This window comes from Homo sapiens, chromosome 2 (genome assembly GCF_000001405.40).
Source record: "Homo sapiens chromosome 2, GRCh38.p14 Primary Assembly".
Lineage (NCBI taxonomy): Eukaryota > Metazoa > Chordata > Mammalia > Primates > Hominidae > Homo > Homo sapiens.
The window spans coordinates 215,443,262-215,906,837 of NC_000002.12; the positions used below are offsets into that span (position 1 = coordinate 215,443,262).

The 463,576-nt window shown below is 39.4% G+C and overlaps 4 long non-coding RNA genes and 2 pseudogenes across 8 annotated transcripts, besides 9 other annotated features; 3 read left to right on the plus strand and 3 right to left on the minus strand.

Moving 5' to 3' along the window:
* The first annotated feature begins 10,445 nt into the window (after window positions 1–10,445).
* LOC102724849 (uncharacterized) lies at window positions 10,446–20,610 on the plus strand. The gene is made up of 4 exons (NR_110607.1): window positions 10,446–10,464; window positions 13,631–13,731; window positions 18,689–19,134; window positions 20,352–20,610. It is a non-coding gene; the product is annotated as an uncharacterized LOC102724849 (long non-coding RNA).
* Window positions 46,245–46,539: an enhancer, noted in NCBI's record as "tiled region #5619; K562 Activating DNase matched - State 13:Ctcf". NCBI's record gives its function as "activates a minimal TATA promoter and a strong SV40 promoter by Sharpr-MPRA in K562 cells {active_cell/tissue: K562}" and the evidence as "EXISTENCE:reporter gene assay evidence [ECO:0000049][PMID:27701403]".
* Window positions 84,863–86,062: an enhancer, noted in NCBI's record as "BRD4-independent group 4 enhancer chr2:216392847-216394046 (GRCh37/hg19 assembly coordinates)". NCBI's record gives its function as "activates an origin of replication core promoter dependent on BRD2, P300/CBP, MED14 and CDK7 cofactors, and independent of BRD4, by STARR-seq in HCT116 cells {active_cell/tissue: HCT116}" and the evidence as "EXISTENCE:reporter gene assay evidence [ECO:0000049][PMID:35650434]".
* Window positions 102,947–271,125, plus strand: LOC102724861 (uncharacterized). Of its 4 annotated transcripts, NR_187737.1 has the most exons (8): window positions 102,947–103,152; window positions 178,597–178,664; window positions 222,119–222,184; window positions 223,722–223,799; window positions 234,683–234,945; window positions 238,663–238,865; window positions 240,081–240,200; window positions 269,979–271,125. It is a non-coding gene; the product is annotated as an uncharacterized LOC102724861 (long non-coding RNA). The 4 variants fall into 4 exon arrangements; NR_187736.1 differs by lacking the exons at window positions 222,119–222,184; window positions 223,722–223,799; window positions 240,081–240,200 and having other exon boundaries at window positions 234,683–234,827; NR_187735.1 differs by lacking the exons at window positions 222,119–222,184; window positions 223,722–223,799; window positions 240,081–240,200; window positions 269,979–271,125 and adding an exon at window positions 246,391–249,067.
* Window positions 168,302–400,275, minus strand: LINC00607 (long intergenic non-protein coding RNA 607). The gene is made up of 10 exons (NR_037195.1): window positions 400,065–400,275; window positions 306,982–307,156; window positions 304,043–304,133; window positions 300,553–300,653; window positions 297,616–297,760; window positions 180,851–180,974; window positions 179,425–179,500; window positions 177,857–178,089; window positions 172,016–172,373; window positions 168,302–170,477 (listed from the first exon to the last, which is right to left on the minus strand). It is a non-coding gene; the product is annotated as a long intergenic non-protein coding RNA 607 (long non-coding RNA).
* Window positions 176,825–177,119: an enhancer, noted in NCBI's record as "tiled region #4559; HepG2 Activating non-DNase unmatched - State 5:Enh, and K562 Activating DNase matched - State 5:Enh". NCBI's record gives its function as "activates a minimal TATA promoter and a strong SV40 promoter by Sharpr-MPRA in HepG2 and K562 cells {active_cell/tissue: HepG2 | K562}" and the evidence as "EXISTENCE:reporter gene assay evidence [ECO:0000049][PMID:27701403]".
* Window positions 183,417–183,918: an enhancer, noted in NCBI's record as "NANOG hESC enhancer chr2:216491401-216491902 (GRCh37/hg19 assembly coordinates)". NCBI's record gives its function as "activates a minimal SCP1, AML or CMV promoter by ChIP-STARR-seq in naive H9 embryonic stem cells {active_cell/tissue: H9 hESC(naive)}" and the evidence as "EXISTENCE:reporter gene assay evidence [ECO:0000049][PMID:30033119]".
* LINC01614 (long intergenic non-protein coding RNA 1614) lies at window positions 274,782–277,685 on the plus strand. The gene is made up of 2 exons (NR_132383.1): window positions 274,782–275,001; window positions 275,736–277,685. It is a non-coding gene; the product is annotated as a long intergenic non-protein coding RNA 1614 (long non-coding RNA).
* LOC124906139 (uncharacterized) lies at window positions 289,082–289,154 on the minus strand (annotated as a pseudogene).
* Window positions 319,298–320,497: an enhancer, noted in NCBI's record as "BRD4-independent group 4 enhancer chr2:216627282-216628481 (GRCh37/hg19 assembly coordinates)". NCBI's record gives its function as "activates an origin of replication core promoter dependent on BRD2, P300/CBP, MED14 and CDK7 cofactors, and independent of BRD4, by STARR-seq in HCT116 cells {active_cell/tissue: HCT116}" and the evidence as "EXISTENCE:reporter gene assay evidence [ECO:0000049][PMID:35650434]".
* Window positions 328,785–329,079: an enhancer, noted in NCBI's record as "tiled region #2478; HepG2 Activating DNase matched - State 5:Enh, and K562 Activating DNase unmatched - State 5:Enh". NCBI's record gives its function as "activates a minimal TATA promoter and a strong SV40 promoter by Sharpr-MPRA in HepG2 and K562 cells {active_cell/tissue: HepG2 | K562}" and the evidence as "EXISTENCE:reporter gene assay evidence [ECO:0000049][PMID:27701403]".
* On the minus strand, window positions 361,310–362,598 carry COXFA4P5 (COXFA4 pseudogene 5; annotated as a pseudogene). The gene has a single exon (XR_007088076.1). The product of XR_007088076.1 is annotated as a COXFA4 pseudogene 5 (transcript).
* Window positions 388,249–388,328: an enhancer, noted in NCBI's record as "active region_17074". NCBI's record gives its function as "activates an Ori minimal core promoter by ATAC-STARR-seq in GM12878 lymphoblastoid cells {active_cell/tissue: GM12878}" and the evidence as "EXISTENCE:reporter gene assay evidence [ECO:0000049][PMID:35858748]".
* Window positions 388,349–388,398: an enhancer, noted in NCBI's record as "active region_17075". NCBI's record gives its function as "activates an Ori minimal core promoter by ATAC-STARR-seq in GM12878 lymphoblastoid cells {active_cell/tissue: GM12878}" and the evidence as "EXISTENCE:reporter gene assay evidence [ECO:0000049][PMID:35858748]".
* Window positions 437,739–437,808: an enhancer, noted in NCBI's record as "active region_17076". NCBI's record gives its function as "activates an Ori minimal core promoter by ATAC-STARR-seq in GM12878 lymphoblastoid cells {active_cell/tissue: GM12878}" and the evidence as "EXISTENCE:reporter gene assay evidence [ECO:0000049][PMID:35858748]".

Genomic DNA, 463,576 nt, shown 5'->3' on the forward strand with positions numbered 1-463,576 from the left:
CCCATGATGGCAGCCGTAGGAGTGACAAACTGCCTACATTGCTAGTCCCTGGGAACCTCAGCATCCCTTTTTTATTCCTTGGTCATGCCCACACTGGGGTAACAGTGCTTTCACAAAATTCTCCCGATGGAAATCATTTTAATTCCATTTTCTGCTAAAACCCCGGGGATCCAGATTCTTTTTTTTTCTTTTTTTTAAGATGGAGTTTCCCTCTTGTTCCCCAGGCTGGAGTGCAACGGCGTGACTTGGCTCACTGCAACTTCCACCTCCCGGGTTCAAGCGATTCTCCTGCCTCAGCCTTACAGGTATGCGCCACCACGACTAGCTAATTTTTGTATTTTTAGTAGAGATGAGGTTTCACCACTTTAACCAGGCTGGTCTTGAACACCTGACCTCAGGTGATTCACCCGCCTCGGCCTCCCAAGGTGCTGGGATTACAGGCATGAGCCACCATGCCCAGCGACGATCCAGATTCTAACCATCCAATGATGACATGAGCAGTCCACCCCATAGTTTTAAGTCTTAAATTATAGCAGAATAGACTTAGGACACACGAATTCTTTTCCAAACTTAGCAACTAGTATTAATCATGCTGTGATTTCTTTGTATTTCCCATGACTTACATGGTCTTATTTTTTTCTCTCTACTGAATGCATGCGCTTTTAACACTCTATCTTTCCCAAAGTAAAACGCTCAGATGATAGAAGCAAATGACATAGTCATCATACAATGACGGAGAAAAGAAACCAGAATTTTATATTTAAATTTATGATATTTTAGACAGGGTCTCACTTTGTCGCCCAGATTGTAGTGCAGTGGCAAGATCTTGGCTCACTGCAAACTCCACCTCTCAGGCTCAGGCAATCCTCCTACCTCAGCCTCCGGAGTAGGTGGGATTATAGGAGGTGTACACCACCATGCCCGGCAAAGTTTTGGTATTTTTTGTAGAGATGGGGTTTTGCCATGTTGCACAGGATGGTCTCAAATTTCCGGGCTTGAGTGATCCTCCTGCCTTGGCCTCCCAAAGTGCTGGGATTACAGGTGTGAGCCACCACGCATGGTCATGTCGACGTCTTAACTGTCTTGGAAATAATTTGATTTTGTCCAGGTAATTTGGTTCACGCAAAGAAGTTGAGATCGGGGCACATCAGAAAGAGATTCATCTTTTAAAGTGCTTCTTAAATCTACAAATGCAATATATGTAAAAGCTAAAGGTTTTTATATATTTTTCACACATGTAAAAATGTAAGTTTTGCCTTTAAATTCATTTTAGATATGAAATAATCTAGCTGAGAGCATGTAAAGTCGAGGAAAGCTTATTCAGATCCGCTCTAGTTCAGCATGTGGTAAATTCCTAGGTGTTCACAATATTAGTGTACACAAATTCCTTCTCAAGAAAGAAAACCTTGGACAGACCTGGTAGACTAGTATCACTTATGCCTTATAGAGACTTTCTGTCAAAACCAAACAAAAATCTGTCATATCTTTATTCATAGAATAAAATGTGATATTAGGGAACACAACTGTTTCTGGAATGCATTGAAACTGATAGTATTCTATAGATTTTTCTACTTAACAATTACTTATTATTACTATTATTATTATTGTTGTTGTTGAGACTGAGTCTCACTCTATCACCCAGGCTGGAGTGCAGTGGCATGATCTCAGCTCACTGCAGCCTGCACCTCCCGGGCTCAAGCAATTCTCCTGCCTCAGCCTCCCCAGTAGCTGGGATTAAAGGTGCCCACCCCAACGCCCAGCTAATTTTTGTATTTTTAGTAGAGATGGGTTTCACCATGTTGGCCAGGCTGGTCTCGAACTCTTGACCTAAATGATCTGCCCGCCTTGGCCTCCGAAAGTGCTGGGATTACAAGTGTGAGCCACTGCACCTGGCCTCAACTTACATTACTTATTTTTCAAAAACTAGAGAATCCATTAATTTTGGCTTGTTTGAATTTAAAAGTGATTATAATATTTTTGTTAGTTATATATGAGCAGTATTTCACTACAGCTCATCTTAAAGATATTTGATAATTTATCTTCTATTTTTACAGCGAAATGGTCACATTTTTGTCAGTTGACAATAAATTCTTTTTTTTTTTTTTTTTTTTTTTTTTTTTGTAGAGTTGGGGTTTCGCTGTGTTTGGCCAGGCTGGTCTTGAACTCCTGGCCTCAAGTGACCCACCCGGCTCAGCCTCTCAAAGTGCTGGGATTACAGATGTGAGCCACCACACCTGGCAGACAATAAATTCTTGAAAGATTCCTGATACTTTACCAACTTACACATTAAGTTAATCTTCCCATTTTCTTTGTCCAATTAAGTTTTAAAGCAAAATAATATAAATATTTATAGACCCAAATTGTAAACACATTTCAGTTTTGAAGAACAATATAAAGTAAATATACTATGGAATTACAATTAGAAAACCAAGTTTGCACTGATATTTTTAAAACTTCTCTGGGGAACTTAGTTTTTCAACTTAAGGACACAAGTATTAAATTAGAAGGTATTTTCCTTCACTAACGAAAATTTTTGTTTTTTAATTATCTATTCTTGTCTTTCAAATTTAAGTTTTAATGGCGGACCAATTAATGTTGCTTAAAGTTACAACTTAGACAAACAGTTAAAATAGCTTAGCAAATTGTGGTTCTGGTTGTTCTCCTATAGGTAATTAAGAGGGCAATGACTCAAGATTTAAAAAATTAAATAACATGTCCACACAATTTTCTCTGAAATGTTCCCTTCAGATTTTTAAAACAGGTTTATTGAGATATAATTGCCATCTCATAAGCCCCACATACCTGTATACAATTTGACAAGTATTGACATACTTTTGACAATTTTCTATTACGTACATTTTATCTTTTCTTTTTTCTTTTTTTTACACCACCCCTCTCCACTTATTACATATATTTTGACTGTTGTTTTAATATTTCCTTTTAGCTTATATAGCATTAAATCCTTTTCTATCAGTCTGAGCTTTGGAAAGAAATTTTATTTTTTTGGAACAAGATATCAAAGAGTAAAATTGAAGAAAAGTTTAATCTCAAACTCATGGGGGAAAAGACATCACAGGAAATAAATGCTAAAACCATGGCTTTTTTATGTGTTGAATTAAATAGTTATTAAGTTAATTGGTAGATAATTATGAGATCTATTATCATTTAATATAATTAGTATGTAAATAAGGTGATATAAATTATGTTCTGTGAGAAGTTGTCACTGATGGTGATTGTTATCTCTGTGTAAAAGTGAGAAAACCAACAGAAAGATGATGATTATTAGTGGCAAGATTAATGATCATGGGCCTTTTCTAATTCTTATGGCCCAATCTGGTATTTTTCTTCTCCTCATTTTGACTTTACCTATACTTTTTTTTTTTTCCACACAGGCCAGCATATTATTATAGCTCTTTCAAAAATTTTATATTGATTCTTTTTTCCCCAACAGTACTGTAAACTCTTTGATTGTAGGCACTAAATTAATTCCTTTTAGAAAGACTTTTTTTTTTCTTTCTACCATTTGAAGTTTTTTAAGTTGTGTGGTGGAGACTGCTAGTTGCCCACACAGATCCATTCTCTTCTTTCACAGTTAGTCCCATTGTACACAGTTAGGCTAAATTTTACAGTCTCCCTTGTAGTTAGGCATGGCAATAGAAATAGTTCCTCATCAGTGGACTGTGAGAAGAAGCGATCTATCCCAACTCTGGTTCTGTGCCTTAGTTTAATAACGTCACTCCTCCAGATTCCCTTGTTCATTCCCACTAGCTGAAATACACAACACAGAGGACACCCAGCTTCTAACCATGTAGATGATCAAAATGCCTTGGGAAAATTTGGGACCTGAATTATCATGAAGAGCAGACCTTGACTATTGACATGAGCCATTCACTTTGAGACTGTTGCATGAGAAGTAGACACCCTCCTTTATTGTAGAAGGCCCTGTGTTACTGAGCAGCTTTGTTACAGCAGCCCAGCTTTCATAGTAACCAGTATGATGCACTACCTTCCTTACATGCCTAGTTGCTCAGCTGCTCTGTTCCTGCTGACTGCATGTGATTTGTTTACTAGCTTTGCCCTGGTATTTGCAATTCTACTTTCGAGTTTCCTCTCTTTTCCTAGCTTTCCATAAACTCCACGCAGAATTTTAGCTTCTAAGCTAAACTCCCATAATATTTTACCATTTGTTTTTAAATAATAAATTCAAGTCTTCCGTTAAATATTCTTGAGCACCTGCTAAGAGAACTGTTATGGTTTGAATGATGTCCCTCCCAAATTCAGTCTGGACCCCCAGTCTTTCAGAATGTAACCTGATTTGGAAATAGGATCTTTAAAGAGGTCATCAAGTTAAAACACGTACATCAGGGTGGATCCCAATCCAATATGACTGCTGTCCTATAAGAGAGGGAAACAGACACACGGGCAGGGAGAATGCCAGGAAAGATGAAGATAAAGATCAGGGTGAGGCATCTACAAGCCAAGGAGAAACGAAGATTTACCGCAAACCACCAGAAGCTGGAGGAGAGGCATGGAATAGATTCTTCCTCACAACCTTCAGAAGGAACCCACACTGCTGACATCTTGATTTTGGACTTCTGGTTTTGAGAAGTGTAAGACAATGCATTTCTGTGGTTTAAGGCCTCCATTCTATGGTACTTTGTATTACCCTAGCAAATGAATCCAAGCACCTGGAGTATTAATGATAACAAGAGAATGAGTGATAAATTTAGGTTCATAGATAGAACTCCAGAGGCATGACATAATATGCCCAAAGGCAAATGCCTGGTTAACTGAAGGGCTGAATTTGTTGATTCTTGCTCTTTCTTACAGATGTTTTTGTGTCAATCATTGTGTGTAGGAGACGTTGATAGATAAGATGTAGGCTCTACTTTTAAGGAATGTAAAATGTACTAGTCAGTTGACAGAGATAAAAAGGTTGATTTTTGTACACTATTGGCAAGTGTGTCAGTTGGAAAAATGTATACATGTGCACAGATTTTTAGGAGTGAAAATTGAGGTAATCTTTTAAAAGGACATTTTGGCAATATTTAAAATGCACGAACCTAAGACACAGTAGACTGAACACAAGCATTTCCTCTACACCCTCCTGAAATCACACCTATAGTTCAGAGATGAAAACAATTTAAACCTACAAGAATAAAGAGAATAAGAAAGGAGACAGTAGATGAGAGACAACAACATTTTGGAAAAAGGAACACAGGTGGAGAAGTGATACCTAAGGTCACAGAATTAATGCCTGCAAGCCAAAAAAAAAAAAAGAAGCTGATTGATATTCAAGAAACCCGGAAAGCCTCAATCATGGGAGGCATCAGGTACCTCTGAAGGGAGGGCAGGAAAGTGGGACTGAGAGGTGTTTGAAAGTATCTGCATAAAGAATAACTGGACGCCCTTGTTACTCCTGCCCCTATTCTACCCAGCCATGGACTGATCCACTCCTCTTGCCCAAGTAGGACCCAGGAAATTTGCTGTGTAGATAGATTGAACCAGAAAAACCCCAAACTCAGTGGCAGGGAGGGTGATAGTGGTGAAGCACAGGGCTAAAAAAAATGGAGAGTTAAGTGAAGGTATACATGCTTACTCTCCATTTGGCAGATTGAAAATGTTCTCTCTGGACTTAGTCTCTTTGGAGACAATAATCTGTAGATCTGACACTGGGGAGTCCTGTAGTGAAATAGCCAGATTCTAACCCCATCACCTACAGTGTTGCCAATCAGTCACTAAGCTCCACTCCTCTGTGCAGTTTCCAATCAGATCTTTAGTGTCCCGATTCTAAACATGAATGGATGTCAAAGGATCAGTCACCAAACCTTTGAGAAAAGCCTCTGACACAAAAGGTTAAAGTGAATTTATAGAATACAAAACAAAAGAATAAGAGGCAATGCAAAAAATAGAAGAAAGTGAAAAATAAAAACAAACTAAAACCTAAAATCATGACTGTAGAAAGAGAAGATATTGTGAGAAGGAAACAAGAATAGTGATCTATACATGTATGAATATTTAGAGACCAAGACCCCAATCCTATAAGATTAGCATCCTTATTAGAAGAGACACCAGAGACATCTCCCCCACCCTGTACGCCTTCCTGACCCCAGGCAAGCACAGAGGAAAAGGAATGTAACAGGAAAAGAGCCCGCACCAGAAACGAACCCTGCCAGACCTTGATCTTGACTACCAGCCTCCAGAACTGTGAGAAAATGAATTTCCATTATTTAAGCCCCCTAATTTGTGGTATCTGTTATGGCAGCCCAAGGAGACTAGCATAATGTATCACATTTAATAAAATTAAATGAACACTAAAAACAGAATGCATTTGCCTTTTGAGGCAGCAATTCCAAATTTCTCTCTGTTCTTTAAGATATGTAACTTAACCTAGGAGTCAGCAAACCCAGGGGCCAAATCCAGCCTACCCTTTGTTTTTGTGCAGCCTGTGAGCTAAGATTGATTTTTAGAATTTATGCAGTTGAAAAATTTAAAAATAATATTTTATGACATGAGAATGTTATATGAGATTCAAATTTCAGTGTTCATAAATGAAGTTTAAAAATATATAGCCACATCTATTTTTAAAAATGTATCATCCCTGGCTACTTTTCTGCTACAGTGGCACAGTTGAGCAGTTGTGACAGGGACCATATTGACTACAAAACTGAAAATATTTACTATGTGTTCATTTAGGAAAAAGTTTGCTGACTGCTGGTGTAGACCATCTGAGTGAAATTTCCTTCCAGATTCTTATAATATTTTCTCCAATCTTTTATAGTTGTCGTGCCCAAACTGAATTAACAGCAATATTTTAAATATCTCAATTTTATTGCGTCTTTCCAAAGTAATTCAAATTGGTTTTCTTAGGAATTGCTCTCTTTCAACATTTTGATTTTAAAGATAATATGGTTTGGATATTCACCCCCTCCAAATCTCATGTTGAAATGTGATCCCCAATTGTATTAGTCCATTGTCATACTGCTATGAAGAAATACCTGAGACTGAGTAATTTATAAAGAAAAAGAGATTTAATGACTGGGAAGGCCTCACAGTCATGAAGGAAGGCGAAGGAGCAGCAAAGGCACATTTTACATGGTGGCAGGCAAGACAGCATGTACAGGGGAATTGCTGTTTATAAAACCATCAGATCTCATGAGACTCACTCACTATCACAAGAACAGCACCGGAAAGCCTACCTCCATGATTCAATTACCTCGAACTTGGTCCCTCTCATGACACATGGGGATAATGGGAGCTACAATTCAAGATGAGATTTGGGTGGGGACACAGCCAAACCATGTCACCAATGTTGGAGGTGTGGTCTAGCGGAGGTGTTTGGGTAATAGGGCAGATCCCTCATCAGTAGCCTGGTGCCAACCTCATGGTAATGAGTGAGTTCTCACTCTATTAGTTCTTGGGAGAGTTGATTGTTAAAAGGAGTCTGGCACTTCCTCCCTTTTCTCTCTTTCCCCCTTTCTCTCTCCATGTGACATACCTGCTCCCCCTGCACCTTCTGCCATCAGTAAAAGCTTCCTGAGGCCTCCCCAGAAGCCAAGCAGATGCTGTATATTGCCATGCTTGTACAGCCTGCAGAACCATGAGCCAAATAAACCTCTTTTCTTAACCAATTGCCCAGCCTCAAGTATTTCTTTATAGCAATGCAAAACAGATGAATACAAAAGGCAAAAACAGCTTAATTACATAATTATCAAATCCATTACAATGGCAATAAACAGTTTGGTACCCAACAACTGACTTCTGTTAAACATATAACTCAAATTATAAGAGCACAAGAGCAGTGACCTGCTAGGGTGGAATCATGAGCTTTGAGTATACCTTGGACATCACCAGCACATTTTATGGAGGGAAAGCAGAGCACAGTTGGGAAGTGGGTTGCATGGAAGTTGCGTAAGAGATTTTATGTTGTAATTAGCCTAGTTATTTCAGGTATCTGATTTTTTTTCTCGTCCCAATTAAAGAATAAATCTCCTAAGAGCAGGGATAATATTTTGATTTCTTTTGTATTCTTCTTTCAAGCATGGAGCACCAAGTTGGGCACATGACAAATGTTGAATAAATCCCTCTTGAAAGGTTAGATGATGAAGCTTCTACATGCCAGAGATGACCATTCTTGGGGTAAGTCAGCTCTCAGCCACCTAGAAAGGTTTTCTCAACCGCTGATTTTAGACTCTCAATCTGTTTTGATTTGCGATGCTGTATTCTTCTTTGCCATTCTCCCAAATGACACGTCAGCTTTCATGATTCATTTTTATGTTTTCTTGTCTATCGCCTCAATGTTGGATTTCTGCCTAAGCAGCAAAATTCAAAGAAATCTCTTCTGTTGGAATTGCTGATGTGAAAGAAGCCCATGAGGTTCAAATGACCTCATAGTGCATAAAACAATGTGAGTGAATATGGGGAGTACTATTTATTGTTCAAGACAAAAATGAGTATGTTGTGAAAAGCTTGCTCAGTTTATGGTAAGATGAAATTGCTGACCGAAGACTGCCTAAAACTCAAGTTCTGAAATGTCATTAATATGGACAATAAAAAGGAACTGTCTTAGAAAGTTAATTGTTACACATAATGTACATAATTCTTGCAATAACTATTTTGATTTTTAGCTACCCAGGAGTATGATCAAGAATCTGTAGTAGTACAATCTAGTTTAAGTTGCCTTGTTGGTTCTAAGAGAAAAATTCTTTGGGGTTGAAAATTAGCCCATTTTGTAACACATCTCTGTGTACAATTACTGTTAAAAGTTGAATATGTGAAATCTGGTGGCATAGTAAGCACTGATAGAAATTAGGTTATTTATTAATTTATTATTGATTTGCCTTATGATTGTAGAAAGGGTATGTATTTGTATAATTTAATGACTTAATTACTCTCATTGTAAAAGCTGGATAAAATTATATCTGGTCTATTCACATCATTAGTATATTGCAAAGATGCTTGACAGTGGCACTGATGGCTTTGGGTGGTATGATATTTATCAATTATAATTTTTATATAATTGACATTCCAGTTCCTGTTCTGTCAGTATATATCTGTGTGAACTTGATTATACTTAAATCTTTGTGCCTCAGTTTCCCTATTTATAAAACAAATATGTTGAATTAGATTAATTCTTATTCCTTGGGTTCAAAAATTACATAACTGTAAAAAAGCTTTTGTCCATTATAATTTTTTAACCTCACCTAAAAATGCCCAAATATAAAATAATGATATATGTGCACTTCCTAAACATTCATGTGCACATTTTGCATATACCCAGAATATTGGAGCACACATCTTCGCAAGGAATATAGATTTATATCCTAAATTTGCTTTTGTTTCTAAGAGAAGAGATGAAGAGCTCATACCTTACCACCAGCAAGAATAAAAGCTTTGTTTCTCTCCTCTGTTTAAGTAATTAAAATATCTTTGCTCCTTTACTTTATGATTTCCCATTTTGAGGGTCCCTAGGGGTGAGAGGAGCGCTCATTAAACAACTCATCTCTTTCCTGCCTGAATTCCACATAGAGAACTAACTGATGGGGGCTAAGGTGAAGGAAGTGGCTCGGGAAGAGAGTGAAGGAGGCCTGCCTAGTGTACCCAGAGTTAGGGAGTCTCATCTATCCTCTGCAGTCCCTGCTGGCCAGGAGTGGCCCACACAGGGCACATTGCTGTTCCAGTAAAGCCAACTGCACGGACAAACAGAGGAGCAGCAGAGATCGCAGTGAGCAGCCTCCCTACCCAGGAGAGAAAAGGAGAGCAGAGTTGATCAGGCTGGTCTGGATATTTTCCCCAAATTTACAAAGCCAGTGCGTCACTTCACTTCTCCAGAGGAGAAACAAAATGGGAAAATTGGCCCAGAGGAGCACCAAGACTGTGCTTACGGAAAATCACCAGGAAATGGGAAAATGTGTTCCCTCTAAACCTAGAATCATCGTCACTAATAGCTGTGTTCTCTATAAATAAACTTTTGAAAATTAAAAAAGTATAAAATGCCAAGATATGTCGTGTAAAACAATTTAATGTAACTTTTCAAGTAGACTTGTCTGTAATGAGACCACTCTTGGTTTTAAATTTGCAGATGCTCTTTGCAAAGAAAGTAGCATGTGTTTAACATTTACCTTCAGTATTAACTGTGTTAATACTACCATTGCTTATTTTGACATTTTAGTTTTTAACATTTATATTTGGAGGAATTAAAAAACGACTTGATTTCAAAGGAGGTATAACTCATTTTCACAATCTGAGTTCATGTGAATGTTTTAGAAGAAATTTCAGAAATGGCTTTGAAGTTATCTGAGAAAATGTTTACAATTATGCCATTTGGGAATTACAATTCTATGTGTTGGAATTGTTTCTATGGAGATACAAATTGCTGTACAATGTAGAATGTAGTTTGATAGAATGAGAATGTTAGAATTTTCACAGTGCTTAAAGACTGGTAATTAAACTATAACTAGCAAGGTAAGAACAAAATAACCACATCTTAAGTACAGTTTGACTTTCATGACTAAAGATAAAAATTACAGGGAGGTAGGATTTTATTTCACTATAAAGATGAACTTCCTAACGGTAAGAGCTATCTAAGATTGAAATGGGCTGCCATAGTTAAACAAAAAACATAAAATTACTTGGGGATAGTATTTGAAGGGGAGTCACTCATGCTTGTATTGTACTGCATGCCTTCCAAGATCTCTTCCAATTCTAATACTTGTATTCTATAAGAGCAACAGAATCATGCAATGATGAAAACCTTTTCACCAATTTTTTCTTTTGTATTAGTTAATAGACAATACTAAGAGTACACAGCATGCCTCTGCTTGCAATAATAGAAAAGAACCAAGAACATTTAAAATGGGCTATTGAAGGAGACCATTTGAAATAAATTTTTACAAATTAAGGTGTTAAATCATATCTATTTTCTAAGCAGATTTTTAAAAAAGATCCTTGCAGGATCTTTTTTACTGCTAGTATTCCTTTGTTAGTTCTGAAAAGAGATTCTGTGCATTACTCTGTAAATAGTACTGTATATTACTAAAATTTTATTGGTAAAATTATTTGGCTGATTCTAAAGTTTAGAAGAAAAACACTGAACAAAATTTCCCAAAGAACGGACTGTATTAATTTGAAAGCACAGTCCTGGGGAGTTCCCAAGTGGATGGGTTCTAGTGACCTGGCAATTATTCATCAATTAACCACAGCCACTTATTATCTGTATGAATGGAACAAAGTTGATACACAGACCTTGAGGCAACAATGATCAGGATATATGGCTAGTTTTCTTATTCCATCTCAGAGTTACACTTCAGAAACAAATTTCCTTAATATTTGATATTAAGTGTCATGCCCTCAATGACAACTAGGAGGAGCTGTTTGGTCTCGACTCTGCCTCAGAACTCTTTCCATGGGATCAAACATTGCACCTTGTACTGAATTAACCTTTTGTGTCTTTTGACCACATACGTAAAAGGTAAATAAAAATATATGTATTTTAAGCTCTGTTAAAAAAAAAACACAATTGCTGGCCTCTTGGATAATTAAGAGTTTATAACAATGAAGATTGCTTTGTCCTTTGTTCTCAAGATGCCCTCATGGGCTGTTTTAGAAGGATGACCTGTTCAATTTTCACCTCGGTCATCATCTCTGAGTCCTGTTTTTGCACATGGGGACTTTCAGTGCTCCTTACCTCTTCTTTTAGTTTGAAAATAAAGGGTTTTAAAGTCTCAATCTAGGGTCTGCACTGAAAAACGTCTTTTCTCTCTAGTGGTTATGCTAATGCAAGTTCTCCAATGTTACTCTGCATAACTGAATCACTAACTCTGCATTTCAAAGTGCCAACACTGGTAAACCTGAAAATTTATTAATGTAACAAACATTGTGCTGGAAACAAAAATATGGTTTCTGATCTCAAACATTTTAAGATCACATTGGAGAAAAGACACGAACTGTAATATCTTCACAATTGGTAATAGCAGCAGTTAGAAACAACAGGTTAGGCAGTAGAGGACATTTTCTCTGTCACAGAACTGAGAAATTGTCAACATATATACTTTTTTTGGTGTGTGCATTTTGGGGAGTAAAGAACATGGGGATGAGTAAAATTTATAAACCTTTATTTTTTTGCGTCTTCCTAAAATGTCAAGTCTTTAAGAACCCATCAGCAAATAATATTAGCTTGATCATCCTCAAATAATGTTAGATTGAGTCAAATGAAGTAATTATTTCTGTAGGTCACAACAGTCAATATTGGCAATTTCATATGGTTCACCTAATTTTAAAAAAGTGTGCATTAGTTTTCTTTTTTTGAGACAGAGTCTCACTCTGTCACCCAGGCTGGAGTGCAATGGCACAATCTCGGCTCACTGCAACCTCTGCTTCCTGGGTTCAAGTGATTCTCCTGTTTCAGCCTTCCAAGTAGCTGGGATTACAGGCGCACACCACCATGCTCAGCTAATTCCTGTACTTTTAGTAGAGATGGGGTTTTGCCATGTTGGCCAGGCCTCTGCCACCATGTCTGGTTAATTTTTGTATTTTTGGTAGAGACGAGGGTTCACCATGTTGGCCAGGCTGGTCTCAAACTCCTAACCTCAGGTGATCCGCCCTCCTCAGCCTGCCAAAGTGCTGGGATTATAGGTGTGAGCCACTGCATCTGGCCTTGGGTTAGTTTTCTGGGGCTGTAGAACAAATGACCACAAATCTAGCCCGTTAAAACAACACTCATTTATTGTCTCACAGTTCAGTAGGTCAGAAATCTGGGTGGGCTTGACTGGGTTTTCTGCTTAGGGTCTCATGAGGCTGAAATCAAGGCTGGGCTCCTATCTGAAGGCTCTGGAGAAGAGTCTGCCTCCAAACTCAGATGGATTGTTGGCAGAATTCAGTTCCTGGTGGTTGTTGCCAGCGGTTGTTTTCAGAAACTAGAAGCAGCTCTCCAGTCCTTGCACGTGTTCCCCTCCATCTTCAGGTAGCAGTGGCCTTGTGCTTTGAATCTCTCTGACATTTCCTCTGTCACCAGTCTGAGAAAGCTCTTTGCTTTTAAAAGGTTCATGTGATTAGATTAGGCCCACCAGATAATCTGCTTTTAATTAACACAAAAATAACTAATTAATAACCTTAATTACATCTGCAAAATCGCTTTTGCCACATAACATAACATAATCAAAAGTGCAGTGAGAGGTTGTGTAGTAAAGTGGCTAAGGGCATGGGCTTGAGAATCAGACTATCTGGGTTCAAAGTCATGCTCTATCACTAAATTAGGTGACACTGGACAAAGCTTTTTAGCTTCTCCGTGCTTCTGCAAAACAAGCATCATCTTTAATAACCTGCCTTGTTGGTTGGATTTTAAAGGGATCATTCTTAACAAATATTTAGCAGAGTGCCTGGCACATAATAGTTGCTCAATGAGTAACATTTAGTATTATTATTGTAGAAAAAGAAAATGAGAAAGAAAAAGTGAGAGAAAAGAAAGAAGTGAAAGAAAATTGTTGTAGACAGAGTGATCAAGGAAGGATTTATAAAGGAGGTGAGGCTTGAGTTGGATTAAGGTTAACTGAATTTTTGTAAGCATGAAGAGGGGCAATGTATTCATTCTAAATTATAACAAATTTACCAATAAAAGGTTTGTATTTTGTAGAAATGAGAAACTGATTACATCTGCTTATTTGGACAGTGAATGGAACCACATATTCTGCCTGTTGGCAAACACCAAATCTGTATAGTTTATTTTCTTCAAAGGTAAGTAATGAGAAAATTAACTGACAAGGCACACTGGATCAACAGGTTACTATGCTATATTTGATAAATAGGCTTATTCCTGATACCTCAGACTTACTCCAGGATTTTTTTTTTTTTTTTAATAGAGTCTCGCTCTGTCGCCCAGGCTGGAGTGCAGTGGCATGATCTGGGCTCACTGCAACCTCTGCCTTCCAGGTTTAAGTGGTTCTACTACTTCAGCCTCCCAGTAGCTGGGATTACAGGTGCCTGCTACCTCACGTGGCTAATTTTTGTATTTTTAGTAGAGACAGTGTTTTGCCATGTTGGCCAGACTGGTCTTGAACTTCTGACCTCAAGTGATCTTTCCGCCTCGGCTTCCCAAAGTGCTGAAATTACAGTCATGAACCACCGCGCCTGGCCAGGAATTTGGTAAGCCATGTTTACATATACAGTGGACCAGGTAGGAACCCTAAATATGCTTTTCCTTGGATTGGTCCAAATGCCTTGGTCATTCTCTCCCAGCATAATCCAAGCAAAGATAAACAATGACCAATGAATAAGGCTCAGTAGTCAATCGGTTGAATGGGAAAGCACCACAGCCACTTAGATCATAAAAAGCCCAAGTCTGCAGCCACTCAGTCAGTCCATTCTGCTAGCAAATTTCTGTTTATATATCTTCTCTCCAAGAAGGGGCTCTTCCAAAGCTGGCCCTAGATAGTTCCTCAGCCGATCGGTGAATTAATAGTCAATTAACTAAGTATTAGGTTGATGTGAAAGTAATCACGGTTTTGCCATTGAATATGTTACATTGAATATAAAGGCAAAAATTGCGATCACTTTCATACCAACCTAATATTATCACCTCTTTTTCTAATATGTGACCCTGTGATAAGAGAAAACCCCCCGATTTTCCTCTAAAGACCCATTCATTCTCCACTTTCAGTGCATGCTTTTCAGGTCCTGCTGATCTCAGGGTGGGATTTTGATTCAGGTCCCAGTAATCAGAGCACTGCAGTACCTGATTACCAACAGCCTTTACTATTTGTTCATGGCTGGGCTTGCAGTCCAAACTAGGCCAATGGAAACCCTTCCTGAGAATTTTTAAAGAATTAATTAATAATCACACTTCCGTTTGGAATTGCTAAAGTGGTAGAATGTAGGTGTGATGCTACTGGTGATTACTCTGCCTCTGTGTGGGAACAGCCTTCCTGAGAATGAAGGCACCCCAAAGAAAAGTGAGCTCTGAGATGGAAGGGCTCAGCTCTGAAGATGTCATTTGAGCATCTATACGGTGCTGCATTGTACATATCATGCTTCTGGACTTCTAAGTTATTGAGCCAATAAGTTATTATATTTTGTTTAAGCACATTTGAGTTTGCATTTCTGTCATTGTCAACCAAGAGTTCTAACAGTCGGCTCACAGAGCCTCCGATGTAACGTTCCCACTGTAAACATTCAGATTGATTAATTAATTTGAATCCCAGCTATAGAACCCTGATAGAGAGAATCTCTACCCTCTGATCCAATCAGACAGGCTCACAGAGCACAAACATACCTGTTGTACTCTGGTGGGTGGGTGAGGGGGGATAGTGATCATGGAAGAGGAACAGAGATACATAACCAAAGCCATTTGGTTCAAATGTGTGTGACTTTTATAATCAGACAATAAGAATATTTATTTTGAATAATCACTTAAAACAATTTAAGTAGATTTGAATAATCTATTAACAAATTTTTGCTTTTTTGTTACATTCAGTGGCTGCCAAGAGTTTTTAATCACTCAAGTGATTTTAGTTAACAATTAATAATGAAAATCTAAGCAACAAAAATGTTCACTCTAAGTCATTTGACATAAGAGAACTAGTGCTCAGATGGTACACGGAGAACCCATTTTTCATTTCCACGCTTCACAATCTCACACTCTTTTGCCAAATTCCTACAACCAGTCCTTAATGACCTAGTCTCAGTCTCAAAGTACCTCTCTCCCTAAGGCATCCTGTCTCCCCAGAAACAGGAATGTATTGCTAAGTGGACCTTACAGATTATTTAGGCCAGCTTTCATATGAGATGAAAAGTTTCAAAGAAGTCAATAATAGTGAAACATTTTTTTAAAAGGTTGGGGGGGGGATTCTAATTTTATTGAAATCCCCCAAAGAACTTGATATTACAGGTGACATCAGTTCCAGCTCAGACTGTAGCTAGTTGAGTCCTCTGTTCCACAGATTTTATTCCTAAGTAGATCTTTGCCTTTAGAAGTGAGTGTCAAGCCTATTCAGTAATTTCAAGCTGGAAGAGACCTTGGGAATTTTCTAGTCCATATCTGTCATTTTATTTTTATTTTTATTTTTTTTGAGACTGAGTCTTGCTCTGTTGCCCAGGTGGGAGTGCAGTGGTGCTATCTCGGTTCACTGCAACCTCTGCCTCCTGGGTTCAAGGGATTCTCCTGCCTCAGCCTCCCGAGTAGCTGGGATTACAGGCATGTGCCACCACGCCTGACTGATTTTTGTATTTTTAGTAGAGATGGGTTTTCACTGTGTTGGTCAGGCTGGTCTTAACTCCTGACCTCTGGCGATCCACCTACCTTGGCTTCCCAAAGTGCTGGGATTACAGGCACGAGCCACTGCACCCGGTCCATACCCATTATTTTAAAGAGGAGGAAACTCAGGCTCAGAAAATATGGACCAATAATCAAAGCAGGGAGACACGTACATCCCAGGAAGGAAAAATGGCTGGAACAAAGGCGCTGAGTCAAGAAAAGATATACTCAGGGACAAAATTTTGAAAATGAATTTGGATGTGACTTTAGTTGCTTAATGGGTTGACTGTAAACTTGAAAGGTAAATTATTAGGTCCAAATTATAGAAGGTTTTGAATGTTAAGGTGAAGGGTTGTTGCTTTGTTTTTAACTTTATAAACACATAAAAGTAGGGAAAGTTGAATAATGAAAGCCATGTGGTTACCACCCATTTTCTACAATGATCAACTCATGATCAGTTATATTCCTTCTATGACTCTACTTCCTCCCTCCTTCTCTTCTGTCTCCCAGATTATTTTGAAGCAAATCTTTGTCATAATATAGCTTTATAAATATTTCAACATATTTCAAGCCCCAAACTAAAGACTTAGAGGGTTTCTAAGTATTCTGTAGATAAGAAGAAGCCTTTGAATATTTTCAACCCAGGGAGCAACATGTTCAGAACTGCAGAAGGCTCTTCCGGCAGTTCCATATGGGATGGATTGGAGTAGGAAGTGGCAGGGTAGTGTAAGCACTTGATATGCCACATTGTCCTTGTCACAGAAGCGTTGTTTCCTATTTTCCAAGTTTAACGTATGCTCTATAGTTTCCCTTGCTGGTATTTAAGGGTAGAAATAATTTATAGATTCTTGGCCAATGGAGATATTTCCGTTTTAGAGGTTTTGTCATTCTGACATTTCAGTTTCACGCTTTGTAGTTCTTTTATGCATTGAGGTGTATGGCAATAATGTAAGTGTGAATTTTTCTATTTCTCCTTATGTATTAAATATTCACCTTTTATTTTATTATATTGCTTAATGAGGACATTCTGTGTACTAGTTTGATGTTTATGGAAGAAAAACAAAAGCTTCCCTAGCTCTAAAAACTTGCCTTTTAAGTTCCTCATCTCTATAAGTAGCAAAACATAACACATAAATTATTCAGGCAATACAAAATGAAAATAAATACATTTCAATTGGCTATCTAAGAGATTATTTCTCTGTGCATTGAGTCTTCTTTTATGTAGTCACTGCAAAACCATGAAAGATTGAAATATTTTCTGAATGAGAAATCTTTCAACATGAAGCAGCACACACAGCACTGTGAGCAGAAACTAAAATAAACCCTGTCTGGCCTCAAGGTTCATGTTGCATATTTAGAGTTGGAAATACTCATTTCAGGGTACATTTTTCTTTAACCCAGTCATCCCAGAGTGGAACAACAACATAGAGAATAGATAAGATTGTCTGTCTGGCTAGCTGAACACACTGTCCTTCACACTGCTGAGAAATTTGCAGAGTATGGTAGAGGTTTTTAGATCTTGAAACTGTACAAGGCACTCTTCTGCTTTTAATTTATGCTTTGAAGATTTATACAAAATAGAAAGACCAAATAACTCACTTTCCATTTAAAGTGCTCACGTTTTCCATCTGGTACATTGTTATGAATAACATGTCTGCATGACATAACAGAAAATTTTTCATACCAGTGCGGGTCTGCCATCAATTTATAATCAGAAATGTCACATGACGTATTGAAAAGAAATCAGAATTACACACGGTTGCTGCATTTGCCTTCTTATATTTCTTACCAGAAGCCCTTTTCCTTCTTTTCAGCTGCCTCTGTGAATTGTGTGGAATCATTAGAGAAAAACCCAAGTAGAGAGCTAGCAATTTTACAAAACTGTAAAAAAGTTCTTTGAATAACCATAACAATGGTATATTTTCAGTGCTTTTCCTGTTATCTTTTTGGTTGCATTTTTAAATCAAAACACAAAATTGATAGATGACAGATAATAAAAAATTTTTATAACCAGATCTCTTCTAATGCTTGAAATTTCAGGTGAATCAACAGAAAGCAATATGAGCATGATTATGCTGCTATAATGGGTCAGACCAGTACCTCATGCTAACTAAAAGTCTGTCTATGACTGTGGCAGTCATGTGTATTTTCTGAAAAAGAATTCTAGCTTCTCTACAGGATTTCAGACTTAGAAAGTCAGAGACCTGCCCAAAGCTTTCCCAAACTTCTAATTAACAGAGGGCCAAGGCAGAGAACTTGAGTTCTCATTACTGATCTCCCACTAATGGGATGTGCCACCTTAGGTGTATTGTTAATTTCTGTTTACAGTGTTTCACTTTCTTTATTTCCAGATAAGAAAAGATTCTAATTACAAAAACAATTTTAAAAGAGTCTACACATAGAAGATAATAATTGCTATTATTTTTACTTATCTAAATCTAGGGAATCATGATTGCCAACAATCACTCAGCACCAACAATTTACTGAATGTTTATCTGCCTGCATTCTTCTTGTGGCTGGAAATGTAGCAGTGAACCAGACCGAGACCCTGATCCGCTGGGTATATAGCTGGGGGAGTCAGACATTCATGAAAATGACTTCTAGTGCCACAGATATTTCAAAAGATGCAGTAAAGAGTTCTGTGGGTCTGAATGATATGGTGTGCTAACCAAATATGTGAAGGTGGCGAAGGTCTCCTAGAAGAATTGGTGCAAAACTTGAGTCTCAAAGGATGAGCTGGGTGAGGAGTTGGGCACAGTATTCTGGGCAGTGGGAACATCATGGACAGAAGCCTGAATGCAGCGGAGAGACTGACTCACTTGTGGGCATGAAGGAGATCAGCATGACTGGATTGGAGCTCACTTCCTGGTGTTTTCACCTCATTGCATGTAAGCATCAATGGACCTACCCCTGCTTCTGGCCATATCAAACAGTTCAATAGTTTGGCATCTTTGTGATCAGCTTACAGAAGTGCTGTGGGCTTTGTCAAACCAGTTAGGAAGCTCTAGCTTACTGGTCGAGAGAACTTGGCATGAGAGGATGCTGACGAGTTAGACAGAGGTCTGATTGGAAGGGGCTGGGTGCTGAGCGGGAGTTGGGAAAGGAGGAGTTAGTGCAGGCAACACATTCAAGATCATTGAAGGTTAGTGATATGGTTTGGCTGTGTTCTTATGCAAATCTCATCTCAAATTATAATCCCCATAAACCCCGCGTATCGAGGAAGAAACTTGGTGGGAGGTGACTGGATCATGGGGCCGGTTTCCCTCATGCAGTTCTCCTGAAAGTGAATAAGTTCGGATGGGATCTGATGGTTTTATAAGTGTGTGACAGTTCCTCCTTCATGTGGTCTCTCTCTCTCTCACCTGCTGCGATATAAGTCGTGGCTGCTTCTCCTTCTGCCATGATTGTAAGTTTCCGGAGGCCTCCCAGCCATGTGGAATTGAGTCAATTAAACCTCTTTTCTTTATAAATTACCCAGTCTTGGGAGGTTCTTTAAAGAAGTGTGAGAACAGATTAATACAGTCAGAGAGGCCTTTCTGAGCATAAGTTCTTGACTATACTAAGGGCAATTGAGAGCCATGGAAAATGTTTAAGCAGGAGAAAAGTTTGTCTGAGAAGGGGAGGAAGAGATTCTGAGGTGCCTTTAAGAAATCCACTTGTAGGGGCCAGGCGCGGTGGCTTACGCCTGTAATCGCAGCACTTTGGGAGGTTGAGGCAGCGGATCACGAGGTCAGGAGACCGAGACCATCCTGGCTAAAACAGTGAAACCCCGTCTCTACTAAAAATACAAAAAATTAGCCGGGCATGGTGGCGGGTGCCTGTAGTCCCAGCTACTCGGGAGGCTGAGGCAGGAGAATGGCGTGAATACGGGAGGCGGAGGTTGCAGTGAGCTGAGATTGTGCCACTGCACTCCAGTCTGGGCCACAGAGAGAGACTACATCTCAAAAAAAAAAAAGAAAAGAAAAAAGAAATCCACTTGTAGCCGCTAAGGTCTGGAGCTCAGAGAAGAGTCTGACCCCAAGCCCAGTTCTCCAGAGTCATTTTGATTCTAAGAAACCTTGATATTCTTTCAATACGTTCCTTTTTTTTTTTTTGTCCACCATAGCCCTGGTTGGTTTCTGTTGCTTGCAATGAAAGAACCCTTACAAATGCAATAATGCAGAAGTAACAATGAAGATGACACTGATTCACACAAGATTTAATTTGTTACATGAGTAAATAAACAAAGCAAAATGAACAGAATTTACTATACTGCATCCCTGCTGGGAGTATGTTGAGCTATCTGGCCTGGAAGGCCTTTGTGACCTGTTGAAAGAATATACATGGATTTACTTCAGGAGAAAAATAAAGTGTTATTTTAAAAATGGATCATGTTCATTGTAATTAAGAATAAAGGTTGTAAAAACTATGGATTGTGGCCGGGCTTGGTGCCTCACGCCTGTAATCCCAGCACTTTGGGAGGCCGAGGCAGGTGAATCACCTGAGGTCAGGAGTTCAAGACCAGCCTGACCAACATGGTGAAACCCCATCTCTACTAAAAATACAAAAATTGGCTGGGCATGGTGGTGGGCACCTGTAATCCCAGCTACTTGGGAGGCTGAGGCAGGAGAATTGCTTGAACCTGGGAGGCAGAGGTTGCAGTGAGCCAAGATCACACCACTGCACTCCAGCCTGGGCAACAGAGGGAGACTTTGTCTCAAAGAATAATAATAAAAAAAATTGTGGGTTGTATAGAAAAAAATTACAGTGGAAGCATTATATGTGAACTTCATTGGAGAAATATTTATTATGACATATAGAGTTATATATATGAGACATAAGGTTAAAAAGGTACCTTACTTTTTGTCATACTTGTATAGTCAGTGAAAGGCTTTTTTCTGTATACATTGGAAAACTAATTTTTAAATTTAATATTTAAAGCATGGCCGGGCACGGTGGCTCACACCTGTAATCCCAGCACTTTGGGAGGCCGTGACTGGTGAATCACAAGGTCAGGAGATCAAGACCATCCTGGCTAACACAGTGAAACCCTGTCTCTACTAAAAATACAAAAAATTAGCCAGGCATGGTGGCAGGCGCCTGTGGTCCCAGCTACTCAGGAGGCTCAGGCAGGAGAATGGCGTGAACCCGGGAGGCGGAGCTTGCAGTAAGCCGAGATCGGGCCACCGCACTCCAGCCTGGGCGACAGAGCAAGACTCCGTCTCAAAAAAATAAATAAATAAATAAATAAATAAATAAAATAAAGCAGATAGCAGTTGATATATATGAATTGGGCACAAATTAGCTAGACTATCTTCCTAGGGCAAATGATGTCATTTTATTTGACTCCTTTTCTGTTTTAGCTGAGTTTTTTCCAGCTACTTTAATAAAGAATTAATGATAAATTTTTTCTCTACTTGTATTACTTCAGCAGATTAATTTTCCATTTTGTCCACGTAGAGATTAAGATGGTAGCATCCCTATACAAAATCTTATTACCCATATTCACTTGGAAAAATATCATGAAAAGGTTTTACTAAAATGAATGAGGTGAAGCCATTCAGTTTTGACTGTAAGTTTCAGAGGTCGTTTCATCAATGCGTAAGTAGCCTAAAGACTTCACTGGAGTTTTATAAGAATGCAAAAGAGAAAAGCAAACCTACGAAGACGCATAAAAATTATGAACTCTGGGAGTTATCTAATTTACACATGGTTTCTTTTCATAAATTCAGGCAGAAGCGTAACCTATTTCTCACCCCTAGTTTTTGGAACTTCTTCCTGTTCCTATGCTTGGTTACGTGTGGATTCGGTCTAGACATACCATCCATTAAGCAACCAATTTCACAGTTAAGTGAGTTGTCTGTGTTTAGATTTCCTGTTGCCCTCTTAAACCCTATTGTCTTCATCTCTTGTGATCATCAAATTATATACATCATGGGTATCCTATTTCAGAGATATGACCCAGTGGCTCTCATCTTAGCTCTCATCTTAGTGGCATCTCATCTTCATTCCTGGTAGAATTCCCACCCTTTGCTGTTCCACATGATTTTCTTTTGCCCTAGAGCAATTGTCTCAATGTACAATTGAGCCTTGATAAGGAAGTCTTCAGGAAATTCTTTGATGATGACAGGCATGTTTGTATTCCTACCCATGTTAATGAGACAAACATGAAATCAGTTTGAAAACCTTAATGCTGTTAAATTTTAATTAATGTAATTTTTCTTCTGATGCCTCCTTCAAGGAAGCATAATTAATTCTTCTCTCACATTTCTTTCAGTTCTCATTAACCTCCTCCCCAAAAGAAGTGCCACTTTTTCTAAAATTTCAAATATGAACTACTGAAGTTATTGTCCTAAGAGATTTTTAAATCAAATATATATTCAAGTGTGAAGAAAATTAACTCTCTATCAAAAGCTCAGAAACAAGAGATAACATGATGTAGTCATCTACCAAGCAGCACTTCTCTTATTTGGGAAAGTAACATTCTATTCCTCAGTCACACCCATCCATCTGCCCCCTCCAGGTGTCTGACAAGAGCATCTCTAAAGGTAGTGGGGCTGGGAGGAGCTACTAACTTTTTCTGAACCAGGCAACTAAAGTTATAACCTCATGCCAGTGGTTTACAACTTTTTTAACTTACATTTTATCTAATTGAGAAACAAATTAAAAAGCCAGATGTTTCTGTGACTGAGGTTCAAAAAATTAGCCCATCCCTAAACAATACTGGTCAAGTCTCTTTCAATTGCAAGCATCCAAAATCTCACTCTAACTGGCCTGAGCAAATGAGTTAACATGTTGGCTCCTATAATTGAAAAGTTCACAGGCATCAAACACAGCTGGATGCAGATGTTTAATATGTGTCATCAGAACTTGGACTCTTTTTCAATACTCCTGGCCCTGCCTTCTCCACATTGGCTTGTTTTCAGGCAGGACTCCTCCCATCCACAAATATACAGTGATAAGATGTCTAGCAGCAGTTCCAGGCTTTTATTCTCCTAATTTAGCAGAGGGAAGAATGCCTCTTTCTCCATTGATGCACTCTTTCAGAGACTCAGTAAACAGCATCTGTCTTTGCTGCGTAGATTTGGAACCATTGAGAAATAAGAAAATAAGGAGCCCAAATACCACCCTTATTACTGATAAAGTTGGCCTTAGATGTCAGTTGGCCTCAGATGGACTTCTTAATATGAACCATATAACCAGGCAGACTTTCTACTCAGTCCTGGACTGGGTCTCCCAAAGGGGCCTCTGTGAGCAAGCTGGCCTAGTGAACGTGCCCCATTTATTCTTTTCAAATTTACCAATTAGATAAGTCATTCTTCCTTGAAGACTGGGAGGAGGGGTTGAGAAAGGCCAGAGCTGTTGCATCTAGCGAAGCTGGAGATGTCATGAATGTGGAGAAAGTTCTGACCTAGTATCTCCTGGCTCTTTTTTTTCTTAACCCCCTGAATTAACTATTAAACCCATGAGCAGCCAGAAATGTGGCTGCCTCCCTCCAAGGACAGTTTTATTCCCTCCTTTATAGGGCCACCCCCAATAGTGAAAACCACTTCATTGAGGATCCCTCTGGATCTTCAGTGGTCACCCAGAGCTCTGAAGTGGGTTAGAGCAAAACAGGCATAACTCAGAGATATTGTGGGTTTAATTCTAGACGACCCTAATAAAGCCAAGATTGCAATATAGCAAGTTGCACAAACTTTTTGGTTTCTCAGTGGATACAAAAATGATATTTCTACTACACCGTAGTCTTTTAAGTGCGCAATAGCATTCTGTCTAAAGAAACAATGTACATACCTTAGTTAAAAATGCCTTATTGCAGCCAGGCATGGTGGCTCACGCCTGTGATCCCAGCACTATGGGAGGCCCAGGTGGGCGGATCACGAGGTGAGGAGTTCAAGACCAGCCTGACCAACATGGTGAAACCCCGCCTCTACTAAAAATACAAAAATTAGCCAGGCACGGTGGTGTGCACCTGTAATCCCAGCTACTCAGGAGGCTGACACAGGAGAATAGCTTGAACCTGGGAGGTGGAGGTTGCAGTGAGCCGAGATCGTGGCACTGCACTCCAGCCTGGGTGACAGAGGGAGACTCTGTCCCAAAAAACAAACAAACAAAAAACCAAAAAAACCCAATCTTATTGTTAATAAATGCCAATGATGATCATCTGAGCCTTTAACATGTTGTAATATTTTTGCTGGTGGAGGGTCTTCCCTCTATGTTAATGACTGCTGACTGATCAGGGTGGTGGTTGCTGAAGTTTCTTAGAATAAGACATCAATGAAGTTTGCCACATCAATTGACTTTTCCTTTCACAAAAGTTTTCTCTGTAGCCTGTGATACTGTTTGAAAGCATTTTACCCGCAGTAGAACTTCTTTCAAAATTGGAATAAATCCCCTGAAACTCTACCACTGTTTTATCTGCTATGTTTATGGAATAGTCTAATGAAGCTGTCATTTCAACATGTTCACAGCATCTTCACAAGGTGTAGATTCCATCTCAAGAAACCACTTTCTTTGTTCTTCCATAAGAAGCAACTCCTCATCTGTTAAAGTTTGATTAAGAGATTGCAGCAATCCACTTACATCTTCAGGATCCACTTCTAATTCTAGTTCCCTAACTATTTCTACCATATCTGCAGTGACTTCCTTCACTGAAGCTTTGGATCCCTCAAAGTCATCCATGAAAATTAGAATAAATTTCTTCCAAACTTCTGTTAATGTTGAAAATGTGATCTCCTCCCGTGAATCATGAATGCTCTTAATGGCATCTGGAATGGTAAAACCTTTCCAGGTTTTCAATGTACTTTGCCCAGATCCATCAGAGGAATCACTATCTATGGCAGCTATAGCCTTACCAAATGTATTTCTTTAACCATAAGACTTGAGACTGGGCGCCGTGGCTCACGCCTGTAATCCCAGCACTTTGGGAGGCCGAGGTGGGCGGATCACGAGGTCAGGAAATCAAGACCATCCTGGCTAACATTGTGAAACCCCGTCTCTACTAAAAATACAAAAAAATTAGCCAGGCATGGTGGCTTTCGCCTGTAGTCCCAGCTACTTGGGAGGCTGAGGCAGGAGAATCGCTTGAACCCGGGAGGTGGGGTTGCGGTGAGCCGAGATCGTGCCACTGCACTCCAGCCTGGAGACAGAGCAATACTCCGTCTCAAAAAAAAAAAAAAAACCGAAAAACAAAAAACAAAACTTGAAAGTCAAACTTAGTCCTTGATCCATTTGCTGCAGAATGAATGCTGTGTTAGCAAGCATGACAGTAACATTCATCTCCTTGTACATCACTAGAGCTCTTTGGTGACGAGGTGCATTGTTAATGAGCAGTAATATTTTGAAAAAAACAAACAAAAAAAACTTTTGCTTTGAGCAGTAGTTCTCAACAGTGCACTTAAAATAGTCAGTAAACCATGCCATGCTGTAAATAAATGTGCTGTCACCCAGGCCTTGTTGTCCTACAACCAGAGTAGATTTAGCATAATTCTTAAGGGCCCTAGGATTTTCAGAGTATAAATGAGCATTGGCTTCAACTTAAGTAATCAATTGCATTAGAACCTAACAAGAGAGTCAGCCTGCCTTTTGAAGCTTTGAAGCCAGGCATTGACTTCTCCTTTCTAGCTATGAAGGTCCTCAATGGCATCTTCTTCCAATAGAAGACTGCTTCATCCACATGGAAAATCTGTGGTTTACTGCAGCAACTTTTTTTTTTTTTTTTTTTTTTTTTTTTTTTTTTTTGTGAGACAGTCTCACTCTGTCACCTAGGCTAGAGTGCAGTGGCACCATCTCAGCTCACTGAAACCTCTGCCTCCTGGGTTCAAGCAATTCTCTTGCCTCAGCCTCCTGAGTAGCTGGGACTACAGGTGCTTGCAGCCATGCCCAGCTAATTTTTGTAGTTTTAGTAGAGATGGGGTTTCGCTATGTTGGCCAGGCTGGTCTCGAATTCCCGATCTCAGGTGATCCGCCCACCTCGGCCTCCCAAAGTGCTGGGATTACAGGTGTGAGCCACCATGCCCGGTCTACTGCAGTGACTTTATCAATTATCTTAGGTATAGATTTTTTCTGGATAATTTTCTACATCAGCACTTGCTGCTTCCTCTTGCTCTTTTATGTAATGAAGATGGCTTCTTTCCTTAAACCCCATGAACCAACCTCTGTTAGCTTCCAAGTTTTCTTCCACAGCTGCTTCACCTCTCTCAGCTTTCATAGAATTGAAGAGAGTTAGGACCTACTCTGGATTAGGCTTTGGCTTGTGGGAATGTTGTAGCCAGTTTGATCTATCTAGATGGCTAAAACTTTATATCAGCAAGAAAGCAGTTTTGCCTTCTTATCATTCGTGTGTTCACTGGAGTAGCATTTTTCATTTCCTTCGAGAACTTTTCCATTGCTTTTACAACCTGGATAACTGGCACAGGAGGCCTAGCATTCAGCTTATCTTGGCTTTTTTCATGCCTTTCTCACCAAGCTTAATCCTTTATAGCTTTTGATTTGAAGTGGGAGATGTGTAACTCTTTCTTCACTTGAACGCTTAGAGGCCATTGTAGGGTTATAAATTGGCTTGATTTCAATATTGTTGTGTCTCAGGGAATGGGAAGGCCCAAGAAAAGAGAGAGAGAGAGAGAGAAAGAAAGAAACAACTGGTCAGTGGAGCAGTCAGAACACACAACATTTATCAGGTTCTCCTCCATCTTGTATGGGCACAGTTTGTGTTGCTCCCAAATAGTTAGAATAGTAACATCAAAGATCACTGATCACAGATCACCATAAGAGATATAATAATAATAAAGTTTAAAATATGAGAATTGCCAAAATGTGACACAAAGACAAAAAGTGAGCACATACTGTTGAAAAATAGTGCCAATAGATTTGTTCAATGCAGAGTTGCCACAAATCTGCAATTTGTAAAAAATGCAGTATCTGTGAAGTGCAATAAAACAAAGCACAATAAAACAAGTTATGGGCCGGGCGCCGTGGCTCACGCCTGTAATCCCAGCACTTTGGGAGGCCAAGGCCGCCAGATCACCTGAGGTCGGGAGTTCAAGACCAGCCTGACCAACATGGAGAAACTCCATCTCTACTAAAAATACAAAATTAGCTGGGCATGGTGGCACGTGCCTGTAATTCCAGCTACTTGGGAGGCTGAGGCAGGAGAACCGCTTGAACCCAGGAGGCGGAGGTTGTGGTGAGTCGAGATCATGCCATTGCACTCCAGCCTGGGCAATAAGAGCAAAACTCCATCTCAAAAACAAACAAAAACAAAAACAAACAACCGCCCCCCCCCCCCAAAAAAAAAAAACAAGTTATGCCTGGACATTAATTCAACCAACTTCAAAGCCGGTTTGTATCAAAGACTGAATATTCACTTCCTATTCTCTTTCCCATCCCACCTGATGTCCTGGATCATCCATTATAGTCTTTCAGCGGTCAAATGAAATCATAAAAACACTCCACTAATGAAATGCATAGAAATTTCAGTCATACATTCCAACAATTTAGAGATCCCCCAAATGTAACCATAACAGTTTTTTAATGATCAAAGTCCTGGGAAGAAATTATAAAGTCCATAATAAAGCTCCCTTTTAAATTATAAGCCACAGATATTAAAGTCTAGAGAATATTATATTCTATAAATAAATGTCACGATTCTTGTGCACGGAAAGGTCAAAGTCCAAATGTCTGATGTTAAAGTTCAAAAGCCATTCTCCAAAATGTACTATTCAGTAGCTCAGTCTTATTGTGTGAGGCTGTGGGTATGTTGGAAGAGGGAAGCGGGTGGTTCTTTCTGGACCTCAGAAATTATACTAGTTCCACACCAAATCTCTCACTTTCTAAAGAACCCAGAGAGTTAACAGGACACACAGATTTCTGTAGCACTGGCATCACACTCCTCATTTTTAGAAAACAAGTTAATACCCAACCTTCTAAAGCAGCCATCCTTAGCAAAATTATGTACCAAGAACTGAGTATTTTATGCTGCCAAAAAGCGTTACAGACATATGGAGGTGTTTGAAGAGAGGATAGTAGGTGAAAATCTTTTTTTTTTAATCTACCAATTTTTTTTTTTTTTTTACAATTGGGGTCTCACAGCCTGGTACGGTGGCTCACACCTGTAATCCCAGCACTTTGGGATGCTGAGGTGGGTGGATCACCTGAGGTCAGGAGTTCAAGACCAGCTTGGCCAACATGGTGAAACCCTGTCTCTACTAAAAATACAAAAATTAGCTGGGTGTGGTGGTATACACCTGTAATCCCAGTGACTTGGGAGGCTGGGGCAGAAGAATCACTTGAACCCGGGAGGCAGAGATTGCAGTGAGCTGAGATCGTGCCATTGCACTCCAGCCTGGGTGACAAGAGCAAAACTCCTTCTCAAAAAATAGTAATAATAATAATAATAAAATGGGGTCTTGCTATGTTGTCCAAGCTTGTTGTGAACTCCTGGGCTCAAGCAATCCTCCTGCTTCAGCCTCCCAAAATGCTGGGACTACAGGCATGGGCCACTGTGCCTGGCCTCCCCCAATGCTAGTTGCCTGGACTCCATGGCCTATAAACAGATATTCAAGTAGAAGAAGATTCTCAGAAAGAAAGAAGTTCATTCTGGCACTTTGTATTTACCATAATTTGGGAGAAACATCCATTTCTGCCCACTCTCTCCATTCCTGGAGAGTGGCATTTGAGACATTGCTGTCTTCTTGCGCAGTTTGCAAAGTGGCAACAACAGCCGCAGTCACTAAGTCTTGTTTAAGATTCCTGTTTTTCTTCTCATACTGGAAAACTCTTAATTGCTGTTTTCTCTTGATCCCTGTTTTTCTGGCACTCTGGGGCTGCCTTCAGGGTAGGTTCAGCCTAATGAGATAGAATCTACCCTTTCTGGGAACAGGTATATAGATTCCTGAGGAACAAGAAATCTGCCTCCTTAGAGAAATACTATTTCCAATTCAGAGCCAAATTTTGACTAGATTTTCAGGCGTGGGGTTGGGGACCATTGGGGGGAAGGAGTTACGGATAATTCTTGAGCCTGTGGATAAACCTTGCAAATTTTTCTCCCATCACTGCTCTCTCCCTGAAAAAGCAGAGTGGAATTTGCATTTGCGCACACCTAGCACACCAGACTTAGGCCCAAAGGAAACACATTAAATCTAAAACTCCCCAGGGCTCTGTAGTGCCTGAGACGGAGTTGCCTGGTGATTTAAAAGAAGACAAATATTATTTTGCCTATCAATGCTCAATGGTCCTTAAAGACACCTTTTCCCTGTCATCAATTCCTGGGATGAGTTGTTCCTACTTAGGAAAAGGTGTTTCCGCTTGCAGAATTGGTTCTGGATTTCCCATCAGCCTAGCAAGATTGGAACTTAGACCTGGTGTACATTAAATTATTCAGAAATTATGTCCTTACCTAATACAAAAAAAAAGCAATCTTTAAATTTCTGGCCAAATATCAATTTCCTGAAGTCACGTAACTCCAAATCTAAGGATCTCAAGTCTTCTAGTGAGAATTCCAGAATATGTTTCTTATAGATTTGAGGAAGTAAATCATCTTAGAATAACTGTCTCCCTTCCTCCCTCTCTCCCTGGTACCACATAGTCTTTTCTCCATTGCAAATAGAGGAAATGACAAAATGTGCTATGTTCTAATTTTTATGAAATCTGCCATGATGTATTTTATTTATTATGACCCTGAGTCCCAGGTTGGGTTTATGGTATTCTACTTTCTGCCTATGCAATTGACGAGTATTATGTTTCCTCTCTCTTTTGGAAAGTGATATGTTTTGGCTGTGTCCCCACCCAAATCTCATCTTGAATTGTAGTTCCTACAATCCCCACGTGTTGTGGAAGGGACCTGGTGGGAGGTAATTGAATCATGGGGGCAGGTTTTTCCCATGCTGTTCTCATGGTAGTGAATAAGTCTCAAAAGATCTGATGGTTTTATAAATGGGAGTTCCTCTGAACAAGTTCTCTTGCCTGATGCCATGTAAGATGTGACTTTACTCCCCCCTCATCTTCCACCATGATTGTGAGGCCTCCCCAGCCATGTGGAACTGTGAGTCAATTAAACCTCTTTCTTTATAAATTACTCAGTCTCTGGTATATTTTTATTAGCAGCATGAGAATGAACTAATACATAAAGTTTGTAAGTAGCGCTATGTGCTATGTGGTCATTCTGCTCCAAGGCTCATGGGTTTGTCATGAACCCTGCATGTTACACAATGCTAAAGAAGCAATTGTCTGCACAGGTGTCTCTTAAATTAACTTAAGAATATCTATCAAGCACCTATTTTGTGCAAGGTGGTAGGGATACAAAGACCACAGTCTCTAATTATCTTAAGCTTTTAGTCTAGTGAATATCTTCCCTCTTACTTTTAAGGTGCCAAGTGTCAGAACTTGTTGCTGTTTGTTGAATTCCAAGAGGCAATGGAGAAAATGTAGGAATAAACTACATTTTCTTCTACATTTAAGATGTAAAGGGAACATTTTCTTAGTAGAAAATCCTTACTTTTCAGAAAATAACTTCTTAGGTAAAGCACATCATTTTAACCCTTTTTGCAGAAAAAAAAAATACAATGCTTCTGGTTCAAGGTGGCAATTTGAGCACATATGTTTGAATCCTCCTCTTTCCCAAATAACCATGAAAATGCAGGAGACACTTTTTAGCATTGCTGAAACCACAACAGGGTGACATCCACATGTTCAAACTGAGTGGAATTCATGGAGGATATATGCAGATAGAAGAAGTTGAGTGATGGGCAAGACGACCAATGGTTTTCTGCACAAGAAGAAGCCAGTCAGAGAAGTAGGTGGAAGCACCTTCTACCCCAGAGAGGGAGCTGGAGGAAAGGGTGGGCTTTGGGGGGGTCTTTGAGGTGCAAATTTCTGTGACACTGGTCATAGCTCACATAGAGAGCGATTGCTGCCACGGCTCTTAAATTATTTGAACTCACACATTACGTAGCTGGTCATTCCTAGGCAAAAAGCCAGGGCTTCCTTTGCTGAATCCTAACGAGGCAGTTATGCCAGGTAGGAAAGGGAAGTGCTGCCCCAGCTAGCTAGATGCCGCAACAGAGGAGGCAAGGAATTCCTCCAAAGAGAGAGGCACACTTGGGTGTGATGGCCTTTGGTTTGAAGCTGGAGTTCCTTCTTACTCCCCAAGTTCATGGGCCACCAGCCTGAGAAAGCAGTGAAAATGCTTTCCTTTGTCTGTTTTCTTGTTTTTGTTTTTATCAAAGATTTGAACAGGTACACTTGCAATTTCTGATGAAAGCATTTTAACCAACATAGATACACCTCTATCTGTTTTTGCAAGGGTAGGTAAATAGAGGTGAATGGCAGGACAGATAAGTGAGAACCCCCAGCTGTCAAAAGGAGAGGACCATTATGAGAAAAGGTGTTCTTGTGAGACAGTGATTATAAAAGAGGACTAAAATGTCTAAAAGCTCATCTTCCAAAATTGATTAAATAAAGTGCCTCATCGCCATAAAATGGCAGCCATTAGAATGATATGATTAGAAACATTTATTGCATGAAAGGATTTTCACAATATATTGCAAAGCTTAAAAAAAAGAGAGCAAGAAAACAAATGAAATAATAGCAGAATGAATGCATTGTGTGTATGGATGGGAGGAAGGCGGGAGTGAGGGTTGGCAATAATAGGAAGATCAATACTAAAAAATTATACACCAAAATAGTTAATAAGGCAAAAAGTTAATATAAGTCTGGAATTTGATTTCAATGATTTTATAATCTTTTTGATGATGTATTTTTAATTTTTTCACACAAAATGAACATAAAGGGATATGTTTTTCTTAAAGTAAATATTGTTTCTCAGAAAGCTTACTTCCCAGAAAGACACTAGACTGAAACTATATTATGGATGCGTTCTTAACACTTAACAAAGAGAGGGGTAATTTCAATTCTATTTAAAATATTCTTCAATGCAGGAAGAAATGGAAAGTATACCAATTCATTTTATGAAACTATCATATCTCTGGATATCAAAGCCTAACAAAGGGAGTTGGAAAAAAATCAAGCAGGAGCCAATTTCGGTTGTGAATATGATGCAAATTTTTGAAAATGATAATAGAATTGTTTTTAGTATTTTGGTAAGTAATAATGCTATGGCCAAGTAGCGTTTCATCTCAAAGTGCGAACATATTTTAATACTAGCAAGCTTATTAACAAAATTGTTAAGCACATCAGAAAGATAAGCTAAGGCTCTAGAGATGCTTATATTTGTGACACACAAAGCAAGAGAAAATGGCTTTCATTTCAATCTGGCACTTTGCTGCGATGGTACATTCAACAGAGAAAGAGGGCCCTGTCACAGGTGACCCCCAACAAGGATAGCCTTGCCAGTTACAGGTGGCAGGCTGGGAGGTTGCCACAACCTAGCGAGGAGAAGACTGATGGCTCAGAATGTCGTACTCACTCTCTATTGAAGAAGTTTGGTCCTCTAAAACGACTAAACAAACAAAGCAACAACAACAACTACAACCACCTAAGTTTTACCCCACTCTCCCCTTCGGACCCTGAAAGACTTGTGCAGGGATTTAAACCATCTCTGACAAAATCCCCTATCAAACAGACAATGAAGAAAACTTTAAAAAATAGGTCAATCATTTTATTCTTCAGTAATTATATAAATAGGTAATTCATTTTATTCTTCAGTAATAAAATGAATTACCTATTTATATAATTCAATAATAAATTACCTATTCAAAGAAACAGAAGCAAACTTAAAAAATAAGTAGTTCATTATATCACTGAAAATTGTGAGGGCATTTGATTTAGATCAAGATGTGAGGTCAGGAAACGCTTCCTAGGGGTGAAAACAAGTTATTTAAAAAATGTGATGGAAGCAGTAAATTGCAGATGTAAGAGGCAGAAATAAAATCGGCAAATTGGAAGACAACTTGGAATTCTCCCAGCATTAAGAGAAAAATAAAAGAATCAATATGATGAGAAGAAACAACAGACATGAATGAGCGATCCTGATAGTTCAGTTTATGCATGAAGACTTTTAGAAGATGACAGAAACAGATCTGAGTCAGTGAAGATGTGATCTTCTTAGCAAAAGGGCTAAGAAAATGCCAGGCACATTAACAAACACATTCCATACATAGTCATAAACATAAAATTTCTGAATTTCAGAGACAAAGGAGAATCTTTAAATGGAAAGTTAAAGGTATCCTGACATACAGCTGCAGAGACAGACACTGTATTGCCTCGGGGAGAACTCCAGCCCCAAAGGTGAGTAGGTGATGGAGAAGAAGCAGAGTTTGACATGTACAAAGCTAAAGTGAGTCTCTAAATATTTCAAATATTCCAAATATTCCTCTCTCTGTGAAAGAAAATAGATAGTGCTTTTCCAAAATATGACAAGGATCCAAAAGAATTATGTTTCATTACCAATAAGAAGGGGTGAAATGAAAAGTAGTTTTTGGTACTGTCAATAATAAAAAACACATTTTGATCACTAGGCTATAGAAATTCTCTTACACGTCTCTGTATAGATAAAGGCATTACAAAATTTTTGTCATTTGGGGGGTGATTAAAGAATATGCAACAAAAAATGTAGAAAAATATGTATAATATTGCAGAAGTATACCAGACAATTAATTAATATAAATGCTATATGGTTTTTCTGGACTTTCTGAGTTTTGTCGTATGTTCTGATATTTGAAGATTGTGTTGGCCAGGTGTGGTGGCTCGTGCATGTAATCCCAGGACTTTGGGAGGCCCAGGCAAGTGGATCCCTTGAGCTCAGGAGTTTGAGACCAGACTGGGCAACATGGTGAAACCTCATCTCTTTGAAAATAAAATAAAAATAAAATCCAAAGCTCATACTCCTTCTGCACACTCCATTGACACATAATATCTTGTATTTGGGAGGGGTACCCTTGAGGTTTTCAGGTTCAAGGGCTCAGTTGAATATCCCTCACAAGGGCCTAGTGCTCTTAGAACTTGGAAGTTTCAAAAACAAAAAATAAAAAAAGAAAGAAAATATTTTAAAAATTAGAAAAAAAAGAAATTAAAATAAATATTTAAAAAGATTGTATTTGTTGTTCTTTCTCCTTTTAAATGCAAATTCATATTCATACCTAATTTTAAAATCAAAGTATTGTTTATATACAGTAAAATAAGTCATTATAATTGTTTTTTTTTTTCTTAAATGTAACCCCTAAAATTGTCTAAGTTTCAGGCATCCAAAACCATCCTGTACAAAACCCAGGTGCCCTTTCTGCATTTCTTTATCCAACCAAGAAATAAATCAACATAAGGAAGTAAAACCTTGAAAAGGGGATTAAGAACTGAAAGGATTCTGGGTGATATCACAATTGGAAAATATTTTTAATGTCTACATAATTTTTTTTTTTTTTCTGAGATGGAGTCTTGCTCTGTCTCCCAGGCTGGAGTCCAGTGGCCAATCTCAGCTCACTGCAAGCTCTGCCTCTTGGGTTCACGCCATTCTCCTGCCTCAGCCTCCAGAGTAGCTGGGACCACAGGCGCCCACCACCACGCCCGGCTAATTTTTTGTAGTTTTAGTAGAGATGGGGTTTCACCGTGTTAGCCAGGATGATCTCGATCTCCTGACTTCGTGATCCGCCCACCTCGGCCTCCCAAAGTGCTGGGATTACAGAAGTGAGCCACTGTGCCTGGCCTACATAATTGTTAATATAGTTATAAAACCTAGTGTAAGTACAAAAAGTAATTTTTGAAAGAGAAAAATACTATAAAAATTTATTATTATATATCCGAAATATTGGATCATTTTATAAGATGTGGTATGGAGTTGGGGGAGATATGAAGAGGACTATATTTCCCATAGTCCATAAGCTTTGTATTTAGAGTCTGTTGAGGATGGTATGTGGTTTTGTCGTTTAACCTAACATTGGTGTAATATTCTACATGTGATAACTTGTGTATCATGGGTATTCACAATCAGAATGGACATTGGTTGGAACAACCCACATAGCCATCCTAGAGCATACTGAAACAAAACATTATCTTAGATGTAAATAATCACTGGTAGAAAATTGCAATTCTAAATCATTAGATTTTTTAAAAAAAGCAAATTCTAAAATCTTCAATTAATATCCAGTTATTCTTCAGTGAGAATGTTGGATTTGGGAATACAATAACTATTTAGTGGATCAAAATATTCCTATCTTATCCTTGACATCATTAAGCCAAGGCAAATAGAGATACAGGGACACATTAGCTCCTATACTAGATCATTAGAATACCAGTGGTCAAAACATAACAGCTACAAAGCTTTTGGTGCCTTCAATGTTGGTTTCAAAGAGAGCAATTGCAGTAAATGTCTGTGAACTTTTGAAGGGCTGATCTCACTTTCTTTTCTCCACTCCAGGAATGAAAGCAAAGCCCTTTTGAAAAAATGGTATTCATCATCTATCAGTGCCTTGACTTTGTTCTTCCCATTACAGGTTCATTGGTTTAAAAAGTATTTGCTAAAATAGGCAAAGGCCCTCTTTCCCCCTCAAAAGCAAATAAAAACCCCCAAACCCAAAACAACAATAAAATTTTCTGTGAAGTGCTAACTAATTTCTGCATTTGTTATATAGAAAATGTTGAAATTATAATTGGAAAAGTAGTGAAACTCAGACTTGGAACTCTGAAACAGTGATTCTTTCCTGTACAAGGTGGATATTTTTAATCTTTAGGACTTTTAAGTTCTATATAATATTTTTTTGTTAGTTGTTATAGAAAACACAACTCTAGAAATACATCCTACCTTCCTCTTATCCTGAAATCTCAGGTCAATACTTGATCACTTGTGGGTTATGGCATAGAGATGGCATTCCAATTATTCATCCGCCTGAACATGGCAGGAGTATTGTTCCCACCCCCTTTTTTTTACATTACTGTAAACTGTTGCTACTATGTTTCAATTCGTTTGCTGGCTATAAATGTGTATGTGTGTGTGTATGTGTGTCCTATCTGTTCCTGTATACAAAATTTTCTAGTAACTCAAGATTGTGATACCAAGGCAAATGTTTCCAGCATCAAAAATGAATATTTCATGGGCCTGTCATTTTTAATTTTTATTCTTTTGGCTTTCATTTAGGAATAGTTTAGTTCAGTTGCTTGAGTACAGTTGATTGAATACAGTTGCAGCAACTAATTAAAATCTGTTATAAGTTAGGGGCACTTTAAATCTGTGCTCTTTTGTCTCCACTATGACGCATTATTTTAAGCCCAGAGTTTAGAACCTGTACAAATTCCCTCTCAGTCTGAAGCTTTGATGAATGATGAAGAGGATGCGGTATTACTCACTTTGAACTGAAAAAAAGTTTGTTAAAATATAATGTTCTATAAAAAGGTGGCAGAAACAGATTCTTTCTCTTTTCTTGTTGAAAATAGGTAAGGCTCCCTTGCCATTGGGTTTCCTGTTTAATGGTTGGGTTTTTCCTGTAAAGGTTTCTCCCTGCAGGAAGTCGGAGCTTCAGAGGAGTGCAAGGTCACGGTGTTTGTTATCCCACCTGCCTGTCTGTCAAGTCGCTGAGGATTGGCTTTGTTCCTCTACCAAAGGCCACAGCCCCTGCCAGGGAACCTCTTGTCCAGCCTGCCATCTGGGTCTATTCTTTCCTCCCTGTATGTTTCCAGACCTAGGGCTGGCAGCAGCTCCCTTCTATTGGTACCCTCGAGGTACTGTGCCTGCCATGTCTTCTTGCTTCATCTAAACCCTGCACATTCCTTTGTAAAAAGTGGTTTTAATTAAACTCACCTCAAATTTTCCAGTGTAAGTGTGCCTTCTGTTTTGTTTTCAGGTCCTTGGGTAAGGCAGTCATTTAAATAAATTAGGCATTTTGGGCAATATTTATGATAAGGGAGAGAGAATAGGGAGCCACAGAGTCCTGCATGACATTCCTGGGCAATTCCTTCCCTTTCAACTCCATTGATTGCCCTAATTGGCTCTTCCTTCTTCTGGCCCCCAGTTTCCTCATGTCTGACTAAAGCCTTTCATTTCCCTTCTCCATGAAATCATCTCTACTTCAGATTAAGTCCAGTACTCTAGATATAATGCTCTCTCTCATCTCCTGAACTTCTCATAAACTTTTTGTCTCCTATGCCTCATTCTCTTGAACACCGATGTCAATTAATTGTTAAGTAGGAAAGCAATTTTGACATACTAACCTATGTTAAGGCACAAAGGTCTACTAATGCCTTAATCATGTGTAGCACACCATGGAGTACTGACTTCTGAAAATAAAAATGACTTATCCCAGGTTACATAGCATGAACAAAAGAGTGACTCTCTAATGATGAAAATATCACCCGTAAAGGCAGGGAGTGTTATTAGAAAGATATTATGAAGCAACAAGCGCAACCTAAAGTCACACAATAGGAGTCTGTCAGCTCAACTTAAAAGTAAGGTTTGTACTGAGACCTCAGTGGTAAGTTTAATGTTCAAGACTATGCCAAAATGAGATCATTTCTCTTCCTAGTAATAAGAACAAAAGTAGAATGGATATTGGAAAACTTGATACAAGAAATGAGCACCTACTATAATAATTATGTCTAGATGTGAGCAATCTCCATTTAGATCTTGGGTGGGTACAACTTAACGTGTTAAAACTTAAGTAGAAATCTGAAGAGTAAGGAATTGGACATACTTTGGATAAAGTTAAGACCTTCCGAAGGATAAGGACCATTTTCAGAGCCATGTTGCTTTTTATTCCTCTGATATAAAAAGTTTGGGGTGTCATTAATACTTGTAGTCTAATTTCTGATGGTTTGCATTATTATGTATTTGACGCCATTAACGTCAGCACTCAGATACGCTTTACATACAATATCTTAAGAGCTTCTGTTGGTAGTGCCATCCAATGTAGCCCAGAAATGAATGAAAAAATCTCACTTTGTCATATGCACTTTATGCAGTTTGATTAGGGCATGCATGTATGTTGCATAGCAGGATTTTATTAAAATACTGCATATCAATTCATTTGCATGGGGGAGGCCAGTAATGTCCCTCCAGCATCTACATATGATTTCTAGCACCCCAAACTAGAAATCATTTGGCTCAGAAATAGAACTTGGAGAACAGCTAGGTTTCAACATCAGAGACAGAGACCTGGGGATAGGAGAGTGTGAACCAGAGGGAGATTTGCAGGAGAAAATCTTTTAGAAAGTTCAATCCTTTGAAAACTCTCCCTAAACCTTCCCTAAAGCCCTCATATACTGACCATTGAGGTTTCCATTGAATATTTTACACTGTTTATTTTACCATTCACCATTCATCCAGAAGATGCCTACCAAGCACCAGATGCCACTCTGGGTGCTGCGGATGCATTGGTGAGAAAAAAATAGATAAACTACTTCTACCTTGTAGGGAGTGAGGGGCAGGGAAATAGACCATAAGCAATACATATAATAAATCATTAGGCCATATAGTGGGCTAGAAGATGATAAGTGTTGGCTAAAAAGAAATAGAGCTGGGTAAGGGGGTCAGGAATTTGGGAAGTTATCATTTATCAAGTGACCTTATTGAGCAGGTGACATTTGAGCCAAGACTTGAAGGAGGTAAGAAAATGAGCCACACAGCTACCTCTTTAACACTGACCGTTAAATCAGCCTGTTAAAGCAGCTCTGCGCCTGGCGCGGTGGCTCACGCCCGTAATCCCAGCACTTTGGGAGGCCGAGGCAGGTGGATTGCCTGAGCTCAGGAGTTCGTGACCAGCCTGGGCAACACGGTGAAACCCCGTCTCTATTAAAATACAAAAAATTAGCCAGGTGTGGCGGTGTACTCTTGTAGTCCCAGCTACTCGGGAGGCTGAGGCAGGAGAATCACTTGAACCCAGGAGGCGGAGGTTGCAGTGAGCTGAGATCACGCCATTGCACTCCAGCCTGGGTGACAGAGTGAGACTCCATTAAAAAAAAAAAAAAAAAAAAAAAAAAAGCAGCTCTGTCTGGTTGAAATAGAATGCAAATAGCATAGGTCATTTAAGATTTTACAGTAGTCACATTTTAAAAAGTAAAAAGAAATAGGTAAATTTATTTTAACAAAATATTTTATCTAACCTATTCTATTCAAAATATTTCAGCATGAAATCAAAATTCTAGAAAAAAATTAGATTTTTGCATTTTGTTTTTCATACTAAGTCTTAGACATGTGATGTGTATTTTCCGATTACAGCACATCTCAATTTGGACTAGCCACATATCACATGCTCAGTAGCACATATGGTCAGTGGATACCATATTGGGTGGTATAGCCTTAAAGAGGGTTGAAAAAGTGTCACTTTTGAAGAGCATACTCAAAAGGAGTGAGTGGTCCCTCTGCTTTCCCATCCCTCCAGGCTAGGCAGGGGGTGTTTGTGGGCAGTGGAGAGGAGGCAATCTTAATTTGGGGAAGGATGAATTTCCTGCAAACAAAGCATTAGGGAGTTTTCTTTCTATTTTAGACCAATAAGGGTAGCTATCTCATATCATCCCCTTTGAATCAGCAGTGTGATATGAAGGGTCATGTTCAATTCTCAGGCCTTTGTCTACATCTTCCACCAAAGCCTTCCTCTCCTTTAGGAATTGTCTCACTGAGAGACTGGTTTGGCCGAATTATCCATTCAAGATCAAGCCTTTATTTGTGGTATTTTGTATGTTTGTTGGAGATGGAGACGATAGCCTTAAACTAGAGGTTAAGAATGTAAAATAGTGGCTTTGAAGGATGCAATTGTCCTGTAGATGCCAGGGTTCTAATATTACGACCATTTATAAGTTATCAAGTTCAGCAAGAATGAGGAAGAAACAAACCATATATTATAGCCATTTTTGTAGTTCCTAGCAATCAACTATGAAAAACAGCTGTTATTAGTTTTTCCTTTCCCAACTAGATTATAAATCCACAAAAATAGGAGCCATGTATTCATGACATTCTCTTTTCTTTTGTATCCTCCATAGAGGGTAGTGCTGAGTTGCTATTTAATAAATATTTATAGATCACTCCAGGTGTTGGCAAACCTTTTCTGTAAGGACCAGATAATAAATATTTCAGTCTTTGAGAACTATACTGTTTCTGTCACAACTACCCTACCTTGCTGTTGCAGCACAAAATCAAGCATAGATAATATATAACTGATGGGCATAGATGCATGCCAATAAAACTTTATTGATATATACAAGTTTAAACATCATGCAATTTTTACATGTTACAAGGTATTGTTCTGCTTTTGTTTTTTTCAATTGTTTAAAAATGCGAAAAAACACTGTTAGCTCAGCTGTGTGAAAACAGGCAATGAGCTGGATTAGGTCTAAGAGTTATCGTGTACCAATGCCTGGTTTCCATTATTCTCATTTTTTGCTCAGCCATTTTCGTTTCTTTTTTTCCTGTGCCTCTTTATTACCTAATTCTCTCTCCCTCCTTTCTTTTTGACTTTCCTTCATCTCACTGCTGATTCTCCTATATCTTCCTTCTTTCCCATTCTTCCTTATCTTTTCTTCTTTCTTCAAACCCCATAGCCATTTTCTTCTATTTGCCTAAGCACTGTCATCTTAGGTGGAGCGGTTTCCAGAAACACAGCTTCACTTTCAGGAAGAAATAGATGGGATTAAAATAATATTTAAAACATGGAGTCCTAAAGTTATTATATTATGCCCTCCCATTTCCCTTCTTCTCCTCCTTCTCTTCTTTCTATTTCTCCATATACCAAGTACAATGGTAAAAGAATAAAAGTGACTTACATGTGTATATGGACAGAAGTCTCATTACTAACATGTGCATGTATGAGAGTGGGTAATGGTTATGTCAGTTGTGCTATTTGTTTTGTGTTAACTTGTAGTAATTGAGCCTTTTGGCTGTTCATGCTTTCACATTTTTCTGCAAAATCAGGCACTTATTTGAGAAAATTTTCTTGACCTGCTAACATATTTAGTTTGGCTGAAAGTAATTTTTATTATTCCCAACCACTTTTAATTGATAGCTACTAATTATAAATACGACCTTATTCAAGTCTTTTTTTACAACACTTTCACAAGCAATTTGCCTCAAATCTATCAGGTTTGATAAACAGTCTTTATAATTCAGTTACCAGGGAATTTCTGAAAGTACAGACACACAAAGCAAAAAGCAAACAAAACAACCTCCACAAAAACAATAACAACAAAATCCCTTTGGTTCTTGTCAACACTGTTCAGAGCATGTCTCCTTTGAAACAAGACCATTTCAGCAATTAAAAAAAAAATACAGCAGATTTTCCCTTCTTGCTTCTTTCCCCCTTTTTTTAAATAAAATTGCCAACTTAAAAATATTATAACATTTTACCATTGTCAGCAGTTATACAGAATTTTGCTCACAAATCCAAGATGGTTCCGCCTTTCCTTATTTTTTTTTAAGGACACACTGATTAGGTATTAGAATCAATACCCCCCTGCCTTTGATAGAATTCTTTTTTCTTTTACAAGTAATCTCTGAATTAAAGGTTAGGCAATCGATTTCTTCAGCTATTTTTACCATTGTCTTAGTCACAGAGATCTGATCTAAGACAGACCATAATTTTTCCCCTTAATTCAGAATATTCGATAGAATATGATAGTACAAATAGCATAATCTAGACTGAAGCAAATTGCTTACAAAAGGCATGAAAGCTTCATAATCATTCTGTCTTCAAATGAACACAGAGTATTGATTTGAAATATTGTTCCAGCTCCTGTCCTCTTGAGGAGTATACTGACAATTCACTGAATATTACAAAAGCATCTCAGTTGTGTGGATTGCAGAAAAATGCTGACTATGATAACATCTGTGATTTGTTATTACAAATTGAAAGATAATAAAATAATTATCTCTAGTTGCATAGTTACTGATTTTAGCATTGCAACCATATTGCACTTAATACCTTGATAATGTTTATAACATCCCACAGATGTGAGTGAAAAATACAAATACCAGTATTTTAGACAAGAAAGCATAGGTATTCAGCAAGTGTTTTGTAATAAAATTTGTACAGTATTATAAAGCTAATCATAAATATTAAAGTTTAGTTTACATACTGTTTACATTTCCTCATTTGTTCATTAACAAAAATTAATCTGAAGACTACAAACATAAAAAGGTTACTGTCTATAAAACACACAACTTTGCCATTCAGATGTCCTAAAGTCTTTCATATACTTTATATGTAGTTTTACCAATGTTAGAGCAAGAGAAAAAGACAACCTTCTCTTTAAATCCAGAAAAGAGCGAGAAAAATAGTTTTGTGGGCATACTCAAAGAAACAGAGGTGGTAATTACGGCAGCCCACTCTAAGAGTGACATTTCTCTGTTTCAGCCCACTAAAAAAATGTGCAAAGAAACAAGTAGGCCATTGTGGCTGTATTTTCTTTTTTCTTTTTTTTTTTTGAGACGGAGTCTCACACTGTTGCTCAGGCTGGAGTGCGGTGGCATATTCTTGCAATCTCCACCTCCCGGGTTCAAGTGATTCTCCTGCCTCAACCTCCTGAGTAGCTGAGATTACAGGTGCACACCACCACGCCCAGCTAATTTTTGTATCTTTAGTAGAGACAGGGTTTCACCATGTTGGCTAGGCTGGTCTCGAACTCCTGACCTCAAGTGATCCACCCGCCTTGGCATCCCAAAATGCTGAGATTACAGGTGTGAGCCACCGCGCCCAGCCTGTGGCTGTATTTTCTAAAGCTTGTTGCACCAATATATATCTCATTCCACATGCTCTTGTTACAGTGTTGCATCAACATGCCTCCATTGAGCTGTGGGGTCTGTTTTCTCCCCTTGAACCTGGGTGGAGCTTTCTAACAGCCTCAAGCAATAGAACGTGATGAATATGACATTACAGGACTTATGAGACTAGGACATAAAGGGACATATAATTTCTATCTGGTTCTTTCTTTCTCACTCAGGGCACTTGCCCCTTTGGAGTCAGCCACCATGTTATGAGGAAGTCTGGGACACATGAAGAGGCCACATGCACTTATTCTGTCTAAAAGCCCTAGCTAATTGCAAGGCTGACAGCCAGCAGCAACTATCATTTTTGTGAATAAATAAGTCTTCAGATGATTCCAAATCCCAGCCTTTGAGTCACCCCAGCTGATGTCAAGTAGAGCAAAGATGAGCTATCCTCACCGAACTCCATCTAAATTGCTGATTCCTGAGCAAAATAAATGTCATTGTTCTAAGTCTCTAAATCTTGGAGTCATTTATTATGTAGCCATAGATAACAGGAATGGCCTTCAACAAGATAGTTCTTTAACACTGTAAAAATTATCTTGCTCATGTAATAGGGGTTCCACTGGATCTCCAGAAACCAATGCTGAACCATATCAATTCCTAGCATACTTAACTCATTTCCCCATTTGTTGAGTATAGAGTTCCCTTTTGTGATTGCCTTGGGAATGGAAACAAGAGAGATCACTTCAGAACAGAAAGAGACCAGGGAATTACTTCTCTATGGTTTTTGTGAGTCCCCAGAGCTAGAAAAAAAATTAATTGGCTTACACTAAAATGCTTAACTTAGTTCTGTTCTTGGAGGAACACCTTTACGGCTAGCGACATGATAGACATTGCCACTCTTGTGTACTTATTATGAAACAAGAATGATCTATCTCCTTAATTGTAGCAAAAATAACTTTTGAGATGCGGGTAAGTAAGCAGTAGGGACGGGCAGAGCAGTAACTAAGTTGTGTTCATAGGTATTGTGCAAGTTCTTAAGTAGGCTGGAAGCACATGGTTATGGCAAGTGTGGAGTTATTTCCCCATTTTTAACTCAGCAGGATGACTCCTGTTGTTGACCTAAGAATCACAGGATGAGAGGAAGAAACCTGCCAAGGCATGTCGGCCAACTCCTCAGAGAAATACTACAGTTAACTTAGAGGTCAGTGTCACCATTTCAGCGTGGCTTTTTAAAATGTTGGCACCTTTCAAAGATTCCTGTCAACAAAACACTTAAACTTTATTAACATAAGTTGTTTACAGCATCTATATGGAACAACTAGCTGATGTGGCTGAAAAGTTTATATTTGGGGTTAATTCCAGGTGTTTTGAGGACTCCATGTCAATAACATAGTTCTTCCCTGGATGAGATCCCAACAAATTCATATGGATTATTGGGCCAACATAATCTTTATAGAACAGCAAGAGGCTTGTATGCAGCCATGTAATATACTATGGTAACATCTGAATCAATTGCAGTTCAGTAGACAAAACTTCGAGTCAAAGCTTTTATGCAAATATTCTTTAAAACTGCCATGATGAGGTGGCCAAGACAATATAAAATCCATTTCCTAGAAGAAGAAAAAGGTAGAGAGTAGAGTATTTAATAGTATAGACTCTGGAGCCAGACTGTCTGGGTTCAAATTCTGTCTCTGACACTGGTTTCATGATCCTAGGTGGAGGTATGTAGTCTTTCTTAGCCTCAGTTCACTCATTTACAAAATAAAAATGATGGAGTTGTAGGCAGAAAGAAATTGATTCATGCACAGAGCATACGACAGTGCTTGTTTTGCGGTAAGTGCTCAGTAATTGTTACCTATTATTATTATTTTGTGAGTGAACTATAGAGTATAGTGAATAACTCAAAAATGTCCCCTCTCTTCCCATTATGGAGTATTTTAGGGTTCTGGGCAGTTAATTATTCAGCTTCTTTGGCCAGGAAAAGATACGCTCCAAGCACATTCTATAACATCGACACTTTCTCTAGAAGTGGCTCAGTCGCTCTAGGAATCTGCTGTAATAACCCTAAACACCAACATTAGATACTATTCTTTTAATTTCACCCTTGGTAAGTAGAGAGCACATCATGACCAGTGAGTGTGTGGTTTCAATGCTGCATAGTGAGATAATGAGAAAGCCTTGCAAAAAGAGAAAACAAGGCTTGTATTGTAGTTGTGAAAATTGAGAAAGGAGGTGGGAGACTCCTGGCTTCAAAAGGAATTCAGGCTATAGATGATATTCTTGAAGCACTTAATGTTTCCGAGCTAGCCATCATTATTTTTCTCACTATGTATAGCTCCCTTCCTATAAGCTTAAGAATAAATGATAGGAAATTGTGGTTTATTCTCCCTGAATGCCCATCAAAGATCGACTGGATAAAGAAAATGTGGTACATATACACCATGGCATACTATGCAGCCATAAAAAAGAATGAGATCATGTCCTTTGCAGGAACATGGGTGGAGCTGGAGGCCATTATACTGAGCAAACTAATGCAGGAAGAGAAAACCAAATACCACGTTCTCACTTATAAGTGAGAGCTAAGTGGTGAGAACACATGGACACATAGAGGGGAACGACACACACTGGGGCCTATTGCAGGGTGGAGGCTGGAAGGAGGGAAACGATCAGGAAAAATAACTAATGAGTACTAGATTTAATACGGGGAGAAAATAATTTGTGAACAAACCCCCACGACACAGTTTTACCTATATAACAAACTTGCACATGTACACTTGAACTAAAAAGTTAAAACAAAACAAACAAAAAATTTCATATTTTAATTGTATGCTGTTAATCTGTGGAAATACAATTGATTTTTAAAAATAAAAACCCTACACTCAGAAAAAAATGTGGTTTATTCTCAACATAAGAAAGTCATTTTGACCGAGAAGCAAATGACCATGTAACATCCCGGAAAGTAATACTGTGCTGAGATCAGCTCCATTGAATGGTTTTTCCAGTAAAATGTGAAGTAACCTGACAATGGCAGACTTTTGAGGCAGAAAAACAGTAGGAAGTGCAGAGCCCCAAGATAGTTCAGTTTTCCTTAACTTTAGATCATATCCGGTGTTGCACATATGTATCTCAGTTGGCTAAAAGCTGATAGCAGAGATAGAGAAACCCAAGAAGGTGCCAGTGGAAGTTCTCATTCCAAAACTTCCCTCATCATTTGGATGCCCACTATATTCTACTTTTATGGGACTGTCAACTTTTTTTTTTCCTTCCTTGAAAAGACATTAGTGTTTTACCATTATCAGCAGTTATGAGAAACTTTGTGAAGACACGATTTTTCCTCTCTCCATAGTTCTGAGTTTTTCTGTGAATTCAGCGTTTTTATGGATGCCATAATGAACAGATTGTTGAAGTATGAGCACCTTTTGTCAGTCACTTCTCAGTTTTGGTGTCAGATCCAGTCTCTGCCCTTCTCGATAATGGGAGAGCAACACTTCCCTGTTTCCCCTGCACTCTGACTTTTGGATCACTCTGACCAATAGAAGGCACAAGTGAGACACTGGAGGGCAGAAGGAGGGGAGAAGACAAACTAATTCTCTCTCTCTGCTTTGGTCAATATCTCTAACAGATGTGTCTCCTCTGTGGCTCCAGCCCCCATTGGGCAGATGGAAATGGTTCCACTCTGCATTGGGCTTGGGCTTTAGAACTTCTGTAACATCTACTTAACACATTTTCTATATTAAGGTACTTCTATGGAAAACATAGACTTATTTCTGTTTTCTGACTGGACTCTGACTGATACACACTTGTAGAATCTTTATGAATATCTCTGAAAGAAAACATTAGAATGCTGGAAAATTCTAAGATTGTAGGGGTAATAGAAATTCTAAATAAATAAATTCTGGATCATTGATGATGCTTTGGGTATCGACAATCATGCCATTAATGATCAGATATTATTAGGCATAGACAAGCTAATCTTTGTGAAGACCTTATCCTAGGTAAGGATAGTGAGAAGTTTATTAACTCTAAATACTACATATGGGGATCTCTTAAGGGCTTTCTTCAGAGTCTTTTTATAGTCTCTATGGAGTTTTAACAAAAGCATCAGTCACAGTATGATTAGCTTAGTCCTTAGCATGCGTAATTTATTCAATAGTACCTTAGTTGACTAGAAGCTAAAATATCTCTTATATATTTTTTCCTTAAATTAAAAAGCTTATTTCTGACTTGGAGCAAATTGCTGCAATAGCTGGATGTAGACAGAATGATATAGGCATTTCTTTCTGCAGTTTTAGGTTTACAGAATAATTAACCAAAAAGTATATATAACTTACATATACCCCCTCACTCTACCCCATTCCCCACACCTCAGTTTCCCCTAGTATTAACATCTTGCATTAGTGTGGTACATTTATTAGAATAGATGAGCCAATATTGATACATTATTATTAAGTAAAGTCTATAGTTTACATTGGGGTTCACTCTATGTGTGCACATTCTATGAGTTTTGACAAATATATGATGATACGTATTCAATTACAATATTATAGAAAATAGTTCCACAGCCCCCCAAAATCCCATGCTCTACCTCCTCATCCCGCTGTGTTGAACCCCTGACAATAATAGCTCTACTGTCTGCAAATTTTTTCCTTTTCCAGAATGTCATATAGTTAGAATCACACAGTATGTGGCCTTTTTAGATTGGCTTCTTCCACTTAGAAATATGCATTTAAGTTTCCTCCATGTATTTTCAAGTTTTGATAATGTACTTCTTTTTATCATTGAATACCATTCAGTGATTTGGAATACCATTGTATGGATGTATCACATTTGTTTACTCATTAACCTGTTGCAAGACATCTTGTTTGCTTCCAGGTTTTGGCAATTATGAATAAAGCTGTTATAAGCATTTGTATGCAGGTTCTTGTGTAGATGTAAGTCTTTAGCTCATTTGAATATATACCAAGGACCACATTGTAAGAGAACGTTTAGTTTTGTAAGAAATTGCTAAAGTGCCTTCAAAAGTGACTGTATCATGTTGCATGACCACTAGCAATGAACGAGATTCGTGTTGTTCCACATCCTGGCCAGCTTCCGGTGTTGTCAATGTTTTGGATTTTAGCCATTCTAATAGGTGTACAGTGGTACCACATTGTTGTTTTAATCTGTGATTCCCTAATGTGACATATAATGTTGAGTATCTTGTCATATACTTGTTTGCCATTTGTATAGCTTCTCTTTTGAGGTGTCTGTCATATCTTTTACCCACTTTTTCAAGGGACTGTTTGCTTTCTTACTGTTGAGTTTTAAGAGTTCTTCATATATTTTGTATATCAAACCATTATCAGATATGTGTTTTGCAAATATTTTCTCCCAGTAGTCTGTGGCTTGTCTTTTCATTCTCTTAACAGGAAGACTTTTTAGTGTAATTTTTCCCAATGTCTCTGGAAATTTATTACCATCTTGTTGAAGCTAGGGTATTTCTATGGTTTTGAATACCTGGGAAATTAATTCCTAATGTTTTGAGATAGTAACTCCCCTCCAAGATATTTTTATGATCAGTGGAAATGTATTTTATAGCCCACAACATAACTTCTAGTATCAGTTGTGTGTGATCATTATAATCTTGAAGAATTACGATTAGTGGTCATAGCAGTGGTATGAAAGGGCTTGGAGAAAATATCACTGAATGGTCTCAATCATACTTTTAGACCATTTCTACAGTTCACTTCCCATTTACTCTGCAAGCAGTAAAGCAGTCTGGCTCCCAGCCCTCTACTCCCACCCTTTAACCTCTCTATTGGAAGTGTCTTGAGAAACCAATCAGTGACCTGTGATGTTAACTCCAATCCCTTTTTCTTGCAAATCTCTTTACTATAATCTTGGCCTTTGTAACACTACTTTATCCTAGAGACAGGTAGGTAGGAATTTTACTATCTTTTTTTCTGAACTTTGTAATGGCCTCCTAAGTTATTTCATTGCCTCTTTCTTTTCCAATATATCCTTCACATTGTCACAGCACAGAAGGCAACATGGTACAATGAGAAGATCACAGCCCTTGAAGCCAATAAGACCTAGGTTTACATCTCAGCTCTGCCACATAAGTGACTGAATGCTGACCCTCAAGTTCAACATGACATCCCTTAACTGTGGTAATTTATGACTGGAGTTGTTTTTGAAATCAAACATAATAATACCTATAAAGTGGCCTGAACATGGTATAAAGTCATTTCAATTTCTGAAGAACGAACCCAGTTATGAACACATCTCTCTTCCATTAGTTATACAATAAATTCCAGACTCCTCAGCCTGGTATGCCTGGCCCTGCACAGGTGACTGCTTCTTTTCAGTCTTAGCTTCTATGCCATCATACATGCTCTGAAAACACAGATGGGCTTGTTTCCTTCCACATGTGGCCTCCCAGCTATGCCTATGTGTGTGTATATAGTGCTCTCACTGTAATATATTCTGTCCTCCTGTCGGAATGGCAGACTTCCAATTTATTCTTCAGGGCCCTAATCTAATATTACCTCCCAGTCCTTTGCCCTCATTCTAATAGATTTTGAACAACTTATGCTATTGAAGTGATTTCCTATCCTTGATGATTTGGCCCTTCACATCCTGGAATTTGCCAACATGTGAATCTGTGGCTCCATTTCTCAAGAAGTAGATAAACTATAGGACCAGCTCACTTTCCTTAGGGGCTGTTTACCCTGCTTTCAAAAGCATGATATTTCATTTTAAGAACATAAACTTCAGTTAAAACTCATTGTGATAATTCTTGGTACTGGTGAAGATGTGGTAAGATAAGCATTCCATAGCACTTATGATGGAAATGCAAATTTTAGTATCTTTGGGGAATCCAGTCTGTCAATATATATCTGAGTAGATACTTAAAATACTTATACCTTTTGATCCAGTGATTTTATTTTTAAAAATAAACTTAAAGAAAATATATTTATATATAAACATGTTTATCATGTATAGTAAAAAAATTGAATGGAATTTAATAATCAAAACAGTTTTTTAGTTACATAAATTATATCCATACCATAGAATAATAAACAGTGATTAAAATGTACATGTATAAAGAGTTTTTAATGAGAGAAAAACCTTATGATATAATATTAAATACAAAATTCGAATACAAAGACAGACTTTCAATATGACCATTACTGTATTCAATATGTACCTAGAAAAGAGACTGAAAAGAAATATACTGAAATGTTTGTGATTCTATTAGTCAGGGTTGACTACCTGCTTAATAAACAACCTCTGAGTCTCTGTGGCTTAACACTAAAGGTTAATTTCTTGTTCATGTCACAGTACAATGCAAGGTTGGAAGGTGGCTCTTCATGTAATTATCTGAGGACCTAGACTCCTTCCTTCTTTTAAAGACTGACTTACTTTATGTATTCACTGGGCAAGTGAAGGAAGGAGGTTTCAGAGGCATGGCCTGGAATTGAGACACATCACTTCCATCCACATACCACTGGGCAGCAGAGCTCAGTCACATGAACCCAACTAACTGCAAAATATTGAGAACTATATTCCCAACAGAAAGAAAAGGAACTTGAGTATTGACAGCACTAGCATTGTCTTCCTCATCTCTAAGAGGAAATCTAATAATTACTGTTTCATTTTTCTGCATTTTCCAATTATTCCCCAGTACTATGTATTACAAGAGAAAAATGTATATCTAGAAGCCCTCAAAGTTTTAAAAGAGGGAACTCCTTTAATTTCCACCGTGTAAATTTACACTGCCTAAAGTATTTCCTTGGACATTCAAAAGGTTAAATTTGGTTCAAGCAAAAGTTGCTGTTGTAAGATTTCACAACACTGCAAAAAGAAATTCAATGCAGTATGAACAGCCTTTTGATTCAGCTAATGATATTAAAATATGTAAATACATGGAGAAGCACATTGATTATCCCCACATTCATCAAATGTTTTTAATAAAATAGGGTGTTGTAAATCTAACTTTAAATTATGTTTTTAGTAGAAAGAGATGAGAGGTGGAGATGTCTGAGATCCACATTGGTGGACGTTAAACTCTTCCCTGTAGGCACCCTTTCTATAGTTTATAGCTCCCAAATTGTCTTTATTGTTGATCACATCAGCACTCTTCTTGGTTGTGGATAGAGAATAAGTAGAGAGAGAGGATGTTGGAGACCTACATGGCCACTTTCTTCAGCCCTTTCCTTCAATGTCCTGAGGCCAGCATATGTTCTGGATAGTATTAAAAATCTTGTTGCCCAGACTGTCAGGGTGCTGGCAATATTTATTTATTTATTTCCTTCCTTCCTTCCTTCCCTCCCTCTCTCCTTCCCTCTTTCCTTCCTTCCTCACTTCCTTCCTTCCTTCCACCCAATCACCTATGCAAGAGACATTGATTAAAAATCTACACTGACCCAGGAACTACACAATATAACTCTATTTTTTGTTCTCTATTTTTATTTGTTACGTGATGAATGAAAGTCTTTCTCGATATGTATATTGGAGAGCCAGTATGGTGACAAAAATTCTTCCTATTTGCTCTAGAACAGCCACACTGGGGAAAGTTGCACTAAAAAGTTTGCCGGTTAAAAGAATGAAAAGATGAGCCACAGACTGGGAGAAAATATTTGCAAAACACATATCTGATAATGGTTTGATATACAAAATATATAAAGAACTCTTAAAACTCAACAGTAAGAAAGCAAACAGTCCCGTGAAAAAGTGGGTAAGAGATATGACCAGACACCCCACAAGAGAAGCTATACAGATGGCAAACAAGTATATGACAAGATACTCAACATTATATGTCACATTAGGGAATCACAGATTAAAACAACAATGTGGTGCCACTGTACACCTATTAGAATGGCTAAAATCCAAAACATTGACAACACCAAAGGCTAGCCAGGATGTGGAACAACAGGAATCTCATTCATTGCTGGTGGGGATGCAAAACGGTACAGTCTCTTTTGAAGACACTTTAGCAATTTCTTATAAAACTAAACATTGTTGATCACATCAGCACTCTTCTGATCCTGCTCAGACTGCTGAGTGGAAGTAACATTCTTTTGCTTATTATTTTATAGTATTTGAGGATAGACCTACTCTGACAGATGGTTGCTTTCCCTTTTATGCACACATCTGCCTCAAACCTCTTATTCTCGGGGCTGAAAAAACTGTAGCATAATAGTTTTTTAAAAAATCAAGCTAAAACTAGCAGGTCTAACACAAGGTAATTACTTCTCAAAACAACACACCTTGCAACTAGGAAGTCTCAGAAAGACTCTAAACAGCCATAGCCAGCCCATTACCCTCAATGTATTTGGGGATAAAAGAGCCTCAGTAAATACAGGGCGTATGAGCCATTGACTTTGCCATCCCATGCCTGTCAGGCTGGTGGAGTATTGACAGAGGAGCTGCAGCCAGTGATGTTATTGTGCTAGCAGAAGAACTGGTCATGTCCTCATGCTGACCCAACCATGATCTTTCTACACTTATTAGAATCTGCTTTCACAGTAGTTCACAGGTATCCTTCAGTCCCAGATTGTTAAAGGAAAATGTGTCTAGAACAAAAGTCCTAAAGAAGAAATTGAATTAACAACTCATTTCATTCTATAATACTCCAGTTAAAATGAAGAAACTCTCATTTTTTTTGCCCTTCTCAGTTTATCACATTGAGAAATACAGATTGCTAGTCTATACCAACCATGGGTTATTAGCATTTCACAATCATTAACATTTCATTACCCTTTTTTCTTCTCAGTACAAAATGTCACTGGAAATATATGTGAAATATTTAGGAATCTTGTATAAAATATATAAAAGAACATGAAAAATATGAACATTTAAGGATAAGAGGAGCAAAGCACTTCTCAAAATGTCTTGTTAGTTTCCTATTTGAATTCTAAACTCTTGGTTAGATGCTTAAGTCAATCCTGCCTAACTGAATGTGATTTTCCACCTCTCCATCCCTGCCCAGTATTGCATATCTGCTATCTACATTCACATATTTATGTAGTTGGCTGTGTCTGCAGAACCTGGAGATTCTGGACATAGGATTTTATTATATGTGTTTGGGATTATTGAATCACCCACTCCACATTATATTAAAGTCAAGAACATTGGATTTTCTAAATTGGTTTTGAAATAGATAAAATTTTCTAGGTATTTCAATGACCCTCTCCTTTGTCTAGGAGACTCAGGGATTTGCTCACTAGTTATGCTGATGGCTTTATTGAGTGCACACAAGTTAAGTTATGCACTATATGAAAAAGTTACTTTAGATTCAGTCCCTGACCAGCAGTCTCATAGCCTTTATTTAATACTGGCACTTAAAAGCAAACAAAATTAACTGCACTTTTACTGAAATATAATTGCTATTGTATAATGGAAAGGAAATTATGTTTTTTTCCTTTTCTATCAGCATTGCTTGGTGGTGATAATTTTGACCATGCAGTGAGAGAAATAAAAGATGCCTATTTTATGAAAGCATTTTTCAGTAATACAAGTATGTCCATTTTAAGTGAGAAAGTGATTTTTGGGACTAGAATTAACCACATGATATTTGAGTTGAGTATCAATGCCCACTATTTGAGGCTACTGCTTTGTTGCAGGAAGTCAGGGACCCCGAATGGAGGGACCGGCTGAAGCCATGGCAGAAGAATATAAATTGTGAAGATTTCATGGACATTTATTAGATCCCCAAATTAATACTTTCATAATTTCTTACACCTGTCTTTACTGTAATCTCTGAACATAAATTGTGAAGATTTCACGGACACTTATCACTTCCCCAGTCAATACCCTTGTGATTTCTTATGCCTGTCTTTACTTTAATCTCTTAATTCCGTCATTTTCATAAGCTGAGGAGGATGTATGTTGCCTCAGGACCCTGTGATGATTGCATTAACTGCACACATTGTTTGTAGAGCATGTGTGTTTGAACAATATGAAATCTGGGCACCTTGAAAAAAGAACAGGATAACAGCAACGTTCAGGGAACAAGAGAGATAACCTTAAACTCTGACCGCCGGTGAGCCAGGCAGAACAGAGCCATATTTCTCTTCTTTCAAAAGCAAATGGGAGAAATATCACTGAATTCTTTTTCTCAGCAAGGAACATCCCTGAGAAAGAGAATGCATCCCTGAGGGTGGGTCTCTAAAATGGCCCCCATGGGTGCAGCCGTCTTTTATGGTCGAGCTGTAGGGATGAAATAAGCCCCAGTTTCCCATAGTGCTCCCAGGCTTATTAGGACGAGGAAATTCCCGCCTAATAAATTTTGGTCAGAACGGTTGTCTGCTCTCAAACCCTGTCTCCTGATAAGATGTTATCAATGACAATGTGTGCCCGAAACTTCATTAGCAATTTTAATTTCGTCCCGGTCCTGTGGTCCTGTGATCTCGCCCTGCCTCCATTTGCCTTGTGATATTCTATTACCTTGTGAAGCACGTGATCTCTGTGACCCACACCCTATTCGTACACTCCCTACCCTTTTGAAATCACTAATAAAAACTTGCTGGTTTTGCATCTTGTGGGGCATCACGGAACCTACCGACATGTCATATCTCCCCTGGACGCCCAGCTTTAAAATTTCTCTCTTTTGTACTCTGTCCCTTTATTTCTCAAACCGGCTGATGCTTAGGGAAAATAGCAAAGAACGTACGTGAAATATCGGGGGTGAATTTTGCCCGATATCTGGCTGAATTTCCCCAATACTGCTTCTCAGTGAGATTCAAGTTATGTGGGAGACCAATATCCAATCATTTACTCCAAAAAAGTCTCTGATCTGCTCATAGCATCATTTTCTAATAACAATGTGAGAGATAGATTTATAAACTGTTCAGGAAGACTAACACGAGTCCCTGTTGGAGCTGAGAGACTGGGATAGGAATAACTGGCACTTTTTTTTTTTTTTCTTTTAGCAATGTTTTAGGTTAAAGGGCAATATTAATCCTCCTTTAGAATCAGGTGGGTCATTTGAGGTCAGGAGTTCAAGACCAGCCTGGCCAACATGATGAAACCCTGTCTCTACTAAAAATACAAAAATTAGCCAGGTGTGGTGGCTCACACCTGTAGTCCTAGCTATGTAGGAGGCTGAGGCATGAGAATCGCTGGAGCCTGGGAGTAAGAGGCTGCAGTGAGCTGAAATCATGCCATTGCACTCCAGTCTGGGTGACAAAGTGAGATTCTGTCCAAAAAAAAATTATGCATTTTCTTATTTTCTCTGTATTCTCTTGAGACGACAGCTCCAGTCATTAGAAAATGTAAACTCAGCTTTCCTTTTTACCTTTGGTTAAAAAAAATAAAAAAGTATTCACAGTTCTCTTCACAACTAGGCTGGCTTACTTTGGCCTGTGTTTTTATTTGCTCTTTTCTCCCCTATGTTGCCTTCTTTGTGCCCTGTTTTTCCCTTTCTGCTTCTTCTGAGTCACATGTTGACGTAACTCAGTGTGAAGCCTGGGGTTTGAGAAGATGTGGACGCCAAGTCCAGGTACACAGAGATTTTTGTCTGATAACACCACATACACTCCGCCTGCAGACTTCCTACATTGGAAACATCGCATTTTCAAACGCCAATTTGCCAAGCAGGTTGGCTGTGAATGTGCCTGCCTTCTGCTGCTTGTCGATGTGAGGCTGACTCGCTCCATTCCTCTAACTCTTGGGCTTCATTCGTGATTTAGCCACACTGATAAATATAGCTTCTTTTTGAAGTAGAGAGTCTAGATTTTTTTTCTCTCAGGCTTTAAAAAAATGGATTGCTTTATTCCAAACTTTATTTTTGATGAAATACAACTCACAACTCATCTTGGAAAAAAAAGCTCTTCAAATTTTGAACTGTTGAAAGTTTGAGTCTGAGGTGATATGACATGTTTTTGATCATTCAATAACTTTATTTCCTTTCTTCTCGATTGCTTCACAAGTTGGAAGTTACATGCACCTAATACCACTGTTCCTATTTGATGTTCTCAGATGTGAACAGGGGTGATGCTTCAATCCTTAATTAAATCTCCTCTTGCCCAAGCTCACTTCTACATTTTTACTAAGTTCTTTTCTATTCTATTTATAGTTTATGTATGTCTGAATTACATAGAATGTATGAGAGGGAAAGAAACATAATAGAGAAAATAAAGAGATACAAAGGAAAGAATAAAGTGAATGAAAAGACAATTCAAAGGGGGTGAGAATCTGAGCAATGGGTAGGAAATTTTAAGAAGAAATGGAATAGGGTTTCTACCTAAGAATATGAAATATTTCACTAGGTGTAGTTAGACAACTTGGCTTCTTTCATGAAACAAAACATAAAACTGGTATGTTTTCATAAAGAAATGTTCCATATTTTAAGACTGCCAAAAGATGACACCCACACATGCCGGTGGAATTTGGTAACATTTAACTGTGTGAAAACAAGAGGTCTCAAAGATAATGATTCAGAGTCGGCAGAGTGTTTATTTATCTTTGATTTAGAAAAGACATTGTCTGTTATTTGGCTGTAGATATGTCTTAAGGACTCTTTTAGGTGTGGTCTTGCTGAAACCAAGAGCTTAAGGCAAAAACAGACATGCTTTCCCCTTTTTGATGTTCATGCTGCACCAAAATACACCTAACATCTATGGTCTATGCTGGGAGACCCTCCATGATCACTTAACTTTAAATAGACAGATGGATAAATAGATGGTACTTGCTCTTACTCAGCACTGGTCAAATTTTTACAAGAATGTACTTTCCAGCTTGGAGCTCCACATCTTAAGAGAACTCTAACATTTGGGAAAGATTCAGAAGAGACTGTGAATGTTGATGAGAGGGTTGGAAAATGGAACTTATAAGAAAGAGTTAAAGAAATTGGAATTGCTTTTCTTGGAGAAGAGAAGTAACCTGGTAACAGTCTTCCCATTTTTGAAGTTACATAATATACATGATGATTGCCAAGTGTTTTCCTTCTCTATCAAAGAACATCAGAGGTCAAGTGCTCACACTGCATATATCACATATAAGGAAAACTTGTTGCTTGTGGTGGTGGTAGTGTTAAAAAGATAAACTGGTAACCATTGGCTTTGTAAAAACTTTTCTGGAATTACTTAAATATTGGATAGTTTTTTGGTCTCATATTTTCTGAGGATTGGAAGATAATACTTATGTCATAGTTCTTAATGCATCATGATTTATAAGTCTATAAGAACAAAAATGTATTTTAAAGAAATAAGTGTAGATAATGGCCCAAGATTCATAGAATCTATAATTTACTTTCCGTTAAATAAGTGAAACCAAGACAGGAGATGTGGTTTCCATAGTGACTTTAGGAGTAAACATTTTAGTGTGATACTCTGATTTCTTAAAAAAACACTGCTGCTAATTGACATAAGGAAAGGTAAAATCAAGTGTGTGTGTGTGTGTGTGTGTGTGTGTAAAATATACAATAGATACTATGTATAATAATACAATATACAATAGATATATGTATGCTAAGTTATATGGCCACCTAAGAACCTCAGTTAGAATTTTATTTTTTAAAAAAAGAGAAAAACCCCAGAGCTCTTTCTTTTCTTTCTTTTTCTCTTTCTTGCTTTCTTTCTCTTTCTGTCTCTCTTCCTTCCTCTTCCTTCCTTTTTTCTCTGTCTTTCTTTTTCTTTCTCTCCCTTTTCCTTCCTTCCTTCCTTCCTTTCTTTCCTTCTTTCTTTCTTCCAACTAAGTTTATTCTTCTAGTGATCCCCAAGTAGATATGCTGCTATGCAAAACTCCTTGTGTGAACCAATATACTTTAAATATTCCTCATGTTCCCAGGTTGTAAAATAAGCTGATCAATTCAATAATAAAACAATTTGAATGTCTATCTACTCTATAGTCACTGGTGATGTTGGTTATTTGGTTACCTCAATGAAGAAATAAAACTCATTGAATTCTTTGGCAAATTTCTACTTTTTGTAGTGCTAGGATCATAGAAACATAGTCTCATGATTCATCTGCATTTTAAGCTCTAATAGAACACATCACATTTTAGGGGGAAAATCAATTTTCACCTAATGTTAGCAAAAATGAGATTAAATATTGCACTTATCAAAAATAGCATTATGTGTTTTCCATGATGCAGGGCTATATTTATGTTTTGGTTTTTAATCATACAAATGCATTGTATTCTGTTTTCAGTTCCACTCTTATCACTAGAAGCATTTCTTTGTGCTGAGTAGAACTACAAATATACACATAATTCTCTATGAGTAGGCACAAACAGCTTTGCTTTTAAAATTTTGGCAGCAAATCATCTGCTATGAAAACATGGTTTAATAATTTCTGGTGGAAATATATTAATACCACAGGCTTTCAGATTAAGTCATAAAAAGAAAGGTTTAGATTTTTGTCTTTCACATTTTATTTTAGAAAAAAGACATACCACACAGGCTCACACCTGTAATCCCAACACTTTGGGAGGCCAAGGCAGGTGGATCACAAGGTCAGGAAATCGAGACTATCCTGGCCAACATGGTGAAACCCCGTCTGTACTAAAAATACAATAATTAGCTGGGCGTGGTGGCCTGCACCTGTGGTCCTAGCTACTTGGGAGGCTGAAGCAGGAGAATGGCGTGAACCTGGGAGGCGGAGCTTGCAGTGAGCCGAGATTGCACCACTGCACTCCAGCCTCGTGACAGAGCGAGACTCCATCTCACAAAAAAAAAAAACAAACAAAAAGACATACAGTGTTTATTTAATATAGTGGTTTTGCTTAGATGCTCACTTTTGAAAGTTATTTAATTGGGGGGAATGAAAAATGTTTTAAAACTTTATTGTGGACATTTTCAAACATTCAGAAAAGCAGATAGGATGGTGTAATGAACTCTTATCACCCATCATTCAACATTTATTAACACTCTGCATTCCCACTTTACTTACCCCTACCTCTCTCCCTTAAAACAAACATACAAACAAACAAACAATAACTTTACTGGAGCTTAAATGCACTTAAACTTCCTTTGGGAATTAGTGATATTTTTGTCAGTGTCTAAAATGTAAGCATTTTTATTAGTCAATTTATTCATAATTTTATACTAACATTTTGCTACAGAATACTGAGTATATTAATTTCCTGTGACTGCTGTAACAAATGACCACAAACCTAGTTGCTTACACCACCACCAACTTATTATCTTATAGTTTTGGAGGTCAGAAGTCTGAAATGTGTCTCAGTGGGCTAAAATCAAGGTGTCAACAGCAATGTGTTACCTTCTGGAGGCTCTAGGGAGAATCTCTTTTCTTGCCTTTTCTGGCTTGTAAAGGCTGCCTGAATTTCATGGTCTCCTCCATCTTCAAAACCAGCAATTGTCAGTTAAGTCCTTCTCACATAGCATTACTTTAACTCTTCCTTTTCTGCCTTTCTTTTTCTCTTATAAAGACCCTTCTGATTACATTGGGCCCAACTGGAAAATCTCATCTTTAGGTCAGCTAATGAGCAACATTAATTCCATCTGTAACTACCATTTACTTTTGCCAAGTAACCTAACATAGTCATAGGTTCTGAGCATTAGGATACCGACATCTTTTGGGGCCATTATTTTGCCTACCACGTAGGGCATATTTTATATTGATTTGCAAATATACATTTATGTCTTTCATGTGAAATGTATAATATAGATTTAACAGTCATAGAGAAATAGCAAAGAAGTATTTTACCATATTCTTTGGGTTGAGTCCACATCTAATTATGTGGCCTGATTATTCTTTAACTCACTGTTCAATCTGAACACACACAGTAGTAATTATCATCTCATATTTGGGAGAGTAAAGTAAAAAAACAGCAATAATAACAAAAATAGGCCAGGTGCAGTGGCTCACACCTGTAATCCCAGCACTTTGGGAGGCATGTGGATCACCTGAGGTCAGGAGTTTGAAACCAGACAGGCCAACATGGTGAACCGCTGTCTCTACTAAAAATACAAAAATTAGCCAGGTGTGGTGGTGCACACCTGTAATCCCAGCTACTCGGGAGGCTGAGGCAGGAGAATTGCTTGAACCCAGGAGGCGGAGGTTGCAATGAGCTGAGATGGCACCACTGCACTCCAGCCTAGGGGACAGAGTGAGACTGTCTCAAAAAAACAAAGCAAAACAAAACAAAACAAAAATGACCACGGAACAGATCAATTACAGTAGAATAGTTTACGCAGGTGGAAGGGCCTTCTGACCAGGAATCTTAACATCACAATCTATACATTTATTTATCCTAGAGTATGTCTGTAGCTCTGTTACCTAGGATGCCTCAGCCAACTGAAATGATAGGTACTTTCTCTCCGGCTTCACAACTTTGTCTTCCACAGACTGCCCTAGGCCCCCATGCCATGCCCAGACACTTATTTTCCCTTCATTGTGTTCCCTAATATTATGGTCAGTGGGGAGGCCTCTTAGATTTGCCTTACAGTGAAGAGGGATGGTGTAATTTCACTGTTGCCACTAGCCATAAAGTTGCAGACAGAGAGGCTACAGATGTGGAGCAGATGTGCATAATGATCATTTAAAAAATTCTTTGTATAGCTCTCATAAAAAAGTGACTGTGATAAATGTTTGTGTGTTTGGTGCTCACATTCTATTCTATTATTTAAACAGAATCATTAACTTGTTTGTACTTTACAATCTATTTTTATTTGCACTAAAAACTATTTATTACTACATTATTTCTCTTGAGCTTGGGAGGATGACAGCTTTGCCCTCCCTCCCAATTTAGGATGAATTCATTTACCTTTCTCTTTTTCTGTTCTAGACGGAGTTGTTCCAAAGGATGGGGAAACACCTTCCTTGAAAGGAGCATATCTCATGGAGGCAGCATCAGCATTAGAACCAGGTGAAATCTGAGCCCAGACACTCGATCTAGTTAATTTCTCTGAGCCTTCATTTCTTATTTGCAAAATGGGACTAACAATATAATCCATAAAGTTTCTGTGAGAAAATGCAGGGATAATTATAGAAAGCAGGTAGTGCTGTATCTGGTGGATTAAAGGTCTGTTCCCTTCCCTTTCCTATGGAGGAGGCCATGCCACTAGAAAAACACCTTTAGACCCACAAACTTTTGCTTTTAAATAAAATTAGTTTCCTATTTGTGGGTATCATGAAAATTCTTAGATAGACTTCCACAAAATTTGGAAAGTATTGTTTAGGAAGATCTGATTTAGAATTTGGGTTATGTGGCATATGATAAGAATCACTTTAGGAGATCCTGGGAAGCCTCAAAGAAGTAGGCAGTCATCATACAGGAGCTGAAAGTAGGGTTGAACAAGGGGTATGAATAAACGTCATTTAGGAGAGGCCTGTCATATTCAGTAATATGCCCATAGATGGAACAAAATGGAACATTGGTTTCCAATAGGTCCTTAAATTGAAAGCCATAAGGGTAGGTGCTTTGCAAAGCAGGTATGATTTGTATCCAAATTACCTCTCACATGGGCACCTTGTGGATTTCTCTGGACAGAAGTGCAGCAGGAACCTACTTTTTAATGAATAATGGTTATTGAGTCATTCAAACATCCCAGAATAGCCAGTGGGACCTGGCTGTTCTCCCTTCAAGTTCTTCGCCACCTGTAAGTCACAGAGCCACAGCTGTGGTTCTTCTGCAGGGGCCACAGAGCCCTTCCTCTGCACTTGGAAAAAAATGTCATGTGCTGACTCCAAGAGTGAGTCTTCTGGGGGTACAGGAGACACAGAAACAGAAACTTTCCAAGAAAAACACACTGACTAAACCAAATGACAGAGCAGAAAACATTTTCTGATAAGGCAAAGGGTAATAACTTGGTGAGAATTACACAGGTAATTAAATAGTTGTTTCCAAGGGCTAGGAAAAGACAGGCATCGTCTGTGTTGGACAGAAGGGGAGTTTTGGATTTATTAACATGGATATGAGGGTTTAGGGTTATTTGTGTTTGTGGTAAAGAGCTCAGAGAAGAAGTCTTTATTTACTGCCTAAAGATTTAGTAAGTCAATTTGTTCCCTGCCTTCTATCTCATCCACAGACAATATCTTCTTAAATAGGATACTAGATTGCATGCATGATGTTAAACAAACGTGGAGTAGGAAAATCACCTTATTGAAATAGCTCTTGAGGTGTCCTTAACTCACAAGAACATTGGGAAATTTTCAGACTTTCTCACCAACAGAGGACATAAATACCAAAGGCAAGATGTAAAGTTATGCAAACCTCTGTGGCTGGAATAAATATTTTGTACTTATGGAAAGTCCACTAGAAGACCACTTCTGAATTCAGATCTGTATCAATTAATGGAAGAAAAAAATGGGTTGGAGGAGCCAAATGGGGAATGTTACAAGACGTATTAATGTATAATCAAAATTTAGAAATAGAGGTGGTTCTGAATTGGAATTGGCTTTAGATAAAATACAGAACAGGAAAGAATGGGAGTCCTCTGTTCTAGAAGGGTAGGCTGGCTACAATCGGGTGAATAAGACAATTTCATAAGAAAACGTTTTGAAAGAATATGAGAGGAAACTGCAAGAGCAGAAGAAAGTAATAAACTCATTGCACAAGAATTTCAGAAGAACTAGGGTCAAAAATACAGTCACAATCTGGCAGCTTTCAGGAGGAGGTGGGGAGTAGATAAGGACAAAGAGGTGGGAAGGGAGATAGGGCCAAGTCCAAAGTGCCTTTCAGACTCTCCCTGAGTCAGCAAACCTTGCTTCTTTTTACTTTTACTTTTTCTGTGGGCTCTGAATGGTTCTTTTAATCTATATTCAGGCAGAGTAACAGGCGTGATGAATTTATAATGTAAAAGGTACACTTTGGGAGGCTGAGGCGGGAGGATCACGAAGTCAGGAGATCGAGACCATCCTGGCTAACACGGTGAAACCCCGCCTCTACTAAAGATACAAAAAATTAGCCGGGCGTGGTGGCGGGCGCCTGTAGTCCCAGCTACTCGGGAGGCTGAGGCAGGAGAATGGCGTGAACCCGGGAGGCGGAGGTTGCAGTGAGCCGAGATCACGCCACTGCACTCCAGCCTGGGCGACAGAGTGAGACTCCGCTTCAAAAAAAAAAAAAAAAAAAAAAAGCCAGAAACGCTCACTAGGCAAAAAAAAAAACTTCTCTTCGAGCAGCCTGGTAGGGCCTCTAGCTGGAGAATATTCAGTTGTGTTAAGGCATCTTAGTAGAGCACCAGTGGTATCTGGAAGAAGGTGCCCCCAAAAGCCTCTATCCCTCATCAGCAGGTTTACACAATTCATCGAACAGATTTAATAGTTACAGATTACTCTGTTAACTAGATTTTGAGAAAACAGTGCAGAGTGTTGGCAGAGCAAAGAGAGAAAATCAAATTCTGGAGTGTGGAATGTTTACCCAAAAGAAATGGCAGTAGCAGGAACTAGGAGCCTGAAGGGGGTGCCTTTGTGTAAAAATGTTTTTGATTTCTGATGCCTACAGCTGGATTTTTAATGTAGCTCAAGTCCGACAGAATGCAGGTAGGAAAAAGAAAGCAGCAATGAATTGTTTGCCTCTTCTTTAAACTCTGTTTCTGAAAATAAAATTTGTTAGTATTTTAAACTTAAAACCCTTCATGATTATTATATCCTTAGTTCTTATGTGTCACTGATATACTAAAATAGGTTGTGAATATGATAGAAAGTGAGATGAAAGAGAGAGAGTGTGGTAAGGCTGTGGGTCTGTGAAACTCCAAGGCCAGATGCTGCTCACCTTATTATGGAACAGGTATGTTGATTCAAGCACAGGGTCAAAGGAATGGGCCAGGGTGACTCTTTTTGGAATAATAGTGAACATGTGTTACTCACTCATAGACTCAACCTGCTGATTAATATATGTTATCTCTTGAATTTGAGAATGAAGTTGTACAATTCCCATTTATAGTTGTGGAAGCTAAGGCTCAGAGATACACAGTAACTTGCTGTGTAGCCAGTTGTGGCAAAAAAAAAAAAAAAAAAAAAAGAATTTGTATTTATTTCTGTCTGATCCTAAACAGGTGTTTTCCAGGTATGCACCCTTCCTGCTCACATTTTGATTGGTTTTGAATTCTTGTGTATTATTGACTGTCTACTTCACTAACATCAAGTATAAAACAAAAAATGTATTGCAGCCTAATGTTTAGCTTCTCTACTCTTTTATATTGCCTATATTTCCAGTTCCTTAGATTTGCAAAAGTTATGAAGTTAAATATAAATCATACCTGCAATTGCATTAGTATATTGGTATAGTGCCCTTTCATTGAGTTTGCAGGAAGTGAGCTGTCTTTAAGAATATCCAGTTGTAGGAAGTTCCTCTTTTTCTTTTTTTGTTACTCTCAAAAAGTCTTTGGTCTTTCCTTGTAGTAAATTACTAAGCACTCTAGTTTGGCTGATTTCTAGATTGAATATTAAAGAATTCTATGATAAAGCAAACTTTAAAAAATTACAAACACTGAATATTTTTAAAGTCAAAGAATAAAATCTGCAGAGGCTGTCCATTGGATGTGATTCAGCCACATGTGTTTTTGGTGCAGATTTTTCTCCCTTTCAGTGAAAATGTCTTTCTATTTTCTTGACTTTGATCACTTTGGTGTCAGGGTGCTTTATACTCAGTGGTCATCTGTCAGCCTTTTCATAAGTCAGTTTCTTGCATCCATCTGGTGAATGGCAAAAGATTTTGGTTTAGGCAATTGCATGCATTACTCAAAAGACTGTGGAGACTTTGAGAAGGAAAGAAGGAAAATCTTCATTGCATACTTTTAACTCTTTTTTTTTTTTAAATTAACTTCCCCATCAGAGTGTTTGAAAAAACATTTTGATATGGCATGTGAAATAAGAACAAGAGGAGGTGAGAGGCCTTTGATCTGTGTGCTCTCCTGAAATACGCATGACCAGCTCTAGGATAAAGAGGGTGAGAGGCTTGTGTTTTGCACCCACATCTCTCTTTCCATCAGTTCCTCCCACTCAGCTGCGTGGTCTTCTTGTTGCTCAGAGCCCTACCTTTTGATCTGGCTGCCAGAGCTGCATTTCTTTTGGGTAAACGTTCCACACTCCAGAATTTGATTTTCTCTGTTTGCTCTGCCAACACATAACTGCCCTGTTCTCCCAAAATCTAATTAATGGAGTAATCTGTTAAACTATTCAATCTGTTCAATGAATTGTGTAAACCTGCTAATGAGTGATAGAGGCTTTTGGGGGCTCCTTCTTCCAGATACCACTGGTGGTCTACTAAGATGCCCTCACACAACTGAATATTCTCCAGCTAGAAGCCCCCACCCAGGCTGCTGGAAGAGAAGTTTTTTTTGCATAGTGGTTGATTTTGGCACCTTTTACGTCATACATTCCTCATGCCTGTTACTCTGCCTGAATATAGATTAAAACAACCATTCAGAGCCCACAGAAAAAGTAGACAAGCAACTCTGAAATTAGGGTATAGGGCTGGAATATGGAGGATACAAAAGAGTCTACATTAGCCCCAAATCTGGCCATCACATGGGAGAGGCAGCTGACACAGATATCTAGAAAGCAAAGCAGAGGCTCATAACTCCTGCAGATTTCGGGAGTGTAGTCTGGTAGCCTGACTTCCAGGACCAGTTTATTCATTTACTCATTATTTTATTCTTTCATTCTTTCACATTTCTTGTACAACTATTATGGGTCAGTCATATGTGGTTAAATGCGCTAACAGTTCTGTCATTTTCCTGGTTGGAAAAGTAGAGTCAATTTACAAAAAAGAACAAAACTAGGGTTTCTGAAATAAAGATTTGTAATTTGCTTTTTTCATGCAGGTGCAAATTATCTTAAACTGATATAAAAAAGAAGAAACAGAAATTTTAAAATATATGTTTTTTACAAATGTGTACCATCTAATTATCAGCTAGAAGTCTTATTCTGTGAAGAGCTAACACAGGTTCTAGTGTAATAATAATAATCAGCATAACATTTATTGAGTATTTACTGTACATGCCAAACAACTGTGCTGTGTGTTTAACATGAATTTTTGCATTTAATCCTTAGGAAAAATTCTGTGAGACAGGTTTGTTATTACCTTCCTTTCCCAGATAAGCAAGCAGATCAAGAAATGTTGATCGCATAGCTGGAATTTAGAGCCTGAAATTGAACCCAGGCAGTCTGACTCCAGAGTCTGCAGTCTTTTGTTGATGTTACCTGTCTCTACTCCAGCCACAGGTGGTTCACGACCTATGATGGTTCAACTTAATGATTTTTTGACTTTACAATGGTACGAAAGCATTTGGTAGAAACTGTACATCAAGTACTCGTATAACCATTCTGTTTTTCACTTTCAGTATAGCATTCAATAAATTACATAAGATATTCAACACCTTATTATGAAATAGGCTTTGTGTTAGATGATTTTGCCCAACTGTAGGCTAATAACATAGTTGTTCTGAGTATGTTTAAGGTAGACTAGGCTAAGCTATGGTGTTTTGGTAGGTTAGGTGTATTAAATGGATTTTTGACTTAGGATTTTTTCAACTTCCGATGGATTTATCAGGATGTAACCCCATCATAAGTTGAGGAGAATCTGTTATTTTAAACCCGTAGAATTAGCTGTGCCTGGTGGTAGGCACCTGTAATCCCGGCTCCTTGGGAGGCTGAGGCAGGAGAATTGCTTGAACCTGGGAGGTGGAGGTTGCAGTGAGCTGAGATCGTGCCACTGTACTCCAACCTGGGTGGCAGAGCAAGACTCCATCTCAAAAAAAAAAAAAAATTTTTTTTGAAAGAATAGTACAATGTATGTAAGAGTGAAGCAATAAAGATACATGCACATGCATGTTTATTGCAGTACTATTCACAATAGCAAAGACTCAGAATCAACCCAAGTGCCCATCAATGATAGACTGGGTAAAGAAAATTTGGCACATATACACCATGGAATACTATGCAGCCATAAAAAAGAATGAGTTCATATTCTTTGCAGGAACATGGATGAAGCTGGAAACCATCATTCTCAGCAAACTAACACAGGAACAGAAAATCAAACACCAGATGTTCTCACTCATAAGTGGGAGTTGAACAATTAGAACATATGGGCACAGGGAGGGGAACATCACACACTGGGGCCTGTCAAGTGGGGTGGAAGGCAAGGGGAGGGATAGCATTAGGAGAAATACCTAATGTAGATAATGGGTTGATAGGTGCAGCAAACCTCCATGGCACATGTATACCTATGTAACAAACCTGCACGTTCTGCACATGTATCCCAGAACTTCAGTATAATAATAAAAAAAGAAAAGAATAGTACAATGAGCTCCTGCTCATCCTTTGCCTAAATTCACTGAATGTTAATATTTTGTCATGTTATCTTTCTATTTAGGTATATGTGTATCCCTATGTGTATGTGTGTGTGTCTAAAACAATTTGAAAGTACATTTTAGACAAACTGTATCTTTAAGAACACTTATATTCTTCTATCAAGGGACAGACATTGCATTTGGCATATTGCTTTAGTTCCTGTAATCTAGAAAAGTCCTCCTACCTTTTTTTTCTGTTATTTGTGACATTGATATTTTTGAAGAAATGAGGTCAGTGTTCTTAGAATATCATACAAGCTAGATTTGCCTGGTTGTTTCCTTATGATCAGATTCAGTTAAACTTTTTTTTTTTTATCAAGAATGCTACAAAAATGATGGGCAATTCTCATGATTTCCTATTAAAAGACAATCTCAACTTGTCTGGCTGACCACAGGATCTCTCTATTATGAAGGTACCTTTTTCCTCTTTCTTTGATGTTCAAATTGCACCAAATTTACCCAGTGAAAACTTCCAAGCCAGCCTCTGTATTCATTTAAAACATATTCTTTAGTGTTTGAGCATTTCTTTACTTTTTTTTTTCTCAATAATTTTTTTGTACTTTTCCTGCCTTTGACCTGGAATCATTCATTTCTCAAAAAGCTTCGGTGCCTTTTAATCAGGAATGATATTTAGAAACTAAAGGTCTGGGCACTAGTGTATTCACTGAAAAAGGATTTTCATTGTTTTGATTTATTTTGTTTTCCTACTTATTTATTATGGTAAAAAAACACAACATAGAATTTACTGCCTTAACCATTTTGGAGTGTACAGTTAGGGCTGTTATTGCTTTTAGGCCTTTTGAAAGGGCCTAAAATACATACGAATAGAAACAGAAATATAAATTCATGAGTGTTATTATTTCTATCACATTAAATTATAAGTTTATATGATGTCACAGGGCTTTTTTCACCTCCTCTCATTTCATATTTGTAACTTCCTTTTCCTATAATGTAAATCTATATATTAATTGCTTTATTATACACAAAATAGTTTGTTAAACAACACCAATATCATTACCAATAAAAACCTACTCAGGTCAAGATTTCTTTACATTTGTTTTATTTTTAGACTATATCTTACTGAGAATATATTGTCAGAGTACTGCATTATAAAGTTATTTGAATTACCTTTTCTGACTTATTATGAATTTCAGCTATTCATTTTCTTTGTTTTGTTTTTAAATTTTATTTTCTGAACTGAAAAGTATTTGTTTGGTCCTTCCCACAGAACCTGTATTCTTGACCTACATTTTTTTCATTCATTCATTCATTCATTCATTCATTCACCATAAGAACCTGGTTCAGTTTTAGGCATTGAAATATAACAGTGAGCTGGAAAGTGAAGTCTCTCACTCCTTAGGGAAATGAACAAATAAAGATAGTAATTTCAGTGGTTCATAAATTCTGTGGAGAAAACTTAAGTAAGACAAAGACTGAAAACGGGCAGAAAGAGCTACTTTGGATTGGAAAATCAGAGCTGGCCTTTTAGAGGTGGGGCTTGAACTGAGACCTCGGTACAGAGAAGAGAGTCAGTTGGCTGGCAGAGTGAGCCAGGCCCGAGGCACCGGCTGTGAATGAGAGGCATAGTACTGGGAGGTGAGAGCAGGGAGACCATTCTGACATCCAGAGAGGGACCCTCAGGCCGCAGTAAGGAGTTCTGATTTTATTCTAGGTTATAGGAGACTGGAGGGGTTTTACTAGCAGAGAATTGTGAGATCTGGCTTGTATTTTTCAGAGATCACTCTGGTTGCTGTGTGGAAACTGGGTCCCAGGCGGACACAGGTGAAGGTAATAGGTCCAAGTTCAACAGCAGGAGTCCACAAAACACACTGGTGAGAGGATCTGGCTGAGAGTGAAGCAGTAACAGAAGGGGTGAAAAAGAAGTGAGTCAATTCAGGATATGTCAAAAGGCATCCTAAAAAATTATTTTTGAAATTTTATCAGTGTTCTAGTTTTCATAAAATTAAATTTTCTTTTGTATGAAAATTCATGAGAGATAAATTTTTAAAAATTTTCTGACTTTAAATCAATCTTGAATTTACAGAAAAATTGTAAGTACACTACAAAGAACTCTTTTTTTTTTTTAACACCATTTTGGAATAAGTTGGTGGCAGGATTTTCTGTCCCATCCTAAACTTTATAGTGTACTTCTTCTTCTTTTTTGAAACAGAGTCTTGCTGTGTCACCCAGGCTGGAGTACAGTGGCCCGATCTTGGCTCACTGCAACCTCCAGTTCAAGTGATTCTCCTGCCTTGGCCTACCAAGTAGCTGGGATTACAGGCATCTGCCACCCAGCACAGGCACGCCCAGCTAGTTTTTGTACTTTTAGTAGAGATGGGGTTTCACCGTGTTGGCCAGGCTGGTCTTGAACTCCTGACCTCAAGTGATCTGCCGGACTTGACCTCCCAAAGTGCTGGGATTACATGCACGAGCCACTGCACCCAGCCATTACAGTGTATTTCTTACCAACAAAAGCATTCTCTTCTATAACTGCAGGGTAACCATCAAAATTAGGAAACTAATATTGCTTGATGACTATGCTTTGAATCTCAGATCCCACTGACGTTCTGCGAGTTGTCCCAATAATTTTCTGTATAGAAAATTCAAGTCAGAATCACGTGTTGCATTTAATTGTCATGTCTCCATAGACCATGTCAAATCAGAACAGTTTCTTGGTCTTTCCTTGACTGCACGATCTAGACACGTTTGATGATGACAGATCAATTATTTTGTAAAATGTCCCTCAAAGGTTTGTCTGGAGTTTTCTCATGATTAGGTTTTCATTTTGCACATCTTTGGCAGTAGTATCATGGAAGAGATGCTGTGTTCTTATTGCATTGCATCAGGTGGCGCATGATTTTTATTTATTTTATATCTGATGCTGTTCACTTTAATCCTTTATTTAAGGTAGGGTCTGCCAGGCTTACATACTATAAATGACTGCTTTTTCCTTTGAAGCTAGTATGTATTTTGTTAGGAGGTACTTTGAAACTATATAAACATCTTGATCCATATCAAACTCTCCATTTATTAATTTCTGCATTTATATGAGTATGGATTCATGGTTTCCCATTTTATTAGGTAGATTATAACCCAATACTATCATTATTTATATTTATATAAATCATTCCAGATTTGGTCAGTAAAAGCCCCTTCAAGCTGGTTTCTGTGTTCTTTTGACATGTTTCCATCCTTACTTTCTGGCACAAAAAGATATTTCAAGCTCATCTTGTATTTTCATTGCTCCAGCCCTAAGATCAGCCATTTCTCCAGGGAGCTTTAGTTTATTTGGATGGAGAAAGGGAGTTAGAAGTCAAGATCTAAGTGCTGGTTTGTTCATTATTATATTTATATAGTTTCAAAGTACTGCCCAACAAAATGCATACTAATTGCAAAGGGGAAAGAAAGCAGTAATTTACAATAAATAAGCCCAGCAGATACCACCTTAACAATGTCATTGTTATCCACTCAGTGAATGAAGCTGGAGATGATGTGTACGTGTGCACACACACACATACATACACACATTTACATCTGTCTACCCACCTATCTGTCTACAAAACCACTGTTTTATACTGATACCTCCAATTCTATTCCAACATGACAGGATTCAGTCTAGCTTTTCTCCCTTTTTATATTTTCAACCACCTTCTCCAAAAGTGAGAAATCTGCCTTCAGTTATCTTTAACGTATTGATTTTCTCAATTGCCCTGTCTGTAACCAATCTGCTGCCTCCTGCCCTATGGAGATAACCCCCTCAACCCACTTGGATTTGGTTCAGGCATCCCCTAACCCACCTCCCATCCCGTCTCATCACCAGGCTATGTAGGTGCCCTTTTCCTCATCTGGTTGGATTCCAATGCCCTGTAACAGGTTATCCTGTGTGGATACCAGCTCAGACTTAGGGAGTCCAGACCAAACCACTGCTGCAGGACCCTCACCACTCTCCCAACTGTGGCCAACATGTCTACCTTGTCCAGGCTCAAACACTGAGTGCTGGTCATTCTTAGTCTCCAAACAGTGTAGATGCTGTCCTCACCTGGACCCCCATATTGGGCCAACTACTGCATGGACATCCTTTTGACTCAGCTCAAGCTTCAATACCTGACTCTAGGCCATCATTCCCCAAGAAAAATGTCAGGCATGAACACCCCATGGAGGACTCTCCACATGCACAGGTGCTCCTTATCCCATCCAGGGTTCATTACCCACAGTGAGCGGCTGTGTGTGCCCAAAATCCACTGTGAGTGGCTGTACGTGCTCATCACCCACTATGAGTGTACTTGTCCATTACCCACTATGAGTGGCTGTGCGTGTCCGTCACCTGCCGTGGGTGGCTGCGCGTCTGTCACCTGCCGTGGGTGGCTGTGCATGTATGTCACCCGCCGTGGGTGGCTGTGCGTGTCCGTCACCTGCCGTGGGTGGCTGTGCGTGTCTGTCGCCTGCCATGGGTGGCTGTGCATGTTTTGTCCTCATCATCATCTTGGGCTTCAGCACTTTGCTCTGGGCCACGGTGGCTGACTCTTTCCCCAGAACATGTGGATCCTTTGCTCAGCTTCACCTCATAGCATTCAGTCAGAAATGTTCATGAAGGGAAGAGGAGTAGAGGGAAGGGAAGGGGAAGAAGAAGAGGAAGAGGAAGGGGAAGAGAGAAGGAACTTAATAAAAGATCTGAGGCTAGATAAAATCATATAGAGAAAGGCAGTTTGAGAAATCATATTATACAACAACCAGATTGAACAATACTTTCAAGGCCAACAAAATAAAATAAACTTACAAAACTGAAGAGTACCACGATTTAACTGAGAAAAACCCTTAAAATTAAAACAAAATTTTTCAGAGAAAACATACCTACTGCTTTCAACTAAAGTTTAAAGAAATATTTTCCCTCCTGCTCTCTCTGTCTCAAAGGAATTTTATAGTTTTTAAAATACCATTTACAAAATCTTTCAAAATAGTGAATATTAAACATCGACCATCTTTATTTTCCAAGTAATGTGTTATGGTTTTAAGAAAAAGTAGGAACACTTTTGGGATAGTTGCATTTTTCTGGAGGAAATCTTAGAGGAAAATAAATGTCAGCCTAATATAAAAAACTAAGTAGTTTGGGCACTGTTGTGGAGAAAAACACCAACACCTATTACTTTTATTACCAATAAAATGAAACTTCATGTTCAGCATTAGAATTTTTCTCCCTCTTTTCATCAGAGTAAGCACCACTGTTTTCCTTGCTGTGCGCTCTGTGTTTGTACAAAGCCATTTGTAATGGCAGAAGGAGTCTTCTCCATCTGTCCCAACAGTTCCAAGCACAAGCATAACAGGATATATTTAAGAAAAGAACTCCTCCCTGTATTCCAGAGTTTTCTCTCATTCTGTGAAATGATTAAGATTTGGGATATGATGAAGGTATAAAAGTGAAGACAGGAGAAAAAAGTCATAATTTGAAAGTTATTTATCAGCTGACATAGAAAAGTTATATTAATAGTTATTACTTGGAAAACTCTTGTTTGATAATTAAACTCATATTCTTCAGGTCTTTTAGGTTCTGAAAACAACTCATTATACAAAAAACATTACCATAAATTTCAAAAGGTTCTTATTTCAGATCCATATAGCAATGTGAAGTGGCAAATGTAAGAAGTGATTTAAATAATTTAAAACACGTCTGCATCAGTTCTTTGGTATTTATTTAGAATACATTCAGGCCCCTTGATAATTAGTCTCACCATCTTCTTCACTTTGCTAGCATTAGAAATAACTCTGTTCCTCCAGATTTCTAGAACTCACAGGGCCTTCAGAACATGCAGGTACCTAAGGGCTCAAGGGCAACAGCCTCACTGGCACTAAGGGGCCTGTCCTTCCACCATATGTCTTTAAGATCATACTCTCATACTCTCAGCAAACTGGCATGAACCTCCTTACAGTGTTAGCTGAGAGATGGAAAGTTTTAATTAGTATCAGAGAAATGGATAATAATTTTTTTTTTTTTAGACAAGGTCTTGCTCTGTCACCCAGGCTGCAGTGCAGTGGTGCAATCTTGGCTCACTGCAAACTCTGCCTCCCAGGTTCAAGTCATTCTCCTGCCTCAGCCTCCTAAGTAGCTGGGATTACAGGCATGCACCACCACACCTGGCTAATTTTTGTATTTTTAATAGAGACAGGGTTTCACCATGTTGGGCAGGCTGGTCTCGAAGTCCTGGCCTCAAGTGATCGGTCCACCTTGGCCTCCCAAAGTGCTGGGATTACAGGTGTGAGCCACTGCACCCGGCCTAAAGGGACAATAATTTAGGGTAAAAGGTTGTCTTAGGACAACCTAGAAAAGAGCCTGAGGTGGGGATCCTTAAGTAAGGGATTTATGAAAGCCATGCTCTCAGGAGACATCTGTAAGGGAGTGAAGGAAGGAGGACAAGGAAGGGGGAAAACTAAGCAAAGATGTTGTGATGGTTAATACTAAGTGTCAACTTGATTAGATTGAAGGATACAAAGTTTTGATCCTGGATGTGCCTGTGAGGGTGTTGCCAAAGGAGATTAACATTTCAGTCAGTGCGCTGGGGAAGGCAGACCCACCCTTAATATGGGTGGGCACAATCTAATTAGCTGCCAGCATGGCTAGAATATAAGCAGGCAGAAAAATGTGAAAAAAGAGACTGGCCTAGCCTCTCAGCCTACATCTTTCTCCCGTGATGGATGCTTCCTGCCCTCGAACATCAGACTCCAAGTTCTTCAGTTTTGGAATTTGGACTGGCTCTCCTTGCTCCTCAGCCTGCGGACATGCAACAGCCTATTGTGGGACCCTGTGATTGTGTGAGGTAATACTTAATAAACTCATATATATATATATGATAATGTATATCTCAATATACTCATATATATAATCATATATATCTTAATAAACTCATATATATAATATTATATATATCTTAATAAACTCATATATATATATATATATATATATATATATATATATATATATATATTCCATTAGTTCTATCCCTCTAGAGAACGCTAATACAGAAGTGGTTTCAGGTTCATCCTCCTCCTGACCCGGAGAGGAACTCTAGACTCCACTCCACAGTCTGTATCTCCTCGCCATTCAGTTGTTGGCTCTGGGATGTCCAGGATGTGAGGATGTCACTTTCAGGTACTTCTCAGGAGGCTGTTCCCATCATCCAAGGGCAAATCTTAGGGAGGATTACAAGTGTGACTCATCAGTGGCATCATTGCAGCAACTGGTAAAAGGGATACTGGGATCTGAATGGGGCATTAGCAGAATCTATGACAGTCCATTCTCTGTGTTGCTCAATTCTATTTGTTTCTTACTCCAACCTATTACAGCTTTTCAATGCTTCTGGACCTCTGGGAAAACTTGAAAGAAGGGTGTGTGTGGAATGGGCTAGTGTACCCAATGCTACAAATGGTTCATGGACTCTAACGAATGTTCGTCATCTCCCTCCTTTACCACCCATTCTTGATTCATTTAACCCACAGTCTGCTGGTGACCTGCCTAGAGAGGAGAAGTTTTATTAATAATATTATTATTATTAATATCAGGGACAAGGACAATAATTTGGGGTAGAAGATTGTCTTAGTACAACCTAGAAAAAGAACCTGAAATGAGGATCCTTATGCAGGAGAAATCTATAGAAGACCCAGAACCTCCTTCCTGCACGTCTTGAGCTTCTACCACGCCTTTGTGTGGTCACGGTCCTGGTGGCTAGCCAAAGAAAATTAAGCCCTGAGAGTAACAAAAGATGGCCTATGTCCATCAAAATGCTGCACAAATTCCTGCTTGCCCCCATTACATACCAGCAGTCCTATCTCCTTATAATGGTCAGGGACAAGTTCTTCTGCCAGTGTGGGAACTCCTTTCTTTGCCTACTGATCTTCTAATGCAAGAAGTGACCAGGTGGTAGCCAAAACTTTAGGTGAGTGTGACTTTTACTGGAGGTGACGGTGAATGGGGTCATTTCTAGTTCTAGCCCTTGGGTACTAGATCCATATAGTCTAGCTACTGGGGACATAAGACCAATAAAATAGCCATTGGTAAAAATTCAGTGCGGCATCCTAATGAATTGCTTCTTATCTTCAAAGCTGTGTCTTTAAGAGGTCATTCTAATTATTTGTCATGCCAGTAGCTTCTGGATGGTGTGGTATTGGTATGACCAGTAGATTGCATGGTCATGCGCCCATAGTTACACCTTTTTTGCCAGAAAGTGGGTCTCTTGATCCAAAGTAATGTTATGCAGGCTACTAAGTCAGTGGTGAATCAAACAGTGGGGCTGGCTGAGGCACTGTAAGAGCAGTAAAGGTGAACTCATCTCTACAAGACACATCAGTTCTGGTCAGGATAAGTGACTGCTCCCTCCAGGATGTGGGGATCCATCTTAGAATGCATTGCTGCTGGTTTTGCCTTGGGAAGTTAGCAAATTCTTAGGCACTTCCAAGCAAAGTGACTTCAATTGCCCAAGGACTGAACGTAATGCCCCAGAAAAAGTTGCAGTGTGAACTGTTACCAGGAACACCTACAGCATTCAGTAAAAGGGATTTCCAAGCATCTGGCCTTTTTAGTTCTTCATACCATCTCAGGAGGAACAGGGACAATATTCTCAGATGGCCAGAGAGGCCAGCCTGGTAAAGTAATTGAGTGAAGCATGCCAAGTTGGAGCTATGGCCAGCTTGAGAGCTAACGCCCAGTCTAAAGGGAAGTACCAATTTATTATTGCCAGCATTGTCCGGTCTTACAATTTCTCATGAGACTCTGACAATCTAGATTTATTTTCATGTAAACTCTCTCAATTTTTAAAATACTGACAAATATATTATCAGGTTTTTAAAAATAGAAAACATGAAATTCCCAAATTAGGATAGATGGAGGAGGAAGGATGGCAGAGAGTGGATCTGCAGGAGTAGATGGAAGATATCCAGCACAATGATCGATTCAGAGTTTTCAAAAACACTCTGGGCCAATAGCTTCCAGGCATTATATTAGTCTTCTTGGGCTGCCATAACAAAATACCATAGACTGGAGGGCTTAAACAGCAGAGATTTATTTTCTCCCAGTTCTGGGAGCTGGAAGTCCAAGATCAGGGTGCTAGCATGGTCAATTTCTGGCAAGAGCTGGTCTCCTGGCTTGCAGACAGCTGCCTTATTGCTGTATACTCACATCGCCTTGGCTCAGTGTGTGCTCATGGAGAGGAGAGAGAGCTCACTGGCATCTCTTCTTATAAGGATACTAGTCTGATCAGATCACGGCCCCACCATAATGACCTCATTTCATCTTAATTACTTCCTTAGAAGCCCCATCTCCAAATACAGTCACATGAAGGTAAGGGCTTCAACATATGAATTCTGGGAGGACTTAAACACCCAGTCCCCTGCAGGCATCAGAAAAAAAAACCTTAGATAAAACAAAGGAGACGTGTCCCACAGCTAGCATTAAAACACCAGTGTTTGACCTCTGATACAAACAGCAACTACCTGCCTGCGTATAAGTTTGACCCTATATAAATGTGCTGTATTTATGTGTCCCAAACTGTGACTCAGTTAGACAGTATTTGGGTCACAATATGTGATTTACTGTTTAATTGATTACCCTGAGTTTTCACCTGTAAAAAGGAATAATGAGTAATATAGAAAAATTATAGAACTAGAAAATATGTTGCTGAGATTTTCACTTGAGACGCATTGTCTGGTTCATCGAGTATTGACCTAGTAATGTAATTGTTCTTTTTGACTTCACACGGAGCTATGTAGTTTAAAGCAGTAGGCAGTGGAACAGAAAACTAAAAACAATGTAGAATTGAAAATGGAAATCAGGCACATTGTTACTCTTAGTGTCAGAGTAAATTTAGATGTCCCAGCTGATTATGAATTTTAATAGGACCTTCCATCAGAAACCAAAAAGGGCCTCAAGGAGCTTAAGACCGTATTCCTCCGGCAACCAAAGTAATTGCTCTATATCTGTATTAACACCAAAGTGTAGTCACAAACAACTTCAGTACCACCTGAGAACTTGTTAGAAATGCAAAATTTTGAGCCCCACCCCAGATCCACTGAATCAGAAACTCTGGGAATGAAGCCCAACAACCCATTTTACCAGGCCCTCTGGGTGATTCTGGTGCATATTATGGTTTGAGAATCATTGCTGTATATAAGCAAGTTGATAGAAAGATGAACTCAGGAGAAGGGGAAGGAGCTACCTTTTACCGAGCTTCTACAATGTCCCAGGCACACTTTTAGGAGACTCATCAGCATCAGGGTATGAACCCAAATCTATCTAACTCTGAAGACCATGTGTTCATTCCATTTAGTCAAATTTCCTCACCTTCAAATATATATGAAGTATCTCAATTGGACCAAGTGCTTCTTATATGTTATCCTGTTTAATCTTTACACAGATATTAGGAAGTAGGCTACATTATTTCTATTTCACAGATGAAGAAGTTCAGATTTATAGAAGCTAAGTCACTTTCTCATGTGGCGTAGACAGTAAGTAGCATAGCTGGGTTGATACAAAGCCCATGATCTCACCTTGCCTCCCTGCACCAAACCTTTCCCTTAATTTTTAAAATCTTCTACCTCTGGTTGCCATTCCCTGCCTACTGCTAATCTGTTTTCCATATTAGAGGATTTCATCTTTCTCATCTTGCATCCTTCACCTGAACCACAGAACACAGGAAATGATTCAAATGACGATTCTCCCAGTTCTCCCATGGGTGGTTCTTAGCTAGTTCCAGGATAGCTGTGTGGTAGTGGGAGCTAATTCATTACACGCAGTGGAAGCCTTGGGCATCCGGGCTCAGCACTCTCACAGAACCCCCATCAGGAAAGCCTAGAAGACATATGAGAAACTCTTCTTATTCACCCATCTGGCAATTCATTTTGCTGTTTTCTTTCCAAGTTCCTCTTTGAATATCTTCCTTCAGTCAGAAAATTTGGCAAAAGAAAGCATGGTGTAACTGAGAAGACACTGAGCCAGGGCTCAGGAGATTTAAACCAAACACCTCTGCTAGGCAGATGTGCCTCACTTGATAATTCATTTTAATTTCCTGTTTTTTTCTCTTCACGGGGAAAATGTGGTCTGGATTAATGAATGTCGAGGGCCTATATGTCCAGCTCCAGCATGCTACTGTTTATGAAAAGAAATTAAGCACGGCTGTCAAATTCCCCTTCTTCATCCCAAAAAAGCATTGAAAAGGGAAATATACATAACTCATTATTGTGTGTATGTATGTCTTATTTGGGACCCTTTGAATATTACTCTATGTGGTTTTCTTGGTAGTCCCAATTATTTCTTCAGATATATATTTGGAGGGATCTTTGTTCACAAAGTATTTTCATTTAGGACTCAAGCTAGGATAAAGAGTAAGGCTTGTGGTTATCCTAACCATTCTTAAGAAGTCTTTCTGATGTCCCGAATCTAACCTACTGTGGCATGTAATTTTATTCAGTTCAATTCAATTCAACCAGTTTTACTGTGCAGTATTTTATCACGGGCACACCCAGTAAACATTATATTAACTCAAAAGCTAGTTAGAAATTCTATTCCAGTGGAAAAGGTTAATACCATGAGTGACTAGGCCTGCTAATTCATGCTTGTAGAGGTTATGGTAGAATATTCCCCAGTGAATTCATTTTGGAGGAGTAGAGTCCATTTTTATTCTTGTCTGGAGTGCGTAATATGAAGCTTTTCATATCTCTGAAGCTTTACATTAGCCATTTTGGGTTGGCTTTTTAAGAGACTCTCCTAGAAAGAGAACAGTAAAAACTCTTGCCTTTTATAATCATGCATCATCTTTCAGTCTACGTACATATATCAAGTTAAAAAAATTCATAAAGAAAATCTAAAATATACCACTCAAGCAAACTTAGACAAGTGTTGCATATTTTTGTAGAAAATCAAATTAGTCAAAATAAGATTTACAGAATGTTCCAAATCTCTATCAACTGGATTGTTTGTAGGTTAATCAGAGGAGATTTTAAATGACCAAAGGGAGGGATGGGGAAGAAAGACTCTCCTAACACTTAACTGCTTGCAGCTGCTATTTTAGCCGCCAGCCAATAAAGATTTATAAACAATCCATTCTTTGTTTCATGCTGAGGTCCTTCAGTACACAGAAAAGAGGATGAAATTCAGCATGGTTACTTTTGGCATAGGACTACTGGGCCCAAATCTACAGTTTATGCAAAACAAAGAATGAGAAAATGGAAGTATGAGGAAATAATTGGTATCAAGAATTGAATGATATGATCACTTATAACCATCCCCAGCCTAACCAGCTGTATTATTTACACACTAATAAATATTTCTGCTTAGGCATTTAATCTCTACAGATATTGGGTCAATAAGAGTGTAAGATTTTTGCAAATGTACAAATTTGCCGAAATCATCTAAAACTCTCCCAAATAAAATTAGTGTTCTTTCTCTTTTTAAGAATTGGGAGCTGTATACATGATTGACTAACTGTGAGAGTTAGACTATAAGACATGAATACAGGCTGGGCAGTGGATCATGCCTATCAACTCAGCACTCTGGGAGGCCAAAGTGGGTGGATCTCTTGAGTCCAGGAGTTCGATACCAGCCTGGGCAAAATGGCAAAACCCTGTTTATACAAAAAATGCAAAAATCAGCCTGGTGTGATGGCATGCACCTTTAGTCTCAGCTACTTGGGAGCCTGAAGTGAGAGGATCACCTGAGCCTGGGGAGAGTGAGGCTGCAGTGAGCTGTGATCACACCACTGCCCTCCAGCCTGGGTGACAGGGTGGAATCCTGCCCTCCTCACTCCCCAAAAAAGACATGAATACAAAGCGTATGTATGTCATATGTATATAGAGTGTTCTATTGTGATTAGGTAAAATTAACAACGTTTGTCTTGCATGTTGAAAATTAAAGGTAGTTATACTTGGGCTAAAGATAGGTAGACATAATTACCTGTTAACATTAACATTAACCATTTTTGGTTTTTACTATTGCTATACATATAATCTATTTTTCCATATATTGTAAATAATTTTGACACTCATTCTTTTATTCATTAATTGATCCATTTAATAAGCATTTGTTGAATACTTACCATGTACCATGCACCCTGATAGGCAAGGAGAATGCAAGTAATAGGACAGTTAAGATCCCTGACCACTGCATCTCAGTGGGTGAAAAAAACAGTAAACAAACAACTAAAACTAATGACATTAAAACTGAGACTCAAATGATAAGAAGGAGCCAGCCATATGACTCCTTCCGGGCAACCAGGAATGACAGGAGCTGGTGTGACTGGAGTTAGGTGAGGGAGGGAGGTGCAGCAAAGGAGGTGGGAGGGCCCTGGCCATGGGTGATTTGTATGATATGGGAAAATGTTTGGAATTTATTCTGATACAAAGGAAGTCATTAAAAGGTTTTTAATCAAGAGACTAACATGAGATCACCTTTGTTTAAAAATAATCATTGCGCTCGTGCCTCTAGTCCCAACATTTTGGGAGGCTGAGGCGAGAGGATGGCTTGAGGTCAGAAGTTTGAGACCAGCTTGGCTAACAAGCTGAAACCCCATCTTTACAAAAATTGCAGACATGGTGGCACATACTTCTAATCCCAGCTACCTGGGAGGCTGAGACAAGAGAATTGCTTGAACCTGCAAGGCAAAAGTTGCAGTGAGCCAAGTTTGCTCCAATGCACTCCAGCCTGGGCAACAGAGTGAGACTTTGTCTAAAAAACAAAATAAAAAATAATCATGCTATGGTTTTCATGTGTTCTTCAAACTTATGTGTTGGAAACTTGATCCCCAGTGTGGCAGTGTTGGGACATGGGGCATAATGGAAGATGTTTGAGTCATGGGGGCACTAACCTCAGGAATGGATTAATGACATAATTGCAGGAGTGGGTTTGTTATCATTTGAGTGGGTTCCACGTGAAAGTATGAGTTTGGCCCCCTTTTGCTCTCTCTTTGTCCTTCACCTTTCGCCAATAAGATGATGCAGCAAGAAGGCCCTAACCAGATGCTGGTGCCTTGATCTTGGACTTCCCATTCTCTGGAACTGTGAGAAAATAAATTTCTGTTCTTTATAAATTACCCAGTCTCAGGTATTATGTTATAGCAGCACAAAACATACTAAGACAATCACCCTAGAGACTATGTAAAGAATGAATTTGAGGGGACCTCCAAATGAATAAATAGGTATGCAGATTAGGTGAATATTTTAGTTATCCAGGTGGAAAATGATGAACAAAGGTATATATTTTGTAGGTAGAATCATTGGTATTTACTCAGATGACTCCCAGGTTTCTGACTTTAGTAATTGAACAGAAAATGACAGTGTCATTTCCTAAGATAGAAACTATTGAGTGAAGTTCAGGTCTGTGGGAATGGGCATGGGGGTAATCGAGAGTTTCATTTTGAGGCCAGGTGCGGTGGCTCATGCCTATAATCCCAACACTCTAGGAGGCCAAGGTGGGTGGATCACTTAAGGTCAGGAGTTTGAGACCAGCCTGGCCAATATGGTGAAACCTGTCTCTACTAAAAATACAAAAATTAGCCAGGTGTGGTGGCGGGCACCTGTAATCCCAGCTACTCCAGAGGCTGAGACAGGAGAATTACTTGAACCTGGGAGGCAGAAGTTGCAGTGAGCTGATATCATGCGACTGTGCTCCAGACTGGATGACAGAGTGAGACTCCATCTCAAAAAAAAAAAAAAAAAAAAAAGAGTTCCATTTTTGGATGAGTTATCCAACTGGGGATAACAGTAGGCCATTAGATATTCAAGTTTGAAGCTCAAAAGCAAAGTCTGGACTGGAGTTAAAAATTTAGGAATTGTCAGTATATAAATTATATTTAAATTCATGTAAATAGAAAATATCATCTAGGCTCTTATAACAAAGAGGGAAGAGGGACCAGAACAGAATCCTAAGAAATCCCAACATTTATAGGCTGAGAGAGGAGGAGCTAGGAAATTAGAGCAAGCAGGTGAGATAGAAGAAATATAGAACAGTAGGATTTGTGAAGAAGGTTTTAGGAAGGAGGGTGTTCACTTAATTAATATTAAACATGCTGAAAATTCTAATGTAGCAGATACAATTAGTACTGGCTAGGCCAAATAAAAAATTTAAGCTTTTTATTCCCACTTATCCATTAATTATAGTCAATATTAATGTTAATAGCTTTCTCTGTTTTTATAGACTAATAAATTACCTGTGTTGTCATCACACTTACCCACATTCCTGCATATTCACACAGATTCTGGATCTTGCAATAAGATTCCTGTTGCCTCCTCTTTACTTATCTTCTACAAATGACTAGTTCTCTGCTCTATTTGTGTGCCCTACCAGCCAATCTATTTCTTATTTCAACCATGACTCCAAGTTTTCAGAACTTGAACCCTGTGGTTGTAGATTGCTTGAGGAGGAAGATGTCATGGCCATTTTTGCTGACTGAAGAGACCTAGGAAGGTAAGAAACAGGGTACGCTTTGGGAGGCCAAGTCGGGCAGATCACCTACAGTCAGGAGATCGAGACCAGCCTGGCCAACATGGCAAACCCCCGTCTCTACTAAAAATACAAAAATTAACTGGATGTGCTGGGTGCCTGTAATCCCAGCTACTCGGGAGGCTGAGGCATGAGAATCACTTGAACCCAGGAGGTGGAAGTTGCAGTGTGAGCCGAGATGGTACCACTGGGGGATAGAGCAAGACTCTGTCTCCAAAGCAAAAAGAAAGAGGCTAAGGTTGGTGGCACAGAAAATGGACACAGGGTACAGAACTCAGAAGGGCTTTGTATTTCAAGCTCCTTAGTACAATGGGATGAGAGGGAAAAGACGTGAGTGAAGGAAAGGGGCTGGCTGAGTTTCCTAAAAATATTTAAAGTAGGGTTTATCTTTTTGAGCCAACTAAAACTAAAGCTTAGTAATCAAGCATAGTACACTGTGGACAAGAATCAGTTAAACAGCAACCCCCTGGAAAAACAGCACACCCAAACATTGCTAGGGAACAGCTGGAGAGAGACCACTTTAGGGAATATTTCGGTCTAGAAGTTGTTCTCTCCCCACCATGGGTTAGACAGGCCTGTAAGACTCCTTCCAGCACATCAGACAAGATAAAGAAAGCATTTTTACAGATGAGAAGATTGTGATACCTTCCGCTTTTGCAAGGATAAGTGAAGTAGCAAATGGATGGGGGGCGGGGGGTGGGGGCGACTGGTACTTATAGAAACACAGTTGATGAAATGTTGAATGTTTATGTCTGAAATCTGAACAGCTGGTTCCAGACTGAGAATTCATGTCTGTAACATGTCTGCTGCTGGACAGGAAAGTGATTATTCTTCCATGGATTAGCATGGGATGCAGAAGAAATCAAAAGATACCACAGGCATGGAATGACCTTGCAAGAAGATGAGCTGAATAGCAGTCAAACAGCTGCACTGCCTTGACCGTACCCTGACAAGGGTTTCATCAGGTCCTCAGTGAGAAGGAATAGGCACTGGACTCCAAAAATGGTGGGAAAAGAGTTCTAAAAACGTAAGGCCCTGGAGCCTAAAGAATGGTGAATGAGGATGGAGGAGCAGACAGAGGAAGCTGAAGATGCAAATGACGAACTTCAAAATTTTCCTTCTTAACATAATTCTTATATGCTGTTGTTTTGTGCATTACCTTTGTTCTAGTCCCAAAGAGGTATGTAGGTCTTTTCAAATTTGAGGTAATACCTGCTGCATATTTGCTTCTCCCCCATATAACCTGTCCCATAAATCTTCCAAGGTCAAAGAAACCTGAGAAACTATGTCATGGAATTCTTGATTCGGGGAAAAAATATGATTTATCACTGCAGCTAGATGTTTATAATCCAGGCAGTCATGCTAATCAACAAATCATAATTTGTTGATACTGATGACCTGGCTGGAAGCTTCTTCTCTCCAAGTTTTTGTAGCCACCATTATGACTGTGCAGTGGACAGAGAATCCACACTCTGGCTGGCTAGGGTGCCCTGTTTGAGTGTTCTCATGATTGGGTATTGGCTCCAGCTTATTAGCTGGTAGGATGTTGGCAATATTAAGCTACCCATGGGGTTCTTTATCAATCTTATTCCTTGAAACAGGAATCAAAAACACATATACACTGGCCAGGCGCGGTGGCTCACGCCTGTAGTCCCAGCACTTTGGGAGGCCAAGGCGGGTGGATCACTTAAGGTCAGGAGTTCGAGACCAGCCTGGCCAACATGGTGAAATCCCATCTCTACTGAAAGTACAAAAATTAGCCAGGCATGGTGGTGTGTGCCTGTAATCTCAGCAATTGGCAAGGCTGAGGCAGGAGAAATTGCTTGAACCCCGGAGGTGGAGGTTGCAGTGAGCTGAGATCATGCCACTGTAGAGAGAGAGACTCCATCTCAAAAACAAAAAGGAAAACAAAACAAAACAAAAAAACCCAAAACCCCAAAACACATATACAGGAGAATGTGGGGACTCTGAAATGTGTGAATGAACCAAAGCTAAAACCCTCCCAGTATGTCCCTGGTTCCACAGAAAGAAAGCAGCTGCCGTGTCTACATTGGAAACTAGATCAGTGCATGACTGAAAATAATGATGTGTTGGCATGAGGTTACATACTTAACCAAAGAAAGCTTTTCTTAAATAAAGGGTGAAGAATGACATCAACTATTTGGGTTATCTAGCCACATTGCTTCAAGTTGGGCTTGTTTCCTGAAATCTTTTCCAAACCTTTTGGATTAATTTTTATTGTATTAATAAATATTCTACAACAAACCAGTTTAGTAAAACAATTTAGACCATTAGGACAAAAACACACAAAAAACACGCTAATCTTTTTGTTAGCTACATAATTTTGTTGACATTCTTCTTGATTTTAGAAGGCTGTTAGTAATTGATAGCTTAGATCAAGTCTACACTGAAAAAAGGAAAACAGAATGAAAAAATGTCTTATGAAGTTCACCAGTGTAGATAGTTTAGATTTCAAAGAAAATTTCTTAATTGTGTGTCTATACTATCTGAATGCCTTGATTATTGACTAGATTTTTACCATGTTTTGTGATATTTGTGTGTGTCTGTGTATGTATGTGTCTATCCATCTAATCTATCCATTTCTATTATCTACAACATTTGAGTCAAAGTTCTTGCATTCTTTCTATATTTGCCAAAAGTATGAAAAGAGAAATGCCCTAAAAGTATATATATTTTTATATATAAGTGGTTTTTTTTTTTCTTTCTTTCTAATGGCTCAAAAATTATGTAGGTGGAGGATTTGGCTTTATCTTGAATGAATCATCTTTAGAATCAATACTGATTCAGGGTGAAAATGATCGTGGGGGATTGTTCTCATTTTTCCATGTTGAACATACCATTCCAGAAGTCCTGTGGCAATTCCCAGCTTAGCCGCTGACTCATTCAGCCATATTTCCCTCCACAGGATGTGAGGAGGTGGTATGTCTGGGGACCATAAACATCCCTAAGGCATCACCCCCACCTAACCCTGGGGCTTGACTGAGTTTTATGAAATACAGGGCCAGGCTCAGCCCTTGTGTTTCTACATTGTCTTCAGAAGCCTGAACAATAAACCATAAACCATAAGAAAGATGGGTGTAATTAATTCCTTTTCTACACAGTTGTACACTCTGCTGCTAAGTATTCTAGTCCTCCTATCTTTTCTGCAATGTATTTCTAAACTTTTACATGTAGTGTGGAAAACATGTTGGAATTATGCACACATATAGATTGAGAAGCTTACAGTCCTTGAAACAGGTAAAAACCTGAACTGAAGAAAGTCTGTAAAAGATCTGTATCATGACTTTGTAGGGTAGTTGTTGTATGGTGGGCACAAATCAAATCTAACTGCTGTCCTCATTAGAAGAGAGAATTTGGATACACGAAGAGACACCAGGGATGCATGGACACAGAGAAAAGGCCAGGTGAGGACGCAGTGAGAGTGTGGCCACCTGCAAGTGAAGGCAGCGGGGCTTGGGAGAAATTAAACCTGCCTGCACCTTGATCTTGGGCTGCCAGCCTCCAGAACTGTGAAAATAATTTCTATTGTTTAAACACCCTGTCTGTGGTATTTTGTTATGGCAACTCTAGCAAACTAATACAGTGGTGTAGTAGGAAAAGCTCAGTTTTGAAATACAGTCAGGAGTTGCTTAACAACGGGGCTATGTTCCAAGTTATGTGTTGTTAGGTGACTTTATCACTATGCAAACATTGTAATGTGTGCTTACATAAATCTAGATGGTATAGCCTACTACACACCTAGGCTACATGGTATAGCGTATTGCTCCTAGGCTACAAGCGTGCATAGTATGTTACTGTACTGAATACTGTGGGCAATTGTAACATAATGGTAAGTATTTGTGTATCTAAACATAGAAAAGGTGCAGTAAAAATATGGCATAAAAGATTAACAAGTGGTACATAAGACAGCTTCATTATAATCATGCAAGACCACCATCATATTTGTGGTCCACCATAGATTCAAATGTCCTTATGTGTAACCTGACTGTAGATGAATCTGAGTACAGCTTGCAGCACTAGTGTAATCTTGGAAAAATTGTTTAAACACTCTGAACACCAGTTTCCCCATTTGTAAATTGAGGATAACAATAACTACCTATCAAGGTTATCTTAAGGAACAAATGAATCTATATAGGTAGTGCCTGACATAAAGTAGGTACTCAAGAAATATTTTAGAGACTTTACTCTCTGCTGGGGGAAAGGCATAGAATTTTGCAATTAATCAGATTTGGATTTGAATCTGCATTTCGTCACTTAGCCAAGTGACCTTGGGCACATAACTTAAAATCTGCGATCACCAATCCTACATATAAAACACTAGGAATGTATTACGTTAGGTGCTCAGTACATCTTAGTTCTCCTTGGAGATTCTGGTTACAGACACAGTTCCAATTCTTTCTGAATATCAAAGTAATATATAAACAATGTGTTTGCTAGGGAGAGGTGTGTTTGCTAGGGAGGGTCTAACCGAGAGGATGAGGCTCTAATTACAATATTTATAGTACTTGTATTTTGATTGCTTATGCTTACTCACCACATGATGAGTAAATGGGATGGTCTTTCTGAAGGAAAAGCAACTATACAAAGGATTCAAAGAGAAAGCTTTACCATCAGGCTGACACAAAGGCTATTAATAATCCTGTCCTCGAGGTGCCATGTGAAATCTTGATTCCTAAATGAGAAAATAAGTACATGTAGAGCTGAAATAAGTAAAAATCTATTTATGCAAGAGAAAAGTCACCATTAATTTGCTAAAACATTCCAGACATTTGTAACTTTGTGTGTATTTATATTTATATAATTACTTTCTATGCACACCATTTGATAACTGCCTTTCCCCCCACTTCACAATAGTTTATGGACCTTTTTCCATATTTCCACATCATTAAATAGTCCACTCAGCATTATTTTAAATGACTGAAAGGCACTGCATTGTTAGAATGTACCAGGATTTTAAAACAAATCCTTTTTGTTGGACATTTAGGTTCAACAAACTTTGTTTTTAAAAATCAAGAGGTTAATTCTCTGGTTGCCCATCTGATTGATGACTTAGAGGTGCATAGAGTTGAGGTAAACTGAGTGTGCGAATGTGAACTTGCAGGAGTGGGTGAAGACAGAATGCCTATCTCGGCACTGCAGAAAAAAAGTAGGGAAAGTGCAGCATCGTGAGAAATGCATTTCTGCCTTAAGTTTACTGGGAAAAATCAATTTTAGGGCCTAATAGAGCATCACTTATCTATATGTCACTTGGAATCAGTGTGTTTTCACCATCAACTAAGGACTACTATCTTGGACTGTGTCTCAAGAGAAATGGAGTAGAATCTCCAGATAGCCTTTTTCAGCCTTAGCAACAGGAAAGACAGAAATGACTTGGATATGTACAAACCTTCATAGATGATTGTGTGAAACTTGAGCTTTAAGAAAAAAGATGACAATTCTAAATATGCATTTTCTTGTGAAAGTCATAGAGATATTTTGAGGCGATTCATATTTTTAGATATAGTAGTTATTATTCCCTTCACGAAGAGATAAGATAGGCATTTCATTCCTCTCCCCTTTAGATTCATAAAACAAAGGTGTCTTTCATGGAATCAACTACCCAGCTAGGAAAATGTGTCAGGCTTACCAGTCAAGCTCAAAAATATGAAAAAGGTGACGTCTGTTTAGTTTCTCACAATTTTTTCCTTTTCCCCGATCCCAGATCTGTGAGTCACCATTCTGTGTGAAAAATATTTAGAGTGAGAATTATTCCTTGACAAGTTATGTTGTTAGACGAACTTCCCTATCACTCAAAGAAATGACCCTTATCTCTTTCTTTACTTGAAGAATATCTTGCAAAAACATTTAATCTAGTCCAGAATAATTTCAGGGGTTGACAACACTGCTCTCAAGCCATTTTGTAAATACCACTGCCTCATTTTAAAGAAAAGAACTTCTGTTTTCTTTTCTTGGTTAGTGGATTCTGGTAAGTCCCACCAGTTTGGTTCTATAAACAGAGGCCCTGACAATTTTATTAAGAGCACTGGTTTAATATAATGATTCATGAAAAAAGCCTAGATTAGAATATTAAAATATTAAGTAAGTAGATAACATGCAATTCTACCAGGAGGTATAAGGATGGAAATATCACAAATGCATCTCTTGGATCTATTATGAACATTAAAACCATCAGCCTGAGCACTTACTAGATTTTTTAACTGTGGCGTGTAGGTTTTTCAAAAAATATTTTTACATAAATATGCCCTCCTGTGGCCACTCACCTTTCCCCATTCACATCGCCCTTTCCCTTACCTTCCAATAAGCAAATATATCTTAACTAATGTCAGGCCTTAAGAGACATTTGTATTGGCATTCTATTTGACTTTAAGGTAAAACTAGAAATTTTTAGGAGTCACTTGACTGGTGAAATCACTCTCACTCTTTTTTTATGATTTAATGTTTTTATTGTCACTGTTAACTAGCATGAGATGGGGAAATTTTATTATATATGTGATAAAGGATTAATATCCAGAATATATAGGGAATTCTAAAATTCTACAACAATCACAATAAACACCCTGATTCAAAAGTGGCAAAGGACTTGAAAAGACACTTCTCCAAATAAGTTATACAAATGGCCAATAGGCCTGTGAAAAATGTTCAAACTCACTAATCTTTAGGAAAATGCAAATGAAAACTACAATGACATCTCACCTCATATTTAGGATAACTATTGTTAAGTAAAAACAAAAACAAAAAATAACAAGTGTTGGTGAGGATGTGGAGAAACTGAAACCCTTCTGCACTGATGGTGAGAATGTAAAATGGCATGTCCACTATGGAAAACAGTATGGTTGTCCCTCAAAAATTTTAAAGTGGAATTACTATATGATTCATCAATTCTACTTCTAGGTATATACCCCAAATAATTGAAAGCAGAGACTTGAAATATCTTGAAATTCAATTGAAATATCTCAAAATGGAATTGAAAGCAGGATCTTGAAATATCTCTGGAAGAGATTTTGTGATAGGTTTGGCTCTGTGTCCCCACTGAAATCTCATGTTGAATTGTAATCTCCAGTGTTGCGGGAGGGACCTGGTGGGAGATGATTAGATCATATGGAGCAGATTTCCCACTTGCTGTTCTCCTGATAGTGAGTGAGCTATTGCAAGATCTGGTTGTTTACATGTGTGTAGCACTTCCCCTTTGCTCTCTCACTTTCTCCCACTCCACTATTTGAAGAAGGTGCTTGCTTTCCCTTCTCTCTTTTGCCATGATTGAAAGTTTCCTGAAGCCTCCCCAGCTATGCTTCCTGTACAACCTGTGGAACTGTGAGTCAATTAAACCTCTTTTCTTCATATACTACCCAGTCTCGTGTAGTTTTTGATAGCAGTATGAGAATAAACCAATACAGAAAATTGGTACCAGAGAAGTGGGGCATTGCTATAAAGATATCTGAGAATGTGAAAGTGACATTGGGACTGGGTAATGGGCAGAGGTTGGAAAAGTTTGGGAGGTTAAGAAGACGACAGGAAGATGAGGGAAGGTTTGGAACTTCCTAGAGACTTGAATGGTTTTGACTAAAATGCTGATAGTAATATGGACAATGAAGTCCAGGCTGAGGTGGTCTCAGATGGAGATGAGAAACTTCTTGGGAACTGGAGCCAAGGTCACTCTTGCTATGCATTAGGAAAGAGACTGGAAGCATTGTACCCCTGCTCAGGATCTTTGGAACTTTGAACTTGAGGGAGATGATTTAGGGTACCTGGTGGAAGAAATTTCTAAGCAGAAAATCATTCAAGAAATGACCTGGCTGCTTCTAAAAGCCTATGCTCATTTGCATAAGCAAAGAGAATATTTTAAAGAGAAGCAGAGCATAAATGTTTTAAAAATCTGTAGCCTGACTATGTGGCAGAAAAGAAAAAAATATTTTCTGGGGAGAAATTCAAGCTGGTTGCAGAAATTTGCATAAGTAAAGAGGAGCTGAATGTTAATAGCCAAGACAATGGGGAAAAAACCCTCCAGGGCACTTCAGAGACCTTCACCGCAGCCCCTCCCATCACAAGCCTGGAGGCCTAGGAGGGAAAAATGGTTTTGTGAGCCAGGGCCAGGGCCCTGCTACTTTATGCAGCCTCAGGACATGGCACCCTGCATCCCAGCCACTCCAGCTCCAGCCATGGCTAAAAGGGGTGAAGGTACAACTTGGGCCATTCCTTCAGTGCATGCAAGCCCCAAGCCTTGGTGGCTTCCATGTGGTGTTGAGCTCGCAGGTGCACAGAAGGCAAGAGTTGAGGTTTGCGAGCCTCTGCCTACACTTAAGAGGATGTATAGAAACACTTGGATGTTCAGGCAGAAGTCTGATGCAGGGGCAGAGCGCTCATGGAGAACCTCTACTAGCGCAATGCAGAGGGGAAATGTGGGTTTGAAGCCCCCACACAGAGTTCTAACTGAGGCACTGTCTAGTGTAGCTATGAGAAGAGGGCTACCATCCTTCAGACCCCAGAATGGTAGATCCACCAACAGTTTGCACTGTGCACCTGGAAAAGCTGCAGGCACTCAACATCAGCCTGTGAAAGCAGCCTTGGGGGCTGTACCCTGCAGAGCCACAGGGGCAGAGCTGCCCAAGGCCCTGGAAGTCCACTCCTTGCTTGCATCAGTGTGGCTTGGATGTGAGACATAGAGTCAAAGGAGATGATTTTGGATCTTTAAGGATTAATAACTTCCCTGCTGGGTTTCGGACTGGCATGGTGCCTGTAGCCTCTTTGTTTTGGCCAATTTCTCCCTTGTGGAATGGGAGCATTTACCCACTGTTTTTACCCCCATTGTATCTTGGAAATAACTAACTTGTTTTTAGTTTTACAGACTCATAGGCAGAAGGGACTTACCTTGTTTCAGATGAGATTTTGGACTTGGACTTTTTGGAATAAGTTAAGACTTTGGGGGACTATTGGAAAGGCATGACTGGTTTTGAAATGTGAGGAGGACATGAGATTTGGGAGAGGCCAAGGGCTGAATGATATGGTTTGGCTCTGTATTTCCTCTCAAATCTCATGTTGAATTGTAATCCCAGGTGTTGGGGGAGGAATCTGATGGGAGGTGATTGGCTCATGAGGGTAGATTTCCCCCTTGCTGTTCTTGTGATAGTGAGTGAGTTCTCATGAGATCTGGTTGTTTTAAAGTGTGCAGCGCTTCCCCTTTGCTCTGTCTCTTCCTCCTGCCCTGCATGTGAAGAAGGTGCTTGCTTCCCCTTCACTCTTCCACCATGATTGTAAGTTTCCTGAGGCTTCTCCAACTATGCTTCCTGTGCAGCCTGCAGAACTATGAGTCAAGTAAACCTCTTTTCTTTATAAATTACTCAGTCTCAGGTAGTTCTTTATAGCAGTGTGAGAACAAACATTATCCAAAATAGCTAAAAGATGGAAGCAACCGAAGTGTCCATAGACTAGACGAAAGGATATGCAAAATGTGTGTAAAATAAGCCAGTCATCAAAAAGAAAAATACTGTGTGTTTCCACTTATATGAGGTACCTAGAGGAGACAAAGATTACAGAGATAGGAAGTAGAATGTGGTTGCCAGGGACTACATGGAGAGAGGAATGAAGAGTTATTGCAGTTTTACAAGATGAAAAGAATCCTGGAGATGGATGGTGATGATGATTGCACAACAATATGAATGTACTTAATGCTACAGAACTGTACACTTAAAAATGGTTAAGATAGTAAATGTTATATGTATTTCACGAAGATTTAAAATTTTAAATTAGAAAAAATGAGGGATTTTATACTCTTTTTAAGCAACATTTTTGTTCAGTTTCTGTTAATGTTAATAGTAGTTGTTATTTTTCATTTGACCTGACTTATCCAGTAGATGCATTCGATAGTTGCTTTGCATTATGTGACATTTCAGTAATAAATCTCTAGAGGAAAATATTTCATTTTCATGATGTTTACTTATGATGGGGTGATGATAAAATTATCATAGCTGCTCCTAGAATCTGTTAACAATGTTTCATTGATAAGTGTGGGCAAACTAGACCTGGAGTCCTCTAATTAGCTATGATGACTAGTTAACAAGCAGACAAGGTCAGGCAAATAAACATTTATGTCCACATGCTTGCATGAGGAAGTGGCTGAAGGGTGGAGTGTGTATTTTGGTCAAAAGAATGTTTAGTGATGTTTTCTTTTCCATGTTGGTTATAATTCAGCCGTCTCAGAAATCTAAATATATTCAAGTTCAGAAGCATTGTTGGCTTTGAAAACACTGATTATTTTTGTTCATATATCTAATAAACATTACATGGCCCTTCTTGTCTATAGAAAAAAATCTAACTTTGCCAAAAAAGGGCCCTAACTGGAATGATTTATATGCACTCAATATCAGGAATAAAAGCTTTATTAGTTTTAGTTGGTAAAATAATTTTGTGTTGTGGGAATCATTTTTCAAAATGCTTTATTTTCTAAACACATTACCCAAAAATACTGGGGATGGGTTATTGAAATTTCAATAATTATCATCGTATTTCTCTATTTTGGCTAAATAGAAACAAAGGCAATACATAAAAACCTATAGTGGAGCTTGAGAATTTAAAACCTATTCCTACAGTTCATGATGCTTTAATTGTAGGTACAGTGCTAAAAACACCTCTGCCACTTCACCAAAAATTTGCTCTCGAGTCCTATAGAATGTCTTTACGTGAATTGATGCACACCCCTCAGTTGATAATTCCCTCAATGACTACCTGAAATCGCTGATTTTCAGATAGTCACGTAATGCACAGACATCTCCACATTCCACAGAACAATTAGAAGAATCCTCAGGGGACATAGCTGAAGGGGAAAAAATAATTCTTCCTTTTAGATGACACATATGAAAGCATTGCCAATCCTAGTGTCATTATGCTTTGAGAGGAAAAAACAGACACAGACTGCTTTGTTGTTTTAAAAAGTTATAAATAGATGTTTATAAATTCAAACAATTAGAAATCGAAAGTAGAAAGTGCAAGTCCTCTTTGATCAATCCCATGCTCTAAAAGTAATCACTTTAAGAGTTTGGCAAGGGCTGGAAGCAGTGGCTCAGGTCTGTAATTCCAGCACTTTGGGAGGCCGAGGTGGGCAGATCACCTGAGGTTGGGAGTTTGAGACCGGCCTGACCAACATGGAGAAACCCCGTCTCTACTAAAAATACAAAATTAGCCGGGCATGGTGGCGCATGCCTGTAATGCCAGCTACTCGGGAGGCTGAGGCAGGAAAATAGCTTGAACCCGGGAGGCAGAGGTTGTGGTGAGCCAAGATCGCACCACTGCACTCCAGCGTGGGCAACAAGGCAAAACTCCATCTCAAAAGAAAAAAAAAAAAAGAGAGTTTGGCATGTATATTTTTCTAAATATTTTGTTTGGCTTCTGAAAAAAAGTATATGTATTTATATAGTTTTTACAAAAATAGAATTAAAAACTCATACTTTTCTGTAACTTACTCTTTACTTACTTTTTATCATTTAATAATGATACAAAGAAACCTGCACAGATCTGCATCATTCATTTTCATATATGCACGATAATTCATTTTAATGAATGTCCTACAATGTGTATAACTCATTCCTTCTTGATGGATATTGAATAACATGCTGGTTATTGTCTGCTTGCCTGCTTCACAGCTTATTCTCTGCTTTAATCTATAGTTCTTTATGCTCTAGGATGCTGAACCTTGGCCTCTGGTCGGGTTTAGCCAATAGAAAGCATGGCGGATTTGGGGTTGGGGGAAAGAGGTCATGATATTTCTTCCATTTCCTTCCTCACTGAGCTGCATTTTCTGGAAGTGACGGAGCTGTTCTAAATATAATTCCTTCACCATGCCTCCATTCTGGTTCTGTTAACATAGTTCCTTTCTTTGCCTAGAGGTGGTGATGGCTTCCAGCTGTTGCTAATCTGCATGACTTACTGTCTCTTACAAAGTCCTATAACCAGTAAATGTTTAGGATTTGGCAATTTCTGTGGGTATAAATACTTTTGCAGTTTCTGATTTCAGGATACCAACTTGAGGTCACCAAATGTAACGATGGGAAGAATTGTGCACCAGAACACCACCACCTTATCCATGTTAGCATCTCATAAATTAGTCACTTTATTAACTTGAACTGAGTTGTTTCCTGTCAGAATTCTGATTGCCATAAATGATTTCCTTTTCCCCTTCCTTCCTTCCTTCCTTCCTTCCTTCCTTCCTTCCTTCCTTCCTTCTACCTTCCTTCCTTCCCTCCCTCCCTCCTCTGTCTGTCTTTCTTTCCTATTACAAGTAATAGTAAAGCAGCAAGGACTTTCTTATGAAAAAGTATTACTAGAGGTTAAATTCTGAGAACTGGGCGAAAGGTATGTCAATTCAATATTTTCATAAATATCACCTAATTGCTTTATAAAAAGTTGTATCAATTTACAGGTCCTCAAAAAGTTCCAAAAATGCATCTTTCTGCATAACCTCATCAACAACAGATATTTTTAACTTTTTAAAATTATTGTTAATAGATTAGTAAAAATGATACTTTATTTGTATTTACTTGTACAATATTATTGTTGTGGCTGAAAATCATTGTATAATTTTGCATTAAATAAATTTTTGCTGTGCATATGTGAATTGGGGGATACAATAGTCAGGTGTCTGAATTCTCTTGGAAATTTAATGAAGGGCCAGTGGCTGCTCCGCTGTCAGGAGTAAAGGAGAGATGGTCATTAGTTTGTTTAGGAAATGGCTGTATGAGTGTTTCCCATTGCTGTGGTCTGAATTGGTGTTCCCCCCAAATTAATATGTCGAAGCCCTAATTCCTAGTGTAGCTGGAGACAGGGTCTGTAGGATGCAAGGTTAAATGAAGTCATAAGAGTGGGCCCTTAATTCAACAGGACTGTGGTCTTGTAAAGAAGAGAAATCTCTCTTTCTCTCTCTCTCTGTCATGCTGTCATGTGAGGACCCAGAGAGAAAGCAATCATCCAGCAAGGAAGACAAGTCCTCACTAGAACCCAACTGTGCTGACACCTGAAGAAGGAAGTGACAATTCAGGGATAGGAAGCTCCCAGTAATGAGCGCTCTTGAAAGAATCCATGAAAGTACCCAAAGAAGAGTCAGTTGCAAACATCTTTTATGTCTAGAAAAGCACAAAGATATCTTACGATGGTTGTGGTCCATGTTTTCATCTACAGATGGAGAACTTCACTCACCGAATATATTTTGGTGGGACAGTGGAAGACAAAATTAGCACTTTAATTCCATGGCATAGGTCTAAAATGCTCAAATGAGTGACTCCCAAATGGAACTCCCTAGCCCAGAGTTTCTTGTGAATTCCTCACCCACCATTTTGAAGCCTAGGCTTCCTACCTCTCTTCTCACTGTTTAAGATGTTTCAAAATGCAAACATTTAACATCAGAATTAACTTTCCCTATTCCCCTTCAACCAAGCTCCCATCAAAGTTGAAGAAAGAGAACTCTTTTCATGCTGTTGCTTATTTCATAAACTTGGGAGCCAGAGTCATCTTTGTGCTTTCTTCTCACTTACCTCCTCTCCACCCCCAAATAAGTTCTATGAATAAATATACTTCACACCACCCACTTCTCTTTATCATCCCTGAGTCCCAGCCACCTTTATCTTCTGTCTGGTCTATTGCATTAACATATTTACTGGTCTCCTGCGTCGTCTTTGGCTCCTTCAAGTTTATTCTCTTACATAGTGGCCCGAGTGATCACAAAATAACAATCTGGTCATGCCTCCTCCTTAAAGCCCTTCATTGTTTCTAAATTGGTCTTGAGATAAAGATCCAAATCCTGAACCTCATCTGTGAAGCCCTTAATATCTGACACTTGCCAACATTGCCAGCACCACTTTCCCATTTTCCCATCACTTACCACCCAATGGCCTTCAGTTAAAACTTAATTTCTTTCCTGATCCCCCAAATCAAACTACATTCCTCTTCTATGCACTCTACTAGTATTTTATTTCCCCTCTTTTTTTTTTTTCTTTTTTTTTTTGAGACGGAGTCTCCCTCTGTCGCCCAGGCTGGAGTGCAGTGGTGAGATCTCGGCTCACTGCAAGCTCCGCCTCCCGGGTTCACGCCATTCTCCTGCCTCAGCCTCCCGAGTAGCTGGGACTACAGGTGCCCGCCACCATGCCTGGCTAATTTTTTGTATTTTTTAGTAGAGACGGGGCATTTCCCCTACTTTTATAACCATTTTGTAATTGTAATTAAATAGATATTTATGTAATTATTTGTTTATTTAATATTAAGTACATATTTATGTAATTATTTCTTTAATGTTTAATGTTAGTCTCTGTCACTACACTATAAGCTCCATGAAGGCAGGGATGATACTTATCTGTTTTCCACTGTATCTCCAACACCCATTTGAGTACCTGGCACATAGAAGGGACTCAGTAAATATTTGTCACATAATTGACAAAGAAAAATCTGATACTAAAGTCATATCAGAGGAGGTTCAGGGAGTATATTCCTAAGCCATGGGCATAAAGGTACTCAACTTCTGTGCCTCATGTGTTTCCTGAAAGAGCCAATTTAACGTTGAGCCTATATGTCTATCCTAAGAGTTAGGACTCAGATATTAATAGGGTATCCAAATAGAGATAGAATTATTTCCACCATTAACTCAATATAAGCAAAAGGATGCCCATCTTCACCTAAGATCCAGTGTAGATCTTGGGTCACTTCTGCTAAGAACATCAATGAGGGACGGGGTTGGGGGAAGGCAACATACAGATTTTAACATCATCAGTTTTTTTTTTTAAGTCTCTTAACTCTAATAGATGAGGACATTAAAATTAACTTCATGTGTGGCATCCAAAACATGGTGATTTAACTTTGTATAAAGAGAAAAAAAAATTTTGCTTCAACTTTTCACTTTTCTAGAAGCTTATATTAGAACCACTTCAGTCCTTGCCCAAATATGGTGACATAACACTGTAGATTGAAGAAATTGGCTTGAATATATAGTTTGAAATCCAGACTGGATGTAACAAGACCCCAGTGAGTCAGTATGTGATTGTTCCAAAAGTCTGGATGAAGGCCAGTCATTCATAGCTTGCCATTTCCAATGAGATTTCAAAACATGAATACTTTTAGAATCATTATTAAATAACAACAATCAAAATATCTGAAATAACAGTAGCAAATTCTAGTAAAAGATGTAAAATATACGTTCAGATTGCTTAAAATAGCCATTATAATACCATTTGCATCTACCAAGATTATTTCTAATAGCAAAGCCCCATATTCTAAGTTTGACAAGAAAGACAGGGATTTAAAAGAAAGTGTTGACTGTTCAGTATAGGATATAGAGTCAAAGAAATTTGTCAACACACTCAAAATTAGAATTTCTATAGTCACCATTTATTTTTGGACTTTTTCTCGAATGCCAGGCCAATATTTATAGAACCTGGGCTGAGCCGAGTGGTAGCCAGCATCATGTGGCATGTGGCTACCTTGGATGGTGTTTCCTGGATGATTTCCACCCTCCTCCATCCCTCCCAGCCAAAAGTATCCTTTATACCTGCACAGGTTCTGGAATTTTACCATTTGACATCTTGAAATTTCTTAGGGTTAGAGCATCCTGCCTTCCATGAAAATTCAGACATGGCTGGGAAAGGTAAGTAATAAAGACGCGTTATCATCACTGCCAACTTATCTAGAAATAAAAGGCCAGACCATTATCCATTATCAATATGTTAATTCATGCTTACCTCTTCATATTAAATTGTTGGTTATTTTAAAATAAGTATCTGATTTAGCCTCCTTGAGGCTGCACAAACTGCAAAGGTCCTTTTAAAGTGACTTGTAGTTTGTAAAGCACTTTTGTACACACTGTCTCCTGATACAAAACACAGGAGTATTCTGAATGAAAGGACAGAGGCTTGGAAAGAGCTGGCAGCAGTGAGGAACTGAATATATTAGTCTGTTCTCACACAGAAAATAAATACATACCCAAGACTGGGTAATTTATAAAGGAGAGAGGTTTAATGGACTCCCCAGTTCCACCTGGCTAGGGAGACCTCACAATCATGGTGGAAGGCAAAGGAGAAGCAAAGACATATCTTACATGGTGGCAGGCCACAGAGGTTACACAGGCGAACTCACATTTTTAATCCATCAGATCTTGTGCGACTTATTCACTACCACGAGAACAGTATGGGGGAAACCACCCCCGTGATTTGATTATCTCTACCTGGCCCTGCCCTAGACACGTGGGGATTATTACAATTCAAGGTGAGATTTGGGTGGGGACATAGCCAAACCATATCACTGAACATGAGGACCTTGTGTGGCAGTTGGGTGGGACCAGAGAGTCAAGAAGAGAATAAGAAAGGAGTGCGGGTATAGAGGCCCTGAAGTGACCTTTGTTCACATTTAGTTCTTCCCAAGAATGGTCCTGATGTTGGGTTTGCATATACTTATTGGTTCGACAGAAATAGAATTAAAGTGATTTTGAAGGGCTAGGGGAAAAATCTACCTTTCAGGGCTCTCTCTAAATGATACCACTGGAACCAAAAGAAAAGAAGTCAAAAGTTGAGAAACCAACTAAAAGGCCCATACCATATTTCTAAAGTCAAATAAAATAAAACAAAACCCATTCCTGTTTTTCATGTTTGAATCGATAAAAGTTGTGGCTTCTTCTCACAACCAATATATTCAGCTTTAATCAGAAAGCCTTAGTACCAAACTGTAGTTTTCAAGGGTTTGCGTTATTTAACAGAGTGTACAAAAATTTCACCAAGATACACATTAGAGACTGGCCAGTTTAATCATTCCTCAGTTAGCGTATGCTCCCCTTAATGACTGGCAGTATTTTTACTTTGAATTATCCTTGTGCAAAATAAAAGTAATATATCTGCTTTTTTTTCTAATAATGTTTTGGTCCAACACATCTATATTTTGATCATGCAGCAATTTTCTAAATTAAAGTTGACAACCCTCTTTAGTTTCTGCTTATAAACTTTTATGTGATAGATCTGAAAAAAATCTTATGCAATGATGTCATGGTGTCTGTCTGGTTGAATAATGCATTGTCTCATGTGGTGCTGTTTTTTGACATTTCCTACCTCATCTGGGCAGCTCCTTAGAGTAGTAGATCTAAAGACATTCACATCATGAAGCTGGATGACACCAGGCCATTTTGGTAAACTCTAGAAAATTTTATTTGTGGTAAAATAATTTAGTTATTAATGTGATGAACAGGTTTATGTTATGTAACTGAAAAATATCATTAAGATCAAAGCAGTTAAAGTTGTATTATTATATAAGCTCAACTTTATTCAACTTTTTAAACATTATAACATCAGTAATGTAGTCATTCACTTTACCTATTTTGATGGCACATATGATTTGCAGCCTATACTACAGCTTTTCTACTTAAAGATTTTTTTTCTTTTACATGCAGAGTTGAGTTAATCATGATGGCTTACTGTTGTCAACAATCTGTCAACTTTCTTCCCTTATTTTGTTGGTATTACCGTTTTTCTTTTTTTCCTAATCTCTACTCCATTGTTCCTCTTTTACTCCGAAGGCCCCTACTTTAGTGTGTTTGGTTTATAAATCAGTATCCTTATATGTTTTTGAAAAAAAAATGCAGTGTTGTTTTTATGATGCATTTTAAATTACACAAATAGTATTACATCATAGAATGTGTTCAGTTTCTTACTTTTTGCACTCAACACAGTGTTTTTGAGATCTATCCATGTTGCATGTAGCTGTCATTCATGGCTTTTGAGGCTGTGTAGTAGTCCACAGTATAGTAGTGCCATATTTAACCTAGTGATTGGCATATGGGTTGCCTCCAATCCCCAGGTCTCCAGCATGGATCACTAGGTGGATGGGAGTGTCATTCTTTACACAGGAAGTCCAAAAGGAGGAGTAGGCATTATGGGAAAGAGAGTGGTTTGTTTTAGTGCCCAGTTTAAGTTGCCTATAGAGCATCTCAGTGGGTGTATAGAGGAGGCATTTGGCTCTATGTGTGCACCTATAGGCAAATAGCCCAGCTCTGAAGAGACTGTTTGTAGAGAGCATGATTTAGAGTCATCAGCATACATGCTCACATAGATGAGATTACTGGAAGAAGGCATGGTGTGTGAAGAATCAAGGGCTGCTGACAGAGCTCTAGGCCACATCAACATGTAAGGGAGGGTAGAGGCAAGCACTTCTAAGGCATGTGAGTTGTGGTCATTCATAGAAATGATGCTCTAGGCCAAGGGTCAGTGAATACTCTCATGTGAGCCAACTCTGGCCAGCTACTGTTTTCTGTACTAATAAAAATGTTTTTTATTAGAACACAACCTCACTCATCTGTTTAGGTATTACCTGTGGCTGCTTTTGTGCCACAATGGCAGAGTTATCTAGTATTAAAAAAGATTGTATGATCTACAGAGCAGAAAATGTTTACCATCTGCCTTTCTGCCTTTTCTACAGAAAATGCTCGCTGACCCCTAACTAGACAATGAAATTAAAGTGTAAAGCGAGTGACTCTGGGATTCTTAATATTTCATCTTTGTACCACAAACAGGTTATATAATCATAAGTGTATCCTGTATGCTTGATAAGCACACATATTGTAATTCTATAAAAATGTTTTGTGTTCCCTTATTTCTTTTGAATGTATCAGTTTCCCAATATAAATCCACGGGAGTCAGATTTGCTTTTCTGTGGAAAACATAACTTTACTTCTGTTTGCCTGTTATTCTCTGCATGGTGTGATTAAGGTTGAAGAGCTTCTGTATTTATGTATTTCAGTTCCTCTGGGCATGATTACCCATGATTTTATGCAGTGTAAATGCATTAGTAAGAAGGAAAGCTCTTTTTTTATTATGTATTTTAAAAATGCATCTTAAATGCGACAGAAGCCTCAGTAGAAGTGTTGGAAAGTAGATAATGTCAACCTCAGATGAACAACTGTTGCTTTCTATTTCAAGTTTGAGAAACTATTCTCATATAAGCTGATTACTCTCTGCTTTCTTTTACATTCTTCGGAAGGAACTTTTACACGATAGCACTCAGCTTTCGGAGACCCTCCTTTGAAGCTAATCTGTATCAGAAACAAGTTGCAAATATATGAGACTATAAAATTGTGTTTCTATTAACATGTTTTTATTTCTCCTCTTTTAATACTGACCTTTACTAAAAAAAATCATATGTTCAGCAAGCCACCATCATCAAGATAAAGCATCGTCAACTTTTGTCAATATTCAATTCCAAGAAAAGAAACATTTTGTTTAGTCATTTTCTTTGCCTGAACGAGTATATAATTTTTTTACGTGTTCAGTGGATTAAAGAGTATTTGATGCACAGGTGTTTATGTAACCAGATCTTCAACTGAATTCCCAAACTTAATAAAGATGTTAAAATAAGATGCGTACACACACACACACACACACATATAGATGTTCTGAACCCTGACTACACATTGCAATCACTTAGGAGCTCTAAATGAGAAAAAAAAAAATACCGATGCCCGGATTCCATCTCCAGACATTTGTATTTAGTTACTCTGGCGTACCTTTCAGTCATTGGACTTTAAAAAGAAAAGCTCCTAGGCTGGGCGCGGTGGCTCACGCCTGTAATCCCAGCACTTTGGGAGGCCGAGGCAGGCGGATCACGAGGTCAGGAGATCGAGACCATTCTAGATAACACGGTGAAACCCTGTCTCTACTAAAAATACAAAAAAATTAGCCGGGCAAGATGGCGGGCGCCTGTAGTCCCAGCTACTCGGGAGGCTGAGGCAGGAGAATGGCGTGAACCCGGGAGGCGGAGCTTGCAGTGAGCCGAGATCGCGCCACTGCACTCCAGCCTGGGCGACGGAGCGAGACTCCGTCTCAAAAAAAAAGAAAAAAAAAAGCTCCTCTAGGTGATTACAGTATGATGCCTAAATTGAGAACCATTGTTGTAAATAATTAGTTAATGAAATCAATGGGAGGTGTAATAAGAGAAAGTTTAGAGACCATAATAGGAATGTTAATCAATGAATTTGTTACTGAAAAGAAGATAATAAAATTATTTTGAATTGGAGGAGGGCAATTATTATCAGGGCTAGTTATGAAATACGGAATGTGTGGAGTCTTTGAGCTCAGCAAAGTACCTACATGTCATCAAAATCTTGCGCAGAAACAAAGGAAGTAGAGAGAAACAGAATGTTTACATTTTGCAACCTTTAAGATCCAAAAGCGATTGGACTGTGAGCCCCTCTAGATGACCTGGGGAGTGGGCCCCGCCCGCGATGCTACTTACAGAATGAGAAAATCCTAAATGCAAATGAAGCAAATTGTTATTCAGGTGAGAGCAATACATGCAGTACTGTCGAGCACTGTCGTTCTTCAACTTTAGCAAATATCAGAATCACCTGGCGGTCTTGATGAAACACAAGCTGCTGAGCTTTACTCCAGAATTTCTGGTTCAGTAGGTCTGCAGTAGGACCTGAAATTTTATATTTCTAACAAGTTTTCAGGAGCTGCTGATGCCGCTAGTACAGGGCTCACATTTTGAGAACCTCTGGTCTAGCAAGTTGCCACCAAGAATGAAGATTGGGCCAGAGAACAGGGTAAGAGGTTTTTTTTGTTTTGTTTTGTTTTTGCGGGGCGGGGAGGGGGGAGGTGGTGGATGGTAAAATGCTAGCGTATACGTCGTATTGCCTGTCGATGACAATATGATGAACTTGTTGGTTCATTCTGGGTTTGTATACAGCAGTGAAGTGCTAGTTTGCGTCTGTTATCATCTCAACATGTTAAGGTCGTGTTCTTACCTTTGAATAAGCATTTTGATAGTTGTAAGGGCCTTTCCGTTTTCTTATTGTAACACAAATTCTAAGTACTTTTCCTTTGTTGTATTAGAAAAGAAGTGACATTTGACTCAATCATTTCATTCTCTCTAAGCTGAATTAACAAACCACCTAAAGGCATTTTCTTGGTTTTAGATAATGACTACCAAGCAGTACTTGGTAATTTAGCTGTGACAGCGATCTTCATACTTGTAAAGCTCCTTTTGCCAAGTTTCACACCTGATTGGGAGGCAGAGATGTGCTAATATAACTAAGACTCTGTCCACACTTTCAGAAAAGTGTTAACTAAGAATGGCACCCATTCTATGTATATACTTTTGGAAAAAGGAGATTTTCTCATTCCAAGCATTCGTGGGGCTAGAAAAGTACACCGTTCCATCAAGGCTGCGTCTCCTACAAAGAAAGCTCTTGTGAGAGTCCTCAGAATCGTTTCCTCAAGGGAGACTTTTAGAAAATTCCAGTGGGCTTGACAGATATTGGTAAGACATAGTTCAAAACTATAAATTTTACAAAAGGTTATACTGTATTTTTTTTTAATGTGGAGATAAACAGTAACGTTTAAGCCTTCTCTAAGTACAATAGACATTTGGATGAATGTGGCTTTGAGGTTCACTTTTTGCCACTGCTTTTGAAATATGTAACACAACATGTTACTCTAAGATAAAGAATTCATTAAAATGTAAAGAGTTCTCCTATGCAATCGGAATCAATTGCTTCATTTAAGATTTGGGAAGGTAAAAATTGTTTTAGCCTTTAAATGAGGGAAAGTATGATGGATGAAAACAACCTTTTCAAAAAAACAAAACAAAAACAGACATGCTGTTGAAATATAGCAAAACAAGTAAATGGGAATGGAATACTGCATTGAATTTACTTTCTATAAAGCCGTCCGTGCTGGAAATTCACTGCTAGCAAGTGGGAACAAGGTGTTACTTGACTTGGTTTGGCTAATAACCAGCATTTTTGGGAGCACAAATTGTAAGCAATATGGTTTTTTTTTTTTAAAACCCCCATCTTTCGTAATTCAAATTCAATAAATGAAACACTTTCCCCCTCTCCAGATGTCTAACAAAACGAGTCAACATTTTGCCTATTACAGCTAACTGATTATGAAGTATCTAGTTCACAATCTGACAAAAATAAACAAATGCACCAAATTAGAAAAAGAAGCTCAGAGACAAAATTAGTAGGCCATTTAAATGAATCTGATGTGCCTAGAAAACAGGTGAGAATGGTCCTTCAGTCATGCTTGCAGCAATTCTGGGGAAAGTGTTCCAGCTGGGAACGCAATGATTAATTAGAGGTGTGCTTTTCACATCAAACATACACACTTGGCACTAAACAATTCGTCCCAGGTGCTGCGTGAATGATGAGACAAATTCCATGTCTGTCCCCAAAGACTGAGAATTCTAGAATCTCAAGCATAGCTTTTTCTTAGAACTCATGCTATCTTAAAGTAAAATAGATGAATAGAAGTAACACACTGTGAAATCAAGTCTACAATGCATTCAGCGTTGAGTGAAGTCTTGTCTTTCTCCGACGGCGTTTGCCTTCGAATTGTGGGCACCAAATAACATTTGGGACTCTAAGTTGCAGATTTAAAATGTACACTTCCCTTGAAGCATAAATGCTATTAAATAAAAGAACTGGGTAGCAGTGGGTTTTCAAATTCTAGCGTGCTTAAGAGTCCCCTGGAGTATGTGTTAAAAGGGTAGATTGCTGGGCCACACTCCCTAAAGGCTCTGATTCAGAGCCCAAGACTATGTTGTTTATCAAGCAACCTAAGTGATTCTGATTCTGATGGTGTAGGACTATTTGTGGAGCAAAGTTAAAAATTTCTGCTTTCATGCTCTTCTCCGAAAGAGACCCTGCCCACTTTGGAATGTAGACATTCATTTCATTCGTTCAACAATATTTATTGATCACTTAAACCCATGCTAGGCCATAGGGATACAATGGTGAGCAGAACAGCCAACCAATAACAGCTTAGTCAGGCAGCTGATGGTCTTGTAGGGGGATACAGACATTCATCCTTGCATCACACAAATAATTATGAAATTACATCTTTGGTAAGTGTACACAGTAATATGAGAGTGGAGGAATCAATATGACAGCATGCATCTCATGAACTCTGCAAGGGTAAACAAAACTAGCTCTTAAATTTAAATTCTGCAGCGTTCCATTACATGCCTTCCTCCTAGGCAAGCCCATTTGCCAGTATGCTACTCATGCCCTGCTGTGTTGCAGAATGCTGGAAATGGTATCTATGTTCTACACATCTGTGATAAGATAACATGTAAGGCTCTAAACCACAGGCTGAAATCAGAAACATTTTCTTTAAAATGAATCATGCAGTCAAATGAAAGAGCCCAGTGTTAGAGTCCGTGAGGCCTCCAGCAAAAGCTCACATCTTGATCTAGAGGTGCAATTTTCATGAAGATTACAAAAAGTGATTTAAGAATTAGAAGACTTTATAGGCTAGATACTGATGATCCAACAACTCATTCTTTAAACATTGTCTTGGCATCTCAGGTCCTGGGCTAGCTGCTGGGAATGCAGTGGAAAGATTAGACTTAAATGTAAGCCTGGAAACTATGAAACTACTAGAAGAAAACACGGGGGAAACACTCTAGAACACTGGTCTGGGCAAAGATTTCTTGAGTAAGACCTCACAAAGCACAGGCAACCAAAGCAAAAGCTGGACAATGGGATTCCATCAAGCTAAAAAGTTTCTACACAGCAAAGGAAACAATCAACAAAGCAAAGAGACAACCCACAGCATGGGAGAAAATATTCGCAAACTACCTGCATGACAAGAGACTAATATTCAGAATGTTACAGGAAAGGTGTCCTGATCCAGACACCAAGAGGGGGTTCTTGGATCTCATGCAAGAAAGAATTCAGGGCGAGTCCACAGAATGAAGCAAAAGCAAGTTTATTAAGAAAGTAAAGTGGTGAAAGCACAGCTACTCCATAGACAGAGTAAGGCATTCCCGAAAGCAAGAGGAGGAATGCGTCCACCCTAGGTATAATGCTTGTTTATATACAGGATAAAAAAAAGATTATGGGGAGATGTATTGTGCTGTAAGAGTTTGTGATAAAGGATTAATTTTCGTAATTACTATATTTTGCAAGAATCAATATTATTACCTTTAAAGCAAAATTAGGAATGTCTTTGTTCTCAAGATATCGGGATATTAGGACATTCCCACGACTGGGTCTCTTTAGTAAACATTATCAATCTGTTCCCTTAACCATAAACATCTAGAGGCCAGGAATACCTTTCTTTCTGGGAATGCAGCCCAGCAAATCCCAGCCTCCTTGTCCTAGCCCCCACTCAAGATGGAGTTGCTGTGGTTCGAACACCTCTGACAAGAATATATAAGGAGCTCAAACAACTCAATAGGAAAAACCCAAATAATCCAATTAAAAATGGGCAAAATATCTGAATAGAGACTTCTCAAAAGAAGACATGCAAATAGTCAACAGGTATATAAAATATACTCAACGTCACTAATCATTAGAGAAATGCAAATCAAAACTACAATGAGATATCATCTCACTCCAGTTAAATGGCTGTTATCAAAAAGATAGGCAATAGCAGATGCTGGTGAGGCCTGGGGAGAAAGGGAAAAACTTATACACTGTTGGTAGAAGTGTAAATTAGTACAGCCACTATAAAGAACAATGTAGAGTTTCCTCAAAAACACTGAAAACACAGCTATCATATGATCCAGCAATCCCACTGTTGGGCATGTATCCAAAAGAAAGGAAATCAGCATATCAAAGAGATATCTACACTCCTCCATTTATTGCAGCCCTATGCACGATAGCCAAGATTTGGAATCACCCTAAGTGTCCATCAATAGATGAATGCATAAAGAAAATTTTAGTACATATACATAATGGAATATTAGCTGTAAAAAGAAGGAAATCCTGTTCTTTGTGACAACATGAATGGAACTGGAGGACAGTGTGTTAAATGAAATAAGCCAGGCACACGAAGACAAATATCACATGTTCTCACCCATATGTGGGAGCTAAAACAAAAATTGAACTCATGGAGATAGAGAGTAGAATGATGGTTACCAGAGGCTGGAAAGGATAGTGGGGAGAATGGAATAAAGAGGAGATGGTTAATGGGTATACAAAGATGCTGTTAGAGAGAAAGAATAAGATCTAGTGTGTGGCAGCACAATAGGGCAACTGTAGTTAACAATAATTTATTGTACATTTCAAAATAACTAAAGGAGTAGAATTAGACTGCCCCTAATGCAAAGGAATGGTACATGCTTGAGGTGATGGATACCCCAATTACACTGATTTGATCATCACACACTGTATGCTTGTATCAAAACATCACATGTACCCCATAAATAGGTACGACTGTTATGTATCCATAATAATTAAAAATGTAAAAAGCAGAAGAGCAGGCAGCCTGCCCTCAGGGAGTTCACAGTCTAGTGCAGCCATAATCAGTGCACCTACAACCAGTGACAGATGCTTTAATCAACACTGCCCATGTGCTGGGTACTATTAGGATTTGGGAAGCAGAATATGAGTTAGCCTTAAGTGCTCAGTCTAGAGGACAGTGCCTCTCAGTATGTGAGGAATAATCAGCTGAGGACATGGACCTTGAAGTTAGAGAGACTTTGATTCAAATCCCAACTCTACTGTTTTATCAAAGTGACCTTGAGAACATCACTTAGCCTTTCTGAGAACTAGATCCTTCCTGTATGACACCAGGTCAATACTTGGTTTCAGACGTGTTATACCGTAGTTCATATGTAGCAGTCCCTCTGTGCATCATCTGTTTTGACCAGGGTACCAACTCAACACATCCTCACATTCACTATGAAGACTCCACTCTGACCCTACCATTTTAGCAGGATGATTTCACTCAATATTTGTATGGAAAATAATAGGAGGTGCTTATATTTCATTCTCCTCTGTATTTTGTTCCCAAACTGCCCATGTTTTTCCAAAATCTTCTTTCTCCTCTTTGTCCCTTGCCAGTCATGGCTTTGTAAATCTTTTTAGCTTTTTACCATAGTTCTTGATCTCTTCCTTTTAAATGCAGAATTATTTAACCTGGTCTGAACTCCTCCAAGCTTGCCCACCCACATCCTTCCAGTATCATATTCTAGCATCCTTAGAAAAGAAATATATAAATATAAATGTAAATATAAAGAACAATAATTTTTTGTCCCAGAATGTTTAGAAATAATACAGAGTCTGCCCTTCGTGTATGCAGGTTCTATGTCTATGGATTCAACCAATCTTGGACTGAAAATATTCAGGAAAAGAAGGGATGGTTGTATCTGTACTGAACATGTATAGACTTTTTTCTTTGTCATTATTCCCTAAACAATACAGTATAACAATGGTTTACATAGCATTTATATCCTATTAGGTATTATAAGTAATCTAGAGATTATTTAAAGTATATGAGAAGATGTGTGTAGGTTACATGCAAATACTTTGCCATTTTATATAAGGAAATTGAGCACCTGTGGATTTTGGTATCCATGGGGATCCTAGAACCAGTCCCCCATGGATACAGAGGACGCATGTAGAGAAAAAACCAGAGCACAAAGGTGAAGTTGGATGAATGGTCTACAAACACCAACAGGACCTTGACTGATTGTGCCTCTTTGTTCTGATGTTCTATGATAACAATCATGTATTTAGGAAATCGTTTCCATTTGAACAGTTCAAAGCAATGTGTAACGTTTACTATTTATCATATAAAATAGGGAGCAGAGATAACTGTTTTATGGATGAAAAGATTGTAGCACAGAAATATTCCAATGCTCAAAGTCTAGTAATTAGCTAACTCCAAGAAGAAGAATAGAACACTGGTTAGGCATCTGAGGAGGGTGTTGCATAGAGGATGATATACTTCTAAATGAAAAATGAAATGCGTGTTAACTTTAAAGTGTTAAATCCACATGATGTTAAATATGCAGATATTTGGCTTTCTGAATTCACAGCCCAGATCTTTAATTTAAACAGTCATTGAAATGATTTAATATTTTGAAGAGGCCAATTACCTTCTTTCCACCTGAAATTTAGCTTTTAATTGATTACTACACAGTATCTACTTAACATTCTGTTTATAAAAATTTCAGCAATATGGTCCTTATACCCTCAGTATATTCAGCACCAAATCCACTTTGGAAAAGTAATTATAACTGTGCTTTCTGTAAAAAGTGTGAAGAAGGAGAGCTAATTTTTAAAATCCTCTTTTTGATTTGATCTGTTTGAGAGGTTCGAAATGCAAGTGCTTGGTAAAGCAAATGCAAAAACAGAAAAAGAAGTTGTTTAAGTTGAACCTCCAATCCTGTGACTGTTTTTATAGGCCTTGATTAGCAGCAAATTCTAGGATTTTATTTAATAAAAACAAGTCCTCTTTGATTTGATTCCCCTCTGGGATAGACTTAAAAATAATAAATATGCAGTATGTGGTTTCTCTAATTTTATGAATCAAGGCCATTCCTAAATGTATTTTCCAAAATGTTGGTATTTTATTCAATATTGTTAGCCCCCGTCTCCCCATGGAACTTCCTTTGCAGTGACTGGCTTCATGAAGCCCTATTTGAGAAGCCTGCTGTACCCTAGAACCCATGGAGGTGCAGTGGGAGGTGACTGTACAAATAGACCCCTGGAGATTGTTGGTAGCTACTGACAAATATTGTCTTTGATTGCTTTTATTTCCCTTGACTCTACCTTCCTCTACCCAACTCTGTAACTGCTAGAACCCCAATAATGCCACCCCACATAGTTTTTGCAACTTCAAAAATATGTTGTATATCATTGGGAAGGCCAGATGTAGAATATTAGCATGATATATTATTTTAATGTATAAATTGGCCGGGCATGGTGGCTCACCCCTGTAATCCCAGCACTTTGGGACGCCATGACGGGTGGATCAAATGAGGTCAGGAATTCGAGACCAGTGTGACCAACATGGTGAAACCTCGTCTCTACTAAAAATACAAAAATTAGGCATGGTGGCAGGTGCCTGTAATCCTAGCTACTAGGGAGGCTGAGGCAGGAGAATTGCTTGAACCCTGGGAGGTGGAGGTTGCAGTGAGCTGAGATCATGCCACTGCACTCCAGCCTGGGCAACAGAGTGAGACTCCATCTCAAAAAAAAAAAAAATCTGTAATTAATTTCAGCCCATGTGAAGATAATTTGTAGTCTATATATAATTTCACATTAATGCATAAGAAAATAATAAGATACTAAGATGGTTCATTAAAGCTCAGATGTAGACTATCCAGTAGATTAATTATATCAGTTAAGTTTGTGTATGTATAGTGCTTACTGTGTACCAGGTAAGCCATGGTACCTGCTCTAATACCATGTTCTAAACACTATTCATGTATTCACTTCATCAATCCTCACACCCACAAAAAAGAAGGTATTATCTCCATTTTACAGATGAGAAAACTGAAACACAGAGAAGTTAGATAAGCAAATAAGTGGCAGGACTTGCTCCAGGGGCTCGGCCTATAGAGGGCACTCTCTCGATCACCATAAGACATCACCTCTATGGTTACTTGGTAATTTGTAGGCAAATATAACTAGGATTGCATAATGTTAAGTTAAGAAAAATATCCAAAGGAATGGATTTTCATAGGTGAATCAGGTTCATTTTGCATTGCGTTTTTACTGTACTAAATATCTCTCCTTGTATTAAAACTTAGACTTTTTAGGGTAGACAGTCCATAGACTTAACTTCAAATCAGTGGGGTATAATCCATAGCCTTTTACAGATAGGCTATGAAGAGCAAAGCAAATGGCCTAAACTGAGGGTATCCCAGCAAGTGGCACTTATTCTCTGCTCAGCCTGCTAGCTCCGAGCACACGCCTGAACATTGACATATTTCATCAGTGGGAAAGTACGAAAGTCTTACTGGAGAGCTTTAGGGTGAGATATATTATTATTAGCCATTTGAATTTCTTATTCTCAGAATATCTTTTTTATGCCAAAGATTCGCTTCCTGATAAATGACCCGAACAAATGTCTGCATGGTTTTCATGAGAAATTTAGATTGACTCCCATACCAGGACTCATTGAAGTAAGTCTGCCCCAAATCCATGCCCACATTTAGATCTTCGGGAAGGTAGCTTCAAGATTCTAATGTTTCAGTATAATTCAAGCATAGCTTGAATTAAAGCCAAATTCAGCTTTTGGCATGACTAAGAGGAAATAATGTATATGTCAAACACAAGATTGAAGCTAGCTGAATTTTTAAGCAATGAACCATGAATTCATTAAGGTATTTATATCTGGCAGTGACTGTGTGTTGTAGCAATCTAATGATTTTATGTTCAGTTCTCAGCTGCCTTTCCTGTACTTGGTTATTGGCTGAAACCAAAGGATAGAGAATCCAGAGGGTAATTGTTGGGTTAGGGCCATAGGGTTGGGAGGAACTGGGATAATGTTACAAATGAAAAAAAGAAGAAATAAAATTAGCAAGTATGAAAACCTAAAACTAAGGTGTATCGTTTTCCATTTTTGCTTGAAAAATGTATTCAGAATTAAAGACCGTAAAGAAGTATCTTCAGCCAGAAATCCTTGGCTTCCTCCCGTGTGCTGTACTGGTTGATTAAAAATTGCCTCCCTTTGGATTCTCGTATCACAGTAGGGTCACAGGACAGTCTATATTGGAAGAAAGAGTCTCAGGACAAAGCACTGCTCAGAAGACCAGGGAAATAGAGAAACACCAGGGAAACACACTGTGTTCAAGGGGTTTAAGTGCAGGCAATTAGTTAGGGACTAAATTATCCTTAGAAACTGAAGAAACAGGCAAACAGGATAACAGATGCAAAGCACTGTAGTCAAGGAAAGACCTTGACGAGATAGAGCCATGCATGGTTTTCTTAGGGCTACCAGAGAAACACTGTGTGATCATCCTGCACAAGGGGTTGGTGGGAGTGAGTGATGGAGAGTTAATGAGTAGCCAGAGAGGACACTGTACAGACTGGCTGCCCCTGACATGGGCAGAGACTGGCAAAATAGCGGGACTCTATGTTTAATACCACATATACACAATATAATTATATTGTTGTTATTATAAATACATATATTATACTGTATATATTCTAATATTTAGAAAATGTAAAGAGTAGTGTATATATATTAATATTATTTATAATATATATAATTGAGATATTTTATATATATATGTAGAACAATGAGAACAGTGTGCTAGTAATTTGACAACAAACACCTCCAGAAACAGAGCCATCCAGACCAGAACATCACAGATCAAGAGGCAATATGATGTGGTGAGAAAAGCACTGGAGTAGGAGTTGTGAGTCCAAATTGCAGTCTTCATTGTGTTACACATTTATGATCTCCGGCAAGCTTCTCCTCCAGGGCCTTCAGCTTCCTTACCTGTGGAGTTAAATAGGTTGGCTAGGGTGAGCTCTCAGGGCCCTTCTGGTTCCAAGGAGAAATGGGTCTCAGGGTCCTTGCATAGGCACAAGAAGTAAAGAGGCCCTTCCCCTGCCAGGAGCCCAATTTTCCTACCATGTGATACCCAGGTTGTGCTTACGAGATACACAACAAAAATGACTACATTTTAACCAAATGCTTCCAAATTTTCTAAAAGTGAAATGATCAGGAGTGTACATAGAAAAATTTTACATTTTCTTCTTTGGTCTTTATTCTGTAGAATGTAGCTGCCACTGATATATATTATCAAAGCAAAACCTTGTTTTTCCACCTTCATCTGTTCCTTCTTTATGGAGAATCTCTGCTGCCTTCTCAAACATCTATGATGGCTAAGAAAGGGAGATGAGGGAGTGTGGAAGGAGTCAGAACTGCCATCTGACTGTGGTTCTACCTATATTACTAGAATTGGCCGAGTGTGATCATTGCCACCTTGGAGTCACTTACAGTCAACTTGAATGATTATGAAACAAGGGGTAAAAATGACACAGAATGTCAGATTAAAACAATGACACCACTGGGGGCTGGGCGCAGTGGCTCATGCCTGTAATCCCAGCACTTTGGGAGGCCAAGGTGGGCAGATCACAAGGTCAGGAGATCGAGACCATCTTAGCTAACAAGGTGAAACCCCATCTCTACTACAAAACACAAAAAAATTAGTCGGGCGTGGTGGTGGGCACCTGTAGTCCCAGCTACTCGGGAGGCTGAGGCAGGAGAACGGCGTGAACCCGGGTGGTGGAGCTTGCAGTGAGCCGAGATCGCATCATCGCACTCCAGCCTGGGCGACAGAGCAAGACTCTGTCTTAAAAACAAACAGACAAACCAAAAAACAAACAAAAAGAAAACAATAACACCACTGACTAGGTGAATCCAAAGATCTGCCAATGGGTGTCTATTATTGGCTTAATTGTGTCCCTCCAACCCCTAAATACATATGTTGAAGTCTTAAGCCCCAGTGCCTGAGGATGTGGACTTATTTGAAGATAGGGTCTTTCAAGAGGTAATTGAGATTAAGTGAGGTCATATGAGTTGGCCATATTCCAGTATGACTGGTGTACTTACAAGAAGAGGGGATTACGACACAAATACAGACTGGAAGGAGGCCATATGAGGACCCAGCAAGTAGGTGGCCATCTGCAAGGCCAGGAGAGAGGCCTCAGAAGAAACCAACCTGCGACCACCTTGATCTCAGACTTTCAGCCTCTGGAACTGTGAAAAAATAAATTTTTATTGCTTAACCACCTAGTCTGTGGCATTTCGTGATGGCAGCCTGAGCTGACTAATACAAGTGTCCAAATTAATTCTCACCAATTTAAGTACAGTAATCCTTTCATGTCACTCTAGATCACCTCCAGCGCCTAGTTACACCTTCAATAAATGTTCCTTATAAAATATTTTATTTCTAGTTTGATGCCTTTAGGAAGGAAATGTAAAACATTGACATTTAACAGATTATATTTTAATTGCACTGTGCCATTAGGAGACATGTGTTTCCTTTGAGTTTTGGAAAAGTTGTTGGAAAAACTACATAAATGAGGTTGATGTTCCTGTCACTTGTGTTGGTGGAGTATCACCTGGCTGATGTGTTATTGTTGAAAACATCTGGATAGAGTCATTTATTTTCTTTCGTGAAAAGTGTGTGGATTAAAAACAGACCTCTTCAATTTAGTAGCACAGCATAAAGGGTCTCACACTTGGGCTTTGTCCCACCAGCAGGGAGCCCAGTGCTGAGTGAGGAGAATGCAATTGAATGAGGGACCATTTCCATGACCTGGGTGGATTCCCAAATGGAGAAGACTAAGCAATCTTGGCAGCAGCTGTTAATTACAGAAAAGATGGGAGAGCAAGCAGCTGTTCTACACTACTCAATGTTCACCTAGTATCTTTCTAAGAGCTTTAAAATCATGGACATGGGGAGTTCAGATTTCATTTCTTTTTTCTTTTTTTTGTGTGTGTGTGTGTGACAGTCTCGCTGTATTGCCCAGGCTGGAGTGCAGTGACGCGATCTCGGCTCACTGCAAGCTCCTCCTCCCGTGTTCACGCCATTCTCCTGCCTCAGCCTCCCTAGTAGCTGGGACTACAGGTACCCACCACGCCCGGCTAATTTTTTTGTATTTTTAATAGAGACGGGGTTTCACTGTGCTAGCCAAAATGGTCTGGATCTCCTGATCTCGTGATCCGCCCGCCTCAGTCTCCCAAAATGCTGGGATTACCGGCGTGAGCCACTGTGCCCGGCCTCAAATTTCATTTCTAAGAATAGTATTGATGCCAGGACTTGAGGGCAAAGACTGGGTCTAATTCATCTACTTGTCTCCTGTCTGTTCGGGGTCATGAGAGTAACTTGCATACAACTAGTGCCCGTGTGTCTGTTGAGCTGAACCTAACCTAAAAGGGGCAAATTTCTCATTGCAGTAGGTACTTCTTGATAGATGAGAGTGTGTATGTGTGTGTGTGTAAATGTATAAATGAGTATTCTAGTTATAATATTTATTTTCTTCTTAGTGAAACAAGCATTCCCATTATTATTTTGCATCGGGGGAAAAAAAAGCAGTAAAAAGTCTTCCAGCGCTCAGTCACGTGGCAAAGTGAAAGCAGAATTCAGGAGTGGTTGCACTGAGACCCTTATTACAAGAGCTCACCAGCAACCCCCTCCCTTCCAGAGAGGCTAAATGATGATGCATTTCTACTAACTACATTCAAGTGTCTGCAGAATTAGGGCTACATCACTGCCCTAGAATATAAATGAATGTTCTTTCGCCAGAGGACACTAGAAACAGATGTTGTTCCTCCTCCTTATTTAACTATAAAACACTTTTGTTGTTGTTATTGTTTTTTAAAAAGATCTGTAGGTGTCTTTCAAAGGAACCTTCATCCCCTTCGAGGCAAGGGGATTAGTATTTACTATGCAGTACTATCTGCCATGAACCTTGCATGTGCTATCTCATTTAATTCTTCTTTTTCTTTTCTTTTCTTTTTTTTTTTTTTTGAGACGGAGTCTTGCTCTGTTGCCCAGACGGGAGTGCAGTGGCGCGATCTCGGCTCACTGCAAGCTCTGCCTCCCGGGTTCAAGCAATTCTCCCGCTGCAGCCTCCCGAGTAGCTGGGACTACAGGCACCCACCACCACGCCCGGCTAATTTTGGTTTTGTATTTTTAGTAGAGACGGGGTTTCACCGTGTTAGCCAGGATGGTCTCAATCTCCTGACCTTGTGATCCGCCTGCCTAGGCCTCCTAAAGTGCTGAGGTTACAGTCGTGAGCCACCATGCTTGGCCTCATTTAATTATCAAAGTAACCCAGTGAAGGAGAAACTAGCAAGCTTAATTTAAACATGAGACAACAGAGGCTCAGAAGGGTTACCAAGCTTCCCCAAGGCCACTGCGTGAGTGGCCAGATTCCAACCTGGATCAACAATTCTGCACAGACCTTGCTCCTTCTACCTCATTCACTGCTTCCCAAATGCTCTGTCTTAGTCTGTGCAGGCTACTCTAATAAAATACCACAAATTAGGTGGCTTATAAACTACAGAAATTGATTTCTCACAGTTTGGAGGCTGGGAAGTCCAAGAGTGAGGCAGATTTGGAGTCTGGTGAGGAGCTACTGCCCGGTTCATAGATGGTCATCTTCTCACTGTGTGGAAGGGGCAAATGAGCTTCCTGGGGTCTCTTTATAAAAGAGCACAAATCTAATTCATGAGGGCTCCACCTTTAAGACCTTAATCGCTTCTCATAGGTCCCACCTCCAAATACCATCACATTGGGATTAGGTCCCAACGTAAGAATCTTGGAGGCATACGGACATTCAGTCTATAGCAGCCCTAGGGCTGACGGTTAGAATCTAAGCATAATCTCTATAAATTTCATTGCTTTTCTGTTTGTTTGTTAACATGTCACTAAAAATTGGCTGGAGAGATTTTCATCAAATTTGAAGAGAAGGTATGGAATGGTCTGACTTTTAAAGATGGACTATGCGGCACATGGGAACCGCACTTTGGAGGACGCCGAGGAGCAGCAGGGGAATAATACCTTAAGGCAAGTGGGAGAAACAAGTCCTTTTGAGGACAAGAAGAGTGACATCCGACATGAAAGTCATTCAGCAGTGACTAGGGAAGGGGTGCTTGATCAAGGCCCACTGAGATGGATGCTGTATTAGTTTGCTAGGGCTGCCATAACAAAACACCGTGGATCGGGTGACTTAAACAACAGGCATTTATTTTTTTCCCAATTCCAGAGGCTGAAAGTTCAAGATCAAGCTGTGCGGGGTTGGTTTCTTCTGAGGCCTTTCTCCTTAGCCTTGGGCTCTCCTCTTGCTGTATCCTTACGTGGTCTTTCCTCTGTGCATGTACATGTCTCTGTCCTAATCTCCTTTCTTATAAGAACACCATCATTTTAGAGAAGGGCCATAGTACCTCATTTTACCTGAACTACCCCTTTAAAGGCTCTATCTTCAAATGCAGTCACATTCTGAGATACTAGATGTTAAGACTTCAGTACATGGATTTTGGGGAAGACACAATTTATAGTTTAGCTCACAACAGATGCCCAAAGGATATTTGAGTACAAAAAAAGAAAAGGAGGCACTCAAGCCTTCCCGAAGAGTATCTAAAATGAAGTTTATGGTATACCCATGGGATGACATGTTAGGAGCCCATTATAGGAAACATTTGGCTGCCAATTGGGAGGGACACACCATATATTTAAGATGTCATAAACAAAGAACACAAACAATGGTTCCAATTATGAGATCTGAATGAAATTATGTTAAGGAATGTCATAGCAGTTCACTGTCTGAAATTTGATACAGTTATCGAGCTAAAATGGGAAGGCGGAGCTAAGGTATATGCTATTCAAGGGAAAAGTCCTATGGGAGCCATGTTTTGAGCCTCAGTGCTCCACAATCTTCATTGTGATGATATCTGGGGCTCAGGTGTTATTTAAAATACACCTTTAGGGTTTACATCAGGGATTTCAATGTAGCGTGATAAAGGGAATCCATATAGATCCCCTGGATACCAATGATTTCCTTCAATACCTTTTTACTTTCAAATCCCTAAAGTATCCCATGAGTGTCTGTTTCACCAGGAGTAAATTACAAAGCCGACATCCCAAATTGCAGGTGTTGATTTCTGATTGATGTGTCTCTTGCATAGAGAATAACATAGAAAGATCCAGAGTAACAAGGAGTGGAAGTTTGTTCATATGTGCCTCCATGTAATTAAAAACACAAAAGAGATATTTAGAGAAACTGATATGGTTTGGCTGTGTCCCCACCCAAATCTCATCTTGAATTGTAGTTCCCATAATACCCACCTGTTGTGGGAGGGACCAGGTGGAGATAATTGAATCATGGGGGTGGTTTCCCCCATCCTGTTCTTGTGATAGTGAGTTAGTTCTCACGAGACCTGAGACCTGATGGTTTTGTAAGGGGCTTCCCTCTTTGCTGGAGACTCATTCTTCTCTTGCCTGCTGCCATATAAGACATACCTTTGCTCCTCCTTTGCCTTCCTCAATGTTTGTGAGGCCTCCCCAGCCATGTGGAAGTGTTAGTCCATTAAACCTCTTTTTCTTTATAACTTGCCCAATCTCAGTTATGTCTTTATTAGCAGCATGAGAATGAAATAATACAGAAACTTTATTACAAATTTGAAAAAAAATTGGTTTTGTATCAGTGCTATCCAATAAAAATATAATGTATATAACTTCAAATTTTTAATAGTCACATTGGAAAATACTAAAAGAAAAAGATGAACTAAGCATATTTTATATAATGCAATATATCTAAAATATTATCATTTCAATGTGTATAATCATATAAAAGTTTATAATGAGGTATTTTATGTTCTTTGTTTTCTGTGCTATATCTCCAAACCCCTGTGTATATTTTATGTTCACAGTACATTTCAACTGTCATTAGATATATTTGACCCTTATTTAGATTTCATAAAATGAATAGATGGAAAAGTAGATTCACATATACACATTGTTCCAAACTTAAAAGTGTTTAATAACTGAATCAAGGATTCATTTAAAAAATTTTAAATTAAATTAAATTTTAATTTTAAAATGTAGTTACTCAGACTAGACATATTTTAAGTAAACATTTGTGGCTACAGAGTTTGACAGTGCAGTTTCAAATATTATTGAGTGAACACAGAGAAATAAATACATCTATAGAAAATGATTAAGTTCCACAGTGTTTTCTTTAGTTCCTATTACATGTTAAGGAGGCAATTACTTTTCCTGACCCAAACAGATTGTAGATAAAAAGGCAGGTTGACATAGTATAATTCACACAGTACTGGTATGAAAGGGGGCCTGATGACAGTCCTGTCATTTTCCCCGCCCATCAGGGTGATCTTGAACAAGTCACCTCACCTCTCATGCCCTCAGCTTCTTCATCTGTCAAAAGAGGGTTGGTCTAAAATCTCTTCCAGTTCTCACTTTTTATAATCTAAATCCACAGCGGAATTGAAGTCAATTTGTGTGAAAGCAGATTATGTTATGAAAAAAAATCTTGTTTACACTATAGAAAAATCTGTTTTTCTCTTATTCATTACACTCCCCACACATAGGATAATTTCAGTGTACTAAACTAAAATTTGTGAAAGTATCAAAAGTTAGGCACCTGAAGACCAAATTATCTGGAAATTTTCATGTGCCAAATCAGTAAGAAATCAATCATGTGAGAGATGTCTCCTTCCAGGGAATCAAACTGAGCCCTTGCCCCAGTGCCCTCCTGTGTCCCTTTTTTAATTGGTAAATATTCATGATGTGTGAAAAATCATGATTCATACCGTACGATCTCAGTCCCATAAAATTGGATGTTGTGCCTACACACAGGATCTAGAAGAATATGTCAAACTATAAACTGGTTGTGATTGTGAATGACTTTGTTCTTTGCTTCTTGTGTTTTTCGGTTTCCTATAATGCACATATTAACTTTTAAAAAATAAAGGTTATTTTAAAAGCCAAAAAAAAAAAAAGAACCAACAAGAAACCCATGGTTAGGCATGTCCTGAGTCAGGTGAGGCTTTGCAAGTTTTGAGATTCATCACTCATGAGTTGACTAATGGTGCTTTTTAATCTCATGCTTTATTTAGCTGATAGCAGCTTTTATACTGAGGTACTGGTTAACACAATAAGTGACAATTTATTATTTGCTTTTAAGTCCTTGAGTATTATTTAGTTTGTTGACAATTTTAAAAGCCTATATATTTCAGACTAAAATCACAATATTGTATGTATTTGTTTAAAATTTTTGAGAAATGGAGGATCATACAATAAACAAAATCTGTCATAATATTTTTACATAAACATTTTTACCATATTCATGTATTTCTCCCTGGCCTTCTTTTACAGGTTTGTTTAATTTTTATATTGATTTTTTACAAAACTGGGATCATATATATATATATATAGATCATATATATATATGATGGCTTCCTGGATGTGTCAACTTGGCTAGGCTACAGGCTTCACTTATGCAAAGAGTACCAGGTATTTCTGGGAAGGGATTTTGCAAATGTAAATGAAAGTCTCTAATTAATTTTAAGTACGGGAGATTACCCTGGATTATCTGGGTGGCCTGACTTATCAGTTAGAAAGCTTTAAAAGTAGGGCTGAGGCTTCCAAAAAAAAACCGAGAGGGCTTTGTAACTGTTCTTTCCTGAGAGCTTGTCCTGTGGATTTCAGACTTACAATTATGTAACCCATTTCCCTATAATAAATTTCTTAGTATATATATATCTGCTTCTCTGGTTGAAACTTGAGATACAATATACAATTTTATAATTCATTCACTGAACATGTTTTCAGTATTTTCTCACATCCCCAATTTTCTGAGACTTTTCATATCTGCATAAGCGTGCATAACATTTTAAGAAGAAAACTATGTTCTTATTATTTTACATTTAAGTGATTTGCAACTTTTATTGCAGATAACATTGAACTGCAGATACTTGTATGCAGATCTTTGTGTCCACAAGAGATTCTTAGATGAAAGAACCTGAGACCCCTAAGCCAAATTCATCTTCAGAAAGGGTGCATCAATTTACATTAGCATTTATATACAGTCTATCACTGAGTACTCTCAATAATATTAAATTTATTATAATTTTTTAAACTTGTATCTCTTTCAAGCAAAAAGGTTACTGTTTTAATTTCCACTATGTGTATGTGCATATGTATGTATATATATGTATTATATATATGAAATATATATGTATTATATATATGAAATATATATATATACACACACACAGACATGTATACATACGTATATGTAATCACTAACTGTTCTTTCTAAAATTGGGGGTGGGAATTTTCACAATGGTTGTATCAGTCAGGGTTTCACATAGAAATGGAAATCATATTTGTGTGTGTGTGTGTGTGTGTGTCTGTGTGTGTGGACAGAGAGAGATTTGTTGCAAATAATTGACTTACACAGTTGTGGAGACTGGTCAGGCAAACCGGAAATCCATAGGGCAGATTGTCAGGAAGGGCAGAAGGAACTCTGTGGCATGAGTTGAGGCTGAAGTAAACAGGTAGAATTTCTTTTTGCTCGGGGAAGCCTCAGCTCTGCTCTTAAGTCTTTTCAATTACCTGCTGGGTACAACATTCACTGTTCAAGTGATGAGTACACTAGAAGCCCAAATATCACCATTATGCAATATACCTATGTAACAAACATGCACATGTATACCCTGAATCTATAAAAATGTAAAAAATTAAAACTTTTCAACTGATTGAATCAGGTTCAGATTGATATAGAGGGTAATCTCTTAAAACCAACTGATTATGCATGTTAACCACATCTACAAAATACCTTTACCACAACACCCAGGTTAGTGTTGGATCGAATAATCAAATTGGTTGAATTAATTGAACTTGGCCCAGCCAAATGAATACATGAAACTAACCATCAGAATGGATAATGTAAAAGAAATGTTCTACTGTCCATGCAACATGCTACATTCTTCATGGTTGTTTTCAAATTGATTTCCAGTTATCATAAATCTTTATTCTTCCAAATCTCATGACCCAAAATAAATGACCTCAGTAGATTAAGTATGAATATGTTGTTGATGTAGAACACCAGGCTTGCAGCAAAATTTTACTTGCAGCCTTCACTCCACCAAATGGAAGGAACATCTACTTTGTAAAAGACACTATTCTGAGTAAGCTCTGTGGAGGATAGCAAGATGAATCTGCCATAAAAAAGATGCATGAGTGGCTGTAACACAGGAAAGATAGTGAAAACACCCTTGATGAGACACATGAAGTGCACTGGATGTTCCAAAGGACTGTAGGTATTTTTGACTGCAGGATGAAGTCAGGTTTCAAGAAAAAGGGGACATTTGGAAAATGAGGGCATTAGAGATATTTGAAGTTGGGCATTTCATATGGAGGACATATTAGTGAAAACACAAAGCTAGGGACTTGTAAGAACTGGTAGGAATGCAAGGTGTTGGCATAGAAATAGTGAGAAAAAGAAAAGGTATAACTAGGCCAGATATCAATGTTTTAGATAGTGCTTAGCTAAAAGATGTGGGCTTTCTTCTACAATCCAGGGGAATTATTGAAATAATTTTGGGCAAGGGAGAGCATCGATCAAAGTCACATGTCAGGACAATGACTTTGGCAGCAGTGTTCCTGGGCCATGGATTGAGGCAGAGTTAGGCTGGAGGCAAGGGGATATGTCAGAGGCTTTTGCAATATTTCAAGAAGGAGGCAATGAAATCCTGAGGCTTGGTAGTGGTAATAGAGAGAGAAGCACATTTGAGAGATAATTTGGAGAAAGAGTACACAACCTATGGCCAGTAAAGAAATCTGAGAGACAAAGGAGAAGCAGAAGTGCACTACACTGCCAAGGTTCAAAGCTTGGTGACTGAGGAGATGATATGGCATTATTAGCCACAACTGAGTATTTAGCTTCCTCCCTTGGAATGTGACCTTAGACCCCTGAATAGGTCTTGGAATGTGACGGCAGGTCCATGGTCAGCTCTAGAATTTCTGAGATCTTCAAGGCATATTCCAAAGTGCGAGAATTCTGACAGAGTATGGAGGGACTCCTGTCTCTTGGCTTTCCCTAGAAGTGAAGCTCTGTTGAAGTCCAGGCTCTTTACTGGACAAGATCTCCCATGGGATTTAGGAAGATTATTATCTCTAGAATGGTGGTTCTTCATTTGATATGCAGATCCCACTCTTGGAGATTCTGATTCACTAGGTCTGCAGTAGAGGCTGTGCATTGAATGCACCATCAACGTGGAAAAATACTGCCCTAGAATCATCCTAGTCCTGAAGTGTAAACCTTATTCCAAAATAGAAGGCCAGAATAGTTTCCTGGGTCTAGCCCATAGAAGGACCCTACCTTTCCATAGCTTTGAAAAATTGTCCAAATCTCTATGGAATTACAGTAGAGTGGACTGAGGTCAGGGAGTATTTAGTTTGGGGTTTTTATGACACTTAACTGTCTGGAAAAAAGGATAATGTAGACTTGTAGTTGGAGTTCATACTCTTTTTTTTTTTTTTTTTTTTTTTTTGAGATGGGAGTTTCTGTTGCCCAGGCTGGTCTCGAACTCCTGGGCTCAAGTGGTCCTCCTGCCTCAGCCACCCAAGTAGCTGGAACATAAGCATGCATCACCACACCCAGCTCTGAGTTCATATTCTTAATCTTTGTATTGTTGAGATTTGGTATACCTTTTAATGTTATTTAATATATTTTTTCCTGAAAGCTAGATTTCCTGAACTAGGGAGTGGTTTATTTAAGCTTAATAGGAGATTATTTTTCACCATCTAATAGGCTATAGACTAGACACAAAAGTATAGTGGTATGGTTCACATAAAAGATTAAGACTCTTAGAATTCAGACATAGATAAAATCTGATTAACTAAACATGTCAGCAATATCTAAGTGCCTGTTTTTTGGAGCATCATAGCTTCTTAGAGGAATGAAAGGTGTATCTTGGATTGTAAATTAGTGTGATCTCTTTGAACCCAGTGGAAGCTAAAATATGATTGCTCCTGCTCTAGAACAGGGTATTTAACATCAGCACTTTTCGATTGGATAATTATATGTTATGGCATATATCTATGCATTGTGGTATATTTAGCAACATCCATGGCTTTTACCCACTAGAAGCTGGTAGCACACCTGCACTCCAGTTGCAATAAATCATCTCCAGACATTGTCAAATGTCTCCTGAAGGGCAAATTCACCCTCAGCTGAGAACCACTGCTCCGGACTATGCCTTTTCAGGCTACAGTCATCTATTTGGTTTACCTAGAGGCCACTCCACTGAGGAAACAGATAGTTCATCAGCTATATATTGTATGCTATTTTATAAATTGTATTTGATTAAAAAGTTGAATATCAAGACTTCCAACTGTCTGTGAACAGATTAGTAGAAGACTAATGGGCAGGCTTTGGGCTATGCAAACACTCAGAAATTGTATGTAACACAGTGAACCGAGATCGCGTCACTGCACGCCAACCTGGGTGATGGAGCGAGACTCTGTCTCAAAAAAAAAAAAAAAGAAATTGTATGCAACATTGAGCATGTATGCAAATATATACCACCCCACCCCTGCCCCCATGCAGATAATTGACAGTTTTATCAGATTCTCATGGGGTTTTCACACCCACACAAGATTTAGGACCTCTGCTTTGTTGAATAAAAAAATCTAGTAGTGTCTCAGAAGAAAAAGAGAAAGGCAGAACTTAGGAGAGGGGAAGTGCCAAATTTATAATGACATTTTGCTTCTAAAAAACAAGCTTCACAGGCTTCCAGCTTCATCCATGTCCCTGCAAAGGCCATTTTCAGCAAACTAACACAAGAACAGAAAACCAAATACTGCATGTTCTCACTCATAAGTGGGAGTTGAACAATGAGAACACATGGACACGGGGTAGGGGGCATAATACACCGGGGCCTGTCGGGAAGTGGGGGGGATGGGGGAGGGATAGCATTTGGAGAAATACGTAATGTAGATGACCGGCTGATGGGTGCAGCAAACCACCATGGCACATGTATACCTGTGTAACAAACCTGCACGTTCTGCACATGTACCCCAGAACTTAAAGTATAATAATAATAGTATTTTAAAAACAGGCTTCATGTGCTTTAAACATTATTTTGATGGTTAGTGGACATGAAAGAAGAATTCCTGGTTAAATAACGCCTCACGCGTGAATTCTTATTTTCATCTTTGTACAGAGTGATAGTGATAGTCTTCTTATAAGAAGCAGAATATATTAATACAACTTAACCAGTATTTTGTGTAAGATACTGTGCTAGGTGTTGAAGTGTCTTAGCTAGGTGTCTCTATAATCAAACAGCTTTTTCATTTTCAGGAAAAGATAGTGAATTGGTTATTTGCCTGTTTGTCCTCATATTCACTTCCCACCTTGTCCCTGCTCTTCTCTGTACTGCAGGGAGCTACATTTCTTAGGCTCTTTTGTCAACTGGTTTTTAGATAGATTTGGCTACCAGGTTGAATGCTTCTAGGTGGAATGGAAAGCACTGGAGACCTGGAGGAGCAGAAAAAACCTGTGTGCGATTGGGTGGCAATTTTAGCTGCAGCTGCATCTCCTCTCTTGCTATAGCTCATGCTAGACAGCGACTTCCCCATGATCCCAGATCCTGCCTGTTAGCCCTAGGCATAGATCTGGCCCGATGGCCCTGGATTCTGGCAATACCACTGTCTTTCATTGTCCCACCAGCACCAAGGGTAAGAACAGCTTTCTACTATTGCTAATCTCTTATTTGCCTCATTAAACCTATTTGTTTTGTCATCTCTTTCATCACATAAATAACATTTCCTCTATTACATTTCTCTCTATTTGAAGTACCTAGAGTGGTTTGGTTTTCCTTAGCAAATACTGAATTATATCACAGGACAGAAAAAGCACATAAATAATTTTCATAAAAGGCAAGTTAAAGGAGGCTCAATGAAAGACAAAGGGCCTTGAGCTTTTAAGGGAGAAGTGAGTATATCTAGATTTGGTGAGAAGCTTGTTGGAAATGCTTCCGAAAGAGCTAACCTTTGAGATGGTCCTAAAAGCGTGGAGACCATACTGACAGCTAGAGCTGGGGAGTATGGGGAAGGAGATGAAAAGCACAATTCCATTCTATGCCGAGGGAACAAAATAAGAAAAGATCTGGCTGGCACGATGGCTCACACCTGTAATCCCAGCACTTTGAGAGGCCAAGGCGGGTGGATCACGAGGTCAGGAGTTCAAGACCAGCTTGGCCAAGATGGTGAAACCCCGTCTCTACTAAAAATACAAAAATTAGTTGGGCACGGTGGCAGGTACCTGTAATCCCACCTACTTGAGAGGCTGAGGCAGGAGAATCGCTTGAACCCTGGAGACGGAGGTTGCAGTGAGCCGAGATGGCACCACTGCACTCCAGCCTGGGGGACAGAGTGAGACTCCGTCTCAAAAAGAAAAAAAAGAAAAGATCTACAAACAGAAAACCAAAATTATTTTGTGGAGAAGAAGTCAGGAATGATATTGATTGGCTAGAGTGAAAGAAACATGTAATGAAACTATCCTGCAGAGAACTGGAATACCAGAATAAGGAGAAAGTACTTAGTTTACTAAGCCCTAGATGTTGAATAAAAGATGACATATTCGGGATTTTGTCAATATTTTTAGTCGTCATTGGTTTCAAAAATTTTCAATGACTGTTTATTGAGTGGCTAGATTCTGGAATACACAGTAGCAGAAAAAACAGCTAAAAATCTCTCACAGATCTGGTATTTTAGTGGGCTTGTTTAATATCTATGAATAATTTTGACCGTCTATAGCTTTGGCTTAAACATAGGATAGGAATGGCATTAGGCAAAGGACGGCAGCCGGGCAGGAAAGGAAGGAGTGCTAGCCATGGAGCATTTACCATAGATTTATCCCTCTTTTTGAAACCCACTCTGAAGTAATTACTAGCCCAAACTAGACCACTTTGTCTTAAATTACAGAGGTTGCCTCCTGTAATATTCAAAGCCTCTTGTGAAAGAAAGGTTCTGACAGGAGTCAGATCAAAGGCAAGACTGAAATAAAACGAAAAGTTGTTCAATCAAAATAAATGCAGCTTTCTTTAATCAAAAATGTTGGTTGCAATTTCTGTCAAGATAGTAAGTTCCTCTTCTTTCGGTAGGATGGTTAACAACAGTGTCAGCTTCAGCCCAACCCGAAAAACAGGCAAAGTTTTTCCTAACACTCCAACTTTCAAGAGGCATGACTTTGCTTGCAGGTTGGTATTTGTCTCCTTGCAGTCTTCAGTGACCCCAAGCTCTAATTTATCTCAGAAAAAAAACCCAAAAAACAAAAAACCAGACCTTTCTATATGTCTTGGAATGAAATTGTATGCATCTAGCCTAAGCCATGAGCGCGTCTTTTTTTTTTTTTTTTTTTTTTTTGGAGATGGAGTCTCGCTGGTCACCCAGGCTGGAGTGCAGTGATGTGCAGTGATGTGATCTCGGCTCACTGCAACCTCTGCCTCCCAGGTTCAAGCAATTCTCTGCCTCAGCCTCCCGAGTAACTGGGACTACAGGCACGCACCACCATGCCTGGCTAATTTTTGTATTTTTAGTAGAGATGGGGTTTCACCATCTTGGCCAGGCTGGTCTTGAACTCCTGACTTCATGATCCACCCGCCTCGGCCTCCCAAAGGGCTGGGATTACAGGCGTGAGCCACGGCACCCGGCCAGCATCTTATTGAAAATCCTGTAATGGCTGCCTCACTGAATTTTCCATTTCTAATCAACTTCATTCTCTTCCAGTATTTTCCCCTGCTATGTTATCTTTACATGCATACATATAATATACACCACACATATGTGTGTATTTATGTATTTATGTGTGTGTACACCTGTATGTGTATATATGTGTGTGTGTATATATAATAATGTAATATCCCATTTTCCCTTTAATCTCTTCCATAGCTTCCCGGAACATTTTTCTATGTTTCCAGCATCATCCTGTAACCCTCTTCATCTTTCAACCCTTTCTCTTGACTAACTTGAATCTCAGCTCTTACTTAAGAGTTCTGTCTTCAGAGAAGTCTTTAGGCACAGCGACTTTCCCCAGCCCTTTGCTAGGTTAGGTCTCCTAGCCCATTGCACTTTCCTATTGCCCCTGTGTGTCTTCATCACTACTCAAAACACACTAACAGTTCACTGGTTATTATGTATCATCCCCCATTCAACCTTAGACTTTGTGACAGCTATGATTGCATTTGTTTAATGAAATCTATATTTCAAATGTTTAGCAGAGTTCATGGCACATGATACATTCCCAATAAATCTGTTTAATTAATAATTACTAGTTATTCATGAAAAATTGCATTATGTTTTTGGAATGGGGTTATGGGCTTCTTCCCCATATCTTGGAGATTTCATACATTGAGAGGTCTCCTACCAAGTTATAAAATGAATTCAGGGAATAAAGATGAGAGCTGCAAACCATTAGCTGAGAATCTGGTGTCTCTGAGTATTTTTTAAAGCTGATTTAGTATTCCAAGTTTTCCAAGAAGATCATGCACTATTTTGAAAAGTGAATGTGTTTCAAATTGCAAATAGATTATATCCTTTAAACTAAAGACTAATGGGTTTTTCTGTATTTTTTTTCTTTAAATGGCTGCATACAGGCCAAATGAAGGATATTGTTTGATTATCAAGCTGTAACCTCAGCAGGTGGTGGTTAGCAGGAAACTTCTGCTATATTATCACAATCTAAACTAGTGCAGCTGTACAAAAAGGGCATTCAGGGTCAAAATTTCTTCTACATCCTCTAACGCATTTGGAATTATCAGCAGAGGCAATGTAACAACAGTAAGTCTTGTCCTTACAACTCAGCATTCTTATGTCCTTCTTTCTCTAAGGAAGACTAAATTTTACTTCTTCTCACCAAAAGCAGGGCAGATGTTTTAATAAACCAATAGTAAAATGAGATGATAGTAAAATTTCTTCTTTGAATCACAGAGCATCCAGGTACTGGAATCAGAACAAAATATTCCAGAATGGGAGTCACTGTTATATAAATGGAACCAAAATGTAATATTAATAATTCCCCCTTTCTGTCCCCTTTCGGGGACAGAGCTGGCCACTCAGTCATGGTGCTCAAAATTGTTTGAGTCTCCTACTTTCACATATTCTAAGGTGCTGTCCAACCACAGAGAGACTTTATCCTCTTCAAGACACACATAAATAAAGACATTTTTCTGAGTAGTGAAATCTTACACAGAGGAAATTTACAGGTTGAATGTGGTCAGAGGTAGAGGTTGGGAATAGAACCCCAGGAATCTCTTTGGTTTTAATGACAGATAGCACTCTTCCCTTCCCTCTAAGGAAATCAGCCTTGGGAAAAATCAAACAAGAAGGCTAGTGTGGCATCTCACTGTGGCTTTTAGAAGGATCCTCTTAAGTGGCATTTACAAAAGTGGCATTCATTTAAATGTTACATCCTCAAGTGAACAGATCTGCTAAAGAGGCATTCACTGATTTAGTAGTGAATGGAATCTTTGGACTTTGGTCAAAGGTACTGAAGTTTGAACTGATTGGAACAATCCCAGCTGATCAGAATCAAACTGTGTTATTCGTGATTTTCTGTAGTTCTCACGGAGGGAAGTTCACACTAAAAATAGTTTAGAAGTTGAATTTCCCAGCCATTATTGTTTTAATTATGGGTCAGCTGTCTGTCCCTTCAGTCTTTTGGAAATTCAGATAAAAGGAATAGAAAAATGGCACATTGAAAATATTTGACCTAAAAGTGGTCAAATTTAAAAAGCTTTCAATTGTAAGACTTAGTAAATTTATTCTTTTATTTCCTCATATTTCCTAAAGTGACTCAAATGTTCAACTAAAAATATTGCAATGTATTGAACTTTAGACCAAAAATTGATTTTTTTCATTCTTTGTTCCCAATTCTGATACATTTTTAATACCAGGATTTCTTTTTCCTCCTCCCAGTAGCTTTACATCTTTAAGTTACTTTATTTTAATTTTGGTGCTAAGAAAAATTACTCTAAAGACATAATGAGATAAATCCTAAGGATGGGATTTGATCTCATCATAATAATATTACCATGAGAGTGAAAGTGAAGTACAACTGTAACTAATTGTATTACTTTTCACTTTTCTGCATGATTTAAAATGCATGTTTTAAAGAATGAGGTAATGTATATGTATAACAGTGTCTGGCAAGCTTAAAAATATAACTGCTGTGATGAAAAATATAGCTATTATGATTATTAAGCTTTATGATTTTTTCTTTTGTAATACATATTGGTTTATAATATATTCATTTAAATGTTCATTTTAATGTTATATATGTAATATACTAAATTTGAGTATTCCTTTAGCATACATATGTATATTAGCATGTGTAATTTGCTCAGCTTTGAGAACTGACTTCAAAATAAGGGGGGTGGGGGTAGATATTCTGATTTTAACATTGCCAAACAAAAATTTTGTTTTAAGAATCCTTTATGCAATTTCATGAAATTCTCCTCAAGCCTGGAGAAGCACTTTATGGATTTATTGAGCAACAGCACAAACTAAATAGTAATGAGCTCATTTTCATAGAATGGAACTTATAATTCCAGCTGTTGAAAACTTGCACAGCTGGATACTGGCTACAATACAGAGCTCTCATCTTCTGTTGAAAAAACAGTGCAATTTAAACTTGTAACAAAAGCCTCTTTCTATAACTTTTAAGAAACTATTTTCCACTGAAATTCATGTGTAAAACTTAAATACAAAGCTAAAACATGACTAACCTTTGATTTCATACATTTGTACCCATTTAGTTTTTTAAAAAAAATTAAGGTAAAAACAGCTTGACAACACAGCTTATTCTGGTTAGAATATAGGGCTCTCCAGAAGGAACTAATATTTCAAGGCCAAATTCTAGAGTATGGCAAATTGGAGAAAATTGTCACAGATTCTGCACAAGACAGTTGGGGGAGGGGGCTTTGGCTGCTGCTTCAAGGACAAGGGGATATGGGATGCTCAGAAAACTTGAGGCAGGGAAAAGAAGTTACTGTGATCCCCAACTAAAGAAAGATTTGGGGGCTTTTATTCATTTATTCATTCACTCAATAGTATGAGGCATATCTTTGCAATTAGAGTTGAGAGCCGGCACACAGCTCTTATTTATTCATTTAATCATTCATTCACTCACTTTTTTTTTTATCCAACAGTTACTAAGAAACCACTAGTTCAAGGTACATCTCATGTCTTGCCTTCACACTGACTTCTGTGTTTCATCACAGCCTTCTCCACTGTCAATGAGAATTGCTCACTCTTAAGGATGGCTTAAGGCCATTCTTGCCTCCTCTTTTTTTTTTTTTTTTTTTTTTTTTTGAGATGAAGTCTTGCTCTTGTCCCCCAGTCTGGCTGAGTGCGATGGCGCAATCTCAGCTCACTGCAACGTCCGCCTCCCTGGTTCAAGTGATTCTCCTGCCTCAGCCTCCCGAGTAGCTGGGATTACAGGTGCCTGCCACCTTGCCTGGCTAATTTTTGTATTTCTAGTAGAGATGGGGTTTCACCATATTGGACAGGCTGGTCTCGAACTCCTGACCTCAGGTGATCCACCCGCCTCGGCCTCCCAAAGTGCTGGGATTACAGGTATGAGCCACCGCTCCCAGCCACCTCCTCTTTTTGTTCTGACACTTCATATCTACTATCTCACTAAATCTTGTCTGCTTGGGCTTCCTACAACCTCCACCACTCCACACTTGTCCAAGCCACCAAATGTCATGTTTCATCGGAATACTACCATAGCACAAATGATCTCCCTACTCACCTTGCCTGTAGCAACTTCTCTGCATGGTAGTAAAAGTCATGTTTCTAAAAATTTATATGTGAACAACTCAAACCATTGCTCAAAACCCTCTAATGGCTTTCTCAAACACATAGGAGAAAAATCTAAAATCCTTACGGAATCTTATCTGGTCTGTATATTTGGCTCCAGCTCTCTGATCTCTCTGTCCTCATCTCCTGTCAGTCGCCCACTCATTTTCAATGATTCTGTCACACTGGGTTCCTTAATGATCTTTCAATATGTCAAGCACATTCCTGTTGCAAAGCATTTGCACTTGCTGTTCCTTCTGCCTAGCTCACATGGCCACTGTCCCTGCTGTCCCTTAGCTAAATTTGACTTAGCTAATGCCCTTTCCTGATATGTTTTTCCTTCTCTTTCCCATCCAGGCTGTCTTCGCTGCCTCTTTGCCATTCAATCCATCCTCTACCTATTAGGCAGAGTGACGTGTCTAAAGCACAAATCTAATAGGATCCCCCTCAACCATTCGTTATAAAGTCCTTCAGTGCTACCACTGCTAACAATTGGAATTATATGCTTGAGGCTTAATAATTTGATTCAAACTATTCTTTTGGCCTGCTTCTCCTCCACTTCTCAACCTGCATTTTATATTCCAGCATCATCAAACTATTCATTCTTCCCTCAACTGCTGAACCCTCCTATATCTTTTTTTCTTGATTCATGCTATTAATTTGCCTACCACACACTCACTTCTCTCCTAGAGAAGTTTTACACCAGAAATTCATAGTCAGAAGATGAGTATGAATAGTATTCATGAAAGAAGAAAGACTTAAACTAGGAGTTGAAGAAAGAGGAGACATTGGGTAAGAGGGAGGAAAGAGGGCTTTCCAGACTGGGTGACACTTGAAAGAGGTGGGAATGCAGCTCCTGAAGACAGAGCTCCTTCTGATTTGTTGAGGTGAGTTGGAGAATACAAACTAGAGAAATGAGAAAATAAGAATAGAGAAATAGCATGGATGAAGTTTAATTACAGAAGTTAGACAGAAGTATGAGTCAGAGGTTGGAACTGACCAGGGTTCTATATAATGTTATAAGAATTAGATGAAGTGGTGTATATATAAACTCCCTAGCACAGTATTGGGCATTGATAAAATTCCCAGATTGATAAGAATCTCTCAATTTGCAGGGGTTGTAATAAGCAATAAAGACTTATTACAAGTTTGTGATCAAGGAAACCACTTAATGAAACTGAAGTTCTCCAGCTGGAGCAGAGAGAAAATGTCTGTTCCAAAGCAACCAAACCCAAACCCAAGGCATATTTATGGATTTGATGATATTAGTTCTGAGATGTACCTTTTCCAAATGTATCTTGCTCTAGTTTTAAATTAATACACTTTTGGGGGCAGTCCTGTGGTTTTTCTTCTTTCTGAGATGGTTTTGAGTTTGCAAACACATCGTGTAAATGATGATATTGAACACTATTTATAATTTCTTCAAAACATATTCATGACCCAATATAGTGAGTTTAGCTCTGCCATATGCTCTTTTACTACAAACGAGAATAGATTAGTCCAAACTTACACCTTGTGACAGAAGAGTAAAGATGCGTATTTAACACCAAACTATTGCATTGTAAATGTCTCTAAGATTTAAATATAAGAAGTGGTAATATCCCTTCATTGGTAAAATCTTAACTATAAAGAACTCAAGTCATGGCAAATGGCATGTCTTAATGGATTAAAGAACATTTTCCGTGAACCATGTAGCATGCAGGAAGTATAATACAAGTGTTGGCGGTGTGTCTGAAATGTCTACATTACATTAGAGTCCCACTACAGCCTTCAGACTTCAGAGACTTGTAAATCCCCAGTATGCGACTTTCATTTTTTTAAAGAAGCTGACTTTATAGTTCTCTTGAGTACTGTGATTTCTGCATTACAAAGAGTGACCTACCAAGTAGAATAAGGATCTTTTAAGAAAGTTTAGTGGGGTGGGTGAATGATTTCTGAGAGTTGCAAAAATAAAACTTGCTCTCCTTAAGAGAATGCTGGCACTTTTGAATTCAATAATGATTTTGGCAGCTAAAAAGGCAAAGGTGATGAATGCAGAGTGATAGCTCAAGTTCATAGATATATTTTTTGAGGGAAAGGAGAGGATGGAAATCTAAAGAAATGAGACAGGCCAGAGGCCGGCGCGGTGGCTCAGGCCTGTAATTCCAGCAGTTTGGGAGGTGGAACACCTGAGGTCAGGAGTTTGAGACCAGGCTGACCAATATGGTGAAACCCCATCTCTACTAAAAATACAAAATTAGCCAGGCATGGTGGTGGGTGCCTGTAATCCCAGCTACTTGGGAGGCTGAGGCAGGAGAATTGCCTGAACCGAGGAGGCTGAGGTTGCAGTGAGCCGAGATCATGCCATTGCACTCCACCCTGGGCAACAAGAGCAAAAACTCCGTCTCAAATAAATAAATAAATAAATAAAAGAAACAAAACAGGTTGATATTATTTGGCACTTCTTTTGTTGAACTTTTTGAAGTATACAACCTCTCATTTAATCATTTATAATCTGTCTTCTATGTGTTGGACTATTGGTCATGCATGCAGCATCCTTTTACTGACTCAACCATTATACAAACAATGCAGAAGGAGTGACTACATAATTTCCAGGCCTGATATAATATAAAAATGCATCATAAGTAAGTAAAAATGTTCATAAAGAAGAAATTCAAAACACTGACAATAGAGTATTGAACCAATCATGGGGTCCTTCTAAGCATGAAGCCTTATACAATTACACAGGTTACATCATGCCCAGGAAGCTGGCCCTGATCTGCAGTCAAACAGCAGTAATAGAAAGGCCAGACTTACCATTTCACACACTACCTGCCAAAGTAGTTTCATTCAGTATTCAGAACTAATATTCAGTAGTTTAATTAAGCTATAACATACTACTTAACCAACATCACTCCTGAATTCTTAAATTTCATTTTAATTTCTCCCAGCCAATAAAAACTACTTTTTTCCTAATTATAAGAATTAATTAAATCATATTTGGGAAAAGGTGTATTATTTTGTTCTTTATTCCTTTTGTGCACAGGAGGACTCCCACAAATGTTTTGGATTTATTTATTTATTTATTATTTATTTTTTTATTTTTTTTTGAGATGGAGTCTCACTCTGTCACCCAGGCTGGAATGCAATGGCAGGATCTTGGCTCACTGCAACCTCCGCCTCCTGGGTTCGAGTGATTCTCCAACCTCAGCCTCCTGAGTAGCTGGAATTACAGGCACCCGCCATCGTGCCTGGCTAATTTTTGTAGTTTTAGTGGAGATGGGTTTTCACTATGTTGGCCAGGCCGGTCTTTAACTCCTGACCTCAGGTGATCCTCCCACCTCAGTCTCCCAAAGTGCTGAGATTACAGGCATGAGCCAACGCACCCAGCTGTTTTGGATTTATTGAGTACTGTTCTGGATGCCGGTGATACAGCAGTAAACAAAATAATGCCTTTGCTCATATGGAGTTTATATTCTAAAGTGCTGCTTTATACTTCAGCAGGCCTCACTAAGAATTTTTTTAAAAGTATGTATCTGGAAGAGCTGGTCCTTAAAATAACTGCACTTTTAGTTTCAATGAGCTTAATTTTGGTTGGGCAAAAATAAAAACAATTTTTTTTGGAGAAAATGTGATAATTTAAGGCAATTTGACTTAGTAAGTACTCTGATTAATTTATATCATTTGATGAGTTTAATTATCAGAAAAGCAGGAAATTGTTAATTAGAAAATGCGTGAGAACCAGGAAAATTTATTATCACTTTCATTTAAATGTGTCAAAATTTCCTGTACTTTTCTTCTCATGAGCTACATCCAAAAGTTGGTTAAGTTTCCCAAAGTCTTTCATGATGTCCTTCTTCCTTAGTGACCATATACAAAGTAAGAAGAATCAGATAACAAAAGGCTAAATATATGATACTTTTTTTTCTTTTTTTTTCTTTTTTTTGAGACTGAGTATCGCTCTTGTTGCCCAGGCTGGAGTGCAATGGCGTGATCTCAGCTCACCACGACCTCCGCCTTCTGGGTTCAAGTGATTCTCCTGCATCAGCTTCCTGAGTAGCTGGGATTACAGGCACGCGCCACCATGCCTGGCTAATTTTGTATTTTTTGTAGAGATGGGGTTTCTCCATGTTGGTCAGGCTGGTCTTGAACTTCTGACCTCAGGTGATCTGTCCACATTGGCCTCCCAAACTGCTGGAATTACAGGCATGAGCCACTGCACCCAATACTTCTTTTTATGACAATTTCACATTTTTCTCCTCTTTTCTCTCTTCTCTTTTCATTGTTTCTTCCTTTCGATAGAAATTTGCCTCATAGTTTTGTTTGTTACTTGATTTGGGAGTATGTCCACCGATAAATTTATGTTCAGGATGCTCATTATGCACATAGTACATTCTCATGAATCCCAGTGGCTTTGTATTTGATTACAGAGAAAGGCTCTTTGGGGGTTGAGTGGGATTTCTTTTCCTGTCAAATGTCCTCTGCTTCTTGCCGTCCTTGATTTCAGCTAGCAGAAAAGTACTGAATCTGTCAAACTAATAATTTTTTTCAGATGCTCATTCTGCATTTAAATTTTACTTCCTTAGAAGTGTTGCATGTTTTTTCTCACATCAAACTGTATATTCTGTGTTGCTAAAAAGAAGAACGAATGTTACATGAATGTTGAGAATTGGCAGAAATGTTACAATTTTATTTTTGACTTCTAAAAGTGGTTTGTAGTCTTGAGGTCTGTAAAAGCCACATAAATACCTGTCTGGCTATTTATATGTTTATTTCCATAAATAATACATTCTTATAATTTGGAGCAATTCTTATCAGGAGATAAAACAACTTTATTTCTATAGCATTTTACTTCCACATTGACCTAGTGGCTTATGGCCACCGTGTTTCCTGCAAGCTTGGCCCAGGAATTCATTTTTAATAAAGAATCTATTTAACTTTCAGTGAACAAACTACAAATCATCCCCAAAAAGCCTGCTGACCACAGTCTGAAAATATGAAATGTTCTTCGGAGGGTTTTGGGTGTGGATTGAGAGACACATTTTCGTAATATTCAGGGTGTCATCATCAAGTAATGTTTACAAACCCCAGCACTCTGGGGATGTGTGCAGGCTTTAGCTAGCAGATGTTAGCAGTCAAGGAAAAAATTATGACTGCTGCCTGAAAGTATTCCTTCTTGCCTATCAGTTACATACAAGATTGTCAAGATCTCTTCTTATTGATGTGGGTAATGTGCCTGGTTATAGGACAGTTCATCCAAAAACATTTGAAAATTGTAGAAACAAATCCTCTATAAATGTTCATCTAAAAACCTCTTGTCCATTTTAAATGAGTGTGTTGTTTTACTTAAAACAAAATGGAAAAAAAGCCTAGCTGTGGACACTCTAACAATACTATTTAAAATGATTATCTTAAACTTGGTTTCAAATAATGTTAAAAAAAACACCCAGACTCTCCATCCTGCCTCTCTGTTTCTTTGAATACACTAGCGTTTTTCTTGAAAACATTAATTGTATCACATAGCAACTCCAAAACATATAAATTTAAAATTCTCAGAACTTACAAATCCTTATAGTAGAAGGAGAATAAATGAGGTGAGTGTGTTGCCTTGATGTATGGATTTTTACAGAGCAAGTCTTCACTCTCTGGATAAAGTATGAGGATTTTTGAGGCAAATTGAGACAGTTTTTCAGTAGGATTAGTTAGAGCTATTGAATGAATTTTAAGTGGCAAACAAAATTTTAAAAATAGCTTTAGTGATATTGCTTGTGAACAGTCTTAACAGAAGGTCAAATTTAATAAAAATAAGTGGAAACCAATGGATACTTTTATTTCTGAAAGAACTGTGTTGTGAAGAGTAATTTTGATTGAATCTTAATTTATTTTCCTAGGCCCTTATTTATGTATGAGACGATCCCATGACTAGCATAACTCAGTGATAGTTCTGAGGTTTTTGAATTAGGATCATTCTATGCTGAAAAATCGCTATTGCTGGCCGGACACGGTTGCTCACACCTGTAATCCCAGCACTTTGGGAGACCAAGGCGGGAGGATCACCTGAGGCTGGGAGTTCAAGACCAGCCTGGCCAACATGGTGAAACCCTATCTCTACTAAAAATACAAAAATTAGCCAGGCATGGTGGTGCACTCCTATAATCCCAGATACTTGGCAGGATGAGGCACAAGAATTGTTTGAACCCAGAAGGCAGAGTTTGCGGTGAGCTGAGATTGCACCGCTGCACTCTAGCCTGGGCAACAGAGCGAGACTCCATCTAAAAAAAAAAAAAAAAAAATCACTATTGCTTTTAGTAGTAAGGTTTGTATGGATGGAGCAATTATTTAGCATGAGAATGGTTATGGCCTCTTGTTTTATTTCATTTCGTTTTGTTTTCATACTTCCTACCTTAAAAGAAATTGTGAATCTTTAGCAACTGAAACAGAAAAGGAAGTTTGAGAAGAGAGAAATAAAATTCAAATTAGTCAGATATACCATTGGAACAGAATAGAAAATCTAGAAATATACCTGATTACATATGGAAATTTAGTATTTGATAGTATTTCATATATAAGACTAAATGACGAAAGTAGCTTTTCAAATAAATGGGAAAAAGAACAAAATTTTTAAGGATTACTGAATAACTGAATCTAAAAGATAAAATTGGGCTCATTCTTCACATCATACATAAGGATAAATTCCAAATAAATTAGCAATCTAAAAGTAAAAAATGAATTCCTACAAATCTCAGAAGACTTGGATGAATCCTTTAGTAACTTTTTATAATGATGACTTAAAAACACATTATAAATTATTGGTAAATTTGACTGCATTAAAAAATTTTGGCTAAAAATACCTCTGGTAAAGTAAGAAAACAAATGACAAATTGTAAAAATAATGTTTGCAACTTCTATCAGACCAAGGTTTAATACCCTTGACATATTAATAACACTTAAGTTTCAAAGTTTCAAACTACTTGATTGAAAGTGAGTAAAATATATGAGCAGGCCCTTCACAGATAAAGAAATGAAAATGACCCCAAAACATATAAAGGGTGGTCAACTTTGTTCATGGTAAGAGAAATACAAATAAAAATACACTGATATATCATTTCTCACATAAGGGATTGAGCAAAAAGTCAAAAGTTTGACAAAATATTCCATTGATGGCTATAGGAAAAAAGACACTCCCATACATTGCTGGGGAGAATGCAAAATGGCACAAACCTTATTGATAGAAGTTTAATAATAACTAGAAAAATTACATTTTTTCTACGCTTTGATCCATCATTCTTATTTCTAGGAAAGTATCCCAAAGATATACTGCAAAAATATGAAATGAAGTATGGACAAGGAGGAGCATTTGTAAGAGCAAAAGCCTAGAAGTAATCCAAACGTCCAGTCAGTAGGGTACTAGTTGAATAAACAGTTGCACATTTATAAAATAGAGTCCTTTGCAGATGTAAAAAAGAATGAGAAAGATCTCTATACGCTGCCATAGATCATTTTCCGGGATGTTTAAGTTAAGAAAGCAAGGTGCAGACAAATGCATAGAGTTCTACCTGTCTTAGTCCGTTTGGGCTGCTGTAACAAAAGTACCGTAAATGGGTGGTTTACAAACAAAAGAAAATTTATTTACCATGTTTCTGTAGGCTGATAAGTCCAAGGTCAAGGTGCCGGCAGATTTGGTGTCTGGCGAGGGTCCATTGGATAGCATTTTCTCTCTGTGCTCTCACATGGTAGATGCGGCGAACAAGCTGCCTCAGGTCTGTTTTAGAAAGGCATTAATCCTAATCATGAGAGTGGAGCCTTCATGACCTAATCACCTCCCAAAGGCTCTACCTCTTAATACCATCACATTGGAAATTAGGTTGCAACCTATGAATTTGGGGGGAATACAAACATTCACACCATGGTTCTACCTTTTGTATTAAAAAAGAGATATAAAAATGTATCTTATGATTTCAAAAAAAGCAATTTAAGGATAAGCTGAAAACTAACAAATATGCTTACTGTTAGGAAAAGAAAAAATAGGGGATATAGATGTTTTTGGATATAGAGTCTCTTGGTAGTATGATATATTGTAATATGTTATAGCTGTGGATTTGAAATTACGTAAATATTTTCTGAAATTAAACAAAAAGAACAATTTTTATAAATAAAAAGCAAATAGACTGAATTTTATGTCAAGTTGGTGAGATAACTATATAGATAAGTAATATTTCAAGTGACTTTAAAATACAGCCTTTCATTCTCAGTGGGATATATCTAAGGACAAAAGGACTGCATCGCATAGTCCTATTGTAGCAATAAAACTGGTATGTCATTTTGAATGATAACATTGGTAGGTATGATAAAGTGAATAAACAAAAAAGTCAATGTCACTCAGCACAGGTGAAAAATATATAAATAGAAAATAAACGTTTTAAGTATAAATCTTACAATGTTCAATTTGAATCTGAATTATCACCATGAACTCATTTTTTTCTAAAAATGCACTTTTCCTATTTCCTTGCCCTGCACACTTAAAAGTTGTAAAAGAGTGACAATTCAGTAGCAATAAATGCCTTGTACTCATATTGTGCTCTTTATAAATGCTTTTCTACTCAAAGAATTCAGAGCTTTTTAGAAAAATGGCTAATTCTAAGTCTGGGCCTGGAAATATATTCTCAATCCTGGTTCATGTGACAGAAGACAGGAAAGCTACTAAAGATGACAGGGTTGTGCCAAAAGAATGTAGGATGCAATTTGAAGGATTTCCACTGGCCAAAGTTGGGACAATTTGAACATTATAAAGATAACAACTAAAATTTCTTAAATTTTTAAAATTTCATAAGTCTTTAATGATATAAATAAAACAAAATGAAACATTAGCCATTGACGGTTGCTACAACACCAACTAATTCTGAAAATATCAAAATAAAAGGTAAAAAAATAAGCATTTAGCCTGTCTCTCCTGTACACACACTGTATTTCAAGATAACTAATTCTGAAAATATCAAAATAAAAGGTAAAAAAATAAGCATTTAGCCTGTCTCTCCTGTACACACACTATATTTCAAGATAACTAAATAGTTGATAAGAAAAAAATCTCTTTAGAAGAATTCCAGCCAACAAATGCAGAAGAAATAATAAAATTACACAATCATCATTTTGCAACTCCTAAAGAAATAATGGATTGAGGCAATTATTATTCAAGGTTCTTAAAACCATTAGGTGAAAGGTTGATGGGACGTTTAATAAAGGATGGATCAGGATGACACTGGAACCAACTGATCAGTCTTAACATGATTATAAGTGGGATAATCAGACATTCTGCCCCTTCTGATGTAATACAATAGGAAGTATACAGTACAACCTTTAAAACTGAATGTGCATTTTATTAAATCACTAGATCTAATTACCAGTTTACATAACATAGATGGGATATGGGAACATTTTAAATGACTCCGTAAGGATACAATCAGATAGAATCCTACAGAATGTGGGGAAATCCTACAGGACCAACAGCTCCCTCCATCCCACTCTCCCTTTTGTTTAAACAAATAAATGGCATTGCTAAAGTAAATTAAAATGAGTCCAGGCCTGAAGAATCTTCAAGCAGACAAAGCCAGTTAGGCCTCATAAGTGAGCTTAACCTTGCTTGATTTGCAAAGATAAGCAAGACTTAACTTGGGTTATTTCTTGTAAATACCAGTACTAAAGAAAAATGAAACTTAAGGCTAATCAACCAGAAGCCACACACTAACATATAATTAGGGGCTTTCTAGTAGGACAGACCAAATAAGGCAGCTGTATAACTGTAACCAATCACATATTTTCTTTGCTTTATTTCTGTGTTCAGCCTATAAAAGCCTTTCTCTTGTGTCCCCTCATGGAAGACCCCAAAGCACTTACAGTTTGAAGCTGCCTCATTTATGAATTGTTGTTTGTTCAAGTATACTCTTTAAAATTATTTTATGCCTTAGTTTACCTTTTAACAGCATGGGCAAAGTAAAATAAAGGAAGGGGAAAATATTATAGATAAGATTCTAGGAGACATAAGGGTGAAATTCAATGTGTGTTCCTTGTTTAGATCCTGATGAAAATAAATCAATAAAAGACATATTTGAAACAATAAAAGCAAAATTAACATAGACTAAACATTAAATGATTTCAAGGAATTATTGTTGGACATGTTGCTAGTATTGTGATTATGTTTTGAAAAAGGAAGTTCTTAATACTGAGAGATACATCTATCCTGATGGGAAAAATAGAATGGTGCCTGGGATTTGCTTTAAATACTGAGAAAAAAAATGAAGTTACTGGGCATGGATCAAACAAAATGGCAGCGCATTGTTAATTGTTGAAGCTGGGTGATAGGTAAATGAAGATTTCTTATATTATTTATATTTATTCTAATATTTATATCAACATTTGTATTTATACATAATTTATAGATTAATAGATTTACTATTAGGATGTGTTTGGCAACATAGTTGAGAAAGGGGTAAAGGGGGGTAGAATGCACTTTAATTGAAGAAAATAAACAGTTCACTGAACCAAGAAAAAAAAGTATGAGATTTTACTTTCTTCTCAAGTAAAGCTTTATGGGTTCAAATTAGTTTACCTTTGGCACAACTTAATTTAAGCCCAAAACACTTACAAGTGTAAAGGTTTCTTTGATGTTATGACTCTCACCGGATTCTGTGTTGATGTGTAAAAAGCAATGAATCTGAATGAAGGCAAAATAGGTAGATTTAAGTGCCCATTAAACATGCTCTTTACAAGTAAAGGATTCGTGGTTAGAAAAAATGTTTTACCTTTCAGGTACTTGCAGGAAAAAAAATGTGTGAATATAAGTTATTACATTTTAGAAGGAGTTGATGGAATTCAAAACATTTCAGAACCTAAATTTGTGAAGAACACGCATACATCCCTTTGGGATCCAAAATAACTGGATTTTAAAAGTGAAGTGATTCTGGTAAGCAAGGATAAATAGTTTAAACCATGTGGTCATATGCCAGTTGACGCCCAAACTCTGATACCAACTTCATTCTAATCCCGAGAGGGATAGTGGATTTTTCAGCAATGAGAGCCCACAAATCTATGACTTATTACTGTTTGATACCACAGTTACCTATGCCTTGCCTACCTTCACAGTGGGCAGGTACTGCTGGCTGACCACCCAGAAGCCCCAGCTGCTAGGATGGGTTGGTGGCAGGGCTGAGGACGTGGCTACCTTCCGGCAGAACCTTGGGAGCCAGCGCCTCCTTCGCCCTGGCTTGTGATAGGAGGTACAACTCAGGATCTTAAAAGCCATGCAAGGCTGCTGTATGAGCAATGGTCTCTTTCCAATACCTGTTGGTTTATGTCCATCTGTTGAGTGGGATAAATAAATTGGCTTTGGTCTGCCTGCCTGCCTGATAGTTTTAGTTACCTGAATGCAAAAAGCTTTATTTTCATCATAAAATAGGAGTGCGGGCAAGGTTTGAGAGGTATAGCTGAGTGTAAACAAGTACACCAATCCCACATACATAGTCGGTAGATCAGCATAGATTCCAGACAGCCAGGCAGAAACATGTTCAGAAGTGAGTATGATGGGCCCAGAAGTCTTATCTTTACAACTCCTGTTTCTCTGACTGTGGCCTTCGTTTCTTCTCTTTACTATGCTTGGAAGGCTTTACCACTTGTGCTTAGCCTTACATTTTCCTGTGCCTACGGGTGGAAATCCAGTTAATACAAATAGTTTGATGGGGAAAAATGGTTTTATGCCTGAAAATGGAAAAAAACATGTAAATGTATGGGAAGCAAGCTTATAGAAAAACCACTTTATTCCTGCTGAAAGGCATGGTGGAAAATGTGATGACCAGGATTATTCCAGGAAGAATTTCCAAGCCAGTTTTTAAAATGTGAACCGTGGATAAGATGGTTGATTTCTGGTCAATGATTTCAGAAGTTATTCCCAAAGATTTCATGGATAACCTGAAAATTATCTTTAAAAATAAAGTAAGTGCCAGATTGACACAACAGGAATCTTGCTGACTACCCTAAATTTGCTCTTGAGGGAACAGATACTATAATTGTCATGACCTTGAGGTAGCTAAGGAGGCCTCTGGTCTCTTTCAATTCAATATGGTAGGCTTACTTTAAAAGTTACCTTGCGTTGCTTCAATCGGAAAGTTCAGCAAGGCCAGCCTTAGACACATCGGTAATTAACATGTAATTCTGGAACTGTTTAGAAGAACTTTAGTTCATCACTGCTTCTTCCTACTCACTTCCTAATGGCAAAATCCCATTATCTAAGCTTCATTCTATTTGCTTACAACTTTAATCTTTGTCAAAATTCAAATAATCATTGAAAGACAACACTTAAAGCTGCATACTGGTATTTCTCAAACAGAAGTCTGCAGACCCACGTGAATTCTCTTGTATATTCTTTATATAGCTTCGTATTTTTATCCCTGTGATAATACAATATTTTTATTAATTATAAAGTCAGAACTCTTTTGCACTGGTAATTGGCAATTGTAAGACATCCATTTTGGGGGAAGTGAGAACTTTTTAATTTAAAGAAGGTTCTGGCATTTTTCAGGTTTGGAAACACAGCTGCACGCCAGTATAAATGGATGGTTTTATGGGGGCAGGGGGCAGGCAGTTATGTGTTATTAGGAAGAAAATGAAGGTCCCAGTGAGGAAAGCAATGTTGTAAGGACAACGAGGACAGTGAAGACAAACGTTCTTCCTTCAGTGCGACACATGGGATGGCTTTTTGAGGTAGAGCTAGGTTCTCTGACTGCTGCAAACAGTGGACCAACAACAAGTGGAAAATTGAACTAGAGTGAAACCAGGAATAAATGTAGGACTACGGGTGGGACTGAAGCGAGGAGTGGAGCCGTCATTGATGGCCTGGAAGCAGATCCTTGGCATTGTCTTTCCTTTATAAAATCATCCATGCTGTCTCTCTTTTAGCAAGCTGTTTATCTTGGGACTTCTGCACAGCCAGCTGAATAGAATATGGGGCCAAGAAAATGGAAAAGCTAAATCATGTGAGGTTGTGTCAGTTGTTCAAGATCACACAAGAAGGTATAGTAATAGCAAAGTCAACAAGCCACAGGGCTGTCCTGGCTTCCTGCTCACAGTCCTAGCCTCAGATAATTCATATCCCTAGTTCCACCTCTGGCATGCACTCCATGACCTGGTATTATCTAATCAGTCCTAAAACGAAAGGTGTCACACTTTAAAATGGTCTTTCTATTCCTTCACGCATTCACTTCCTTGAGGATTTAGATTGTTGCTGTTTTTATTTCATTTTTCCTTTCTTTTTAAGAGTGGAAGTGTTGTATAGATAACCTTTATCTTCAGCCTTTAAATGAGATTATAACTGAAACTGGGTATGGCAAGACTCTTGCTTTTTTCTTCCTTCTAATATGGGGAAGGATGACCTTCAGGAAAGACTTTATAGCCCCCAGGGGTCCTCACTTCTGATTACAGTGGTTCTTAACTTCTGCACCATCGACCCCTTTGCCCATCTAGGGGAGCCTATGGACCTCTTTTCACAACGATATTTTTTAAAGATTAAAATAAAACAGGCTGGTATTGGTGGCTCAGGCCTGCAATCCTAGCATTTTGGGAGGCAGAGGCGGGTGGATTGCTTGAACTCAGAAGTTTAACACCAGCCTGGGAAACATGGTGAAATCTCATCTCTACAAAAAAATTAGCTGGGCATGGTTGTTCATACCTGTAATCCTGGCTACTTGCGGGGCTGAGGCGGGAGGATCGCTTGAGCCCAGCAAGCAGAGGTTGCAGTGAGCCAAGATTATGCCACTGCACTCCAGCCTGGGTGACAGAGTGAGACCCTGTCTTAAATAAATATAAAACAAAACACACAGAATGACAGAGTCATAAGGGAAGCTAATTACACTGAAGTATAGTTTTCAAAACATCAAAGCACCAATTTTTTTACATGATGATGTATGTACTTTATTAATACTTAACTAATAAGGAATGGTGGGAAGTTTAAAAACTATGATAATTTCAAAATAGTGATGACGATAAGTGGTATTTGAAGATATTGCAACTATTGCAATGTGATATAAAAATCTATCGCAAGGACAGAAAACCGAACACCGCATGTTCTCAATCACAGGTGGGAATTGAACAATGAGAACACTTGGACACAGGAAGGGGAACATCACACATCGGGGCCTGCGGTGGCATTGGGGGAGGGGGGAGGGATAGCGTTAGGAGATATACCTCATGTAAATGACGACTTAATGGGTGCAGCACACCAACATGCAGATGTATACATATGTAACAAACCTGCACATTGTGCACATGTACCCTAGAACTTAAAGTATAATAATAAAAAAAATCTGTGATTTCTATTCCCGATGAATCACAGTAAGAGTCCCTGTGGTTTGTCGCTTACATTTATAATGGAAGCAAATAGTAATTTCATCTGAGGTTAGGGAAAATAAAGATGTTTCTTTTTAAATTCCAAATTCACAGACTCTCTGAATTCTATCCAAGGACCCTAGGTTGAGAACCCCTGGCTTAGAAGATTTGATGCAATGTTAGACCTGATAAACTTTCTTGTTGTTTACCTGTGAGGACAGATTTTTGCATGGAAGATTCAAGTGAACTTTCGAATCCTTTCCCTCAATTTTCCCTCCAAATTTTAATTTTTCATATGCAAAGGTACAACTAAGCAACCTTTGATATCATGCCAGGAAACTGGCAAGATTGATTCCAGCCATAACCTTATTTCCCTCCATTTTCTTGATGTGTTAAACATCAGAGAGGCTGGAATTGGTGCTGCCTTGGCCAAAATAACTGAATGGCCTCTGTCTTGGGGGTTTGATTCCCTGCTTCTTCTGGCAACTCCTTAAGCGAGGGAGTGTATATACCACGCCATTCCCACATGTTTATATGTTTTTCCTTCAAAGGATTTCTTAAAACAGATGTTGCTTTTCTAGGATAGAAGTCTTCGGATGCTGTTTGTTCACAGAGAGCAGATCATGCTGTTTCTGACTTTGAGTTTGGGGAAACAAAATCCAATTCTACTGATGTTGGCTTTTCCATTGGAATTCTTGGCCACAGTGTACATAGGTATAAGCACATGCCCACCTAAATCTACTTTCAGTCTTCTCAACAATCTATTTTGAGTAATATATGCTTTACATGTCTATTCTAATTATTTTTACTAACCCAAACATTGTTTCACTTATGTACTTAGGATTTATAAAGAAAGTTCTCTTATTAGCTACACAGTGTTCTGCCTGCCACCGTGAGTCAGAGGCAAAGGAGAAAACCTGAAAAATTAAGGCAAATGAATTCTTGAATTTTATGACCGTGCAAAGTTGTTTCTAGGAAATTAAGGAATTTCAAACATTTAACAAATGCGATGGTTGCTGTAATTATACATCAAAAGACAAGCTACTTCACCCAAATACGTACCTTGCATATAACTTGGATGTTGTTATTGTTTAATTAAAAGTATGGGTACATTTCTTTTAATCTTGACTCTAAGCCAGTGTTCTCCATCATGAATATGGGTGTTGCTTAAAGTGGCATGTATTATTAGTACAGCTCTCATTTGGTGTCTTTGTGCCATGACTCGCATGCTGTTTACATTCAGAGACCATATGTCATCTGTTGCTCTGTGTGTCCTTAGCCACCTCGAAAGACTTGCAAGGGGTGTTCTGGTAAATGCTTAACAACTGGCTCTCCAGGGGCAATAAAGTCCAAATTTGTAGAATTTGCCAATTTTTGTGGTGTAAATCTTCCCACCATAGATAATTTCAAGCTACTAAAATGATTTCACTGAACACAGGGTGAGGAAAAGATGAGTACAAGTGGCTCTTGCAAGTCAGGGTAAGCCAGTTCCAGCACCTCACTACAGGACCCACTCTTCCCTGTGGCTGAGAGTTGTGATAGTCTATATCCAGGATTTTGTTCATTTTGCTTTTGTTTTTGCTCCTTTTTTTGTTTACACTCAATGCATACTGCAGTATCAGAGACAGAAAGAGAATAAGAGGAAAACATCCAGGTAAAAACTCTCTGATAATACTTTCTCTCGAAGCTGATTTCTGGGACTGTGGTTTTGATAACAGCTTCATATGGCCTATTATAGGCAGATTTATGTTCTGTTTTAATGGTGTTCATTATTAGTGATGTCACCTACTAAGTGACTTCAGAAACAAAGGTGATGTCTGGTAAAGATGCAAGTCTTACACCTACGTCAATCCAAGTCTCCCATCAGCTTTTTGTAGGCCACACATATTCTAGTTAACTGGGGAAACCATAACAATTTCTCCTGATTAGGCAGAGTCCATGGCTCTTTTCCAGTATTTACGAATGTATTATCTAGAACGAGATGTTCTTCAAGCAGAAAAATTTCATCTTTAAAATATTTTTAGCATTCTAGAATCCTATGAGTTGAAGTCAAAATGCATTATGTCTACACTACTCTTCCGATCTCCCAAATCTGTCAAAAGGGAAATGGCATTGATACAACATGGACCCACACTGGCTTTTAATGTGTACCACATTTTTTTCTGAAATGTTTGTAAACTCTCTATTCTGGAATTATAGAAAGGATACTGACCAATGGCTTCTGGAATTCAACTTTTTCAATCTCTTCTTTGAAAATTGAGACTTTCAGGGGTTACATAGCTAAGTAACCCAATCAATCTATATTTTTCCTCACTGAAAAAAACACTGTTCTAGATTGTAAAATATAATTGTATATTGAGATACAATTCATATACCATATAATTTTACCTTGTTAAAGTATGCAACTCCATGCTTTTTAATATATTTACAGAGTTGTGTGGTTATCACCACTGTCCATTTTAGAACATTTCTATCATTCATAAAAGAAACTTTGTACCCATTTAATAGTCATATCCTATTCTTCCTTCCCCATGAGCCCAGGAAACTACTAATCTACTTTCGTCTCTATAGATTTGGCTATTCTGGACATTTAAACTAAATAAAATTATAAAATATTAGGTGCAATTAGTAACTGCAACAACTGCAGTTACTTTTGCACCAACCTACTATGTGGTCTTTTGTGACTGGCTTTTTTTACTCAGAACACTATTTTCAAAGTTCATCCAAGTAGTAGCCTGTATCAGTGCTATCAATCAGTACCTTATTCTTTTTTTGCAATATACTTTGAAAAAAGTTTCTTTCCTTCTGTGTATTATCTTTTCACCTACTTGATAGGGCCCTTTGTAGCACAAAAGTTTTTAATTTTGACAAAGTTCAATTTTTTAAAAAAATTTCATCTGTTTTTGTATTTTTTTGTGTAAGTATTCATTGTTTAACCGAAAGTCACAAAGACTTATGCCTGTGTTTCCTTCTGATAATTTTATAGATTTAACTCTTACATTCGAGTCTCTGATCTATTTTGTGTTAATTTTTTTTGGGGGGGAGTGTGAGAGTGAAAATTCTATTCTTTTGCATGTGAATGTCCAGTTGTCTCAGCACCATTTATTGAAAAGACTATTCTTTCCCCATGAATTATCTTGCCACTCTTGTTGGAAATCAGTTGACCATTGAAACATATTTTGATCTAAGTAAATGGGAAACTTAAGGAACTCTAAGTCAACACTCAGGTGAGTTAGGAGCAAGGCAACTTTCTTGCCAGTTCTTCAAGTATCATTGAGGTTAAATGTAACCTGCACAACACAAAGTGAGGAGCTGTGCACCTGTGTCAGCCTGAAAGAGAGCTTTAAGACATTGTCTTTGACGCTATTCTGTTACATTTGAATGAGGACAAACGTTTACCAAACTTTCAGAGAATTCAAATCTCAAGACAGGTATTTAATACTCAATGTAATAGAGTTAAAATTCAAAATACTCTTCAGAGACCAGAAAACTAGATTGAAATAAACAAAATGAAGGCAGCCTGGGATAAATAGGAACACTTAGTTTCTAAAATTAATTACACAAGTATTGGGTATTGGAGGCTTGCCTAGATTTGGTGGTTGATAGTCACATGGTAATCTGCATTAGTTCCTCCATATGTTGGGGGTGACCTTTACATAGCCCCTGGAAGTCCCTTGATACCACCAGGTAATAATTTAGCAAGAAGCTTATGTAACTAATAGGTTTTTTACTATTACTCCTGGGCAAGGTATAACAAAGCCTAAGTGTTCCTAATAAGAAACAGAATATATATATATATATATATATAGTCATGCATTGTATAACAACATTTTGGTCAATGACAGACCACATGTATGACAGTGGTCCCATAAGATTGTAATGGAGCTGAAAAATTCTTATTGCCTAGTGATGCTGTAGCCATCATAATGTTGTAGTGAAAAACATTACTCATGTGATTGTCGTAATGCTGGTGTAAGCAAACCTACTATGCTACCAATCATATAAAAGTAGAGGACAGGGGGGCCAGGTGCGGTGTCTCATGCCTGTAATCCCAGCACTTTGGGAGGCTGAGGTGGGCAAATCACTTGAGGTCAGGAGTTGGAGACTAACCTGGCCAACATGGCAAAACCCCGTCTCTACTAAAAATACAAAAATTAGCCAGGTGTGGTGGCAGACGCCTGTAGTCCCAGCTCCTCAGAAGGTTGAGGCAGGAGAATTGCTTGAACCTGGGAAGCAGAGGTTGCAGTGAGCCAAGATGGCACCACTGTACTCCAATCTGGGTGACAGAGTGAGATTTTTGTCTCAAAAAAAAAAAAAAAAAAAGTATAGGTCCTACAATTATGTATAGTACATAATACTTGATAATGTTAATAAATAACTATGTTACTGGTTTATGGATTTACTATAGTATACTCTACTTTTTTATATTATTTTAAAGTATACCCTTTCTAGTTATATATTTTTTAAGTTAACTGTAAAACAACCTCAGACAGGTTCTTCCAGAAGCAGACATTTTTGTCATAGAAGATGACAGTTCTGGCCAGGTGCGGTGGCTCACACCTATAATCCCAGCACTTTGGGAGGCCAAGGTGGGTTGATAACCTGAGGTCAGGAGTTCAAGACCAGCTTGGCCAACATGGTGAAACCTTGTCTCTACTAAAAATACAAAAAAATTAACCAGGCGTGGTGGCTGGTGTCTGTAAACCCAGCTATTCGGGAGGCTGAGAGGCAGGAAAATCGCCTGAATCTGGGAGGTGGAGGTTGCAGTGAGCCAAGATCGTGCCATTGCACTCCAGCCTGGGTGACAGGAGCGAAACTATGTCTCAAAAAAAAAAAAAAAAAAAAGAAGAAGATAGATGACAGTTCCATGCATGTTATTGCCCCTGAAGACCTTCTGGTAAGACACAATATGGAAGTGGAATACAGTGATTTTTGATAATCCTGATCCTGTGTAGGCCTCGACTAATATATGTGTTTGTGCCTTAGTTTTTAATATAAAAGTTTTAAAAAGTAAAAATGAAAGCTTTTTTAAATAGAAAAGCTTGTAGAGACCAGACATGGTGGCTCATGCCTATAATCTCAACACCTGGGGAGGCCAAGGCAGGAGGATCACCTGAGGCCAGAAGTTCATGACCAGCCTGGGCAACACAACCAAACTCCATCTCTACAAAAAATTTAAAACTTAGCTGGGCATGGTGGTGCACACCCTTAGTCCCAGCTACTCGGGAGCTGAGGAGAGAGGATCACTTGAGCTCAAGATTACAGTGAGCTATGATCATGCCACCACACTCCAGCCTGGACAATGAAGTGAGACCGTGTCTCTCTAAAAAAATTTTTAAATTAAAAATTAAAAAGAGGGAAAAACGTATAGAATAAGGATATAAACAAAGAAAATATTTTCGTACAGCTATACAATGTGTTTGTGTTTTCAGCTAAATGTTATCACAAAAGACTCAAAAAGTTAAAAAAAATCTAAAAAGTTTATGAAGTAAAAAAGTTGTACTAAGCTAAGGTTAATTTATTATTGAAGAGATAAAACTATTTTTAATAAATTTACTATAGCCTAAGTGTAGAGTATTCATAAAGTCTATAGTAGTGTATAGTAACGTCCTAGGCCTTCACATTCACTCACCACCCACTCACTGACTCACCCAGAGCAACTTCCAGTTTTGGAAGCTCCATTCATGATACGTGCCTTACAAACAAGGACAACTATTTTAACTCATAAAGTTACAAAACAGGTAATATAAAAGGCTGTTATTAGAAATTACTATGGGGAAAAAATTTGTATTCTAAATAAGATTATAGAATAGCCAGAACATTCTTTTCATCTCTATCTAATAACTCCATCATTCCACCACAGTTACGTGGTAACTTTTTGAGAATCCAGGAGTGAAGTACTAGGGCCAAGGAAAAAACTCCCCCTTTACCCTCTGAAGGTTTGCTGGAAAATCAACTGACTAAAGGCAGACTGATAGGAGAAAAGCCATGTAAATATATTAACATGCACGGGGAGAACCGCAAAGTGATTATCCCAATCCCTCATTGGGGTACAAAAGCTTATATATCATCTTGAGGTTACAGAAATAATGAGGGCTCAGAGCATGGCCAAAATCAGGTTATCACGTTATGGTGGCAAGACAGGTTATAGGAGGGAGAGAAGAGGAGGCCTGGCTAGCAAAGGTGGTCTTGTTATGAGGGGACCCAAAAAGTTCATGAAAAATGTGTATTATGAAAACACTTTACATGGGTTTTAATCGTTTTTGCACCAAAGTAAACTCACACTAACTTGTTATAACATGTTCTGACTGAACAGGCTCTAGTTTGAGGCACTAAGAAGAATAAAGAATCAGTTTGAAAGGAACCCTTATTAGAGCAACATGAATTCTGCTAAAATTGAAGAAAGAACAAACAATGAATTCATGGTGATGCTTTAGTGGAAGAATGGTGAAATCATTGATTCTGTACAACAAATTTATAGAGATAATGCCCCTAAGAAATCAACAGTTTACAAATGGATAACTCATTTTAAAAAGGGATGAGATGATGTTGAAGATGAAGCCAAAAGTAGACCATCAACATCAATTTGCAAGGAAAAAATTAATCTTGTTTGTGCCCTAAGTGAAGAAAATTAATGTTGTTTGTGCTCTAAGTTTGTGTTGTGTTAACAACATAAACAACAGCCAATACCACAGACATCTCAGTTGACTCTGCTTACACAATTCTGACTTAAAAATTAAAGTTCAGCAAACTTTCCTCTCAGTGGGTGCCAAAACCATTACACCCAGATTAGCTGCAGACAAGAGCAGAGATTTCGATGAAAAAATATATATCTTTTGAGACTAAGTCTTGCTTTGTCACCCAGGCTGGAGTGCAGTGGTGTGATCTTGGCTTATTGTGGCCTCTGCCTCTGTGGTTCAAACTATTCTCCTGCCTCAGCCTCTCGAGTAGCTGGTACTACAGGTGTGCGACACCATGCCAGGTTAATTTCTGTAATTTTAGTAGAGACAGGGTTTCACCGTGTTGGCCAGGCTGGTCTCGAGCTCCCGACCTCAAGTGATCCACCCACCTCAGGCTCCCAAAGTGTGGGATTGCAGGCATGAGTCACCACACCTAGCCTTCAATGGAAATGTTAAACATGTGGGGTCAAGAACCTGAAGCATTTCTTCAAAGAATTGTAGCAGGAGATGGAAACGTCCTTACCAGGACCATCTAGAAGACAAAGCAGAAGCAAAGCAATGGCTACTAAAGTAGAAGTGGCCCAGTCAAAGCACAACTGGACTGGTCAAGGGCAAAGGCCATGGCAGTGGTCTTTTGGGATGCTCAAGGCAGTTTCCTTGTTGACTTTCTGGAGAGCCAAATAACAACAACATCTGCTTATTATGAGAGTGTTTGAGAAAATAAGGCAAAGCATTAGCAGAAAAATGCCTAGGAAAGCTTCACCAGAGAGTCCTTCTCCACAGTGATGCTCCTGCTTATTCCTCTCATCAAACAAGTGCATTTTTGTGAGAGTTTTGATGGAAATTATTAGGCATCCACCTTACAGTCCCAGTTTGGCTACTTCTGAGATCTTTTTGTTTCCTTATCTTAAAAGAATCTGCAAAGGGTGTCCAGTTTTCTTCAGTTAATGACAGAAAAAGGACTCCATTGACACGGTGAAATTCCCAGGATCTTCAGTTCTTTAGGAATGGACTAAATGGCTGGTATCATTGCTTGCAAGTGTCTTAACCTTGATGTGTCTTATGTTGAGTAAGAAAGTTTACACTTTTAATTTTTATCTTTGAAGTCCATTTTTCCAAGAACTTTTTGAAGTCTCTTCATATGTAGATGAAACCTCACAGACAGCAGCCTTTAGAGAGACTAGATGATAAATGTTTTTTTCAGACCTTCAAAGGTGTCGAACTCTCAGTTAATCTTTCCTAGATCTGGACAAGGGAAGCCCTCAGAGATAGCCTGGCTGCATCAATACAGATTCTTTACAGATGCAAATCAACCCCTCTGCCCTTCCTCCACACCCCTACAAAAGACAGCTTTGCAGGGCTACTTCTGTTTGCAGGCGCTCTGAACAGCCATCTTGAAATAAGTAAAGAAGTATATTTTGGGGTGAAATATTTGTACTTCCTTCAAGGTCTTGAGCATTGCCCTCTGTCTTGTGGCCCTATCACTAGTCACAGGGATCTAAAACTAATTGAATTGTTGAAGAACCTACATTTTTAGACATAAGGTCCAGATTTGGTGTAGTTAACTCTGACATTACCTCTAATAAGATACGAAAGGAAAATACAGCCTTGAGCATCCCCTGCCTCTTGTATCCTTTGGCTTAGCTAGAATACAGTGTTCAATTCTGAGTGTGAAGGCATCAAGGTAATACTAACAAATTAGAGAACATTCAAGGGAAGGCAAAAGAGACTGTGAAATAGGAAGCATGTCAGATGAGTAATGTTTGAATAACATTTGGAGAAGCAAAGACTAAAGATGTGATAAACATATTCAAATATTAGAGTAGCTATTATGTTTTACAGAAGTATATGTAAATTTTTGCTTTCGGATTTCATACATCAATACTATGAACAATGGATATGTATATTTTTACTCAGACTAGTGAAGAGCATTCTAACAACTACAACTGTACGGCCAAGAAAGGGCTGCCTTGTGAGGGATGAACATGATTTCTGACCCCTCTGAAGGAAAAATTGTATGTTCACCTATTGGGATACTATAAAAGAGATAGAAGAGATGACAGGGCAAGACCCCTCTCAAATATAAATGTCTATAATTCTCTCTATCCATTATTGCCATAAAGCTATGGGCATTTGGCTGTAAACATAGGTTTTCTTCCCAATAACTCAAGGGACCTAATGACACCATTATACTCTGCTCTACCCTGGGATATTCAGCTGGGTATTCCTTTTCTCAGTCAGCCAGAGCCCATATTATATATGGCTTCTCTCCACAATGGTATCAAAGCTTATTTATCTTTCCCCAACCCTGTTTTTAAAATTAGAACATCTGGTCTTTGGTTTTGTATTACATTCATTGGAGAAGTCCATTCCATTTTATTTAAAATTTGAGCAGCCTGGATTTGGGTTCACATTTAGTGAAACTTGCACCCTTTGTTCTTTCCATTTATAAGGTTCTTTCCCATGACCACTCGTTGGAAGCCTTGTGGTCAGTTACAAACACTAGTTTTGCCCCTGAGTCATGTTGTTAAATTCTCCACCCCAGCTCTCACTTCAGTGGTGTAGCTGGGAGGACATAGGTCTCTGAGAGGATCTATCTTCTGGTGGGTGGACAGAAGTTAGGTAAGATAAACATGAGCTTCTTCCTAAAATGTGTTACTGGAAGAGAGTAAAATGCCGCCGTAGAACATCTGTTTTTAAAGTATATCCCAATTAGTCTAGACCAACAATGCCAAATCTGGTAGTACTGCTTAACTCAAAACACTAATATTCAAATATGACTAATCTCATGCATGTCTTGACTGTGAGCAGAGTATAAAAACTACATCTCTTCTTTTTGATCCTTGGGCTTCTTTTAATCTACAAGGAAATCTCTGATCTTAGAGTTCAAGTGGTGGCCTACACACACACACAAACACACACACACACACACACAAATACTTCTGACAATTCAGTAACAGCATGCCTTTTTTGGTGATTGTTGTAAAATTTGAGATGTCAGCTTTGTATATTGATAAATTATAAAATAACTTTTCTAGTCTTTTCCTTCTTAAACATTCTTCTCTCTTAAACATACTACACAAAATACCAGTTACAGATAAATGGCCAGAAAGAGGAAACTCTTACTATTTTTTTCAGTGCTGTCATCATGAAAATATAATGAAATGTGTTGTATTTCTGATGGAGGAATCAAAGCCACATATCGGTACATGTAGTTCAAATGATTCAACTCAAAGGGGAATGCTAGTTTGCCACCTTTCTCCCTTCTTCCACTAAAAAAGCATTGAGTTAAGAGACATTTTTACATCTTGCGGCTGATGAAAGAAGGAAAATTGGCATATCCTAGGCAATTAATTTCTAAAGGCAGGTGAAAGTTTAGATAAAAGACCCAAATGACTTCTTCCTTCAATCTGAAAATAGTTCTCAGAAATATTTATAATTCATTAGACATGAGCCAGTGAGGAGATAATAGCTTTGAAATATGGGAGTGTAAATATGCATCATCAGTGTAATAGTTCCCCTAAAAGAGGAAAATAATTTTTAAAAGTCTTGGGGAAATCAGCAGAGTGAGGTGCAAAGGAGACTTGAATTCTGATCCTGCCTAGCTCTGTGAGGTGGAACAGGGGACTGAACCCCACTGAACCTGTTTCTTCACCTGTAAAACAGACATTCTAAGTGTCACAGCATAGAATTATTGAGAATATTTAATAAATTAACATCTATAAGTTGATTGGCTTAATATTTAGACTCCCTACCTTTAGCAAACAGAAATAGATCTTTGATAAAAATTTAAATAAATTGGAATTTAATATCTTATTTTTAAACTTTTTTATGATTGAATGTATCTTTTTAAAGATACATCGTGTGTTTGTGGTTCAAAACGAAGATAATATTGGATGGTGTTTTTGTGTGTAAGTATTTACAGATATTCACATATGATCATACACACATAATTTTCATTAATAAATAGAAAAATAGTACCACTCAATAACTACTAAAGGCCTACCCACGAATGACTTAATATTCCTTAATGATCACATCACATACTTGATGAGTTTGGACTGTGAAGTGTAAAATTTTATACCATAATATCTTCAGCCCCACTGAAAACACAGATAGCTCGCATCCTGCATCATGTGGTAGACAGCCTTCTCAGGCAGCTAACCCAAAATGGAGGCCATTGGCACTTCCGCAGGGTAGCAATTAGGAAGCCTCACTTTGCCGACAGGGATCACTGCTGGGTGAGTTTTGATTTTAAGTAATGCCAAACTAGGCCATCTACTCTAAAAAGCTATAACTAGTTATAGCTTTGTAGAAAATGTTGGAATCAAACAGAGCTGGTTTAGGAGCCTTGAGGTATTACTAGTTACTCAGTCTTGAGGATACTGCTTTATTTATCTGAGCTTCCATTCCCTACTTGTGGTGGTTAATTTTACTTGTCAGCTTGACTGGGCTAAGGCATACCCAGAGAGCTGGTAAAGCATTATTTCTGGGTGTATCTGTGAGGGTGTTTCTGGGAGAGACTGGCATTTGAGTCAGTGGCTTGAGTAAGAAAGACCTGCCCTCACCCAATGTGGATAAGTACTATTCGATTCATTGAGGGCTCAGATAAAACAAAAAGGCAGAGAAAAGGTGAATTCTCTCTTTCTTCTGGAACTGGAATACCCATCTTCTCTTGCCCTTGGACATCAGGACTCCAGGTTCTCTGACCTTTGTACTCTGGGACAGCAGTTCACCCAGATTCTCAGGCCTTTGGCCCCAGACTAAGAGTTATAACATCAGTTCCCCTGGTTCTTAGGTCTTCAGGCTTAGATGGAGCTCTGCTACTGGCTCTCCTGGTTCGCCAGTGTGCAGATGGCATATCATAGGACTTCTCAGTCTCCATAATTACATGAGCCAATTTCCATAATAAATCCCTTCTAGTCTATCTATCTATCTATCTATCTATCTATCTATCTATCTATCTATCATCTATCTATCTATCTACCTATTTGTCATCTCCTATTGGTTCTTTTTCTCTGGAGAACACTGACTAATACACCAATCTATCAATAAGTGCCAGACTACTTGCCGAAAATAAAAATTGTGTTTCATCTTGTAACAATTCTCTCTTTGCTATTTTTACTAAAACTGAACAGGTCTTCTTTAGGCTCCTTAAATATACTGAGCTCTTTTCCACCTCAGGACATTTGCAAACCTTCACCGTCAAGCTGGGAAAGCTCTTCCCCTCTCACCCATGGGCTTCATGAGGACTTCCTTATCTTTTGAATCAACTTAACCATTACCTTTTGAGAGGGGATCTTACTAACCTCTCCTATTATTTTCTGTCTTATAACACTTGTCACAGTTTATAATAGTTTCCTTTGGTTTCATTGTAATTTGCACATCCAAATTCCTGAAATGTGGGTTTATTGAGGGGCTCTAGCTGTCTTGCCCATCACCATATTCTGAGTGTTTAGACAGTGCCTGTCTAGTTTTAACAGAAAGTGTTGAATGGATAAATTGGCATTCACAGGGTTGTTGTACAGCTTAAATAAGATCATTTATGACATATTCTAAGTTCTTGATAAAGAAAATCTTTTCAAAAATTATTTTTAGGGGGAGAATTGGTATAAGGGACATCTAGCTCAATATGATAAAATAGCTGTTCTTGGGTTGCAAAAGCGAAGTATAGTAGGTCCACCACCTGCATAGAGCCAGAGTTATTTCTGACTCACTAATGGGCCAGCTAACAGAGAAAAATCCCCTCAAACAGACAAGGTGTTGCCCATTTGAAGATATTTCCAGATGTAGAAGCACTAGCAGCCCATTTTCAAAGCTTTCATTTCCTAAAGAGCAGCCAGGACAAGGGGATAAAATGAGCATGTACGCAAAGGTAACATTTTCTTCACCAAACTCTGGGGATGGCAAAGTCGTAATTACAAATCTTGTTGTGCACCCCTTACAGAGGTTTGAGATTGGTGGGCTGTTCATCCTCCTTTTTATTAGTGCCAAAAAAGCTGTTTGAATGGGACTAGTCTGTATTTTAAATTCAAACTACCATAATTTAACACCCATTGGAAAAATGTAGTTAAGCAATTAAGGGATATTTCTACTGTTTTTTTCCAGTTGATGACTCAAATCCAGGTCTCTTTAAATAAATCCAAGCAGACTATGAGAGGAAGGAAGGTTCTACAGATGCCTCCTTAAAATCGGAAATATTCCAATAAAAACCAATGATCTAACTACAAACTACTGCCAATTCTGTGTCACTGAGTCATCTTCCATTGGGAAGTGTTTGGATTTCATTAAGCTTTTAAGAATCGCAGGCTGATTTATTATTTTCTTTTTTATTTTCTTAGTGGGTTGTCATGAAACTTCACTTCATTAATATGAAGAATAAAGAACTAAATAAGCTATAATTTCCTGGAAGAGTACAGTAATGATGATAATAATAATTACTGAAGGCTCTCATATTTATTTATATCAACTGAACTCCAAGATGGTACCAAAATTATCCTGCAGAATGTTTAATCACTTTCTTCCTACTTCAACTTCTGATGTCTGCTCTCATTCTGATTTCCTGCAGCTTTTTTTTTTTTTTTCCTGTTATACTCAACCCACATCCAACATCTAGGCTCAGCCTCCCTTCTAACACTGTTCAAATCATTAGTTTATTTCCATTTTTTGGATGGGATTTTTCTGATCACTTTCTTATTGTGCAATTTGTAAGGATACCATTATAAAAATCACAAGTAAATTCTGAGAGTGGATTAAATAAAAGTACATAAAGAAAATAAAATAAAGTTCCTTATTTCAGGATGATGATCAAAGTGGAAAGTTTTAAGTACTACTTGAGTTTTTATGTTTTCTCTAATTAGGAAAGTCATTTTCTCTAAATGTCTTCAACTAATCTCTGCTACTGGTTCTCTAAATGGCCATGTGCCAATATCAGTACATACCTACTTTCTCAGTGACAAAAGATGCTAACTTAAATTTTTATACAATTTTGAGAAAATCCTCTGTAAAGTCCCTTTACCCAATAAATAAAGACCTCCAAGGGAAGCTGGCTGTGCCCCATAATCTAAACAGCCTAATTAATTACAACCTCATGTCTTAGGAGTTGAAAAACTTACATTATGTTTTGTTGTTTTTTTTTTTTTGGTGTGCAACAGTATTACACATACTAGAAAGATTACTGCAGAGAATATGGAATGCATAAATGAATGGAGCTTTCAATCCTTCATCAGCGAGGGCAACGTGATTCAGATGAATGTTTAAGCTACTATTTTTCAAATGTTTTTAAAAGCATGACCCAAAGTAAGAAATACATGTAATGTAGACCCCAACACATCCAGGCACACACATCTTGGCTGAAACGAAGGTTTTGTGAAATAATACCCTCACTGGATGTGAAATGTGAGTGTGCTTGTTGAGTTCAAGGAAAAACAAGGGGTCAGTGTGGTTGAAACATCAGGAGGGAAAGTGGTAGGTGGTGAAGTCAGAGGCATGAGGAGCCCAGGTCATGGACGGTCTTGTAGGCCATCATGAGGTTTTTAGCTACTATTCCAGGTGTGGAATGGGCAGCTTCTGCAGGGTTTTTAGCTGAAGAGTCACACAGTATGACATGGTTTCAACAGGATCATCCTAGCTGCTATGTACTGAGCAAACTGTAGGGGACTATGTAGTATGGAAGCCAGTAGAGCCGTTAGGAGGCTACTGTAATGAATAACACAGGTGAGAAATGACGGTCGTGGGGCCAGGACAATAGTGGTGAAAGAGATTTTTTTTAAACCCGGTCAGTTTCCTGATATATTGAGAAAGTAGAAACGCTTTGAGCGATCAGATGTGTGATATCAGAGAGGCATAGAAGTTAAGGATGGCTCCCAAGTTTGACCTGAGCCACTTGAAAGATGGGACACTATTTACCAGGACTAGGAAGATAAAGGAGAGGCATATTTAGAGGAAGAAAAGAGTTTAAGATTGAGCTGCCTATCAGATATCCAAGTAAAGATGTCTGGCTGGAGGTCAGAAATGCTAGTCTCAGATTCATGAGAGAGGACCTGGCTCGTGCATACATTTGGGAGTTATCAAAGTATGCCAAAATTTAAAGAATCAGGACTAGAAACTTCCAATCACCAAAGGAGTCAGCATCACTAAAAGTTCTATCTCAGTTCTGAGTTCTCCTGAAAACAATCCTAATATAAGGTGTTGAATGACTTTAATTTAACTGAGTGGCGGGAAACACAGGTGAGGAAGAGGGGAAGTGAAACAAGGAAAGGAAGCAAACCAATAAAAGGAATACAGGGGGCATTGATAAACTGGTTACTACTTAGAGAAACTGGAGTTCAGTTCCACTGGGTACCCTCTGAGGAACTGTGTAGAGCACCCTGGAGAATTGTCCTGCCAAGAGATAAGAACTTTCAGTGTTTATCCACCAATTCCTAAATTCACCAGTTGAAGGATGCTCCTGAGGGTCTTAAGCAGCTGCTACTTTGAGGCTCCGAAGGAGCTGGAGGAAGCTTTTAGGCAGAGAAGCAGAGAAGTGGACCTGGGGACATGGGGCAGGGTATCAAAGTCTGAAGACTAAGCCTTGCTCTGTTGGGAGGTTCAGAACAGGAGGAGAATTAATCAAAGGAGACTAAGAAGGAGAGGCGGTTGCAGTAGGAGGAACACTAGAAGAGTGTGGTGGATGGAAGTCAAGAAAAGTAATTCCAGAAGGGAATGGCAGCAAGACTTCATCATTGGCTTTTGCATCAGAGAATTTGAGAACTGTTTCATTGAGTGGGCCAGGATTAAGGCCCAACAGAAGTGGGTTGAAGAGGAAAAGAGAAGTTGCAACAGCTGGTGTGGACAACTTATTGGAGGCGGTTGCTGTAAAGAGGAGTGGAGAATAGGGAAGGAGGCTAGAGGGGTTGAAGGATATTCTTACTGTGAAATTCATACTAGTGTGGAAAGAAAAATTGAGGGCAGATTGATGTGTTCAAGACTTCTGACATAATTTCAAGGGCATGTACCTTTTGGCTTGGCTGTGCCATAATAAATAAATCTACCTCTAGAGTCTGTGACTTAAAGGCCTTGCATGCATCTCACTAATTGCCTTCTCTTCCTCTAAACCTGGGCCTTCCCTCCCCTAAACCTAACTAATAGGATCAAAATCACATTTAATACTGCTATTAAAAATTTTATTTTCAAAAAAATGTCATTTGGCCAGGCGTGGTAGCTCACACCTATAATCCCAGCACTTTGGAAGGCTGAGGCAGGCAGATTATTTGAGGTCAGGAGTTCATGACCAGCCTGGCCAACATGGTGAAACCCTGTCTCTACTAAAAATATAAAAATTAGCTGGCATGGTGCTGCATTCCTATAATCCCAGCTACATGGGAGGCTGAGGCAATAGAGTAGCTTGAACCTGGGAGGTGGACATTAGAGTGAGCCAAGATCATGCCACTGCTCTCCAGCCTGGGTGACAGAGCAAGACTCTATCTCTAAGTAAATAAATAAAGTCATTTTAACATGTAATAACTCAAGAGTTTGAATAACAATGGTTGTACTTATAAACTGACTTAGCAAGTATTTTTCAGGATATAGTAAAATGACATAAGACCTTTCATATAGATTTTAAAACCACTGTGGGTGTGCACATGTGTTTATATGTGTGTGCAAAATGACAATTCCAAATACAGTTAAATAAATCCTAAATGAATAATCCATTTGTATTTCCTCCATGTTATTTTTTTTTACTGCTATGCTTTTTATCTCTATTAATCAGTTTTACCAATTAACCATCTCTGATCACTATGAAGTGGGTTACAAATAATTTGACATATCAGAAAGAAACTGCTCACAAGCCCTTGATGTTAAGATATATTGACGGTATGGGTGCTTACCTTGTAGGAAAAATGGAAAGTAGTGATATTACAGTCTAGAAGATTGTAAGAAAAATTGTTATGAGCTTGTGCAAAACATAAAAGGAGAAGCGTTGCTCAGAAGAAAAGCAAAGCCAAGGAACTCTTCATTCAAAACTTACATTTCATGTAGTTTTCCTTTAAAATGGCAATTCTCTTTTATACTGTTTTTGAATGAGGAACTTTTATAATGAAACTTAGAAGTGCCTAGGTTTTTATGAGAGACAATGTTTATGTCCTACTTTCAAATGCCATCATAAAGATTTTCATATATATGTACAGATAATGTTCAACACCAAGCATATGTCTAACATGGATCTAATAAGATGATTCAAGTTCACCTTGCAATATAAAGGGTCATAAAAGATGAGTTAATTTACTCTTCAGTTCGAAATCTAATGAAACTAGTTAAGTAGAAAAGATATAACACCAGAATTGAAGCTGTGGTTACACCACAAATGAATGCCTTCCAGCATAATGGTTACATTAAAAATTAAACATTAGCCAGCGTCCAGATGTTAGATATTAATATTGGGGTGGATGTGTGTGTGTGTGGGTGTGTGTTTGTGTGTGTGTGTGCATGCATGCATGCAAAAGTGTCCATGTAAAGCTACTTAAAATGGTATATAATAAGTAATAGGTGTGATGGTTAATATTTAGTGTCAACTTGAGTGGATTGAGGGATAGAAAATATTGATCCTGGTTGTGTCTGTGAGGGTGTTGCCAAAAGAGATTAACATTTGAGTCAGTGAGCTGGGGAAGGCAGAGCCACCCTTAATCTAGTGGGCACAATCTAATCAGCTGCCAGCAAATATAAAGCAGGCAGAAAAACATGAAAAGGAAAGACGGACTTAGCCTCCCCACCTACATCTTTCTCCCATGCTGAATGCTTCCTGCCATCAAACAACGGACTCCAGGTTCTTCAGTTTTGGGACTCAGACTGGCTCTCCTTTCTCCTCAGCTTGCAGACAGCCTGTTGTGGGACCTTGTGATTGTGTAAGTTAATACTTAATAAACTCCCACATATATGTGTGTGTGTGTGTGTGTGTGTATATATATATACACACACATATACACATACATATACATATATACACATATATACATATATACACATATATACATATATACACATATATGTGTGTGTATATATATATACATATAACCAGTTTCAGTCATATTCTGAGGTACTAGAGGTTAGGACTTCAACATATGAATTTTGGAGGAACACAACTCACCCATAACACTTGCCCTCCAAGGGTTTATATATATATATGTGTGTGTGTGTGTGTATGTGTATATGTGTATATATATGTGTATATATACACATACCCATATGTATATATATGTGTATATATACACATACCCATATGTATATATATGTGTTATATATATAACACATATATATAACACATATGGGAGTTTATATATATGTTATATATGGGAGTTATATAACACACACACACACACACACACACATATACATATATCCTATTTGTTCTGTCCCTCTAAGAGAACCCTAATACAATAGGCAAGTTCAGAAAGCAAATCACTACAAAGTTATACAAAATGGTGTATTAATTTAAAATCCAATTCTATTTTCTACTTTCCCTTAAAAATATGTTGGGAGTACTTTTCCCTTTGCAGGGAATAAACAGTCTCCTTTAGAAGTCTGCTTTACATTTCCCATCTTGTCTAGCTGTGGCTGGCCCAAGGACCAAGCAGGTAATATACACGCATGAGGGCAGCAGGCAGGCATGCTCATGCAGACATTGCATACGTGATGGAGAGAGGTAGAGCTCCTTGACTCTACCCATTTCAAGCAGGCAATTACTACTCAGCTCCAGGTGATTTTTTTCCGAGACAGAGGATGTAAGACATTTTCCAATTTTTAAAGAGAAGGATCGCTCCTCCCTCTGAATTTGGGTTATCATGTAAAATGCCTTAAACCTAAAATTTTGGCTCATTTTTTGAAGACATATTTCAGTCCAAACAAACCATATGTGGAGCAGATTTCACCCACAGGCAGCCAGTTTGCAAACTCTGCTCTTTGCAGACAATACAAAGGCAGCAGAGTAAGCTTTGAGCCAGATTTTACATTCCTTGTGAACTGCCACAGAGTTTTAGTGCAGAAAACATTTTTTTTTTTGTCAGCAGGGTTAGGAGAAAGGAATTTGAGGTTTATTAAATATTATACATGCAAAGGCCTGGGGAGGAACACAGGGAAATCTTCTGGAGTGCTGGAAATGTTCTAGATCTTGATGATCTGGGTCATGACACAACTGTATCTATACATAAAAAGTCTTTGAGTTGCAGACTTAAGATTTGTGTACTTCACACACTTTATGTCACATGCTCAAAGTATATGCACATATGTAAACATATGTTCAACATATGAATATATGCACACATATGCATGTATATATGTTCAAATATATATATTTAATATATATTTGATTCAAATATATTTAATATATATATTTGATTCAAATATATATATTTAATGTATATTTGAATCAAATATATATATTTAATGTATATTTGAATCAAATATATATATTTAATGTATATTTGAATCAAATATATATATTTAATGTATATTTGATTCAAATATATATATTTAATGTATATTTGAATCAAATATATATATTTAATGTATATTTGATTCAAATATATATATTTAATGTATATTTGATTCAAATATATATTTAATGTATATTTGAATCAAATATATATATTTAATGTATATTTGAATCAAATATATATATTTAATGTATATTTGAATCAAATATATATATTTAATGTATATTTGAATCAAATATATATATTTAATGTATATTTGAATCAAATATATATATTTAATGTATATTTGAATCAAATATATATATTTAATGTATATTTGAATCAAATATATATATTTAATGTATATTTGAATCAAATATATATATTTAATGTATATTTGAATCAAATATATATATTTAATGTATATTTGAATCAAATATATATATTTAATGTATATTTGAATCAAATATATATATTTAATGTATATTTGAATCAAATATATATATTTAATGTATATTTGAATCAAATATATATATTTAATGTATATTTGAATCAAATATATATATATCTTTGAATCAAATATATATATCTTTGATTCAAATATATATATATATTTGAAGAAACTACCAACTTTAAAACTGAGTGGCAACTTCGGTGTGGGAATAGATAAGACAATGACTTATTCTTTGGGGTGCACAGCTGAGTCAAAGCTAATCTAAGCAACGCCTGTGTCATATTCAGTGGAAACAAAAACAAAAGGTGAAAAGTAGTGCTATGTAGTTGTCTCTAGTATATTCCCAGGCCATTCACTGCTAGTCTACTCCTCCTTCAATCAAAGTGGAATTTCACTTACGACAAGTTTTAACTTATGCTCATGAGTCACGATGCACTACAGTATGATTAAGTGAAAGATAGACTTAGGAGACATTCCTTGAATGCTGGTAAAGAAGTTGTCTGACCCTCACACATGTCTACAAGAACCGGAGAACAGGAGAAGATTTGAGTGGGGTGAGATATCTAGGCCTGAGTATCCTTGTGAAGCATGCCGCTGTATCCTTGTGAAGCATGCTGTGGATGCTTCAGCCTCATCTGGGTGAGGATCCCTCTGGTGCATCAAGAAGCTTCTTTGTCATCCTCTTTCAGAGTGGAGGTGGGGTAGGGAGTGGATGGACACTGTGATCAGGTGCCTGTCTGCTCTAGGTGCAAGCCGTTGGAAATCAATCCTAGCACATTCCCAAGTAGCTGGGGTCTATAGTTGCAACTTGAATTCAGCCAACATTCATGAGCCTCTGTAGGGCATACAAAATGAGTGAGTGTAATCTTTGCTGTATTCATTTTCTAGGGCTCCCATAACAAAGTACCACAAACTGGGTGGCTTAGAACAGCAGAAATAGATTGTGTAACAGTTCTGAGGACCAGAAGTCCAAAATCCAGGTGTTGGCATGGCCATGCTGCCTCCGAAGGCACTAGGGAAGAATCTGTTCCAAACCACTCTCCTAGCTTCTGGTAGTCCCTTGGCTTGTGGCAGCATAACACCAAGCTTCATGCAGCATTCTCCCTGTGTGCCTGCATATGTTCAAACTCCCCTCCTTTATTTTTTTAAGGACACCTATCATATTAGATTTAGGACCCACTCTATTCCAGTATGACCTCATCTTAACTCAACTAATTATATCTGCAATGTGCCTATTTCCACTTTTTATTTTTTTTTTTTTTTTTTGAGATGGAGTCTCACTCTGTCACCTAGGCTGAAGTGCAAAGGCACGATCTCAGCTCACTGCAACCTCCACTTTCTGGGTTTAAGCGATTCTCCTGCCTCAGCCTTCTGAGTAGCTGTGATTACAGCTGCACACCACCACACCTGGCTAATTTTTTTTGTATTTTTAGTAGAGACAGGGTTTCGCCATGTTGGCCAGGCTAGTCTCAAACTCCTGACCTCAAGTGATTTACCCATCTCAGCCTCCCAAAGTGCTCTGGGGTTGCAGGTGTGAGCCATGACACCTGGCCTGCAATGACCCTATTTCCAAATAAGGTCATATTCTGAGGTACTAGAGGTTAGGACTTCAACATATGAATTTTGGAGGAACACAACTCACTCATAACACTTGCCCTCAAAGGGTTTATAATTGAGTTAGAGAGAGAGGCATATATGTCACTAGAGTCTGTTAAAAATTACTAGTTACTTTGATGAGTTCATACTAAAATTCCTTTTCATAGCATGGATTTTTCTGATGTTATCTACCTGCCAACTGTTAGTTGTACTTTTTGTCAGTGTGGTAATAAATAAATCTGGTTTATAGACACTTCAGTATTGCATTAATATTTCAACCATGACAAAAAGTTGAATAACAATACTATTATGAAGAATGTTATGTGCTTTTTTTATGACAAAAAAAATCAAAAAGCTTAAAAATGGATTCCATTCAAGTAAGAAAGAGGGGAATAAACGCTATATTGATGAAAACATTGCATTTCAATTTATCACAGTGAAGAAGGCAAAGCATGCACTTTACTTAAACTGTGTCTACATGACATGGTAGAGTGGGAATTCGGTGACTAGTTAAATAGCATCAGCTTAGACATCCATTTGGGTAACTCAAGCAGTAGGCAAACAGGGCAGATGTTTGAAAGAATTATCCAGACCATTAATTAAAGTACAGGTTTCAAAGAAGGGGACGTGGAAATTAGAGAGGTCAGTGAAGATGGTTTTGAGACTTTTCTTCCGCATTTTTCAGTTTAATAATGATTATCACAGAAATATAAACATCAGGAAAAGATTTCGATAAAGTTTAACACATAAAATAGAAAATTCCACGAGGAATTTTCTGCAGTGGAGGATTCGTATCATAGGAACATTGAAGGCAGATGCAAACGCCACCTGTGCCACTGTGAACATTAGGCCTATTCCTCAACTTCCTCCTATTATGGATGGCTTCCTACTAAGATGGAATTCAAATAATGCATCGTTCAAACATCCCTGCTTTGTGTTCTACAGAAAAAGCCTATTTGTTGCAAATTTTCTTGCAACTTGTGCTCAAATAGTAGTGTCATTAAAAATGGCTGATGGGGGGGGGGGCGCTGCTATCTCAGATATTTCATCCTAAAGTATCAAAGCAAAGTTGTTTTTCAAACTCTTTATTTGTCCATATTGTTATTTTCTCTTACATGTGCTACTTCAAAACAAATACCAATCTGCTGATGACAGTCCCTTGCTGAAAATGCTTCAGTGGCTCTCCATGGCCCTTAAAGTCAAGTACAAAGTCTACAAGCGGAAAAGTGATCTGCAAAGCCCTTCAGGATCTGACCCCAGGTCACTTGTCTAGTCAAGGGATGGCTATTTTTTGTTGTTTTGCTTTTCAGTTCCTCAAATATTCAAAGCTTTCTTTTGCCTCTGAGCATTTGTTCCTACTGTTCCTTCTGCTTCTGTATCTCTTCATCTTGGTCCGATTAGCCCTTACTCATATCCTTCCAGTTTCAGTCTAAATGTCACTCGTTCCAGAAACCACTACTGACCCCCCCAAGTCTATGTCATGCACCCTTTCTTCTTGGCATCTGACACTTCTTGGCATCTGACACTTGGCGAAACTTCCCTGTTTTGCAGCTTTTACCCACTTTGCCATAGCTGCCTGTTTACTTGTGTGTATTCTTTCAAATACTCTGATTTTTCCAGAGGGCAGGCAGTGACTCTTCTTCAATATTGTATTCTCAACGCCCGGTGGACAATGTTGGTACTAGACAGTGTTTTGAACAAATGAATAAATGAAGGAGAGAAGAAATGAATTCTCAGTGATATTTCTGTAAGATAAGCAACCGCTATTATTTATATTACACATTTCAAATAATCTTTTCAAAAACAAGTATAACTCATCTATGGTAATGGAAATCAAAATAGTGGTTACCTTTGGAGGTACTGATGAGGAAAAGGCACAAGGGAATTTTCAGGGGAGCAGAAAATTATCCGCATCTTACTCTGGGTGTTGGTTTCATAGGCATGTGCAGACATAAAAGTTCAATGAGCTGCGTACCTACAATTTGTACCCTTTGTTGCATACGTTAACATAAAATAAGTAAAAAAAAAAGTTATAACTACCTTTATCTCACTCTAATACTAAAGATACATTTTACCATTTGTTAGCTCAAAGAAATCTGAGATCTGGTTTTAAAAGCAACCTTGTAGTTCTGTTTAAGATTCTACAATTTAATAAAATTATCTAAAACCTCCAAGCACTTAGAGTGGGCCCATGCAGGGCCTTTTCTTCTACCTTTATAGCCCAGAGAAATTCCAAACCAGAAAAGGGGCTGGGTTTGATCTTGTCTGAGCATCTTGCGGGAATCAGTTTCCTTTCAGGCCCTCCAATAATGTGAAATTCTCTTCCTCCTGTTTTTAACCCCATAAGCACCAAGCGAACTGCACTTCCAAAGCTTGCCTGAAATGAGTTTTAGCAAACCCATGAACCCTGTTGATCAATAGTCACCCTAAACTGAACCCACTTCCAATAGTGACCAAAGAATTCTTCTGACCAACAACGGAATTCCCCCATTCTCAGACTGACTTCTTCAAGGAGACTTCAATGAACTAAGCAGAATTCTTGTGCAATGAAGCCATCATTCCAGCAGATCAGCATTTAGAATTGCTTCAAGAACCTATTCCATATTTCAAGAGAGATGGAGTTAGCTTTCCTCTTATAAAATGAATTTCATGTGTATGCTTGCTTATAGAATTCTTGAGTTATCTTTATTTATAGTTATTTTTACTCCTCATACAACTGTGGAATGATATTGGGGCTCCAGTGATGAGGACATGCAGGGGTTACCGGGCCCCAGGACAGGAAGCATTCTGGCAGTGGCTCTGTCCTCAAAATGATACTGTGCTGCAGCGGCTTGGGTCCCAGGGACTAAGGAGGGACCCAGTGGCCTCTCTGGAGTAATGTAGTCACAGAGACTCCAGGCAGCTCCCGCACTGGGCTCAACACTGCGAGGCTCTCCTACAGCTAGGCTTGCAGGCATTTGTGGTGGGAATGTTGCCTGCAGGGCATCTCCTGCTTACATTTCCTACTCAAGGCGGGGCGCCCTTGACTGTGAGCTGATCCTGACCGGCTGCTTTGCTTTCCTCTTTGTGCTGCCATCCCGAGTTTCTGCACCTCAGAGGGTCTTTGTAACGTTTTTGCTGAGCTTCAGTGCTCTCCTTTAGACATTTTATTTGGCATGTGATTGTCTACTTGTTCTTTTGGTCCTTCTTTGTGGAGGAGGCAAATGCTGGGCAGCTATAGCAAGCTTTCTGGACGACCAAGATTCTTCTAACCTTTGAAAAACCAAGACATGTCAGAATAATGCAAGTTATCTGTTTTTATAAACATACCACACACACACACACACACACACACACACACACACACACACACACGACAGGGTCAGTACTAGACAATGTAGGTGTGTAAAAAAGTACTCCAGGCTGGGTGTGGTGGCTGATACCTATAGTCCCAGCACTTTGAAAGGCCAAGGTGAGAGAATTGCTTTGAGCCCAGGAGCTCACCACCAGCCTGGGTGATGTGGCAAGACCCCATCTCTACAAAAAATTAAAAAATTAGCCAGATGTGTTGGCACATGCCTGTGGTCCCAACTGTTCGGGAGGCCAAAAAGGGAGAATCGCTTGAGCCCAGGCGGTTGAGACTGCAGTGAGCCGTACTCACACGCCTGCACTCCAGCCTGAGAGACAGAGCAAGATCCTATCTCAAAAAAGAAAAAAAAAAAAGTTACTCCAAAACTTACCGACTTACAACAACAACAATATTTATGTTGTCCACCAATCTGCAATTTGGGCAGGGCTTAGCAGAGAAAGGGAATATAAGGATGCTTGTGAAAACATTTTAAATGCAATATTTATATAAAGTACGGTAATTATATTGCACTTTTGCGATAGTAATGATTTTCCCCTTTTTCTATCACCGCCTCCCCTCCTCCATTCAAGCACGTAGCCCAGTTCTGTGTTTATAATGGCAGGAGAAGAGCATTATGAGACTGGGCAGGAAACAGATCGCAGAGGAGTCACTAGCTTTTGTGTTTTCACCTGCGTGAATCCTTTCAAGAGCTCAGGCCAGATGCCTGGGATGCAAACATCACTGATTGAGGGATTTCCTCTGAGGAAAAACATCAAGAATCCCGCCTCCAAGTGTCAGTCAGATCTCTTGAGGAAATTCTAAATCTCACTAGGTATTTCAATAGAGTGGGTTTAATTTTGGAAATTGGCTCTCTAGGTGTTGGAGGGCTAAAAGAGCAAAAGTAGGCTTTGAGGGAATAATCTGGAGGAAATAACAGGCAGCTTCCAACTGGATGGCTCATGGGGAGGGACAGCAATGGGGAGAAAGTGGGGCTTAGTAGACCCTAGAAGCTCCAGCAGAGGACCTCGTGGAGGTAGTGCTCCTGCCGCCTCCCCAGCCGTGGATGGCTCTTCTCTTCTGAGGGACCCTGATGTAGCAGGTGCTAGTGTCAGAGGCGTTTGAATCAGAACAACTCCATCTTGAGTAGGGGCTGGGTAAAATGAGGCTGAGACCTACTGGGCTGCATTCCCTGACAGTTCAAGCCCTGCCCCGCGGGGAGGCGGCTGAAGCCTGGAGAGAATTCGAGAGCAGCGTGGGCGGGCCGGCAGTGCCGGGGGACCCACCGCACCTTCCGCAGCTGCTGGCCTGGGTGCTAAGCCCCTCACTGCCCGGGGCCGGCGGCGACGGCTGACTGCTCAGAGTGCGGGGCCTGCCAAGCCCACGCCCACCCGGAACTTGCGCTGGCCAGCGAGCGCAGCAGGCAGTCCCGGTTCCTGCCCGCGCCTCTCCCTCCTCACCTCCCCACAAGCAGAGGGAGCTGGCTCCGGCCTCAGCCAGCCCAGAGAGGGGCTCCCACAGTGCAGCCGCGGGCTGAAGGGCTCCTCAAGCGCAGCCAGAGTGGACGCCGAGGCCCAGGAGGCGCCAAGAGTAAGTGAGGGCTGCTAGCGCGTTGTCACCTCTCACTGGGACTGCTGGAAAACACTGAGGCAGAAGTCCGAAGGCACTGCTGCTGGTGGAACAAATTGGCAGTCTTGGGCAACACTGACAGGACTGGCAGTAATCGGGAAGGAAGCCACTTTTCCCTTCCTTCTGCCTTCCATCCTCTTCTGCTGCATCCAGCTGCAGAATTAGCAGAAAGTCAGCCAGCAAAGGAGCCTGGAAAATAGTTTCCAGAATCTCAGTCCCAGAATCACAGAGCACGGCACAGAAAGGGTGGATGTGGAGCAGAAAGGTAATAGGTAGATAACTTGCATGTTCATGTACTTGGAAAAAAAAAGGTACCACTGGATTTAGGACAGAAGAAATTGGGAGTTCCTCAATAAGAGAGCTATAGTTTGCTTGGTCCTGTGACCTTGTTTCCTAGGCAGAGGCTTAGGAACTAAAGAAAAAAATGCAAACAGGAAGAAGAAACTTTGCAGATACATTTGTAAATGATTGTTCAAGGATGGAGTACACTCCTTCCCGTGCCTTGGTCCTCCATTACCCCAGCCCCTGTCAATTTAGACAAACCTCCAGAAAGAAGGAACTTGGCTGACATTGACCAAGATTAAATTTCAGTTCCCAGGCAAAGTGAGGTCTTAAAATAGAAACTAATCTATATGGGGCATGGTGGCTCATGCCTGTAATCCCAGCACTTTCGGAGGTCAAGGAGGGAGGATCACTTGAGACCACGAGTTTGAGACCAGTCTGAGGAACATAATGAGACCCTGTCCCTACAAAAATAAAAATTAAAAAATTGGCCTGGCATGGCAGCATGGACCTGTAGTCCTAGCTACACAGGAGGCTGGGACAAGAGGATTGTTTAAACCCAGAAGTTTGAGGCTGCAGTGAGCTGTGATCATGCCACTGTGCTCTAGCCTGGGCGACAGAGGAAGACCCTGTCTCTAAAAAAGGGGGGAAGAAAAAGAAGAAAGAAATCAGCTTGAGCCTTAAAAAATGAAGGAAATTAATATTTCAAGTATGTCTGAATTTGTGGACCGATAGTTATACCCTTTGCAGTATATTTTTTAATTGTATAAAAAAACTGCAGAGACAGGGAAAATGCTGGGAGGACAACACAAAATGCTTGCAATTATTATTTCTAGAGGCTAAAATTATGGCTGATTCTTTTTTTTTTTATACCTTTCATTATTTCCCTAATTATCTACAATAAATGTATCGTTTTTACAATAACAATTATTTTCAAGAGCCTGTTAATGTAAATGTTATACTGTGATTTACTATTATATCATGTCTCAAAAACATATCTGAATTGGCCTGATAAAAAGCCTAAATTTCCCTTTTTAATTTTCTTATTTTTTAAGGAAGATTAGAAGCCAGCAAGTCCTGTGAATTTCATTTCTCATTGCATTCTCCTAAACCTCGTGCACCTTCTGATTAAAAGGAAGGGTGTAGTCTTCATCTTGAATTTCATTTTGACAAAAAAAATTAGTTTCAATCATTTTTCTTTATAAATATTTGTAAACTCTTTCCTCTGTGCATTGGTGCCAGAGTCTGGCTCTATTACGGTCATCCACAATTGATCTTGAAAATATGGCAGAAATGGTATGCTGGAAGCCTTGGAGAATATGTTTTAAAAGTTCAGACCAAGTTCTGTTTTAGTCAGTAAAACAGGGGCCATGGGACAAGATCTGGGAGATAAAGATGATTAGAGGAAAGAAACAGGAAAAAAACAGGAAGAGAAAAAACTGAAATCGTTTAACTTTGCAAGAGGCTTGACTTCCAGGACAAACAAGGACTTGGGAATTTCAAATTTGCACCTGCCTTTAGGCATTATGCGTTGAAATCCATTGTCAATACCCTGTTATTAGTCCAAGAGATTTCTACAGATAGCAAGATGCCTGGAATTCCAAAAGGAAGAAGTTACATTCAAAGAAGCATTTTATTGGCATCTGTAAACAGGCCAACACCTGTTAGAAGAAAGTCAAAACACAGATGAAAAAGAACCAATGCAAACATTCCAGACAGACATCAATATTGCCCACTCCATAAGATATTCCTCATGTTGGACTGCACTTTCCACACTCTGATGTTTAGGATTGGCCATGACTTGGTTCATGAAGTGTGAATGGAACAGGTCTGTGTCCCTTCCCACTTCTGAGAAGATCATGATCTTCCCAGGTCTGGGAAGAGACTCCCCAGGTCTCTCTTGAGCCAGCATTGGCATCAGCCTGTATTCTTCGAGTGTGATGAACAAAACAGCCCTGCTGAATCTTGATTGACATATAACAGGAGCAAAAAATAATCTTTGTGGTTTAAGTCACCATGACTTTGGGGTTGCTTGTTATTGCAGCATAACCTAGTCCACCCAATTGTTACAGGAAGAAGGTCCTGATCCAGACCCCGAGAGAGGGTTCTTGGATCTCGTGCAAGAAAGAATTCAGGACAAGTCCATAGAGTAAAGTGAAAGCAAGTTTATTAAGAAAGTAGAAGAATAAAAGAATAACCCTTGAGGGTTGCTGGTTGCCCATTTTTGTGGTTATTTTGTGATGATATGCTAAACAGGGGGTGGATTATTAGTGCCTCCCCTTTTTAGACCATATAGAGTAACTTCCTGACAATGCCAGGGCATCTGTCAACTGTGATGGTGCTGGTGGGAGTATAGCAGTGAGGATGACCAGAGGTCACTGTCCTCACCATCTTGGCTTTGGTGGGTTTTGGCCAGCTTCTTTACTGCAAGCTGTTTTATCAGCAAGGTCTTTATGACCTGTATCTTGTGCTGACCTTCTAGCTCATTCTGTGGCTTACAATGGCTTCACCTTCTGGGAATGCAGCTCAGTAGGTTTCAGCCATATTTCACCCAGCCCCTGTTCAAGATGGAAGTGCTCTGGTTCACACGCCTCTGACACAATGTTACCATATCCATCCTCACCAAAGCATTTTAAAGGACCTATGTATTTGCAAGTGTTCTCCATTGAGGGAGACAGAATGGATGTACATAATCATTTCAGTGATTTAGGGCAGGGATTTAGACATTTTGATAACTTTCTTGATTTAAAATGTGTAACATTTTATTTTGCTTCCTTCTATTACAGACATGCTGTGCTATGCTTTTCTGAGAAATACTTTTTAATTTTATATTCTTATTCCCCCTTACTCCCAGTTATTTCTTAAAATCTTTTTGATGAATGCTTAATGTTCATTCCCATGAATATAACTGATAACTTTATCTTTTTAAACATTATCTTTTAAAATTTAAGTGCCTGTGTCTATGTAATCTAAGCAATTTTTTAATTTTTATGTTTAGATACTTTATCTGGCAACCACACAATAAATAGAAGACTCTACTCTTCTTTTCTTTAATAAATTCCACAAGGAGCAGAACTAGTAAGAGGAAATTAGTGTTTGAAAAATCAGTATGGCTGTGAAAAGAAAGCTCTCTAAGAATAGGACTATTGTGGCTATGAATTAATGAAAAAATATTCCACTATTTTCTTTAAGTCTATCTTTCTTCAAGATCTTGTAAAGCATTCTTCCAGGCTGCTAATAATTGGCTTTTTTCAAACTTGATATTCAGGCTTAAAAAAAAAAATCCTTTTTTCCAGGTGCTCCCATCAGTAGGGTAAATTTAAGAATTATTTTTACTGGATGTGGATCTTCTTGAGAGAACTGGCAAACCAGGCAACTTTGAAGCTACAGTTTTTTCATTAGCTGGGAGCTGTAACCTGACCCCTCCACCCTGACCACATTTGACCTAAGTGAACACAGTCTGTCTCCGGTACATGGATAAGATTGGAGGGAAAAGATAGTCTGCAGGTCCCCAGCTGAGAGAAGGGGAAGGAGGGAAAGATAAGAACTGTGGTTTCAAATATCCTTAATGGGAATTCTCCACAGTCGTTTTTCATCAGGGCTGCGTGCTGTCAGAGCTTTGATTAGCGCCTCTTCCCTGGGAATCCTTTTGTTTGGTCAGTCTAGTGTTTGAACTTTGGCCAGGCCATTTTTTGTATTCTCCAGGTAACTAGGTCTGTTTTGATACAGCCCCTGGGGAGTGACTCATAGTCTCTAAAGGATAGACCACTATCTGATGTTTTGTTTTCCTCCTATGTCCATACCCTGAAAGGCAAGGGTGATTTTTTTTTCTTTGCTGTTTTCCTGGCTGTTGTCTTGCTGGCTTGGAAAGTCTAAAACGCATTCAAGCCATGGCACCCGGCATTTTCATCAGTATTTTTATTGGTTTGTTTCTTTTTTGGTTATGCATACTGAAAGTAAATCAACATATTAAAAAGCAAGAGAAAGAGATCAGAAAAGGAACGACATTTGTTAGTGGTTTCTGATTTATGAGTCTGAAGGACCTGTCACATTGAGCCTCGGCATGATATTAATTAGCTGCATGGCTGAAACGCCTTGTCAGTGTCGCACATTAAAGACGCACCTTGCAGCCGGGAAGGAGAGACTCTGAAGAGAGGGGAGGGGCGGCTGCAAATACAAACCACGCTGATCACTTTTGCCTGCATCTCCACACTGCTAACAAAAGGCAACTCACCGAGGCACACTTTCCGATTCTTGGTTTGTAAAAGCTGGTGAGAATATCAATGAAGCCCCACCTAATTTTTGCCTATTAATAATTCAGCTCCAGAAAGTGAAAAATATGAAAAACACAACCAGTTTTTCAGTCAATAAGAAAGGCCTTTTTTTTTTTTTTAATTTGGAGTCCTATGCAAGTGGCCTTGTCATGGCAGGGCCTTGACCAGCTCACAGCCGGTGTTCCATTTACAGTAACAGGGCGTGGCAGGTTGCGCAATAGGGCTGAACGGCGCAGTGCTCAGAGGAAGCCCCGACTGTCACGTTGTGCACGGAGTCTTGCAGTCTCTACAGGGGCCAAGAGCTGAGTCCATTTTCAGCCCCTCCACTTCTTCAGTGACATAGTCATCCTCTCCGTTAAGGGACACTGGTGGAAACACGTGCTAAAGCTAAAGAAGCTAAACAAATGCTGGGTGTTTTCAGGAAGGCTACTGAAAACATAGCAGAGAAGCCAGCTTACTCTTGATCCAAACCTCACTAGGCATGTTTGGTGCCATTCTGGGTGCCACATCTTAGGAAGAAGGCACAGAGCTGGGCAAGAATTCTTTCAGGTGGATCTCATGTGGGCCACAGATTGGTCTATTAATTACAGTTGTAACCACCCAACTTCCCCATGTTCCAGTCCCCAGTTGTCCACTGACCACAAAGACTCCTCACGACTGCCTCTCCAAGGAGTCTACCAAGAAAGCACCAGCATCGCTGGGTTGGTCTCTAGGTAGGCAGTCTTCAGGATGCTAGAGAGTTCTTCAACATGGAAGAACTGTGGCCTCCACCCAATCCTGTCTCCCACCTTGTCACTTGAGCCTCACAGGGACAGTGCCCACAGCCTTTGGAAGTCCTGCCTGTGTTTCTGACCTCCACCCTGCCCTACATTTACAAAGTATCTTGTTAAAGTGGTGCATCAGCTTTTGGTCCCCGATATCCTAATTGCCAAGGTGCCAACTCTGTATAAGATGCCATAAAGAGATCAGTTGCTGTCCCCTCCTCTTCACCCTCCACTTCTCTCCTCTTAGACTGTGCCTCCAAACTAACTCCTCCCTCCTTCAGATACAAATGAACCTGGCCCAGGGACATCAGTGATCCCAGAAGGGCCATACAAAGCCAAAATGAAGCCTTACCTTGGCAAGCTGAAATGTCCCATGACTCAACAAATCCTCACCAAATCTCTAGGAAGCATGAGTAGGGAAAATCCACCTTAGAAACAGAATCAGAGGTTGCAGTAATTTTTAGGTAGTCAGAAAGGCAGACAGAGATGCTGAAAGGTAGAGAGAGCCCTTCAGTTGTCTGTTCAGTCCAGTCCAGTGTGGTCTCCGCTGAACCACAAGCCCGTAAGTATAAGTAAGACACAATCCTTAAAAAAAAAAAAATCAAGCATGAAGAACGTCTACTACATCCATGGGACCAAGAGTAGGACATGCATTTTCTTGCTTCACCAGAGCTCGTGGAGACCCAGAGAGGAACTTAATTTAATAATTCAAAGGAGATATAACTTTTGCTGCCCCTTCTTCCAGACATCTGATAAGCCAGGATTCATTTTTATGTTCAGCTATGTGAGACCAAAGTAACTTCTCATGGTTGCCATGGGATACCTTCTAAATATGTGGCCTGATGTGATTTCCCCAAATTGTTAAGCAGTGAAAATATCATAGTTTCTAAGTATACAGATTTTTTTCAATTACATATCTAGATAAATGTGATATTTCCCCTTTGGGTTGTATGATATTAGACTTGGCTATGTTTCAGTAGATTTCAGTAACAGAATTAAAGACTTTCTAGCTACAGGGCATCAATAACTTAGAGACCAGTTAATTTGGGTTGACGATTTGAATGATGCCAACTTATTTTTTTTTTTTAACAGAGGAAATTTGTTTTGCAACAGAAAACATAAGAAATTTTCCCTGCTTGGAAGATACTCATACATACCAGGTATGCTCATCATACTTTGTATAAACCTTGACCAGTGAACTTTTATGTAGTGACTATTTGTTCAGTTGTCCTTCTTCTCTACTAAACATGGGCTCCTGGAGGGCATGGAGTGTGTTGTTTGTCTCTATCCCTAATGTCTAGCACAGTGACTGATGCATTGGCGGTATTCCATAAATGGTGGTTAATGAATTGTACTTGGACAAAGAGGCCTTGGAAGAAAGATAGTGATAGCGTCAAGGAATAAAATTTGTTTTGAATATAAGTCTTTGCCCCACCCACAATTTTTGGCTCTAGGGAGATAATAACAAAGATTTAACTGGAAATTCATTTCCCCACAAATATATAGAAACCCAGAAAATAGACTTAGGATTTAGAGCAGCAAGGCAATATCCTAGTAATCTACTGAAGCAGTTTGGCTGTTCTGCCACCCTGGAGGTAATTGTATTTGCGGTTGAGAAGGGATGCCACATCACATTATGTTGATCTGTATATCCATCACTGCCTGTGCTTTCCTCTGCCACCCCCTTGCATGATACAGTGTAATTCCAGTGATAGAGACTATTGTGACATTGCTAATATGAGGGAAAAAATAATTTTTTAAAATAAGGGATTTAGCAATGCCTGTGAAATGTTGAACATAGATACTTTTTAAAAAGTACTCATTTCTCATTTCTCTTTTACATGCTGGGATGTTTCCTTCAAGCCCTCCTTCATCTAAAGATGATGTAAATTTTCTGGCACATAAATCCCTCTTTCTTACCTTCCTTTTCATCGTTAAATACTCTTTCCTTTCTGAAGGGAAGCACAGTTCCCCAAAGCCCATTGGTTTGCAGCAGCTGCAATAGAAAAAACCTGTGTGGAGTTCAAGTTTTTTTTTTTGTTTGTTTGTTTTTTGTTTTCAGAAGGAGGGAGAAGGGAAGTTCTACCCAAACAGTAATGGCCAGGTAGGAGACTCATACCTATTCTCCATCAGCTCTCTCTGAATCTGCCTGGGTACTACCTGGGCCTTGTCTTCAGGGCTGCAGTTGCCATAACTTCATAGGTTTTTGCAAATTCAGCTCCCAGAAGATGTTTTGTTTATTATTGTTTGCCTGTGATTATGGCCTACAGCTGTAACCACGATTTCCAGCTGACTTGTCAGCAGTTCAGCCTAATTGCAGGCAAAAGGACTCAGCATAATGTAGGTAGGGACCACGTAAGGTGCTCTATACAATCACACAGCCCTGGGCTCCAATCCCGGCTATAGCTCTGTGACTCTGAACAGGTTACTTACTCTCTGAGCCCTTTAGTATACGTGTCTGTAATATCGGAATAAAAATATAGACTTCACTATATTGTCATGGAATTAAGTAAGGTGAGGTATGTAAAGGGTGTGGGAAAGAGGAGGCCCTATAAACAGTACAAATTCATTCCACTTTTGATTAGCTTCCTCTCTCTCCCAGTAGTAACAGAGGCTGCAAGATACAGAGGAAAATGGAAAACGCATCTTTGTTGGGATGCCCTGTTCACTCTTTCTGTCCCACCTCTTTTATATTCTCTTGCTATGGGAGGGCTGAAGGCCTCAGGATGAATGAGGGAAAATGAAGATGAAAACATGTTCTTAAGCGAAAACTTTTAAGAGAAGCAACAATACTTTCCTTGAATTCAAATTTTAAAAATCATAAATAGGCTTTGTATATTCTTTTTTTTTTTCTTTTTTTTTTGAGATGCAGTCTTGCTCTGTCACCCAGGCTAGAGTGCAGTGTTGCAATCTCGGCTCACTGCAACCTCCGCCTCCTAGGTTTGACTGATGCTCCTGCCTCAGCCTCCCGAGTAGCTGGGATTACAGGTGCCTGCCACCATGCCGGGCTAATTTTTTTGTATTTTTAGTAGAGACGGGGTTTTACCATATTGGCCAGGCTCGTCTCGAACTCCTGACCTCATGATCTGCCTGCCTCGGCCTCCCAAGTGCTGGGATTACAGGTGTGAGCCACCGCACCTGGCCAGCCTTTGTATATTTTTATCACTTATATTTGAATACTGTCCAAACAAACTTCCCAGATAAAAGTTCTAAGTTTAAGCTTTGGAAATGTGTTGCTGTGGCCACTTATACTCAAAGAAAAGAGAGGACGAGGGAGGGGGAAGGAAGGAAAGTACTCTGGATCCAAAAGTTCAGGGTAGTTTTACAACACTTTGACAACACTTACTTGCCTGGTCACAGCATTTGCTTTCTCTTACCAGCAGTTTCTTCAAGTTCATGGCATTGCACGTGGAGTGGCAGGACTTATGGAGCGGTTTTGATGCGATATGATACTCTGCCTTAAAACAACTCTAGAGAAAGACACAGGAGACACAAATGAAGTGAATAGACATGCCCTTTAATTAGCATATATTCAAAGACCTGTCATGATGGGGCGATATACTAGGACCTTCAGTTTAACATTACTTAAGTGGGTAAAATGTGCAGAGGAAATTTCTTTGGCCCCAGAGTCTATCTGTCATATACATTTGCTGGGTCCAGCTGTATTTCCTAAATGCTGAACATATCGTTCTGGCTGTTTATATTCTTGGCATCCAGCACTGCTGTGCATTCCCAAGCGCCAGAGAGCACGGAGCGCAGCAGTAGCTTTCCCTAAAAGGCCTGTAAAGCCATGACTAGTTTATTCTCTCAAGGATCCAAGGTACTTGTTAAAGCACAAGATCTGTTGCAACTGACGTGGCTCTGAATTAAATGTGTCGCAACACATTCTTAGGGAGACAGAGTTCCTTTGACTAACAGCCTCCATGTTTGTCAAAACTACTGTAAGCCAAAGGTTAGCAGCAGCATCTGGCAGCACAAAACCAAGTCTACAAAGCTAAAGTAAGCACTAGGCCAGTGAGTCCAATGCCTGCTACAGCTTACTCTCTCCACTGCTCGGTCTGGGTATGAATTTACAGACTACACTGGGTGCATAAAAACAGAGCAGAAACCTGGGTGATTCTTTTACTCCCAGAGAGAGATGCCCAACTCTGTTTTGGAACAGGCAATGTGGTGGATTTTCAAAAACATTTGTTTTCATTGATTATATATTTTAAATGAAAAAAATGACATTTTTAGGTAGCTCAGTTTAAGATATTCAAAATCTCATAGAGGCAGAAACATTAAAAAGGGCTGGGGGAGGGATAGCATTAGGAGAAATACCTAATGTAAGTGACAAGTTAATGGGTGCAGCAGACCAACATGGCACGTGTATACCTATGTAACAAACCTGCACGTTGTGCACATGTACCCCAGAGCTTAAAGTATAATGAAAAAAATAATTAATTAAAAATTTAAACAAAAAAGTAAGTCTAAGATCAAATGGCACAGGAATGCAGTGGAGGGACTTAACCCAGGCTGAGACAGGAGGGGAGGCAATGGTGGCACCATGGGGCTGCTACCAGTTTCCCTGGAACCCCAGATAACTCTGCAATCCGAATAACTGGACATACAGCATCCAGCTTGTTTACACACCTTCACTTTGAGCCACTGGGGGATGGGCAGATTGGTACACAGGTTTTCTAGAGGAGGCCTAAATTAAGGTTTAGAGTGCAAACTGAAACAAATGGGGAGGTGTCACTCTTATAAAGGTTAGAATCCAGCTTTCACTTGAGGCCGAATACTTCTGATGTCTCAGCTTTATGTGTGTTTAACACAGTAGGTATCAAAGCATCTGATATTTCAAAATGCACTTGTGGCCTACCTCTGACTCTGACCTAAAGAGGGAATGAAATAATTTGTAAGCATGGCAGATCAAGGAAAAAGAGAATTTGTTCTAGCAAAAGTCTTTAAAAGGTGATACCTTTGGATATGGAAGTTTCACTTAAAGAATTTTATTTCAAGTGAATACTTAAGAGAATATTTAGTTACAAGTATATCCATCACTGTTTTGTTTTCTTCTTGAAAGAAAGGAAAAACAGGAAGCCATCTAAATATTTGTCCAACAGTAACACATTATATGGTACAGTCCTATAATAGAATAATTTACAGTCTTTAAAAAGTGATTTTATAGAATAATATGAAAAAATGGAATGACATTGTTCAGAAAAAAAAAGCAAATTGAGAGTCATGCTATGAAAGACACTACAAAGAGGGTAAAATGACAAAATATTTGCAAATCATATATTGGATAAAGAACTTCTATCCAAAATACAAAAAAAAGTCAAAAAAACTCCATGAGAAACTAAAACCCAATTTTAAAATGAGCAAAGCATCTGAACAGATACATCACAAAAAAAATACTGATGGAAAATAAACATATGAAAAGATGCTTAACATCACTTGTGACTAGTGAAATGCAAATTAATACAACAATGAGATGCCAGTACACATCTATTCGAATAGCCAAAATCCAAAGCACTGATAATACAAATTGCTGGCAAGGAAGCTAAGCAACAGGAACTCTCATTCATTTCTGATGGGAATGCAAAATGATATAGCCACTTTAGAAGACAGCTTAGCAGTAAAGCAAAACTTAGTCTTACCATATGATCCAACAATCAGGCTCTCAATTATTTACCCAATTGATGTGAAAATATATGTCCATGTGCACAATATGTGCATGCACATGAAAAATCCACATGCAAAAATATTTGTAGCAGCTTTATTTATAATTGCCTAGAAGCAACTAATATGTCTTTTAATAGGTGAGTGGATCAATAAATTATGACACATACATATAATGGAATAATATTTAGCAATAAAAAGGAATGAGCTATCAAGCCATGCAAAAATATGGGTAAATCTTAAATGCATATTTCAAAGTGAAATAAGCCAATCTGAAAAGTTTGGATACCGTATGATCCAATTTTTATGACATTCTGGGTAAAAACAAAACAAACAAAAACTGCAGAGACGTCAAACAGATCCATGGTTGCCAGGGGTTTAGAAGAGAGATGGTCGAATAGGTGAAGCAAGGGAAGCTATTTTTTGGGTGGTGAAACTCTTCTGTATGATATTGCAATGGTAAATACTTAACACTGCATTTGTCAACATTTATAGAACTTTACAGCACAAAGAGTGAAACTTAAAGCGTGTGAATTTTCAAAAGTCATTTAAGAGTCCAGGGGATCCCGGGTTGGAATGCAGACTATGACAAAGGAATTTCCGTTAGAAATATATAAAACGACCTCACTGAAGAGAGTGGGGGTAAAAGTGCCAAACTAAATAACTTTTTGGAATGAGTGGAAAGTAAAACTGTACATAAGCACTGTACTCTAATTGGTAAAATTATTGCCCATGAGAATAGGGGTTAACAATTCTGAAACCACCATATGTGCATCCTAGAATTGAACAATTAAGTAAATAAATGGCAGATGGTGGAAACTAGGTTTCTCACTATTGGAGTAGGAGTTTACAGAGAAGCAAGAAAATAAGTCTAGAATGATTCATGTACTGGATTAGAGTTGGAGATATCAGCATGAACTCATATTTAGTTTAATATAGATACAAATGAATGTATAGGAAGAAATAATTATAGACATGTTTGCATACACCAGTTAGTGTACACCACATACATGTTTTCTTGCTCTGTTAGCTGAGAGAGCCTCAAAGCAACAAATTCAAGTACCAATGAGCCCACTCAGTGCCCAGATATTGATTTCTAATACCATTCTCCAATAAAAGAATCCAGAGCTCCTTGGAGAAATGGCTGATCTCAGGTCAGGCAGGGAGAATGTAAGTCTGAAGCATCTTGTAAGTGCCAGAAAGTAAAACTTGCTCAAGAAAACCCACAACAATGGGGCATGTCAAAGGGACACAGCAGCCAACTGAAGAGCTCCCAATGGCCAAACCTGGAACAATTTGAGCAAAAAGATAAATAACAGTGTTGGATTATAACCCATAATAATGAATAAATATCAGTTAATATTGTTACAAATAAGTGATTGAATATATAAGTGAGAGAGAATAAAAAATATATAAATTATCTGTAAAGAAGAATTCCAAATAATTTATGTAGATACTGCCCCACTTTAAGGAGTAGAACATAACTTCCCATTTCTTAACAGTGGGCTCTACACAGTGACTTCCTTCCAAAAAGCACAGTATGAAAAGTGTAACTTCATTGTGGAGAGAACTGACAAGCTACCTCAGCCAGATGATCGAGGTTGACATGTACAGTAATAAGTCATGCTGATAGTATGTATCCTTGATATGTTGGGATGATAATGGCATTTCTGGGGTTCTCCTCCCCAATATTCATAACCCCAGCATAATCATGAGAAAAAAACAAACATCTCAAATGAGGGACATTCTACAAAACAACTAACCATTATTATTCAAAACTGTCAAAGTCATCAAGAACAAGGAAGCGTGAGAAACAGTTATAATCTAAGCAGCCTAAAGACACAATAATTAAATGTAATGTGGTATCCTGGATGGGATTCTCGAACAGAAAAGGAATATAGGGTAAAAAGTAAAGAAATATGAATAAAGAAAGCATTGACTTCAGTTAGTAATAATGTATACTGTAACAATGTGGTCTATATGGGAAGTCTCCACTATCTTTACAACTTAAAAAATTTAAGCTTTAAGTATAAATCTTAAACTAATATAAAATAGAAAGTTAATTAAACAAAGAGCGTGTTCTATAATTTTTCTGAATTTGTAGTTAGATAGATATTTAGATAGATAGATAGATACACATATGGCCACATAGAAAAAAAGAAAAAAGCTATATCAAAATATTAACAGTGGCTATTGGTGGTGGTGTGATTAGAAAGTATTATTTCCTTATTTTGTTCATCTGTATATATGATTTCATAATACAAAAACAAAAATAAATTGTGAGTCTTTATTTGGACCAGAATACTTCCCTAAGTACAAAAATAAGAATCATATCTAGTATTTAAAATTTCTAAAAATATTTAACAGGCATGCAGTATGGAATAATTCTGTCGGGGAACAATATAAAAATTACTTTTTAATTTAAAACTCTTCTCCCAGTATGCTCTTTGATAGTGCCTAAGGATAAATGTAAAGAAGAATAGTTATTTCTTAAACTAAGAATTTGACAAAACATAGCCCAGAAAGAGTCTCAAGTTAATCTTCCAGAGGAATTCCAATTCCCTCTTTTAATTCATTCACTTTCCTGATTCTAATTTCTTATGTAATTTAAGATGTTTTAAAACCTCTAGAGAGGCTGGTCTGAGGCTCCAAGGAGGTGCTCTCAGATGACCCTTGAATTCCGTTCTAAGCACACCTCCTAGAGCAGACTCTTGCCTTGTAGATTAGGAGATGATGGTTGTGCACAACGTCAGAATGCTGGTAATGTCATTAACACCTTCTCCAGTGAGAAGCAATTAGCTATTTTCAACAAAAATGTATTCTGTAATTCCCATGATGCCTTCGCTTACTCTTTTCAAAATTATTCAATCATTCTGTGCTTGAATTTATTTGAGATAGGCCATATATAGATATAAAATTATATATATAATATATAATATATATTATATTATATATTTATATATAATATTTATATATAAATAATATATAAATATATTATATAAAATTATATATTATATATAATTTTTAAAACAGTTAAACATGCACTGTTTTATTTCAGTGAATGGAAGATTTTGTTTTAACTTTTATTTTAGGTTCTGGAGTATATGACCAGGTTTGTTATATAGGTAAATTGCACGTCTTGGGGGTTTGGTGTACAGATTATTTCATCACCCAGGTAATAAGCGTAGTACATAATAGGTAGTTTTTGGATCCTCTCCCTCCTCCCACCCTCCACCCTCGAATAAGCCTTGGTCTCTGTTGTTCCCTTCTTTGTGTCCATATGTACTCAGTGTTTAGCTCCCATTTATAAGTGAGAACATACAGTATTTGGTTTTCTGTTTCTGTGTTAGTTTGCTTAGAATTATGGCCTCCAGCTCCATACATGTTGCTGCAAAGAATATAATCTTGTTCTTTTTTATGGCTGTGTAGTATTCTGTGGCGTATATGTATTAGATTGGTGCAAAAGTAAATGCAGTTTTTGCTATTACTGTCAAATGGCAACAATCACAATTACTTTTGCACCAACCTTTATGACATTTTATTTATCCAGTCTATTGTTGATGGGCATTTAGGTTGATTCCATGACTTTGCTATTGTGAAAAGTGCTGTGATGAACATAAGCATGCATGTGTCTTTATGGTAGAATAATTTCTATTCATTTGGGTATATACCCAATAATAGGATTGCTGCATCAAATAATACTTCTGTTATTTGTTCTTTGAGAAATTGCTACACTGCTTTCTACAATGGCTGAACTAATTTACATTCTCACCAGCAGTGTATAAGTATTCCCTTTTCTCTGCAACCTTGCCAGCATCTGTTATTTTTTGACTTTTTAATAATGGCCATTTTGACTGGTATGAGATGGTATCTCATTGTGGTTTTGATTGCCTTTCTCTAAAGATCATTGATATTAAGGCATTTTTTCATATGCTTTTTGTCCACCTGTATGTTTTCTTTTGAAAAGTGTTTGTTCATATCCTTTGCCCACTTTTTAATGGGGTTTTTTGTTTTTTGCTAGTTAATTTAAGTTCCTTATAGATACTGGATATTAGACCTTTGTCAGATGCAGTTTGCAAATATTTTCTCCCATTCTATACGTTGTCTGTTTACTCTGCTGATGGTTTATTTTGCTGTGCAGGAGCTCTTAGTTTACTTACATCCCACTTATCACTTTTTGTTTTTGTTGCAATTGCTTTTGGTGTCTTTGTCATGAAATCTTTGTCAGGGCCTATGTCCTGAATGGTATATCCTAGGTTATCTTCCAGGGTTTTATAGTTTTAGGTTTTACATTTAAGTCTTTAATCCACTTCGAATTGATTATTGTATATGGTGTAAGGGAGGGATCCAGTTTCCATCTTCTGCATATGGCTAGCCAGTTATCACAACACCATTGATTGAATAGGGATTCCTTTCCCCATTGCTTGTTTGCGTCAACTTTGTCAAATATCAGTTGGTTGTAGGTGTGTGGCTTTATTTCTGGGTTTTCTATTCTGTTTCATTGGTCTATGTGTCTGTTTTTCTACCAGTACTATGCTGTTTTGATTACTATAGCTCTGTAGTATAGTTTAAAGTTGCGTAACTGATGCCTCCAGCTTTGTTCTTTTTGCTTAGAATTGTCTTGACTATTCAAGCTCTTTTTGGTTCTCTATATGAATTTTAAAATAGTTTTTTTCTAATTCTGTGAAGAATGTCACTGATAGTTTGATAGGAATATCATTGAATCTGTAAATTGCTTTGGGCAGCATGGCCATTTTAACATTATTGATTCTTCCTATCCATGGACATGGAATGTTTTTCCATGTTTGTGTCATTTCTGATTTCTTGGAACAGTATTTTATAATTCTCATTGTAGAGATTTTTCACTTCCCTGCTTAGCTGTATTCTTAGGTATTTTATTCTTTTTGTGACTATTGTGAATAGGATAGTATTCTTGATTTGGCTGTCAGCTTGATATTGTTTGTGTATAGAAATGCTACTGATTTTTTTACATTGATTTTGTATTCTGAAATTTTGCTGAAGTTTTTTTTTTTTTATCAGATCTAGGAGCTTTGGGGAAGAGACTATGAAGTTTTCTAGGTATAGAATCATACTACATGCAAACAGAGATAGTTTGTCTTCCTCTCTTCTTGTTTGGATGTGTTTTATTTCTTTCTCTTGACTGATTGCTTTGTCTAAGACTTACAGTACTATGTTGAATGGGAGTGGTGAGAGTGAGCATCCTTGTCTTGTTCTGGTTCTCAAGGATAATGTTTCCAGCATTTGCCCATTCATACTAGGCCAACATCACAGGCCCAGTATGATGTTGCCTGTGAGTTTGTCATAGATGGCTCTTATTATTTTGAAATGAGATGCCTTCAATGCCTAGTTTATTGAGGGTTTTTAACATGAAGTGATGTTAAATTTTGTTGAAAGTCTTTTCTGAATCATGGTCATGATCATATGGTTTTTGTTTTTAGTTCTGTTTATGCGGTGAATCATATTTATTGATTTGCATATGTTGAACCAAGCTTGCATCACAGGGATAAAGCCTACTTGATCACGGTGGGTTAGCTTTTTGATGTGTTGCTGGATTCAACTTGTTAGTATTTTGTTGAGGACTTTTGCATCTATGTTCATCAAGGATATTGGCCTGAAGTTTTTTGTTGTTGTTGTCTCTACCAGGTTTGGTATCATGATGATGCTGGCCTCATAGTTGGAGAGGAGTCACTCCTCTTCTATTTTTTGGAAAAGTTTTAGTAGGAATGGTACCAACTCTTCTTTACACATCTGGTAGAATTCAGCTGTGAATCCCTTTGCTCCTGGGTTTTTTCTGGTTGGTAAGATTTTGATTACTGATTCAACTTCAGAAATTGTGATTGATTTGTTCAGTGATTCAATTTCTTCCTGGTTTAGTCTTGGGAGGTTGTATGTTTCCAGGAATTTTTCAGTTTCTTCTAGGTTTTCTAGTTTGTGTGCACAGAGGCGTTTGTAGTAGTCTCTGAGGGTTTTTTGTATTCCTGTGGGGTTAGTGGGAAAGTGCCCTTTGTCTTTCTAATTGTGTTTATTTGGATTATCTCCCTTTTCTTCTTTATTAGTCTAGCTAGTGGTCTATCAATCCTATTTATTCTTTCAAAAAACCAATTTTTGGACTCCTTGATCTTTTATATGTTTTGTGTATGTGTCCCAGTTTCCTTCAGTTCAGCTGCGATTTTTGTTATTTCTCGTCTTCTGCTAGCTTTGGGGTTGTTTTGCTTTTGTTTCTCTAGTTCTTCTAGAGATGACATTAGGTTGTTAATTTGAGATCTTTCTAACTTTTCTACATGGGTGTTTAGCACTATAAATTTCCCTCTTAACACTGCTTTAGCTGTGTCCCAGAGATTCTGGTATGTTGTATCCTTGTTCTCATTAGTTTCAAAGAGTTTCTTGATTTCTGTCTTAATTTCATTGTTTACCCAAATGTCATTCAGGACCAGGTTGTTTAATTTCCATGTAATTGGATGGTTTTGAATAATTTTCTTAGTATTGATTTCTATTTTTATTGTGCTGTGGTCCAAGAATGTGTTTGATATGATTACAGTTTTTCTGAATTTGCTGAGAATTGTTTTATGGCTGATTGTGTGGTCAATTTTAGAATATATGATATGTGCAGATGAGAATGTATATTCTGTAGTTTTTGAGTGGAGAGTTCTGCAGATGTCCGATGTCCGTTAGGCCCATTTTGTCAAATGTAGAGTTCAGGTCCCAAATATCTTTGTTAGTTTTCTGCTTCAGTGATCTGTCTAAGACAATCAATGGGGTGTTGTCTTCTCCCACATCATTCTGTGGTTGTCTAAGTCTTTTTGCAGATCTCTAAGAACTTGCTTTATGAATCTGGATGCTTCTGTGTTGGGTGTACATGTATTTAAGATAGTTAGATCTTCTTGTTGAATTGAACCCTTACCATTATGTAATGTCCTTCTTTGTCTTTTTTTATTGTTGTTGGTTTAAAGTCTGTTTTGTCTGAAATTAGAATAGCAATCCTTGCTTTTTTCTGTTTTCTGTTTGCTTGGTGGATTTTTCTCCATCCCTTTACTTTGAGCCTATGTGTGTCACTGCATGTGAGATGGGTCTCTTGTAGACAGCATATAGTTGGGTCTTGTTTCTTTATCCAACTTGCCATTCTGTGCCTTTTAATTGTGACATTTAACCCATTTACATTCAAGGTTAATATTGATATGTGCAGGTTGGTGCTGTCATTGTGTAGTTAGATGCCTATTATGCAGACTTGACTATGTGGTTGTTTTATAGTGTCAATGGTCTATGGACTTCAGTGTGTTTTTGTGGTGTCTGGTAACACTCTTGTCTTTCCATATTTAGCACACCCTCAAGGACCTATTGTAAGACAGGCCTGTTAGTAACAAATTTCCTTAGCATTTGTTTTTCTGGAAAGGATCTTATTTCTTCTCCATTTATGAAGATTAGTTTGGCTAAAAATGAAATTCTTGGTGAAAATTTATGTTCTTTAAGAATGCCAAAAATAGGCCCCCAATCTCTTCTGGCTTGTAGGGTTTCTGCTGAAAGGTCTGCTGTTAGCCTGGTGAGGCTCACTTTGTAGGTGACCTGCCCCTTTCTTTGTAGCTGTCTTTAACATTTTTTCTTTTATTTTGACCATGGATAATCTGATATCTGTGTTTTGAGGATTGTCATCTTGTATATTACTTCACAAGGGTTCTCTGCATTTCCTGAATTTGAATGTTGGCCTCTCTAGCAAGATTGGGTAAACTCTTGTGAATGATATCTTCAAATATGTTTTCCAAGTTGCTTCCTTTCTCTCCCTCTCTTTCAAGGAGGCTTATAAGTCATAAATTTGGTCTCTTTACATACACCCATATTTCTAAGAGGTTTTGTTCATTCTTCTTTTTTGATTTTTCTCTATTTTTGTCTGCTTGAGTTATTTCAGAGAATTTGTCTTCAGCTCTGAGATTCTTTCTTCAGCTTGGTTGATTCTGCTGTTAATATTTGTGATTTTATTACAAAATTCTGGAAGTGAGTTTTTCAGCTCTATCACTTCAGTTTGGTTCTTCTTTAAAATGGCCGTTTCATCTTTTATCTCCTGTATCATTTTATTGTATTCCTTAGATTCCTTGCATTGGGTTTCAATTTTCTTCTGAATGTAAATGATCTTCATTCCTATCCATATTTTGAATTCTGTTTCAAATGTTTCAGCCATTTCAGCCAGATTAAGAGCCATTGCTGGGGTTGTTTGTTTGTAAGGAGATAAGACACTCTGGCTTTTTGAGTTGCCAGAGTTATTGAGCTGGTTCTTTCACATATGTGTGAGCTGATGTTCCTTCAATCTTTGAAGTTTCTGTCCTGTTGTTTTTTTGTTTGTTTGCTTTGTGTGTTTTGTTTTGCTTTTATCTTCTTTGATGCCTTTGGGGGTTTGATTATGGTATAAGGTGGGTTCAAGTGACTGGATTTGGTTCTAGTCTGCTCCTGGATCTTGGAGGAGCCCCTCCAATTATTGTCTTCATGCCTGCATTTCTTTTGTTGGGTGTTCTGGTCCATGGGGCTCCCTCAGGCAGGGGTCACAATTGACAGACAGGTTGTATCCTTGCCAGGCTGGCCCTAATTTGTGTCTGAGTGCCTCCTGCGGGAAATGTGAGGTTGCACCTGCCTGCAGAGTTCAAGTAGAAGCAGGACTGCTGGACTAAAAGCTCTGGTGGGTGTGGGCAGTCTGGCTATGAGAGACAGGAGTCAGTGAAGTTTCCTGCCTTGCTGTCTGCTTGTTTCTGGGACAACAGGAGGCTGCACCCCTTGGCAAATTCAGGCATAAGTAAAACTTCTGGGCTGGAAGCTCTAGCAGATGTACCTTGCCTGCTTATGAGAGGTGGAATTGAGTGGAGTCTCCCATCCTGCCATCCAGGTATTACTTGGAACAGCAGAAGTCTGTGTCCACCAGCTAAGTTCAGACAGATGTGAGACTGCTGAACTGGAAGCTCTAGGAGGCATTGCCCACCTGGTTACCAGTGGAGGGGGTGGGTGGAGTTGCCAGCCCTGCCATCTGGGTGCTTTCTGGGACAACAGGTGACTGCAGCTGCTGGCCAAGTTCAGGCCATAGCAGGACCACTGAGTCAGAAGCTGGCACTGAGCCCCATCTGGTGAAGGAGGTGGAGCAATTTTATTGCTCCCAGGTGCCACAAATATATGGCCTCTACTGGGGCTGTGATACCAGTGCTGGTCTGCTCCAGGGCCCAAGGCTTGTAGAGGTCTCCTTGAACTCTTGAGTTGCACATGCAACTCTCTGCCTTAGCCTAGAAGCATGGTGGAGGGGTTCAGGGGGTCCAGGAGTATTCTTCCATTCTGAGTCTTGCACAGGTCCCTGTGGAAAGTGTGAATCCCCCAAGGGGCTCTCACTTACTCAGTCTTTCCCATGTTTAACAGATTCTCCTAGCTCCTTACTGAGCCCAGACAGTCTAGTGCCCAGATTCTCTCCTCTCTGCTCTCTGTGTCCCCCTGCTGCCGTGACAGATCCCAACATGATTTCTCAGCTTGCAGGATTGGTGTTCACTAGCCCATTTGTTTCCTCTCCTTGAGAGTGGCATACAAGAGCTGCCTGTCGTCCACTATCTTGGCCCCAATTTTTTTTCCTCATGAGTCATTTTATTTACTCATTTCTCATTCTACAAGTAGTCTTTGAGGGCTTGCCATTTTTCCATTACTATGTTAATAGTTGAGGATATTAAGGTATGAATAATAATATATAGCACCTAATTTTAAGGAGATCTTAGAAAAGAAGAAAGGGGACAGTGAGAAAAATAAATTATTATAATTAGAAAATAGAATAAAGAAAAGTTTAAGTAAAATAAAATGAACATTCACAGCAAGGAGATATTACATCCATGTAGAAGGGGACAGGGAAGGATTTGCAAAAAGATAACTGAAAATTGGATCCTGCTTAATATTTGGTGGTATTGGGTGGAATGTTTATTCTCCTTTCTTCATGTTTCTGTGGAAGAACTTCAGCTAGAATAACACTTCTGACCACTCTCCCCACTCATTTCACCTTCCACAGAGAGTTAAATAATGAGTTCAAGAGCAGAAACTGAGCATGCTTGGCTTAGCCCATTTTGTTTTCTATTGCTTGACCCTTTGGAGTAGGAGTCTCTCTGCATGACCCTTTGATTTGATCTATCTTTTGTTATGCAATAAAAAAAATCCTTAATGCCTCTTTCTTCAGTTAACTTTATCAATAGTAGAGGAGACCATATAACCTGTGCCTGTCTCCTGAGTCTATCATAGAAGAGGAAGAAAGGTGTTATTATTTCATAAACAATCTAATAATAGACTTTGGATGTGTTGAGATAGAAGAGATGAGGGGAAAAGATAAGCAAAGACACAGATACAAAGTTTGGAGGAACATTGAGTATGTCAAATAGGAATTAAGTATGAATGAAGAGAGAAGTAGAAGATGAAGTTAAAAAGAAAGATTGGGGAATGTATTAGTCAGGGTTCACCAGAGAAACAGAACCCATAGGATAAATATAGAGATATACCAAAAGAGATTTATTATGAGGAACTGGCTCAAGCTGTTATGAAAGCTGAAGACTCCCACTATCTGCTGTCTGCAAGCGAAAGGCCCAGGAAAGCTGATGCTGTAGTTCCAGTCCAAAACTGAAAGCCTGAGAGCCAGGGAAGCCACTGGTGTAAGTCTCAGTTTAATTCCGAAGGCCAAGAACCAGGAGCACTAATTTCTGAAGGCAGGAGGAGATGGACGTCTCAGCTCAAGCAGAAGGAGCAAGTTTGCTCTTTCTTCACCTTTTTGTTCTATTTGGGCCCTCAATGGATTGGTTGATGCCTGCCTATGCTGACAACAGCAATCATCTTTATGCTGCCTACTGATTCAAATGCTAATCTCTTCCAGCAACGCCCTCAGGTGCACCTAGAAATAATGTTTTACCAGCTATCTGGGCATCCCTTAGCCCAGTCAAGTTAACACATAAAATTAACCATCACGACTATTCTTGAAAGATCCAGAAAGCCAGGCTAATGCTTTAGAATTCTTTCATAGCCAATAGAGAGGTTCTGGAGTCCTGTATTTGCAGAGTATCTAATATTGGACTAACTCTCCCAAGAAAACAATGATAAACTCTAAGCAAATATTAAAAACAATTGTTTGAAGATGCTAGAAAGTAGTCAAAAGCAGGCCGAAATGGAGATGATTTGATCCTAAAAAATGGAGATGATTGGATCTCACCCATAAGGGGTGAGATCCACCCTTGGCTTTCTTACTGGGGCAATCCTTAGCCCCACTGAACTAGAAGTAAAACCACACCCTTATTATAGAAGTCAGAACAAAGTTGGGACTGCTATAGTGGCTGGAAATTAAGGGGAAAAAATCTCAGAGAAAAAAGAGTCATAGAAAGGGAATTCCAAAATCTGCAATATAAACTTCACTTAATCTTTGGCTGACTGCTGAACTATGCATATGAGAGGTGAGACTCCAGGAAACTTGGCAGGAAAAACAACTCTTAAAATGCTGAAGATCTAAGAAATATTTTAGTAGCTGCCCAATGCAGGAGAGACAGAGTTTGAGGTTAAAGGAGCTTGGTAAAAATTTTAAACTTTCAATAAAAAACAGAAGAGCCATGTCTTAGGAGTAAAAACTATGTTCTAAGGCTAAGAAATTCACTCTAGGACTGAAGGGCAAACCAACATTGGTTCAAGATAATATGCCATTAATTTAACTCCTTACTGGAATAAAACTCAACTCCTTTGCAGAGGAAGAGGACAGAATTCATATCTCTACAACATTTCAACCACAATGTTCAGTATATAATTAAAAATTACTAAGCATATAAGTCAACAAGAAAATATTATCTAGAGTCAAAGTAAAATTAGTCAAAATTAACAGACTCACAGATGACAAAGTCATTGGAATTAGATGAAAAAGACTTGAAAGTGTTAGAAATATGCTAAGGGAACTATGTGAAAAAAATAATATAATGGGTGAAAAGATGAAAATTTCAGGAGAGGTATAAAAACCATGGAAAGGACAAAACAGAAATCCTAGAGCTAAAAAAAAATACAATACCATACATTAAAAATTCATTGCATATGATTAACAATAGAGTGGACATGACAAAAGAGATCACTGAACTTGCAGACAGGTCAATACAATCATCCAATCTGAAGCATAAAATGAAAAAAATTTGCAAAAATAACAAAGCTTCAGTGACTCGTAGGACAGTATTGCATGGTATAAAAGCATGTATTTGGTGTACAAGAAAGAAGAGAGAAGGAGAATAGGATAGAATAAGTATTTGGAGAAATGTGGGACAATATTTTTTCCAAATTTGATCACAAACAGCTACCCATAGATCCAAGAAGTTCAGTGAACTACAGCAAGATATGCAACTAAGCACAACAAAGTTAAAACAAATTTTTCAAAGAAGTTAGAAGAAGGAAAAGAGACTTATCATATACAAGGGAACAAAGGCAAGAAAATCAGCTGACTTTTCATCAGAAAATAATGGAAGACAGAAGACAATGAAAAGTTATCTTTAAAGCCTATTATCAATAAAATATCTTCCAAAAATAAGGGTGCAATAGACACATTTTCATGAACAAAAACTAGGACAATTTTTTCACAAGCAAACCAACACTACAAGAAGTGCTAAAGAAAGACATTAAGATTGAAGAAGAATAATGCTAGGTTGAATTTGGATCTACAGGAAGATATAAGGTGATGAAAATATTTAAAATAGGAGTAAATATAAAGGACCACTTTTTTTCTTAAATTTGTCAAAAGTCAGTTAAATGTTTAAAGGAAAATAACAATGTATTTTGAGGTTTACAATATTTTTGGAAGTATGGCAATAATATTAGTTTGGTGCAAAAGTAATTCCTGTGTTTGTCATTAAATACCATGTAAAAATACGGAAAAGAATATAAATGAGCTAATGGTCAATGGAGAATCTTGGCAAATTTTTGAACAGAGAACTGGGCAGCAAAGTGACACAATTTAAACTGTTCCTTTAGAAGAGTCGTACAGTAGCATGACACAGGACAGATGAGAAGGAGCAGCATATTGGATGTATTGAGGAAGATCCCATAGGACTTGGAAACTGATAGGAAGTGGTACAGGGAAAATAACAGTGATGTTAAACAGCACTTCCATTTTGGGGGGGTGGGGGGGCGGTGATAAAGTTGGTATTATCGTTAAAGAAACAGGGAACTTTGTAGACAGAACTACCATGGGAAGAAAATGGTGAGTTTACGTATGGTTTTACCAAGTCTGAAGTATAGGTGAGATCACATAGGTGGAGAAGGATGGCAAGCAATTCAAAGTATGGGTCTCTCCTACACAAATTCCAGTGTCTGTCCTCAAAAATTTATGGTTTTTATGTGACTTGTTTCCACCATTTGCTACATGATTTATTGAAAAAAATTTTAATATATTCAAGCTGTTAGCAAGAGAAATATATGTAAACTATAGAAGAGTAGGAGATTTGTAAAATAGTTTGTCAAAAAGTCTTTTGGTCCACCCTCCCATCTCTGAGCAAAGGAGTAGGGCCAAAAGCCAGCAGCCTCTGAGCTTCAGGCCAGACAAAAGCACACCTGCTTTGCTCTGCAGACTGGCAGGCTGGTTTCTGACTATTCTTTAGTTGCTGCCTAGTTGTTGCCCATATTACCACTTACCCTTCCTTCTCTATGTTCCTGGATTTTGTGATGCTCTGAATCCATCACTATGTACACAGAAAAATGATAAGACTAGTAGGAAGAACCAAGAGGCCAGCCCTTCCAATTTACCTATCCCTCTCTCCCTTTCTCCCTCCCCTGGCAGTTATCCAATGGAGAGACCACTTATGCATTAAGCTGTGACAGATACCACTGGAGGGATTTGCCTTATGCCTACCTCATATTTAAGTTTTCATTTATTAACCCTTCTTCTAACTGTCCTGAAGTCAGTCCTACTATAAATCGAATTATGAAGTAGATAAAGATATTCTTCAACACTTGGTCCCCACATTTGGGGACCAATTACCAAAGGTGACCTGTGTCCTCCCACTGCCCAGTGTCCTACTCTGGTGCCCTCCAGATAATTCACTCTTCTTCTTTTTCCCTCTCTCTGTATATCCCCTCACTTTTGAAAACTTCAACTTCCTTACTATTTCCAACATCAGGGAAAAGTTAGAAGAAAAATAATTTAATTGACCTAATTTAAATAATAATGTCATTATTGGAATCTTAGCCTCAGCCCGAGAATTTGCTTTATTTTTAAACTCTCGTATACTCAAGTGAACCTCTGGACCATGTGATAAGGGGGGGAAGAAAAAGTGCAACCTTTATTTTAGTCTGTAGTATTATAATGCTAAAATAAGTTAGCACTAACTATGCTATTCATTTTAGTGTACTTTGCTTCACAAAATATTGTTTAATGTTCCAGGATGAAATCTAAATATAAGACAGTGAGATCATAGTAGTATTATTTTCCATATGGAAAAACTATCCAGACAGGTCTACTTACCTTCGTCATTCCCATGTATCCCTGCTTTCCTCTCTTGGGTGAAACATTATTGATAAGCATGCATAGGGCCACATTTTCTCCATCTGCTTCACATGTTTATGCTATTTTAACATCTTGCCTGCTTCACTCCCTCTTTTTCCCTATTTAGGGCTATTTTCATTTTTTTGACCACTAAGAAGAAATCAATAAAGGAACTCAAAAGATTCTTAACTTTGCCCCTTTTCTGGCCCAGTTTAAGATTTAAATATATATAATTGATTAAGAGTTAGGCAAAAGTTAAGAGAAAGGTAACTTCATGTCATTTCCTTACCCCAAAAGTGACTTTTCATTATGTAGATTGTTTCTAACCGTTTCTTTGCCTCTCCTCCATTCTGCAAAGTCCATCTCCATCCTCACTTGCTCCTCCTCTTCCTGAACTTTCGTAGAGCTTCTTGTCAATATCGCACACTTTATACTCCACATTCAAGTACTCTCAACTTCTCCATGTGTGTAAATACTGCTTCTCCATCGAGACCATGAGTTTTTAGAGATGAGAACCTTATCCTATAAATCTTAACACATCTTGTAGTTCAAGGCATATAGTAAAAATGCAGTGGCTTGAGGAGTTAAGATCTTTAACAATAAGAACCCATGGAGAGTCCTCAATGATCCTGGAGTAGCTTAGAGGCTTGTCTCGTGGCTTGCAATTTTCCAAATAGTTTTCCGCAATGGAAACCCCGAAATAGCCATTGAGTACAAAGCAGGACAGAATCAAACACCAATATCTAGTCAGTGAAGGAATTTCCTTATTCTTCTATTTGGCTGATGTTTTCTGAACGTTTCCTGTGTACGTTTACATGGTACTAGGAAGAAAAGTTTGTAGAAGACAGTTCCTGGGCTCCAAGAATGCAAATGAAACACTAAAAAATGTAAAATCAAGAAATGATTAAATTCTGGTGTTTTCAGGAATGAAGAAAATAGTAAATAATAGAAAGAGGAAGCTAAAAAGGTTTTACCCATTTTATCTTAATCATTATGATCATCAGTTCATATTTAATCTGGTGACTAAAGGATGCAAAATCATAGTTTATCACAGTGAGTTGCATAATAGAACATAAAAAGCACTTGCTTTTATGTGTTTAAATAAAAAAAACTAGAATTTAAATTATTATAAACTGAATAGCTGAATGGCACTGACAAATAAGGAAACAGAGTGCCTATTCGTAGTATCATTGAAATATTGGTATAACACATTGGGAGAAAAGTAATTGTGTACATTCAAGACAATTTTCATGGCTGAAGAACACATTAAGTTGTCTATCTTTGAGTTGATTTATTTTACGTTTCTCTGAAACAGAGTCATGACAGGCCAATGGAAACAAAATAAAATAGAGCGTATTATTCTGCCTTTTTTTTTTCTTTGGGAATAAGCTCAGATCTGAACACACTGATGAAGGCCGTATGGCCTTTGCTGCTGCTGAGAATCGACGCGAATGCGTTGATGGATTCCACAGTTCTAACTATGGGCTGAAATCAGGTGGAAAGTAGGTGACAGCTAACACAAAATTCTAGGTGGAGAACAAAATGCTAGCAATACTAATTACTGACTATCCCATTTACTCTAGTGTGAATAAAACCTTGGGGAGAAGAGTAAAACCTGAAAATCATTGAGTTTCCAAGTGGATATTCTAAGAATGTACACAGCTCTGTACTGTTTCCTCTGCCTGGAATGGTCTTCCTCTACACAGTCCATGAACTCATCCATTCGCTTCAATCAAGTCACCTCTCAAACAATGCCTCTTCAGAGAAGAATTCCTAGACTGCTCTATCTACAATTTCAGCACCCCATTCCTATCACTCCTGACTCCTCACTGTGCTTCCAGTCAGAATAATCTGTGTTATAGTGCCATAATAGCTAATCCTCAAATCTTGGTGGCTTAAAAAAAAAGTTTATCACTATGAAAAATCTACCGAAAGTTGAGCAACTCTCCCAGGCAGTCCTCCTTCATAAATCCTCATCAGTATAAACCAATACACCTTGCACAGCAAGTGAAAGTGTGGTGGACAGTCAAGGCCATGAAGTAAAGATTTCCACCCAAAGATGACACAGATCACTTCCACTTACATTTCATTGGCCAAAGCCACACTAAACTACAAGTGGGCAGGGAAGTGTCATCCTCCTACGTGTCCAAGTGGATGTAAGAATGTCTGGCACATCATGCTTTATTTGTCTTCATGACACTTTTCATCTAACATCATTTAATATATTTTATTTGTTATTATTTGACCCTCCTTACTAGAATGTAAGCATTCTGAGGGCAGGGAACTTATCTATTTGTTCGTTGCTTTACCCTCAGCTCTTAGAACAGAGATTCTCGATTAATATTTATTGAATGAACAAATAAGAACACAGAAAATACTATGTTTTACACAAGGAATTACCAGTGCAAATGCTTAAAGGACCCAGCTGTTAATATAGCAAGGGAAGCAAGCAAGGTTAGAACTGTGGCTAAGTGGAGCACTTCTTCCATTACCTAAAGGCCACTAGTTGCTGCCTTGAATGATGGACCCAGCATAGCTAGATCTGATTTTTTTTTTTTTTTTTGAGGCAGAGTTTCACTCTTGTTGCCTGGGCTGGAGTGCAATGGCGAGTCTTGGCTCAGTGCAACCTCTGCCTCCCAGTTTCAAGTGATTCTCGTGCCTCAGCCTCCCGAGTAGCTGGGATTGCAGGTGCCCACCACCACATGCCCGGCTAATTTTTGTGTTTTTAGTAGAGACGGGGTTTCACCATGTTGGCCAGGATGGTCTCGAACTCCTGACCTCAGTTGATCCACCTGCCTCGACCTCCCAGAGGGCTGGGATTACAGGTATGAGCCACCGTGCCTGGCCTGCTAGATCTGATTTTTTTATGAGAAGTTAAAAATCTTGATTTTTAAATGAAAGCTCTGATTTTTTCATGTGGTTCAAAAGTTGTCAAAAACATATGCAGGTCATACCCAGCAAACATGAATGTTAGTCTATGCCTTGTGCTCTAGGTGGAAAGACTGAACGAATGAGTTTTGAGATTTACAAAGTTTCAATTAAGTGAAGAGAAAATGCGAAAAGAGAGGAAAAGTAGAATCTCCACATTCATCTCTCTGTCACCTAAACTCTTATTTGGAGGGATCCCTGCTCTACCTCTTTCCCTCTCACCCCTACTCCTCTTTACCCAGGAATTTAGAAAATACCCCTATATTTCTAGAACTAGTTTCATTTATTTATTTTGAATCCTTTGAATAGGAGTCAACCTTGCCTTCACTGATGTTATTGTGTGTCTTACATAGCAATATCTAAACAAATGAGAAACCGTGGGGAGAGATCTTCAAGGTGAAAACATTTAGAATAAAGAATTGCTGTGTTTAAAATGGCACTGGCAGTATAAAAGATCTAATATCTATTTCATGTAACAGACGAGGTCCAAACCAGGGAACTCTTCTCTGTAACCAATAATTTGACCTGATTACATCATATCTTTTTCTCTTTGCCCTAAAGTTGAACTTTGTATATAGAGGGGCTGCCAAACACATTTACACTGTAGAGAAATGTTGTTTTCCAATGTATCACCCAAGAGGTTTTAATTCAGATGAAAATGTTCAAAAATTAAATTTCTGTATTTCTTTGGACCTAGCTTGGGATGGTTTAGCAAGCAGTCTTCATACGACTTTTCTTGTCTAGAGGGAATTATCACTGGGCAAGCTCAGTCAAACTTTAAGTGCAGTTGTTCATTTCGGTGGCCCCAAGCCCATACCTGGGAGTTTTCCAGCTGTGGAATCAATGAAAAACGCCCCAGTCAGGGACACAGTACTGGATTCCAGGCAACCTGCTTTCCCAAGGAAGCACTTGGATTAAAACAGGCCTGCCCCTCCACTCTTAAAGAGAATTCTACCACCCTGTTCTGCACTCCCAGATAGCCCTGGGTGTATAGTGCTGCCATTTCAGAGCTCCGTCGTGATGTCTATCACATGTTGGCTTTAATTCTAGGACAATTCTAGAGAAATAAGAAATACCGAGCAAACTTTTCCCTGCCCAGGCAATCCTCCAGTGAAAATTCTCACAGCGAATAGATTTCTGGTGGACATAGACATGCTTGTAATTGACCTTCTCACTAGGCCCTACACATTTCTGGATATCATGAGTTTCAGTATTGTCTTGAAATAGATAAGGCCTCTCGTCCATGGTTTATAAAACAAAATTACCAAGACTGAAATTGGAAATCTTGTTCTTACAGAGGCAAATGAAAACATGAAGTTCTCTGGAGATAGTTCATGAGCAAAAGAAAATTACTTTCATAGAATTCTAGAAATAATTTATTTTAGAAATTCTAGTATTGACTTGATTCTGAAAATAATTATATCATCATCTCTCCAAAACAGTTATCTTCAAAGTGGCCACTTATTTGACAAAAAAATCAATTCGGTCAATATGGCATTTTAAGATTATGCCTTCAAATTCCCTTTTGCACACACACAAATACAGCCTAGCAAACAGAAATTGAGGCAAGCCACCCATTGGCTGGGTAACTGACTTGCCAACATTCCTTAAACTGGTTCTGGATTAAAAGGTCTTAGATGACCATTTGAAAGCTGGTACTAAACTCCTAAATAGGAAGAGGATGTTGGGAGTGGGATAAGAGGAGAAAGAACTTGTAATATGAGAAGACTTGGCAAACCAAAGTGCTCATATACGAAAAGAAATAAAATGCCGAGAAAGATAGCCAATGACATCAACTATTGGGAGATTAATTCAATTCAGGTAAAATTAAAATAGTGGAGAAATGATTAAAACATCTGAAAATGCGTATGCTTAGACTCTTCAGAGTGATAAATTGTGCGAAAAAATAAAAAATAACAAGAAATAATGAAACCAAATAGGCAGAAATAAAACAATAATAGGTAGATGAGAAAAGAGCCAACTAGAAATCTTTAAAATGAAAAATTTAGTTAAGATTTAAAACAGTTAATAGATGGACAAATAGATCTACACACAGGTGACAATTTTGTGAATTGGAAGGTTGTCTTGAGGAATTCACCAGGAATAAAGCATGAAGGAATAAGTAGATTAAAATTAGGAAAGAGAAGTTGAAGACACGGAGATTCAACATGATTAATCTCAAATGTCTTATACTGTTTGAAATCTGCTAGACAAAAAGAGTTTTGTCTATAAATTAATACAATTTAATTTATAGTATTCTAAATGACCAAAGGCAAATCACTGGCTGCCTGGAAGGGTGGAGGGGGGAATGGCAGGAAAGAAGAATTACAAAAGAGTAGGGAGCAACTTTTGGGAGTGATGAGTAAGTTTGTTATCTTGATTGTGGTGATGATTTCATAGGTTCACAAATACATATATCAAAACATATTGTACACCTTAAACATGTGTAGTTTATTGTATATCATTTCTACCAAAATAAAGCCATTTTGATAAGTATTTTTTTCTAAAAAAAAGAAAAAGGAATCAAGAAATACTAAAGGAAATTAAGAATATCTAAAAATGATTCTTTGAGAAGACAAATTAAACACACTTCTGGCAAGATCAATCAACAAAAACCAAAGGAAAAACAAATAAAGTCTAATATTTGAATTCAAGATTTTAAAAATTACAATTTTATGCCAATGATATGGAAACTTAGATGAAAAGAACCAATTTCCAGAGAAGTATAAACCATCAAATTGAGTAAAGAGGAAGCAGAAAGTAAGAATAAAGAAGTAACCACTTGCGACTGGGTGTAGTTGCTCATGTCTGTAATCCCAGCACTTCAGGACACCAAGGCGGGAGGATCACCTGAGGTCAGGAGTTCGAGACCAGCCTGGCCAATATAGTGAAACCCCCGTCTCTACTAAAAATACAAAAATTAGCCAGGCGTGGTGGCTCACACTTGTAATCCCAGCACTTTGGGAGGACAAGGCAGGTGATCACCTGAGGCCGGGAGTTCGAGATCAGCCTGGCCAACATGGTGAAACCCCATCTCTACTAAAAATACAGAAATTAGCTGGGTGTGGTGGTTCATACCTGTAATCCCAGCTACTCAGGAGGCTGAGACAGGAGAATCACTTGAAACTGGGAGGCAGAGGTTGCAGTGAGCCAAGATCATGCCACTTCACTCTAGCCTGGGCAACAGAGCTAGATTCAATCTCAAAAATAAAAATAAAAAAAAAAGAAGAAGTAATTAAGTAATTATTTGCCTATTTGCTATGGGTTGAATTGTGTTCCCTCAAAAAGATATATTGAAATATGAATCCCCAGTACCCCAGAATGTAACCTTATTTGGAAATGAAGTCTTTTAGAGGTAATAGGTTATTAATGTGAGCCCTAATTATATGACTGGTGTCCTTATAAAAAGGGGAAACAGAGGGCAGACACACACAGAGCAAAGACTGTGTGAAGACACACAGGGAGTAGACAGCCGTGCAGCTGGAGTGATGCGGCTACAGGCCAAGGAGCCTGAAGGATGCTGGCAGACACAGAAGCTAGAAGAGTAAGGCAGGATTCTCTCTTAGAGACTTCAGAGAACACATGGACCTGCCCACACCTTGATTTCAGACTTGCGGTCTCTAGAACTGTAAGATACGAACCATCTGTTGTGTTGAGCTGCCTAATTTGTGGTGCTTTGTCACAGCATCCCTAGGAAATTAATACTCTGTTGAACAAAAATCAAACCAGTAACCCAAATATTTTCCTTCATCCATATCAAATGAAACAAGGCCCAGGTTGTTTTGGAGAAAGTTTTCCAAGACCTTTAATAAACAGATAATTCCTGTGAGAAACTACCCAACTCATTTTGTCTTTAATGACTTTCACGTAAAAACTGACCACAGGCCAGGAGCGGTGGCTCATGCCTGTAATCCCAGCACTTTGGGAGGCCGAGGTGGGTGTATCATGAGGTCAGGAGTTCGAGACCAGCCCGGCCAATATGGTGAAACCCCATCTCTACTAAAAATACAAAAATAGCTGGGAGTGGTGACGCACGCCTATAATCCCAGCTACTCGGGAGGCTGAGGCAGGAGAATTGCTTGAACCCAGGAGGCGGAGGTTGCAGTGAGCCAAGATCGCAACATTGCACTCCAGCCTGGGCAACAAGAGCAAAATTCCATCTCAAAAAAACAAAACAAAAACAAACAAACAAACAAAAAAAACTGACCACAAACAGCATACACACACAAAATCTATGGAACAATCTCATACATAAGCATAGATTTTTAAGTTGGCTGGTCGCAGGGGCTCATGCCTGTAATCCTAGCACTTTGCAAGGCCGAGGCAGGCAGATCACTTGAGGTCAGGAGTTCGAGATCAGCCTGGAGAACATGGTGAAATCCCGTCTCTACTAAGAACACAAAAATTAGCTGGGCATGGTGGCACATGCCTGTAATCCCAGCTACTTAGGAGGCTGAGGCACTTGAGCCGGGGAGGTGGAGGTAACAGTGAGCCAAGATTATGCCACTGCACTCCAACCTGGGTGACAGAGCGAGACTTTGTCTCAAAAGAAGAAAAAAGATTTAAAAATATCTAAATATCATGTTAATTGTCATGTAAAATAAATGCATCAGTGTATTTTAAAATATCATTATGACAAAGAGAAGTTTATTCCAGAAGTGATAAAATAGCTTACTAGCTGAAACTCTAGGTATGTATCAACTACAGTAACAGATTAAAGGAAAGGAAAGACATTTTGTGATTATCTCAATTGGAGGGGAAAAATGATTTGGTAACATTAAGAACTTGTTTATAATTTTTTAAAAAATGCTCAGCAAACAAAGAACAAAGAAAAATTTCCTTTATTTAAGAAATGGAATTATCTAAACATTATAGCTAACATATATAAAGGTGAAACTTCAGGGACATTTCACAGAACTCAGAAATAAAACAAAAACAATGCCTGCTCTCACCTCTACCAATAAACATGGTCCCAGACAAAACAATACAAGGCCCATGTTGAACTTCCTTGTTGAGAATTGCAACTTTTTCTCATCCCACCCTCTACACCCCAAACCATACTAATCAGCTCTGTATTTTCTTATGGCAATTTACAACATCTAACATGCTATATAATGTGCTTATTAGGTTAATTGTAAAAATTGTCTTAAATTCCCTCACTAGAATGTAAGTTCCTCCAGGACAGGGATCTTCGTTTTGATTATTGCTGTATCCTAAGTACCTACAACAATGCTCAATAAGTATCTGTTGTTGAAGGAGTTGTCGATTTATACAAAAGGAGATATGATTTAGCAATGAAAACAAATGAACTAGAGATGATACATAGATGTCGAGCTTAAAGAAAAGAAAATGTGGTGTATAAAAAACTGCATGTGAAATAGTGCTCCTGGTACAATACTTTTTGTATAAAGTTCAAAAGCACATAAAACAAAACTTAATATTGTTTATAGATTTTAAAAAAATATGTGTGGTAAAAATATAAAGATACAAAGGAAGGATATTCAATGTCAGGACAGAATTGTCTCTAAGGAGGAAGAGAGAGGAATGGAACCAGTAAGGGTGATGAAGGGGCTTCAACTGTATCTGCCATGTTTTATTTATTTTTATTTTATATATTTTTTATTTCAATAGTTTTTAGGATAAAAGTGGTTTTTGGTTACCCGGATAAATTTTAGAGTGGGGAAGCCTGAGATTTTAGTGCACCCATTATCCCAGTAGAACACATTGTACCTAATACGTAGTTTTTAAATCCCTCACTCACCTCTCATCCTTCCTCTTCTGAGTCTCCAGTGTCCATTATACCATGCTGTATGCCTTTGCAAATTCATAGCTTAGCTCCCACTTAGAAGTGAGAACACATGATTTTTGGTTTTCTCTTCCTGAGTTACTTCCCTTAGAATAATGGCCTCCAGCTCCATCCAAGTTGCTGCTAAAGACATTATTTCATTCTTTTTTATGGCTGAGTAGTATTCCATGATGTGTGTGTGTGTGTGTGTGTGTGTGTGTGTGTGTGTATAAATGTATGCACATGTACATAAAATTATGTTATATATGCATATATTACATACATAAAACTTAATATATACATATATAACTTAACTTATATATGTTGTTTTATGTGCTTTTGTTATATATTATATATATTTGTTTTAGGTGCTTTTTGTTATATATATACACACATACACGTATATTAAGTTTTGTTTTATGTGCTTTTGAACTTTATACAAAAGGCATTGTACCAGGAGCACTATATCACATGCAGTTTTTTATACACAACATTATTATTTTCTTCATCCATTCATGGGTTGATGGTACTTATGTTGCTCTTGGTTCTGTATATTTGCAATTGTAAGTTGTGCTGTGATAAACATATGTGTGCAGGTGTCTTTTTGATATAATGACTTCTTTTCCTTTGGGTAGGTACCCAGCCATGGATTTTGCTGGATCCAATGGTAGATCTACTTTTAGTTCTTTAAGAAATCTCCATACTGTGCCGCATTTTATTTTTAAAAGGATAATCTGGGTTGTGGTTACTTTGGTGTTCATTATATTATTCTTGGAACTTTTCTCAGTGTTTAAAATACTTCATGCTCTGTTATTAAAAGGAGCATCTCAGAAACTCTACTTTCAAGCAAGATATATCCTACAATCTTAATAATTTTTTGATATCTCACATCACCATCACAGCTTCTTTAAAACTAAAATTATTTAAGAAATGTATACATGTAATTGAATATACCCAGCTTTTTTTAAGTGAATACTCAACTCTTTATAACATTTGTCAAGATAACACTTCGTTAAATGTTTAGTAGTATTCTTTATGACAGAGTGGTTTTGCTTTCGCCTTCATTAAAATTTTCTTTCTGGGTCAAGGTGTCTTATTAACTAGGAGAAATTCATCTCTATTGAATCTTTCCTTCAAAACAAAAATGCTTAAGTGATTCCTTAGGAGGTCTGGTGTTTTGTTTTGTTTTTTTAAAGTTGATTTTTCTTCTTTCTTTAAATCTGGTCAACCTGGGAACAAAATCAATTGTTAACTATTTATGCAGAATTTAGAATGTATTTTTAGTCCCTTTTTTTTTTTTTTTTTTTTGAGCCGGAGTCTCGCTGTCGCCCAGGCTGGAGTGCAGTGGCGCGATCTCGGCTCACTGCAGGCTCCGCCCCGCGGGATTCACGCCATTCTCCTGCCTCAGCTTCCTGAGTAGCTGGGACTACAGGCGCCCACCGGGCGCGGTGGCTCACGCCTGTAATCCCAGCACTTTGGGAGGCCGAGGTGGGCAGATCACGAAGTCAGGAGATCGAGACCATCCTGGCTAACACAGTATTTTTAGTCCTTTGCTGATGAATAGAACTGCAAAAAATATGAATCCGTGTTTCTCATGACATTTTCTTTCCTTCCCTTGTTGACTTAGTCAACAATCTTTGAGGTCTAACCGGCTAGCGGTGTAAAACTGCTGTTCTACCAGCTCAACGGTGGACTGTTTTTATTATTCCTTCTCATGACTTTCACATCATTATGTCTCCATGATATATAATATCCAGTAGATCTAAATATATAAAGAAAGAAAGGAAAGAGGGAAGGAAGAAAGGAAGGAGGAAGGAAGGCAGGAAAGGAAGGGAGGAAGGGAGGAAGGAAGGGAGGGAGGGAGGGAAGGAGGAAGGAAGGAGGGAAAGGAAGGAGGGAAAGGAAAAGTAAGTGAAGGGAAAGAAAGAATGAGAGACCTGAAATTATCCCTGATTTTAACCTCTGGACTTTCCTCATCAGTATTCAGAGTGCGAACTGTCATTGGTATTAGTCAGTTTTCCGAGATTACTTCTTTCTAGTTATCTTCTTTGGCCTCCAGATTTGCCAACCTCAAATTTCTTTCTCTGGTGCTGGCTTCTCTTTCCACCAGTGAACGATCATCTCAGGTTCTCATGGAATCCCGCCAGATTCCTCTGCTTTGTCTATACCTTTCTCATGCTTCTTTCTTCTTTAGCAAAAGGTAATAAATAGCCAAGACCATCATCATAGGCTGCATTGATCTCCTCACATCATTTCCTCTTCCTCGCTCATAAGGCAGAGTCTTCTGTAATAATACCCTATTACTTGTGTTTCTCCACCATATCCTCTTTAGTTCAAACGTCTCCTGAAGCCCCCTGATTGAATTCTTCAGTTCCCTGGTCCCTTTAAGAACAGGACCTCCCGTTTCAAGTCAACATCAAGTCCCTTTTGTATTCCACCTTCTGAACCCAGTATTCTGCTCAGCCCTCACTGATCTCTCAGATCATAGACTCAATGGAACGGGACCTCTAGCGTGAGGTCTACAAATGGATAGGGACATTATCTGAGTCTCCCTTCTGGTAGAAGTCAGTTTTCTGTTATACAGTCAAAACATAAAGGTCGGAAATCTTGCATTGGTATTTATGGATTTTGAATGTGTGTGTTACCAAAGACACTAATTTGTAACCCGAAACGATGTTCACAAATGTCTGACGCCTCATATACTTATAATCTAAACAGGTAATAAGGAAGTATTAAACAGCACATAAGTATGAGGCAAAGGAGACTATTTCTGTGTATCAGCCTTATGACCTGAGTCTGATTCCCATTGGTTCTTCTTAAATTCTCCTTCAGGCATCCTGTGCTACATAAAACACTCCATCTGAACAGTCATGCTAGCTGGCCAAGGCAGTGGGTGAGAAACGCCAGCTGCATGCCTCATGTGATCTGTTATGTTATATGGTAAGTTACTTGGAAAGAGCAAGCATTCCATTATGCCAACAAGGGAATAAAGCTGACCTGTCCTGAGTGACTTCAGTGTAGACTCCACTGGACAATTCACGAAGATGATGTAACCAAAAGCAGCTCATTAATCTCATCCTAAGTCTTAAATTCCAAGTCACAGTAAATTAGATTTAAATGAGTTTCCACTGAACAAAGCTAGAGAATAACATTTTACGGTGTATAGAACATTTTATTACTTCAGAATTTGTTGCATTGAGCTAACAGAAAACTGACTTTTTAAAAAAATAATTACATGAGCTCTTGATTGCTCTTACATGGACCACAGCTGAGTTTCAAACTTAGTAAAAAGAATTTGAATCCCCTTTAATGCACAGGTACAGACTACTAGTTAGGAAAGTTATTTGTATATAGTACTGTATTTTAGCAGATTGAAAGTCCATCCCTTAAAACTTCAGACCAGTGCTGTTTAGTAGAACTTTCTGCATTGATGGAAATGTTCTAATATTTATGTTGTCTGATAAAGTAGCCACTAGACACATGTAGTTATTACCACTTAAAATGTAGCTAGTGTGACTGTGGTATTGTCTTTTATATCATTTAATATTAATTTAAGATCGTTTTAATGTCAATAGCCACACTGGCTAGTGGCTACCATATTGGACAGAGCAACGCAGGACCACATATTGCAATGCTAACTGAAATAAATGAGGTTTCAGTCATTGTTTCATTATTAATAGTGGTAATATAGTAATATAACTGAGAATGTGAATATCACAGTAGCATTTACAGACAATTTCACTATAACCATTGGCTTCTCTAAGCAACACTCTGAGGTCAATAGGATAAGTATTATTATCATCTCCATTACACTTGAGGAAATGGATGCTCTAAGACATACTGGTGATTTAAATGACCTGTGACTCAAACTACTTGTTCTTTCTAATGCAAGAGAAACCTGTGAAAGAATGTTGTGACGTTCATGCAGCTTACCAGTAGGCTGACCTGAAATAGACTTCAGAAATGTGGGCAGGGAGAGAGAAGCAGGGAGAAGGAGGAGAGAGAATATAAAACTACACGCCGACACCGGACATTTTTGCAAATAAAAAAGCTAGGTCAACTTTTGCAGAAGCATGTTCTAATGCTGTCAAAGCTAACTTCATGAGCTTCCAACATGGGTGGGGCCCAACATAAGATCCACACACTATTGCTTTTATCAGTGCTCTGCAAGCCATAGAGTTTTTCCTTGTTTATTCTTTCTGCTTCTCCTTTCTCTCACTCTCTCTGCTTTCCATTGTCTCTACCCCTCCTTTTCTCTGTGTCATATGATCTCAAGTCACTTTCCTACATTAAAATGTTATATAATTCTTACATAACAATCTAATAAACTATTGGTAACAGTAAGAGGTTTTCCTTGTCTTAGGAAAATGTGCTGAACTAAGAAAAAAAATCATCTTCTTTAAAAAATTAGCATAATGAAATATATTAAATTGAATATGTGTGGTGGATGATAGCTTAGAAAAAAATGAGTTGCACATCCTGGTGTGTAGTCAGTTTGCAGACTGATTAATGAAGACCCTATAAGCCTGTTTGTGTGATAAGCCTGTGCAGTGGGCACTCTGCTAGAGAGACAGGACCCATGTCACCGAGAAAGACCCCAGTACTGCTGAATAGCTTATATTTTATACATTTACATTGGAAAGGCAAACGTTTAAATTGGCCCGTCTAAAACCTAACCCTGTGGTTTCGTGGATACTAGATAATTGAAAACAGAACTTCAGTGCACTAAGTCCACCTCTTCTGGGCTCTTGGCCATAACATGCTCCAATCGGAAAACACTTGTTTTAAAAGAAGTCTCTTACACAAAAGCGGGATAAAAAGAGAGACGGAGAGGAAGGAAAATTGTCTTCAGTATATTATAGCAAACATACTTGTCACTTGATAAAATACCATTTGCTCAGGTTGCTCTTCTGTGAATAACATTACAACTATCCAAATAATAGTCAAGGCTCCTAAACCATCCAGCCAGCTTTTGCAAACAGCAGAGGAAGAAAGCCACCTGAGCTTGCAGAACTGGTGCCACTAAGTGCCAATCCCCACAAGTGAACACAAGTTCATGAACTTAGGGATCCTGGTTGAAGAAAGTTGCTGCTGCAGTCAAACAATAACATCAGCAAGGATTGATTTTAACTCAGATGAGTAGTATGCACTATCAACAATATAAAGGTTGTTAAATGTTAAAAAAAAAAAGTAGTCAGAAAGTAGTAGGCAGAAAGATTTTAAAAAGAATATCTACTAATGTAGGAGTGGAAAGGTGTACCACCTTCTTCACCCTTCATAAGGGTAGTGGTCAATATCCTATAACATAAAACAGGTTAACAAGAGAAAATCATAACAAATTTATTTAATTAAAAATTTTTATGTAATATGGGAGCTTTGGGAAGAAGATCTAAAGATACAGAGAAAACTATTCATGTTTATGCTTAGGTTTGATGGACAGTCCTGTAGAAATGTGATTGGACAGAGGATATGGTCTAACCCAGCAGGGCCTGCCCGTTCAGCTTCTTCTTGGCCTCTCTGTGTAGCATTTCTTCCTCCTGGGTCTGACAGGACCCCTCTGGAATGAGGGTCTTTAAGGGGGAAGGGAGAAGGAAGAGAGTGACCTTGCTAGGTTTTATGACTTGCTTTGGGGAAGATTTCTAGTTTCTATGATGTGCCTTAGGGGAAAGGAATTCCAGCTTCTGTGACTTGCTTTGAGGAGAATTTGGGCAAGAAACAGGAGGGTGGGTGAGGGACAGAAAGGCCTTGTGGCTAAGGCCTTTCCAATCTCCTTCAGTTCAATCTTCTTCCGTTCAGTATTCAACATGTCAAGGCACCGTGCTTTGGGGTATTATGTCCTGAGCCCCAACGTAAGATGTTTACACTTTTGATTGTAAATGCCAGCAAAACAAAACTTCATGAAATATGTAAATATCATGTGTGCTATTTCAGAGATGGAGACAGAAATCAACTTAAAAATTGTCAGATATATTGCAATATAGAATTACTTCTCTTTTCTGTTATTTATTTTAAAGAAATATTTTTGTATGTTATTTTACTGATTTTATTTCCATAAAAACATGGAAACTTCAATGTTTTCATATTTTGCAGAGTTTCATTTGGGTATTTTTAATGGCATGTGAGAGAGAGAGAGAAAGAAAGAGAGAGAGAGAGAAAATTAACACACTGCATTGGAATTCTTTTTATATTCTTCCCCAAACTCTTTTCCTCTCTCCTTCACCAGGTGTAATTATAACGAAATGGGTATTCTTCATTTGACATTTTAAGTTTTTAAACTAAATATATACATAGCCATAACACAGATAGTAGTATCATGGTATTTTATGTTATTTTTTTAGAGACAAGATCTCTCTGTCTGTCACCCAGGCTGAAGTGCAGTGGTGCAGTCATAGCTCATTGCAGACTTGAAATCCTGGGCTCAATGGATCCTCCTGCCTCACTCACCCTCTCTGGTAGCTGAGACTAAAACCTCACAACACCACACCAGACTAATCATTTTTATTTTTTGTAGAGACAGGGTCTTGCCCTGTTGCCCAGTCTGGTCTTGAACTCATGGCTTCAAGTGATCCTCCCACCTAGGCCTCCCAAAGCTCAGATTACAGGTGTGAGCCACTGGCTATAAAACACCACACAGCCTACTGGGGTATTCTAAACTTGACGTCATATTGTATTTATCCTTCTGCAACTTGATTTTTGTTGCTCTGTTTTTATATTTGGTGAATGTATTCACCTTGATAATGTAACTCTAGTTCATCCCTTTTAATTACTGGTATAAGTGAGCCATAATTTCTTGAATCATTCTCCTGTTGATGGACATTCAGGCTATTTGGATTTTTATTTTTGTTACTGCTAAGAGTGCCACAGTGAACATCCCTACATATATTCTTGCATACATTGAAAGGGTGTCTCTCCTAGTGCCTCAAATTGCTGGATTCTAGGGTGTGAACATCTTTAGCTTTACCAGATCTAGATACTGCTAAATGCCATCCAAAGTGTTTATCTGGAATTCTTCATACCTGTCCCTTTACAGACCACTCAACACAGTGGCCGTAGTGACCCTCTTACAACATGTCACATCATGTTACCCTTTGCTTGAAACCTTGAAATGCCTCCCCACCCTATTTCACTCAAAACAGCTACAGGGCCCTAACTGACCTCACCCTAGCGCTGCCCTTGTTACCTCTTATGTCCCCTCTCTTTCTGCTCCTCAAATACTCCAAGCATTCTCTCTGCTTAGGGTCTTTCTTCCAGCAGTTTGCTCTGCCTCACATGCTGTTCTCTCAGACCCCACTTGGCAAAATCTTTCGCCTTCCTTGAGTTTCTGTTTAAATCTCACTTTAACAATGAGCCTTGCCATGACTACCCTCCCCGCATGCTCAATTGATGTTTTCTTGCTTGAATGTGTTTCTTTCGCAGTACCAGTACCTTATAATGCATTATGTAGTTTGTCAGATTTATTGCCTAGTGTCTCACCCATCTAGACTGTCAGATCCATGAGGGCAGAGATCTTTGCCTGGTGTGCTCATCGATGTATCTGGATACCTACAATGGAATCTGATGCATGGTAAGCATTCGACCAGTGTCTGAGAGAGGTGACTTTTGTACCTTTGTGATTTCACATTATGCTTTGCAGGGTATTATCCAAAAGAACATATGATATTTTGATTGGTAATACATGAGGACTATGATTTGAAAAAAGACTAAAATTCAGCCCCCTAAGGGTAGGGCCTGGATATGTGTTCACCACTCTATTCTTTGTGCCAAGAACAGTGCCTGGCACATAGCAGATGTTCAATAAATGTCAAATGAATGAATGGATGAATGAATGAACAGAGATTTTTTGAGAAGGTTACTTGATAGTTTGGAAGTGAATTATACTGGAAGATGAGTTGGTTCAAAGGTTTGTGATTCAGGCATGCCCATCAGACAAAGCAAGCAGGTGGTAACTCCCTATTTTAAGTTTACCTGTTGGGCCATAAATTTCCCTGTTTGAAATCTTTTACTCTTTACAGTTTCCCTATTGTTGGGGAGTAAAATGATGGAAATTTGTTCAATTGAACATACCCTTTTAGAATGTTTCTCATATTTGCCTCATGATTAGAATCTCTCAGGTGAGTCTGTTAAAAATACAGATTCATGGACCTAATTCTTAAATCAGAAACTCTGGGAGAAAATTCTGAGAACAAACCCAAGAAACTGTTATGAAACTGTTATAGTCAAGTGAGTTAGGAAAACAATAGGATCCTTGACAGAACAAAGAACAACAGCGTGCCTGAAATGTCAACAGGAGGAAAGAGCGCCTGTTATAAACTGTGTTTTAAATAATGTCAGAATAGCTGCTAAACGGCAGAACCACATTCTGCATTTGAACTGAGTCTTTCCTCTTGCCTACCTAACATGGTCATCAGGGTCTTAGGGAATTTGGGGGTGACTCACAACCTTGTGTTTATGAATTAGTCATTGAAAACACAACCAGAAGAAGGCAGGCCGTCCTCAGCTATTCCTGAGATCCTGATAGTTTCCATCTCATGAGTTGAAGAAGCAGACAGTGGGAAGTAACGTTCTGGGCTAATCAGCAAAAGAGAAAAGAAATATTATGAAACACAAGGAGAAAGAAAAAATTATTTTATTATTCCAGGTTCATTTTATCTTTCTCCTAATGTAGAAGTCTTTCTTTATATGGGAGTCACTTGGTAAAAGTAATTCATCTATTTAATGTATTCTTCCAGATAGTGACATGTGTATCTATAATATAATAGATAGTGACATGTGTATCTACAGCCTTTAAAATGTAATGTTTATTCAAGAGGAAGGGGAATTTATCGAACTCTTCAGTATGTTTCTATTCCATTGAAGTTGCTGGTAAATCTGGTTAGTGGCTGTACTTTTGGTACTTCAGATTTCAAACATTTGTATTTCAACTCATCATTCCGGAGTATTTCCAATAGAAGACATTTAATTAAAACTTATGGTAAAGTACAGAAAGGGAATTTGGTGAGAAAGAGACCTATAATTTGATCAAATGAAAACTCTCTCCATTTTTAAATTTGGCATACATTTTAGACACTCACGTGTTTTGTTTCTCATTTTGGCAACTGAGTTGAATTTGGCTGCTGGGGTGAGAGGGAAAGGGGTAGATTAGAGACCCTGTGGGATGTCACAAGTCTTTGCCAAAATCAGCACATATTTATTAAGCGGTGGGCATGAAGCTCCCCATCTGTTAGTTTTCTCAAAGTGCTGACAAGAACATTCCGATTTCCAGCTTGAATGCTTTTTTAAAAAAATTTCTTTTCTCAAAAAAAAAAAAAAAAATTTCTTTTCTCCATTTACTCTGACCAAAGGGCTGTGTTAGTGTTCAAAGATAAATGGAAAATGATGCTTGAATTTTCTAATTTGTCATTGTAAGTAATGGAACCACCCAACACCTCACACTTATGGATATTTTTGCCAGCTTGCAAAATATAGGTGAGAGCCACCCAATTCTACCTCCTTTTAGAATTGGGTGGCTCTCATCCAATGAGGAGCTAACATAATTAGCCTTTTATTGCTCCTCATCTCCCTGTTATGGGAGAAGATCAGACTCTGCTATAAACAGACAGATACCCCTAAGGTCTCCAGCAAAGGAAGTCGAAAGGGGAGACCTTTAGATCTGTTGCTTGCTTCCTTTCACATGGAAAATGTACAACTTTACTTTCAGAAATTAAATATTTGGGTACAATAGGGCAGGCCAGGGCATGATTTCATTTTGATTCATTTTAGGGCTACATCAGTTAACTCCCTTTATGTTATCTCACTAGTTCTGCTTCTCTCCTCTACCCATACCCATTTTCATCCTAGCAGCTTGCTGGTGCAAGCTCATTGGTCTCAGAAAGTCTCCCTCAACCTCTCAGATAGTGCCTGTGGAATCCTATAATTCTCCTTCATAAAGTTTTGCACAGTTCTAATTGTTTAGTAATTTTTTGTAATAACTTTTTAAATATCTGTGATAGAATTCTAAGATGGCTCGTAAGATTCCCATCCCCTGCTATACAAGCGCTGTATAATCAATCCCCTCCCTTTGATGGGTATGACCTGAAATCGGATGGAATGTCACTCCATGATTACACACCATTATGTGGTAAAGATGAAGGCATTTTGCAGATGTAATTAAGGCTCCTAATCAGTTTCCCTGAGTTAACCAAAGGGATATTATCCTTGGTGGGCCTGACCTAATCAGGTGAGCCTTTAAAGCGGGGCCTAGATGTTCCCTGAAGTCAGAGACACTCTCCTGCTAGCCTTGAAAAGCAAGCTGGCATGAGTTTTATAGCTGTAAGGAGAATTTCTGCCAGCAAGCAAAGTTCTTGTCAAGGAAGTTCTTCAAACTCCCTAGTTTGGAGGAAAACTCAATGCCTCCAATGAGACAGCAGTCCTGGTCACTGCCTGTTCTCATCCTCCCCAGGCCCTGGCCCGAGGACCCAGTTAGGCTATGTCCAGAATTCTGTTCTACAGAACCGTGAGATCATAAATGTGGATTGGTTTAAGCCACTAAGATTGAGGTAATTTGTGACATAGCAATTGAAAACTTGAACAATACTTCTCCTCCACATGAAGGCAGGGTCTATGTCTCTTATTCACTGTGTGCCCAGTGATTACCACATTATCTGACATTGAAAAACTCACTAAGTATTCACCAAAAGAAAGACTGATTGACCTTAATTAGTGGGCAGGTTCAATAGATTGGGAGTCAGCAAGTATACATCAAATTTTCAAGAAAAATTTCATGAGAATAAAATAATCACCCAGCATGAATGAGCCTGGCTCTCACTTTCTAAGTCACTATCCTGCCCAAGGAAAGGGACCAGGTTCAAACAGAGATAAAGGGCCTTTAATAAATCTTCTTCAGATTTGTATCTGCTTTTGGGTGAGTCTGATGAATTTTAAATTTTTCTCCAAAACCTTTCTGAATTGACTGAACCTTTTGAATAGTAACATACCTTCCCACTACCACCCACCACCACCCCTGGCAGACTACCTGTTCTGCCTCATTGGACTCTGCTGCCTGCTGGGGAAGGTCTGGACCATGGACGCCGGGCAAGTCATCCAAGCAAAGCCCAGTGAAGTTCCAGGATGGGCTCGTGACTCAATAAGAGGCAGTGTTTCTCCCTGAATCAGCCCCAGCATGGCCACATCTGAAGGAAGCATGGTTGCGAGCTCAGCCACTGCCTGGCTGCCTGTGGACACATGGATCCTGCACTGTCTCGGATGAGAGGACACCGTCTGCTGATTCACTTGCACCTGGGGTTTCGTGGGTGGACATCTGGAAAGGGCCTCTCTTGCTAGCTCAAGTTTTATTTATCTAAAATGATCTTTTAAAAATCATTTTACGTGTCTTCAAAGTGTCTGGACATGGTGTGGAATGTGGTTTATTCTGTCCACATGGCAGCAGGCTCTGTGTTGTAACTTGCTGAGATTTTAGGTCTGCCATCAGTATGCAGACTGACACCAGCTTTTACTGAGTAGCAATGTAGAGCCCTTGGGAAAAACAGGAGAAATGAAATAGGAGAAACTATTGTGCCAGATGAAGCTCATATTCAGGTGACCTAAATGCACCTTTCTGGGAATACACAAGGCACTATGTCTGAAGGGTCGATTCAAGATCAAAATATGCATTCAAGTGGATGGTTTGAAATGAGATTTGTTTGAGATAGCTAAAATTTGTCTTCTGTGCTTAATACTTTACAAAAAGTTTTATATACAATAGGTCCTGCATCTCACAACACACTGTGAGGTAGGGAGGATATGTAATCTTAGCCCTGTTTTCTGTATGAGGGATGAGATAAGTGCCAGGATGTTATGGGAAGAGACCTGGAACCAGGTTTGGGTGTCAGCTCTGCCATTTGTTGGGAAAATTAACCTTTAGGAGCTTCTAGTTATCCACCTACAGAATGCAGTCAACAATCCCTCCCTAGCAAGGTTATTGCTAGGATAATCAGAATGTGTGTATGAAAGCATCGAGGATTTTGACCCGTGATAAAATGCCCAGTTAATTTTCTTGAATCTAAGGCCCAGAGATGTTTAGGAATTTGTTGAGGGGACTTAGCTTGTAAGGGAAGGACCTGGGACCCAAACCAGGTCTTTGATTCTGAATTCTTTTGCCAGCCTCCAGAACTTTGATCTATTAAAGCCTTTTAAATGAATAAGGTTCACCCATGACAGTTATATTCCCCATGGACTGAGGACCCTTTAATAAGTCTTTGATTTTCTGTTTCTTTGTTACTGACGTCCCTCTCTCCAGTCCCTTCTCTACTTCAGCCAATCTTAAATACCACTTTTCCAGAAATCTCTTTCCAGATGTTGAAGATATATCATGAAATGAAAGAAGCAGGTTCAAAAAATACATGTAATAGGAATTATGCCGTTCTTATTAAAGACAAATTAGGTAATTATAGGCGGAAAAAAGATATGAGATCTACAGGAACATATTAACAGTGGCTGTGTTGAGTGGGGAGATTAGAAGCAATTTTTATTATAATTTCTGCTTTTTTAGAGTCCCCAAGCTTTCTACAATAAATATACATTGTTTTAGTAATAGGGGAAGAAGTTTCTCATTCTCTTTAAATGTCTCTAAACTCTCCCGTGAACAAAGTCAGACCTTTTGTCTCCAGCTGGGTGTAAGTTACCAGCTGCTGTGTCCTTGACCTGTACATTCACTGCATCCCTTTCAACCCATATTCTTCTACATTAATCCATAGGCTCTAAGAACCTAAAGCTTTCTAAACAACTCAAGTCATGGAAACAGCTGTCGGCTCCTTCAGTATAGGTGCCAAATCCTTCCCAGAGTTAAAGTAATAATTCGGATGCCCACCTCTAAATACAAGAACTCCTGACATGTAAGGCATCCTTCCTAACTAAGCCCTTCAGTATTTGTCCACTCTCTTTCACCAATGTCCACTTACAAATTATGCATCATTTTTTTCCGCCTCCTGGATTGCAGACTCCCTGAAGGAAGGAATTGATATGTCCATTTTCTATAAATCTCAAGAAGATCACGTGTTTCTTTCTGAGCATCTAAATGTGTTTATGAACTGTGTGGGTAAATTATGCCTTGGCAAATTAGCAGATTGAAAGTGTTGAATCTCTACATGCCCAGACTTGTAAATTTTGCCACTATTAACTTTTAATACATGTTTTAACTTTTTTTTTTCCTCTTCAAAACTTGGGGTAGTATTTCTCACTGACGACTTCCTTAAGCCAAATTTAACATTTTATAGCTCCAACTGTTTTGGAAGTCAGACAGCCAGACAGTCAAATGCATTAGAAAAAGGCATTCCCAGATTTTCTTTTTCTGTGTCATGTTTATTCCCCTCAAAAGCAGTTGAAAGATGTTTCTCTCCAAGGTTTTCAAAGATCATCTATTCTGTGGATGGCAACTTCACACTCTCAAAGGTGTCCACTATAAAAAGGGAAAAGGAGAGATGTATCGTGAAACTGTCTGGTTAACCCAATATTTGTCACTTTAACTGCTTCTGATGATGCTTTCACTGTGAAACAACACAAAAGGAAGAGTAAAACAGTTGAGACAAGGGGAAGAAATAGCAACTGCCTTAAGTGTCTACCAATTTTACAGGGTCAGCAATGGCCTCTAATTAGAGTTAGCACTGAATCAGCCAGGCATGGTGGCTCACGCCTGTAATCCCAGCACTTTGGGAGGCCGAGGTGAGTGGATCACCTGAGGTCAGGAGTTCGAGACCAGCCTGGCCAACGTGGCGAAACCCTGTCTCCACTAAAAATACAAAAATTAGCCAGGCATCGTGGCGTGTGCCTGTAATCCCAGCTACTTGGGAGACTGGGGCAGGAGAATCGCTTGAACCTGGGAGGCAGAAGTTGCAGTGAGCCAAGATCGCACCACTGTATACCAGCCTGGGCAACACAGCAAAACTCTGGCTAAAAAAAAAAAAAAAAAAATTAGACTTAGCACTGAGTCACGCTTCTTGAGAAGCCCCAGAACAGAGTTCCTATCATAGAGAACCAGAGGGGAGTCTACCCCCAGCACCGAAGATGTATTCCAAACCTTCTAGCAGGGTCCCATGTGAGGTACAGGACTCGGTGAGAGGAGGGGGGCCTGCCTGAGACAAGTGGGGTAGGTAGTCACCTAGAAGACATGTTTTAAGGAAACAAAGACCCATTCACCTACAGATCTGTCTACCACGAGCCTGTCAAATCCAGTTAGAGCCAATCCTTTGGATTAAAAAATATTGGCTCAAACTGGCCTTTTCAATTAGAGGCATGGAAACACACTATGACCTAACTGTCTTTTAAAATCTTAGCACCAACAATTCATTAAGTGTATATCTTTGACTCAGCCACCCATCAAGACTTTGAGACAACACACAGAACACATCATCTTTGGTGGAAGTTGGAAGAGTAAAACACTGCTTGAGATGAAGATGTCAGGGTTGAAAGAAGGCACCAAATAAACAAGAAGTCTTATCAGTGGAGATAGCAAGAAAGCCTGGAAAAGATGGTGCCAAACTGGAAAATATGGTGCTAAAGAGGACAGGAATGGGAATACCAAAGACAAACCTTACTTAGCCATCAGTTTGTCTGCATCAGTACTGTAGAGAGGCTACTAAGGGGGACTATTACAGAAGGAAAACAGTCTGAAAGAGATTATTATAGAGGGAAAGAACTTGAGGAAATTGAAGGATTCTCACACTTTGGAAAAAGTAAATTCTCCTACTCTGGTCCTATTTAATCCACTGTGTGTGTATGTGTGTGTGTGTGTGTGAGAGAGAGAGAGAGAGACAGAGCGATAATTCTTGGAAGCAAACCCTCTCTTTTCTCACCCTGAATTCCATGTTATCACTATTTTACACTGAGTTAGGAGGATCTTCTGCCCACACATTTGTATTATTGCTTTTCTTTTAAGTATCTTAATTCTATAGTAAAATTTGCCATAAAATATTCATAGATGGATGGGCCTAGCTCTTTAGCCATAGGTCCAGCAGGACTTACTTACATTAAATGTACCATGATATTCTAGATGTTTTAGATTATATATCAGAGAGTCAAGTGAAAAATCAGAAAGTGTTTTATGTCTATACAGAATCTTAATGATGTCTTTTTTTTTAAAGTATTATAGGAAGTGTGTTGGAAAAATATTTTGAAAACAGTAGATTTGAAAGCCCCATTTTGCTCACTTTACTCAAGTATCTGCCTCCTTAAGGTTCTAAGATTTGCCATCATCAATTAGCTGTGCAAACCATGCTGACAAAATCCCTTTTAGAATAGTTTCTTTCACCACCAACTTGCTTCAGAGCCTCACAAAATGACTCATCTAAATGAGACGGGTCCTCTGGCCCAAAGGGAACAGCTAAGTGACTGACTAATGTTTTACACTTGGGAGAGAACAGGAAATTAGCTGCATGTTTACTGTGAGGAGACACTGAAGAATTGTAAGGAAGTACCTTTAAATACTTGAGTCCCCAAAAATGTTGCTTCACCATTTGCCTAAATGTTGCTTTTAAGTTGGAAGTGTCTCAGTTTCTAAGTGAGGGTTGGATGGTGTTACTATAAGGCACACAAAATTAACTAATAAAAGTCATTTCAGTTTCAACATTAAAAAAAATGAAAGTCCAAAGTTCCTGGATGAAAGAAAGGAGGCCTCAATTACATTATGACATATTTTACTTTTGTCTCTCTGGTGAGATAGAGTACAATTAACAAGATTCTCTTTCAATTTACAGTTAAGCCAGACATCTAAAACCAAGATGACGATGAAACTTTTCAAGTTGACACATCTTACGAGTTTTGTATGGATTTCAGTGAAATTTTTTCAATGAATTTTTTGAAAGATTGCATGCTTGCCACAAGTTCTACAGTTCATAGGACTGATAGTGTTCTAACCTTTCTTGCCTGCTACAAAATTCCCATGGTCCATACTCTCTCAACCACTGTATAGCTACCATTTATAACCAAAAAAAAGTCACTTTCTAGGTACAGTGTTTTCATAACTTCAGACTTAACCAGATGATCTAGACAAATTATTTTTTTAAAAAAATATTCAGTGAAACCCCTACTAAAAAATACGAAAAATTAGCTGGGCGCGGTGGCGGGTGCCTGTAGTCCCAGCTACTCGGGAGGCTGAGGCAGGAGAATGGCATGAACCCAGGAGGCGGAGCCTGCAGTGAGCCGAGATAGGGCCACTGCAGTCCCGCCTGGGTGAAAAAGCGAGACTCTGTCTCAAAAAAATAAATAAATAAAATATTACACAGTTCTTTTTTATTGATTTTGGTGGGAAGATTTCTACCGTTGATTGTATTGTGTTAGTCTTTTCATCAAAGGACATTTCATTTTCTTTGTCTACCTATTCAGCACTTCCTCATGAAACACTTCACTGCACAGGAATAATAAGTGTTGTCTATTGACTAATGTCAACAGCCAACCCTTCATTATCTTTCCTATTGGGGAAAGAGAAAATATGATTAAATTGAATCTGCTGTTTATCCCAAATTACACTTTTGCTGAGATTTTTTAACATTCTTTGCCACCAAACCTGATGATAACATGCGAAAATTGATCTTTTTTTTTCACCTCTCCCCTGTCCTTTTCTTTGAAGATTCACTGTAAAGAATTTTGTAGACTGTGGACAAATACTGAAATGCCAAAAGCATGTAACCTTTTAGATTAGACCAACAAACAATCACAGACATCATCACATTGGCTTTATCTCATTAGTGTAAATCTATTAAAACAACCACTGAAAGCTACTGTTGCTTTAGATGGATGCTTAGGAGCTAAATTATTTGCTCTATTCACAAGAAGGATTGTCTCCAAAATCCTCCTTAGTTTTGAATAGGAAAGTAGACCCTCATGTCTCTGCAGATTGTCTACACACAATGCACTGGGTCAAGAGTCAAGGATGGCCCTGTCTATTTTTAATTTAGAATAAATGCACAACCAGTTTAGCAAAATGAAATTTGTACTTTTAGTTCTCTATTTTCAGATTTTTCATATGCTGAATGATTTAAGACTTCCATTTGTGCATTCACCTAAAATAAGAGAAAGCTCTCAGCAAAATTTTGAGTAAATAAGTATCTTTAGTATATTCTGTTTTCCTTCTTACTTCCCTTCCCAAGGATCACCCTTATCACCTTTCCAAAATAACAGTCCATCAAGTCAACCCACTATAAACTGAACACCAAACATTCTTCAAAGTTGACCTTTCCTTCATCCCATTCTCCTAGAATTCCGTTAGCTAAGTAATGCAATCTGATACACTATTGTTTTCTAGGGTAACAATGGTTTAATAAATTATTCCTCATAGATGATATATTTGCATTCCAACAGAAATTCTTATTACCTTAAACCCATATTTTCCACACTGTATCTTTGAAGAAAAAGAAGGACATCCTGAAGGCTATTCTGGTGAGTTTCTGACACTTTGAGAAACTGATAATGGAAATACGTCAGGGTTAGGAAAACCTAACATAGTGGACAACAATGCTCAACCTGCCATTTTATTTTTACTGAAATAAAGTGCCAAAGATCACTCAGTGAAAGGGGCACATCATGTGATATAATTCCAGATAGATAGTTCTATTTTCACTCTCATAGAGTTTTCCTCCTCTCCTTAACCTTTCATTTTCTCGCTGCATAAAGTCGCTTCTACCATCTATTGCCTCTGAATCCTTTCTTAATTCAATTACATAAGTGTCCAGAAGAAAACAAAAACACTGAGGACTGAGCTCTCTCTGATTTTCAAGCAGTGGGGAAGCAGAGAAAAACCAGTTGTTCCCATTGACTTAGAAGACACTGTAATTTCCACAAAAATTACTGTGGATTTCAACATAAGTCATTGGACAAAAGAAAACAAAACAAGTAATTGAGGCAGTATATAAGAAAAGGGAGCATTTCAGGACTCCTAAAAACTAATTTTTAAAGGCTCTCAATATCCTAGTTCATAAGGGCAATCTGACCTACTAGCATTGGAAAGAAATGCTCATCCCAAAAGACTTAAATGATAATCAGACAAAGCTTCTGTGAATGTGTAAACGTGTGATGGTGACATTTCTCAGTCTGCACATGGTCCATTTGCCAGAGATCTGAGATTTGCTGGCTCCATAGAGAGCTGCCCTAATAAATCTCAACAGTCCAGGGAGATTTGGTCCAGTGTTCCCAGGTGATTGTCTTGCCGATTCCCCGAAAGGAAACAGAAGGGTATTTAATTCTACAGCAGCGGCCCACATTCACCCACAAGTGACATTATTTTAGAAACCGATTTTAGAGATTAAAGGTGAAACAGAGAAATCCTACACTGCACAAGAAATCACTGCCAATTTTAGTGACTAGTTGCAGAAAAACACATTTAAGGAGAGTGTTTCTAACGTAGCGTTCTCTGACAGCATTCCTGCCTAGATGTAATGCTGATGTCAGGTTATTTTTATATCATACTTTAAAATCACATCTGGTAACTTAATTTCTGGGACTATGTAACCCCCTTTCATTCAGGCATGTAACTTTCCAAGTTGCGGCATTAAAGGGATATAGAAAACAATGCAAACCAAGGAAATTCTCGTTTTCACACCCAAAAAGTGTTTTACCCCCAATGTTTTCCACTTACACTGTTACACCAAAGCACTAGATGCATAAAGGTGTAAATGAAAACCTTTTGATGGTGATGACGAATTTGAGGAGATATGTGCTACAGGCCAGGAGAACTCTCTTCCTCATTATCATGCCCCAGTGGATGAAATTGCTTCCAAAACTTCTTTGAGAACTGTGTGGGAATGTGATGAAACACCTGATAACTGTCCAGCACACCCCCACCGCGAGGCAACCTGGTACACGGCTGCCTTCTGAGCTCTCTCTGTGCTTGGCACACACAGCATCCTCATAGGAGGAAAACCAGCTGTTTTTACTCATGATAACAATCCCAAGGAAACCTTGGCTTTGGAAGAGAAGGCTGGAGAGGAGTCAATGACAGCTTGCTAAGGACACCAAGATTTCCCAGATGGCTCTTTTTATTTAATGATAGTGAAATCTGGTCCCTGCACTTCTTCTTTACAGCCAAGTTGTGCTATACGCTGTTTTGGCACTGGCGATATAAAAAGAAGTTGGAGGGGAACCCTTTGAATCTGATGTCTTTTCTCTTGGATTTTTCTGTAAGCAGTGACAGGTTATACCAACAGTTGCTAGCGTCAGCAGGCGACACTTCAGATTAATGCCTTAACAGGGGTAGCAAAACCTGATAGAGAATTTGTCAGAAAACGTAAGAGGGACTGAAACAAATTATTTATTACTCCAGAATCCTGTACTAGTCAGCCACAGCAGAATAATAGGGTTTGGCCATGAAGACAGCAGGAGTGAAAAATTAAGAAGAATTCCACCCCTCCGCCCCCACCCCCCACACAATTTTCTACCACCTGGTTGACATAAAGCATAAAATGACATATTTTCCAGGGTAGAGATGCACACAAGGTAAATTCAAAGGCAGAAATTGACGTGGTATTGAGACTTCCTAGTGCCAGCTTAGGGGTGCCTGACCCTCCATTCATCTGCCTGTTCTTTTTTCTGGAAACTGGGGAGAGTGGCAAGGGCAGAGTGCATTCACACAGGACAGAAAAGAGTTGGCCAGGCTGTACATAGACGCTGGAGCATTATACAAGGCTCAGTGCTTAAGAGAAGACCTGAGTAAGCTGGCAGGGGTGGAAATACATCAAGGGCTTGCAAATTGCCTGCCTGAAGGAAAGAAACACAGACTGGTTCTATTCTCTTTACCCAGTAGTAAGTAAATCTGGCATGAGAGAGAGAGAGACAGACAGACAGACTCTAGGAAAGAAAAAAAGTGAGTTGTTTGACACAAAGGGGAGGTTCTGTATCTATGTTCCTTATCTGAATACAGTCAGAATCCGATGGCTTCAGGTTGGCCTCCCTAGGATGGCACTTTACTCCCAAGTCCTGGTCATTGTCACCAAAACGCAGAGCTCCCCCTGCCCTGCTCTTACCCAAGTCTCCCTTCTCAGTTCTGATCATCCATCCTACCTGGAGCTTTGGAGGCAGGTTGCCTTGTTAGCAGGGCCAGCTGTTTCTCCAGGTCTGGATGTTGTTCTCTTGTTTTAATCAAGGCATTGGCTATGGTCTAGAGCACACAGAGAGCATCTTCCAGAATAGCCAGCCCATATGCCTGGCTTTCCATAATCCCATCACGAAGATGATGGGATATCCTATTACTCACGCTTCTGGAAAGAAGACTCCCTGATCCACTCCACATCAGTCATGGGACCTATCAAAGGAACTTGCCTCAACTCCTCTCTTCGGTTCCTTTTCCCCTTTTCCATCTCCTACGGCAAGAGGTGCTTTCTCATTTCTGACATCTGGGATGATAACTGTGCAGCCGTGTAAATAGCTTTAGGGAAACTCTACCTCAAGATCTCCAAATCCCTCTCTTTTAGTCTTTTCACTTTTAGACCTTTTAAGCTTGCATATCACAGCAAATCATGATGAGAAAACCAAATGGAAAGGTTCCCAAAGCAAAATGAATGGAGCTATTAAAATAAGATAAATTAGGCTACATTCAACAGCAAAATTTGGCTTTAGAGACTCTGTTATCTCCACCTTAACACTACCTATCAACGCTGACACTCAAATCTTAGGCTTAACTATTATATAAACAAGGCTATACCTAAGCACCTTGGGTCAAAGTCTGTTCTGCCTGTTGAAAATGTGAATAAATGACAAATTACTCCAAAGTTTGTGGTAAGATTTCCATAGGGATTGAGGATTGATTAACAACTGCATTTTCAATTTTACTGTGAACCAGTATCTGAAAACAGTAAAACTTTTGTTTCTAGAAAATAAGCACTTTTAAAAGTGCTGAATGCATAAAGGGAGGTTTTGAAGACTCACCTCCCCCAGGACTCACATCGTCTGAACAAGTAATCAGTTTCTGCAACTACCATTTGCTCGGTCATCGTTTCTGAGTTTGGTGACAAGGGAGGTATTACCAGATGAATACAGCAGTACTCTATTACCCAATCTTTTGGGTTATTAGGGTTGGTGATAAATTGCTCACAGTAGGAGTTGTCTAGCCTCACCTATCAGTTACTGAAGTCACAGAACGGTGTGATAGGCTTCAACTCTAACTAGAGTTTCAACTTCTGCTACTACTGTGTCACTTTGATCAGGTCACTTCAGAGATTTTGTTCCTATTTATCAATAAGATGCAGAAAAAAATACTCCTCACTTTCTTACTCTACAAAAACAATGTGAAATTGTTCATGCATATACTTATGTAGCTTCCTGAAATAATCTGTGCACAAATATGTTCCTTTGCCCTATGTGCCTACCGTCTGACATCATTAAAAGATCTGACAGCCAATGTTAGAACCACACTTTACCAGCTGCATTAGCTTTTCAGTGCCTGCCATACCCATTCCTTGCTGTTTGAGAGTTGTCATGTCTGATCACCCTCCTCTCTGTTAGTTGACATCAACTCTGGCCCGTCCTTCACTTGCTAAATTTTACCTCCTCCCCATTTTTCCTCCAACCAGTCAAATGAGCTTAATGAATTTCTAGACTAGTGCTTCTCAAACTTTAGTGCGCAAAATAATAATAGAAATCTTGTTCAAGATGATTCCAGTGCCCCACCCCCAGATTTTCTGATTCAGTAGCTATGGGGAGTACCTGAGAATTTGCATTTCTAACAAGCTTCCAGGTGATGCTGATGCTGATGCTGATGATCGTTCTGAGTAGAGCTGGCCCAAATATGGAATCTACTCATGAAACTATTGAGGAATGAGAGCGGAAGGTTGGGAGGAACTGAGAGAAGGGGAGATGACTACAAGTGGGTGGTAAATATTCAGAGCCAAGAAATGACTAGTAAGAAAAAATTGAAGGTAAAGAGTTCTATTATGGAGTTTCCTGGTGTAGTGGACTGCACAGCTGATATTCTGCTGTGGTTTTCCCAGTATGGAAAAACAAATGAACACACATGTCTGACTATATAATTTGGGAACAGTATAGAAGTCCTGACTATTACTCTTTTTACTGGACATCATTGACTCCAGAATGTCCAAGAATGTCATAATGAAATAATTTTTTCGGACACTAGCTGTTTAACAAAGAAGTGAACCAGTCAGGTACAGTGCCTCACACCCATAATCTTGCATTTTGAGAAGCCGACGCAGGAGGATTGCTTGAGGCTAGGAGTTCCAGATCAGCCTAGGCAACAAAGCAAGACCTTATCTCTACAAAAAATTAGAAAAATAGCCAGGAGTGGTGGCATGCACCTATAGTCCCAGCTACTTGGGAGGCTAAGGCGGGACGATAGCTTGAGCACAGGATTTCCAGGCTGCGGTGAGCTATGATTGCACTACTGCACTCCAGCCTGGGTGACAGAGAGACACCTTGTGTCTAAAAGAAAAAAAAAAAAAGATTTAGAAAAATTTCCAAAATATAGTAGCATCCATGATCTCAGAAACAGAAGTTTTAAACAAAGACTTTAAGCAACTGTTATAACTATCTCCCATAAAGTAAAAGTGAACACTAAATAAATGTATGGAAATTTTTTTTTGTATTTTTCCAAACATTTATTTGTATGCATAAAAAAACAAATACAAATTGTAGAATTTGAAAACAATAATATCTGAAATAACTCACTGGACAGGCTCAGTAACATAATGGGGATGATGGAGGAGTCAGTGGATTAGCAGGCAAGTCAACAAAAATTATTCACTTCATCCAAATTATCCAAGAACAGAGAGCAAAAAGCTTTATAAAATAAATACAGCCTCAGGAACCATTGGGGAAAATATCTAATGTTTGTGTCACTAGAGTCATAATTAGAAAAGAGAAAAGTATTAGTGTAGAAAAATATTGCATAAACCATGATAGAAACTTCCCAAATATGGTGAAAGGCATACATTCACAGATTCAAGAAGCCCAGCAAACCCCAAACAAGATAAACTCATAGAAAACCATGTCCAGATACATCAAATTTAAACTTTTGGGAACTGAAGATAAAGAAAAACGTGTGAAAGCCACCAGAAAGGGAAAACATGACACATTACATATGGGGAAAAACAATTTGAAAGATGGCTGATTTCTCATTAGACACTTTAGAGGCCAGAGGAGAGTGTCACAACATTTTTAAAGTGTCAGGAAAAAAGGGACTGTCAGTTCTGAAATTATCATTCAGGAATAAAGGCAAAATAATTGCCTTCTCAGATGAAGGAAAACTAGGAGACTTCATTATCAGCAGGCGTGTTTAAAAAAATGCTAAAGGAAGCTTTTCAAGGTGGAGAAAAGTGATAACAGAGGGAAACTTGAAACTTCATAAATGAAATAAAAGCATAATAAAGGGTAAATATCTTGAGAAATAGACTGATTTTCTGCTTTTAAGTATTTAAACATGTATGATTATGGAAAACAAAAATTATAACATTATTTCACAGGGTTCTCAATGTATGTAGATGTAAGATATATAAAAACTATAAAATAAAGAAGGGAGATTAAAGAACTCAATATGCTTGCAAGGTTTCTACATTTTCCTTGAAGTGGTAAAATATTAATTCTAAATAGACTTTGGAAAGTTAGGTCTGTATATTGTAATTCTTTGAACAACCACTGAACCATTGAAAAGTAACACAGTGATATAGTCAAAAGGCCAATTAATAAATTGGAATTAAGTACTGAAAAATATTCATGTAATCCAAAAGAAGTCAGAAAGGAGGAAACAGAAGAAAACAGAGAGGATAAGCAAAACACAAATAATCATAGATTAGACTTACATTCAACCATATCAATAAACACATTAAATGTAAATGGTTTAAACACCAGTTAAAAGACACAAATTATCTTATTGGATAAAAAAGAGACCAAACTATATGCTATCTATCAGAAACCAATTTTTAGCATAATGATACAAATATAAGTTAAAAGTAAAAGGATGGAAAAGGATATACAATGTGAATGCTAATCAAAAGAAAGCTTGAGGAGCTATGTTAATATCAAAGTAAACTATAGAATAAGGAATATTTCTAGAGATAAAGAGGAACATAAAATAATGATAAAATGGTTAACTCACCAAGAAGATACCAGCTCTAAATGTGTATGTACCTACAAATAGAGCTTCAAAATACATAAAACAAAAGTGGATAGAATTGTAAGGAGAAATTAGCACATCCACAATTATAGTTGGAGACTTCAACTCAGCAGTCAATAGAACATTTTACAGACATAAAATTAGTAAATATAGATTTATGGAAGACCCAACACTATTGACCAACTTGACCTGAATCGCATTTAACCAATCTCTGTACCCAACTATAGCAAGATATATATATGTTTTATAAATGAATTATTCTTTAAGATAAACCATATCCTGGACCTCTGTAAAAAAAAAAATCTTTAAAATTTGAAAAATTTTAAATCATTTAAATTATGTTCTCTGACCACAACCAAAGTAAACTAGAAATAAAACAAAAAGCTATCTGTAAAATTCCTGAATATTTAGAAATTTAACCTATGCCTCAAAATGGAAGTCTCAATGGAAATTAGTAAATATTTTGAACAAAATAAAATGGTAAAATATAAAACTAAAATGTTTAAAAGAAATACAAGAGACTTTGAGTCAGGTGAAAAGTCCTTAAGTACAACGCCAAAAGCACAATTTATCACAGAAAAAAATTAATAAATGATCTTCACTTTATCATTAATCCATGCTGATTGTAGCTCTAATTCAGGGTTTCTCAACCTTAGAATTATTGACATTTTGGACCAGATACTTCTTTGTTGTGAAGGGTCGTCCTGTGTATCATAGGAAATGTAATAGCAACCTTGGCCTCCACCCACACAATCACGAGGTGCCAGTAATATTTCTTGCCCAATCCCCCCCGAATAGTAACAACCAAAAATGTCTCTAGATATTGCCAGTTTTCCTCTGGGGAAGGTAAAATCATCCCCCATCCCCTGGGATAAAAACTATTGCTGTCATTTTTTTCATTTTAACTGCTAAATATCTTTTCTTTTTCCTCTGGAAGGAATTTGGGTTGTTAAAAAATTTTCCTATTGCAGACAATCCTATATAAATCTTTATTCGTGTGTGTGTCTGTGTGTGTGTGTGTGTGTGTGTGTGTGTGTAGTGTGAATACATGAGAATTTCTATTATGGAGTATATACCTCACAATAAAATTGTTGGGCCATAAAAATGTGCATCTTTTATTTTGGTAGATAGCACCATATTTCTTTTCAAAGTGGTTGCACCAATTATGTTCCTTCCAGCAGATGAGGAGTGTCCACTACTTCACCTACCTGCCACATTTTGTATCATCGAATATGGCAGATGCATGAAATAGCATCTCATTTGTATTTTTCTGATTTTTAGTAAGCTGAGAATATTTTTGTGTGTTTATTGTCTATTTGACTTTCCTTTTCAGTGAATTACCTGTTGATGTCCTTTTAAATTTTTTTTCTTATTGAAGGTAGTTCTTATATTCTGGACACTAATTTTTTGTTAATTACATGCATTGCAAATATACCTTCAAAGTCTGTGGATTGTCTTTATCTTTTATTTATACAGTCTTTCAATGTACAAAAATTTAAATTCTTTATATTATCCGCTCTGTTTTCTTTGAGTTTTTTATGTTTTCTTTAAAAATTCACTTTATTTAGGGTTATAAACATATTCTCTAATATTTCCCTCTAGAAATTTTAAAGCTTTGATTTTTGCATTTAATATACTTGTAATTGAATTCTATGAATAGAAAATATTCAATTTTATTGTTTCATATAGACAACCAATTGTTCTAGTATCATACATTGCATTGTATATACTTTACCACTAGTCAGCAATGCCACCCCTGTCGTTTAATTCTACTCTATTCTATTCATGTATTTGTCTCTTCTATGGCATTACCAGACCATTTTAATTGCTGAAATTGTATAATACATTTTCATTTAAGTTATTGCAAGTCCCTCTAATATGCTTCTTCTTCTTTCCTTATACCCTTGTTATTTTTATATGTATTTTTAAATTGGGTTATCACATACTCTCCACAGAATTTTTAAATGGAGTGATTGAATTTGTAGGTTAATTTGGGAAAATACAACATGTATATAATATGGTGTGTTCCCATAAATATTTTTTAAATCTCTATTTACTGAAGTGTTTGTAATTGCCTTTAAATAGAGTTGTGTAAGTTTATTTATAAATCTCTAGCCCAACTTGTGTTAGGTTTGTTCCTAAGGTTTTGGGATTTTTGAAGCTATGGTAATGTCATTTAAAAAAATTAAATGTTCACTCTTTGCCACTAGTATAAAGGATAGCAATGTGGGGTGTTTTTTTTTTTTTTGAGATTATATCCTGTAATCATGTTGCATTCTGCAATTAATTCTAATAATTTGTCAGTAGAGCTTTGTGGATTTTTGGTATGTAAGACTGGTAGTTTTATTTCTTTCTTCCCATTACTTATAACTAGTTTTTCTTGCCTTTCTCTAATGACTATGACCTCTGAATAATGTATAATGGAAGCTTTGATAACAGGCATCCTTGTCTTATTTCTGAATTTAAGGATTTAATTTTCCTATATTTTATTATTAAATTTTACCTTTCCATAGGAGAGGTACCCTTCCTCAAGTAAGGAACTCAGCCATACTTCAAGTTAACTAATTAATTTTACCCAGGGTATAAAATAAAATTTTCAATATCTTTATAATACATCTCTCTCCACAGGCTTGTAAGTAGGTCTGTTTTTCTCTTAGATAGTATCAGCCCAGAATGCTAACCTCATTTGGAGGAAGAAAACAGTGCATAAGATATGACAGAATTAGAAGATGGGGTAGCTCAGGGTTGTTTATTGATCTCTCTCTCTCTGTCTCTCTCTCTCTCTCTGTAGAGACGGGGTCTCACTCTGTTACCCAGGCTAGAATATAGTGGCACAATTATAGCTCAGAGTAACCTCAAACTCCTGGCCTCAGATGACCCTCCTCAGCCTCCCAAATAGCTAGGTCTACAAGTGTGCACCACCATGCCTGGCTAATTTTTTTAATATTATTTTTTGTAGAGTCAGAGTCTCCCTATGTTGCCCAGGCTAGTTTCGAACTCCTGGCCTCAAGTGATCCTCCTGCCTCAGCCTCCCAAAGTGCTGGCATCACAGGTGTGAGTCACCACACCTGGCCTCATATCTCTTTTTAAAAAATAATGCTCTAAACAGATAAAGCCATTATAGCCTGCTGTCTATTTGCAGAACAGGTTAAAAATATTTAAAAGAACATTGGCATAACACTCAACTTGTTTAAAAATCTATAATAACTACGGTTTAAATGAAAATAAAAACAGCTAAGTATCAGTCTCAATTTTCTATCTATGGTTCACAAGCCTAGTTATACATTAAATCATCTTAGGAGTTTTAAAAAATATTCATGTCAAGATCCCACTCTAATTTAATTGTTAGCCCTAAGGTGGGTTCCATTCTCTGATTCTCTCTCTCTCTCTCTCACTGCATAATAACCTTTGTTTATACAATGTCTTGATAGTACCACGTCTTTCTTTTTCCACTCCTAAAATGGCCATTAAACTCAATTATAGAAAGATTATTTTACTAACAATTGAGCAAGGGGCATGTTCAGAGCAAACCCTTTTTTTCCCAAAAAGGCCCATACAAAAATATGTGTATAACTAATGATAAATCCATCACTAGAAAAACATGTAGCTTCATTTCTTTACATCAGAAAACCCCAAGCAGTAGAGCCTGCTTGCTGATGAAGTGGATCCTCAGTAGAACCAGGCACCCACCTCCATGGCTGACTTTCATTGGCTCTGCGCAGCGCTTTATCAATAGCACCCTTTCTGTTCCTATCTCCTCCCCTCTCCTATCCTGCTCTACCTCCATCCAGTGACTCAAGTGTTAAGGGAAATTAGAAGGAGCATGTTTCCAAAAAGGGTAAAAGCAGTAAATTTATATGAAAGACAGCATGTCATCAGCATTGCCAAAAAAAAAAAAAAACAAAAAAAAACCTCAAAATAGCAGATGGGTTGGCCAAAATAAAAAATATACCTAATTGTTGGGTGTCATGTAAAACTTCCGGAATGTCTGAGGTTTTCTTATCCCTGCCTTTTCGAAATTTTGGTTTCCTGCAGGGTATTTCTCTTGCTTTTCAGCATTCTCATAACTTCCTTTGGCAACTTCCAGATTTCTTTTTTAATTATGTGTGTGTGTGTGTGTATGTGTGTGTGTGTGTGTGTGTGTGTGTGTGTATATATGTGTATATATATATATATGACTTGCAGTGACTGCTTTCCCTTTTCACAGAAACAAGTCAACATTTTGATTTCAAACATCAAAAAAGGTGTCCAGAAATCTCAAGAATTTGAGACATCCTAAGGAACTTTAAGTGCTGTGAGCCACAAGTAACATCAAGAAAAGACAGGGATGAAGAACCGCACTTACAAGCTAAGTAAGATTAAACCCAGCATGGAGATATATGAATTAATATGAACTCTGAGAAAGAAATTGGTCAGCTAAAAAATATATGGCTTTCCTGAATAGACAAAAGAACAAAGATTTTCCCTTTGGTATGTAACCTGTTTCATTTAGTCACTTATATTTTCTCTGAGTGTGAGATAAATGTTATGAAAAAATTTGTTTTGATTATGCAAGAGAGGATTGTTTACCTAGTCAGGTCAAAACTGGAAAAAAGAACTGCTGCTTCATTATACATCCCCCACAACTTCATAGAAAGTGATTTTAAAAAGAGGAAAACCAAAGATTTATAGAGTTGGGTGCCCATCTTCATGGCTGACTTTCATTGGATATATATATAAAATAAGTATGAACATTAAAGTTCATCTAGCACCCCCCCCAAAAAAAAACTGGATAGACATTTTTCAAAAGAAGACATACAATGGCCAACAGGTATATGAAAAAATGCTCAACATCACTGCTGATCAGAAAAATGCAAATTAAAACACAATGAAATATTATCTCACACCTGTTAGAATGGCTATTATCAGAATGATGAATGATAACAAGTGCTAGTGAAACTGTGAAAAAAAAAAGGAAACCCTGTATATTGTTGGTGGGAATGTAAATTACTACAGCTGTTATTAAAAACTGTATTAGGGTTCCTCAAAAAATTAAAATTAGAACTACCATATGACCCAGCAATTCCATTTCTGATTATATATCCAAAGGAAATGAAAACAATATGTCAGAGAGATACCTGCTCTTCCAAGTTCATTGCAGAGCTATTCACAATAGCTAAGATTTTGTATCAACCTAAGTGTCCATCAACAAATAAATGGATAAAGAAAATGTGGTATTTAAATGAGAATTAATAAGACCTAGTATTTGATAGTACAACAGGGTGACTATAGTAAAAAATAATTTAGTTGTACATTTAAAAATAACTAAAAGAGTATAATTAGATTGTTTATAACACAAAGGCTTGAGGTAATGGATACTCCATTTACCCTGATGTGATCACTATGCATTGCATTCCTGTATCAAAATATCTCATATACCCCATAAATAAACACACCTACTCTACTATGTACACACAAAAATTAAAAATTAAAAGAATATGCCCTATTTAAAAAAAAGAAAGAAAACGTAGTATTTAGACATAATGGAATATGACTCAGCCTTGAAAAAGAAGGAAACCTGTTATTTGTGACAACATGTGAACTTGAAAGACACTGTGCTAAGTGAAATAAGCTGGACACAGAAAGACAAGGTTGAATGATATCATTTATATGTGGAATCTAACAAGTAGGATACATAAAAGCAGAAAGTATAATGTGTTTTCCAGGGGTAGGGAGGTCAGGGAGAGAATAGGGAGATGTTGGTCAAAGGGTACAAATCAATGAGACAGGAAGAATAAGTTCTAGAGGTCTGCTGTACAGCACAGTGCCTATGGCTAATAACAGTATATTGCTTACTTGAAAAATTGCTAACAGAGTATATTTTCAATGTTCTTACCTCAAAAAAATAAGTATGTGAGGTGATGCATATGTTAATTAACTTGATTTATTCATTCTACTATATATATACATATCTCTCTCTCAACACATCATTTGTATACCATACATACATAGAATTTTTTGTCAATTAAATAAATTATTTAAAAAAATAAAATAAAGTTCATCTAGCTGGGTGTTTCCCAAAGTTGATTTTAAAAAATAAATAAATATGTTTATGCAGGTATGGCAAAAAGTGAAATAATGTGAATTATTCAAGTTCAGAGAGGTCAGGTGACTTTCCTGGGATCACACAGAAGACTCCCATCTCCTGCAACTCAGTCTGGTTTTCTTTCTGTCGCATTACCTGCTTAACAATTGTTCTTTAAAATGTTGTGTACAGTAGATATTATTTACATCCTTAGTGTTTTTATGTTTCCCAATTACAATGTGGGTAATTCAATTCTTTCATCGTTAATAGAAATTAGATAAGAAGAAGAATCTGTAAATTTCTGAATTCAATTTTATAAAGTACATTAGAAATATTAAATATCTAGAATTGTAGCATTTTGAAATTATGTAAAAACATAATTATTACAAAATCATGAATGGAAATTCAGGTCCTTTACATTTTGTGGGCTATAAATATTCAGAAAAATTTTAGAAGTTGATGTTCCTCGATGAGAACACATGGACACCTGGGAGGGGAACAACACACACTGGGGTCTGACGGCGGGGGCGGGGGAGGGAGAGCATCAGGAAGAACAGCTAAGGGATGCTGGGCTTAATACCTAGGGGATGAGTTGATCTGTGCAGCAAACCACCATGCCCCACGTTTACCTACGTAACAAACCTGCACATCCCTCACATGTATCTCGGAACTTAAAATGAAAATTGATTAAAAAAAAAGAATAAAAGTAGAGATGAAAGAAATGGATGTTCCTAAAAGAAACAACAGATACCTTTTAAAATACACTTTCAGTATAACTAAGTACCTTTTCAAGTTGGTTAAAAAATTCTAAAAGTAGAGTAGTCAAGTCCTTAAGTAACATGAAGATCCTATCTACAGTTTAAATAAATGTTCAGTCATCCCAACAGGAACAAATCATAAAGAAAATGTAAAGAATATATCAAATTGGCTAAATGCATTCTATATTCGTAGTGTACTCACTGAAGCATTGTTCGTGGGTTTTTTTTTTCTGATTCTTACCAAGCCTACATATTTCTTTTTAATTTTTTCTTTTTATGTTTCCCAAGTTTACAGTTCACATAAAATACCCACTGAAGCAGAGAGAAAAGTGAAACAAATATTTCACAGCTCTTTGGGGATTTGAATGGGTTTTTACAATAAAACCTTGATTACTCAAAGAGCACAGGAGTGCCTGAAACCTGATAGAAGGAACAGAGAGCAGGCAGTTCTAAAGGTGCCAAGAGAGACTCAGAACCTTGTGGAGTTGATGCACTGGCCCTTCAACCCTGGAACCCAGGCCAAGCACCAAACCAGGAAGGGTCCAAACAGCCCTGAACATGGCTATCGTGGCCAAACAAACCAAAAAAAAAAAAGTCACTTGGAAAAGATGTGCAAGGTTGTGGTTTCCTGATAAATTAAGATGACACAGGCAGTACCACAGGGCTTCCTTCATTACATTATTGTGAAATCTGGACTCAAATAGAATGAGGCAAACCCACAAGTTAAAGTGTTTTTAAAGTGGCTCAATAATCACTTTGAAAACAGAACACCCTTTCAGTCAGCATGACTGGAACTTTGATCAACAAATCCCCAAGAGCCACAACCCGTCTTTTGTGAACAAGTAGTATCAAGGTGGGGGTGGGCTTGGAGTGCACTGGATGCTTTTCTTCTTTCATCATGAAACCTGGTGGTTTTGTGTCATGTGATATGTTTTTCAGAGATTCGGCAGGAAGCTTGCACCGAGTGAAGGATTTATAAAGATTATAGGAGATAACACAAAGCTATTTTATCTCTTTAAAAAAAATCAAAGGTATTAAATTTTTTTCTACTTCATTTTTGTTTCCTCATTTAAAAATTAGCTGCCACAAATATTATCCCCCATCTGGGCACAAGGTCAGTTGGCATACAATTTTCTTCTTAATTTTCATTTTCTGGATTCCTTGATGACCTGATTTTGTACAAATTCATGCTGCAGAGATAAGGATTGATTGGCTACAAATCAAGGATCTCTGCAGAATGGGAATGAGAGACAAAGGAAGAGGAAGAGGACGGACACCACAAACCATCTTATCTTTTCAAAATGTGATTGGTGCATTTCCAACATTGGCTTACCTTTCCTTATGCTGTCCATAAATTTTGTGCAGGTGTAAGCTCATCCTACACATGTCATTTGGACCAGACCAAGGCTGCTGTCATGGAGGACCCACACCACAGCTTGGGAACCATTCATCTACCAGAGGGTCACATGACTTCAAATGACTCTTCTAGGGGCCACCTGCCATGATAGGGTACCAGCTCTTCCTCTGAATTCCCAATCCATTTCTTGAGAACTACTGTTTCTAATAAGGTACTGTTTCTAATACCTTTCCAACAATGGTTTATTCATTTATCCATACATTTAAAATACAGATTTTTTTTAGCATCTGCCATGTTTAAGATCCTCCTCTAGCACTAGGAATACATTATTGAATAGAACAAAGTCCCTGATTTCATGGTGTTTACATTTCAAGGGAGAACTATTCCTTCTTAGAACAGAACACCGTACAAAGTTGTAACATAGTAAGTGAAAGTGCTCTGGCCAAGGCTGAGACCACAGTCTACCACGAGCTCCTTGCATTGTGAAGAATGAATATTTCTTAAGCACTTAACTGTGTGCCAGGCATTGTGTAAAGTCCTAATATACATTTGCTTCCTCATCGGGTGGGAAGTTGAGCAGGAGGCTTTCTAAAGTGTCTATTAAAACCCAAGTTATTTGGTTGGCCACTTTAGTCTGTGGTGGATTATCTGCACATTTTTGCCTAGAGATCACTTAATCTGTGGCATAGAAAAACTATATTCAATTGGCCGTGTGTAGTGGCTTAACGCCTGTAATCCCAGCACATTGGGAGGCCGAGGCAGGTGGATCACGAGGTCAGGAGTTTGAGACTAGCCTGGCCAACATGGTGAAACCCCGCCTCTACTAAAAATACAAAAATTAGTGGAGTGCGGTGGTAGGTGCCTATAATCCCAGCTACTTGGGAGGCTGAGGCAGGAGAATCACTGGAACCCGGGAGACGGAGGTTGCAGTGAGTGGAGATCGTGCCACTGCACTCTAGCCTGGGCAACAGAGTAAGACTCCGTCTCAAAAAGAAAAGAAAAGAAAAGAAAAGAAAAGAAAAGAAAAGAAAAGAAAAGAAAAAAAAGAAAAGAAAAGAAAAGAAAAGAAACGAACAACTCTATATTCAATAGATCTCTTGAAATAACTTGAATTTGGTGGGGGATGAGGAGGGGTTTCTAATAAGACATGTAATGTAGTAGAAAGATCTAGGCCTACGTTCAAATCTCATTTTTTCCACTAACTGGAACTTCTTTAGTAAGTTGGGGTTAATTCATTTCTCCCAGTATTATTGTAAGGATTACATTGATTTTTATTTTACAAATTTTTATGAGGTCCCTGTGGTGTACTAGGCACTGACCTTGCTACTGACGATATAACAACAATCATCAAGACATATAAAAGTCACTGCTCCATGAGGTGATCTAACACCTCGCCCTTTTGCTTCCTTTGTCTTCCTTTTTTTAGAGGGGAAGAAGGTCATGTGGGAATCAGTTAAATCACGTGTGGATAGAAGACAAGTTCCAGCTTTGTGGGAAATCCTGTAGCCTTCGCCAGGTACACCCTGACAATCTCAGAACTGATCAGGTAAAGCCAGCTCTGAGTTAGACCCTTCTGTGGCCTGTCAGGGAGAGCAGAGAGGGATATGCAGAATCCAGGCAAACCTGTTGTCTGGACTGGCAGAAATGGGAAGAAGCATTTCCAGAACACAGCTGAACAACCAAACCATCATCTATGTTCAAAGGGCTTCTTCTTAAATGCATTTCAAATCGATTTGCAAATTTTAAACAATGTGTCTTTAGTTTAAAAGCTCTAAATATTAAAAAATCAGTAAATTCTCCTTTAGCACTGCCCCACCCTCTGCCATTCTTCTCTTTCTCAGCACAATGGCATTACTGTTCTAACCACTCAATATTCAATATCTTATGTACTTTTAAGGAAATCTTAGGCACAAGAAAAAAGTTTATTTGTGAGGTGAGTTAACTCTTGTTTAAAAAAAAAATGGGTTGGCTCATATATAAACCTTACAAAAGGTTAATGCATAAAACACAAATATAGTTCAATTTCCTTTTTATGTGATTAGAGAAACTTACCTACAGAGTTGCCTATGACACCTACAAAAGAGGTGATGATAAGAATGATGCAGTTCACACTGTTCAATGGTTCCTTAAATTAATGAACACCAGATATGTTAGTGTGATTTCTTCTTCCTCTTTCAAGTTCTTTATTTACCACTCCATGCCCTCCAGGTTAGCTGAGTTTAGTGCTCTGGGATAATGACTAGTTGAATTCGCTGCAATTTTTTAAATATGCCTAGCATAGGGGCCAAAGGAAAACTTCTCTTCCACTCTCTGAAGGTTCACTGAAAATCAACTGGCAAAAGGCAGATCAGTAGGAGAAATGGCATACAAATTACTAGCATCCACGAGGGAGAATCACAGAGTGATTGCCTCATACCCCGTGGGGTAGAGGTGTTTATATACCCTACATCTTAGGGGAAAAGGAAATGGAGATGTATAGGTGACTTTATAGGGACAGAAAACAATTTTTAGGGGAATTCACTGGGCTTGAAGAACATACAATGGCCAGAGACAAAGTCTGTTGGGCCTGCAGAGTGGACAATGGTTTGTGACAAAAGTCTGTCCAGGTGTGTTGACAGATTTCAGTCTTCCTTCCTGCGATAGGAGATGAGTTAATGGAAACTCAGGGAAAACTTAGGGTAATTGTCTTCTTCTTTGATGGGTCCAGACTTTTCGGCAGATAAGGAAACATCAGAGAACAAATTTATCCTGTGCTTTGGGAGATAGGAAGGGGAGAAGGTCAGGGAGACCTTGAGGCTCCTTCAGTTCAGCATGTCAAAGTGCCATATCTTAGAGTATCAGTTTCTGAGCCCCAACACTAGAAACATGAACAAGTTAACAATTCAGTTAAAAGGGAGAGAGAGATGAACTGAGTGAAGTGCATTGTAATCCTTCCTGAGGTTAAGCTAGTGATAGTCGGCCTCTCAGGCGATTATGTTCACCCTCCTAGTGTCAGGGAGACATCTTTACTGCTTTTCCTAAGAGAACTTAAGAGATACTGGGGCAGGGCAGGGAATTGGAAGCAGATAGCAATGTGGACAATCTGACTTTGTTGGCAAATGACTAACCTGAATACAATGAAGTTAAACATCTGCAGATAGTTTCTGGTTGTTGGCTTTTATCAGTTTTTATATCCATGTGGAGTGGTGGGGCTGTGATTAAGAAAGCTGGTGGACTGTGAATTACATTTTTCACCTTTTAGTTTAAGGATTGAATATGACACATTTGGGTGGAAGAGCACACCAGTTGGATTTTACTTTTTTTTTTAATGTGACTGAGAGAAAGTGAATCAGCTGTATTTTGTATTTATTCAGGTTTCATAGTGCTGATTCAGGGACAAGTGTCTTTGTTTTATATCAAATTCTGGGTCTTTTTCAGCAGAAATGAATCAAAGAGAATCAGAGAAATGTGAGTTGACTTTTTTAAAGGAAACAGGAGGATCTGGTGTCAGAGCTTTTAGTCCAGAGTTTCACATTGATGATAGCTGTAGCTGCTTTCTAGAATTCTCAGGAATTAATTACAACCAGATTTGTTTTTGTGGCATTCACATCCCATCTATTTGTCAATTGCTCATCCACTCATCCAACTTCTCCATCTCCATGGAAATCATTTCTTTTTTCCAAGGAAAATCACACAGGAAAACAATAGACTCAACTTGGAAACATCAAAACAGTCAAAGCAGTCTTTCTGAGAACAAGGCCTATATCCCTCAGCTTGATCTGTTTCCCTGAAAACACCCTGAATGATGTTTTTCTTATGTTGAGCTCTTCAAGATCCATATTCTTAGACACTGGGCCAAAAATAATGGGCTTGCCTTTCCCTGTGAGGGACCTTGCCCTATGACCTAAGCTGCCCACACAACCACTGAGCAATAATCCTGTTGGCCTCTTAGAGGGAAATGATGAAAACAAGAAATTGTCCCTCCAACTTGAGGGTTTTTTTCTCCATAAGTCTTAAAATTAATGAGAGCAGTAAGAAAGCATCGTGGCTTCAGTATAAATATAAAAACTATTAATTGTAACAATAGAGAAGAAGTCATAATTCATAATCATTTCCATCTTTCATGTTGAATATTTCAGGGTTTGGAAAAAAATATTTGCATTGATTTTTTTCCCCGAAGCCTAAATTATTCACAAGTATTATGTATCACTGAATTAACAGTAGTCAGAATTGTGTGTTCAACATAAATACCGAAGTATATAACTTTGAATATTTCCACAAATACAATGGATAAAAAGGTAATTTTGTTCACATGAGTCAATGAATTTCGGAAGTAGAGGTGGCAACTCAAACAAACTCTACGCTCCAAACCCACCCCTTTGTGCTTCTTCAAGAATCAAGAATTAAGGCTACAATTCTTAATACCTACATGTTGTTTGGCCAGTTACTTAACTTTTGTTTCTTAGTTTTCTCATCTGTAAAATGGAGCTACTTGTTTCTACTGCATGGAAATATTATGAGAACTACAAGTATTAGAACAATGCCTGCAGTATAGCAAGAACTCAACGTTAGCTATCATGTTTATTTAAACTTCCTAATTCACTTTGTAACTTCTGTGCCTAAGGTGAAGATCCAGGAATACTTAAAGAAATCTCTGAAACAGTTTCTTCTTCGTTTTTTTTTTTTTTTTTGAGATGGAGTTTCACTCTTGTTGCAGTGGCACCATCTCAGCTCACTGCAACCTCCGCCTCCCAGTTTCAAGCGATTCTCCTGCCTCAGCCTCCCGAGTGGCTGGGATTACAGGCATGCACCACCACGCCCAGAAAATTTTGCATTTTTAGTAGAGACAGGGTTTCAAACCATGTTGGTCAGGCTGGTCTCGAACTTCCAACCTTAGGTGATCTGCCCGCCTCGGCCTCCCAAAGTGCTGGGATTACAGGCGTGAGCCACCGCACCCGGCCAACAGTTTTGTAACCTCAGCACCACTGGCATTTTGGGCTGAATAACTTTTTGTTATGGGGGTGCTTTTCTGTGCATTGCAGATGTTTAGCAGCCTCTACTCAGCAGGTGCCAGGAGCATCTCCCCATTTCAGTCATGACAACCCAGTATGGCCTCAAGACATAGCCAAATGTCCTCTGGGAGAATGAGGGAAGGGACAGAGTCAAAACTGCCCTTGACAAGGACTCTAGAATATTCAAAAATTTAAAGCATATGTCTAAAGCAGATTTTCTCTATCAATGGCACTGTCCAAACATAGACCAGAGATTCAAACAGCAACTATTTCTTTTTTAAAAAATCTAATTTCTGATAGGATAATTTAGTTACAATTTGAGGGGAAAAGGTGAAACAAGAAAACATAAAGGAAAAGAAGGGAGAGAGAAAGGAAGAAAAAACAGGAGGGAAGGAAGAAAAAGAGAAAGAAGAAAGGAAGGAAGAAAAAAGAAAGAAAGACACTTAATTGTACAAGAAGAATTATCTATCACTTAACTAGAGACCAGGTCCTCTCTTCCTCTATGCTACAGCAATTTCCAGTTTTTTTTAGCTAACACACAGTAACTGAAATCTAGAAGCTTTATCTAAAAAGCATTTGTTTTAAAAGATTAAGGAAAATCCCATTAGATGGTTGGTGGCCTGTGTTTTGTTACATAAGTCATGTGGGCTAACTTAAAGATCAACCACTCCTTTCAGTGCTCACTTCTGAAATGGATTTTGTTGGAGGGAGAAAAGGAGGAAAAGATAAAAAGGAACCAGAAATGTCCATTCATTCTATTCATGAAAATTGCTTTTAGTATTTATTTACCTCCAAGTCTTTGTTAGACAGGACCTCCATTATTATCTTACTCATCTATTTTTATTCCTTTTGACAAAAACTCACTTCTAATTACTACAAGATAGTTTAAATCAACCTCCCTAGTGCTCAGGTTGGTGTCGATAAAGCTAACTCGGCAGTTTGGTTTTTGAAAATTGATGAGGAGGAAGAAGAGCTCAGATTTAATTCTAACCAGCAAAATGTAACTCTGATCCCAAAAGATCACCAATACATCCTTGAGGCAAGTAGGAATGTATACATTAAAATGTATTAAATAGTCCAGTCCAAACTCAGTGCTACATTCAGAAAACATCAGCCTAACATCCAACAATAACTAAAAACAGTGTAAATTTTTCTTTCACTTTCCTTAAAAATTCCAGGAGGAAAATTATGTTCACAATGCAGACTAGAAACCTCTGTTGTCCATTTGCCACTAGCGCTGCCACCCATATGTAGCCGTGTCCCCCAGCAGTTCCTGTCCTTTGAAACTCCCCTAGAACTCAGCCTCCAACTCAGTGCTTGTATTTTCAATTTCTCTCATCCCTTCCACCTTACCAATGTATTTGTTTTCTTCTCACAGTAGTTGTCTGTTCTTTTGATGTCTATCCAGCTATGATTCCCAACCTTAAAAGATGTTTTCTTCTCTCTCTCTCTCTCTCTCTTTCTTTTTTTCTTTGAAACAGAGTCTTGCTCTGTCATCCATGCTGGCGTGCAGTGGCGTGATCTTCGCTCACTGCAACCTCTGCCTGCCAGGTTCAAGTAATTCTCCTGCCTCAGACTCCGGAGTAGCTGGGATTACAGGCACACACCACCAATGGTAGTTGTCTGTTCTTTCGATGTCTATCCAGCTATGATTCCCAAACTCATAAGACAGTCTCATGGGCCCAACAAGTAAGGAAATACAGAATCTCTATCATTTAGAAAAGACAGAAGCTACAAATACTCATGTAAATATATTTATATTACATATAATATGTGTATGTGTGTGAGTGTGTGTGTGTGTGTGTGTATGTGTGCATAACCCATCCCTGTACAAAACAAATAGAGGGAGTTGGCTTGTTTATAGAATAATGAAATATGGAACTATTCTCACAGTGAAATCATTACATGAAACTTTTATCAGAAAGGAAAATAATTTTCATTGCCTTTCTAGTGAGTGGCTTGGCTATGTATGTTTCTTCTAAGCTTTTATGACTGTTAGTACCAAGATGAAGTAAGATGAAGTTGGGAATCAATTCAGCTGCTCTTTCTTTCTTTTTTTTTTTTTTGCTTTTGAGAAAGGATCTCCCTCTGTCAGCTAGGCTGGAGTGTAGTGGCATGACCATGGTGGCAGCTTTGGCCTCCCAGGCTCAAGTGATCCTCCTGCCTCAGCCTCTGAGTAGCTGGGACTACAGACATGCACCACTGCACCTGGCTAATTTTTTGATTTTTTGAAGAGACAGGGCCTCTCTGTGTTGTCCAGGCTGGTCCCAAACTCCTTAGCTCAAGGGACCCTCCTGCCTCAGCCTCTGAGTAGCTGGGACTACAGACATGCACCACTGCACCTGGCTAATTTTTTGATTTTTTGAAGAGACAGGGCCTCTCTGTGTTGTCCAGGCTGGTCCCAAACTCCTTAGCTCAAGGGATCCTCCTGTCTCGGCCTCCCAAGCTGCTGATCTTTCATTGAGTTTCATTCAACTCTTCCATTAAACTCAATTCCAATTAGCTCTGCCTTCTGTTTTCTTTAAAAGTATAAGGAAGATGACAACCTCTATTTAATACTATATTTTTAATGGCTTTCAAAAATCACGTAAGTGGTTAAAAGTCCAGAGGGACTCAAGATCAGTGTTCACAGTCTATTAACTTCTAACACATTCTTCCATTATGCTTTGTGCTTTGAAATATTTGTCTTAAAACACAGTCTTAAAAACTGCATTAATTATAATAATGTCATTTTCTTCTTTTCAGAGTTTTTGTTCCATGTGAGATACCCACGCCACTTTAAAAAACAAACTATCCTGACATCTAATTACTTTGTGAATGATTGTAATGGCAATAACAATAGAGATGGAAGAATTTTGGAAACAATACTAGTTTCACAGCTTTCATGTGAGATGCCAAGGTTTTAGCATCGTCAGATTGGCAATGAGATTGGATAACTTCTGGGGTCTTTTTGAAATTATATCTTTCTTTTCTCTAGGATCCTACTTCTGGAAAATAAGATTAATACTAATACTAATAAGACACAAAGATTTTTAATGGAAATAGGAATATCTTCAAAGGCTGGATGGACATTGCATGCACTGTATGACAACATTCGTGTATAATAAGATCCTTTCCTTAGAGAATGGGGCAAATCCAGATGGAATGTGAGAAAGACTTCAAGGTTTCAGTGGAATATGCTTATATTGGGAATTGTATTAGTTAAGACTAGGTTTGGCTGCACATGACAGAAAACCCAACATAGTCACTTACACAGGATTAAAACATTTCCTTGTCATATGAAAGTCTAGAAGTGGTATGTAGCTCTGGGTGTCAGGGATGAAGATTCCTTCTAACTGGGAACCCAGCTTCCCATTTCAAAGATTGCTTCATATTCAAAATGGCTGCTGGGTCTCCAGGTATAGAGTCCACCTTCCAGCTAGAAGAACAAAGAACCAAAATGAGGCGTGTTCTCCCCTGTAAGGATACTTTCGTAAGTTGAATAGGATGCTTTCATAAGCATCTCATTGGCCAGACTGGTTAGAACTTAGTAACTGGCCACAATCAGCTGGAAAGAAGGCTGGCAAATAGAATATTTAAGGTGGTCACTGTAATCAGCAAAAAAATCATGAGTTACATAATATATAGAAAAGGAGAACAAGCACAGAATGACAACTAGCAGTGTCTGCATATCATTCTTCCAAGCAAATAAATGGAAATAAAAAAAAAATCTTTACTCCAAGATTCACTTGGCCTTGGTGGAATGAAGAATCAGCATTAACATACCTAGTCAATACACAGGGGTTGGCATTCTTTTGATGGAATGTTGAGTCAAGCTGCATAGGTAGGGTCAGTAGACACACCTGCATCTTCAAACAACTAAAAATCTCAGACACCTGCTGATCACAGGGATGTGCAGAGAAAGGCACAGATTGACCTGATAAGTTAACCAAAATCGCTGGACCTCTGTTTTTGTGGATGCATAAATGATATCTTTAAAGAAATCAGATCTTTAACAACCAACGTAATAAAATCTGAACTTGCCCTTTTTTTTTTTTTTTTGAGATGGAGTCTTGCTCTGTCACCCAGGTTGGAGTGCAGTGGTGCAATCTCGGCTCACTGCAACCTCCACCTCTCGGGTTCAAGTGATTCCCCTGCCTCAGCCTCCCAAGTAACTGGGATTACAGGCACGTGCCATCACGCCTGGCTAATTTTTTGTATTTTAGTAGAGACAGGGTTTCACCGTGTTGGCCAGGCTGGTCTTGTCTCCTGACCTTGTGATCTGCCCGCCTTGGCCTCCCAATGTGCTGGTGGCGTGAGCCACTGCACCCAGCCCTGAACTTGCCTTTCTAATAGAGAATTAGAACACGGATTTATCTAGTAATAGCAATATCTCAAATATTCATAAAGAATGAGGTGATCCACAGGAAAATCCTAGAAATCTGCATAGCACTAACCAAAAATAAGGCATTTGTACTGTTTGAGATGATAATGTTAGGGCAGCATGCAATATCCAGAACAGGTAAGCCCAAACAAACAGAAAGCAGATTAGAGGGTGCCAGGGGCAGAGGGGAGAGGAGAATGGCCATGACTGGCTAATGGATAGAGGGTTTCCTTTGGGGGTGATGAATATGTTTTGGAACTAGATACAGGTGATGATTGTGCAACATCATGAACATATTGAATGCCACTTAATTGTACACTTTAATATGGTTAATTCTGTGTTATGTGAATTTTATCACAATTTAAAAAAATGAGTTAGGGCAGCATGTACCTACCACACTGTAGAATGACTGTTACACAAAATGTGTGACATAAACATACAAATGCAGAAAGATTTATGCTAAAAGGGCCAGCTATCCGAAGCCGCCCATTCCCAAACACGTCAAATTGTCATGATTTAACATAGTACCATCAGACTTAAAACAAGAGACTTTATACGTGGGCATATAATGTGATTGAGGAGTTTTCAAACTTAAGAGCTCAAATACCTAGTTAGAATTAAATCAGTACAATGTGACCCAGAAAAGTGAGATGAAGCTGACAAAACAAAACAATTAGTTTAAATATCAGGAGATGTTGCCTAATGGTGAAGTCAACTATATTCTGAAAAGAGCAGCCAAAGAAAGTTATCCAAATCTTATAATTTGGGTCATTAAACTGGATCTGTAAAAAAGAAAAAGGATCTGGAAAATACTCTCTGCACACTAATTTTATACTGGCAAGGGCAGGATACAAAGACAGAATGGGTGTTTTAGTTTCTGGGTCCTATTGCCAATGGTTCTGCCTTTCTTATGGCTTGCTCATAAAGTCTCAGGTTTGTTTCTGTCATTTCTACTGAAGGATTTATTTTGTGGAGAATTTGAAACATGGAAGATGGAAAAACACTTCAGGAAAAGAAAAGAATTACCTCGAATTAAATTGCTAAAACAAATCAAATTTATATCGCTGTTGGATATTTTTAAAATCTTTGGTCTTGGCATAGAATAGTTCTGTGTTTTAACTCATTCTTCTGGTCATTTTAAATTAAAAGCCCAAATAATGATGTTATATAGGGTGAGTAACATTTCAGGTCACATAAACATATGACATCACCAGCTTTCCCCATGGATAAACACACTGAAGGAAAATAATGTAAAAAGGAGGGAAGAATGAGTCCATGCATCCACCTCCCCCCAGCCCTCAGAAAACTTAGCTAAGAAGATGGTTGCCAGAATGAGAAGAGTAGTTCACATTCCTTCTTCATTCAAATATTTCTTTGTTGCTTTTGAAGATAGTAATCAATCCAGAAGAGTAAAGTCCTTCTAAACTCCTCTCAGAGATTCCTGGTACATGAGGTAGGCTGTGCATTTACACTGGAAAGTAAGGCTCCTAGTGATAATATTATAATTGTGGTAGCTAACATTTATTGAGTACTTTCTGAGGCAGAGAGAGATTAATTATGTAACTTGCCCAAAGTTGTATAGCTGGTAAGCTGTGATTCTGGGCTAAGCGCCTAAACAGTTTGAACATCAACTACTTAGCCAATCTGCCTTCTGGAACAGAATAAATATGAACACTTAGCCATACCTAGATGATCAGAGAAGGCTTCCTGGTAAAGGTGCAGCTCCCAATACAAGATTGTGTCCAGTTCAATAGATGAAGAAGAGGTAGAAGTCAGGCCCAGAACAGAGAATAACATGAGCAAATGTTCCAGCCTATGAAACAGTATGGTATGTCCAGATAATCACAAGCCATTGTGTGTTATTGAGCTTTGAGGCAGAAAATAGATGAGTTTGGATTTATAAAGAAGAGTCAGATTGTAGATGACTTTTATGTTGTGCAATGAAGCTTGCATTTTATTCTAGGGATAAGAGACTGCTGAAAGATTTTTAAATGAGGAAATTTAAAGGTTTTTAGATAGATTCCTTTGGTGATAGCGTGGAGGATGTGAAGTTGGGGGAAGGCAAGATTGGAATTAAGGCAATCAGCTGGGGACTATTGCAATCATTTAGGTGAAAAAAGACAAGGATATAAATTATGGTGCTGAAAGGTGGGAACAAATTGAAGGAGCATTTGGGAGGGGAATCAGTATGATACAGTGAATATAGGGAACGAGCAAATGTAAAGAATAATTATCAGGTTTCTCTGATGGTGGTAACTTGGATAATACAGAAAAAGGAGCAGGTGGGGCTGAGATAAATTCATTTTGGAGTATTGTGGGTTTGAGGGAGGTCTGTGAAACATCCAACTGGAACTGTTTGGGTCTGGGAGCTGTTGGGAGCTGTTTGCAGACCTCTGGGTCTGCAAATTTAAAATTCAAGGAAAAGTTCAGGGCCAGAGCCACAGATTTGTGAGTCATCCATTCACTCACTGAATAAACATTCAAAAAAAAAAAAAAGAAAAAAAAAACAGCTTGCTTCAAGAGCAAAGAGGACCTTATAAGTCCTGTTAAGGAATTTTCAGCCTTTCCTGTACTTAGCAAGGAATGAATGATGAGATTAAGCAGCAGAGAAATACGTTGAAACTCATATTTTTAAAAGATCACTCTGACAAATATAGGGAGATAGCAGTTAGCCCAAGTATGGAGAAGTAAGGCCAGGGAAAGTGCATGGAATAATAGCATAATATAAGCAGCAACTCTAGGAGGGGAACTTCATATCATCAATATGGGCAAAGAAAGGAAAATCCACAGAGGAGACCAAGCTGGAAAGATTGAGAGAGGAGGCAATATCCTAGACATCTAGGGAGTAGGGTACCAAGAAGGACAAAGTAGTTGACAAGTCAAATAAATCAAAGTGAGGGGCACTGTAAGATAAATAGTGAGTTGTGTCCATGGTGCCAAATGATAAGGATTTCCCTGGTGAATTTTGCAAAGCTGCAAATAGCTGCAATAAATGGAGGAGTGAATAGTGAACACTAAAAATATAAATTAAAACCACAATGAGATATTACCTCACACTTGTTAGAATGACTTTTATCAAAAAGAAGAACTATAAGCATTGATGAGGATGTGGAGAAAAGGAAAGTGTCGGATATTGTGAAAAATAGTATATAGGTTCCACAAAAAACTAAAAATAGATCCAGTAATCTATTGATTCAGCAATCCTACTTCTGAGTATATATCCAAAAGAATTGAAATTGGTATGTTGAAGGGATATCTTCACTTCCATGTCCATTGCAACACTATTCACAATAGCCAAGTTTTGGAATCAACCTCGATGTTCATCAACTGACGAATGGATATATACACAATAGAATACTACCCAGCCTTGAAAAAAAAAATCCTTTCATTTGTGGCAACATGGATGAACCTGGGGGGCATTGTGCTGAGTAAAATAAGTCAGGCACAGGAAGACAAATACCACATGTTCTCACTTATTCGTGGCATCTAAAAAAGTTGACCTCAGAAGTAGAGAGTAGAATGGTGATTACCAGAGGCTGGGGATGGGAGGGGAAGAGGGAGGGAATGGAGAGTTGTCAGACAAACAATACGAAGTTTCAGATCGATACGAGGAATAATTTTGAGATTTATTGTAGAGTCAGTAATAATGTATATTTCAGAATAACTAATAACTAAGTAAATTTCAAATGTTTCACCACAAAAAATGATAGGTGAGGTGAGGAGTATTTTAATTAGCCTGATCTAATCATTTCACATTGCTTACATATATCAAAACATCACATTGTATCCCATGTATGTATACAATTGTGATTTTTCAATTAAAAGTATATTAATTTTTAAGGCCAGTTATGGTGGCTCACGCCTGTTATCCCAGCACTTTGGGAGGCCGAGGCAGGTGGATCACATGAGGTCAGGAGTTTGAGACCAGCCTGGCCAACGTGGTGAAACTCCGTCTCTAGTAAAAATACAAAAATTAGCCAGGTGTGATGGTGCACACCTGCAATCACAGCTACTTGGGAGGCTGAGGCATGAGAATCGCTTGAACCCGAGAGGTGGAGGTTGTAGTGAGCTGAGTTTGCTCACTGAGTTGAGACCAGTCTCAAAAAAAAAAAAAGAGTAATATTAATTTTTTAAAGAAAGAGTATAAACTACTCTTTAAAGAAGCATCATTTTAATAGAAAGAAGAGAGCCAAAGGATATTTGTCTTAAGATGAAAGAGACTTGGGCATTTTTATAGACTGAGAAGAAGGGTGCATCATTGGGAAAAAAAAAAAAAAGGTGCTTAAAGATAAAGAAGACTGATAAAGAGGCAGGAGAAGGAGTTGGCTTTAAACACGTTGACTTCTCTTACTGCAACTTTTCAGGCCTAAATTATACAATATCTTTCCAATATAAAAAAGTTTTGTATTTTTCGAGGTTTCAGCTAAATGTGTTTGAGCTAAATGGGTTTAGCATGGATATACCATATGGATATTTGAGGTAAATGGATTTAGCATGGATATATCCATTTGGATCTATCATAGACTAATCCTTGTTTTGGACTATGAATTCCAGTCTTCTTATTTGTACTTCTCTTCTGCGCTTGTTGAATATTTGTGGCCTGTTTCTGTTAGGGGCATCCATGGGTTTGATGGATGTATTGCTTTGCCTCCTTCCAGATCTTTCCCTGCTCAAAGTCACTGCAAATCCGAGATGCCCTCCATGGCAGCCTGCTTCCCACAACTTGAAACATTGTTGTTTTACATTAATGTTTGCCTAGGGTTACTAGTTCACAACAAATGTGAAAACAAAAATGCTAGTACTTGCTGACAGGGTCATGGAGGAATTTCTGAAGAGAACATCTGTCAGAGGGAAGACTCGCCTTCCACAGATGCAGCACAGCCTTCTTTCTGTGAAGACACGGGATTTCTGTGAAATCCTACTGGGGATTTCACCTACTGGGTGAAGGACCTACTGGGGGCTTAGTAGGTCCTGAATATCGGGCTGTGGTGATGGTGGTGGAAGCGGAAATGCAAGCCCCCACAGTTACTTTTATCAGTGAAGTAGAAAGTCATTTTATTCTCAAAGGAAAATAGAAAGCTCAGAAGCAGTATAGAATGTAAAAGGAAAAGAACGGAGGAAAGGAAAAAGGTCTTTTAAAGAAGGGTCACTGTGGAGTGTGAATCAGATTCTTAGTGACCTTAAAGAGGTGTGAATTCTACTAAAATTATTTTTATTTCCTTTTGCTCACTTGACAATATTATTTTTATTGTTATGTTGATTTGAGAGTCAGCCACATGGGGCCTTGTGATTATTTGGCCTTTACATGGTAAAAGTAAAAGAGGTAAATTTGTCATTTTCTTCTTTTCTTAAAATATATATATATATTTTACAGGTAGACAAGCTGCAAAGTTTCATAAAGTCTCAACAACGGCCAACATGGAAATTGGAAAAGTTAGAACAAATAGACCAAGCCTGGGGAAATTTACTGAACTCTGGGGCTCCCTTCCAAGTATGGTGATCGGTAACCCAAATTAAACTCACTAAGGTGTCCTGAAAAAAATGGGGTCAATAAAAGATAATGTCAATCTGGAACACACCCTCTGAATTGGGACTAAACCCCAAGCCAATGAATGGAGAATGAGCAACAAGTTATAGCTCCAGGGGCCTGGTAAGAGTGAAGAAGGGAAAAGTCTACAGAAAAAGTAATAGTTCAGGGAAGACTTTATCTTAGCAGGAGCAGAAGAAGGGATGAAGTTAAATCCATCCACTGGGACAGGCCAGGTTTGCTGGTGATTAGAGGAGAAGCCTGCTGTTTAGCCATTCTGCTTTGTATAGAGTCTACTTACACAGCTTCAGACTTAGGATTGGGTTGCCAAGAAGGTGGGGACATGCAGACACCAAAATGTGCTGCGTCTCTCTCTGTCTCTCTGTATCCTCCTACCCACATGATGTCCACTGCCCTTTTTGCAGAACTGCATTCTGGTTTGGCAATATCCCATGTCTTGGACTTTTGCCAATTGTCTCTTCTTTGCCTCATTTAAAGCTTTCTCTCTCCCTTTTTTTTTTTTTTTTAGATGGAGTCTCTGTTGCCAGGCTGGAGTGCAGTGACATGATCTCACTGCAACCTCCGCCTCCCAGGTGCAAGTGATTCTCCTGCCTCAGCCTCCTGAGTAGCTGGGATTACTGGAGTGCACCACCACACCCAGCTAATTTTCGTATTTTTAGTAGAGATGGGGTTTCACAATGTTGGCCAGGATGGTCTCGATCTCTTGACCTCGTGATCCGCCCACCTCGGCTTCCCAAAGGCATTCTCTCTTTATTCCCCAATATAGTCCCTCAAGGTCTTGCCAAAGGCCTGGTTAGAAAGATTAAAAAAGAAAAAAACACACACACAGAAAAGAAATGAGTCTAAAGGCTGTTATCCCTGTGGGTTAATCCTCCTAGATAACACTGACATTTTAACAAATGCTTTTAGTGCTAAAGAGGAAATATGTGGGAAAGTTTTTAGGCATGGGCCAGGTGAATGGAATAGCCGTTTATCAAAACATTTATTAGATGTGTGTACTTCTAAAATGATGCCATGCAGATTGTTGCCTAATTTGTAGATCTAGTTCGTGCATCCTCCATCTCTCTCTCTCTATTTCTCTTTCTCTTTCTGTTTGTCCCTTTCTTTCTGTCTGTCTCTCTGCCTCTATAGCTCTATTGCCCTAACTATCTCTTTTCAGTGAAATATACTTCTCCCCTGCCATACAAAAGTATTGTATTACTGCATATTCTTCAGTATTCCCATATAGATTTTATGATAACAATTCTCTGAAATGTGTAGATTTGCTCGATTCTGTTATACAGTCAGACGTGTGTAACTATTTTATGCATGCGTAAAAGGAGTGAGTATTCTCCCAATTGTTGGGTGGAGTGCTTATTAAATCAAGTATATTAATTGTGTTTTCAAATCTTCTATATCTTTTTGACTTTTTGTTCTTTGATATATGAATTGTGGGTGGAGGCGTGGTAAAATCTCTCACCACAACAGATTTTAAAATTTCTCCTTATATTTCTGTAAATTTTTGCTTTATATATCTTGAAGTTATGTTATTCGGTGCCTATAAGTTTATATCTGACACTTCTTTCATGTGAACCAAAATCTTTTATCATTATATGTTAACGCTATTTATTGGCAGTAATATTATTTTGTCTGATAATTATATAGTTATACCTGCTACATATTTATAGTATTTGCCTAATATATTCATTACTTACTGATACATAACAAATTGCCCTTAACCAGTAGTGGCTCAAAACAATAATTCACATTTATTATCCTCTCAGACACTGTGAGTTAATAATTCTGGAGAGACTTAGCTGGGCAGTTCCAGCTTGGAGTTGGAGTTAAGGTGTTGGCTGAGAAAAGTCATTTGAATGCCTGATTAGAGCCAGAGCATGTGCTTTTAACATGATTCAATCACATGACTGGCAAGTTGGTGCTAGTTGTTGGCAAGAGGTTTCAGTGGCCTCTCCACAGGCTGCTTGAGTGTTCTCACGACATGGTGGTTAGATTCCTTTAGGCAAGTGATGCAAAACAGATGGTCAAGTGGAATATCTTTTTCATGATATCACTTTACCAGTTCCACCAATTTTTGTTAGAACGGTCAGAGTCAAGGGGAGAGAAACTAGATGCTACTTTTTTTTTTCTTTCTTCTTTAAGACAGTGTCTTGCTCTGTTGCCTAGGCTGAAGCACAGTGGTGCAATCACAGCTCATTGCAGCCTCGACCTCCCAGGCTCAAGTGATCTTCCCACCTCAGCCTCCTGAGTAGCTGTAACTACAGGCATGTGCCACCACATCTGGCTAATTTTTGTATGTTTTGTAGAGAAGAGTTTTCACCATGTTGCCCAGGTTGATCTCAAACTTCTGGGCTCAAGCAATCACCTGCCCCAGGCTCCCAAAGTGCTGGGATCACAGGCATGGGCCCCGGTGCCCAGCCTCTGGTTGCTACCTTTTGAAAGGGAAAGTGTCAAATAATTTGCATATGTCTTTTACATCTACCATAATGGTCTTTTGATATTCTTTTACTTTCCATCTTATTGTGTTCTTATGTTTTAGGTACACCTCTTGTAAATGAATATAGCTGGAATTTTATTCCAATGTAATAGCTTTTATCTTTTAACTGGAAAATGTAGCCCATTTATATTATTTGTTGACTGCTAATAAATTAGGATTAATTTTTAACACTTTTTTCTTAAATGTTTTACTTTCTTCATAGTTCCTGTATTTCTTTTTTTCTCTCTCCCTCCTTTCTTGCCACCTTTTGAAATTATTTTTCCCTACATTTAAAAATTTCCTCTCTGCTCATTTTGCAGCTTTACATTCTATTTATATTCTCTTACTGGTTACTCTATGCAACTTAGCGTGCATATTTAACTTCAAATTCTTAAGTAAATCAATATCTTCCTTATAAATTTATGTTCATTAGAACTTTGTCTGTAGGATTTAAGAATTGGGTTTTAAACAAACTTTTCCAGAGATTTGTATTTGCTTGCTCCTTAAGGCAGCACCAATATAAGACCACTTTAAAGTTGGGGTTGGGGACCACGCATATAGTGTGAATTCAGCACACAAATCTATTTAAGAGACTGTGATTAGGAATTCTCAGAAGACACTTCCTGTTTTCATTAGTACAAGTTTCTATATTTTTCTTTTTGCTTTTTTGCATTGTTGTTCTCTCTTGTTTTAGTTCATCCTTTAACTAAAGGTGCTCTTTGAGGGTCAGAGGTCTTATGTAAGAAGAGAAAACTTTCCAATCTGATTTCTCCCTAGTGTGAACATTGGTCTCGGCTGCCTCTTTCCTCCCCAAACTTGGCCCATTGAAATCTGTAGAATACCAAGGATTGCCATTGCTTATCTCTTTAGACTTGTGACTTCTTGCTTTTTTTTACTTTTAAAGACTTCCTTATTTTCTTGTCAGCTTAGCCATATGCTTAAAAGAATTTTTAAAACTATGTTAACTAGGGAAGTTTCAAAATACTTTGCAAATAGAACTAACATTGAAGCCATACTGACAAGAGAGTGGTAGAAACTTGCAGCCTGAATTTAACCAGGCTGATTGTTTGCTAAAACAAAAACATTGACATTCTTTATAGGATTCAAATAAGACCCAGGGCCTAAGAACATAATATTTAAAATTCCAAGGATACAATTCAAAATTACATGGTCTATGAAAAAACAAAAGAAATCTCAATTTACATGGGAAAAGGACAGTCAACAGACATCAATTCTATAATGACACAGATGTTGGAATTGTTTGAGAAAGACTTTAATCAGCTACTATAAAATGCTCCAAAAAGTAAGGACAATACACACACTCCTCTGGCTGAGGAGATCTGCTGGACCCTGCTCACTCCCACTGCATTGGGTAACTGTGATGACTCTTAGGAGCTCAGCTTACAAAGCCCAGGACAAGATTCCCTGTAAGACCATTTTCAGTTCTAAAGTTCAATGAACTAAATCTTAAAGGCATGAGAGTGGAAGGAATCATGCCATTCCTTCATGACATACAGCAGAGGCATTCCTGGAGAAGAAGGGAAAAAAGACCTTTCAGCTGTGTCATAATTACTGTATAAAAATGTCTATACACCTCAGAAGGAAAGAAGACAAGGATGAATTATAAATTAGAGTCTGTATCAGTCAGGATACTTTCTACTGAAGTTAACAGAAGACTCCACTAGAAATGGCTAAAGAAATGGCAATTTGTTATTTCCTATAACAAGAAGGCAAAGATGAATCAGCGACTAACTGACCTTGTCAAGGACCTGGGTGCTTCCTCCTTTCCTTGCTCTGCCATCCTTAGCAGAGCAAATTATTTTGGCAGGCAGACAAGTCTTATGTTATTGCAAGATGATTCAGTAATCTCTTATGCAAAAATGATCACATCCAGTGAAGAAGAGGAGCACTGCTTTCCATGTGGCCTTTCTGGGAAAGAAAAAAATGACTTTAAAGGAGAAGTTCCATGACTTCTACCATTTGCAATAAAAATGAGAACTGGGCTGGGCGCGGTGGCTGGCGCCTGTAATCCCAGCACTTTGGGAGGCCAAGGCGGGTGGATCACGAGGTCAGGAGATTGAGACCATCCTGGCTAACACGGTGAAACCCCGTCTCTACTGAAAAAATACAAAAAATTAGCCAGGCGTGGTGGCAGGCGCCTGTAGTCCCAGCTACTCGGGAGGCTGAGGCAGGAGAATGGCGTGAACCCGGGAGGCGGAGCTTGCAGTGAGCCGAGATCGCACCACTGCACTCCAGCCTGGGTGACAGAGCGAGATTCTGTCTCAGAGAAAAAACAAAAACAAAAACAAAAAAGAGAACTGAAATCCAACTAAGCCCCCAGCTACCGACTAAATAGACACCTTAACTCCTGTCTTTTTAAGGTCCTGTCTTTGTAAAATGTATCAGTCAGAGTCTCAGCAACTAACAGATGGCATACTCAGATTAGGATAATCTGAGAAGAGTTTCATAAAGGGACAACTGTATTTTAAAAGATACAAGCAGAGGCCGGGTGCGGTGGCTCACGCCTGTAATCCCAGCACTTTGGGAGGCTGAGGCGGGCAGATCACCAGGTCAAGAGATCAAGACCATCTTGGCCAACATGGTGAAACCCCGTCTCTACTAAAAATACAAAAATTCGCTGCGTGTGGTGGCGCGCGCCTCTAGTCCCAGCTACTCGGGAGGTGAGGCAGGAGAATCGCTTGAACCCGGCAGGCGGAGGTTGCAGTGAGCCAAGATCACTCCACAGCACTCCAGCCTGGCAACTGAGCAAGACTCCGTCTCAAAAACAAAAAAAAGATAGGAGCAGAGGGTTGGGAAAACGCAGAATACAGTTCAATACTCCAGGGCTTCCACAATTCTCTCCACTCCCATACACACTTGAAGAGAAGAGAAAGGGATGGAGGGAAGATTACTAGAACTGGAAGGAGAGAGTCATAGAGCAGGAGTCAGCAAACTTTTTCTGTCAAGGACAGGAGAGTAAATATTTCAGTCTTTGCAGGCTTTGTTTCCCTCTCGACTGCTCAGCTCTGCCATGGTAACACAAAAGCAGCCATAGACAATATGTAAACGTATGAGTGTAAACTTTATTTACAGATACTGGAATTTGAATTTTATGCAATTTTCGTGTACCACGTGAGGTGGAGGTTGCAGTGAGTTGACACTGCGCCACTGCACTCCAGCCTGGGTGACAGAGCAAGACTCTGTCTCAAAAAATAAAAATAAATAAAAATTAAACAATTTTTATCAACCACTTAAAAATGCATGTAGCTGACAGGCCATGCAAAACATGGTGGGCTGGGTTTGGTTCATGGATCACGATTTATCCATCTCTCCTGTCAAGAGGAGCTGTGAACATCAGCCAAGGGAAGCAGCCACCCTTAGGGACACTGTAGGGGAGAAGCCACAGGAATAAATACGCTGACCTCATTCTCTTCTCATTAAAAAATTCAACCAGAAGCCAAACAGTAAGCAAACTCATTAACATGCTCCATATAGGTTATCCTCCCAAGCAGAGAGCTGGGTGGAGAAGGGTAGAGAGAGCATCTGGAGGGTTGAACAGGAGACACCTGGCACAGCACTTTCCATGTTGCCAGTTTACTACTGTATGTTTTCTTTAGTAGCTCATAAACTCGTAGAAGAAAACAGAGCAAAAGGGTGTTTGCTGTGCTTTATTCTTCGGGGGCAATAAGGCAGAGAGACAGGAGTAAGACTGTGTCCTATCCTGAAACCAGACAGGACAACTCCAAGGGACAAGATAGGATGACATCAGCTCTAATGAGAAGTGGAAAACAAGTCAAACCCTTGGCATCTCGAGCAAAGGAAAAAGGAAAGACAGGCACTGGATGGGGCCTGCCAGATGCTTCTGATGTTGAATAAGGGAGAAGGGGGAAGCTACATGTTGCTCGTGTGTAAAATCATTTCTTGATAACCCTTAATAACCCGGGTACCATCTACCTCTCCTTTGAAGCTCTGCAGAATTAGGGGCCTATTTTATAGCAGATTTGGGGCTATAAATTTTTTTTAGTATATATCTCATTTCACTATATTTATTAGAAGTTTCTTGCATGCAAGTGGTAGAATACAACTCAAATCAGCTTAAGTCTTAAAATGAAAATTAAAGGAAGGATTCTGAGTTATAGTCTAATGAAGGGTTGACTAGGCCAGGTGGGGGGCCCATGCCTATAATCCTAGCACTTTGGAAAGCTGAGGCAGAAGGATTCCTTGAGCCCAGGAGTTGGAGACCAACCTGGGCAACATAGTGAGACATCATCTCTGGAAATAATTTTTTAAAATTATCTGGGCCTGGTGGCACACACCTGTAGTCCCAACTATTCAAGAGTCTGAGATGGGAGGTTGAGCCTGTGAGGTCAAGGCTGCAGTGAGCTGAGATCGCACCATTGCACTCCAGCCTGGGTGACAGAACAAGACCCTGTCTCAAAAAAAAAAAAAAAGAAAAGAGAAAAAAGAAACAACAAAAGAAAAAGATGACTAAGCCTACAATGGCAAGGAGCAGACAGCTCTCAAATTCCTGGAAAATGGGGATATGCACACTACCAAATCCTCTCTATCTCATCTGTGATTCTTTCTCTTTGTTAATATAATTTTCTCAGTGCAGAGCAGCTTTCTCTCCAAGGTATAAAACCTGGATCCCAGTTTTACATCATGTAGCCAAAATTCTCAAGAAAAGGAATCTGGTCTCATTTGGATCACGTGATCATTCATGGACCAATCAACCATGGTTGAATGGTAGCTGGGAGCTTATTAAAATATTTCTTTCTTTCTTTTTCTTTTTTTTTTTTTTTTGAGACGGATTCCCGCTCTGTTACCCAGGCTGGAATGCAACCAAGCGATCTCAGCTCACTGTAACCTCTGCCTCCCGACTTCAAGTGATTCTCCTGCCTCAGCCTCCTGAATAGTTGAGACTACAGGCACCCACCACCAAGCCCGGTTAATTTTTGTATTTTTAGTAGAGACAGGGTTTTGCCATGTTGGTCAGGCTGGTCTCAAACTCCTGACCTCAGGTGATCCACCCACCTTGGCCTCCCAAAGTGCTGGGATTACAGGCATGAGACACCTGTCTCATAGGTATCTGTTCCTCATATTTCTGCATGTGAGAACTTGAGGGCAGGACTTTTCCTATTTTTGTCTCCACAGGACCCAGCACAACGTCTTGCACATGGCCCTCCATCAGTATTTTTGGAATGAAAAAATTGCTTTTGTCAGTGACATTTCCCTTAGATCAGGGGAAACTTACATGCTCTGGATAATATTTCAAAATTTTCCTATTAGTTAAGATTATCTCATAACTCTTCTCCTATTTTTAAAACTTTAAAAGTCTTATTAATGCAGTTGACTATAATCATTAAAGCACAATTTTTGAAATAAAGCAAATTCTGATACCAAATACTGGATCAACCAAGATAAAAAGGAGAATAGCTATCATGTCAGATTACCCTCCACTTTGAGTGTTCATGATTTAATTACCAGATGGCTACCAACTGATTATTAAATCAGTTGGGTGGAGAAGGATTGGACTGGGTTTATACCTAGCCAAATCCTTTCACCTAACGTGACAAGTAGAAGTAAAACTAAGATAATCCCAAAAACCTCAACCAGATTTTAAGTCTGTTGATTGGATTTATACCTATCCAAATCCTTTCAGTTAATATGACAAATAGAAGTAAAACTAAGACAATACCCAAAACCTCAACCAGATTTCAAGTTCAATGTATTTTCTCTGTAATCACCTTACTGTCTGCTTCAGTGAATTTTGTCTCATTGACCAAAATTCCTCTTTGGCCTCATCATGACTTCAGTGTCTCAATTCTGATTCTATCTCTCACACTATTGGCCTCCTTCTCACTTAAATTGCCTTCTACCAAATGGAAGCCAGAGTCAGTCTTTTCAGTCTTGGTTCAGTGGGGATATCTTACATTCCAGAATCCCTTATATCCCTCCATTTTCCATCCGTAACAATTTCCCCGATTCCAGTTCTACAATATTTTATGCCAAGCGTCCAAGCATTGTCAGAGAAAATTCTAAAATTGTTATGTACAAATGCATACCAAATAATTTGAATGCATACTTTTAAAAATTTTATTGCAGCCTGTTTCTTTTCCTCACTAAAATTTTTACCTACCCTGTTTTTAAATCTTGCTCCCCCGCCCCACCCCACCAAATAATCTGATTAAGTAGATTTTAGTCATCCAGGATTAACTTCCTCTTTTTAAAATCTTAACTTTAAAACTGCACTTTCTCAAAGAATGATGTGCCTTTTGGTTTTACCAAAGACTACTGTTCTCTTTGTAATTCTATCCTGTTCTCCTAATCCAAGACTTTGTGTCTTAGCTCAGGCTGCCATAACAAATGCTGCAGACTAAATGGCTTACACTACAGAAATTTATTGTCTCACAATTCTGGAATCTGGAAGTCCAAGATCTAGGTACCTATAGCATTGGACTCCTCTGATGCTTCTCCCCTTGGCTTGCAGATGGCTTTCCTCTTGCTGTGACCTCACATGGTATTTACTCTGTGTCTCTGCACACTCCTGCTGTTTCTCTGTGTATCCTAATCTCCTCTTCTTGGACACCAGTCAGATTGGATTAGGGCCCACCCTCATGTCTTCATTTTAACTTAATCACCTCTTCAAAGGCCCAATCTCCAAATATAGTCACAGCCTAAGGTTCTGGAGGTTGGGGCCTCAACATATGAGAAAATGAAAAATTACTACTCGAAACTGCAATTCCTTCTGAAGGGATTAGCACCTATAAAAAGAAACGTCAGGACTTCTTCCAGGCCTTTGCTATTTATATAATAGAAACTTTGAGGAGATTTGTGGGTTTTGGACATGAGCAAGTGGGCCAGGAACTGAGTTGTATTCATCTTCCACAAATATTTACTCAATGCCTATAATGTGGTGTCAGGAATTGAGAGGGGAAAGACCAAAATTGTTCTTCAATAATAGAGCAAAAAGAATTTGGAGTTCTTGAATGCAACTTGGAAGGGAAAGAATGAGGAAGATGAAACAGAGCCAACACAGGATGGGAAAGTTCAGGATGCTGCCTAGGCCAGGAGTGCTGGTGATAACATCCCTAGAGGTAGAAAGGCCAGAAGCTCTTTCTGAGCGGCAGCAGCAAATTTTAAGTTGCTTTCATTTTTAAGATATAAATGCTTCTATATCTGCAAACTTTAATACTACTGCATTTGTGGGATCAGCCTGTGTTTAAACCAAGGAAAAGTGCTGAATTTCAATTTCATGTCTCCACTGAGCCACTGTGGAGAGAAGACAACCCAATCAGCATGGTGGAAAGTTTTCTCACACAGCACACATGCAGTAGAAGCAGAATGCTGGAATCAGAGGTAAGCACAAAAGCATAAGACACCTATGAATTCACAAAATTCTGAAGAAGGAATTGGGCATTTAAAAGTTTTATTAAAAAGCATTTAAGTCATGCAAAAAAATAAAAGGATAAATACAATAAATTTCCAGGTACACACACCAGCCAGCCTAAGAAACACATTATCAATATATTTGAAGCTCCCTGTGTTTCTTCAATATTGTTTCCCTCCCACCCCACTCTAGATATAACCCCCATCTTCAATTTGATGTTTGTCACCCCCAAAGGCATTGGATGTCCCACAAATAGCAAAATGAAGTTCAGTTCAATCTTGTCTATGTCTAAGGCAATTCTGACATGTGGTTTATGAATACATAATTTGTGCATCCCTGATGCCATGCAGCTATTTGGTATATAATATGTTCAAATCAGATAATAAATACACATCAACACATTTACACACACACACACACACACACACACACCTTTACGTAAAGCATTTATACATAAAAACGTAGTTATAAATATAATATACGTAAATATCTTGACTATTTCAAGGTATTCAAGCTATCTGAGATTTATTCAATTCTATTTCATTTTAACAACTAAACACAAATCAATACATTATCTGTTTTTATAAAAACAGTCTTCTTGGGGCTTAAAAAATTTAAATATGTAATATACTCTGTGATTTCCCTGAAAGCCACAAACCAATTTTCTTCTCAGCACTAGGCACCCAATTACAACATTTAAAATTAAAAGTTCAAGTTACTGTGGGTTTTCTGCTCAGTTGCAATTAATTTTGAAACTTATGTTTAGAAGGACATGTTTTTCTCAAATCTCAATGTTTTCTCAAAAACAATGAATAATTGTATAAGCACGATTATTCACTGTTTGAGGTAATCTAAGACACCGTTTTTCTTTGTAAACATTGAATACTTTTATTAGCAGATATCACATTTAGAATATTGGGCTGAAGGACAGGAAACATGCGAAATTCATATATTCTCAAGTTTGTCCAGAGTGTTTGGAGAAAAGTACTTAATTCTCTTTCTTTTAGAAGATAATACCAGCAACCAATGAACTGTATCTTTAAACACTAAAGCGGGAAGTAAGCTATGTCCTTATCTGAGGAACGTGTGTTGCGTGATTGCTGATAAACACAGTGCTGTTTCTGGAGGTGATTTGCAAAGTCAGAGCTATATGCACCCATAAAGCATCACTGCATTCAAAGGAATCTGAACAGCCAAGCTCCAAAAGGAAGGGGAACTTCATCCCGGCTGTCTCTGCTGCAACATGGTGGAGCATGTAAAGTCTTACAAACTCACCCCAGTTAGGAAACTGATGAACACTTGAGGGACTACGGAACATTCGGTACTGCGCTAGGGATCCTGAGAACCACAGACATATTAAGCAGGCATGATCTTTCCATAAGACACTCTTAGGGCCATTGGAGGAAATAAGGCACCTATAAAGGAGAGAGCCATCTTTGAGGTTGAAATGGTCAGGCAAGGCGTAGGCTTTAGGGTCTGTTTTAGTCTGTTCCTGTTCTCAAATATTTTATTATAGTAGCAGGACCAGACTGAGACAGACTCCAAACCCAAAGAACATAAATTTGGCCTGACACGGTGGCTCACACCTGCAATCCAAACACTTTGGGAGACCAAGGCGGGAGGATCACTTGAGCCCAGGAGTTTGAGGCTGCAGTGAGCTGTGATTGTGCCATTGCACACCAGCCTAGGTGACAGAGCAAGACCCTGTCTATAAATAAATAAATAAACAAACAGAAATTTATTACCCACAGTTCTGAAGGCTGGGAAGTCTAAAATCAAGGCACTAGTAGATTTGGTGTCTAGTGAGGACTCATTATCTACTTCATAGATGGCTCCTTCTTGCTGGGACCTCACACGACAGAAAGGGTGAACAAGTGCCACGGAGTTTCTTTGGTAAGTGCACTCATCCCATTTTTGAGCTCATGACCTAATCGCCTCCTAAAGACTCCATCTCTTTAATACTGTTGCACTGGAAATTAGGTTTCAACATATAAATTTTGAACCAATATTCAGACCATAACAGGTTCTCCAAAATATTAAGGGAGAAAATAGGACATTAATGTAGGATTTCAGGGTGGATTACTTTTAGGTAGAGATAAGAATCACTATATACAAAAGCATGATGTTTGTGTCAGGAAAGGATAAATAGATTTGCCTGGCTGGAATAAAGGATTCTTGTAGGGCAGTAGAGAAAAATAGGTAGAATGGGAAAAGTAGGTTGGAGCCAGAACATGGGGTCTTCAAGGCCAAATCGAAAGTAAACAATAGGGAATCTTCCCTGGCCCCATTTTTTTTCTTTCTTTTTTTTTTTTTTTGGTGAAGAGAGGAACATGATTTAAAAAAAAAAAAAAATTAAGGCATTGTATACAAAAAAGCCATAGTAGAATGAAGGTGTGTAAATATTATTTTTCAGGTTTCTTATTTTTCTTATGTTCCACTCCTGGATAATGTTGTCACCTCCTTTTGATACTTTGAGACTCGAAACTAATCATCTTCAGCTTCTCATTTTAACTTCTACTCCACGCCAAGTCCTCATAATCTAATTTTCAGGTACTTTGCACAGTATACAGCAACTAGCATAATCATCTCTTAGTAAGTGCATGTTGAATCAATACCTGAGTTGGACAATGGGTTATGTTTCTGATCTCCTTTCCCTCCTTTCCTTCTCTCTACTGCTTACTCTGTTCTGACCCTTCCATTTGGACTTTTGTACTCGTTTCTCTCCTCTCTGAACCATCCTGCATATGGCAACCAATGTGATTGTTCTCCATCATATGTCAATCACATCACTACCTCGTTAATAAAACAAAACCCAAAATACAAAAAGTCAATTGATTCTTACAGGAAGAAAAAGTACAGGATCTATAAGAGGACAAGTTATTCTGGGATATGGTTCCAGCCCATCTTTCTCACCTCACTGCTTAATATACTCCCCTGCCTCTTCTGTGTCCAGTCCAATTAGTGCCTTCCCTAATTACAGTGAAAGTTTTGTCACTGATTTTCATGAAAGTTAAGTAAGTTTAAACATATAAATTGCTTACATCTGTCCCCAGCACATAGTGAGTTCTCAATAAGTATAAATGGTTGTTATTATTAAGTCTGAGTATTTTCCTGCCTGGTTTCCTAAGTACTCTCATCTCTGCCAACTATTTACCAACTTAACTCTTTCTGATAAAATCCTACTTCTTCTTAAGGCCCTATTCCAATACTGCCCTCAAAGGCTAAGAAAACTTTCCTAATTGCCTAGTCCGAATCTCTCTTTATTCCACCTACCCATAGCTGTATATAGCTCATGTAACACTTAAAGCAGTCTACTAAACAGTGGCAGGATAAACCTACACACACACACACACACACACACACACACACACAAACACACACTTTCTATGGAGCAAAGATCATGAAGTATCTATATAAAGCAGATGTCACTGGTTCAAACAGCCATAAAGACCATTCTCAGAGCGTGGGTTCATCCCTACAATGTGAGCAGAAAGGAGCAAGAAGAGAATTAGAAAAATAATAGCAGAAATATTATTGCATAAGAAATAAGGCTGAAGTTATCTTAAGGGTAAGGAAAAGCTTTGCTCACTTGCAACTAACCTGTATTATCCTCAGAAAGAAACAAATACTCAACTGTGGTGAGGTTATGCGTGCTCTTCTGTAATTCATTAGGAAATCAGATGAATCCCAATTTTCCACCACACTGATGCAAACATTGAGCTGCCTTCTTCCTTCACCCCACCAGGAGATCTCAGCTCATCCACCAGCCTTTTGGAATTAGCAAAACCGAGGTAGAGCCAACTAGCTTTTGCCCCAAATCTGAAGTGTAGAGTTTTATAAACCAAAAGAAATAATTTCCCTCATGTTGGAAAATGGGAGGGAGGTGAGGGGGAGAGAGAGGTGGGACACAGAACTACAAGATGAAGGATGCGAAGAAGGAAAAGTCAGAAATAAGATGAATTCAGAACCCTTTAAGCTGCATGGCCCTCCTCAGTGTGGTACAAGGGACAAGTCAATCAGATGAAATAAAAATTCCCAGCCCTGATCTGCATTGCTCCACAGTGTCCACTCAATCTTTAAGCAAAATAAGTTTATGAATCTTCCTTTAGTTCACTTTGTGTCCGGTCTGAGGAGGGACATACTCAGTCTCTGACCAATATACAGAGTGCCTGCAAAGTAGGGTTAAGCAGCCCCATGGTCTACCTTGCTGTGAATTTCAAAGTGCATCCATGTGCTGCAGAGAAAGAACCACAAACAAGAGGCCTTCTGGGCTTCCTGCTCTGGGGAGCTTTCCCTGGCAGCAGTGGGGATAAAAGATCTTTACAGCTGAAAAGTCTTTCTTATATTTTTTTTTCTTTTTTTTTTTTTGAGAGAAGGCCTTGTTCTGTTGCCCAGGCTGGAGTGCAATGGCGTGATCATGGCTTTCTGCAGCCTTGACCTCCCAGACTCGAGCCATCCCCCCACCTCAGCCTCCCTAGTTGTTAAGACTACAGGTGTGCACCACCATGCCCAGCTAGTTTGCTTTATATTTTTTGTAGAGACAGGGCTTTGCCATGTTGCCCAGGCTGGTCTCTAGCTCCTGGGAAATATTATCTTTTTAATCTTTGATGTTCCACACCCATGCATATCATGGGTCTCAGGACCTTCCCCAGTAAATGTTAATTTTCATTGAACTGATTTTGGGGAGGTCCCCAGGAGATAAAAAGTAGGGTTAAGGGTGGGCTTTGTAGCGGGGAGGGAGCTTGTTAAACACAGACCCTAGAGACATGTCCATATACTATGAGATTGCACCAAGTCAATATTATGAATCAGACTTTGCTTGTAAAAGCACAGCTTTGGAACTTGCAGTGTGGCTATTTCCGCTTTTCATTTCATCTTCTAACTCCAGAAGGAAAAGGAACTGTCTATGTGAGTTTCCTGCTAGATGTATTACAATACCACATTCCTTTGGAATTGGCTCACATTCTTGACCTAGTGGGAAATGGGAAATTCACCTAGTGAAGCAGAAACTAACATCTCCTAAAACTATCATCAAGGAGCCCTAAGTCCCCTTAGAATTCACTTCCAGAGTTTCCTCCATGTACTGGCCAAGGGCGTGCTTGACAAGAAACCAGACATGGGAAGTTCTCTGAGGTCCTGCTTTGTTTCTGTCAGATTACAAATTCCTAGAAGACAAGATCCATGTTTCTGCCTAAGTCTGTGTGCTTAGTAAATGCTTGATCACTTAGTTGGTGCTGTTAAGATTTTCTCAGACATTTGTCAAGCAAATACAGCCTTTCATGCAGTCAGGTACTTGTTTATGTGATCTGACTTCAAAGGCCAGAAGGGGGAAAAAAACTATTGTTCAATAATTCTCAGTTGATGAGTGAGAAACTCCTCAGCCCCCTACCTTCCTCTCCATGCAGCGATAAGACTTAAAATACAAACAATAGTCACTCTTTTCTTGTCTGTTAAATGTAAAATGTTTGCCTTGGAAGGTTGAGACTTCCCTAAATCACATAGAAAATAATTCTATTCAATTTGGATAATAAACATTTATTTATCCCCTTCTATTTGCAAGGCATGTACAGGTTTTTAGGGTGAGAGGGCCACCTACAAGTCTGGAGCTCATAGCCTAGAAAGCCTGAGGCTTGGTGGTGTGTATCCTGACTCAGCTGCTTCCTAGCTGTGTGACTTTAGGCAAATTAGTGAACTTCCCTGAGCCTGTCTGCCTGACATGTAATATGAGAATAATAATAATTCCCACTCACAGGACTGCTGTGAGGATTGATTAGATAACATCTGGACTTTACACAGACCTTTACCCACGGTCAGGACTTGATGATTGACACTATTATTACTGTTTTTATTGTTCTGGTATCTGCATTTGTTCTCCTTACTGTAATGACTGTTGAAAAAGCTTTCCTGAGATATTAGCAGCGATTAATCCCCTGGGTCAAACTGCATTTGCAGAGTAGCTGCTCAGTCATCTGTCTGGGCTCCAAAGACAAAAGACAGAAATTTTTGGCACTAGGGTCTAAACCTGGGAGGAAGCACACCATGCTGAACAGTGCTGGTGAAGGGTCACAGCCACTGGATATTAGGAAGGCTCTGGGTGTTGGGGTAAAGAAAGTACTAGAAGTCACTGAGGAGAGATCTATCGATGCTGCCCCTTCACTTAAGTCCAGCAAGAATCACTCTGGAACAAGGATTGTCAAATATAAGCACTTCCCCTACTCCTCTACTGAGTTCTGGAGGTTTGAGAGAAGCACAAATAGTTGCTTTGTGTCGTTTCTGCCACTGCCTCCTTCCTTTTTCTTGCTTACAGGGAATTCTGTAGGAGTGCAATTTGAGGTCAAAATACATAAGCATTTAAGACATTGCTTTGCTTCAAATCCTTGAATAAATATTAACTTATTCATCATCTCATTACCCCTGAGAGTTGGGAAAGCAGAGCCCAAATAGAGGTTAGAATGTTATAATCCCATCTATAAATTACAGTGCTTGTCATATTTACTAAATGAAAGCTTTAAGGTTTTAAGAAGCTTTTCTAAATGTGATCTCTCCATCCCTATCATAGGATTTGCTCAAAATGGATTTGCAAAGAGAAAAAAAATTTAATGTCACACTGCCATGATAAGTCAACCAACCATCTCATATATCAAAGGAGAGAGGCAGAGAAAGAAAAGGAGGAGGATAAAGAAGAGGAGGAAGAGGACGAAAGGAAAACCAAGAGGAGGAGAAGCCACTTCTTACTTTGGATTAATGTGAAACTAAATAGTTTACTACATTTTAAGTGGGAAAATGTTAGTTGAAAAGATATTTGTCAACCACAAACATTTGAAAGGGAAGCATTCCAAAGATTTTCACTGTTTATGTTCAAATTACAACATGTGCAGAAAGTTGTGCAACTGAAAATCCTTTCAAACAACAGCTACAAAAGAGATTGGTCAGTTAGGACAGGAATAGAAAGTGGAAACTTAGAAGACTGGCTACTCCTTGTGTATGATTGCTGGGGTGAGTCTGTGCTGAGAACTTTTTACAAAGGGTGTCCTTTGCTGATATGAGAGGGGGGTGTCAAACTTTTGAGTGATCACTGTGGGTCCTCAGCTTAGACATCTTCTCTGGCCCAAGATGGCACCCCTTGCTCTCTTTCCATGGGACACAGGGACCTTGCCATCCTTCCATCTTATAAGCCTTCTGTCATGATTTTTACTTCATCCTAGATAGCCTTAATTTGGGCCAGGTCTCCAGGTTCCTCCACTTTCTTCTGTCCCATCCATACCCCTCACCAATCCTCTGTAAATTCCTTTCCAGGATTTTACTGAGAACTACAGAGAAACAGGCTGGGAATAACAAACATGGGGAGTTATGTAGTTAACATACACTTTGACATCACCTAGTCATTTTCCTGAGTATATAGATAACTCTGTTATTACTGGTTATAAGGTCCATGAGAAGCCTTTATCCTTTTCTGGAAACCAAGAAAGCACCTGCCCTCCCTCAGTCCTAAGGGGAGAATCTTTATGGGTGTAACAATAAAATGGATAATGGGAAATTCTGATGTCCTCAAGCATACATTCAGATGTCCCCAATGAGCATCATTTGTATATCAAGGGAACTCCAGAGAGATGATCCACAATTCAGTGTGTCCCTTTGGCCAGTAGAGAGGTCACCTTAGTCTGGAAATAATGATGATATAATGTTAAAGAAACCTAACTAAACAAGTCCTTTTTCTCTATCCTATGTAATGTTTTATATCTGACCTCACAGAAAACCAGCCTTACTGTTTTGTACTCTCTCTGCAGCTGGGTAGGTAAACAGAAATTGAGGCTCCAGGCTGCCTGGTGGTTCACAATGATGGTGCTTTTCAAAGTCCTTCGGATGGACAGGGAACTGGTTTCCCCACCACCATTTCTGACTGGCACTTCCCCACCTTCCCTGAACAGATGATGCAGTGAACCCTGTGAGGTTTCCAGCCTTCAGGAAACTGTTCCAAGGCCATCAAGGAATAGGGAGATGCAACTGGAACACTCTATATCCCAAGAAGACAGCCCTCCGAGAGTGACCACATGGTCCTCTCCCAACATCCTAACTCTCCCCTTTCACTCTTTCCACATCTTCTTTGCCTTTAGAGCTCTGCCTCATTTAGTATTTCTGATTCTATCCCCCTTCCCCTGGATGCCCAGTTGCTGGTTCCTTTCCCGTATATTTCAAATTCTGGAGGCTCAGGCTGAAAGCCAGTAGCTTTCATGTCTGCTCATAGAGAAGAATGGGATTTAGACTCAAAAGAAGAGTGGGTACAGGTGCAGTGGCTCACACGTGCAATCCCAGCACTTTGGGAAGCTGAAGCGGGCAGATCACCTGAGGTCAGGAGTTCAAGACCAGCCTGGCCAACATGATTAAACCCCATCTCTACTAAAAATACCAAAAAATTAGCAGGGCGTGGTGGTGGGTGTCTGTAATCTCAGCTACTCGGAAGGCTGAGGTAGGAGAATCACTTGAACCCAAGAGGTGGAGGTTGCAGTGAGCCAAGATTGTGCCACTGCACTCCAGCCTGGGTGACAGAGCTAGACTTTGTCTCAAAAAAAAAAAAAAAAAAAAAAAAGAGTGAGCTCTGGTTCTGTAGATGAAAGAGATTAATGCGGGCAATGCCCCAGGATGGGGTTGGATTTCTCTCACCAAACCTACAATTATGCACAGTTCATAACCATAGGGAGTCATTTCCTAATGAAGATTATGTCATTAACACCATCTGAAGAATGTGTATGCCTCCTATTTACACGACTTTGACCCTGTTTGGGGAAAATGATCATCAAGCCTTCTATTATGCTGAGTCTGAATTGAAGCCCTCCATGACTTGGTGTCTCCAATAAGTCTTCTCACATTCATGAAAAATGAATGTGCAAGCCCGAACCACATCTCTAATCCAAAGCTTTCTCACTTGACACTAGTTACCTTTTACTAGCCACAATTACAAGAATAAGAGCAAGCATGCATTATCTTGCTTCAGCCTCACAATAATTCCACAAGGAAGGTATCCCCATTTCTTGAGAAGGACATTGAACTTAGAGAGGTTATGTCACTTGCTCAAAGTCACACAACTTTGCCAAGGTGGATCTAATTAGAAGCCAGATCCATCTGATTGTGTTTTCTCTGGTATGTTCCATGGTGCCATTGACAACACCGTGGCACAAGGGCACCACTTGCCCTGTCACACCTGAGACAGGCATTACAAGTTGATCATGACACTTCTCTCTGGAGCTAGTCTGTGTTTACCTGCAGAATGCTCATCAACAGCCCCTGTGGGTTGATCAGAGTCATTATGTTGGGTTGTTATGTAGTTTGCAATCTCTGTCTCAGGCCATTCCTCCACCAGATCACTTCAGCATCAGTACCACTACTTATCTCCTAATGGAGACACATCACCCCAGGCAAATCATCACATGTCTCTGAGAGTGGCTTTCCTGGTCAAAAATCTATCATGATAGCTAAGAGGAACATTTGTCTGCGTCTTAGAAAAAGCCTTAGCTACCTCCTCAAAGATTTGGCAATAGGACGTTTCTACTGAAGATAAAAAAAAATGAAACTTGTAGCAGCTCAACTGTCCTTGGTCACTACTTTTAGCTCTAAACACACACACACACACATATACACACACACACACTCACACACTCCATTGCTCCTGCTTCTGCTCACACCTTGCACATGAATTCAGAGGGCAGGTGAATCACATCACTCTTACTAAAATCCACTCCATGCCCAGAGTGTCATTACACTTTAAGAGACCTCAGTGAAGGCAGTAAATGTCAACCCCATTAGTCTTTCCTTGCAGAAAGAATGACTGAGGCCCAGACAGGCAGGGGAGTTCCATATCACCACTCTCAGCTACTGATAGAGGCCATAGCAAAATGTAAGGCTCCCAGCACAGGGCCTTCTTCTTCTTCCATAAAATGCACCACCTTGGACAGTCAAAAGAAGTAATTTAACTTCCACTTTTTTCAAAAAACATGAAAACTCAACACTCCCATCACTGATGCAGGGAACTACGTAAAAACTTTGTCCTCTTCTGAATTGAAAGATATCATAGTAAAACTAATGCCCAATGTCCAAGATGTTGCTCCTTGATATTTAAAGTTCATGGGTCATTCTAGCAAAATTGATGCCATATAGTCTTGATTTGTATATTTTAAAATTTTATCACTGTGTTGCTTTCTCAACAATTACTTGATATTCAAGTTTTTTTTTCATTTTGCTTAAATAAGTAGATGAAGTCTTTCCCCCTTAAAAATAGGAAGGCAAGCGAGGCCAGGACTAGGTGTCCTTGGACACCAAATGCTGGAATGGCGTCACACATAGATGGCAAATAGGGTTTTAGTATGGCCAAGTTGACTATTTCCACTTGTGTTCCAGCTGCCATGCCACACCACCTCACCTCTGCCCATCCGCCCCCAGATCTTCGGTGGTGGTGAGCGGGAAGAAGGCTGATCTCATGTGTCTACCAGAGATGTTACTCATAAACGCCCTCATAATTCCCAGATGCTCTCATACTTTCTATGGGATAATACACTATGTCTCTTTTGAGCCAACACCCTAATTCTGCAAATGATATTCACTGGTGCCTTGAGCAGGAGGCAAAGGGGCCCACAAAATTCTCTCATAAGACCAAGACATTAGGTCCAGGAGGAGCAAACCTGCCTTCCAGCCAAACACTCAGACCACCTCACACTCAGTAGAGTCTGAGAAATCATCTTGAGGAGCTCAGGTGGAAGACGCTTCCCTTGTTAAAAAATAAAGCACACAGAAAAACCTTCAAAACTCTTGTTAATATGATGTGGATCAAGATCTATAGCAGATGAATAAGGAAAGAACTGGCCTAGTGCTGCCAAATTCTTTCTAAAACTGGGATTCTTTTCAGTTCTGGGGCAGATAGAGTTGCATTGGAAGAGAATTTGACCTATTGAAAAATAACAGTTTTATGATGCTTTCCTATAAGTCTAGACTAGCAAGTGGGCCAGTTCTAAAAATGTCCTTGTATTTATGCCTTAAGAGATATTCATCTACATCGTAGGGTTTTTGGAACAAAGAGAACGGTTTCCTTTTTCTATAAAGTTTGGCGTCATTATTATTTTGAAAGATAACCATGCTCACCCATTGCCAAATGACGGCTGAGTTATGCTCTCTCTATATTTTTTAAAGAATTCGCTTTTGAAAAGAAGGTGGAGGTGGCTGGGGAGGAGAGGGTAATCCACGTCCTGTCACTCACTCCCTTCCAGGCTGTGAGAAAGTTGTGGGCCTGGGAACTTACAGTTTGTTTTCTATAATTCCATCTGGTTTGAGACCAAAAAGGACATATTTGTGGAGAACAGACCACAGTCTGAGAGGGAAAAGGGCTGAGGGGGTAGAGGTATAAAAATCAGATAGCTCAGCACTTCGCTCCAAAGGAGCTGAAGGAGAGAGGATTCCACTGCGTGTATGTTTTCTCTTTCACGTCTCACTTTTGTTCTCTGCCATCAGGAAATGCAGTAGACATTTGTCACCAGCAGCTCTTTGGAGACTTCAATGTTCCTTCCTCCCAGGATCCGAAAGGGGACTTCAGACACGTAAGAGTCATATTTTGCAAACCAGCAGAATTTTTGTGCAGTGTTTATCAGACAAGTGAGAGGCTGTGAAGGCAGACTTTGGGAAATAGTTTTAACAGTTCATAAATCAGATGTAATTGAAAAGGAGAGGATCTCCTTTTTGAGAGCCATGAAAACCTTTCTTTTGTAATCTCCTTACTGGGGCAGAATTGTAATGTGTACAAGGGCCGGGGGTCTAATGAAGTCAGGTTGCCTTGGGTCACTCAAGGTAATTTGTTTTTTTTCTGGCCAAATCATGAAACAGAACTGCATTCTGCTCCCTGTTACATTTATATGATAGCATCTCTTTTGATATTGTCAAGTGTGTTATGCCAGGTTGCATAGCATTACCGATAACAAAATTCTTTGGAAAATTGTTTTTTTTTTTTTTTTTTTCACACACCAAATAGCAGCAGCTGAAATCAGTTGGAGTTCTTGGCTGGCCAGGAAGTAAAAAGTGCTTTTCATATAAAATTCCTAAGAAACCCTAGAAACATGATGCAAAGCATTTGTACCCCTTTTACTTTCAAACTAGTAGAATTTATGTGACTTTTGAAAATTATATTTGTTATACTGATAAAAATGCAGTTTCATATGAAGAGTAGGAGACCCTAAAGGGACTTGCCTAAGATTTTCATTTGAATTTAGTACATTATGAGTTGTCATAGTATAAGAGGATTGGAGGTTTGGAGGATTGATAGTGTTCTTAACTTCAGGGAGAATCTAAGACACCAGGAGCTCAGAAGAATGGAGTCTCAAGACATCAGGCAAATACCGAAGAGATCAGAGCCAAGTTCTAAAGGGCAGCCATTTCCCAAATGTCAACCAAGAGCGAAGCCAAGAGAATTATGATTTCCTGGCTATACAATGACAGGAAAAGCTTGATCAAAGCTGGAGTGCAAGTTAAAAAGTGTAAGGTACTCAAGTGCTAGGGTCTGTGTCCAAGCCCAATCAATTGATCATTAGTTGTTTTTAACTTCAACGTTTCTTTTGCAACAGCACCTCTTCCTTAAAGTAGCAATCTTAGCAGACTGCCACCTTACATGATGCATCTTATTCTCCAAGGACAATGAAGACTGAACTATCGCACATTACCTAAGAAAGATGGGAATTGACATGCACATCACAATTGTATACACAACAGAAATTATTGAATCATGAGATATACATTCCGGTGTGTGACAGATTGGCACATGACATAATCTGGGTTCTTTATAGACTCAGTTGTTTTGGGGCGATCTAGATTATCAAGAGAAGAGCCTTCATGCTTAGCTTTATCTTGTACCAACCACCAGGGCCCTTGCTTCTGAGCAGGAAGCAGCTGGGGAATAGGCTCTTTCTCTTAATGACTTCCAACATAGTTCTCTCAAACCTTACTCCTCCAGAAGGCCACCCTCACCTGGCTATGGCTACTTCAGAAAAAACTTGGCCTCTGGTATAATAGAGCAGAATCACCACCTCACATTCTATTTCAAGCCAAAGTCAATATCTCAAAGGCTGGTTCTGTGATTTATTTGGCCCTTGGGAGCTCCTACTGAAAGTGCTGAAATGTCGTACTGACACTTCAGACTTATAGCTACCTAGACTCCAAGTAAGATTTATCTCTGACTGGAGGGTTTCTCCTATTAAAAACCAAAGAGTGTAGGGTGCCTTCACCTGCTAGGTAATCTTCTATGCCCTAATGGGAAGAATGGGAGCAGCAGACAAGTAAGTTCAGGAAGGAGAACCAAAGCTGTGTCCATGCCCTTGAGGAAAGAGAAATTGGACCAGACAAGTTCAGTGGAAACTTTCTAATGGATCCATCAACTTCATCTTGTCTAAGCAGAGTCATAGCTAGAAGTGTGACTGAAATAGGAGAACCACGTCCAGGGGTTCAGGGGGGATTCCTCTGAAATCGCAGCTGGAAGCATTTCGTAATAGTTCTGGTACTGCACCCATAGATACTGTCACCTCTACTCTTTCTTCCAATCACCATTAGCAGATGCCACAGGATTCCTACTTCTGAAAGTTTTTGGGCCCTGCAGGTGGAAGACTGGAGAAGCCAATAAAGTTTAAGGCTACATTTTATTCCATCCACAAATTTGGTGAAGGAGGAAATGTTTACAATTCTGCCATGCCATGAATAGGAGTTTTCCACCGGGTGTACACTGCTGTTAACAAGGTGTAAATACTTGTCCAGTAAAGAGACCGTACGGTACTGCTGATGGACGTCCCAACACAATGCCAGATGCAAAAACTTCTTTGGTGATTGCTTTTGATAACACTGAGTGGCTAAAGGTCTTCTTTCACATCTTTGCCCACCTCAAATCCTGAAGGCAAGGTCTCTGGAATTTGAGGCTGTGCCCTCACATGCCTCCAAGGCACCAACAAAGCAAAATGAAGAGTCTGCACTGCTTATCAGTTGACCCAACACTCAGTCCACATTGGAGGGGAAGGGGTGGTGGGCTGAGGATGTCTTCTTCCTGTCCAGGATGCAATATGGTCAAGGATGAAAGGAAAGAGATGCTGGGAGCAAGTCTGCATTGAAGATGTATTTCTGTTGCTTTACTACCAACCCTGGTTATAAATGATGAAACTATAATGGGTCTGTAATAGCTACTTTCCCATATAGCTCTTGTCTGTACATACATAAAATTAAAAATAATAGAATACTTCCATTACTAACATGTGGTGACAAGCATTCTTCATTTACCATTTTTATTCCAAAAACATGATTTAACATTTTAAAAACCAAGATCTGTTCGGTAAATCAGATAATAGGGTAAACTATAGTTTACCCTATCTTACAGCCAGTTAGATAAATGATTATTGTGAAAAGAAAATTGTTAGCATTGTAAATAATGCTTCTTATATGAATACTAAACAGTCTATTGGAAAACACCATGGTTGTTGGTTTAGAATCAGCTTCTTTGGCTGGGCACCGTGGCTCACATCTGTAATCCCAACACTTTGAGAGGACAAAGCGGGTGGATCACCTGAGGTCAGGAGTTCGAGACCAGCCTGACCAACATGGTGAAACCCTGTCTCTACTAAAAATACAAAATTAGCCACGCGTGGTGGCACATGCCTCTAATCCCAGCTACTCGGGAGGCTGAGGCAGGAGAATTGCTTGAACCTGGGAGGCAGAGGTTGCAGATCACACCATTGCACTCCAGCCTGGGCAACAAGAGTGGGCATTTTTAGGTTGGTTCCAAGTCTTTGCTATTGTGTGTGTGTGTGTGTGTGTGTATATATATATAGATCATCATATATATATATATATAGATCATATATATATATAGATCATATATATATGATCTATATATATACACACACACACACACACACACACAATAGCAAAGACTTGGAACCAACCTAAAAATGCCCATCAATGATAGATTGGATAAAGAAAATGTGGCACATACAGACCATGGAATACTATGCAGCCATAAAAAAGAATGAGTTCATGTCCTTTGCAGGGACATGGATGAAGCCAGAAGCTATCATTCTTAGCAAACTAACACAGGAACAGAAAAGCAAACACTGCATGTTCTCACTCATAAGTGGGAGTTGAACAATGAGAACACATGGAAACATGGAGAGGAACATCACACAATGGGGCCTGTCAGGGAGTCGGGGGAGGGAGAGCATCAGGGCAAATATCTAATGCATGCAGGGCTTAAAACCTAGATGACGGGTTGATAGGTGCAGCAAATGACATGGCACATGTGTACCTATGTAACAAACCTGCATGTTCCGCACATGTATCCCAGAACTTAAAGTAAAATAAAAATGTTTTAAAATAAAAATTAAAAAATAATAGAATCAGCTTTTTCAAATCCATAATATTTGGATTTTATTTTTGCCTGAAACTTTCTTAGTCAATAATAATTCAGTTTTTACCATGCTTTAAAAGGGACTCCATTACAAACTCTCTTAGAGTCTTCCTTATGCCTTACATGGCATAGTGAGTCAGTGATTTTTTTTTTCTTCCATGGCGTTAGAGAAGAGGCTAAGGGAAAGTATCTGTAACTTTTCACGGCAGCATCTTTAACCTTCTGCTAAATCCTGGGCTGCCAGCTGGCAAGGCCTAGTACTCTTCAGTCCTGCAAAGAATCACGTATGTGTCACTGAAGGTAGACTTAAGTTCTTCTGTTTTAACCTGAATCATCTGCAGAAGCAAACAGCAAAGTGCATCACCCCTGTTAAAGCGGCTGGCAGTACGAGCCACAAGGTAAAAATTATGAAGAAGTGTCCCTCTTTGTCCCTTCACCGAGAACATAGCGTCCAATGCTGTTTCCAAAGCTCCTTAGCCACCTCCACTTCTGTCCCCTTTCAAAGGATCTTCCAAACCACCCCCAACCCAGGTCTGGATTTAGATCTGCTCTTTCTGTACAGCAGCTCATGTTCCAAACCAGTAATTCATAGATATGATTCATTTGATTACAACCTTCACTATTTTTACCCATAATACTTCTACTGTTATTTCCTAATATAATACCTTAATATCACTACTATAATTAAAATTCTAATATAACTTTTCATAATTAAAAGGTAACCATACAAATAAACTGAATAAAAAATAATGCCATTAAAATTTAAGCGGATACTATTGCCTGCTAAAAGCTCTGAGCCTAAGGCCTGTTTCTGTTTTTTTTAAAAGGGTGGTTAATATGTGCTACGTTAAAGATGCACTCACATCAAATTGAGACTTCTCTTAATCTATTCAGAAGGACTGAAAGAGAAGGCAAAAGAAAATCTCTCATCTTGTGTGATTCCATTTTAGTTAACACCACATTGGTTTTATTAAACCCCACTCAAGATCATCTTAGATTTAGAATCATCTTGTGAGTCCTAGTTTATGGGAAACAAGATAAGCCAGCATTTCTCAAAATGTGGGTTTTGGACAGTCTGCAAGAGATAACCTAGCACCAGATTAACATGCAAATCCCCTGGCTTCTGAGACTTCTGAGATAGGTCTTAGGAAATCTGTATTTTTAACACATTTCTCAGGTATTACTTATACACACAAATATTTGAAAACCATGAGTCCAGATTTGTCGTTTTCAAACATTAGCCAAGGGATCCTTTCTTCCAATAAAATCCTTCACAGAAACTAAGATAAAAAGCAGGTAAGAATAGAGTCCTCTAGTTGAATCAGGAAGGTGGGGCAGAGAGCAGAGTTGTGATTTCACCTTCTCATGACCCTTCTCATGGCATACGGACATTTCTCATGGTAAAATAAAATAGTTAATTAACATACTAGAAAATATTCAGCCTCATAATAATCAAATGCAAACAAAATAAAAGATAAGATCTTATTTTTTTACTCATAAATTAGCAAAGGTATTTTGAATGATAGTGTAAATAAGGACTAACTAGAATGTTATAACCAATATTCTTATATGCAGAAAAGCAAATGAGTACCACCTTTCTGGATGTACTTTAAAATATTTATGTTTTCTTTTAATGCAATACTCTACTCTCTATGAATTTATTATGCAGAAATGGTGTGAAATTCAGGCAGATTTATGCACAGTTCCGGAACTAGACAGTGGTGATAGTTGCATAACACTGTGAATATACTTAATGCCATGGAATTGAATGGCTTCAAATGGTTACAATGCTAAATTTTATGTTGCATATTTTACCACAGTATACACAAAGAATTATGCAAAAATATGCATTTCATTATTATTTATGATAAGAATTTAAAACTGGCAGGGCGCGATGGCTCAGGCCTGTAATCCCAGCACTTTGGGAGGCCAAGGCGGGTGGATCACCTGAGGTTGGGAGATCGAGACCAACCTGACCAACATGAAGAAACCCCATCTCTATTAAAAATACAAAACGAGCCAGACGTGGTGGTGCGTGCCTGTAATCCAAGCCACTCGGGGAGGCTGAGACAGGAGAATCGCTTGAACCCGGGATGCAGAGGTTGCGATGAGCCGAGATTGTGCCATTGCACTCCAGCCTGGGCAACAAGAGCAAAACTCTGTCTCCAAAAAACAAAAACAAACAAACAAAAAAGAATTTAAAACTGCTGAATACCCAACATTAGTCATTGCCACATTATGGTGTTTTTGGAAAATTCTTGTGATATATATACACTTACTTATGTGAAAAAAAAAAAAACAGGATGTGAAACTATATCCACAATATTACCTCAGCCATTTCTTTAAAAATAGAATAATCTAGATAGAAATATGTCAAATATTACCTGTAATGGAGCCTAGAAGAGTAGTAGAATTATTAACACCTCTTCCTTTCTCTTCTACTTTGAGAAGCTTTCCAAAATTTGCTAAAATTAGCACTTTCTTAAAACATGAGATTTTTGTGTGTGTGATTTTTAAATTTTAGCTTATTAGCTATCATTAGTGTTAGTGTATTTTATGTGTGGCCCAAGACAATTCTTCTTCTTCTAGTGTAGCCCAGAAAAGCCTAAAGATTGGACAACCCTGCTCTACTACCTCTTAAAAAAATAGAAAAAAAAAAAAAATAGGAAGAAAGCGCATTCTTTTCTTATTGCTGCTTTATTTTTTTTCCATAAGTTATTAGGGCACAAGTGGTATTTGGTTACATGAGTAAGTTCTTTAGTGGTCATTAGTGAGATCCTGGTGCACCCATCGCCCGAGCAGTATATACTGCACCATATATGTTGTCTTTTATCCCTTTTAGCCCCTCTCCCACTCTTCCCCCCAAGTTCCCAAAGTCCATCGTATCATTCTTACGCCTTTGTGTCCTCATAGCTTAGCTCCACATATCAGTGAGAACATACAATGTTTGGTTTTCCATTCCTGCGATACTTTACTTAGAATAATAGTCTCCAATCTCATCCAGGTCATTGCAAATACTGTTAATTCATTCCTTGTTATGGCTGTGTAGTATTCCATTGTATATATATGCCATAGTTTCTTTCTCCACTTGTTGACTGATGGGCATCTGGGTTAGTAACCATTTTGCAATTGTGAATTGTGCTGCTATAAACACATATGTGCAAGTATCTTTTTCAAATCATGACTTCTTTTCCTCTGGGTAGACACCCAGTAGTGGGATTGCTGGATCAAATGGGAGTTCTACTTTTAGTTCTTTAAAAGATCTCCACCCTGTTTTCCATAGCGGCTGCACTAGTTTGCATTCCCCACAGCAGTGTAGAAATGTTCCCTGATAGCTGCATCCATGCCAACATCTACTGTTTTTTGATTTTTTTATTATGGTCATTCTTGCAGGAGTAAGGTGGTATCTCATTGTGGTTTTAATTTGCTTTTCCCTGATCATTAGTGATGTTGAGCATTTTTTCATGTTTGTTGGACATTTTGAGAACTGTCTATTCATGTCCTTAGCCCACTTTTTGATGAGATTGTTCCTATTGCTGCTTTAACATATTTCCACAACATTAGTGCCTTAAAACAACACGCATTTATTATATACAGTCCTAGAGGTCAGAATTCCAAAATCTATATATAAGGCTGCATTTCTTCTTCTTGGAGACTCCAGGGGAGAACCTATTTCTTCACCTTGTTAAGTTTACAAGGTGCTGCACACATTCCCCTGGCCCCTTCCTCCAACTTCAAAACCAGCAGTGTAGTATCTTTTCTCCTCTCTGACCTCTGCCTCTGTTCTTACATCTTCTCCCTATCTTCTGACCCTCTTGCCTGCTCTTATGAGAATCCTATGATTACATTAGTCCACCTGATAACGCAAGATAATCTCCACATCTCAAGACCTTTAGTTTAATCACATCTACAAAATCCTTTTTACTTTGGAAGGTAACATATTTGCAGGTTCCAGGCATTAGGACATAAACATCCTCAGGGCCATTTATTCATTCTACCACAAGAATGAAGAAAAAAAAAAAAAGCAAAAAAAAGAAAAGAAAGAAAGGTGGGGACAGGGAGAGGGGAGGGAGGGAGGGAAGGAAGGTAGAGAGAGAGGGAGGGAGGGAAGGAAGGCAGAGAGGGAGGGAGGGAGGAGGGAAGGAAGGAAGGAAGGAAGGAAGGGAAGGAAAAATGTCTCTCTGCTCCAGTTTTTATTCATGTGTAACCACTGAATTCAACTCTCAATGGGAAGAATAACAAAAAGGTTGAAGCTCTTTAATCTCCTATGCTTTTTAAGTATAAAATTTCAGCTAACGAGGAGTGCATGATGCAAGCCATCTATACTAGAAATGGAGGGAAGGGGTAGCTTCAACCGTGTCAAATACCCAGAGAACATTCTAATGTGTTTAGATCAGTCTGGGGAATCATTTATAAATCATTCTGGTTTTAAACATTTTGAATCTTTCTTAGATATGTATTTTTAAAAGTCTTTCCTCTACCATTTTTCTGTGTCAAAGTCTATGGAAATAACCACTAAGATAAAGAATCATAAAAACTCACTAGCTTATGTTTTCATGTGTTTTATGTATAAGGATATGTTTTAGGTTCTACATAAAGCATATTAAGGTATGCCCAGAAAATAAAATCATGTCCCCCACATTTTGTTGAGAAACAATGATGGTTAGGTTACAGCCAAATTTTTTTGCTCATTACAAGGTCTGAAATACAGCTTTTGATTTCCTTTGTCTGAGTAGAATGTATAACCTTTCTAAATTTATTTTTATTTTCCAACATATTATTTGCCTTGATACTGATGTATGTGGTATACTTATAAAGATAAATCTTTCTTCTTTCCTTTCCTAATTTGTTCAAACCTTTGATGAGAAGAACCAATATTGTAAAGAATGCTGATGGCTTCATAAATATTTTTATCATTGAATTTCAAAAAAGCACATACAATAGTTACATAACTCTTACTCCCATTCATGTGTCATCTTTGGAGTCTATGGTTAATAATAATAACACTAAAAACAATGGATTTAGATTGAGTAGGTACCTGTACATGGGTAAATTCATTGATTCGTTAAATATTTACTACTACCTCAAAGAGAGTAAACAGCCTGGTGGGAGAGACAGGCACAGTGACATGCTGAAGCTGGCTTAAGCTGGGTCTCATTGGCTCCCAAGAGCCAATTCTCTGCATCTCTTCTCAATTCCACTTCATTGACATCAAGTTAGTAGCTTGAAATCAGCCATGGTGAGAGTGAGAGTATTTACACCACAGAAATTGGCAAACACTATAAATTTGGGCTTTTTGTTAGACATTCACCAGGCACCACTGCAATACATAGATGTGGCTAACAATGTGATGTGTTAAGAAACAAGAGAGATAATAAAAGCACCAAGAAGGGGTGCTGAACACAGTTAGAAGGATCAAAAAACCTTCCCTTTTGGGGCTAACCTCCAATATCACCTCCTCTGAGAGGCCTTTCAATACAACCTTCCTGAAAAAATCCTGCTCCCAGGCATGCTGTCATACTACACTGTGCATTTCTTTCAGAAAATCTGCCACAGTTGGTGATTATCTTACTTATTTTTACTTATCTGTCTCCCTTACTGGGATGTAAACTCTTCAATGCAGGTTCTTATCTGCCTTGTCTCCCTGGCTACTAAAAGGCACTCAAAGTATTTTTTTAAAGTTAGTGGTGGAGTAGCAGTAGGGTCTCAAAGGATGAGCAGAATTTGGCTAGGCAAAGAACTAAAGGTAGAACATTCTGAGCAGACAGAAATACAAAGAGTGGTGGCCAGAGAAAGATAGTGTGTGCATAAAACTTACAGTCCAAATTAAGGAGTGGCCTCTACACTGGATCATGTGAGCCACAGGGACTCATGAAGGCCACTGTTCAAACTCCTATTTACCCAGAGATGAGCAAGAGCATGGCTAACTCCAAATTGGCACAGATGTGGTTTTAGGTCAGGAAAGAAGAAAACTAATGAAACATCTCTCTCCTATCTGATTGGTAAATTGAAGTTCTTTTTCCTCAGTAGAAGGGATTTATCCCTAAAAAGCATTGCTGAATCTCCCCAATTCAGAGTGTTCAAAGTGTGAAGCATTTGATAGCATTTAAATTGAAACAAATAAACAAGGCAATGAGGATATGTTGGTTTCCCCCATGTGCATTATTGAAGTCCTTCTGCAAATAATTGTGGTCTCTTGACAATGCTGCATGTATTAGATCATCTGAGAAATGTATTAAAGGGGTTTTCTGTTCAGTGAGGGAGCAGGGTGTTCAGTACCTAAGGAGATAAGCTAATTTGACTACAGGTATTGAGTCTGCATAAAGCATTGAGCCAGTGCCCTCTCCCACTTCTCCAACATGCCACAATCTATTAGATGAGGCGATAGGATCTTCAATGGGATGAAGAAAGGATAAAATGATGGAATGACTAATTCTGCTGGGTGAAATTCAGCAAGGTTTCAGGGGAAGGTAATGTTTGGTTTGGCCTTAGGAGATGAGTAGAACTTGAGCAGGCAAAGTCTCAGTGGAGGGGGCACTTCAACAGGAAGAACATGCTGATCCAAACCACAGAGGCCAGAAGTCAGGGTGTAGATATATTTGAAGGCTCATGGAACTGCCACACATAGATTAACTTACACAACTCTGAGCAGAACAACTGCCAATGTGCTTTTGCAAAACAACATTCTAATTTTACTTCGGTTTTCATAATGGCAAAGTGATTCATTAGTTCCTATTACACATTGCAATTTCAAAATGATAAAACACTGAGAGTCCTTTCTTAATTATGAAAGTTCAAAAAAGGGAACTTAAGCCAAATCTGCTGTTTCCACTCAGCAAATGTGTGGCCACAAGAGGTGCTTGACCCGCCTGCACACAACTCCTATTAAGTCTTGTCCATACAAGCTTAATAATAAGATAATATCTTTGCTTTGTATACACAGTGGAGCCTCATATGCATACCATAATTGACTATGCAGGGTTAGAGAGGCCCCAAGTCAAGTTATGTCACAGCCACGGCATAATCAACTATATTCATTAAAAGCACAATCAGGCCAGGCTCACACCTGTAATCCCCGCACTCTGGGAGGCCAAAGCAAGTGGATCACCTGAGGCCAGCCTGGCCAACTTGGTGAAACCCTATCTCTACTAAAAATACAAAAATTTATGGGGCATGATGGTACTTTTTTGTAATCCCAGCTACTCGAGAGGCTGAGGCATGAGAATTGCTTGAACCCAGGAAGTGGCGGTTGCAGTAAGCTGAGATTGCGCCCCTACGCTCCAACCTGGGTGACAGAGTGAGGCTCCATCTCGATAAATAAATAAAAACAAACAAACAAACAAACAAATAAATAAATAAATAAATAAAAGCACAATTCAGGTAAAACTCACTTGAAGACAACTTAAAATGTGAAAATAACTGATTTCCAAAATGGACATACAAAGGTGATTGTTTTATACTTATTTCACCATTGGTTTCACTTAAATAGTGAGTTTTAAAATGACAATTTATCAAAAGCTATTTTCATCAGAAATATATTTTGTGTGTAAAGAAAAGCACCCCAAGGGCTGCTTGGTGACCAAGAACAGAGACTGATTCTGGCTGGCTTAAGTTAAAACAGAAATTCTTGTATGAATATTATCAGAGAAAGATAGTGTGTGCGTAAAACATAAAGTCCAAATTAAGGAATGGCCTCTAGACCACTAAATAAAAGATAAAGCTGGAAATAGAGCTCAAAAAAATCTGTGCCTCCCCAACCCAGAAAAAGAGGGCAGCTCTTGGAATCCAGATAGAACTGATAGGAAGTGCCTCTTTGATCATTTTTCTGATCTTTTTCACTCAGCTCAAGCTTCAAATTCCCAGGATAAAATGACCAATCTGGAATTATCCAGAGACAATCACACCCCTTCAATTACAGTCCCACGGAAGCTACACAGGTTCGTGGAGAATGGTTTCCTCAAAGGAAATTGGTGCTTTTATCAAAGAGGGTAGAATGGGTTGGGCATAGTGGCTCATGCCAGTAATCCCAGCAATTTGGGAGGCCAAGGTGAAAGTATACCTTGAGGACAGGAATTCCAGACCAGCCTGGGCAACATAACAATATCCTGTCTCTAGAAAAAAAAAAAAAATAGCTGAGCGTGGTGACACAAGCCCATAGTCTTAGCTACTCGGGAGGCTGAGACAAAAGGATCACTTGAGCCCTGGGCAACAGAGCAAGACCCTGTCTAAAAAAGAAAAAAAAAAAAAGAGAGTAAGAAGGTGGAATGAATACCAAGTAGCCAGAAGATGAGGAATAGCCATTCTAACCCCTAACCTGAGGGTGTTCTGCCTGTGATTAGTCCTGACTCACTATACCAGTGTGATACAGTTGAGAATTTTGTCTTTCTCCTTATCCAGCCTTTCCCTGACCCTTTTTGTTCTGAAGAGGTCAGTAGCAACTTCTAGAATCTGTTTGTGGAGGGAATTTTAAAATACATACCTGTTGGTTAGTCGGTGTTTCCATGTGATACTTTTTACATACTCAACAATTTACTTATCCCTCCATATATAGCAATATGAGTGTTATCTAACCACTAGGAATTTTTCTCCATGAAGTCTATAGTCACATGCTAGTGAGATAATTTAAATATGTCCACAGAATACAGAATATTTTTCAAATAAGTTTTTAAAAGCTTAAAAGGAAAAAGACTAATTAAAAAAAGGCTTTAGGTCTTTCGTACCAAACATTCTATTAAGCAGATATTTTTTGTGTAAGTTACTTAATTACACAGTTGAGCACTGTGTAAACACATCTCAACTCTCTATATCAACTTATGTAGCTGTTAAATAAAAAACCTATAGTATGTACAATATGTTGCATTTTTCCATAGGAAAAAAATGAGTTCTGTCAACATGTCCAGCCAAGCTAAAGTAGAATGACTTCAGCTACAAATATCTAGAAATGCTGAGTAAAACAGGATAAAAAAGAATTTGTTTTTAAATGCCCAGCTAAGCTCATGAGAAATAATGAAGAATTCCAAGAATACGGAAATGACCAGGTTCCAGAAAGGCAGAGGATGTCCAAATGGATGCAGCAGTGGCCTTGGGGTGGGAAAAGCAGAGGGGCTCAGATGATGCTGGGAAATAGGCCCTCCCATCTACACTAGGACAAGATACAAGAGTGGGCCATGCAAAGAGGACAGTGGCGGCTGAGACCTCTAGATCAAGCTAGAGTCCTACAGCGCTACAACCTCAGTATAAAGGAACTGGACAAAGTCCACCTACCCACCAGGGAAACAGCAAAGAGGCTTGCCTCAGCCCTAAGAGCAGGGTGGGAAAGGAAAGTTTCCCACGAGAAAATGAAGCCCCATGGCCATGCCAATCCTAGGCTTGGAAGCTGAATTTGCACTTTCCTTGTGATATGGGATTTCCCCAGTTTGAGACTGACATAGATGTTGCTCCTGAGCTGGTTGCCCAGGGCTCCTTGAAGAAGAAAATCCAAAACATCTCTAGAAGGATATTCCACAGGAATTACCACAGGGATTACCACAGAGGAAAAAAATTTGCTAAAGATCGGGTTATAATTTTTTTTTAATTATATAGTATATGAGGTAAAGATCCAACATGAGTGAGGATCCAAAGCTCTCTCAGAATCCAAAGGTCTCTGCCATAGAAAAGCAGATATCATTTCCAAATTATTTTATTTATTTTATTTTTATTATATTTTTAGAGATGGAGTCTCACTCTGCCACCCAGGGCTGGAAGTACAGTGGTGTGACCATAGCCCACTTCAGCCTTGACTTCCTGAGCCCAAGAGATCGTCCCACCTCATCTCCCAAGTAGCTGAGAGTACAGGTACATGCCACCATGTCCAGTTTCAAATAATTTTATATTATCTGGAAGCTAGTATGAAAGAAATATTAAAATGACTAAAGAGATTAAAGAAGGAATAAAATTCATAATGAAAGAATAAGACATTATGACAAAAGAACACACACAATTTTTAAAAGAACCAAATGGAAATCTGCAAATAAAAGATAAAACCTGAAAAATTAATGGATTGGTTAAATAACAGACTGGACTCTGATGAAGAGAAAATTAGCTAACTGGAAGAAAAATCCTGGCATATTACTTTGAATGTAGCATGGAGAGACTTTTTTAAATGTAAAAAAACATAAAAGGTGGAAAGTAAGCAAGATGAAAGATGGTGTGCATAGGAGCCAAGAGAAAACTTCCCTTTAGAAGTTTTACTGAAAAATCAACTAGAAAAAGGCATATTATTTATTTTATTTTATTTATTTATTTGCCTGCTAGACAAATTCTAAAAGAGCTTTAACATTGCCAAAAGGCAGGTTAATAGGAGAAAGGCATACAAGTGTATTAGCATGTACAGGAGACATACAGAGATCTGAAAAGCAAGATGCTTGATGCTTTTATACCATCTTGAAGTTACAGAAATAACAGGGGCTCAGAGAATGGCCCAAAACACGTTTTGATGGTAAATCAGGTTATGATGGCAAGACCAGGTTATGGGAGGAATAGAGAGGAAGCCTGGCTAGTAAAGGTGGTCTCCTTATGTAGAGGAAACCTCACAGGTGGCAGCCCTCAGAGAGAATAGGTAGTAAGTGTTTCTTTAGGCCCTTAACGGTGTCAAACTCTCAGTTAATTTTTCCTAAATTGGACAAGGGAGAGCCTCAGAGAAAGCCTGGCTTTGTCAATGCAGATTTTCTTTACAGAAGCAAATCTCCCTACAAAAGACAGCTTTTCAGCTATTCTTATATTTCCAGGTCTTCTGCACAGCCATCTTGAAATATGTAAAAGAAGTATATTTGGCGGGTGAAATATTTTAGTTTCCTTCAAGTGAAAGGTCCAAGATACATCTATTTAATAGGATTTCTAGAAAGGTTTATAGAGAAAATAAAGAAAATTCAAAGAGTTGATGTCTGGAATTAACACAAATCCTCACATCGAAGAGGGTGTGCAAAGAGGCCAGAAAGGGAAAAATAGAAATAAATCTGCACTTAAATACGTCAAAGCAAAACTGTGTAGCATCAAAAAGAGAGTATCTTAAGATCAGTGGAAAATAAAAAGTGGAATAATTGGACTTACAGCAGACTTCTCAAAAGCAACAACAGAGGCCAGAGGAAAATGAAATCATGTCTTCAAGTATAATTTCAACCTAGAATCCTTTATCAAGCTAAGTTGTCATTCAAGAATGAAAGCAAAGTAAAAATAGATATTGAAATCAACAAAGAATAAGAAATACCAAACACAGGCCCTCATAAGATAAAAGGAAATTAAATTGAAGAAAGAATAGCAACAAAAGGACTATTAAACAAAAAAGGTGGTAAATATGTTCGGGCATGGTGGTGTGCGCCTATAGTCCCAGCTACTTTGGAAGCTGAGGCAGAAGGACTACTTTAGCCCAGAAGTTCAAGGCTGCAGTGAGCTATGATTGAGTTACTGCACTCCAGCTCTCCAGCCTGGGCAATTGAGTGAGACCTCACTTGAAAAAAAAAGTGTAAATAAAAATAAACATTGAATGTAAAAACTTCTAATATTTCATTTGAAGAGTTTAAAAATAAGGTACAGCTGAAATGTCAGTGTGAAAAATATGACTGCTTACAGTCAAGATGTACTAAGGTCTTTTTCTTGTTCAGAAGGATTCACTTTACACTGTGTAAGTCAAGTATGTGTGTCAAAAGTGTACAGGTAATCACTAAAAAAAAAATAGACTGCAAAAGAATGTAAAACTTCTAAATCAGTACTAAAAACATAAAAATTTGATCAATTCAAAGAAAGGAGAGAAAAGGAAATAAAAACATAAGATATATATATATATATACACAAGCCCTTGAACTTCTGGGTTAAAGTAGTCCTTCTGCCTCAGCTTCCAAAGTAGCTGGGACTATAGGCGCACACCACCATGCCCGAACATATTTACCAGCTTTTTTGTTTAATAGTCCTTTTGTTGCCATTCTTTCTTCAGTTTAATTTCCTTTTATCTTATGAGGGCCTGTGTTTGGTATTTCTTATTCTTTGTTTATATATATATACACATATATATATTTCCATAGGTTATTGGGGAACAGGTAGTGTTTGGTTACATGAGTAAGTTATTTAGTGGTGATTTGTGAGATTTTGGTGCACCCATCACCTGAGCAGTGTACACGGTACCCTATTTGTAGTATTTTATCCCTCACCCCCTTCCCACCCTTGCCCCCTGAGTCCCCAAAGTCCTTGTGTCATTCTTATGCCTTTGCATCCTCATAGCTTAATTCCCACTTATGAGTGAGAACATACGATGTTTGGTTTTTCATTCCTGAATTACTTCACTTAGAATAATAGTCTCCAATCTCATCTAGATTGCTGCAAATGCTATTAATTCATTCCTTTTTATGGCTGAGTAGTATTCCATTTTGTGTGTGTGTGTGTGTGTGTGTGTGTGTGTGTGTGTGTATCACAGTTTCTTTCTCCACTCATTGATTGATGGGCATTTGGGTTGGTTCCACATTTTTGCAATTGCAAATTGTGCTGCTATAAACATGCATGTGCAAATATCTTTTTCATATAATGACTTCTTTTCCTCTGGGTAGATACCCAGTAGTGAGATTGCTGGATAAAATGGTAGTTCTACTTTTAGTTCTTTAAGGAGTCTCCACACTGTTTTCCATAGTGGTTGTACTAGTTTACATTCCCACCAGCAGTGTAGAAGTGTTCCCTGTTCACTGCATCCATGCCAACATCTACTATTTTTTATTTGTTGATTATGGCCATTCTAGCAGGAGTAAGGTGATATCACATTGTGATTTTGATTTGCATTTCCCTGTTCATTGGTGATATTGAGCATTATTTCCTATGTTTGTTGGCCATTTGTCTATCTTCTTTTAAGAATTGTCTATTCGTGTCCTTAGTCCACTTTTTGATGGGATTGTTTGTTTTTTTCTTGTTGATTTGTTTGAGTTCATTGTAGATTCTGGATATTAGTCCTTTGTCAGACGTATAGATTGTAAAAATTTTCTCTCATTCTGTGGGTTCTCTGTTTACTCTGCTGACAGTTCCTTTTGCCATGCAAAAGCTCTTTAGTTTAATTAAGTCCCAGCAATTTATCTTTGAAAAATATATGTTTTAAGATCGAATATGTAATATAGTCTAAGTAGCGTTTAGAATTACACCTATACATTAGTATAACTTCATTTTCAGAAAAAATGAAAAGATCATAAAATACCTTATGTAAATAATCATAAAAAAGTAATACAACTAACTACCTACTAAATCACAGAGCCTCTCTGATTAGATTAAAAATAAACAGACAAAATAATAATCCACATGAATGCTTCTTACAGAAGACCCACCTAGAACACAATGACACTGAAAGGTAGAAAAAATGAAAAAATATATATATAGATGGTCCCTGAGTTATAATGGTTCAACTTATGATTGTTTGACTTTACTATGGTGTGAAAGCAATACATATTCATTAGGCCCTCCATTTAGTAGAAACTGTACTTCAAGTACTCATGCAACCATTTTGTTTTTCACTTTCAGTATAGTATTTAATAAATTACATGAGATATTCAACACTTTACCATAAAATCGGCTTCGCATTAGATAATTTTGCTAAACTGTAGGCTAATGTAAGTGTTCTGAGCATGTTTAAGGTAGGCTAGGCTAAGCAATGATGTTCATTAGGTTAGGTGTATTAAATACATTTTTGACATGATGTTTTCAACTTATGATGGGTTCATCAGAATGTAACCCCATTGTAAGTCAAGGAGCATCTGAATACCAGGCAAATTATAAACAAATGAAAGCTTGTATATTGGCATACATAGTAGATAAAACAGACTTTAAGTATTTTGCAGAATAATAAAGGCTATTACCTAAAATTAAAAAGAAAATTCTCCAGGAAAATAGCATAATCCTATGCCTTTTTTCCCCCCACAACATTATAGCTCCAAAACACACAAAACAAAAATTAAAATACAAGGAGAAATTGACAAATACACACCCACAGTGGAATATTTTAAGATCTCTTTCTCAGAAATTGATATGTCAAAGAGATAAAAAAGTAATAAGCATATAGATAATTTGAACAATGCAATGAATATGATTAAGCTAATAGAAATATATGGAACCTTATCCCAACCATTTGATTGTAAATATTGATTTTCAAGCACAAATAAAAGTAAAAAAATTACCTAGGCAACAAATCAAATCTCAGGAAATATCAGAGAACTGGTATCACATGGACTGTATTCTCTGACCAACATCAACCCAAAACACAGCCCAAAAGATCCCAGTCTTCTGGAAAATTTTTAATTTCCAAAATAATTCATGAGTCAAAGAAGAATTCTAATGGAAAATTAAATTTTAAAGAAATGGTCAATAATAAACATTAAGCTTGGGTTATACCTGAAATTTTTTTTAAGAAAGAGAGGGAGAGGTCTGAAATGAATATCATAAAACATAGTTTTTAAAGCTGGATGCTATATATAAAAAATGCTATTATATTATTTTCTGTATACTTCAAATAGTTTATAATTATTTTGAGTTTAAAAATGAAGTTACTTATTCTGCTTTATATAAAGGTTATTTGTATCTCAATCATTGGAGGAATGGGTAAGGATCTGTTTTGTATTTGTTTTCCATATGGGATAGACAGGAATTTAGACAAAATGCTTCTATCAGTGAACACAAGGCTTCACCCAATATGGGGCAACTGATTTTCCTTACTCTCCAAGTCCCATTGTACTAGAGGCTAAAGGCGAGATATTCCCAGTCTGGCCTCCAGGGTCACCTTCAGGTCTGTCAAAAATACCTCCTGCTGGTGACCAGAAAGGCTGCAAAGCCGGTCATTTTTAAAAAGAACATATTGCAGATCACCCACGTAGAAAATCAAACTTGGGGGCAAGCCTCATGGTTAACAACATTTATATTGACCCCACTTAAAATATTTTATTACATACTTCTGATAAAAAAGCAACGTCTGCCTATGAGCTGGAGTTTTAGTAAACATCCTCCCTTTTTGAAGTGTGTCTTTAAAATAGTCATCCTAAGCAAAACTGAGAACTCCCTACCCTCTGTGACTCAAGTCTTAGGCAATCCTCAGATTCTCTTTCCCAGTTCTCCCAATTAAGTCCTGGGTGATTCCTGCTATCAGAATTTTATGTCATTATTGTCAAACTTGAGTAATGTATACCCTGTTTTTGGAGGAAAAATATTCTTCTGAGCCCCTAATGTTGATGAATTACTTTCATTAGAATGTTACTTTAAAAATATATACAAATGTAAAACTAGATATAAACTCATTATGCTAAACAACTGTAATACCAAAACAAATTTACAAATTAGAAACAAAACTACCAAACCAATACAGTTCAAATTAACAAGATTAATTTAATGTGACAATTAGTATTGTTTTGCTAAAATTGTATTGCAGTTAGAAACGATTGGCTTCCTGTTAGGTTCAGGCAATTGTAAGCACTTAGAGACGTATTGGAGGGCTGGGGAAAGGAAAAGTCAGGATATTTGCTCCCTCCCTTTTCTGGTTCTAGTCTAGCAAAGAAGCTCCTCCCTCCCTGATCCCACCTGGCTCCGGAAGGCAGCTTTTGCCATGGTTACTGACTGCATCCAGAAGCCCTGGTTTCCTGCCTCTGCTCATACTATCTCCTCCCCAGATGCCTCCTGGTACTGATCTGCTGCTGCCACTAACCTCTCTTTTGCCCCTCCATTCCCTGTTTGATTTCTTCCTCTCTTCCAATACCATTGTGATATGGTTTGGATTTGTGTCCCTGACCAAATTTCATGTCGAATTATAATCCCCAGTGTTGGAGGAGGGGCCTGGTGGGAGGTGTTTAGATCATGGGCGGGGGGGGGGGGCAGGGGGGATTTCCCCCTTGCTGTTCTCATGATAGTGAGTGAGTTCTCATGAGATCTAGTTGTTTAAAGGTGTGCAACACCTCTCCCTGCTCTCTCTTCCTCCTGCTCCAGGCATGTAGGACGTGCCAGCTTCCCCTTTGCCTTCCGCCATGGTTGTAAGTTTCCTGAGGCCTCTCCAGTCATGTTATCTCTACAGCCTGCAGAACCATGAGCCAATCAAACCTCTTTTCTTTACAAATTACCCAGTCGCAGGTAATTCTTTATAGCAATGCAAGAACAGACTAATACGCATTGTTTTTTACTAGTTTCCAATAATAAATTCCCTTTATTAAACCACTATTCTTATCATACTCTTTTCCTGACTGACCCCACAGATACACAGGTTATATGTAAGAGTGGAAAGAGATGGAGAGCAATCAGATTTCTTCCTTCATCCATGTGTATTTATGCCAATTGTTGTACTTTTAACTTCCCTCTTTTTTACACTTCAAAGTGCCAAGAATAAACCAAAAAGAGGAATCTCCCCAAAAGTGTATACATTTGTTTTATGTAGAAACCATTTTTGTTCCCTAAATTTCCTGTGGCTCCATATGTCATCAGAAGGGATTCAACAGGAAAGCATCTGTATCACAAAGGGGAAGCACACCCAAACAATGGATGAGTTCTGTCTGCAGATTCCAATTTGAGAAGTATGGCTGAGCAACCTTAGATATATCATCCCCAAAGCAACTAATAACTTAAAAGGGAAATCCGAATATTCATTTCCCTTGAAAAAATGGTGAACGAATTGAGGTAACCAATTCTTTTTTTTTTTTCTTCCTAGAGTTCTTTTAACATTACACGATTTTTCAACATTTTTCTTTACTGAGTTGCACCACCAGATAGACAAGGAAGAAGTTAATGTCCACACTTGAATATGAAAAAGGGAGAGAGGAATTTTAAATCAGGAAGTATGTCTTTAAAGGAACAGCATGAGAGTAAATAATTTATGATAGAACGACCAATATTTCTTCTATCAAATGCCAAGTTTCTTACTTTCTCTAATGGTAGCTTTTACGTTATATAGGTACCAGCTCCTACTTTTATCAGTTCTCAAGGCCATGAATATTTAATGGGTTGGGAAAAGTATGGCTCCTCCTAAGAGTCTGAGAGAAAGAGAGCCAGCATGTTTAATGTTTATTACAGAAATTAACTGACGGCAGGACATTCCTTGCAGGTCTTCAAACCAGCAAAACATGGGAGGTTAAGTTGATGCCAGGCTCCACTCCAGACAATTAAGACAGGAATCTCTGGTGGAAATCTCTGGGGGTGGGTTTCAGGCATTAGAATTTTTAAAAATTTTCCCACGTTATTCTAACGAAGCCACTAGCCTCAGCCAAGCATTAAAACTTACCTTGGATACTACCTTTTTATTGGATTCCATTTTTTTCCTCATAAGAGTTTGTCCATTTCTCCCCCTCATTCTTTATTATTTTGAATGACATTGACATAAGTGATACTAGAGCTATAATCAACTTGAGATTTTGTTTTACCTGCCACTTGATAAAAGAAAACAGACAAGGAAAAATACGAGTCCTTTTAGGGGTAGGGGGTGGTGATTATAGTGATGCCTGCCAGAATCCTCAGATAGCTGAACTGTGTGACTTTCACCTCAAAAGTCACTATCAAGGGACCGTGTATCAAATCCACTGTCCATTGGTCATTCATTTTGTGTAGTCCTTTTTCTCAATATCTTCAGGCTGTTAGCACATGGTATCAGACACAACCTGTCAATCCTCATCACATTAGAAATGTCCCAGTTCACAGTTCTCCAGAGCCCATGGCTCTTATAGGGTTGAAATCTCAGCACTCATTATAGCAACACCACATTGTATGTATATATCTCCCAAGACAAACACCTCACAAAGAATAAACAATGGCTTAGCCTGGGGATCCCCTAAACATGCTTGATAGTACACCTAATAGAAGTTTAAATAAGGGTTTAACATTTTCCCCATGATCCAATGGATCATCTTGCACCTCCCCTGAGGTGCTCACACCTCACTCCAGAGACCACTGAGCCAGTCTACTGGATAATGCTGCCTGACAAACAATTATTACTGTTGTGCTTTGAGTTGTCCCTGAATCTAAATATTAGAGCAGAAATTGTAAATGAGAGTCGTTCAACAATGCAAACAAGGTAAACAGAAAATTCTTCATCATCACCCATGAGTTACTTGATGAAAAATTCGAACGGAATTTTGTGTTAGTACCAAACGTTTCCTGTTACCATCAGGGCTAGGACTCTAGGACTTCCCAGGCTCCAGTCTGATCCTCTGAACAATTTTACTCAAATCACTTTTTGAACTGTTTATAGCTATTTTCATCATTGTTTCAGTGGTCACTCTAAACCAAAAAACGACCTCTAGGTTTTCTTGCTCAAGTGCTACATTCTTCAAAAGAACGCACTAGTAAAGTTCTGGCCATAATTTCAAAGCAGATTTTCTCTCTACAATAAATAGGTGTGCTTAAAATATAAAATGTTCTCAGTGAGGCATCCTTTATGAAAAAATGCAGTATAGCAGGACTTAGGCAAGTGAATTGATTCTGAAAAACTAAAAAGAGGCACAGGAAAATTTCATCAAGGTCACTGAAAGGGGGGAAATGAGCTGAAATGAGCAAGTACAGAGATTTGAGTCATGACAATTAAATAATCACAGAGTTTGATCCTGGTTTTGCAGCGGAGGAAACTAATCTGCCCAAGGTCATGCTCTAGTTTAATGGCAGAACGGAAAACATCCGCAGACTCCTAGCTCCCTGTCCCTTCTTTTGGTCTATAGTATAATTACTTCCTTAATTACTTATCTTCCATTCTCTTTTCTATCAGCCTTAGATAAGAAAGCCAAGACATTTCTTTGGTTGCCTTGTAAATCATCCTTACTTCACAAAGACTCATGCCTCCCCCTTGGGTGTTTCTTTTTCCTGTGGTCTTCCCATAGGAGAAGGCTCTGTATTCCCAACTGCAGGGTTCCTGTCTGCCTCGTTGGAGAGTCCTTTCATCACTGCAGTGCGTGGGCTGCCTGTCTCTAAAAATAAGATTCCATTTATTTGTTTGGTACAGGGAAAATCAATTATGGTACAGTTCTCACTGTGGAGATATTCTCAGACAATATTTTAACTGACTCCCAAGTTCTATTTTAAAAGCATCATAACCACACAAGCACAGAATTCTGGAGATTAATAAGTCTGCAGAGTTCATCCAATGTGGTTCCTTACCATTTGGGGATCATAAAACCCTTTGAAAAATATGATGACAGCTACAGAAACTCTCCCCAGAAAAAAAATATACATACAAAGATATATATGAAGACATATATACAAAATTCATACAAAAACATGCAATGTTGTTCACTGGCCAGGAGGCTAGTCCCTGGATCCCTGGGTTAAATAGCCCTTTGTTGACTGAGAAGGAACCTAAATCCCTACGAGGAAAATTAATTTACTGAGCACAGAGCTAGTTAGTGGAAGAAATAGTACTAGAACACAGGTCTCTTCTTCCCAGTCCAGAGGTACACTATAGGATGACAAAGGTGACCATGTCATTTATCATCTAAACCAGGACACTTTAGAAAATGAAAAGGTGGGCTATTGACAATTAAGACAACAGGTGTAAACTGAAACCCTTTGGGGCAAATCAGGACATACGGTCACTTCAGTCACACTAAAAACAGATAACCTCTTAGACCTGACACTTCTTTGTGCCAGAAAGCCAAAACCTCCCGAGAAAAAAATAAAATGTGAACTTGCAATACAACCTCTGAGTTTTATTCTACGTTGCTTTAAAGAGACCAAGCTTCTACCCTCTTGTCTGAGTTCTCATTAAATGCATATCACACATCTCATGAATATAACATACAAAGGAGATTATTATAACACTTTATAGCAACAGGATTTAAGTTCCCTTGAGACCTCCCAAGGGGCATCTCAATCAATTTTAGGTTTTATCAGCAACACGGTAGTGAACATCAGAACTTTCTCTTTGCTGCTGTTGGTAAAGTCAGTTTCACTCCAGAGGTTTGACCATTTCAGTCTGACTATGCAAAGAAAAGATAAGTAAAATTGATTCCATCGTAAAGAATCTCTCTAAAGGTCTAAATAATTCATATCAGTCTCAACCTTCAGGCATTATCTCAAGCAGTAAGCATATTCCAAAAGGCCCCAAACTTCCAGTACTTTCCCTTGTCAAAGCCACACTCATGCCCTTCACTCATTGGCTGGCCTTTCCTCTAAAGGGTCAAGCGACTGTCTCCATGCATCATGTTCTTAGAATGTTATTATAATATCAAGACTTTAAAAGAGAGTCTGTTTCTCAGCTTAGTGATATTTAACTATCCTAGCAAAGCCTCCAGTTCTGAATTACATTACTGTGGTCTACTTTGGGGCCCCAGATCAGCCACTCTCACTGGCTATGTGTTAAAATTACATAGTGAACTTTCAAAAAACTCTCACACTTGGGTTCCACCCCTGGAGATTCTGATTCATTGGCTACAGGTTGGGCCTGAGCATAATCATTTTTTCCAAAATTTTCCCAGGTGATTCTAACTTGCAGCCAGAGTTAAGAACTACTGCCTTAAAGAAAACCCAGTGGGCATTCCATAGGTAGTATCTACTGGCTTTTTCCTTTTCCCTTAAAGCTAGGGGAATGCAATGGGACATGATCTAGCACATGTTGGAGATGAGCTGGTGGGAAGGGGAAGAGAGCTTAAAGAGCTAACATACAGTCCTAGTAGACAGTGGTCTAGTAAATAGGCACAGCTGTACACAAACCTTCTGCCTTGACCCAAGTGGGTCTTGGGCATTAACAGCAAAGATCCTCAGAAGAAATCTCCTTGGCACTCAGGTACAAGAAATATCACATGCCTTCATTTTCTAAATTAATATATAATTGGCTCACCCCACACGTGCCAGTTGGTGGAGAATCCAGCTACAATCATTTTTCCATACAACCCTTCTCTACTTTTGCCTATACTCCCTCAGCCATATCTACACATCATAAGCCTCAAGGATTATGTCACTCAAGAAAACGGAACAAAGGCCCCTTTTCTTCTTGCCCACTCCCATGTAATTGCTGTCATCTTGATGTTTATTCATAATGCCACTGGTGTGTGGCATTCTCCCCTAGAGAGAATTGCAACTCCATATTGATCCAGGAGACATCAGAAGGGCAGTGGCAAAGAACAGGCTGCTACTCTTTGCCTACTCTTTGCCTCCCTACTGAGGGAGAAAAGCCCTGCAAATTCTGGGGCACTTCCTTATAAAAGAGTTCTGTTTCCTGAGAACTCTTTCTCAGCAAAATCTCTTTCTCATCTTTCTGTTTCTAACAATAAGTACTTCCCCCAAAAGGCTGCACCTCCTCTTCTCTTCTTCCCACCATCACCATGAAATCTGTAATGATTCAGCTTGACTCCTTTCATGCACCTTCTTAAACTATTTAAGTTACTATCTACTGTGAGTAGACACCACTATAGCTAATCCTTCTAAAGAAAGAATGTGCCAACAAAAAGGCAATGGCAACATAGAAAACCCAGGTGCTAAGAAGCAAACTTAGCAATGTGTGTCCAACTAAGTTGGACATACAAAGATATATATGAAGACATATGTACAAAACTCATACAAAAATCTGCATGCAATATTGTTAACTGACCAGGAGGCCAGTACACCCAAAAAACAGAAATTCTGAGTCAGGGCACTGAGGCATGCTTGGCCTAGAGAGGTATACTCAGCTGAAAGGCAAGAGTATTTCATAAGGTCTCCCCATGGTCTGGATGAAATCTTACTCCAGATAGTTTACTTACCAAGGAAGCTTAGGTATACTCACCCGGCTTCCCAGGTATCTTGACATAGAGAAAGTAATGGTGGTGGTGGAAACCATCAGGAGCTGAGATGCACATACTCTGGCCTCTTGGAATGCATCCTGTCCTGTAAGTTAATAAAATAGTAGTCTGTTTTTCTATTAGTTGCATGCAAATTTAATTATGCAAATGTCTCTGCAAGTCTGATCTTTTCTATATATCCTCGTATTTTATTTTTGTGCTTGCAAGAATTAAGCTTAAACAACCTTGTGAGGACTTTTCATAGTCAACTATTTGGCCTTCCTTCCCCTGGAAGCACCTCCTCCCCTCCTCAGTGTCTGTAGGCTTTGTCCGCTTCTTAGAACTTGTGAGCAGATGAAGGGGACCCCTAACATGGCAACAACAACGACCTGGAAGTGGAGAGTGCAAAAAATGACAAATCTGCTTTTTACAGCAGAGGCACTCAGATGCTGGACCCTACAGTGTGCAATAACCATGGGGATCCTAGATACTTTGCATTGCAACCATAGGAAGTCTCAATATGGTGTGTGTGTCCTCTAGTGCCTGGCACATGGCAGATGCTCCACATTATTGTATCTTGTGCACATTCTTTCCCTAAATGGGCATCCCAATATCTCAGGTTTAAAAACAGCCCAGCTATATCGATGTGCTACAATAACAATGGATAAATAGACCTAAATAAAATACTCATTCACAAATAGTGCCCGAGGCCTCAACCTTTTGCATTATATGGACAGGGGCCTGAGCTTACACTTAACTGGCAAAGGAAATTTGCTTGCAAAGCAATGTTTGACCCATTGAACAAGGAGTGCCCCAGGCAGAAACTAAAATGCTATAATCCAGTTTTAGAGAACTGCTTAAGCCACGCAGGTCTTTGGACCTGAGGTTTAGCCCAGCTCTACGACTGGCTGACCCGCTGTTCTCTACTATATTTGTTGCTTGATCTTTGACTTCACTTTTATAAGTAATGCAATCATTCTAACTCTAATTACTTAGAGCAAATCATTGACTTTGGCCATCAATTTTTTTTACCAGCAAGTTTTTAAACTACAATATTTTTATTTTTGTATCTAAAGATTAAGGTAGACATTCTCTGCTATTGTGCTACTTTTTAATTTTTTTAAGAGATAAGGTCTTGCTCTGTCATCCATGCTGGAGTGCGGTGGCATGATCATAGCTCATAGTAACCTAGAACTCCTAAACTCAAGGGATCCTCCTGCCTTGGCTTCTCAAAGTGCTGGGATTATAGGAGTGAGCCACTGCACCTGGCCAGAACTTTCTTTTTTAAATGAATTACTATGCACAAGCCCTTTGCTATACATGTAATTTCAGGTAATCCTTTTGATATAGTATCTCATACTCCCATAAATCCTATGAGGACTCATTACTTCAATTTACAGCTGAAAAATGAAGAAACAAAGAAACGGAGGCTCCAGGACATTTGGGTACGGGTTCCATGAAAAACTAGGTGTCCATAGCACCAAGCATATGCTTTGCTCCTTTGTGTGATGCAGAAAAATATAATTTTGTAGTCAAGATTCCCAAAGGGAACAAAAAAGTCACATTCACTTCACCTATTATAGTCCTTGAAGACAGAAACAAATCAATTATCACCTCATTTCTGACAAAGAATCATAGAGTGTGTCTCTAGATATGTTGGTCTGATGCTGACTGATTTATGCTGTGTGGGATTGGGCAGGGCACAAGCAAAAGGTACCATGACTCTGGGGAAGTGGTGGGTGGAGAAAGAAAGGGCACATTGCAAGATAGCTGATACGGAATATTCCGAAAAGTTGTGTTTCAGTTTCCTCTGAATTTGTCTCATTTTTTTCAGTAAGTATTCTTCCCTAAACTGTACTGTCTAAATGTCATAGGTAGAATTTGTTCAGCTATGAGGGTATCCCTTCTAGTAAAAGTTTGGAGATGTGTTAGTTATCTAGAGCTGAAAAAAGAATCACCCCAAAATGAAATGTGTTAAAATAACATTTATTATTTCATGGTTTCTATAGACCAGGAATCCAGACATGGCTTAGCTGGGTTCCCTGCTTTAGGATCCAACAGGTTATAATTAAGATGTCAACCAGGGTCACAGTCATCTCAAGGCTCAACAGACAGGTAAGAACTCGCCTCCAAACTCACTCACATGGCTATCAGCAGGACGAAGTTCCTCACCAGCTGTTGGACTCAGGGTCTCTGCTCCTTGCTGGCTGTTGGCTGGAAGCTACCTCAGTTCCTTGCTATGTGGGGCTTTCTATAGGACAGCCCACAACCTGGCAGCTTGCTTCAGCAGAGCAAGAAAGCAGAGAGGACCAGAGAGAGTGCGACCAAGACAGAAGAAGTCACGGAAGATTTTTGAAACCTGTGATGGCTAATTTTGTGTGTCAGCTTACTTGGCCACCCAGATATTTGGTTAAGCATTATGCTGGGTGTCTTTGTGAGGATGAAATGAACATTTAAATTGGTAGGCTGAGTAGAGCAGATTGCTCTCCTCAACATGGGTGGACCTCATCCAGTCAGTTGAAAACCTGAATAGAAGAAAAGGACTGACCCTCACTCGACCAAGAAGGAACTCCTCCTGCCTGACTGCCTTTGAACTGGGATATCAGCTGTTTCCTTCTTTTGGTCTCACACGGAAACACTGGCTGTTCCTGGGTCTCGAGCCTGCCAGCGTTTGGATGAAAGCTACACCATCAGCTTCTGGGTCTCCAGCTTGTAGACTCCACCTGCAGATCTTGGGGATCTTGAGACTTACTGACCTCTATAATTGCATGCTGTACATTACATGCTCTGTTTCTCTGGAAGACGCTGACAAGTACCTAATCTAACCTTGGAGGGGACAGCCCATCACGTTTGCCATAGTCTGTTAGTTAGAAGTGAGTCACTTGGTCTAGTCAACACTCAAGGAGAGAGGAAGATGACACATGTTGTGGGGTACCAGGAGGCGTGGGGTACCATGTTAGAAACAGGCCTAGTGTAGTGCATCGCCTGCCAAGTTAGAATGAAGAATGGAGATAACTGGAGGTGTGTGGAGCCGGCAGCAGGAGAGGAAACAGGAGAGGAGTTTGCATGTGGCCTTGGAAGTTACCCAGGGAGGTCACCTTTTAGTGCTTTCTCTCTGGCTGGTTAGGGATTTGCAACCCAAACCTAGGGTTTCATAGTGAAACAAAAGCATGAAACATAATCAGCATCCAGATCTGGCACACAGCAGAATTTGGCAAGTCTCAAAGCCTGTGGAGATCCAGGCACAGCAGAAAAAGCATAGATTTGGACTCAGAGGACCCAGATCAGAGCTCCACAGAGCCACGCAATGAACTTGGCCAAGCTGTACGAGGACTCTGAGGTGGGGCTCTGTCTTCCCATCTGTGAAATGAGACTAATGGCACCTTCTTCACAGAAATGCTGGCAACATTAAATTAAATTCTCATTTCCTTAAAAGTGTTCCATTGAAAGCTAGTTCAGCAAAAATATGACTAGACAGAAAAGGATTACACTAACCATTCAATGTGAGAAATTCTGGGTTAAAAGGTGAACCAATCCTCTTCCTACAGCGTCTGAGGGTCATTGAGAGGTACTGAGTATTCTGGGCCTGCAAAAGAAAGGCAGATGAGTCAGTGTTAACCAAACAGATTTGGCTACCACACTTTCTCCAAGAGAATCTTATGTGACTTGTGTTAAATAATGAATTAAATAACACAGGTATAAATGTTTACCCATGGAGCCTGGCAGATCACCCACATACAGTCAGTGTATGTTGACTCTGAATCAGATTATAACACAGTAGTCATGGCAGTAAGCCACAGTGAGATGACCGGGACCAAAATCACAGATGTCCTAGCATTTGGGTGATAGAATAAATCAATCTCCTGCTACTAGATGTGACTATCCTGTGGATAAATAGCGGGACTACTAGGTTGGGCTTACTAGGTAGTGCTCTGATAGATTCTCTCTCTCTCTTTCTCTCTCTCTCTGTATATATACATATATATATGTTTTCATTGGCTGCATGGAGCTTTAGTTTTTATTTTTATTTTTCAGAGACAGAGTCTCACTCTGTCATCCAGGCCGGAATGGAATGGTGCAATCATAGCTCACTGCAGCCTTGATCTCCTGGGCTCACACAATCCTCCCACCTTAGCCTCCCAAGTAGCCAGGACTACAGGCACATGCCACTACACCTAGCTAATTTTTTTTTTATTTTTATAGAGACAGGAGCTCCATATGTTGCCCAGACTGGTCTCAAACTCCTGGGCTCAAGCAATCTTCCCGCCTCATCCTCCCAGAGTGCTGTGATTATAGATGTGAGCTGCGCCCAAGCGGCCCTGATAGAGTATTTTTTTTTTTAAACATCAGGCCAGACCATACTCCTGTAGAAAGGGAAGAGGTTTACTCCTGAAAAGAGAGGCTAGTCCCAGTGTCACACTTATCTGAGGAGGAGGTGGGAAAACGGCACTCTGAAGGCAGGCCTTAGCCAGATAGGACAGAATTCCTAGCCTTTCTCTCTCCCTCTGAACTTTGAGTTGGCTCAGTTGGCTTGGGAGCAAAGCTTAAAGATGGCTTTGGACACACAAACCCAGCCCTGAAGAAGACAAGAAGGCATCCGGTAAGATATCTCAAGCTGAAGACTAACGCATCTTACTTTACAAAGTGTATTTCTCATTTTATGTTCCTCTTTTATTCGATGTTTTTGTTAAAAATCTAGCCTTCTGTGAGAGCCTTTAAAAATGCTTCAGCTGTGCTGGAGGAACTAAGGTCATGCTGGGGGTGCATGCTAGGAGAGGCGTGTCATCTGAGGCCAGCATGATCATGCCTGGTGTGACTCTTGGAGTGAACTTCTCAGTTCACATCCCTGGCCCCTTCCCAGGGACTTGCCCCGATTCAGTGAGGTGAGTTCCAGAGGTCGTGTCTTTACTTGGTGACATGAGCCAGGGCTACTTTCTTCAGGGCTGAATGCCTAAATGAAGCCGGGCTAATCATATTGTCTTTCCTGGAAATGTGGAGATTTGTGTTCAGAGGACCGGCACCTGAGGGTCCTGGAGCTGAGCCACAGAGCATCCTAAAGGGAAAGTCCAGATATTCCCACAGTTAAGGTCTCTGGAGCCTCCCTACTTCTTACCCTGCTGAGGTTTGGTTTTTAAACTCAGATCTTCTCAATACATTTTTCTTTTTACTTAAACTGGACAAAGTCTGTTTCTCCCCCTTTAATCAAATGAATCTCAATTAATACATAGCAGCGGCAGTCAATTTTTTTTTTTTAAAGAAATCTCCAAAGGCAAGGTAAGTAGTGGCGTATAGGAATAGCAGGCTTGAAGCTCTACCATTCAGTGGTAACCCTAAGTAAATCCCTAAGTGGAGAATCCTAAGTAAAATAGAGGTACAGTTACCAAATAATCAGGGTAGATCCCAGGGGTCAAAATCTGAGGAGAGTTAGCCTCAGGGAAGTGGAGCCATGATGTACCAGCAGCTGAGCACCAAGGAGAAAACAGAACACAAAGCATTAAACAGGCTGCCCAGTGGATGGTCAAAATAGGGGACAGGTGTGAGCAGAGTTTAGCTAAGGAGCTAAAGTTCAGAGGAATGACCTCAGGCTTAGACAAACTGAAACTCAGGGCAGGGACACAAGTCAGGGTGACAAAACACTACCCAGTGGGATCATAGGTCAAAGCAGAAGCCCAGTTACCAGAACTGGAGCACGAGGTCAGAGCAGGGCAGCTCATCAGTGTGTAACCAATGCTGCTGGACTCCTCAGTTTCCCAACAAGGGACAGGTCTGGTCCCACAGTCTGGAGCAGGGCTAAGGCTGCAGGCAGGGGTGAAGAACAAGGCAGCCGGGGTGTGGGGACAGGGAGTCAGTGCTCACACTGCGATCTCGCAGCCTTCTTCTCCATAGTGACACAGCCCTGGGGCCTCTGCTCAGCCCCTGAGCTTCCAAGCAGAAAGAGCTGTAGGAGAGGATGAAGTAAGTCAGGGAAACGGAGCCACCGTCATCAGCCTGGAGCCCTTGTCCTGCATGGAGTGGCGCGTGGGGGCGGAGGAGAGGGAGAGCTGCTTTTGTTTGTTTATTTCCTCATAGCAACTCACAAACTTAGCCAAATACAGATACAAATGAAGTGCATGAAAACTTTCCTAACTTCCTGACTCAGAATCGTTACTAAATATATAGATCAGATGTAGGCGGACGAAGGCAGAATTGTAGGTTCCACCTAACAGTCCTCAAACACTGCTGCCCCTGTGCCCCTCCATGTAGAAAGAGCTCCCAAAGGTCACCAGGATGTGCTTGCCGTTTTGCTCAGTATTTTCTAAAATAATCAAAATGGAAACTGAAAATTCACCTTCCTCATGTCTCCTAACCTCAGAGGAGCCAAGCACAACTGGAGAGGCTTGGTCGAAATTGATGATTGATTGATTAGTTATCCTCTCTTTAGTGCCCTCTCTCACCTTACTCCTCATTTACTCCTGTGACAGGCCATGACGGGGGCTCACAGGACTGAAGATATGGCTACAGTTCCCATGGGGTGCAGGTGATTCCAGCAGGCTGAGACGAAGTTTCAGCACAGAGGGCATGGATGAGTTGGTGTTTCCATGAGAGGAAGGATTGGATAGGTCACGCATTCTGAAACAGATTTGCAAGGGTCTTTAGAAGTTATCTGGCTCCAGTGTGCATCATCTGATGAAACTGGTTTATCTAGCAGTTGGCAAAGGGTAAGGTTATTCTTAATGAATATTTCCATGAGGGCCCAGGATTAGGTGTATCAACATGTTCATTCCTAGATTTCAGCTGTCCTTGAAGAAACTGGTAGAGGGGAAGGGAGAGGGAGTGGAGGCAATTGTAGAATAGAGAGGATCATATCAGACCTTGTCATGAAGGTAGTGTAAGCCTCAAAAGAATTTGTCACCAAGCTCCACAAAAGAAATAAAAACTTTTCCCTTCTTCCTTTTGTAATCTACCTTTACTGAATTTGGACTACATAAACTCATTTGTTTTCAATTTAACCGCTATGTGATTAGTGGGGTAGGTTGCCAGAATATGCAGAAAAGAAAATAAAAATACTGTAAATCAAGTTTTCCCATTCTTCACCCCTGCCGCCTTTGCATTTGGGGACCTTCAAAGCTCCTGGCAGGATGTGGCTTTGACTCTGGGTTTTCTCATGTACAGCCCTTAGAAGAGTGCTTGGCACATAACAAATGCTGTGTAAGCATTTGCGATTAGTAGTAACATTTGTAGTCACATTTGTACCTTTCATGTAGAATTCCCTACCCTTAATCCAGCCAACTCCTACCTTCCCTGATAGACCACGGCCTTCATCACTGTCCAGGGCTTAGGGCTTACAGAATTTAACTCTGAATACTTTGATTAAAATCATTGTTTCTACAGATGAGAAAGTTAAAAAGGACTCCCCACTTTATGTAGCTCTTGGAGAGGGAACTTGATGATTAAGCTACTCTCAATTATTAATACTGAGAAGAAGAAAAATGTGCAGGCAGTCCTCACTGCCATCCCCTCTTAAATTCCATCCATCTGCTGCCTGGATGGTGCTGACAAACCCCTATTTCACTTTTCACTTCATTGATTCACTCATTCAACAGTTTCCCTGCTGATTCATCCGTCTCAAAGTCAACTTGTTAACATTTTACCTTACCAATTCAGGAACACCAGCGGTTGGAAAAAGAATGTAAGTACTGGTTACTCCATAGCAGGAGATGAAAAGATGATTCATTCCTTACCATTCCTCTGCTTTCAATTACTTTTGTAAGAATACCATGTAGCAAAAGCTGAGGTGCCCTGCATGCAGTCAAAAACGTATTTTTGCACCTTTTTCATTCATGGATCCATAGGATTCTACTAGACAGTCCTCTCCCATTTAGGATTGTCTGTTCTCAATATCATAGACTAAATACAAACAACTGTGAAAGGCAGCTGTTCACAATGAAGCAGCCACAAAGCTAAGCACAAAGGTATTCTGCAGTGGTTTTTGAGCTTCAACTATCCAACTTGATTCATTCCCTGTAAGTCCAGTTTTCCCTAGCCTGCAAACATAAATAAGGAAAGTCATTTTCCTATTATTTACAGCAACTTCAAGACTCCATTTATCAAATTAGCTGGGCCACAGTCCCCTTCCCCAGGAATCCTCAAAGGTGGTGGTATTTCATGTGCTTTCCTGAGTCAGTTAATCTCTGCTTCCATGGGCTCAGGCCATCAATCTCCACTCCGTCCACTGGCCACTTAGGCCAACTGCCAGTTGCCATTTACTCCTCTAGAACTGCTGACCTGCCTATGGCGAATGCTGCTATTTCCATGCCACTCTTGGTTGAGGAGGGAAGGGAAAAGTGGGATGCACTCCCTCCCTGTTCCTTGCGTGTCTGGTGTATAAGAGATATTTCCTTGACACAGCTGAAACCAGGCTGTAACTTTTGACAACACTTCATTTAAGGTCCTGAGATAACAGGGGGGAATAGTAACCTTGCAGCTCCAAATGTAGTTCATGCACAGCAGCCTCAGCATCACCTGGGAGTTGGAGAGCAATTCGAAATCTCAGGTCCCATTCCAGTCTTCCTAAACAGTGTGCATTTTAACAAAACATTCAGGTAATTTGTATGCATGTTAAAGTTCGAGAAACATGAATTTCTTTTTTAAAAATATTTTTATTATACTTTAAGTTCTGGGGTACACATGCAGAATATGCAGGTTTGTTCCATAGGTATACACGTGCCATGGTGGTTTGCTGCACCCATCAACCCGTCATCTATGAGAAACAAGAATTTCAACACAGACGAACTTTCATCTGCATGCCACATATCCATCACTGGCCTCTCCACATTCACCCTCCACCCTTTTCCACCTTTGTTCTCTGCTTAGGATGTTGACCTCTCTTGACTGCATGGGTCAGGGCCTTCTTTCCCTACGGCTTCAGAGGATAGGAGGAAAATTGGGTTAGTTTGACCTCAGGCTGGCTGCAACCCTCTGGATTGTGAATTGCCTTGAGGAAGCCCAACTCACTTCCTTGGTCTTAGACCTGCTATGGAGGGCCCCATTTCCTTATCCAGAAATCGCTTCCTTTCACATATGATTAGTAGTGTGAATGTCCACCCTTATCAACCACTTTTATGGTTTCCCCCAGACCCAATACAACAATAACACTAAAACAGTCTGGGCGAACGGCTTACGCCTGTCATCCCAGCATTTTGGGAGGCCTAAGGTGGATAGATCACCTGAGGTCAGGAGTTCAAGACCAGCCTGGCCAACATGGTCAGAAACCCTGTCTCTACTAAAAAAATACAAAATTAGCTGGGCATGGTGGCATATGTTTGTAATCCCAGCTACTTGTGAGGCTGAGGCAGGAGAATTGCTTGAACCTAGGAGATGGAGGTGGCAGTGAGCCAAGATCACATCATTGCGCTCCAGCTTGGGCTAAACAGTGAAACTCCATCTCAAAAAAAAAAAAAAAGAAACCCAAAAAGCAAAAAACAGTGGCCCAATATTAGAACATTCTCCAACATCCACTTATCTAGTCTTGGAGAGCAGTTCATCTAAGACATCCATAGTCCTGCCCGGACCGATCAGTAAAAGCATAGTCTTCTGCTTTGGAACAATCTTTTCTGCAGTGTTAGGGCTGGATTTGCATGTTCTTCCAGCCAGCATATCCATCACAGCACGTAATATCCTGAGAAACAGCTCAAAGTGGAATAAACATATCTCCCCTTGAACCCATCACAGCTTTTGAAAGTTATAGGAGGGCCTCCACCCTTGCCCAATTATAATCCATTCTTCAATCAGGAACCAGAGTCCTCCTCCTAAATTGCAAATCAGATGTCACCCTTCTGTATAAAGCTTTATGCGGACTCAGTTTGTACGTAAAACATAAACCATGGCGTTGCAGTTCAGTTTTTCCAAGAAGCAGATCCTGAGATGAAGGTCAGTATATAGGAGGTTAATCGGTGAGTACTCTCAGGGTCAACTCCTGTGGAGGACATGAAGGAGGCAGGATTGGACAGAGAAGGAAACAGTTGCAGCAAAAGCTGCCACCAGTCCCACAGAGCTTTGGAACCTGCATGACTATGCAGCGTCATCCTTAATTGAATCAAAAGGAGCCCAGCCTTTGTATGTTAGCATTGCCAGTCATTCCTGGGCTGCCCTATGGAAAACAAGTGTGACCTTGGACCACCACCAGGCTCTCTTCAGCCAAGGGCAATTCCCAGTGGGACTTCAGCTTCAAACTGGCATTGCCCACACTCTTGGCAGCTGGGAAAAGGAGTGCTCCTTTCCAAAAAGTGGTGCGCTGGAGTTGGACCGGATAGCATAACACGGTCTACTACTCATGATCTGTACAATTCTCCAGGATCTGGCCCAGTGTACCTGTGTAACGTTGTCTTACCCACTCACCACCCACTGGACTGGAGTCTCATTGGCCTCCATCTGGATTCCTCGGGGACTCTGTACTTACTGTCCTCTTACCCAGACCGCACCCCCTGCATCTTTGTGTGGCTGGTGTCTTCTCCTTCAGGTCTTAGGTCAGAGATCACTGCCACAAAGACACCTTCTTTGACCACCTGTTTAATGTAACTCTCACACTTCATGTGCTTGTGGCTGTTAATGTCACACTGCTTATTTCTTTCATAGACCTTATCACAAAATGGCATTATGTATTTTCTTCCTTGTTTAAGTGCTGCTCAAAAGCTTCTTTAGGGCAGAGACTTTTTGTTGCTCTTCTTTATTCCTTTCCCCCAATGCCTAGGGTAGTGACCAAAACATAGCAGATGCTATAAATCAATGAATGAATGAACAGTGCGTTCTGAATTGGAGTTGTTTTTATACTTTCATGCTTTTAGAGGCATGGCTTCCTCTAAGTGGAGTGCATTGTCTTTCCTCCTAACAAATTCGCACTTGGCTCAAACGTCAGCTTCTCTGTAAAATACTGTCATCTGCTCATATGACCCCCTTCCCTTTCTCATCTTGCCACCCTCAGCTCTCTATGGCTAGCACAATGCCTAGCACAGAGGAAGCAGTGATAACATTGAATGCCCACTGTGTGCCCAGTATTGCTATGTGAACAAAACAGACAAAATCCTTGCCCTTGTGAAATTTATATTCTAGTTGGGGAAGACAGACATAAACAAAATAAATAATTTAACTATATACTTCTGCAGAAAACAGGGCTAGAGAATACTAGGTGTTATTGCAAAAATTAAAAAGAGTAGCCAGAGAAGATCTCACTGAGTCCTGAGCTTCTTCAAGGAGCAGCAAGGGAACCAGTAGGACATGAGCAGTGAGTGAGGGAGAGAACGGCAGAAGAGATCAAAGATGTAACGGGGCCAGACCATGAGGAGTCTTGTAATCACTGTCAGTGAGAAGGGAACCATTGGAGGCTCTTTCTGAGCCGAGGAGTAACACAACCTGACTTAGGTGTTGAGGGCGTCTGTATGTAGCTGGGCGCAGTGGTGGCACCTGTAATCCCAGCTATTTGGGAGGCTGAGGTGGGAGAATTGCTTGAGCCCAGGAGGCGGAGTGATCCAAGATCACGCCACTGCACTCCAGCCTGGGCGACAGAGCGAGACTCTCGTCTGGAAAAAAAAAAGAGAGAGAGAGAGAGAGCAGGTGGTATGGAGGCAAGTGTGGAAATCAGGAGACCTCCTGGGGCCAGTGGCCCAGGTAAACTTGGATTTCGCTGATGTCACCGGAGGTGGTAAAAAGTGGACAGGTTCTGGATATATTTGTAAGATAGAGCAATCAAGATCTGTTTGTAGATTGGATGTGAAATGAGCCAGAGGAGTCAAGGACTACCCAGCATTTTCGTCTAAGCGTGGAGTTTCCATTCACTGGATAGGTAAGATGGCAGGACAAGCAGGTTGCTGAGGGGGAGAGTAGAAATAAGGCATCGGGTAAGTTTGAGATGCCTAAATAGATACCCAAAATGGAGATAGTAAGTTGCTCATCAAGTAGAAAGGAAACCTGGGATCCAAATGCAGAAAAGACTTTTCTGAGAATGAGTAACTGCAGCAAACCATGTGCTCGATCAAGAAGAAGCTTTATGAAAGCAATAAAAGAAGAACTCTGTTGCAATACCCAAAACATGGATTTCATAACAATATATTTTTGTACAATACTTTAAAATTCTGAACTATGCCTGGACTTTCATTATATTACACGACTGCTGCGTTGGAAATATCTTTGTGTGAGGGAAGATAAAAGAAGCCAACACTTAATGGTCTTTATTTTCTGTTCCTTTTCTTTGTCTTTCTTTTGCCCCTCTCTCTTCATTCTCCCTCTCCTTCTCCCTCTTCCTCTCCACTTTCATATTTTCATGTCTCCTGCCAATGGCCACCCAAGGCATTCTAGGCATTTGATTCTCTCCCCCAAAACCAAAATTCCTCTTTTAAGAGTTTTGTGAATATAATTAGAGGAAAATACTTAGCACCACTTTGCATTTCTTTTGGGAAATACCAGTGATATGGTTAGGATATTTGTCCCCTCCAAATCACATGTTGAAATGTGATCTTCAGCACTGGAGGTAGAGCCTAATTGGAGGTGTTTTGGTCATGGGAGTGGATCATAAGTGGCATGGTGAATTCCCATAGTAATAAGTGAGTTCTCATTCAGTTCACATGAGAGCTGGTTGTTTAAATGAGTCTGGCACCTCCTCCGCTTTCTTGCTCCCTCCCTCACCATGTGACATGCTGGCTCCCCTTCACCTTCTGCCATGATTGAAAGTTCCCTAAGGCCCCCACCAGGAGCAGCTGCCAGCACCATGCTTCCTGTACTGCCTGCAGAACCATGAGCCAAAATAAACCTGTTTTCTTCGTAAATTACCCAGTGTTAGCTATTTCTTTATAACAATGCAAATGAATTAATGCAACCAGGAAACAGAAGGGAACACTTCACAATATACAATTAAAGTACAAAATTAGATTGGATCTCAGAAATACAAAAGGTCAAGGTTTTCATCATGAAATAAGAAAATGGATATATTTGAAATGGTAACTATATTGTTCTTGTATACTCATGGAGAAGGCAAAAAATGCATTGCAACTTTTCTAAAACTCATTGTAGGAAAAATTATTTTCTTATATACTTTAATTAGTAACGGATACACAACAAGGTTTAAAATTACTTGGGCTTAAATTTTTTAAATTACCTCATTGCTTACAAGTACCTATATTTGGTTTTAATCTTCAGTTGGAGCATTTCCTAATGTCACTGAAAAAAACTAAATTCAATAAATTTTAAAATGAGTTATTACTTACCTGAGGTTATTTTTATAAAAATAAAGAAACATTGGGTCACACTGTAATTGGCAGGATTGTTTTCTCTTAAGGGTAGATAAGATAATAGTGTGTTATATAATTAATGCTATCTTAAATTTGATGAATTACAGTACTAAACTAGGTATATATACAAACTAGGTATATACACAAGCCTAAGTGTGTGCATATGTATAAAAATGTAGACATAAGGCCGCACACAGTGGCTCATGCCTGTAATCCCAGAACTTTGGGAGGCCAAGGTAGGTGGATCACGAGGTCAGGAGATTGAGACTATCCTGGCTAACACAGTGAAACCCTATCTCTACTAAAAATGCAAAAAATTAGCCGGGTGCAGTGGCGGGAGCCTGTAGTCCCAGCTACTAGGGAGGCTGAGGCAGGAGAATTGCTTGAACCCGGGAGGCGGAGCTTGCAGTGAGTCGAGATCGCACCACTACACCCCAGCCTGGGCGACAGAGTGAAGCTCTGTCTCAAAAAAAAAAAAAAAAATGTAGACATAATGCCATTTAGATTAGTACCATAAATGGGTTAATAATTTAATATCAAGAATCTTAGATTTATTTGTAAATGGAGAATATTTATTTCTTCAACAAGTATTTTTCCAGAACATATTTGTTGAAGGCATACGACATGGTTTGGATATTTTGTTTCTGCCAAATCTCATGTTAAAATTTGACCTCCAGTGTTGGAAGTGGGCCTAGTGAGAGGTGTTTGGATCATGGTAGCCATGGTGGTGGATCATTCATGAATGACTTGGTGCCGACTTTGCGGTAATGAATTAGTTCTCACTCTGTGAGTTCACACAAAATCTCGTTGTTTAAAAGAGTCTGGGATCTCCCCCATCTCTTTCTCTTGCTCCTTATCAACATGTGACATGCCTGCTCCCACTTCACCTTCCACCATGAATAAAAGCTCCATGAGGCCTCACCAGAAGCTCTGCAGATGTCAGTGCCATGCTTCTTGTACAGCCTGGAGAACTGTGAGCCAATTAAACATCTTTTCTTTATAAATTACCCAGTCTCAGGTATTCCTTTATAGCAATGAAAACAGACTAATAAAGCATAGGTCAGTTGTGCTGGGTGCTAAGAATACTACAGTAAACAAAACACACATAGTTCCTATTCTTAGAAATTTCGGTTCACTTAGGGATATAGGCAATAAAAGAAATAAAGTGTCATAAATGTTTTAATAGAAGAAATTAGGTATGCATTATGAAAATAGAGCAGAGAGACTTGAACCTATAAATTCTTGTTGAAGGAAGTGATATTTTGGACTTAATCTAAGAAAAAACTGAAGTTAGCCAGTAAATGTGAGATGTGTGTCTGTATGTCAGGTGTGGTGGTGCTGAGATATTTTTAATATCATATTTACTTGTGATTTACCAAGTCTCTTTTAGAAAACATATATTGCCATTCTTTCTTGGAAGGAGAAGCAGAAGAAATAAATGTAGGCATTAATACTACCAACACCAAGTTCTGTCGTCTGAGATACCTACACATTTTCCTACCAACGAAAAGTCATAGTCTATTCTGAGAAGCCAACATCCCTCATAGAAAGGTTAACCAAAACGGCAAAACCAACAGGTACTAAGTAGGATAAGTCAAATATTAGGTGCTGTCTGATCCTTAGTAGGAACAATATTCTGAGATGCAAATTTATTTTTATTCTGCAGTTTGACAATAACTTTTATGGCCATGGCCAGTTTCATCTGAAATGATTGGTTCCAACTGATCTAAGTGAAAGGAAATGCTTTAGAGTTTTGCACAATGAACACTACCTCTCAGACAATGAGTTGGCCCATTCATGTGGTCTGCTGGCCAAGTCCACCTCGTTTTAGCCATATAATCATGCAAAGGATCTCTAGAGGCCCCACTCAGATGAGCCCAGAGAAAACTGAAGAAGAGAGAGCCGGTCTTTAGTGGGCTCAGGCTGGGACCATTGGCTCAGACAGGCCTCTCAGGACTTCATATCTCTGCACCGTCGCCTGTGCCTTTAGATTTCATCACTCTACACTAATTTTCACAGCTGTACTGTAAAATCCATAGGAAACTCTCAGAAGCTACTGAAAAGGTAAGAAAAAATGAATCACAGTAGATATGTTTGGTTCAGTTATGAACTAGATTCAATTTTTTAGCATTTATTATGAATAATCTCCTCCAAATCAAAGGAAATTGGTAAACCTAAGCACTAATGAAGACACAGGGACCAAAGTTCATCAATAATGAGAAGTAAAATCATTTATGAATATTCTAGATGCATATCTCATAATGCATATAATAAAAAAATGAGTTTTAACTAAAAATTTCATGAGAATAAAACTAATAATCCAATCTGTCGCTGACAAGTGGACTTATGGTTTAAAGGCCAAAAAGCTAATTAAAACTACAATAAAAGAGAACTTGCTAGTGATTATTGGCAGGATACATGTGACTGGGTTTTTTTTAGGTGTACATATACAGGTATGGAAAGAAAAGGCAGAGAGAAGGAATGGGACAGAATACCACAATTTCTCTAGAATATAATCCCTTGGGTTTAATTAAGGGGAATAAAGAGAAGATAATGGAAGATATGAGCCCTGTACAAGATTTGGACTCTCATCTAATTTAAAAGAATGTTTACAGAGGATGTTACATTGAGTGATGCCAAAACAAAGGAGAGAAATATGAGCCATAGCACAAGGTAGAATATGAGAAATAGAGAGAAACAAAGCAGAAACAGATGGGACAATGTTTAATCCTTGTGGACCAGGTGGAAGTGAGGAGGGAAGAACAGTCTACAGAGAGGGAAGTCTGCAGAAAGCATGGAGAGGGGCAACTAAGGGACGTGTTGAAAGAATATTAATCAATAATTATCATCAAGTGATAGGATCCCAAGCTGGAAAATAAAAAGGAAGAGCTCTGCTCAGAGATAAACTTCAAATGTAAACCAGTGTGTTTTTCTCATTGTTTGTACATGTGGATTTGCATTGAGCCACTCCATTTATATAGACAGTTGCAAACAGTGTATGGTTAGCCCAGTATGGCTGGCCAGGAGGTATTATTTGTCCTGCATAGTGATTTTGTATTTGTTTATGTTCTTATGCCAGCATTTAAATATTGGCATCATTTTCTTTCTAAAAAATAACAAATTTCTAGCTTCTCTTTAAAAATTAGAAAATCTGGCAACACAGGGATCATTTGCCCGATTTGCTCCAATCAACATCAGCCCGTTTCATTTGTTATTGTTACTTGACCCTGCAGACATTTCTGGACAGGGTCCAGAAATTCTGTGACCTCCTCTTCTGCCCTTGTCACCAGCATCTGACATTTTCAAGACACCTAATCAGAGACAGAGGGGGCCTAAGAATGCACAAAATAACTGACTGAGCCCATGACTTATTCCTTACTAGCAGTACTTTATTATAGCAATTTTAAAATTCTGTCAAAGTTAGTTATCTTTATGTCTTCCTACTAAATTCAGAAGTCAACTGGGGTGGCGAAGGGGAGCTATTAAAAAAAAACAAAAACAAAAAAACCTCAACTAGAATCTTATCCATTATTTCCTTCCCAGAACCTACTATATAACCAATAAGTGATTAAGTGAATCTTGTAAGCCATAGAGACTCCCACAGTAACCAAGCACTGGACCAGAGGCCCAAAACACAAGCTGGGCCAACACCCATGGAAACTGATGAATCACTGGTATATAGTCCATCTGCTTTGTGGAAACTACCTGAGTCTGTTCCAGCCCACCTGATACATATCATTTGACAACTGGAAAGGAAAATGTGGGTCTGTTGATATGGGAAAGATACTTCTGGACCAAAAAAAGAGAACTCCAGGAGAAATGTAAGGGAACATTCAAATAAGCTATATATGGTAGAGTCCAATTTTAGTCACTACAACACAAATGTTTGGGGGGGGTAGTGTTGGCAGCAGGGGTGGAGAAAAGGCAGTGTTCTTTCATTTCTATAGTAATCTACTATTCTCAAGCTTCCAGTCTTGACGATTCAGAGGTATGAACTTGTTGACTAAAAAATGTTTTTAAGAATTTTTTTAAAACCACAGTCTCCTCTAATTTAAAGCAGGTAAGTTTGCAGTCCCATCAAAGTTCAAACACTTTAGTGAAGCTATTTCTGCCTTTACAAGCAGACTTCCTTCCCTCTCCTCCCTCTCAATACCGCATCTGTACGTGATAGAGGTAAAAGGGGCCTGGGGTCACAGGGCCTTCCTCTGAATCACCTGGGGATGATATTGATGACTTCTTACAAGGTGGCTGGTCTGATCTGGTCCTGGCTATACTGCGTTACATTGGATCTTGCAATGTGGCTAATCCCACAAGTCCTTTTTGTTATGGGATGGTTCTGCACTACAATTCATTCTGATGCTAATCACTGCAGTTAGTGCCAGATTTCTCAGATTTTAGGGCACAATCTAAAGCAAAACTGCCCCACTTCAGATGCTAGTCACAAGTTTGGGGATCCTCAGGCCACTAGCACTTCTGACCAACTGGCTACAAATCCAGAAGGTCTCCATGACCTCCCTTAGGTTTGATAATTCACTAGAATGACTTACAGAACAACTTGCAGAACTCAGGGAAAGTGCTCTACTTACAATTACAGTTGTATTATAAAGGATACAAATCAGGGCCTGTCAAATGAAGAGACTCATAAGGAGAGGTCGAGGGAAAGGAGGTGGTCCCAAACATAGAACTTCCGTGCACTCTCCCCATAGAATTACATGTCACCCTTCCAGAAAATCAATGTGCTGACCAATCAGGAAGCTTCACTGAGCTTTTGTGTCCAGAGTTCTTATTGGAATTTTTTTTGAGGCAGGGTCTTGCTCTGTCTTCCGGGCTGGAGTGCAGTGGTGTGATCATAGCTCGCTGCAGCCTCAACTTCTCAAGGTCAAGCGATCCTCTTGCTTCAGCCTCCTGAGGAGTTGGGACTACAGGTGTGCAGCACCACACCTGGCTAATTTAAAAATATATATATTTTGTAGAGACAGGGTCTTGCTATGTTGTCCAGGCTGGTCTCAAACTCCTGGGCTCAAGTGATCCTCCTGCCTCAGCCTCCCAAAGTGCTGGGATTACAGGCGTAAGCTACCAAGCCTGGCCTGGAATTTTATTATGTAGACATGATTAATTGAATCATGGCCACATGATTGAACTCAACCTCTAGCCTCCTTCCCTGTGCAGAGGTTGGGAAGGTAGGCTGATATCCTGTGGCTCAACCTTCTAATCACATGGTTGGTCTTTCTGGCCTGCGCTTATCCCAAGTCACCTCATTAGCATAAACTATCAGGGGCCATCATGAATGAAAAAAGATACCCCTCTCACTCAGGAAATTCCAAGGGTTTAGAAGTTCTCCCTGGGAACCAGAGAAAAAGACTAGACAAATTCTTTATTATATAATAAATAGACACCCACCACTAAAGTTCAGGTCACAGCTATAATCTCCCATCTCAATGTCTCTGCATTCTATGGCTTTCCAGTCTAGACTCCAGGCCTCTTCCAGTCCACCTTCTCTCGGCATTTCTGCACCAGCTCCCACCTGGCGATGTGAAACTTCTGGTTGCTTTTCTGCAAACATCCCCCTATGCATGAGACCCACCAAGGCTTCAGGCACCTCCCTCAATTTGAAATGGAAACTGAAATCAACAAAAAAGAATGAAGATGGCTGGAAATGGAAAAAATATAAAACATGTATTAATTTTTTAGTGTCTTCAAATGATTAGCTTTTTAGGTTATTCGAAAGATGGCTATGTAAAGCAAATATATGTAGTGGGTTTTTTTTTATAGTGGTTTTTATAATATATGTAGAAGTATATTAAAATAGCAAAACATTTAGAAAGGGAGAAAATGTAAGTATGTTATTGCAAATTTCTTAGCTAAAGTAGTATAATATTATTTTAAATGGGTTACAATAAGTTAAAGATGCATGCTGTAAACCATAACAGGTTTAGTTAATATAGGCTTTGAAATAAGACACAATGATTTTCAAAGCAGAGGGTATCTTTGTCAGTTCAAGTTGCTATAACAAAGTACCATAGTCTAGTCTTGGTGGCTTAGAAACAACAGAAATTTATTTCTCACAGTTCTAAAGGCTGGAGGTCTGAGATCAGCATGCGGGCATGGTTTGGTTCTGGTGAGGTCCTGCTTCCGGTATTCAGGTTGCTGTCTTGTTGTGGTATCCTTCCATGGTGCAAAGAGAGTGAGAGAGCTCTCTGGGGTTCTGGGGATCTTTTTTTTTTTTTTTTTTTTTTTTGAGATGGAGTTTCACTCTTGTTGCCCAGGCTGGAGTACAATGGTGCGATCTTGGCTCACTGCAACCTCCACCTCCCAGGTTCACGCAATTCTCCTGCCTCAGCCTACTGAGTAGCTGGGATTACAAGCATGCACCACCACGCCCGGCTAATTTTGTATTTTTAGTAGAGACGGGGTTTCTCCATGTTGGTCAGGCTGGTCTCGAACTCCCAACCTCAGTTGATCTGCCCGCCTTGACCTCCCAAAGTGCTGGGATTACAGGCATGAGCCACCGCGCCCAGCCAAAAGAAAGAGTTCCACATGACTGGGGAGGTCTCACATCATGGCAGAAGGTGAAGGAAGAGCTAAGGGACATCTTACATGATGGCAGGTAAGAGACCTTGTGTAGGGGAACTCCCACGTATAAAATCATCAGATATTGTAAGACTTACTCACTACCACAAGAACAGTATGGGGGAAACCACCCTCATGATTCAATTTTCTCCACCTGGCCCCGCCCTTGACATGGGGGGATTATTACAATTCAACATGAGATGTGGGTGGGGACACAGCCAAACCATATCAACACCTCACTTAAGGGAATGCTATTGGAGGGAGTGGAGGGGATAGAAAGACTTTCCCATTTATACTTTATACAAAATATTTTTGTATTTTCTTGTATTTGTGTGTTTAAAACCTTTTAAATATTTAATATACTCTTGATTAAAATACGTACATACTCCTCCTCTTGTTTTCAAGCAAGAATGAAGTGCTGAGAGGGACATATATGGGATAATGAGGGAGCCCAAAGGTGAGCCCCAGACCAGCTGCCCTGAGTCACAAGACCCAGGTCATCCTCATCTCATGAGATAATATCTGGGGAACACAAGACAGGTTTTGCTACCATCAAGATGGATTGATAGTATCAGGCTCTCTAACCCTTCCCCAGACTCAGAGAGCTCCTATGGAACTCTCCTTTCTCTGAATGGTCTCAGCCCTTCCAAATTCTACCACATGACTTAGCAGTCAATTGTGCTCATACAACTCCAGTTCATGTTTCAAGAGTTTGTCTGTTGGTTTGAGTGTTTAGTTTCTCAGCACACATTTTCTCATACACACTGTATTATAAATTATGGTTAAATCCTCAAAACTTCCCACAAAAGGCTCTTTAAAGTTAATGTATTTGAAATATGTACTACCGATAGTACCATGTTAGCTATGCTTAGCCAGCATTTATAACTCTGTTTATATGGGGAAATGCATTCCATTTTGCAACTAGAGCTGGCAGGATTGCCTGGGAAAGAGGAGAGTTGACAGTGAGAGGGAGGGCTTTGGATAGTAGGGATTCCTGGGATTTCTTAACTCCATGGATATCAGAAGATGCACCTGAGTTGGACATCTGTTGCCCATCATTCATTCACTCTTCATCTGGAAATGACACTTTGATTTTACTTTAGGGAACTGCTCCCACTCTGACCCAGTGTATGTGGTTAGGTGGGGCTTATCCCACATACACACACCCATGACTCAGGCAGTACTGGCCACAGTGATTGATTCAGAGATGGCCATGCTCTGCCTTCCCAGTTAGATCATACACAACATGAGGACAGGAAGCATGTACTAAGCTCACTTGTATCCTCAAGATAATCCAGCACAGTGCTCAGCTGTAATGACATAGTCATGTCCAGACAAGGAGGAGAATGGACATGTATTGAGCAACAACCATGTGTTAGACTTTTTACATAGCTTTCACACTAAATACCTTTCTCCTACTCTATGTGATGCCAACTGGGGTGGTGTTTTCCAGAGACCGTTATGTTCTGGGAATAAAATCCTACTCAGTTTATTAATTTTAAAAGGTTTCACCTTGAGTTTTTAATATGGCTATAAGAAGAAAAATATTTAATTTCCCTTAACTATCTTATAGTGGTACTTTGCTCATTTATCAAAGAAATAACAATAATGATGCTTGTCTTGACTCACAGGTCAAAAACTCCCTCTTAAGAGCTTTAGAGTTTAAAAGAGATAAATTTGTGAGTGAACTTTGCAAAACACTAAACAAATATTATTATTGCTATTATCATTTCCATTATTTTTATTTTTATTATTATTTTCTTTTCTTCTCTTATCCATTCAAATGAATAAGGCATCCGAAAAACAAATGAAGACTGATTGAAACCACATTCTGCCTAAGCTATAGACTTTTCCATAACTTGAGATAAATAAATAGATTAAGCCACATCACAAACACACACACACACACCACCTGCAAAATAATCTTAAATATGATTATTTTTAATATAAATAAAGCAAATGCTAATTTTCCCTCTAGGGAAGTCATGGATTTTCTGTAGCTTGGCAATATATGTCTATAATAAAAATTTATATTTATGTTATTGGTTAATAGCTTTGGGTTAACCAATGAAATCATTTACCTCTATTCTAAACATTGCTTTTTTGCTAAAATAATATTTCTATTCTTTTAAACTGTTACCTGAGTATAGCTTTTGAAAACTCATTATGATTAGCTCAGCCTCGAGTTTTTTTTGGCAGGAGCCTCAGAGGCCAGCTACAAAAAGCTTCATTTCTCGTATAGAAGTCTGTTCCTCATTATCTCAAATACATCTCCACTCAGAAACTACAGCCTGCAGTCTTTCAAACATCATTCAGTCTGACACAAGGTAATGAACTTTCCCCATCTGAGGGCCCAGTGGGAGCTAGGGGCAGAAGAGGGAAGATAATCCCATGCTCCCCTGTCCTTGTCTAGTGTCCTGGGGCATCCTGTCTCATTATCTGAGAGACAGGACAAGGGACTGTCCTCCTTCCCACAGAGAACACACCAGCAGGTGAAAAACAGGTGCGCCTGAGCCTGGCTTTGAGTGAAGCTGTGTGCTCAAGAAAACATACGTGTGGCATATGGGCACCTGCAGAACCAGCATGGTCAAGCCATGAATGCATTCAAACTAAGCACCTTGCTTCTGTTTTGCCTTAGCTTGAAAAGTAAAGCAAGAAATGAATAGCAAAAAGCTCCAGGTCCAGCAGTCTATCACAGGAATTTTCCAAAGGAGCTGAAAAATCTGGATATGATCTCTTATACTGGAAAAGCCTATTATAATGCAGGACTGGGGAGAAGCTCAGCAAAAGGCAAAAATAAAGAAGGGAAAGTCAGCAAGAAATAAATTTCACTGGTCAACTCAGCAGTAACGCTGTCTGCAACAAGTCTTCAGCTCAGTTCTCACTTTTGGGACAAGTACTCGTTCATCCATCTGGAGCCAACACACCAATTATAATTCCAGATCTGCTCTAATAAACCAAGAGATCTTGAGCAGATCACTCTAGCAAGTGCTGAGGAGAGTATCCGGCACACAGTGGATACTTGATAAATATTGGCTAAATTTACATCTACCTTTTTGTTTCCAGGATTTCTCATTTGCAAAGTTGTCTAATTAATGGAGTAAATAACATTTCCACATTTGCAATGCATACCATTACATCATGCTTCATGGTTCAAGAATTATTTTCATATGCATTCTCTCATGAACTCTTCACAATAACTGTTAGTCAGACATGGAACAGGTGTTATTATTCTCATGTTACACACAAGGTAAGTATGGCTCAGGCACATTAACTAGACAATCACACAGCTAGTAAGTTATATAGCTCTTTAAATCTCATAGATTGTTAGATATCCTATAAGAAAATGTATCTAAAATTGCCTGGTACATAGTAAGTAGCCCATAAAAAGTAGTTCTATGGGGAGCCAGTAGAGCACAATAATTAAATCACAGGCTTTGAATTTTGTATCCAGACTCCATCACTTATTGTGATGGGTTGATTTTGTGTGTTACCTCAATTGGATCAGAGTGCCTCTCTGCCTGTCTTTGAGCTGGGACATAGGTGTTCTCCTGTCTTTGGACTCAGACTCGAGCTGGAACTATACCACTGGCTCTTTTGAGTCATCAGTTTTCCAGCTGGAGATCATGAACTTCTCAGGTCCCTCGTCACATGAGCCAATTCTTTATTTTATATACATGCACAAAAAAGAACCAATGGAGGAGATATCTATAGATATCTCTGTTTTTCTGGAAAACTCAGACTAATACAGATTTGGTACCAAAAAGTGGGGTGCCACTGTAACAAATACCTAAAAATGTGGAAATGATTTTTTAATTAAGTAACGGGTAGAGGAGGCTGGAAGAGTTTTGAGATACAAACTAGAAAAAGCCAAGACTGCTATGAAGGGACTGTTAAAGGCAATTCTGGTGATGGCACAAGAAAAAAAAAAGATGAAAGCTATAGAGAAAGCTTCCATCTTGGAGAATATATAAGAAATCATGAATAGAATGTTAATAGAAATATAGAAGGTAAAGGCCATTCTTGTGAGGTCTCAGACAGAAATAAGGAACAAATTATTGGACAATGCATAAAAGAATATCCTTGTAATAAAGTGGCAGTGAATTTGGCTGAATTGTTTTTTAGTGTTTTATGGAAAGCAAAACTTGCCAATGATGAAATTGGACATTTAGCTGAGGAGATTGCTAAGCAAAGTGTTGAAAGAGCAGCTTTCTTCCAACTGCTTATAGTAAAATGTGAGAAGAGCAAGATAAATTGAAGATGGAATTGCAAGCAAAAAGGAACCAGAACTTCTCAGCCTATCTATATTGCAAAAAATAAGAACGCTTGCTCTGAAAAGAACACTAAGGATCTGGCCAAGCAACCATTCATTAAGGAGATTAAGCTGGGTGTGAACCATGAACCTAATCAGTCACTCCAGCAGAAACACTGCCAGTTTGAACTGAAAGGGACCAAGATGAGATGAAATGAAGGAAGGTTGTTGGAATTCTTGGATCCTAAAGGACTGGACCTTTATGATCTATAGAGCAATTTGGCTGTGAACATACACTACTCTTCAAGACAAAGGTAGAATGACCCTGAAGGCAATCCCAGAGCTCATCTCTGGATGTGGCAATTCAGATCCACGTCCCAATGCCTCACTCCTAGAGACCAATACAGCAACCACTGTCTTTCCACTCTGTCCTGAGAGCCAGTCCCCGTAGCCTCTTCCTTATCTCCTTGAATGCAGACCCCTCATGGAATCCTAATGTGGGTTTTCACCCCCTGGAAATATGCCCAAGAGCGCTTTACCTCTTCCACCTTTTTATCAGCAGGGAGACTTTCTATCACATATAAGCATAGCATCTCAGCAATACCTCCCACCTCACCTCTCTTTCTCTCTCTTTTGCTCTCTCTCTCTCTCTGTCTTTCTCTCTCTTGCTCTCTCTCTGCCATATGAGGACACAGCAAGAAGGCAGCTGTCTGCAAGGCAGGAAGAGAGCCCTCACAGAACTTGATCATGCTGCCTTCATGTTCTCAGACTTCCAGCCTCCAGAACTGTGACAAAATAAATTTATGTTGTTTAAGGACCTAGTCTCTGGTATTTTGTTATGACAGCCTAAGCTGACTAAGACACTTATCGAACTGTGTGCAACTAGAAAAGGTACTAAACCTTCTCAGGCTCAGTTTCCTCATCTGTACAACAGGAACAAGAATATCTACCTCATACCATTATTGGGAAAACTAAATGAGAGCAAGCGTAAAAAGCACATAACTCGAACTCTCTACCACACCTTTCTACTTCCCTAAATGATGTATGTGAAAATAAAACAAGATAGTTTATATAATAGTAGACTGAGATAACAACTGGAAATACTTTGAAAAAGAAAAATTACAAAACAAAGGGGCAGGATGAGGATTAGGAGCATAACTAATTGAGAGTATAAGTCATTACTTAATTGTACTAACTTACTAATTATCTATGTTATACTAAACCCACAGTGTCACAAATATAGGCCACTTCAAGTAAAAATAATACAATTTAGGAACAACTGCATTGGATGTGAGGGAGGAGAAAAGAGAGCTGAAGACACACACACACACACACACACACACACACACACAGAATATGTTGATTCCTAAAATGCCTTAGTCTTAGAAATATTTCAAAGCAATTAAAACACTTATATTAGGAAATATAGCAGGAGACAAAGACAATATGAAAGAAATTAAAAATACAAGGTAATTAAAGAAGGGAGCAATTTGAGAGGAGCGGGGGTTAGGGGGGTGGGGAAATGTTGACAAGAAATTAAGATGTTAAAGGAACAAAGTTCAGAATAGCTAATACTGAAAGGTCAAAAGCATGGAATTGTGTCTGCCACCTCCTCTTATTTTCCTGGTCACTATTGTTTATTAAAAGTAACCTCTCCTTAGCCACAGAGTCCCGTGGGGCATCTTCTACCTCAAGATTCTCTTTAGTAAAAGGCTCTTCTCACTCTCTTTTCCCAATAAAAGCTCAGATTTGTCCCATAAATTTCTGTCCGAGAGAGCTTGCACAGTCTCAGCCTCCTTGTCAAGCTTTGCAGTAGCAGTGGATGATTTTTATGAACTCTCCCTAGTTTGGGGCAAGATGACTTTGAGGGTCTTGACCATTTTTAAGAACTTACAATTCTCCTGGTAGTATTATGCTTATGTTTCTCCAAGGCCCTGACAACACATTCATCTTACTTTAATAATGATCCCATCATTTGTTGCTACCTTTAGGAGATCTTTCAAGAATGCAAGACAGGCAGATTTATTCTATTAGAATATCAGTAAAGTCAATCCTTTTATATAATAAATCCTGACAATCATGTAGAAAATGGCATTGATATATGTTTACATTGTGTTTGCATATGCATTTCTAAGAAAAAAGGCCTCTAAAAAACAAATATGAAAAGTAAGACAGAATTAATTAGTGAGTGCTTCCTGACCCAAAAGTGTGCAATATAAGGTAGATCTTTGGGGTACAACACATATTCCACAATGGATACTGCCTGAGTGGGGAGCCAGTGCCACGACCTCAGGCACTGTTAAAGGGGTCCCTGCCACAGCACCCCAAGGAAGGAAGGAAGTAGCCTTAAGAGTTGCAGACATCCAAATTTCTTTCTTTTCTTTTTTTTTTTTTTTTTGAGACGGAATCTTGCTCTGCTGTGTGACCCAGGCTGGAGTGCAGTGGTGTGCAGTGGTGTGATCTCGGCTCACTGCAAATCCCACCTCCTGGGTTCAAGCAATTCTCCTGCCTCAGCCTCCTGAGTAGCTGGGATTACAGGTGTGCACCACCACACCTGGCTAATTTTTGTATTTTTAGTAGAAACGAGGTTTCACCATGTTGTTCAGGCTGGTCTCGAACTCGTAACCTCGTGGTCTGCCCACCTCGGGCTCCCAAAGTGCTGGGATTACAGGCATGGAGCCACTGCGCCACAGACATCCAAATTTCTATGCCTGTACTATGTGAATCTGTCCACTTGTCCACAACTGACTAGGCCAGAATGGCTCCTCACCAAGACCAGTCAAGCTCTAAAAAGTGAGCTGAAGACAGAAATGAGCATTCACAACAAGTCTGAGTCACGTTAATGATCAGCCCTAGAAGAATCACCCATGAGCCACTGCTGCTGGTGGACCATAGACAACTGTCCTTTGAGGTTCCTGATTACCATGTGACGTGGCTGTTCCATGGCTTCCAGTCCACCCATGAAACCTGCTTGTTTTATTTCTCCTGTGCACAAGAGGCCTCGCCACAGGGCCAAGATTTCTTATCTCCACTTGTATCCTCTAACCACCTAGCCTAATCCTCACAGAAAGAATATAGTTAGCACACGAACTCTCTCTAACCATTTCTGTTCATAGGATATTTTCATCAGAAAAGCTTCCTTGACTATTTCAACACTCAAGTATCTTTTCAGCAGCAGGTACCTCTGCCACTTCCATAAGTGTTTACCTTGGATTGCTGTGTATTGACAGTCAGCTACTTAATCTGTCTATGTCTTGTCTCCCAAATCAATGATGAGTTTTTAGAGGAGAAAGAACTCTGTGTCTGACATAAAGTTGACCAGCCATCTTTAAGAGAGTTTAGGCTGAAAATTGCAGCTCATCGGCCCTTTTTTCCATGGATGAACAATAGCCTCTTCCTCCTGAGATAAAAGTGACCCAAGCCTGGTACTGTTTCTTTTTTATTCACTTATCTTTCTCAGAAAACCTACATTCACAAACCACTTGTACAAAGTGTTCAACATATTTAGAAGTCAGAAAGCTTTCTCGGCCACTTGAGAGTGTATTGAACCAGGCCTGTTACTCATGCTTCTTATCTTACTTATCTTATTATCTGCTCTCTCTACAGATCTACATCATCATGTGGGTCTTAATAAAAATAATCAAGAGTTACTATATTTGAGAATATTGGCCCAACCAATTCTCTGCCCTGGTGCTCTGTACAACCCCAAGGGCTCTGTGAAATCTTTCAAGGTTTCCCAGGAAAGTAGAAGAAATGAAAAGAGCAGAGTGGGTGAGACTCTAAGCCACAACACTCCCCTTTAACATTTTGATCTGTTTTCCATATTGGGCACAATAAGATTTATTCTACAGCCCTAAACAAAAATGAAAACTTGCCTGTACAGTGAGACTTGAGGAATCTAACTTAGCCCCCTGACCAAAAGCAGTCTTTCTACCTTTAGATTTTTCCTCTTTTGAAGTGAGGTTTTGTGCCTAGGGTTTTAAAAAGCCAGTACACTGGTATCAGTCTTGGATGCTCCATTATATAGCATTGCCTGTTAGAACTTGCATATAACACTCTGTTAAACTTGCTGCACAAATGAGACATATCCAAAAGGAAAGTTCCAATGGTTGGCCTGGGAGAAGAACTAGATAAAGACCCTGGAAGTTCTATCTTAAGAAATTCTTACCAGCATTTCCCAGGGGGGCAGGCAGGAAACAGCCTAAGGATTAAACCAACATGGGAGGGAGGTGGGTGCAGGGAGAGGGGGATTTATACAATTGTCCCTTGCATGGGAAACAGAGGCCAATAAAAGCAAACCTCACAATGACTCTGCAGGAATCCAGGACTTCCCAGCACTCAAAATTCACAAGCTTGCTGAGTATATCTTATCTTGACTTTTACAAGGAAAACAGTTAACCATTATAAGTTAACTATTTGTTCAGATCGCTCACTCCTCCATTCCACAACCAGTACATGTCAGGTTCTTTCCAATAATAATATTCTTCCTTGAGGAACATTCAGCAGAAATAGACCAATCAAAACTGGTAACACTAGGTTTATTTAAATATATATATAAGCTGCAGAAAAGTACAGACCAGAAATGGGGCTGTATCTTCTTTTTAGAAACCGCTCTCACATTCAGCAAGATATCTGTTTACAGGCAATACTAAAACCTGATTAAGGCTTAACAAAAACTAAGTCCACATGAAAGGAAATGTGGATATATGTGGATCGATGCTTTGTTAGGTTGATTTTTTTGTAAGATTGTGTATATATATATAAGCTATGAATTGGATTTAGAGGTACGACAATTTGTCACAAACCTATAAAATATTTTTCTACCCAACGTCACCCAATTTCTTACTTCTGGCAGACCAGGCATTTGATTAGAGTCTTCACTCTCCTTGGAGGCGTGCTGTGGAAAGGACACAGCACCTCTAATCATGCTTACCTCCTGCTATAGCCACTAGCATTATCCAAGAACACACTGACCTTTTGCGGTGCTACATTCCTTGGCAATTATCCTCACTCTTCTCTTAGTTTAATATTTTTACTTTCTTTTCTATCCTCAGACCCCCACCTCCATCTCCATCTTCCACTCAGTGAAAATAATTCTACTTGCATCTTTTTCCCATAAGGATCTATGTTTTTCTTATATTTTCATTCTCCTAATGTTTAGCAGGTCAAATGCAGTTGGTTTCATTAACAAATAAAAGCCACATGTCAAAATGGTTTAACAGTGTTAAATCCTGACCTGAGTTTAGCTTTGGCTCTGTGAACTTACCCTCAATGCCAAATGTCACATTTGATGTAGAAGCAACTGCTGTGCTGTTTAGATGTTCCTGACACCATTTGAATCCATTACTTCATTGAGATATTTTGCTCAACATCTTTTCCTTCTATGGATGAATTAATTGTGCCCAACACTGACCATCCTCACTCCAGAGCCCAGGCTAGCTATGACAACCCAGTCAACAACTCAAGGCTAGTCCTCCTCCCTCCCGATTTATACTTGGAGAGTCAGGCAATCTGCACCAGCAGGATAATAAAGATTCATTAAAGGGAAAGGAGACTGGGCAGATTTTTCTCTTCACTTTCCCTAGAGGGAACCATATGAAATTGCTATTTTTATAAACTGAAAGTGGTCAGACATCAGCAATGTTGTGTGCTTCAGCCCAATACATGAAAAAATATATTCACAATTCAACAAAATAAATTACAAACTTCATATTGCCCAATAAATATGAAAATGAAAGGTGTCTTGAAAGATTCATGCACGTCTGAGAGCACAAGAATGGCAATGTTCTTTATAAGGGGCTTTATATGCTTGAGGGCTTACCCTTTCAATGTCTTCCGTATTTAAATACTGAACAAGAGTGATAGATCCTTTGCCCCACAGCTGAGGAAATAAAAGGATCACACGCAGGCAAGCAGGGCTGATGGAAAAATATGTGAGAGAAGGACACTTTTTTTATTTTGCTCCACAATCCAGAAGCCTGATTCAAGAGGGTGCTTCATTGTGGTTAGTAATTCATCCAAACATGAACCTCAGAGAGAGCACCACCCTCCCACGGGGCATGAGATGAGGTGCTGGCCCACAGACACATGACTAATGCAAGGTCATCCCAGGGTCCACAGGCTGAACAAGTTCTGAACCTCAACCCTACCAATGTCAGGCCATTGCTTCACAGGAGCTGCATTTCCTCTTTAAAAGGCAAGACCAAGAATATAAAACCAAAGACCTCCATGGCCCCAACCAACCCATCTTAGGAACACAGAGGCTCCTTTCAACAGATCCAACTTCCTTTAGAAATTCTGGCATTTGGTGGGTAATGTTATGTCTCTTCTTCAAAGGTTATCTTCTGCTTTTTACCCTCTCTGAGTTTTAAATGAAAGAGCCCTCCCTATAAAGTAAGCTATACAAGCAAGCACACATACGGCATTTGGGCTAGATCTCAAGTATAAGAATTAAGCAAAACATAAGGCCTAAATGTGCAGTGAATTAAGAGTATGGTTTAAAAAAACCATTTCAATAAATCAAACTTTATTTAACATGCCCAGAGAGAACACCACTATAAGGTTGTAACTTCATGGCATTATATTGTTATGGTCCCATAATTCCTAGACTTTTTCCCCAAAATATAATTTTTAAATCAAAATAATATTTAAGTTCCTTTTAAAAGAAATACAGCTTAAAAATGTGTGTGGGCTATAAAACTAGACACTATACATGCATATCTGAAAGATGCATACCCAATCTTACTCTCAGAGCTGTGCTTCCATCCTCACAAACTTTTGAAACCATTTAAAAAGCTTATTCCAAGTCTATTTATAAAGGAAAACAAATGGGAATATGTAGGTATAATTTAACAAAATCTCTTGCCTTTAAGCAAATGGAACCAAAGAATGGCGTATTTAATTGAAACCCACAAGCTCCCAAACCTCATTTCAGGCACCAGTTTACATAACCGTTTTTACCTTACTTTGACTAGAGTCCCTATTGATAAGAGTTCCATGTTAAAACTCCTCTGCCTTTCCACACTATGAACTTTATTTCTCTTAACAAGTATTTGTTGAGCACCTAGAAGATGCATAGCTAAAAGCTCAATGTTGCTGTAAAAATACAAATATAAGAGACAGCAACATCCAGGAAACATCCTATAGAGAGAAAAATCACAAGGCAATAAGTCAGTTTCCCACAACATGCTCCTAGGAAAACACACTACTTGATTTAATAGTTTTTATATGAAAAAACAATTCAACCATTAAATAGTTTTGAGAACTGCAAGCTTGAACAAAGTTAAATAATTTTCTTTTTTGTCAGCTCTCTCAGAACCTTGACTGGGCTAATGTGAATTGTAAATCTCTAAGACAGGGATGCACGATGCAGTCCTTCCTGTATTACTTGATTGTGAAACACCTTTTTATGTGCATCATCTTCCACCAATCACACTTGGAGAAACACTAAGTTAAGTGATATCGTCTGTTCTATTCACTTAAGAAGTTTCGAGGACAGAGACAGAGTGGAATGTTTGAGAAAGACTTCCAGAGAAGACTGAATTTAAACTGAATTCTGGGCTAGATTCTCAGATAAAAATAAAATTTGGATAGACCCGGGGAAAAAAAAAAGAGAGAGAGAGAGATTTCTTATGAGAGAAGACATGAATGCACCAAAATTTAGAGTTAGGAATAAGCATGGCACATTTAGAAGTCAGTCAGCAAAGAGAACGGTCTTATTAGAGAGAAGAGTTCATGTGGGGGGAGTGGCAGCATTAAATTATAAAGGCTGAAAGTACTGTGTTAGATATTTTTCTAATTGTCCTAACAACTCTGAAAGATAGGCATTGCGGTGATCACTTTACAGATAAAGAAACTGAGAATTGCAGAGACGAAGAAATTTGCCAACTTCTTGTAACCAGTAAGTAGCCAAGCAGGCATGTGAACCCAATTTCTCATCTTCAAAATGGAAACTGAGTGAATTTTGAGACTCAGCACATAATAATCTTGTCCAATTACAAAGCCTATGCTATTCATATCAAGAGATTTCACAAGAGCGAATGAAAAAAATTCATATAAATATAAATGCATGCCAAATAAGAGTAAAATAGTGTGATTCGTACAAAAGGGTAGATATTGATTGTGCAGGACTTCAAAAGCTAATATGGATTTTCTGGGGGTTTTTATATATTAGAGACAGTAGAGTTTTCTGAGTGTTGGAGATTTCTCGGGAGGAGACTGATTAGGAAGATAAGTTCAACCATGGTGCTCAGGGCAGATTAAAGGAGGAAGGAAACAATCTGAGATGCCACTGGAGGTTGTTTCAGTAATTCCGACATGAAGGGATGGCAAGCAGGATGAGGATGCTGGCAGTAAAAGTGAAATGGGAGGAACCAATGGTGGAGAATGAAGTCCAGCCATTCAAAGGGAGGATTAGAGGCATTTGGTGATGCTTGGTGATGGAAGGCAGGTGACAAAGAAGAGGCAAGAGTCCAAAGTGGCTTTTCTGCCCTTTTCTTGACACTCTTTACCCACGAGTGGAGGTGCAAACAATGAGCTGTTGACATGGCCACTGAACACAGAAGGAAAGGGAGAGCTGATACTGGCATTGGACAGGGTTCCATGATGGATGGGGGGCTGAGTTACCACCAAGAATTCACATAAACAGGTGCATATATGTGTTTCCTCAAGCAGTGACTATTCAAAACCACAAGTGCTATTCTGCAGAAGTTCCAAAACTTTTCTTCTATGTTAAAGAAGGGGTCCTTATTCTGAGACAGGGTTGAGCATCGCTTGTATAAGGGTCAAGGTGACAGTGTCTAGCGTGGTAGTTCTGAGCTGAATGACTTTGAGAAAATTCCTTCAACTCTTTAAGTTTCAGTTTCTCATTTCTCATCTTCAAAAATGGAAGAGATGACTTAAGAAGTTTATTTGAGGCAGTAAATTCTGTAATTCTCATAATCAGCACCAAACGACAGATCTTTGGCTAAAGTTAAATGACTTTGGAATAAGCTATTTTCTGGCCCATCCCACCTTTCTTTTCAAGCAGAACAGAGTTATGCATATATGAAAATTCTCATACTCCTCAGGCACAAATCCGATCTTTATTTCAGTTCTCCAGGCCACTAAGCCAAGTCTTCACAGCCAGGCCATGTGGAGTGACGGGTGACAATTAGGCTGTGACCAACAGCTACATTTCCTCTTGAAACAAAGGGAGCTTTGCAAAGTACACCAGACATTTACTAGATGAACCAGTCTTTGCAGAGAAGTCATAGCATTTTGCTTTCACATAGATACATGAGTGGATTGAGACTCCAACACATAATAAATGCCTACATCTCAATTATCCCTTTTGTTTATTAGTAGAAATCTGTCCATGAGTATGTAATGATGCACTATAGGAATATAAATTTCCCTGGCAATGGTCAAACAAGCATTGAAAAGCTCTGGTCAAATCACTTTGATTTGTTTGTTGAATTCACCCTTTTTCTCCCCACAGGACCCACATGACCATGCTTTCTGGTTGGCACAAACAGAACTCTTTGAGAGCCCCAGGATGGAGTTCATGTATATATCCAAAATTTGTACTTTTGAAAGTCCATCAAATAAAAGGCAAAAACATGTGTGATCAAGAAAGCTATAAACTGACTACGAAAGGGCAGAGACCTTGGCTGGGAAGCCACAGGATGTGCATGGAGTGATTATTGCCAGAACACGGAGCCGGACATATCACTCTTGTTGTTTCCTCACATGAGCCCAGCAAGGTGCTGCTTTCTGTCAACTGCATGAGCCAACCCCCACGGGAGCCTGCTCAAACAGAAAACGTAGATAGTGTACGGGCCACTGTCAGCCCCCCTTCACACTGTGTTCTCCCTGGAAATGAGAATGGGACTGCAGCCAGGGTAGGGGTAGGGTGAGGATGAAGGAGACCCAATTGACTCTGAAACAGTTAATAAGACTGGGCTCCATGTGTCAAAAAGGAATTTATCACTAACACTAAATGATTCATTACCACCAAATGATGACATTTGTTTTTTTCTCTTTGTTAGAGTGAGGTAAGAATGGGGCAGGAAAGATCCTGGGTCTAAGATTGGTTTCACTCAGAAACAGATCTTAAGACAGTGATTTGCTTTGGGAGGTCGAGGTGGGTGGATCACAAGGTCAACAGATGGAGACTATCCTGGCCAACATGGTGAAACCCTATCTCTAATAAAAATACAAAAATTAGCTGAGTGTGGTGGCGCACGCCTGTAGTCCCAGCTACTTGGGAGGCTGAGGCAGGAGAATTACTTGAACCCGGGAGACAGAGGTTGCAATGAGCCAAGATCACACCACTGCACTCCAGCCTAGTGATCGAGTGAGACTCCATCTCAAAAAAAAAAAAAAAAAAAAAAAAAGACAGTGATTTGAACGCAAGTAGTTAACAGAAAGAAGGTCCTAGGAAGTACCAGGAGGAAAGTGTAAACATGAGCACGGAGGAAAAGCCAGTACAGGGTACACTGTTAGTACATAGACCGGATGCTGTGGGTACCTGCATCTTAACCCCTCTGGGTACATCTAGGATGCAGGGTGGATCACATCCCAGAATCTCAGAGTTATCCCACTGAAGTGAGGAAATAGGAGTATTCATTCTCCAACTCCAGTTCATCATGGATGATGGCCACTCCAGGTGCACTGACTGCCTGGCAATTCCCACCGCCCACAGGCAGTCCATGAGGAAACCCTCAGGCAGGTTCCCAGTGTTTGCAGTGGGACGCTGCCATCCACTTGCACTGTGATGATGAGTGCCAAGGAGGTATAATCAAGGTTCTGACAACATCTGCTAAAATCTGCTGGAGAAGCTGTGGGCACCATTAAAAACCATTGGTAGTGAGAGGTTTGTCATTCCTTCAAATACCATCCAGCTCCAGTTGATACTATCTAAAGAGTGGAGGGGCAGCCTCTTTAAAACCTGATAATAGAAGACAGGGCTCAAACTAGCTTTTACTGTGCGTGGTTATGTTCCACTCCCACCACAACTGCACTTGGATCACCGAAGTTGTTTAAAGGAGCTCCTAGTTCCAGGCCTGCCTGCCTCCCACCTGTCTCCTCCACACATATACCTGCCAGGCTAAACTTATGGACATTATAAAGACCACAGACACATTCAGTTTAATGCTTAATTAAATGCAATACAATCATTGTACTTTTATAAGTCTTTTTATAAAAATGAATCTACAAATCAGAAAGAATCCTTTGTCACACTCCACATCCCAATTTTGATGGAAGAAACTGTGGCCACAATATGAACAATTTCCAGAATATTTGGTTAAGTTAGAAAAAAAAAAACCTACATACAGACCAGCATGTAATGTCTGCTGCTGTTTGTGTAAAATGAAGGGGGCTAGAGATCAAGAGATGGATGGAGAGACAGATGGAAAAATAGGCAGGTAGAAATATAGAAATATGTAGAGATATATAAATATACAGGCCTAGATATAATATCTCTGGAAAGATACACTGGAAACAATGATTACCTTTGGGGAAGAAAAACGGAAAATTAAGGTAGAAGAGAAACTTTTCACCATTTACCAATGTATATTATTTGGTTTTTTATCATGTGTATGCATTAATTTTTTAATTAATTAACAGTTAAAATGGAAAGCAACGGACAAATAAATATGATCCCTGTTTCTAGCCTACCCTTTCTAATCCAGCCAGACTTTCTCCTACCTACCCTCAAATGAGCAATATTTATTCTCAAAATGTTTAGGTTGCTCCTCTGGGAAATGCTTTCCTCATTGCTGCTGCTGCTTCAAATCCTGCTCAACTCAAGTCCCACTTGCTTCAAGAAATTTCTTCCTAGTAATTCCAGGCCAATTTGACCACCGACCACCACCACAAAAACCTGCAACCTTTCTTTACTTCACAGCAAGCACTTGGGACCTGAACAAAATAATCGAGATCACCATTTGTGTTCTCTACTTCACATGCCTTGGGCAGAGGTGCCCATTAGAACCTGAGACTCACTCTCTGTAAGGAGGTCCACCAGGGTCCACTGGGGATGGAGAGCCACCTCTATGGCACAGAAGTTGTCTTACCAAGAGCAGCACAGGCCAATCCCAGCAACCTTCAGCTAAATCAGGGACTTAACAGAGCAGCAAGCACCCTCTTGGTGTCTTCAAGGTGTCAAAAGCTAGCTTTGGAGAGCATATACTGCAAAGAGAGGGTTGGAGCAGGAAAGGAGAGAAGTAAAACAAAGAAAGCCCCCTGGGCTATGTAGGAAACAATGCCAGCGACTCACTGAAGTGGCCCAGAAGCCCTACCACATTAGATTACAGAAAAGGAAAGCGTTGAGGGAGTGTTTTACGATAGCAGGAGGGTCTTCTGTCTTTTGTGCACAGTAAAAGATGTGGACATGTCCATTTGGAGGGTGAAATAGGATGACACTCAATGGCTCTGGAAGAAATGGAGGAAGGCAATTCAGGGCTTGGGCAGGGGAAAACTCCAGGTAGAAAGAGAAAGATGCCATCACGGCAGGGGGCAGGAGAAAGTCCCCCTTTAATAGCAATGACAGCAAAAAGTTGACTTGGGAAAACAGGTAAGAAAGATAAAGTTTTGGAATCAATTTTCTCAGCAGTATGTAAGCTGACGTCATCTTCAGGGAAATCCGCGTTACTAATCAGCACCTCCTAATTCCTGCCCTTGGTGGATCCTCGCTGTTTAGTCTTTTTCCTCAGTCTTTCCATATTTCAAGTACTGTGAGATCTTACTCTACTAAAATTCAGGTTCTTGAAGATCCTAAGTCCTTTGCCCTTTATTTCATTCTTAGTGAAATTATTTGCTTCTTTATATACAAGCAAATTTCTAGGTCAGAATTCCTTCTTGAAGATATACAATTATTTTCCCTCTTCAATTAGAAAATGCTGTTTTCCCAGCTGTTTTTAAAGACTAAAACCATAACAGACTTGAAAGGGCTCCTAAGTCACAAATCAAAATTTATTTCCATCCAGCTTAATGCTATCCAAACATGTCTAGTTTTTGTCTCTCTTTGCATTTAAAGTTTTCATTTTATCCAAATGAAGTAGTTGGTGGTTCTAAAGTGGTTTTGTGCTCAATATAAAGTTTACTTTTGTTCAAGTCTTTTCTTTTCTGGCCTTAGTACTAGGTTTTCCAGTTCACTTATAAAGAAAGCTATCCAACTATTTTTGGAAGAACAATGCATTTTGGTAATCTACCAGGATGATTTGATGTTGAAGTTATTGCAGCTCTTCAGATATCCAAGTCCTTGTACATGATCAATTAGAGCTGAAAATGAAGTCGAAATGTTCCTGGCATGCCAAGTACACTGTCACTGTTGTAGAAATAAGATGTTTGTTGTTACTTTGTTGAACACATATTGCCAATCAGTTTGGGAATACTGAAATTCTGTATGATTTTTCAGTCATTGTCTATCATTTTAGAGCAATCTATTGCTTTCAGAATTGAAGCTCAAGGCACGTTAGATTAAAGGAAGTGACTTTTGGAATCTGAACAAGAAAATTTTCTAGGGCAAAATAAAACATACAAAATCACTTCTTAGTAATTTCTTCATTCTGTCAGAGACATTCTATATGACGTCTTCTTTTGCTCTGTTAATTGAAGAACTGGCAATCTGGGGCACTTTCCCAAGTAATAAAAATGAGAGAATTACAGCCTAGGGAAGTGAAGAGGAAAAAGAGAGGTAATTGTACTTGAAAGCACAGCATTTGGCCCACAGTAAACCATCAGTAATGTCTATTGAATCTTGCATAACAACAAGAAGGTTGAAAAGAATGATATGAGAAATTGAGTCAAAAAATTAAGAAATAACCACTTCTGAGTAAGAACCTAAATGAACATTTAAAAAAATTTCCTTCCTGTTACTATGGCTTTGAAAGTCTCTAAGTAGGAGGAAGGTCTTAATCTTATTCTGATGATGCCTGAATCCCTGGCCCTCAAACTAGTCCGCCATTTCTTCTGGCCAGTATTGGGAGCTGGATGTGAGACAGAGATAAACAGCATGGCCAAGGAGGGACAATAATACAGTTAGTTGTAGAAGCTGGGCCCAAATAGGGCATAGAAAAACAGGGGAAGACAATGACCTTTTGTTTCCATTAGAACTATACTCCAGAATTCATAGTCCCAATAGGTAGAGATACCTATTCCTCACAGAAGAAAAGAATGAAATAAACAGAATTTTATTTATTATATACATTTTTACATAAATTCAAATTTGTATTTTTGTAGAAATTCTCCCTTTTCCACCATTTTTTGATCCCCAATCAATCCTAAAGTGGAACCTAGAGAAGAATAAGTTCCCCAAATAAACGGTGGGATGGGCAGATGAGTAGAGGCCAAATCTTTTTTTCAGATTCAGGAAAGTTTTAGATATTTCTAAAATGTCCCTCGAGTCTTTCTTGCTCATCATAATAAAAACAAAAACAACAAAAATACAATAGCAACACATACTATATGCCAGGCACTGTGACAACTGTTTCCCATGTAAAAGCTTATTGAATCCTCCCAACCACTAAGTGTAATAGATACTAGGACCTCACTTTACAGATGAGGGAATTGAAGTTCACAGAGGTTAAACAACTTGCCCAGGATTAAGGTTACACAGCTAGGAAGTGGTGAAGGCAAGATTCAAATGCAAGCTGTGGGAATTCAGAATATGCTTTCATTGTAATGGGTGTGCCCTCTTCCCACTGTCCTAGTTAGAGGTCACTTGGATTATTCCCTTTGGCTCCAAAATATCTGTATAGAAGCTCCTCCCCAGGAGTCTCCAGGGGTCATCGTAGGTTACAGAACATTCTGTACATTGCAGGGAAGTTTCTTCTGAGGGGCCCAAATGATGGGGCTTGAGCCAGTGTTGGTATCGTAACCTCTCAGCCATTAACTGGGTGGCCAATGAGAGAGAGCTGTGGTGCAGGCATGCAAAGTTCTCACATACACGAAGATCAGGAGGTCTGCTGGGGAGGCCTCAGGTTTAGTATATCTCTTGTGTGCTCAAACAGTGCCCATCACAGCAGATCTTCCTCCAGGACTGGAGCACCAAGCTGGCATCAGACCTATTGTTTAAACAACTCTCTAGAATCAGGTTTTAGGCAACAGGTGCCTCTGATCCAGAGCCTTTCCTACTTTTCCCAGGATCCCTTCCCATATGCTCTTTAACTGAACTTTGATAGGATGTTTCACCCGGAAGAGTTTAGAATCCCACTAGTCTAGATTCAAACCATGGGCAACCCTGCGTCTCCACAACCTAAGACATAGGGAGGGCTCAATGTTCAGAAGCACAATGCTCTACCTCCCCTCCCAGGATGGGAAAGGAAAAGCTTTCATTTGCAAGACAGGGTCAGGGGTGTTGGGAGAAAAGAACAGAAAGAAATGAGTATTCATATTAAAAATGTAACCCTTGGCCATGCTACCTCTGGGAGACCCTGATATTAAACTGATCTAGGCAAGATGAGAGCAAAACTCCATCTACCCAAAGCCTGCATACAACTTTGTGCTCCCATAACCTATTTGGCTGCTCTGCCACAGTGTTTATTACGCTGCATTATGTAAGCCTGTCTCCCCATTAGACTGCACAGGAACTAGAGCAAAATGGACACTCAATAAATGTGAAGTAAATGAAGAAATGTGCAAATTCGGCTGGGTGCGGTAGCTCACACCTGTAATCCCAGCACTTTGGGAGGCCGAGGCGGGCGGATCACGAGATCAGGAGATCAAGACCATCCTGGCCAACATGGTGAAACCCTGTCTCTACTAAAATACAAAAAATTAGCCAGGCGTGGTGGTGTACGCCTGTAGTCCCAGCTACTCAGGAGGCTGAGGCAGTGGAATCGCTTGAACCGAGGAGGCAGAGGTTGCAGTGAGCCGAGATCACGCCACTGTACTCCAGCCTGGGGACAGAGCAAGATTCTGTCTCAAAAGAAAAAAAAAAAAGAAATGCGCAAATTCACAAGATCTCACAACAGAAGAGCTGCAACATCACACTTAAACTCCTGACCTGTTGTATGGAGTCATTGATTTAATTGCTGTGCTGCATTTTAGTTTGAGTCCATACTTTCCATATAAACATTTAATCATCCATCCATCCATCCATCATTTATTCATTCATTCATTCACACTGAATGCATTTTTTGAGTGTCTACCATGTGCAAGCCACTATGCTAGTCTCTAGGAAACTGAGAGCAAGCCAAAACAGGACATGCTGAGGACACCAGAGCAAGATTTTCCCCTATATTTTTCACAAAGTTGAAATAAAAAAGAAGAAAAAAATACAGAAATAAGTTAAATAATGAATAGTAGCTGCCAGAGAAAAGACTGGAGATATGCTCAAGGGAGAAAAAAAATGTCTTTCAAAGGTGATTGGAAAAGAAAGGCATTGGCAACACAGGGAAAAAAAAACAAAACAAAAAAAAAAAACAAGGAAAGACATTCTAGAAGGCAGGGAGTTATAAAATAGATCCTTAGTAGTGAGAAGAAATAAGTCTGCCAGTGCATTCTTATATTGCTACGGGCAAAGAAAAAGGGTGCCTGACTTGTCTGCATATTCTCTGAGAAAGTCCAGCTGTTCTCTGGAAAGCAGAATGCCTGCCTCTGGAGTGGAGCTGAGCCTTGCAAACTGATTAAAAAAACATGTACGGTCAGAGAATAAACACAAAGCTCAAGGATGTCTTGCTGTGTGCACTTTATGGGCACAGAGTACTGCTGCTCCTTTAATATAAAGCTATTATCCACAGTTGCTGACTCATGTTCCTAAATTCCACAAATGTCTTCCATTTTGTAGCACGCTCCTAACAGGCTTTCTATCCTTCCTGTGGATATCTCATCTGAGTTTGAGAGTGAGGATCCCAAAAGGAAGAATCCCAAGGGGAGTGTCCAGAGAGCAAGTGTTCCAAGAGAACCAGCCAGAGGCTGCATGTCGTTTTATGATCTAGCCTCAGAAATCACACAGTGTCACTTCTACCATACTCTATGGGTTCAAATGGGCACAAACCCACTGAGAGTCGAGGGAAAAGGACATAGACCCCACTTAAAGACAAGAGGTATGTGAAAGAATTTGAGGCCATATATTAAAACCAACATACTCACCAACTTTTTTTTTTTTTTTTAAATAGAGGACCTGATGCCTGGAGCTGCAGCAGCCATCTTGTAACCATCAGGAAAAACTCGAGAGAATCCCAGAGACACGAGTGCTGGCAATATGGAGCTAATGAACCAATCAGAAAACTGCTACCTCCAGACTTTTGAAGACGTGAGAAAAATTAACTCAATATTTGCTCTAGCCATTTTTAGATGCATTTGTTACTTGCAGGCGAAAGCCCTTCTAACTGATACACTACCTCCAGAGACAAGTAGTATAGACTCAGAATGTCATTAACAGATCTGGACGTGAAGGAGGCATAGAAATATAGAAATAAGATAGTGTTTCAGTCTTTCGTTACTGAGTTTCCATCAGTTCTGGCTAAGTCTCAGAGAATTTCAGAATGCTGCATAATTAGAACTAATTGACAAATTTTCCGTATAAAACTCATATAAAAATGCATTATTCCTAAAAATTGGTGAAGCCCTTCATGCCTACAAAGCACTTCCTGGTCTTCAGCCCCACAACTGGCATAGTTGATTTATACTCTTATTCCCATTCAGTCACAAGCCCCAGCAGTTCAGGAAATAAAGACATTTGTCTCTTCCAAGAAATTATACCCTTAGAAAACAAACCCTGGAAGAAGCACTGAGATTTCAGAAGGATGAAGAAAAGTCAAGAACTCCTCCAAATGTAAAAGTGAGGAAAAGCTCAAAAGCAATGGGTACCTGCTTCTTCCTACAGTGGGTGCCATCCCTATTCTGTCTAGAACACAGACACACACACACACACACACACACACACACACACACACACAGAGTCTGCTCCAAGAGTTGTTTTCTGAGCTCACCTGCCTGAGTTTGCCGAATCATCTATTTAACTCACGGGGCTAAGCACATTACCTCTTGCAATATGTGCTCATTGTATGTGTAAATGAAGTTCAGGAAAGAAATTAACTCATCATTCAGAGAACAGTTCTCCATAGTCAGTCCCCAACAGTAGATTCTGAGCCTGAGAAGACTTACTTCAGAAGTTGCTCTAGAGTTTAATATAACTCCAGTATGTGCCATTTGCTTCTGAGACATATGGAGTGCTTTGAGCTTCCTGGTCACAATAGAAAATGCAGGAATTGTTTTCAGAGAAGCTTCTGCTTCCCATTAGATAAAGCGATTCATTATCCCCATGGACATTTCAGCGTGTGCTCAGACCTCACACCACAGGATCCTCCTGTGGGGAGTTTCCACAATTGACTTAGTGAGGGCCAGCTTTTGGGCTGTGCTAGATCCATGGTGAGACACAGCTCAGAGCATCCGAACTCCTCCCTTCCAGCTTGCAGACCCCCCGCACTGCTCTGCTGGGGAAGCCCTACTCTCCAGATCTCCAAGAGAAGGTACTTTATTCTGGCATCCTTTATCAGTCCCAAGGTTACCAGCTAGGACCTTGCATTCCTCCTACTCTTTGCAGGCTTTGAGAGACCCTCAGAAGTATATGGTTCAGGCTTCTAACCCCACTCTTGGGTCCAACAATGCTTTGGAGTACACTGGACTGTAAATCCCAAGGCTGGTGCCCTGAGCACTATAACAAAACAGAATGACTTTAATATAAGGCAGAGTTTTATTTTTGAAAGTAAACAGGGACACACAATTGGACTCTTTCTAAAGCTTCCAATTTTCTCAAATTTTCCATTTGGATGATATGCATTAAGCCCATCCTTAGTGACCCCAGCTGGTCATTATCATTACTAACAACAAAATATAGCAGATATTTATTTGGATAATGATGCTGACTCAGTAGTCTAGAGGGAACACGCTTATGAAGGAAGGAGCTGCAGTCAACATTGTGCAAGTGATCTGCTGCTAAGCCTGAATGGGGCAGGACTGAGGTTCTGTAAAGAAATTACACTAGCTCCATTGTAAGGTGATGGTAAGTATGTGTGTGTGTGTGTGTGTGTGTGTGTGTGTGTGTGTGTGTGTATGCAGGTGCACATTTGTACTTTATCCCCTTAGAGGAAATGGAATCTTTTATTTTGTGAGGCATTCTGTTTTGCTGTTTTTCTAGCAATACATAAAGCTGTCTTATTCTAAGAAGGTCAAAGCATTTTATAGACATTACCTCAGCAGGCCATGCAAGAGTCTAGCAGAGTCCGCATGGTCAGGTATTATTGTTTCCTGAATCAATGTCCTGCTGCAACTCCTAAAAGGGCTCTTGAATGCTAACCAAAGTAGTCCCACCACTTCAAAGCTCACAGATGCTTAAATTAGACTTGAAGGTGAGGGTTCAAGGGAGGCGTTTTTCTTGGTTTCTAATTCTTGCCATCTGGTCTTAATCTGACTCCAGAGAGAAGCAAGCTGGCGGGTGACAGCTTAGAGCATGGCTAGTCTTTAGAAATGCCACCCAATCCTTTTCTGCATAATTGGTACCAGGATTTGCATAGATTTGCATACATTATGTATCTATCAGTATTCTTTTAGATCCCATTTAGAATTAAATTAATTTTGCTATATTTAAGATGTCATTCTAGGTGGCTTTTTCATTTTCTTTTTCAGATGGTTGTGCTACCTGCCTTTATTAGCCATTGCTGTATTGGGGTTTCCCAATGAAAACTGCTCTGTCAATAGCAAAGCCATTCATTTAATAAATACGTGTTGAGTAAATGAGTGAAGCCAAGATCTTGACCTGTCCATCCCAGTTATTAATCCTGAATCAACATCTTTAAGCTTGCTTGGGCTAGAGAACAATTGAATGTCTGGCTAGATGTGGGGAGCAGAACGAAGGCAAGGGCTACCCACAGGCTGGCCACGGAGAAGATGGACGGCATGTCTGATGCCTCAGGCTGTAGAAGTGGGGCTGTCTTGAGGCTATGGCACTTCCCCTTCTAACATGCCCCGGGTACTTTGGGCACACTCATCTGTTCCCCTGTCGTCTCCTCCTTTAGAACTGGGGTGGAAGAGAATGGGAAAGATAATTGGGATAAAGCAAGGTTGGAATTTGCCTGCTCAGTGACAGGCCATCCTCCTGTGCTTAGAGGGCCTTGCTGATAGTAATTCATGTTGAGACACTCTGCTCTTATCTTGGACAGCACTGCTTTCTTCTCGGCTATCTGAAGCCTTCTAGAAAAGCATTAAGTTCCCTCAAACACACTCCCCACACTAAAATGAGAGTCTTTTTTTGCTATAAGGAGGCTTTTTTTTTTTTTTTTGCCAATTCCAGTGTTGAACCTCTAAAGAATCCTGGGATTGAAGTTTACACAACCCTGGGGCTCTCTATCCAATGTATATAAGCACCCCTTGGCGAAGAGCTCTACCCTCACAGAGTCAGATTAAATAGGTCTGGACAGCCGTGGTGGCTCAGGCCTGTAATCCCAGCACTTTGGAAGGCTGAGGCAGGAGGATTACTTAAGGCCAGGAGTTTGAGATGAGCCTGGGCAACAAAATGAGACCCCATCTCTATGAAAAAAAAAAAAATTTAATTAGCTAGGTATGGTGGCATAGGCCTGTACTCCTAGGTACTTAGGAGGCTGAGATGGAAGGATCGCTTGAGCCCAGGAGTTTGAGGTTACAGTGAGCTATGATCACACCACTGCACTCCAGCCTGGGTGACAGAGCAAGGCCCTGTTTCTAAAAATTAAGTAAATAAAATAGGTCTGGAGTGGATTCCAGGAATCCAAACCCAGGTGTTGAAAAAGCAACTGTAGATAATACTGATGGGCAGTGGAGTTGAGAACCTCTAACAACTCATTTACCAGTGAAGGGAATTTGGTTCAGAGAGATGTAATTTAGTAGAAAGCCAAGCCCTAGAACCAGATTTCTCCCCGGTTTCCAATACACCCACACCATTTCTTTTTCCCCACAAAAGTTCTTGTCAAATATTTCAAGAAACAGAAGAATAAAAGTGATTTGCTGAGGGTTGAGATTGGGGGAAATAAGGTATCTGTATTTAAGGCAGTGGCACCTGGAGTAAGGTAGAGAATAGACTCTTATGAGGGCAAGAATATGGTCTTCCCAAGCTTTGCTTTTACAGAAACGGAAACTAGCAGTTCCCAGAAGCCTGCTAAAGAATAAAAACCAGGCGTGGTGGCTCATGCCTGTAACCAAAGCACTTTGGGAGGCCAAGGCGGGCATATCACCTCAGGTCAGGAGTTTGAGACCAGCCTGGCAAACATGGTGAAACCCCATCTCTACCAAAAAATACAAAATTAGCCGAGTGTGGTAGCGTGCACCTATAGTCCCAGCTACCGGGAGGCTGAGGCAGGAGAATCACTTGAACCCGGCAGTTGGGGGTTTCAGTGAGCCAAGATTGTGTCACTGGGTGATAGAGTGAGACCTCGTCTCAAAATAATAATAATAATAATAAAGTCCATCGAGTTACACAGGGCCCCACTTAACAGCCCTCGCCACTGATCCAACTTAACGTTGGCTTCTCAGCTCAGGTTTCCGATAAGGTCAGAGGTGGTTTCCTGGGATAAGAAATGGAAGCTCCTTATTCTTAATCTTCCAAAGAATCCAAAGGGTTCTTCAGAAACACTTTGCCAAGGGTCAGGGACCCTGAGTTCAAAAGCTATCAGGGATTGATATTCAGCCGAATCGCTCTTTGGCCCTCCTTAAGGCACCTTCTGGAATTCCTAGGCCATATTTTGCTTTGCAGCAAAAGAGCATTAGAGGCTTAATCTAAGACTCAGGAAAGTTCTCAAAACTCAAGAAATTGTGAAAACATAAGACCTCAGTGGTTAAGAGAGTCCTCATGGTTGCCCTTAACTCTCTGTAGTCCCCAGACTGAACTCTATACCAAAAATACAGTTTCAAAGTCTACGCAAAACAGGAAGGTGCATTTGATCTAAAGGTAACCGAGGAGTCCTGACTGCATCAAGCCCAGGAGCTCTGCCCCACACTAAGATAAATGATATGTGAACTACACAAATACTGTTTGGCTTCTTTACACCACGCAACACATGGACTTTTGTGTGCTTCCCAACCTACTTCCCAGAACTTACGTAGTGAGAACTTATCTATTTTGCAGACGATGCCGTGCATACGTTGTCTCATCTAATCCTCACAGAAATCTCATAAGGTAGGTGTCACCATCCTTTACAGATGAAAGAAACTCCCCCAGATCACTTAGAAAGCAGCAGGGCCATGGCTCACTCCTATAATCCCAGCACTTTGGGAGGCCGAGGCAAGTGAATCACTTGAAGTCAGGAGACCGAGACCAACCTGGTCAACATGGTGAAACCCGGTCTCTACTAAAAAAAATACAAAGAGTACCTGGGCATGGTGGCATGCACCTGTAATCCCAGCTACTCAGGAGGCTGAAGCAAGAGAATTGCTTGAACCTGGGAGGTGGAAGTTGCAGTGAGCCGAGATCGCACTACTGCACTCCAGCCTGGGTGACAGAGGGAGACTCTATCTCAAAATAAAAAAGAAAGAAAGAAACCAGCAGGGCCAGGATTTGAGCTCATGTCTGTCCAGCTCCAAAGGATATGCTCTTTTCACTACATAGGCAACCTCTCCTGAAAAAGCAAGAGAAGAGTTGGGTGACTCAAACACGCTTGCTCTCCCCTGCTATAGAATGACTCTGCCCTTTGCCTGGTGTTTGGAAGTCCAAGTTGAGCCTCATATCTGTGAGGATCCCCCTCTCACCATGAGGAGAAAGCAATGTGCATTCCCCCCTTCTCCGCAGAGCTTTCCTGGGCCCTAGGGCTAGAGACAGCTCTGCTGAAGCAGCTTAAATATGTACATTTCCAGGAAGAATATTCTTTAGTTAAAACCTGCTGTTTTGAATTTCTACAGCTATGGCTTTGCCTAACTTCCTGCAGCAGATGGATTTACAAAATTCTCTTGCAGAGCATGGGAGCTGGGAGCAGAGCTGCCTCCTGAAGATGGCTGAGCCTGGTTTTGTTGTTTTGTTTTTTGGTTTGTTGTTTTTCTGATTATGAGATACAAAACCACAGTGAAACATTTAGTTGTCTTCCAAATAGCCATCTTGGCACAGATTTGAAACATTAGCACGATCATGTGTCTTTAGTGTCAGAGAAGGAGTCATTTAACTTTTCAAAGAGAGATTTCTACTTAATACCAGCTCGCACAGCAACGGAAGCCAAAAGGGACTTGTTTTCTACTGATTTTCTTCTAAGCAATTCAAAATTTGACACACTAGCAGAGGGCTTTGAATGGGAGAAGACATGCTCCACAGTGTGGTGAATAAGTAAGTGGCTACAAGTCATCCCTATAGATGAGGGCAGGTGATCTGGCCATTCTAAAGTTGAGAACACAGAGGCTGTGCCTAGGGGAACGACACTGGCCTGTCAACACCCTTGGCACTACTGTGCTGAGCAATTTACATGCACAAGCTCAGTTGGTCTTCATAACAATCCTGTAAGGCAAAATAGTATTTTTGTGACAAATGAAGAGCTGATGTTGAATGAGGTCGAGCAATTTACCCCCATTCTCACAGCCAGAAAGAAGTGGACCTATGCAGACTTTCCTATTCAGCCCATCACTTCTTTTCATCTCACGGGTGTGTGTCACTGAACCCATCGTGAATGGAATTTTGCTTTCTGGGCTCACTGTCAGATGAACTGCCTTGCAGATCCAGCAAGAGGTTCTCCGAGAAGAGTGAGGTAACTCCGGAGGGGCTGAGTCCTGACCTGAATCCTAGCTGACTCCAGAGTCTTTTCTGAGCACAAAAGTCCAAGACATAGCGGCAAAATCTCTCAGCACTGTACTGGCTCATGTTCTCCCCAGCCACTCTAAGGCAACCAGAAGAGGAGGTGGAGATGCCCCTGAAGCCCAGGGCTTTTTATTTACCCCAAACTCTCCTGAAAGACAAATATGTGCTCATCAGCTCCCAGCCTCTCAGGGCTTCCTGTTTTCTTAGGTGCTCTATCACATCTGCTGCTTCACTGCCTTGGGTTAAGTTCACATCCACTGAAGAACAAAGCTGAAGAATTAGGGGTGAGACCCCAGCACTTTTCTTTTTTCTTTCAATCTAAAGCAATTCATAGATAAGCCTCTTTCCCAGCCTGTTTACAAAGAGCTATCCTAAATCTCATTGTTGTATACAAACTCCAGTGTGGGGCTTATCCTCACTCATAGGGCACAGAAGTCTCAATGGAATATCATAAACCATTATTTAGAATAAAAAATTATGACCAAAATGTAACATTTCCACAGGCATCACCAACCCCTGTAATTTTTACCATATTCCATATTTGATTTATCGCCAAAGAGAAACGTGCCCTGAGATCAATCTAAGGCAAAAGGGGGTGGTTTAGTACTCCTTTTCTGATGCTTAGAAGAGCTATTTTTATCATTAATTCAAAGATTTAGAGTAAGGTGGTTCTTGATGAAATTCCTTGTGGGGACCTTAATCTTAAGTCTCCTAGAATCCATCCTTTGCTGTACTACTTTTCTGGTCTTTTTGTGCCAAAATAAGCATTTTTCCTAGACTAAGCTCTTTTCAGTTTTGCTAGTAAAAATCACTGCAGTATACAATGTTATATTGAATATTAATATTGGCATCAGAATTTTCAGAGCATTAAAAAATGCCTGTATGACTGGTACTTCTTATTGAAAACTCATTTAGAATATTTCCCTTGACTTTCTAATTGTTCATTTGAAAATGAGGGAGGTAGATTAGATTATATATGTAGCTCCTTCCAAGTCAGATAATTTCTGAATCTATGAAGGTCTAGAATATTTCTCCAGAATCCCTCAGTAGACTCTCTTAGAAGTTAGTTTTTTAAAATAATTTAGGATAAATATTTTCATCATCCCAACATACTCCAAATAAAATTCATATTATTTTTGCTAAAATATTAAGCTGGGTTTGTTGAAACGTATTCTGAAGGGGAGAAAAGGTATTATCTTTTTCTCACTGATGACAAGGTTCGTGGCTGACACCCCATAACAAAAGACAGATTAACAAGAGAAAATCATAACAAAATTGTTTAACTAGAGTTTTACATGACATGGGAGCCTTCAGAAATGAATACCCTCAAACCAGGGGAAAATTGTGATTTTTTTTTTCTTTTTCTTGTCTTTTTTTTTTTTTTTTTTTTTTTGGCTTAGGTTCTATGAAGAACGGGCAGTCATGTAGAACTACAACTGGACAAAAAGGGAGTATGACCCAGTGGTAATAAACTGAGGGGAACTTAGCAAGAGAGTTCAGAGAACTCCTTTTCTTTTGTTTTCTTTTCTTTTCTTTTTTTTTTTTTTTTTTTTTTTTTTGAGATGGAGTCTTGCTCTGTCGCCCAGGGTGGAGTGCAGTGGTGCTATCTCGACTCACTGAAACCTCCACCTCCTGGGTTCAAGCAATTCTCCTGCCTCAGCCTCCCAAGTAGCTGGGACTACAGGCTCGTGCCACCACGCCCAGCTAATCTGTGTGTTTTTAGTAGAGACAGGGTTTCACCATATTGGCCAGTCTGGTCTCAAACTCGTGACCTCATGATCCACCTGCCTCAGCCTCCCAAAGTGCTGGGATTACAGGCATGAAACACCGCGCCTGGCCGAGAATTTATTTATGGCCATGTTTTAGGGGAGAAAAATGGGAGAAGCTCAGAGTGACCTTCTTGCTTCTGTGGCTTTCTCAATTGTCAAGGTGCTATATTTTGGGGTATCATGCCCTAGGCCCCAATAATTTCCTTTTTCCTTTCTTTCATTTTCTATAAATGCATCTACTTAGCTAAAAAGTCAAATACTCAAATGTAGATTATTTTGTCTATACAAGTTTTGCCATTTAAAACTTTTTGCCATTTAAATTATTTTCTTTATGTGCATTATGGCTTCAGAACGGCAACTCAGGGAAAAGCAGCTTACACCCATACACGTACATGCTTATCTCTTCCTGCTGAAACCAAGACCCCTCTGATTAGTGAAGACTGTTACTTGGGGAATGACTGAGCAGTACATGAGTTTAGGAGTTCCTCCTTTTTGTGTTAAGCATGGTTTGGCTTAACTCCAAACCAGGCATGGGAAGTCTTAGTCACACTAGGCCACTGAGTTTGTATTTGCAAGGAAATCTCTGGTTTGCTTTCTGTGTCACCTAGCACACATCTCCAAAGATTTTACTTGTATCACTTTGAACCCTAGAACAAATATTTTGACATCACACAGTATACACAGCAGAATCCCACAGCTTACAATGCAATAATGCACTTACTTTCAGCAAAGCAAGGAGGAAAAGGAGGGAGAGGGAGCTGGTTAAAACTAGAAGTTTCTACAAGTTAGCTTGCTTAATCAGTAGGAGGTGGGTTTATTTGTTTTGTTCTCTTTTAGTGGTTACTTTCTATTAATGAAGACTGTGTGTACTTGTGTTTGGGGTAAGCTTAGTCATTGACATAGGGACAGGGCTGGAAAACCTAAGTTAAGCTTAGCAAGTTAACACCATAGAGGATAACAACAAAGACTGTCTCTGTAAACAAACTTTAGACCAGGTTCTTTGTGCCCTCTTCTCAAATAGGCCTCATCTTTGGGCCTTGTCTTTGGCCTGCCTAGTCCAGTTTTAGCAAGAATTCTGCTAAGTCAGTCTAGCAAAAATCCCCTATCCTTGATATCTAATCACCCTGGCCTGCCTTCAGCAAGAATTCTGTTAGTCTCTTTAGAAGAATTTCCCTATCTTCGTTGTCTCCTCTTAGTAATTTTCCATTCACGGACCCCCTCACTCTGTTCATTGGATATAAATGCCCCACGGCTTTGCTATATTCAGAGTTGAACCCAATGTCTCTCCCCTACTGCAATAGTCTTGATACCTATTGCAATAGTCCTGAATAAAATCTTCCTTACTGTTTTAACAACTGTCAGAATTTTTTTTTTTAACAAGGGTCAGGCTGTTATTTGTTATGTGTGTTGTAAAACAAAGCATTTACAATCTTCTCCAAGTTTTATAGCTCAGTTTTAGCCATGGGTATTAAAATATGATCTCCTGCCTGGGACCTGAAGGCTCCAAAGCCCTTATTGCAATTGTGCTTAATACATCCCTCTAACCCATCCCCGTTTCTACCCTTCTGGGACAAGAAAAGCTGTGCCTTACTTAAAACTGCTGTGAGCATGAAAACATTCCACTGGATGGGGCTGGAGGCACAGGGTGAGGGGCAGCAGCTCTACTTTGAGCCGTAAAGTGCTAAGTGGGAGTTTCGTTTGCCAAGAAGGGGCCTTCCTGCACAAGGTGGAAGGTGGTGTTGGTGAATGAATAATTGCCAGGGAAGTATCACCAGACACCAGGATAAGATTTTATGGGTCATTGGGAGGAGAAAGCAGCTAACAGCATCCTTGTTGAGTCTTTAGAGGCACAGAGTAGAAGCCCGAGGGAGAGTAAACAGCAAAAATAGTTAAGGAAAAAATAAGCTACAAATAGTAAGGAGGGGAAGTGGGAGCACTGAGCATCAGGGAAATTTCTGGCAGAACTCTAGCAAATGCCTGCACAAAATCACACCAACCTGATGATGCTGTCATTCCTGATCATTTCCTCCAGCCAAGGGGTTGCTCTCCAAACTTACGGAAGAGAGAACCTGAAGGCAGTGACCTACCTATTCACCAGCTTATACATCAGCATGAGTTAGTTATTCCAGCTTATTTTATGAGCTGTTATTCAAGCATTTGAGTATCACCAATGGTGAGGTATTGGGTGATTTATTGCAGAATATTATTCCTCTGTCACTAAGTGTAATGAGATCATTTGCAAATTTTATTTTTTCTCTGCCTTCTAAATGCATGCAATTGTTAGACCACATATTTGACAGCTGATATGATCCACAAAACAAAGGCAGATTCCCTCTATTCATCGTATAACTTAAAGAGAAAGCTTCTTCCCTACCAGTTTCCTAGAGCACTATCAACCTTGCTAACATCTTTGCATCCACTTCCTTGGCTTAAAACAGCATTGAAAGTTGCTTTTGAGTTTCTTAATGCACTGAAGATGCGATTCCTAAAGAACCTGAGAACTATGGACTCTGATGAAGATGCATGTTGGGAGATGTGAGACAATAAGCAGATCAATGCCATTCCATCAGTCTCTTCTTCCCACTGTTCTCTGCAAGTATCTATTGAGCAGAGCATTGAAGTTTATAGCGCTGTCAATGCCATGCAGGGAAGCCCATTGGGCTGGGTGTTTTGTATTTGTACTGTAGATCTACTCTCCACTTTGCCCCTTTCTGTTCCCTGGGAGGCTGCGCTCTGTGGACCATATCACTCCAGCTCACTTGTCCTCTGGCTTTTATTAAGTTTAGCCAATGAGAGTCATTGGCAGGAGATCACAGAGTGAGAGGAGTGAACACCTCTGAAAGCAAATTTCTTCCCACTCTAGCCTCCTCCCACTCCCTCTCCCTCTCTCCCAGGCTCTATTATACAGTGACTGTAATCCTGGCACTAGGCCACTTCTCCTATCGGGTGGAATCTCTCTTGCCAGAGAACTACAGGTTGTACTAATTTCTGGTAACCACTCTCTGCCTTCCTTCAGACCATGCAGGGAGTGATGCCAGTTCCTGCTGTGCTGTTCCCTGTCACCATCCTTTGGTGGTTTGCTTTAACGTTACTCACACATTTTTTAAACTATCCTCTATAGTTGACCTTTTGAGTGGGCCATGTCTTCCCTACTGGGACCTTAACCACAACCTCTTCATTCATTGTCAGGATTTTATATCTACGTCAACTTTCCAAAACACAGCTAAAATCTAAAATGTTGTTTTTCACATTTAAGAGCATTTTTAGATTGCAAAGAAGTAGCTATAGATTCCATTCCCAGCAACATGAGGACCCCTGAGGACTCATTTTCCAGTGAAATGATCGTAACTGATAAAAATCATTTTTAAAAAATTAAAGTTCCCAGAAATTGTTCTAAGGGTATACAGAAAATAAATCTATTCAAGAAAATCTACTAAATCTTGGTAAGAATAGTGAGGTTGTGGCACTTGAGCCATGACACACTAGCTTCCTCCCCACTCCAGCTCAATTTGAGGAAGGTTTCACTCTGAGTGGGACTGGTCAAAAGGTGAGGCTCCCTTTCCCTCTACTCGCTTGTTAAGGGATATGCAATCTCGCAGGAAAGGGCAGGACACCAGTGTTTCTCATCCTCTCCAATTCCAGGTTGGAAAGGCTAAATTCCTGGTAAGTATGGCCCAGCTGTTGGGAGCTCCTTTCTACCACCCACAACCCCACACATAGAGCGGTGGCTCTACAGCAGATGTGGCAGGCCAGGAACACTAGGGCCCCAATTATCACCCTCCAGCTCACTCACAGGACTGAGGCTCCACACAGAAGAAGCAAAATAAGAAGACCAGAGGCTACTACCCCATGCCAAGCACCCAAAGCTTGGTTTTTATTCAGAGGAAGAAGCAAATCATAAAAAAGAGGGCTCTGAAGCTCTCCCAAAAAGAAATTACTTTAGGGTAGGTACAGTGGCTCATACCTGCAATCCCAGCACTTTGGGAGGCCGAGGCAGGTGGATCACGAGGTCAGGAGATTGAGACCATCCTGGCTAACATGGTGAAACCCCGTCTCTACCAAAAATACAAAAATTTAGCTGGGCGTGGTAGCACACACCTGTAGTCCCAGCTACTCAGGAGGCTGAGGCAGGAGAATCGCTTGAACCCGGGAGGCGGAGCTTGCGGTGAGCGGAGATCGCGCCACTGCCCTCCAGCCTGGGTGACAGAGTGAAAAAAAAAATACTTTATTATAAATAGAGTGTGGGGAAGTTCAAGCCTAAGGACACTCTCAAAAACAATGGACATTTTGATGGTAAATAATTAAAAGGAGGCTGGTAGCTCTGTAAGAGTAACAAGCTAAATCATAGGCTAGCTAATTTAAGAGAGAAAATCAGGGAAAGAAACAGCTAAGAAGAGTACTCTTGGCAACAGAACAAACCTCAAAGACTGGCCTCAAAAATTATTCCTGCTTGAATTTAATCGGGTCAGGCTGTGGAACGAATTATGCCCCAGGAACTGTCAAAACAATAGAGCAATCTGCTAGAAATTGGTGAAGTCTAACAGCTTAGTGTGATACCAAATAAGGCAGACAGCTTAATGGAGAGCTTAGGGAAAGAGAAAGTCAAAAGTAAAATGGCAGACATAAATCCAATTACAGCCATAATAACATTAGATTCAATATGAACTGATTAAATGATCAAATCAAATAGGCAGAGATTGTCAAACTGGATTTTTAAAAAAGATCCAACTATATGTTGTCTACAGGAGACATACTTTAGATTAAAATTTTCAAATATGTTAAAAGTAAAAAGATATAAATATATATATGTCATGCAAACAGCAACCATAAGAAAGCTGGAATGTCCATACTAATACAGACAAAAAAGACTTTAAACCAAAAAAGTTATGATACATAATGAAGAACATCTTATGATGATTAAAATATCAATTCATCTGGAAGATATTACAATTATAGACATATATATCTCTAAAAAAAAGAACCGCAAAATACAAAAAGCAATTGACAGAATTGAAAGGAAAAATAGACAGGTCTACAATGAGAGTTGAAGACTTCGATATACTAGTCTCCCCTTAGCCATGGGGGATACGTTCTAAGACCCCCAGTAGATGACTGAAACCATGAATACAATATTAAACGCTAAATACACTATGTTTTTTTCCTATATACATAACTATGATGAAGTTTAATTTATAAATTAGGCCTGGTAAGAGATTAACAATGATTAATAATAAAATAGAACAATTATAGCAATCAGAACACGTTTTCTTGTCATGTCTTCTACCCACAATTTAATGCCTTTCCCATCTTAACTGAGCACATATTATGCAGTTTTGCAGTTTGAGGAGCAGCAGCAAAACTAGCACATATTTCTTTTTCCTTCTTCACAATTTTGTGGATAGAAGATGCATGCTTAACACAGATGTTAGCAAACTCAGTATATTATTATCATTATTATTATTATTTTTGAGACGGAGTCTCGCACTGTCGCCCAGGCTGGAGTGCAGTGGCGTGATCTCGGCTCACTGCAACCTCTGCCTCCTGGGTTCAAGTGATTCTCCTGCCTCAGTCTCCTGAGTAGCTGGGATTACAGGTGCCCACCACCATGTCTGGCTAATTTTTTGTATTTTTAGTAGAGACGGGGTTTCACTATTTTGGCCAGGCTGGTCTCAAACTCCTGAATTTGTGATCCACCTGCTTCGGCCTCCCAAAGTGCTAGGATTACAGGCTTGAGTCACTGTGCCTGGCCAATGTATGATTTATTTTTCTTTATTAAGTTGGGAACTTTCACCTTTTCACTTAAATAAAAGCACTTTATGGCTTCTCTTTGGCATATCCAAACTGCCAGCATCACTACTCTTGCACTGTGAAACTATCATTAAGTGAAATAAAATAAGGGTCACTTGAACACAGGCACCGCAGCACAAAAACAGTTGATCTGATGGCCAAGACAGCTGCTAAGTGACTAACAGTCAGGTAGCATATAGGCAAGGGAATGATTCACATCCCAGGCAGGACATAGTGAGCACAAGGTTTCACCATCTACTCAGAACAGTACACAATTTAAAACTTATGAATTGTTTATTTCTGGAATTTTCCATGTGATATTTTCAGACCATGTTTGACCTCATGTATTAAGATCCTGGAAAGGAAAACCATGGATAGGAGGACTACTGTACTAGATAGATAATAAATAAGAAAATAGAGGACCTGAATGCACTCTAAACCAACTAGATCTGACAGACACTTATAAAAAAGTTCATCCCAAAACCACAAAATACACTTATTGTCAAGTGCACAGGGGACATTCTCTAGGATAGACTTGTAAACTAAAAATAAAATTCTAATTCCTCTACCAACTGAACAGACTCCCTCTTGGCCAAGGGGACCACAGAGAAACCTTAAACACTGAGTTCCCAGACATGACAAGAAGGGAGGGCAGACACATCTCATAGTACCCCCTCCCTTTTGGAGTTTAGGCACAACAACTGACCAGCATTAGTGTTAAAAGAAAGATCATAAGATTGACAAAACAGACTCTCTGTGGCAATAAAATACCAAATTATAAAGAAGACCGAAGGCTATGAAAGACAAGGGTTAAGTCACACCAAGTTAGAGACAGAGCCTTACTCTTTAACCCACTGGAAATTAAAGAATCTCTGAATCCACCTATAACTTGTAATAAGTCCCCTGCTTTCAGATATCCCACCTTTTTAGCCTGACTCTATATATACCTTTCATGTATTGATTTATGTCTTTACTTATAACTCCTATGACATGGTTTGACTTTGTGTCCCACCCAAATCTCATCTCAAATTGTAATCCCCATAAACCCCATGTGTTGAGGGAGAGACCTGGTGGGAGGTGATTGGATCATGGGGGTGGTTTCCTCCATCCTGTTCATGATAGTGAGTTCTCATGAGATCTCATGGTTTTATAAGGGGCTCTTCCCCCTTTGCTCACTCTTGCTCTCTCGCACCTGCAGCCATGTAAGGTGTGCCTGCTTCCTTTTTGCCATGATTGTAAGTTTCCTGAGGCCTCCTCGGCCATGTGGAACTGAGTCAATTAAACTTCTTTTCTTTATAAATTACCCAGTCTCAGGTATTTCTTTATAGCAGTGTGAAAACAGACTAACACATCCTACCTCCCTGAAATGTATGAAACCAACTGTAATCTGACTACCTTGGGTGCGTTTTCTCAGGACTTTTTAAGACTGTGTTTCCCCAGGCTGCAGTCATTCATATTAGCTCAGAATAAATTTCTTTAAAATATTTACAGAGTTTGGTATTTTCATTAACAGACTGTATGCTAAGTCATAAAACAGCCTGAATAAATTTAAAAGAATTGAAATCATGCAAAGTATGTTTGCCAACCAAAATGTAGTAAAATTAGAAATTGATAACAAAAAAATTTGAAAAATTTACAAATACGTGAAAATTAAACAACACAATACTAAATAACCAATGAGTCAAAGAAGAAATCAGAAGTGAAATTAGAAAATATTCTCAGATAAGTAAAAATAAAGACACAACATCCCAAAGCTTATGGGATGTAGCTAAAGCAGTGCTTAGAGGAAATTTGAGAACTGAAAACGCTTATGTTAAAAAATAAGAAATATCTCAAGTCATTAACATGACTCCTTAAGGCACTAGAAAAAGAAGAGCAACTAAACAAAAAGCAAGCAAAGGAAGAAAACAATAAGGATTAGGGAATAAACTACTGAATAGAGGCTAGGAAAAATAATGAATAAAATCAACAGAATCAAAAACTGGATCTTTGAAAAGAATAAGAAAACTGGCAAATATTTAGTTAGACTGACCAAGCAAAAAAGAGAAAACTCAAATTACTAAAATTAAAAATGAAGCAGGGACAGTTCTACTGAAATAAATAAAATTATAGGGGAATATTATGAACAACTGCCTGTCAACAAATTGAATACTTTAGATGAAATATAAGAATTTCCACAAAGACACAAACTACCAAAACTGACCCAAGAAGAAATATAAATTTGAATAGACCTATAACAAGTAAAGAAATTGAATTACTAGGCCCAGATGGCTTTACTCGTGAACTCTACCAAGGATTTAAGTTAGAATTAGGCCAGGTGTGGTGGCTCATGCCTGTAATCCCAGCATTTTGGGAGGCCAAGGTGGGCAGATCACTTGAGGTCAGGAGTTCAAGACCAGCCTGGGATTCAATGCTGTAATCCCAGCAGCTCAGGAAGCTGAGACAGGAGAATCACTTGAACCCAGGAGGCAGAGGTTGCAATGAGCCAGGATCGCACCACCACACTCCACCCTGGGTGACAGAGCAAAACTCTGTCTCAAAAAAATAAGTAAAAAAAAAAGTGATAATTAATAGTATTCCTTATAAACTCTTCCAAAACAAAGAAGCAAGGGGAAACCTTCCCAACTGATTCAATGAGGCCAGTATTATTCTGATAACAAAACCAAACGAAGACATCACAGAAAAGAAAACTAGCACTAGCAGCTCTAGTCAGAGCAGTTATGCAATATAATAAAATAAAAGGCACCATATTGGAAAGGAAAAAGTATAGCTATCTCTATTTGCAGATGACAAGATCACATATATTGAAAATCCTAAGGAATCCATTAAAAACAGTATTAGAACATATGAATGAGTTTGGCAAGTTGCAAAATACAAGATCATTATACAAAAGTCAATTGAATTTCTATATGCTTATAATAAACATTCCAAAAATAAAATTAGGAAAACAATTCCATTTGTAATAGCATTGAAAAATACTTACGAGTACAATTAAGAAAAGAAATGCAAACCTTATACTCTGAAAGCTAAAAAACATTATTTAAATAAATTAAAGAATATCCAAGTAAACAGAAAGATATCCCATGTTCATGGACTGGAAGATACAATATTGTTAAGATGACAATACTTCTCAAATTGATGTATAGATTTATCACAATCCCTATCAATGTCACAGCTAGCTTCTTCACAGAAATTGACAAGCTGATCCCAAAATTCCAATGAAAATTTAATTAATCCAGAATATCTAAAACAATGTTGAAAAAGACAAAGTAGGAGGGCTCACACTTCCTGATTTCAAAATTTACTACAAAGCTACAGTAATCAAGAAAATACGGTACTGGCATAGGAAAGATATGTAGATTAATAAAACAGAATTGAAAGTCCAAAAATAAACCATTGGGTATTAGATCAACTGATTTTCAGCAAGAGTGCCAAGATATTTCAATGGAGAAAGAGTAATTTTTTTAATAAATGGTGTTGGGACAACTGGATATCCATGTGCAAAAGGAAGTTGGACCACTAACTCACACCATATACAAAAATTAGCTTAAAATGAATCTAAAAGCTAAACGTAAGAGCTAACTGTAAAACTTTTGAAGGAAACATAACTACAAATCTTTGTGACTTTGAATTTAGCAATGATTGCTTAGATATGAAACCAAAAGCACAATTAAAAAAAGAAAAAAAAATGAAAAATTGAAAATTGTCAAAATTAAAAACTTTTGTACTGAAAAGGATATCATGTAGAAAGTTTAAAAACAGCCCACAGAATGGGAGAAAATATTTGCAAATTGCATATCTGATGAGGCATGTATATCTAGAATAGTTAGAGAACTATTTCAACTCAGTAATGAAAAGACAACCCAATTAAAAATGAGCAAAATATCGGAACAGACAGTTCTCCAAACTAGATACACAAATGAACAATAAGCACATTAAATTATGCTCAACATCATTAGTCATCAGGAAAATGCAAATCAAAACCATGATAAAATACAATACCACACCTACTAGGTTGCTAATAATATACATTTTTTTTAAAAAAACAGATAACAAGTATTCAAAAAGGATGTGGAGAAATTGGGACTCTCATACATAGCTGGTGGCAATTTAAAATGATGCAGCCACTATGGAAAATGATTTGATAGTTCCTCTGAGTTACCATATGACTCAGCAATTCTATTCCTAGGTATATCCTAAGATAAATGAAAATATAAGCAATTTATAAATGAATGTTTATAGTAGTAGTATTCATAATAGCCACACACTAGAAACAACCTAAATATCCAACAATTGATGAGTGGATAAATAAAATGTGATATATCCATACAATGCCATATTATTAGGCCATAAAAAGGAATGAAATACCGATACATGCTACAACATGAGTAAGACTTGAAAAAGAAGCCAATCACAAAAGACCATATATTGTATGACTTCACTTATATGAAATATTTAGAATAGGCAAATCTTCAGAGAAAGAAATTAGATTCATGGTTGCCTAGGGCTGGAAGGGGTGGGGAAAATGAGAGTGACTGTTAATGGTTTCTTTTAAGGAGGATGAAAATGTCCTAAAATTGATTGGGGTGATGATTTCCCAACTCTGTAACAACAACAACAAAAAAGATTAGTCATGGGTTCTGTAATTAAAAACCACTAAATCGTAAACTTTAAACAGGTGGATTGTATGGTATGTAAATTATTTATCAACAAAGCAGCTATTAGTGTTTTTAAACATGATATAATTTTTTTTTCTGATGTAGGAAGGAAAACCAACCATTACTGGAGAGCAGTGTTTCTCACCATTCGCCTTCACACTCTTCAATTCAGTCAGACCGAGTTCCTGCTGTACAGGATGTCCGGGTGGTAGAGTGTAATGGCTAAGAGCTAGTTGCCTGTGTTGGAATTCTGGCTTAATCACTTACTAGATGTGGGACATCAGGAAAGTTCCTTAACCTCCCTGTGCCTCAGTCCCGTTAGCTGTAAAATGAGGACATTAATAATTTCTAGCTCAAAGCGTTTTTAGGGGAATTAAAAATGCAACACATTAAACTCGTAGAACAATGCCCAGCACATAAGTGCTATATAAGAACTGCTTTATCCCAGCACTTCGGGAGGCCAAGGCGGGCGGATCACAAGGTCAGGAGATCGAGACTATACTGGCTAACACGGTGAAACCCCGTCTCTACTAAAAATACAAAAAAATCAGCCAGGCATGGTGGCATGTCCCTGTAGTCCCAGCTAGTTATGAGGTTGAGGCAGGAGAATCGCTTGAACCCGGGAGGTGGAGGTTGCAGTGAGCCAAGATGGCACTACTGCACTCCAGCCTGGGCGACAGAGCAAGATTCCGTTTCAAAAAAGTAAAAAAGAAAAAAAAGAACTGCGTTATTATTTTTTTCAAGTTTCAGTTATTTATTAATCAGTATAATCTACAGTAGATTGCATCAACATTATTTCATGCATTTAGAGGACAAATATATTAAGTGGAAAATTGTGCGGATGGCTGCTGGAAAACCTTCATTCTAAAGCAGCTTTATAGCGAAACATTTCATTTGGAAATCTGGACCTTCTTTCTTCAGTTCGCTGTAATCCATTCACTGAGTAGAACTTGTATTGATCATTGGGACCCAGTTTGTTCCAGGGTTCTGGGTTATTCTTTCTGTCCCAACTAACAACTGGATTGATCAATGCCAGGTGCAAAAGATACAGTGCCACTCCAGTATCTCCAGTTCCAATAAATACGAAGAGGGGGATCAAGCTTGGATGCGTAGTGGCCTGACTGATGATCCGGCAGAGCATGTTTGCGGTAGAGGCCTCCGATTAGAAAGGAGAGAACCAGACTAGCCACCAGGTCCTGGGCTAAGTAGTATCTGCCAACTGCTTTATTATTAACCCATTCCCCTCCCTAACACTACCCTGAATTCACCTGTCACAGGGATAGGCCAGTCTCCAGATTCCATTCCCCAGTCCACAGTGATTGGTTCAGAGATGGGCACATGAGTCCATCAGGCCAATGAGACTCAAATCTAAGACTCGGGTTGAGCTGTTGGGGTAGCAGACTCCTTTCTCCCAGCTGGTCTTACAAATATGAAGCATTTGGCTTCCAGACGTACAGGCAGTCATTAGAGAGCCGCAGGAGAGAACCCACCTGAAGAGGCAGTCCTATGAGTAACAACGTAATTTCCTCCTAAAAATCTTTCTCCCACCATCATCACATACAGACTGGATTAAGCGATCCTTATACACAGTCCTGTAACCATCTCTGGATCTCTTAACCCTAAGGTCAGAAACATCTCCTTTTGCCCAGGGTGATCTCGGTGTAAACCTCTTGGCCCAGCATAATTATTGAGAGTTCCCCCTTCATCTTCAGGTCCCAGTTTGAATGATAAACTACATAATTATCTATCACAAAATGTATGTACGCTTACGTTGTTATTTGTTTAATTATCTGACTTCCTTGTTAGATACTAAGCCTTGTAAAAGGCAGGAACTATAACTATATTGGCCATTGTTTTATTCCCAATAGCTAACACAGTGCCTGGCATAGAACAGGTGTTGAATAGTTGTCTGCATAATAAATGAATAAAAGAATTTTTAAAAATCATCACCACACCTAGTCCTAGCCCCAGGGTTTTTCACTTTCAAAATCATCACCCCTTAAAACTGTCCCTAATATTTGTTTTCTAAGCTTACCTTTAAATGAATTAAAATATATCAGAAGGGGCTGGGCGCGGTGGCTCACGCCTGTAATCCTAGCACTTTGGGAGGCTGAGGTGGGCGGATCACGAGGTCAGGAGATCGAGACTATCCTGGCTAACACGGTGAAACCCCGTCTCTACTAAAAATTCAAAAAATTAGCCGGGCGTGGTGGCAGACGCCTGTAGTCCCAGCTACTCGGGAGGCTGAGGTGGGAGAATGGCATGAACCCAGGAGGCGGAGCTTGCAGTGAGCCTAGATCGCGCCACTGCACTCCAGTCTGGGCAACTCTGTCTCAGGTAAAAAAAAAAAAAAAAAATATGTATATATATATATCAGAAGGGGAAACACATGGTGAGATGCTCCTGTAACACGTACCCCTTCAAATAATAATGTTTGCTTTTCTGGGAGCTGGTAAATGAAAATATCCTATTCTCTTGCCCTCAAAAAGACACAACACCTGAAAAGTCCAGAGTACCAAGTTGAGTGAAGATTTTTTCTTAGTTGAGACCTGAAATTCATGGTAGAATTCCCAGATGCAGAAAAAGTCCCACCAGAGAATCTTCCCGCAATGGGGTCTTACAAAGCTATTGTAGCAAATTTAAGTTGTACAAGAGTACCAAAAATATTTTCTATTTCCCTACCTGCTTTCTTGGCCTTCACTTGGCCCCTCTGCCACGCATCTCAGCTGACATTCAGCACAAAACTTTACTGGGTCCATAAGCCATATAATTCCCTCATTATTGCCAAAAAATTTTTCATAGACAAGAGAAATTATTTGCAAACATGTTGGAAGAAGTTTTTCCTTTTCTGGGGTTGAGATTATAGTTCAAACTGCAGGAAGAACAAGGACAAATCTGAATGATGATACTCTACAAATTCACTTATCCATTTGACATAAGAGGATTAAAAGAATAGGGAAAAAAATGCTTTTCAGAATAACTTTGGCATACATTTAGTTATATTAACAGTGGTTCAGAGGCAAGTGTGACCAAATTTAAAAGGTTTACTGTATGTTTTAGAGTTAAACTTAATTCAGGTAACTTTCATGCCCCTAGGGTGGGCAGCCAATGTTGTGAAACTAAGGGCTAGTTCAAGTTAAAAAAAATAATAATAATAAAAAATAAAGAGACGGAAAATGTCCAAAGGAGAGGTTAAGTATACTTAGTAAGGGTGGTAAAACCACATGAATATTAATTGGGCCAATCCAAACTTTAGCCCCTCAATAAAACAAAAATATTTTCAAGCTTTAAGAGAAAATAAAGTAGGCTGCTCTTCCCAAGCTATTTTTCATCTCACTGCTTTCTACATTTCTTACTGCTGGTTCTGAGAATCACAAGATTATAAAAAAAGAGAGGCTACACTTTCAATATGTCTTGATTATAACATCCTAGAGCAAGAAAATCCAGAGAACTACTGCAAAGCTAACAACATAGAAAGAGCCCTTCTGTTCCCCAGGTGCTTAGTGAGGACTAGCTTTGTCATTTCTTCCACACACTCCAGCCATGGCTGAAAAGGGAATTTTGAGCCCTGAATCTTTCGCCAGATGGAGAAGTTCCTTTCTCAATCTTGTCAATTTTCCTTCTCGCTTAATGTTTTTCCTTCCTTTCCTGCCTGTTCTTTAATTTCCCTGTGTACCTCCTAAAGTAATTTATTTACAGAACTATTTATTAACTTCTTTTGTAGTATTGTATGTTGAACTACAAAAGAAAGGCGGAGATGTGTGAAGAGCTCTTCACACATAGCTATGTTGAATTATGTGTAAAATCCTTCAAAAGTCAGGATGACACCTTCAGAGTTCTGGCTGTTACTTCCAAGCTAGATAAGAAACACTAATTAGGCGTTTTGTCACAGATTTCTGGACAATGGTGTCTATGAGTTGTCTTCCCAGTGTAATGAAAACCTAGATTAATTATTTTTTATGTCATTATTTTCATTCTCAAAGGAGAAATGGTCACTGTTTTTGTTACACTCTGTTTTCAAAACATGTCAATGTGCCTCACTATTAAAAAATCTTACACACAAAATTTGAACCAAGAAAACATCTCATTTAAATTACAATTATTCACAATTGAAAAAAAAAGATTCTCTCCACTAAAGGATTCATCATTGGTTTATTTTCAATACAGTAATAAGAATTTTCAATATAATGAAATTATCTGAGTATATTTTAATATTTACACACAAGTTCTCAGAGTTTCACATTTTAAAATATGCAACAAAGTTATTCTTTTTCTAAGCAGATAGATTATAAATACTACTATTTTCTCCCTGTTATACTGTCCACCACTGCATTGTCACTAATTGCTATTTCATAGAAACTTTGTCCTGTTCCAAATATATATCTCAAGTGTATTTCTTTGATCATTTACTAATTTACTTTTTTAATTGAGTCACTCATGTAACTATTCATTAAACATCCAAAATGTTTCACGTCTTTTACCTTGCAGAGAAAATGGCTAATACCACTTTATACCTCTTCTCCTGTGCTCTGGGCAACACAGGACCTGCTTATTCATTTAACTAGAATTCAAACTTCCGTCATAACCCTTAGTGATACTTTCAGTAGAACAGAAAGCCCTGCATGAATACAACTGCATAGGAAAATTTAACATATAATAAAGTCAGCACCTCAAATTAGTGGGAAAAAGATGAACATTTAAGTGAGTAGTATTAGGACAACTATTAACAGATAGATAGCTATACTTTAAAAGGAGGAAATGGATCCATTTCTCACACCATAAAACAAGATAAATTCCAAGTGTATCAGGAATGTAATAAAATGAAACCATACAAATACTACATGAAACATGAGTGAATTGCTTTATTACATGACACTTGGAAAAATGTTCCTAATCATGACTCAAAATCCAGAAGTAAAAAGAGAAAGGACTGATACAATTGACGATGTAAAAAATAAAATAAAGTTAGAAACCTTTATATGTGAAAAGTGTCATAAGTAATGTAAAAAGGGGACAAATGACAAACTGGGGAAAATATGTGCCACTTACGTCACCCAAAGCGATTATTCTTCACATAAACAGAGCTTTTAGAATTTGAGAAGAAAAGACCGATAACACTCTATTGTAAAACGAAACTAAGAAACAATTGATAAGCAAATTCAAGTGACCTACAAAAAGCTCAACAGTGCTAATAGTAAGAGAAGTATAATTTTACACTTCTCTGAGATTCTAGTTCTCAATTATCACTGGATGGGAAAAATCCAAAAGTTTGATCACATAAACAGTTGACCAGACTGTGGGGAAGCAAGCACTTTTGCTCTGCTGGTGGGAATGCAAAATTTCACCTCTCTTCCAGAGGAAGATTTGCTGATACCTTGCTAGATATTTACTCAGCGACACCATGTTGAGTAATCTATTCAAAAGATACATTGGCAAAACTATAAGAAGATGCACAAGGCCATGCATTGCAACACCATTAATAATAATAAAGAACTTGGAAGCAATCCAAATATCCATAATGGAGAATGGATTCAATAAAGAATAAATCAGGATACAGCCATACAATGGAGTACAAGCCTGCTACAAAAAAGAAATGAGAATTATCTCTATATTACCATGGAGTCATCTTCAGACAAGTCCTTAAATTTTTTAAAGGCAGGGAAGGCTTAACATATACAGTTCTTTAAATGGTTATCTATGATGAAAGAAGGAATTATATAGAAGGAGCAGGGCCAGGCACAGTGGCTCATGCCTATAATCCCAGCACTTTGGGAGGCCGAAGTGGGTAAAACAAGTGAGGTCAGGAGTTCAAGACCAGCCTGGCCAACATGGGGAGACCCCTTTTTTTGTATTTTTTTAGTAGACAAGGAGTTTCCCATCTGGGCGTGCTGGTGCATGCCTGTAATCCCAGCTACTCGGGAGGCTGGGGCACAAGAATCGCTTGAACCCAGGAGAAGGAGGTTGCAGTGACCTGAGATCATGCCACTGTACTCCAGCCTGGGTGACAGAGTGAGGGAAAAAAAAAAAAAAGAAGGGACAGGGTCAAAGCAATACTTCTATGAATATACCTTGTTTTGTATATTTGAATTTGGTACAGTGTAAATACTTTGCATAATTATAAAACAAAATTAAACATAACAAAATCAGATACTTAACAATTGAGAGCAAAATTAGTCAAGTAAATACAACTGTGTATCAGATGGATGGCAAAACCACATAGAGGAACTATTCCAAATGACTTTGAAACATTGTAAACTGACTATAAATTTCTATTGAGATATACTCTGTGGACAAAAAGAACTGCAAATAAATCTTAAAATTATCAAATCACTGCAGCTAGTGGTAGGTATTGTTATTCTGAGACTGTCGTGTGCATTGTGAGATTAAGCAAATAAGTAATTGTCTTGGTGCCATCAGAAACCAGGATTTTTGTCATGAGAGAAAGGAAATACAAACGTAAGATGCAGAAGATTGAGTTAAAAGTCCTATTCTATATTTGAATATATATAAATTCATGATGTATTTTATTTAAAAATATATATATATTTCCTACCTCTATCCTCTGAAAAGATCAACCTAAGAGCAATGAGGAGTCTTAATTCTCATATTGCTGTTTCTAGTCATCATTTCCAAATCAAAGCAATCATGCACCTGTAATCCCAGCACTTTAGGAGGCCGAGGTGGGTGGATCACCCTCCTCGAGGTCAGGAGTTCAAGACCAGCCTGACCAACATGGTGAAACCCCCATCTCTACTAAAAATACAAAAATTAGCGGGCGTGGTGGTGCGCACCTGTAATCCCAGCTACTCAGGAGGCTGAGGCAGGAGAATCTCTTGAACCTGGGAGGTGGAGGTTGCAGTGAGCCAAGATCTTGCCACTGCACTCCAACCTGAGTGACAGAGCGAGACTCTGTCTCAAAAAAAAAAAAAAAAAAAAAAGGAAAAGAAAAAAAGAAAAAGAAAAAATGGCTGATTCCAAGTCTGAGAAAGGAAAAGTAGAGGATGAGCCTAGAACATTTTGTCATACTAGACAACGAGGAGGCTCTCAGAGATTACTGAGATTGCTCAAAAGATTCAAAAGACAACTTGAATAGGTTGCCACTGGCCAAAGATAAACTAATTCGACACTTCAGAACACTCACTTCCATTCTTTGAAATCTGTGCTTCCTAGGTGGCTATCTTCAGACTTTGCATTTGAACACTTTAAACTAGATTTTGACCCTTTTGATTATTTTAGGATGACATTTTGGTGACCCAGATGGGACCCAAAGCAAGCCGCCAGTGATCCCCACCATTTCACCAACAACAGTCAGGGCACTGGTATTAGCATGAATGACTTTTGTTCACTCGACCTCACTAGAGCCAGGAGGAGTCTCTGGTGAGGTTCCTCTTCAAGTTCAAATCTCCCTGATTTTTGTTGATATTCAGACCTTATTCAAGCCACCTAATTCCACGCTCAATAGAGCTGGAATTAAAGCTCTGCTTTTCAGGTAAGGTTTTGGGTTTTGTTCTCTAGAGATTCTGCTCTTTGCAGGTTTTGTTTTGTTTATTTTGTGTTTTGTTTTGTTTTTATAGACAGAGTCTTGCTTTTTTTTATAGACAGAGTCTTGCTCTGTTGCACAGGCTGGAGTGCAGTGGTGCACTCATGGCTCACCGCAGCCTCAAACTCCTAGGCTCAAAGAATCCTCCCACCTCATCCTCAGGAGAAGCTGGGACTGTAGGTGCAGGGCCACCATGCCTGGCTAACTTACTTTCTGTAGAGACAGGGTCTCATTATGTTGCCCAGGCTCATCTCCAATACTTAGCCTCAAGTGATCCTCTCAAAGTGCTGGGATTACAGGCATGAGCTACTGTGCCTGTCCTATAGATTTAGGTTAACAGTTGTTTGTTGAACTATGCATTAGAGTTTGTGCAGCCTTTGCTCTCATTCGCACTATGGTCAGGAAAGGAAACCATTTCTCTCTCTGAAAAGAGGAAGTGAATTTTTTTGTGGTTTAAGCAAAGTTTGTAATTAAAAAAAAAAAAAACTGGCTAAACTTGGAAGCTGGGTTCATTTGACATATCTAAAGTCCCTTCTGAGTGGCCAAAGCCAGGGAAAAGCTTTTAATCAGAATGAAGATAAATCCTGAAGATAAGGGACACTATTCTTCCTGGACAAAATGTACCTTAGGCAACTAGGTTCCTGTGGGAGTGTTTGAGCTCATTGCTTGTGATGTGCAATGGTCCCATAGGCAATCCTCAAAGAAGAACACAGGGGGAATCTTGCTTAACCCAGGGGGCCCCATGAAAGGCTGCTCTCCCTGTGCCTTAAGCACCCAGGACTCATGGGTTTTGCCAAGATGTGTAAGAGGGGAGAAGCAACTCGTAGGTGACACCTTGAGGAGTAATCCTCATTGGGCAGCACACCACATCCAAAACATCTTTCACTTTCAGCTTAAAAAGAACTTAATTTATGGGCAGTTATCTATGTAAAACCACATCTTCCTTCTGAAAGGAGAGATCAACCTATGGAAACTCCAGTTGGATTCCTAGGCAATACTTATGGGGCCACCTCCTGTCAATATCTAGAGAAATAGTCTTAACCCGTGAAGACACCAAACTACAATGGCCAAAATGAGATACTTTTGAAATACCTAAATTAGTTTATTTACACACACAACTAGAAAAACAGCTCTAAAATTAAACAATAATTGGGAGAGTTACTTCCAATGGTACTTAGACCTTTTCAAGAGAGGCTCTGACAAAGTTCTTTCCCTATAGGAAGAAGACATAAAGCTCTCCAAAACCACTTCTGAATTAAAGACAACTGCTTTAATATGCAACAAATGTTAGGCTGTGGTGAGCTCAGGTAATTGAGACTCCAGAAGCAAGTAGAACCGATGTATTGAACAGGCGAACTTCTAGGGGATTAAGGATATAGATGACTGTTAAAGGTCAGCATCCCCCTAATTCTGTCCTTCACATTACAATCTCTAGGTCCAATCATCTAAACCCTGTCACTCTTCTACCTCTGGCTTCAGATGAGAGGGCACAAGATTGCAAAATCTTAACCAACCGCTTCTCTCTCCCAGACAGACCTCCAGGAGACTCCCCTTCCTAGCACTGATGTTGTTTGGTTTACAGATGGATCTAACTTAAAGGATGAATCTGGGACTTATTGTGCAGGTTATGCTATAGTATCTTTAATGGGAGAAATAGAAAGTGATTGCCTTCCAGGAGCCACATTCACTCAACAAGCAGAACTGGTAGCATTAATCAGGGCCTGTCAACTGGCAAAAGGAATAACTGCTAATATTCATGCAAGCAGCAGATCTGCTTTTGGAGTTGCTCATGATTTTGGAATGCTATGGAAACAAAGAAGGTTTTTAACCACTTCTGACCAGTCTGTAAAAATTGGACACCTTATTTCACAATTGCTAGAAGGCTTATTATTATACCAAGATCACTGCCCATTATTAAAATCCCAGATCACCCCAAATCAGATACTCCAGAAAGCAAAGGAAATCAGCTAGCTGATAAGGCAGCAAAAAGAGCTGCACTAAATGCATCTAAACAAGAAAAGTAACCTATATTAACTTTTAAAGAAGCACCTGAATTTGACAAAAAATGAGCTAAGTACAGAGCTCCAGAAGCTGAACAGGAAAATTGGAAGACGAAAAGGAGAACATACTCTCCCAAAGATGAGGTGTGGTGTGGGCCAAATAATTTACCTATGCTTCCTGCTGAATTACAGTCGTCATTTTTAACCTATAGACGTGATTCAACTCATTGGAGCCTTGATGAAATGGTTGCTTGGGGAAAACAATACTTTCAAAAACCATCTCTGATTATAGCTCACAAGGTATACAATCACTGCCATGTATCTGCTCAAAATATAATCTAGGGAAACCTTTACACAGTTCCCGAGGACATTTGCCTTTAACTGAAGGCCCCTATGAAGTACGACAATTAGATTCTATTCAGCTGCCACCACTGCAAGGATACCATTATGTTCTAGTGATTATTTGCATGTTTTCTCATTGATTAGAAGTCTATCCATGTAGAAGAGTGACTGACTGACTGCCTTAGCAGTAAGTAAAATTCTTTCAGGAAAGATTATTCTGACTTGGGGAGCTCCCTTAAAACTCCACAGTGACAGAGGTACTCATTTTACCAGACAGAAAATTCAGTCAGTATGTAAAAGTTGGCCTCTCCTCCAACACTTTCATTGTGCGTGTCATCCCCAATCATTTAGATTGGTGGAGCATACAAATTGAATAATTAAGATTCAATTGGCAAAAATAACAGAAGTTTTAAAGATTCCATGGCCAAAGTCTCTTCCATTGGTTTTTCTTAACCTAAGATCAGTCTCATTTAGAAAATGTCAGTTGTTGCTATAACTGGCAAACCTATGAATCTGTCCCCATGGAATTGTAACTCCTTAATTGTAAAGGGAGACATGTTCCCTTATTGTTATTACCTTATGAAACAATTAACTAAAAATTATAATCTAGTAAAAGATTATTAGAGACCTCTCAGGAAATGAAGAATTAAAGACTCACAGTCTTTAACCAGGGAATTTTGTTTATTGGAAATGACATATTTTAAAAGACTGTTTCTGACCGAAGTAGAAGGGCCCTTCCAAAGTGTCCCTTACTAAACCTCGTGCTGTTAAATGAGAAAAAATAGACTCCTAGATCCATGTTTCTCATCAAAAAAGGCTGTATCTCCTGAGTGGAATGTTTCCCCGGAAGATGACTCTCAGCTCAAGTTAATGCCAGGTCGAAAAGAAGATGATATCTGATGTAGACAGCTAAAACCCAAGGCTTCAGACCAGGTCTATATCTGAACAAATGCTTAATATTAACATTCGTTAATAAATAGATGATGAAGATTTTCCTTTACAAGCTCCCACTAAACTTCTTTTTATTCTTAGTTCTCATGTCTTGGTTCTGCTATCACCAGCTGTTGCCCTTGAAGCAAACTTCTCTTTGCAAAGTGCCCAAGACTATGCTAAAAGCTTTCAAAAATATCCTTGTTGAGTATGTGGTCTCATGCCCTTTCTAGTAGTTTTGGCCAATTATGATGGGTATCTCCCAGGAAAAGATTGGATAGAATATCAGAAATATATCTGTGTTTCTCAAAAATAGTCATCGATGTTTGACACTAGTAGGACTAAGGATAATGTACATCACTGGCCTATTAATAATACTTTACGGAATAAAGATCATAGTAAGAGCTTCTCGGTAAAAGAAACTAGTCCATTAGCTTTCATGCTGGTACTGTCCCTCCTGAGAGATGAAACAACCAGACTGCCCCAATTGAGAGTTGAGACAAGTCAATTTTAGAATGATACAACACAAATTTGGGATGGTTTTATCTGGCTTGCCCCCTTCTTTGGCCAGCTCAGTCAGCTTGTCACCTTATTTTTGGAACAGAGAAATTATACCAAACATACCTGTCCCAATAGCACTAGAGACAGAGTACTGATTGGCATGCCACCTAATGGGCACAACCACCAGGTATTCATTGGTTAGTTCCAAATGGAACATCTGGGCTTTGTGGCACTAACTTATGGTCACAGTTACCCCCAAGATGGTTAGGCGACATTCCTCGGGATATGCTTGGGCACAGGGTTGAGTAGTTCATACTCTGCTAAAACCTGCCAATTTTCCTCATTCGCAATCTCATTGGGTTTGTTCTATGTTTCACGGGTATGACCATTTATTAGCGTTCATCTTCATACTACAGCTGGGTATTGAGGATGTCATTTGGTGTGTAGAGGCCCTAACAATGATACATAAAGGCCCTAAATGATAGCCATATGGGTATTTCATTATTAAACAATGAAGTTACTCTTGTGAGAAAGGCTGTATTACAGAACTGTATGGCTTTAGACACACTTGCTGCAGCCCAAGGGGGAGCTTGTGCTAACGTAGAAACTGAGTGTTGTGTCCAAATCCCTGATGAATCAGGTAACATCACTAAATTAATGGCTGATATGAAAACCCAAATAACTGACTTTTCAGATCAAAGGCCCTTTCCAAATGATTGCCTAAGCAGCTGCTTCAGATCTGAGAAACTTGGTGGCAAAACTTGTTACTTATTCTAGTAATTATAATTATTTGTGGTGTTTGGTCCTGTTTTTGTCTACACTGCTGTTACTGCATTTGTTTGCAATTGAACCAATGCACAACTGAAAAGTCTGGAATAATGGTCGCTCAAAGAATTTCTTTGATTGAAGAGGCAGTCATGCAGCCTGAATCAGGTTTCAGGACCATTTCTCTCGTGTTTGCTTTATAATTCAGCTTTGGTCCTTTCCAACTTTCCCCCTCATGGGACATGACTTCCTAGGAATGAGCCTTCCTAGCAATGTGGGATTTTGACCTACATACATGACCTAAATACATGATTCTTCTGCAATGCTTTCTCCAAAAGATTTTAAAGAAATGGGTGAAATTGAAATGAAAATAAATTTTAGGACCCTCTGAATTTATTATGCCAAGGGGAAGTTAAGCCCTGGAGACTGAGGCATGCAACATGTTTGCAACTTCTGTTTCTTTCTTTCTTTTCCTTTTTTATTTTATTTTTGTAGAAATGGAGTTCTCACTATGTTGCCCAGGCTGGTGTCAAACTCCTGGGCTCAAGCAATTCTCCCACCTCAGCCTCTCAAAGTGCTGGGATTACAGGGTGAACCACCGTGCCCAGCCTGCAGCTTCTGTTTCTTCGATTATAGATTAACTCTCTTCTTCATTGTTCTTGCTCTGCAAATGACCAGGAAAGGCCAGAAGCCAGGCTTTCTATCCTTCCAATCACTGACTTTTGTTATAGATTAACTGCCTCCTTTATTGTCCCATACCTAACTGAGACCAGGTGGCGCAAAAGACCCCATGACGGTTTGACTGTTATATCTTTATTGTGGAATGTTAAATATACCTTTCCCGAAAGAAAAATCACCTCAGCTAATCAGATGGTTGTAACTATGCTTTAAGCCTTATATAGAAGGATATTGAACTTCTGTGAGGCTTCTCTAAACTTTATCTATATAAACAATCCCAAACTTCTATACCTCAGAACGCTGACTTCCATTCTTTGGAATCTGTGCTTCCCAGATGGCTGTCCTCAATCTTTTTGCTTGAATAAACTTTTTAAAAACGGATTCTGACCCTTTTGACTATTTTAGGTTGGCAGACAGAATCTGGATTCAAAATAGAAGCCAAAATCAGGGAGGTTTATCTCAGAATTAAAAAGAGATCCCTGGTGGTTGCCCCAAATGGAATTTAAATTCCACTTTGGCCTTACTGGCCACTAGTCTCATGAGGCAAGGAAGAGGGGTGAACTGAGCGGGTTGCTCAAGTGTTCTTGATGTATGTTGTCCTGCCCCAAGTCATGGGGCTGCTGGGCTGGAAAAACAACATACAAGATCAGGGATTAAAGCAGACACATGATCCTCCTTAAGCTCTGATGCATGCTAAATCCATTCATCCATTCAGCAAGTAGTTACTAAACACCTTCCATGAGCCTCACTCACAGCACACTAGATAGTGAGAAATTCATTACAAAGGAAAGAACTATGGGACCATTAGGCTCCTCAGTTCACCCTCACCCTGCCAATCCCTTACCCACCATAATTACTCCCTCTTAAAACCAGCAAAACATTGATCACATTTCTGTATCCCCAAATTTCCACTTTAGTACCCTGTTCCCCATAGAACAACAGCCAAACTACCTAACATAGAACACCAGACCCTGGACCACATGCAACTATCTCCTCACACCCTTCTCTCAACCTGAGGCCTGAACTAGAGCCAACCAGCTTCTCTCTTTCATACAGGTCTTTGTGTGTGCCTGAAAGTTCTTTTCTCCTTCTCCATCCACCTTCTTAACCTTCCAAAGCCAGGTTGATTGTTACCTTCTCTGGAACTCCCCCCACAGAGCTGGATTAAGGCTCCTACAGTGTGCTCTTATGCTCCACTGTATTATGCTGTCACAGAATTTATGATACTCTATTGTTATTACAAATGTAACATGCAGCTGTTCCTCCCCATCCTTGTTTTGTTTTGTTTTGTTTTGCTCTCCTCTAATATGGCTCTCATGATATAGCTTAGTAATTACTTACCTCTTTAACAATTAGTCTATTGCTGGAAGGTAGAGTCCAAGAGTCGCCCATTTCTGCATTCTCCAGCCCTGCAAGTTGCTTGGCAAGTGGTAGGTAATTTATGTATATGTATTGAGTTGGGTAGGGGAGTCATGGGGAGAAGGGAGAAGAAAATGACAGCCAGCAGTTAGATTTGGTCATTTAATTTGCAATTCCAATTTGAGAATTTCAATCATTGCAAACATTCTTAAATTCAAAATAATTATAAAGTTTCAGTGAACTTAGTTTCACTCAAAAATGCAAGGTAGGTGAGGAGGAGGGTGAAGTGAAGGGAAGTAGAGAGCAGAGCAACAGGGACAACAGAAAGCACCTGGGTAGAAAATCATGGCTGTCACCTGTGTCACTTTGTCTTCTCCCTTTGGCTCACAACTCCCCACCATACAGGCACCACCTGTACAGGTACAAAGTTAGTCAACTCTGTGATCATATCAATATTAAAAATGTATGAAAATGGACAAAGACAAGAAAGAAAACACAAAGGTGAATTTGCTATAGTACATTGATTCTATTATAAGTTGTTTACTATTTTTTTCATTTCCTTTAAAGACGTGATAACAGCATTCTTTGATTTGACAATAGATAGAACAATAGCCCTTAGATGAAAATGGAAAAGCTGCCAATAAATCAGCACTGAGGTTTAAGTGATTGACAAATGATTTTACAGGTTGTTCCTCCCAAGATGTCACTGAGATTGGAATAATAAATCCCTCCTGCTATATTTCATGAAATAGCATGAGTACAGGAAAACCACTTTGGGGTAAGCCTTTCCCAAAAAGCCCCCATTATCTCTAGGGCAATGCTTACGCAGGAAGATAAAATATACTTTTTTCCCCAACATCTCTGACAAAAGAGAGTAACATAACATAACAATCAATACTGACTGTAAGTTATTTGTTGAGAATGATATAAAAACAGAAATTTTTCTTCAAAGGAAATGACTTTGTAATGTTTTGACTCTACTATTAATTTGAACCCCTTTGTAAAGATACACATGAGCTATGAATTCACAGCTGGACACAGTGGGCATTATAGCAACAAAGTATGAGTGGCTGGCAAGATGGTCGAATAGGAACAGCTCCGGTCTACAGCTCCCAGTGAGATCAACGCAGAAGGTGGGTGATTTCTGCATTTCTAACTGAGGTACCTGGTTCATCTCATTGGGACCGGTTAGACAGTGAGTGCAGCCCACAGAGGGCAAGCTGAAGCAGGATGGGGTATCACCTCACTCAAGAAGCACAAGGAGTTGGGGAACCCCATCTCCTAGCAAAAGGAAGCCATGAGGGACTGTGCCGCAAGGAATGGTGCACTCCAGCCCAAAGACTACGCTTTTCCCATGGTCCTTGCAACCCACAGACCAAGAGATTCCTTCGGGTGCTTATGCCACCAGGTCCCTGGGTTTCAAGCACAAAACTGGGCAGCCATTTGGGCAGACATCAAGCTAGCTGCAGGAGTTTTTTTTTTTCATACCACAGTGGCTCCTGGAACACCAGTGAGACAGAACCATTCATTCCCCTGGAAAGGGGGCTGAAGCCAGGGAGCCAAGTGGTCTAGCTCAGCGGATCCCACCGCCATGGAGCCCAGCAAGCTAAGATCCACTGGCTTGAAATTCTTGCTGCCAGCACAGCAGTCTGAAGTCGACCTGGGATGCTCAAGCTTGGTGCGGGGAGGGGCGTCCACCATTACTGAGGCTTGTGTTGGCAGTTTCCCCTCACAGGGTAAACAAAGCTGCTGGGAAGTTGGAACTGGGCAGAGCCCACCACAGTATGGCAAAGCCACTATATCCAGACTGCCTCTCTAGATTCCTCCTCTCTGGGCAGGGCATCTTGGAAAGAAAGGCAGCAGCCCCACTCAGAGGCTTATAAATAAAACTCCCATCTCCCTGGGACAGAGCACCTGGGGGAAGGGGCGGCTGCAGGCGCAGCTTCAACAGACTTAAACATTCCTGCCTGCCAGCTCTGAAGAGAGCAGCAGATCTCCCATCACAGCACTCAAGCTCTGTTAAAGGACAGACTGCCTCCTCAAGTGGGTCCCTGACACCCATGCCTCCTGACTGGGAGATACCTCCCAGCAGGGGTCGACAGACACCTCATACAGGAGAGCTCTGGTTGGCATCTGGTGGGTGCCCCTCTGGGATGAAGCTTCCAGAGGAAGGAATAGGCAGCAATCTTTGCTGTTCTGCAGCCTCTGCTAGTGATACCCTGGCAGACAGGGTCTGGAGTGGACCTGCAGCAAACTCCAGCAGACCTGCAGAAGAGGGGCATGACTGTTAGAAGGAAAGCTAATAAACAGAAAGGAATAGCATCAACATCAACAAAAAGGACGTACACGCAGAAACTCCATCCAAAGGTCAGCAACATCAAAGACCAAAGGTAGATAAATCCACGAAGATGAGGAAAAACCAGCACAAAAAGACTGAAAATTCCAAAAACCAGAATGCCTCTTCTCCTCCAAAGGCTCACAACTCCTCACCAGCAAGGGACAAAACTGGATGGAGAATGATTTTGACAAATTGACAGAAGTAGGCTTCAGAAGGTGGGTAACAACAAACTCCTCTGAGCTAAAGGAGCATGTTCTAACCCAATGCAAGGAAGCTAAGAACCTTGAAGAAAGGTTAGGGGAGTTGCTAACTAGGATAACCAGTTTAAGAGAAGAACATAAATGACCTGATAGAGCTGAAAAGCACAGCACGAGAATTTCGTGAAGCATAAACAAGTATCAATAGCTGAATCGATCAAGTGTAAGAAAGGATATCAGAGATTGAAGATCAACTTAATGAAATAAAGCATGAAGATAAGATTAGGGAAAAAAGAATGAAAAGGAATGAACAAATCCTCTAAGAAATATGTGACTATGTGAAAAGACCAATCCTACATTTGATTGGTGTACCTGAAAGTGATGGGGAGAATGGAACCAAGTTGGAAAACACTCTTCAGAATATTATCCAGGAGCACTTCCCCAACCTAGCAAGACAGGCCAACATTCAAATTCAGGAAATACAGAGAACACCAAAAAGATACTCCTCGACAAGAGCAACTCCAAGACACATAATTGTTAGATTCACCAAGGTTGAAATGAAGGAAAAAATATTAAGGGCAGCCAGAGAGAAAGGTCGGGTTACCCTCAAAGGGAAGACCATCAGACTAACAGCGGATCTCTCTGCAGAAACCCTACAAGCCAGAAGAGAGTGGGGCCAATATTCGACATTCTTTAAAAAAAGAATTTTCAACCCAGAATTTCATATCCAGGCAAACTAAGCTTCATAAGCAAAGGAGAAATAAAATCCTTTACAGACAAGCAAATGCTGAGAGATTTTGTCACCAGGCCTGCCTTACAAGTGTTCCTGAAGGAAGGACTAAACATGGAAAGGAACAACCAGGACCAACCACTGCAAAAACATACCAAATTGTAAAGACCATCGACACTATGAAGAAACCGCATCAACTAATGGGCAAAATAACCAGCTAGCATCACAATGACAGGATCAAATTCACACATAACAAAATTTACCTTAAACGTAAATGGGCTAAATGACCCAATTAAAAGACACAGACTGGCAAATTGGATAAAGAGTCAAGACCCATTGGTGTGCTGTATTCAGGAGACCCATCTCATGTGCAAAGACACACATAGGCTCGAAATAAAGGGATGGGGGAGTATTTACCAAGCAAATGGAAAGCAATAAAAAAAAAAAGGAGGGGTTGCAATCCTAGTCTCTTACAAAACAGACTTTAAACCAGCAAAGATCAAAAAAGACAAAGAAGGGCATTACATAATGGTAAAGAGGTCAATGCAACAAGAAGAGCTAACCATCCTAAATATATATGCACCCAATATAGGAGCACCCAGATTCATTAAGCAAGTTCTTAGAGACCTACAAAGATACTTAGACCCACACACAATAATAATGGGAGACTTTAACACTCCACTGTCAATATTAGACAGATCAATGAGACAGAAAATTAACAAGGATTCAGGACTTGAGTTCAGCTCTGGACCAAGCAGAGCTAATAGACATCTACAGAACTCTCCACTCCAAATCCACAGAATATACATTCTTATCAGCACCACATTGCATTTATTCTAAAATTAAACACATAATTGGAAGTAAAACACTCCTTAGCAAAGGCAAAATAATGGAAATCATAACAGACAGTCTCTCAGACCACAGTGCAATCAAATTAGAACTCAGGATTAAGAAACTCACTCAAAACCACACAACTACATGGGAACTGAACAACTTGCTCATGAATGACTACAGGGTAAATAATGAAATTAAGGCAGAATAAATAAGTTCTTTGAAACCAATGAGAACAAAGACACAATGTAGCAGAATCTCTGGGACACAGCTAAAGCAGGGTTTAGAAGGAAATTTTAGGACTAAATTCACACAAGAGAAAGCAGGAAAGATTGAAAATTAACACCCTAACATAACAATTAAAAGAACTAGACAAGCTAGAGCAAACAAATTCAAAAGCTAGCAGAAGACAAGAAATAAGTAAGATCAGAGCAGAACTGAAGGAGATAGAGACACAAAAAACCCTTCTAAAAAACAAATGGATCCAGGAGCTAGTTTTTTGAAAAGATTAACAAAATAGATTGCTAGCCAAACTAATAAAGAATAAAAGAGAGAAGAATCAAATAGACACAATAAAAAATGATAAAGGGGAGATCAACACTGATCCTGCAGAAAGTACCATCAGAGAATACTATAAACACCTCTACGCAAATAAACTAGAAAATCTAGAAGAAATAGATAAATTCCTGGACACATACACCCTCCCAAGACTAAACCAGGAAGAAGCTGAATCCCTGAATAGACCAATAACAAGTTCTGAAATTGAGGCAGTACTTAATAGCCTACCAACCAAAAAAAAAGCCCAAGACCAGATGGATTCACAGCCGAATTCTCCCAGAGGTACAATGAGGAGCTGGTACCATTCCTTCTGAAACTATTCCAAACAACAGAAAAAGAGGGAATCCTCCCTAACTCATTTTGTGAAGCCAGCATCATCTTGATACCAAAATCTGACAGACACACAACAAAAAAATAAAATTTCTGGCCAATATCCCTGATGATCATCGGTGCAAAAATTCTCAATAAAATACTGACAAACCGAATCCAGCAGCACATCAAAAAGCTTATCCACCACAATCAAGTCAGCTTCATCCCTGGGATGCAAGGCTGGTTCAACATACACAAATAAATAAACGTAATCCATCACATAAACAGAACCAATAACAAAAACCACATGGTTATCTCAATAGATGCAGAAAAGGCCTTCAACAAAATTCAACAGCCCTTCATGCTAAAAACTGTCAATAAACTGGGTACTGGTGAAACGTATCTCAAAATAATAAGGTCTATTAATGACAAACCCACAGCCAATATCACACTGAATGGGCAAAAACTGGAAGCATTCCCTTTGAAAACCAGCATAAGGCAAGGATGTCCTCTCTCATCACTCCTATTCAACATAGTGTTGGAAGTTCTGGCCAGGGAAATCAGGCAAGAGAAAGAAATAAAGGGGATTCAAATAGGAAGAGAAGTCAAATTGTCTCTGTTTGCAGATGACATGATTGTATATTTAGAAAACCCCATTGTCACAGCCCAAAATCTCCTTAAGCTAATAAACAACTTCAGCATAGTCTCAGGATACAAAATCAATGTGCAAAAATCACAAGCCTTCCTATACACCAATAATAGACAAACATAAAGCCAAATCAGGAGTGAACTCCCATTCACTACAAAGAGAATTTAATACCTAGGAATACAACTTACAAGTGATGTGAAGGACCTCTTCAAGTTGAACCACAAACCACTGCTCAAGGAAATAAGAGAGGACACAAACAAATGGAAAAACATTTCATGCTCATGGATAGGAAGAATCAATATGGTGAAAATGGTGATACTGCCCAAAGTTATTTATAGATTCAATGTTATCCCCATCAAGCTACAATTGCCTTTATTCACAGAATTAGAAAACATACTTTAAATTTCATATGGAACCAAAAAAGAGCCCATATAGCCAAGACAATCTTAAGCAAAAAGAACAAGGCTGGAGGCATCACGATGCCTGACTTCAAACTATACTATAAGGCTGCAGTAACCAAAACAGCATGGTACTGGCACCAAAACAGATATATAGACCAATGGAACAGAACAGAGGCCTCAGAAATAATGCCACAAATCTACAACTGTCTGATCTTTGACAAACCTGACAAAAACAAGCAATGGGGAAAGGACTCCCCATTTAATAAATGGTTCTGGGAGAACTGGCTAAACATATGCAGAAAGCTGAAACTGGACCCCTTCCTTACACTTTATACAAAAATTAACTCAAGATGGATTAAAGACTTAAAGGTAAGACCTAAAACCATTAAAACCCTAGAAGAAAACCTAGGCAACGCTATTCAGGACATAGGCAAGGCAAAGACTTCATGACTAAAACACCAAAAGCAATGGCAACAGAAGCCAAAATTGACAAATGGGATCTAGTTAAACTAAAGAGCTTCTGCACAGCAAAAGAAACTATCATCAGAGCAAACAGGCAACCTACAGAATGGGAGAAAATTTTTGCAATCTTCCATCTGACAAAGGGCTAATATCCAGGATTTACAAGAAATGTAAATAAATTTACGAGAAAGAAAACAACCCCATCAAAAAGTGGGTGATGGATATGAACAGATATTTCTCAAAAGAAGATATTTATATGGCCAACAAACATTTTAAAAAAAGCTCATTATCACTGGTCATTAGAGAAATGCAAATCAAAACCACAGTGAGATACCATCTCATGCCAGTTAGAATGATGATCATTAAAAAGTCAGGAAACAACAGGTGTTGGAGAGGATATGGAGAAATAGGAATGCTTTTACATTGTTGGTGGGAGTGTAAATTAGTTCAACCATTGTGGAAGACAGTGTGGCAATTCCTTAAGGATCTAGAACCAGAAATACCATTTGACCCAGCGATCCCATTACTGGGTATATACCCAAAGGATTATAAATCATTCTACTATAAAGACACATGCACACACATGTTTATTGCAGCACTGTTCACAATAGCAAAGACTTGGAACCAACCCAAATGTTCATCAATGATGAACTGGATAAAGAAAATGTGGCACATATACACCATGGAATACTATGTAGCCATAAAAAAGGATGAGTTCCTGTCCTTTTCAGGGACATGGATGAAACTGGAAACCATAATTCTCAGCAAACTAACACAGGAACAGAAAACCAAACACCGCATATTCTCGCTCATAAGTGGTTGTTGAACAATGAGAACACAGGGACACAGGGAGGGGAACATCACACACCCGGGCCTGTCAGGGAGTAGGGGGATAGGGGAGGGATAGCATTAGAAGAAATACCTAATGTAGATGATGGGTTGATGGATGTGGCAAACCACCATGGCACATGTATACCTATGTAACAAACCTGCACTTTCTGCACATGTATTCCAAAACTTGAAGTATTAAAAAAAATAAAAATAAAAAAAGCCTAAAATAAGATAAAATTTTTTAAAAAAGCAACAAAGTATGAATAATTTGCACTATTGTCGGATTCTACAATAATTTCCCCATAGGGATTCCTCTGACAAAAAAAAATCCCATTAATTTTTCAATTCCTCATTGTAATTCTTCTTTATATAATTTACGATACAATAAAACAAATGCATATGTTTAAAAGTTTAAACCTATCTTCAAAGTTCCCTGAAGATTCATTCTCTTGTTTGACATTGACTTGACTACTGTAAGTAAATATTTCAAAAATTTTAAATATCCTTTATAAGGAAGCACATAAAGTGTCTTATCTTAGCCCAAAATGCAAACTAAAAAGCAGCTCCATGCCATGTTTTTGCTAAATGTCATCACTTAGATCTCTAACTCACCAACCAAGACTTGATCTAAAACACAAATAGACCCAAACAAGACTTTGTAAAGAGATTCAAAAAAATATTCAGGCCTGAAAAATGTGTTCCTGCCCACATTATTGGCCCAGCAAATACATCCCATCTGGGCAAATGATCAGAGAAGTGCTGAAAAGAAAAAAAAAAATTAGCCTCCTCAAATGTCTATAATTCTGAGCATTGAAAACTATTTTTTGCTTAAACCAAAGAGGTTTGGCTTCTTAAGATTTTTATGCAAGCCTTGCAGGGTACCTAGAGACCAAACCCAGAATAATTCACCAAAAGTAAAAATTTCTTATTTTCTCATGTTTTATTTTTAAGATATGAGAAATTCTGATGTCTAGTGTAATCTGTATCTTTATTTCTTTTAATATGAAAATAATGTGAGTTTTTCCTTTAAGGTTCTTAAAGTAAATGAGAAGCTCCAGAAAAATGTGTTGTGCTTATCCTGTGAATTTTTCTCTAAGCACAGGCCAGACTGGAAAACTTGGAATTAAATGTGTTAAAGACCCCCGTCAGATTAGAATGGGAACGGGTTCTTAGGGGAGGCATATTTGGGGTTGATTTTGATCAACTATTAACAGCATTGCATGGACTGGTTTATCAGAAGAACTGGCAAATCTTCTAACAAGGCCCTGAGGCAGTGAAACCAAAACAGCAAGTTTATACAGCAGAGGTACCAGGAAAGCCAAGTGAGGAGGTTGACCCACAAGCTATGGCGTGGTCTAGGTGGGAAGGGCAAAGGAGACAGTCATGCCACTAAGAAGTGGCAAGCCTGGAGTTTGAAGGAGTGGACAAAAAAAAAAAAAGAGAGAGAAAGGTTTCTGAAAGAAGAATAGAGGACCCAGAAATAAATATTTCCCACATCTTATGTTTATCAAGAGTATTCCCACTGATATCAACAGGAATGAAAACATAAATATCTGCTTCAAACATAATCACTGCAAAGAATTGGAAAGTGGCTGATACAGGCTCCTTCTAGTGGTTCGCTGGAGTCTATAAGAGCGGAACAAGAGATAAAGAAAAACTCCTCCTCAGGTTACAGTTACATGTTCTCTTTGCCCTTCCCACCAAACACTGATTTGCAGAGGTCATTGCCTAAGCAGCAAATATGCTATTCGTCAGGTAATAAAGGCAAAGTTAACGATACAAAGATAAAAGAAGCATTTTTAAATTTACAAAATAGAACAAAGAACTACAAAATAGGGTCATCAATGTCAAGCAATTAATTATTTCCTAAACAAAGATAACCCTGGATTTCAAAAGCACACTCATCAATTACAGACAGACTAGCCCAAAAGATGACTAAGGGATAATATCTGGAATATAGGTTACAGAATGCCTTTCAAATGTCTGAGATACACACATTCCGGAGTACCGTGAAAACTAAACAAACAAGAAAGCAACACTTAAACGCCCGACATTTCCCAGAATTTGTATAAAATAGCATGCTAACTCACTCTGGAAAGCACAGCCTGCTTATCCTTTCAGATATAGAAGGGAAGATGAATCTGTTCACTGCTTTCTCTCTTCCACCTCCCCCTGAGTGTTCTCCACATTTAAGAGAAGGTTTTTGCTAAAAAGTAAAATACTCCTTGGCATTAGGAAGAGCAGCATACTTTGCATTCTTTTTTTTTTTTTCAAAATTGTATCAAAATCTCCTTTGAAAGCAAGGATTGTTCTATTTATTTGCTTTGTATCCTCTATGGTCAGAGCTCTATGAAAGAGAATCCAATCAGTTCTGCAACAATAAACAGGATGTCTAGGAAGGTATCACAAAAATCCTTAAAGCACAGTTAATTTTAAAACTTATTATTACTATTAATTATTATTAGAGAAAGGATCTTGCTCCATTCCTCAAACTAAAGTGCAGTGGCACCATCATAGCTCACTGTAACCCCATATTTCTGGATTCAAGAGATCCTCCTGCTTCAGCCTCCTGAGTTGCTAGGACTACAGGTGCATGCCACTATGATCAGCTAATTTTTTTTATTATTTTTTGTAGAGAGGGGGTTTCACCATGTTGCCTAGTCTTGAACTCTTGGCCTCAAGTGATCCTCTGGCCTCAACCTCCCAAAGTGCTGGGATTTACAAGTGTGAGCCATCAAACCTGGCCTTAATTTAAAAATTAATGAAAACAATTAATTCTACTTTGGCATCAAAAATAATTGCCTAGGCCAGGCGCAGTGGCTCACACCTGTAATCTCAGCTCTTTGGGAGGTCAAGGCAGGCGGATCACCTGAGGTCAGGAGTTTGAGACCAGCCTGGCCAACGTGGTGAAACCCCATCTCTACTAAAAAAATTTCAAAAATTAGCCAGGCATGGCGGTGCACACCTGTAATCCAGCTACTTGGGAGGCAGAGGCAGAAGAATCGCTTGAACCTGGTGAACCAAGATCAAGCCACTGCATTCCAGCCTGGGCGACAGACTAAGACTCTGTCTCAAAAAAAAAAAAAAAAAAAAGAAAGAAAGAAAAGAAAAGAAAAATTGCCCGTATAACACTTTGTAGAAAGATGCAAAATGTTAAAAAAACAAAACAAAACAAAACAAAACTGATCTGTATTGCCATATTAAAAATAAAATAAAATAAATAAAACACGTTGGGAATTACCATAGCAGCCCTCACCTGCTTCTCTGTGCAGGACCCCCTAAGGTAGAATATAAAATGTCATCAACTGTTCCCTGCCTTGAATATCAGGTCAGTCTACTGTCCCTCCTTCCCCTAGGGCAGCATATCCTCACCAGCAGCTCAACTGTTCTGGCAAGAGCAGCCTGTAGCCTGAGCCGGGCCTTCCCTCTCACCTCCTCTTCCCCTCAGAAAGGTGTTGCAAGAGCTGCTCCCTGCTGCCCTCTGTCTTCCAAAGCTCAATTTGGTTAATTCCTCCACAGCTTGTCTTTTTTCCCCCTATCTTTACACACCTCCATAAACACAGTTTTTCCTCTTTTCTCCCATCCTTGCCCAGTTACCTGAGAGAAAAAAAATATGGCGCTAGAGTGGATACTGCGATTTCAGGACCGAAACCAATTCCACCAATGGCTGTGGTGTTAGTGGCTGTATTAGTCCATTTTCATGCTGCTGATAAAGACATACCCAAGAGTGGGTAATTTATAAAGAAAAAGAGGCTTAATGGACTCGCAGTTCCACGTGGCTGGGGAAGCCTCACGATCATGGCAGAAGGTAAAAGGCACATCTTACATGGCAGCAGACAGGGTAGAATCAGAGAGCCAAGCGAAAGGGGTTTCCCCTTATAAAACCATAGGATCTCGTGAGAGTTATTCATTACCACGAGAACAGTAGGGAGGAAACTGCCCCCATGATTCCATTATCTCCCACCAGGTCCCCCCAACCACACATGAGAATTACAGAAACTAAAATTCAAGGTGAGATTTGGGTGGAGACACAGCCAAACCGTATCAGCGACCGTGGTACTCAGGAGACATCGTCCGTGGGATTTGCTCTCAGCGGGGGAGTTGCATGCTCCAAGTCACACCTTTCCTGAAGTGGCCCCTATCCACTCACTGATCAATGAGGAGATAGACAACTGAAGGACTGTGCCTGCTTCAGGGCTGCCCTGCCATCAGCCAAGTCATTTGCGGTACCTGCATCTCCTCTTCTCCAGTTCTGCTTCTGTTACTCCACAGGGGTTGATTCAGAGCGGCTCCCCAGTCAACTACACTATCTCAGAGTCTGAATTCCAGGAAACTGACCCAAGATACCCATCCTCTTTTTCCCCACATTCTTTCTTTCTTGTTGTTTTTATAGAGACAGGTGTCTCTAGGATGCCCAGGCTGGAGTGCAGTCGTGCAATCACAGCTCACAGTAACCGTGAACTCTGGGGTTCAAGTGATCCTCCAGCCTCAGCCTCTAGAGTCGCTGGGACTACAGGCGTGATCCTTCACGCTCTCAAGGCTCCGTATTCTTTCTTTGTGATTAAAAATGAACCTTGGGGTGGCTGATCAATGCTAGTAAAACATGGGTGTCAAACTAAAGTTTTAAGTAAAATTATTCCTTAACTTCTAAAGGCTTCAAATGTGCTGAGAATTTCCCCCTGGATAATCTCCACAAGTCTCCAACATTCTCCTCTCCTCCTCTAATTAAAAATGCCATCGTCAAAGCCATATTGTAGAAAAAAGAAATTATTTTTATTAATTTGGTTATGTTCAGTTATAATTAATGGATTTGCAAACACAGTCTGCATACCTAAACTATAACATTTGATTTCTCTGCTTCTTTTCATTGCAAATGTACATTAGTTCATCTAGGTTTGAATTTAAGTTGATTTCTATGAGCTGACCCTTCGTTCCTTTTATTATTTTTGGTAGAAAAATTATTTTTAAGTTCAGAACAACTGACAGTGAAATAAACTGTTGGAACTCAAATCGCCTGAAAGTGGGAGTTCACAATGGCTCCAAATAATTAGCTTTGGAAAGAGAGAGAGGCCTCACACCATAGCAGGGACATGAAATGAAGCTTCAGACTCCCCCACCTCGCAAAGACACAGCTTCCCAGTAGCTTCACTGTGTAACGGCAGAAGGGTCCCAGCTGGACTGTTGCATTTTAATTTCCCTGCCTCCAGATCACTGCTTGGACCACACCTTCATGACTAAGCAGTCCAGCCACTCATAGGGCAATTGGGACAATGAGGTCATATGTACCATGGGCAACGACCAGCCATTCTTCCCTGCTTATCAGGGCATGTGAGGACACCTACTGCACAGTCCGTAAGCTTCTCCAAGCTCTTTATTGGGAAGTAAAATAGGACTGAATATTTCATTACATCTCTGAGTGACTTAAAAAAAATTTTTTTCATTTATTCTTTATTATTTTTTAAGTTCCAGGGTGCATGTGCAGGCTTGTTACATAAGTAAACATGTGCCATGATGGCTTCCTGCACCTATCAACCCATCACCTAGGTATTAAGCCCAGCAAGCATTAGCTCTTTTTCCTGATGCTTTCCCTGCATGACTTCCCCTAATAGGTCCCAGTATGTGTTGTTCCCCTCCCTGTGTCCATGTGTTCTCATTATTCAGCTCCCACTTATGAGTGAGAACATGCAGTGTTTGGTTTTCTATTGCTCGTTAGTTTGCTGAGGATAATAGCTTCCAGCTTCATCCATGTTCTAGCAAAAGACATGATCTTGTTCCTTTTTATGGCTGCCTAGTATTCCACGGTGTATGTGTACCATATTTTCTTTATCCAGTCTATCATTGATGGGCATTTGGTTTGATTCCAAGTCTTTGCTACTGCGAATTGTGCTGCAATGAACATATGCGTGCATGTATCTTTATAACAGAATGATTTATATTCCTTTGAGTATATACCCAGTAAAGGGATTGTTAGGTCAAATGGTATTTCCAGTTCCAAATCTTTGAGAAATTGCCACACTGTCTTCCACAATGATTGAACTAATTTAACTTTAAAAAATTTTTATTGGCAGTACTCTCTGAGAGACTAGAGTTATACATTAACAAGGCCAGACGTTACCATTTACATGAGAGCAAAGACCAAAAATAATAACTGCAGACCAGAGACATACCAGCCAAAATGATGTGGATGGGCAGACCTTCTTTTTCAAAGCAAGGCTTCTAGGAAGCAAGCAGCGTGTTCACATGCATTCTGACACAGGCTTCTTATCTCTTCGTGGCTGAGTAGCAAACAATTCAAATACTGGCTTCTTTGAGGAACACTTTCAGAGAAACCGAAAGTCACAGCACTACCAAAGCTGCTGATTTTGAGATGCTGATGCAATGTTTTGCTCTTCTTTAAGTAAGGGAGAATTTCCTCTTCCCCTTTGGCATGGATAACAAAGTAATGCTGCCTCCTGCTCCCAATGACCCCTCTCCTTAAGACTCAGGCACAAGCCCATGGGACCTGGGCCAGAGGACAGTCTGGAAAGTAGATACTGTGAGTTGTTCCGCATCTCTTACACTCCAGCAGCAAGGCATTTTCTTTGCTACATTATTATTTCTCTTAAAAAGTGTTGTTTCCCAACCAAGGGTCTGGCCATGCCTGGGATGCCTGGAAGACCATCAAATGTCACCAGCCTGGAATGCGTGGAGGACCATCACCTCTACCTCCCCCCTCAAACCATGGCATTGACTAACATACTTAAGGAAACAAGATGCTGACAATATCGGCTGGGTAGACCCAGTTAATTCCCCACTAAGTACACCCAATTGATTTCCCTACCTTTGAAGGTGCATTTTTTAAGGGCATTAGAAAGATTTGTTGATAACAATAAAGGCTATATTATGGAATTAACTATAGTTTACTAAATAACACTACCATACATTTACACACAAAAAAAATGCAAATGATATAGTACTAGCACCAGGATATGACACTGATATTCTCTATCAATCCTTCCTCAGTAGCATATCGGTAAATTCCACATGTAGCTAAAGAAATATCTCTCCATTTTTTTTTTTCAAATTATCTTCCACTGTTCTGCTGCTGTGGCGGCATTGCTTACTGACTCTCTTTACCTCCATATGAGTTCGCACCCCATTCTGTACCAGACCATTACTTCCTTCTATCAGGGCTTGTATTCATCTGTTCATTCATTCAACAAATACAGTTTAGGGTCTTCCATGTGCTGGAGTATTGTTGTAGGTATTGGAGATACAAAGATAAAGCAGATACAGCCCCTTCCAGTTTCTCTAGGATCAGGCAGCACGGAAGACTGAAAAAGGAAATGAATCTTGTACTGAGTTTTTTAACTACTTTATTTCATTTTGTATTTGTCTTCAAGATCACTTTATTGTCAAGTACGATTATTATTTTTTTTTAGACAAAGTCTTGATCTGTCACCCAGGCTGGAGTGCAGTGGCACGATCTCAGCTCACTGCAACCTCCACCTCCCAGCTTCAAGTGAATCTCCTGCCTCAGCCTTCCAAGTAGCTGAGACTACAAGCACGTACCACCACATCCAGCTTATTTTTATATTTTTAGTAGAGAGAGGTGAGGTTTCGCCACGTTGGCCAGGCTGAGCTCGAACTCCTGACCTCAGTTGATCCACCTGCCTCGGCCTCCCAAAGTGCTGGGGTTACAGGCATAAGGATTTTAATTGACATAAGCAAATGAGAGAAAAACAAAGGTAGATTTGTGAAATAAAAGATGACTTTATGCCAAATGAAAGCGAAGGAGGTTCAGGTGCCAAGGTCTCTATAGTTCAAATGGAGAAGTGGTGGAGAAATTGGGGCCACTCCAATGCCTTGTGCAACAGCATAAGCATGCCAAATTCCAAAACCTGTACCATGACAGCCAGTAATACATTCACACTGTGAGTAGCAGTTTAAATTTCTCAAAACTTCATCTGTCACACCAAATTTATGTTGTTAATTTGAGTTTTACTGGTTTTAGAGTTTTTTTCTTCAGTTTGTAAATTTATTTCAGTTTTATAATTAGAAGAGCTATAAGCATCAGCCTTTACACCCAGCTTTATGTTTGCACTTATGTAAGTAACATTGTCATTAAATTAACAATGACACTGAGGAAAACTGTTCCTCATGTTCACATAAGCTTTGGAAACTAATCTTTTACATTAACAGTGGTTGTTCCTAGCCATGGAGTTATCATTCCAGCTCCTATTGATGGAATCAGCCCTGTTTTCAATTTTTTAGTTGATCAGAGATGAAAGAAACGGTCCCTTTTTGTTTTCTAGAGGCTTGAGGGGACACTTCTGGCCTTCTATGTGCAGGGACTATAATTTCCCTCAAATTTATCGGTGAAAGAAAATGGTCAGTTGAGAGTTGGCAAACATGTGAAAACAATAAAGCAGAAAGGAAAACCCAATTCAGTCCATTGCCTCAAAGAATAGGGAAAAGGCTGTGTTTTCTGATAACATATCTCATGGGAGACACCAAGGGACTACTGCAGTCTGCATAGGCATGGGGAGAAGCCATGTTTTACATTACAGGTCTAGAAAGTGAAATTGAACATTGCAATCTATACCTACCCATTTGTCTCCCTATCTCTAAAAAACACATATGAGGAAAACAGTTTTGTTCTACATGGTGTCCAAAGGTTTGTCTTCAGACCTGCGCTGGTCTATGGAAAAATTTTCACTGGTCTTCAACAAAACGAGGAAGATAAGGTCAACACAGTGTTTATATAAGTATGTTGGTGTAAGGTTACCAGCTGTTCCCAGGAAGAACTGTTCTTTGTTCTAAGATGTGATGTAACCCTAGCCACACACATGCTTAAAGCAAGCGTTTCCTCCAGGTTAGGAATCAAACACATTCATGGACTTCTGGCCTTCCAAAATCACAAAGTACTGCAAAATAATGTTACATGCTAGCATTTTATAATATAATAAAATTATTATATTATAAAATTAAATTTATTTTATAAAATTATGTTGAGTAGAGTTCCTTTTATTTTTTATTTATTTGGACATGTAAAAAAATTACTTTTCTGTTTTGTTTTTGCTTTTTGCAGTTTTACTGGTTCGTGAAAGTTCAAGAACCATAGAGTAACGACAAGAGCTGTGACTTAGAGGTAAAGAAAATGGGGTTCTAACCTGAGCTTCACTACCTCGGGAAAGCTGCTTAGCCTTTCACAGTCTCAGGGCCCTCATACAAAAAAGAGACGATAGCATCATCCTTCATAGAGCCACATGTGAGGATTCATGAAACATACATAAAGCATCTGAGCACTTAATAAATGGACGTTATCATCATTGGTAGCTATCAGCTCTTGGTTTTCTTTCTTTCTTTTCTTTTTCTTTTTTTTTTTTTTTTTTTTTTTTTTTGAGACAGTCACTCTATCACCCAGCAGTGGCACAATCTCGACTCACTGCAATCTCCATCTCCCAGGTTCAAGCGATTCTTGTGCCTCAGCCTCCCAAGTACCTGGGATTACAGGTATATGCCATCATATCCAGCTAATTTTTGTTTGTTTGTTTTTGTTTTTGTTTTTTTTTTTAGATTGAGTCTCACAGTGTTGCCCAGGCTGGAGTGCAGTGGTGCAATCTTGGCTCACTGCAACCTCCGCCTCCCAGGTTCAAGTGATTCTCCTGCCTCAGCCTCCCAAGTACACACCTAGCTAATTTTCGTATTTTTAGTAGAGATGGGGTTTCACCATGTTGGCCAGGCTGGTCTCAAACTCCTGACCTCAGGTGATATGCCCGCCTCAGCCTCCCAAAGTGCTGGGATTATAGGCATGAGCCACTGTGCATGGCCCAGCCCTTGGTTTTTCATACATTCGATATAAATTCAGTGATCAAGATGTTTAACTGAGAAGACTCAACATCCTTTAAAATCAGGCAAAGCATAGGACCACACTACCTAACCTAAATAGTTACTTTATTTTTTCTGAACTAAAACCAGTCTCTATCTACACATATATCAAAATAGATTAAAGAGAAAGAAATTAATACATTTAGTGTCTTTTTTGCCTACAAAAAAAACCCAGCTACAGTATTGAAGCTGATGTTTTTGAACTTAATTTGACATCACTTCAGACAACAGCTCCCAACATCCTTTGATGAAAACCTATTTAACTGGGCATAGACATGCTGAGACAAAACAATACACCATATTTTTTAAAATAAATTTTCAACATTAAAAAAAAACTTTAGAGGACCAAAGGAAACAGGAACTAGGATACTTGCCCAGAACAACAAGAAATGATTACTTAAAATCAGATATATTTATGTCATTAAAATTTAATGTATGACGCTCACTCCTTTATATGAATTATTTCAAAACACTATAAGGACATGCTTAATGGGCAGGTAATCTTCACTGGTCTTATTTACCTAAAGATTTTTTTCAATGATAAATAGGTCTAAATATAAACTAAGTTCTTAAGAAAATATAGATGTTAATAGATTTATGTTGAGGAGACTACGTGTTCTTCCTTGTTTGAATAATGTTCAGTGACTGTTTTTTAGCCACTGGGAAAATAGCTCAGTTTTATTCTAAACAGACTCCAACTGAGAAAATAATACAAGACACTTCTTTGTTTATCTGGGGATTTGAGAGTTCTGGAAGTTCATGTAGGTTTCATGAGTGAAAGAATCAACAGTCTTTCTTTCCATAGACATGTCAAATTAGTTGCTCCCTAAATCAAAACATGGCATGGTACAAATTGGGGTCTTGATGTGGCACATTTCTGACATGCTCCTCATGAATACATGTTTTTAATTCAGCAAGTTATTCATCTGGGCTCAGCAAATAGGCCCCTTACCTGTTCCTTAAGTCTTTCCACTGAGCTGTGTTTTCTTTTCCCTTTGCAATTTGCAGTGACTTAGCAACTGATAAATGAGCCCTGGCTTGAGCACCATTTGACCATTAAATAATGCCTAGGGAAGTATATTAGACGAAAATTATGGGCTCTGCACAGAGAAGGCCAGAGAGCCTCTAGATAACTTCGAAACAAGGGCATCAGATGGCAGAACTCTCTACCCTCTACTGCATAGCCCACCCACCTTGGTTTTGTTTACCCCTAACCCAAGCCAAGTGACATCACATCGCTCCCCTAAATCAGCTCCAGAGAACTTTTTGATCCCGAGTATTCCCTCATGGTACATCCTGCAAACATATATTAATCTTGAAGAAAAACAGATCCTTGCCTTAGGAAGCTATCCTTTTTTTTTCTTTGAAGATAGGCTAATTTCAGATATAATTTCTGAATTGAAGAGTTGAGATTGTAATGTTATTTTCTTTTTCAATTTGTTGAACAACTTCAGTGAACTAAATCTGGCAGGGATCTGGCAGAGAAATTGTTTCACTCAATCCTCTCAATCTGCAGAGGCAGAATTTCCCAGTGTGTATGTTCTCACTCGTGTAAACACAGATAGTCATTTGTCGTTGCACCCTAAGAAATGAGACCTCTATGTATCCCAAGGATTTAGTTCTTAGAGATAACTCTATCCTCACAGCCCAAATGGACTTAAAATTTGAACTTTTCAGAAGTAGGTTTGAAAAGGTGGAACAATCAAAACCCTAAGCAATGCCTTTCTTCATTCCCATGAGATTGAAAGACGGTAGTCAAGTCTTTTTAATCTTGTAAAATTCCATGCATTAACTCCTTTATATGCAGAGGGCAATAAATCACAAAGTTATTTCAAGCATTCACTTACTAAATTACTTTCTTCTTTTTTTCATTTTCCACCTTAATTTGATAATGCTACCAATTAAAATGCTACCTATCGGTTTAAGAAATCTATAGACTTTTAGATGGTTTCCATTTTGGAAAGAAATCAATACATTACAGAAACAGAGCTCATTAGTGGCAAACAGTCAAAGGTGGATTCTATTGACATTATCCAAATCCTACTCATTCCCTAAGAATAAACTTCGATCCTGGCTTCTCCATGGAAATTCTTCCCAATTACCCAGTTTGAAAGGGTCGCTACTTTCCTGAAATGCCAAGTAACTTAATATTTGTAATTAGTCAAGAACAGTCTAGGAACATGATTATATTGGTCTCTGGAGGCTTTTTACATTTTGGATGTCATTTTACTTCTAATGTCTTTTTACCTTGTCCCCTCATCTAGCTGGTAAACAAACTCCTCTCATGCACAGACCACGAATTACAATTCTTCGTGTCTGCCTCCCATACAATCTCTTAATTCAAAATAATATTGTACTATCACATGCCAGTCAGTGTACTGAGTAAAAGGGGGACAAAGACATCATAATTAAGTTTTTCACTTCAAGGGGCTTAAATTCTTAAATTCTGATACGAGAAGAAAACATGCAAATGCAAAAACAACTCAATAAGACAACATGTCAACCCCGTCTCTACTAAAAATGCATAAATTAGCCGGGCGTGGTGGCGCATGCCTGCAATCCCAGCTACTGGGGAGGCCCAGGCAGGAGAATGGCTTGAGCCCAGGAGGCAGAAGTTGCAGTGAGCCGAGATCGCGCCATTGCACTCCAGCCTGGGTGACAGAGTGAGACCCCATCTCAAAAAAAAAAAAAACAACATGTCAACGAATCCCGAAGGGAGAATATACAGGGAATGGCACAGAGGTGGAAGGGGTCAGTTTTGTAGGTTGTCTATAAATATATGTTGATATAAATTAATATATAAGACAGACATTTGCAGCAATTTTCATTCATTTGTTCCACAAATAATTACTGAGTATCTAAAATGTGTCACCAGTTGTGCTTAATGTTGAAGATGCAAGGAGGAACAAGACACATGTGGTCCTTGTTCTCATGATGCATAGAACTTTGGGAGTTTAGACAAAATACAAATAAGCAAACAAAACAGCTGTAAATTTTGATAAGTGCTTTGAAAGGAACACAAAGATAATTGAAATAGAGAAAAATAAGGAGCAAACTCCTTTAGTAAGAGTGACCAAGAAGTGTCTCTCTGAAGGGAAGCCAGCCCAGAAATAGTAGAGGGGAAATTATTCTGAGATGGAGAGAAGCATGTGCAAAAGTCCTGGGGAAAGAAAAGACCAAAGGAAAATCTCTATGGCTGGAACAGGATGTGTGAGGAGGCAAGAGGTTCAGATTACATGGTTTAAATGGAAAAATAAGAGCAGTTTCTAGATGAGGTCCTAAAAGAAGTTTACTCCTGGGGCTGTCTCCTGTATGAACAAGCTGTCCCATGTTATCTAGGTGAAGAGATGGGAGGGGACCCATCTTAACATTAACAGTAATACTCTACACAAGCAGTCTTACTTTTAATGCCACATAGGGGCCAGTTTGAATGCTTGCACTTGTATTTCAACCGTGTATATGTGTGTGTGTGTGTGTGTGTGTGTGTGTGTGTGTGTGCGATCTACATCTCACATTCTTGTTTGGAAGCAAGTTTACTCTTTTATCTAAAGTGTTCCAATGAACTATGATCATCACCTGTTAACTATGATCAGCCTTCCATATCTGTGGGTTCTGAATCCATAGGTTCAACCAACTACAAATCCAAAACATTTGAAAAAAATTTATGTCTGTACTGAACAGGTACAAGCCTTTTTCTTGTCGTTATTCCCTAAACAATATAGTATAACAACTACTTACATAGCATTTACATTGTAGTAGGTATTATAAGTAATCTACAGATGATGTAAAGTGTACAGGAGGATGTGTTTTGCATAGGTTATATGCAAATACAACACTATTTTATATCAGGGACTTGAGCATCTTCAGATTTCAATATCCAAGGGAGGTCTTGAAACCAATTCCCTGCAGATACCAAAGGATGACTGCACATCCTCCTTTGGTTAATTTTCTATATTGAGTCCAGGAGTTTCTACCTTTGGTAATAATAAGAGGAATAAACTAAATGGATTATTTGGATAATCCACTGTTAATTATATTTATTCTCTCTACGATATGCTGACTGATGACAGAATTAGCACACCTTCTCTGGACTATTGGCCTCAAGACTGCATTCTGTTTTGAGATTTAAAAAATTTAACTCAGATTTTTCTAAGGGAATAGAGGGAATGCACTTTTTCTCTTTTCACTCTATTTTCTTCCTGTTTTAGAAGCCTGAATCTGTCTGGGCAAATCCTCATTATCTGCAGGGGATGAGGCCAGAGTTGGAGGAGCAGGACCTGCCAGGGTAAAAAGACAGGTGGAGGAGCTGGCAGGAAGCTGGGCAGAAGTCAGCTTCAGGAAGACCTGCCAGCAGTTGAGCTCCAGCTGCTATGTGTAGTTCAGGAGCTGGGTGGCTGGATCCAGCATCCACAATTAGGCCTGGGAAGAACAAGGCAAGCCTCAGTCCTAAGGGAATCAAACTATGGGAAAATTATCAAGCAAGAACTGAAGTACAAAAATTAAGGCTTCAGAACTGAGACAGAAGGTTGGGGACAGAATGGTAGTAACGAGAGAGATGTATTCTGAGCCCCAGGGTGCTGGGATGAAGTTCTTTAAATTCTGGAGTGAGATTCAGCTGGAATATTCTGGTTAGTGTATTGAAACAGTACCGTCCTGGCTGGCAATGAGCTACTTCTTGTAGCTCCCCCTTCCCTCTCCTCCACCCTCAACAGGTGGCCCCTTCCCCTTGCTCTGTTTCAACCACCTACAAACACCTAGGCCACTCCCCCGACAGCCACTGTCTAATAGCCAACAGTCCCTTCCCAGTACTTCAACTCAGTACACAGGGTGCACTGGCCTCCCTGTGGGCAAATGCTGACCAGCTCTCTGTCCGCCATCACCACCCCAAGTTGTGGCTGCCCATCAGCCTTTCCCTGGAGTTGCCCCACGTGGTTCTGTGTTGCAACTGCAACCTCTACCCTAGGCTGCCACCACCTACCCATTGTTCAATATATTTAATATCGCCTGCACCCAAATCTCTACTTTTAGGCCAGGATTAATCCTAGACACACACACACATTCACATACCCCCCACACACACACAGAGGGTTAAAACTACAGTTAAAAGTGCTAGGCCAGATGAAGGCAATAAAATAATAACATCAGCTGTGGAGAGAGAAAAAATGAAATAGTTGGAAACCAAGCAAGGTCTGATACAAAAAAATAAATTAAAATAAAATCTGAGCTTTGTAGTTCTCAGACACAGGTATACGGAATAATTACATCAGAGGGTCTTAAAATGCAGATGTCCAGACCTCGAGACCCAGACTGAATCAGGAACTCTGAGGGTCCCTCATGGAGACCACTGTGCACAGCAGAGCATGGCTCTGCTCTAGATTATTTCTTTAAAAAAAAAAATGGAGTCTCACTCTGTCATCCAGGCTAGAGTGCAGTGGTGTGGTCTCAGCTCACTGCAACCACCGCCTCCCAGGTTCAAGCAATTCTCCTACCTCAGCCTCCTGAGTAGCTGGGATTACAGGCACCTGCCACCATACCCAGCTAATTTTCATATTTTTAGTAGAGACAGGGTTTCACAACGTTGGTCAGGCTGGTCTCGAACTCCTGACCTCAGGTGATCCACCTGCCTCGGCCTCCCAAAGTGCTGGGATCACAGGTGTGAGCCACTGTGCCCGGCCAGCTCTAGATTATTTCTAAAGCATTATCAACCCTGTGTGGATTTCTTAAGACCTACTGCCCACCGATCCCACCTGCAGACTTTTTTGCTGATTGACCAAGCTGCCAAGAGTTGAGGTGAAACTGAAAAGAGGAAGGGTAAAAATAACCACAAAGACAAAAATTGAAATAAATGACAAATGAATGAATACTGTATTAAGAAAAGTGTAAAGCAATCTCTCTACTGGGTGACATAAACTATTGTCTTCAAATTATTTTTACTACCAAACAAGGTTATAGGTTTAGGGTTTTTTGTTTTGTGAGGTTTGTTTGTTTTTTTTTTTTTTACAAGCAAAGAAAAAATGAAATATTATCTTCAAAATGTACTTTCCTTGAGTCTGTGTGGCTATTCATTATTCAAGATAACATCACACAGAGCAAATGAAAAAGAGCTGATTGTGAAAAATTATCTGTGAGAATCCTACTGGGAAGAAAAGTCCACGTGAAGAAAAATTGTAAAGGGTTTAGAGCTCATAAAGAATCAACTGAAATAATGTTCAGTGCAAAATTTATCATGTGATAAAAGTTTATGATCATGTGTAATACTCAAAATAAATGGAACAAATCAATGTCAGTATACCTGCTTTCCTTCCTTCCTTCTGTAAGAAGTCTGTACTCTCTTCTGGACATTCCTGCCAGCCCGGCAGGGTCTGTGGCCCTGTGACCTCAGCAGCTGGCCTCTCCCTCCCTCCCTTCTCCTTCCTGTCCTGTCCCTCCACACATCCACACATCTGGATGCCCCTCAGGTCAAGCAGCGGCCTGGCTAAGCAGCCAGAAACAAGGCTTGGATTCCACAGGGCTGCAACTTGGGTACAGCTGCAATAAACTTATCTGCTAAAGGAAGTCAAGACTCAAGTTCAGGGAAACCCTGGTCTGAACACCTAGTCCAAAGGGCTATAGAGCTATAAGTGTGTTGTCAGGCTTCTGCCAGTCAAAACAATAGAAAATTCAGGAGCAGGCCGGGCACGGTGTCTCACGTCTGTAATCCCAACACTTTGGGAGGCCGAGGTGGGCGGATAACCTGAGGTCAGGAGTTCGAGACCAGCCTGACCAACATGGAGAAACCCCTTCTCTACTAAAAATACAAAATTAGCTGGGTGTGGAGGTGCATGTCTGTAATCCCAGCTACCCAGGAGGCTGAGGCAGGAGAATTGCTTGAACCCAGGAGGCAGAGGTTGCCGTGAGCCGGGATAGCACCACTGCACTCCAGCCTGGGCAACAAGAGCAAAACTCCGTCTCAAAAAAAATAAAAAATAAAAGAAAATAAAAGAAAGTTTGGGACTGAAAGGAAGGTTCTGAGAGTGCAGCTCTTTGGTGGTGGCAGGTTTCTGAATGGGCTGGTGGCAGGATGGGACACCTACCAGGTAAGTCTTCCCCTGTCTTCCTGTGTCTCAGCACTGACCATGTTACTGCCTTACTGGAAAACCTCAATGCCCCTCATTCCCCATCCAATAAAGGCCCCTCATGTTCTGGCACTATGTTTCCTTTCCAATCTTATCTCCCATTATTCATTCATACAAGCCCTGAACAAAATTTGTTAAGTTCCTAATGTATGTCAGTTTCTTAAGTGCTAGAGTCAGAGATGATCAGAAGCACTGTTTTCATCTTCCCAAAATCCACAACTAGAAGGCAGGCAGTCCAGAAACCAATCACTTGGGTGTCTAACAGGCGTCTTGAAATTACATGTTCAAAATTGATTTGATCTTCCCTCTCAAACCTGTTCTTCCCACAGCCTTTCCCACTTCAGCAAATGACAATGGTCTTCCTTCCATTTCTTCAAGTCAGTCTTGGAGCCACTCTTGACTCCTTTCTCTTTCTCTTACAGCTTGTTTCAGCAAGTCCAGCTGGCTCTGCCTTCAAAATACAACCAGGATCTCATCACCTCTCACCAACTCACTGCCACCACCATGACCCAAGCCACCATGCTCGTTTCCTGGGTTACTGCTCTAGCCTCCAAACTGTCTCCCAGCTTCCATCCCTGCCCCTCTATAGTAAATTTTCAACATGGCAAGCAAAGCAATCCTTTATATTTTAATATAAGACAGGTCACGTCTGTAGCCTACCTGCTCAAAATCTTCCACTGGCTTCTCATCTCATTCAAAATGAAAGCCAAAGGCATTCAGGTCGTGTCTAGGACCATGCATCCTCTGGCCCCCACTTCTTTTCCCATTAAAAGTACTTATTGTACCACCACCACTCTCCCTCCTCTCACTCTGCTCCCACGGGTGTGTTTCTCAAACACCATCATGTCCCACCTCTGGATCTTTCCTCCAGCTGCTCCCTCTGCCTGGAATACTCTTCCCTAGGATAGGCTCATGGTTCACTCTCTCACCTCCTTTGGGTCTCTGCTCAACCATCACCTTCTGAGAGAACTTCTCCAACCACCTTGCACAAAATAACACTATCTTTCCCAAGCACTCCCTACTTTCCTTACTTAATCTGATTTATTTTTCAACATTGTACTTATTTTCATTTGACATACCTTCTATTTGTGTTATCTGTTCATTGTTCATCTTCCCCATTTGAATAGAAGACACAGGAGTTCAGAGACTTTGTCTGCTTTCTTCACTGCTGTCTCCCCTGCACTTAGAAGAGTGCCTAGCATGTAGCGTGCTCAGTTAATACATATTGAATTGATTAGTTAACTAGCATGAATAGAGAACTGTTTTCTTTTCCTTCCAATTCCTGGATTCAGTAAAATCCTATTCATTTAGTAAAATCCTACTTGTCTTTAGTCTCAGTTTAAAGGTCACCTCTTCAAAAAGCTATACCTGACTCACCCTAGAGAATTTGGTTCCTCTGGCGTGTGCTCGTGATACTTCATTTGCTGGATGGAACATGAGTGAATGGAGTGGTGGCATTCCTGTCGGCCTCCATCTGCCAGTGTGTCATATTTCCACCTCTATTACTCATCATGGTTCTTCTGGCAGCCAGTGACTAAACCAAGTCACACAGCCAACTTGCTTTCAGAACATGAAGTTCCACTTCAGTATTAGGCTACTGTTGAGTCTCCCCCTCACTCCATCCCAGCTTGTACTACCCAGCCCTCCTCCTGGCCCCAGGCAGGGAGCTCATTCCACAGTTCTTCACTCTTTCCCCTGACAGCCCGACAATTCCTCCCTTCACCTTCCATAGGTCTTTTCCCATGAATTTCTTAAATGAAACATAGTGAGGTTATTGTTCACTATATTGGCTTGCTTATAGACATTTTAGAAAACCTCATATTGCATACTAAGATAGTCACTTAGATATGTACAAATATGGCATTTGAAATGTTCCTACAGAATTCTGGGCAACAAGCTCATGGTCCCTAAAATGATCCACTGTGAAATCAATGGTGACTTAACACTTTTTATCTCCAGTTCTTTTGCCAGAAGCATAACATATTACAAGTTCAACAAGAGCCACTTGATGAGCATGGTAGCCATGCCTGTAACCCCAGCACTTTGGGAGGCCAAAGCAGGAGAATCGCTTCAGGCCAGGAGTTCAACATAGCAAGACCCCATCTCTACAAAAACAAAACAAAACAAAACAAAACAAAAAACCATTAGCCAGATGTGGTGGCCCGCACTTGTAGTCCCAGTTACTCAGGAGGCTGAGGCATGAGGATCACTTGAGCCCAGGAGGTCAAGGCTACAGTGAGTTAAGATGGCACCACTGCACCCCAGCCTGGGTAACAGAGCCTTAAGACCCCATATCAAAAAAAACAAAGAACATTTACTTAACCTCAAAATCCGTCTCTCTAAAAGAATAGTTCATCAATGAATCAATCATTCAACATCTAATGTGTACCCAATGTTGGGTTATATGTTTCTCTTATTAGAGGAAACCAACACATGTGAAACAATGGACAGTGTAGTGGACATCACATGATTTGTTCTGCACAGAATCTGTTTTCCCTTCTGGTTTCCCTTCGGGAAAACACATGTCTCCTCCACTCTCAGTCCACTTGTTTTGGGTAGAATTGAACCTATGTTCAGTGTACGAGTAAACAGCGATCCAAGCCTGGCCAGTCAGAGCATCCCAGCCATGGCCACAGTAATTGGCCCAGGGATGGGCATATAATCCAAACCAACCCAATATGAGTAGATTCAAATACAGTATAGTAGTTAAGCAGAAGACTACCTGGGTTCAAATCCTAGCTTCACTAATTACCAGGTGTAAGAACTTGGCAAGTTATCTGCTCTTTGATGGCTCCAGTTTCTTGGGTAGGAAATTGGGAAAATAATTTCTAGCCATAGGATGGTGAGACAGTTTAGGTAAGACGATAAAGGCAAAGTGCTTAAAACCATGCTTGGTACATATTAAACTTTCCATGAATGCTAATCAACTCCATTTTTGGAACTTTTATGAAAGAGGATCTTTCTTCTGGGGCCATCTTGCTAACACATGGCAAGAGCCTGCCTAAGTCAAACCATAGAGGAGAAGCAGCTTAGGAGAAGTGATGAATCCTGGCCACATCAATTGAGTCCCAAGATCTAGATGTGCCTGATATCAACTACCCCCTGGACTTTTTGTTACGTGAACAAATACATTCTCTTTTTTTCTGAAGTAGGTTAATTTGGGTTCCTGACTCTTGCCTGAAAGAGCTCTGCCTAATACAGGCAGTGGTTCTAGGCAATGTGTAATTAAGCGCTAAATGGGTTTCATAAACAGCAGAAGAGAGCAGAATGAGGCAAGTTCAATATGGGCTACTGTAAGTAGTGAGGACAGGGATGGGGGGAGTTCACCCACCTCAAATTCTGCCAGCTCTGGCAGCTGTGTCAGAAAATATCTGGGGAGTAATTGAGATATCATTGTCCCAGAAGCAGTATATTTGTTGATCAAAGAAAACTCACCTTCTAGAAAAAATAATGCCATTACAGAGGTTTTTCTTTAGCACAAATCTCTCGCCTCCCCTCATAGCTAGAATCTAGCACTCTATCTTTTGTCCATGTGGAAATGACAACTTCCAAACCTGCAAAAATGACTCTTTCCAATAGAGTGAAGAAAGGCCTTTGGTTTTGTATCTAATAATCATGTTAGCTGGATGTAACTGACACTTTCAGAAACGACAACTTCAAAGTGATTCCTTCCAGGAAATTAGAAGGCACAGAAACCATTGCCTTATCCTGAAGTTTCCATCCAAGGCTCCGTGGGCGCCTTTAGCCCTGAGTTCAGGGAGCTGTCCCTCATCTGAAATTGTGCATGTTTACTGTAATCCTCCTCTAGAGTTTCCTGGGAGGAAATTCATTTAACATCCCTCCCTCGACCTTTCTTTTTGAGCAATTTGGTGTATCCACCTCTCAGCCTTTCCTTGAAGAAATCCAGCTATCTATCCTTTTTTCTATGTTGAAAATAAAAGAGAATCTGTCTTTTTCACAATGCGGTGAGCAGGTTATATACAGCATGACAAAAGCATCATTTCATAGGCCTACGGTTTGAAGTTGATAAGAGGTTTTCAGGAACAAAGGGGTATTTCAAGTGAGTGAGCAAGACAGAGAGAGTGAAAGTGAGAGTAACAGCCAGTCTCACTTCTTCCAAATTACTTCCATTTTTCTCAGGGAACAGTCATCAGAGACATTCTCATTTAGAAAATTCATTACAATTTTATTACCTAAAAATTGCTCAACACATACCAACAACCATAAAGGATATACCGAAAGTGGAAATGCCCACTGTGTTACTCTTAAGGTTAGTATCCGTTGCCAGATTCACCCTTGCTTTATTAAGGTTGCAATATTTAGCTTTTGGGTTTACTAAACGAAAGAAAGAAAGAAAGAAAGGAAAAGAAAGAAAATATTAGAAATATTTGGAAAACGCCTTCTAAAAAGAAGATGTAAAGACAATAGATCAGAGAATATCAGTGGTAGCCAGGATTTCACTGTTTATTTCTTCTACACAAACTTTTTTTTTTTTGGAGAAGAGTCTCGCTCTGTCACCCAGGCTGGAGGCTGGAGTACAGTGGCACAGTCTTGGCTCACTGCAACTTCTGCCTCCTGGGTTCCAGCTATTCTTATGCTTCAGCCACCTGAGTAACTGGGATTACAGGCGCACATACCTTTTAAAAAGCAGACCACAAACAAATTTATATGCACAATTCTCTGCTATTAATACAAACAACAAAAATGTTGGAATCTACCCTCGAGGAAGGCTCAAAAGTGATTATTCGTGAATGTCGTGAATGTCTTTGTCACCCGCTCATTTCTGGCAGTGGTGCCAAGACAAAAGCCCTGAGCTCCTCTCCACTCTCCGTTAGAATTATCTCCCTTCTTCTCATGGCTATTGCTCTAATGGCTGTAGGTTTGAACACAGATTAAATGATTTTCTCCTTGACTTGCTGAGTATGGATAAACTGGAAGGAAGAAGGGTTGAAGGAGAGTCTGGTAAGAGGCCTGTGATGCTTGTAGGCTGCACAGGCTTGAAGCAGGTCAGCTGCACTGTGGCGGCTGATGACATCCTCCTGGAAGGATGCTCTGCCTAACATTCAGTAGCTCTTGCCTGTAACTGTGACGCCTAAAGCTAAAACAACATAGGGCTAACTGCCTGACTTTTCCTAGGCCTGAGACTTTGAGCATTGACAGTTTAAAATAAATTCATCCAAGACTAGAAATGCTATGAATGTACAGGTGTGATTAGGCACAATTAAAAGGAAATGAAATGGGCTCTTTCTCACCAGTTAATTAAATTAAATATAAATTTAATTTAGTTAAATTTAGTTAAATTAAGCCAAGAGTAAATCCCCTGTACTTTCTTCTCAGATCCTGTAAAGACACTTTCCACATCCTCCTCATTGCAGTTTTGAGACCATCTGGGGTTGCCAGTATCCTTCGACTGATGTGGGACCAGTAAATCTCAACTCCACCAAATCCAATGCCCCCTTTTAACAATTATATCTCTTTTATCGTCATGAAGTAGAATCCATAGGTAGTATATCCTATGATATGGCTTGGATGTGTGTTCTCTCCAATCTCATGTTGAAATGTGATCACCAGTGTTGGAGGTGGGGCCTAATGGGAGATGATTAAGTCATGGGGGTGTGTCCCTCATGAATAGCTTGGTGCTATCCTCACAGTAACAAATAATTTCTTATTCTATGAGTTCATGCATTATCTACTTGTTTAAAAGAGACTGACACTTCCTTCCTCTCTCACGCTCCTTCTCTCTTGCTTCCTTTCTCTCCATGTGACACATCTGTTCCCCCTTTGCCTTCTGCTATGAGCAGGCGCTTCCTGAGGCCTCACCAGAAGCAGAGGCTGACGCCACGCTTCTTACACAGCCTGCAGAACCGTGAGCCAATTAGACCCCTTTTCTCTGTAAATTACCCAGCCTCAGATATTTCTTCATGGCAGTTCAAATGGACTAATGTACCCTATCTACCAACTAAAATTTTAAAATAAATAAACATCACGAGTAAACTGAAATATCAAGGAGACATACGGGGAAGGTCATTTAGAATATATTATCACAGCTGCACTAGAAGACATCTACAGTTGTCAGACACTGCCTTTCGTCATAAAACTAGAATGCTACTGTGAATGCTACTGATGCCTTATCCCATGAGCATTTGGAATGCATCTGAAATGGTGCACTTCTCATAGTCAAGGTCCAAAGAAAACAAAACACAATATTTGTAGTTTACCCAATAATTACACTCTTGGAAAATTCAGTGTATATTAAAACTATACAGAAAACAGTTTGCTTTCATATGTTAAATAGAGTTCTGCTTTAGACTCAGATAATTGCAAACATGCTTCTCATCTATATGAAAGTTCAGGGAGTTTAAGTTGTACAGGACAGCGTGAAGCAGGTTCACTGTGCACTGGTTACCACTTCAGCCCACTGAGTCTTGGGCTGCACTTACACTACTTGCCCAAGTCTGCTCAGACAAAACATTCACTCACACAAATTACATGAAGTTGGTTTATTACTCACAGATAGGTGACAAGGGTCACCAGAAGCCTAGGAGTCATTTCAAGCCTGTCCTCCAGGGCTCAGGAAAGCTGCCTGGGGTGGACGGAGTCTCATCTGCATGTGCCCCCTTTGTTGAAGGGCCTCAGCACGCAGCCCAGTCTGGGTTTTATACCCCAAGATAACATGACACACTGGACTAAAGCATTTAAGGATATCCTGTTTTCAGGGGGGACTAGAACAGAGAGTCCAGGCTATTCTGGCTGGTTCCTCCCTATCACAGAATGTTGCATTCCCAACACATTCTACAGTTACTCATAAGAACTACAAGGAAGAAAGGAAGGAGAATTGGGTCAGTCTAAGGCCACCCAGAGAACCATCCTACAGACAGGGGACAATACTTTGTTCCATAGGATAAACCTCAGTGTTACAGGACATGTGGCCACTGGCCTCTGGCAACCATTGTGACACCCAGTCCCTCCTCTCAAACACACAAATCTCCAAAATGACATCCAGGATCCATACCCTCCATCTCCCACTGGGGACATTTTGGTGATCTCAACGCAGTTCTCTAATAAACTCATCTCTGCTTAAAAATAATGAAAATCTTTATTCCTATAGGAGATGGAAACTTAAATATCTGTTCTAATCCTTTTGTTTGAAAGAAGAAAGCTGACAGGATTGTTAAGTTATGTCATACAGTGACACAGTGGCACATTCAGAGCTGGAACTCAGGTCTCCTAAGGCTCTCCTGAATCCTATGGTCATTCCCGAGTTAAATGTTGACTGTGAAAATCATCATTTCTTCAAAGAATCACTTTAAGCAGCTGTATTTTATTTCACTAAGTTTACAAAGTGCATTACTTGTTATTGCTCCTTCCTCACACGCCACCTCTACCTAGAAAATTGATTCCGCAATGACCATGAGTAATTATCGATCATGTAAAAAAGCAAGTCAGGTACTTGGCACAAAGTCACCCAGTAATAGGGGCCAGTTTCCTTTTGAATCCCTCAGTTGGTGACACAGGATGGTATTAGAGTTTTGGAACCATGCAGAAATTGTTTTTGGTAATTTTCAAGACCTTCTCCCACTGCGTGAGTTTTGAGAATCTTCAAAACAGTCGAGTGAGGTTAGTATTTTTATCCCCTTCACAAATAACGAAACAAGTCCCTGAGAAGTGAGGGAATTTGTCCAAGGTCACGTAGCTTACAAGCGAAAGGTCAGAATCTTAGCCCAAGTCTCCTTATCTCCAAAACCATATCCCTTCCAGTAATCTGTGCTTCTTATTCTCAATAAATATGCATTCCCTCTCCTTCATTTTCATTTCCTTCCTGAGGTGGTGTTCTATTTATTCTTTTTCATTTATCGGTCAAACCAGACAAAAAGAGAAAAATATTAGCACTCCTGTATATCTACAAGATAGAAGTATTTTTAATTAGTAAAACGGGATCTCCTTCATTTGAGATCCTTTGTTTGTGTTGTTAAATAATATGGCTACTGTATTGCTTAAGAAACCAACTCTAACTTAAATAAATAAATAAAAAAGAAATCAATGCAAGCATATTGGGATGTCTTGTGGAATCTAAGAAATAGTGGGCAAGCCAATTCTCAGAGAAGTGGAACAAGGAGAGCCAGGGACCTTGCCAGCAATGGTCCCTGCATCTTCTCTTGCAGGCCTGGGGTCTCTGTAGGTGTGATCCCACTTCCGACCACTCCTGGTTTCTGTGTCTGTCATTTCAAGTTTGAATCTTCATAAGCATTAACCTGAATTACCCTTCTTGGGACCAGTCACTTAGGACCAGTACGTAAGGTCAAGTAGAAAACAGCAGCAGCTGGGAGTCCACTCCTGTGAGAAAACCAGACATTTCTCAGAGGAAAGAGACAGGACAGCCAAATCATTCATTGTTTATACAACAGAAAAGGGCAAAGATGAGAACATGTTAACCAGGAAAATCATCGAGACTTGATGAAAGAAAGATCAGATACAAATGTACGGAAGTCTAAATATCTAGGTTTCAATTAGATATTCAAAGATGAAACAAAGCAGTCACTCTTATGTTTTGTAAAAGTATCCTCTATGTAAAAGACCTTTAAAAATATAAGTGTGATCTAAACAAAACCATATCTGAGGCCCAAGATGAACTCTGAGCTCTCAGCCAATCACTTAGTATCTTTAAATGCCTTGTATTCATAGGTATGAGCTGTCTTGTGCCACCTCCACCTCCTTCTCACACCCCCATCAAACTGCAGAATTTATCTAAAAGGAAAGAGACATAAGCTAGAGTGTGGAGCAATGAGGGAGACACCACAGGCCAAGGAAAAAACCAAGACAGGATCCTGGAGAGGTGGCCTAAGACACTGAAGTCTCCAGATCATTTTAGAAGGTGACTACAAATCCCCACTGGGTGGAGAGGAAGCTGAAGGTGTCTAGTCACTTACAGATCAATAGTAGGTGCCCATGAAATACTAACTGACTGATTGATTGACAGCTCAGAACCCGCTTTGGTGGGAAAACAATATTCAACGTTATTTTTAGCCATTGGATAAACTAGCCAGCATGTTGATTCACTGCATTTTTCATTTATGATCTAATTGTTTTGGCATTACATAGTCACATCCATAGAGCATTTCAACCTTGCAAATGTGTTCATTTAATTTTCTTATTTCCAGGGGCAGAGTGTGCCTACAAAGCTCATAAATATTAATGCTTGGATCATACTTTTCCCTCTCAATCCCTCTCCCCCCATAGGTATTACTGAACAGCTAATGGGAATACATAACACTGTGTAATTACTTTTTGTTTTTAAAAGTAAAGGTACAAATTCAGGTGTTTGCGCTAGAAGCAACAATCTAATTTCTCTCGTAGGCCTATATCTCATAGTGCCACACATTCATGCAAAGAACAAGCTTAAGCTCACATTTAATAACTCCAAATGAGTTGTTTGGCACCTTTAAATAGAAAATTGGCATATAAAGGACCCCAGGGGTAGGGGGAGGGAAAAACCATCTATAGACTTTTTTCTCCTTCCTGCTGTCCCTTTCAGAATAAATTAGGGTCTTTTATTTGACTCACAAACCTACTAGGGCTACTGCTGTAACAGTGCTTGTAATTTGTCCTTGATGTATGTACCTAACACAGTGACAGTCTTTAGACAATAAAGAAGAGTCAGAATATTCCTCAAAGTAATTAGATAATTCCCATTTGCAATTCTGATATCACCTTCCAAAGCATCAAAGAGCTCAGGCTGCTGTGTACAGGAATATGCATCACCTTATGATGTTTCTGCAATTACTATTTATATTCAATGGAGACTATATACACACCTCTTTCCCTTTGTCTCCCCTCACCCCCACCCAACCCTACTGATCTTTCAAACAGTCATCATTCATACAAAGAGGTTTAATTTACAAGGAAAATAATACAAATACCACATTTGCAAATAACTTACAAAAGGTAAGTCTAACAAAAGACCTAATCTCAGCCAGTTCATTTCTTTAATGGCCAATGGAGAGAGAAAGTACAGTAAGGGAGACCTCGCTTCTCAGCAACTTAAGCCTGATGCTTTCCTGGGCTGGACCATTCTCAGAATGAGATCACTCAAAAGAGTTCGCTTATTCTGGAAGCATAGTGGATTCTCAGCAAGAAGATCTCTGATCACACTGCTATAACAAAATACCATGCATTGGATAGTTTATAAACAACAAACATGTACTGCTCACAGTCCCAGAGTCTGGGAAGCCCAAGATCAAGGTGCTGGAAGATTTGCTGCCCAGTGAGGGCCTGCTTCCTGGTTCATAGCACATTCTCACTGTGTCCTCACATGGCAGAAGGGTCAAGGGAGCCCTCTAAGGCCTCTTTTTTAAGGGCACTAATCCCGCTCATGAGGGCTCATCCTCATGACCTCATCACCTATCAAAGGCCCCACCTCCTAATACCACCACCTTGGGGGCTAGGGCTTTTAACATATGAATTTGGAGGGGCCACAAACATTCAGACTATAGCCATCTCTCTCCTTAATTTCCCTACCTTGCCTGCCCAAGCTTTTGTGGTCTCTCTTTCAAGCCCTCTTCCACCATTCCCTCAGTTGCTCTTCTTTGAGTCAAGCACCTTTGTACCAACCCAAAAAGCATGCCCACTACGGGTGGAGCAGTGCCCTCACAAGTCGTTACCTTGACTGTATTGCATTAGAGAGCTGGAGAGGAGGGTGAGAAATGCACACTGATCTCAGAGAAGTTTGTCAGTTCGTATTTCTTGGCCTTTTTTTATCTACTATGATATGTCTGACAGAAAATGTCCATACACGTGTTACCTCTTCATCAATGACTTTTGTCTACTTCCCACTGCTTAGACCACTTAAGTTGCCAGCCATGAGTTATGTGCAAGCTAGCTCTACCAATACCCTTTTCTTTCCCATTGAACCAGAAGATAAGATGGTAGGGACCATCAGCAGAATAGGACAGACACAAATACATTAAAGTATAGTGGAACAAAATAAGTGGATATATATTTATTATAAACAATGGCAACTTTAAATAAATACTGATAATTATGGACACATAAGAAGGATCCAAGCAGTGGGAGAAGGGTGGATAAAGATAGTGGAAATCCCTTTATGAAAACCCCAATCGAGATGGAATAAGGAACCTTACCTACAGAATGTTTAAAAAAAAAATTCTAACACTTGTTAGAGGGAATTTATCCAAAAACGGCCTACTGCAATGAAGTTTTGTAGTAGGAAAAGTGGGGATTTATAGCCCAGGAGCAGGATGGGGGTCAGTGGATGGAAAACTGCTGGTATGATTTAGCTCTGTCCTCACCCAAATCTCATCTTGAATTGTAGTTACCATAACCCTCCACTTGTCATGGGAGAAAGCTGGTGGGAAATAATTGAATCATGGGGGCAGTTTCCTCCATGCTACTTTCATGATAGTAAGTTCTCATGAGATCTGATGGTTTTATAAGGGCCTTCTCCCTTCATTCAGTTCTCATGCTTCTCCTTCCTGCTGCCATGTAAAGAAGGACATGTTTGCTTCCACTTCCACCGTGATGTATGTTTCCTGAGGCCTCCACAGCCCTGTGGAACTGTGAGTCAATTAAACCTCTTTCCTTTATAAACTACCTAGTCTTGGGCAGTTTTTTATAGCAGCATGAGACTAGACTAATACAGTAAATTGGTACCACAGGGAGTGGGGTGCTGCTGTAAAGACATCCGAAAATGTGGAAGCAACTTTGGAACTGGGTAACAGGCAGAGGTTAGAAAAGTTTGGAGGGCTCAGAAGAAGACAGAAAAATGTGGGAAAGTTTGGAGCCTCCTAGAGACTTGTTGAATGGCTCTGACTAAAATGCTGATAGGAATATGGACAATGAAGTCCAGGCTGAGCTGGTCTCAGATGGCAATAAGGAACTTGTTGAAAACTGGAATAAAAGTCACTCTTGCTATGCAAAGAGACTGGTGGCATTTTTCCCCGGCCCTAGAGATCTGTGGAACTTCAAACTTGAGAAAGATGATTAAGGGTATCTGGCAGAAGAAATTTCTAAGCAGCAAAGCATTCAAGAGGAAGCAGAGCATAAAAGTTTGAAAATTTTTCAGTCTGACGATATGACAGAAAAGAAAACCCCATTTTCTGGGAAGAAATGCAAGCCCTGCAGAAATTTGCATAAGTAATGAGGAATGTTAATCACCAAGACAATGGGGAAAATGTCTCCAGGGCATGCCAGAGACCTTCATGGCAGCCCCTCCCATCACAGGCCCCAAAGGCTATGAGGAAAAAATAGTTTCATGGGCCCATCCAAAGGTCCCCCTGCTCTATGCAGCCTCAGAATATGGTGCCATGCATCCCAGCTGCTTCGGCTTCAGCTGTGGCTAAAGAAGGTGAACGTACAGCTCAGGCCATTGCTTTAGAGGGTGCAAGCCCCAAGCCTTGGCAGCTTACACATGGTTTTGGTCTGTGAGTGCGTAGAAGTCAACAACTGAGGTCTGGAAACCTCCATCTAGATTTCATAGAATATATGGAAATGCCTGGGTGTCCAGGCAGAAGTTTGCCGCAGGGGCAGAGCCCTAATGGAGAGCCTCTGCTAGGTAAGGTTGAAGGGAAACATGAGGTCAGAGTCCCCACACAGAGTCCCCACTGGAGCGTTGCCTAATGAGGTTGTGAAAAGAGGGCCAGCATCCTCCAGACTCCAGAATGGTAGATCCACAAACAGCTTATGCTATGCCCTTGGAAAAGCCATAGACCCTCAATTCTAACCCATGAAAGCAGCTGGGAGAGGGGCTGTACCCTCCAAAGCCACAGGGGCAGAGAGGCCCAAGGCAATGGGAGACCACCTCTTTTATCAGCATGACCTGGATGTGAGACATCGAGTCAAAGGAGATCATTTTGGAACTTTAAGGTTTAATGCTTGCCCTATTAGATTTCACACTTGCATGGAACCTGTAGCCCCTTTGTTTTGGTCAATTTCTCCCATTTGGAATGGGTGTATTTACTTGATGCCTGTACCCCCATTGTATCTAGGAGGTAACTAATTTGCTTTTGATTTTACAGGGTCATAGGCAGAAGGGACTTGCCTTGTCTCAGATGAAACCTTAGACTTGAACTTTTGGTTAATGCTGGAATGAGTTAAGATATTCGGGGACTGTTGCAAGGATATGATTGTGTTTTGAAATGTGAGGATGTGAGATTTGGGAGGGGCCAGGGGTAGAATGATATGGTTTGGCTGTGTCCCCACTGAAATCTTATCTTGAATTGTAGTTCCCATAATCCTCACATGTCATGGGAGAAACCTGGTAGGATATAAATGAATCATGGGGCAGTTTCCTCCATGCTATTCTTGAGATAGTGAATAAGTTCTCATGAGATCTAATGGTTTTATAAGGGGCTTCCCTCTTCACCCAGCTCTCATTCTTCTTCTTCCTTATGCCATGTGAAAAAGATATGTTTGCTTCCCTTTCCACCATGATTGTAAGTTTCCTGAGGCCTCCCCAGCTCTGCAGAACTGTGAGTCAATTAAACCTCTTTCCTTTATAAATTACCCAGTTTCAAGCTGTTCTTTATAGCAGCATGAGAATGGACTAATACAACTGCTAAGAGGAAGCATCAGGGGTAAGGAAGATTCTGGCTCAATAGACTTAACAGGATTCTTGCTGAAGCCAGGAAAGGATAGTCAGACATCACCTGGGGGATGGTGATATCTGATGGCTAAACCCACTTACTAGGATTCTTGCTCTTGAAAATAGGCCCAAGGACAGGACCCAGTAGAGAAAGGGCATAGAGACCACAGTTTAATTAAGAAAAGGGTCTTTGTCAGTAATCACCCATTCCCACCTAAAGGGTTTTATTCTGAAACGCTTCTCTGCTCAAAACTTTCAAACCATTGTTCTTTGTCTCATGATAAAACAGGAGGTATTGTTTTGTTCTGAAATATAAGAATGGAAACAAATTAAAATGTTATGCCAAAGCTCAACTGTGCAGGGAAGCATTTCTATCATCTATGAATGCATGTTAGGTGGACACCCTGCCACATGCTTTTCCTGTGGCATGGCCATGAAAAGCTGACGATAGGAACTTGGCACTGGCAGCTGAGGGGTTGATATCACTATTTCAGGGCCACCCTGAAAACAGCACACTTAATTGGTCAACTATTTTTCCTGCTTCTACCACATGAACTGATGGTATTACACACGTTTCAACTTACTCCACACTGTGCCAGTTATTGCAAATGCATCACAATAAAGGGGTTTTGTATGAAAATACTTGAAACTATTTAAAGTACCTGTAAACACACGCATACTTGTTTTGTTACATTTTCTCCAATTGTAACCAGGGGCCATGTCTGTCTCTTTTTTCTCCATTGTTTTCCGCCTTCCGTTATGCATTAGAGATGAATTTGTATTGCATTGTGATTCCTTCTTCACCTAAAAACTATCAGAATTGTATTCACCCTAGTGCACTGTGCATAAAGCAGTGTTTCTCAAAATGTGATCCATGGAATGGTCTGTCGCAAGCTTAATATTTTTGCAGGTAGAATATCATTTTAATGAATACCTTCCAACACTTGATTTAGAAGTTAGCACAGTTAGCACCCTATGTTAGCACAGGCTGACACAGCTTTGCCCAGATGGCTACTATAAATTGTATTTTAGTGTTAACTATATGTTAAATAGATTCATTTATAGGGCATATTTATTTAAAGATGTATTTGTTTAACAACAATGAAAATCATCTTTTTAATCCAGAATCTGTGCCAAACTATATATTTCAAATATGATAGTTTAGAACTTTTTAAAAAAGTATTGGAATTGCATTTATCTCTATGTTTTGTTGGTTGTTCGTAAAGGCTGTTTTGCTTTTTATCCTGATTTCTTCATCACCAATATTTCTTCATATCTTAGAAAGTGAACTGATTCCCTTTTCTCACTTTTCCCTTCTATCCTATCTAGCTCAGCATATGGTGTTATCATTGTTTGTTTAGGTAATGAATTTTTCCAACTTTATCGTCTCAAATCAGATCTCAGGTTTATTCGTGTTTGTCCCTTAGGTCCTGGGAAATATAATGTACCATTTGGATTCTCTGAGAGACAGACACTGAGGGGAAGGTAGGCAAACAAAGGGTTTATTAGGGGGAAGCATCCATGAAAGAAAAGGAAAGAAGGCAGGATGGGACAGGGGAAATGGTCAGATGGTGACATACATCTGATAAAGTCACTCTCTGCCCAACAGGGAGCAAAGATTGTCTGTTAGAGGAGTCAGTCCAATTTTGGGATGGAAATTCCATCAAATCATCCTCGTACCACTGTCTTTCTCTGTCGTTTTCTGCCAACTTCCCCAGAAGAGCAAGACTGCATTGCAAAAAGCTATAGATCCTCAAGGAACTACCCACTAACCACAGTCCTGTGGCAGCAACTCCTTTCTTGAAGGGGGATCAGAGTGGTGCATCTCTGTGTCTGCCACAGAAAAGATTCTATTTAAATTAATTATTTATTTTTGTAGAAAGACAGTGGTCTATGTTGCCCAGGCTGGTCTCAAACTCCTTGGTGCAAACAATCCTCCCACCTCAGCCTCCAATGGTATTACAGGCGTGAGCCACTGAGCCTGGCCTCTATTTTATTTTAAACAAATGACAAATCATCAACACAGAATTTTGAAAAGAAAGAGAAATTCTAAGACTAATAGATTAAATATCGCATCAGGATACATAAATACATACATTGCAATATCATTATTTAGTTTTCCAACACCATACACAAATTTACAAATCCATATATCTGACTTGTTAATATGTGCAATCATATTTTGTTCATATAAACATTTTAAAATGCACAATGCTAGAAATCCAATGGACAAGCCATAAATTGGCACAAAAGAATGGAGAAGAAAAACACAAGTTCTTTACATACAAATATGTGTTTTATTTGCAAAGAAAAACTTAATTCCATGTAGATATTATAATTAACATTTAATAATATATTTATTAATATAAAATGACACACTGGTATTGGAAGAACATGTAAATACCCAACATCTAGCATTTCACATACATAGAATATTTGGGAAGTGATTGGTGCAGTGGAGTGGGAGAGGGGTTCAGTTTATCTTAAATAGTTTTATAGAAAGTACACATTTATTTTTAAGAATTCACACAGCAAAGTATTGGACACATAAATCTTCAGGCATTTCAAAATTGTTTTGAATTTTTAAAAATTATGTAATAATTTATACTGTGTTTTATATTTATGGTTTTTTGTAAGTACTGTGGAAATTGGTGAGCATTAATTGTCCACAGACACCAGCTATTAGGGAACACTTATCATAGTTAATGTTTAACATCTGCATTAATACTACATGTACCTGTTAATTAACCCCCTTTGTGTGGAATGTTTATGGTGCATCACATTCTCTAATATTTTCCTCAAGATAATACAAAAGTTAATGAGAACCGCACATGTGCATCAAGAAGAGAATAGAGCCTTTGTCCTAATCTTATTAAGTTGCTCCAGATGCGATAATATTGTCCCATCTCCAAATGACTTTCTTTATTATCACTTTAAACGAATAAGATTTAAAATTAGAAAACAAAGTAACACAAGCAAAGAACTTCCTGAACTTGCATTTATTTTTTATTTTCCTTAATAATCTTAAATTTCCTTTGGGTAAAAGAAAGTGCTTGCAGAGTCATTACACAGCTGATTATAGATCTAGGGACATTTTTCTTGTGCATAAAGCTGAGTTATAAAGCTCAGATTATTTTCAACTCCAGAAGAGAACCAAATACCGATTCTATCAAGCATTATATCACCCATTTTTAAACATTATCTGCTGAGTGACAACTATGTGCCTGTAGTATACTAAATGCATCCACATATAGTGTCTCATTTAATCATTTATTCATTCGACACATATTTATTAAATTAAGCACCTTCTGTAGTAGGCAATAAGAATACAACAGTGAGCAAAGCAGGCATATTTTCTTCGTGCATCTTTCAATCTGGTGGGAGATTCATAGAAGATAACTCCATCAGTCATCTATTGCTGCAGAATAAACTATCGTAAAACTCTGTGGCATCCAACTATAAGCATTAATTATCACATTTGTTGGTCTATAGGTCAGCTGGGGCAGCTCAACTCCTTATGTCTCTCATTCTTCCAGTACCAGGAAATGACCAAGTGCATGTCCTTCTTAAGGCAATGGCAGAGGTGCAAGAGAACCAGTCCTACTACACAAACACACTTCAAGCCTTTGCTCGTGTCCTATCCACTAACATCCCATTGACCAAGTGAAGTCCCATGGCCAAGCCCAAAACTAATAGAGTGGAAAGTATACCCTGTCCACAGTGAGACAGTGAGAGGAGTAAGAATTTCTGAACAATAATCCAAACTATCACATATAATGATAGAATTGAAAACTCTGGCAGCAAAGTGACAGAAGTTTGAGAGTACTTGGTCAGGATCTAACAGGAGGGCTGGATCACATCTGGGGTCAGGAAGACTTCCCTGAAGATAAGAGACATGAGCTGCAAACTGGATAGGTCAAAAATAACTAGGTAAAGAGGAAGGTGGGGAATTACCCAGGTGGTGAAACAGTGGGTAGCATGGCAATTTCAAGGAACAGGAAGGGAGCCCTGAGAGCGCTGTTCAGAGAGTGAGGAAGAAGGTGGAAGAGCATGAAGCTGGAGAAGTGGGTCAAGTGAGATCTTGCAGGGCCTTGCAGACCATGTTCAGGATTCCATCTTTACCCTGAGATCAATCAGAGGCAATGGAGAATTTTAAATAAGTGAGAGATGTGATCAATTTCTGTTTTGGAAATTACTCTAGTTGCAATGAAGGAAACAGCTGGGAATGGACTTAAAGAAAGTCATCTGCAGATAGAGGGTAATCAACATCATTGGCATAGATTAGGGGTTAGTCCACTGCCTATTTTTGTAAACCAAATTTTATTGTACCACAGCCACACTTAATCATGCATAGATTGTCTATGGCTGCTTTTTTGCTGCAATGCAAATTTGAGTCATTGTGACAAAGACCTTATGGCCACAAAGACTGAAATATTTACTGTCTGGGCCTTTACAGAGTTTGCCAACGCCTGCATCATTGAGATAGCTTTAAGAAGAATCATAGAGGAAGCCGACAGAGGACCTAGGGCATAGCCTGATAAAGAAGAGAATGATGAGACACCAAAAGAAACTGAAATGCGGGGTGTGGTGGCTCACGCCTGTTCCCAGCACTTTGGGAGGCCGAGGCGGGCGGATCACGAGGTCAGGAGATTGAGACCATCCTGGCTAACACAGTGAAACTCTGTCTCTACTAAAAATACGAAAAAATTAGCCGGACGTGGTGGCGGGCACCTGTAGTCCCATCTACTCGGGAGGCTGAGGCAGGAGAATGGCGTGAACCCGGGAGGCGGAGCTTGCAGTGAGCTGAGATTGCGCCACTGCACCTCCAGCCTGGGCGACGGAGCGAGACTCCGTCTCAAAAAAAAAGAAAAAAGAAACTGAAAATCCTGATCTGCCAACAAGAGATTTTAGCCCCACTTTACGGATTTAGAAACATAGGTTCAGAGAGTGTGGTAGATTGCAACATACAGCCACAGTTTCCTTCCCTTCCTATATGCATATCCCACTGCAATGCGACATTGCTGCTTATCCTGTCAAAAGGTGAAGGATTCTTCTCCACGGCTTTGGTTCTGGGTGGTCCTGGTGAATAGTTTTCACCAATAAAATGTGGCAAGAGTGACACTGCAGGAGTTCCAAGTCTCAGCTTTGAGGCCTTAGTTTTCATTTTCACTCTCCTGTCCTGAGACTGTCATGTGAGGAGGCCTGGTCTGGGTGCCTTGAAGATGAGCATTCACATGGAGAAAGAGGAGCAGCCAACAGCCAGCAACACCCTCCCAACATGTGCATGAGGCCATCCAGGACTCTCCAGATCCCAGGAAGCAGCTGCCTGGCTGCTGACACTTGAGTGATCCCAGGCGAGTTTAGCAGAAGGACCACCCGGCTAAGTGCTGTCTGAATTGTTGACCCACAAAATCCTGAACTAATGAATTCTTGTTTGAAGCCACTAAGCTTTGGGACAGTTTGTAACACAGAGAGAGATAATTGAAACAAAGACATTAAGTGACTTTCTAAGATCACATGGCCATACACCCATTATGTAGCAAGCTAGGATTGAAACTTTGTTTTAGGACTGCAAGTTCCCAACATGTTCTCTATTCAAGTCTATACATGGCAAAAAACAGCAAACCTATGATATTATGTTAGTCTTCCTGATGATCTGTCTCAATGCACTTACTTGACTGATTCTAGAGTTGGACAATTTGTTATTATGTGAAGGGGATTGAGAATACCCTCTTGTATAAAACAGAAGATACGGAATACAGAAATATTGTGCCAGCTTGCCAAGTGTCTGAAAATTCAAACATACACAACTTTATTAGTTCGTTTTTGCTTTTTTTTGCCTTTATTGCTTCCTTCCTTCCTTCTTTTCTTTCCTTTCCTTCCTTCCTTTCTTCTTTTCTTTCCTTTCCTTCCCTCCTTTTCTTTCTCTTCCTTCCTTCCTTCCTTCCCTTTCCTTCCTTCTTTTCTTTCCTTTTCTTCCCTCCTTTCCTTTCCTTCCCTTCCTTCCTTCCCGCCTTGTTTCCTTTCCCTTCCTTCCTTCTTTTCTTTCCTTTCCTTTTCTTCCCTCCTTTCCTTTCCTTCTCTCTCTAAAATCAAGTTATGTGCTTGCTAACAAATGTGAGAGATGGTTAGGAACAGACTGGGAGATACTGAAAGGAAGAGTAACTGCCCTACAGATACAGGTATAAACCAAGCACAGAGGAAAAGAGGTGACGCTGAAAGCATCAGAAATGCCAAATGAAAGGATGATAAAGGATGGAGAACAGGACTCAAAGAGACACTGAGTTATGCTCACCAGAATGGCTAGCATCAGAAGACTAACCACACCAAATGTTGGCAAAGATAAGGAGCAAATATTACTCTTATACATCGCTGATAAGGGTATCAAATGGCACAGCCACTTTGGCAGTATTGTTAAGGTTAAACATTCATCTATCCTGTGACCCAACAATTCCTCTCCTAGGCATTTATGCGAGAGAAATGAAAACATATGTTCTCAAAAAGACTTACATAGAAATGTTTATTGCAGTCATACTCGTAACAGCCAAAAACTGGAAACAGCCCAAATATCCATCAACAGGATAATGGATAAACAAATTGTGGTGTATTCATACTATAAAATGACCCTCAGTAATAAAAAGAATGAAATACTAATATACGCAACAACACCGACAACTCTCAAAAATATTGTTAAGCCAAGTGTTGGCAAACTGCAGTCCAAAGGCCAAATCTAACCCACCCTCTATTTTTGTAAATAATGTGCTATTGGAACCCAGCCACATGCATTTATTTCCATATTGTCCATGGCTGCTTTGGTCTAACAGCAGACTTGAGTAGCAGAGACAAGACCAAATGAATTGCAAAGCCAAAAGTATTTACTATTGGGTCCTTTACAGAAAAAGTTTTCCAATCTCTGCATTAAGGGATCAAAGCCAAGCAAAAAAAATGTATATACTATATGATTTCATTTATATGAAATACAAGAACAGACCAGAACCAATCTACGGTGATTATGGGGTGTATTAGTTAGGGTTCTCCTGAGAACCTGAACCAACGGGATATATAGAGATATACAGGAGATTTGTTACAGGAATTGGCTCACATGATTATGAAGACCAAGAAGTCCCATAATCTACCATCTGCAAACTGGAGAGCCAGGAAAGCTGGGGATGTAATTCAGTCCAAGTCCTAAAGCCCAGGAATGAAGTGGGGATGGGGACTGGTGTGAATCCCAGAGTCAAAGGGCCAAGAACCAGAAACAAGAATGTCTGAAGGCGGGAGAAACAATGGGGTCCCAGTTCAAAGAGAAAGAAAGAGAGTTGGCTCTTCCTGTGCCTTTTGTTCTATCTGGGCTCTCAATGGATTGAGCATTGCTGCCCATGTTGGTAAAGGTGAATCTTCTTGACTCAATCTACTGAGTCAAATACGAGTCTCTTCCAAAAACAATCTCACAGACACCCCCAAACATCATGTTTTACCAGCTCTTTGGGCATCCCTAAACCAGTCAAGTTGACACATCCGATCAACCCTCACAGGTGGAGAGGGAGCATTGACTGGAAAGGGGCACAAAAAACACTTTGTAGTGATAAAAATGTTCTATCTTGTTTAGTGTGGTGGTTATGCATCTGTCTACAACTGTGAAAATATCAAACCTAAGATATGGGAATTTTATGAATAAAGAAGTTTTTCTTTGAGAAAATTCTGAAATAAATCACTTAGCCTGATCACAGGGAAACAGAATTATAGAATAATAATAATAAAAACCTTTGAAAACTCAGAATAAAAGACTGAGTTACAAAAATAATAACCTCTCCTCCTCAAACTTCCAAAAAAAAAACTAAAACAGTAAGAAAAACATGTGATAGGAAATCGAGATCTAGAAGTCCTGGTTTTCAAAGCCAGAGTTTTGCTAGTTTAATGAAGAACTTGTTCTTTGTTGATGCACTGACCTTCTCAAGGCTTCACATGTTCATCTGCAAGCTGCAGTTATTAGACTAGACTGTCACTGAGGTCCCTCTTAGTTCCACTGCCCCATATTTTATGACTCACACGTCATTAAGATGACATAATCCTCTCCTGTAGCATTGGTCCCAACTCCCCACCAAGGTGTTTGCTTTAAATATCCAGGTAATTGTGGCAGCTCTCCACAACTGAGAAAATATTCTGTGTTTTTTTTGTGCTGCTAAACAGTCCATGGAAAGCTGTTAACTCCCTTTGGTTTACAGCTTTTGGTAACAGACAGTAAAGAATCTAGGAAGGAGTCTCAAACAGGACTATTTCAAGCAAACTAAGGTTTGATCAACTAGAATTGATGAAGACAAACACTGTCTTTTTATACCATTACCACGAACATTGTAATTATGATGCATAAAAGGCAAGTGTGGATCAGTCATATGGGGCAACTTGGGGCAAAGGTGCTGCAGAGAAGATCTGTGCTGGCAACATGCCATTGTTTTCAGCCCCTCTGAATGCCCCTGCTCCTCTCCACCACCCCTCCGCCACCCCACCACCCACCGCCAATACCACACCACAGGACCAAACCAGGGAAGTTGGCCTCAATGTATAGAAAGTTCCCTGGTATCCTGATTTTATAAATCAATTAAATCATGCTATACCTTGCTTTTTTTTTTTAGACAGAGTCTCGCTCTGTCACCCAGGCTGAAGTGGCGTGATCTCGGCTCACTACAACCTCTGCCTCCCAGGTTCAAGCGATTCTCTCGCCTCAGCCTCCTGAGTAACTGACAGGCGCGTGTCACTACTCCTGGCTAATTTTTGTATTTTTAGTAGAGACAGGGTTTCACCATGTTGGTCAGGCTGGTCTTAAACTCCTGACCTCGTAAGCCGCCCACCTTGGCCTCCCAAAGTGCTGGGATTACAGGCATGAGCCACCATGCCCAGCTATACCTTGCTTTTTTAGGTGCAGACTACTATACAACCCCGTGAGATCTGTTTTATGGAATTCAGAATCAATTTGGCATCACTGGCCCTATTTTTACCCCTTTAGATAGATCATTTTCCACAACAGTCAAGACACCCACACCATGTTTTTCCACCATACAGTGGCAGAAAGCTACCATATTGACTCTCTCCATTCATTCACCAAACAAACATGCCTCTAGTGTCTCAATAAGCCATGCAATAGGTTAGACATTATCCCTAGCATCAGGGAAGTCACAATCTGGTAGGAGATGAGCTATTGATAACATCGTGTAGCATGGTGAACAACTGAGAAAATATTTTGTGTTTTGTTTGTGCTGCTAAACAGTCCATGGAAAGCAATCCAGCTTCTCCTGTTCCCGTTGCCTATTTCTCACCACGTTGGTAACTAGGTCTTTGTTTACGAGATCTAAGTTCTCTGCACACCCCATAGAGAAGATAGAGCTTTTTCTATATTTCTTAGCTTTAAAGAAAAACACACACATGCAAGTTATCAGATACCTAGAAAGTCAAGCCCAGGGTTTACAAATTCCCAGATCTGTAAAGGCCAGAAACATAATGTGAGTAAAGTAAGCCTGGTATAAGATGACAAATAACAACTGCTCTCCGCTTCAGTGATGAGGACACAACAGAAAGAGGTGAAGAATGTATAGATGTGTAGAGCAAATGCCAACCATTTGCTCAGTGCCAGCTGGCTGCTGCCAGGAGAAATAGAGATCCCACCATGCTAGATTTGCTGAATTCTCAATAACACCTGGACACATTCAAATAAAATCTTCATTTGTAAATGATAGCAATTCATTCAGATTTAAAACTCTGTGCAGGATGCCACAGCACACACCAAGGAAAAACAGCAAGAGGGTATGAGGCTGAATACAACCCAAGTGCTAGTTTTCCACCTTTGGTACTAGGTGCATTGAGAGAATTAAGTGCCCATCGAAGAGAGGAAGGGTGGAGATGGGAGTAGCCAAATGTCCTGAGCACAGCCAGGACCCCTGTAAAAGGGAAGGAGAAGGGACACATATTATTTATTTATTTATTTTCTGAGATGGAGTCTCACTCTGTTGCCCAGGCTGGAGTGCAGTGGTGCAATCTCGGCTCACTGCAACCTCTGCCTCCCAGGTTCAAGCAATTCTCCTGCCTCAGCCCCCCAAGTAGCTGAGATTACAGATGTGCACCACCACGCCCAGCTAATTTTTGTGTTTTTTTTGTAGCGATGGGGATTCACCATGTTGCCCAAGCTGGTCTAAAACTCCTGATCTCAGGTGATCCGCCCACTTCAGCCTCCAAAGTGCTGGGATTACAGGTGTGAACAACCGCACCCAGCCTGGGACAGATGTAATTTAGTGAAGTGGTGGTGAGAGCCTGCTCAGGGTAGTGCACCTGAAGGGCCAGGCTCTTGGATGGGGACAGGTGTCTTGTGACTGAAGAAGTAGCACCAGGTGCTATGTCTTGGGAAGTTCAGCAAAGGTTTCTGTGGTTTAGCATGGCATAGCACCATGGAACGGCCCCACGGAAGAGATGGAGTTGTTAACAGAGCCATCTACCTTTGAGTAGACTTACGGGCTTGAACCAGGAACCACCTCAGAGGAAGTCACCCCTGAAGAATGACCAAGACTATGCCCCACTTTCCCAGACCATATAAGCCCCAAGCTTCTCACAGCATCTAAGAAGAAAAGAGGGAGTTCTTTTCACCCCATCAGCCAAAATATCAATTATTACTTTTCACAAACCCGCATGAGGAAAGAACAAAGTGGATTTCATTTGATATAGAAAACTAAAGAAATCGGCATTTCTTGTACCCAAATAGTCATTAAACAATTCATACAATTCTATATAAACCACTGGATAAAATACAATGGGTTAGATACAATGGGTTAAAGGAGTGATTATTTCTGCCTGAAAGATTGAGGAAGGCTTCTCATTTCAACTTGATCCCAAGCCCCTCCTCTGAGGCACTCCAAACAGGAAGGACTCTCAGTGGGACGACAGAAAGCAGGGCAGAGCCACAAAGCTACTACCTGGAACATTTCTCTTGTCAGTTTTATTGGGTGCTATTAGTCTCCTATTGCCACTCTAATAAATTACCACCAACTTACTGGTTTAAAACAACACAAATGTATCACTTTACAATTCTGAAGGTCAGAAGTCTGCAATAGGACTCACGGGGCTAAAATCAAGGAGTTGCTGGGCTGTGTTCCTTTCTGGAGGCTCCAGGGAAGAATCCTCTTTCTAGCCTCTTTTAGAGACCCCATTTTCCTGGGTTCACAGCCTCCTTCCAGCTTCTAAGCCAGCAATTGCACCCCTCTCACCTCTTCTGCCACAGTCCCATCTTCTCCTTCTCTGACCCCTGCCTCCCACTTGCAAGGACCCTTGTGATTATATTGGGCCACTCAGATAACACAGAATAATCTCATTTTGAGGTCAGCTGATTAGCAACCTTAATTCCATCAACAGCCTTAATTTCTCTTTGCCATGTAACATAACATATTCACAGGTTCCAGGAATTAGGACACGGGCACCTTTGGGGTCTCATTATTCTGCTTGTCACAGGAGCCCTGTCTGCAAAGCTCACATGCCTCTTCTCACCACCATCTTAAATGAAAGTCTACTCATTCTCTGATGCATAAACTCACTCTACTGAACCCCCACCTCATGCACCAGATGACAACAGAGAAGAAACAAAGAGAAGGTCTTTGTTCTAAGCAGTGGAGGCACAGAGTTAATGCTTTCCAAGACACTAAAAGGAAATCCGTCTTTAAAATTCATGTCTTCCTTGGCAATCAAAGTAGGCCAAGGGACTTTTAGTGACTCCCTTGTGACAAACAGCAGGCATTGATCACACAGCTGGCAGATATTAGCAGGGAAACCTATGGCTACAAACAGAACGAAACCTCTGATGTTGTTAGCACTCGGCTCAAACCAACTTAGCCAGCCAAACCCAAATTTTAATTATCCACAAAACAGTGAAGGCAGTACAACCACTGTTGTACAAGAATTCCAGAATTATGAAACTTTTCTACATACTTAGAGCTTTTATAATATTTTCATCCAAAAATAATAACCTAAGGAAACATACAAATACTTCTGGTAATACCATACACATTTGTCTTTGCTTTTTACTAAAGATAGATCACCTCAATATGTTGGCAGAGCCACCCACCTTTGAATAGACCTATGGGCTTGAAGCAGGAGCCATCTCAGAGGAAGCCACCCCCAAAGAATGACCAAGACCATGACTCTCTTTCCTGGACCAAATAAGCCCCACTTTCTAAGATGAGGCTTTAGAAGATGGCTAAAGTACCAGCCATCTTCTACTTTCCACTCATTCTCATTGGCTTCTAATGTCCTCAGAGGAATGTTGGGATGAGAAGCAAATTAGACATTGACACTAAATCCACATATGAAGTAGTCATAGTACAGAAAGAGCCATATGCAGGTCCTAGGACACATGACCTTGGATTTTGGATCTGACATCTCTCTTTTGGATCCTATCCACCCAGTACCATTTTTTAAAGTGACCTATGTCCCAAGGCTCTATATAGAAGGTGAAAGTGACACTTAGTAACACTGAGTATACAAAATGTAGCGAACAATAGCAGTAGAAAGAACCATGAGATGTTTGTTAGCATCTCAACTAAGGCTTTGATTTATGTAATTTCATAAGGTTTTTATAAACCATTGATAATTATACATTGTTGCTTAAAATATGGATAACTTTAAAATGGAAACACAATGAAAGTGGAGCAAATTAATTATTATGATGTAAATACTATAATCTAAATCTCTCAAAACAGGACGTCTAGAGAGGAAAAATAATAAAATGGTAACCATTGTTGTAACTCAATCACCCCATTTTATAGATGCAAACTCAAGCTTCAGTGAGCTAAAGTTCAGTTAGTGGGTACAAAGCCAAGACATGAGTCCAAGACGCATCTCTTTATTCTCTGTCATTTTTTTTTTCTCTCTCTCTCTCTAAAAAAAGTGCAAGCATCCGAGTAGCTGTTTTCTCATGCTCTGTGACGTGCTAAGATAACTGAATATAAGTGTCCCAGAACTCGGCACTATGGGACTGTAGCCCCCCATGTGATGAACTGGAGGCAAGAGTGGTCAGGATTAATAGCAAATTCATACAAAAACTAGCTTGTCAGACTTTCTGGGTCCTGTACACCTAGCAGATGCATTTCCCAGCATGAAAGATTAGTGCCTGGAATTAGTTGGCCTGGATTCCCTATAGTTTCCAGTGTCACTGGTGAGAGAAGAGTTACAGATTTATTGCTGGACTATAGTGAAATGAAATCATTGTTTGGTCATCATTTCAAACCAACATACAGTCTTACATTTTTCTCTCTCTCTCATAAAAGTCCCTTGACACATTTCCTTCCTTCTTCAAGCAACCATTATCTGCACTCTAAAAAATGAGATCAAGAATAAATGTTTATACAGTAAAGGTAGTCTCCCTGACTATTCAGCATTTAATGATAACATTTGTTTTTTAATTCCTTTCTATTGGAAAAATGCCTTTATTTGTAAATAGTTGCTTAGCAACATTCTTTGTAAATGCTCGTATCTCATTTGGAACACCTATCACTTGGTTCTGGAAGTCCTTAAATTCCTTGGGGCTTCTGCAGCATTCTCAAAATATGGAGAAAAGAAGAAGAAAACATGCAAGAAAGCTGAATCATTCCAATTCTCTAACTACAAGAAGAATTTAATAAAAACGAAAAGTTACCTTCATTTTGGATGGAAGTGACGTGACGCTAAAGGAAAAAATATGAAACTAAGATGCGGGGAGATAAGGAATATTTTGTACATCTATGAAAGAGTCCATGCCTAGAGCAGATCAAGTCAGGAGTGGGAGACTGGGAACATATAAAAAGATATAGAACTTCAGGGTTTTATCATTGCTTTATCACTGAGACTCTGCGGTATCAAATGCAGTCCTAACATTTTACACCTGGTAAGAAAGAATCACAATTATGATTCTCATTAGAAGCCCACACCCTGAGAATGTGTGTGTGTGTGTGTGTGTGTGTGTGTGTGTGTGTGTGTGTGTGTGTGTGTGTGTGTGTGTGTGTTGGGTAGGAAAGGAAATACAGAACCCCAATGAGTTTGTGACATCACTTGGTAGAAGCAGCGTAGGTCCACATCACATGGTACAAGAATTGTAGGTAAAGAGATTTCTCCTGAAGTTGGCAGACTCAGACCAACCATGGGAAAGATCTGACTTTGGGAAAGATATGGAAGTATGACACTCTGTGGAAATCAGGCAGAATATGCCTAGTAGCCAGTCTCCAAAGTGGCTCTGTGATTCCTGTCTCCCGGTGTTCACAGCCTGGTTTAGACCCTTTCCACATTGTACCAGGTTGGTCTGTATGACCAGAGAATATGACAGAAGCAATGATGTGTCACTTCCAACATTAGATTCTACATGACATTGCAGCTTTTGTCTTGGTTGTCCTCTTGTTCTCTATCTTCCTTAGAACACTCATCCTGGAAGAAGCCAGCTACCATGACTTGAGGACACTTAGCCCCAAGGAAAAGCCATTAGCAAGGAACTGAGACTTCCCGTCAACAGCCATGTGAGTGGGCCTTCCTGGAAATTGATCCTGCAGTTTCAGTCAAGGCTTCAGATGATGCAACCCAGATGCTGAACCAGAAACACCCAGTGAAACCACGCCTAGATTCCTGACTCTCAGAAACTGTGGGAGAATAAATGTTTGTTTTAAGCCACTAAATTTGGGGGCAATTTGCTATGTAACAATAGGTAACTAATACAATAAGTTAAAATGCAACATCTGAGAAATTTAGAACATAAACTCCTTGATGATAATGTTATATTTGTTCTTTGGGAGAAAAAAAAAACTGAAAAGAAATCTCTTCATCTTATTGTGAGGATGTAAAATGCATATTCCAGCCACATTATATTCAGTTTTCAAATCACTTTTATCCACCCAGTTATCAAGGACCTTGTATATACATTCTATTAGGATAAAATGATAGAAATATAAAGAAGTGGTAATATCTTCAAAATGCTTAAACCAAAAGTCTGAGACCGACATCTTGCAGCAGGTTTTTTGTTTTCATTCTCAGCATTCATTTGCATTTTATTTAACCCAAGTTAATAGCTATCTAGGCTGTACATTTTCCATTAGACCTTTAAGATCCATTCTTTTCTTTTCTACCTTAGTTTGTACTTTGATGCTGGCCTTTGGGGACTGAATCTATATGCCCCTCTGCCCTCTGGCTTTCTCTTGGTTTCAGCCAATGGAAGAGCATGCAGGAGACCAGAGAGTGAGAGAGGAATAAGATGAAGGTACCTCTACTATTGGCTCCTTCCCTACCATGGATTGGCTACTTCTCTTCACCCAAGACTATGCTCTGGTCAGGCAGCCCACCTAGCTCTCTCCCATAGCCACAGCTGGCCCCCTAGGGCTGAGGAGCGGTAATGCTTCCTGCTGTTGCTAATCCCGGGGTGCTTCACCATTCCTCAGCAGATGAGGGAAACCCTACTCACACCTTTTTAAATACTTATTTTATTTGTTAATGACTTGGCTTGAATGTGCCATGTATTCCCTACCAGGGCTGAACAATACACCAACCTTTTTAAAATGTGAAATTTCCCAAAAAGGTTAGAATTATCACACTCATCTTTAAAGATCAGAATATCTGGAATGCTGGGTCCATATTCCCAAGCAGCTGGCATCTATGCCCTTTTGACAAACAGTGGTCTCTCCAGTGACCCACCAGTCCCCACCATTGCCTGTTGTGCAACTCGCTTGATCAATTCCAAACATGTGTAGGATGTGCTTGCACCTTTATCCTTATTGGAGCTTGTGAACTCAGGCTAAACTGTGGCAGGAGAGACGGTGTTTAACACAAATCACTTTATGCAGTGTGGAATGTTGATGCCAAGAAGTGATCCAGACAACAAAGACAATGGCAATTAACTGGATGGAACATTCATTTCTGTGTGTGAGAACTTATATAGGGGACTGGACCTTGACACTTCTCTTTGAAGAACAATACCACACTTGAAACTTTATAAGGTATGGGCTGGTTAGGAAGTGTAGTCATTATTTACACCATTGCTTGCATAGGAAAATAAATTCTGGGATCCAAACAACTGATTTAACAGTAACATTTTTATAATATAATCCATTAATTAAATTGGTGACCTCTTTATAAGTAACTCTAAGTATCAAAATAAGTAGCTTTTAAAGAAGGTACATCCAAAAAAAAAAAAAAAGTCTAGGATTAGTGACCTTGATTCAAAAGATTTTAATAGTAAAACATTAAATCTGGAGGAGAAAATTATGTTCATTATCAGCAACACAATTTAACATCATTATGAATTAACTAATCAATGCAATTAGGCAATAGAAGCTAATGGGGTATGAGTATTAGGAAGAAGTCAGAATCATCACTCTTTGTAGATGATATGAGTTTAAAGACAAGAAACACCAAGAAAATTGATGTAACAGGTACTCGAAGCAATACCAGAATTAGTAAGGTGATGAATTACAAAATTATTTTTAGAGCCAATGACTTTTCTATATGTTCATACATTCAGAAAATATTTTCCAAATACTCATTATTTGCCATGCAACATTCTAGGCATTAAGGATACAGCAAAATAAACAAGCCAGATAAAGCATCCTTGCCCTTAATAAGGAGTTTATCTTCTAGTGAGGAAAAGCATACAATACATAACATGCAAAAGTTATATATACAATTAAATAGGAATTCATGTTTAGGATAAAATAGAATAAGGAAGGAGACTATAGGGTATGAGAGGAATTATAATTACATATAGGTGACTAAGGAAGGTTTCATTGAGAAGATGACACTGTGCAAAGGCCAGCAAGCTATGGCTGTATCTGCTGGATGAGGGCACCAGGCAGAAGGTACAGCAATTGCAAAGGCTCTGAGCTGGGCCCAGTTAGAAATATTATGGAAGGACTATTCCATCCACAACAAACAAGAAAAAAATAAAATACCTAGGAGTAAATACTAAAAGAAATGTCTAGGATCTTTAAGAAGAAAACAGTACTGTGTATATTGTGTAGAGAAACAAAAGCTAAGCAAATGAAAAGTGTATCCACCAGGGTTAGATAAAGGAAGAAGAGCTGTTTTACTATGAAATGAAGACTTGATTATAGAGTGAAACTTTACTCACTGGTGGAAGGAGCTGGAGAAGTAAAGACTCAAAACAGGAAATTTTAGGACCAGAAAATGTCACTCCCCAGCTATCCTGAAGCAGTATCCCGGATGGAAAGTCAGAGCATTCAGAGGAATTGAGAGGCAAGATACATACAGCTGCTGAAAGTGGTATCAGGAAGGGAGACTAGTGTCTTAGCCTCCAGAAGGCCATTGCTTCCACATAGCTGTCCCATCTGTGAGCTCACAGCCAAATATCTGATGGTGGGACTGGGTTTGCTCTTGGTCAGCAGGGCCAGAGTCAAAAAGAAGAGCAGAACATAGAGTGGGGAAGAGCAAGAACTCACTGGAAACAAACTAGACACCACTGGCACCCCTCGTGGCTTCTAACCATGACCACCTTCAGAGACAATGGCTATTGCTGCAAATGTGCCTTCCATGTCCCAGATACATTTCCCTTTTGCCAACTTCAACCTGAAACTACACAGGGAGGGGGATTCTGGAAAACAGCCAATTGGACATGAAAACCTTCTACCGGAAGACATCTTGGGCTCTTAAAATAAAAAGATTTCCCTGCCGGGCACAGTGGCTCATGACTCCAGCACTTTGGGAGGCCAAGGTGGGCAGATCACCCAAGGTCAGTAGTTCAAGACCAGCCTGGTCAACATGGTGAAACCCTGTCTCTACCAAAAGCACAAAAAGAATCAGCTGGGCATCGTGGGGTGCACCTGTAATCCCAGCTACTTGGGAGGCTGAGGCAGGAGAATCGCTTGAACCCGGGAGGAGGAGGTTGCAGTGAACCAAGTTGGCACTACTATACTCCAGCCTGGGCAACAGAGTGAGACTCTGTTTCAATAAATAAATAAATAAATAAATAAATAAATAAACTCCATGTTATAGAGATGTCGATCACATCTAGTATTTCAGTTTAACACAATCCCAAATACCAACAGAATTTCAGGGAGGTGGGGAGAGTTGTCAATAAATGTACTAATACAGTTCCACTAGAAAAATTAAAATGTAAGAATAGTCAGGAAAAATTTCAAAAAGAAGAGGGGCATCTGACTAACAAGATGTTAAAACATATAATAAAATTACAAAAATCAAATCTGTTTAGTATTGGAGAAAAACCTAATCAATGCAAGAAAACGCTTGAGAAACAGATCTAAATATATATGGGAATTTTAAGGTAAAAGTGGAATTTCAATTCAGTAAAGAAAAGTGGATTTTAAAAATGATGTTGAAACACATTTGAGGAAGACCTTAAAGCACAGGACAGAAAACCTAGAAGCCAAAAAAGAAAAGACTAATAAAAAATGACTACATTAACATAGAAAACTTTTTAATAGAAAAAAATATATAATAAACAAAGTTGAAAGACCCACAGTAAACATTGGAAAGCATATGTATACGAGAGTTAATTTACTTTGTTTAAAAAGAATTCATACCAAAGAAAGAAAAGAAAAAGGACTAAGACAAAATTTTAAAAGCAGAAGATCAGCAATGCAATAGAAAACTGGAGATATGTATATATACGAAGTTTACCAAAAATACATAAACAGCCAATAAACTGTTTGAAAAGATGTTCAACCTCATTGATAAATAAAGAAATGCATGTTAAATGAATCATAATGATTCACCAGTCCAGTGAGCAAATACTAGAGAGCTTGATCTACCCAGTACTACCAAGTACTACCAGTACTACCAAGAGTGGAGAAAGAGGCACCTCATACTCTCCATTTCTCGAGTCATTTCTATCCCTCACATAAGTGGCTCCTCTGGGTTGGTTTATCTTCCCTTTATCTCTTCACTCCAAGCATGAATTCAGTTCCTTTCCTTTTCAACCCAAAGGGCAGCTAAGACCAGAATGTGCTGTTGAACAAAACTTCATGAGTGATTGAGGAGTAGTATAGATAGAATTTGGAGAGTAATTTTAGCTGCTACAAAACATGGTTACTCCCATTTGACCCTACTCCTAAATTCCCATCTTACTCTTAAATGTCTTCCATGAGACAGAGGCCAGCTTGCCCCTCATAATCCAGAATCTCTAGGTCTCTCCCATCCTAAGCTCCATAAAAGCTTCAGCCTCAACCCCAGGAGGGCCTCCCTTACTCCAGTCTGAGGGACACTCATTTCAAGCCTCAGGATGACTGACAGTGGGAAGATTAACTCTTTCTCAGTAGACAAAATCACAATAGTTGATGGTATATTTCTCAAAATCTGTTGATCAGCATTGTGTGAAAGTTATTAATAGCTCATTTTAATCGATATTTAGGAAAAACATTTCTTTAACTCTTCAAGCATATAACTGTCCATCTCAAAATACATTAAATTCATAGTACTAAATTGAACTCTTAAAATCTTCCATTATATCCTCTGAAGTCAGATCCATAGTGACTTCAAGTTTTCGTCAAGAACTCTAGGTGAGCACTTGCTTTACACTCATTCTGATGATGAAGCCAAACCAAATTTGCTCCAGGTGTGAACTAGTAACTCCACTGCCTCCAGTAACTAAAAATGAAGGACGCTCCGAAGGACAGTTATCTCAATAAAAGACAATTTAAAATTCTGTCTTCATCAAACATTCAGCTTCATGTCCATTCCAATTTTCTATACTGTGCATACATTATTTCTGTATTTGGAACAAATTAATGAATGCCCTTTAAAATAATCCTTTAGTCATTTGAGTTTAGAGGACAAAGCATATTTCCATGAGTATAACCATTCTAAAAAACTAACCATCCTCTACAGAATCAATTATAGACAAACTTGGGACTTGATTAAGGTTCATCTTGGGGCTCATTTGCTTCTCCTTTTGGTCTCCTCAGCCCTTCTTCACGAAGCATCTCTTCTTTCTGGTTCTTAACTACTCACTGAGCTGTTAAACTAACCAGGATATGACCCAGTTCCTTCTCTATTGTGTTACGACTAGGTTTCTTCTACCACTAGTTGTGACTTAAATCAGAAAATCAAAAATCACACTAAAATTTTACAAAAGCACCTTTTGTGTAACACAGGGGACTTCAGACATTCGTGATGCTGCAAATATCACCACTGAGTCTATTTGTAAGCTTTCTCCTTCCCCTCACCTTCCATTTGCTTCTTCTATTGCTACAAATAGATAGAAAAGAGAGTGTTCTGATTTTGTTAAGAATTCAAGAGCAGAGGCTGGTTGTGGTGGCTCACACCTGTAATCCCAGTACTTTGGAGGCGGAGGCAGGAGGATTGCTTGAACCCAGGAATTCCAGACCAGCCTGAGCAACATGGCAAAAGCTCATCTCTACAAAAAATGCAAAAATCAGCCAGATATGGTGGCATGTGCCTGTAGTCCCAGCTACTCAGAAGGCTGAGATGGGAGTATTGCTCAAGCCTGGGAGGCAGAGGTTGCAGTAAGCCATGATCATGCCACTGCACTCCAGCCTGGGCAACAGAGCCAGACCCTGTCTCAAAAAACAAAAAAAAAAGAAAAAAGAAAAAAAGAAAAAAAAAAGATCTCACTTTTGAAAGAATGCATTCATATTGCAAACCAGGCAATCAAGACAGCTGTAAAGAAAATCCCACAACATGGAAATGAAGACCCATCTCACATTTATCATGGCCCACAGCTGGCAACTAGGAAGCTTAAGATAAGCTTTGTGACATATTTTAATAAATCTTCACAAATAAACCATCTCAACTCAACCCATGCTATCTTTTCCTCTCCTTTGTTTTTTCCACATAGGAGTTTTTCTACCTCTGTATGTTTTCAAAATAAAGAGCTCTTTTCTCAGTCATCATCAACGGTTACTATTAAGAATTGCAGATGGAATACAATCTGTTTAGCTTAACTGAAGGCTGGCCCTTGTTCATAAGAGTTCAGACACTGTTTTATTTACCTTCATAAACATTGTAACTTGCCCACAAAGAAAAGTACACATACTCACAGTGGTCTTTCTGAAGAGCTTTCTCTTTCATGATCTAGAAGGGAAATTTCATGTCGGGGTATAAAAGAGAGGAAAATATTTGGCAAAAGTTTGAAAACCTGATAATAGTTTCAAAGATTTAGGAGATAAGATTAGGAAGCTTGCTGAACATTTGAAGAATAAAGCAGTGCATTAATTAAGGAAATTTTATTTGATTTAGGAAAGATTTCTCCGTTAAACATGTTGATGCAATTGCAGTTCCCAAAGTAGTTATGCTATTAAATGAAATATTTTGTCTTTTCCATAGTATCTTTGCATATACTTTGCCCATTTATCATTATTATGGCAGGCAGCCTCTAAAATAACCCCAGGAATCCCTACTTCTTTGGTATTTCCCAGGTGACCTCCTCCTCTTGAGTAACTTGTTCCTAAACAATAGAATACAGCAATGTTGCACAGATATCACTTCTGTAATTAGGTTATACAAGACTGTGACTTGCCTCTGGCTTACAGACTTTCTCTGTAGCTGGCTTTGATGAAGTGGCCAGCCATGTTAGAGAAGCCCACATTGCAAGGAATTGAGGGTGGCCACTGGCCAACAGCCACGTAGGAACTGAGGCACTTATGTTCAAGCAACTGAATCTTGCCAACAATCACATAAATGAGCTTGGAAGTAAATCCTTCCCCAGTTGAGCTTTCAAGTGAGACCCCAGCACAAAGAGACCCTTTGATTGCAACCTTGCAAAAGACCATGAAGCAGAGAATCCAGCTAAACCATGCCCAGATTCTTGACCCAAAGAACCTGTAAGGCAATAAATATATGTTGTTTTAAGTCATTAAGTTTTAAAATAATTTATTCATCATGAGCCTCAGAACATGCTACCCCAAAATGTGGCACCTTGGCATATTGAGTATTTTAAGCAGGAGGAATTTGAGACAACAGCAGAAATAAGAAGGTCTCTCTGATCTCTCACTTCTCCCCTGACACAGGCCATACAAGAATTTTCTGACCTTTTTCTAAAGTAGTTCATAAGACCCTCATTCCAGAGAGGTCCTCCCTATACCTAAAGGAAAGGAATGAAGACACAGAGGTGCCGAGAAGAATCTCAATAAACAGGTCATGCTAAGTTCCCTGTCCCTCAAGTTTATTACCATTCAGTCTCACACTTTTGCCCTCCAGTCATACAACTCTCCGTAAAAATACACAGATTTCCCTGTTTCTTTGGGTCTACATTTCTAAAGTCGCTTGTATCATATAAAACTTATGTAATTAAGCCTGTATGCTTTTCTCTTTTTTTCAGGTTTCTGTAAACCATTTATTTTATTTTTACCATGCAACAACGTCAACATTTGTCATATTACTAATCACTTTCACAATGGCTTTCTGAGTTTAACGAGCAATCTGAATTAGGTCTTGTGTTACCAGTTGAAGATAGTGTTCTTGTATTCCATAAATGGATACCTTTCCTAGGGTCAAAATTATTAATGTCTGGAGAATTCAACTGAAAGATCAGGACATCCATCATACTTTCAGCCTTGATTTCAGCATGCATATGTGACTTGGTCTGTTTCTTCTGACTAAAGCCACGTTCTGCTTCAGCTGAACTTGCAGGGAGGGTCAGCACTAGGTTGTACGCCTTTCTCTTATTAATCTGTTTTTTGTTATAGGGGTGTCAGCCATAAACTTTGCAATGGGTGAGAAAAGAAACCTCTTCTCTCCTACATTACACAACAATAGATAACTAATACAAGCACTCATTTCTCTTTTTGGAAATATCCATGGTACCCACTATTTGCTGTAAACATAAGTTACTACATACTTGTGAAATGACTTAGCATTTTATTTCTAAGGGGAGGAATTTAGCAAGGCCTGTTTGTTCAGATTCTTCTTGGTGCCTCCGTGTCTTCATTCCTCTCCTTTAGGTATAGGGAGAAACTCTCAGTGTCTGGGAATTCTGGTTCAGAGAGTAGGTAGGGTACTTGTATTCATAATTATTAATTTGGTGCAAAAGTAATTGCGGTTTTTGCCATTGAAAGTAAGGGCAAAAATCGCAATTACTTTTGCACCAAGCTAATACCACCTATTTTGGCTTTAATTATCATGGCCTTGTCCACATTTAAAATGAAACTATCTGAGGGAAGTAACTCAGATACAAGGTTATCAATTTACCTCTTTATCTGAGTATATGAGTCAGTTGTTTCATTTTAGACTCCTCTGAAACCAGGTTTTTATAAGAAAGGACCGGGTCCCTCATGGGGTAGAAAAGCTGCAAGGTTATAAGCTCAGAAAACAATTTCAAAATCATATCATGTGCTTGCACTACCTGCTTCAATAGCAAGAGAAATGATACTCAGGAGATACACAAAAACTCATATTCCCCCTTTTTGTGTTCTTTGCCGTAACTTTTTACTATGCTTCTCATACATAACTAAATTGGATTGACAGACATAATGGAATCGGGCTGATAAACAAATTTTCTTTGGTTCCATAAATGAAAGATGCAAACAGTTCTATTGATGGATGAAATGTAATAATGGGGTTCATTTTTCTGCAGAACTTCTCATCTGGGACTTTTCCACCACCACCAGCAGCAGCCCAGAGTGAGTCTGGAAATGCTTGTTTGTGTGTTTGTTTTTGACAATGACTGGGCCATGATGGTTTTTATCTCAGACACCTTATTACTCTTCTGTGCTCTAGGCTTTGTCAGCACACTTCAGTCAACAGATACATAAAACCAACGTGGAATCTTGGGAGGAAAATACAAAGTCTTGATCCCTTTCTTCCCAGAAGGACTCCAGCCTCCTTAAAGTGTCTACCCCTGCCCCAGCAAATTTCAAGTCACATTTATCAATTGTTTCTCAAAAAAAACAAAAAGAGGAAGTTTAAGCTCCTCCTCACTGAATACCCTAGAACAGCTGTCCTCAACTTTTTGGTACCAGGGACCAGTTTCATGGAAGACTATTTTTCCACAGATGGTGGAGGGGACATTTTGGGTATGATTCAAGCGCATTACATTTATTGTGCACTTTATTTCTATTACCATTACATTGTAATATATAATGAAATAATTATACAACTCACCATAATGTAGAATCAGTGGGAGCCCTGAGCTTGTTTTCCTGCAACTAGATGGTCCCATCTGGGGGCAATGGGAGACAGTGACAGATCATCAGGCATTAGATTATCATAAGGAGTTCATAACCTAGATCCCTCACATGCACAGTTCACAATAGGGTTCATGTTCCCATGAGAATCTAATTGCCCCCACTGATCTGACAGGAGGCAGAGCTGAGGCAGGAATGTGAGTGATGGGGAGCGGCTGTAAATACAGATGAAGCTTCGCTCACTCACCCACTGCTCACTTCCTGCTGTGCAGCCCAGTTCCTAACAGGCCACGGACCAGAACCTGTCCACAGTAATCACGGTAGGTAAGGCTTACTTACTATATTTTAATGTACCTAGCATTCAGCTAAGCACTTTAAGTGTTTCATCTATTATAATACGCATCCCAATTCTATGTGGGGGATACTATTAGGATTCTCATTTTACAAACAAACAAAACCGCAAGCTTAGATAGGATAAACAATGTGTGAAGCAGAGTGTCACAAGTTTTGTTTCCCAAGAAGCAGACTGCAGTGATTAGCATGAAGGAGGTTATCAGGGAGTAGAGTATTCTTAGGCTCCATCCCTGAGGAAGACAGATGGGGAAGAAAGAAAAGATGAGCTGGGTGGAGCCTCAGCAAAGCCTTCTGCCAACCCCATGGGCAGCTCTGTGGCTGGGATGGCCCCTGCAGAATCACTTGAGTTTGGGCCAGGAAGCGTTGCGACTGGTAGTTGGATAGAGGCTACCCCAGGAAGGCTAAATGGCCTTGAGCAAGACTGATCTCTTCAGCTAAGGCAATTCCTGAAGGGGATTGGCAGCTGAGAGGTTTCTACCACTCCCAGCAGCTGAGAAAATATATCCTTCACTCCTGCAGTGGGACCTGGGCAGTGCATCTGGCAACCACCACAAGGAGCTAACTGAAGTTTAAGTCTGTTGCTCTAGGATGTTAAAGAATTGCTGTTAGGAAGAAAATTGTTATTTTTTGTTTAGAACAGCCTCTTTGGTTATGAAAAGGGAGGCCCCTCTAAACTTACATAAATGAAAAAGAACACAAAGAAAGCGCCAAATTGCCCCACATAACAGAAGCAGGGCTGTGGGACTGGCCCCTGGAAGCTTTGGAGGTTGTAAGGGCCCTGAAGACTCAAAGAAGAGGAGGAGAAAAGCCCCAGCAACAAGCAGCAGGTGACAGCTGGGGGCATGGATTGCCTGTGAAAGGCTCCCACGTGAGGCTGGCCATGAGTCATCAAATATTTAAATATAGGTTGTTCGCTATTCTAATATTCTGTTTGGTTGGTGATCCCCCTCTGAAAACTTCAGTAAATGTCTGCCACACAGCACGTCTTTGTTAGTGAAGCTTTGGAGAACTATAGTAAAAGCTAGTCCCTGCCCACAGAGAAGCAGGGAAGCAAGCTGGATAGTTGAAAAATTCAAAAGGCAGGAAATTATGAACCTCCCTGAGAACCTTGGAAATACTGGAAAGGGCACTGAATCTTGTACTGCATGTGGGATGGGGAGCTATTCAATGTATTTGGCTACTAAAGGAAAGGATTATACTCAGAAAACTGGAGGGCTTTGGAATATCCAGTTTATACTTTCGCAAAAGAAAATATGATCATCTTTGCTTGGGAAACTCAAGAAAGTGCTTCAGAGAGGAAAAAGACACTGAGCTGGGAATTGGAGGAGGGGTAGGAGATATATAGGTGTACAGAGATAGAGCAGGTGGAATAAAAATGCATCCCGGCCCAAGGGAATAGCATGTAAGGCCTAAGGAATAATAGAAACTGTGCCAAAAACTCCAGTGAATCTGGAGTATGGAACTTCAAAAAAAGAAAAGAGAGATGACTCAGGGCTTTATATGCCATGCTGCAGAGCTTGGCTTTCATTGTAGAAGCTCCTGCTTGTCAACGAGTTCACATCTACCCACTGCAGTAAATGTGGTAGGCCAGGACTTAAAGAAAAAAATGCAAATAAATGAGGCTCATCTTTTTGAAACATAAATTTTACATAAAGATTAGAAGAGAAGGACTTTTTTTTAAGATTAAAACAACATGGCAGTATTCTGCAGTAGAATACAAAATTTCCACAGTTTTTTAAATAAAAAATAAGGTTTCAAATAGATTTCCTGATTGATTTGGTCAGTTCTTGCCATATTCTCTGCCCTCTCATATGAAAATAACTTTGATGAAACTCTTTTTTTTCCTTCTTTTTTTTTTTTTTTTACAGGAGTCAGGAGAGGTGCGGGGGGGTGGGAATTTCTTATGAAACTCTTACGTAGGGTGCTGAGAAGTGTTAAGCAGAAGAGTAAAATTATCATCAATTATATTTAGCTTTGTGTTGTTTCTATTTCATGTGTTTCAATTTTATGTCCTCCCTTCCCCAAATTTTGTTGTAGTTTACAACATGGCAAGGGGATAGAGAGAAAGAGACTATGACAAGAACAAGATGGAAACGGTGCACACATGCCGCAGGCTGGCTGTGCAGGATGGACCTCGTGGGACATCTATCCCTTGGTGATATTTTCATTGGATTTGTCATTGGTTTGCTTAGTCCCTAACTTTGCCACCTGATTATCTGGGTTTGTTTTTTTTTTTAATAACAGCTTTATTGAGATAGGGGGCTTAATACCTAGGTGATGGGTTACAGGTGCAGCAGACCACCATGGCACACGTTTACCTATGTAACAAACCTGCACATCCTGCACATGTATCCCACAACTTAAAATTAACTATATTAAATTACATTTTTAAAAAAATGAAGTCCTGATACATGCTACATCATGGATGGATCTTGAAAAACATGCTCAATGAAAGAAGCCAGCCATGAAAGGCCCTATACTGTATGATGTCATTTGTATGTAGGTCCAGAATAGGCAAATCTACGATCTGAGTTTTATCAGGCTGCCAGTTCATCCATGATTGAGCAAATCCCAGAGAACTGAGTCACACTCATTAAACCAGAAGATTTTTTTCACAAAACTATTGACAACATGTATTAGTCTGCTTGATGAGTTGTCATAATAAAATACCATAGACTGGGTGGCTTAAACAATAGAAATTTTTATTTTCTCACAGCTCTGGAGGCTGGAAGTCCAAGATCAACGTTTCAGCAGGGTTGGGTTCTATGAGGACTGTCTTGCTGGCTTGCAGGTGGCCACCTTCTCATTGTGTTCCCACATGGCCTTTCTTTGCTGCCTGCACTTGGAGAGGGAGAGCTCTCTCTTCCTCCTCCTAAGAAACCACTCACAAGGGCCCCACCCTCATGACCTAATCTAACCCTAATTATTTCCCAAAGTCCTCTCTCCAAATACCATCACACCGGGGGTTAAGGCTTCAACAGGGTGGGGGACACAATGTACAGTCTATAACGCAATATATCCAACATCAAAAAGGAATGTATTCTCCTAGCAGAAGAAAGATGAATAACACATTTTCTACCTGAATTGCCTATGTTTAAAAATTCTAATCTGTGTAATATTTTGGAGAAGACTTGCCATTGCCATTTGGTTCAAATTCAAATGGACTCTGGATGGGATCAACTGCAACCTTGCAATGGGGGGTGATTAATGGAAGTAAGGGACGGGTAGACAGCAACCACTTATTCAGAGAAAGGTTTGGAAAAGCATCAGGATTCCTCCTCCTTCTTCTGCAGTTCTAGCTCAGAAATCCCTACAAAGGCTTTGTTGCTGGCTCTGGACGTCGATCTATGTCTACCTACAAACACAAGTGGACCAGGCTAGTTCAGAGCTTCAGACACCTGGGACACGGGGATGACCTTTAGCCACAGGGTTGAAAGCACTGTGGGCATTATAAATTGGGGCATTGAATTTGAAAGAGAATAAAAGAGCCTATACAATCTTTCAATCCATTCATATGTCCTTACATCCTGAAATATTCTCCTTATGGAAATTTAAAGAATCAGAATATGTTCTAAGGAAGGCATGGGAGGGGTCACTAATTTTGGCAGATCCTGACACACTGTGGTTCCCCTGTCCTTGAGAAGAGAAATTTGCATTCACACTTCTGTGTGGTGACCACAATCACAGCCAAGGGAACTAGATGGTCTGTGACAAACATCCCTCAGGCTGCTGCATTTGGGGAGATGACATATGCTTCACTAAGAGGCTGACCTCTCTAGGTGTACTAAAGGCAAGGAGGCCTCAGCCAGATAAACACTAGCACTACCCACTTTTTTTGGCCTTCTTTTTCTAAACAGCATAGAGACTAATCCCTCCTCTTATAAAACTACTTCAGGGAAAGTAAAACAAATTAGAGCACATATTCTTTCATATTAACTGCATTTTAAAGTCTGCAGTGAGATTTGGGGAATTCCATAGCCCAGTGAACCATAAGGATGCCATTTTCTGCCCTTTCCTTCAAATTCTGGAATGTCTGGCTCCTTATGGAGTGACTAGAGTTTGTGAACACAGTGAAAGCCAAGCTTTTGACGAATGTTGTTTTACAAAATAGGTGAAAGTACACAAAACATAATAGTTTATCAATAATTAAATACCTGATGATGAATTGATACTTGACTGGTGATATGACAAATGGAATTCGTCTTTTAGATAAAAGAAGCTCATAATAAAATCCTTCAATAATTAAAGCCCCTTGGCTAAGGCCCAAGACCCTCCTGACACTGAGCAGAGCAAACAGCTTTTACTGAGGTCCCAGAATGCTTACTCTGAGATATCTTTGTCCTTCTAAACAATTAGCAGCTCTGTGGAAGGGCAATGGAATAACTGTCTGGGTGCCCCTTGACATTGAGAGATCTAAAGGAATTTCTTTTTCTTTCCTCTAAAATCTACTGTGATCAAAGAAGACTTAAGGGTGTCAAGAAGAAAAACAAGCTAACGCAATTTGTATTGAATTTTGAAAAATCTTTCCCTGTAGCCATGGGTAACTGGATAAGAAAACACTAAACAAGTCCCTTTGGGGATATTACATGATGGTATTCAATTTTGTATCTTGCCTCCTGTATTGCGGATTTCTTCAAGATACGAACAGGCTCTGAGAGACAGACTTATATAAATAGAAGCATTACTCAGTGATGACATTACCATTGGCTATAAGGCAAAATTACTTCTAAATAGATCATGACATTAAAAAAAAGATTTCTGGTTTCAGTGCTAGAAGAAAGCAGCCTAAGCATTTTAAAGGCTGCTCATAAAGCTCCAAAAAGTCACATATGAAATTATTTCAGATACAGAAGGAAATTGTAATGACGAACACATTCAATTTACCTTTGACAGAACCACCAAATTCCTCCCTACACTCCCCACCCTCAATCCCCTACCCAGACATCAGGGCAACATAAGGAATCATATTAGAAAGGGTAGTTTTGATTTATTGCTACAAGAGATGTGGAAGAGAAACTTTACGTGATTAGTTAAAAATTTCCCCCACTGGGAGCAAGGCTCCAATGTAACTCTAAAATCAGAACTCCCTCTGTTAGCAGGCTATGTACTTAATTAAGGTCTGAACTGTCAATGTTCAATATGCTAATTATGTGCTTAAGAACACTGATTATAATTTTTAATCTAGCACTCTGCTGGATATGGTACCTTCTGGATATATAATTACATAACCAAGGAATCTTAAAATACTCTCAGGTTGCCTTTTCCCAGTCAAGTCATATCATTCATGTAGTTAACATAATTTTTGGCTGTATAACCACAAAAACATACTGGGATTCTTCCTCCATCTATGCCAGAAATTTTCAGACACGTCCCTAATTCTTCATCTGAAATAGTCATCTTTTTTTCTTTCATCTAAGGAATTCTTCTTTACCATAGGCAGAATAATGTCCCCAGACACCTCAGTGCTGTAAAACGAGTTCCTCCCCTAGTGTGGATAGAAGGGAGGAAGACTGGCTCAGAGAGACCAGAGTGTCTTATCTCCAGTCTAGACTATGACTCCTGGAAATTCCAGGATGCCAGTATTCACAGTCCCTGGGATTTAAAAACAAGCATAAATGTACAAATGATACTCAACAGGTTCTGCATTTCCTCCCTGGAAATGTATATTTCAGACAAGTCAAGATTCTTTTATTCATATTAACCATTTCATGTCACGTCTTTTATGGGGGGCCATCAATATTGCTTTTCTCTGGAACATACCCCAACTCAGATCCATGGTATTGTACGTCTAGAAAGACGGGCAGAGTGTGGAGTAAACTGAAGTCATCATGATCTCTGTAACACCCTGAGGCTTCTATTCCCCCATGGACATTCCATGAAGGGAAGAAACATTCTTCTAACTCAAAAAACCACCAAAGGAGAGCCGGGAGGACGTCATACCTCGGCTGGTGGGTGCAGCGGGAGCCACACGACTCACCTCAGGCCTCTTCCCTGATGGACATGATGGTAGCCAATCTCCAGGACAGTCCCAGTTGAAGCTCCAGAGGGAAAGGGGATCAATCAGCCACCAGCTGCCTCCCTGGCCACAATAGCAAAAGGGAGCAAGGACTCAAATGGACCTGTAAAAGGAAAATAGATCTCACAACCCTAAAATCACCAAGCCAAAGGGAAAAGTTAAGCTGAGAACTGCTAGTCAGGCAAAGCCTGCCTCCCATTTTATTCCTAAATAAGAAAGCCACAAAGATTTAAAAAGCTACACACCTCCCTCATATTTGTCTACAAGGAAATTCCTTGTGGGCCTCGAGATCTTTAGCCTAAAACGGTTCTGTTGAATTTCACCTTGGCAATGTAAATTGATAGCTTATCTTCACAGGTGCCAAAGGACAGATAGAGCTCAAAGTCTTCCCTCTGCTCACCTGAGACAGATGTAATTTGGATTCTTTCCTCTGCCCTACTGTTTCTGTAAAAATGCAGATTCACTAAGCCAGACTAAGGCATAAGTGACTATTCCTCTACCTCCCTCTCACGTGTAAATTGTGTATTCAGTGAGAGGCTAATCAGAGAATGCAACTGTTTGTCTCTTAACTATCTATGACCTGAAAGCCCCCACACCCCCACCCTTCAAATTGTCCCGTCTTTCCAGACCATACCAATGTACATCTTACACATATTGACTGATGTCTCTTGTCTCCATAAAATGTATAAAACCAAGCTGTGCCCCAACTACCTTGGGCACATGTTGTCAAGAGTTCCTGAGGCTGTGTCATGGGCCTGTCCTTAACTTTGGTAAAATAAACTTTCTAAATGGACTGATACCTGTCTCAGATACTTTTGGGTTCACAGACCCACTGTGACCCTCTTTGAAACTCGGAGAAACTCTTCCCTTGCACAGGGAAGCTGTGCAAGGCGGCTCCTTGTGAGCAGATGAGGGAAAGGAGCCCTTTGGATGTGCCCTGGGCTGAAGGTGGCTGCATTTTTCCTTAGACTGCTGAAGCCTGGAACACTTGGGTTTCACAAGTAATGGCAAAACAGTATAAAGGGGGCTGTTGTTGGGATAGGGCTCAAACAACTAGAAAACAAAAGAGAAACAGGAGGTGATGAGGACAAGGGTTTGGGAGAGTCAGGTAAGGCTTAAGAGGAGATCAGCCTTAAGTGGGGGCAAGAAAGAGAAGCAGGAGTAGCTCATCAGGCTGACTAGGGGGAAGTTGCAAAGGCCCAGAGCAACAAAACCACAGAGTGAGTTTGGAGATTGGAAGGTGGGTCCATGTAGCTGCTGAGGTGGCGGCTGAAGAGAGGAGAGGGCATCTGGAGGGAGCCCTCAAACCCATTCCACAGGCCCTGACTTTTCTCTAAGTCACAGGAAGTCACCATCAGGTTTAAGTGGCAACTCCGTCTCCTGAGATTTGAGTTTAGGAAAGATTGCAAGAGCAGCATGGTGAAGGAAAGACTGAGGAGAACAAGGCTAGAGATGGGGTCTGCTCAACTGTCCAGGGAAGAGAGGAAAGAGGTCTTTGCTAAGGCAGTGACAAGGGGATGGAGAGGAGTGGACTACAAAAAAAAGAAAAACTTCCTCTAAGCAAGAGGAATCAAAACATTTTACCTTAAAAAGAGATTTGATGGTTTCCAAACTCATATCCAGCTCAATTAATCTTCACACAAACCCACCAAGTCAAGTAAAGTCAATAGTGCTTTACTTCTAGAAGAAGGAATGGGTTCCAGGTGGTTGATCAGAGGTACGAAGCTCCCCCCAAGAAAGACTACACACCCCAGCCTGCACTTTCCCACTGTACCACCACGCCTGACACTGATGAGCTTCTGTTTTGCAAAGCTGATAACTATACTCAGAAAAAGTACATGTGATTTGAGAGAAATCCCACTGGCAAAGCGACTAAGTCAAGGAAGAGGAATTCTCAAGGAAAGAATAGTTCTTTCTGTTGGCCAGAAAAATAGTACTGCTCTGAGAGCCATTTTTAGAACAGTTAAATAACTTTTAAAATTACATGAAAGATCCAATCTTATCTGAGGGTTTTTTATTGTTTTGAAATATTTTATTATTTTGTATTTTCTTTTCTGTATTTTAATAGGGCCTATTTTTACCCAGAGATATGATTTAGAGAATTATGTTACTTGGGAGAAGTAAGATATTTTATGTATCTCAGAGATACATAAAAGTGAATTAGCCCCTTGAATTCAGAAATCTGCATACCTGTATCTCTTTGGAACAAGCAATGTTAAGAAGCTAAATACAGTAATAAGTGTTCTATCTACCTAAAATTCACATACGCTGTAATGAAAGAGTTCTGTGTTCAGCCACTTAACTGAGTATGTTTTATGCTGAAAACATCCAGAGACAACATGCCAAGGAGGAGGGAACAGTAAAGATTTTTATAGCAAACCCATGATCTTTGAAGAAGAAAATCCCCTACTCCCTTGGCAGTGACCAAAAAGAAAAAGCACAGGGGCATTTTCTTCAAAGGAGACTTCCAGGTGACTGCTGTAATGTGGTTAGCAGCAACTCATTGACTCCTAGAGGGGTATCCGGCCAGAGCTGTGCTAACTAGTGACATGTTTCCTTATCCACAGTTTGAGATTCTTAATCATAAGATCATAAGGGAAGGAAAAGCACGAGGTACTTGGGTAACAGTTGAGAGATGGTATCTGTAAGCAGCTGGTTGCTGTCAGACTAGAACCAGGATATAAATCCTTTCCCAAGGACTGGCCAAATTCTTTGATCTTGCCCAAGCACTATGGAATTGACAATCAGAATATACTAAAGTGAATTTTTTTTTATTTTTATTTATTTATTTATTTTAATTTTACTTTAAGTTCTAGGATACATATGATACATGTGCAGAATGTGCAGGTTTGTTACGTAGGTATACATGTGCCATGGTGGTTTGCTGCACCTATCAACCCATCATCTAGGTTTTAAGCCCCACATGCGTTAGGTATTTGTCCTAATGCTCTCCCTTCCCTTGCCTCCCTCCCCACAACAGGCCCCAATGCGTGTTGTTCCCCTCCCTGTGTCCATGTGTTCTCATTGTTCAACTCCCACTTATGAGTGAGAACATGTGGTATCTGGTTTTCTGCTCCTGTGTTAGTTTGCTGAGCTTCATCCACGTCCCTGGAAAGGACATGAACTTGTTCTTTTTTATGGCTGCATAGTATTCCATGGTGTATATGTACCACATTTTCTGTATCCAGTCTATCATTGATGGGCATTTGGGTTGGTTCTAAGTCTTTGCTATTGTAAATAGTGCTGCAGTAAACAAACATGTGCATGTGTCTTTATAGCAGAATGATTTAGTGTAAATTAGTTCAAACATTGTGGAAGACAGTATGGTGATTCCTCAAGGATCTAGAACTAAAGTGAATTCTTAATGCCCCAGCCAAATTTGTTCTTCCTCTAGTCTTTCTCACCTTTAGAAGTGTCACTGTGACTCACCCTGGTACTCATTTCTGTAAATGTCCCTTCATCTTCACACTCAATCCATTACCAAGTCTCAATCCATCTAGAAATTTCAAAGCACTCCCATCACCCTCATTCACTAGCAATGTCAACATATCAAGTGCCTCATTGCTATTTCCTCCCTATTCTATTCTTACCTTTTCTACCTTTTTCCACACGGGAGCTGGAATAATCTTTAAATGCAAATTAGAAATTAAAAGTCTCTCACAGGTGTTCCTTTGCTCCTAAAAGAAAATACATATTCTGTAGCATGTCCTATGCTAAGTCTTACATGTGATCTGACCCCAGCCCTTCTCCAGTTAATCTCATGCTTCTCTTCCCTGCATGCATTACTCTGCAGAGACACTACCTTTGATTCCATAAATATGACAATCAATTTCCCACCTCAGGTTTTAGCCCATGCTGTTCTCTTTGCCTGGAATTCTCTAGTCCCTGGTCTTTATTGACTAACTTCTACATCTTACAGAAGATAATAAATTAGGGCTGAGTGTGGTGGCTGACGCCTATAATCTCAACACTTTAGGAAGCTGAGTGTGGAGGATCACTTGAGGTTAGGAGTTCGAGACCAGCCTGGTCAACATGGTGAAACCCCATCTCTACTAAATATACAAAAATTAGCCAGGCATGGTGGCACAAACCTGTAGTCCCAGCTACTAGGGAGGCTGAGGCATGAGAATTGCTTGAACCCAGGAGGCAGAGGTTGCAGTGAGCTAAGATTGTGTCACTGCACTCCAGCCTGGGCAGGAGAATGAGACTCCGTCTCAAAAAAAAAAAAAAAAAAAAAAGTAACTAGACTAAAATATCCAGCTTTTCCTGGCCCATTAATCTAAATTATGGCACTCTTAATACACTTATGTGTACTGAGCTTCTCCTTGGCACTTACCCAATTTGAATGTCCTACATTCATTGTGTGCTTATCTTTTTAATGTCAATGTCTTCCACTATGCTGTAATATCCACAGAGCAGACACTAGGTGTGTCTTTCTGGTTTACCTCAGTTTCCTTAGCACCTAGCACAATATCTAACACATAGTAGGTGCTCAATACCTATTTGCGGAATCTGTGAATGAATAGATGAGCAGAAATCATGGCTTAGGGATACCTTTTGCTATACAGACAGTTTTCATTTAAAAGGCACTAGTATTTAATTCCACTTTTTAAAGATTAAATACAGATAAATATTACACTATTGAGTTAAACGGGCTTATATTCAAATACTATTGAACCACTTAGTGACTGTGTAACTTGGGAATGTTTCTTCCTTCTCTGCATCTTGGGTTTCTAAGCTGTATAATAAGGATAATAGAGCTTATCTTATAGTTAAAAGTGCTCACTATTTTTCCTTACAACTTTATTGTACTTTCCAATTTTCCTACTGTTATAATCAGGAAAGAGCAATAAATATTATTTTAGAAAATGCCTGCCTCAAAGTTGTCATGAAGATTCTTATTATCTACTAATTTGCAATTCAGATACCATATTAATTATCTATGCTGGGTAAGAAGCTCCAAAACTTGGTAACTTAAAACAACAATCTTCATGATTTCTCTGTGGCTCTGGAATTCAGGAGTGGCACAGCAGGTCGTCCTGGCTCAAGTCTCTCATGAGGTTGCAGTCAGATGCCACCAGGGCTGCAGTCACCTGCAATCTACTGACTGGAGATAGAGGATCCACTTCCAAGGCAGCTCACTCACATGGCTGGCAAGCTGGTCTGGCTGTTGGTTGGGTGCCTCAGCTTCTCTTCTTTGTGGAGGTTCTTAAGTATCCTCCCAGATGTGGCTGGTTTTCCCCTGGGCAAGAATCCAAGAGACCAAAGCAGAAGCTGCAAGCCTCTTAGGACCCAGCCTTGGAAGTCACAGAGTGTTTGTTACTTCCACCCTATTTTATTGGTCACAGAGAGTCAGCCCTAATTCACTGTGAGAGCAGACCACACAAGGGACGGAAGACTGGAGCACTGGAGCATTTGAGAGGCTACCACCGACTAAGAACTCTCACTTCCACCTTTCTCCTCACAGGACACCCATAAACTCTCGCCACTATTTCTTTCTTTCTTTCTTTCTTTTTTTTTTTTGAGATAGGGTCTTGATCAATCGCCCAGGCTGGAGTGCAGTGGCGCGATCTCGGCTCACTGCAAGCTCCGCCTTCCGGGTTCACGCCATTCTCCTGCCTCAGCCTCCCGAGTAGCTGGGACTACAGGCACTCGCCACCACGCCCGGCTAATTTCTTTTTGTATTTTTAGTAGAGATGGGGTTTCACCTTGTTAGCCAGGATGGTCTCGAACTCCTGACCTAGTGATCCACCCGCCTCGGCCTCCCAAAGTGTTGGGATTACAGGCGTGAGCCACCGCACCCGGCCTCCCGCCACTATTTCTAATACTGGCAGTTGCTAATTGTGATATGTCTATTTTTTTCTTTTTAGATACTGGGCTCTTGTTACACTGCCTCTGATAGAAGAAAATGTGTGTCTTTTGTATATTTTCAAAGATGAGTCTGTGTCAATGTCATTTACTTTAGATAATGGTTTCCTGTTTAATTTGCTTTCTCTAACTCTCACCACGATGCCATTTTTGTTCACATTAGAACATAATAATTAAAAGAAATTCATCACTTGATCATCACAATGATCATGGGAGTGGTTACTCCTCATAGATCACTACTAACTGATTTCAACTGAGACAAAGATAATGTAACAAGTAATACCTTTGTAACCATCATTCTGCTGTGGGAGCTGAAAGGGGGCATGCATACTCATAGAGTAAAAAAGCTAACTGCTGCTATCTAGAGACCTGATCCCTAGTCCCATATCCAGTGATACGGCATTGACTAAGACTGATTGAGACACTTGGATGCTCTAGCTCTTATTTACCCTCCTTGCCTAAGTAAGATTGACAACAAGTGTCTTCACCTTACAAGCACAAATAGGAATGCCTGTAAGCTAAAGACACAAACAACAAATTGCCTCTGAGGACAGGAACTAGCTATCTGGGAAAAGAGGTGAGAAGGGTATTTTCACTGTATACTCTTCTATATCATCTGGATTTTAAACTATTGAATGTATCATCTAATAAACATCCCAGCACTTTGGGAGGCAGACGCAGGAAGATCACCTGAGGTCGGGAGTTCGAGACCAGCCTGACCAACATGGAGAAACCTCGTCTCCACTAAAAACACAAAATTAGCCTGGCATGGTGGTGCATGCCTGTAATCCCAGCTACTCAGGAGGCTGAGGCAGGAGAATCGCTTGCACCCAGGAGGCGGAGATTGCAGCGAGCCAAGATTGCACCATTGCACTCCATCCTGGGCAACAAGAGCGAAACTCCATCTCAAAAAATAATAATAATAATTAATTAAAATTATTGGAACAACTCAGCTTTTCATCAATAGAAGACTGGTTAAATCAAGTATGTTCCATCTAAAAAGTGGAGTAGTCCTATTCAGCTAAATGGGGAATGAAGTGTGTGTGTGTGTGTGTGTGTGTGTGTGTGTGTGTGTGTGTATAATTTATTGCTATGAGATTATCTCCAGGATATGTTATTAAGTGAAAAAGCAAGGTTTAAAAAAAATGTGCTTAGGTAAAACTGCTACTGTTTATCTAAGAATGGGAATATACATATATACATAGAGACAGAGAGAGAGATCCCGTATATATGTAAATTTTTTAAAAAGAAAGTAATGGAAGAATACCATAATAATTTAAAATAGATGGTTTAAACCCATAATTTTTAAAACCTATGGAGGAAGGAGAGGCATAGCATGAAGATGACAGGGATAGAAGCTAACCTTCTTTGAATATTTGTAGATTTAACTTTGAAACCACATAAATACTTTGCAAAATTATAAAATATTTAAATTTGAAAAGTAATCTCCAAAACTTTAAAATGAAGTGAAACCAATGTCCAATTGGTGACATAACCACACAGTGAAGAATTCTTTCAAGTAAGTGGCTTCAAAACAGAGGAATTTCCCAATGGTGTACTGGAGCCAGTCAGCAGGGGCTCTCAGGAGCTGATTTTGGGCATGTCTTCTCACCTCTGCATTCAGTGACTTCAAGATCATAGCTTGAAGGTGGCCACAGTGGGGGTATTTATGCCATGGAAATTAGCAAATTCTACAAATCAGGTTTTCATTTACTTTGGTTCCTTTCTTGTATTATTTGTTTGCGCCATACTGATTGTTAAACATTTACCAGAACACCACTGAATTTAACTCTACATACCCAATGACAAAAGTAATTACAAAGCAAAATTACCACAAATTAGCTTCAATAATCATAGTCTTCGTAGTAGTGTCGGAATTGTTATTCTGAAATTGTTTTGTGCATAGTATAGGATAAACAAATAAGTAATTATGTAGCTCTTGATAAGAACTGGGATTTTGGAGAGTGAGAGAAAGAAGATATAAATGGTAAAAGCCCTTCTTAGTCTTGAATTCCAACTGGAAGGATCAGTATGCACACACGATGTAATTATTTTATCTAACATAATCATGGGAATAGAATTAGCAAAACCCAAACTGGAAGCTCTAGGACAAACTACATAATTTATCCAACCAAAACAACTACAAAATCATAAGAAAAATAAAATGTAATGGAGGAGAGTCTCTATTGATTAAATGAGACTTAAAAGATATTTAACTAATTTCATTGTATGAATCCTGAGTTTTTTTAAGTTGTGGAGAAAGAGAAAGCATGTGAGAAAAAGGGAGCATTCCTAAGACAATTAAGGAAATGTGAAGACTAATTGGATATCTGATGTTTTTATGGAATTTCTGTCAATTTTGAGGATATGATTATTGTCTGTTGTGTGTATTGTGGTTACATTGTAATAGCATAGTCCTTGTCTTTTACAAATGCATCCTGAAATATTTACATATGAAATTATATTAATGATATAACATGGCTGGGATTTGCCTAGTATCATCCAGGGAAGGGGGAAGAAGAAGAGCCACAGAAAAATGCAATTGGTCATAAGCTGAACATTGTCAAAATGTAGTGACAGATATAAGGGAGATCAACATATTATTTGTCTACTTTTGTACATGTTGAAAATTTTTTTAACAAAATTTGTTTTAATATTAAAATTCCTACACTCCCATGCCTGCTAGATTTTGCTTCCTCTAAGTTTTTTCAATATAAGCATATTTTTTACTAAGTTTCTATGGGTTTTTTTTTTACTACCATCATCATCTACTAAAAGTCATTTACTAAGTATCTCATATGTGGGCCTCGATTTAACAAAATTCACATGTCGCCAAAGCGTAGACATAAAACTACATGGAATTAGAAAGAAAATCAACTTAATAGAGTCACTTTGTAGACCAAAAGACCTGGGCAGCTTCTAACGAAATGCTTAATTAGGAACCACAAACCTTCCCAAACAATAAGCAATCAGAACTTCTTAAAAAGCCACCCCTGTAAAACAGTTATTGCTGCTGTATAACATAATATAGGCCCACCTGGAAAGATTCTTTAAAACATCTGGAGTCCAAATACATCTGCTACAGGTGAGCAAACAAAGCCTCCATAAAGCCACAGAACAGACAAAATAAGCTGATTGACCAGAGGGGCACATTTATGAATAGCCCATTAGGAAGAGGGATACACAGCACTTCTATCCACGGCACATTCTCAAGAAAAGGAAGCCACATAGAAGTACAATGAAGCATCAGTCAAAACCATCCTCATTTGCATTTGGTGCAAAATAAACTTTCCCAATTCAGACAGACAGCAAATATTTAACAAGGAAAGAAGAGAAGCAGGTGCAGTATTTGAGCAATTGGAAACGACTCCTGGCATCATTGAGAGAGTCATCGGTGGGACATTTAGGTCAGTGACCTCCAGACACAACTAGTGCTTTTGATCTTTATAAAAAATAGAAGGTATTTTAAGAGGGGAATCATCCTTGCTCCCCAGCCCCAGAGTTCCAACCAAATAAAAACACATGGCAAGGCGGTGGTGAAAAACCTCAGCCATCAGTCAAAGTAAGTAACACAAGTAAAGCCTGAAAAGTGGTTGAATTCGGACTTCAGGTGAGATCAACAAGGTGTTGATTTTTGGAGTTTCTAGTTGATGTCCTCAAAGCTTCAAGACACTTAAGGAGCAGCTTTCTGAGTGGCTGTAAGCCAATATCTTCGTAAATGTGTCCACCATGCCATCTGCGCCAGAACCACCCTGAGGTGTTGCTGAATGCGGACCTCCTAAATTAAAATGGCAAGTGTGACTAAGGACTCCAAATTTTTAAGCCCCCTAGCTGGTATGTATGCCCACTCAAATTTGAGAACCATTGTACAAATTGGAGAACCAGGCCCGAACAGTGAAGGTTATCAGAAGATCTCAAAATGCCCCACAGCAGAAGCAAATGCTTATTATTTTTGCTTTACATAAAGTGCAAGTAAAATCATTTTTAAATTGCCTGTCTCATGTCTACAAAACTTGGCAGGAGGATGGAGGTAAGGGTTGGAGGATATTCAGTGTCAGAGATTTTAACTCTGGCTAGAATTCTTATTTTTTTACTCTTTTGAGTTATATAGGTTTAGTGTTCATGAAAAAAAAAAAAGAATTAGCTTCATGACGGAAGAGACTGACCCATTATTTTTGTTGATTACCTATGGTATAGAGTATATTTAGGCATCTAGGACAAAGACATATTCGTGTTGCCTACTATGTATGGAAAGCAAATCTCGAGCAAAAGCTTAGAGCTGGGTTCAAATTCCACTTATCAGCTGTGACTTTAGCTCATTCACCTAACCTTTCTAACCATGTTCTTCATATTTAAACTGAGAACAATGATAATGTCTCCCAGGATACTGGGAGGATCAAATGGAGTACTACGTCTTAATTCATTCAAGCTGCTTTAATAAAATACCTTAGTCTGGTTTCCTGATAAACAATAGAAATTTATTTCTCACAGTTCTGGGGGTTGGGAAGTCCAAGATCAAGGCTGAGATCGATTCCATGTCTGGCAAGGGTCCACTTCCTCATAGACAGCCATCTTCTCACTCTAACTTCACACAGTGCAAGGGGTTAAGGGTCTTAGTCCCTTTTATAAAGGTATTAATCCCATTCATGAGTGCTCTGCCCCCATGACCTAATCACCTTCCAAAGGCCCCACCTCCTAATACCATCACTGTGGGGGTAAGGATTTCAACATATGAATTTGGGGGAACATAAACATTCCGACAACAGCCTAGTGTATGTTTTTAAAAAGCCTTTTGAAATCTTCTGTGCAAAAATTGAGCATAAATTGTTATAATTATTTATTTGCCCAACAGCATTCAGCCATGTAACCACTACCGAGCACCTACTAGATGCAGACACTACACTGGTAGACACTGGGCTATTACCATGGTATTACCTGGGCTGTTACCATGGCATTATTATGCAAATAGAACAAACATAATACTTACATGACTACGACAGGTAGGGAGGGGTTCTGCCTGTAAAAGGAGTCTTTGAAAAGGGAACTGGGGAGAATTATTGAGCAGGGAGTGGGACACACTAAAAATTATTTGTTGTATATACTACGGGGAGGACAGTCAATACAGGATAATCAGTCAACTGAAATCCCTTACTGTAGGACTCTGAGAATTCTATGAGAAATTCTGGGCCAAGATCTCTACTTGTAGAGACTTGTAGGGATGCAGCTTTGAAATTAGCAAGCAGTTAGAAGAGATGATGGAGTATATTTCTCTCTCTGATTTAGCAATTTAAAAGAAATCAACCACTCTCTCCCCATCAGTTCTCAATTGGCAGATTTTGCTAGACTTGTCAAAAACTGACTGAGCAGTATTTCTATTTATCAGGAAGCAATCAATGTGAGTAGTGTGACTTTCCTGTTGCTCTCCATCAGTAAATGGACATAACTCAGCTGGGAGGACTCCAAGGTGCCAGTGAGGGCACCTGTCTGCCCCCTCTCTGTACCTAATTTTTTTTTTTTTTTTTTAGACAGTCTTACTCTGTTGCCAGGCCTGGAGTGCAGTGGCGTGATCTCGGCTCACTGCAACCTCCACCTCCTGGGTTCAACCGATTCTCATGCGTCAGTCTCCCGAGTAGCTGGGGTTACAAGCCTGTGCTATCACACCCGGCTAATTTTTGTATTTTTAGTAGAGTCAGGGTTTCACCATGTTGGCCAGGCTGGTCTCAAACTCCTGACCTCGTGATCTGCCCGCCTTGGCCTCCCAAAGTGCTGGGATTACAGGCGTGAGCCACCGCGCCTGGCCAACCCTCTCTGTATCTTGTCTCTACCCTTCCTCTGCCCCTTCCTGAAAGCCCTGTATTCCGAGTCTCTCCCAGCAGAAGGAGAACACTGATAAATCACTAACACGATTTTGATTTTAGTTATGTGTTACCCCCATAATGCTGTGTGCACTTTTAAAGAGGAAACCCAAAGAATATATTCCTGATGATGGTTTCAGGCAGGAATGTCTAGGAGCAGGAGAGAGATCATTTTGGGTCTGCCAATCACATCTGTGGGTGCCTCTGCCTCCAAGCCTACACCTCTCTGCCATGCTGTTGCCCATTTCACTCTCTGGCCATGCTTAGTGCTCAGCCACTCTCAAGTGCCACACAGCGGTGCATGGCTCTGCCATTGTTGGTGTCTGGAGTAACAGCTGTGGTCATTTCTTTCTTCGGGGAGAGCCAAAACTCACCCTCTTCCCTGGGCACTCCTCACCTCTGCTCCTCAGTCATTTCCTAATCAAGAACAACTTTTAGTTTCCTAAAATTATTAAGAATGTCATAAAGGATCGGGCTGGCATGCAGAAGGGAAGCACTGAGAGTATAAGTCCTTGTCTGGGACAATAGCCAAAGATTTTCCCTTGGGCATTTCCCTAATTCCCTTATTTTTTTTCATAGCTTCCTCAAATCCCACCTCCTCAGGGTCTCCATCCTGAACAACCCTGTTGAAAACCACACCTCCTCCTCACCTCATGCCCACACTCTCCCTTTTCTTCCTACCATAACATTTATCACCATCTAAGATGCTATAAAATCTACTTACTTACTTCACCTATGGTTTGCTTGTTTCTTCTTCCACTGATTGTAAGCTTCTTGGTGTCAGGAATATTTAGTTTGTTTACCAATGTACGCCAAGTGCCTAGAAGTGTGCCTGATGCTCCATAAATACTTGTTGAATGAATATATGTTATCAATGGCTAATCAGTGTATTTAAGAAGCCCAGTTGTTAACTGAAGGAGAGGTAAAAGGGAAAGAAGGACCTACTCTCTGCTAGGCCCTGCACAGGCATTTATATTTATTAACACAGTACTGCTCATTCCTCACAGAGGTTCGAAAACACAGACCTTTAACCAACAAGTCTCAACCTAACAGTCCATGCTAAAGCCCAGCCTGGGTGGCATTCAATAGGAGAGGTAGAATTTACCTTGTTCCCAAGACTTCTGGAAATTCCTACAGGGAAAAAGAAATACTGCCTGGTCAAGGACTTACGTCCCATGTGATTCCCTTCACCACTTCATCCCCAGTTCATTACAAAAATGTTAAGGATTTTTAGAAACTAAAAGTAGCTCTTCATCAGGAAGCACTAGGGAGTTGCCAAACACCCCACTGAGGACTCTGCGCCAGACCACAGACACAACTCATGCCATAAAAGTAGATAAATCAAACCCATGTGTGGGCTATTAAAATTGCATTAAAATATATATATGAGCAAATGTAGCCCATGAGATGGGAGCTGGCTGCTGGAAAAATCACTGGCCCAGAACAAGGGGTTTGGCCGTTGCATCTCACCAGGCCTTCACCAGCCCCCATCGCTCAAATCCTGCTTGTCTCCCAAAGTCTAAAATGATAGCATCGGCATTTTGCATCCTCTGTCTACTGAGATGGAAGCCTCTCGTGGAAAAAATTCTGGAAAGGCATACACCAGCTCATTCACAGCAGCTACCTCTCGGGAGGAAATTGTAGGGGAAAGCAGGAGATACTTTTAAATTCATGCACTTTGGGATTTTATAATCTGTCAAAACAAGCATGTATTACTTTTGTAATTTAAGAAGTCAATCATGAGTCTTTTGTTAAGGGTTCTGTGGAGGATAAAAGTAGGTTCCTCAGACAGATGACTATATGGAAATTCTCAATGACAGACAATTGCAGCTTGCTCCAGTGGGAAGCAAGGAAAAACAGGAATCTCATCCAGCTGGTCGTCACCAATGCCACGTCTTCTCAGGACCCAGCGTTCAGCCTCTCAGAGGGGGCTTCACACCTGGGCTTCTCTTGTGTTCCTTTAGCCTCGATGGAGCAAGTGTTCGCTTCATCAACATTCTGCTCCGGAAGGCGGTCTGCAGTGTTCCCTGCAAGACTGCCTGCCTGAGACCAGGGCCACTCCCAGACTATTTCAAACGATCCCTTGTTTGCCTGATGCCCAGGGTCCCGCTGAACAAATTGGTTTAAACCCTCGAGCCCTGTTCCAAAGGGGATACAGCAAAGGGATTTATGAGAAGTCATGTCTGCAGACAAGAGGAAAATATTGGGTAATCAGAGCAGTCTTGCAGAGGCTGGCGGTGGTAACTAGACGTCCGCTCTGAGGCAAGGCAGAGAACTGGGTCATGTTACCTGGACTCCATGGCACCACAGTGGGTCCCATTCACAAAACCACACCCCATGGCCCAGAGCCGGTAGAGGCTCCATGCCAAGGGCATCTTTTCCAAAATGTGGCAACTCAGATGTGTAATCAGAAAGAGTCTACATTTCCCTGTGGTCAGTGTCTGTGACTAAAAGTGAGGCAAGGCTGGCATTGCACAATGACTTTTAGAGTTGGAAGGGACTGTGGGTGGATCTAGAGGGTGATTTCAGACTGGACTTCACAGAGCCCCCAGGGTCAGAGCCAGCATCTCAGGACACAAGGGTGAAGCTAACGGGGTCTCTGAGATGCCCGCTCTGTATTTATCAAGAGTGGTTTACCATTGATCCATGTTATATTTGGCTTCTTCTGTAAATGCCAGGCAGCTTTGTGGTCCAATCTTGGTGTGGAGTCACATTCAAAGAAACAGCTGTCATTCAAAAAATATATAATCTAAAGCAATTCAAATCTATACTCAGTCTCTAAAGAAAAAGCCCAAGGGGTGAAGAGTGCATTTAATGCACACCAAGATATCTTTAAAATCCATTACTCCCAATTGCTGCCATTCTCAATCTCCTTCATCCAGATGGCAGGTGCTTCCTGAAATCTTATGTTCCTTCTTACTTTCACAGCCAGAACAAAAACTTTCCACGACAACCAACCTGTGAGGTTCCTCCACCTCTCTTTCCTCCCTTGTCTGGCTCAGTTCCCCTTTATGTAGCTCAACTTAGCCTGTCTGACTTCACCAGTTGAGTTTTTATTTTCCCGTTGTTTGCCCTGAGTCTGCCCCACACAGCAAAGCCCAGGTGCTGCTGTAGCCCATATGAACTCTTGGTAGGCAGGGAAAATGAAAGAAGTCTGTGAATCCTAATACGGTAGTCATTTCTACCTCATTGCATTGAAGTCCCACAGAAAAAAATCATTTGTAAAAGGATATCACTAATCTAATCTTCCTAATTGGCATCTCTGAGAAAATTCTAACTGGTAATCATTCTGCCTCTACACCCCCAGTGACAAGGAGGGCATTACTTTACAAAGCAACATGCATACGTGTTAGCCAGGTTTCATTTTTTTCAAGTTCTTCCCTGGCCAATTTTTCATAAGGTTTGAGGTCTGGCCAAAAGTCCTTCTGCTTAAAAATATTTCTTTCTGTCAATCAGAAGAAATGTCTCAATGTCTGAGATTCCCACATTGTGTTCTCAAGGACTAGTTAAATATAAATATATTTTCTAAAACAAGTAAACTCTTCAGTCACTAACACCAGCCTTATTCTTTGAATTTATTTCTCACGTTAGCTAGCCAGGCAACCAGTGATACCTCGAGACCTTGGGTTAGGAGTGAAGAAGGAAAAACTTCCAAAGTATGAAGTGACCAGGAGGCAAGGCCCAGAGAGAGTCACAACGAAGTGGGAGGAGGGGCTAGAGCCTGAAGAAAGGGCAGATTCAAAGACAGACAGTGATGGAGACCCCTGCCCAACCCACAGCCCTCAGAGGAACAGGCCTTGAACCACCAGACACAGCCATCCCAGAAGCCTTGAGCTGTCACTGTCAGTGGACACTGTGGTCCCAGACGTATTTTTGGAATGATGTATCCCCTGAGGGCACATCCTCAACAAACACTCCTGACACAGAAAACTCACTAACTCCTCTCTGGTTTAATGACCCCACTGGAACTTATCACTTGATTCCAAATACCTCACCTATCCTGTCACCCAGCTCTCTTCTATCCCAAACCTCACCCTCTCCAAGCCTACCCAACTGCTACCCTTTCGTCTCCTGGAGGGGAAAAGAACCTGTTTCCCAACCCAGCGTAATGTGTTCCCATGATCCAGCAAGCTCTGGCCCTCCAAAGCCTCTCCCCACAACAAGCCTTTTTCTTCTCCCACTTGCCTCCAACTGTCAATTATTAGCTGTGTTTCCAGCCTCTGAAGGAGTTTAGCTACTTCACAGTTTCACCCAGGGACACCTTTCCTGCCTAATATTGCAAAACCACGCTGTGGAATACTTGCCTTCTCAGGGCTCTCTAAATACTGTCTCTAAATACAGAGGGTATTGTGAGAATCTACCAAATAGAGGTTCCCCTGATATGTGTTCAACATTAACACCAATGGCAATAGCAATGACAAATATATTGCAGACGAATGCTCAGTATGGACCTGTCCTAGAGCCCAATCCAACCCCAGTGGAAGTGGGCATTTATTGCTTGTGTCAAATTCACACTCACTCTCTTCTGATTTGCCTTTTGGAATTTTCATTCAAATCACTTGTCCCTCTCCTGGCCAGAAATGGGTTCACGGCACAGTGAGGCCACCTCTCTTCCCCAGGAATTTGCATCTTGAGCTGACAGACCCAAAACTGGAACTAACAGGAGCAAATTCCTCCAGAAGGCTGTGCCTTACAGAGACTGGACAATTGTTTGAGCTCCAGAAGGCTGTGCCCTACAGAGACTGGACAATTGTTTGAGAGGCAACATGTGGCACCACATGAGTACTAGAACCAGCTGGCCCAAGACTGAACATGGCTCTACTATTTATTGTCCATGTGACTGTGGATTACTTAGGTTTACTTCTCTCTGCCTCATTTTTTTCTGCAGAAAAGCAATATGCACTGCCCATTGGGGTCTTCTTAGGTTCAAATAAACATTAAGACTCACAAGACAGCAATAAGCACCAAAAGCTCCACATTTGGCATCAGTTTATTGAGAAGCATATCAGATGTTCTTCAGCACAAGAGTCCTTTCAATAGTCCACACAATAAAAATTAGGCTTAAGATCCACATCAGGTGGGAATTGCTCCAGATTAAAAACCTCATGACCTCTCCTCCCCCTTCACCCTCTTCTTCTCCAATAGCTGGTAGTTCTTGCAACAATTCCAGAGGCATAGCTTTCAGGTCCTCCCATAAGGACATGTAAGTTGTAAAAGTCAGAGAAGCCCAAAACTACAGCTTCCTAACAGGTATTTATAGTTCTGTCAGTCTAGGAGCAATTTCCCAATCAAGGGTCATTTTTACCATGAGCAATGTCTCCTAGCATCATGGTTGACACATAGCATCATAACTGGTTTCCAGAGAACAGGCAGTTAACGAAAGGTCAATTAGGTTTTGTAACTCTTTTACCCACAGCATAACAAGTATACCCAACTTATAGCACTGTATCAAGAAGCAGATGAATTAGTGCATGCCAAGGGCTTAGAACAAGGGCTGGAACATAGGAAGCTCTCAATAAATGTTAGTTATTGTTATTGGATATTTCTGGGATAGTCTGTATTTTCTCTGCCTTACAAGATCTGATGATCCAGTTATTTCTTCAGTTCTCTTAGCTACCACCAATCCTTCCAGTAAACTGAACCTTTGCTTACGTTGATCAGTACCTTTCTACTACAATTTATCAATTTGAATTACCTTGGAGTAGCCAGAGGAGAAAGAACCCATCTGAACCAGGTAGTCTAAACCTACCTGACTATAGGACTTTTGCTGAAGCTCAGATTTCTCAAGTTACTGAGAGTCTGAAAACTTCCAACATCCCACTGGCCCAGAGTGACAAGTGACCTGAAGCCTATGTGGCTTCCAGCCCAGAGCCTTCGGTGACTGCCATCAAGGAAGAAGCCCTGTTGCTCCACTTACTTCACTCTGTGATTTTAGGTTGCTGTGTTTATTAGCGACTTGTGGGAAGAATGTTGTCAGTGTACACAGGTTCAAGTAGAGAGTGGTCTCAGAGAAGCAGCTAATTAGGGAGCAGGGTGTCAAACTCAAGTAAACAAGACAGGGATGCTTTTATCCTTGTATGATCCTTGGCCAGAGCAAAGACCTCAAGCCAGGGAGGAGCAGGTTATGGTAAATCTGTGCCTAAAGGGGAATCACTACAAATGGCATATTCATTTCTTTCTTCTGCTATTGGTGAATGGGAATGATGGTATCAGCAAATTTTGTTCCCCTTCATTTCACTGAGGTAACTGTCTGGTGTTGAAACAGGATGACTCACTTTAAAGCATTTCTCCTCCCGTCTCCTTCTTAGGGTCATGGTGTCTGGTTTTCTGAATTGATAGTTCCTTTCCTTGTCCCAGTTCCCCCAAGTCCCCTGCCTCCAGCACGCTGGGTCTGGCCTGGCTTCCACCTTTCTGCCTCCGACACTCCGACTAAAGCGTTCAGAGCAAGGAACCAAGGTGGCTTTTCTTGGTTTTCTTGTCCTGGAGCCTGGTAGAGTGATTGGAACTGTACTCCTTGCTAAAGTGAGTCTTCATGCACTGGGTCTAAGGAACATTGCCTGGGAAGATGACTTCTTCAGAATAGAGGAGAGGGTAAATGGATACAAAACATAAGCAAATGTCCTGATACAGGCTGAGACTTCCACTGCCATCTTTCCCTCCAGAAGCGAGGCAATGCAGTCCAGCCCCCGGTGCCTCCCAGTGGGCTCAGGCTTCTTTGTGCTACTGTCCTACCTGATATAGACTAGTCATTGTCTTCATAGATGACCATTACCTGTGCTATTAGTTACCTATTTTACTTCAAATTATTCCGCTCTTTTTCTTTTCCTTAAATGCCTATTTTACTCTAAGTTCAAAATATCCAATGCAATCATAAGTTCCATGTATTTTGTATTTCCTTAATAAACACCTATAGAACTCTCATAATGTAACCAAATATTAACTCATTACAAATATTAACTCATTGAATCTTTGCAATAACCCTGTGAGGTAGGGCTACTATTATCCCCAATTTACAGATTAGGAAATTGAGACTTAAACTAATGAGGAAATAATCATATCATAAGTCATAAATTGGAATTAGAATCCAGGTAGGATGGCTCTGGAACTTGAGTTTAGCCTGAGTTCACCTGAGTTAACCCCTATGCTATTCTTCTTGTCCCCCTTTTAAATTAGATTAAAATAAAAGCCTAAATATTAAAATGTTTCTATTTCCATTCATGCATTACCTGAAATTATCTCATGTCCTACCAGTGGCATATACCACACTTTGAGAAACACCAGTTGAGTAAAAGGAGCTGTGAACTTAGACTTAACTTCAGTTTCTTTCTCACTATTTACTGGCTGTGCGCCCTTGAGCAAATTTCTCAAGCCGTCTAAGCCTCGGTTTCCCCACGGGTTTACTAGTGACAATAATCCCTACGCCTCCCATGGGTGGTTGGAGAGACTAAGGCAATCATACCATGGAAACTGCTTTGGGAAATACTGTCACCACAAGTCAACATTATCCCCTCTGATGATGAATAACCACTTAAAATTAAGGAAGCAATGCCCCTAGTTTTCATTACAAGCAGCCCTTGCTGGTTGGAAAATCTTTCCAATAAAAAGTAGATCCTTATGTTCCTTTGTGCTAGATATTGTTGCTGTTGCCACCAATCCAAAGTAAATTACTGCATGAAGTAAGGTCTGTTTATACTATTCCAGTACCTGATGACTTCCTATGCAGAACATTCAATGTGAGCATCTCAGCCAAAGGCCCATAAAGCCATTTCCCCCACACTTTACACTTAGGTGTGCTAAACATCTGCTTTTCTTGGCCACCTGAGTTGACGAGTTTCACTTTGCACCACAGTGAGGTCCAGGTGTCAAGCAAGGACTCAGACAGTTTCTTCCCTCCATGCCTCAAGAGGGGTCTGAGTTTATAGCCCTATTTCCCCTGCAAGAGCTAGTGGTGAGGAAACCCCGCAGCTGGGCGTCATTACACTCAATCAATGGCCACGACTTTTTTTTTCAAGGTAGCAGGCAGGGCCGAAGGTTGCATTCTCAAATTTTCAGCCAGGTTGAAGCTGTGGCCATCTGGAAAGATGGGTATGAATATAAACCTTGATGAGGGATCTTTTGTTTTGCCTTTTTGGGAGCTCCTCCAACGTGAAAACGCCTCGAGTCCTTACCCTGGGGGTAATGTGTTTTCTTGACTGATCCTGTGAGTGTGGGCAAGCATCTAATCTCAGCTTATTTCTGCTTCTCTTCGTTATCAATTTAAAATGAGAATAAATAACATAATGCTTGTACAGTGTTTTGATATCCTTGCAGGAACAGTAATCCGTAATACATAAGTGAAACCCTTACAATGGAGATGGCTTTCGGGGACTCTTACCTGATTCTAACACCCTTCAGTGTCAGAGGATGTCTTTTGAGCCCTGTACCACTTTTCACCTTGGAGAATACATCTCATGTAAGAGATAACATTATCTGATAACTGGCTATTGTGAGAGGAAAGGCAAGATAAATAAACACCTCCTGATGCAGAGGAAGCATCTCCTGAATCCCACATGGCTTATCTCTGTACCTCTGCTGGCCAAACCAGAGTCTCCTAACATGGGAAGAAAGCAACTCTTTTCCTGAAACAATACAGGCTGTATTTTGGAGACCAGATCTCATCAAGGAAATGATTCAAAATCTGTTGCAACTGCACCAATATACTGATAGCCCAAGTGTTGCCCTTCACTGCTTTTGTATTTAATAACATGGGGGTTTTTCAAGGCTCAGTAACACCTCAGAGCATGACAGTAAAAATGGA